This window comes from Gopherus evgoodei, chromosome 2 (genome assembly GCF_007399415.2).
Source record: "Gopherus evgoodei ecotype Sinaloan lineage chromosome 2, rGopEvg1_v1.p, whole genome shotgun sequence".
Taxonomy (NCBI): Eukaryota; Metazoa; Chordata; order Testudines; family Testudinidae; genus Gopherus; species Gopherus evgoodei.
This window is the reverse complement of record NC_044323.1, coordinates 285523364-286068694: the sequence shown is the minus strand read 5'-3', so window position 1 is coordinate 286068694 and position 545331 is coordinate 285523364. Positions and strand designations below refer to the sequence as shown.

The window sequence follows — 545331 nt, the reverse complement described above, 5'->3', positions numbered from 1 at the left end:
GCACCATGCTGGCCAGGCCAGGCTAGGATACAATTCACCTACTCCAGTGGGAACACATCACACCCAAGAAAGCACTTGGTAGCACGAGATGTCATTTCCAATAGACATCATGGGAGCAGCCAGGTTTTACAGAAGTCAGGCATGTTAACTGGGCCATGCTAATGTGACATTTCACTGCTGTCACTACTGTAACTCAGACTCTCTGTAAATCATGTCTAGTGATGTACAAACACACATGCTGTACATGGCTGACAACCAGGCAGCACTGGTTTCACGTAGTCAGGATCCTGTACACTGGGTTATTGGGAAATGTATAAAAAGGTTCTTGTTTAACAAGATTCAGGTCATTTCCTCTCCATGAGACTATGCAGTGGAATCTAATTTTGAGGGCAGTTGGAGCTCAGGAAGAGTGACTGCTTGAGCTGGGGAAACATGTTTTACTTTTCTTGTGGCCTCTTGGTCTTGGAAATTTCATGCACTTTTGCCAAGAGGGTGCTGTTCTTCAAATGAGAGGCACATCTGCATCTTTCATGGCGATTAGAAGAATTGGATGGCCCACACACAGACCTGAAATGAGCAATTGCCCTCTGCAAAGAGCACTTAAATAAAAAAAACATAAAGCATGACCCAAATCCCTTAGTACCTGGGCCTTACCTAGCTATCAGATTTTAAGCTAGATTCCTACTGATTCCAGTCAGAGCCCTGTACATCTAACACTGCAGAGGAGCAGTACTTTTGGCTTCTGTTCTTATCATCACTTGCTGCAGCTCCAAAAACTCCCTTCCACACATTGCTCAGTTTCAGCTGTCTACTAGCGCTCGCCTAGCTCTGTCTCTCTCGCCGACAGAAGTTGGTCCAATAAAAGATACATTACCTCACCCTCCTTGTGTCTCTAAAATCCTGGGACAGACATGGCTCCAACAATCCTGCATTTTAGTACTCAGTCTTTGGAATATAGTTTGCCCATCATCATAGTGTCAGTCCACACTAGAGAGTGACTAAAACCTGGCCTCAATTCCAAAATGATAGGATGGCTTTCATGAAAAGGGAAAACGTGTAAAATATCTGTTTGCTTCCTATGTAGGGACATCTCATTAATTCTGCTAAGGAACGAGGGAAAGGGTGCAAAGCATTAATGGCACCCTGTGAACTAGCACTTCACTTCTCAGCAAAACCAGCCTTTTTTTCCCCCTCCAGGAATAAAGCTTGTGATTTAGAAATGATGAAAGCCAGTCGAGATGGCTGGCCAAGTCGGGTCACAAGAGAGATCTAGCCCTCCCTCCCTACATCTGTAGACACAACTTCAGTTCCTTGGAGCTATGGCCAGACGCCATGGAGAGAAAAGCCTGAATAGAGAAGGTAAAAGTTCCAGCCTAGACTCTTTAGGCAAAATCCTGGCTCCTTTGAAATCAATGAGAGTTTTGCAATTGGCTTCAGTGAGTTCAGGATTTCGCCCTTAGTGGCTGTTAAAAGGCCTCTTGCAATCAACATTTTTTCTCTCCTTTAAAGGCAGTCTGTCCTCAATCTGCTGGACTCGTTCTGAGAGCGGCTGTTTCTTATTCCAGCAGCATGCCAAAAATGGCCTCTTTGAAACAAATGCGACTTACCGTAAGCACAGCCGAGTCCACGCGCTATGAGAGCAGACTACGTGCGCAGCTTGGTTAGAGTAAGAGCGTTTGGGCTGGTGATAAAAACAATGATTCATTGCTTAAAGAGTTGGACAGGGACATACATAGCCAGACATGGCTCTGTGGGCATCAGTGTCCAAGGAGAAGATGAGATTGGTGCCACAGCCAAATTGCTCCCTTCCTCCCCACCTCCCCTTGGCGTGTTTCCTAATTATTTCTGTTCCGTCAGCTGCACTGAGCAGCTTTAGTTCCCACCCACTCCCCAGGACCCTTGACAGTGCCAGTGCCACAGAGAAGGCTTCGCTGGAGCTGTAGTAAGGATTCTGGCAAATCCTAGGCCAAAAGCTGCCCATTGCACGTTTAAGGAAGAACAGGGACACTGCACTGGAGTGATGGAGCTCAGGTCCAACCTGCGCCGAGTGACTGGAGGCACCTCATTATTACTCCAGCATCCCCTTAGCTAGGGGGCCCCAGGTGGTTGCCTGTTTGGTCTGCACATTATGCTGCCCTGGTAGAAGACACCCAGAGGAAGTCCTAAAACTGAAGCTCTGCCAGCGTCTGGTTTTCAGATCAGTGGAATGTGGCTTATAAATCTTGACCGGGTCCTAATAAGCATCCCTTTGCTGGCCACTAAGGCATTCAGAGTGAAAGGGGAGTCCCTGCGGGTTCCTTTCTCATTCTGGTCCCCTGCTCCCACCCTAAGATGGCTTTGCAGCTGCTCAGTTCCATTTTCAGAGCTTTCTGTCAAGCCAACTTCCTACTTGCTGGTCACTGAAAGGCATTTACACAGCTCAGGAGCCTGTCTCCAGTAACCCAAAGTAGAAGAAAGTACCATGGACAGGGAGCTTTGGCCCAGGACTGAAGCTAGGAGTCCTGGTTCTGCCACAGACTCACAGAGGGGCCCAATCCAGTGCCCAGTGAGGTCAATGGGAGCCTGTCTGTTGACATCGGTCACCATAGGAGCAGGCCTAGGTTGAAAATGGTTAGTTAAAAGTAGACACCTAAAGCCACATTGGGGCATCTAAATAATTGATTCCTTGAGGTGCTGCCTGCCCCTAGTGCCCCAGGGGAGAGCGCTTAGGCCCCAGTTCTGCTAAAACCTATGCCTGTGCTTTTCTTGAAGTCCATCAGACTGCTCACAGTGCTTAAAGTTAAGCAAGTGCATAGGCGTTTGCAGAACCAGCAACTAATTTAGGTGCCAAACTTTATGCACCCAGCTCTGACATTTCTAGCCTTTACCTCCCTGTGCCTCAGTGTCTCTAGCTCTAAACTAGGAACGGTGATACACTCCTCAGAAACGTGTGCTGCGATCTAGCCACGCCACACTCTAGCAGTGTGCCAGGTTTTTACATTGTCTGCACAGCAGGCTGATGTTTATACTCAGGAGCACTTGTTTTTCCCCCCAATGCAGTTCAGCATTACAAAAGAGAGGCTGGAGGGCTATGCCGTTTAAATAGGGTTGGGGACACAGACAATATTTTATTTATCTATTAAAAGCGGTGCTAAGCGCTTGTGCATTTTATGGCATCAGTGCTTTTTTAAATTGTATATAAATTATTGTGATCGTAATAAAGAGGCTATTATTCCAAACATTTGTTTTTGCCTATATAATGAAAACCTCAGAATCATCTGGGCGAAATAAATGTGTTTGTTAAATTATTTAAGGGATTTTTATTTGTGGGTTAAGCTGTTCAGCCTGAATTAGTTTTTCACTGATGCTTTACTCATTGTTCAATTATTTTCCCTTCCTGACGTTTGTGAATGGTTCTTTTCAGTTCAGTCTCGTGGTGCTATTTTACTGAGCTGATTTTTTCCCCCTTGTTGTTAATGTGGGATTATTAAACTATTTAAAGTTGACCAGGTGTTCTGCTTGGTTATTTGGAAATGTGTGTGTTCAAAAACAAACAAGCCCCCGGGGAAGAGTGTGCTGCAGCAGGGTCTAACTCGGATCCATAGGCCGAGCTCAAGACCAGATGAGAGACACCCCTAGCTGTAAAACTGTCAGCTTCAGTAGACAGGAAGGATGGTGCAGTGGGAAACTGCTAGCCTGAGACTCAGAAGACTTGGATTTAATTCTCTGTGCTGCTACAGACTTCCTCTGGCATGTCACTTGGTCTCTGTGCCCCAGTTCTCATGGGGATGATGAATACACTGAAGATTATATCTTCTTTGATTTTTTAGACAAAGAGAATGCAGTAGATCTAATTTATCTGGATTTCAGTAAGGCATTTGATACAGTTCCACATGGGAAATATTAGTTAAATTGGAGAAGATGGGGATTAATATGAGAATTGAAAGGTGAATAAGGAACTCGTTAAAGGGGAGACTACAATGAATCATACTGGAAGGTGAACTGTCAGGCTGGAGAGAGGTTTGTAGTATAGTGCCTCAGGGATCAGTCTTGGGATCAATCTTATTTAATATTTTTGTTACTGACCTTGGCACATAAAGTGGGCATATGCTAATAAAATTTGCATATGACACAAAGTCGAGAGGTATTGTCAATATGGAGGAGGACCGGAATATCGTACAAGAAGATCTGGATGATCTTGTAAACTGGAGTAATAGCAATGGGAGGACATTTAATAGTGCAAAGTCATGCACTTAGGGACTAACAACGAGATTTTTTGCTATAAACTGAGGACATGTCAGTTGGAAGCAACAGAGGAGGAGAAAGACCTGGGTTTATTGGGTGATCACAGAATGAGTATGAGCCGCCAATGTGGTGCAGCCATGAAAAAGACCAATGCAGTTCTAGGATACATCAGGTGAGGTATTTCCAGTAGAAATAGGGAGTGTTAATACCATTATACAAGGCACTGGTAAGACCTTGTGTGGAATACTGTGTGCAGTTCTGGTCTCCCATGCTAAAGAAAGATGAATTCAAACTAGAAGAGTTTCAGAAAAGAGCTGCTAGGATGAGCACCAGGACGGAGAATCTACCTTATGACAGGAGACTTAAAGAGCTTGGCTTGTTTAGCCTAACCAAAAGAAGGCTGAGGGTAGATAATTTTGCTCTTTATAAATACATCAGCGTGATAAATACCTGGGAGGGAGAGGAGTTATTTAAGTTAAGCACCAATGTGGCCACAAGAAGAAATAGATACAAACTGCCCATCGACAAGTTTAGGCTTGAAATTAGATGAAGGTGTCTAGCCACTGGAGGAGTGAAGTTTTGGAACAGCCTTGCAAGAGGAGCAGTGGGTGCAAAAAACCTAATTGGCTTCAAGACTAAGCTTGATAAGTTTATGGAGGTGATCATAGAATATCAGGGTTGGAAGGGACCTCAGGAGGTCATCTAGTCCAACCGCCTGCTCAAAGCAGGACCAATTCCCAACTAAATCTATGAGACTGCCTACAATGGCATGTAGCCATCTGTGACTGCTAGCAGCAAGTAAATCCAATGGCCAGTGATGGGACGCTAGCTGGGGAGAGCTCTGAGTTATTACAGAGAATTATTTTCCACTTGTCTGGCTGATGGGTCTCACCCACATACTCAGTGTCTAACTGATCACCATATTTCAAGTCGGGAAGGACTTTTCTCCTGGGTCAGATTGGCAGAAACCCTGGGGTTGTTTTTTTTTGCCTTGGGGCCTGGGTCACTTGAAGATTTAAATTTGTGTAAATGGTGGGGGGTCTTTGTAATTTGAAGTCTATTAATGACGATTTGAGGACTTCAGTAACTCAGCCAGAGGTTTGGGGTTTGTTACAGGAGTGGATGGGGGAGGTTCTCTGGCCTGCAATGTGGAGGAAGTCAGACTAGATAGTCATGATGGTCCCTTCTGGCCTTATAGTCTATGCGTCTCTGAGGTATTCAGATACGAAGGTAACAGGGAAAGCCATATCAGTACCTAAGATAAATAGGGATCAGGTCATGACATGCCTAGTGGAGCCATACTGCCCCCTATAGTCAGGTTTGTTCTGACCAGAGATGCTGAAACAGCTCCCTAACTTGGAGCATAACCTCTGTTATGCAGTGACATCCAGCATTAGTACCAACAGCAAATCATTCACAGATCTTCTCATCCAATTTAAAGCGAGGTTCTGCGCTAAAAGTGAAAATGGTGTTTTCTTAACAGAGCTGCTATGTGTGTGTTTTCAGAGGTGCTTAGGATGAAATTCATTTCTTTGAAGGGGGCCATGTCAGACAAAAGTCTTTTTGCCAGCAAGTTAAAAAAGTATGGATTGGATGGACTCGGAGGTGAATAGAAAGGTGGCTAAATTGTTAGGCTCAATAGGTAGTGATCAATGGCTTGATGTCTGTTTGGCAGCCAGTCTCAAGCGGAGTGCCCCAGAGGTCAGTCCTGGGGCCGGTTTTGTTCAACATCTTTATCAATGATCTGGATGATGGGATGAATTGCACCCTTAGCAAGTTCACACATGACACTAAGCTGGGGGAGTAGTAGATACTCCGGAGGGTAGGGATAGGGCACAGGCTGACCTAGACAAATTGGAGGATTGGGCCAAAAGAGATCTGATGAGGTTCAACAAGGACAAGTGCAGAGTCCTGCACTTAGGACAGAAGAAACCTATGCACTTCTACAGGCTGGAGACCGACTAGCTAAGCAGCAGTTCTGCAGAAAAGGACCTGTGGAATCCAGTGGATGAGTAGCTGGATATGAGTCAACAGTGTGCCCTTGCTGCCAAGAAGGCTAGTGGCATATTGGGCTGCATTAGTAGGAGCATTGCCAGCAGATTGGGGGAAGTGATTATTCCCCTCTATTCAGCACTGGTGAGGCCACACCTGGAGTGTTGTGTCCAGTTTTGGGCCCACCACTACAGAAAGGATGTGGACAAATTGGAGAGAGTCCAGTGGAGAGCAACAAAAATGATCGGGCTGGGGCACATGACTTCTGAGGAGAGGCTGAAGGAATTAGGCTTATTTAGTCTGTAGAAGAGAAGAGCGAGGGGGGATTTATTAGCAGCCTTCAACTATGTGAAGGAGGGTTTAAAGAGGGTGGAGCTGAGCTGTTCTCAGTGGTGGCAGATGACAGAACAAGGAGCAATGGTCTCAAGTTGCAGTGCGGGAGGTTTAGGTTGGATACTAGAAAAAACTATTTCACTAGTCGGGTGGTGAAGCACTGGAATGGGTTACCTAGAGAGATGGTGGAATCTCCATCCTTACAGGTATTTAAGGCCTGGTTTGACAAAGCCCTGGCTGGGATGATTTGGTTGGGGTTGGTCCCGCTTTGAAGCAAGGGGGTTGGACTAGATGACCTCCTGACATCTGTTCCAGCTCAAATCTTCTATGATTCTGTGAAATCAGGGTTTAATTGGTCCATAAGTTGTGCATAGACCTTGTGCTGGTTCCCTACACAGCAGAGTGCATTTCATCCTTTAGAGACTGAAATACATTTTTAGTGCCCTTAGCCCTGCAGAACCAATATGGTTAAGAAAGATAGAGCTTCATCCCATCCTTCTTGTGCATCACCCACAGAATTGTTTGCCAAAACAGCTACATCTGTGCAAGCCCTCTTTACACTTGGGCTCATGAAAGCTGTGTAGGGAGCACATGAAGACAATCTAACAAAAGTGCATGAAAACAAGAAGAGTGCAAGATTCCTGAGGAGCACTTAATCAGCCTGAAAGCTGATTTACTCCTTCTCATAACACAAGAGCTAGGGGTCATCAAATTAATAGGCAGCAGGTTTAAAACAAAAAGGAAATATTTTTTCACACAAGACACAGTCAACCTATGGAACTCCTTGTCAGAGGATGTAGTGAAGGCCAAGAATATAATAGGGTTCAAAAAAGAACTAGATAAATTCATGGAGGATAGGTCCATCAGTGGCTATTAGCCAGGATGGGCACGGATGGTGTCCCTAGCCTCTGTTTGCCAGAAGCTGGGAATGGGTGACAGGGGATGGATCACTTGATGGTTACCTGTTCTATTCATTCCTTCTGGGACACCAGGCATTGGTCACTGTGGAAGACAGGATACTGGGCTAGATGGAGCTTTGGTCTGACCCAGTATGGCCATTCTTATGAAGGCAAAGCATGGTCTGTTGGTGACAGTAGACCCCTAAAGGCAGATGGGGCCTGTCATAAACAGATAGTTAAGGGTTAATGTCTCTTTTACCTGTAAATGGTTAACAAACAGGGAACCAAAAACACCTGACCAGAGGACCAATCAGGAAACAAGATACTTTCAAATCTCAGTGGAGGGAAGCCTTTGTTTGTGTTTTTTGGGTTTTGCTTTGTTCTCTCTGGGTCTTGAAAGGGACTAGACGTGCAACCAGGTTTCTTGCCAATCTCCCTGCTACAGTCTCTTATATATTCAGAATAGTGAGTATAAAGTAGAAAGGCAGTTATAATCTTTTGATTGTTTTCTATATTTGCAAATGTGTAGTTTGCTGGAAGTATTTTAAATTGTATTTTGCTGGGGGGAGGCTTCTCTCTAGTGTCTATAAGCTGCAAGACCCTGTAACTTTTACCATCTAAATTACAGAGACAACTTTTAATAAAAAGAAAGAAAAAAGTAAAAGTTTTACTTTTTAAGACCTGTTTGATTTTTTCTCCTTGTTGAGGCTCAAGGGAATTGAGTCTGTACTTATCAGGGAATTGGTGAGAGAAGGGAGGGGGGAAAGGTGGAATCCCTTTGTTAGATTCACGGAGCTTGAATCTGTCTATCTCTCCAGGATAGCCCAGGGATGGAACACCTGGGAGGGGAAAAGAAGGAGGAAAACAAACCTGATTTCTCTGTGTTGTGATTCAAGGAGTTTGAATCACAGTAATCTTCCAGGGTAACCCAGGGAGGGGAAGCCTGGGAAAGGCAACGGTGAGGGAAAGGGTTTACTTTCCTTGTGTTAAGATCCAGAGGGTCTGGGTCTTGGGGGTCCCCGGGCAAGGTTTTGGGGGGACCAGAGTGTACCAGGCACTGGAATTCCTGGTTGGTGGCAGCTTATTAGATCTAAGCTGGTAATTAAGCTTAGAGGAATTCATGCTGGTACCCCATTTTTTGGACTCTAAGGTTCAGATTGGGGAAATATACCATGACAGGGCCTTCCACCTTGATTTCAAACTAGAATAAGTACAAAGAAGGCTACTAGGGTGATCAGGGCAATGGATCCCCTATCTTTTGAGAGGAGGCTAACAGCATTTGGCTTGCTTAACCTTGTGAAATGAAGGTCGAGGGAATGTGACTGCTGTCTATAAATACATCAGCAGAGTCAACAGCAGGGGAACAGAAGAGCTTTTTAAGCTAAAAGCCAAAGTTGGCACAAGAGCAAATGGGTATAAACTAGTCATGAAGAAATTTCAGATGGAAATTAGAAGATTTCTAACCATCAGAGGAGTGAAGCACAGAACAGCCTCCAATAGGAGTAGTGGGGGCAATTTAATGAGTTTCAGGATAGAACTTGATAAGTTTATGAAAAGGATTATAAGAAGTCCAGTCCCTGTAATAGCAAGGGACTGGACTCGATGATGCAGGAAGTCCCTACCAGGCCTCTGCCCTACTTTCCTAAAACACAGACCTTGCAAGTGTGACAAAGTTCCTCCTCTACCTTGGTGGGTCCTGCACTTACTGGTGGATTTGCTCGCCTCACAGATTCACCCTGTGGGTCGGGAAACAGCTCAGAGACCTTCCCCTCTGGTAGAAGCCACAGTCCAGGTCAATTCCTCCTGTGTTTGATCAGGAGTTGGGGGGTTTGGGGGGAACCCAGGCCCGCCCTCTACTCCAGGTTCCAGCCCAGGGCCCTGTGGATTACAGCTGTCTAGAGTGCCTCCTGGTACAGTTGTACGACAGGTACAACTCCCTGGGCTACTTCCCCATGGCCTGCTCTCAACACCTTCTTTGTCCTCACGACCAGACCTTCCTTCTGATGTCTGATAACGCTTGTACTTCTCAGTCCTCCAGCAGTATGCCTACTCACTCTCGGCTTCTTGCACGCCTCTTGCTCCCAGTTCCTTGCACACACTTCCTCTCCTTTGGCTCCCTGCCTCCCTTTGGCCTGACTGAAGTGAGCCCTTTTATAGCGTCAGAGGGGCCTTAATTAGAGCCAGGTGCTTAACAGCCTCACCTGACTCTTAGCAGGTTAATTGGAGTCAGGTGTTCCCATTAGTCTGGAGCAGCCCCTGCTCTGGTCACTCAGGGAACAGAAAACTGCTTATCCAGTGGCCAGTATATCTCCCTCTTTTGTTCCCAACTGGCCTGGGTCTATCACACAAGTGAGAGCCCAAAGTCAATCTCATGGTTAAGATGGGTGATTAGGACACGTGTCTGAAGGTGAAGTGTGCCCAGACATATAAAAAAAAAATTGTATCAGTGTTGCTTAGCCATCTAAGTGTAGAGAATGCTACACACCTACAGTATTACGATATATACTGTTACACAAGCACTGTATTTTTGGCAGTGTCATTTCTTCTGAGCATCATACTGCAGGATAGCTTTGGGCTGAGTGAAATGGCTCCCATTGTAAGGCACGCTTCATCGCTTTTTGGTCAAAGCTGGCTACTATTTACTTTGAGTCTCATTGGCACAGATAGTTGTGAGAGACAGCATTTCCAGTTAGGAAGTTTCACTTACAAATAGGCTTTTTTTGCTTCAGGTATATGTTATTTTTCCAAGTTATTGTGCCCTTCCCCCTCCCAACTATGTTCTCTATTAGACTTTCCGAAATCTGTTTGAATTTGTTCCATACAAAAGCTCTACTGTTCCTCCACCAAGATGGCACCCTCCAAATGACAGTGCTGTGGGGGTTATGTTAAATGGGAACCATCAGAAATTGGTATCTATTTTCCTCGTACCCACCTACTGTGTCATCCACTTACCTTTGACATCACAAACATGGACAGTTGGGCCCACCTCTAATAATACAGATGCTTTGCATTTCTGTAGACCCTTCCACCCCCAGATCTCAAAGCACCGTACAAACTTTAATGAATGCCACCTCTCAAAATGACTCTGCGGTGGGCAACTATTATTGTTCCTCTTACAGATGGGGAAAGTGAGGCAGCAGGCAGCTCAGGGCCTGATCCAGAGCCCAGTGAAGTTGTGGAACTCTTATTGACTTCAGTGGGCTTTGGGTGAGAACCTAGGTTTGTCCTGGAGCATTTGCCTAGTAAAACATACAGCTAGAGGTGATTACAGTGAGAGCGGCTCGGGTGCATAGATCTAGAGTTTCAGTTTTCCTTTCTAAAGTGACACACAAGTTTCCTCGTGACTCACTGAGTTAGATGAACAGTATAAACTCCGAGGAGGCAGTGCCCCTTTTGTGGGCTTGGCTATGTGCACACTACCAGAGCTGTGATCAAAGGGCAGAAATCCAGCTGATCCGGAAGACGTGTTTACTTAATGGATGTCGCTGAGCAACCTGAACCCTCAGTATTTGTGTTGTTAACTTGCCTGGTGGAGAAGAAAGAGCAGTGGAGGCTGAGGCCAGGCTGATAAAGAATCACCGTGGTTGTCTCTGGAGAATGTAACACTCCAGAAAGGATCTTATTTCTCTCTGTTCCCGCAAATCCACTTGTGGTGGAAGAATGAAATCAGCTCGATCCTTCAGTTCTCTCAATCCCGGCACCGACCCGCAGTGGAAGTACCTCACAGAGCATGACCCTAAGTTTGAAGGGCAGAGAAAACTCAAAATAGAAGGCAAGGAGCTGGTGTCGGTGCCCCTGCGGGTCTTTGGCTTGGAAGGCCTGCAGGTCCTGGAGATGAGCCCGGAAAGAGAGAGCTGCCTGAGGTACAGGATGGAGCTGATCCCCCGAGAAATCAGCCACCTGAGGAGCCTAACCCTTCTTTACATGGACTCCAACAACTTGAAGGAGATCCCTGCCGAGATCGGCACCTTGAGCAACTTAGAGAGACTCACCCTCAGTAACAACCACCTGACCTCTCTGCCACCAGAGATCGGCGGCCTGGAAAAGCTACACAGCCTGCATCTGGCCAACAACAACTTCACAGAACTGCCCGCCCAGGTCTGCCAGCTCAGACAACTCACTTTTTTGGATTTCAGCGATAACCAAATAAGCACCCTCCCTCCCGGCATTCATCATCTACAGAAGCTGGAGACGTTGCTGCTGCTGTTCAACTCTCTCAAACAGCTGCCGGGGAACGTGTGTCTTTTAAGAAACTTGCGCACTCTGTGGCTTGGCTACAACCACCTAAGGGCCCTTCCTGAAAATTTTGGAGAGCTGGTCAGCTTGGACTGGGGATATAATTACTGTTCGTGTAATTTTGAGGGGAATCCACTGGTACGTCCTCCCCAAGAAGTATGTGGCGGAGGCCCTGGAGAGATCAGGGAGTACTTTGCTTCACCCTATAGAGCATTAGGAGAATAGACACTAGGGGTTATTTGCCACAAAACTGCTGTGAGGGATTTATAGCATACAAACAGAATCAACGTGCAAAATGGGTTTTATATGGAAAAGGCCATTAGAGTCTCTGTGTAGCTTGATACCGCATCTCTGTTTTAGTGTATGGTAACCTGTATACTCCTATTAAGTATACACACTCCTCAAATTATTTCAGGGGTTATTGAGCTCTCGGTGGTTTGCAGTTGCATAGATGGCTCTGGAAATGTTATTGCCAAAAGTCCAGTTTGGGGAAACTAATTACATCTAATTCTAAGGACATGGTGTCAAACACACTTGTGATCGTATGTAAATAATAACAGTTATTGCATATAGTGAAGATATAGGTAGAAGTGGGCAGAAGAGCTTGTGTTCAGATCTGAACCTGGATTACATTTAGATTTAGGGTAGGGTTTTAGGCCAAATCAAGCATTGGGTTTGGTATAGGTCAGGGGTGGGCAAACATTTTGGCCTGAGGGCCACATCGGGATTCCAAAACTGTATGGAAGGCTGGGTAAAGAAGGTTGTGCCTCCCCAAACAGCCTGGCCCCCACCCCTATCCTCCCCCTTCCCACTTCCCTCCTCCTGACTGCACCCCTCATAACCCCTGACCCATCCAACCCTCCCCCCACTCCTTGTCCCCTGACTACCCCGTCCTGGGAACCCCACCCCCTATCCAACCACCCTCTGCTCCTCATCCCCTCACTACCTGGGCTCGGGACCTCCTGTCCCTAACTGCCCCCTGGGATCCCATCCCCTTATCCAACCCCCCCCCCGCTCCTTGTCCCCTGACTGCCCTCCCGACCCCTGTCCACATCCCTGCCCCCCGACAGACCCGCCAGGACTCCCACTCCCAACCTTCCTTGTTCCCCATCCCCTGACTGCCCCCCAGACCTCCTGACCCATCCAACCCCCCCCTGCTCCTTGTCCCCTGACCACCCCCTCCCAGGAACCCTGCCCCTGATCACCCTTCTGGAACCCCACCCCCTATCCAATCCCTCCTGCTTCCTGTCCCCTGACTGCCGTGACCCCTATCCACACCCCTGCCCTCTAACGGGTCCCCTGGAACTCTGACACCTATCCAACCCCCCATGTTCCCCATCCCCTGAACACCCTCCCCCCAGAACCTCCACCCCATCTGACTGCCCCCTGCTCCCTGTCCCCTGACTGCCTCCTGGGATCCCCTGCCCCTTATCCAACCCCGCCCCTTTACCATGCTGCTGAGAGCACCAGGACTGGCAGCCACGCCTCCGCACTGTCCGGCAGGAGCTCACAGCCCCACTGCCCAGAGCACTGATGACATGGTAAGCTGAGGCTGCAGGGTTGCGCGGACAGCAGGGGAGGGGCCAGAGGCTAACCTCCCCTGCCTGGAGCTCAAAGGCAGGGCAGGACCATCCTGTGGGCCAGATGTGGCCCGTGGGACATAATTTGCCCATCTCTGGTTTAGGCGGTACCAAAATCTTATAAGCCTTCTACTCCATCCTATAAAAACAACTAGGAGTCCGGTGGCACCTTAAAGACGAACAGATTTATTTAAGCATAAGCGTTTGTGGGTAAAACACCCATTTCTTCAGATGCATGGAGTGAAAATTACAGATACCGGCATAAATATATAGACACCTGAAGAAAAGGGAGTTACCTTGCAAGTGGAGAACCAGTGTTAACAAGGTCCACTCCCAATAATTGATTAGGAGGTGTCAATACCAAGAGAAGGAAAATTGCTTTTGTGGTGAGCCATCCAGTCCCAGTCCCTATTCAAGCCCAAATTGATGGTGTTAAGTTTGCAAATGAATTGTAGCTCTGCAGTTCCTCTTTGAAGTTGTTTCTGAAGGGTTTTTTTTTTGTTGAAGGACGGCTACTTTTAGATCTGTTATTGAATGTTCAGGGAGACTGAAGTGTTCTCCTACTGGCTGTTATATGTTACCATTTGTGATGTCTGATTTGTGTCCATTTATCCATCCTATCTTGATTTGGCCTTTTCCAGTGTGGGGTCCAATGTGTAAACAGAACCATAGGGGTAGGATCTGAACATTCAAATCCCATCCCCACCCAGAAATTTGAAGGGATTTGCATTTGCGGTACCAGTTGTGGCCCATCTCTGATTCCACATGTCAGTACGTAAAGACACCTAAAGTTACATGAACAGAAACAGCCTCTGTGCGTAGTAAAATTATGCCTGTGACACAACACAGGCCAGGTAATTAAGACTGGCCTTCTCTCATCTTCTTGCATCTACCAATGAACACACAAGGCATCACACCTTTCCATACATTTTGGACACAAAGTTAGAAGTCTAAATACCTTTGTGGATCTGGGCCTATGTGATTTAGATGCACCAGTCCCTATGACCTTCAGTGGGACATGTGCCTGTAATTCATTTACGTGCTTTAGAAAATCCCACTCTAAATTAACAACTTTGACCCCGCAATCACTAGTGCCTGGACAGACTGCAGTGTTCACAGAGAGTCTCACTGAAGTCCGTGGGTCTCTGTGCAAGTGCAGCGGCCTGTCGGGGTCACTTTTGGAGTGGACTTCTGGAGTATCATTATAAAGAAGCTACCTGTGAAATGAGCACCTGGGCTGCGAGGGAGATAGCCATAAAGGAGCTGGGGAGGGTGTTAGGTCAGCAAGAGATCACAGTCAAGTGGTGACAACAGAGGAGCAGATGGCAGGAGAATTGGAGTTTGCTGTCACCTCTGCCACTGACTCACTCTCTGACCTTGAGCAAGTCACTTAACCTGTCTGTGCCTCATTTCCACCAGCTGTTAGATGGGTATAATAATCCCCACCTTTGTAAAACTCATCTTGGACAAGAGGTGCTAGGTAAATGCAAAGTAATCTTGAAAAAGAGCAGACAGGAAATAAAAGTCCTCCTTGCTCTAGCAAGATATGGGTGACTGAGGTTCTAGCTAGCAAGAGCTCTGGTGTTGTGAGGGTTATCTCTAACATATCGAATCCTCCTATGAACAAAACCACAGCCAGACAGTTCCTCAGGTAGGGAAATCCTCACAATCCCTGCCCCACTCTATGTGAACCATGTATCGGGGGTAGCCATGTTAGTCTGTATCCACAAAAAACAACAAAGAGTCCGGTGGCACCTTAAAGACTAACAGATTTCTTTGGGCATAAGCTTTCATGGGTCTTTAAGGTGCCACCGGACTCCTTTTTGTTTCTATGTGAAGCATAAGCTCTGCAAAGCTAGGTCAACCTCTCTCTCTTCTTCACTGTTTGCCAGATCCCTTAGAAGCCCTTCTGCTCTGGTCCTTGGAAAGCGATTATACCAATGAGTTTCCAGTCGCCCATCACATTATTAGGACTTGGCCAAGCTGACTTTATTTCTTTTGCTAATTTCTGGCACCATTAAATTAAAGTTTTGCCTTGGCTGCAACGGAATTAGGTTCACCGCATTAGGGCTCACAAAAGGTTCCTGCTTGATAGAACAAGAAACCAAAGAGAAAGGGAGTCAGTTTTCAGATCCATTCAGCTCTCTCTCTCTCCATCTGTCCTGCACCTGTAAACTGAGACAACAATCCTAGGACCCAATTATCACATCAGCGCCATGCATGAAACTCCACTGGAGTCAATGGGAGCTGCGTGCTTATGGCTGGCAGGGAGAACATGATGTGCCTTGAGTAAAGAACTTGATTGCTCCTAACAAACAGGTCCAGTAGCATTACTGTAGATCTTCAGCCTTTTGGGGTCAGGAGAAATTTTGGGAGATCAATCCAAGGGGAGATGAGTCAACTCTTTGAGCTGAGCTGCTGTGAGTGAGTGAACTGTGCTGTCCAGAAGGGCAGGAAAATCCCTACTGACAAAATGCTCCCTCCCCTCTAGCCTGGTTGTTTGCAAAGGGCTCTGGGGAATCTCATTTCCAGAAGTTGGAAGACACAGAACTTGATCTATAACATAATTATGTTAATGTCTATCTAAATGGCGTAGTTGCACAGGAGCACTCATTAGCTCACGGTGCTGTCGTTAAGAAGATATTAAAATCAAATCCCAAACTGCTCGTCCTGTATTTGCTGTGTGATATGAATTGTTGCTAAACTCGTTTTCTTTGCCTGTGCTCATTAAAATATCAAGTCTCAAGATCAGAGAACAGCACGCTGCCAGTGCATGAGTCCCTGATGGAAAAAGAGAGAAATCTTCCATGGTGTGAGAGGGACATTTTGAAAGCTGACACAGCATAAATGGGAGTTCTGCATGTGTCCCCCCACCCCTGCACTTCAGATGGATCTTTTTCTGGGAAAACAAATCTCTCAATGAAGTATAAAAAGTTTTAATTTAAAATGCTGCACGATAAACACATAAAAAACATAGTCTGCAGAAGAGAAGAATGAGGGGAGGATTGATAGCAGCCTTCAACTACCTGAAGGGGTGTTCCAAAGAGAATGGAGCTCGGCTATTCTCAGAGGTGGCAGATGACAGAACAAGGAATAATGGTTTCAAGTTGCAGTGGGGGAGGTCTTGGTTGGATATTAGGAAACACAATTTCACTAGAAGGGTGGTAAAGCACTGGAATGGGTTACCTAGGGAGGTGGTGGATTCTCCATCCTTACAGGTTTTTAAGGCTCCACTTGACAAAGCCCTGGCTGGGATGATTTAGTTGGATAATTAACCATTGGAATAGCTCACCTAGGGATGTCGTGAGTCGCTGTCGCTTTCGATTTAGATGGGATGTCAGCCAGAAGTTCTAGGTGAAATTCCCTGGTCTGTTTGACACAGCAGGTCAGATGACAGAACAAGGAGTAATGGTCTCAAGTTGCAGTGGGGGAGGTTTAGGTTGGATATTAGGAACAACTTTTTCACTAGGAGGGTGGTGAAGCACTGGAATGGGTTACCTAGGGAGGTGGTGGAATCTCCATCCTTAGAAGTTTTTAAGATCAGGCTTGACAAAGCCCTGGCTGGGATGATTTAGTTGGAGATTGGTCCTGCTTTGAGCAGGGGGTTGGACTAGATGACCTCCTGAGGTCCCTTCCAACCCTGATATTCTATGGTTCTATGAGGTGCTCATAAAATACTCACAGACTTTAATGTCAGAAGGGACATTGTGATCATTTAGTATGGCCTCCTGCACATTGCAGGCCAAAGGCCCCTTCTGGCCTTGCAAATTATGAATCTAAACTATTTAGCTAAGGGTTTTCTGTGGTGCCTGTCACTGCTGTAACGAAATGCCAGACAAAACAATGGATGTATCAAGAGTTCAAAGAACCGCCCTCCCCAGGTTCCTTACAGATGTCAAGATATGAGAAGTTTTCCAAAGGTACAAATAGTAGTTACATGCCCAATTCCCTGCTCTTTAAGCCTTTGCAAAATCTCCCTCATAGTTCATATATCAAAGCTAATTAGGGCCCTACCAAATTCATAGCCATTGAAAAACATGTCACACACCATGAAATCTGGTCTTCCCTCATGAAATCTGGTCTTTTGTGTGCTTTTCACAAGGGAGTCCAGCATTTCTCATATTGGGGGTCCTGACCCAAAAGGGAGTTGAAGGGGGGTTGCAGTATTGCCACCCTTACTTCTGCATTGTCTTCAGAGCTGGGTGACCAGAGAGTGGCGGCTGGTGGCCAGGTGCCCCGATCTGAAGGCAGCACCCCACCAGCAGCAGCACAGAAGTAAGGGTGGCAATACCATATCCTGGCCAGAAGCCACCAGTCTCCAGCTGCCCAGCTCTGAAGGCAGCATTGCTGCTAGCAGACACACAGAAGTAAGGGTGGCAGTAACGCAACCCCTACCCCCGCCACAATAACCTTGTGACCACCCCCGCAACTCCTTTTTGGGTCAGGAGCCATACAATTACAACACCATGAAATTTCAGATTTAAATACCTTAAACCACGAAATTTACAATTTTAAAAATCCCATGACTGTGAAATTGACCAAAATGCACCGTGAATTTGGTAGGGCCCAGAAGATAAATATTCCACGAGAATGATAAATGTGGACTTGCACTGATGCTGGGGAAACAAGGGACACTGCAAGGAAAGTAGTCTTTGTGTCCAAAATGTTAAGAAATCTGGGTATCTCTGCAATGCTAGTCAGGTAAGTTATGAGGTAGGTGGCGTGAGAATAACTCAGGGCTTGTCTACATGGGACGTTACTGTGCACCAAGCCAGGTCTTAATCCACAGCACACCAGTTTGCCACGCAGTAACCTCCTGTGTAGACACTGCTACAGATTACTGGACAGTCCAGCTTGACGTTCTGCTGCGTAGTGAGTGCCATGTAGATTCTAACCCTTCTCACAGTAACTTGCTTTGTAGACAAGCCTGCTGCATGTAATGTGGTTTGTGTGTAAGAGTTTGTGTGTTAGTGTGTGTGTGTGGAGGAGGGAATGTTGTGTTTTGGGTGCTTGTGTATTGGTTTTTCGTGTATGTCGTGTGTTGGTTTGTGCAGTGTATGTTAGTTTGTGTGACATGTTGTGTGCTTGCGCAATGTGTCTGTGTGATGGTTTGTTTTGCAGGTGTGGTCCAAGTGGGTGTGTCTTTTAGGGTGACCAGTCAGCAAATGTGAAAAATCGGGACAGAGGGTGGGGGATAATAGGAGCCTATATAAGAAAAAGACCCAAAAATCGGGATTGTCCCTATAAAATCAGGACATCTGGTCACCCTAGTGTCTTTGGAGTGGGTTTTTCAGTTCAGGTGGGTGTTGGTTTGAGTTGTGTGGGGGTATTGTAGGTGCAAGTCACATAGTCTGTGCATTTAATTACAGCTGTCTGTATGTGATCAATGTGCTGGCCTCATGGATAGGTTACAGCCCAAGAAGGATCCCTGGAGCTGGAAATCAGAGTGTGCTAAGAACAAAGGGATGAATCATAAAGCAAAAGCCACCTCATATTTCACACCACATTACAGTGCAAATCTAACTAGCATGTATAACAAAGAGCACCATAAGCCACGCAAGAAAACTCCACCGAGTGCTTTGCTGGCCACTTGCCACAGGCTGAGTAATAGTCAGTAAATGGTGCTTAAATAAACAGAACGCTTCATGGTGAAGATTTCAAATGTATGTTAAAGGTCCCCAGCGTTGGCAAGAGGCTTTTTTGCTGCCCGAGGTAAACAGGAAAATATGTTTTCTTCCACCGCCATACAAACAAACCGTCCTGGTATATTTCAGGGAGCAAGAAAATGGAGCGGGGGAAAACACGCTGAGTCAAAATAAAAGCCCAGATGGAGTAGGTGAAAGCTTCAGTGCTAACCAGACACTGCGAACCCGGTTGTGTGTTTGGAGCCTTAAGCCCCTGCTTTGGTCTTTCTGGACCTCCTGGCTGCACAGGATCCCATTTAGTAAGTGATCCTGAATGCAGGTAAGTCTTGGGCCTTTGCAAAGCTATTGTGCTCAGCGAGAGCTGGGTGGGCTGGAAGGTTTACACTGGGATGCAGCACTTGTCACCAGTTAGAGCCTGAGCTGCTAGGAGTCACCCAAAACAATTAGCCTGTGAGAGACAGGTCTGAACTGTATGAATGCAAAGTGGGAGCACAAGTCTGGGAGCTGGAAAATCCTGAGACCTGAACTTGGCTCCAGCAGTGACTGTGTGGCCTTGGACAAGCCAAACTCTCAGCCTCGGGTTTCCCCCAGTTGTTAAATGTGATAATGCCCTCCCAGACATGTTGTGAGACCTTCACACACAGTCAGATGCGAAGGGCTGAGTATGAACCAAAGGTCTATTAATTGTCCCTGTCACAATGGACACTTGCTGTGATCTTAGCCGAGCCTCGGGGCTGCTTGGTGACGAAGGCTGAGCTCTCCTCTTGCCTGCGCAGCGGTGGTCCCTGTCATAAACAGATAGCTAAGGGTTAATGTCTCTTTCACCTGGAAAGGGGTAACAAAAAACACCTGACCAGAGGACCAATCGGGAAACAAGACTTTTTCAAATCTGGGTGGAGGGAAGTTTTGGGTGTGAGTTCTTTGTTCTTTGTCTTGGGTCTGACCCTCTCGGCTCTGAGAGTGATTTTTCTATCTCCTGGCTTTCTAATCTTCTGTTTCCAAGTTGTAAGTACAAGGATAGTAAGAATAGGTTTATATTGTTTTCTTTTGTATTTACATGTGTGTAGTTGCTGGAGTGTTTTGAATTGTATTCTTTTTAGATAAGGCTGTTTATTCATTTTTTTCCTTTAAGCAATTGACCCTGTATATTGTCATCTTATTACAGAGACCATTTTATGTCCTTTTTTCATGATTTTTATATAAAGCTTTCTTTATATAAAAAAGAGTTGGAGTTTTTCTTTAGTGGGGACTCCAGGGAATTGAGTCTGCAGCTCACCAGGGAATTGGTGGGAGGAAGAAGTCAGGGGGAAAATCTCTTCGTGTTAGATTTACTAAGCCTGACTTTGCATACCCTCTGGGTGAGGGGGAGAGATTAGATCTCTCGGTACTTGTGTTTCCAGGACTGGAAGCAGGGAATCTCCTAGGGTCATCCAGGGAGGAGAGCCTGGGAGGAAATAAGAAGGAAACAAGGGGAGGGGGTTATTTCCCTTTGTTGTAAGACTCAAGGCATCTGAGTCTGGGGGTCCCCCGGGAAGATTTTGAGGAGACCACAGTGAGCTAGGCACTGTATAATTCTTAGCTGGTGGCAGCGATACCAGGTCCAAGCTGGTAACTAAGCTTGGAGGTTTTCATGCTAACACCCATATTTTGGACGCTAAGGTCCAGATCTGGGAAAAAATGCTATGACATGGTGTGCAGCGTTGTGGGAAAGAGAGAATCCAGAAGCCAGTAGGAATATTATATTTTTCATTTCTCTGCTAGGGGCTTTTAAGCAGAGAGGGTTTGGTTTTAAATGGAACCAGAGAGAATTTTTTTTCTGTTCTCTCCTTGCAGTGGCTTGCATATTAAGCAAGGAACATTTAAGGGTCTTTTGTTAAACATAGCACTCCCATTGAGAGTCAAGTACCCAGCACAATACACATGCAAATAAAGTGTTTTTTTTCTGGTTTACTTTACATTTAAAAGATTAGCTAGAGAAAAAAAGGCACTGTTGCTAGGCAGACCCCAGGAGGCAACAGAGAACCTGCAGTTCTTACAATAAACACCAGAGGGCACCCCAACACAAGAAAACAGGAACCATGACTTCCAAGGAAAAAAGGGAGGCAGAAGCACAAATTAAAGAAGCAGACCACAGGCGACAACTGGAAAAAAGAGAAAAAGAGGTGGAGCTGAAAGAAAAGGAAGAAAACATCAAACTGGCAGCCTACAAAAGAGAACAAGCAGCCAAAGAGGCAGCCCACAAAGGAAAACTAGAAGAAGAGATGGCCCACAGAAGGAAACAAGAAGAAGAGGTGGCCCACAGAAGGAAACAAGAAGAAGAAGAGGCAGCCTACAAAAGACAGATAGAGCTCCAGAGGGAGACCCACCGACAGGCCATGGAATTAGAAAAGGCTAAGCAACAAAACACAGCCAATCCTAACAACCCTGCGCCAATGATTGTTCCACAGCACAGGAAATTTCCCACTTACAAGGCAGGTGATGACACCGAGGCCTTCTTAGAAAAGTTTGAAAGAGCCTGTCTTGGGTACAGCATCCCTGAAGACCAGTACATGGTAGAATTGAGGCCACAGCTCAGTGGATCTTTAGCAGAAGTGGCAGCTGAAATGCCTAAGGAGAAAATGAACGATTATAAACTTTTTCAAACCAAGGCCAGATAGAGAATGGGGATAACCCCGGATCATGCCCGCGGCGTTTCAGAACCCAAAAGTGGAAGCCAGATGTGTCATTTCCCAAACAAGCCTACTACGTTGGGAAAAATTATGAGGCCTGGATATCAGGAAACAATGTTAAATCCTTGGACGAACTGCACCTCCTCATACAAATGGAGCAGTTCTTGGATGGTGTTCCTGAGGACATAACACAGTACATACAAGATGGAAAACCCAAAAAACTCACCGAGGCGGGGGAAATTTGAGCCAGATGGATGGAAGTGGCAGAAAGCAAGAAAACTACTGTCAAGGGGAACGAATACCCCAGAGGGCACACCGACAATAAACCCTACAACCGAGGGCAACCAAAGACCCCACCTACAACCCAAGGAAAGCCACAGACACCCTATTCTTCCACCTCACCAGTCTCCAGTAACCCACCTCGACCCAGTGACCAGTCAGCTGGAAGATGCTTTAAGTGTAATGAACTGGGACATATAAAGGCCAACTGCCCAAAGAACGCCAACCGAGTGCAGTTCATTACACCACCATCACCCAAAAGATCCCCAGGCCCAGATGCCTCTCAAATACCCTTAGAGCGAAGGGAAATTTTGAGAGTGGGCGGAAAGAAGGTTACTGCGTGGAGAGACACTGGGGCACAAGTGTCAGCTATCCACCAATGCTTCGTTGACCCCAAATTCATCAACCCAAAGGCCCAAGTGACAATTTACCCCTTCATGTCACAAGCTATAGACTTGTCTACAGCTAAACTGCCTGTCCAGTACAAAGGCTGGTCAGGAATGTGGACTTTTGCAGTCTATGACAATTATCCTATCCCCATGCTACTGGGGGAAGACTTGGCCAACCAGGTGAGGCGGGCCAAAAGAGTGGGAATGGTTACACGTAACCAAACCAGGCAAGCTTCCAGACCCATTCCTGTTCCTGAGCCGTCCACAGATGCCCTGTCTGTGTTACCAGAGACCCAGACAGAGGTAGTGGACCCGGATTCCATGCCAACCACTGAAACAGCCACAGCGCCTCCAGTCCCAGGCCCGAAACTGGAACAGCAACCAGCACCAGCAACCACGTCTTCAAACTCAACGCCAGAGGGCGCCAGCGAGCCAGAACTGGCAGAAGCAACAGACAGCCATACCCAAAAGGCTCAGCCAGAGCCTGAAATACCCTCATGTGCACCAGCGGAGAGCGGTTCACCAGCAATGGAAACAACCCCATCACCTACATCGCTTCCAGAGGGACCAAGTCCAAGTCCCCAGTCTGAGGAAGAACTGGTGTCCCCAGCCTCAAGGGAACAGTTCCAGACTGAGCAGGAAGCAGATGACAGCCTTCAGAAAGCTTGGGCAGCAGCACGGAGCACCCCACCGCCTCTCAGCTCTTCTCACCGATCCCGGTTTATTATAGACCAAGGACTTTTATGCAAGGAGATTCTCCCAACAGAGCAGAAGCAAAGAAAACTTGCCCTCCCACTACCTGGCCTGTATCTGTTCTGCAGGTGGAGACACTTCACTCTTCTGTGCAGGGCTGGGTTGCCACCTGTCCATATTTCCCTAGGATTGTCCCTTTTTTTGAGATACCTGAGCCAGGAAATCTGTAAAGGTGCTCAGTGCACGCTGCCAACTGTCCTGTGCCCAGGATCATCTAGGATGTCCTGTTTGTTTGCACCTCAGAGATGGCAACCCTAGAACAGGGGAGCTGATGTATCCTTTACAGTGAGGTCTTTAGCCCTGGTCCCAACTGGGGAAGCAGAGCTAGATCTGTCAATCCCTGGCAGGAAGGGTGTGGCCCAGGCTCTGGAAAAAACAGCCAGTGTTTATCCTACCTCTCCAGCTGCTGTGGCCCTTTCCCAGACTCTTCTTGCTGCAGAACAGAAACAGAGACAGCCCAACTGCAGAAGGGATGTGCTTATTCCTCTTGGTTGGACTCTAAGCTTTCCTGGCCTGCTTACTAGCCTGGGGGGCGCTCTGCAGGAAACTGGCTGGAACCCTGTCTGCTGATGCCCATGTAACTGGCTACAGCAGCTCACAGCATGTGTCCAGACAGATCTCTCAGGCAGCTGCACCACAGAGAAAATCAACAGATCTGTGCACCTTCCTACTAAAAGAAGGGGCGTTTTCAGGTGAGCAGAGATATGTTTGTTCTCTAAGGCAGGTAATCCAACACTTTTCAGTAGCACTACCCCTGACTGTTACAGTGCTGTCCTTTGCATCTGTTTTCATAGCGTGAGATAGGACAGATGCAAAAAAACTCTATGAGCTAAGCAAGGCCCACCGCCTGCCTGTGGGGGGGTGTTTGATACTGTATATTTTGCTCACACATATTGCTATTGGACTTCAGGTCCTCCTGCAAGGCCAGGTAGCAAGAGCAGCCTGTTCTTGTTTCTGGTCGGGTGTTAGTGAACCTTCCCTTTCAGAGGCAGACCCTATCTTGTTAACTGCGTCTTTCTGACTTCCAGACCAGATGACTGTAATTTGCTCTATGTGGGACTAGGTCCAAAGATCACTGAAAATGTTAAATGTTAAATTGGCACAGAATATACCTACCTGTTTATTAAGCGGCGTTTCTTTGCAGAGAGCCTGTTATGCTTGTGCACTGTTGTCTGCACTTGCTTCGAATTTGATTCTCTTTTAGGATTATTGTTTTTATTATTAACATATATATTGTTTTGAGGCATTAAGGCCGCAACCAAGTTGGGCCCCCATTGTGCTAGGTGCTGTACAGATACATAAGGTGTTTGGTTTGAGACCTGATCCAGATGAGAAACTGGAAGTGGAAACAAAACTGACATTGTGGGTGTGGGTGTGCCCTGTAAGCTCCACAATATAGTACAACATTCCCTCCCCCTTAAACCAACCCCCCCCACAGTGTTTTCTGTCAGAAATGGCAAAATGCCCCCCTTTATCAACTTTACAAAATCTTTATGAAAAATCTTTCCTTTCATATGCAGAACCCAAACTGACAATAGTGTTTGGCACTTCCTTGAGGCTGCTGCATTTTGTCTGTAGGCACAGGCATGTCTCTGTCTGTCTCTCTCTAGATACGCACCCAAATCTATATAAACTCACACATCGATCTCTAAAGATAAGCAGTTGGTCAAGAGATGGACGCTGACGTTGCAAACACGTACCAACATGTTTAACTTTATGCATGTGAATAATGGGCATCAAGTTTATAGGCAAGTGATCACAGGCCTGGGGCCATTGTTATCAAGATACAGAGAAGAGGGACTGGGCTGCCCCCTTTTACCTCCAGGCGACTGTAGAGAGAGATGGGACCAGACAAGATGCTGTAGTTGCTCACTAGCTCTTTGCTATTTAATCGTTGTCTTGTGGCCGAGGCAAACAGAGTTTGTTGATCTCAGCTGAGTTTCTAGGGGACAACTGTCCACATCACACTATGACTCTGTATCATCAGCCTGGCTGGCAGCCTCAGCAGGGAGGCCTAGGACTGAATAAGCCCAGACAAAGGGCTGTCCTCTCTTCCCCAGAGATGATTCCCTGCAGGTCCGCGTTGGCAGGGCTGATGTGCCTGTTCTCAGAGGAGAAGCCCTGGAGATGGAAACCCTCTGTCAATCTGGCACCTTTCAACATGCATTCCATTCAAATGTAGAATGACAGGGTGGGAGGAAAAGCAAAAAGAGCTCAGGCAAAGCTGTGCTGCCTGGTGTGTGCTGGGACCCTGCTCTGTGCCTGTTGCATACGCAGCTCTCAGTCCCCAGGTGGAGCTTCCACGGATGTCAGCGAGAGCTCTGCATGCAGAATGTACAGGTGAGATCTGAGAGCAGGAATTCCTGTGAAATTGCTGTCAATCCGAACAGTGCTATGGTGTAATTAGCATATTGTTAGGAGAAAATGACATGCACCAGGAACATAGTCCTGTCTCCACTGCAGCCTGGGTGGCTGGAAGGTTTTCTTTATAGACTATAGGGCCCTACCAAATTCACGGTCCATTTTGGTCAATTTCATGGTCATAGAATTGGAAAAATAGTAAATTTCATGATTTCAGATATTTACATCTGAAATTTCACAGTGTAACTGTGGGGGTCCTGGCCCAAAATGGGGCTTGGGGATGGGGATGCACTATTGCCACTCTTACTTCTGTGCTGCTGCTGGTAGCAGCGCTGCCTTCAGAGCTGGGCAGCCAGAAAGTGGCAGCTGCTGGCCGGGAGCCCCGCTCTGAAAGCAGTGCCACCGCCAGTGGCAATGCAGAAGTATGGATGGCCTGGTATGGTATTGCCACCCTTACTTCTGCGCTGCTGCCTTCAGAGCTGGGCCTTCGGCCAGCAGCAGCCGCCACTCTCTGGCCACCCACCTCTGAAGGCAGCAGCGCAGAAGTAAGTGTGGCATAGTATGGTATTGCTACCCTCACTTCTTGTGGTGGAGTGGTCCCCTGCTCCTGCCCTGAGGGGTTTAAAACAGCCCTGGAGGAGGGTTGTGGAAGGGCAAGAGGCCTGGGCTGACTGGGAGGAAGCAGGCTCAGCTTGGGCCACACCCCAAGCAGGGCCCAGCTGGCCCTATAAAGGCTTGAGCCAGGTGCTCAAGCAGATAGTCTCTCTCTGTGTTTAGAGAGAGAAGGGCCTGGCTGCAGGGAGCTTGAGACCAGTTATCTGGAGTGGAGTAGGGCTGGGGAAAGGCCCGGGGAGCTCCGGCCTAGGAAAGCCCCAGGCTGCAGGCCTGATAAGGCCTGTTAGGTACTGGGTTGCAGGGTCAGAGGCAGCAGGTCCCAACCCCTTTGCCTGTGATGAGTGGCTTAGATGCTGCAGTCTGCCCCAGTGAATGGGGGCTAGATGAGGCCTGGCAGTAGCCAAGACTGAGGTGAAGTGGGGATAGTAGGTGGGGGCTCCCTTGGGAGGGGGAGACCCAGACTGGGGGGGTACTGCCAGGGGGCAGCACACAATTAAAGGGGTCCTGGGGTCCTGGGAGGGACCCAGGGGCCAAGCGGCAGTGGGACACCGGCTGACAGAGGGCACTCTGGAGGCTGGATGAGCTAATTCTCTGAGACACCAGCAGGAGGTGCTGCTGGGTGAGTCTGCACTTGCTTACATTGCTGCTGGTGGAGAGCTGCCTTCAGAGCCACGTGGCTGGCCAACAGCTGCTGCTCTCTAGCCACCTGACTGTGAAGGCAGTGCAGAGGTAAGGCTGGCAATACCCCCCCACACACACAATAACCTTTCAACCCCCTCTGCAACTCCCTTTTGGGTTGGGACCCCCAGTGTGAGAGAGGCTAGTCTCCCCCATGAAATCTGTATAGTACAGGGTAAAAGTACACAAGACCAGTATTCATGGGGGGAGACCAGATTTCATGGTCTGTGACATGTTTTTTCAGGACCATGAAATTTGGTGGGGGCCCTATTTATAGATCAGCTATTAAAGGCCTCCAGCAGGCAGGTGCCAATCTAGGCCACACATTTCTGAACTTGCATGAGTGATAAAAAGTGCTAAATCCCCAGCAAAACCTTGTGGCCAAGATGAATCCTCTCAGCTGGTGACTCTTGGCACTTCATTGTAATCCCATAGCCCAACCAATTCTAAACAGTGCCTTTTGAACACAAAAGCCAAGTGTCATAAACAGATAGCTAAGGGTTAATGTTCTTTTACCTGTAAAGGGGTAACAACAGTAACCTGAAACACCTGACCAGAGGACCAATCAGGAAACAAGACTTTTTCAAATCTGGGTGGAGGGAAGTTTTGGGTGTGAGTCCTTTGTTCTTGGTCTGTTCTTTTCTCAGCTCTGAGAGTGATCTCTCTATCTCCTGGCTTTCTAATCTTCTGTTTCCAAGTTGTAAGTACAAGGATAGTAAAACAATAGGTTTATATTGTTTTCTTTTGTATTTACATGTGTGTAGTTGCTGGAATGTTTTAAATTGTATTCTTTTTGGATAAGGCTGTTTATTCATTTTTTTCCTTTAAGCAATTGACCCTGTATATTGTCACCTTATTACAGAGACTATTTTTAATGTCTTTTTTCTTTTTGATATAAAGCTTTCTTTTTAAGACCTGTTGGAGTTTTTCTTTAGTGGGGACTCCAGGGAATTGAGTCTGCAGCTGACCAGGGAATTGATGGGAGGAAGAAGTCAGGGGGAAAATCTCTTTGTGTTAGATTTACTAAGCCTGACTTTGCATACCCTCTGGGTGAGGGGGAAGAGAGATTAGATCTCTCGGTACTTGTGTTTCCAGGACTGGAAGCAGGGAATCTCCTAGGGTCGTCCAGGGAGGGGAGCCTGGGAGAAGGTAACAAGGAAACAAGGGGAGGGGGTTAGTTCCCTTTGTTGTAAGACTCAAAGCATCTGAGTCTGGGGGTCCCCCAGGGAAGGTTTTGGGGAGACCACAGTGAGCTAGGCACTGTATAATTCCTAGCTGGTGGCAGCGATACCAGGTCCAAGCTGGTAACTAAGCTTGGAGGTTTTCATGCTAACACCCATATTTTGGACGCTAAGGTCCAGATCTGGGAAGAAATGTTATGACACCAAGTGAGGTGGGGGACTGTGGTGCGTGAGCGCCTCAGTGGTACTGAATAGATTCCATTTGTGCAACCCTCTGCAGCAGGAGCAGAAGCGCGAGGAGAGAGGGAGGCTTTGGTTAGCCACTTTGAGTCTTAGAGCACTGCGAAGATGCTGGCCAGACCTCACAGTGCACTTGGGGAACAATAGCAGAAGACTTCCGGCTGCTGTGTGTGTGTGTGCAGGCTCCTGAGTCCTCTGCTAGCCAGCTCATGTTTGCAGGTGCAGATGCAACATGGTCCCTAGTGTTCATATAGTGTTTTCCCTGAAGCAGGTGAGAAATGAATTTCCAGTTAATTTTTTTGGTCAAAGTGACACCTTTTCCCCAGTTAAAATAGATAAAAGCAAAATTCTGTGCACATTTCTGACCCATTCAAGCTAAAGAAAATTGGCTGTGAATTTCAAAGTCTGTGTGGGAACAAATCCAATCTGTTAAATTTTGCTCCAAAGTAAAACCTGAGGGTGCAAAATTGTCAGGAATGAAACTACAGAGATGTGAACACAAGATCCTTGGTGTAGATTGGACTAGTGCCACAGAGTTCAAAACAACTCCTCTGATTTATAGCAGCTGCCCTTTAGTATGGCATTTGGAAGGGAAATGTTCAGAATTCTCACACAGCTCTACTTGCAATACACCGGAGAGATATTGTTGCCTTCTTTTACATCTGGTGAAACTGAGACAGAGAGGTTAAGTGACTACCCCAAGATTACGGAGGGAGTCAGTGTCAGACTCACAAGTGGCATGCAGGAGTAGAGCTGGACAGGAAATGCAAAAAGTTGAAATCTCAAAAATTTTTGCTTACCAAAAATCAGAAAAAAGCCAAATCAGTTTTTGTCATCAGGGGAGCAAGGAATGCAAACTGAGTCTTGACTGCCAGGTCTCAAACTCTGGAGCTCCAGCCTGCAACACTGGCCACTCATATGCTGAGATCTCTGTCCTACATTGCTGCTGCTTCCTGTAGTGCTAATGGGAGCACCGGGATTTTCTTCTGGGCTCTGCTGTTCACGTGCTGCCGTGTGATCTTTGCAGAGTGGAGTATTTTCAGTCATGCCATCTGTGATGACTGTAGGAATTTTCTGTCATATTTTATGAACTCTCTGTATGATACTGCTCCTAGCCTTCTGGCACTTCTATGGAGGGGAGTAGATTTTTCTCCCAGGAACAGAGGGAAGACATGCAGTGTTTGTGTCTTGTATCTGTGTGGGGCATAGGTGTGGAAACTATGGATGTAGGGGGTGCTGCAGCACCCCCAGGTTTTATGCAGAGTTCTGCTCTGGCCCTGTGCCCAGGGCTCTACTTCTGGCCCCCCACATGGGGCTCTGCTGCTGTGCCTGGTGTCCCAGCTGCTGCCCCTGTGTCTGGGTTTCCAGTACCAGCCCCGTGCCCAGGGTTCCGCTCCTGGCTGTGCACCTGGCCCCAGCCTTGGCCCCATTACTTCTGCCTGTGCCCTCCCCCTCCGAGACACAGCCCTGCTCCTGGCCCCAGTTCTTGGGGTGGGGTGGGGGGGATGGACAGGGGTAAGGGGGCTAGTTTTCAGCACCTTCACTATTAAAAGTGTTTCAGCCTCACCTTCCCTTAGCTGGGCAGTTCTTCCTTCTCTTGTCTCATCTGTATGAGACAGCAAGTGTGACAGCTGCCATTTTGGCTGACACATGGATTGAACTGGGGTTCTCTGGAGCTAACAGCATAAGCTGCTGCAGCTTGAGCCCCTCAGGGCAGACTGTAATGGACTCCTCTCCTCTGTGGATCAGGCACAGAGGGAGAACCTGTTATCACATCCCACCTGCCTGAGGGTTACTCAAGCATGTAACGTGCCAATGTTTCTATCACCTTAGACTGCAAGCTCCTTCTCGTGTGGAGAATATCCGAGTCTCTGTAAAACGCCATGCACAGCTAGGGTGCGATTGACACAGTGTAGTGGGGTGGTTACCCTGCTCCTGGGATAAAAGGAGTGAGAGCAGCTAAGGGAGGCTGGCTGAGTAGCTGGCCCTGATAAGAGGGCTGTGAGTGAAGAGCTGTGACAGTCTCGCTCCAGCCCTGGAGTGAGAAGGACCTAGCTGCCAGGAAGAGACAGAGCAATGCTGGGGAAGGGGCAGGCTGAGCTGGGGAGCTCAGGCCTGGCTACCTCTCAGGCTGAGGCCTGGCAGGAAGGCCTAAGGAGGTACTGGGGCTGCAGGGAAAAGCAGCGAGTCCAACACCCTAGTCAGTGATGAGTGGCCATTGCAGACTGCAGTTGTAAAGGGGTTAGATGAAGACTGGTAGTAGCCACTGAGGCAAGGTGGGTATAGGGGGTTGGGGTTCCCCTGAGGAGGGGAGACCCAGAGTGTGGGGTCATTGCTGTGGGGCAGCACCCCGAGGTAAGGGGCACCAGAGTCTGGGAGAGACACAGGGCCAGAGGTGGTAGAGATTGATTGAAAGACAAATAGTGACAGCAGGAGAAACACCAGCCAGAAGGAGGTGCTCTGAGGCAAGGCTGAGCTGAGCTAATTCCTGGACTGACCAGCAGGAGGCACCACGGCAGTGAGTGCATGCCATGCTACACACAGGTTAATTAATCATTGTTTTGGTAAATGATTGTACCATGTAAATGTGTAGCTCTTTCTAGATTGTTGATGATGATAATAATAATGCCAGACTTTTTTAGTACCTGTTTTTAGGTCTCTCTGCTTTATCCTAATTATTCTTTAGCTGTGGGAAGCCAAATTATACAACTTGACAGTAAACACTTCCAGGTTCATAGCTCAGGAGCCAGCAAGTCAGTCTTGAACCAAGGTGAATGTCAAGAACAGATGGATAGAAGGAATATGGAACAGGGGTGATTTGTTACTACAGAGCAGTGGTTCTCAACCTGCAGCCCGTGGGCCCCTTGCAGCCCAATCAGCACACAGGTGCGGCCCATGTGACATCCTCAGGATCATACAGGTGGTATATATACTGTATGGATAACACATGGAGAGCTGCATGTGGACCTAGAAGCCCTGGTCCTGGTACAGGTCCCTGTTTGCTTGGTGTTGTACAAACACAAAGCAAAATTATGGTTTCTGCTCCAGAGTGCTTTCCAGGTAAGTATAGACAACATATGAATATAGACCCACAGACAGACAAGGGAGTACAAGGAAACAATGAGATGAGATTGATCGGCATGACTGATAGAGCAAGAATACATGATTTGGGGCCAGTTTCTCCTTTACCTCACTCCAGAGTAAACACAGGGGAGCTCAGCTGAACTGTGCTGGAAGTGGGAGGAGAATTGGATCTTTTATCTCCTAGCAACCAAAACAAACAGATTATCATAGAAATAAAGAGCAGCAGTGGAAAACAGGAATCCCTCTCCCACAGAAGTTAGTGAAAATAGAGGGAAAGATGTAAGAGGAGAAAAGAGAAGATGTGTGTGGTGCTGGGGGAGGAAAAATAAAAGTTTGTTGTTCTAGGGGCGATGGTAGAGTTGCCTAGAGTTAGCGTTGGATGGCACTTCCCATTATTACTCACTGTGAGTGAATTTTGGAGAAGGTTTCAGCCAAACAGTTCAACCATTTCTGAAAGCGAGTGTAGAAAAAAAATACACTGTGTTGACAATTGGAAAAAAATCCTGGCGACCTTTGCTTTGAGAAGCTCTTGTACCCCTCATGCTTTGAAGCAGTGACTTGAAATTTGGCAGGGTCTCTCTCTGCTACTCCTCTCGGCATGGGAGAGTCCCTTAGGTGCACAGTGTAAGTGTAGTTGTCTCCTACACCACCCTCCCCTACAAGCCCCAGTGCAGGGAGGAATGCACTCTGCCCCATTTACCCTCGGCTACTGGGTGGCCCTTCCAGGCTGTTGTAACCTGCCTTGGAAGCAGACAGAGAAGGTGGGAGCCTTACCTGGTTTCCTTAGTTCCCTGCTGCGTCAGTTCAGTACATGAGAAATCCTACTCCATTGACTAGAGAAGTTACTTCTGATTTACACCAGCTGCAGCAAGATTAGAATCAGCCTCGCTCTGTGTAATCTTCTCTTCTCCTCCAGTGGGAGCTGTGGATGATTGAGCCCAGTAATAACACGACTGTAAACAGGACCTGAAGACACTGGCTAACAAGCTTTCTGAGTGGAGAGGGTTGCCTTATTTTTGTTAGACAGAAAACAATATCATTCCATTCTGGGGAATGTGTGTCCTCCTTGCTGGAAAAATGGCTTTTCTGTTAAATTGAAATTCCGGGGCATTACTCAGTTTGGGGAACTAATTGCTATTATTAACCAAACAAACCACAGAACTAACAGAGCTATTAACTCTAGAAAAGGGACAACTGCACAAGTGGACTACTTCTATTAATAATGGTTTAAATTGGCTTGGCGTAATGAAGCTCTTATTATTTATACCAGCTTCACAATCTGCTACAACTTTACATTCATATGGTTCCTTTCAGTTTAAGACAGGGGTAGTCAATAGGCAGACTGAGAGCCAAATCCGGGCCACCAGACGCCTTTGAACAGTTCATGAAATCTTTTTATTTACTTATTATTATCATTATTGTTATTGCAGTGTGAACAATGTTTCTCTGGCATCTGGATCTTGACTATACCTTTGACCATGAAATTTGGACTTTGACAAAAAGTAATTGACTACCCCTGGTTAAGACCTTGAAGAGTTTAAAGTATTGTTTAATTAAGTATCAGACCATCTCTGGGAGCACAGGTATTTGTTCTGTACACTCATCTGTAACAATCATTAGTTACTTTTTTTCTGGTAGCAACTACAGTGTACAGACAAGAAGATGCTGCCACTTCCCTGAGGAGCTGCAATCTAAGACGGACACACAGGCATAGGCTGGAGGGCAGCAGTAGGACATACAAGTAGTCACGGTGGTGGTTAGCCACATCTTGGCAAAGTAAGGGGAAGGTATAGGTTAACTGTACATGTCAATTGTAGTCAGATGGATTTCCTGTAGGTATCTCTATGAGCATTGCCATGAAACTTGGTAAATGGTGACACAGAGCTAGTCAGTGATTGGCCCAGTGTCTCCTATCACTTCAATGGCAGAGTTGGGAATGGAATCCTGGAACACTGACTCCTCTTTCCTGGCTCTAGGGTGAAGTGTATTTAGACAGCCCTTAGTGGGTATGTCTACTTAGCGTTTTGGAGTGAGACTCCCAACCTGGATCAATAGACTTGGACTAGCAGAGCTTGCGCTAGTGCCCTGAAAATGTCTGTATAGACAGTGCTGTGATGTTGCGGTTTGGGCTGGTGCTCTGTCCTGAAACCTAGAGCCTGAGTTCCAGGCTGAGCAGCAACGAACAGCTTCAGTGTTAGCATGAACTCTGCTAGCCCAAATCTGTCAACCTGGGCAGGGAGGCTCTCCCCAGAATGCTGTGTAGACATACCCTGCGTGTTCCTCTTGCTCTGGGGAGCTCTGAAAGGTATTCTGCTCTCTTGGGGCAGAGTATCTCTGTCTGGGTCCCCTGGAGATGGTCATCTTTCCACTGCTATGTACACAGACTAGCTCAAAATCTTTAGCCTCTGCGGAGGCTGTCAACAATGGGCATCAATTGTAACTGTAGTTGTAGCACTGCCTGGGAGAAACCAAACTGTTGCTTCTCCTAGGTCAGCTTGGGGACAGCTGTATGGGTATGGTGACATTTTTATGTGTGTCAATCCCTGGCCCCCTCAAAAAAACCCAGTGCAAACCATGTGTTCAATAAATATTTTTGTTGTTTTTTTGGGGAAAAAACAGAAGATCATCATATGGTGATAATACACTTTCCATTCCAATAGGATCTCTGGAGGATGTTAAACACAAGCTACTAAAGCTAGACGTTTTAAAATCAGCAGGTCCAGATAACCTGCATTTAAGAGTTAAAAAAACAAAACAAAACTGGCTGAGGACTCACTGGCTTGTGAATGCTGATTTTCAATGAGTCTCGGAGCACAGGGGAAGTACCAGAAGACTAGAAAAAAGCTAATACTGTGCCAATTTTTGAAAAGGGTAATTAGGATGACCCAGGTAATTGTAGGCTTGTTGGCCTGATATTGATCCTGGGCAAGAAAATGGAGTAGCTGATACAGGTCTTGATTAATAAAGAATTAAAGGAGGGTAGTGAAATTAATGCAAGTCAACATAGTTTCTCAGGATCTGTTTTCTATAAACCTAACTTTTATTTATATATATATATATATATATATATATATATATATAAAATGACGTTGCAAGTTTGGTTGCTAAAGGCAACAGTGTTTATGTAATACATAGGGGTGGCCAAACATACTGACCCTCTGAGCTGCATATGATAATCTCCAGACGTTTGAGAGCTGGGTGCACCTGCTGGGGCTTCGGGCTTCTGCCCTGCGGCGGGGTGGTGGGCCTCGGGGCTTCTGCCCTGCGGGAGGTGCCTACTGGAGCTTGGGGCTTCAGCCCCACTCCTGCTGAAGCCCTGAGACTCCCTACCCCCCTGGACAGAAGCCCCTACTCCCACTACCTCACCTCAGGGCAGACGCCCTGAGCTCCCCACCCCAATGAGGTAGAGAATGGAGAGGGGGTGTGGGAGGCTCTGTGAGCCACATTTTAATTGTAAAAGAGTCTCATGCGGCTCAGAAGCTGTGGTTTGGCCACCCCTGGTAAGTACCTACATTGGGTACAAATATTTAATAATGGGCTCTTCAATCTAGCAGAGTAAGGTCTAACACAGGGGTAGGCAACCTATAGCACGTCTGCCAGAGGCAGCACACAACCTGATTTTCAGTGGCACTCACACAGCCTGGGTCCTAGCCAATGGTCCGGGGGGCTGGGGGGGCACTCTGCATCTTAATTTAATTTTAAATGAAGCTTCTTAAACATTTTAAAAAACCTTATTTACTTTACATACAACAATAGTTTAGTTATATATTATAGACTTATGGAAAGAGACCTAAAAATGTTACAATGTATTACTGGCACACGGAACCTTAAGTTAGTGTGACTAAATGAAGACTCGGCACACCACTTCTGAAAGGTTGCCGACCCCTGGTCTAACATGATTCAGTGGCTGGAAGTTGAAGTTAGACAAATTCACACTGACAATAAGGTAAATTTTAAACAGTGAGAGTAATTAGCCATTGGAACAATTTATTCAGGATTCTAGTGGCTTCTCCATCACTGACAATTTTAAAATGAAGCTGGGGTGTTTTTTCTAAATTTGTTTGCTCTAGAAATTATTTTGGGGAAGCTCTGTGGCCTGTGTTATACAGGAGGTCAGACTAGATCACAATGGTCCTTTCTGGCCTTGGAACCTGTGAAAACAAGAGGGTCCCTGATGCCCCATTAACTAATGGGGGGAGGGATAGCTCAGTGGTTTGAGCATTGGCCTGCTAAACCCAGGGTTGTGAGTTCAATCCTTGAGGGGGCCATTTAGGGATCTGGGGTAATAATCTGTCTGGGGATTGGTCTTGCTTTGAGCAGGGGGTTGGACTAGATGACCTCCTGAGGTCCCTTCCAACTCTGATAGTCTATGATTCTTAACTGTACCAGGTAGGCTAAGGCCTCCATTAGCAAGGCTGCTCCCCTGCACCTCCACAGCATGCTCTGCTGTCCCCTTTCTGCTCCCTTTGGTATGATTTGCTTGCCCAGAGATGCTTGCAGGGACATAGGCCTGTTATTGCATCTGTCCTTTGGGCAGGATGTTGCAGGGAAGAAAGGCATCCTGACTGGGCCTAGCCTTTCATATCCAATAGAACTGCATATTGTCTATCCCTGCTTTGTTCTCTTGTATACAGTGGCTGCCTGATCTACCTCTCTGAGATGATATACAGAAGCCAGGAAGCAAATCAATGAAAGCAATTAGTTTTCACCTTCACAGTTCTGGTCTTTGACTCCTGGTTTTGCATCGTTACATTTTTTTTCAGCCACACTGTAACAAATCTCCATTATTGAGTGTTTTTATGTATACAAAATGTCAGCTCCAAATAGAGCTATGATGTGTAAGGGGCCATTATTTTATAGTGAAATTGTTGGTGAGATATCAAAGCAGCATGTCTGGCTCATGTAGTTGGCTCCTACATCACCCTCCCTTATAAGCCCCAGAGAAAGTAAAGGTGCTATATAAAACAAGTTGATTTCATTCTCTCAGTGATCTCTCTTAGTGACATTAATAGCAATTTGCAGGTGTTTGGCAACATTTCAAGCCTGAGGCCTCAATGTAGAACTCTTGAGGGATTCTCTCAAGGTACCATAATTAGGGTATAATTAGAATAAATTCATAGAGGGAACATGTGCTGTTCTTTTTCTGAACACTGAGATCTCCAACCCCTACCACTGCTAGTGTTCAACTCCATTGATCAATCAAGATTCCAAGTATTGTTCTATTATTACTGTTCCTGAGTACCTAATTATTTGGGAGAGGCTTAGACACACCCTGATGTCTTTCATGAAAGGGGCAGGTTTCGAGGAAAAGGAGAACTGAGAAAGCTAGGGGCAGGAGTCTATTTTCTTCCCTATTGACATTATCTGGGAGTTCATGCACAGAGAGCAGGCAGGCTGAGGCCCTGGGTGATCTCCTTTGCCCAGCCTTTCCTATGTGATGGACGTGTGCAAGCAGGGGATGATAAAATAACTTGCAACCAGCCATGATAGAAGTTAAGGTGGAAAAGATCCTCTAGGTCACCAAGTGTAGCTTTTTGGCACAAATCATTCTCTTCCACTCATGGAGTCTCCCCCATGTCCCCACCGCCACCTGCTTGTCATCGCTGGTGCTGTTATATAACTCACCAGTTCCTGTCTGTGTCCAATTCACAGAAGCCACAAGTCTGTTACAGTCCCAGCTACAGAGTCTGCCTCTTTAGGTCAAACTGTAACTGCTGAGGTCCCTGGTTCAGTCCAAGATGTGGCCCTCATGCTATTTCCCCTTGGCACACACTGCCCTTTTGGTGAGGCAGCTGACCCACAGTGGTAGTAGAAGAGTTAAGGCAGCCTTGGAGAGGCTGCACAGAACCCTGCCAATCAGGAAAGGGCTCATTGGGAGAGCCAATCAAGAGAAGGCTTACTGGAGCAGCCCATATATAAAGGGCTGCTCAGCAGAGCAAGAGGCAGTCTCTTCCTGGAGGGCAATGGGGAAGGATGGTTGGCTGAGGACCACTAGAGATGCCGCAGTGCTAGGCAGGGTAGTGGAGCAATAGGGGAGGTCTTGACTGACCATGGCCAGACTGAGGCCCTGAAGCAAGGGCAGGGAAGGTGTTAGGGCTATGGGGGAAGTGGCCTGGGGAAAGTTGGTGACAGGAATAGGAGGAGGGGCAGTAAATGACAGCCAGCTATATGGTCCCTGGGCCAGAACCCAGAGTAGCAGACTGGCCTGGGTCCCCCTCCCTTTATTTCTACTTGCCAGTGAGAAGAGTGGCCTAAATCCGGAGTGCAGTTAGCCCCTGAAGGCTGCTGAGGCATGTGGAGGGACTGAGGACTGCCTGTCCCCCGAAGAGCAGGAGACATAAGCTGGGCACAGCCAAAGGGCTGTGTCCCAAAGAGGATGCTGCGGTCTGGGAGTGATGCAGGGCCAGCTGGTGGAGATGGTGGAGGAAGTGGAAGTAACAGCGCGTGAGACACCGCTAGTAAAAGGCGCACTGACGGTCCAAGAGAGCTAATTCCCAGCACGACCGACAGGAGGTGTTGCGGCAGTGGATCTGCACCTCTGCAGTCCCCACGTGCTATTCCATTGTTCCCCCTACAGTGTTCTGACAGCTACATTATGGAAAATCCCTTTGAACTTTCCACCTTGACAGCTTCCGTCATCTCTCTTGCTGCCTGCTAGAGGATTAAATTGTTTTCAAAGATTTCCTTTATTTACGTTTTTTCTTCCTTTTAAGATTAAGGCCATTACTTTCTGGAATTCATCCTAGCACTGTTGGCCTAGAAGAGCTATTAAGAACATAAGAACGGCCATACTGGGTCAGACCAAAGTTCCATCAAGCCCAGTATCCTGTCCTATGACAGTGGCCAATGGCAAGTGCCCCAAAGGGAATGAACAGACAGGTTATCATCAAGTGATCCATGCCCTGTCACCCAGTCCCAGCTTCTATCAAACAGAAGCTAGGGACACCATTCCTGCCCATTTTGACTAATAACCGTAGATGGATCTATCTTCCATGACTCTATCTAGCTCCCTTTTGAACCCCATAATAGTCTTGGCCTTCACAACAACCTCTGCCAAGGAGTTCCAGAGGTTGACAGTGCATTCTGTGGAAAAAGTACCTTCTTGTTTGTTTTAAACTTGCTACCTATTAATTTCATTTGGTGGCTCCTTGTTTTTGTATTATGAGAAGGAGTAAATAACACTTCCTTATTTACTTTCTCTGTACCACTCATGATTTTATAGACCTCTATCATATCCCTCTTTAGGTGCCTCTTTTCCAAGCTAAAATGTCCCAGTCTTATTAATCTCTCCTCATACAGAAGTCATTCTATACCCCAATCATTTTTTGTTGCCCTTTTCTGAATCTTTTCCAATTCCAATATATCTTTTTTGAGATGAGTGACCACATCTGCATGCAGTATTCAAGGTGTGGGTGTACCATGGATTTATATAGAGGCAATATATTTTCTGTCTTCTTATCTATCCCTTTCTTGATGATTCCAAACATTCTGTTTGCTTTTTTGACTGCTGCCACACATTGAGTGGATGATTTCAGAGAACTATCCACAATGAGTCCAAGATCTTTCTTGAGTGGTAACAGCTAATTTAGACACCATCATTGTATATGTATAGATAGGATTATGTTTTCCAATGTGCATTACTTTGTATTTTCTTCCCTTTAACTTATTCCCACTCAAAAAGAGTCACAGCATTCTCATATTCCACTCACCCTACCTCTCCTTCCCTTCATTTAAACTAGGTAAGCTGAGTTCCATTAACATCTCTTGCTACGACACGTCCCAGCCGTCTTATCCCTTAGCTGGGCTGCTAAGTAGATGCAGAGCGGAATTTATTTGCATTCCATTAGTTGCACCAAGCAGATTTTTGGGACAGTGATAACACATTATGGGGATGATGGTAGGTGGGAGATGGAGTTAAAGTAAAGGAGAGAGGTGGAACCAAGCTGAAACCTTTGACTAGTGCCAACATTTCAATTGTTCAGGATCTGTGTACAGGTTGGAATTTCTAATGAATAATGCATGCACTAATACAGCATAGGGCCATAATCTGATCTTATTTACACATCAGTATAAATCTGGAATGACCCCACTGATTTTAATAGAGATTGATACAGGTGTACCTGAGATCAGAATCAAGCTTATTATATTGTAATCTGCATTTGGATTGCTTTGCAAACTGAGTACAAGCTACAGTATGGAAAGATCATTTCACCCACCACTGAAATTGCAACCACAGTTGGGGTGATTGGATAAACTTGCACACAGCAAGACTGCACAGGCACTTAGGGCAGAAAGTGGAGAATAATTGATCCTATGAAAAATACAGGTAGAACTTTCATAAGCAGAATATGAATGACCTCATTTGAATTCAGTTGCGGTGCCAAGGCCAACACCTGTACTCTGCTGTAATGTCAGTGGGATCGCCAGGTCGCAGTCTGATGGGTCATCCCCACAGGCAGCCCCCTCAGCAGCGCAACACTGACTGAGTCCATGGAACAGGAACAAACTACTAACTCCTAATATCACTCTTTGCAGTATTTAGGGACTGTATGGAGGTCCCCTAACCCAGTGCTGACCAGGCCCAATCATAAACTCGTGCAATCTGATGAGATCACAGCCTGCGGCAGTAAATATAGAGTAGCTCCTACTAATGTTTCTTTTTCATGTCCCTTCTATTTTTATGTCCTTGGCTGCTCTTGGGATGTAACGTCACAGATGAGAGGCTCTTGAGCATCAGAGGGAAGGAGAATTAGCTGATGGAGTGGGGAAAAGTGAGTGAGGCAGGTGCTGCATTTGCCAGCTGGATGAACTGAGCTTTCATTGGCTCAGGAAGGAGCTTCTTGAATTCTTCTTTGTCTAGAGGACCTGACTCCTCTTTCTTAGCACTGGTATAAAAGCAGCGTCACTGCATCGACTGACTCCTGATTTACAGTGGCAGGACAGAAGACCCAAGCTGTGAGGTAGATCATTATGTTCTCGGCGTAATGGAGATCTTGGCAGCTGTCTCCTTCCTTTTTTAGGATGTGTCCAAATAAATCCCTCGTCTCGCCTCCAAGGCCCACCAACGGGGGTGGGGGAGGGGCAAAAAAGGCAATTGCCCAGGGGCCTGCCCGTCCTCACTATGTGCCGCTCCCAGAAGCAGCCGGAACAGCTCTATGGCCCAGAGGGGAGAAGGGGGTCTCTGTGCTCTGCTCCCACCCCAAGCACCGACTCTGCAGTTCCCATTGACCGGGAATTGTAGCCAATGGGAGCTGCAGGGGCGGTGCCTGCGGGCAGTGGCATGCGGAGACACCCCCCCCCCCCGAGCCTCCCTGCTTGGAGCAGCTGCCAGGGGGTCACTTTTGGGAGTGGCCCAAGGTAAGCACCAATCCCCTGACCCTCTCTTGCACCCCAACCCCCTGCCCCAGGCTACAGCCCGCACCCAAACTCCCTCTCAGAGCGCACACCCCCTCCTGCACCCCAACCCCCTGTCCCAGCCTGGTGAAGGTGAGTGAGGGTGGGGGAGAGCAAGTGACAGAGGGAGGGGGCATGGAGAAGGGGTGGGACATGGGCATGGCCTCAAGGAATGCCAAAATGTCAGGTGGATAGTGTCCACTCAGGCCCGGCTTGTGCTTGTGTGGGGGCCCATTGACTGTTCTGCCCTGGAGTCGGGAATTGCTGTTGGCAGGCCTATCTCCTCCCATGCTGACATTACATAATGCAACACAAATAATGATGTTCTGCTTTTTTGGCACCTTTCCCCCCACACCGAAGAGGCCAACTGAAATGATTTGTCTTGACTTGAAACTGCTGGTGACCAGGTGTTATCGAGATTGACAGGTCTTAAAATTTACATTAATTATTCTATAAAAATGGTATGTTGGATCTAAATGGCCCAGAATAAAATATTCCAGCATGAATGCAAAACATTAAAAGTAGAGTAGGCTGGATCCTCAGTTGGTGTACATTGGCGTTACTTCATTGGAGGTTAGTAGAGCTATGTCAAAATTAAATTCCCATTGACTTGGATAGGTGAAGCCATACAATAGGAACTTCACGATGCTGTTATGCCAGCTGAGGATGTGGTCCACTGAAAGAGCATCAGAATGGCCATACTGGATCAGACCAAAGGTCCATGTAGCCTAGTATCCCGTCTTCTGACAGTGGCCAGTGCCAGGTCCTTCAGAGAGAATGAACAGAACAGGTAATCATCAAGTGATCCATCCCCTGTCGCCCATTCTCAGCTTCTGGCAAACAGAGGCTAGGGACACCATCCCAGTCCATCCTGGCTAATAGCCATTGACGGACCTATCCTTCATGAACTTATCTAGTTCTTTTTTGAACCCTGTTATAGTCTTGACCTTCACATCATCCTCTGGCAAGAAGTTCCACAGGTTGACTGTGTGTTGTGTGAAGAAATGCTTCCTGTTGCTTGTTTTAAATCTACTGCCTATTCATTTCATTTGGTGATCCCCTAGTTTTTGTGTTATGAGAAGGAATAAATAACATTTCCTTAACAAGAAACAAGGGACGGTACTGTGTATTTTAGACAATACTTTATGCAGAACTAAGGTCTTGATTTGTCACAGCCCTGTAATTGGTGTATATTATTGTACATCTGTGCAAACTGCCTATAAAATGCTGCTATTTTGCCTTGGTAGCGGGATATGTTTACTCTGAACGGGTGTAAATGATCATGCCTCCATGCTGATGACCGGTTCTGCTCCATAACAATCCAAAGCAGTGCAGACCAACTCATGTTCATTTTCATGCCACCAGCAAGAGGTTGATTTTGGGTGGTTCAGATTCTGTAGTTTCTGCATTGAAGTATTACTTTTTTAAGACTTGAAAGCATGCTCCACACCTTGTCCCTCCCAGATTTTGGAAGGCATTTCAGAATCTTAAAACTTGGGTCGAGTGCTGTAGATAGCTATATAGCTATACAAATCTCACATTGGTACCTTATTTGCATTTTGTCTGACGTGAAAGTGTTCTTAAAATGAACAACATGTGCTGGGTCATCATCCAAGACTGCTATAATATGAAATATATGTCAGAATGTGGGTAAAACAGAGCAGGAGACATATAACTCTCCCCTAAGGAGTTGAGTCACCGATTTAATTAACGCATGTCCTCTGGAATGGTGACCAAAGCATGAAGGGGCATATGAATGTTTAGCATATCTGGCATGTAAATACCTTTCAGTATTGGCTACAAAAGTGCCATGCAAATGCCTGCTTTCACTTTCTGGTGCCATTGTAAATATCTCAGCAGTATCTCTCAAAAATGTAAACAAACTTGTTTGTCTTAGCGATTGGCTGAACAAGAAGTAGGACTGAGTGGACTTGTAGGCTCTGAAGTTTTACATCATTTTGGTTTTGAGTGCAGCTCTGTAACAAACAAATCTACATTTGTAAGTTGAACTTTCACGATAAAGAGATTGCACTACAATACTTGTATGAGGTGAATTGAAGAATACTATTTCTTTTATCATTTTACAGTGCAGATATTTGTAATAAAAATAATATTAAGTGGGCACTGTACACTTTGTATTCTGTGTTAATTGAAATCAATATGTTTGAAAATCTAGAAAAAACATCAATTTTTTTTTGAGTTAACTGTGATTGACAGTCCTATTTAAAATCTGTGTTCCTGTGGCTGGATGAGACACCTAAATTTGGATTTAGGAGCTGAAGATCAGGCTCCTGTTTTGGTTTTTGGTTTTTTTTAATCTCAGTCCCAGTTTTAAAATAGAGATAAGGGGCCTGACTCTCCACTGACCTTCACCTTCTGCCTTGTGGCTGTGAAACATCCTGGTTCTGATGCAGTGGCCTTTTATACCCACTTTACACTGTGGTAAATGATTCTACACAGTTGAGGGCAGGGAAAAGTTAGGCCTAAGATGACTGAACGAGGGAGAAAGCTAGATAAGAGCAGAAAGACCAGCACTGAAACTCCATTGAGGAAATGTCTTGGCACAGGGGAGACAGCCTGCCAGAGCGAGCGAGCTAGGAAGGTGTACTAGTGCAGTGGTTCTCAAACTAGGGCTGCTGCTTGTTCAGGGAAAGCTTCTGGAGGGCCGGGCCGGTTTGTTTACCTGCCACATCCGCAGGTTCGGCCGATCGCAGCTCCCAGTGGATGGTTTGCCATTCCAGGCCAATGGGAGCTGCAGGAAGTGGCGTGGGCCGAGGGACGTACTGGCTGCTGCTTCCCGCAGCCCCCATTGACCTGGAGTGGTGAACCACAGCCACTGGGAGCTGTGATCGGCCGGACCTGCGGACGCCGCAGGTAAACAAACCGGCCCGGCCCGCCAGGGGCTTTCCTTGAAGAAGCAGCGGCCCTGGTTTGAGAACCACTGCACTAGTGTACAGTGTAAAAGGTTGCAATGAGATCAAGGAGGTTAGTAAAGAAGAAGTCTTCATCTGCAACAAAGAGCTAGTAATAAGTGATTGTCCAGGGAAATTGTTGTTGTGCTCTGATCAGAACAAAGCTCAAACTGAAATCACTCAAGGGTACCCCCTTCATTAAAAAGCCAGCACAGTGTTGCTTCACTTATAGCTAAGCCCACTAATTATTTTGGATATGGTCTTTGCATTAAGTTCTGAATTGAGTTTAATGCTCATGAGAGGTGTTAGGTTGTGACAGCCCCTATAGAGTGAAGCCCTCCCTCTCTGAGACATGTAGAGCACATCCACTGTCATGCAAGAACTCTTTCTCTCATATAAATCTTGAGAATGCCTCTTCCCTGTACGTTGAGGGACCTTGGCCTGAAAGGAGAGTCTAGTCTCTTGGCTCATTTACTCTTTGCTAAAGCAGCCAACAAAGGTGCTGATTAGGCCCAGTTGTGTGGGAACTAGACTGAGACCACCAAATCATTTCACATGGGCTACTGAGCAACCTTCAGTGCTGATTAATTTAGTTCACTTGTGACCTGGGTCTTCTGTTAACTTATATCTCAATTGGATGCACTGGAGTGAAGAAAATGATCAGTGTGCTCTTTGCACACATCACTTGTTCACATCTTTCATTTGTTTCTGTCAAGGAAGCACTAGAAAACAAAGCTATCAGCTGACAGACAAACAAAATTGCTAGAGCTGGCACTCTGGCTGGCTGTAAATACAATATAAGAGTTATGAGGCCACACCTTGTACTTTCCTCTGGAGACATCTCCTTCCATCTTGGGGAACAGTCACTCAAAAATTTTAACTTTTTATTGATTTGTATAACAGTATAAAGACATAACAAGAAAAGGAAGGTGTAACTGCAGAAGCGACCCACAAAACACATTATAAAGTAAGTGCATGGTAAATGCATTGTAAATTAAATGCACAATGAAGTAAATGAATTCAAAATTCATTCATGGAACCTGCATAGGAATGAAGTAAAGCAAAAGTAAATTAGAGAAATGGTTGTTTTCCAGCAACATGATAGGTGTAGTCTAGTCTAGATAGCTCTTATTTCAGGGGGGAAAAAAACAATTGGGAGATAAATTAATACATATTTCCTGACGTGTAGGCCCTGATTCTGGAAAGAACGTTTTAGTAATTAAGTGCCTCATTGACTTCAGTAGGAGTTAAGCACATGCTAACAGTTTAAATCATAGAATCGTAAGACTGAAAGGGACCTTGAGAGGTCTGGTCCAGTGCCTTGCACTCATGGCATGATTAAGTATTATCTAGACCAAGGATCAGCAACCTTTAGCATGTAGCCCATCAGGGAAATCCGCTGGTAGGTCGGGACGGTTTGTTTACCTGCAGCATCCGCAGGTTCAGCCGATCGCAGCTCCCATTGGCCACAGTTCACTGTTCCAGGCCCATGGGGGCTACGGGAAGCGATGTGGCCCGAGGGATGTGCTGGCCATCACTTCCCGCAGTCCCCATTGGCCTGGAACAGCGAACAGTGTCCAGTGGGAGCTGCGATCAGCCAAACCTGCAGACACTGCAGGTAAACAAGCCGTCCTGGCCCACCAGCAGATTTCCCTAATGGGCCACGTGCCAAAGGTTGCTGATCCTTGGTCTAGATAATACTTAGTCATGCCATGAGTGCAGCGCACTGGACCAGACCTCTCAAGGTCCCTTTCAGCCGTCCTGGCCCGCCAGCAGATTTTCTTGACAGGCCACATGCCAAAAGGTTGCCGATCCCTGGTCTAGACCATCCTTGACAGCTGTTTGTCTAACATGCTCTTAAAAATTTCCAGTGATGGAGATCCCAGCACCTCCCAAGGCAATTTATCCCTGTGCTTATCCACCCTGACAGTTAGGAAGTTTTTCCTAATGTCCAACCTAAACCACCCTTGCTGCAATTTAATCCCTTTGCTTCTTGTCCTGTCCTCAGAGGTTAAGGAGAGCATTTTTTCTCCCTTCTCTTTGTAACAACCTTGTATGTACTTGAAAACTGTAATCATGTCCCCTCTGAGTCTTCTCTTCTCCAAACAAAACAAATCCATTTTTCTTTCTATTTTCCCTCATAAGTCATGTTTTCTAGACCTTTAATCATTTTAAAAAAAACCAAAAAACCAACAACGAGGAGTCCTTGTGGCACCTTAGAGACTAACAAATTTATTTGTCCATAAGCTTTTGTGGGCTAAAACCCACTTCATCGGATGTGTGGAGTGGAACCTACAGTAGGGATGTATAAATACACAGCATATGAAAAGATGGGAGTTGCCTTACCAAGTGGAGGGTTAGCGCTAACGAGCCAATTCAATTAAGGGGGAAGAGGGCTATTCTCAACAGTTGACAAGAAGGAGTGGAAATCACTTTTGTAGTGCTAATGAGGCCAATGTAAACAAGGTGGCCCATTTCAAACATTTGACAAGAAGGTCTGAGCATCAGCAGAGGAAAATTAGTTTTTGTAGTGATCCATCCACTCCCAGTCTTTATTCAGGCCTAATTTGATGGTGTCCAGTTTGCAAATTAATTCCAGTTCTACAGTTTCTCATTGGAGCCTGTTTTTGAAATTTTTTTAATTGAAGTATTGCCCCTTTTAAGTCTGTTATTGAGTGTCCAGAGAGATTGAAGTGTGCTCCTATTGGTTTTTGAATGTTATAATTCCTGATGTCAGATTTGTGTCCATTTATTCTTTTGTGTAGAGGCAGTCCAGTTTGGCCAATGTACATGGCAAAGGAATGAAGTAGGTTTTAGCCCATGAAAGCTTATGCCTAAATAAATGTGTTAGTCTCTAAGGTGCTACAAGTACTCCTTGTTGTTTTTGCTGATACAGACTAATACGGCTACCACTCTGAAACCTTAATCATTTTTGTTGCTCTTCTCTGGACTTTCTCCAATTTGTCCACATCTTTCCTGAAATGTGGTGCTCAGAACTGGACACAATACTCCAGTTGAGACTTAATCAGTTTGGAGTAGAATGGAAGAATTACTTCTCGTGTCTTGCTTACAACACTCCTGCTAATACATCTCAGAATGATGTTTATTTTACTTTTTTTGCAACAGTGTTACACTGTTGACTCATATTTAGCTTGTGATCCACTATGACCCCCAGATCCCTTCCTGTAGTACTTCTTCCTAGGCAGTCATTTCCCAAATTAACCATGTGGAACTGATTGTTCCTTCCCACATGGAGTACTTTGCATTTGTTCTTATTGAATTTCATCCTATTTACTGAAGACCATTTCTCCACTTTGTCCAGATGATTTTGAATTTTAATCCTGTCCTCCAAAGCACTTGCAACCTCTTCCAGCTTGGTATTGTCTGCAAACTTTATAAGTCCTTCTGTGTTTTTTTTTTCTGAATAGGGGCCTCGATAACCATCCCAAATATGGAATTTTTTTAAGAGTGTGAACCTTCACTCCACTCTGTATATTCTGTTCAGATACTGTACATAGTCCAAACCTACACCATTTCTAGGGCTTGGCTTTATTTATCATCATCATAAAATGTGCATAGTCTACTGAAGAAATTTTTTTTCAGAAACCCCAAGGGCAGAAGGAACCATTGTGATCATTGAGTTTGGCCTTCTCTGTAACACAGGCCATAGGACTTTTTCCCTAAAATAGTTCCTAGAGCATGTCTTTTAGAATAACATCAAATCTCTATTTTTAAATAGTCTGTTATGAAGAATCCACCACAATCCTTGGTAAGTAGTTCCAGTGGTTAATCACTCTGACTTAAAAATGTATGCCTTATTTCTGGTCTAAATTTGTCCACCTTCAACTTCCAACCTTTGGATCATGTTATACCTTCCTCAGCTAAATTGAAGAGCCAATTATCTGTGAAATCTATGAATGTGAGTTCTAGGGTGCCTCATTCTCTTATTCTCCATTATAGGCTGATGTCCCTATTCATAGTACATCTCCCAGGATACACCATGACCTCACCTCATCTTAAAGGGAGACAGCTGCATCATGGGAGGCCCGGTGGTGCATGATGGGAGATGTAGTCTAGCTGGGGAGCAAGGCCCATACACTAGAATGAGGAAATTGAACCACAACAGCCATGAGGTACTCCAGTGGCATAGCCAAATCAAACTATTTTGGCATATATATTTCATTTTGAGGGCATTTGATTTTTCAATGAAAAATTGAAAATTCCCATGGAAATCAGGTGCGTTTTATGAAAAAATATAGTCAAATACCCAATTTTCAGTGAATTGAATGATGGAAATTTTTCAAGAAACCCTTCTGGGTTCCCCACTTTTGTAAGCTGAGGCCAGTAAATTATCTACTTTCACAGGAGTGTTTTGAGACATAATTATTGAAAAGAAAAAAAAAAGCTTTCAGATCCTCCCATGAAAGACACTCCAGGAGTGCAAGAGTTGTTGTTTGCAGTCTGAATGTTCTGGATTGGGATTTGGTGTAGTCCAATATTAGAAGATCTAAAATATATGGAAGTGAATAACACTAGGACTAAGATTGAAAGGAAAAGTGACTGCTAATCAGTGCAGTTATTTGAAAGTAATCAATGGGGTTATGAAAAGGATCCAAAAATTTATATGTTTCCTGTTAATGATGCTTAAAAATAGAGATAGATGAGTCTGAATCTACAAAGAGTACTAATGGCATTTTGACTGGCACATAATAAATTTTAGAGCTATTTCAGATTAATACATAAAATGCTGTAGTCCATGCTAGAAATCTCTATGGTCTGAATTTGCATATACTCCTCTGTATGGGAAAGAACCAGCTCAGAGATTTCAATCTGGTGACTTGGTAAGTGCCTGAGCAAGATTGCCAAATAGTAAGTGAATGAGGGCTGCAGAATTCCACCGTGTTGAGGACAGTGCCATAGGGGAGATAAATGCCATCACTGATATGCTTAGAGGGGAAGAGAATGGGTGTACTTAGCTGACCAGGTCTAGTTCAACATTATCTGTGTTTAACTTCAAACCCTCCCTGTTCTCAATCAGGACAGAGCCGTGATCACACTAGAAATAGGCCAGGAAATACTCAACCTGCCTAATATCGATAATACTGATTTGGAGCCTTCTACAACCCTCACAGTGGTTCCAGAGACTTGCAAAACCTGAGGTCTGTGGAAGTCTCCTATTGACTTCACTGGGCTTTGCATCACACCCTGTGGGCTTCATGCTGAGCAGGCCTGGAGACTGGCCAGAGCAACACTTAAATCCTGAGTTGCGGGAGCTGGACTAAGTGAACAGGGAAGAGGCAAAACCACAGCACATCACCTGCCCAGCCGTGATCAGCTGTCAGAGTTTCCTGGCATCACAGGAGAGGTGAATCTTAAAGGCAGATTTGAAGGCAGATCAGGTAGTGGTGTGTGGATTATATTGGGGATCAGGGTGGGAGGGAGCACACAGGTGGCTAAGGGAGAAGCTGGCTGCACGGGTGACAAAGGCTGGGAATATTGGAGCAGGTAACATTGCGATAGATTACTGCATCAGCAAGGTAGGGTGAGGCTCAGTTATGGAGGGAATTAAAGGTAAAACCAAGTGGCTTGTGTCTGACATGAAGGTGAAGAGGAGTCAGCGGAGGGCCTCAAAGGAGATATTGCTTAGAGCAACAGGCTGGGATGATGATCTTAGCAATAGCATTTTGCGTGGCCTTGATGAGAGCAAGGCTACAGTAGCCTAGGGTGGAAAGGAAGGGGACTTGGGTGAGAGTTTTAGCTACGTGGACAGAGACTAATGAGGTCAGACTAAATGACTGTAATGGTCCCTTCTGGCCTATGAAACTGCAGCAGAAATGTAGAATATGGTTAAGTGGCGAATGTAATTGGCCAGGTGAATTTCCCCAGCACATGGGAATTAATGTCCCTAATGTTGCAAAAAGAGCAATGGGATCTTTACTCTCTCTTATGGAGAAGGCAGCGCCTCCAGCACTGCCTGCCTTTCAATAATGTAATCTTAATGAACAGGCTAAATGCCATAACAGCTGGCACTTTGTAGCATGTAATAGCCAGGGTGGGGAGGGAAGCTTCTAATCAGCTGGAGAAAGAACTAGATTGTCAGAAAAACCCCAGAATAGACAGAACAGAGCAATGCAGAAAAGATGGTCACCACCTGTAAGCAGTCAATACAATCCCAAGCATCAAAATCAGCTGACAGATATAGATCACGCGTCCATTTGGGACAGCATCCCAGAGTGAAAGTAAACCAAGCCAGCTGCCATTCCTATCTTTCTCGAAACCGTACCTGGACTACTTGGTGTATACAGCCTCATCTGAGATCACAGGCACATACTCAGCTGGCTACCCAAGCCACCACCAATGCGGCCACAGCCACACTGCTAATTTTAGCACCCTAGCTTGAGCAGGGCTAGTGTGCATACATCTACCCAAGCTGGGAATTACACTACCCAGCCGCTGTGTAGGTGTCACTTTAGATCCTCTGGAAATACAGGGTCAAACCAGCTCTAGGTCCCTAGCCAGGTGGATAGTATCTAGTGGCACGCAGTTTATTGTGAGTGGGTCTTTCATAGGGGACATTGAAAAAGGGTGCCCAATTTGCGCAGCGTGGACGTTAAAGTGCGTTTATCAGAGCCGATGTTTGGCCAAATGGCCGTGCCCAAATAGATTCTTCTTCCCCTGCTGTGGTGTGATATGCTGCATGCAGCCCTGCACTCTAATGGTGGGGCTATCTGGAGAGAGAGTTATACATTGCTTTATTACTCATTCGGATCAAAGCCCACTGTCTAAATGAAAGACACAGCTGTCGAACACACACCATCAGAGCTAACCCATCAAACCTCCTGGATGACTTAATGACTTCAAACAATCTCGGAGGTTGCTTGTGATGGGGTGCTGCCCTCAAGCACAGCCCTTCGTGTCCCTCATGGTCCTGCCAGTGAGCTGCCCTCAGCGCTTGCGCAATTCTTCCCAGCAATTACCCAAATTACTTTGAACAAAATATCCCCTTCAGGGGGTCTGGTTTATTAACTCTTTTTTAAAAGAAAAAAGGTACAAATCACTTCAGTTGGCTTATGTCTACGCTATCAGTTATGTCAGTATAAATTATGTCACTTAGGGGTGTGAATAAGCCACCTCCTGAGCAACTTACATTACACCAACCTAAGTGCCAGTGTGGACAGCACCGACATATCTGCTGCCACTTGTTGGGGGTGGATTAATTAAGTCGTTCTCTTCTGTCAGTTTAGAGCGGCTACACTAGAGAATTTGCAGTGGCACAGCTGCAAGCTCTGTAGTGTAGCCATAGCTTTAGTCTCTTCAGTTCACGCCCACTCTGCATCCATATAAGAATCCTGGTACATTTCCTTTTCTCTGCTCAGGAAGCCCCAGAGCTGGCTTGGGGAGTGTCTCTCTCTCTCTCTCTCCCCTAAATTATGAGCCCCCAACTTTCTTCCTTGATCTAGGTCAGGAGTAGGCAACCTATGGCACACGTGCTGAATGTGGCCCACAAGCTGATTTTCAGTGGCACTCACACTGCCCAGGTCCTGGCCACCGGTCTGGAGGGCTCTGCATTTTAATTTAATTTTAAATGAAACTGTTTAAACATTTTAAAAACCTTTATTTACTTTACATATAACAGTAGTTTAGTTATATTTTATAGACATAAAAAGAGACCTTCTAAAAATGTTAAAATGTATTTCTGGCACTTGAAATCTTAAATCAGAGTGAATAAATGAAGACTCGGCACACTACTTCTGAAAGGTTGCTGACCCCTGATCTAGGTTGTACTTTCAATGGAGACTTTAGTTTCTCTTGCTAAATATCAAATGAGAAACCAAAGTTCCTCATGCTAGAGTACTTGACTGGGCAATTTTGCTTTTTCTTATCACTGTTCTCAAGCACAGATGTCTCTATTGGTTTGGTTATCTGCACTGGATGGACGATGGATGCACTCCAAAGGATCTCCTGTTTGAATGTGGATGCACCAAGGTCACTAGGCTGATCTAGCTCAGGTTCAGGGACATTTGCAAGAGGAACTCTTGAAGTCTTTCAGCACTGACACCACAAGCTGGGAAGACGCAGCTATCCACAAGCTACACTGGAGGGTTGTGCTGCATCAGGGAATTAGAGAGGCTGAAGAGCAGTGGTTGGGAGAGAGGAGAGCAAAGAGGAAAACACAGCAGGCCACAGCACTAGTAGTGCACCAGTGTCATCCTTTGGCCCTGTGTTTTATGCCTTCATCATCTGTGTGATTGTCGCTCAAGAATTGGGCTTTTTTTAGCCACTGGTGATGCTGCAGCATGATACATGGTAACTGAACTGCCTGGGCACTTGCACTCTCTTTTGAGGGGACGGCTGCCATTGCATTGCATTTACTCTGTAAGGGAGGAGGCAGGATACATGCTGATCACCCTCCCAGAGCTCATCCCAACTGACTGGGAGGGAGGGGAGCCCCTGCCCATACTCAGGAATAAGGCCCTCTAGCAGCAACTGCTCAGTCCCTGACAGCCTAATGAGTGTAGCTGTGATAGTGCCTGCTTGCACCCAGCCCTGTACCTGTCATAGTATAATTCCCAAATCTGAACCTTAGCGTCCAAAATATGGGTACTAGCATGAATTTTCCTAAGCTTAATTACCAGCTTAGATCTGATAGGCTGCCACCAATCAGGACTTAGGTAGAGCACCTGATAGACTCTGGTCTCCCCAAACCTTCCCTGGGGACCCCAAGACCCAAATTCCTTGAGTCTCACAACAAAGGGAAATAAACCATTCCCTCCCCCCTCTTTACCTCCTCCCCGATCTTTCCCACCCTGGGTACACTAGGAGATCACCGTGATTCAATTCCTTGAATCACCGCATAGAGAGGAATGATACCTTTCCCCCAGAGGCAATACAGATTCAGTTCCGTGAATCTAACACAAAGAGGAAATTTACCTTTCCCTCCCTGCTCTCTTTCCCTTCTCCCCACCAATTCCCTGGTATATACAGACTCAGTTCCTTTGAGCCTTAACTAGGAGAAAAAAATCAGACAGGTCTTAAAAGCAAAACTTTTAATAAAAAAAAGAAAGAAAAAAGTAAAAGGTTTATCTCTGCAATTTAGATGGTAAAAAGTTACAGGGTCTTTTAGCTTATAGAGAATGGATAAGCAGCCTTATCCAGAAAAAATACAATTTAAACTATTTCCAGCAAAATACACATTTGCAAATACAGAAAAACAACGTAAAAGCCTATATTGTCTTTCTACCGTTGTACTTACAAATTGGAAACAGAAGATTAGAGAGCCTGGAGATTCGTGTGGTCACTCTCAGAGCCCAGAGAGAGAACAGCGCAAGAACAAAGGACCCACGCCCAAACTTCCCTCCACCCAGATTTGAAAGTATCTTGTCTCCTGATTGGTCCTCTGGTCAGGTGTTGCAGGTCACTGTTTGTTAACCCTTTACAGGTGAAAGAGACATTAACCCTTAGCTATCTGTTTATGACAGTACCTGCTGTGCACGCAGCCCTGCTCCTGCCTCACTCCAGGTAACCCAGTTCTGACACACAGCTCTGATTCCTGACTTTGGCTCTGGGTCTGTTCTGGGTCTGACCCCTGGGCTCCAACTCCTGGTTTCTTACTCCGGTTGTGACCCTTGGCTCTGGCATCTGGTTACCGACTCTGACATCTAGGCACTGTGCCCACATCCTGGTACCTAACACTCACTGCAAGACTCCTAGTCCTGGGCCCTTAAAGAAACAAGAATGGGTTTTCCCCCTTAACACTACCTATTCCTGAATTTGCTTCGTCTCTATCCATATTTCTTGTTTGATCAGTCCTTGTATACATAAGACTTCCCAAAATCTTAGAGCCATGGCATGGAACAAGGGTGAGCTGACCCTTAAGTCCAAGTGCCCTTAAGGGACAGAATGCCCTGTCACATTGATCTGTTATAGAAACTGGAGACATGTATCCACTGAAAGGGTGTGTTTTTTACTTTAAACAAACTGTCCAGTTCAGTGCAGTAATATGGGTTCATATTTTTAATAGTGACTTAACTAGATGAGATTATTTTCTATGAGGAAATGAAACTGTTTGTTCTACCTGAGGTATTGTGTTCAAAAGCCTCATTGATTTCCTAGTTCACAGATGTGCAAATCACAGTTGCTGCTCATTGACACCCTCTGCAAAGAAGCAAAAAGATTGAAGAGGCCTGGAACATAAACTGTTTGTTCTCTTAGATCTTTCCAGGTTACGGCTGGGCCTCAATAGTAGAGCAGTGTAAGGAGTGCAGACTGAGTTGCCTATGATGTATCTGTTTGGAGGATAGACAGAGTGGATCTTAAGGGACTTAATTCAAGGGAAAAGGTGGTGCAGTAAGTTAATTTCAATTTGTTTTCAAAGGACTATTGATCTGAATGCTAAAATCATTAGCCTTAGCAGTTACTGAAAGATATTGAAAAATACCTTTAAATTAGCATAATCAGATGAAACACACAGTTGGGATGGGAACCCTTTCTCCTGTTATAGAGAGTTGACCAAGTAAAAGACAATATTGATAGGTGAGATCCTGTGGGAAGCAAGTCTAAGGGGAAAAAAAGTTCAGGAGAGTCGGCAGTTTTTTTAAAGACATGATTAAGGGCACAAGAGCAAACTATCCCACTGCACCAGAAAGATAGGAAGAGTGGTAAGAGATCTCTGTGGGTTGACCAGGAGATCTTCAATAATCTGACGTTCAAAAAGTGGAAACTAAGTCAAATTACAAAGGATGAATATATATAAAAAACCAACAACACAAGTATATAGGGACAACATGAGAAAGCCCAAGGCACTAAATGAGATTAAACTAGCTAGGGACATAAAAGGTAACAAGAACACATTTTACAAATAAATGAGTAATGAAAGGTAGACCAAGGACAGGGTAAACATGTTACTTAATGATGAGAGAAAGACAATAACAAAACACTTCAGCCATTGCTGTGTTAACTGCCTTTTTTCTCCCAGTTTTCACCAAAAAAAAGTTAGCAGCAATTGTATGACTAACATAGTGAAGATCAATGCACAGGGGTAGGAACTAAGGCTCAGATAGGGAAAGACCAAGTTAAGAATTGCCTAAACAAGTTAGCTGTCTTCAAATTGGCAGGGCCTGATGAAACACATCGTAGGATATTTAATGAACTGGCTGAAGAGACCTTGAGTCATTAGTGATGAACTTTGAGAATTTGTGGAGGATGAGAGAGATCTTAGAGGACTGGAAAAGGACAAATATAGTGCTTATTTATAAAAAGGGGCATAAGGACAACTCAGGGAGTTATAGACCTGTCAGCTTAACTTTGGTATATAGAAAGATAATGGAGCAAATAATCAAACAATTAGTTTGCAAACACCTAGAAGAAAATAAGGCGATAAGTAACAGTCAACATGAATTTGTCAAGAACAAATCATGTCAAGCCAACCTAATATCCTTTGAGGGGGTAACAAGCCTTGTGTATAGGGGAAAAGCAGTAGATGTGATATATCTTGATTTTAGTACTGATACCATCTCACGTGACCTTCTCATATACAAACCAGAGAAATATCATTTAGATGAACCCACTATAAGGAAGGTGCACAACTTGTTGGAAAAACATACTCAGAGTGTAGTTATCAACAGTTCACCGTTAAGCTGGAAGGGCATAATCGAGTGGGGTCCTACAGGGACTTGTCATGGGTCCAGTTCTATTCAATATCCTCGTAAATGATTTGGATAATGGCATAGAGAGTGCACTTATAAAGTTTGCGGACGATACCAAGCAGGGAGAGGTTGCAGGAATTTTGGAGAACAATTTAGAATTCAGAATGATCTTGAGAAACGATCTGAAGTAAATAGTATGAAATTCAATAAGGACAAAGGCAAAGCACTACTATGCGTATGAAGGAACAACCAGTTGTGTCAATACAAAATGGGAAATGACTGCCTAGGCAGGAGTACTGCAGAAAGGGATCTGGGCATTATAGTGGATCACAAACTAAATATTCAACAATTCAGTACTGTTGCAAAAAAGTGAACATCATTCTGGATGTATTAGCAGCACTAATAAGGCCTCAGCTGAAGTACTGTGTCCAGTTCTGGGCACCACGCTTTGGGAAAGATATGGACAAATTGGAGAAAGTCCAGAGGAGAGCAACAAAAATGATTAAAGGTCTACAAAACATGACCTCTGAGGAAAGATTGAAACAACTGTGTGTGTTTGGTCTGGAGAAGAGAAGACTGCTATCACGTCCCCCTTCAGTCTTCAAGTACATAATAGGTTGATATAAAGAGAGAGGTGATAAATTGTTCTTTTTAACCAGTGAGGGCAGGACAGGATGTAATTGCCTTAAATAGCAGCAAGGGAGATTAGATATTAGGAAAAAGTTTTGTAACTGTAAGTGTAGTTAAGCACTGGAATAAATTGCCTAGGGAGGTTGTGGAATCTCCATCATCGGAGATTTTTAAGAGCAGGTTGGACAAACACCTGTCAGGGATTGTCAAGATAATATTTACTTCTGCCTCGGTGCAGGGCACTGGCCTAGATGACCTCTCAAGGTCCGTTCCAGTCCTACATTTCTATGATTCTATATTTCTGTGCTAATTGCTGTAGTATTTGCTAATTGTGTTCTCCATTGATGTACAGCCTGAGAAAATCCTTTGCAGAGTCAATACCAAGCTAAGGATAAACAGGAAAGTGTTAAGAATTCAAGAGACTATATGACTCAATATATCCGAGGAGGGGACGGAACGAGAGACTCCAATTTGATATTAAACCACCTTATTGGTAGCTTGGTCTGTGTAGCAGGATGGACCCCTGCTCCTGCCCTGAAGGGGTTAAAACCAGCCCTGGGGGAAGGTTGTGGCTAGAGTGAGAAGCCTGGGCTGATTGGAGAAAGTAGGCTCAACTGTGGCCATGCTCCAATCAGGACCAGCTGGCTCCTATAAGAGGCTGTGAGCCAGAAGCCCAAATAGAGTTAGTCTCTCTCTGTTTGTAGAGGGAGAAGGGCCTGGCTGCAGGGAGCTGGGCACAAGTTACCTGAGTGAAGCAGGGCTGGGGAAAGGCAGACGGGCTGGGGAGCTCCAACCTGGAAAGCCCCAGGCTGCTGCCTAGCATTGGGCTAACAGGTACTGGGGGTCGCAGAGGGCAGCCCAGGGGTAGGCCAAGGCAGCAGGTCCAAACCCTCCTTGCCAGTAATGAGTAGGCTGATACTGCAGTCTGCTCCAGGGTGTAGGGCTAGACAATGACTGGCAGTAGCCATATACTGAGGCAAGGTGGGGATTCTCTGGGGAGGGAAGACCCTGAGAGAAAGGGGCTACTTCCAGGGGGGCAGCTCCCCATGTAAAAGGGCACTGGGTCCAGGGAGGGACATGGAAGCTGGAGGACAAGTGGATCACCAGCCTGCAGAGCGTGCTCCAGAGCTGAATTGAGCTAATTCCTAGAAGACACCAGCAGGAGGCACTGTAGGGGTGAGTCAGCTCGTCTACAGTCTGGCATCTGTGGGGTCCCTCATGGAGTAATGGACTGCACTACTTAACATGAGTCTGGCTCTTTGTGTGCTCTGATTGTGTGAGGGGCTCAGACACTGTTGATGGATGTGACATACACACTATAGATTTAATAATCTAGTCTGGGAGCTTTGATGGAGACTAGGAGAGTTAGGTGCTCAACACCCACTTGCATTCAGTCAGAGCTGAGAGTCTAAGGCCTATATTCTCTGAGGTATTTAGGTACCTAACTCTCATTGATTGGTCTCAAATGAGTGATCTTGTCTGTTGAGCTCTTTCTCTGAGAATGTCAGCCATCATCTGCTGGCTGCCTTTTCACAGCTTGATGCTACTACTGTTAGGCCTGCCTGTATGGTTCAGTTCTTCCCAGGCCACTTCCCTCACTTTGTCACCAGAAGGCAGGTGACACTTCCATGACTTGGTGCAATATTTCAGAGTTGCACTGGACAGTAGCTGTATAACTCCTGTAACAGTCAATGGGATCACACCTGAGGTCCACCTAGTTCAGTAGCCTCTCTCCAACAAGGGCCAGCACTAGATACTTCAGATAAAGATTAGGCAGATTTCAATAGGCAGATTTAGGATAATCTGTGCCTCATATTAGGTCTGTTCTTTATCTTTAATAGTCTAGCTCCTCTGGTGGCTGTCTCCCAACTGAGTTCTCCGGCATGCCTTTTATACTTCTGGTCCTGCCCACTGACTCCTGGTGGGATGGTTGAGCGTGGCGTGGCTCTGCCCACCAGGGTTCAATGAGGGGGTCCTCCCCCTCCAGGTCTGTGGATGGCCAATTCAATGCCCCACTACAGCAGGGTATTCCAAACTGCCTTGTACAAAATTTCTTTCTCCTTCCTCTGTGTATCTGATACTAGTGGGCACTGTTAGACTGGATGCTAGACAAGATGGATCACTAGTATGGCATTTCCAGTGTCCCTAAGTATGATGTAAACAGCAGGAAGGGAGAGAGGAATTGTTTCAGATGGTCCAAGGGGCTATAACTTGAAGTAAAGGAAGACACTTGAGGAAAGGAAAATTTAGCCTGAATACCAGGGAGAGCTCCCTAACTTCAAGAGCTATTAGACTGTGGAATAAGTTCTGATGAGAACCACTGACAGCTCTGCTGTTTTACGCAGGATAAGGTATGGTTATTGTCAGTCAAGATACAGCGACCTTCCACTTGGAGTGGAGTCTCCTATTGAAAAAACAACTAAATCACCACTGGGTTACATTGTGCATCTTTATGTGTGCTTAAGTACATACCTTATAGGAGGGCCCTGAGCTGCAAAGCCATGCTGGGCATTGGCCTGCAAATCAGCAGATGAACCATCTCACTCTGTCTGAGAAATAGCTTTCGATGTGGATGTTAATGCATCATTTTGGATACTAATGCACTGTGATCTCCAGGGAGAGTTCAGAGAGACTAACAGCCCAATTTTCCCATAAAGCAGGTGGGAGGTAATTTCTCTCTGAGCGCCTTACATTGCTGATTCCACATATTTTATCAGCCCATACCGTAACTATTACCTTGATGTGGGTCAGATAACTAAACTATTCCATGTGAGGTTCTAATGCAATCACAATGGAGATGACATCACCTGTAATGGGATTACATCCCCTACACTATTTCAGCTGCTTTAGAACTCCCCTTTGAAATCTGATATTGGTGCCCTGTAGAGGCTGGAATTTATTGCCAGTTCTTTATCAGCAGTGCACTGAATTTTCCCAAAGGAAAATCACCACATATTTGCTCAATAATAAATTCATATCCAGGTGTGATATGCAGCCAGAGACCTGAAAAACCAGTTCCTCAGGGAGCAGCCCTGAAAGATACCATTTGTTTGCTTTCATTTCCTGCCCTCTTTTTTTGTTACCTCTCTGCCCCCTCAGCCATGTTTTCTTTCCTCATTCCTTTTTTTTCTTTGGGTGTTTAAATTTACCAGCTCCTTCCATCCTTCTGCACCAGGTGGTTTTGGAAGAAAATGCAAAAAGGAGAACAGTCCATTTGCGGAAGAGGCTCGACTCAAGAGCTGGGTTATGCTAATTGAGAGCAGGGCTAAGGCCCTATATACACATACAAACACAAAGCAAATATATATATTACAGCTCTGGTCATGATAGTAGACAGGTCTGGGTTAGTGCTGGGGTGGGGCAGTGCTTTAAAGTTGAATTATTATTTTCTTTGGGATGGCCAAAGCCATTTTGCTGTATCTGTATTTCAGACCTCATCTTCAGAGAAGCTGAGCACAACAAAGAGCTCCTGTTAAAGGCAGTGGGCATTGTGGATGGTTGGTAGCTCTGAAAATCAGGCCTATCATGTCCATGTTACAGTTCTTCTGTTCTATTTCATGTGCTCTCTTGATCTCTAACCAAATTTTGTAATAAAAGCCACATATGCTGTGCATGTTGTACACGAATTCTGAATGCAGGGCTGTTACTAACCCTTCTCAAGGCAGGGAGATGTGCTAATATCTACCAACAACAGTATTTTCTAATAAAGCTCCTAACCCTCCTATTTATATCCAGGCAGGGACAAAAATAGACTCACCGTGACAGAACAGCACACAGCAGTCCTCTCTTCATCCCTGAAATAAGATAGCATCTGACACGAACCTGCTTGTATTAACAAGGTGATGTGAAAACACTGATCCCCTCAGCTGCTCCTTTCCAGGACAATGTGACTTTCTCCTGATGCATTCTCTTGTCTTTTATGCATATAGTTATGCAGCAGTTCCATGTATAAACCAGCCACTTGCATTTTCATTCAGTCTGGCCCCCAATTCTGAGCTGTGAAGACACTCAGGGTTTTCCTCCCTAATTTTCTGTATCCTTAACAGTTTCTCTAGGCACAGCTACAAACACATCTGTTCCTACAACTGTTTCCAAGTACAGCAAAATTCTAAGTACCTCTTCTATTTAAAAAAAAAAAAAAGCTAAGCAATACTAAAATGGACAGACTGTTTATGATTTTACTTTCAGGACTCCTGGGTTCCATTCTCACTGATTGGGTGTGTCATGAACATACAGCTAAGGATATCATAAAATCCCTCCTTTACCTGTAAAGGATTAAGAAGCTCAAATAACCTGGTTGGCTCCTGACGAAAACGACCAATAAGGGGAGAAGATACTTTTAAATTTGTGGGAGAAGGTTTTTGTTTTGTCTCTCTGTGTGTTTTCTCCAGGTCAGCGAGGAATCAGGGCAGGGAAAATACAGCTCCCAAAGCCATACCTGAACTAAGCATCTAAGATTACAAATCCTAAGTAATAGGAAGGAAATGTGTTAGATTATCTTTTTGTTTTAGCTTGTGAATTGTCCCTATGCTAAGAGGGAGGTTTATTCCTGTTTTTTTGTAACTTTAATGTTTTGCCTAGAGGGGAATCCTCTGTGTTTTGAATCTTATTACCCTGTAGAATTACTTTCCTTCCTTTGCCACTGCTAGGACCCTGGGCCGGGACGCAGTGGAGTGGATGGGCCTGCATCCCCCGCTGCCACCCCAATCTGTGGAGGGCAGTCTCCCCCTCTCTTAGGCAAGAAGCCTGTGCTTGTCGGCCCTCCACCAGAGCTAGGAGGCCCGACTGTTTGCGGCTCAGCCTGAGTGCAGACCTGAGCCCTCAGATTCTCTACTGCCCCACCCTGATCCAGGGTCTGGGCTAACCAACTGGTTGCTGCCTAGGCTCAGTGCAGGCCTGAGCCAGAGACTCTTTGCTGCCCTGCTTCAACCAGGGGCTGGGGCTCTGTAACTGTATTTGTTGTTTGGCCCTGATCACAGGCCCGAGCTCACGTCTCCCCGTATAGTCCCCATGTCAGACAATCCCCCAGAGACGTAGTGGGGCAGATTGGCTGCCCACAGACCTGAAGTGGGAGGAGTCACTCCCCTCAATGGACTACACCTGCCTACAGGAAAAGGTTCCTCCTGACCCTCACTGGCTAGAAATTGGTTTATGACCTGAAGCTTAATGCTGTATATCCCTTCCAAAACTGTACCGGGCTAATTCTCCACTCCCTTATATCATTTCTAGACTGGTGCAGCTCTACTAAACTCAGTAGTGACCTGCTTATGTAATGGATTGGAGAGTCGGGTGCTTTTTTTTTTTTAATCCTCACTATTATAACTGTATGTTCTTGTTATTCGGTCCTTTTCTGAATCCTGCTAAGCCCTTGGCCTCAGTGACACTCTCATGTGTAAGCATCTGCATCATCTGGTCCTGTGCAAGTTTGCAACTCAATCTACAACGCATCACGTAGTTGCAACAATTCACAACACAACAACTTGTATCCTAAATTGCCTTGTGTGCGTAACAGCTTTTCAGTTACTGATATTGTTAAGGAGGTGAGCCTACATTGTATTAAGGATAGCAGTGGATGGGCTAACGAGGCCAATGCCTTTGTAGGGGCACTGGGTATGTATGTGTGTGACCTTTGGGAGCACCATTGTTGAGATGACAATGAGGTCAGGCTGTATTTTGGCAGTTCTGATCTTGCTCTGCTCCACTCAGTGCCTTCTTTGGAGATCAAACCTTCCTGGTGGTTGTGGTTAGATATTTGGCTACTTGTGTGTGTTTTCCCTGCGCACTGCCCCAGCTCTGTGCAGACAGCCGGCAGAGCAGACCTCGAGCGAACTGCCCAATGACCACAAAATCTGTTAAGGTACAAAGGCGCCAAGCCAGGCTTATTATTGACTAAGCATGGTAATAGCACATGGCAGACTCTACGGCATGTATGCCCATGACAATGGACCAGCTCAGTGAATGGCGGGACTTTCCATTCCCCCCTCAGCTGGACAAAAATACTCTCTGAAATACATCTTTATACCCTAAAACAAACAAGTTATGTACTGTCCCTCTGACATAGTTAGTTACTGCCCACTGATGAGGCTAGTTATTAACCATCACCTTGTATATGTTGGTTCAATCGAAACATCTCGATTACGTACTGTCATCCTGATTTTTATCTTTTAGGAGGGGTCAGTGTGCCCCTCTTATCCTTGGGGAATGTTTTTGTATCACCCTTGATATCGGGATCTTCTGGTACCACTTAATATCAGGATGTGTTTGCGTGAGTACTCTGTGCTTAGCACTTCTTAGGAATGCGCATTTTTGCAATATCAGCCCTGTGCTTGCCAGATTCTGTGAGCAGGTCCTGCCTCATACCAGGCCTCTAATACAAGGGCTTATGTCTCAGGCTTACTTCCTACTACAGTGGTTGTTTCCTAATGGCCTTACCCTCTCCTGCTGATGATTATTCACACATCCATTTAGTGCTGCTCTCTCTAGTTTCTTTCATTAGGAACTCCTCAGATATGATAAAAGATTGTATTAGAGTCTGTTAAATCCCAGGCTCATTTATTTGTTGGGGAAGTTAATTCTCCCATGTTCACTTAAGGAATCTTTTAATATTCCACTCCACCTTTGTTCGCAGTGATGCCAGTGAGATCTGGAGATACAGTTAACAGTGAATGCCAGTAAATCTGTACATGAGTGGCTCTTTCCTCTGCTCTTTTGAAGTCACTCCAGGCTTTGATTCTGATGGCACAGTGTAAATCAGGAATAACTCCACTGAAGTCAGTGGAATTACTCCAGTGGGAGATGAGAATGAGGCCTACTTTCTTTAAGGGAGTGAATCTAATTTAAGGGCTTGATATTCTCTTACACTAAATTTATACCAGTTTAAATCCACTGGGTGAAATCCTGGCCCCACCCGAGTCAGTGCCAATATTCCCACTGCGTTCGGTGAGGCCAGACTATCACTCATTGAGGCCACTCTTGACTTACACAAGTTTGAGAGTGGACTCAGTCCCTGAGCAGCATTGTTGATGAGAACCCTCATCTTCTCTCATTTCCAGTGGAACATTTTTCAGTAGCATTTCACACAGGGTTTATATCTTGTAGTTTATGGGATTTGTACTTGTCAAGGTATTTCTCCCCCAGTTTGAACTTTAGCGTCCAAAAGTGGGGACCTGCATGGACACTTCTAAGCTTAATTCGTAACTTAGATCTGATAGCACCGCCACCAGCCAAAATATAGTGTTTTGGCACACTTTCTGTTCCCCCAAAACCTTCCCTGGGGAACACAAGACCCAAACCTCTTGGGTCTTAAAACCAGGAGAAATACACCATCCCCCCCCCTCCTTTCCCCCTCCCAGACTTTCCCCTCCCTGGTCTACCCTGAGAGGCTCCACTGATCCAAACTCCTTGGATCTTAAAACAGAGAGGAATTAACCTTCCCCCCCCTTTCCCCCTACCAATCCCTGGTGTGTTCAGACCCAATCCCCTTGGGTCTTAAACAAGGGGGAAAAAAAGAAAAAGTAAAAATTATCTCTGTAAAATTAGGATGGAAAATATTTACATGGTAGTCAGATTTATATAGCCTAGAGGAAATCCCTCCCCTCTAGCCTGATATTCCAAGTTACAGCAAAGAGATGTAAAACTCCTTCCAGCAAAATACACATTTGCAAGTTAAGAAAACAAACATAAGACTAATCCACCTTTTCTAGCTAGCACTTACTATTTTGAACATGAGAGACTGTTTCAGAAAGATTGGAGAAACCTGGGTTGCAGGTCTGGTCCCTCTTAGCCCCAAGAGTGAACAACGAACAAAACAAACAGCACAAACAAAGACTTCCCTCCACCAAGATTTGAAAGTATCTTGTCCCCAAATTGGTCCTCTGGTCAGGTGTCAGCCAGGTTTACTGAGCTTTTTAACCCTTTACAGGTAAAAGAGACATTAACCCTTAACCATCTGTTTATGACAGTACTCTTGAGTGTACATGGTTGAGATGACTTGGAATGTGCTCGTATTTCCAGCAGGGCCATGTCTTAATTTTGCAAAGGCCGGAATATTTGATCTGAAAGTTTTTGCAATGAAAAAATGGGTTCTAAACCAAAAAGAAACATAAGAACATATAGAAATTTATCATTGGAAAATTGAAAGATTTCAGAACCCATGGGGGGGGGGGGGGGCGAGGGCAGGATTTGTCACAAAAAACACCATGTTGTGACCAGTTCTATAGCGTAGGTCCTCGGAGAGCAAAGCCAATGTGTTTTCAGGGAGAGTGATCGAGAGGTCTGCAGAATTTGCAAACTCTCCCAACATGATTCTGCAGGAAGGGACAGTATTTGAGGGTGATTGTCAGGTGTTGTTTATTCACAGGACCTCGGTATCTACTGCCATGTGTCATCATTGAGGCCTTGATTCTTATTTTCATTAAGGCTCCTTGACACCCCTCCAACATTGTCGATGGGCCTTAAAATGGATGCACATTATTTAAGGCTCCTTTGCACTGTCAGGGGCCTTAGTGTAAATGAGATGTGTAAATGTTCCTGAACTGTTGCCAAACCCCAGCTCCTTCTTTCCATACCCCCACCCACACACACTTGCGTCACCAACCTACCCGTCAGTCTTCCCTCTTATGTAATTCAGTGAGCCCCTACCCAGTTAATTCCATGCCTCCCCCTTGGTTCATCCTCAGGCTGTCACTCTGCCTCTTGTCCCACTCTGTCTTATCGGTCAGTGTCCCTCCAAAGGTTACTTGATGCCAGGGCGTTATAAACCATCTGCAAGGATGTGGTGCTCTCCTCTCTCTGAGGAGGAGTCCAGGTGGCATTGACAAATGGCCTCAAATACTAGCGGTATCAGTTCGGGAAGACATGGGTTAGAAGGAAAGAGGATCAGCTGACATGTTCCCTTTTTGACATGTGATCTCCATACAAAATAAGTGTTTAAAAGTCTGTTTCACACTGATGTCCTGAAAGCTGATGTCTTGAGAGGAGCTTTTGTCCCTTTGATGTCTGCAACTGAGATTTTTTTAAGGAGGGGGCGGGAAAGTGTTAAAAATGAGTCAAGTCAGAATGTCTCCAGCTGGTTATAAATTGCAGGAGAGAATTCTCAATGTAACTTCATGTCTCCAGGAGCCAATCAACCCCAGGGCTGTGATGTAAGGTCATTTCTCTCTGGGATCTTGAGGTGGGTTATTTAGTACAATATGCATTCCACTTTCTGTTACTCATGGTGTAAAATCCTTTCCACTCCCCGTTGCCTAGCTGAGACTCACAAGGCTGAATTTTGGAGCCTTCTTTCCCTGTTTCTCTCTGCATGTCAGATGACTCTCCTTTCCCCACAGGCAGTGATTGGAGCATAGATTATCTTTTAAAGATTTAATCCAGCCTTTTTTTCTGGCCAGACTGATAATCCTGTCTGCCATACCCAATTTCAATAAGGTGCTTGACCCAAGAGCTGTTGTGGAAGCAGGAGGGAAGGAAGATGCAACACTTCTTAACGGACACTAGGGGGTGGTAAAGTGCAGTGGATTGCTCATGGTACTTTTTCTCCTTAGAGTTGGGAGAGGGAGCAGATTCTGTGACCAGTTACTCTGATGTAAACCCAGAGTATTGACTTAAATGGGGTTCTTCTAGATTGACACATGACAGCAGAACCTGATCCCGGCTTGTCTTGAGGTAACTCCTTAGTGCTTTGTCACCTGCAGGATGTAATAACTTATAGCTTTTACGGTGTCCACGGAGTACTGGATTTGTCCAGACTGCTGATTGTTGACAAAATAATACATAAAACAGGGAGACTTCAGAACTGGTCTCATTTACAATAATTAGTTGTTGCTCCCATTGGGCTAAATCTTGCTGTTCTCAGTCCTTTTCCAGGCAAGGCTCCCCTTGAAGTTCTGCCTATTAAGGGAACAATTGGCAGTTTTATGATTCATCCCATTGTATGCCATCCAAGTGCTCCCACTGTATAAACACAGAGGGGGAGACGGTCCCTGATCCATGGAGTTTACACTTCACATCAGATACAGGCCCCATGTTGTTTATAATGAAGGATGCGTATCATAGCCTGGGGTTACACGGTGCTTTATAGATAAGAGAGAGAAACTTTCCTGTTCCTGCTCTACAAAGCTTGCAATCAGATTGGAGAACAAAAACCACACAAATATTCCATCTCCTCTGCTTTCTGTGGGGTTGGGGTAAGGCAGTCTTGCTGGATTAACCAGTGGGCTTTGCTGATGGAGACACTCCATAATTTTTCTGTAGTTTACTCTAGTGGAGCATGGGCAAAAATATTAAGCTGCCCCTGGAAAGATGATTGTGTCACCTCCATGAGGAGGATGAAAACAACATAGAAGTGCCCCCATTGAACCACTGATGACCAATGTGGTTACTGCATTTTGATTTATCTGACTCCCAAAGATAATGGAACTTTGCTGACTAACACCAGTTAAGGACCTGGTCCCATGGACTACAGTAGAGTTACTCTGGATTTAAACCGGTATAATACTCATCCAAAGTATCTGAACTTCAAGGGTCTGCAGATATGAGTTAGGAGTCTCCCAAGAATTTGACAAAATGCACTCAAGAGGTTCTGGGGATTTTCTGCCAAGGAGCTCCAACAAAACAGTCTTCCAGAGACGTATATGCTTGCAGATGTGTGTGGGCTTTCAAATCTTAAATTCCTCTGTGTCAGCTTTTGGACAGTATTTTGTCATTTCCTCTTCCAATCCCAGCTGAAGTGAATTGAACTGTTGATTTACACACAACAAGGTTGTTGCCCAGTGGGGTCCATATTATGTTAAATGAGTCTGATTGTCTTCTCTCCTACACCAGTGTATATCAGGAGTGGCTCCATTAAAGCCGTTGAGGTGAGAGGAGAATCGGACAGTGTGTCTTCCCTTCCTCACTCATTTTTAAGGTATACTTTGTAATACTGCAAAATCCTGTAGGGTGGCAATGCATTGATCACTTCTGGGAAGAGATGAGAACTTTCAGCTGGAGAGCTAAGCCACCAGGCTTGCTCAGGTCCTGTCAAATTTTCAAAAGTGGCCGTGCATTTGCATGCCTTCATTTTTGAGTGTCCAACTCTGCCATCTTAGGTCTGATTTTCAAAGATGGTGAACAACTGCAGCTCCAATTGGCTTCAATGAAAGCTCTGCAGGTTGGTGCTGAGTGCTGGACAAGGCTATGTCCCTAATTTTCCCTAATCCCTAAATGTTAATGCCCATGCAAATGGTAGCAGGGAGATAAAAGTTTCTAGCCAACCCTGGTCTGGGTTGCATGGCTGTGTATTCGGGAATGAGGTGCTCCTTGCACTTTGACCCCTTTTGGCCTATACATGGGTGGTTGAAATTGTGTTCACATTTTATTTTGGAGACTGTGCTAAACCTTTGGAATTCCAATCTTCAGTGGGAGTTGCAGGTGCTCAGTACCTCTAAAAAACCTCCTGGCTGGGAGAGGAGCCAGGCTGTCATAAATGACTATTAATTGTTTTAACCAATTTCCTCTAGTGCAGTTAGCGAAGCCACTATAAATCTCCTTTGGAAACATCAAGGCATGCACTTAGGAAATATGATCATGATGAAGCAGATTGGGGCTTTTAAGAAATGACAGCAAAGCAACTTATTGTGGCTTTTCACTTGGCTGTTCCTCGTTTTCTCTAAATGCAATGCATTAGCCAAATTGCCTGCAGTCTGTTCTCATAATAAGAAGGGGAGGGACGGCAGAAGGATCTCAAGACCAGTTGGAATATTTTTCTTGATTCCTATAAAATGCTCCGTAGCTTTGTTCAAAAACCCTCTCCACACCTGGTCATCCCTGTAATACTAGTTAATATGTTTACTTCTGAGAGGTAGATTCCCCAGTAGTACATTCACAGGGATTTACAACCCTGGAGTCTACAATGAACACATCTCTGAAATACATCTTCAGGAAGAGTAGGGCAGAATATGGGCACCTGTCTGGAAAGCTCTGGGATTCTGTTACCTCTTTTCTCCCCTTTCTTCTCTTTCCATAGCCAGAGGCAATAGCAACAACTAATAAAATAGAGAAAAAACCTGTGGTAGTTCATTTCACCAGAAGCTCTCCATCCTCTTTGTAAACAGAACTGTAACTAATTAGGTCTCATAACCCTGTTTTCCATGCAATGAAACTGAAAGAGGCAGGTTAAGTGACTTGGCTAATTAACTTCTGTGCACCGGTCGTTTTTACAGATATGTATATACCAATTATATTTACCTTTCAAGTTTTCCTTCCCACTCCTTCCTTTTGGAGAGTCATCTGCCACCCAGCCTGCAGTGGTTCATGTCCTATTTTAGGGATCAACAGGAGGAAGGAAGGAAAGGGGTAAGTTTAAAAAAAAAAAAAAAAGGGGGGGGGATGCTTGTTAATTTCTGATGCAAATCACACTGCTGAACATTTCTAAAGAACATAGTAAACAGTAACTCTGTCCTATCACCAGTATGAGGCAGGTAAGCTCTCTCATCACTGCATAGATAGGGACACAGCGGTTCTGGCCAGGACAACAGAAGGATTCAGTGTCACAGGCAGGATTCTCTGTATCCCGGTCTAAGGTACGTACACATCTCTCATCATTGCAGTATCTGAGCATCTCACAGTCCGTTATTAGTGTATGTATCCTCACAACGCCCTGGTGCTGCAGGGCAGTGCAGTTGTCTCCATTTTATAGATGGGGCATTGAGACCTAGGGTGGATTAAGTGACTTGGCCAAGGTCACACAAGATGTCTGTAGCTGAGCTGGGAATTGAAACCAGATCTCTTGAGTGCCCTGTCCACTAGTCTAACCTTCAAACAAGGCTGCAAAAGAGCCACCTGGAAATGTTTAGCAACATTTCAAGTGGCCCTATAGGGGCTGAGAAGCTTGTTGACCGTTGCATCACTGCATTTCCTTCACAACCAAAGGAAACAGAATCCTGGGTTATCAGGGATGAGACTTTCAAACCTAATGTGAGGATTTAAGCATGCAGCATCCAATGGGACTTGTGGCTAAATCCCCTAGTCCAGGGTTTTTCAAACAGGAGTCGCCACTTGTGTAGGGAAAGCCCCTGGCGGGCTGGACCGGTGTGTTTACCTGCCCCGTCTACAGGCCTGGCAGATCGCGGCTCCCACTCGCTGCGGATCGCTGCTCCGGGCCAATGGGAGTGCTGGAAGCGGCAGCCAGTAAGTCCCTCGGCCTGTGCCACTTCCAGCAGCTCCCGTTGGCCTAGAGCAGCGAACCGCGGCCAGTGGGAACCATGTTTGGCTGGACCTGCAGACGGGCCAGGTAAACACACTGGCCTGGCCCGCCAGGGGCTTTCCCTAAACAAGTGGCAACCCCTGTTTGAGGAAACCCTGCCCTAGTCATCTTAAAAAAAATTCCCAAGTCCATTTCATTAGCCAGTTGGCTGAAAGGTCAGTATGGCGCATGCATGTATAACCTTAATCCCTCCCTTTTGTTTTTGTTCCATTGTCTCCATCTTTATGGACAGTTCCATAGTGGAGAGGGGCAAGGGGACCTGTGGAGAACTGCACCCCACAAGGGCAGGATGATGGCTCTGTCTCCTTTGCACCCCTTTTGGGATGCCATAGGCCCCCAGGGACACTACAAAATTGCATTCCCTCTATTCAGCAGAGCACAGCGACTATAATTGTGCACAGCCTCTACATTGGGAGCCCGAGTCTTCTCATACCCTCCTGCCCATCTGTGCCTGTGTTCAAGGGCCAGGCATGCCCTGGCTGTTAAGTCTGTGATATTGGGACCGTTCCCGAGAAGTGATTCCAAATGAAAAGCTATTCCAGCTTCCTCCCCAACTCTGTAAACACAGCTGCTACTCCACGCTTAGATAGCTTCCCAGCACCATACGCCTCACAGCATTGTCTGGGGATTAGACCAGAAAGCAGGAGCTGGGTTTTCTGCATCATGGTCCTGTCCCTGCAGTTTACTCATTGTGTGATCTTGAGCGAGTCACTTAAATAGTCTGTGTCATTGTGAAACCCCAACCTGCCTCCCCACAGGGGTGTTCTGAGGATTAATTAATATTTGCAAAGTGCTTTGCCATGCTGGGAAGAAAGGTGCATAGAATGCAAAGTATAGTCTGGGAGAAGTAGATATTCTAGGGCAGTGGTCTCCAAAGTGGGGTGCTTGCACCCCAGGGAGTGCGCAAGAGGATCCTTTGGGGTGGGTGGCAAGAGGAGCGCTTTTTTTGTTTTTTAAAAGAGCTGGCATGGCAGAGGCTGTGTGCTCAAATTTTTTACTGATAAGGATGCGCAATCAAAAAAGTTTGGAGACCACTGTCCTAGAGCAATGGTTCTCAACGAGGGCTACTCATCTAGATATTTGCCTCATTTTACAACAGGCTACATAAAAAGCACTAGTGAAGTCAGTACAAACTAAAATGTCATACTTACTTGTTTCTAATCTCTGGGGGAGGGATAGCTTGTAATTTGAGCATTGACCTGCTATACCCAGGGTTGTGAGCTCAATCCTTGAGGGGGCCATTTAGAGATCTGGGGATTGGGCCTGCTTTGAGCAGGGGGTTGGACTAGATGACCTCCTGAGGTCCCTTCCAACCCTTATAGTCTGTGAGTCTATATGCTATGTATACCCTGAAATATAAGTACAATATTTATATTCCAGTTGATTTATTTTATAATTATATGGTAAAATAAGAAAGTAAACAATCTTTCAGTAAAAGTGTGCTATGACACATTTGTATTTTTGTCTCATTTTGTAAGCACACAGTTTTAAAGTGAGGTGAAACTTAGGGTACATAAGATGAATCAGACTCCTGCAAGGGGGATAGTAGTCTTGAAAGGCCTATAGAGGAAAAAGCTCTCTAGGGCTAGAAATGTGTGTCAATGCATAAAACCAGCCATAATAAGTGTAAGTGACTTGCACACAGCTAGGCAGAGCCAGGAGTCCTGATTCCCAGTCCTGCACTCTGACCATTGGATTACATTCCAACAATGATCCATGTTCAAGGCCCTTGGTAACTCTGCTCCTCCCTACTTCTCTGCCTTTGCCTTTCTGGACTTAAATGTGTTAGCTAAAATGTTCTAAAACCGGGGCTTTAAATCCTAGCCTGGACAAGGCTTTCATCTTGCCATGCTCTTTACTCCACACTGACAGAGATGCCAACCTTGTCGGTCCATTTGTTCACTATGCCCAATGACCGTTCCTGCATTTTCTTTCATGCTGCCCTCCAAACCTGGAATACCCCTCTCTGAGACAGGTCACAAGGCCGCAGTGCTTTCATTATTCAAGCCCCTTCTGAAGATCCACATCTTTCCCTGTACCTACAAGAAACAAGGTGCCTAAGTCATCTATTTACCTGTCCCATTTATTTATCTCCTGAGTTGGCTACTCACTTTTCCTTAAGGAAGGGGTGGAATTGAAGCTGGGGAGATAAGGAAAATTGATGGTAGGAGGATGAGTGGAAGGGAATTTAGAGCATTTGGCTTAAGACAACGGCAACAATAATAAGTAAAAGTGAAGCTGACAAGCCACGTGGGTGTCTCATTCATTCTGATCCCTTTGACTATATGTTACATTCATTTCCCTGTCTTTTGCCTGTGTATGCTCTCTAGCATGGGCCTTTGACTTGCTGTGTTTGGAAAGCCCCTAGCATGTCTTGAGTGCACCTATAATGAAAATAATAGTAGAGGAGGATGTACACAGTACTGCATTTCCATAAGAGATTAGCTTCTCAACGGTGCTGAAGGCAGGGAAGATGTGGAGAGCCATGCAAGGCAGAAATGGTGTTGAGACACCAGCATACTCCCAGTCTGTTGAAACGTGTATGCTATCACCCATCCTGTTTTGAAGGGATTTTAGAGACAGGCCGAGAATGCTGGCTTAGAGCCCATTCCTACTCCAGAAAAGCCATTATCCAGGTCAGGCCCACCATTAGAGGCTGGATCTGAATTGTGGCAATGGGTGCAACGCATCTCTGATATTGGCAAAATCTGGAGCAGGGCCCATCTGGGTTAGGCCCATCTGCATGTCTGTGAAGATGAACCACACAAAATGCAGTCCCTGGGAGGAGTGCGGAATGTGGCACTAGATCTTCTGAAAACGCCAGATCTGCAGCTCGGGTAAATCAGCGTAGCAGCTCGAATTCAACGGAGCTGGGCTGACCAACTGTGAATCGAGCCCACAGGCTCTATCTCTGTGCTGCTTTCCATTCTAACAGTCCATTTGTACATGATGTGTACACTGTGGTGGGTTTCCCCCCTTCCCCCAGATAACTAATGCTTCTGTCATCAGGAGAGTGATAACCTTAAAGTAGCTCAACAAAATATGCCTCTGGGGTCAGCAGAGAGAGTCGTCATAAACAGAGAAGAATATCTTGTAAATTTTCTCTGAGGGAAATGAAATACACCTGACCTTCTGTGCAGGCCTCCAGACTCTGCTGTGCACATCCCCACTGTCCCAAACTGAGAGAAACTGGAATGCAGATGCCACTGTTATTTAGTAGTAATAATGCAGTGTCCTGGCTTTGCAGGATGATATGCAGAATGAGTGAAGGCTCATTCCCTTGTGGAGATGTTACAAAGAAGACAGGATGCTGGAATAGATAAGACTCAAGAAACACTAAAGGAAGGAATGCTTAGAAAATGTTCATGGGGTTGTTTGGCTGTGACAGCGCAGCTTGTCAGTTCCCACGTGTCACTGGGTGACAGTGATGCTTTAAGAAGGAAGTACCCCGTGCACCCATCACTCATCAGCTAACTCCAGTTGGGCTTAAAAGAGGAGTCAGTCAGCAGAAAGGTGGGTGAGAACTGCCTGAGAGGAGAGCAGCAGATGAGAGTGGCCAGAGACCAGTTGAGTGGAGCAGGTCTCTGAAGGAGGCTGGAGGAGGTTCCTGGGGAAAGGCTGAAGGCAGGAGAGCAACAGAAGGTTTCCTGGCTGATGTCCCCGAGCCAGGGCCAGAAAGCTAGGGATGGCTCAAGGCAAAGGAGCAGCAGAGGGAGTTACCTGCTAGTTTCCAAGCTGGAGGGCTGGATGGGTCTGAAGGAAAAGGGACCACAGAGGGTTTTACCCACTGACCTCTCCATGCTGGAGAGCTGGAAAAGGTTAATGGAACAGGCAGAGCAACGGGTGCCCATGTTTGGAGCTGCAATACTGTATGTCAATGGATTCTGTCATTCAACCCTATCTCAAAGGGCATGTCTACACTGCAAACTCAAGTTATGTACACTTACAGCCACCATTTTAATTGTACTGCTGCTGCATGTCCACATCATGACCTTTGTGTCGGCAGCGCACGTCCACATTAGCAGGTTTTGCATCAGTACAGAGAGAAGTGCACTGTGGGTAGCTAACCCCTGTGCAGCTGGCCACCATCTGCCACAAGGTGTTCTGGAAAGGGTTTGGAGTGGGGAAATCCACCGTGTGGTTTGCAGTGATACAAGTGTGCAGGGCCATTAATTGCCTCCTGCTACGAAAGACTGTGACTCTGGACAATGTGTGTGAAATAGTGGATGGTTTTGCAGCAATGGGATTCCCTAACTGTGGTGAGGTGATAGATGGAGTGCATATCCCCATTTTGGCCCCAGACCACCTTGTGACGAAGTGTGCCAACAGAAAGAGCTACTGTTCTATGGTATTGCCAGTCCTAATGGATCACCAGGGTCATTTCACCAATAGCAATGCGGCTGGTCAGGGAAGGTGCATGACACATGCATCTTAAGGAACACTGGCCTGTATAGAAAGCTGCAGGCAGGGACTTTCTTTCCAGACCAGAGGATTACCATTGGGGATGTTGAAATGCCAATAGTGATCCTGGGAGACTCAGCCTACCCCTTGCTCCCAGCATAACACGGGCCACCTTGACAGCAGCAAGGAGCATTTCTACGGAAGGCTCAGCAGGTGCAGAATGCCTGTTAAATATGCCTTTATCCGCTTAAAGAGATGCTGGCATTGTCTCTTCATCAGGTTAAACTTCAGTGAGAAATATATCCCCATGGTTATAGCTGCCTGTTGTGCTCTTCATAATATATGTGAATCAAAGGGGATATGTTTCCGCATGGTTGGTGCCTGGAGGTGGGGCGGTTGGTTGTCTGGCTTTTGAGCAGGCAGATACCGGGCCAGGTAGCTATTCAGATCAGTGAGGCTTTGAAGGAGCATTTTAATGATGGGTGGTAGTAGTAATGTGTGTTGCTATAATGTGTTGAGCCAGGCTTTTTAATTTTTTTAGTATTTTTTTAAAAAAGCAGTGTGAGACCAAACATGTCCGTACAGTATTGAAGCAGAAAGAGTACTTATCAGAGGTTCCCTCCCCTGCATCTGGCTCGTCAGAGCTGGACTGCTGGGACTTGCTAGACTGCTCTGGAGTCAAAAAAGGTCCTGACTCATCATACCACTGGATCTCCCTGTTGCCTGTCCACCCATCCTCCTCTGCCTTTACTTCTTTGTCCAGCATGTCATCCTCAGGGTTCCCTCCAGTGACTCCAGCCCTGCCCCAGAAATATCCATGAGGCTCTTGGTGGTGGAAGTGGATGGCATACAAGTCATTGTGGAAGCAGCACACTTGCAGCTCTGCCTCAGTGAGGTTATTTGCCTGCCTTGCCTCCTGGTATGCCTGCCTCAGCTCCTGGACTTTTGCATGGAACTGCAGCACATCCCTGTCATACCTCTTCTCTACTTTGCCGCGAGCACTCTGGCTGTAGATGTCAACATTCCTGCAGCTGGAGTGGAGCTGTGACTCTACAGCCTCCTCTCCCCACAGACCCAGGAGATCCACCACCTCCCGTGTACTCCAGGCAAGAGAGCGTTTGCTGCATGGAGCCAACATGCTCAGTTGGGCTCCTCACAGAGCAAACAGGAAGAACAATTTCAAAACTTCCCAGGGCTTTAAAGGGGGAGGGGTGTTCACCTATGTACCTGGCTGCAGGGCAGTGGAGTTGAAAACTGTGACCAGAGTGGTCATGGTGGGCATTGTGGGACACCTCTTGGAGGCCACTTAGGGCAACATCAGCGAGGCAGCATCACTCTAATTACGTCGCAAAAAGCTCCATGCCACTTGTCCAGGTGGTTTTCTGAGGTTGGTGTAGCAGGCCAGTTAAAGAACCAGGAGGCGCATTGCGGTGTGTAAATCTCCATAGTTAGATTGGTGTAAGCTGCCTAATGTTGACTTAACTTTGTAATACAGACATGCCCTTAGCAAGGTGGTATGTTCTCAGTGAAGCAAGTCTGGCCAGCCCATTAAAGGGTCTGTTCCCAGCAAACTCTGAGCATCTATTGCTCTTTGATGTGACTGCCTTTCTTCTTTTACATTGTAATCCCTGAAATGGAGTACCCCCTCCTTGGCCCAGAGCCAAAACCTTCCCACAGATGAAAAAGCACGAATTTGAATAGGAGCAGAATCATTTCTTGTAGCCATCTGCCTCTGGGATGTGAATGAAAACCAGGAGTGATGCTGCATAGGCACTGCCTGGGAGACTTAACAAATCCTGCTGTGATACAGCCTGGCATTTGAAGCCATGATTGTCAGCGGTTCTTCCACGACACTGCAAATCAAAGAGAGGGAGAACAAAGACATACAAAGCCAAAAGGAGAAACTAACTGGAATTTCAGTTTAAATACTCTGTTTCAGCTCCAGGTTCAAATTCGATTCTGCTTAATTCCCACAGCCGCTGCTGGCTTCCAGAGCTTGGAGAGGAGGGATGATCCAGCAGTTAGTGCAGTAGGCTAGTACTTATAAATGTGGAGTTCCCAAGCTCTGCCACAGGCTTCTTGCATGAGCTTTGTCAAGTCACTTAAAGTATGTTTGCACCAGAAAAAAACCCCAACAACCCCATGGCTGTGAGTCTGAGTCTTGGGCTGGCTTGTGCCATGGGGCTAAAAATAGCAGTGTGGACATTCTCACTTGGGCTGGAGGCTGGGCAGGGGGTGGGTCTCAGAGTCCAGGCTCCAGTCTGAGTGGGAATGTCTCCACTGTTATTTTTAGACCCCTAGTGCAAGCCTCAGTCACTTGACCCAGGCTCTGAGACTTGCTGCTGCTTTTCTATTTTTGCTGTGTAAACATACCCATAGTCTCTCAGGGCTTCAGTTCCTTGTCCCAAAATGAGGATAATAGCATTTCCCTGCCTCATAGGCTCTTCATGAGGCCAGTATAAGAGGGGGAGGGATAGCTCAGTGGCTTGAGCTTTGGCCTGCTAAACCCAGGGTTGTGAGTTAAATCCTTGAGGGCCGCTTAGTTTTTTTTTTTTTTGCCTCAGATCCCTGTCTGGTGATTGGTCCTGCTTTGAGCAGAGGGTTGGACTAGATGACCTCCTGAGGTCCCTTCCAATCCTGACATTCTATTTTATAAGTACCTTGGATAAATTCCATTTTTTTAATCCATTATCTTTTTCTAGGATGGAGCTGTCATAAACAGAGTGTTAAGGGTTAATGTCTCCTATACCTGTAAAGGGTTACAAGCAGGAAACCGGACACCTGACCAGAAGACCAATCGGAAGACAAAATACTTTTAAATTTGGGTGTGAGTTCTTTGTTCTTCTCTCGGGGGGTCTGAGAGAGACCAGACATTACTACAAGCTCTCTAAGTTTCTTTTCAAATAGAAGGTAAAAACCAGGCGGTTTAGGCTTTAATTGTTTTACTCTATTTGCAATTGTGGATCTGGCTGGTTAACTTTTATATGTGTAGTTGCTGGGAATATTTTGATTTGTATTGGTACTGGGGGGAAGTCTCTCTCTGGTATCTGTAAGCTATAGGACCCTGTATATTTACATCTTGAAGTTACAGAGATAATTCTTTACTTTTTCTATCTCTGTAACTTCAAGATGTGTATATAATACAAGGTCCTATAGCTTACAGACACCAGAGAGAGACTTCCCCCCAGTACCAATACAAATCAAAATATTCCCAGCAACTACACATATAAAAGTTAACCAGCCAGATCCACAATTGCAAATAGAGTAAAACAATTAAAGCCTAAACCGCCTGGTTTTTACCTTCTATTTGAAAAGAAACTTAGAGAGCTTGTAGTAATGTCTGGTCTCTCTCAGACCCCCCGAGAGAAGAACAAAGAACTCACAACCAAATTTAAAAGTATTTTGTCTTCCGATTGGTCTTCTGGTCAGGTGTCCGGTTTCCTGCTTGTAACCCTTTACAGGTATAGGAGACATTAACCCTTAACACTCTGTTTATGAGAGGAGCCATTATCCATTATAGACTAAGAGACGTATTGGAGCATGAGCTTTCGTTGGTGAATACCCACTTCGTCAGAGGCATGATGCACCCACGAAAACTCATGCTCCAATACATGTGTTAGTCTATAAGGTACCACAGGACTCTTTGCTGCTTTTATAGATCCAGACTAACATGGCTACCCCTCTGATGCTTGATTATCCATTATCTTTCTCTAGGATGGAGCCCAATCAATATAATAATAATTATTTTATATTTGCATAGTCTCTTTCATTAAAGGATCTCAAAGCACTTTACAAATACTCGTATTATCCTTGTATTGATAATAGAACTAGATGAAAACATTTAGGAGGAAGGGTGGGGGAATGATCAAAGCTGAATTTTTTTTACTCGAATTTCATTTTCATGAAAGAACCAAACCCACAATATCTTTCTAGTGTAAAAAAAAAAAATACTGCTGGGTTTTGCTTTTTGAAAATGGAACACGTTTCCTGGAAAACTTTTTTTAACTAAAAATGGATTTCAGTGAAAACCTGAAATATTTACATATGAAATTTCTAAGAAAACAAAAACAAACACATTCTCAAGAAAAATCATGAATATTTTTTGATGAGCTCTCACAATTACCATATGTAGCAGGTAACCTCCTTCACTGCGGTGGGATTACTCAGAGCAAGTACAACGTGGTTAGGGATGGCAGAAAAAGCCCCTCTGTGATTAAGATGAGCTGGTAAATTTTCTACCCATGTTGTTGATGGACATTTGATTCTGGGAACAAAAAGGTGATGAGCCTGCCTCTGATCAACTGAAGTCAAAGGAATTTTTGTCCTTGATTACAAAGACAGAACTGGCCTTCATTGTCAAAATTATCAAACCTTGATGCCCATGATTGAAAATGCCTTGTTGATGTGTCCAAAAACGACAGCAAGAATTCAAATGAAGGAGAATTTGTTGGATGCTTTGTGTAGCTGTTCCCAGGGTTAGTTACCCTTACTGTTAAGAATTTGTCTCTTACATCCAATGTGAAGTCTGAAGTTTGATCAAGATATGACCTAGTTCAATGACAGGATTCTATAGTTGAAATGTAACACTCCACTGCACAGATTACTAAAGTGAGATTCTCTGGTTGTGTCATGCAGGAGTTCAGACTAGTGGTTCCTTCTGTCCTTGATGACTAGATGCTCAGTGACGTAGCGGCATTTGAACTGCATTTAGGAGTCAACATACAGGTGGTGCTGTATTTGCCGAAAGGCAGGTGGTTTTTTGAAAAAAATGGGGGGCCCAGTGTACCCCAAGACTTTTTTCATCCTGTTCACAGTAAGCATTATTGTGAGGTTCTGGATGTGAAAAAATATTTAGTGTGAAAAATGATTGTGCGTTTTGCCACATGGTGTCCAGTGACGACCACTCTTGCAGGTATCATTGCTGCCTTTCCTTGATGGTGACATGCTCAGACAGTGTGGGCATACCGCTGAGGTGTCCTCACTGTAGACTGTATTGTCTCTTCAAAGAGTGTTTAGATAGACACATCGACTGTGCATTAAAAAAAAAGCAAATCAGATGCCTGGCTAAAACTTTGTGTGATCAGTATCAGTCTTACGTGGACAAGCGACACAGGTGTAAAGGGAGACATTGTAAGCAGTGTCAGGGTTCGATCGTTGGTGATGTAGACAACCACCTGTGTTTTATGGATAGCATTAGAAATGCCTGAATCATCAGAAAAGTATGTTTTACAATTTTGAATGCACACAGGAGATGGGGTTGCATGTGCCCAATTACATTTTTACCATGTCCCTGAAGCCAGAAAAGTCCTGGGAATTTAAGAGTGGTGCGTGTCTGTCTACCTTTAAGACCTTTATTGGCAAAAAGTTCTGGGACTACACGGTCGTAGCACACAATTCCTAACAGGGTGACCAGACAGCAAGTGTGAAAAGTCAGGATGGGGGTAGGGGGTAATAAGAGCCTATATAAGAAAAAGACACACAAATTGGGACTCTCTATAAAATCGGGACATCTGGTCACCCAAATTCCAAAGGTTACGATGCGTACTTCATCATTAGACAGTTACTGAAGAAAAAGATGTGCATAGAACTGTTAACCCAGGGTAATAAACGAATGTGTGTGGAAGTTAAGGCCCTGGGCATTCGTTTTATAGACTCTTTAAACTTCTTGCCCAGGAAGCTTAGCAAGCTCCCGCAGGTAATGGGGTTTGAAGGTTGCAAAGGATATTTCCCACATTTTTTTAACACTTTAGAAAACCAAAATTAAATGGAGCCTGTGCTTGGGCCAAAGCACTGTGGAATAGACAGCATGATGCCCAGGGAGAAAGCAGAATTTCTTGACTGGTATCAAGGCAACAGATACGAAGTGTTTGACTTGCAGAAAGAGCTCATGTATTATTGTCAGCAAGATCTCAAAATTTTGAGACAGGCCTGTATCCTGTGCAGAGAACAGGTTATGAAAATGACAGAGACTGGAGATATTGTAGAGAGAGGTCCTGATAAAGTCACAGAGGTAAAATTATGTATAGATCCTTTCCGGTACATAACGCTGGCATCTGTCTGCATGGCTATGTATAGGTTTATGTTTCTGCAGCCCAACACAGTAGCTCTTCTCCCTCCAGACAACTGTCACAGGCAGAAAAAGAGAGATTTGACCCCCTGTATTCAGTGGCTGTTGTATACCACTCACAAAGACAGTATACATATACAGCATGCTTTACGGGGTGGGGAATTACAAGTAGGCCCCTACTTTCTAGATGATTACGCCATCGTTAATGGAATAAGCACAGCCTTTGAGTTTAACAAATGTTTTTTCCACAGCTGTGTCACCTGTTGTTGTGAAAAAGCACAGAACCCTATGACGGGGACGACTTTGGGGGTTTCTTTATTACAAGGCGTAGCTCAAGACCGAGTATCTGAAAGACTTTGTTATGTAGTGAGGACCCTCTGGGAGCATGAGTAGGAGGTGATGATAGAAACAGACAGGGAGCTTGCAGATTTCTTAAAGCCCAGCTGCCTCAGCCTCTCGTGCCTAGGGATGCTGTTTCTAGGGGAAGGACTAATGCTATCCACTTATATGATAAACTTAACCCCGGTGAAGAAATCCACTATTATGATTTTACCAGCCTGTACCTTTTTTGTAAACAAAACCAAAGAATACCTGATCGGACACCCTTATGTAGTTCATGACAAATATGGGCCTCTCACAAATTATTTTGGAATTGTGAAAGTTAGTGTCTTCTCCCCCCACCCCACCCCGGCAAGGCCTCTTTTTCCCATTGTTACCTGTCAGAGTGGGTGGCAAACTTATGTTCCTGCTATGCCGAACTTGTGCGGAAACAGAGCAGTGGGAGACATGCCCCCATACTGATGAGGAGAGGGTCATTCTGGGGACTTGGTGCACAGTGGAATTGAACACAGCCATAGCGAAGGGATATGTGGTGGCTAAAATCTATGAAATCTTGCATTTTGAAGAAAAATCAAACGCTTCTCAGAGTACATAAATTTACACCTCCTCCAGAAACAAGAGGCTTCAGGGTATCCCAGCCGATGCACAGGTGAAATAAAACCGAAGTATATTAACGATTTCTACCAAAAAGAAGGCATGCATTTATGCCAACATGAGATCACGTTGAACCCCACTAAGCACCAAATCACTAAACTGTTTTTAAATTCTCTGTGGGGTAAATCTGGCTAAAGATCAAACCTCCCAATGCCAGCATTGTGAGAGACCCTGACAAACTCTTTCAGTATCTGTTTTCCCCCAATTACAAGGTTTTATCCTGCAAGTTGATCAATGGTGAAACAGCATACATTTTGGAAGCATGCAACAGACCACTACTCGGTCTCTGGCAATACCAACGTCTTCATAGCCTGTTTTGCCACCCCTTATGCCCACTTAGAACTATACAACCTGCTAGATAGGCTGCAAGAGTGGTGCCTGTACCACAAAACTGACTCAGTGATATTTGTGAAAAGGGAGGGTGACTGGAACCCTCCTCTGGGGGATTACTTAGGGGACTTCACAAGCGAGATTCTGCCAGATCAACAGATCACCAAGTTTGTGTCAGCCAGCCCGAAAACATATGGGTACAACTGTCGGGAGGAAAGGCCTGTATGAAAGTCAAAGGAATTACCCTGAATGTAGCAAACTGTGAAAAGATCAACGTTGACAGTTTGAAAGATCTCTTCCTGGACTATACCAACGGTCCAGGACTATAGCAGCAGCCCTCTATCGCAAGGAACAAAAATCAGCAGCAAAAAAAGACAAAGACCCTTAAGAAAACACAAAGTCAAGTCATTTACAACAAGAGGGTCTTTAGAGAAGGGTTTAAAACTCTGCCCTGTGGCTTTTGAACATGGATATGAAGTAGAAACACCCGTTTTCTGTAATTCTCGCAGGGCCTAGTAACTGCGGGAAAAGTTAGATTATAAAAAAATCTGTTGGATAATGCCCAGTGAACGTTGTCTCTTTTGCCTGAGAACATTGTGTGTTTTACAGTTGCTGGCAACCTCTGTATAAAGGACTGTTTGGTAAATATCCCTTTATCGATTTTGTGGAGTGGCTACCCAATGCTTTTGACAATGACCATCTGTTTCCTACCAATAAAGTAAATATGATTATCATAGATGATCTGATGAACTCTGCTTGTAAAAGTGATGAAATTGAGAGAGCCTTTACCAAGTACGTGCATCACAAGGCATCACAGGAACCTGAGCATTATGTTTATAGTTCAGAATGTCTTTTGCCAGGGATAAGAGTCTCATGGTTAACCTAAACACAAAGTACATGGTTCTGTTTAAAAAAAAACCCAGGGATAAATTACAAATCACTGTGCTCACTCAGCAAATTTACCCTGGCAAAGCACAATTCTTTCTAGAACCTTTTGAGGATGCCACTAAAAGACCTTATGACTACCTGGTGGTGGATTTAAATGCTTCTACACCAGAAGCTTATAGACAAAGAACCGGTCTTTTCCCTCCAAATTGGCCGGTTGTTTACACTTCGAAAAGAACAACAGCCAGGTATAAAAAGAGATGAATTATAAGCAGGTCCTTTTTAACAGCCAGCATTGCTAACCAAAAACATGTCTAGCTGCGTGAAGAGACACCTGGTCCTCTTAAAATTGCTTAGCAAATCGTCCCAACAGCAAAGAAAGGCTATACTGTGTTCGGCCTCTGACGATTTAGTAGCGACCATCTCAGAAATAGACCTTGATACCTTAAAAGGAAACGTACCTTTGACATAGAATCAAGTGCACGTGCGGGAAAAGAGATGCATGCTTATAAAAACTTGTGTAATAAAAGAGTTTCACTTAAACGAGGGAAGCATCTGGTGAAGCAGTCTGGGGCGTTTATTGGACCTCTGTTAAGTTTTGCTCTCTCTCTAATAACGGGGCTTTTGAATCAATAATGGAGTATGCAGAAAAACTGTACCTGGTGCCCAGCCGCCAGTTACAGCAGTTAAGGGGTCCCCCTCGAGCAGAGGAAAATATCAACAACTTGCTTACTGGGTGCTGAAATGAAGTCTGTGCTTCAAAGAACTGACTTAGCCCAATACAAAAAGGCTAAACTGTACGACACCGTGTTTCAAAGGTGCCTAATGTACGTGAAGCAGAGCGGTGCAGATAAAGGAAAGATAAGTCTTTTTCTACCAGAACAGCAACAGAGTGTGACTGCCAAACCCCCAGAACCTCCAAAGACCTCAGACTCTGTTGCTCAGGAGGTGTTGGATGACGTGAATAAGTATTATAAGAAAAATGCATTAGTATTGTTAAATAAGCTGGGCCAGGATAAAAATATCTTTGTGAAACAATAAAGGGGCTTTTGTGTACAAAGGTTCGGTAGTTAATGGTTCTAACGTGTGACTTAGGTTCGTGTCTGCTAGGAACAGAGAGCGTCTGAGTGGCAGCCCTCACTAACAGATAGGATGTGTTTATGAATGTCATGCCAGAAATGAACGTTTTCCATCCTGGGCAATGTGGCCAACAGAGATCTTTTGGAACACCTGAAAGCCTCGACCACCGACACTGGGGTTGACTGAGAAACACTGACCACTTTTTTGCCATCTAAAAAACGAAAATTGGCTGAAAGACCCAAATAGCTCAGTTTGTAGTTTTTCGTGTTCTTAAAAAAATATATTAAAATTTAAAGTGGTAATGTGTTGCTTTAAATAAAGCATTTCTACACTTATTTAAAAAAATATGTATGTGTACTTTTTGGGGATTGGTCGTCTTAAAAAAAAAAAAATGCCAAACATCAATTGTCTTTAAAGTTCTCATCTGGAGTGCTTTATTGGGTAACCTGACTGTGAAAATTGTTGCAAGGTACACATGTCTAGGTTTGCTGAAACATGTTTGGAGCAAGGCTAGGCATGCCTGAGATTTTACGTTTTATGTTTTTTATAAAATTCATCACCATCCAGTTGTTTTGCACTAAATCTTTAGAATACAATTTAAAAATCTGGTCAAAAGATAAAACCTTGCTATGGTGAGGTAAGAAAAACATGCAGTGATAGCCACAGGCGATGGTGCAGGGGTCTTGTAATTGTCTAGAGTGAAATGCAATGTCGGTGGCGTTTTTGTTTAAAAATTTCATAATGCTTCTAGGAAACAACACACTGTTTGGGGGATGCCCATATGAGTCAAAAAACTCTCCATGATTATGCTTCGCCAGATACAAGGCAAGCCACTGTTCACCGGGTTGGTTGTGCAGATGCGTGTTGACCACCAAACCTAGCGGTCTCTGAGACAGAGTGCTACCAGGGGGCCAATCACAGGGGAACACATTTAAGAAATTCTCTTTTGTGTAAGGGTCTGCTGATAAGACACATGAGAACTGCACGGTGTCCATATTCACATGTATTCAAACAGAACGTTTCTGCTCTGATTTATCTCTGTGATATTCTCAAAAAAACCCATACACGATCATATTGACGGTGACCATCAAAGCCTTCCCAAAATGTTTTTCTGCTTTCACGTTCCTGGTTTTAATCAAGGAATAGTAATTGGCACTTCCTGGTCGGGAGACAGGTCAAAGGCAAAAAAGGTGTAACCCTATGCAAACTCCTCACAGTCAATTAACAGAGAATGGTCTTTCATGTGTTTACCAGCCGTCTGTACCAGATTCATGTATTTGCTCATGCAGCATCTGGCCTTGAAGTCTGGTTGCAGAGGCTTGGCTGGTATCTGTTTACCATCCACATATAAGCTCACAAAATTAATATTGTAATGTTTAAAATGAAAGGGATTTTTAGCATAACTTCCACCAAAGGCATCATTATCCACAAACCCTAGGATAAGCATTTTGGGGAACTATCCCAAGAACAGGTTCTCCTGGTTACTGACTGTGCTTCCCACAGGGATGCTTAACACTTTTTAATTCCCACACGGTCCACAGGGTATTTAGCATTAGCAGGCCTCTGCATGCAGGGCCTCTGCGTGCCTAGACAGACGCCCGGGGCCACCCGTACTTTCTTCATGAAACGGAACGCTGATACAGTGCACAGTTTAATGCCTTAGGCCGCACTGCCCATCAAACAGATGCCGTCTTTACTGCATGTCAGTTGAATGTTCCCATCCACTCCTTTCAACAAAAGTTTTTCTTGAAAAAATAGGTCACTGTGTAGATGACCCAACAGCTCTATCATCCTGTTCAGGGCCGTCAGCTTTGCCTGCCTCACAACCCCTAGATTCTCACCACCCAGCTCCGTTTCTTTGTGTTGTCCAGGTGTGTCTTTGTAAAACAGGCCTGCAGAAAACAGGCCATGGCAAGGGTGTGGTCGCTGTAATTGAGCACCAAGTCTATAAAGGCCCTCTAAGGGTAACAGTTGTTGCTTTGACATACGAGGCAGTCTCCCAGCGTGACATCCAACTGACTGAAAATAGAGGCCACGGAGTAATTCATGAGGCCCACCTCGGCATCCCCAAGTTCAGTTCCATCTCCTTTTACAATCTTGCAACAAAGGTACAACAGCTGTTGTTTACATCCATATAATCTATGTCATTCCCTGCTATAAAAAAGTGATTGGGGGCAGCCTCCATAATGGCTGATAGAGGTAGCACCTCGATGTAGATGCTTTTCTCGATGCTGGTCTGCGTAGGGGCTATTTGGAACAAGTCTAGTTCAGATTTGGTGCACTCTTCATACTTGCTGAAGTGATTGAGACAATATGTCTGTTCTGAACTGTCTTTATTTAAATGGTGGAATACCTCACCACCCGTCTTGTCTTTTAGGCCCAGGCATATTTAGGTAGAATGTCTATCACTGTTAAGATGTACTTAAAACCACTGTTATTCTTGGAGAATCGATGCCTATCCACCAAATCTGCCTGCCATTGCATCCTCACATCTGAAACAATGGTCTTGTTTCTTTTAAAATGTATTCGAGTTGGTTTGTGTAAAGCATAAGAATCCTGGTCTGAAAGCCAAGCTGTTACCTGTCTTCTATTCAAAGTTTTATTATGCTTTTTGGCTGCTTGAAAGAGAGGGTTCACCCCACCGAAGTTCCCAACTTCTCCAGGGGTGTAATATATTTTCTTTAACTGAGCTGTCTGCGTTGACCTGATGATTACTTGTACCATCTTATACTAACATGGGTATGGAGGAGACACGTTCATACTGACACAGTTTAACACCCTTTCATAGCCGCCTGTGAAAATTGACGCCATGACCCCTACCATTAGGGAGGCTGAGCTGGTTCATTCTTCCATTTTGTCCTTTTCTGGATTTTCCTCTTCAGATCTGTGTCTTGGAAACAAGCAAAAACAACTGATGCACGATAGATTTATTCCCACAGAGCTACCGATGTGTAAGTTCTCAAAGGCCTCTAGAAAGATATTGTTGAGCAATCAAGAGCTCTTAAGAAAAGAAACAATGTAACACCCCTACTGCTTGTTTTTAGATTTCCACAACCCTGAGTTGGTTCCTAACCCCATTACACCCCATCCTCGACCGTCACTTCTTAATCATACTTTTACCTGAGCTACAACTTTTCCATTCACCTTGTCCACCAGTAACTCCCATGAACCATGGTTGAATTCTTCCATTGGGATGGACAATGAGAGGCCATCACACTCATCGGGCTGCCTCAGGAGAACTTGGGTTTCAGGATTGAGTTCCAGTATATCCATCAACAGCTGGGCCAAAGGACCCACCATGGCCTCTCCCTCCTCCTGCTTGTAACTGTCACCGATGTAGTGTTTCCTCCACGGGTGTTTGAAGGTCTTTGGAGCTACAACAAAGTCCAGAGTTCTCATGGGGGTGGTGGAGGAGTCCACGTTTCCTCTCAGTGTTTCCATGATTTCCAAAACATGCATTATTGGAATGAAATGTCCTCTTCTGCATGGCACTGGAACTTCTGGGGTGGTATTGCACTCTGATTGGTAGAGGGTGGTAGGGAGAGCTCTTAGAGGGGTCACATGACCCACTTCCAGATGGATCACCCTGCCCTGGAACACCCCCTGATTGGTCAAATCTCTTGGGATGGTCCTGCATGGGGTGAAATACATCCTGATTGGTGGAAGGTGGTGGGAGGAGTTCTTAGAGGGGTCACATGACACCCTTTGCTTCTGATCATGTGTCCATCATAACCCCAGAAGTAATACCCCCAGGGGCGGGTCTTAGTGTAACGGATGGGTGGGGTCTATGGGATCAGTGGGCAGGGCTAAGTTTGATTGATGGTAGACCCCTTATACTACTATTACTAAAGTGAGATTCTCTGGCTTGTGTCATGTGGTTCAGACTAGAAGTTCCTTCTATCATTAATGTCTATGGAATCACATAGCAAGTCTGTGGCAGAGCCAGGGATTAGAACCCAGGAGTCCTGACTCCCAGTCCCCTCTGCTAATCACAGATTTGACACTTCCTCTTCAGTTTTTCAGCCAGTAAAGGTGATTACCATGCCAAACTGATTGCTAGTAACTTCAGGTTTAAGTTTAGCTGTGAACTGACTTTTATACCAACTGAAATTACTTCTTTAGCTCAACAGATTTCAGGATTGCTGACCTGACTTTTTCACTGATGCAAAAATAAAACACAGCAAATGGATCCACCTAACTGATTAAAACACAGTGAACTGTAAAAAGCAAGCTTGAGAATTTATGGGTTTGAGTTTGGCACCTGATGGCTGAAGAACAAAACAGATGTGATTGCAATGCTAATGATAATGCAGCTTTCAAAGGGAATACTCTAACTCAGGGTATGGTACATAAGATACAGAGCCCTTTGTCGCTAGGCCACAGGTTCAAAAGTCGTTCCAAGGGTCTGATCCTGCAAACTGTTGAGTGTCTCCTATGACTCCCATTGCCCCCGGGGGTGGGGGGAGAGGGAATTTGTTGCTCAGAATGTAGTCTGAGCACCTCACAGGATTGGGCCTCAGCTCAGTAGTGGATGGGCCTTTGATCTGGAGGAACTGAAGTCTTTGACTCACTCCTTTTCCTAGTAGCAGAACTGCTGGAACCAGATTGAAATGCCTTTGAGATCCATGGGGAGCAGCTTGCACTGTTGCTATCTGTACTGCAGCTAATTCTGTAGGTAAAAGAAGGACTTCACGCCAAGGTTTGTAAATGATTAGTAACTGTGGGTGCCCGGCTTTAGACTCCTTAAAGCGGCCTAATTTTCAGAAAATGCTGAGTACACCTGCCCTTTGAAAATTGGGTCTCAAGTTGAGCCTAGAAAAATGGAGACACCCATAATCACTGGTCGCTTATTTAAAATATTAGCCTCAATCTGCAGGAGTCCATATACTTCAAAGAAGTAGCACTAGAATTGACTTAGGGTGAAATTCACCACTGTGCAATGGGGCTTACATAGAACAAAAGCCTCATCCTGCTACTCTGGAAAAAAAGGAGTGTTTGTTCCTGAAACAAGAACAAAAAAGAGCATGATACGCAGTGGGCCTCTGCCTCTGTCCAGTTCCCTCTATTTTAATTTGTTTTTGGCCAGTTGGCATTCCTGACTGGCACTTATTCTGCCAGGATCCAGTGACACAAAAAATAACTGCCACTCTGAAGGCAAACACCAAAAGGGCCGTTGATTTATTTTCAATAACTGCCTTGATTTTTTTCCCCCTCAAGATTTATTTTGTAGTAGAGATGACATTGTTGTCCTTTGTCATTGATGTTCTTCTCCTCCATTGACATGGTCTATTAATTAGAGAAGGAAGATGAATTAAAAGCCAGATTGTGATCTATAAATTTCGATGAAACAAGACAATTTTTCCTTGTCATGTAGATTTTATCACAGTCATTCCAGTTAAAAAAAATGCTATCCAGTTTTCACTACTATAAGTTTTTGTTTGTTTTGAAAAGCTACATTTAAGTTTGAGCCAGCACAGACCCATGGCTGTATTCAGATATGTGAGCTTTGGGAGCACTTGTCCATCCTGATAGAAGCTTCTAAGAGCTATCATGCATTTCTTGTTGCTGCTGTTTTATTTATAGGTATTTTGATGAGAGCAATTGGTTTTCAGGGATACTTCAAATACCTTTGTGTTAGAACTCAGAATCCAGGGAGAACAATGACCGAACAGTGTGCCTGTTGCCAAGAAGGCTAATGGCATTTTGGGCTGTATAAGTATGGGCATTGACAGCAGATTGAGGAATGTGATTATTCCCCTCTATTCGACATTGGTGAGGCTTCATCTGGAGTACTGTGTCCAGTTTTGGACCTCACATTACAAGAAGGATGTGGGGAAAAAAGAGAGAGAGTCCAGCGGAGGTCAACAAAAATGATTCGGGGGCTGGAACACATGACTTATGAGGAGAGGCTGAAGGAACTGGGATTGTTTAGTCTGCAGAAGAGAAGAATGAGGGGGGATTTGATAGCTGCTTTCAACTATCTGAAAGGGGGTTCCAAAGAGGATGGATCTAGACTGTTCTCAGGGGCACCTAATGACAGAACAAGGAGTGATGGTCTCAAGTTGCAGTGGGGGAGGTTTAGGTTGGATATTAGGAAAAACTTTTTCACTCAGAGTGGTGAAGCACTGGAATGGGTTACCTAGGGAGGTGGTGGAATCTCTTTCCTTAGAGGTTTTTAAGGTCAGGCTTGACAAAGCCCTGGCTGGGATGATTTAGTTGGGAATTGGTCCTGCTTTGAGCAGGGGGTTGGACTAGATGACCTCCTGAGGTCCCTTCCAACCCTGATATTCTATAATTCTATCAGCTGATCCCAATGTGAAGCAGAGATTGTACCTTTAAGCTGCTTTGGGAGCCAGTTGTGCTTTGAGATGCAATCTAGTGTTTACCTTTCAGAGCTCCTTGGGGCACAGGGGGAGCATGCCCGCTTACAGTAAGATTTGGCATAAACTCCACCTTCATACCTATCCAATTCCCAAAGTCTGCTATGCTGTAGGGGTAGGTCCATGGTCTCACCCCTTCTTGCTGCCCTCAGGGATGTTTGGAAGGAGTAGTCCCTGAGCGCAAGGACTGCAACTGCACCTTGCTCTTACACTGAAGATGCAAAGGTTGTGTGTGTGCATGGGATGCTTCTTTCCCGCTATCCCACTGCATAAGGACCAGGCACTATGTGTACCTAGCTTGGCTATTAACTATTGGTGACATAGCCCATCCAAACAACTGTGTTACAATAATATGGAGGTTGCAGAATGAAGAACTCCAAAAGAAAGAATTGCCTATGGGAAAAATTGTCTAACTAGTCTTATGCTACACCTTGCCCTGGGTGAGTTGGTGGCAGCAGAGTTCAAACCACGGATCGCTGCATCTTAATGTATGAGCCTCTAGTGCCTGGGCAAAAAGACACGTTCCTCCTAGCTAAATGTAGAGCAGGCTTATCACTCGTGTCCCAGCTACCACCAGAGGGGGACAGAGAGCCACCGCAAGTTGGTGTGGATTATACTGTTGTGTATATTCTACACCTTCACCTTCATTTACATAATCACATGCTAATTTTCTTTGCAGGACCCATATCATTCAGGGACTGATCCAAAACCCACAGAAGTCCATGGGAGTCTTTTCATTGACTTCAATGTGCTTTAGAGTGGGCCTTTAGTGTTCGGAATTAGTGCCCAGTGAAGAGAGGGGCTGTTCAGTGCTCCATCTTGTTTACCATTAGGCTGAATGTGATCTCAGTTACATTACTGGGACTGGGTTGCCACACAACACCCTTCTTCCTCCCACAGCCTCAATTGTTATTCCAGACTGGACTAGAATAGCAACTACAGTCTGGCTGCAGCAACTGGATGAGGAACTGGGTTGTGAGTGCCTTTTAATTGTAGACCCATGACTCGTTCCCGGGCCCCATTCCTAGACTACCCTGGCTCATCCCCAAAGTGGCCTATGCATGGCAAGCAGGGAGATCATTTCTGTAGTGTACAAGACATGCATTATCACCACAGGGTTGCAGATTCTGCAGGTCAGTTTAGGCCCATGGTGACACTTGTGCAGCGCCAGTCTAATCTGTGGTCTTGCATGTCTCTGACCGATAGGCAGAATGCTTGCCAAGTTCCACGGATGCCTGGCTGGAATAGAATCCAGCTCTTTCTGCTAACCTGGCAGAGCCAGCACAGCCAAGGAGTGAAAAACGGAAGAAGAATACGTCACTCCCTGAACTTGGCAGGCCTGCCTCTGGCAACGCACAGAGAGCAGGGCTGACGACTAAGAAGGTGCCACTTTCAATAGCTGCTTTTGAGAGCAGACCAGGACTTTAAAATATTGTTGTGCTGGGGCTATTTCTTGACAATCTCTGATACGTTATGAAATACTCCCTAGCTGAGCTCATGGGCTAGCACCAGAAAATCAGGAACTAGCAGGATTTCCCAGAAGAACGGGCTAAAATCAGTACTTGGAAAAGCAATTGACTTGCGAGATATGGAGTGTGTTGGGTCTGGGGTACCCTGCAGCTCTCCAGTGGAGTCGTGCTCATGTTAGGTAGCTACTCCAGGATTCTCTTTCAGGTGCGGGGTGGGAGGTAGAGCTCCCCCTGTATTATGAGGTAATAGCGCCCCAGTCGGTATTTATAGTTGTCTTTTTCTGTGGGGGTTAGATATGGAGGTTGAGGAGAAACAAACATTAACTTGGCCCAAGCCTACTTTCCCCTGGTCCTCACCCTGGGCAAAAGTGTCATGAAGGCAACTGACTTCCCCACTTCCATGCAGGAAGGTTTACACTTAAGGAGGCCCTAGCCCTAATAATCAGATGCTGTTTTCATCATCAAGGGCTGGGTAGGCCCAACTGCTGGTTTCGGGTCAGTGCTGGACAAATGGACCGTCCTGCCTCTCCTCTGAATCCCTCCTATTGGCCAGATAATCCAACCCTTGGTAATTTATGGCCTGCTCAGAAGGTATTGCCTGGAGGATGAGAAGTGCCGTTCTGCTGCTGCTTGTGGTCTGAGTTCCCACAAATGAGCCTGCAGTTTAATGCTCACTGATGGCTTTCGAGCAAACGAGTAATTTAACCTTAAAATAATCTTATTTAAAAACCCCACATGCACTTGCCCCCTGGGCATTTACAGAGATATTAGAGGAAGGGCCAAAGTCTGCTCAGTTAGGCTGGTGTCAATCGGAAATAAGCACTTACATTAATTAGCAGAATTTGCCCTCTGGAATTAGAGCTATAGAAACACGTCTCCATGGCTTCATTAACAAGATAGGACAGACTGGGAAGTGGGAGGCTTGCATGGTAGAAGAGCTGAGCTTGGCCTACAGGCTGCATTGGGGTGATTGTGACATACAGAATGGGAGCAAGTTTTGTGAGCTTCCAAGCATTTTTTTCACTTTGGCTATTTTGGTGGAGCTAGGTCTGTCTGATCACACCTGAAGTTGGGGATTTAGTTGGGGGTTGGTCCTGCTTTGAGCAGGGGGTTGGACTAGATGACCTCCTGAGTTCCCTTCCAACCCTGATATTCTATGATTCTATGAAGCAGTGGACAAGTTCTGCTCAGACCCCAGAGCTTTGATAAAAGCCTAGTGGAACATTAAAGCTTTGGATGTATCTGCTGATTTACTGTTTTAACATCACCCCTCTCCAGCAAGGGGCCGGCTGATCCACACTGACGTTCAATGTGTTAGTCAGAAGTGTATACTTGCAGCTCTCTCAAAACAGACTGAACAACGACAGCAGGCTTCTGTTCAAAGGGGTCATCCAACCCCATTGTGATGAAGTGAGAATGTTCTTAATGTTTTCTCTGAATACTGTGTGGGTCCCTCAATTTCCCCTATGCCTTTCTTAAATATCTAGGTGGGGGGAGCAGGGTGTATGATTGTCACAGAGCCCAAGAAGAGCCCTGTGATACTGTCTGCAAAGAGAATGGCCAGCACTCTGTCTCCTGGCAACTAATGGCCCCTCCTCTGCAAAGATGCCAACTGAAAGTGTTAGAGAACAAAGAGATCAGGTGACCTCCTGGCCCGGGAAAGAGACAAAGGCCAGAGAGGAGGGGCTGGAGAGTCTCAGTTTGGAGCTGGCTGGGAAAATGAAGGGGAGCCTAGATGGGGCTCTAGCCTCCCTGGGGCTCCCCAAGATAGACCTAACTGAGGGGGTCCTGTTGTCTATACCAGCGAGACCTGTCTTGGACTGTGTTCCTGTCATCTAAATAAACCTTCAGTTTTACTGGCTGGCTGAGAGTCATGCTGAATCATCGGAAGGTGGGGGTGCAGGACCTTGTCTCCCCCAAACTCTGTGACACCCATTACAGACAACCTCAGCGCAGCGGGACATGGCATCTGTGCTCGCCGTGAGGCGATTACCTAGCTGCTGAATTGAAGACCAAGCTAACTCATTGAAGTGAAAGATGCTTTTCAAACTGTGTGTGTTTAAATGTGGAAAAGCTAATAATAATAATCAAACCTAGCTCTTATGTAGTGCTTTTCATCTACTGATCTCAATGTGCTTTACAAGGTTTAGTTTCATTATCCCCATTTTACAAGTGGATAAACTGAGGCACAGAAGCAGATAACTGTCTATGATCACCCAGTAAAGTAATGGCAGAGCAGGAAATTGAACACGGGTTTCCTGAAAACCCATCCAGTGCTCTAACCACTAGACAACATTGCCTATGCAGCCATCTTCATAAGGGAAAAAGTGATGCCAGGCAGACTTGACTGCTGTATTGGATAATACTGCAGAATTATTAGAAGGAAGGCATGCAGCAGGTATAATATTCTGCACTCTGAGAAAGGGTAATGCAAATCACAGCATACAGAGCAAAGCATGGGAGAGCCAGAGATGAGGCATTCTCAGCTAAAGGGTCTGGCTGCAGAATGAAAAGACTTCTAGAAGAGAGTAATTCTGAATCCTCCCACCTTTCGGTCCTGTTTCATGACCTTTTTGGTAAAGCCTCATGTAATGGGTTCCACTCACCAGCGTGGCATCTCTTGCTGGCTGTCTCGAGGACTAGCTTTCTCAGCTGGCACACGCTCTTCTGCTGGATTGATGCCTTTTCTGCCGCCTCAATCCAGGAACCACAGCTTCCTTTTCATGACTCAGTCTTCTGGCCATGTCACCATCTGTGTTTTCCCCCTTCTGGAAGTGCATGGGGATGTGTCACAATCCAACACACCCACTTCCCAAGTGGTGAGCTGGCGGGGTAACCCAGGCAGGAGCGGCGCCAGGATTTCTGGCGCCCTAGGCAGAATTTGAGGGGTGGCATTTTGTGTGCTCTCCACGGAGCGTGCAAAAGCTTCCAGTTCCGCTCCCATTGCGCCACCAAAGAAGGACCTTCCGCCAAAATGCCGCAGGCGACAGCGGCAGTCATTGAGCTACTCTATTGCCTGCTGCTGTTTTCCGTGGCACGTCGGCAGAAGGTCCTTCTTCGGTGGTGTGACCGGAGCGGAACTGGAAGCTCCCGTGCGCCCCGTGGGGAGCACACAAAATGCCGCCCCCTGAATCCTGGTGCCCTAGGTGACCGCCTAGAGTTGCCTAATGGAAGCGCCGGCCCTGAACCCAGGCCCGCACGCTACTCTGGGTCCCCACCCAGGGACCCTGTAAATAGCAGCCTACTCCTGCCTCTCCTTAACTTCTCCACCAGCACTGCTTCAATTCCCCGGGTGACTTCCCCACAGCCCCAGCACCTTCTTTGCCCTCTTCTCGGAGCCTCCAGTCAGCACATCCCGGCAGCCAGCCAGGAGTGCCTGTTCACCTCCCTGGCCCCTACCAGCAACTGCTCTGTCCATGGTGCTACCTTCTCTTGGGCTCCTGCAGCAACTGACTGTCTATTGCCCTGCAGCTCCTTTTAAGTAAGCCCACCGGGCCATGATTGACTACTCCATGCAGCCTCTCACCAACTGGCTGCTCCCCATACAGTCTCCCAAGGCTGTTTTTAACCCCTTTCTTTCCAGTGTAGGGTGAACACCCAATCACTCTTCTCCACCACAGTGAGAACACCCATCACCACTCCACCCCCATCTCTTCCCATAAGCAGTAAATGGAGGAGAGCCAAAGGCTCAAGAGACCTTTTAATGGACAAATCTAATGAACCTAGGAGGTGCACAAATCATATGTTGATGAGCACCAGTGCAAATTCATAAAAGAGACCAAAAATTGATAAAAGTTCCCAGGAAATTTAAATTAGAATGTGCTTAGTTGTGAGTGTGGACACAGAGCTCATCCACATTCGGGGATTTGTGCACCATTGCTGTCACTACCATGAGGGACTGAAAAGTGGCAGAAAAATTGCAAACAATAGGTAATTAATTACAGATTCCAAGGCCAGAAGGGACCATTGTGGTCATTGAGTCTGATCTCCTGCAGAACAGAGAATTGCCCTCCAGGGTAGAGCTGGTTGGAACACTTTTATCAGAAGTTTTCCATCAGAAAATGCCACTTTGATAAAATCAGATTTTTTTTTAAATTGTTTCAATTCCATAGATTCTAGGACTGGAAGGGACCTTGAGAGGTCATCGAGTCCAGTCCCTTGCCCTCATGGCAGGACCAAATACTGTCTAGACCATCCCTGATAGACATTTATCTAACCTACTCTTAAATATCTCCAGAGATGGAGATTCCACAACCTCCCTAGGCAATTTATTCCAGTATTTAACTACCCTGACAGTTAGGAACTTTTTCCTAATGTCCAACTTAAACCTCCCTTGCTGCAGTTTAAGCCCATTGCTTCTTGTTCTGTCCTTAGAGGCTAAGATGAACAAGTTTTCTCCCTCCTCCTTTATGACACTTTTTTAGATACCTGAAAATTGCTATCATGTCCTCTCTCAGTCTTCTCTTTTCCAAACTAAACAAACCCAATTCTCTAGACCTTTAATCATTTAAACTATATTTAGTGTAAATAAAAGTTGATGGGATTGGGGGAGAAGATTAGAAATTTCAAAATCCTGGTTTGACACTTTCAGAACAAAAAGTTTGTTTTTCATTTTGAAATCACTTCATTTCAAAATTCATCTTTTGTATATATAAAAAGGGTCAAAATAAAAATTTAGCCTTTTGATTGACCCAAATTATGTGTGTGTGTGTGTGGTCTTATTATTTTTTTCAAAATTTGATTTTGTGAAACAAAATGATATTTTGCCTTTTGTCCCAAGATCTTGAAATGTTTCACAGGACAGAAAATCCATGTTCTGACCAGCTTTACTCAGTGATTCCTACACCATTTATTGCAGCACATCTAGAACAGCATATCGTGTAGAAAAAGGGATCCAGTATTGTTCTAAAGACTCCAAGTGACTGAGAGGCCACCACATCCCTGAGGAAAAATGTGCAAAACTCAGAGCTTTCCCTTTGCAAAGGCTCGTGGGGACATTTTCTTCAATTTCAGTCCACATGGGTTAGCACTTTCTCTGCTCCTCTCTGCGTGTTTCCTTTCAGTTTCAGGTACAAAAATCACCAAATTTCAAAAAGAAATTTAATTAGAACCATGAGATTAGTCTTTGTTTCCTCCATCTTTGTGTCTCCATCTAAAGCTGGATTGTAAATTGTTCAGAGCAGGTCCCTTGTTTTATTTGTTCTATAAAGCATCTAGCATGCAAAAATAATGAGCATAATAAACATGGCCAAAGTTCCAAGGGTGTAAATTAAACACCAAAGCAGGGGAGTGTGGTGCAGTTTCTGACTGTGTAGTGGATGTTAGTATGCAGATGGCAAAGTCTCAGTTTATGGGGACCTGTCCATTAAAACTGTTAATCATCAGCACAGAGCTGGTGAGAGATGCTGTGTGAGTGGCTGTCACTCAACCTATCAGCTTCAGAAAGATTTGGATCAGCTTAGAAATCTTGACTCCAATTGAAGTTCAGGGGAAACTTGTCAAGTACTCAGCTCTTCTGTGAGTCAGGCTCTAAATGTATAGTGGGACCCTCATATGTGGGACTACAGAGCACAACATTTCTCCATGCATTATTAGAACTCCTTTTGCTGGCTGTTTCTGCAGGTACCTACATCCTTAGCATACTATAACTGAAACCGTCTTTAGTGCCAGTATTAAGAGCTCAGCTCATAATTAAGGTTGCATAGAATTAAGGAGCACTTTAATGTAAGTTTATATAAAAGGGAAAAATAAGTGGAGTCATCTGCTTTCTCCTGCGTTCATTAGGAACGAGGTGTGTTGGGAAGAGAGGAAATTATCTGAAGCCTCAGAGATGTTGTGGGTATGTTAGTGGATAATATGCAGACTAACTAAACCTGTTCTTCTGAAGCAATGGAACTAGAATACGATTTACCTTTACATCATTTAGGACATTTGGGTCATTAAATGATTTAATGAAATTAGTAGAGAAAGTGCTATGTTCTCTTAGTCACTTATCTTCATAAACCATCATTGCAGTGTCATATCAATTTCCATTACAACTTAAGCTGAAAACAAACAGGCGCATAACATGAAAAGTGATGATTGCAGCTCCTGGGGTATGCTGCTGTTTGTGGGCTATAAATGGCAATTTAGAAGAACACTCTAAGCCTTCATGTAAATGAAAATAAATACCTAGCTATTTCACTCATAGACATGCCTGGCTTCCAAAGGGGCTGAACACCTGGGAAGGTCAAGCCAATGGAAGCTACTGGTCACTTTTATGTAGGAGCCTATATACAGATTTTGGAGCCCAGGTGTGATAAATCAAGGAGGGAGAGCTCCCTTTTATGGACACTTAGCCAGCAAGTAGCTATAAAATCCCTCTTAGTAGCTGTTCTCTACTTGCTTTATCTGTAAAGGGTTAAAAAGTCTTACTGCTATGCATAAGTAAAAGAAAGTGAACGGGCACCTGGCCAAAAGAGCCAATGGGAAGCTAGAACTCTTTAAAATTGAGGAAAAAAGTCCCAGCTAGAGAGGCGGACAGGGCAGCAACTATGCTGTAAGAAGCTTAGTACAAGGTATGAAAAATCATCAGTATCATACCTAGAACTACTCAATTGAAAACCCAGATATGTAAGTAGATCTGGAAATGTTTAGGAAGATGTGATTAGGTTTATCTCTTTTTATTACTTTATGGCTTGTGGACTCCTCTGTGCGAACCCCAGGTGCTTTTGTTTTGCTTATAACCTTTAAGCAGGAACTCAAGAAAGCTATTCTTGGTGCTTAATCTTTGAAAATCTAGCAATAGCCTGAGTTCCTAGATGCATTTTCTCTCTTTTTTAAAATAACATTTATCTTTTTTAAAATCAGGATTGCATTTTTGTGTCTTAAGAGTTTTGTGCACGTTACTTAATTAGCTGGTGGCAACAGCTGATTTCTTTGTTTTCTTTCTCAGCTCTTCCCTGGAAGGCGGGGGCATGAAAGGGCTTGAGGGCACCCCATAGGAAGGAATTCCCAAGTGCACCTTCCTGGGTTCTCAAAGGGGTTCTGCACTTGGGTGGTGGCAGAATCTGCCCATCCAAGGTCAGAGAAAAGCTGTAATCTTGGGAGTTTAATACAAGCCCGGAGTGGCAAGTATTAATTTGTAGAATCCTTGCAGGCCCCCACCTTCTTCACTCGAAGTGCCAAAGTGGGAAATCAGCCTTGACACCAGGTTTAAAAATTGTCAACTAGAATCCAGCCCCACAACACCTGTGGTGACCATGGTTCAATCACAAAGCAGTTCAGTTTTATTTCAAAACAAATATAACACTTAGGGGACTAATGCTGCTCCGTTGTGTGAACATTTTATGTGCTTTAAAGAGGGTTTTGTATGAAGTGAAGAGTGTTTAAGAGAAGACAGCACATGAAAGAGGTCAGAGTAGAAGAGAGCAATGGGAGTGGCTAGTCTGGGGTTTGGGGAGAAAGCTGTGAAGGAAGAGTGGCAGGAGGAGAGAGGGGCTCAGAGAGTAGGGATAGACATGGGCAGGCACAGGGAAGAGAGGATGAGAAGCTTGAGCCTGAAGTGCCAGAGGGAAAGCCTGTAAAGGGATTCAAAGCCCAAAAGGATTGGCAAGGACAGTCTTTCCCAGCAGCATTTTGAAGGCAACACAGAGGAGTGAGGGGAGATCCAGGCCATCAGAAAAGAGGAGGTAGCAATAAGGTTGGTGTTTACAAATTGTTGGCCGTCTGTGTCTGTGAGATGGAGACTGGCTGTCTTAGAGATGCTGCAGAGGAAGAATTGAGAAGGATTTGGTGATACCCTAGGTGTGACAGATGGAGGAGAGAGAGAAATCAAACACCTCACTGATGCTGTGAGGCCAAGGAAGAAGGAGGAGTGGGGTTCACAGATTTTTTTTAAGGCCAGTAGTGACCCTTGTGATCAGCTAGTCTGACTTCCTGCATAATACAAGCCACTGAACCTCACCCAGTAATCCCTGCATCAAGCCTATAATTTCTGTCTGAGCTGTAGCATGTCAATGAGAGAGAATGATTGGTTCATAGAGAAGGAAGAGTTTGGGAGTACAAGTGAAGACCCTAATGTTACAGTTTTATTTCTGGCATAGCCATTTACATGCATGCAAAATGCTGCCAATTCAGCATGGCGGTGCCAAGCTAACTCTACACAGATGTAAATGACTCCACCAGGTGCTAGAGAGTTGGAGAACCAGTCCTGAAGGGGTTTTGCATGATGTTGTGTTTGAGTCAGACACAGGATATCCAGAGTGAGATGTCAGAGATGTGAGATTGGTTTTTGGAGTCATTTGGAGGATGGGAACAGATGCTGTCTGAGCAGAGGCCACCAGGGAAAAAGTGCAGAAAGAGGAATGTGCCAAAGACAGAGATCTCTGGGGGACCCCAAACAGGGAAAGGAGCCATTAATGAAAGAAGACTTTGAAGGAAGGTTTGGAAGTTGGGGAGGAGAACCCAGGTTACAGTCCAAGAATGAGAGAATTCAGAAGAAATGAGTGAGAAAAAGCAAGCAGATGTCTCAACCTCCTTGATATTAGAAAAAAAAGGTTCTTTGTCTTGGACTAAAAAAGGGGAATCAATGCCATTGTAAGGACAGCTTTGGTGGTGTCCAGGGGAAGCAGGGGAAACTAGTTTTCAGCGAACCTAGGAGACCAGGAGAAGAGAGGATATTAAGGCTGAGGGAGTAGACGACATGGTCACTAGTTTGAAGGCAAAGGGTAGAGGGAGATGGCCTGGTAGTTGCAGCAGAAGCTGGATCAAAGATTTCTTTGTGTGTGGGTTTGGGGATATAGGGTATATCTGAAGAGTGGGGGAAAGAAGCCAAGTATGAAAGAGAATAAGGCTGAAAATGGGATAGCAAGGGAAGCCAGGAGTCTTACAGAAATCAAAAGGGCAGGCCAAAGGGATAGAGGCCAGGATCAGGCGACACAGCTCTCAGGCAGCAGCACCAACTGGAAGTAAAATGAGCTTCTCTCTAACAGCTCCAGGTCCTTTTATATCAGCCACGATAACAGTAGCATCTGTGGATTTAATAAGTGTGGCGTATTCCTTCCTCTGGCTCACTAGTATACGTTAAAGTGAGTGTGAGCTATTTTAGTGGAACCTCACTGATGTGAAACATGTGGTAAGTTACATGTGGGAGGTGGGGAGCAGTCACGGAGAGGGGCCAGCTGCGTCTAGAGTGACATTCAGAACCAGCGCAGGGGTGAGACGCTCTCATTGTTTCCATGTTGGACACAAGGCCAGAGCTCTGTTGTGCGTGAGCGTTGAAGTCTCCAGTTCTTAGGAGTCTGGAGGATTCTGCAGTAGTTCAGCTAGTTCCAGGTTGGGGTGGATCTGGTTCTTGCTACGTACTACTGCCTTTGCACTAGCAAGCTCTGTCTTTTCCCAAAGGAGCTGGTCTCACTGAATCTCAGTATCTGTACTCAGCATGGTTCTCAGGGAGGCTCTGAAAGGGGAGAGGCAGCAAAGGACTGAGTCATGATAATAAAACTGATTGGAAAAATTTTCCCACCCACAACAGATTTTGAAGAATATGAAAATTACTTTTCTTAATTTTGGGAGTTTTCATCTTTATTTTATTTACAACTGGTGAAAAGAATTTTTAAAATTCTGTTTTCAGCTGAAAAATGTTAGTTTTGTCTTTTTTGATGAAAATGTGAAAACTTGTGAGGAAAATGGATTTTTTTGGTGAAAATTCACACTCTGTCACAAGATTGTGCCACAGGAGATTTTGACCAGCTTTCCATAAGCAGATGAGTTAGTGCAGGGATCCGCAACCTTTGGCATGCAGCCCTCCAAGGTAAGCCCCCTCGCAGGCCGGGTTGGTTTGTTCATCTGCTGGATCCGCAGGTTTGGCCAATCACAGCTCCCACTGGCCGCAGTTCGCCGCTCTAGGCCAATAGGGGCTGTGGGAAGTGGCGGCCAGCACATGCCTCGGCCTGCGCCACTTCCCACAGCCCCCATTGCCGATCCCTGAGTTAATGTGTGGTGGGAGGCCACCTTGGGAGATGCGGTTCATTGAGGGCAAAGGTGCCTATAGGTGGTAACTGGGACTTGTCTGAGTCCTTCCTAGTGGTTGTGATGTCACTTACCTGTGATGAGCTGCTTATGTCACAAATCCCTGCAGGATAGTTCTGTGGATTTCAGAACAGACTGTCAGAGAAAGGTCAGGCAGAGCTAGCTGGGCTTTCGTCTAAGAGGGTGTGTTTGCCCAGGCCTGGACCCTGCTTGGTTACTGCAGTTTGAGGTGTGATGGCATGTCAGAGCATATGCAGTTGAATGGGAAGTTGGTAGCAGAAGTACTGCAGAGATTCAACACAGATGCTGAGCCCACAGGTCACCGCTAAGGTAGGATGGTAGCGTGCAGTGGGCACTATTATGTGACGGGAGGTGATGTCGAACCATTGCCAATGGGGAAAGATGGAAGTGCCAGTACTGGTGCACAGTGGTGGATGAAGACTAGAGAGGGTTACCAGTGCCTGAGAACACCCAGGATTCATTCTCAAGATGAGGCTTAGCAGGGTCTATTTCAGGAGGTTCCCACAGTGACTGGCCATAATGGCTTCATTGTCAGTAACTTCCCAGGTGCTCTTTAGTGTAGGTTGTAGCTATTACTGGCTGAACTGATCTTGGCTATGTGGCAGATGTGCTGACTGCTGTGTTTTTCAGTAGGAGAGAACAGTATGCCCTGAAAGCTTTGGCTATGCAGTCATTGGATTCTTAATCACAGAGGCCAGGCTGTGCTGTCTCTGCTAACGGAGATTTCTTGTTTCCTCTCTCTTCGAACCTTGGAATTAAACAGAAATATTTCTCTTGCCAAATGGTTACCAACCTCTTCTTGCAGCTCAGCAAGGACAAAGCAGATTAATAAGTCAAGACTGAAAGAGAATTAATTCAGGAGAGGCAGCTTTTGTTAAAATTTAACTGTTTGGATGTCATTGTTAATTAAAAATGTGTGTAGCATCTGTTAGGAGAATACTGAACAAGCAATAATACAAATATCAAACGACCGTCGCAACACCAGTGATGGCACGTGCAGTGGTATGACCCCCAAGAACAAATGGTTCTCACAATACCGATTTCATCATAGGAAGCTGGGAAATACTTCCATTCTTGCAGAGTGGTGTTGCAGTGAGGCCATTATTGCTTATACTTGGATCAAGGGTTCAAGACAAGTATATCACCAATAAGACTGTGCCTGCCCTACAGAGTTTACAGTCAAGGTATCAGACAGGTGGAATGCAACAGGCGGAGAAGACAAAACGAGATGGGCATGGAGCGTGACTAATAAATCACTACCTTGTTTTGAGAAGGCTGCTGGGGTCACTGCACTTACTTATGGAGACCATTGTGCCCTGAAGACATGGAAAAAATCTCCTGCAGGAGTCTAGCTTGGTGAGACCCTCTGCGGGGAGCCAAGGAGAGAGATAGTGATTGCTTGTGCCCGAAGGCTCGATTTCAGAGTCATGGAGACAACGGGCATGTCCCTGTGAAACGGTGGGGATGCTTGGGGTCCAGCACACTAATGGGGTTACACCCAGGGAACTGATTAATCATGGAGTCATAAAACCATAGGGTTAGAAGGGACTGCAAGGCTCCCCTAGTCTACCCCCATGCTGAGATGCAGGATTTGTTGTGTCTAAGCCATCCAGCGCAGATGGCTATCCAGCCTCCTTTTGAAAACCTCCACTGAAGGAGTTTCTACAACCTCCCTTGGCCTCTGTTCCATTGTCCTACTGCTCTTACACTTATGAGGGTTTTCTTGTAGACAACAGAATGAAATTCAGCAAAGACAAATGTACACTTGGGGAAGAAAAAACAAATGCACAAAATACAGACTGGGGAGGTAGCTGGCTTGGCAGCAGCACTGCTGAGAAGGATCTGGGAGTAGTGGTGGTTCACAACCTCAACATGAGTCAACAATGCGACACCATTGAAAAAGCAGCAAATGCAATTTTAGGTTGTGTTAACAGAGGCATAACATGCAAGTCACGGGAGGTGGTAGTACTGCTCTATTTGGCGCTGGTTAGGCTGTACTTGAAAGGCTGCCATAAAGAAGATGGAGAAAGGTTGTTCTTTTTTGCCACAGAGAGAAGGACAAGAGGCAATGGATTAATGATTGAGGACCCTGTGAATCTGTAATATTACTCCCTACCCTTGAGCCAATTTCTTACCTCCAACCTGCTAAGTACATTCTCTTTCTTCCTTCACACCAAATCCCTCTTTTAAACATACTTCTTCCATGGACTCTTCTTTAACAAAAAACCCTCACCTGAGCTAGGCAGTTCTTCCTTATCTCAGTTTAAAGAGCCTGGCTAGATCAGTTGTTAGAGCATCAGACTTTCAATCTGAGCATCCAGGGTTCACATCCCTGGTCAGGCAGAGGGAGCCTTATCCCCTGAGAACTTCAGTAGGACTCTCCTTGAATCCAGTTTTTGGGTGGAGGGATAGCTCAGTGGTTTCAGCATTGGCCTGCTAAACCCAGGGTTGTGAGTTCAATCCTTGAGGGGGCCATTTAGGAAACTGGGGTAAAAATGTCTGGGGACTGGTCCTGCTTTGAGCAGGGGGTTGGACTAGATGACCTCCTGAGGTCCCTTCCAACCCTAATCTTCTATGAATCTATGGATGGGAAGATGACTCTGATTTTACAGTGATAAAATAAATACTGCCAGTTTATGGCAAAATCATGACCCCAAGTGAAGTGGCACAGGTCTTCATCCAGTTGCCACCAGCTGGAGAGGGTTTCATGTCATCCTGCAACTACACTTGGAGTCCCTTTCTCTTCTCCATATTCACTCTGAGCTCTGAGGCTGGAATATTCTCTCTGTTTATGGGTTTTTAATAAGAACGGCCAGACTAGGTCAGACCTGTGGTTCGTCTAGCCCGGTAGCCTGTTTTCCGACACTGGCCAGTGCCCAATATTTCAGAGGGAATGAATAGAAAAGGACAACAATCAAGTGATCCATCCATCCACGTCATCCACTCCCAGCTTGCAATTAGAGGCTCAGGACACCCAAAGCATGGGGTTGCGTCCCTGACCATCTTGGCTAACATTCATCACAGTAGCATCTACATGCTTCCGTAGTATCTGGCTGTTATTTCCCTCATTCCCTCATTGGGGCTGGTACAGATTAGACTACAAACCCTCAGAGCCCAATACTTCTACTGTACCTACCTACCCATTTGTGTCCTGTGCAGGAATTAGCTGTGAAAGCTGCATTGATGGTGCATTCAGGAACAGCAGGGCTGCAGTCATTCCATGCAGCTGAGACGTTTTCCCTGTGTAAGTGGTGGGCTGAGACCTTACTGCGTAAGCAGCCACCATTGCTATGAAGCCATGTATTGAATTGGGTCCAAAGCCTGATTCCTCCCAGTCTAAGTCATCGTCAGGATCCCAGTGCTGATCCCAGGCCTACCAGGTCCTTAGGTGGCATCCTTGGCTGCTGCACTGTGGTGATGCACTGTACTACTATCCCTGACCAATACCTTTAGTGCTAAAGGCCTACAGACCTGCAGCAGCCACGCCCCAGCCCCCTGACTGGATGGATAAACAGCACTGTCATTGTTACCTGGGCTATATAAGGACACCAACAGGAAGAGGAAGCTGTCTGAGCAACAGACCACTGCCTGGTGGTTGATGCCTAGACTGCCTTGCCCTGTTGCTTCGCCTGACCTTGCTTCCCTAACCCACTGACTCAGGCCCTAGGATTGAATCTTCCCGCTACTGACCCCTGCGAGAACTCTGACCATTCCTCCTGGCTACCTGACCGCCCAAACACACTTAACTACTGCTTGGGGTTGTCCCTAGCCCACCTTAGCCACTGGGCATTACAGTCATGAGTGTTATCTTGTAATGGTTCTGATACTCAGCAAGAAGAGATCCAAAATCCCCCCACCCCTTGTCGGCTTCCAGGAAGGCTACTGGGGTGGAGGGTGCGAAGAAAGAAGTCCTGTATATTGGGCAGAAACTCCCAACCGAGGAGCCAGTCAGCTCAGGAAGAACATCAGAAAGCTAGTGGGACCAAACAACGGCTGAATTTTAACACAGCTTGTTAGAGTAAAGCAGTGGTTTTCAACCTTTTTTCATTTGCAGACCCCTAAAAAATTTCAAATGGAGGAGCGGACCCCTTTGGAAATCTTAGACATGGTCTGCAGACCCTCAGGGTTCCACGGACCACAGGTTGAAAACCACTGGAGTAGATGATTCTGCACATTCCTATTAATCCTCTAGGGGTACTAGGGTGGGGAGGGACAGACAGTCTATGGAAATTGCTGTGGCTTGTGGTGATTGTGACCCTTTGGGCCGATGAGACATGCAGCAGGTGTGATGGTAGTAGCAGAAGATTTGGCACTGATGGTGCAGTGATACCCTGCAAAGCTCACTAGTGAAAGGGCCCAGTGACTATCCCCTTCCTACTCAAACAGGAACAGTGCCATGGCTGATTGTACATTAACCTGCACAGGCACTGATAGCAACTTGGGAAATGGCTCGATTCTGCCCCCCTCACACAGGCTGGGTAGTTCTATGCTCTGTGAGAAGCCCCATTGATTGAAGTGGGACCATTTTGAATCCAGCTTGGTGTAACTACCATGGGCCCATCAGCCTGGCTCCTTTGACTTCCCTGGAGTGCAAGTGGTTTACACCAGCTGAGGATCTGGCCCCATATATTCATTGGAGAGCTGTGCCCTCTGCACGTCTTTATGCAAATCACTTCCTTTTCCCTTTACGCTGCATTAAAAGGCAGCTCAGCCAGGTCCGTGGTTTTTGATGTATTCCACTCTGTACCTGGCTAGCCCACCAAGGGCCTTCAGCAGCAACCCCTTCCAATGCAGAGATTTAAGCACTCATGACTAACCAGTTTGTCTGATGCTTTTCCGTTGACTATAGAGACCTTAATCATTCCATCAAAATTAACCTGAGTGCCTCATTGAGCCCTGGCCGTGATTGTAGTGTCCGAGAAAAACTCAATTCTCGCTTTTAGTTTGGGTGCAGCAAAATCAAATACTTTATTATTTCTCAAGCAATATTAATTGAGGGAGGGAGTGCCCTAGGACACTAGGTTGCCCCAGTCCCGGACAGGTCTCTCCACAGATAAACAATTACAGCAAACATTTATACCTTTGTTACAGACAATAGCAAGCAATATTACAGACAATGATGAGCAACAGATGCATTTTGTTTATGCATAGGCCATCCTGCTATCTTATTTTTCTCAGCTTCTGGGCGCCAGCCTACATATTTAATTATCAGTTCAAGGTCGTAATAACTTCTCACACAGTTCTTTTCTGCTCGCCTCACACAATTCTCGCTTCTACAAGTCTCACGTCATTAGAGTTACAGCTGGCCTACCTCTTGTTAACAAACTGACATGCATTAAGATCCCCTACAAATCCTTGTCAATTCTTTCCCTTCTTCCACAGTACCCATATTATCCACACACCCAGACACTTCAAAGCCATCTATAGTAGGAAGAGAGCCTGAGATCTAAGCCCTTGTATTAGATACCTGGTATGAGGCTGGACCTGCTCGTAGAATTTGGCAACAACAGGGCTGATATTGCAAAAATACACATTCCTAAGAAGTGCTAAGCACAGAGTGCTCATGCAAACATATCCCGATATTATGTGGTACCAGAACATTCTGATGTTAAGAATGGTACAAAAGCATTCCCCAAGGATAACAGAAACACACTGACCCCTCCTAAAAGATAAGGGTAGGATGATAGTATGTAACTTGTTTATATTAGGGTATAAAAATGTATTTTTTAAAAAGTATCTTTGACAAGCTGAGGGGGCAGTGCAAAGTCCTGCCACTGACTGAGCTGCGTCCATTGTCACTGGCATACATGTTTTAGTATCCTCGTAGAGTCCGCCAGGTGCTATTACCGTGCTTCATCAACAGTAAACCTGGCTGGGTTCCTTCGTACTTTAACAGATCTTGTGGTTATTGGGCAGTTCACTTGAGGTTTGCTGTGCCAGCTGTCTATGGAGAGCTGAGACAGCACTCAGGGAAAACACACACGCAGCCAAACATCTGACCACGCCATGATTTATTTATTCCATTTTTTCCTAGACCCTTCATGTCAGGGGATGAACTTTTAGGGGGGGGAGAGCTTGTGATGCTGCTGTCCTGTCCCTATTGGGTAGATCAACGGAGGTCTTGAGCTTGCAGAGCACTCTATATGGCTGTTTTTATGAGCACTAATGATATCCTGTGCCCAGCTTTCTATATTATCTCTGCTGCCTGCTAACCCTCTGCCCCAATCACATTGTTCATTGCATTGTCATATGCATTGCATACTGGAACACCAGTAGCGCATGGATTTCACAGACTGTTGATGGCTGGGGCTAATGTTAGCTTGTGTGGAGCTTTGTCCCGTCTATGCTATCATGATCCCTTTGCTGCTCTGGGCCTGTTTTCAGGTTGTCCCTTCTGTGTAGTAGAATCCATCAGGGTCAAGTGCCCTTGTTTACAGCACACCCAAGCTGTGGAGCTCTCTGACAGCTATTAAGACGGCTGGGTCCTCTGAGTCTTTTAGCAGCAAAGTGAAAAGTTTCTGTTTTTCACAGGCTTACAGTGGTGAATTTGGAGCCATTGTCTTATTTCTGCAAGACATTAGCGAGACGCCAAGCTTTGCGTTCTCCATTTTTCAACCATGATCCTTTCTTCTCCACGTGAAATGGATATACTTTCCTCAGATGGGCTGCCTTAGCTGTCTATTGCAGGGAGTGAAACTTGTTATTATAATCATGTAGTCTGACCTCGGGTATAACACGGGCAAAGAACTTCACCCAGTAACTTCTGCACTGCGTCCGTAACTTCTGTTTGAACTGTAGCATATATTTGTAGAAAGACATCCAGTGTTGATTTAAAGATTGCAAGGGATGGAGAACCCACCATCTCCCTAGGTAGGTTGTTCCAATGGTTAATTCCTCTCACTGTTTAAAAAAATGTTGATTTTTTTTTCTAATGTGAATCAGCTTAGCTTGAGTTTCTAATCATTCAGATTCAGCAACTGGATCTCATTATCCCTGTCATGGTATAATTCCCCACTCTGAACCTTAGCGTCCAAGAGATGGGGTACCAGCATGAATTCCTCTAAGCTCAATTACCAGCTTAGTACCCATAGTGCTGCCACCAACCAGGAATTCCAGTGCCTGGTACACTCTGGTCCCCCCAAAACCTTGCCTGGGGACCCCCAAGACCCAGACCCTCTGGATCTTAACACAAGGAAACTAAACCCTTTCCCTCACCGTTGCCTCTCCGAGGCTTCCCCTCCCTGGGTTACCCTGGAAGATCACTGTGATTCAAACTCCTTGAATCTTGAAACAGAGAGGAAAATTCACCTTCCCCTCCTCCTTCTCTCTCCCCCTCCCAGACTCTCCCTGAGAGAGAAAGTAATCCTAACACAGAGAGAAATTAACCTTTCTCTCCCCCTTCCCTCCTTTCTCCCCACCAATTCCCTGGTGGATCCAGACCCAGTCCCCTGGGGTCTCACCAGAATAAAAAAACAATCAGGTTCTTAAACAAGAAAAGCTTTTAATTAAAGAAAGAAAAACAGTAAAAATTATCTTTGTAAATTTAAGAAGGAATAGGTACAGGATCTTTCAGCTATAGACACTGTGAATACCCTCCCAGCCTAAGTATACTAGTACAAATTAAAATCCTTCCAGCCAAATACACATTTGAACTCCTCCCAGCCAAATACACATTTGCAAATAAAGAAAACAAACATAAGCCTAACTCGCCTTATCACCTAGTACTTAGTATTTTGAATCTATAAGAACCTATATCAGGGAGATTGGAGAGAAACCTGGTTGCACGTCTGGTCACTCTCAGAACCCAGAGAGAACAACAACCAAAATCTAACAGCACACACAAAAACTTCCCTCCCTCAAGATTTGAAAGTATCCTGTCCCCTGATTGGTCCTCTGGTCAGGTGATAGCCAGGCTCACTGATCTTGTTAACCCTTTACAGGCAACAGAGATATGAAGTACTTTTGTTCTATTAACTCTTACTTATCTGTTTATGACAATCCCTTTCCCCATTAAATTAGGGTTGTGAAGTGCACAAAAATAAATATTAAGAACAATCAATGGAAGAGGTGAGACTGGCACTCATGGTCTCTGGTACACAGGAAGAGCTTCTAATCATGGTCTCCTGGTTCTCAGCTTAACGTACCTTCTCCTAGACTACAGGGGGATCTATTACCGGGGCTATTTTGTAGGGGAAGAGGTCTTTGCTTGTGCTTTCTTGCCCTCCAGAAAATCAGGATTTTCCATGTCCTTGAGCTCATGGTGATGGGACAGTCTCTGGAATGTAGGGACTGGCCAGCAAAATTTGGGACGGGGATAACACTAGGATGGAGATGGTTACTCTTGGGTTGAGAGATAAGAGTCTTGCACGGATAAGACACCAAGAAAGGGAGACAGGGCAAGCATAGGAGTGGCCATGCTTGATTTTATATGTTTGAGCTTAGTGTTTGTAAAAAACTGTTTAGAAGGGAAGGTAGTTGGAGGCTTTGACTAAACTAGTGTCCATCTGAAGTTAGCCAGAATTTTCAAACCAGGGTACTGATCTGTGTTCAGAACTGAATCTTCAGTGACCTAACCTCCTCTGTTTTGTTGATCTGTGCCTGACACAAGAATTCCCAAGGGTGGTTTCTAAAATACCTGTGTGAAAAGTATCATTTGCTGTTAATTTCGATAAAACCCAGTTACATTTTTTGGGAACACCATTTGTTCTCATCCCTGTCAAATTCAATAGGATTGTTCCATAAGGGCAGCACGGTAAAATAGCAATGCAGTAAAAAGCCCCTTTAAAAACATTTTCAATTCTGATGCTTCTAAAATAGCAATATTTTGTTCTAAATCTTTGAATTTAACAGAGTATTGAGTCATGTTTTGGGATAGTTTCCCCCTCCCCCAACCCCCCAGTGTTGTTTTGGTTTCTGTCTGCATCCTCTGGTAACAGTGTTGCTTCTTTCAAATGGGAAATACCCTGAAAGAAAGGTTGGTGGTAGTATGACTCCAAAAGCTCCTGTCACCATGCAAGCATCTTTGGAAGAATATTTTTCCTCTTTTCTGGAAACTGCTCTAGAAAGGATACAAGTGAATAATCCAGGGGGAAAAAAACCACATTATCATTAGGGAATGAGTGAGTATTTAGGGCCCAATCCTTCTAAGAGTTGTGCATTCTGGCCCCCAGTAGATTAAGGCAGTTAAGCACATTCATAATTTTAAGCCTGTGTGGAGTCCCATTAATACGTACATGTTTATGTGCTTTGCTGGATTGGGGCCAGAGTGGTCCATGTCTTGCAGCATTGAGCCCTTCAACACTAGCAATAGGAATTGCCATACTGGATCAGACAGACCAGTGTATCCATCTAATCCAATGGGCCCTCTGACAGTGGCCAGTCCCAGATTGTTCAAAGGAAGGTGCAGGGAACCCTGCAGTGGATGATTCTGGAATAATTCGCCCATAAGAAAATGTCCTTCCTACTCCTACCCCTTGTCATTTAATAGTTCACTATAGCTTGAAGCATGAAGATTTAAACCCCTTCTGGGTTTTTTTTTAAATCCCAGCTTGTGTCGATCTGCTTTTTATCCAGATACATTTCTCATCATTTTCTGAATTCTATAGAGATCTTAGCCCTCCATAGCATCCCGTGGCAATGAGTTTCACTGGTTAATTTTGTTTAAGAATTGTTTCCTTTAATGCTCACAAACTAGCTGCCTTTCATTTTTACTCTGAGGAGCCACCTGATTTGATGTTCTCTGTCCCATTGGTTAGTTTGTACGTCTCTAGGATATATCTGCTTTATTTGTCTGCTTTCCAAATGAACCAGTCCCACTTTTTCAGTCTCTCTTCATATGGAGATTTTCCCCAACTGCCAGTCATTTTTGTTGCCCATTTCTGAAGCCTGTCTAATTCGGCTGGATCTATTTACAGATTGGTTGATCAGAGCTGTACACAGCATCCCAGGTGAGGGCCTGCCTGTGGTTTATATAGTGGAATAATATATTTTCAGTCTTCTCTATCTTCTTCTTTATACAATCTAAAACCCTGCTGGATTTTTTTTTTCACTGCCACTTTTCATCAGAGAAATGTTTCTGCTGAGCTGTCCACAATGACAGCCAGGTCTTTTCCCTGAATGATTAGTTAAGAACACAGCCCTGAGTATGAGTGATGCCAATTATTCCTCCCATTACCTTGCATTCATCAGCACTGGCTTTTCATTGAGTGTGATTAATTATGTGCCTAGCAGGCACTTGTGCTTGGAGGTACACGCACTTTGCTGAAGTTCAGGATGGCGTCCGAACACAGTCGTGGTGCATCAGAAAGACCACTGCCATGGACAAAGGGTGGAGTCTGAACTGACTTCCTTATTGGAAACCTGAATAGGCTACGGTCAAGACTGAGAAGTGTGGAAAAGCATGCGGAGCTGCTGCCTGTGCTGTGGAACTTGGATGGATAAATAAAAGCCTTTAAGGCAGTCGATGCATTAATCCAACACCTTTAGAGTGAGGGCTCTGTGCTAAATGGGTGGGAAATGACCCATTCCCCAGTATCTGTAGCATTAGTTAAAGAGCTGCTGTATTTCATTCAGAAGAAGGATACATTCTTCTCAAAACTGTGGGCCTGTTTGTAGCCAGGCTTATACAGCCATAGGGGAAGCTAGACCCCACCCTGCTCAGCCTCCCCTTCAAATACAGAGGGGACCCCAGAAGCAGCTGCCTTCCACTGCAGGTACAGAGGGGTAAGCAGAAGCTGCCTGCCTAGTACTCCCCTCACCCATTCATGCCAGGCGGGCAGAGCGCTGGGGGAGTGGATGAAGCTTTGTCCTTATCCTCCCAGCACGCTGGCCAACGCAGCTGAGCTAACAAGGAGAGGAATGTGATGTGCTGCTGATGCGAGACCATAGTAATATAGGGTGACCAGACAGCAAATGTGAAAAATCGGGATAGAGGGTGGGGGGTAATAGGAGCCCATATTAAAAACAAAAAAGCCCCAAATATCAGGACTGTCCCTATAAAATTGGGACATCTGGTCACCCTATAGCAGGGGCCGGCAACCTTTCACAAATGGTGTGCCGAGTCTTCATTTATTCACTCTAATATAAGGTTTCATGTGCCAGTAGTACATTTTAATGTTTTTAGAAGGTCTCTTTCAATAAGTCTATAATATATAACTAAACTATTGTATGTAAAGTAAATAAGGTTTATAAAATGTTTAAGAAGCTTCATTTAAAATTAAATTAAAATGCAGAACCCCCCGGACCAGTGGCCAGGACCCAGGCAGTGTGAGTGCCCCTGAAAATCAGCTTGCGTGCCACCTTCGACATGCGTGCTATAGGTTGCCTACCCCTGCCCTATAGTAATAGCATGTCACAGGCCCCTGGGAGCAGGGAAGGAATTACACTAGGTGATTTTTTGAAGGGGTGGGGTGCAGCCCTGTGCCACTTCTTACACAGCTCTGGTGGTATAGGTACAGTTTAGCCGGTGTGTCCCAGAATACAGCCTTTGGAACTGAAAACATTGTGCTGTGAAAACTAGCTGATGCTGGAGAATTCTAGTGTACATCATGTGTTGCTTTAACTGGCGTACCTAAGTTCAGTGCAAGCGTTCATGAACTTGCTCAGTGCTGTAGCATGGGCCCCAAACAGTGACATGGGCTAAAATGCAACGCACACCTCAACCCATTGCTTGTTCATTACACAGGGGTTGGAACCTCACTGGAACTTCAGAGAGGTTTTAAAGAGTTTTGTTCAGGTTTAAGTGGTTGCTTCAGTTGTAATCTCCCAGAGACAATGCTTTTTCCTTTCGCTAGCGTTTAAGATGAAGTGTCTGGCACATGGGCTCCTGTGGGTAAAATTCAATCAAAACTAGCCACACGTGCTGGTCTCACCCCTTTTGTTCTTTCTCCATCTCTTCCCAGCCTTCCAAACCCCTTTCCGCCTAATTGTACCATTTCTTTCATACTGTGTACGTGGTTGGTGTGTTTTTTTTTGTTTATTTTTGCTACTGTTGTATGTTGATGAAATTCTCTGAGAAGGTGTGGGTCAAGAAAAACGACTAAATATACTGTATTATAAGTACTAAATATAATGTATTCAGACTCATTAAAAATAAACCAGGTTGCAGCTGGTACTTAAGCAATGCATCCAAAATTCATTGGAGATCAACAGGGAATTTTCCTCGCTACACTGAATGCCAAAGTGTACCCAATAACAGCAGTGCATTTATGTATTGTTAAAGATGGAAATACAGTGCCTTCCCTTCTTCCCCACTCCTATCTGTTGCCCCCTCCCCATAATGTGCTAATGGAGAAAATCCCTTAGTAACTAATGGCTAAGGATAGTGATACTGCATAGAGGAAAACCTCACTGAGCACAAACGCTGGTTGTTGTTAGTTTCAGCATTCTAGCCTTGGCACCGAGCCAACCAACCAGGGTTCCTTTCTCACCTCTCAAACACATAATATATAAGAAACAAAACAACACACCAAATCATCCAGGGAATCTAGGTGTATAATCATGTCATTAAAATAAATATTGCTTTTCCCCCACCCTGCTTCAACTAAGATGGATTTACTAGAGCCAGCATCCTTGTGTGTGAGAGGGCGTGTTTGTGTGGGTTACTATCTGAGTGTTTAAGACTCTGTAATCAGTGATATGTGACCTCAGGCTCTGGATTCTGCTCAGTTTCAGCAACAGGAAGGACTGTCTCAAGTGCCACTTTCTGAGCTATGTATGTGAGGTACTGACCCTTCTCAAGTCCCATAGAAATTGATGGCACCCAGGGCCTTCCAGGATCTGGTCCTTATGAAACATTAACCACTAAAATGTCCTTTGAGCAATCTGAGACTGGCCACTGTCATTGTTTATTGGGAAAAAATCTTAAAGTTAAGACTCTGTGGATTCCTAATAATGTTGGTGTAAATTCTGCTCTCAGATCATAGAATCATAGAATATCAGGGTTGGAAGGGACCTCAGGAGGTCATCTAGTCCAACACCCTGCTCAAAGCAGGACCTATCCCCAGCTAAATCATCCCAGCCAGGGATTTGTCAAGCCTGACCTTAAAAACCTCTAAGGAAGGAGATTCCACCACCTCCCTAGGTAACCCATTCCAGTGCTTCACCACCCTCCTAATAACAAAGTTTTTCCTAATATCCAGCCTAAACCTCCTCCACTGCAACTTGAGACCATTGTTCCTTGTTCTGTCATCTGCTACCACTGAGAACAGCCTAGCTCCATCCTCTTTGGAACTCCCCTTCAGGTAGTTGAAGGCTACTATCAAATCCCCTCTCACTCTTCTCTTCTGCAGACTAAATAAGACCAGTTCTCTCAGCCTCTCCTCATAAGTCATGTGGCCCAGCCCCCTAATCATTTTTGTTACCCTCCACTGGACTGTCTCCAATTTGTACGCATCCTTTCTGTGGTGAGATGCAGTACTCCAGATGTCGCCTTGCCAGTGCCGAATAGAAAGGAATAATCACTGCCCTCAATCTGCTGGCAGTGCTCCTATTAATACAGCCCAATATGCTGTTAACCTTCTTGGCAACAAGGGCACACTGTTGACTCATATCCAGCTTCTTGTCCACTGTAATCCCCAGGTCCTTTCCTGTAGAACTGGCAGTTAGCCAGTCGGTCCCCAGCCTATAGCAGTGCATGGGATTCTTCTGTCCTAAGTGCAAGACTCTGCACTTGTCCTTGTTGAACCTCATCAGATTTCTTTTGGCCCAATCCTCCAATTTGTCTAGGTCACTAGGGCCCTATCCCTACACTCCTGTGTATTTACCTCTCCCCCCAGTTTAGTGTAATCTGCAAACCTGCTGAGAGTGCAGTCCACACCATCCTTCAGATCATTAATGAAGATATTGAACAAAACCAGCCCCAGGACCAACCCCTGGGGCACTTTGCTTGATACTAGTGGCCAACTAGACATCGAGCCGTTGATCACTACCCATTGAGCCCAGCCATCTAGCCAGCTTTTATCCAGCTTATAATCCATTCATACAATCCATACTTTTTTAACTTGCTGGCAAGAATACTGTGGGAGACCGTATCAAAAGCTTTGCTAAAGTCAAGGTATATCATGTTCATCACTTTCCCCATATCCATAGAGCCATTTATCTCATCATGAAAGGCAATCAGGTTGGTCAGGCATGATTTGCCCTTGATGAATCCTTGTTGACTGTTCCTGATCACCTTCCTCTCCTCCAAGTGCTTCAAAATGGTTTCCTTGTGTGCTCCATGATTTTTCCAAGGACTGAGGTGAGGCTGACTGGTCTGTAGTTCCCCGGATTCTCCTCCATCCCTTTTATAAAAACGGGCACTATATTTGCCTTTTTCCAGTCGTTCAGGTTGTCCAGGCCTACACTGATGTTTTCTCTTAAATATTTATGCCACCCCACATCAGATCCCTCCTGAGTGAGAGCTGAGTGGTACCAGGTGTGCTAAGGCCAGTATTTCCCAAAAGAGCTCCACTCCCATTTAGGCATCCATATAAGTAGGTAGGCTTTCAGAAGGCTCAGAACATGTTGGGTGCTGAACTCAATGGAGCTGCTTGGTTCTGAGCACACGGGAAGATCCAGCCATATAGTTGTGTGTGAACAATGCAAGCAACTTAATTCCTTGGGCCCAAGTAAAGCATGACACAGGCTATGCGGCACAAAGAAGGCAATCCTTCATTTCCAGGACAATGCAAACCACTGGTGGTGGTTTCTGCCCAAGAGAAAAAAAAGCAAGGCTGCCTTTAGCGCATCATTCTCTACTACTGAACAGAAAGCAGACAATAATGTTGTCACTAATAGGCTCCTCCTATTTTCTTCCTCTTCTCCTGCTTCCTTGAAGATCTCAGGTATCCACTCTGTGACTCACCAATGCTTTCTTGGCTGGCCTAGGGGCCAAGTTCAAAGCTCAAGTTTCCATCTCCCATGTCAGTTGCCAGGCCAGCACTGCACTTTGTGTTTTAGGTGAAGAATTGATTAGACAGACCCACAATGGGGAGTGAGGGATGGTTCTTGGTGGTGTATTCGGAGCCTGTAAATAAAGGCATCTTCCGTGGGTGAAGAATTGAAAGTGCTCAACCCAATTCTGTCCCTATTTGACTTATATCATTCCAGAGTTGAATGGTAATTAATATTGACTGAAAGTCAATGTCAGTCTTGAAGCATTGAGCAGTGCTGTGGCTGGAGAGCACAACGTGGAGCAGTGTGTTCTCTAAAGAGATTTCCTTCCAGTAGTCTCTATGGAATTTTTATTTTGGGGACAAAAGAGATTCATTTCACATGTATTAAGTGATGTTGTTTCCATCATCTTCTAAGGCTGCAAAGTGACACTGGTTATGTCTTTAGACCAAAGAACAATGGCTTTTGTCAGTCTCCTGTGATCTTCACTGACTTGATTAATTAGACCTGTCCCTGTCCTCTCCTCCAGTCACCATCTGACCTAGAGGAAAGTACCCAGGCCACCATTTTCCGTGGCCACTCCTCTTCCCACCCCTCAACATGGGACAACACCTGTTAGGAGAAGTCTTGTGTGGAGCAGATTGTGGAAACACCCTTGTCCAGTAAAGAGCTGGGATCTTGATTGGCCTACATGTGGGCAGAAGTTACAGTATTAGTGCCAGTTTTTTCAATGCAAAGTTATTTAATTGAAAGAATCACAGACAGGCAGCAAAAGGTTATAGAATGCTTCTTTCTAATAAGCCTCAGTTCCCCAAGCATAAACCCTCAGTAGCATAAACCTTCATTTCCTGGACACTACTGTGCTAATAAGTGATGGTCACATAAACACACCCTATACCGGAAACGTACTGACTTCTATACTTACCTACATGCCTCCAGCTTCCATCCAGGATGCACCACGATCCATTGTCTACAGCCAAACTCTAAGATACAACCGCATTTGCTCCAATCCCTCAGACAGAGATTAAAACCTACAAGTGCTCTATCAAGCATTCTTTAAACTACAATACCCACCTGCTGAAGCAAATAAACAGATTGACAGAGCCAGAAGAGTACCCAGAAGTCACTTACTACAGGACATGCCCAACAAAGAAAATAACAGAACGCCACTAGCTGTCACCTTCAGCCCCCAATTAAAACCTCTCCAGCGCATCATCAAAGATCTACAACCTATCCTGAAAGATGATCCCTCACTCTCACAGATCTTGGGAGGCAGACCACTCCTCGCTTACAGACAGCCCTCCAACCTGAAGCAAATACTCACCAGTAACTACACACCACAGAACAAAAACACTAACCTAGGAACCTATCCTGGCAACAAAGCACGATGCCAACTCTGTCCACATATCTATTCAAGCGACACCATCATAGGACCTAATCACATCAGCCACACTATCAGGGGCTCATTCACCTGCACATCTATCAATGTGATATATGCCAGCATGTGCCAGCAACGTCCCTCTGCCACGTACATTGGCCAAACCGGACAGTCTCTATGCAAAAGAATAAATGGACACAAATCTGAAACCGGGAATCATAACATTCAAAAACCAGTAGAAGAACACTTCAACCTCTCTGGCCATTCAGTAACAGATTTAAAGGTAGCAATTTTGCAACAGAAAAGCTTCAGAAAGAGACTTGAATGAGAAATTGCTGAACTTGAATTGATATGCAAACTAGATACTATCAACTTCGGCTTAAATAGAGACTGGGAATGCTGAGCCATTACACACATTGAATCTATTTCCCCCATGTTAAGTATCTTGTCAAACTGTCTTAAATGGGATATCTTGACTATCACTACAAAAGTTTTTTTCCCTCCTGATGACAACAGTTCATATTAATTATTTAGCCTCTTAGAGTTGGTTGGGAAACGCCCACCTTTTCATGTTCTCTGTATGTATATATATCTGCTCACTATATGTTCCATTCTATGTGTCCAATGAAGTGGGCTGTAGCCCACGAAAGCTTACACTCAAATAAATTTGTTAGTCTCTAAGGTGCCACAAGTACTCCTGTTCTTTTTTCTGTTTCTTTTCTTCTTCTCAAGCACTTGGGGCAAGGTGTTGGCTACCCTGAAACCATCTGATTCAAGTGTCCATCAAAGCAGGATATTGGCTGCCACGGGATCTTCTGTCTTACAGCACATTTTTACATGTTAATTGGGAGAAGCATATGATATTCCCCAGTACTTATACCCCTTTCTCAAAGGAGTCACATGTCCTGAAATGTTCAGATCATTTCTTGCATCTTTCTCTAGCTTCTGTTTCTGACACCTATTTATTTTCAGTAAGGCATCTACTACTGGAATTTGTCATTTGCGAGGATCCCTTGTGGAGAGCAATTTTCCTTGCCTTCTCCAGTGTTTGCCTTTCGCTGATGTTTATATTCCCGTTGGGATTCAAGACCCAAACTTTAGCTATTCATCTCTGTTAATTTATTGTCTATAAACCCCGGGCACACTAGTGGTGATACCACAGGCCCCATTAGCAAGTTACCAGGAACCTGGTCCCTGCATCTAATTTCCCTGTATTTGCATACATGTTTAAAACCATAATACAACACACCGCCATAATTGTTGCTTGCACTCTTATCTACCTATGAGGGAGATAAGCAGCTGTTTGAGTTCATCAGCAATAAAATACTGTGGTTGATGGTTTTGTTCTACCCTGGGCTTTAAAGTTTAGAGAGGTGGTGTGCCAGTGTTTAGCCCTCATGCTCTTTCCCTGTGTTATGGGCCTTGCATGATATGGACACTGTTCTATGAACTGCGGTCTTATACACTTGTCATGTGGCTGTCTGAGCCAAAAATTGGGGCGGGAGGAATGGGGTTTTGTTCAAATTCAGAAGAAAACTATATTTTCTTTTGGTGGACTTCTGTCATGAGACTATATTTCTCAGTGATTAGACTTTGGTGTTATCTAGAAATCTTTCCATACTGGTTGTTTGGGATGGCATATATCACAGGCTGTCAAAACCTTTTCCTAGGGAAGACAACGTCTTCACTGACTGTCCCATGACCCTTCATGATGGCACTGTACATACTTTCCCATTGTTGATAGCTACGCTCTTCTGAGCACAGGCTGAGAGTCAGGAATTCTTCCGTTATAATATCAACCTTGATATGATGCCCTTTGGCAAATCTGAAAATTCCCACACTCTCCTGTGGGGGTTGAGCAAAACTGGACAGAGAATGGAACAGACTTGCACAAAAAGGTGTGGTTTTGTTTATTGAAATTTAATATTTTGAACAATTTTTTTGACCAGCTCTGGAGTCAGAGTGCTGAGGACTTTAACCTCAGTCACTGCACTGCACACCAAGGGGCGCTTGGTGTTTCCTGGTGAAGGTGGGGATAGAACTCAGACTCTACTGCTGAGAAAGCTAGTGCCTCTCCTACAGGAGTTAAATGAGAATCACTGTTAGCAGCATAGGGCCTATGAAACACCATATGAAACTTTTGAATTGATCTGATAAATGACAGTGGTACCAACACACACACTACCTCTGTATTGCCCTAGACACTCAGATTATACTCTGAACAAGGCATATTTTGATGTTTTACCATTATCTCTTCCCCCCTCAATAATGGAGACTAAAAATACAAATATTTAACGCTTTATGTCTCAAAGTAAAGAAGGTTGTTTTGTTTTGTTTTTTTAAATAACCCTCCTTCATTTACATAATTTACTGCTCCTGCAACAATTTGGTTCTGGGACAAAACAGAAACAAATGATCCAGAGAAGATAGGAAGATACCAGTAGTAGTTAAATGTGTTCAGTCACAGGTGGCAGGTCTGATTCCATTGCTCCTTTTTGCTCTCCTTCTGTATATCTAAGCAGAAACTCTCACGGGTTCTGACAAGTTAGCTCTTCTGGTCGGATGCCCTTTGTTCTTTCATCAGCAGCTAGGCCAGGAAGTAGCCAGTGATCATAAGGTTCTTAAATTCATGCATTATTTCAGGAGCACTAGTTAAACAATGGCCTGACTCTAGCTGGGTTCCCAGTGTATTAATTGAAGTCAGTGGGAGCTGACTATAAATAGTTCCTCTTAAGGCTTAAAGAGGACACTGTCAAATTAAACATCACACTGTTTTCTAAAATTATCACACTAAAGACAACATGAGGGTGGGGAGAGGAATTGGTAATTTTTTTTCTCTTTGTTTCCATTATGCACGTAAAATCATAGAACTATAGGATTGAAAGGGACTGCAAGTGTCAGCTAGTCTAACCCTCTGCCAAGATGCAGGATTCGTGGTGACTAAACCATGCAAAACAGATGGCCATCCAGCCTCCTTTTGTGTGCTGTCCGTTTCATCAATTCCCCTCTTGCTTTTGTGGGTCTTTCACAGAGTGGGAGGAAATAATTAAAAATCTGAGACAAAACCCAGGAAAATGTGTTTATAAAAGCACCAATATTGGCAGTGGTCCCAAGGGCAGGTGTAGAAGCTGAAACTACTTCAACTCTTCTTTTAAAACTGACTACATTCCAAATGAGAGACAAGGTCGGTCAGGGTAATATCTTTTATTGGACCAACTTCTGCTGGTAAAGGAGACAAGCTTTTGAGCTGCCTGGAGCTTTATGCCTGGAAACACTGCCTGCAGTGACTCTGGAGTGTGAGTTCCAAGCACCAGACAGATGGTTACAAAGCACGGGCCAAACTCCAAATTGGTTGTTTAGCTGCTGCAATACAGAAATAAGTCATGTAACTTGTAGCATATATTAAATCTACATACCAGACTAAGTATATGTCTCCACGGAAACACAGGCTTTAATATTGTACCCTGAAAACATATGGCTCAATTTCAGCTCATAGATAAGCAAGCCCAATCTGAAGTTGTGCCTGAGTCATTCTGACTAAATTCCCATAGGGAGGGTCAATCTATCTTTTATGTGTGTTTTTCCTTAGAAAAGCAATAATGACCATTGAAAACTCAAGTCTCCAATTAACTTAGTCTGGGGTCGGCAACCTTTCTGAAGTGCTGTGCCGAGTCTTCATTTATTCACTCTAATTTAAGGTTTTGCGTGCCAGTAATACATTAACATTTTTAGAAGGTCTCTTTCTATAAGTGTATAATATATAACTAAATTATTCTTGTATGTAAAGTAAATAAGGTTTTTAAAATATTTAAGAAGACATTTAAAATTAAATTAAAATGCAGAGCCCCCCAGACCGGTGGCCAGGACCCAGGCAGTGTGAGTGCCATTGAAAATCAGCTCACGTGCCGCCTTCAGCACACGTGCCATAGGTTGCCTACCCCTGGCTTAGTCGGTACCTAATGCTGGACTTTATATAGCTTATACATATACTTTGTGCTGGGCAACTGGGATGATGTTCTGATACTGAATAATTTCAACTCAACATTTGGTCAATAAGTATTTACTGAAGTTGGGACCATCTTTTTTGTTCTGTGTTTGTGCAGCACGTAGATCCTGGTCCATGAGTACTGCTCCTAGGTCCTATGGTTATTGAAATAATAATGTATTGCCATCCACTGAAACAGCACAAAGTAGAGGGAAACCAGGGAGATGTACTTACAACGACCATTTCTGGACTGAAAATGTGTTTTGAAATTAATCCACATGGCATCTGTAACTTTATCCTTGGCCATTAACGTTTCCCCATCTCATCGTTCAAGAGCAAAACCAGCCAACAAATAAACAGAGCATGCAACAACACTTTCCCTCTTTGATCGCCAAGAAGATGGCAGAATCATTACAGCAACTGTTTCCAATGTTTAAGTCATGACAAATAATTCAATAAATAGCAAAAGTTACAGTGAATGGCAGTTAGGCATGGGAGAGATACTTTTGATGGAACACAAACTGTTATTTTTCCCCCTATTGGTCTTGAATAGAACCTTTGTCATTCGCTGGTCATGAACATTCCTAAAGTCAAAGATATGTTTAATGCAAATATTAGCAAACAGTGCATTTCAGGTTTCATAGAGTTTATGGCCAGAAAGAGACCATTAGATCATCTAGTGTGACATCACAGGCCATTCAGTTTCATTGAGCCCAATAACTTGGGTTAGACAGAAACATTTCAGTCTGGAGACTGAACCTTTGTATGCAGAAAACAGGAGAGAGTCAGGCACCACTATTGCCTGAGGTGCCTGCTGTGGCAGGGAATTAATTAGATGGAATATGCCCAGATGATCTTAGCAAGTGATCTGTATTCCGAGCTGCAGAAGAAGTCAAAAAAATCTTTCCCAATATGAAAATTCCTCCTTTCCTCAAATCTGGCCATCGTTTGGACCTTGAGCATGTGCATTCTCTGTACCTCCTCAGAGCTGTGGTCCACTCCATACACATTTGGTAGCTGAAATAATTTATAATAGTCAAGAAAAGTTAGGTCATCCAACCAGGGAACAGAAACCATATCATGGACCTAGGGAACCGGTTACAGAGTTCAAATATTGAATTCAAAATAATTGACAGAGTACACACTATGAAAAGTTCACAAACAACTCATAGCATTAAATCCCCCTGTAAATCGGATCCTCAACTGATATAAATGGGTATCGCTACATTGACTTCAGTGGAGCTATGCCTGTTTATGCTAGCAGAACATTTTCCTTGTTGCTCTAAGAATGTTGAATAACGAACAAATTTGCCAGCATCTTAATGTGCTCTTGGACAACTTGTGAACAGGGAGTGGGGAATGAGGCTAAAATTGTTGGATAGCTCACTGAATAACTGGATCAATTATACTTATGTAAATCAAATGGTCCTCTTACCCTGACAAGGGCCTTTATTACAAAAGGATAACAGTCCAAATAGGGCATTTCTCCAGATTAAGGAGGAGAAACTTTAAACAAAGGAAAGAGAAACACTGTACTATGTCTAACATTAATGGGCTAGCATGACCGACCTACATTAAACGATATATTACACTTGTGTCTACTGCAAAAGAAACTATTCCATAAGCAGAAGCCTATAGGAGTAGCATATGGCTACTCCTAGCATATGGCCTATGTCTGCAGCACAGCGCCCCTAGCCTCCCGCTAGGGCACTACATCTGTATCAAGTCAAAGGGAATGTGCCAGTCATTGAAAATTCCTCATCAGTTCCTGCAGCCCCTAGGTTGTCTTCCATCTGACTACTGTCCCTCCTTGCTTACGTTGTCTGAGCTGTTAAGATCACAGCCCATGGTTGTATGCCTGCAAGGAACACAACAGTGTTCCTCGCTATACATTTAATATTTAATACACAGCATGCAGCTCCGTGTTCTAAGTAAAATAGTTCAATAGACTGTGTATTATTTAATAGGTGGGACTTAACTGAATTCACTAAAGATGGAGTTTAACAGCCATCTGTATAAATGGGTTCAATTATATAACTCCCTTGATTCATTTGTGTTTTAATGCTTTCATTATTTGATTAAACTGCAAATGGAGTGTTTTGCCATCTCAGGCACTCCTAGCACTGACCTCCTTTCTTCTAGATAATGTACGACTGTACTGTCAGTCCTGAGTGGCTGATGCATATACAATTCAGAGATATGCAAGACCCACTTAGATGCTACAGACAGGCCAGTGTAAAGTGTTGAACTCCATTCCCAGCATTGCTTCGCATGAAGATTTTAGAGGTATATGTATTTTCATATAGCCTTTTTATTAAAGGGTGAGAGTATGGTCTTGCAGATCTTTAATTGTTACTTACGTATTGTCAGAGAAAAACATAGTTCTCACTCTCTGGTTGGGTGCAGCAAAGTCAGATACTTTATTCTCAAGCAATTGCATAGAGGGAGAGAGTGCACTAGGACACAGGGTTTCCCCCTCCTAGGCAGGTGTCTCTACAGGTAAATAATTACAGCAAGCATTTATATCTTTTGTTACATACAATAATAAGCAACAGCTGCATTTTGCTTATACAGAGGTCATCTTGATATCTTATATTTCTCACTTATTTAGACTCTAGTCTACGTTCCATATTTATCTACAAAAGGTTGCAACAACTTCTCACACAGTTCTTTCACACTCTCCTCACCCAATCCTCACTTCTACAAATCTCACGTTATTAGGGTTACCGCTAGCCTGACTCTTACTAACAGAGACTATAATGCATTGAAATACCCTTCAAATCCCTGTCAGTTCTTTCTCTACTTCCACAGTATTCTTATTTCTTGTTATTGGTGTTTGTCTTCTATTAGCACCTAGCGGCCTGAACAAACATATAGTAATAACACCCAGTTCTAATATAGCACTTTGCAAAGGCAGTCAGTATCATTTCCCAGATGGGGAAACCGAGGCACAGAGCTGTGAAGTGACTTATCTAAGGTCACCCAGCAGGCCAGAGCTGGGAATAGAATTCAGGTCTCCTCAGTCCAGTCTAGTGTTCTGTCCACTAGGCAATGCTGCATCCTCAAGTTAAAACTCTCACACTCTAAGTAGACAAGACAGAAAAAAAGTATGGGAAACAGGCATTATTATCCCCATTTTAGACTGTTCTTTAGGCATGCAAAGTTTATAAGATTTGCCTCAAATCACCTACAAAGTCTATGGCAGAGCCAAGAACTCAAGCCAGGTTTCCTGATGCCAGTCCAATGCCTTAATCACACGACTCATCTTCATTTCAGCTCTACCAGTTGGTTTGTCATGTGACCTCATATAAATGATGTAATCGCTTTACATCTTGCCTTATCCCTGGTAAAACAGGGATACTACTACTTGCCTTCTGCACAGGGGTTAAGTAACTTTGATATCCTCCAAAGACATTGTGGTGTAGAAATGCAAAGTGTTAACTATAAGGAGAAATGGCCCGAAATCAGAGCTTCGCATATGAGTAGGGTTGGCACAATTTGGTTTTTTAAAAAATAATTTTGACAGATAATATCAATGTTTATTTTAAAGTTTTTTTTTTCATATTTATTGATGTGTCCACAGTTGCACAAAATTGTGGATTTTAAGCATTTTTTTATTTTGATCTTTTTTTTTTTTGCATTTTGACAGTTGAGATAATTATTTAATGACAGTAGATACTGGGGAGTCAAAAAATTGAAGCTTTAAAAATCATAAGAGCAGAAATTGTCAACATCACGTGTCAAATTACACAAAATAAATATCCTTAAATAAATGAATCATACCTGTTTTCACTATTCATTCGCTAGTCAATTCGTAATAAGCCTAGTTCAAACATCTAAATCACTAGATTTTGACTCTTGGGTTCTCAGAAAAGTAAGAAAAATGCTGTTTATCTGTAAATTTTGATTATTATCAAAGGAATTATTTTTTCATTGGTTTGTCTGCATATAGTGAAATTGGTGTTTACTGACATCTGCCAATGAAATCTAATCCTTCCAAGCCTACATATGAGCCCCTTCAGAGGTGAGTGAAGGCTATATTGTGGTGTTTTTCTTTTGGAGGCAGCAATTAACTTCAAGTGGGTGCTAAAGTGACTTGTTCCAAGTGGTTCTTTCTCCCCATCCCTCTCTGCTCTGAGCAGAGAAAACATTCCCACTATCCAAACGTGGGGTAAGGTACAGCTCTTTTGCGTCCTACTGTCAGTGAGCAGGACATGGGTGATCATGCCTAGTCGGTGGAGCAGGAAGCAAGCCAAGTGGTTAGAACAGGATTCAGACCTCATGGTTAGCACAGGAGCTGATTGCCACGACTCAGAGCCAAGGGTCGGAGCCAAAGTCAGGAATCGATGCCAAGAGTCTGAAGCTGGGAATCAGAGCTGAGGGGTCAGAGCCAGATTCAGAGGCCAGGTGCCAGAAGTGAGGAATAGGAAGGAGCTGAGGCAGGGGCCAGGCTGGGTCCAAGCACATGCAGGAACTATTGCAGTCAAGGGTCAATGCTTTAAGCAGTCACCAAACTGCTCCTGCACTGGGGTTTCAGAGCCAGGCTGCTTACTATTCCAGCCAATCAGGTGGTGTGGCCTATTAGGCTGCCTATGACAGGCCAGCTGTGCTCACTGGGTGCTCAGAGACTGGTTCTCCAGGCCCTGCTTCCAGACTAGCTCTGCTGCAGATCCTGATTCCTGACACTTATAACAGGACCCTGCCTACAGCGAAGTGTGTTGGTAAATAGAAGCAAACAAAACACTCAGAAAAACAAAAGTCCATCCCTGACGAGCTCACAATCTGATGTTAGCTGCAATATCATTGATATTAGATGTGATGTCAAGTGAAGGGGGAGGATGTAAGCAGGTTACACTGATAATACACTGAGGGCCCTAGTCACAGACCTAGACCCACTTGTGCTAGGTGCTGTACAAATACAGAAGAAAAGGTCTCTGCCATGAAGAACTTACAATCTAAACGGATATGACAGATACAGGGTGGGGGAAGGGGGATAACAATTGAGTTGTTAACAGTTGAGTTGATAACAATGAAAAGGTAAATCAGTAAAGATCTCTATAAGTCTGAAAAGTGAGTTTCATTTCCATGCAGTTTCATGCATTCATTTTCAGGGGACTGTAAAGAGAAACATAGATTATATTTAATTTTTTTGTTATTGCCATAGGCAAAACAACTACTGATTTCTGGTACTGCAAAACCGTGGAGAAATAATTAGTGGGAAATGTTTCAGTTAAAAATCTGAATTATGAGCATTAAAGTCAATGGTTTGTAACAAATCTTTGTTCCAGCCTTCAGGGCATGCAGATCCTCAGACAGGTGCACTGTGATGCCTGAGAACTAGTTTGAGTGTATGGTGAGGAAAGAAAAGGGGTGAAATTTAGGTTGAAATAGCAGGAGAAACTTGCTAAAGTTGATTTCTGCAGTCTGAGGCTCAGATAGTCTCCTGAAGGAAGTGATGGAAGACTCATTTCTTGAGATGCTTTAACATGTCCAGTCACTAATATATAGAAATTAGTAGGAAAAATCTCAAGTTGGCAAGTTCATGCACTGAACAACTCAGCAGATCTTTTCCATCTCAGGCTTCTGTGATTCTATGAAATGAGTAGAACTGATAAAAACACAAATATAGTGAACATTTTGAAATTTTCAAAGACTTTTGTTTGACTAGGTGTTCAGTGTGCCGATATCTTTGCTTTTCACTGAAATTGTTGTAATCTTGTTTTCATTTCTGAAAATCGAATTTGTTAAAATGAAATTTCCATTTTGAAATTTTTAAAATGTTGGTTAAAGAAAAGTTTTGATTTTTGAAAAATCCCTTCATGTAGCTTATCTGAGCAATTAAAACTAACAATGGAAAAGAAAAAAAAATCCCCCGACCAATCAGAATAGCATAAATTTCAATTTTTAAGAATGTCCACATTTAATGGAAAAACGTAGAATTAAAAATGTTGACCAGTTCTAGAAATATATAATGATAATACACAATATGAAAGAATGTTTGTACGTGACTTCAAATTCATTTTTATCTTCTGCCTCATCATTACAGATTACATTCTTTGAGCCAAATTCTGAGGTTTTAGTTCAGTTTTTGTTCAATCTGAACTCTCACTGATTTCAATGGGAGTTTGCCTTGTGAGAACTAAGTAAGAATATTGGGATTTGAGCCTAAGAGAACAAGAATTCCATTTGCTTTGCAGTAATTCTTACACTATTACATGAAGAAGATGCGTAGGATGCTTCATCTTAGATGCTTCCAGATATAGCTGATTTTGAAATGATACTACCAAGACATGAAATTATTATTGATGTCTGCAGAGCATATCCCTTCTGGGGACTATGGTTTTTGACTTAACTATCCAGGAGAGTAACTAGAATTGATTTAGACTCTGTGCCAAGATGATCCAGTCTGGGATTTTATTTGAGATGCTCACAGGGAATTGATCACAAAGGAATGAGTGGGTTAATGAAGCCTTCTGTCAGTGTGATACTCGTTCAACTTTGCTAGCCATCGCTTCTCAAGTGTGGCAGCTGTGGCCAACTCCTAAAAGTAGCTTTGGTTAGACTTTTGGAACAGTCTCTAATATCTCCCTTGCAGCTGCCTAAAAAACATTGGTGGGCACGGTCAGTTTACATTGGGCATTAGTGCCTCTGTTTTAACTGCATGTACATATGCATGCAAGGGAGGGAGGATTCTTTAGTAGTTAGACCTGGTGGGGCTAGGCATTAGGACTCCTGTATTGTTACCAGTGGCTTTTGAGAGACTGAGAGTGAGGCCATCAGCTGTTAGTATCAATCAGTCTATCTGCGGTACTTATCTGTCCCCAAGTACCTGAGCATCTCATAGTCTTTAATGCATTTATAGACTCATAGACTCTAGGACTGGAAGGGACCTCGAGAGGTCATCGAGTCCAGTCCCCTGCCCTCATGGCAGGACCAAATACTGTCTAGACCATCCCTAATAGACATTTATCTAACCTACTCTTAAATATCTCCAGAGATAGAGATTCCACAACTTCCCTCGGCAATCTATTCCAGTGTTTAACTACCCTGACAGTTAGGAACTTTTTCCTAATGTCCAACCTAAATCTCCCTTGCTACAGTTTAAGCCCATTGCTTCTTGTTCTATCATTGGAGACTAAGGTGAACAAGTTTTCTCCCTCCTCCTGATGATACCCTTTTAGATACCTGAAAACTGCTATCATGTCCCCTCTCAGTCTTCTCTTTTCCAAACTAAACAAACCCAATCGTTTCAGCCTTCCTTCATAGGTCATGTTCTCAAGACTTTTAATCATTCTTGTTGCTCTTTTCTGGACCCTTTCCAATTTCTCCACATCTTTCTTGAAATGCGGGGCCCAGAACTGGACACAATACTCCAGTTGAGGCCTAACCAGCGCAGAGTAAAGCGGAAGAATGACTTCTCATGTCTTGTTTACAACACACCTGTTAATGCATCCCAGAATCACGTTTGCTTTTTTTTGCAACAGTATCACACTGTTGACTCATATTAAGCTTGTGGTCCACTATGACCCCTAGATCTCTTTCTGCCATATTCCTTCCTAGACAGTCTCTTCCCATTCTGTATGTGTGAAACTGATTGTTCCTTCCTAAGTGGAGCACTTTGCATTTATCTTTATTGAACTTCATCCTGTTCACCTCAGACTATTTCTCCAATTTGTCCAGATCATTTTGAATTTTGACCCTGTCCTCCAAAGCAGTTGCAATCCCTCCCAGTTTGGTATCATCTGCAAACTTAATAAGCGTACTTTCTATGCCAACATCTAAATCGTTGATGAAGATATTGAACAGAGCCGGTCCCAAAACAGACCCCTGCAGAACCCCACTTGTTATACCTTTCCAGCAGGATTGGGAGCCATTAATAACTACTCTCTGAGTACGGTTATCCAGCCAGCTATAGTAGCCACCCACCTTATAGTAGCCCCATCTAAATTGTACTTTCCTAGTTTATCTATAAGAATATCATGCGAGACCGTATCAAATGCCTTACTAAAGTCTAGGTATATCACATCCACCCCTTCTCCCTTATCCACAAGTTATCCTATCAAAGAAAGCTATCAGATTAGTTTGACACGATTTGTTCTTTACAAATCCATGCTGGCTATTCCCTATCACCTTACCACCTTCTAAGTGTTTGCAGGTTATTTCTTTAATTACTTGCTCCATTATCTTCCCTGGCACAGAAGTTAAACTAACTGGTCTGTTGTTTCCTGGGTTGTTTTTATTTTCCTTTTTATAGATTGGCACTATATTTGCCCTTTTCCAGTCTTCTGGAATCTCCCCCGTCTCCCATGATTTCCCAAAGATAATAGCTAGAGGCTCAGATACCCCCTCTAGTAACTCCTTGAGTATTCTAGGATGCATTTCATCAGGCCCTGGTGACTTGCAGGCATCTAACTTTTCTAAGTGATTTTTTACTTGCTCTTTTTTTATTTTATCTTCTAAACCTACCCTCTTCCCGTAAGCATTCACTATATTAGACATTCCTTCAGACTTCTCAGTGAAGACCGAAACAAAGAAGTCATTAAGTATCTCTGCCATTTCCAAGTCTCCCGTTACTGTTTCCCCCTCCTCACTGAGCAGTGGGCCTACCCTGTCCTTGGTCTTCCTCTTGCTTCTAATGTATTGATAAAAAGTCTTCTTGTTTCCCTTTATTCCCATAGATAGTTTGAGCTCATTTTGTGCCTTTGCCTTTCTAATCTTGCCTCTGCATTCCTGTGTTATTTGCCTATATTCGTCCTTTATTCTCACAACACCCCTGTGAAGTAGGGAAGTGCTGTTATCCTTCTGTTACAAATGAGGAACAAGGGCACAGAGAGAGATCATTTAACCATGGTCACACAGGAAGCCTCTGGCAGAGCAGGGAATACAGCTCTCCTGAGTCCCAGCCTAGCACCCATACTACAGGACCACCCTGCCTCTCAATGCCTAGCTGTTACATAGCACTTGCATCCTTACAAATGACTTACTAAGGAGTTCAGTAATCATTATTCTGTAGTCTAAGAGGATTCATTCTGTGTATCCCAAATCTGTCATTGTCTTCTTTTCTTCTCTCTCTTTTCTTTTTTCAAGTGTGAATTGTGCAATAGATTCCAACTCATAGTTAATAATATCTATTGTAACTAGAGTTGGTTGGGAAAAGAGGATTTTTCCTGCCCAAACTTTCAGATGAAATTTTGAAAAGAATTTTGTTTTTGGAGGAAGGCAGTGGGTTGTCAAAGAAAGAACAAATCAGTTTCAAGTTGAAAAATATCTATTTTCTGTTGGGGAAAAAAAGACGGGGGTGAGGATTAACAAAGCCCTGAAAAAATGTCAACAAAAATGGAAAATTGTCCATGAAAATTTCCATTTAATCAAAGGCTTTTTCCATCAAAAGATATTTTGATGGCAAATATTTGAGTTCTAGTTGCAACCCTCTGCTTTATGGCCGGTGAGCTCACAACAGGTGCCCAACAGGCAGCAGATGGTTCACGTAATAAACATTTGGATTGACGGTGACACTAGACTATTTCCTACGTCCTTCTGTTCCTCATTTCTTTATTTTTCTATGAACAAGGTAGAAAATGTGCCATGTCATGGCGCACACTGTGATCAGACTTTTGACCATATTAAGTTCAGGGCTTAGGTTCCCTCAAGATGAAATTACTCCAAGTTTACCTGTTTGCAAAGTTTCATCATCCAAGAGGTCACTTTGTCTGTGTTCCTTCAAAAATTCCATTAAGATGTCAAAACAAATCCAGGGCTAGATACTGTATGTTAACCACACTGCAGCTGTCAGCTGAAGATGTTGGCAACTTTTTTTAATAAACAACCTCGTAAGTAATATGAAGAGTGTTTACAACACAGTTATAGCCTCTCTGAGGAGTTGAAATGATGCATCTGGTCTTCTTCTAGCAGTGTCTTTTTTCTGTTCTAGCATGACAGTGTTCAGAGAGATGCTGCAGCTCCCAGAATCCTGTGAAGTTTAGGTAGATGTCCAGATTTTTAGAAGTGTTACGTATTCAACATGTCCTACTGTGGCAGAGATGGCAAAATTTTCAGAAGAGTTTGGCACCCAAAATACTGAGATTTTTTTAAAATCTGGCCACTTATTTTGGTTCCTAAATAAAAAGTCAGTCTCTTGAAAATCTGACTCTATAAATGCATGCTGAGCACTTCTGAAAATCCAGTCCAGAAGCAAGGCAAGAATCTGAGTCCTGTTCACAATAACAAAATACACTAAAGTTTGACTTGTATTTGTAGGGTCCAGTTTTTCTGAAAGTCCCCTTTCAACCCGCATCATCCCATCTGACCTGAGGGAGGGGAAAAGGACATAAACATTAGCCCTGAAATTTGCTTAATCTTTAACACCAATAATCTTGCTACCCAGAACTACCTACCATTTGGTTCTAAACTTCTCTCCTTTTTCTCTGATATTCGCTCCTTGAGAAGGTGCCCTCTTCTGCCACTATCAAATTTCAAGCCATAACATGACACAGAAGTGGTCCTTCTTGGGCTGATGTCTGAAATTCTGCTGGCTTTGGGAAGGAAACAACCCCCTTACATGGCTGCCATTAGATTTCTTTCTGGCTTCCAGACTGTGGACCGTCTGAAGAATATTATACACAAACGATTTATTGTAGGAATGAATGGGGCAGCACTCTGCTGGATCTACGTCTTCCTATCCAGCAAAGCTCCTCATTATTAGATCCCTATGATGTAGAGTTTGGCAACACTATTTTCCCCTCCTCTTCTTTATATGAGATTTCCGCCAAAGAGAGCAGGATGCCAAGGACTCCAGGACCAACCATTTATGATGGCACCCAGCGCTGTCTTCTGCACTTTTGAAGACTCCACCATCAGCACTAGGACGCCCCAAAGCCAGAAAGAAATCAAGAGAATGATGAAGCACAGCACAGGTGTCTCACACTTAATCCAGGTCAGACACAAGTGACATTAGCAAGTACCTAGATAGAAGCACTGTGGGCCTGGCTAATCCTCTTGTTTCACCAGTGATTGAGGCTATCAGACCAGTGGGTTGCCAGGTGTCCGGTTTTCATCCAGACACCCAGTCGAAAAGGGACCCTCCCAGCCTGGTAAAAATGAGCGAGTGAGTAAGGGTGGGAGAGAGCAAACGATGGAGGGAGAGAGTGAGCAGGGCGAGACCTTGGAGAAGGGGCAGGGTAAGGATGTTCGGTTTTATTCGGTCAGAAAGTTGGCAACCCATCAAATTAGACTGAAGCCTCACAGTCATGCTGGACTCTTCCAGCCTAAGCCTTTGAAATTCTCCTTGACTAGGGTGGAGTGTAACCAGTGGAATAACTCTCTCCAGAAAGATGGGGGAGAAGGAGACAGACACTTCATACAGCACCATGAGATCCCTCTCTCGGCCCCTAGTAACCGGCAAAAAACATTACTCCAACTTTTTTTCTCCACACAACCCTTCATAAAGGCATTTACTTTGCCCTTTGCCAATGGTGCAGGCCTTGGCTGGCTCCTATGCTGTGCTCCAGAATGACTGTGGTGAAAGTCTACAGTCAGCCCTCCCCTTCTATCACCCAGGCTTCCTTCTGACCGTATTAGCAGGCATAGCATGAGTCCTGGATGTACAGAGAGGAGAAAACACTGCTTGGACACTTCATGCTTCTTCATAATGTTATTCTGTGTGTTTAGATCCCTTGGATAAAATTGCTTTGCGCTGCTAGGAAAAAAACCAGACATTCCTTTACTTGTAAACCCAGCATATTCAATACAGAATCAGAGGCCGGTTCATGGCAGACTTTGTGATGCCATTTGTACAGAGTTATCCTTCAGAACTGAACCACATCCTACAGAGGGAGGGATGGGGAGAGTATAGGGCACAAAAAGAGGTGGGAGGGGCTGTAGGCAGTCAGCTGGAGACTTATGGAAAGAGACCACCAATGCTGAGAGAGGATGGTAGAGTTGAAGGATGGGATAGCGGGAGGTGGATAGGATCAGCCCTGTCTTTCATGACTTGAGTTTTAATTGGGAAGGAGAAGTTCATTTGTAATAGTGAAAGGAAGAGTTATCTTGTGGTAAAGGCACTGGGCCTGGGACACAGATCTGGGTTCAATTCCCATGTCTGACACAGACTTCCTGTGTGACCATGGGCAAATCACTTAATCATTGTCTATCTCAGTTTGGCATTGTTGGTAAAGAGGGGATAATTCTTCTTTCTCCCACCCACTGACTTGCCTTGACTGTTTAGACTGTAAGCTCCTTGAGGCAGGACCAGCCTCTTCCTGTGTGCCTAGCACACTTGTGTCTGATTTTGGTGGGGGTATCTAGGCACTTCCATTATATACATAATGTTTCTCAAGGAAGAATAAAACTGAAAGATGAGGACAGTTCATACTGGAAGAAGTTCATGTAATGGCAGGATTTCCTGCCATGCCTAGTGGAGCAAGAGCAGGAACAGAGGAAGTGAAGGCAAAGGAAGAGCCAGCCAGAACAGAGGGGTGGATGGTGTTATGAGGAAGAGAAGGGGCATCAGGAGCAGAAGAGAGGACAGAGTTGAAAAATTTGTCTGACAACAGAACTGACAAAGAGCAGGAAGGAGGGGAGGTTGGGGGCCCGGAAGCTAAGAGCAGCAGAGAGGTTAGTAGACTGGCTGTCACAGAAATCTCCATATTTATCCTACTGCTGATGCCAATTAGTGCCATTCACCAGAGTGGCTTTTGTGTGTGATCTGGCAGCTAGGAACTGGGCTAAATCCATCAACTCCTTTCAAAGAGCCATTCAATGGGAATGTCTTTTGGCCACTATCAGCTTGGGCTAGGTTTGATCTGACAATAAACTCCGTGCCTCGTATCCAATCCCCTGAGCCATCCACGGCCCTCCATCCCCCCAACAGATTCGATCTCATTCTCTGTGTACTGTTTTATTGTTCTGCACTCATCCTTGGCACTGATCATTCTCTATGTAATGGGCTGCATTTCAACGAGGGATTTGTTAACATGGCTTATGACACTGTTCACACTGAAGTGAGTAATAGCATCTTTCAGAAGCACTGAAAGCACCAACAAAAGCACAGACAAATGGATATTCCACTTGTTCTCTTTGGCTCCGGCAAATATATGTCAGTGTTATCACTGTGCTTACATGAATCAACGGCTGCTTCTGCATGTGTGGGGAGATGCCCCATTCCATTCCTCACAAGCAAAATGGAGGAGTGTTAGGAGATCATAACCAGGCAGCAAGATTGCATCAAGATCTCTAAGGGCTATTCCACTCTCATTTGAGTAGGGTACCAGGGGACAGTGAAGCAGGGGAACTGTGGTGTAATTGCTACTTCACCACAGTTTTATTTCTGTCACGGAACAAGATGTCAGTGAAACCGTGAGTGTAACGCTACTGTGTGTCATTTTGTAGTGCATGTGTCATGACTTATTACATGCATTGAGAAGGAGCTCTATTCTACATGCATCTGACGAAGTGGGTATTCGCCCACGAGAGCTCATGCTCCAGTACGTCCGTTAGTCTATAAGGTGCCACAGGATTCTTTGCTGCTTCTATATTAATTGTTATTATGGTAGCACCCTAGGAGCCCCAGTGAGGAACTGCGACCCATTGTGCTAGGTGCTGTACAAGTGTGGAACAAAAAAGACAGGCTGTTTAAGGCAGTCAGGATTACTTTCAGGGTGTAAACTTTGCTACCCTGTTAAAGCACAGCATATCCTAAGGGCAGGTCTACACTACAGAATTACTTCCATATAACTACATTGCTCAGGGTGTAAAAAATCTGCAACCCTGTGTGATACAGTTATACTGACCGAAGCACTGGTGTAGACAGCACTATGTTGGTGGAAGAGCTTCTCCCACTGACATAGCTACTGCTTCTTGGGGAGGTGGATTAACTATGTTGACAGGAGAGCTCTCTCCCACCATCATTGAGTGTCTTCATTCATGTGCTACAGCAACATCAGTGCAGCGTTTGAAGCGCAGACCTGCCCTAAGCGCAGTGGAACTGCTGCTATTCCTTTGCTCAGAGGGGCAGGCTCTGGAGGATGACTCCCAGCAGGTTCAGTGGTGGGAATTGGCTAGAGGATCTGCCACTGCTCCATTAGCAGGATCCCCAGCTACCAGGTTGTGGCAATATGCAGCCTCTCCACTCCCGACCATATATTCTTCATTCCCCTGCTATCCCCAGCACAAATCTGGGAATTCAGAAGAGAGCTGGGGACAGGCAGGCAGCCTCCATGCTCAAGAGGGAAAGAGTGATGATATGCTTTTCCCTTCAGCTGCAGAGATGAATAGGTCTCTCTCAGCCCCTATTAAATTTCAGAGCTGTGTAATCAAGCTAGAACTATTGCTGTCCTTGTGGCTATAAAAAAAATTTGTTTATAAAGTTCCGCTATCCCTTTTATCAGTTTGACTTATACGCACCTTGCTGCTTTGGTAGTGAAGGTAATTGCCGTTGTTGGGAAGTGACTGCAATGAAAGCAGTGAGTATACGCAGATGTAAATGAGGGCAGATTTGGGCCCAAAGTTCCAAGGCTTGAAGATATATATATTAAAAAAAAAGGGGGGGGAGGGCATAGGGTTAGGCTGATCTATGATGATAGGGGATTGCAAGAGTGTGGGAAGCAAGGTGACTGCATGATGGAGTTGAGCGTCTGTTATTGAATTGTTTCAAGAGGAATATCATGGGTTGTTTTTTATTAGTGGCATATTTTTATCTGTACACTTAAGGGCTGATTCTGTCCTCCTTTGCTCACGCTGAGTAGTATGAGAGGAAGGATTGTCTTGGGTTTAGGGCATTACATGGGGACTTAAGTTTTAATTCCTGACTCCCTGAGTGACCTAGAGATTGATGCACGGGCTACAGCCTTGGCTAAGAGACATACGTCTTTTCGCTCATGCGGTAGAGCAGGGATCAGCAACCTTTGAAACGTGGCCCCTCAGGGAAATCCCCTGATGGGCCGGGATGGTTTGTTTACCTGCAATGTCCACAGGTTCAGCTGATCGCAGCTCCCACTGGCTGCGGTTCACCGTTCCAGGCCAAAGGGGACTGCGGGAAGGGCAGCCAGCCCATCCTTCGGCCCATGCCACTTCCACTTGTGGCCCTATTCACACTCCACCCCTGCTCCACCCCAGGCTCTGCCCCTGCCCCCACTTGGCCCACTCATTGCATTCCTCCTCTCCTCCTCCCTCCCCTGTGAGGCCCCCACTGCTCACCATGACCCTCTTCTCCCTCCTCCGTCGCAAGGCCCCCACCACTCGCCACATCTCTCTTCTCCTCCTCTTCCGTCTCCTGCGAGAACCCCACTGCTCACCACGTCCCTCCTCTCCTCCCTTTCCCCCTCCCCCTTGAGGATCCCACTGCCTGCCATGTGCCTCCCCTCCTCCACCTCCCCCCCCCCCCGCAAGGCCCCCATCACCGACAGGGACACAGCAAGCAGCAGGTGGCAGGGGTCTCTTGGAGGGCGTGAAGGAGGGACAGGGCGAGCGGCAGGGACCTCTGGAGAGAGGGGTTGGAGTGGAAGAGAAGAACTCAGCCAGGCACTGGTTGGCAGTGTGGTCCTCGGGAAGGTGTGAAGCAGGGACAGGAAGATGCAGAGCGCAGGCGGGGCCACCAGGGTCCAGGCATCTGGCAGCAGCAGCTGCATCAGGAGAGGCTTAGCCTCCCCAGCCTATTATACCTGCAGCCTACGGTTAAAAGAATATTGTGCCCTGAATGAAGCTTTAAGAGCTGGAGTCAGTCAGGGAGCTCAGGAGTTTACAATGCAGGGTGCTGCTGAAAGCCTAGCTTTCTATATTTATGCATCAGCTTCTCAAGTTGGATTTTAGTTCCTACAAAGGGCCAGATCCTGCAGTCCTGATTTAGCCAGAATCCCAGGCTCAACAGCACTGGATATTTAAGGCGTCTCTTCTTGGAAGAAACACATACCGGTGGTGATCGTGTTGGCTTTGTCGCACTTTACCCACAGCCATTGTAGCCTCCCTGCCCATTCAGCCTTTGGCCTTTCTGTTGAGAGACTCAATAAAAATATCAGTTATTGTTACTGCCTGATGCTACTGCACATCCAATAGGAAGTGTGCTGGGGCAAGCAACTCCTTTCACATAGGCTACCAAGGAGATGAAAATGACTGGGTCACAGCCAACCTTTGGAGCAGTGACCTATACATTCAAAGCTCCGTATCCCATTATGAGTCCCCTAAGCCATCCAGTTCCCTTGTGCACCATCACTTGCTTTACGTGTGTAGTAATTTCTTTGTTCTCATATTCTGGTCAGTAAATAAGCTATAAAAGGAGCAGCAGATACCTGCCTGCTTATACAGTCACTGTGTTGAGATGCTATATTGAGGGTGTATCTTTCTTTGAACTGTCAGAGACCAAAGACAACGTAGTAGCTTGCCTGACCCACTGTTGCCTAGTTCCTTAGGGTACAATCTCACCGCTATAGGTGCAATGCATGCATGTTCCATAACTGTTAATAGGTCTTGCACATGAAGTAAGGACTTGACTCCTCCTTGCCTCAGCTTTGCAGTGTTTTGCTAGTGGATCATTTCACATTTTTCTGATGGATTTTTCCACTCACTGAGAAGACGCCAACAATAGTGGCTTTAGCATTGTGCAGAAACATTCTTTGACTCAGCCAGTCTCCAGAGAGTTAGAGGTCAGTCACTAAAACCTGGAATCACTGTCCTCTGGCTCTTGCTCTCGGATGTACACAGTCAAGTTAAAAAACTTTGTTACATTTCAAGTGGTTTTGGCTTCATTGGTTGCTTTGTATTGCGGTATAATACCAAACCCCACCTCTCCTGCCGAATAGTGAATTTTCTCTACCTCTCCATCCCAGGGGATTTTATAAATGCTAGTTCCTACTCTGCAAATCACAAACCAAGTTAAAAAAGTCATCAAACAAAAGGCTCCCCTGAAATGAACAAGCATCCGTTGTGTACTGCCATCATGCAAGGCTGTTAGAATCTCATCCCCAGGGGCCAATTCTCCCCCGAGCTGCACAATGTGCACTTACTAAAACACATAGTAATTATGTCATCATTGCTGCACGACAGCTGTGGCAAGGGAATTGTGGGGCTGGCACTTGTTTCATTCATTGAGAGGGAGGAAGGGTGGAAACAATGTCAGGATATGTTAAGAATTGGGGATACTTATCTCTGAAACCCCGTAAAAGTGAATTAATTTAGTTTGATGCAGTTCCAGTAATATCCAGTTAGATTCTCTCTTCTGAAGACCTAGTTTGATTAGAAAGCTCCAACTTGTCTTCAGTTCTTGCCCACCTTTGATTGTGGTTTAACTTGAACTGACTTGCCTGGAAACTGGAGTCCTGCTTCATTGTCTCTTATCTCCACCCTCTTTTGGTTTCAGCCAATCAGTTCCCTCTAACTTTCCAGGCTGTCTTTTCCTCAGTTCTTTTTTTTTAAACTTTTTACCCATTGATAAACTTGCCCACTTGGCCTTACCTGACCAGCAGGAAGTGAGGGGCAACCAGCACCAGTCACTCAAGGAAAAGAGAAGAAACTACAAAAGAGGAAAGAAACAAAACAGACTCATCTTACAGTGTCCTCATTAGCATCCTCGAGAAGCTGTCATGCTGCATTCCTCTCACCATATGGTGCTATGCAGGTCTATACATCAGCAGCTCCCCGAAGCCCACTTAAATAGGAGATAAAATATGCAGTATTACTGTAGCCGTGTTGGTCCCAGGATATCAGAGAGACAAGGTGGGTGAGGTAATATCTTTTATTGAACCAACTTCTGTTGGGGAAAGAGACAAGCTTTCCAGCTGACACAGAAGCTGGAAAAGTGGAACAGATTGTTTAGCATAAGCAGTTAACGCATTTCAAGGGACCATGCAAGGTGAAGTGGCTCGTTAACACTGCTCCAGTCACAGGGAGAAAAGGAAGGAGAGGGAGTAAGCAGCTGGGAGGAGTCATTAGTGGGCTACCGATTGTTGTGATAAACCGTAAGTCCAGTGTCTCTAGTCAGTTCATGATTTTTTGTTTCTAGCCAAGTTACGAATATAAGCTCCCAGGCATGTCTTTTGAAAGTATTATGCAGGCTTCCTTTGAGGATGAGGACTGAGAGGTCGGATGTGGAGTGATCATTTTGTGGAAAGTGTTCACTCACAGGCGATGGGGTGTTTTTGTCTTTAATCTTTTTTCTGTGCAAGTTCATTTGAGGACGTAGTGGTTGTCTGGTTTCACCCACAAAGTTGTCGCTGGGGTATTTAGTGCACTGGATGAGGTACACCACATGCGATAGGCATGTGGAGGATCCATGGATCTTGAAAGGTTTGTTGTGGGGTCTTGAAAGGTGTGTATGTCTTCAGGTTTTACCTCTATTGTTCATTGAATCATAGAATATCAGGGTTGGAAGGTGTCAGGGTTCCTTCCCCACTCTGAACTCTGGGGTACAGATGTGGGGACCCGCATGAAAGACCCCCTAAGCTTATTTTTACCAGCTTGGGTTAAAAAATACCCCAAGGCACAAATTCCTTCCTTGTTTTAGTATTGCTGCCACTACCAAGTGATTTAAACAAACATTCAGGGCGGACCACTTGGAGCCCTACCTTCCTGAAATATCCCCCAAAGTCCCTACACCCCCTTTCCTGGAGAGGCTTGAGAATAATATCCACACCAATTGGTACAGGTGAACACAGACCCAAACCCTTGGATCTTAAGTACAATGAAAAATCAATTGGGTTCTTAAAAGGGGAATTTTAATTAAAGAAAAGGTTAAAGAATTACCTCTGTAAAATCAGGATGGTAAGTACTTTACAGAATAACAAAAAACTCAAAAATACTGATGATTTCCTCTTTAGACAAAACTTCAAAGTTACAAAAACAGGGATAAACCTCCCTCTTAGCACAGGGAAAATTCAAAAGCTAAAACAAAAGGTAATATAATGCATTTCTTTTCTGCTATTACTTACTATTTCTGTAAGACTAGATGCTTAGTTCAGATATAGCTTAGGGAGATGTATTTTCCCTTGCCCTGTTTCCTGGCTGGCTCTGATAGAGACAGCCAAAAAACCTTCTCCTACAGATTGGAAAGTATCTTCTCCCCTTATTGGGCTGCTGCCCCCCAGGTTATCTGAGTTTATTAACCCTTTACATGATAAAGAGGGATTTTATGCTACCTGCATATTTATGACAGAAGGGACCTTAGGAGGTCATCTAGTCCAACTCCCTGCTCAAAGGGGGACCAACCCCCAGATCCCTAAATGGCCCCCTCAAGCATTGAACTTACAACGCTGGGTTTAGCAGGCCAATGCTCAAACCACTGAGCTATCCCTCCCCCTTAGTTTAGCAGGGGTCTGGTGCCACTATGATTTGGTGTGTCCTGGTCTATGGGGTACTTGCTTCTGATGATGAGCTTGGAGGCCAGAAAAAGGGGTTCAGGAAAGATTTCTTTCAGGATTGGATCCTCATTGAGTGTGAGTTGTAGTTGTTTGATGATGTGGGTTCTTATGTGGGGTGGTAGATGACAACTATGGATGTGAAGTTGGAAGGGATTATATTTCTGTATTGACGCAGGTTCTCACAGGGCATTTGGGTGGCTCATTCCATGATGCCATCTACATTTCTGGTGGAGTGTCTTTGTGTGGTGAAGGAGGTTTTGAGTGTGTTAAGGTGCGTATCCCTGGACTTTCTCCTTGGAGCATGTTCTGTGGTATCTGAGTGCCTAGAGCCCTCCAATTAGAATAACCAGCTATATTAACTTATTAATGTCCCCTGCTTGAATGATTTCTGGGCTTACCTATAATGTCTGATATCGCTTTTGGCATGTGTATTTTGTTTTACTGGAGAAACTCTCTATATTGCTTTGTAGGTAATTTATAATAATATAAGATAGGTGTGCTCTAGTGATTAAAGCAGAGGAGTGAGCATCAGGATTCCTGAATGTCACAATACCAGGCCTCAAATATGAGGTATGTGTATTTTTTTTAAGTTACATCTATATCTAAAGAAACTTCAACACACCTTGAATTCCAGCTTTGTGTTGGTTGTTTACCATCCTATGGTTAACGCAAACAGACAGCTAGTGGCTGAGTAATATATTTCAAGCAGATATAAAATTACATTAGTTTTACTGGTGACTTGCTGTCATGATTTTTTGTTTTTTTCTTGCCTGTAACATAAGCTCCTCTGGTGACACAGGCAAATCCGTTAATCTCACTGTGCCTCAATTTACTCATCTGTAAATTAATATAATCCAAGTTGTCTGCTCTGTAAGGGTGTGTTATGAGGTTTAATGCAGTATTGTTTCCAATATATGTTTGAAATCTTTATATACAAACCTCGACTTGAGGGCAAAGTAATATAATTATAACATCCCAACTGGTATTTTGCATTGTCAAACAAACAAACAAAAAAAGACAGTTAAGAACCACTGGGAGAAAAGATAAAGGAAACAAGCCCACCTGGCTGTTTAGTGAATTCATCTGTATTATAGGTGGAGCTGGTAATGCCATCTGTTAAGGTTGCCCAACACTTACCATTATAAGACTCTGTTTTCAGTTGCTTATAACTCCACCAAACTGTAATCATTTGGGCTAAAATGTTGTGTGCCAGGTGCCTGCCTTGGGCTGATTTGGGGGAGGGGAAATTTCAGCCAAAATAATTCAACTGTTTCCAAGAATGCAAATAGAGAAAAATAAGTTTGTGCATCTTAAAAATGACTGCTAACCTTTTCTTTGAAAGCCCTAGACCCTTCATGCTTTGGAGTAGCGACTTGAAATTTAGCAGGGGAGTTGTCTTTGTTTCAGGGATGTGCCTTCTGCTGTTCTCCTTGAAAATCTGTCCAAATTGGGCCAAATTATAAGCCACTGAAAAATGAACTTTCACATACTCTGTAGGGATTTTTTTAGATTTCAGTTGCTAAATTCCCCACACTGGCATGCTTCAAACTGGGATTGAGAAGAACTTTCCCTGCAGTTGCAGTTCTGAGCTGTTGATGTCCCAGTCTGAGAACCTGAAATGAAAGCAGGGAGCCTGTATCTCCTGTGTTCTCAGTGACCCTATGCGATGCCCAGGCAGTGTGGAGAAGGAAGGTTGCCTGATCCAAATGCAGGGGGCACAAGAGCTGGACCTGCTGGGACCAGAGGGGTCGGGCAGGGGGAGTAGATTGTGACAAAGAGCAACAGAAGGTGGGGAGACTGGGATTGGAGGCTGGAGGGGTGGGGAGAGGGAAAGTAGGAGTGGGAGCTGGAGGGAGTCTGGAAATGGCTGGGTAAGGAGATTGGGACTGAGAACCATTGGGGTGCAGGGTAGGAGGGAAGTGGAAAGGGGAGACAGATCTGATTTCATTGGAAGTTAGCTGCCTAAGCCATCTTCAGAATTTTACTAAACTGCACCATTACATACCTAAGTATCTTTAAAAGATCTGGCTAAATGGCTGTATCACTTCTGGAAATGCGTTTTAGCTGTGCTAGTCACTTAGACCCAGATTTGCAAAGGTATTTAGGTGCCTAACTGTCAATGCTGAGCAGAGCAATGCCTGGCCACTTTTACAAATCTATGCCTCAGTTTCCCATATACAAAATGAGGATGAAACTTCTTCATCCCACGACGTGTTGTGAAAATAAATTTGTGATGCACTCAGCTACTGTAGTGAAGAGTGATGTAGAAAAGCCAGGAGGAAATTGTGAATTCTCTCTCCATCAGGGCTGGCTCCAGGCATCAGGGAAGGAAGCAGGTGCCTGGGGTGGCCAATAGAAAGGGGTGGCACTCTGTCCGTTATTGGGGCGGCACTCCTGGGTCTACAGTGTTAATTCAGCGGCAGGTCCTCCAGTCCCTCGCTTCCTCTTCGGCTACACTTCAGCGGCAGCTCAATTCCTCCGCTTCAGTCTTCGGCAGCACTTCGGGGGCAGTGCAATCACATTTTTCTTTTCCTTTTTTTTTTGCTTCTTGGGGCGGCGAAAAAGCTGGAGCTGCCCTGCTGTCCAGAGCAGTGTTTGAGTAGTGTGCATTACATAAGCCATTGGGCCTCACGCTGAACAATGAGGAGAAAGCAAAATATGAAATTAGCTGATCATTAAGTGAGCATCATCCACCCTGTACACTGAATGAGGCAGGGGTCTTGTGGGGCAAAAAGAATGCAATCATGTAATTAGACTATCGTAATACATATACACAGGGGGGCCAAATTAAGGCTCCTAACTTTTAAGGGCTTGATTTTGCTATCAAGTGCTTAATAATGTTCATTTAGCTTATTTTTTGTGGGTAATATTATATGTACTTTGACAAATTAATAATAATAATAATAAATAATATATAAAACAATGAATTATTGTTTTTTCTAGCACTCTTAATTTTTGTCTTTACCCTCCAATTGGCAAGACCGTCAAATGCTTTTAAACAGCACTTTTACCACAGTGGCCTAAAAGAAGCGAATCAGCTATATTTTCTTCTGTCATGCTGAACACACATTCACCTTTGCTGAGAAACCATGTAATCTCATTGCTGTGACCCTTGCCTGTCCTCCCTTACCCGCTGTTTAATTGCTCCTTGGTTGCATCATGTATGAGATTCAATTGGGGGCAGAGACTGTGTTGTTTCTCTAAATAAAAGTTGCCTACTTGCACTCTATAGGGTGCTGTAATATACTTCCATAGCAATTAATAATCATGCATGCTTCTGCCACTTTACTATTCTGTGTCCACAGATAAGTTATTGTTAATTTATTATTAATCATTAATTATTGTTATATTTTATTATTTGTATTGCAAAGCAACTAGAGGCTCCAACTGGGATTGAGGCCCCATGGTACAAAGGGTTGTACAGTCAGATAGGCCCAGATCCTCAAAGATATATAAGCCACTAACTTCTTTGAAATCAATGGGAGTTAGGCACCTAAATACCTTTGAGGATCTGGGCCATAGTGAGAGCCAGTCCCTTCTCTTTGGAGCTTATAATTTACATGGACAAAGGGTGTGTGAAAGGATTATCCTCACTTTACAGATAGGGAACTGAGTCATGGGGGGAGAGGCCCTGATCCTCAAAGATATCTGAGCTGCTAACTTCCATTGAAATCAATGGCAGTTAGGTGCCTAAATGCCTGTGAGGATCTGGGCCAACTTTGCCAAGTCATGCGGGTGCTCCATGGCAGAACCAGGAACTAAACTCAGATTCCCACTCTTCCAAGGGTGCTTGTTAACTATCCTGAGACCAGCTGATTTGATCTTTGATGTTTACATTTTATCCTGCTCTTAAAGTACTTTCCCAACCCTCTGCAATATTCTATTTCTTTGATTTTGGATGCAATCCCTTTCAAAGAGTAGTCTTCCTCTTGGAAAGGCAATGACTTGCAACAACAATATTAATTCCATCACTGAATGGCAATTGTTCTACCTTTGCATATATTCAATACAAAAGAAAAATGCAGTGTTAAGGGTGCACAGTTAAGCATGCCAAAATCAGTCAAGGGACCGGCTCTGTTCAATATCTTCATCAACGATTTAGATGTTGGCATAGAAAGTACGCTTATTAAGATTGCGGACGATACCAAACTGGGAGGGATTGCAACTGCTTTGGAGGACAGGGTCAAAATTCAAAACGATCTGGACAAATTGGAGAAATGGTCTGAGGTAAACAGGATGAAGTTCAATAAAGATAAATGCAAAGTGCTCCACTTAGGAAGGAACAATCAGTTTCACACATACAGAATGGGAGGAGACTGTTTCGGAAGGAGTATGGCAGAAAGAGATCTAGGGGTCATAGTGGACCACAAGCTTAATATGAGTCAAAAATGTGATACTGTTGCAAAAAAAGCAAATGTGATTCTGGGATGCATTAACAGGTGTGTTGTAAACAAGACACGAGAAGTCATTCTTCCGCTTTACTCTGCGCTGGTTAGGCCTCAACTGGAGTATTATGTCCAGTTCTGGGCACCGCATTTCAAGAAAGATGTGGAGAAGCTGGAGAGGGTCCAGAGAAGAGCTACGAGAATGATTAAAGGTGTTGAGAACATGACCTATGAAGGAAGGCTGAAGGAATTGGGTTTGTTTAGTTTGGAAAAGAGAAGACTGAGAGGGGACCTGATAGCAGTTTTCAGGTATCTAAAAGGGTGTCATCAGGAGGAGGGAGAAAACTTGTTCACCTTAGCCTCCAATGATAGAACAAGAAGCAATGGGCTTAAACTGTAGCAAGGGAGATTTAGGTTGGACATTAGGAAAAAGTTCCTAACTGTCAGGGTAGTTAAACACTGGAATAGATTGCCTAGGGAAGTTGTGGAATCTCCTTCTCTGGAGATATTTAAGAGTGGGTTAGATAAGTGTCTATTAGGGATGGTCTAGACAGTATTTGGTCCTGCCATGAGGGCAGGGGACTGGACTCAATGACCTCTCGAGGTCCCTTCCAGTCCTAGAGTGTGTAAAGTTGAACGTGCAGCCTTAATTCTGGTGTTCTGCAAGCATGTAATGCTGAGAGACAACCTTTAACTATGGGATCAAACAGTATTTCTCTAATAATGTTTTATTATTACACAGGGTTTTTGTGAACAAACATAAAGACACTTGTGCCTGATTCTTCACCTTTGCACGTTTATACCTGAGCAGTGTCAACGCCACCACCAAGGTGATTAGGCCGTTCTGATGTGGCTACAATGTACACCCACCTATATTACACAGGGATAAATGACTGCAGGAGGTGCAGGGTGGTGGAGAATCAGCCTCATAGACTTCAGTGGAACTATTCATGTAATTAAAAGAAGTAGAATTTGGCTCAGCATTACAAGCAGTGTTGAGTATTAAAGTGGCCAGATCCTCAGGTGGTTTGAGTGAGCGTAGTGCCATTGAAACCAGTGAAGCTACTCTGATTTAAAACAGCTGAGGATCTGCCCCTGAGCAATATATTCAGCAGGAGCAAACCTCACTGTTATTACTCACATGAGCAGTTCATTAGCCTCACAGGTGCAGTTTAAGAGACAGTAGGCAGGTTCTAAGCAGTTTTGAACATTGTGGCTGAATGCTCGAAAGGAAGCATTCACAGAATGTGGAAAGTTAGGAGCTAAATAGAAGTTAGGAGCTAATTCCTTGTATTCACCCTGTGTGCTTAACTAGTTGTCAGTTACTCTCTGTTTTTCAGGATGCCTCCTGACTTAATTAAAAAAAAAAAATCTTCTGCCCTGGTGAGTGAACTTTTGAAAACTGCCCTTTGCTTTGTTGGTGCTTAACTACAAGGTTAGCAAACCACAGACAATCTTAATCTGATCTATTTTTCCAAAGCAGGGGAAGGCACTGATAGATCACATTCACAATGAATTTCAGCTTCCAGCCATCAGCAGTTGTTAACCTGGCCCTGTTCAAACGTGTGCATACCATTTTTTAAAAAGCATAAACTATATAACTTTTCCCGCTTCTTTCTCCCACAGCTCAGAGAAGGACTTTTTGCTCAAACTTTCCAAAAATTGCACGTTGGACAAAGATGGAGCTTAGAAAACTTGAGCCTAAAATGTGTATTTCTTAGAAAGTGAAACACTGTCTAAAACTGGGCTGGAGTAGAACTCCAGAGGATTACATCTGTATGGTATTGTACTGTATTTGAAGACAAACACTCCCTAATCCCTAATGTGCAGCAGTCTCACCTGTCTTGTCGTTTGGGTCCTAGTTCTTGCTAATAAGGTCTCCAGCAGGTAGCCCATTCAGCTTAGTTCTCTCCCTCCTTGTCCTGCAGATTCTCAGAGCTGGGCAAACTCCATTCTCTGTAAGGGGATTCTGTATGAATGTTTTCCCCTTATGTCATTCTACTCTCTGCTCTGGGAAAGGAAGTGGCTATCCTTTTTCATTAGGAACTTTTGACTAATGTGAATTTTCTGTATAAAATCCATTTTCATTCAAAGGGAAAAGAAAAGATCCAACTTCCAACTGTGTTTTGCTTGAAAATCGGCCTGTGTTTACGTGGAAAATTGTTCTGTCTTTGCACGAAAACAAAAATTGGAAAATTGTCCCTTTTGTGAGTTTGTTACAAAAATGCAGAAACCTCATGAGCAAAACCCTTGCATCATTTAAGTCAATGGGAAAATTATCATTGACTTCAGTGGAGTCAAGGTTTCACCCCACTAATTCTGAGAGGCTTAGCATTCTGTTAGAGCAGCAGACTAACACAGCTACCCCTCTGATACTTGACATTCTGAGTATTTCAGACACTTCTGTGGACCACCTGTTTCCTCTCAGCTGTGCCATCACTCTGCAGCCCATTAGCCGGGCTGTATGGAATTGTCTCTGATGCTCTCCTTCCTCACTGCCCCACTAGAAAAGGGTTGGGGGTATGTCTTGGGCCCTTCTTCTAAATCTCCTCTTCCATCCTCTTTTCCTGCTGCTGCTACGATTGTCCCTTTAACCTGCTTCCAGCAGGCTGCTGAGAGACGGGATCGCCCAGGCATTGCAATCATTAACCTGATCACAGAGCCAGAGTGCTAGACTCGGCTCCACACTAGTAACAGCGGCAGCATAATATTCAAAAGAGCAGGAGAAAGTGAGTGCTGGAGAAGAGTGGGCATTTATTATTATTGTTGTTTCTAGCTCCGCCACAGCCTGTGTCTGAAAGAACCAGGAGCTGGAGCAGCTGTTGCACTGAGTGGTGCTGCCGCTGATTTCAGTAACCATAGCAACAGCATCAGCACCATCACCATCCTCCTCCTCCTCACTCATTCTCCTCCTCCTTAGCATCATCAGTACCAGGAGCAGCAGCAGCAGCCCTGACAGGAGCCAGAGCCCAGCAGCAGGGACTGCAATCCGCCAACTGCCTTTCTGTACCTGCTCCATCGACACCAGCAGCAGTAACCACAACCTTACTTCCTACTGGGAGAGAGTGTGTTGAGGGAGGACCCCGCAAAGACCCAGGTAAGATCAGCTGTGCTGCTTGCAAACTCTTCCCTTGATCAGCGCAGTTTTGTGTACGTGTGCGTATTGCTAGTTTATTGGCTGTCTTGTTTCAAAGGCATTTTAATGGCATTTCAACCAACCATGTTGTCCAAAGCATGTTTTGCTATCTTTGCCATGCAGACCCTCTCTCTCCACCTCCCCTCAACATGAGAAAAATAGTAAATCCCTTTAATATTCCAGTGAGAGTGGTTAGAAGTGGGGTGATCAAGGGACACAACGTGATCCGAGTATGAACGACTCAAGCTCTGTGCTTCAGAATAAAAGTGAAGGGTTGCAATGAAGCAAAGGTCGACGTAGCAATAAATAACCCTCTGAAAAAAATAATCCAGGCAACAATGCTTTTCCCTCTCCTCACTGCACAGAATAAATTTCTCGGGTTATATTTAGGAGACATCTGTAAAATATAGAGGTGTGTGTATAGGCTAGAGAGGAAACTTCATGTAATCTGTAACTGAAAGGGTTATGTTATGTGCTTTAAAATAAAAGTAAATAGTTGCAATAACACTAAGGTTGTCGTAGCTATTAACAATCATTTTTAAAAATACTTACCAAAATGCTCAGTCCTTCCTATCTTAAAAAAATTTTATGAGTAAGAAATAAGGGAAATTCATTGGATCCATATATAGAAAAACATACATTGGGTGCATTTAAAAAGGGTAAAGATCAGCAATAATGCAAAGACAGGTGTGGAAATGAATCCTTATTTAACACACAAATAAATAAAAATACCATGCAATGCCCATATGCAAACTTGTATTGTGCTGAAAGAGTGAGTGTGTTTGTGGAGAGGGTAAAAGTAAGTTGAAGCCAAGCGGTAACTGTTTGCTATGTAATGACTGCAGAGAGCTCTTTCCACTTACACGTAACTAATATTTTTTGCAGCAGTAAGGAGAGATAAAGACGTCAGCAGCTATCTTCCTCCTCCTCCCCCACCCCGCCCACCTTCGTTATCACTGCCTGCGTGGTTGGAAATGTACTTCACTGTAATGACAATCAGCATTTCAATAAAAGGGAGCCAGACATTAGCAAAGTCGTACCCATGAAATGCCAGAATTATAACCCTGCTTCTGCTTCATAATTATGCATGGAGGGTGGTCTGGATGTGAGGTAGCCATGGCTAAACTGCACCTGTCTTCATGTCTTCATGTTGAACAATGATAAAGAATGAGCATATGGGTTCCAATCCTGCAAAGCCCATTGAAATCAACAGAAACTGCGGGTGCTTTTGCACCCTGCAAGAGGCACCGAACGTGTCACAGAATCATGCCCCTTATTTCTCTCTCATATGTAATACACTCTACTTACACAAGCTGTTGTGAAGCACAGAATAGACACAGCTCACCGTGATGGAGAAAGTACCGTAGAAATTGGCAGAGACTACATCCCTGCTGTGGAATTCTGTAGGATGGCTTAAAAAACCTGTACGGAGATTAGCATTCAGAATCCAATTCCGTAGACTCGCAGAGTAATTTTCTTAGAACCCTCTTGGTATCATCATTACTAAAATCTATAAGATTTCTCCATAAGATGATGTTTGGCCTTATTAATACAAGTATTTTAGAATAGCCAAGTATAATAAGAAGGGCTGATTTTTGGTCCTCATTTTAATTAAATCTATCTACTGTGAAACCATAGGTCCCTGGATGACGTCCACTAGGATATCCTGGCCATATCTACGATATATCTTTGGCTGGGTTTGATTTCCTGTTTTAAGGCTTGAGAATATTATAATTTTGGGAACCCTCGTTTACAATGATGTGTCTTGGAGAAGATAGGTCAGGGAAAAAAACCGCAGTAATAGGAACCTGATCCTGATCGTGCTTATAATGATGATAAATCAATTGCAGCATTTTAATCAGTTTTATACATGTTGCAGGGATATGAAGCACATAATCAAGAGGGAACATCGTAAAGAATGAAGCAGAGTGAATATTTCATCAGTGCAAACAAATGATTAAAGGTCAAGGGGCTTTGAGATTACACGTAATATTCCGAAAATATTATTCTGAATTATTACTTTGCTGCTAGCTGGAGGCATATGATTACATAGAAGCCAGCACTATATATACGCTGACTCCTAATTACTATGTGGCTGCAAAACTTCTCTTAAAAAACAGCTCTAGGAAAGGCAGGAAATCAGTGTGTTTATAGTAAAGCAATGCTCATATAGAATCACAGTGTGTTGAGAGATGGAAAATGCTCAGTTTATGGAAAGTCAATTCAGTGTTTAGTGTTTGTATCCGTGTAAGTGTAAACAGTCAGGGTGTTAGGCACTCAGGACATATCTACACAGTGATAAAAAACCTGCGGCTTGTCCGGCTCAGATGACTCGGGCGTGCAGGGCTCAGGCTTTGGACTGTAAAATTGCTGTGTAGACGTTTTGGGGGGTATATCACTGTGTAGATGTACCCATAGAATAACTGATTTTTAATATTCAGGGCCAGCCAACACTTCCAGCTGACACCCCCCACTTACTTAAATTAGAATCTTAGGAGAGGATTTTCCTTGTATCAAATGGCTTGTTGTTTTATATTACCATTTCGTGCTAATGTGGAAGGACATAGTCTCTCTTACGTTGGACTCTTGATGACCATGTAGCATTGGTATCTGGCACTGTTCTGGGGGGCGGGGGGAGTGGAAATGCTATTTTGGTACCTAAAGATATTAACTATCTTTTAAAAATCCAGTTCCTTTTTTCATTAGTCATCTTTTGTGTCTCAATGGAGCTTAGAACACAATCAGGTTTGTATGGTAGCTGCCATTAAAAAGTCAGCTTTTGTCAACAAGTTGCAACAGTCATTTCTGAGACACAGCAGCCAATTTCCTCTTATAAGTATAGGGGAAACTGCCATGTTCCACATGCCACTGTGTGGTACTATTTGGCAAGTGATTCTTCATTGCTGGTGAACAATGTATCTGATACAGTTTAAAATTCATCTTCATTTTATTTGGAGGCTTTAGAGAAAATTTATTTTTTCTTGTCTCACTTGTCTCAGTATTTTAAGTTGTATGTCCTTTTAACTGGGTAAAACCAGGTTTTTAATAAAACAGATAAATTAGCTATGGCAAAGGATTGCAAGGTGATCCAGGATAATATTGTCAGAGATGCTAAGCAGCCGTTTAATGTGGTTTCTTTGGAATTAAATGGGGATATGGGGCCTCAGCAACTCAAGGGATCAACCCCTCTAATCCATCTCCCTGTCAGGGCAAGTTTGTTCCTTGCTAGATATGAAAAAGACCCACACATCCTAAGTACAATGTCGATCTTTTCCTCTATGACTGGATGTACCAGCCCCTTGAGGCCCCCTGTTGGAGGCCTTGTTGGTCCTACCAAACCCTGCCCCCATGAAAGAGCAGTGAAAGTGGGTCCTCTATGGCTACCTAGAAAGGCAATCAGAGCACAGCGGGCTGAGATAAAAGGAGCTACAGGGCTAAGCAGGTCAGTCACTGTCTGGAGCCAGAAGGGGGGAGAAGGAGAAAGTATTGACTCTCTACCGGTAAAGAGTTGTGGGAGAGACCTGTTCAAGCAGGAAACAGAGAGCCCTGGGGTACAGGTGAAGAGGAAGGGGCTACATGGGAAGAGGCCCAGGGAATAGCAGCAGCAATGGCATTAAAGGGAGCAGCCTGAGGCTGTTATTTGTAGGATCCCTGGGTTGTGATCTGGAGTGGTGAGTTGGCCTGGGTCCCCCCACTGGCAAAGTGGCCAAAGACCCCAGAAGGGGACAAGTTCTGTTTAGCAGCCCAAGCACAGGGCTGGAATTTACAGGGCTCAAGGATGGGCCTGAAGAACCTGCAGAGGGCCACCCATTTTCTGAAGTAGGCTAAATTTGAAGGAGTGACCTGGCTGGAGAGCTGGGGTAATAAGAACTGATAAAGGCTAAGAATCTCCAGAGAGAAAGCCCTGGGGGCATTTCTCTATACCAGGGCAGGCACTGACTTAGAGCTAGCCCAGAGGGGGCTGAGGATGGAGCCCAGAGACAGGGTTGTAGATGGTAACAAGGGCACAGAGACAGGCCCTGTTGGACCTTTTACTCTGGTTTTGTTTGTGCACGTTGGTGGTGTGTGACTTGGCTGGAGGGCTGGGCCACTTAAGATTCACCTGAGGAGCTTAACAGCTGACAAGGGGCACCTGAGGCAGAGAAAGAGAGAGTGTGCAGGAGGTGATTATGAGAGAGGGGTGTTTCCTATCACAGTCCCCTCTAATGGCCATCTCACTGGAGACTTTGAGGGTCTGTCAGTGTGCACAACTTTAACTGTGCAGGTCCCAGGTTCGCCCCCAGTATGTTAACCTAAGTGGGGTTAATGAAAAAAGTCCTCTTTTCCAGACTCTAGGTGTGCTTTGCTCTGGATCCACACTTCACAGTTGGAGCCCCTCCCTGGTCTATGTAGGGTGACCAGATGTCCCAATTTTACAGGGATAGTCCCTATTTTTGGGTCATTTTCTTATATAAGCTCCTATTACCTCTCCCTCCCCCCGGTCCTGATTTTTCACATTTGCTATCTGGTCACCCTAATTCTATGCAATGTGTGAAATTGTATTTCCCTGTATGTGTACAGGCTGCTTGTATCCAAGCCCATGACTAGCCTGCTATTATGGTTGAAGTTTCATGCTTATTTCCTGTATTCTACCCTGGATCCAACACCCTCCCTTGCACACTAACAGTGCTCTACATACTCTCTGGAGGAAGCTGTGCCTGGTCTCCAGCAAGATATTTGCTAACACTGTTCCAGGAGGTAAGGCATTGGCTCTGGTTGCTATGTTGCTCTGAGCCCTGTTTCAAAAGGTCAATTTAGTCAACTTGGTGACACGCCTGATCTCAGCCCGCCTAGGGAATGAGACACAGGTTGATGTCTTCCAAACCTAAATCCAAGGGATATAATTTTATTCCTTTTCTGATCCTAGCATTAATGCTTGCACGGCTAGTGACTCTATTGTCCTGGAGTTTTACTTCTCTAGTGTCTGATTGCACTTTCTTTGAGTTTTTTTTGCCAAGGATCTACCACTAAGCTACCTGTAAAACTGTTCTCTTCTGTGATTTCTCCCTCTTCCCCCCCTAAATTCATGGAGGCTGCAAAAGTGTGTGTGTGTGTGTGTGTGTTTTAAGCTGCCTGCTGCCTTTCTGCTCCCAGAAAAGCAGGATCTTTCTTCCAATGAGAACTACAGCCAAACCCTCATTCTCTTGAAATGGAAGTGCAAAGAACCCAATATCACTCAGGACTCCTTAGAGATGAAGGGCACTATATATATAAATACAATATCCTGATTTTTTTTTTATAGTTTTCCAGTTGTGACACAACAGTTGTTTAATTGCCCCTGCAGAAGGTTAGAGGAATGAGATTAGGGTCAGGTGAGCAGCTGTTTGGTGTTTGGCGAATACTGACTGTCCATTTTTGTAACTGTCCTCTTTGTTGTATTCACAAACACTTTTGATATATACATTGTAAATGCGTGACTAAATGTTATTAGTTTTTTATTAATGACATTGTAATGAACCACCTAGCGTATGTGTATGTATATATATCACTGCTCAGGAATGCATGAATCAGAAATGCTTGTCTATATGTCATAGACTGCCAGCACATAGCGGAGATTCTCCTTTAGGTTAAGTGCTAGGACCCTGTGCTTCTGTTGCATGCAGAACTGAACTTTAACCCCACTGTGACCAGGAAGTTTTTAAGGAGTCCTTGGCCATGTTGTTGCACACAAGGTGAAGTTCCTATGTAGCTGCTGTTTGTTACATCGTGACCTGGTGCTGAGGTGCTAAGTGTCGCCTATATTAACTCAACACCTCCTAGGATCAGGCTGTATCTTTCCTTATTCCACTTGTTTGGAAAACATGTACCTGAGCCAAAGCACCTATGTGATATTTCCACTGACTGCACATTCTACTTGGAAGAGGGCTAGTGTCTGTTGTATATTTCTTTTTAAATGCATCGGTATCTACTACGGAGCAGCATGTGTGGAATTTTATGTTTAAGCCAAGGAGCAGGTCTCAGTCTGTCTACTGCCCCAGCGGAGCTGCATATTTATCAGGTGCGATGCATCAACCAAACAATACTGAGTCCATGTCCTTGAGTAGTTGGCAGGTACTGTTGTCAATTTGTATTTTCAATATGTGAAGGATACAGAAATCCAAGTACAGTACCTTTCTAAGAGCTATTTCTTAAAGAGAAGAGCAAGAGTATCCACACTTAACTCTTCTGACTCTTCTACAAGCAGGATATTTCCTTAGTACCAAAAAGATCAAGATCTCAGAGCAGGGCTGCACAGAGGGGGAGGGCAAGTGGGGCAATTTGTCCCGGGGCCCCACAGGGCCCCCACGAGAGTTTTCAGGGGCTCCCACGAGAGTTTTTGGTGGGTCTTTGGCGGCAGGTCCTTCAGTGTCGCCGAACACATGCGGATCAAGTGAAAGACCCGCTGCCGAAGACCCAAAGCGGAAGATGCTCTGGGTCTTCGGTGGCAATTCAGTGGTGAAGGCTCCTTCTGCACCGGGTCTTCGGTGGCAGTTCGGCAGCAGGTCCTTCTCTCGCTCTGGGATCCGCTGCTGAAGTGCCCTGAAGGTCTGGAGCAGAAGGACCCCCACCGTCAAGGACCCCAGGCTCCCTGAATCCTCTGGGTGGCCCTGTCTCAGAGGTTCTGATTCTGCAAAGAGTATCTGTGGGGGCCCACTGCAGGATTGGGACCCTGACCACAGTCCTGTCCTCCCCTTACCTTTATACTCCCTGTGCTTGTTTACATCCACTTGCCATCTCTCATTGGCTACTAACATTGTAAACTCTTTGTGGCAGGGGCTGGCTTTTTCTTGCAGGTGGGTAAAGTGCCTGGCACACAATGGGGCCTTACTTCTGATCAAAGGCTTTATTCTCTACCCCAGTACATGAGGAATGATCCTATTGGGATGACTTGGAGTTTTTCTGGTTTTAATGGTATGGTGTTGGGCCCAGTAAATAATAAGAGTTCCCAAAGTGGCATTCACTTCATCACCAATGGCTACTGGACAGTCACAGGATAAATCCCATTCTAAATGCTGTGCCTGGATCCCTGAATGCTGTGCTGGATCCAATGATTTTTCCTGTTTTCTTCACATAAAGGGGCCTCATTATTGTGTGTGGGTTTGTTCTGGGGTTTTTTTGTGTGTGCATGTAACTTTTTAAGTAGCGGATTCCATTATGAGACATCTCATTTCAATGAATTATTTCTGGCACAATAGTGAATAGACAAGGGGAAGATACAAACAGTGGGCCCAAGGACTCCAGTATGAGGAGTGGGGTGTCATCTGCCTTTCCAGGGCTCCATAGATAGCTGTCCTGTGGGGCTGGGATCAGCATGGGAACAGGTAGGGACTGGGAAAGGGAAGCTGTAGGCTGGGTAGGTCAAAAGGTCCTCATATTGTTCCCCACATGACCCTGTGGATTTTCCAGGAAAAGGAGATACCACCAAGGGTCATACTACTTTCACCTAGAAGGTCCTTCGGTAGTAAGAATCAAAGAATTATAAAGTTAGAAGAGACTGTAAGTGTCTTGCTTTAAAGGGAACTCTTGGAGACACAACTGCAATAGAACCTCAGAGTTGCAACTATTTCGGGAATGGAGGTTGTTTGTAACTCTGAACAAAACATTATGATTGGTCTTTCAAACTGAACATTGACTTTATACAGCTTTGAAACTTTACTATGCAGAAAAAAATGCTGCTTTTCCTTTTCTTTTCAGTTTGTTTAACACAGTACTGTACAGGCTTTTTATTTTGTCTCTGCTGATGCCTAATTGTGTACTTCTGGTTCCAAATGAGGTGTGTGGTTTACTAGTCAGTTTGTAACTCTGAGTTCTACTGTTTTGCGGAGGTTAGGGCCCTCCACACACACATTGTGGTGGACCTGTGTGATTGATGCCTTTTGGCTGACATGATGATCAAACCAGGGACCTCCAGTGCTTAAGCAGGGGAGGGGAAGCTGCTACAGCTTGAGCTCGAGAGCCAGGCTATGTAGCTGGGGCTGTTGCAGACTCGCATCCTCTGTTGATCAGGCATAGTGTAACACACACTGACCAGTGGGTTACTTCTGTACCGCTCATTCATTTCCATAGCACACTGTTTTACTATGGCATGTGGCCCTCAATTATACCAAGTCATATGGAATCACATCTGACTTAGTCCCATTCTAGTCAGTTACCTATCAGCTTTAAGTGAGTTGAGCAGGTTTTGGGACACAGAGCTATCTGAGGCTCTGTGGATGTGGGAGGTCTGAAAGTAGTTTGTGGCTCATATTATACTTTGTTAATCTATTTTACAACAAGAAAAACTACAGCCTCATTTGTTTCCTTTGTCTCTCCATCTCAGCTGAAAACATCTTTTTTTTGTCTGTAGCTTGCCATTGTTTCCCTTTTCATTTCTCTCTCCCGCTGCAGCTGTGTTGATACTAAACTCTGTCAGGGTGCAGTTTGTAGGGTAGATGGTAAAAGCAATAACATTCCATTGTGTTACATTTCATAGTTACCTTCATGCATGCTTAGCCTGACCCTGCACAACTGACATTAATCGGACTCTGGACATTGACTTTAATAGAGGTAGGCTCAAGCCCAGTATTGCAAAAGGCTTTTCAAGGAAGATAAGCCACAATTTAGGAGCAAAGGAAGATTGAGAAGTGACTCAGCATGTTTCAGAGAGAACCTAATGTGAAGTCCATCAAGTGAATGCAGACGTTTCCATAGGCTGCAGTGGGCCTGGGGTCCAGCCCAGAAGAAAGTTATGGAGAAAGGTCAAAAACTAAGTGGTGCAGTATGAATGCCAGAATGACATAAGACCAGCCATACTAGCCCACACCCCTGGTCCATCTAGCCCAGTATCCAGTCGTCTGACAGTGGCCACTGCCCGATGCTTCAGAGGGAATGACAGAACAGGGTAACTGTGTGTGATCAATTCCCTGTCATCCAGTCCAGCTTCTGGAAGTTGGAGGTTTAGGGACACCCGGAGGAGCATGGGGTTGTGCTCCTGACCATCTTAGCTAATAACCATTGATGGACCTATCCTCTATGAACTTTCCTAACTTTTTTTTTTTTTAACCCAAGTTACACTTTTGGCTACCAGTGTCCCTTGGCAATGAGTTCCACATGTTGACCTTTTAATGATGTATGGAAAGAAAAGCAGTGAGGACAGATACTGGATGAGTAGGCAGGGGAGAGGGTTCAGAGGTCAGAGATGTAGGTTGAAGTGACTTCAGAGGGGCTATGTTTGGTGGTAAGGGATTGGAGGATTGGCACTAAGGGAGTACAGTAATGGTTTCAGTAGCTTTTGGTGTGGTAAATTTTAGAAGTAAAAGGGGGACTTAACCCTGACTGGATTACAAGTCAAATATATTTTTTTGTCTTATGGAAAGAATAAGATGCCTTTGGAATAAACCACTGGGAAATGATCAGCGGGGTTCCCATGCTTTTTCCAGTAGTGCTATAGTGGAACACCGTCTTACTTTAGGTGACTCACGGTGGTAGAGAATGACATTAGTGCTTTAATAAATGTACAGCACTGAGTGCATTGTCTCAGCTCAGCTAATAATAACACTCTAAATGAGAGACAGAAAGTGGGATAAATCACATCATAATTCAGGATGCAGAAATAGTTGCTGCTAGAGGAACTAAAAATATACAACCGTATAACCCTAACACCTACAGCGGCATACTGGCAGAGGCAGGGTGTGGGCTGGCTGGCTAGGAGGGAGATGCTCACTTGTCCTGGATGTGATTCATACACAGCTGGTGTCTTCCTTGGCTACTCAGTAAGTGGCTTCACAGGATCCCTATGTATTGGGGAGCACTGGGTAAAAGGTAGGGCTCCAATAAACCACACAAACTGCAGTCTGAACTGTGGGGAGGCAGGAAGCTCCATCTGGGGGCGTGCAGTGTCCCAGGGGTGTGCCCCAGTGCCAAGCTTGCTACCTACAGTACTGTGCGTAGGGAAGAGGCCTTACTCTTATCTGAGAAAAGCACCATAGAACATAGAATTAGAAGGGACCACAAGGATCCCCTAGTCTATGCCCTTGCTCAGATGCAGGATTTGTGTCTAAACCATCCAAGACAGAAGGCTATCCAGCCTCTTTTTGAAAACCTCCAGTGAAGGAGTTTCCACAACCTCCCTGGCCAGTTCGTTCCTTTGTCCTACTGTTATTACAGTTAGGAAGTTTTTTTTTCCTGAGATTTAATCTAAATCTGCTAGGCTGTAGTTTAAACTCATGTTCTCTTGCCACAGAGGGCAATATGAGACAAACTTTTCCCATCTTTTTTTTATGGCAGCCTTTCAAGTGTTTTGAAGACTGCTATCATTACCCCTGTTATTCTCCTCTTTTCCAAGCTGACTATACCCAGTTCCTTCAGCCTTTGCTTATATGACTTCCATTCCATCCCTTTGATCATCTTTGTTGCGTGCCTCTGGATCCTTTCCAGTTTCTCTACATCCGTTCTATACAGCAGTGACCAGAATTGGACATGGTACTGCTCTATTTGGTGCTGGCTAGGCTTCAGCTGCAGTACCATCACCTCCTGTGACCTACATGCTATGCCTCTATTAATGTAACCCAAAATTGCATTTCCTTCCCCCCCTCCCTTCAACACCATACTGTATGAGATGGTAACTGCTGGCTGACCTGTTTATAGCCGAGGATTTGGGGTAAGTCCATTCCTTGACACTGCCGTGCCCCCCAGTTTCCCACCAAACATGTCCCCTTTGTATGCTATTCTTAGTCTGTGGAGGTATGCCCATGTGGGCCCTGATCTTGCACTCACTGAAGTCACTGGGTTCAGCATGGGGCCTTGGTTGTGCAAGACCCAGGTCCTGATTCTGCTGCCACACATGCCTCTCAATGCAGTTACATTGGGCTGAACCTGGTGCTGAAGAGGGAAGAATCCAAGCAAGCACCATGGGCCTGCCTGCCCTCGCAGACAGCATGAGCACCCACAAGGGAAGGTCGTTCTGCATCTCACACCCCGCCTCATGGAAGTGAGCAGAAAGAACTTCCGTTGACTTTACCGAGCACAGGACTTGGCCCTTCAATGCTGCTTACCTGTGTGCAAGTGTCAAGGGGAGTAGTGAGGTCAGAGCACATGAGACATGTGGGAGACATGAGAGCGATCATGTAGTCACAGAGACATTGTGAAAAGCCTTAAAGCAGAGGATAAGGAGCTTTAACGCAGAGGGAGCTATGAAGCCAGCAGAAAGATTCTCCAGGGTGGATGGTGTGTAGCACATGAGGGGAGATGAAGTTGAGCATAGCAATGGCATCTTGGCTAGAACCAAGGCAGAGTGGTTTTTTAAGAGCATTCTTTTTACTTCGTGTGGCTTGTTTCCTCTGGGCAGAGATTTTGTGTGTGTATGTGTGTATTTGAGGGAAAGTCTTCTCTTGTGGCTTGGTTATAGCTATGTAACTAGACTAGATTTGTTGTGCTTATGTCGCAGAGGCACGTGTATCTTCTGAGAGGAGACGCTTTTGACTTGTTCTTAGTTGTCCATTGTGGTTGGTTAGGGTGCAGTTATGGTACTTTGAGGTACATAGGGTTGCCAACTTTCTAATCACACACAACTGAACACCCATGCCTGCTCCTGCCCTGCCCCCACTCCATTTCCCCCCACCCCTGTTCCTTGCTCTCCCCCACCCTCACTCACTTTCACAAAGCTGAGGCAGGGAGTTGGTGTTGCGAGTTGGGGGGGACTCTGGCTGGGGGTACTGGCTCTGGGGTGGGGCTGTGGATCAGGGGTTTGGGGTGCAGGAAGAGGCTACATGGGCCAATTAACAGGCAACATGTTAGCACACTTTAGAAATCACATCTCTGGAGAGTACGTTACTCCAGCATACAGACAAACCCCTAGTTTTACTTTACACAGTTACTTAAGTCTTGTCCTGTCTTTCCTCATGATAGCTGGTCTACAGGCTTGTACTGTAAATGCTTTGGTGCCAGGTCAGTCAGTCATATGTGGTTTATACAATGCCTAGCACAGTGGAGCCTAATCTCTCATTGGGGCCTCTACATCCCACTGCAATACAAATAATTGGTCCCAAGTCTAACTTGTGTAATTCAGAGTTTACCTCCCTAAATACACTCTCCATTTTCTGTTTGGATATTTCATATAATGCATTTCTGGAGTGGAGGGCACTGTTAAAACAGCTACCGTGTTATATCCTAGAAGTAGCTGCAGTTCAGAGGCGAATGAAGTGGATTCCATTTATCAGTGAGTTCCTGGCCTCATTGAATTCAATGGCAACATTTCTTTTGGCTTCAGGGAGGCCAAGATTTCACTCTATATGTATATTACACGTTTTAAAAAAACCTAATAAATGGACATTGTTAAAGTTACAAAGTCAAGCACTCAGATTAGGAAATGCTAGAATTAAGATTGCCACAGTGAAGCACCCTGAATCTTCAAACATTGTAGCTGCTTAAATTGAAGTCTCTACTGAGCCTGTGCAAACTGAGGGGCGGGGGGTTGTTTTGTTTTTTTCCCCAAAGACTTCTAACTGGTCCAAATTTTGGCAGACTTTCACAGGGTGACACGAAGGCCACCACTGCCAAATTTCAAGTCCCAGTTCCAAAGAATGGGGGCGCTAGGGTACCTCAAAGAGAAGGTTGTCTGATTGACTTTAATTTTTAATACTGCACACCGATATAGTTTTCCTTGTCCTGTTCGTGGAAACAACTTCAGCCAAAATGGTTCTGCTAGCTACAAAAATTTGACCGGTGCAGACACAAAACCTGAAAAATTTCAGCCCTTTGGGAATAGTTGAAATTCATCAAAGTTATAAGCAACAGAGAACAGTATCATGTACGGGAAAGTGTTGGACAACATTAATAATAGGTGGTATTACCAGCCTTTCATCTGATCAATAACTTGTCCAGAACCTCTTAATCCATATGAGTATTTAAAATGAACTGAAGGACCAGCCATGTGGCTAAGGAGTAGTCCCTGTGTTCATCTAGCGCTTTGGAATCTCTAGGGATAGAAGGTTCCATATCAATAATGTTTAATGAATTAGTGGTATGAGCTGTGAGGGGAATATATTAGTTTGGATGAAGTGTAAATAGTTCCAGTAATGTCAAAGGGAATAACTGTAATTGTGTTCACTCGCTGTTCTCCTCTTCAATTTTGGTATTGATTTTTTTTTTCATGACAAAGGGCTCTTCAGGCATGGCCTATGCCAGATGTACAATGTGTGCAAGGTGACTTCTTCCACACACAAAGCCATTTTAGAAGATTGCAGCTAGGCAGTAATAACAGTTCTCTCTTGCTCTCTGTAACATAGATGTGCAGTGAGCAGAATTTGAAAATCATTACACATTTTCCAAGAGAGATCAGAGATGGCAAATTTCAACACGTGGAAAGAGCAAATACAGAAGCTCTCATTCCATGAAAAAGCCCTGCAGAGGAAATGGTCTCATTTTTTTGAGACCTTGTTTGAAATTAATTTAGGTTTTATTCTTTTTTTTCTTATTATTCAAATAACTCTCAGTTCTGAATACTAAAAAGATGACACTGTAAAGACCACGTGGAACGAAGAGTTGGCATGGCCTAGCTCACTTTTTTCCTGACAAGTTAACCATCAAGTTAAATCTGGGACATACGCTTTGAGTGTGTGAGCGTAATTTTATACTCTCTATAGTATGCTATTGCTGGCAATGGAATTCTAGTTCATCCTGACAGCAGGACTAGAGACAGCGATTTTTCTGTCATAAACCATATACAGTCTAATCTCAATATACATTCTATCTATAGCTATATAATGATACTCCTGGGGGAATTCTGCTCCACTGCGCATGCGAAAAATTCAGGTCCCCTGCAGATTTCTTTGCTTCTCCACAGAAAAATGACTTTCTGACAGAGAAGCAAAGGGAAGCTGCAAGAGCAGTCATGCACTACTCCCTAGCTGCACAGGTACATCGTTTCAGGCACCCAGAGCAGCAGGCAGGGAGGTAAATCACTTCAGGGCTGGGGACACCTCAGCCAGTAGCTCCCATCCTGAGCCGGGATCAGCTGCTAGTCCCACCTGGGCTGGAGGCAGGAGAGGATGGGACTTCCTCTTCCCCTGTATGGAATGGCTGGAGCTGGGTCAGACCCACCCCCAGAAATCTCTCCTAGCTGCACGAAGCTTTGCCTCCTCCTCTGCTCAGGGCCGGCTCTAGCCATTTCGCTGCCCCAAGCACGGCGGCACGCTGTGGGGGGCACTCTGCCACTCGCCGGTCCCACGGCACTGGTGGATCTCCCGCAGGCGTGCCTGCAGATGCTCCACTAGAGCCGCGGGACCAGCGGACCCTCCGCAGGCACCCCTGTGGGAGGTTCACCGGAGCCGCCTGCCGCCCTCCTAGCAACCGGCAGAGCGCCCCTCGCGGCATGCCGCCCCAAGCACGCGCTTGGTGCTCTGGGGCCTGGAGCCAGCCCTGCCTCTGCTTCCTGCTCCCATTGTTCCTCAGCTGTGGGGGGAGGAGTCACTGTTCAGGGAGCTGTTCCCCCATCTGCCCAACCCCCGAGCATCCCGACCTCCCATACCCTGGCACCCTCACCAAGCCTCACATTGTACACCCAGAACCCACCTAGTCCTCCATGCCTGAACCCCACCCCACTGATCCTCAACCCCTGCATCTGGAGCCCCCTTGCACCCAGATGCCCTGCTTCCAGACCCCCATCTCTGTACACAGGCCTCTCTGCACTCAAACCCCCACCCTTATGGGCCCCACCACCCTGAGGCCACACAGTGACCCCCACACCACTGACCCCCCCAATTAGCTGCACCCAGACCCCCACCCCACCCCTGAGCCCATCCACCTTCACCTAGAAGCCCCTGAGGAGTCCCATTCCCCTGCGCCTGGAACCCCCACCCCCCCAACAAGCTTCTGTGCATCCAGATTCCCCCACACCTAGACACCCCACGGCCCCACACTGAGCTGCCTGCATCCAGATTGTCCCATACAGAATCCTCTCACCCCGCACCTGGATCCCCCCCCACACTGAGCCCCTCCACACTTGGATCCTGCCTGGTTGAGCCTTCCTGCCCCACACCTGGTTCACTTGGCACAGAGGGCCAGGCCCCGGGGTGTTTCTGAGGGTGTCTCCTTGCCTTGGTTTTCTTTGGCTTGTTTGCTGAATTTTCAATTTCTGTATTAGCCTTAAGGCTCTTTTACACAATGTTATGGCTCTGGTCCTGTCTGCATCGGTTGTATAAGTTGTGCCTGTTATTCACTGCTCCCTCTTGTTGTGTAGACTTTGCATGTCTACACAGCAAGAGCTGCACGTGGGCCAGCCTACATGAGCTAGCTTGAGTCCAGCCAACATGGGTAACAATAACTGCTGAGAGAGCACTATTGGCTTCAGAGCAGGCTAGCAAGCCAAGTATGTACCCAGGTCCCTGCTGAGCTTGTATTACCACTCTGAAGCCCGCCCTGTACTGTCTTCTCTGCTGTTGCTAGCTGGATGAAATCTAGCTAGGGCAGGCCAACCCATGCTGTATGGACATGCTAGATGCTTAAGTTAGATGCTTATGAAAGATGAACCGTTTTGCTGGAGAAGTGTAGCTTGTATTCAGTGGCAGTTTAAGCAATATGCCTGCCTCTAGCTTTTGTCTTTCATGCTTCCTACTGAGTCTAGCTAATGGCTTGGCGTGACAGCTGGTACACTGATTCAGTGACCAACTTATGTGTGAGTTTGCCACTCCGCTTGTGATTCCTGGGCTGGTGTTTGTTGGTGCAATTTCATAGAAAGGAAGATGGGGGGGGCGGGTAGGAGAAGGGGAAGGCTCCTTTGTGTTGCTAAATTTAATGCATGTAGTATGAGAGGTTCACACTAATCACAAGTGTTGAGGGGAATTCAGGATCGCATTTTGTAGAGCAGTACTGTATCTTGATGTTTTGGGTCAATACTTAGATGTTGTGTGCATGGATGTGCTCACGCACTTGTAATAGATTGTCCCTTTTGACTAGAATAGTTAGTTAATATTCAGGGCCTTGCCAGTTTGTTTCCATCAGAAGAAATTGATTGTAACGGAGGTATTTCATTACAAAATAAAACAGGATTGTACCGAACACAGTGGAAATGAACAACAGCAAGCAGCATACGTGCTTGGAAATCCATGCTTGCCTTTCCCATGAGTATTGTTCATAGCAGAAGCTCTGTCTTTTTCTTCCTGTCCAAGGCCATGTTCATGACTCCATCTCTCTTTTTTTTTTTTCTTTTTCTGTATCTCATGGATAGACATGTCCATCTGCAGCCAATCCATCCCCTAGTCTGTCTTTTACAGTCAGTCTCTGGGAAAGCCCTTTGCCAACATGGATTAGCTTCTGATTGGTTTTGCCATGCAGCCATTTGCCTAGAGTAGTGGCTCTCTATTGTTTCAAGCTATCACTATATAAAGGGGCATTGAATTGTTCCTTCACCTTAGCCTGATAGAAAGGTGTGCGTGGGTGTGTGTGTATGTATGTATATATAGGATACCCATCAGCTTTAACAAGGTCTATGACTCTCTGCAGATCAAAGATATTTGAAGACTTTGATTCCCATAGGGATGGGATGTATTTCCAAATGGTATATCAGCATCATTGTGAAGGGACTTCAGTCTTAAGGCTGGTTTCCTACAATTGTTGGTACATGGGTAGTCTGCTCTGTCCTGAGTCCCATTGACTTCAGTGTGACTTCATGTTGCTGAAGCAGGTGATCTGAGCTGTGTTAGGGCTCGTCTACACTGGCAATTTACAACAATGCAACTGTCTTGCTCAGGGGTGTGAAAAGACATCCTCCCCGAGTGCAGCAAGGTTCAGCGCTGTTAAGCGCCAGTGTAAAAACAGTGCACCAGCGCTGGGAGCCGGGCTCCCAGAGCTGGTAGCTACACCTCTTGTGGAGGTGGGTTTTTTAGAGTGCTGGGAGAGCTCTGCCATGACTACACAAGTCACATTAAAGAACTGCTACGGCAGCGCTTTAGTGTTGCCAGTGTAGAGTAGCCCTTAGATGCAGCACTGGAACCTTGATTTTCAAAGTGGTTGATAATTTTGGGCCCTGAATCCCTGATATTATTGAATGCCTATCTTGGGGGACAGATATGCCAAGTGCCTCTGACTCCTGGCAAAATTGATAAGAGTTATGAGCATTCAGCACCCGTGAAAACCAGGCCCAAGATGTTGTAAGTTGATCACCTAAAAACCGTGGAACACTGAATGGATAGAAAATCTGGGCCTAGACAAGTAGGCCCCAGTCCTGCGTTCTTCTCATACCCAGTACTGCTATTGATGTGAGGAGTTTTGGATGCATAAAGAATTCAGTATGCAGGATGCTGGTTTGCTGCATGCATTCCTGCCGGCCATATTTCCAAAGGTTTGCCACATTTGAAACCCATTGTACAAAGTTGTGTGTGGTTTTTTTTTTTTTTTTTTTTTTTTTTTTTTGTCCTTTGGAAAAGGACAGGACTTGCTCCTGCAGTAGTATGCTGACAAGGAACATTAAATTGCTGATTGCCCCTCCCCAGCCTGCCCCATAGTAGTTGATCCTGCACGTCCCATAATCACATGAGTAGTACCCCATGAGCAGTCCTATTGACTTTAGCAATTGCGGGATCATCCCGTGGGTTACTGGCCTAAAACCAATATTGCTGCAAGAATTGTTCACCCAATTTTCACATGCTACAAGTTGGTGGGAGGAGAGGCGGGGGATTACAAAAGATTCTTCTCCTTAATCATTTTAAACTGTACATCTCAATAATTGCTTGTTAGTTTTTATCCAATTTCAACAATTCTAGCATGAGGCCAAAGGTAGGGTTTAATCTATTAGTCAGTTATGTGGAAAGGGAGAGTGGGAACAGGGAGGTGGCAAACTTGTCAGATGATGCATAATTATGTTTCGTCAAGGTTGGAGGGACCTTACAAAAGTGAGTAAAGGACAATTAATTTCATTGTCCACAAATGCAAGATAATGCACATTGAAAAGGAGTAATTTGAATGGCTCATCCCATTTCAAGGCTCTAAGTAAACTGTCACCACTTGGAGTGAAGATCTGCTGTTATCTTATGCGGCCAGCTCAATAAAATGATAGGTGGCTTGCCATCAAAGCACAAACAGAATTTAAGGCTGTGTAAGGTCTGTGGTGTGGGATAATATTGAAAATCGAAGCTAGTTGAAAATCTTCCAGTGAAATCTTTTTCTGTATGACATTGTCAAAATCAAACATTCTGTGGTAATAGGTCAATTGAGATTATTTCATTTTTGAAATAAATAAATAAATAATAGAGTGTTATGGATAATGAAAACTCTAGTAGTTACCAGGATAGAGGATCAAAATCCTTGAATTTCAGAGCATAAACCAAATACTAAGGTCCTGATGCAAAGCTTGCTCAAATTAATGGAAAAACTCCCACTCAGGTTCAGGAGGCTTTGGATCAAGCCAAAACTTGCCTGATGGGTCAGGCTATTTCGTAATTGTCCATTGCAGAACTGCTTGCATCTTCCTTTGAGACTTCTGGCTGCTAGGATCCTAGACTAGATGGACCATTGGTCTGACACAGAATGGCACCTTCTGTGTTCTGTCCCTCGACCTTGAAGTAGTCTTTGACTTCTCTCTTGTACTTGGCCCATGCATCCATCTTCATATGTATTTGTTTGTCTGGGGCCCTCTGCTTTGCACGACCTGGGATGACAGTATTTGGTCCTGCCATGAGGGCAGGGGACTGGACTCGATGACCTCTCGAGGTCCCTTCCAGTCCTAGAGTCTATGAGTCTATGTCTCAGCTCAGACTCTGTGCCCTTCTCTAGGAGCCAAGAAGGTTAGGAGGGAGTTTAGCAAGTGGAAATGGTAAATCCTGGACTCAATGGCATTTCTCCATTGGTCTATCTGCTTTGGGGCAAGGACAATAACACATCCTGCTGCATTCGTTATTTCAAAGGGTGGTTTAGGATTTTCATTCTCAGACACTGGGCACAAAGCACGACTCAACTCTCGGCATAAATAAACAAGCTGCTCACAGATTCTGGCAGCCACAGTGAGCATTTGGTGTGAGAGCTCAAACCTGCCCCTGTCCCAGAGGGAGGGTATCATCTGCGAGAAAACTGGAACACTGACCTACCAGCTCTTAACACCCAAACTTTCAGTAACTCTATTGTCAGTGCCTGTGAGTGTTGTTAGTCTGTACTTAAGTTGTGTGTGTGTGAGTGAGAGAGAGCAAGGTGTGATACTTGTTTAAAAGGCATCTAAAAAGGCTGGTTTTGATGTTTAGTCTTTTGCAGTTATGTCTCAGAAAAGAAGTGAATTAGCATATAATGGGACTGGTTCTGTTATGTCCTTTGCGCTATGTGAATGTGATGGGAATTTCATTTGTCTAATGAGTGTAGAAAATAACAGTAGCTCAGCATGGAACTTTCTATCCTATTGAAAAGGGAAATCTTTACGGTAGTACAAAACTTTGAATCACAGCATACAGACAAAACGATAAACAATCCTGGCTGACCTTAGAATGGCATGCATTCTGGTTCTGAGGACCATGTTATGACTGAGTCTTCTCCATCCTCTTCTGAAATCTGTGACATCATACAAGGCCTGTTGGAGGCATTTTTCTCCTATATATGCCTCCTGGGAACTTCCCATAAGCAGGTAATTAGGAACCCATTCTTTTCTGGGCTCAAAGGAATACCAGTCTATTTACTTTGATTGTATTTTAGCCTGAAATAATTATTTTGTAGAGAAAATTCCCATCATGGCACAGTGGAGTTGGCACCAGCCGTACCTTTACAAGTGTTTATTCCTGATCCTGAAAGCTAATTTGCTAAGAAAATGCAGCTGGAAACCAGGAGGTGTATTCCAACAAAGCCCCTCTGAACACTTTTTTCTTTCCTCTTGCCTTCAGCTTAGAACTGCTGTCTTTGTTATTTATACTCCCCACTTTCCCCCCTTTGCTTCGGTATCCCCTGATCTTGTTAGAAACAGACTAGACCACCTGAAAGATCATCCAGAATTGTGCAAAAGCTTCTCTCACTAAAATGGATTCTTTATAGCACTTGGGGGCCAGTTCTTACTTTGCTATATTTCAATCTGAAGGTATCTCAGAAATGAGTGACAGGTTTCCAGGGAGTTGATAAGCAGTTTTCATTCAAAATTTCTGCACTGCCATTATTATTCATGAAAATATATCTAGACATGATTCTCCAAATAGGGAAGGCCCAGAATATGATGGGAGCTCAGAGTACCTGGTACTTTCCTTGTGGCATTTGACACTTTGTAGGATTGGTCCTTTGATCTCTAGATTCTTGGACACATGCTGCACTCTACCTGCTGCTGACTTGCCACTCTGCTCCCCTTCTCCCTGTCACTCAGTTGGCATTACTCCTCCATGACAGACTGACGTTCCAGTTTGTTAAACGTTACCATGGTGCATAACTGTGTACGCTGTGTACCATGGGGATCTACAGTGTATGCTCTCATTTTGCAAGGGATCCAGTTTGCATAGCCTGTTTTGTCCCACTCTTGTCATCTATATCCTGTATGTAGCAAGTGCAGTATGACCCAAACACTGCTTATAGCCTCATAAACTTGCCCATTTTTCATGGATGAGTGGATCCCAGAAAGTGGGTGGAATTACCACACTGAACAAAGAATGTTGTCCCTGTTACCAGTAAATCAGCTGGATCTTAAATAGAACTGGGATTCAAGGCTTGCTACACTTCAGGAACCTGGGAAAAGGGGGTTGGCCTGATTTGGGGGAGGGAAGGGAAGCTGATCAACTTATTCCCTTCAGTTAATTGGTTTTGCTCCCCAAAGCCAGGTTGCCCTTCCTTCCAACATACAAAAAGTCACTCCTGATCACCTGCTGCACCCAGTACCCTAATTGGGGGATGAGTAGTCATCCCATCTGGCTCTCTCCTGGTTGGCTAATTTTACAGAATCTTTGACCACCCAACACATCTTGCATTTGGGCGAAGGCTCCCCAGGTAAGCCCAAATCCCATTCCCTGCAGAAGATGCTTGGAAAATGGCCTGACCCCTCTCTACCACAGGGAGGCAAGAGAAAGGAAATTAGTATTAACTAATTGTTAAGGCTGCAACTTCCATGAGAGCAGCTAATAGTCTCTTTGAACTGGCCTCTGAAGTCTGTGTCAGAAGCGAATGAGTCATAGGTTCCACCAGCTGATTGATTGCAAATGAGTGTGTAGGAGGGGCACAGTCCTTGCACTTTGCATTGGGAAGGTATGAATACAGAGTTAGCAGCTGGCACTCGCAGTGAACACAGGTAAGTCTGACTTTGGAGCTCAGCAGTAGTGAGAAGCGGGCAGCGTAGGTGGTGGTTGGTGCAATAAAAACTGTAGCTAAACTGTCTCTCTCTTTAAAAACCAAACAATTTAGCAACGTAGTGAGGAGATAGCAGTGGATGAATTAGGTTGCAGAGCGACCCAGTTTTCTGCGCAGAGTCTAGAATGAGTAACTGCTTGCTTTGTGGTCAAGTGTAAACTGCTCCTGGAACACACACGTTTCAAGTGGAACTGCAGTAAGTTTTTGAGCAAATCCAAAAACTGATTCAAGTTGCAGAGTTTGCATCTAGAATTGGAGTTATCCCGAAGAGTCTGTGGATTCATTGTCCATTTTGGCCCTTTATAGAGAGACCCAAGCTGTGGAAATTCAGATTTGCACATGGATCTGGGTCTAAAGTTTGCTGGGGTTTGATCAGGTTTCCCAGTTTGGACCCATCTCTACCAAAAATCATGCAGATTCCATTGCTTTTGGATCGGCTTTGCCCTGAAAGTCTGCAGTTTTCACGGTTCCTTCTTTTGAGGTGTGAGTTTAATTTGAACACAGAAATCAAAGTGAATCTGATGGTGACACGGCTGTGAGCCCACAGTGATTGCAACAAAGAAAATGAGTTTACTTACTCCAGTGAAGCAAACCCATTGTTTCCCCATAGCTTTAGCTCTGACCAGAATAGGGGCTGTAGGCCATGGAACTAGAGTTGTCAATGGGGTGAAGTTGGGGTGTACGCATAATTGTTTTCAGACTATCTAGGAGAAATGCCATCTGCTTGGCTGACGCATCCTGCAAGGATTTTGATGGATGAGGATGCTGATCAGTATTAAAAAGGTTGCTGGAAATATTTTTCTCTCTCATTTCTGTTTTGAAAGATTGAGGAATATCCAGATAAGTGCAGCCAAAAGGATTTACAGGAGTTAATATTTCTGGGCACTAATACTTGTATTAGGCAAGAGTATGGCCTGGAGGTTAGAGCTAGGGGCTCGGAAGATCTTGGTCTAGGGCACTGTCTCACTACATGGGAGCTTTGAGAAGTCACTTGCCCTCTCTGGGACTCAGTTTTCCCTTTGGTAAAATGGGGATAATGGTCCTTGTTGTCTTCACTGGGAGACTTCCTTAATTAGTGTGGAGCATTTTGGGATGCTAGTTGGATGGAAGGTGTTGCAGAGCTGCAATCGAATATCAATAGCATGTTCTGCATTTTATGGGCTGAGCTCTCTATGCCCACTCCTTGTCCTTCAGGATCATTTATCAATGACTCTAAGCATCATGTCCCACTCCTCCAGCTTCTCCTCCCTATCAATGTGACCACGGCTGATGGACACAGCTTCGTTTTTGTGTTTTGAAGTTAATGCCATGCATAACTGCTTGGGATTTGCAGTATCTTGGCTTATCCCACAAGGGACCCATTCTTCACAATCCATGCTTGCTACCTTTCCCTTCTCCAGCATGCATCTTGGCTAGTACACATAAGATCCTCGTGGGTGAGAAGGTAACTAGCCCAGAGCAGGTGCACAAAGAGGTCAGAGGACTCCTAACTGCACAAGGCTAGGGAGGCTGCTCACATTGCATTCCTTGGAGGAAACAGTCAAGGACTGAGAAACTCATAAAATGAGTGTTTCCCTCCCACACTTTTTTATGTAAGGCGGACTTGGGCACCCAGTTGATCTTTGTCTTTTAAATTCTACCCCTAGAGTGCAAAGACTGTCCTTGTCCCTCATAAGTCCCACTGAAAACTCCTCCGGTACAGATCAGATGCACTGCCTCCTGGAGATCCCCTGGAATAATGCTCCCCTTCCCTTCCCTGCCCATGAAGACTGGGCTTTGGAGACACCAGTTAGCCCTAAGTGTGTACGATAGCTTTGTCTTGCTGTGACACTGCTACAGTATGTACAAAGCATGATACTTGCAGTGGCGATAGTCTGGCAACGCGAGGGGTGATGGTAGGGCGCTGTGGCACAGGGGAGACAACCGGGAGCCATGGTGCGGGGATGATTGAACTTTCTTGTGGGAAAATGTTGGTGAACATATTTTTTAAAAGTTCCATTTCTCCCTTGGAGACTGAGAGTATCCTGGGCCAAACCACTTGTGTGTCATGCGCTGATCTCACCCCAGGAGATCCAGCTCATTCTCTCATGCTGGCATGTGACCATCCCAGCAGTTTAAAGGCTGTGTAAGGTCTCCCTGCTGTAGACTGAGTCTGAAAACTTGCATGCAGAGCCCAGGATTGGTTTTGGTGAGTGTGTCTGAGTGGTTGGGGGTGGGGCAGGGGTTATTCAAGGGCATGAGCAGGGCTCAGGATTAACTCTTCCATTGCCAAAATTAAAGGACGGCCAAAATGCCAGCTTCTGCTTGTACTGCTCAGTTTACAAGGTTGTATTTATTTTTAAAACGGCTATTGCCTTATGAATGGTATATTTTGATAGAGGTTGTAAGTTGGTCTATGTCTTTGGGTGAGCATTAGGGTTGTGCCATGCCTTGAAATATTATTGTATGCAGATGTTTAAGTGGGGGACCAAGTCATAGCTGTAATGTGACCAAAGGGATAAAAATACCATGTTGTGCTTTCTGATGCCATTGTTGAAAGTCATTTTCAGAAGAGAGCTGTGCATTCAGTGACCACTCTTCTAATAATAATTTGCTCTTGAAATGAACAAAAAATAAAACAACATTTTAAGTAGAAATTCAATGACAATTTTTGGTTGGAAACTTCCTGTGAGGAAACACAAATCTTAAACCAAAAATTTATGAACACAGAGATTTTTTTTCTTTTAGAAATTTCTCATAAGAAATATATTGCTTTTTCCAGCCATGTTGATCCTAAATTCCATCCCTACATACAGCACACTAGTAACTCCTGGAAGCTGGAAACTGAAATATCCTTCTGGGGTGTAAGTCATCACCGGTCACCTCTGTACCATTTAAGCCTGGTGGCTCCCAGGAGCCTGGGAAGAGGGATGGGGTGAGTGAACGTATGAGGGAAGGGCACTCATACTGGTCTATTTCGAGAAACCAAAGCTGCAGACAGGGCATTAAAACTTTAGCAATACACTCAATCAGTAACTGATTGTTTGTTTGCAGCCAAGATTAGACCTGGAATCAGCGGTTTGTATCTTAATTAAAACAAAGCTATTTTTATTGAGAAACTGGGAAAGCATGTGCAGACATCTCCTAGCAAACGTAATCCCTTGCTCCTTTTGATTAGTAAATGGGATTACATTAAAATCAATCCTTCTCCCAAAGTCCATTTGTACTTGTGCTCTCTATTGAATTACATTGCTGGCCCAATGCCAGGCAGCGCTCCCCCATTGGGACAGTGAAATTTCATCCATAGTAGTGCTCGTTTATGTCTTATAGTATGTTGCCCATTTATTACAATGGGCTCAGGAGACTTTACTCCTTGGTGAGAAATTATTTTAGGATTCAGATCTCTGTCAAACTATCTGTCTGCTTCTCACATGAGAAGGGGGGAGGGGGCTATGGAAGGGGGGAAGGGGAAGCAGCATGTGAATGGCAGAAAAGCTATTTGTAGCGAGAGATTTTTTCCCCATCAGGGGCCTGCTGCCAGGAGGAGAATTCATTTGGGAATTGTGAGCCTGATCCAGGAAGAGAATTTCAGTGTGAAAATTCAGAGCAATTGGAGGGACTCAGCACCTTCTGGGTTGGGTCCCTGCTGCTTTGAACTTGTGCATTGGAGGTTTGACTCCTGAATGAGGAAGGTGCTTTTAATCTTGCTGATTTACCCCTCATTGCTCACAGAGGACTCTGTCCGAAGCCCAGGGAAGTCAATAGGGGTATGCCCAAGGACTGGGATTGGACCCTTATTGAGCTACAAATTAGAGTGGAGAAGAATGATGGAACTCTGTTTTGTTTTTGTATTGCAATTTATAAAGTGCGGCTTATTAAAGCTGTGAATAATCATGCCTATGGAAGGTGAAAGGGGTTCATAAAAAGCATCAGTGAAGTGCCGCTGAAGATCTAGGAAGTGGATGAGCTGGACTTCTCTGTTTAATTTCCTCCCACCTTCTCCATCTGTAGAACTTGCCTTGCTGTCAGCAAGCCAGCCAGCAGTATGTGATAGCGAAGTGGTGTGCAGTCCCTTCAGGCTTAAGACTACATTTTTCTCTTCTTTTTGCTGTCCTTTAATAATGTACTGCATCACACTGTGCCCCTTGTTCCTTGACTTGTGTAGTTGAGACTAGGAAGCTATTTTCTAACACATGACATCTTTGGTGGCTTTTGGAGTAATGCAGATGTCTCGAGAGTGTAATCAGATCTGTTAACTCACAGCACACCTCTCTGTCTGCCAAGGCCCAAATGTAGGATGCAGAAATACCAGTCAGACAGGAAATATGAAGTGCTGTGGGATTCCTTCCTTTAGTGCAGAGAACATTCTGTATTGCCTCGGTTCCCTGATTCTGCATTTCTTGCATAAATAATGTCCAGCAGTAGAAGTGAGACGGTGGCATATTTTTGTATAATGGAGGTAACGTTGGGACTAAAATGAAAAGTGTCCCTTGAAATGAGGGCCATGGAAGAGGTGTGACTTGCACAGTGTGTGTGTTAGCTTGTTGCTGTTCTGAGAGGTAACAGCCACTACAGGTGTTGAAGGAAGGGTGGGAACCTTGTTGTATCTGTTGGTTTGAACAGACTGTTAGTTTTCAGAGGTAGAAGACCAATGACCACTCCAGTTTTATTTTGTGTCTTGTATTCTTTAAACACCTCAGCAGCTCTAAGAGCTGGTTGTGACACCTTAATACACCCCACAGCATTAAACTAAAGGGTCCCCTCGAGTTTACAAACACAAAGGTTCCTAGTGCTATCAAGAGCCAGCGTCCCGGGCAGCCAACTGATCAACTTCACTACTTGATTCAACTAGTGATGGTTTCACATTTTTCTTGCATTGGAGATGCAGAGCCCATTTCACCTTATGCTTGTGATATTACATTGACTGCGGTGGAGTTACAGCTGCTTTATGCGATAATTATAATAGTTTGAATTACTGTAGCACCTGGGAGCCCCAGTCATGGCCCAGGAACCCATTGTTCTAGGCAATATCCAAATATAGAACAAAATGACAGTCCCTACAATGTAACTGAAAACAGATTAACAGACATTTTGGAGCATGAGCTTTCGTGGGTGAATACCCACTTTGCCAGATGCATCTGACGAAGTGGGTATTCACCCACGAAAGCTCATGCTCCAAAACGTCTGTTAGTCTATAAGGTGCCATAGGACTCTTTGCTGCTTTTACAGACCCAGACTAACACGGCTACCTCTCTGATACCTGAAAACAGATTGAGGCCCATTGGGTAGAATAACTCTTGCCTACTGCCCCTCTTTTTGGTAAAACCTTTGAAAGAGACTGATATAGGCACTTACCGCCTTCCCCCATTTATTGATGCATTTTAGGGGTCTCCATATTTGCCTTACACCTGTGATATGAACGGCAAGATGTGGCACAATCTCTTTGGAGAAAAAGAATTTACAAGCCACAGGCTGACAAGTGTTCCATTACGACTAGTGCCACTAGCTGTAAGTTCCAGAGGTTGGGAAGACATTAGGGGACTCGTATGTCTTCCTGGTATAGTTTGATCTAAGAGCTGGCTTCTGTAGAAAGCCATAAGGGTTAGCATCAGTCCTTCAGACCCTCCTGTGTTCCCAAGGGCAGGGACAACGGCTGCACTGGGTCATAACTTCAGTATCTTATATTTTAAAGAGGGATTAAATGAGAGCTGGTGAAAAGCAGGAGCCATTTCAGCAGCTGGAGATGAGACATTGGGCACCCCATCCACTCACTTCTCCTCTTGGGCACAGCCCTGACTTGGCTATGGTAGCCAATCCCACCAATCCCTCTTGGCTATGGTAGCCCTGAACCATTGGGGGAATACTCCGCTAACCACATCTGCCAGTTATAAGTCAGCTTGGTACAGCAGGGATCTGGATGCACATTCCGGAATAGAAAGGCGACTTAATGGTCAGTCCTGAATTGAGCACAGCTCAGCCAGACCAGAGAATTTGGCCCCTGATCTATATATGGTTTTCACTTGCTGCAAATTCTGCCTATAGTGAAAATATCTAGACATCCGTAACTGAAAATGGAAAGCTCTGAGCATCCCATTTCTGTTACTGCTGAAGGAAGAGGTGAAATGCAGATGCCAGCTCTCCTGAGCCCCACAATATCTGATGCATCATAAAGCAGAGCCAGGGCTAGGCATAAGCAGCCTAAGCAATTGCTGAATTGCTTAGGGCCCCAAGCAGCTCAAAGGGGAGACCTTTTTGCTTTTATTACAAGAACTTCCCTGTTTTAGTACTGTGTGTTTGGGGCGGGGGGCAAAATATTCCTCCTTAAGGCCCCCAGTGGGCTAGCACTGGCTTTCCTAAAGCCCCAGCTGCTGGAGGCAAGGGGCTCTTGAGACTCTCAGCTGCCTTTTTTTTTTTTTCTTAAATGAATGTTTCTAGTTCTCTGTGGCTGTGGAGAAAAGAAAGTTTGAGAGTATGACTGGAGTGTGACCTTACAGGAGTAGAAACCAGACAAACCAAACTCCAAATCTAGTATTTCTTTTCTCAAGTTTGCTATTTTTAAGCCAATCTCTGACTTTTTGGGGGGCCAGACTCAGGATTTTTGAACGCTTGTGGTCAGTGCATTGTGACGGCGTGTCTACCCCCAAACACAGTAATAAACCTAGCCGCACCTGGAGAGTGGGTTAGGCTTTATTAAAGATGGAGCCTCACTGAGGAGAAACTGGATGGTGCAATGAAGAAAGGAAGTCCTGGAGCAGGAGTGGGCTGCAGAGAGAGAGAGGGGCGAACTCTTCCCTCCCTCTCTTGGTAGCAGAAAGTGAAGAGACCTGAGGGAAACAAGAAGTCTCGTGGAGGGCAAGGAGGAGGCCACTGGGGGTGAAGATACCTCTAAGGCACAGCATTGGAGTGAGCTATTGTGGTGGACCCTGACACAAAAGCAGGAACTGGGCTTCTGGGGCAGAAGCCTGGGTGGCACTGGTCCTTACAAAGAGCCTGGGAAGGGGCTATTGGAGGAAAGGCCTGAGGAAAGGCTAATGGTAGGAAGGAATCCAAGAGGCAGCAGCATGGTGTCTGGTGGGACAGACTGCAGCTGCCCACCCTAGGTTCCCTGGACTGGAGCCCAGTGCAGCAAGAGAGCCTGTATTCCCCTACTAGCTACTTGGGAAGGTGATGTGCCGCCTCCTGATGTAAGGGGATACGGGGGATTTGAAGCGGTCTGAGAAGGGTGTGAGGACCATGGGGCTGAGAACCAGGTGTAAGCAGTTGGACTCTTCCATGACTGTCCAGGAGGTCCAAGTTGCGAGGACAGAAGGACACAACAGGGAGATCAGTAGGGGGTCCTAGACAGAGCTGCTACACCATATGCAGCCAGGATGGGACGTGCCAAAAGTGAGTCTATATGGAGGTGTTCCACTGTGATCTGCATGCTGTATCCAGCAGCAGCCAATGTCAGCTGTAAAAACATTGACCACTCAAATATGTTAAATATTAAACTATTTGTAGGGGTTTCAAAAATTGTAATTTGACAGCATAGAGGTTTGGAGGTGGTAAATTTTCATCATATTTGCAATGTTTTCCCCTTGTGAAAAAGAAGCATTATTAATTGGGCAACTACGTTTATAAAAATGTTAACTAATTTTTGCAAGTAAAGCTGATTAAATCCCCCCCACCCAAAACCACAGCAAGCACAATACAGAAAATGTGCATGCATTGTCGATACAGCCGGTGTTTATACTATAATGTATGGTAAGCAGGGAGAGGCACTTGCATTAAATTTCTTGCTTTTTCAAACTCCGAAAAATAAGATGCCTTCAATATTTTGAGACTGATTTAACAGAAATCCATGGCTGGCTTCAATGCTGCAGAAGCCTACACAAAGCCATGGGGATCCTGCATAATTTGGCTTCCTCCATTTTTACTTGGGTGTCTGCAGTGTGGAAGTCAAATATTTTTCTTTTCTTGCTGAATCAGGCCCTTTATATACGATATAAAAAGTCTCAAAATGCTATAAGGTAGGCTGACTCCTAGCTTCTCTTTAGAGGCATCTTCATCTGACTGCAGGATATTCCATGTCGTTAGCTAGTGCCTGACAATAGACAGGGATAGGAGACTATGGCCTGGTCCACACTACACAGTTAAATCGATTTAAACAACGTTAAATTGATTTAACACTGTGTACCCGTCCACACTACAAGGCACTTTAAGTCGATTTTAAGGGCTCTTAAAATCGATTTCTGTACTCCTCCCCAATGAGAGGAGTAACTGTAAAATCGATATTACTATATCGATTTAGGGTTAGTGTGGATGGAAATCGAAGTTATTGGTCTCATTCCTTTAATGTAGCTACCCAGAGTGCACTGCTCCGGAAATCGATGGTAGCCTAGGACCATGGACGCACACCACCGAATTAATGTGCCCTAGTGTGGACGCATAAAATCGATTTTATAATATCGGTTTTATAAAACCGGTTTTAGTAATTTTGATTTTATGCTGTAGTGTAGACGTAGCCTAAGGAGCCTTCTATCATCTTTTAAAAATGTTCTCTTACATTTCAAAGGAATTCTCAGGCTTGCATGACTAAGCTCTTTATCTCAATAGCCTTTTCATTTTAACTTCGAATGATACATTTATGGTCCCCTCCACATTAACACAAGCCCTCTTTGCATGAAGTAAGTGGAGATGAAGAAATATAATGGGTTTTTTTGGTGCATTGTAACTTTCAAAAAGTATAGTGAACATTTTCAGCAAGCTTGAAAAGTCAAAAAAAAAAAGTTTAAGGTCAAATGAAACATTTGTTTTGACAAAATGTTTTGTTTCAGTTTCAACCATTTTTACTCCAGTTAAGATCCAGCGTATTTTTGCCGCTAGGGAGGTGCTCTGTTGGACAGGTTGCTGGGAAAGGGGAACATACTTGCACATGTGGTGATTGTGTCCAGGAATTAGACAGTTTGGGGAGAAAATTATTAAACAGATTCATCTTATGACAAACTACCAGCTTCCCAGAGATCCCGGACCTGCTTACTTAATGCTCCCATAAAGGATGTACATTGTAAACAGAACGGCAAATTAATTTTTTATTGTTAGCAGCAGACTTTATATTGCACATTATTAGAAAAATGTGACTTCTCGTGTGAAACTGTGGTATAGTAAAATGTGGACTGTCTTGGTAATGGAAAAGCTTTCACACCAAGTATATAAACAAGAAAAGTGTCAAACTACTGGGAATGGGTGATGTCCACCTTGATTGCACTGGCATCATTAGCACTACAACGGTAATTTTCTCTATGATATTCACCCCTTCTTGTCAACTGTTGACAATAGGCCACTTCCACTTTAATTGAATTGGCCTCATTAGCACTGACCCCCCACTTGATAAGGCAACTCCCATATTTTCATGTGCTGTTATATAATAAAACTTTATACTGCATACTGTATTTTTCACTCCATGCATCTGATTAAATGGGCTTTAGCCCACGAAAGCTTATGCCCAAATAAATTTGTTAGTGTCTAAGGTGTCACAGGGACTCCTCATTGTTTTTGCTGATACAGACTAACGTGGCTACCGCTCTAAAAAAAGTGAATATTTAGAAATTTGGTCACCCTTTTTTAGCATAATCAGCAGAGGAGGATGCGTCCCTAGGCAGCAAGTGCTAATCTTAACCCAAATTCTTTGAATAGTACCTTATCCTTAATATGTAATGTGTGGTGTAGTATGTTCACGTTTTACTGTAACTTTGCCTGAATAAAAAGTTTAAACAAAAATATTAAAGGCAACATTAATATAAAAAGTCATTTTAAACCAAAAAATCAAATAGTTTGATTTCCAAAATGTCAATATAAAATAACTTTTCCAGATTTTTTTTTAAGTGAAAAATTTGGCAAAAATGACATGAATTCTTGAAATGTTTCGGTGTTGCTGCATCTGAATTTTTCACTGGAAAAGGCTCTGGTTGAAAATTTTTGCCCAGCTCTGCAAATCAGTTCCTTTATTTGTGATTTTGCCTCCACTTAACAGCATACAAGCCAGAACTTGTTCCTAGAACTCTCTATTCTCATGAATCTTCACACAGCAAAGCAAGAATCTTCAAGAGTAATCCCTTCAGTGCTACAGCTGCAGCCGACGCCCGGAGATTGTGATCAACACAATAACATTGCAAATGCTTTTTACCAGCCTACTCATTTCATTTAGGGATGCTCCAGTATTTTAGTTGCCATAAAGTAAAACACAAAAAGTGCTCTCTGAATGTTCATGAAAGCAAACCAAGCTCTCTTCTAATTTTTAATCTAAACTAGGAACATTAATTTTTGAGGTCCAGCCTTGGAGCTGTGCCAGTTCACTGTTCAATATAAAATACAGAATAACGCCAAGTAGGGTAAACAGATGTCCCGATTTTATAGGGACAGTCCAGATTTTTGGGTCTTTTTCTTATATAGGCTTCTATTATCCCCCCCCACCCCCGTCCCGATTTTTCACACTTGCTGTTTGGTCACCCTAACGCCAAGCCTACCTTGAGCTAAGTACAAATTGCGTCTGGGAAACAGTCGCAGTTCACTCAGGTTATGGTCATGTCCAACAAACTGTCTGTAGAAGCTTAGGAATTCTATATGGATGCTTATAAAGCTGATGATGATGATGTATGTGCTGCTTTTGCTTGGTTTGTTGTAGGAATTCACATGGAGCAACTAATGTGTTCAAAGTCACATGATATTTATCCTGTGTCCTTTACTAGTTGAGTCTATCCCATGTGATCAAGGATGTCAGACCAGTTAAAGGCCAATTTCACTGGTTTCTTGGTTACAGAGGCAGCATTTTAGCTGAACTTCCTGATCTGATTGCAAATAAACGAATCAAGAAAAATAACTTTTTGTAACTTACCATTGGCCTTGGTGGATTATCCATCCCTGGCAAAAGATAGGCTCTAGTTCGAACAGGAATTAATTCAGTGAAGTCCTATGTTGTGCAGGAGGTCAGTCTAGATGATCACCATGAGCCCTTCTGGCTTTAAATTCTATGAATCCTGGTTCCTTTCAGGGAGTGACCCTGACAAGTAGTGCCCAGTGTATGTTTTACTCTAATTCCTCCAGTTCTGGGGGACCATCTCTCATTACTTAATGATTATTTATTGCATATTGTGGCCCTCAATCACTTTCTCCTCCATCCTCTCTCTCTCTTTGTGAGTGGCAAGGAGATCACCATTGTTGCCAGGGTGAAATGCTTGTAGTCTGAGTTTAGGGGATTTTGGTGACAGATGGTTGAATGGAAGTCCCAATGAGCCTGAGTGTTGGCACACTTAGGGCACTTCGCCAAAGCTTTCTCGTGCTGTAGGCGATCTGATCCCCAATAACACCAGCACAGAATGAGCTTGTGACCTCTGGCCAATGAATTGCCAGAATGATCGCTCTTGTGGACAGAATTAAGATGAGGGAGGGTAGCGATTTGCGGCCCTTTTGAGGGAGAATTTAGTACGACCGGTATCTCCGTTTACAGTTTACTGAGTACCAAAGTGTTTGGGCATGTTAAAATGCTGGAAGTGTGTCCCATTCCCAGGTAACTCAAGGTCTCATTGATAGGGTTTAGATTTAACTGATGAAGCCCTAAATGATTTGAGTCCTATATACCTCAGAGATTGCTTGTCCTTTTGGGTAGTGTGTGATCAGCTGAGGTGCTCACAACTAAGTGTAACAAGAGGGGCCTCCAGGAAGGATGTTTTCCTTTGGAATCTGCTTCCCATGAATGGTTTGCTAGTAACAGCAGATACCTTTCAGGTCACACTGCAAATATACACTCCCTGATGAAATCCTGGCTTCACCGACATCTGTGGCACAACTCCCATTGACTTCAGTGGAACCAGGATTTCACGTGCACACTTTGCTCCAGGCGTCTGTGTGGGGGAAAGTTTGTTTTCTTGGGTGTATTCTCAATAGATGCTACAAGCATGTTGTCCAGGGCTGGAGAGTGCATATTCTCTGTAGCAAATGCAGATGCAAAACTTGGTCTTTCAGGTATCTTTCACTATCTGTAAGCAGGAATTCGTTCCTTAATAGTAATACACAGCACTTACAGCTCTTCGCTTCTTCAAAGCACCATACAGGTATTAACTAATTATGATTAACTGGTGTGTTTCCATGTGAAAGATCCTGCTGGTTCTCTTCTTTTCAAGTCCTCCAATAAATGAGAAGAATCTTACTCACTGTGGGTCCGATCACATCTGAGGCTGTCTTGACATATCCCAGACTCAGGGTTGCCTTGTTACCCCCCTGCCTCCAGTGTGAGAGAGATACTTGCTGGTGCTTGGCTGGGTGTCACCTCTCTAACAGTGTCAGCCTGTGAGCCACACAAACAATGCTCAGGGCAATGCTAACCCTTGCTTTGCAGCTTCACAATGGGTTCACCTGAGCCCCTTCAAAGAGTTCCCCGTGATATCCAGGCCCTGTGACTGCTACTGCTAGAAATACAGGAACTCTTCACTTAAAGTCATCCTGGTTAATGTTGTTTCATTGCTGATCAATTAGGGAACATGCTCGTTTAAAGTTGCACAATGCTCCCTTATAATGTTGTTTGGCAGCCACCTGCTTTGTTCACTGCTTGCAGGAAGAGCAGCCCATTGCAGCTAGCTGGTGGGGGCTTGGAACCAGGTTGGACCAGCAGCCCCCTATCAGTTCCCCACTCACTATGTTCCCTGTGCAGCAAATGCCCAGCAGGCTATCAATTGCCAGCAGTTCAGCTGTTCCCCCCCCACTCCCGCTGCCTTGTGATGCTCCTGCCCTCTGCCTTGGAGCTGCTCCTGAGGGCCTCCTGCTTGCTGTGCAGGGGTGGGAAGAGGGGAACTAATGTCAGGGTGTCCCCATCCCCCCTGCTCCTGCAGCCCATTTATCCCTTCTTCCATAGAGCAGGGGGGACACACAACAGGGCTCAGGACTGAGGGAGCTTCCTGGGAGCAGCTGCTGTCTCAACTTGCTGATCTACGTAAAGGCAGTGTACACATTCCCTGGAACCTAAACCCCCCATTTACATTAATTCTTATGGGGAAATTGGATTCGCTTAACATCATTTCACTTAAAGTCGCATTTTCAGGAACATTATGTTAAGTGAGGAGTTACTGTACCAGCTTTGCTATCCCCCAGGGACAGTATCACACCGGCTTGTCTGGCTGTGTGGGGGATCAACTCATGTATAACATCACAGTGCTGATAAAATTATGGTGAAAACAATTTTACGTTTCTTATCAAGGTTAAGATTTAAGAGAGAGTAAGTGAGGATAATGGAAACAGGCTGCATATAAAACACAATCAATACATGCTTTCTAGAATCTACATTTAACTTGAACAAGCTAACCATCTGTCTCAAACCAGTCTACTCTCACCCAAAGCCACTTTGCAGTGTTTCTAGCCAAGGCTGGTTGAGATCCCATTTTCATGACTGTAAATCTACTGCCTAAGTACTTCCTCAGGTGCAGGATAAAGGGGTGTCCTTTTTCTTTGCCTTCCTGTTACATTCCCCAGAGTTTGTCCCCAGAGTCAAGATGACTCTTCTCTCTCCCTCTCCCCCCGTGGTTTATTCCCTGGTTTGCTGACTCCATGTTAAGATCATATCCTTCTGTTGATTTCATATGCAAATAGGGCTTCCATTATGTTGGTTTAAAAAGTAGAATTTGTGTGAACCAGGGCAGACCGGTGAATATATGCTCTTGTGTTACTGGCTCTAAAAATGTGTAGGTTTTACAGCCAGAAGGAAGATTGTGATCATCCATTCTGACTCTGCATAATACAACGGATGGTATCACACCCAGTAATTCCCGTGTCAAGCAGAATAGGAAAAGGGGGGAGAGATAGCTCAGTGGTTTGAGCATTGGCCTGCTAAAACTCAAGGTTGTGAGTTCAGCCCTTGAGGGGTCACTGAGGGATTTGGGGCAAAAATCAGTACTTGGTCCTGCTAGTGAAGGCAGGGGGCTGGACTCAATTGACCCTTCAGGGTCCCTTCCAGTTCTAGGAAATAGGTATACCTCATTATTTAATTTAAAAAAAAAAGCTCTGGAATGTCACACTTTGTCATAGTGTTACAATCTAAGCAGCATTCTCCCATCCACCTCCAACTCCGTGCAAATATTTTTGTGTGCATATTAGGCTCTGCGGTGATGAGGGTGTGGCTGAACAGGTAGGGGGTGGAATTTGGTAATGACCTTTGGCAATCTCATCCTAAAGCCTGTGAAGGGGAGAGGCCAATAACCTCCAGTGGTGAATATCATAGCCAGGTATTGATACTGCTAGGCAGATTTGGATAGGTATATACCAATTTTCAGGCAATATTTTTTGATAAGATCAGATGCTTATAGATCTTTTCAGGAAAGGGAAAATCATATTTCAGGAATGATTTTTTTAGTTGTTTTTATTTCCTTTCCAATTAAATGTGGACTAACTCAAATTAGACTGCTAATCAAATGTGTCCCTTTTACCCAAGAGATCATTTCCTCAGGAGGGGGTAAAAAGGCATGTTTTTACAAGAAGAAATGAAAATACAGCAATTGAGGGAATTAACATACTGTAGTGGCTGACGCAAATGTTTGTCTTTTTATAAGACTAAATATGCTGGATTCTAACAGCTTTGAGAGCTAAATGCTGAGAATGATGGACCCCTTAGTGCCAAGGCTTCACAAGGAAGCTAGAGGAAGTGCTGCTAGCTTGAAGACAAAGAACTGTAAATGACATGGGAATTGTTCAGCATATAACAAAACTCCACTTTCTGTGTGCCTCTTAAAAATCTGCATTTTAAAAATGCAGGCATAGATCATGTTCAAACAGTTATCATATTTAGGACTCTTTTTAGAGTTTCCCCAGATCAGAGTGAGTGAGTGAGTGAGTGTGTGTGTGTGTGTGTGTTCTGTTAAGCTTTGCAGGGAATTGCAGAGTGAAATGAAAAGGCAGTTCTCATATTAATTGCTTTCTATGCACCCCTTCGTGTCTATAGCTCCGTGTTGAAACGAAATGCCGAAGGGCCTGGAGGTCCAGTAAGTAATAGCTATATTCTGAAAAATGTTTCTGAGCACTTCCAGAAAGATGCAGAATCCCTTAACTCGTATTGACTTCAGTGGTGCTGGAGGGCACCCAGCACCTTGCAGGGTTGAACCAGAAGTTATTAGCCAGGCTGGGTAAACTCTGTAGTTTGGATAGAAAGTGCTCATCTGAGTGGTTTCCTTTATTCCCTTGCAGACAAATCTTGGTCTCTTGTGCACATCCCATGAAAGTTTTTACCCCTCTCCATCCATGCGGCAAAATAAATGCCCCTTGAGCTAGGAAGTGATACTCGGACTTTGGCTTTTAAGCCACAAGTGGCTCTTTAATGCGTCTCCTGTGGCTCTTTGCAGCATGTGATATTAAAACACTGATTGAATTATTAACCAATCAGGATGTGATTAACCACTTGTAGTGGATAAAATAATACTCGATCAGTCATTTTTGCTGTGCAAATAATAGATACGGAATTAAAGATTTCCCCTGTCGTATTGTTTAAATATGACTCTGTAGTACTATAGTAAATGAAACAATGAATTTACACGACAGTGGCTCTTTTGGGTAATGTTGATGGCTAATTTGGCAGCTGAACCACTGAGCCAGGAAGAGAGAAAACCCAAAACTCCCATGGGAGTCCATGGGGGAGCTGTGGGTGCTCAGCACTTCTGAAAATTAGAGACTCATTGACTGAACTGCAGGCTGACGTGCACTTAATACAAGGTTCGTGCATCAAATATGAGAGAGATTAATGAGGTATGGTCTTCACATGCACCATGTATTAACCCATAATAGCTGACCCTTCCGTGTCTATCATTCACTCATGATTCTGTTCTGCTGTTGCTGATATGGGGATTGCAGGGTCCCTCAGTTTGCCTTGCCTGGAACCTGCCTTCTCTGGTCAGTAGAACTGCAGCCAGTGCATTGTATTTAGGATTTTGCTCAGCCCTGAAGCAGGGGTCACAGGGCTGCTAGATAGGGGAGAATGGAGCAGGATGTGGTGCTTTGGTTGGATATTTTGTGATATCATATGTAATGACTGCTGTGTTGGGTCCTTACCAGGAATGGAGGAAACCTCTGGATCTCCAGTATAGAAGCATGTAACCTGATGCCTCTTCAGATAAAGAAGTAAATCCGTTTAGGCATGTCTACACATACAGCAGTGCAGCTGCACCATGTCTGGTGAAGGTGCTCTGTGCCAATAGGAGACAGCTCTCCTGTTGACATAATAAAACCACCTCCACAAATGATGGTAATTATGTTGGCAGGAGAAGCTCTCCCACCGACTTACACTGACTTTAGTCAGTTGCGGGTGGTTTATTCACAACCCTGAGTGACATACGTCATGCTGATATAAGCTGTAATGTAGACGTAGCTGTAACGGGCCCCTAGCTTTTGTGGCGCAGACAGCAGAGGGGATGGGTTACGTACGGTGAACAATGGTTGCTTGGCCTTTGTTGAAAGAATACATTTTGCGAGCATAATTAAGGCACCTATATTTGGGGTGGGGAAAAGCCACTGAGTTCTGAGTTTGCTTTAGCCTAAATCAATGTATCATTTTAGAAAAGTCTTTTAAGACACTAGCGTGGAGCTGTTCACTAAATGGTTCAGAACATCCTCCTTATATAACCCTTTGTCTGGGCTGGGTTCCAGCCTTTCTTGGTTTCATATGTTTTTATATCTCTGAGCGATTAAGCCTGTGTTAATTACCAGATTGTGGTCAGCTAAGGTAACAGATATGGGGTGTGATTTATGTAACTTTTATAGCACATTACCGACTGCTACTTTAATATGACGTCTGCGCAAATCCCCAAAGGCAGTCAAGCCAAAATAGTCACACTTATGTTCATAAAGCTCAACACCTAAATAGGTGTCATGAAATCCCACTGATATTCAAAAGCAGGAGGAGATCAACTAACAACAGGGACGTGGTATTTCTGTATAAAGCATCGTAGGATCAGTACTTGAATACTGTGTCCACACTCAAAAAATGGTGTTGAAAAATGGGTTTAGAGAAAAGCTACAAGCATCACTAAGAACTGAAAAATATGCCTTAGCATGGGACTTAAACCGGATCTATTTCATTTATTGAAGAGAAAGTGAAGAGGTGACTTGATCAAGTATGTATGTGGGAAAGACATTTGTGATGGCAGGCAGTTCTTTGAGCCAAAAGATCTCGGTGTTCTTCCTTTCTGCTTAAAGCTGAAGGTGGACAAATTCAGATTAAAACTAAGGGATAAGTTTTTAACAGTGAGGGCAATTAACCATTGGAACAACTTGCTTCAGGATGTGGTGGAGTCTCCATCCATCGAACTCTTCAATTTAAGACTGGATGTCTTCAGTGAGCGATGTGAGTGCCTCAGCACCTCTGGAAATCAGTGCTTTGACATCCTCCTGTGCTCAAGAGTGGAATCAATATTAAAGGGACCAGGACTGTTTCCCATGTGTGCCTTGTGCATGTCCTGAATTAGGGTGCATCTCAGGCATGTGTGCTTTTTACAGTCTGATGTCTTATCCCTCTCGTGTAGCTGAGCATGCTCTGAGTGAGCACAATGCTCTGCTTTGGGAGGACAGGCACCTGGATCTACTGCCTTGAAGCTGCTTAAGAATCTTTAACTGCTGCTGCTGGTGTCAGAGAGAACAATGTGCTTTTGCCTTCTTGAGACCAGTGCATTATCTCAGAGCACTCCTAAGGCCTCCTCCTGCTCTCCATCTAGCCTCGCTGAAGTCAGGGAGGTTGCATGGATATAAGTGCAGAATTTTTCCTGTTTTAATTTTTTTTAATCCCCCTTACTTATCCTCTCAATGTCATTCACTCTGCTCTTCAATGCTGTAATTGTATTATTTACAGTCTGTTTACAAAACTCTTTTTGGCACATAGCTTCCTTCAGAGTGTAAAGCCATCAAAATAAAACGGCAGCCCTTTTGTGCTGTGGCATGAAGATCTTGTCATAGCTCATCTGAGGTCTGTGAGGGCTGGCTTAATTGGCAAACTCTGACCTGGCTCGCACCCCCTGCGTAAACAGACATAGCAACTAGATCGCTGTCCATCTCTGCAAAGTCCCCGCCCAAGGAAATTAATATTAGTCATGCTTCTTACAGAGGTACGTAAGGACCAGCCAAAAATGAGGGCTCGTTCTAGGCACTGTACAAACACGGTGGTAGATGGGTTTGGTAACATTTCAGTGAAACTCAAAAGATTTTGGGCAACTCTGTTCAACTTCTTTGTCTGGCACCACTGATGTGGTGAGGAGCTCTACATCTACAGAGTGTGCCCTCTAGCTAGACAAGATATGAGGGAGGCTGAAGAGGAGTGGCTGCATAGTTATGCATTTGAGCCCAGCATGCATCTTGCTAATTCCAAGTGCATTTGTTTTAAGGCGTTAACATGGGCTAAGTGAAAGTCTAAGTGAGAGCAGGGGGGTGAGTGAGTATTTGTGGAATAGCAGCCATAAAAAGAGCCATCTGAAGAGGGGTTGGATGGAAGGGAGTGAGGTTGCATGGCATGATGGAGGAATAAGGAATAAGGAATAACATGGCAAAAAGGCAGAAGCAAAAGGGTCTCTCTTTGTGTAGCTTAACTATTTATCTGGCTCTCATTATCGTAGTATCTGAGCACCTCACAGTCTTTAATGTGCTAATTCTCACAACATTCGTGTGAGGTAGAGAAGTGCTATTATCCCAATGTTACATATGCGGAATTGAGAAACCAAGAGACTAAGTGACTTGCCCAAGGTCGCACAAGAATGTCTGTCTGTGGCAAAGCAGATTAAACTCAGGTTTCCAGTGTTGCAAACTAGTATGCTCATCCTTCCTCCCTGGCATGGAGACAGAGTAAGGCATCCAGAACCATGGAAGGGCACATAAATTAAATAGCCCTGCCCCCTCCATTGGGATTTTAACATAGAGAGAACTGAAGGAGATGGAGCCTTGAAGGAGAGGCTCAACTTGCTGAGGGACGCGACAGAAAATCAGTGGAGGAGGGGTTTGAGAGCTGGGCTAGTTGCTGGACTGGAGAACTGACTGGACCAGCATGGAGAGAGATGGAAATGGTGGTGGCAGTGACATTCTTTTCCTCATTGGTATTTCATAAGCTGTGTTGGGGCCTGCCATTGGTGCCCACTCGGCCTTTGCCTTCCTCTGCCGCCTCTTCATCACCATGGGGTCTGAGCACCTCCCAAACTACATGCATTTATTGTCCTGATTGTTGCTTTCAGGTCCCCGTGGAGGGAATGCAAAAAAAATTGCCCCCAGAGGCAGAAAAAAACAAGTTTAGAAGCGCGTTGCTGGGCTTTGTGTGACAGATGGAGTTGGGGGCCCTTTTCATGGTCCATAAACATCTGCACTTTCTGGCCTGCCTTGTCTCTCCCCCGCTTCCCTCCTCCTTCCCGTCACACTGAGAAGGACTAAGCTCCCATTGCACAAATCTTTCTGTAGCCTGCTTTTCCTCTTATCACACTGGGTACCACAGTCATCTCCTCCTCCCTGGCTTCCACAAGGCTGTCCAGCAGCAGTGTCTTACTAACATGGGAAATTAAGATGGATTTTTTTTGTAATATCCAAAATAATAATGGGAGCACCCACAGTTATATTGGGATTGCAACAAAACTGAGAGCAGAGAGAAACCCTGGGAATCGGGGCATGAGAGCCATGAATCAACTTTCCCTGTGGACAGTTTGCTCCTTAATTGCCCACATCAGAGTTTCTTGCATCTTCCTCTGAAGCATCTTGTACTAATCGGGAGACAGGATCCTGGCCTAGATGGACCCACAAGTCTGACCTGATGCAGCAATCTCTGTGTTCCAGATCCCCGTCTCCTCAGGCAAAGGATGAATTCTGTGCTGCATAAGTTCCCTGACTGTTGCCCAAGTCTTGAGCAACATGCTGATTATCTTTCTCACCACTGTGGTTAGTCAGGTCCCTGGGCACATCATGGCTCCTTTTCTCTCTCCCATGTGCTACCAGTCTCTGTACAGCAAGCTCCAGTTCTTCTCCCTACATTGTAATCGGATGCCAAAATCTTTGGGTCTCTGATGGCATTTTAGGTACTGCCTGTGGTGGCAACAGTGCAAGACACCCCCTCCCCCCCGTCCTATTGGGAGGCATTGTGTTGCTTTCCCAGAGCTCCCAAGCCTACAGGAAGAATGCTGCTGTATTACTTCTAGGACAGTGCAGGGTGTGGTCCCAGCCACAGCCAGCCAGCTCTTCCAGTGAGTAACAAATGGGGCAGGCAGAGCCATGTCCCTCTCACCTCTTTAGGAACAGTTTGTTCTAGGAGGTTCCCTTGCAGCCAGGATAGCACAGGGACTGCACTTGTAGCTGGTCGCTCACCCAGAAAGGCACAGGAGTGGGGAGGAAGGGTCCCTGTGCTGCAGGGCTAGGCATAATCGAATACTGCTATTTATTACTAGCTGGACCAAATCCAGGAGCTCAGAACCGAACCCTTCCAAATTTCAGCATAGGGAGATCCTTGGCTGCAAACTCAGCCCTACAATTTTGATTCTGAATCAGTTCCAGAACTGGTGGGGGCCTGCGTTGCAGTTCTGGTTTAGGAATGGCCATTCTTATGAGATCTCTGCCATTTTGAGGTCAGATCTTGGTTGCATCACAGTAGAACCAAATTCTGACCCTGGTGAGGCTTGGTACCAGAACTCCAAACCCAGTCTAAGCTTGATCTCAGTCTGTCAACTGCCTCCTTGGCCCATCCCTTTGGATTCTTTTCCTCTACACCATTCACTATTGCCAGGAGCTCTTTTTCCTTAAACTCAAGGCTTGTTTTTGTACCAGCTGTTTAAGACAGTGCTACCGCAGGTGCAAGTAATAAAGCCTGAACTGAGGTGAGGCAACAATAGCAGAAAGAGTGGCTGCAATTTGAAGCAGTTCCATGGGAATGACAAACAAAATTGCAGGGTCTGCTTTTCAGTGTTGACATGCATTCAGCGTGTTTCTACCAAGTCTTCACTCACCATCTCTCTCCGGATATTTTCAGATGCTCCTCCCTAGAAGATATGCTCTAATATGAAAAGACTATTTTCAGGCCTATTGCTGCAGTTGCTAAACACACACAAATGAAAAGAGTAGCAGCCTCTAAAGGCTAAAGACTTTTGACTCAACTATCAGGTTGCATTGTCTTGGGAGCAAGTGACTCAGAAGGTCAGTGGTGTTAGGATCTATCATGCGTCTGCGGTGCATAATTGTGTGTGTGTGTGTGTGTGTGTGTGTGTGTGTGTGTGTGTGTGTGTGTGTGTGTGTGTGTGTATGCTGTCTCCCAGACATAAGTGTCACTGGATGGAACCCTCAGACCTGCAAAGGGAGGGTTGGAGTGTGTGTGGTGTCACCTTCTAGTGTCTGGCACTCATATAAATCCTGCATAATGACGCAGCTTACTTGCTGTTCTTTTAAATAATAAACTATAAGCTTGTGGTCAGAAATGAATGACCAAATTCTGTTTCTTGTTAAATAGATGAGCCAGCTGCTTTTAATGACCAGGGATGACTAAGCATTTTCTGCTGATGATCAATATAGTGGAATGAGAACAAGCCCTCTTCTCACATTACTGTATGTAAACCCCTCTCATGCACGCGCCTTGCATCAGTAAAGTACAACAAAACATTCGATTCACTTGCACTGCTATATTGTAACTTTTTTTTTAAATACCTCAAGCGGAGAGAAGGCCTGGTGTCCTGCCTCTGCTAGCTGCTTGGACATAATCAGATTGAGACCATGTATACACTAAAGACCTACACCCCTGACCAATGTAGTAATAATGACCTAATCCCCTTGCGTAGCCAGCACTGTGTAGACGGAAGAGCTTCTCCCATCAACATAGCTATCACCTCTTGAGGAGGTAGATTAACTGCACTGATGGGGGAAAAGCTCTTCTGTCGGGGCAGTAGCGTCTACAGCTGTAAAACAGCAGTAAAACTGCAGCACTGTATGTGAAGACAAGCCCTGGGAATGAATTTTCATTGTCAAAGTGCCTAACATAGAATGACCTTTCTTGCCCCAAATCCAAGGCTGTTACCTGATCCCTGGTCTCTAGGGCCTTGTCTGTACTGAACAATGTCGCAATAAGTCAGCCTTTTACGGTTCGGTGGCATGGAGATAAGAACTGCAGAACCCAGCCTGTGCTGCAGTTTCCTTTGTGAAGGTGCATTGGTTGATTATTGAAGCTCTGAAGTTTGCTAATGGAGGTGCAGCCTACTACTGAATAATGACTTTTTGGCTTCTTTAGTCCCACATAAAAATTGTAAGGGAGACTTTACCTGGGCAATTCCATTTCCAGTACCTCATCGTCGCTGCAAGGGACAGCCTTAACTTATGGTGGATTTTAGAATGACTTTTTTTTCTGTTTGTTTTTTTAATTTCATAGACTCATAGACTTTAAGGTCAGAAGGAACCATTACGATCATCTAGTCTGACTTCCTGCATAATGCAGGCCACAGAATCTCACCACCCACTCCCTGTAACAAACCCCTAACCTATGTCTGAGTTATTGAAGTCTCAAATTGTGGTATAAAGACTTCAAGGTGCAGAGAATCCTCCAGCAAGTGACCCATTCGCCATGCTGCAGAGGAGGGCGAAAAACCTCCAGGGCCTCTGCCAATCTGCCCTGGAGGAAAATTCATTCTCGACCCCAAATATGGCGATCAGTTAAACCCTGAGCATGTAGGCAAGACTCAGCAGCCAGCACCCAGGAAAGAATTATCTGTAGTAACTCAGATCCCACCCCATCTAACATCCCATCACAGACCACTGTGCATACTTAACTGCTGATAATCAAAGATCGGTTACCAAATTAATTGCTAAAATTAGGCTATCCCATCATACCATCTCCTCCATAAACTTATCAAGCTTAGTCTTAAAGCCAGATATGCCTTTTGCCCCCACTACTCCCCTTGGAAGGCTGTTCCAGAACTTCACTCCTAGTTGCTCCCCTGAATTCCACTGACCAAACACACAAGGGGTCCAGGATTGTAGTGTTCTTGTAGGCTGACTTCATGTAGGCTAGAGATGAAGGGAGATGATTAGAGCTGAGTGGGAAACAGGTTTCCTATGAAAAATGTTGAGTTTTCAAATAAAATGTCCATTCTGCATATGGATGAAACCAAAACCTCTTGAAGGTATGTGTTTGTGTGTGTGTGAGACTAACCAGAGAAAGGGGAAGAGAGAAACAGCCATCCCAGAATAGCACTTAGGTGGGAGACCCAGGTTGAAGTCCCTGCTCTGTCCAATTCAGTCTCCCATATCTAAGGTGAATGCTCTAACCCCTGGGCTATTTTGGGGTGTGGTATTCCAGCCTGTACTTGACAAACCTTTCCAAAGTCAATTTTGTTGCTTAAAAAATATTCCCAGTCAGCTCAAGATATGAAACCTCATAAACCCTGCTCTTCCACCTCAACTTTGGCAGTCAGTTGAACTAGAGCAGCAGGATGATATGACTCAATATTTCCCTAGTTGTGGGATTTTGAAGTAGACCATTTAAAAAGAGACTCAACTTAAAAATTGCTTTTTGACCTGAAAATGTTTCTGTTTGCAGTGTTGTGGTAGCTGTAGGTCCCAGGGATAAGCAACTGTCTAAGATGATCATAACTGAAACAGACTGGAGGACAGTTTATTTTGTGTACTTTGTATATACGGTAGTGCATTTCACTGTTTTCCCTGCACAGTCAGTCACTTGGTCAGTTTCCTGTTGTTTGGGTCTTTTACTCAGCAACAGGGGGTGAGAAACATTTTTAATGGATTTTTTTATTATTTTAAATCCACCAAAATTGGCCGTGGGACTCAGATGTTGTACAAACAAATACTTTAATCTCTGCTTTTTTTTTTAAAATGTACTTGATTTCAAATTATTCCTTCAGCTAGTTAATTGCCCCTGTTAATTCTGCATCTAGTCATTTTCTTCCGATAAACAGAATTTACTAGATCTAAATTCTGCTCCCAGTCACGTAGTGGGTGTTGCATTCAGTATCGGGTGGCAGTGTGGCTCTCAGTTTGGGGGGTGAAGGAATGACTACTGTGTTTAACTGATGCTTACTAAATTATCAGTTATTCTCTTGTCCTTCTCTGTCTGCTGAACGGGGGGCGAGGGGGGGAAGGAAATCCTACCAAAGAGCTTTTTTAAAATGAAAGTTGTCTGATTAGAGTGCTAGGTTAACATTCGCCCAGGTAAAAGAAATAACAATTAGATAGATTAGGCTAGCCTAGACCCTGATAAGATGCAAAGAGAAGCTTTCAAATATCAGCAAGTTACACAATGTTGCTGTGTGTGAGAAGAGGCGGTATAAGCCCTTTGCTCAACACTCTGCCTCTGTTACTACTTTGCAATCCAATAATGATTGTTTATGGGTAAATGCCAGAATGCTTACAAATGAAGACGGGCTGGCACTCCATCCTGACCCAACTTGATCACGTTCTAGATGAAGGAAAATTGAATGAATGCTTATTATTGAAAGCTGATTTTTGTGGAGCCTCCTGAAATGTGCGTCAAAGTAATTTACCGTGTGAATGACACAGTTGGAGAATTATGCAACATGCAATGGGATTTTCAAAATTCAGGGTTCATCATTAGGCAGGCTAATTGGACAGGCCCAATTTGCACTGCCAACTGGTCCTTTGTACATGTGTACAGTCAGAATTCCTGGGACTGCAAATGCATTAGGCTGGCAATTGCACACACATAACGCACATGCTCCTGCCAGCCTCTTTTTGAAAATCTGGCACTATTCTAGTGTATATGTAGTTATTAATTAAATCTGCATTACATGCTAGTATCTGTCTGCACTTTACTAGTTTATTGATTGGACTGGTTGTAGCATACTGCAGTGCTGTGGGCTAACTGAGTTTGAAATTGGGATTAAAGTGGGAATTTCACAATGAAAAATTTTCCGTTGAGTTCAGTTTAGTGAATAAATCTAGATGAACTTTCACTGAAATGTTGTTCTCTATCAGCTTCATGAGTGGAACCAGCTCTAATCATGTCCTCTTAGCAGTAGTGAACAATTTCTGAATGTACTACAATAAGATTTTAATCTCTGCGCTGATACGAAGATGCTTTTTGTGGGATGGATTTTTTTTCTCATGTATTTGTTCTGCAAATATTATTTGTATAGTAGTTGTCTGGAGAATAAACAGATGCACAGATGGAGTATTGAGTTAAACCAGATATTGAGAAGGTTAGACAGTTGCTGCTTGGTATATGAATAAGTTATTAGTAAGCATTACGTGCAGGTTTTGCACAGGTAGTTTGAAGATTAAAAGCCTCCACACTGAGTCACCGACATTAAAGCGATAGTGTAATTCATTTTAGTCTACTTCATGGCTTGGCATCTTAGGGCCTGATTTTCAGATATGCTGAGCATCAACAAGTCTCAAGTCAAGTTAACAGGAGATGCAGGTGCTCAGCGTCCATTAAATTCAGGCTCTTTAAAGTCTTCCCCACCTCCCATACACTTCTTCGCAGTACAAGCATCCCAGTGCACTTTAGAAGATGCTGTTAAGGTGCTTCTGCTATGGTGACAAACCAACTGATGTTAACCATTGGGGCAAATGCAGTGCCTCCAGGTCTGACATGCTTCTCAGGCCATGTCCCATATACAGTGCTTGTCCCTCAAAGTTCAAGGGCTGGACCCTGCCAAGGAGAGATTTGACTGCTGCTAATTAGGATTTCGAGGGTTCATCTCAGGAACATGTTGGATTGGGACAGTGTTTCACAACACCCCCAAAATAAGGGATCAAAAGGTAATTAAAGCAGGACATAGGCAGATATGATGTGACCACCCTTTTGTAATGGAGTAGTGCCCTGTTGACCAGACTCTGGGAGCAGTGATGGAGAAGAGCTACAAGTAGCTGACCCTGGATATTTATTACTTGTTTTTGCATGCATTGTGAAGGCACCTGTCTCTCTAGTATCTGGACACAGCTCTGATGGGGGGGAGGGGGTATAAGCCTACATTCTCTTACTCCAGTGAGTATTTCTCCTGAAGCCAATGGGACTACTCTTCTGAGTAAGAATTGCTCATGTGAGCAAGAGTTTACAGGCTCTGCCTTTGGGTGAATTTCAGAAAGCTCCCTCTGTTCTGTGCCATCTTTCTTTTTTCCACTCTGATGACTCATTTAAAAGGAGATTGTCGACGTAAAAAATCACACTTCACCTGAAAATGTTTCTGCTATTGTGACAAGCAGACATCTGAGATGACAATAACTGAAAGAAATGGGAGAGAAAAATATTTCAGTTTCTTAAAGCCTGTTTACTATCTGCATGGTGTGTTTTCATTGTTTTCCCCTGTATAGTCAGTTTTCCCCAGTTGATTGGTTGTTTGGATTCTTTACATAGCAACAAGAGAGAGAGTGAATATATGTATTTTTAAGGATTTTTGTTTTTAATTGTAAAGCCACAAAATTTGGCAGCGGGAGTTAAGTGTTGTAAATGAAAACATTTTCATGAGGGTTTTTTGGTTTGTTTTTTTTTAAATGGACTTGATTTCTAATTAGCTAGTACAAGATTTGGTTTATGCATTGCATTGACTCTTTTAAAATATACTTTCTCTTCTCTATCCTTGCTCCTCTGTCTATCTCCATCACTCCTTACACCACCGGTCTTGGTGATTCTCTTGCTTTCCACCTTCCGTAGTGTTTCAATGTTTTGCAGCAGTTGTTCCCACTCCTGCCTCTTCTCTTTTCCTCTGTCATGCCTGTTGCCTTTCAGTCTCTCTCTGATCTGACCCCACATCACTCCTTCCAGATCCTTTCTATTCTCTTCCTGCTCATCGTCCACTCACAGCCTTTTCACGTGTACTCTTAGCCTCCCTTGTCTACCACAATCTTTCTCCATAATCAGTGATTCTGCCCCCACTCTCACCTACTGGAAGGACTAAGTGAGACTTTAGGGCCATGGGAGACAGTGACTGTAGAAGTGTTCTCCCAGACCTGGGGACACACGCATTCTTCCCCCAACCTCTGCAAGGTTCTTGGTTGTACTTCACGCTCCCTGGAGCAGATGCTGAGATACCACAGGAATGAGCATGGGTTAGACAGAAGTAGAGTGAAGAGGACTTTGTTCTCCAGGGTTGTTTGCCTATCACGGCTCACTTGCTGTGAATTAATACACCAGCACAGTGGGGAAAGTCTTTTGGGGTTGTCTAGCTATCCCCTATTGATATGGGATTCATCACTCATGCAGGATGTCTTGTAATAAAAATAGATTTTTAGGGTGATTTTATAACAATCACTACATTTCTGCATATGGTGATATCTAATTGTATAAGCAGTACCACATGGGCTGTGTGTAGAAGATAGCTAAGAATAGGTACAGCACTATTCTAAATAGGTTCTTGTACTGTGCTCAGCACCAGAGAATCTGAGCTCCTTAATAGTGCATTAAGAAGCATGACTGTTACATGTTGGTGGTTCTCGTATCCTTTCCCTTAGGGGAGAAGTGTGTGCTGTGGAATGGCTCGTTCTGGTAGGCTTTTTAGGGTTGTTTATTATTGTTGTTGTATATTTAAAATAATAATAACATCTTGGTGTGTTAAAGAAGGAGAGTCAAAGAAGTGTGCCTCACACTTGGAGTGGAGGGTGATGAGGTTTGTGAAAGCCCTTAGTTCCCAAGGTACTTCATTTCATAGTCTGGCATTGGCCCCCAAGAAAGCCCCCTCTCCTGCACAGATGGGCTTTACCTTTATTGTAGAGTTCCATTGTGCCATGGGAATGAAATTGTCGACCACAGTCTTCATCCGAGAACTTTAGGGAATTTTTTTTTTCATTGAGCACCCTGAAGATAAGGACTGAGACACTGAACTTGATTCAAACATCTATGGGAGGGCCTGATCCGGAGCAGTCTGTATTCAAGTGAGTAGTTTCACTGAAGTCCTCTCAATCAGAGTTACTTACCTGAGTAACATTTTCAGGATCAGGCCTTGAATAATAATAATAATAATAATAATTTGTATTACAGTAGTGCAGGCCCCAATGGAAAGCAGATCCGCATTGTGCTAGGCTCGGTAGGAACACATAATATAGAGTTAAGTTACAATATAAAGCCCTTGGTCCTCCAGTTCCTAGAGAGGACCAGAACATGAGTGGGGAACTTTTGGGTGATCTTTGGTAGAGCTGTTATACCTGTTGTAGATATAAGCCTGCATGTCTTGAAAACATAGATGGGGATCAACATGGAACAGTGGCATCCTGGCCAGAAGATCTTTCTTTTGGCCATGCCGCCTTTTCCCTCCTATGCTAGCAATGTGGGGAAGTGGCCTAAAAGGCCCAAATTTGGCTGTATGCCTTTGGAGAATCACCCTGATTGTGAAGGGATCCTCCCTGAGCCAGAGTAAGCAGGGTTCAAAGTTAGATTAAGCTGCCTGTTGGCACAAAATTGCTTCTCTGCACTGGCAGACTTGGTCATCTGAGCCAGAGTGGGTAAATCTTTTGGCTCGCATAATGCATGTTGATTGAGGCTTATAAGGTGGTTCTTGAATATTGCCTCAGGCTTCCCAGCAGATTGGGAAACACTTGTTTTTACAGAACAGACAGTTTGCAAGAAGGTCAAGACTTCGATGTGAGGATTTAAATGATCTAGCCCTATTCCTGGGTATGACAGCTTACTCTTATGAGGTGCCATGCACCCTCCCATTGACCTCAGTGGCAATTGCTGTTGTTCAGAGTCTGGTCCATATCGATCAGGATAACAAGAAATGGGGGAGATTTTAATTTAGAGGTTGTGCAGGAACACTTCCTTCTACTGCTGAATGCTGTACCCTGTCAAAATCTATTGTGGGTCTAATTCCTAGGCAGGGAGCCAATCAAGTATAATAAATAAGGTTGAGGTTGGGGGACACAAGGGAACTAGAGATTTACAGTCTCAGTTGGTTTGAAATGTTTAGGTAAAACATAAGGGAAATGACTAAAGTATTTGACTGTGCAGAAGCTGACTCTGAGGATGAAAAATCTCCCTCAAAGGGTTATGATTGGAGGTTTTGTTTTTATAAAATGGAACTGAGTGATTGCGAGATGTCGCTGTAAATCTTGTACATCACATTGTGGGCCAGATCCTCAACTGGTGTAAATGAGCATGGCTCCATTGACTTCAAATAGTGCTCCACTGCTTTATTCAGTGAAAGAGCTGGCCCTTTTTATTTACAATTTGATATTATTTTGGTAGCTCTGTAGATGTCTCAGATGCTGCCTGGTTGATGGAATGTGCTGAATAAATATCACAGAGCTGGTGGAAAATACCATTGCATTGAAATCAAAACTTGCCATGGGAACGTGTTGACTTCAGCTAAATCTTGTTTAGGAAAAAAATGCAACGTTTTATTAACATAAGAATCGCCATACTGGGTCAGATCTTGGGTCAATCTAGTCCAGTATCCTGTGTTCTGACAGTGGCCAGCACCAGATGCTTATGGCAATTGGAGGTTTAGGGACACACAGAAGATTCATAGATTCATAGACTCTAAGACTGGAAGGGACCTCGAGGGGTCATTGAGTCCAGTCCTCTGCCCTCATGGCAGGACCAAATACTGTCTAGACCAGCCCTGATAGACATTTATCTAACCTACTCTTAAATATCTCCAGAGATGGAGATGCAACAACCTCCCTAGGCAATTTATTCTAGTGTTCAACCACCCTGACAGTTAGGAACTTTTTCCTAATGTCCAACCTAAACCTCCCTTGCTGCAGTTTAAGCCCATTTCCTCTTGTTCTATCATTAGAGGCTAAGGTGAACAAGTTTTCTCCCTCCTCCTGATGACACCCTTTTAGATACCTGAAAACTGCTATCACGTCCCCTCTCATGACACCCTTTTAGATACCTGAAAACTGCTATCATGTCCCCTCTCAGTCTTCTCTTTTCCAAATTAAACAAACCCAATTCTTTCAGCCTTCCTTCGTAGGTCATGTTCTCAAGACCTTTAATCATTCTTGTTGCTCTGCTCTGGACCCTCTCCAATTTCTCCACATCTTTCTTGAAATGCGGTGCCCAGAACTAGAAACAATACTCCAGTTGCGGCCTAACCAGCGCAGAGTAGAGCGGAAGAATGACTTCTCGTGTCTTGCTCACAACACATCTGTTAATGCATCCCAGAATCATGTTTGCTTTTTTTGCAACAGCATCACACTGTTCACTCATATTTAGCTTGTGGTCCACTATGACCCCTACATCCCTTTCAGCCGTACTCCTTCCTAGACAGTCTCTTCCCATTCTGTGTGTGTGAAACTGATTGTTCCTTCCTAAGTGGAGCACTTTACATTTGTCTTTATTAAACTTCATCTGGTTTACCTCAGACCATTTCTCCAATTTGTCCAGATCATTTTGAATTATGACCCTGTCCTCCAAAGCAGTTGCAATCCCTTTCAGTTTGGTATCATCTGCAAACTTAATAAGCGTACTTTCTGTGCCAACATCTAAGTTGTTGATGAAGATATTGAACAGAGCCGGTCCCAAAACAGACCCCTGCGGAACCCCACTTGTTATACCTTTCCAGCAGGATTGGGAACCATTAGTAACTACTCTCTGAATACGGTTATCCAGCCAGTAATGCACGCACCTTATAGTAGCCCCATCTAAATTGTATTTGCCTAGTTTATTGATAAGAATATCATGCGAGACCATATCAAATGCCTTACTAAAGTCTAGGTATACCACATCCACCGCTTCTTCCTTATCCACAAGACTCGTTATCCTATCAAAGAAAGCTATCAGATTGGATTGACACGATTTGTTCTTTACAAATCCATGCTGGCTATTCCCTATCACCTTACCACCTTCCAAGTGTTTGCAGATGATTTCCTTAATTACTTGCTCCATTATCTTCCCTGGCATAGAAGTTAAATTAACTGGTCTGTAGTTTCCTGGGTTGTTTTTATTTCCCTTTTTATAAATGGGCACTAGATTTGCCCTTTTCTAGTCTTCTGGAATCTCTCTCGTCTCCAATAATTTTCCAAAGATAATAGCTAGAGGCTCAGATACCTCCTCTATTAGCTCCTTGAGTATTCTAGGAAGCATTTAATCAGGCGCCGGTGACTTGCAGGCATCTAACTTTTCTAAGTGATTTTTAACTTATGATGGTTTTGCATTCCTGACCATCTTGGCTAATAGTCATTGATCGACCTATCCTTCATGAATTTAGTTCAGTCATTTTTAATCCAGTTATGCAGTCTCAATGTTGTGAAGGCCAAAAGTATGTTGTGTGAAATAGTACTACCTTATGTTTGTTTTAAACCTGCTGCCTGTTACCCTGGTTTACACTGGGGGGGATCAATCTAAGTTACGCAACTTCATTATTCACATAGCTGTAGCGGAAGTCGACATACTTAAATCTCCTTACTGCGGTGTCTTCACTACGGTGAGTCGACTGCTGCTGCTCCCCCATTGACTCTGCCTGTGCCTCTCGCTGAGCTGGAGTACAAGAGTCGACGGGAGAGCGCTCGGAGATCAATTATCTAGACGTGATAAATCGATCCCTCCTGGATCGATCGCTGCCCACTGATCTGGCCGGTAGTGAAGACATAGTTTAATCAGGTGATCCCAGGTTCCTGTTCTATGAAGAGGTAAATAACACTTCCCTATTCGCTGTCTCCATACCATTCGTGATTTTATAGATCTCTCTCATATCCACCTAGTCATCTCTTTTCTAAATGGAACAGTCCCAATCCTTTTAATCTCTCCTCATCTAGAAGCTGTTCCATTGCCTAATAATAATTTCTGTTGCCGTTCTCTGCACCTTTTGTCAATTCTAGTATCGTTTTTTGAGATGGGGCAACCAGAACTGCATATAGTATTCAAGGTCTGTGTGTTCCATGGATTTATATTATGGCATTATGATATTTTCTGTCTTATTACCTATCCCTTTCCCAATGTTTCCTGTTAGCTTTTTTTGACTGCCGCTGCACACTGAGCAGATGTTCTCAGGGAACTATCCACGATAACTCCAAGATCATTCTTGAGCGATAACCACTAATTTAGACACATCATTTTGTGTACATGGTTGGGATTTTTTTTTTCAAATTTGCATTACTTTGCACTTATCAACATTGAATTTCATCTGCCATTTTGTTACCCAGTCACCCAATTTAGTGAGATCCCTTTGTAACTCTGCAATCAGCTTTGGACCTCACTATCATGAGTAATTTAGTATCATTTGCAAATGTTGCCACCTCTCCATTCGTCCCTTTTTCCAGATCATTTATGAATATGTTGAACAGCATAGGTCCCAGTACAGATCCTTGAGGGACTCTGTTTACCTCTCTACATTTATTTTTACCCTTTGCTTCCTATCTTAAGCCATTACTGTTCCATAAGAAGACCTTTCCTCTTATCCCATGACTGCTTGCTTTGCTGAAGAGCCTTTGGTGCAGAACCTTGTCAAAGGCTTTGTGAAAGGCCAAGTACACTATATCCATTGGATCACCCTTGTCCACCTGCTCGTTGACTCCCTCAAAACCTTGCCCTCAAGAGTCCAAGCAGCATAGAGATAGTTTCTTCTCGTTAGGGTTTTTTATCCCATTTCCCTTCCCCCCCAGACACTTGTGTATCTCAGCTGATGGGAGGAGTCCACTGGCAAGACTCATCTACAGGAGGAAAGGAAGACTCATCTACAGGAGGAAAGGAAGAACAATCAACAAAGTCTTTTGTCCTCTTAAGGTTCCACAATAGTTCATGTGGTTTTGTTAAGCCTTCGCTATTGGGGACAATGTAACACCTTCTGCAGGAAGTCAGCATTTCACATTAGCGAATATCTTGCCCCTGTTTGATTTACACAGTTATAGGGGGTTTGAATGCAAATACTTATCTTATAACATGGGATACAGATATTATTTAAGTGAGATTAATTCATGCAGCAACTTACAAGCATTTCATAAAGTCTGAACAGATGCTTATAATTCTGATACCTCTTTTAACCATACTAACATGCAGGTGATCCAGACTGGTTCCAGCTACATATTTGTCTGGGTTGAGTTGAGACCTAGGAGCCTTTGCATGAGATGGCACCTGGGCTGCCAGCATCAGTCAGTAACACAGCAAAATACAATGTAGAATGAAGAGTGGACTAGTGTCTGTCTGTCACCAATAGGAGCTTCAGGGGACAGGTTAGTGTTCATGCCCTCTTAAAAGGAAGGAGAAAGCTTAGTCAACTCCTCAAATGAGGTATTCCAGACATTGGAGGTGGTGTGAAAGAAGGTACAAAGTCATGGGGACTCTGGGGGAAAGAAGCATTTATGCAGAACTTGTCTGTTGATCCTTTAGAAAGAGGATGATAATAGTATCAAAGAAAATGTCATGGGGGAGAGTTTCAAAGGCACAAAGGAGAGTAAGACCCCCCAATTTCTATTGGCTTTGAAAATCTTCCCTGTAGACAATATTGTCATTCAGTCCTGTCCACAGACTGATGCGACTGATTCAGGCTTGTTTGTGTTTAGCTGGAGTAAGAAGCCTGGAGTCTAGGCACGGAGTTTTCCAATTTCACATTAGCTGGATATATTTGACAGCAGTGACACACAGGAGCTTTCAGACTCATTCTCTTTTCGGTGCTCCCCCTGGTTCATGGCCTCACCCCGACAGATGTATTTGATGGATTGTTCAAACCCTCAGGTTATTCGGAGGAAAATTATAGTCTTGGTTCAATGTATATGGCCTAGATTTAGAATGGTGAAGACTAAAGCAGTGAAATCAAATGGTGCATTAGGTTCTCCTGTCCAGTATCCCCCAACAGTATTAAATAATCACTCTAAAGCATCCCCAATATTTCCTGTGCAGTTGTATTCAATCTTGCATGAATGACCACAGGTAAAATTTTCAAAAGCCCTAAGTCCTATTTTCAAACATGACTTTAAGGGCCAGATTTGTAAAGGTATTTAGGCAGCTAAAAATACAGCTAAACATCTAGTGCAATTTTCAGAAACGCCTAGGTATCTAACTCCCATTGCCTTAACACTCTAATGGCCATATATTTAAAGGTATTAGGTGCCTAATTTCCATGGAAATCAATGGGAGTTAGGTGCCTAAATACCTTCTAAAATTGGGACCTACGTGCCTGCGTTGCTTTTAGAAGCCCAAGCTCTACTTTTACATCACTTAGGTGCTCTTGAAAATGCTACCTCTCCCATGCCCCTCCCTACAAAGTCACTGATTATTCCTGGTTCCTTGGTTGGTGGCTTTAATCAGGGTTCAGTGTACAAACAGAGCAGGCAGTAGTGACCAGAATCCCAATTCAGCAAGGTACTTAAGAAAGTCAGTGTGACTATTCACATTACATATATTAACACCTTGCAGAACTGGGACCTAAAGGAGGACCAACTATGTTCAAGTCCCTTCTGAAGACCTGCTCTTTACATCCGTAGAGCCCACAAGAAGCGAACATACAAGCAAACCAACAATTTTAACTTGCCTAATCTTCCCCTAGGCTTCCCAGCACATCCCACAGCATTCCACTCCAAGTGCATAAAAAATTCGTGCCAGATGCCCCAATGCCTGTAAAACTCATGAGATTTTAAAATAAATACAAAGAACCCCAAAATTATTACTAGTTGCCTTCTGTTTTTTAAACACCTACAGTGCACTCAGGCCACCTTTTTCAAGCCTTTCTATGCAGCCACGAGGGCTAGAATTTTTTAATATGAAAGCTGAGATTTTCAAATTCACTTGACTCCCAGAGCTGGGGCTTCAAGAAAACCACAAAATATTTTTAGACTCAAGACTGAGAGTATTAGCAACATTCTTTTTGTTGCCTTTTTCCTACTAACTGATCCATCTGAGCAGCTCCCTTGTATGTGGGCTTCATAAGGCTCCACTTGGGCAATGGGTCAGGTTGTACCGATTCTTTTGCAGGATTGTGACCATACTTTGAAGATCTTTTAAATAAGGACCTTCTTTCTTTTGTATCTTATCCAGCAATGAGTACATTGATACCTTAGATAACAAGCAATAACAACCTCTAACCTTGATTGGATGATGATTTGGTTACACTGTTGCTGCTGAAATATGGACTAGTCCTGTGTAACATGTCCTTCGGGCAAAGGAAATTTGCATTATTATGTACATTTCATCTCTTCTTTGGATCTTGGCAACTAAGTAGCAAGTACTTTGTCAAATACAGCAAGAGGCCATAAGTTTGTAAGTTAGATAGATAAAAAGAAAAATCCACCTTAGTCATACCTGCACAAGAGGGCTTCTCCGGAAGAAACACAAGACATTTCTTTTTACATTTTAAAGTCTGACTGAATTTTTTAATAGCTGTCCTACTTGATTTAAAGAATTGAATCCTTGTAATTAGTTGATAATGGTACTGCTATCTCATAAGAAATTCCTAACAATTTAAGTAAATATTTGAGACTTAACCGATTAAAAATTAATATTGTATATGTCAGCTTCTTGAGAAAGGACGTTGCAAATTAAGTACCCAGTCAAGAAACATTTAACTGACAATGGACCTTTGGAGACGCTAATCCACATAAAAAGTCTTCCTGGGAACATTCAAGGTAGCATGTAAGCAATGGCTGCTGCCTGCAAACTGAGTCATGCACAGACATGTGACTTCAAACTCCATCTTGCTATTGTGATTGTCCATAATAAGAACAAAAGGGTGTCCTTCCACAGGGCATAGAATATAAAAGGCCCTGGAAACCCCTCCATTTTGTCTTTAATCCTGCTTCTTGCCTCTGGAGGAACTTTGCTCCAAATTGAAGCTCTGAACAAAGGACTGAATGACCCATCTCAGCTGTGGATGTACTCCAGAGACTTGATTTGAACCTGCAGTTCATTCCATCATTGCTACAAGCCTGAACCAAGAACTTTGCCATTACTGTATGTAATGATTCCATTTCACCAATTCTAGCTCTCATCTATCATTTTCCTTTTATGAATAAACCTTTTAGATTTTAAAGGATTGCGAGCAGCATGATTTGTGGGTAAGGTCTGATTTGTATATTGACCTGGGTCTAGGGCTTGGTCCTTTGGGATCGGGAGAACTTTTTTTCTTCTACTGGGACATTGGTTTTCATAACCATTCACTCATTGAGTGGCAGTGGTGGTGATACTGGGAAACTGGAGTGTTTGATGGAATTATTTGTATGACTTATGGTTAGCCACAGGGCTGGCCTTACCATGAGGCTAACTGAGGCGGCTGCCTCAGGTGCCAGACTCTTGGGGGGGCACCACTAGGATCCAGAGTGTAGAAAATTGTGTCTGCTGCTGGGGCATATGTATTCTCTCTGCTCTAGATGCACAGAGATGGTGGAGTGCTGTGCTGGAGGAACGCGGGAACAAGAGACATAACAGGCAGGCAGGAGAAAAGTGAGAGGGAATAACAGAAAACAGCAGGAGATGCAGGAAGAGAGGAGGAGGAGCCTCTTATGTACCCCTCTAGCACCCCCAGGAGCCTGGACTGATTAACACCAGCTGCTTAGGGAGCTTCCTATTTCCTGCTGCTTCCCTGAACCCACTTCGGGAGTCAACTGAAGTAGGAGGAGCCAGTTAGGCCCTTAAGACGCTGATATCTTCGCTCACTCAGGCCCTGCTACCAGCCTGCTTATTTGTCCCCTTCAATTGAGTGTTGAGAGCTACTATAGCTGGCACAGAGCAGCAGTCGTGAGTGAAAGCATTCTGGGGCAGCATTCAGCATTTTCTATCTAAGCAGGAAGGAGCTCTCCTGAGATACATAGACACAGATGTTTATGGTGAGCCTTCTGACCCCAGTGAGGATGTGAGTGGTGAGGAGATGCCTGATCCTCCAGTTAGAGTGCAGGTGACCTGACAGCTACTGCAGCATCCACATCTCCATCTCAAATGGATGTAACTATGCACATGCCTAAAGAAAAGTGTAGATCAGAGAAGAGTGTGGTGGAGGTGCAAGAAACAGCTGCTGCTGAGTTTAGTTCCTTAAGTCTAGATGATCCAGGACTGTGGACCCACTTGAGCAGTAGCCTGAGGGACTTCCTTGTACTGCATGGGCCACAGCAAGTGAAAAACTTCATGTTTCCCAAAGACAATGAAAATAGATGTTTCCATCCAACACATTACTGGTGTGAAATCCCTAATGGTGACAAAGTGGAGAGGCCATGGCTTATGTACTCAAAACTCCAGAATGCTGCATACTGTTTTTGTTGCAAACTCTTCCAGTCTAATGTTCCAGCCACATTGGGTTCTATAGGAAGAAAGGACTGGAAAAATCTGGCTAGAAATCTGGCATGCCATGAGAAGGCAGCAAATCACCAGAGGCAGCAAATCACCAGCAAATCACCAGAGAGCATTCCAAAGGTGGAAAGAGCTTGAGATGATACTAAGGTTAAAGGCCACCATTAATGCACTCTTTTCTTGATGCTGAGTCTCTTTACTGGCAAAAAATGTTCTGAAAAGGCTCATTGCCATTGTGAGAATGCTTGCTACCCAAAACCTAGCACTGCAAGGCACTTCGGATCAGCTGTACGTGCCAGACAATGGAAACTTCCTTAAAATTATGGAGCTGATGTCTGAGTTTGATGCTATGCTCCAGGAGCGTCTAAGAAGAGTCACCACCGAAGAAATGTACACACCCCACTATCTGGAAAAACAATTCAAAATGAGATCGTACAGTTACTGGCAACAAAAGTCAAACAGAAGATTGTGGCAGATCTGAAGTCAGCAAGATATTACTCTGTTATTCTGGACTGTATACCTGACATCTGCCATACAGAACAAATGACTTTAATGGTGCGTTTTGTAACAACAGAACCTAGTGAAAATGTCTCTGCAATGGTCACTATCAGAGCATTTTCTAGAATTTATTGACATTGATGATACTACAGGAGCTGGTATGACAAATGTGCTTCTTAAAAAGTTGAAAGGGAATTGCAAAACTGACATGAGAGGTCAGGGCTATGATAATGGTGCCAACCTGAGAGGAAAGAACAGAGGAGTGCAGACATGAATCCAAGAGTTAAACCCTGAAGCATTTTTTTTGTCCCATGCAGTTCTCATTCATTGAACTTGATGGTCAGTGATGCAGCATTAGCTTCTAGGGAGGCTGCTGATTTTTTTTAATGTAATTCAAAGCATCTATGTATTTTTCTCTGCATCAACTCATCGATGGAAAATTTTGAAGCAACATCTGGGAACATCCTCTCTGACACTGAAACCACTGAGTGCCACACAATGGAAAAGTCGAGTGGAGGTGATAAAGCCTATCCAACACCAAATTGGGAAGATAGATGATGCTGTAGTTGCCATTGTGGAGGATAGTGCTATGACAGGAACTATTCGTGAGAGAACAGTGGCAGAGGGAAATGGAATCACCAGAAACATACATAACTTCAAATTTCTGTGTGGCTTAGTGTTGTGGCATGACATACTGTTTGAAATAAATGTTGTAAGCAAGAGACTACAAGTTGTTGACCTTGATATATCTGGAGCAATGGAACAACTGGACAGGTGCTCAATTGTGCAATACAGTCAAAGAACATTTCATGCAGCTCAAGGAACACAGCAGTATATTTGGGATGTTGTATGATATTCCAAAACTCCTCACTATACCTGAAGAAGACCTACACCAGCAATGCAGGGCACTAGAGACAGTGACACATGATGACATGCGCAACATTGATGCGAGTGATGTAGGTGATGAACTGAAAGCCCTTTTAGGATACATTTCAGCAGGATCAACTCCAAAGGCTGTTCTGGAATATATGTGCACGAATAAGGTGACCACGCTCTTTCCAAATGCTTTTGTTGCTCTGTGCATACTTCTAACACTTCCTGTAACAGTTGCCAGTGGCGAACAGAGCTTCTCCAAGCTGAAGGTAATAAACACATCTAAGTTCCACAGTGACACAGGAGGGGCTGATTGGCCTTGCAACCATCTCAATAGAGCATGATCTGGCCCAGACTGTGGACTTTCAGGAAGAAGGTCAAATCTTTGCAGCCAAGGAGGCACAGAAAGCAAACAGATAAAAATGCCAGTGTTTACTATGCAGACAAGAAAAGTTATATTTGCCGTTCAGGTGTTTGAAAGGTAAGTGTTACTTACAATTTTTGAACAAGTCATTTTAAGTTGTTAGTTCTCTTTTATTGGAGTAGGTAGCAGAGCAGTACCATGAGAGGAGTAGAACAGGAAGAAGGCAGAATTGAGATCTTTCAAACTTTTGGCCTAAGTGAGGGGACATGGGGGTGTCATTTGAGCTCCTCAACTCAGGTGCCAAAATGTTGTGGTCTGGCCCTGTTTAGCCAGTGGGGTAAAACTAAAGTCCTCTCCGTTTGGCTGGTTTGGTGTGCCTTAGAAAGGACACCCAGCTTTGGTCTGTGACTGCGCTGCTCTAAGCAATTTACCCTGAACTGAAACACTCAGTTCTGTCCTGCCAGAGGCAGCATTGTTACGGGGGGCAGGGGCAACAGTGTTACACTGTCTCATATTTAGCTTGTGATCCACTATGACCCAAAATTGGGTTTTTTGATTAAATGAAATTTTCCATAGAAAGTGTTTGTCCACAGAAACCAGACAATTTTGACTTTCCCAAAAGAAGAAAAATCTACAGGTTTTGTTTAAAAAAAAAAAGTGTCAAAATTTGCAGGTGCAGGGAGGAGAGAACATATTTTCCTCTTAGCTCTAGGGAACTGTGCCTCTGGGTGGTTTGCAGATATTGATCATCCATTGTATTGAGTCTCATTTGAAGATTATGGGGCCAATCTTCTCCTCATTAACACCTCCACAAATCCAGAATGACGCCATTGATCACAAGTCGAGCAGAAGGTAGCCCTGTGTTAAAGTTGTAAAACGTTTGGCATTGCAGGATCTCACTACTTGGCTCCAGATTTTATTTTTGGCAGCTCTCCTTCATATGAGCGGCACCATTAGCTTCCCTACAGCCTTTCTAAATTAATTCCACGGCCATATTATCCATTTTATACCGCCAGTTGGGGGATTTGCTTCTGGGCCCTGTTTGGAGCTCAAGAATTTTAACTTACTCTGATGTCCTTGTCCCCTAAGCACATGCCTCAAAGATTCACTGAAGCTGAGAGATAGCACAAATGGTCAATTACTTCTGCCTCTGTTAAGGAAAAAAGATTTGTAGCAGTCATTTCAAAGGATCCATTATACTTGTGGCCACAAAACTCCTGTTTTTGGAAATAAGTGAGCCTTGCAAACTTCCATTTAGCGTTTGCCTCTGGGAGGCTGGATAGTTTTTCTTTGTTATCCCTGGTTTGAAGGCCTATCTGCTATTGCAGCCTCACCTGTGCGGGAACTGTCGGGGTACTGTACAAATAGTCTCAGCAAGCTGCGTGTCTGTCTCCATGATGCTTCCTGCTGGCTCCACTGTGGTGTGTTGTTGATGTAGATGTGTTTTTCTCCTTATAATTGGCAAGGATAGCGGAGTGACCTAATCAGCGAGGAAGTTCTTAGCTTCCTTTCCTATCCACTCAGCTTTTTCTGCAGTAGTAACATTCCGTTAGACAATCTGTTAAATATAGTCTGGATAGTCAGAGGATAACTGAACATTCATTATAGTGAATGAAGCAATAAATATCTGAGGCTTTGGTGAGTGGAAAAGTCAAGGTGGTTATCAGATTGCCATGAGAAATATCTTTGCCAAGCATTCAGTAATAAACTTTCATAATCACTTTTATACTCTGACTGCAGAACACTTGTCCTATCAGGTTTGCTTTTCTTTGTTCAAGGAGGGCAGCGCATAAAGTGTTTTTCATTTCATGCTAAGAGGTGATAAATACATGTGGGTGCGTGCATGTGCAGATAATTATGGGATGTGCTTTTTGATTTCTAGTTTGCTTTTCCTTTTCCCCCATCCAGGATTAACTGACCTGAATACTGATATATTGAGAATTTGAAGAAAATCCCCAAAATAACTTGCAGAAAAATGATTAATCCTCTTTTGGAATACAAAAGTAAAATGAGTTTGTTCCCACTGTAATATCCTGCATCCTAGGTACAGGGAGTGATAGCAGTGTAGCAGGCACAGCTCAGGCAAGTAGAGGTGACGTGCCTGAATGGTGGGGGTATGTATTCAAGGATATACCCTCCATGCTCTCTGCTCACCCAAGCTGTGCCTCCCCGACAGTTTAGAGTCCTGCTGCCTCCTCACTAGTGGAGTCTTTCCCCTCTGCAGGAAAAGACTCCTCCAGCGCTGAAAGGCTCTGACAGGGGGTAGGCAGCCTTTCCCCTCTGCCTCCCCTCTACCAGAGCCTTTCACTGACATGTGTAGCTACACACCACAGTGAACACAGTGAACACAAGATACACTGTGGAGTGTAGCTATGTGTGCACTACACACTGCCACCACTGGTGTGTAGTGTAGACATAGCCAAAGTGTCTGGTCTGCCTTTTGAGAAGGAGCATGATCTAGCGTGTGGAGCAAAAGCCAAGGAGTTGGGTGCTGGGTTCTATTCACAGCTCTGCCACTAAATATAACAGCCATCCTGGGTCAGACCAATGGTCCGTCTAGCCCAGTAGCCTGTCTTCCAGCAGTGGCCAATGCCAGGTGCTCCAGAAGGAATGAACAGAACAAGTAATCATCAAGTGATCCATCCCCTGTCATCTACTTCAAGCTTCTGGCAGTCAGAGGCTAGGGACACCCAGAGCATGGGGTTTCATCCCTGATTGATTTGGCTGGCTAACTAACTAACCCAGGAACGTATCTTTGCAACAAAGCCCGTTGCCAACTCTATCCACATATCTATTCAGGAGATACCATCATAGGACCTAATCAGATCAGTCACACTATCAGAGGCTTGTTCACTTGCACATCTACCAATGTGATATATGCTATCATATGCCAGCAATGCCCCTCTGCCATGTAGATTGGCCAAAGCGGACAGTCTCTACGTAAAAGAATAAATGGACACAAATCAGACGTCAAGAATTATAACATTCAAAAACCAGTTGGAGAACACTTCAACCTCCCTGGCCTCTCGATTACAGACCTAAAAGTCGCAATATTACAACAAAAACACTTCAGAAACAGACTCCAAGGAGAGACTGCTGAATTGGAATTAATTTGCAAACTGAACATCATTAAATTAGGTTTAAATAAAGACTGGGAGTGAATGGGCCATTACACAAAGTAAAACTATTTCCCCATGCTTATCTTTTCCCTACAGTTCCTTAAATCTCCTTGTCAAGTGCTGGAAATGGGCCATTCTCATTACCACAGTTATTTTTCTTTCCTGTTGACAACAGCTCACCTTAACTGATCACTCTCCTTATAATGTGTATGGCAACACCCATTGCTTCATGTTCCCTCTGTGTGTGTGTGTGTGTGTGTGTGTATGTGTGTGTATCTTCCTTCTGTATTTTCCACTGCATGCATCTGATGAAGTGAGCTGTAGTCCACAAAAGCTTATGCTACAATAAATTTGTTAGTCTCTAAGGTGCCACAAGTACTCCTATTCTTTTTGATTTGGCTAATAGACATTTATGGACCTATCCTCCTTGAACATGCGTAATTCAGTTTTGAACAGCTATAGTTTTGGCCTTCACAATACCCCTGGCGAGGTGTTCCTCAGGTTGACTGTGCGCTGTGCGAAGAAGTATTTCCTTTTGTTTGTTTTAAACCTGCTGCCTATTAATTTCATTGGGTGACCCAAGGTTGTTCCTGTGTTTTGTGAAGGAGTAAATACTTCAGTATTCACATTTTCCACATCATTCATGATTGTATAGACCTCTATCATATCCCCATAGCTGTGTCTTTTCCAAGCTGTAAAGTCCCAGTCTTTTAAATCTCTCCCCATATGGAAGCTGTTCCATACCCCTAATCATGTTTGTTTGCCCTTCTCAGTTCCTTTTCCAATTTGCATATCTTTTTTGAGTCAAGGTGACCCCAGAACTGTGTGTGTGTTTGTGTGTGTGTGTACTGTGTGATAAGAGGAGTCCAGTGAAGGGCAACAAAATTATAAGGGGGCTGGGACACAAGACTTGTGAGGAGAGGCTGAGGGAACTGGGATTGTTTAGTCTGCAGAAGAGAAGAATGAAGGGGGATTTGATAGCTTCTTTCAACTACCTGAAAGGGGGTTCCAAAGAGGATGGATCTAGACTGTTCTCCATGGTACCTGATGACAGAACAAGGAGTAACGGTCTCAAGTTGCAGTGGGGGAGGTTTAGGTTGGATATTAGGAAAAAGTTTTTCACTAGGAGGGTGGTGAAGCACTGGAATGGGTTACGTAGGGAGGTGGTGGAATCTCCTTCCTTGGAGGTTTTTAAGGTCAGGCTTGACAAAGCCCTGGCTGGGATGATTTAGTTGGGAATTGGTCTTGCTTTGAGCAGGGGGTTGGACTAGATGACCTCCTGAGGTCCCTTCCAACCCTGATATTCTATGATTTTATAAACTTGGAACAGAGCTGCAAGTGTGGGGGAGAAAACAGTCCCAGAAGGGTAAAAGGCCCTCCTCCCTATCAACTGAGGGGTAACTACAGATCAGTTAGGTTCACCTGAGAAGAGGGTTACCAGAGATCAATTAGGATTAGTTGAGAGGGAGGTACCTGAGGTCAGTTAAGATCAGCTGATTCCAACTAAGGGCTGCCTGAGACCTTTTTTTAAACCCTCCCCTGATGGGGTGAGAGGGGGGGAAGTTAAGCTGCCAGTAGGTGAGGAGCAGCAAGACAGCAAGCCTCACCAGAAGGGGAGGCTGCATTCCCTCCCATAAGGGAGAAAAACAAGCCTAAAAGACTGGCTGAAAGACAAGGCGTGGACTGCCTCTGTGTAGCTAAGAGGGACTGTGTTACCCCAAGCCCATTTCACTGAGGCTGATGAGACCGAGAAGGTGCCTTACCACTATATATATGTGTATGTGTGTGTATATATATATATACACACACATGCCTATATATGCGTATATATAGATGTGTGTATATATAGGTATTATGGTATTTTGTTGTATTATTTATCCCTTTCCTAATGATTCATAACATTTTCTTAACTTTATTTGACTGCTGCTGCACATTGAGTGGATGTTTTTCAGAGAATTATCCACGAGTCCAAGATCTTTCTCGAGTGGTAACAGCTAATTTAGACCTCTCATTTCCTATATATAGTTAGGATTATGTTGTCCAATGTGCATTACTTTGCATTTATCATAACTGAGTTTCATCTGCCATTTTGTTGCTCAGTCATTCAGTTTTGTGAGATCCTTTTGTAATTCTTTGCAATTTGCTTTAGACTTAATTATCTTGAGTAATTTTGTTTCATCTGCAAATTTTGCCACCTCAGTGTTTACCACTCTTCCAAGATAATTTGTGAGTATGCTCAAGAGTACTGGTCCAAGTACAGATCCCTGGGGGACACTGCTATTTACCTCTCTCCATTCAGTAAACTAACCATTCATTCCTGCCATTTATGTCCTATCTTTTAAGGAGTTACTTATCTATGAGAGGACCTTCGTTCTCATCACATTGATGCTTACTTTGCTTCTGAGCCTTTGGTGAGGGACCTTCTCAAAGGCTTTCTGAAAGTCCAAGTACATTATATTAACTGGATTACCCTTGTCCACATGTGTGATTATCCCCTCAAAGAATTCTAATAAATTGGTGAGGCATGATTTCCCTTTACAGAAGATGTGCTGACTCTTCCACAATATATGGTGTCCATTTATGTGTCTGATAAGTCTGTTCTTTACTGTACTTTCAACCAATTTGCTTGGTACTGAAGTTATCAGCCTGTAATTGCCAAGATCACCTCTGGAGTGTTTTGAAAATTGATATCCCCTTAGGTATCCTCCAGTCATCTGGTACAGAAGCTGATTTGAACAATAGATTGCAGAACTACAGTTAGTAGTTTTGCAATTTCACATTTGAGTTCTTTCAGAACTCTTGGGTGACTACCATCTCGTTCTGGTGACTTATTACTGTTTAATTTATCAATTAGATCCAAAACCACCTCTACTCTCACCTCAGTTTGGGACAGTTTTTCAGATACATCATCTAAAAAGAATGGCTCCGGTGTAGCAATCTCCCTCACATTCTCTGCAGTGAAAACTGATGCAAAGAATTAATGTAGCTTCTTTGATCTGCTCTTTGCAAACACTTCTGTGCCTAAGGGCATTTGTAAAATGGGGATGATATTTCTTTCTTGCTTCACCTGGGTGTGGTGAGATGAAATACTCTGAATTCACATGACAGACTCTTCAGAGGTGCCAAATACTGTTGTTTATGCTGATCTTATCTATTATTGCTGGGATCTTATGTTGTGATGCACAGGTTGTCAGCCTTTTGCATACAGTATCCACCTTTATTCAGTTGTAGCTGAGTCCTCCTCAGCTGCCTCCCACAATCCTTTGCTCTGGTTCCCAAAGTATTGAGAGAGGTGCTTTTTGGAGCACCCTAAATAATTCCTCCCCTTCTTGGTGTTTACACTGCTCATACGTTTTTTATTTTTAATTTTTAAAGCAACTGTGGACTTAACAGCTGTTATATCTGTAAGCTGCTCTACTGCCTGGCCCCCTGGTAACAGGCACACAAGCTCACTGAATAAACTTCCACAGCATGGCTAGCCAGACCCTTTGAAAATCTGGCTGTTGATTTTTCAAGGGTGCTGAGCTCTTAAAGAAGTCAAGTGCCCAACGCAGAAGGAACGTGTGATCATGCCCTTTATGCATCCGCAGTGACCTCAGTGGAAGTTCAGAGTGTGCAGAATCAGGGCCTTAGTAGAGTTGGCAGCATGAAATGCGCTGTTTCTGAACAGGAGCCCTTAATAAAAGTGTTTAAGGTTGGCATTTCCGGTGGCATCCAGCAAACAACCTCTCCTCCCCTTGCAGGAAAAAAAAGTTTTGTTTCCAAAAACTCTACACCTTGGAAACAAAACAAACACGTACTATGGGAAGTCTAGAAATAAACAATTAAAGATCACAATCAGGGCATCGCACTGATTTAACTACATCGATTAAAAAAGCCGGTGCAACTTGTGTGTGTAGACAGTCTCACTGTGTCGGCTGATGTGATAGCAATGGATGAAGGTTGATTGCATGTCAGTCCCCAGACCTCATCTTCATGCCTCACCCTGCCAAATACCCTTATGGACTCCTGGTCCTCTGCATTTCCTCAGTCTCCTAGACCCTTCTTACCTCTTGGTCAGTCCTACAACTGCAGCAGTGCAGTCTGCAGCAAGTTTCTTTATAAACGTCTTTTGTCTTTATATATATAATATATATATATTATATATATAAAGACAAAAGATGTGCACAAACTGATATATATCCCTTGTCTGTCCTTGCATTTCCACATGGCATCTTTCCCGAGCACAACTACAAAGCTAAAGGTTGAGAGCCAAGTCACTTTGAAGATAGGATGACCCCCAAAAAAATTAGGAAAATTTCCCAGAAACGAATGACTGGGGTGTTAGTAAAATATTTCTAATATCTTATTTACATTCCATATGCACAGCTGTAAAGGGCTAGACAGAGGAGTATCTGAACCCAAAGCTCTAAAACATCACAGAAAAATTCTCTCAGGAGATGAGATGTAATGTGTGGGGAAGAAACTGTGCTGACGGGACAGGGTCTGAAAATTGAGCAAGCTTCTCTGAATTTGAATTAGCTCTCAAATAGTTAGCACTGCTCCAGAATAAGAAACTGGACCTGAGAAATGGTAAAACCTCAGAATGCAGGATTTCAGACTGAACGATTCCTTCCATTAAGATCAGAAATAGATATAATTTGTAAAATCTTCCTGGCTCCCTGAGGAATTCAGGAGCCTAACTCACTTAGATGCTTTTGAAAATATTATGTAGTAAGCATTTCCCTATGCATAATAAAACCCAGTTGAAATTTAGTTTTTGTAAATATTGGAGGAGGATTATTTATTTGTTTTACAGTAACACATAGGATTCCCCGTCATGCATCAGGACAAAAAACACAGGCCCTGCCCTGGAAGAGTTTACAATTTATACATTGAATCAAATGGTGGTTCTTGTCTTCAGAACAAATACCTTTAGGATTATAGATGAATGTTTGTTGTTATCTACCGATGCTAGTATTATATAAAATGATTTCTTGCAAGGAAAGTATAGCAACTGTGCCACCACACAATTTAAAAGTTGCATTGAGCTGAGAAGATTAATAATAATTTTCACTCAAACGGTTCACAGTTTTGTGCGTTGCTAAATGAAATCCTATTTCTAATCCAGCAGTCTGTCAGGGGATATTTTTGTCTCTCTCACACAGACATTGTCTTGTACAATACATCGCTATTTCTACAAGCACTGAAAAATAAAAGATTTTAAAGATATAATGGGATAGATCCTCAACGGGTGTAAACTGGCATAGCTCTACAGACCTGTAAAGTTTCATCAATAGTCATCAGTTACGTCTCTAGCTCAGATAAATGTCTCAGCTCTTGGGTTGTTCAGCTATCCTGCTGTTTGGTAATTAATGTTCCTTGCTCAGTGTCAACTCACAAACATCTTCAATTTGTCAGATTCATGGCTGTGTGTTTTATAATTTGTTTGGATGAGTTTGCATGTTCTGATCTGTCAGTGCCATGCAATCATATGAGACCTTCTAAAACAGAGATTCTGCAGGTTTGGAATGAATCAACTTTCTTGGGCAGTTTCATAGAACCTCAAACTTCCTTGAATTTCCCAAAATTGTTAGCAGGTTTTAACATTTTGGATATGATCAGTTTAACTTAACCTATTTTTCATATATGTCAGTAGATGCTTTCTTGTCTTCTGTAAGCAAAGACCACATTGTCACTTGTACAGAATTACAAGCATAAAATCAATGAGTGCATCTCATTAGGAATAAACCCTGTGGTTGAGCATATTGTTTTGACCTTATGCTTAGGGACATATGTATCTTCTATCACACTAAAAAGAAGCACTTCCTACATCCACTCTTTGAAAACGTGCTCTATCTGTATTGACTGCAGTAAACTCAAAGCATTCCTTAATTCACTCAGATGTGCAGTAAATGTACATTCCTTTAATAACAAGAAAAAATCGAGTGTACAATGCTGAAAGCATTTGGCAAAGAATTACGAATAACAAGTTTTAGTAACTCATAATGTGTTTTCAGAGAACTTGCAAACAGAAAACGAGATGACGTGGTAAACGAATTGTTACTAGCAGTTTGTGCACCTCGTTCTAAAAACTGACATGCAAGCCAATTCATCACACACTTTCAAAGTTTGGCACAAGTGGTGATTATATCAGTTTTTTAAAGCAATTGTATCAGTTTCATGGACATTCCTGCAGACACTTATTCATGTGCTGAGCTTTAAGCATGTGAGCAGTCCCGCTGAAGGCAATGGGACTATTCATAAGCATAAAGCTAAGCATGTATGCCAGTATTGGTAAGATCAGGGCCTTTATATTTTGATTTGTGGCACCTTCTTTCCATTCAGTTGTGCATGAACTAATCCTCCTTTTACTTTACCTTATGCCTTGGCTACTCTATACCTTAGTTTTTTGACTCCAGTCTGAGTTATATATTCAGGAATAATCTTGACATTTTTGTGTCTGCAATCAGAGAAAGCCAAAGAAGCTCAATAGTGTGTGTATCTATATCTGTGTGTGTGTATCTATATCTGTGTGTATGTGTGTGTGTATGATATAAGTGTGTGTGTATTTATGACAAGGGTCTGCAAATAAATCAGGATCTCTATCTTAGTCTGTTTTGCAGTGATATCTATTCTAATTCAAAAGAACAAAACGCTTCCCAGTTTATTCTTTACTGCCCGATGAAATCATATGTCTGCCAGGTATTGTTCTGTCCTTCTGTTAGTTCTCATGCTGTGTGAGAATTCTGTTGCATGGATTAACTGGTTAAATGAGGATAAAATCAGAAATGTATCATGAATGTTCACTCATCATCAGAATCCTGAACTTGTTTGTATTAAAACCTTTTAAGACCTTGGTACTTCCTTATCCCTTGATTTCCGTCTTATTTTAGCTTGCAAACTCTTTGATCGGAATCTTGTGTCTATTGGGCACTGTGAATGACCATGATAAAACATAATGATTTGGAAAAAAATAAGCTTTTTTTTTTGTTTTTGTGTGTTTTTTGTTTGTTTGTTTGTTTGTTTGTTTTTTTTTTTTTTTTTAAATTTAAACTCAGAATAAGATGCCATTTCTTGCGAGGAGGAAGTGGCTCTCTGCTATGCTAGGTGTTTAATATGATGCTATACAGTTATATCGTCTCCTTCATCCAGGCAGGTTCCAAAGTGTTTTCCAGTGTACCTCTCTATCATTTCACCTAACATGGAAATGCAGCCACCTGTGAGTTAAAAGAGGGAGCTGTAATGCATCAATATTACAAGACAGCTGTTTCTAGGGGAGGACACAAAGAATGTCTTATCTAAATAAAGCAGCAATGAAGATGTAGCTAGGTGGAAAATAGTCACCTGAGTTGGGACTTAGCTAAGACAATGGGGGTTAACCTGCTGTTGCAAAAGGTACTATGGGATCTCTACCTGTATGTGGTACCTGTATATCTGGTTTTAAATAAGACTTTCCTACCTGCTGGAGGTTCTGTGATGACTAATGTGTTGAGTTTTTTTGGCCAGGCATTGAAAAGGCAAAATGATATATAAACTCCAAGTATTAACCAGAGGTACTTTAAGCATGAAAATTGGACCCTGCTGCTAACAATTACATTTCTAAATCCATGCTTCGGCATCTGTTGTCCTGCTTTTGGGCACATAAAAGACATATTGGCTCCTAAATACATAATTAGTTGACCAGATATGGATTTAGGTGCCTAACATTAAACACCCTGGTTTGGCAATTGGGTGATTCATATATCATTTTATTTCTCTTTCTGTCCAGAGATGGGTAGGTTGATTTGATTTGTTTGAATTAGTTACGTTTAAGCACTGAGGGACAATTTTCAAAGGTGTTTAGGTGCCTGAAGATGCAGATAGACACCTAGCTGTGGTGGGGCAGGATGCACAATAGCTCTTTAACCTCTTCCTTTCCAGTGTGGGGTTTTTACACCCCATCACAGGCACTTAAATATCTGTGAAAATATGTCCCTTAGATCCCACTGATCAGTTTACCCTGGCCTCTAATTTTGCAAGTGAAAATGGTACCAACTGGACATTCTGTGTACCTAACTTGTATCTGCAAGCAGGTAGGTAGATGGCCAAATGTTACCATTTCCCTCAGCAATTTGGGTGGGTGTATATATTTGCAGGGGGAAAAAATAGGCCTTAAAATGTGGCTATTCCTGAACAGTGACTTTGGGCTGCTTTACACTAGGGGAGGGGATCGATCTAAGATACGCAACTTCAGCTATTTGAATAACGTAGCTGAAGTCAAAGTATCTTAGATCGATTTACCTACCGTCTTCACTGCACGGGATCGATGTTCGCGGCTCCCCCTGTCTACTCCGCTACTGCCGTTCGTGTTAGTGGAGTTCCGGAGTCGACAGGAGCACATTCAGGGATTGGTATATCGCGTCTAGATGAGACATGATATATCGATCCCCAAGGAATCGATTGCTACCCGCCGATACGGCAGGTAGTGAAGGCGTAGCCTTTGCAATGTTATCACTGCAGAGTGCTATACTCCATTGTATCTAGCTGATTTTCCTGTTGCACCTGAAACATGGTTGATTGTATTTCCTATCTACCAGCCTCTCAATCTCCAACTGCACTCCAAAAGTCAAGCTCCCATCTCCCCCACTTGGGCATCATCCTGGGCAATAGAGGTTCTGCAGGCTAAATTCTGCTGCTGGCAGGGGTGGCTCTAGACATTTCGTCGCCCCAAGCAGGGCGGCATGCCACGGGGGGGCGCTCTGCAGGTCGCCGGGAGGGCGGCAGGCGGCTCCGGTGGACCTCCCGCAGGCGTGCCTGTGGAGGGTCTGCTGGTCCTGCGGCTTTGGTGGACCACCGGAGCCGCGGGACCAGCAGACCCCCTGCGGCATGCCGCCCCAAGCACGTGCTTGGCGTGCTGGGGTTTGGAGCCGCCCCTGACTGCTGGCTAAACCTCTGCAATCTCATTAGCTTCAGTTAACTTTTGACACTATAGGTTAAAATAGGTCAGTAGAAGGAGGGGCAATCTCTCACCAGTTTTAGTGGATTGTCGTCACAGGACTTAACATTATGTTTTGATGTAGCATTGCATCATCTCCTGGAGTTTCTCCTGATGTTCCCTGGTGGTGATTGGACTATAAAGTGCTAATTAAAAAAATAAAGCTTAAAAGTCTTGCAGGATAATAGGCCTCCAGCTGGGAGATATTGTGAGGTGATTCATCAGTACAGTTCTATGTTAACAGTTAGGTTACAAGAAGTCCCCAGAAACCAAACAGTCACTGTGTTAAATATGCTCCCACTGACTCGTGCAACGGAGAATCATAGAGATGCAGTGATGTATTTATTTTTGGCTTGTAGCAGTGTGATAAACTCAAGAGGATTTAGTTTATCCTCATACCTACCTCTGCTCATTACTTGGAGGATAAACGAGATGTCAGTTTAAGATCTGGCCAACAGGTTGTATTACCCGATGCTGTTCATCCTGTCAGCTCTCGCCTGCTAAGAGTCGAGTCTTGTGAGAGGCTGAGCACTGTCTGTGAGGGATTTGGTGCCCTCACAGGAGGAGTTCAATGCTTTGTAAAATCAGGTACTGGGGTAGGTGTACTGCATCAGTATTTTGGAGAAGAATCCTCCACAAAACATCCAGTTACTGCAGGAAGTGATATGGATGCTTCATAGAATTTTTTTTTTTTACAGAATCGTAGGAGTGGAGGGGACCTTGAGAGGTCATCTAGTCCAGTCCCCTGCGCTCATAGCAGGACTAAGTATTATCTAGATCATTCCTGACAGGTGTTTATCTGACCTGCTCTTAAATCTCCATGATGGAAATTCCACAACCTCCCTAGGCAATTTATTCCAGTGCTTAACCACCCTGACAGGAAGCATTTTTCCTAGTGCCCAGCCTAAACCTCCCTTGCTGCAATTTAAACCCATTGCTTCTTGTCTTATCCTCAGAAGTTAACAACAATTTTTCTCCTTTTAACAACCCTTTACGTACTTGAAAAGTTACCATGTCTTCTCCTTTCCAGATTAAAATTTTTTTTTTAAATCTTCCCTCACAGATCATGTTTTCTAGACCTTTAATCATTTTTGTTGTTCTTCTCTGAACTTTCTCCAATTTGTCCACATCGTTCCTGAAATGTGTCGCCCGGAACCGGACACAATACTCCAGATGAGGCCTGATCAGCACCTAAATTTTGCTTCTGACTGAGTCAATTATGAACCCAACGCCTCTGCGCTTAGATTTCTTCTGCAGTTTGGATTGGATAGTCTATTCTTCCTGAATTTGTAGCCTAAATTATTGTTTAGTGAAGCTACTGTGTTAGGTGAAGGGACAACCATTACAGCTACGTGAAATATTTGCCTGTTCCTGAGGTTGCTCCAATTTCAGTAGTGCTTTGCAATTTTATCAAAACATTTTTTAATACATTTTGTTTATTTTAAGCTGTTAGGTTCATGATGGAACAATGCCAGTTTTTCAACATGCCCTTCTCAAATTTTGAGCCAGACTGCTCGCTGTGATTGGTCATTTAGGTCATGTGTGTGTGTGTTTCTGGATAAAATGAACAGTTAAAAAGAGCACAAAAGCTACCAAGTGAACTCGAAAAGTTGCCATCAGCTGAGACAATAAATTAAACGACTAGTGGCTCTGAATAGTAAATAGCTACAGTACTCCAGGAGCACTCAGGCACTGAAATGTACAATATTGCAGAGGCTGAGAATGCTAATGAAATGCGTCCCCTTGGCTTTGTAATGTTGTTTCTTACAAGGGGGAGAATCTAGTCATGTCATGCTGCTGTATCTCTCTTCAGAGAGAAGGTTCTGAAAAAAAATGTCGTTCATTCTACTTGTCAGGAACTGTGGCTCAGCAGCGTGCAGGAAGGGGCAGCAGGGTGGGCATAAGGTGGAAGAAAACACGGCCAATGAGTTATGAAAGTGTTGGGTAGAAGTTACAGGGCCTGATCATCTGCTGCAGAGCCAGAGTCATGGGAGGCTCTGTCAGCTAGCTGCTGTTCATGGAGATTTCTCCCCAGTTATTCCATCAGGATGTCAGCTCTCCCTTGTAATAGACCATTACCAGCGTGGCCACCATGGCCGCCAGCCCCAGCGAAACCTGCTCGGCTGCTGCGTCACACTCCAACACTCCGGCCACCCCAGCTCCTCTGGAAACGGCATCATGCTAACAGACCAGCCGGCCAGCCAACAGAGGGGAAAGAAACAGAGAAACCTACAGAACATCACTGCTGCTACTGCTTTTCTCCAAAAGAAAAACTAAGTGCATTCAATGCAACTTCCTCAGCTACCCTACTACAGTCTTTGCCAAGGCTCTGCTGCCACGCTGCCCCCAGAACCCCCACACTTGAGGTGGAATCCCTGCAGTGGAGGAGGGGGGCGGGAGTGGAAGGATAATGCAGCCTGTTGTGATGCCTTTCTGCCCTAGCCTTTGAGGGGCCCAGGGAAGGAGGATGACTATCCCTGCCCTAGCTCTCTGCTCTGTCCGTAGCCTGACTTCTCTTCCCATAATCCCCTTGCTCGTGGTTTGGGGGATGAGGGGATGCCATTGCAAAGACAGCTGAGGGTCTGTGCATATAGAGTCCCTTCCACTCATGGTTCTGGTGGGAATGATGGGGCCCAAAATTAAGGCTAAGATTTTGTCACTCATATTTTTAGTAAAAGTCATGGACAGGTCACAGGCTTCCATGGATTTTTCCTTGTTGCCTATGACCCATCAGTGACTTTTACTAAAAATATGCATGACAATGGGGAGTTGCAGGCTTCTCACACAACCCTGGGGGGTCCAGCTCAGAGCTGCAGGGTCCCCCTACCACTCCTGGCTCCAAGCTCAGAGCACCTCCACCGCCTGTGGTGGCCAGGAGCTCCTGGGGCCCTGCAGTTCCCAGCCACCATGGGTGGCAGGAGGACCCTGCAGCTCCTAGGCACTGGGGGCTCAAATCACGGAGGTCTCCGGAAGTAACGGATTCCGTGACAGAATCATAGTCCTACCCATAATTAGCAAATGATCCTGAGTACACAAAACCCAATGATGAGAACTTGGGATCAGAGTCTAATACTTCTCATGTGGAATAGTATCTCACTCCATTATGGTCTAATTGAAATCAATTGATTATGGTGCTACTCATTGTAAGGGTACCAGGAACTGGCCTTTTAATAATATTGCTGCAGAGTAAAAGCAGCTGAGCTCTGAGATCAGCCATCCTCCAATGTAGCCTAATCTCCCAGAGAATAACTTGGCCTTGAGTCTAAATGAAAGGGCAACATTTTTTGCTGCGCGCAAGCTGTCCACACCAATGCATGTGACTCTCATGTGGATGTAGAGCTTTTAGCAACAGAATTATCTCTGGTTTTGGCAAGCAAAGTCGCCTGTGGATATGTCACACTTCAAGCTGCCGTCTGCACAGATTTGACAAACGAAATGTGTTACAGTTTGGTGCTTGAAAGGGAGATCTCCCAGGGAAGCCCGGGGTGGCTTAGCAGAAAGTTGTGCTGGTGACTCAGGAGCTGGCTTCCCACCTCTCATTTGGAGCTTCATGTCTGTGCTCTCCGGATTCACACAACTGAGTGCCACAGAGCATTTTGGAAAGTACTGTAACTGTCCAGGAATGAATGAAGTCGACACGCAGAAGTCAGGGTGTTGGAATTTTTGTCTAGTGACTTGAGAGAGATGTGATTTGTAGAGCCTACTTGTCTGTGATTTGGCTGGGTGAGAGTTAGCTTTCTGTGCTTGAGAATTCAGCAGCACAGCCTAAGGGCAACTCCAGACCCTAGGACTCATAGACTCAAGGACTGGAAGGGACCTCGAGAGGTCATCGAGTCCAGTCCTCTGCCCTCATGGCAGGACCAAATACTGTCTAGACCATCCCTGATAGACATTTATCTAACCTACTCTTAAATATCTCCAGCGATGGAGATTCCACAACTTTCCTAGGCAATCTATTCCAGTGTTTAACTACCCTGACAGTTAGGAACTTTTTCCTAATGTCCAACCTAAATCTCCCTTGCTGCAGTTTAAGCCCATTGCTTCTTGTTCTATCATTGGAGGCTAAGGTGAACAAGTTTTCTCCCTCCTCCTGATGACACCCTTTTAGATACCTGAAAACTGCTATCATGTCCCCTCTCAGTCTTCTCTTTTCCAAACTAAACAAACCCAATTCTTTCAGCCTTCCTTCATAGGTCATGTTCTCAAGACCTTTAATCATTCTTGTTGCTCTTCTCTGGACCCTCTCCAATTTCTCCACATCTTTCTTGAAATGCGGTGCCCAGAACTGGACACAATACTCCAGTTGAGGCCTAACCAGCGCAGAGTAAAGCGGAAGAATGACTTCTCGTGTCTTGTTTACAACACACCTGTTAATGCATCCCAGAATCATGTTTGCTTTTTTTGCAACAGTATCACACTGTTCACTCATATTAAGCTTGTGGTCCACTATGACCCCTAGATCTCTTTCTGCCATACTCCTTCCTAGACAGTCTCTTCCCATTCTGTATGTGTGAAACTGATTGTTCCTTCCTAAGTGGAGCACTTTGCATTTATCTTTATTGAACTTCATCCTGTTTACCTCAGACCATTTCTCCAATTTGTCCAGATCATTTTGAATTTTGACCCTGTCCTCCAGAGCAGTTGCAATCCCTCCCAGTTTGGTATCGTCCGCAAACTTAATAAGCGTACTTTCTATGCCAACATCTAAATCGTTGATGAAGATATTGAACAGAACCGGTCCCAAAACAGACCCCTGCGGAACCCCACTTGTTATACCTTTCCAGCAGGATTGGGAGCCATTAACAACTACTCTCTGAGTACGGTTATCCAGCCAGTTATGCACCCACCTTATAGTAGCCCCATCTAAATTGTACTTTCCTAGCTTATCTATAAGAATATCATGCGAAACTGTATCAAATGCTTTACTAAAGTCTAGGTATATCACATCCACCACTTCTCCCTTATCCACAAGGCTCGTTATCCTATCAAAGAACGCTATCAGATTAGTTTGACACGATTTGTTCTTTACAAATCCATGCTGGCTATTCCCTATCACCTTACCACCTTCCAAGTGTTTGCAGATGATTTCTTTGATTACCTGCTCCATTATCTTCCCTGTCACAGAGGTTAAACTAACTGGTCTGTAGTTTCCTGAGTTGTTTTTATTTCCCTTTTTATAGATGGGCACTATATTTGCCCCCTTCCAGTCTTCTGGAATCTCCCCCGTCTCCCATGATTTCCCAAAGATAATAGCTAGAGGCTCAGATACCTCTTCCATTAACTCCTTGAGTATTCTAGGATGCATTTCATCAGGCCCTGGTGACTTGCAGGCATCTAACTTTTCTAAGTGATTTTTTACTTGCTCTTACCTTATTTTCTCTTCTAAACCTACCCTCTTCCCGTAAGCATTCACTATACTAGACATTCCTTCAGACTTCTCAGTGAAGACCGAAACAAAGAAGTCATTAAGCATCTCTGCCATTTCCAAGTCTCCCGTTACTGTTACCCCCTCCTCATTGAGCAGTGGGCCTACACTGTCCTTAGTCTTCCTCTTGCTTCTAATGTATTGATAAAAAGTCTTCTTGTTTCCCTTTATTCCCATAGCTAGTTTGAGTTCATTTTGTGCCTTTGCTTTTCTAATCTTGCCTCTGCATTCCTGTGTTATTTGCCTATATTCATCCTTCGTGATCTGACCTAGTTTCCATTTTTTATATGACGCCTTTTTATTTTGTAGGTCACGCAAGATCTCAAAGGTAAGCCAAGGTGGTTTTTTGCCACATTTTGTATCTTTCCTAACCATCGGAATAACTTGCTTTTGGGCCCTTAATAGCGTCCCTTTGAAAAACTGCCAACTTTCCTCATTTGTTTTTCCCCTCAGTCTTAATCCCATGGGACCTTGTCTATCAGCTCTCTGAGCTTACCAAAATCCGCCTTCCTGAAATCCATTGTCTCTATTCTGCTGTACTCCTTTCTACCCTTCCTTAGAATTGCAAATTCTATGATTTCATGATCACTTTCACCCAAGCTTCCTTCTACTTTTAAATTCTCAACAAGTTCCTCCCTATTGGTTAAAATCAAGTCTAGAACAGCTTCCCCCCTAGTAGCTTTTTCAACTTTCTGAAATAAAAAGTTGTCTGCAATGCAGTCCAGGAACTTATTGGATAGTCTGTGCCCCGCGGTGTTATTTTCCCAACATATATCTGGATAGTTGAAGTCCCCCATCACCACCAAATCTTGGGCTTTGGATGATTTTGTTAGTTGTTTGAAAAAAGCCTCATCCACCTCTTCCGCCTGATTAGGTGGCCTGTAGTAGACTCAGCCAGCCAAACAGGAACCTTCCACATACAGAAGGGTACGTGTTGCCTGTGTGAGTCTGCCCCCTTCTTCCGTGGAACCATGGAAGTTCCAGTACCAAGGGACTCATTGTGGAGGAGGGAACAGGATTTTCCCCAAGTGCCAGGACTGTCAGGAAACCTACCCCAGGAAGTGTGGCTGGGCCCAGCTGTACAGATTTAGAGGTCTCCCAACACACTATAGATCTGATCCTGCAAGCAGTTACTAACTCACAAAGTGCCATTTACTTTGTAGAGTGAATAAACACTATTCTTGTGAGCGAGGGCTTGTAGGAGCTGACCCAGTGAGAGGGCAGTGCACTAAGGTGTCTGTGGTAGCTGGCATTAGAAGTCCTGCTCTCCTCTTCAGAAAGGAGGAAGTATTAATGTAAGGGTACATCTACACTACCGCCGGATTGGCGGGTAGCGATCAATCTATTGGGGATCGATTTATTGCGATAAATCGATCCCCAATCGCTCTCCCGTTGAACTCCAGCAGTGCAAGAGGCGGAAGCAAGGTCGATGGGGGAACCACGGCATGCCACGAGGACGCAAAGTAGGTAATTTTAATTCGATCTAAGATACATCGACTTCAGCTACGCTGTTCTCATAGCCAGAATTGCATATCTTAAATCGATTTCCCCTCCGTCACACACACAGCGTAGACCATTTAGGTGCTGGGTTAACTTGCAGTTTCAGCTCTGACCAGTGGAAATTCTTGTTTTGAACAGACTCCACAAAGCCTGGTTAGATCAGCCTGGTTAGATCAGCCCTAGGCCTGGTTAGATCAGCCCTAGGCCTAACTGCAACTCCCTTGGAAGTGGAAGGTCAAGACATACCATGCAACATAAGCATCAGACTTCCATTTTGTTTGTGAGCGGTTTGATTTGTCTCTGGCTGCATGCCAAAATCTGGTGCAGTTGTGCGTCAGTTTAGTCCCCAGCACTTTGAGCACATCTCGACCAATCTGATTATGGCTCTGCATATTGTATTGCTTGTACTTGCGTCGTTCTGAAACCACTGCCTGCCCAAAGAACCAATACCATCATCATGACAGCGAGCCTGTTGTAGTCATCTGACCCTTCGTTTGGGCTCAGTCATATCTTTGAATTTCATGCTCATGGGTCCCCATGGGAGCTCCCCACTCCTGGGCAATTTTCCAATCCCTAGTGGGAGGTCAGCTCACTCCCAGGGTCTTGTAAGCAAGACTTTGGAGCGGATCCTGGAGCTGGGGCGCGGAGCAGCTCCGGAGCAGTGGAGCTGCAGGTTTTTGCCTGGAACTGGAGCAGAGCTGGAGCACAGTTCCAAAGCCCTGCTTTTAAGAGTCCAGTTTATAGTCCCTTGGTCTCTAGGGTTACCAGACATCCCGTTTTGGCCAGGACAGTCCTGTTTTTTTAAGCCCTATCCTGGCCATCCCAAGTGTGGGGGTTTTTTGCGGGGGGGGGAAGTGGGCATTTGTCCCATTTGCTCTTGGCAACTTGATCAGTTCGCAAGAGGAAGTGCAACAAATGCCCACTTTTTTTATAGAAGTGAGGTGCAGGGAGATGAGCGGTGATGCCAGCCTCATGGGGGAGGGGAGGCGGGACTCAGATGGGGGGCACACAGGGCTCGAGTGAGCAGTGATGCCAGCCCCAGCCTTTGAGAAATATGGTTACTTTTTCTAATATGTGTTCCATTGCTCGCCCAAGCCCTGCCTGCCCCAGGTGTGGGGAGAGGGGCTTGGGCCAGCCCAATGTGGGGGAGGGGTGGGGTTCAGGCAAACCCTGTGGGAGGGGACCTTGGGTGATTGGTTCAGGCCTGTCCCACATGGAGTCCCATTTCCCTTCAAGACCTATGGTCACCCTACTTGTCTCCAGTCCCTGGTAGCCCTTCATAGGTCGCTAGCTGGAAGCAGCCTTTCAGGGTTTTTGCTCTTATCAATTGTGTAGTGTCAGTCTGCACTAAACTGAAGGGTGAATGGAAGGGTTAGCAACAGCTGCAGGCTGAGATCCCCTTGCTCCTGGAGCTAAGGAGCAGACCCTGGCATCCTCCCTCCTCCTGGGAAAAACTCCCCCACAGTTGTGTCCAGACTTCCTCTTTTGAGGCTTCACTTCCCCAGGTGGAACACATTTGGTAAGTGTGCCTAACTGAGACTGTCTTAGTGCAAGAATGCTTGTTAGCTTTTTCACTAGTGGGATGGAAGTGTGTCCCATCATGCCTGTGAATTGTTTCCAGTCCCTGCAGTGCGGAATGCCGTTTCACACACAACGGTATTTCAGAGATCACGGGCACTGAGAGTATTTTTAATTCATTTTCAGGGATTTTTAGTTTACGTTTTATTACCAACTTAGGAACCTAAAATTTCTCAGCTTACCTACTGTGACAAAGTTCCTCCTCTACCTCAGGGCCGGCCGGGGGGGGCAAGAGGGGCAATTTGCCCCAGGCCCCGGGCTCCACAGGGGCCCCCACGAGAGTTTTTCGGGGCCCCTGGAGTGGGGTCCTTCACTTGCTCCGGGGGGCCCAGAAAACTCTTGTGGGGCTGGGCCCCTGGAGCTTCTTCCACTCCCGGTCTTCGCTGGTGGGGGGGTCCTTCCACTCCAGGGCGGAAGGACCCCCCGCCAGCAAATTACCACCAAAGCGGGACCTGCCGCCGAAGTGCAACCTGGTCTTCGGCGGTAATTCGGCGGCGGGGGGCCCTTCCATTCCGGGACCCACTGCCGAAGTGCCCCGAAGACCCGTGGCGGGGGCTTCCTGCCGCCGAACAGGGCCAGCTCTAGACATTTCGCCGTGCAGGGGGCAGCCTGCCGCTTGCCGGTCCCGTGGCTCTGGTGGACCTCCCGCAGGCACGCCTGTGGATGCTCCACTGGAGCTGCAGGACCAGCGGACCCTCCGCAGGCATGCCTGCGGGAGGTCCACTGGAGCCGCCTGCCGCCGATGGCCCCAGGCCCCCGGAATCCTCTGGGCGGCCCTGCTCTACCTTGGTGGGTCCTGTGCTTATTGCAGATTTGCTCACCTCAGTGATCTTCCCCACAGTCTGGGTCAACTCCTCCTGTGTCTGATCAGGAGTTGGGAGGTTTGGGGGGAACCCGGGCCCGCCCCCTACGCCGGGTTCCAGCCCAGGGCCCTGTGGATTGCAGCTGTCTATAGTGCCTCCTAGTACAGTTGCGTGACAGCTACAACTCCCTGGGCTACTTCCCCGTAGCCTCCTCACAACAACTTCTTTATCCTCACGATAGGACCTTTCAGCTGGTGTCTGATAACACTTGTACTCTTCAATCATCCAGCCTTCCGACTCTCAGCTCCTAATGCCTTTTGCTCCCAGCTCCTGGCATGCACACTACAAACTGAAGTGAGGTCCTTTTTAAACTCAGGCACCCTGATTAGCCAGCATGTCCTAATTGATTCTAGCAGTTTCTTCTCAATTGGCTCCAGGTGTCCTAATAAGCCTGCCTGCCTTAATTGGTTCCAGCAAGTTCCTGCTTGTTCTGGAACTGTCCCTGTTACCTTACCCAGGGAAAAGAGATCTATTTAATCTGGGACTAATATATCTGCCTTCTAACACTTTCCTGTATCCATCTGGCTGGACCCTGTCACAACTGGTATACTTGTGAAAGAAACAAGCATGTTTTGTGGATTATATGGCAGGATAAGGTCATGTGCCTTGTATTCATTTGTATCTATCCATCCATCCTGCCTTGCAACATAAAGAGATAATTCAAGGACATGTTGCGGGCTGGAACTTTTACAAAACAATAGGAACAGTTACCTGCAGCTATCCCATCTTGTGCTGTGATCCCATTACATTCCACAACCTAAACAGGAAAATATATCAATGGAAGATCTACAAGATTAATCCTTGATACTTTTGAGTCAGTGCAGAATATTGAAGGGCACAATGTGGCTGCAGATGCTCTGTTTTTCAGAGGACATATCAAATTTAAATCCTGAATAGTTGTGGCCATTTAAAAAAAAAAAGTGGCTGACTCTTCTGTCCTGGCTAAATTCAAAATTGGGTCAGTACACTGCAGTCCAGAAAACCCAAATGCTAGAGCTATATAGAGGCCATGCTCCTCTTTCTTTTTTTTTTTAAGGGTATTTTGTAGGTTATTCTTCAACTATTCGTCTAATAATAATTGCAAGGCCTGGTATTGCTATTCTTTATCATTCAGATAGGGCAGGTATAATAATTGCAAGGCCTGGTATTGCTATTCTTTATAATTCAGATAGGGCAGGTATTACCATGTGCCCTGAGTACTCTACCGTTCGTTGTCCTTATTCAAATACTAAAACCTTGTCGTATTCAAAGTCTTGGAACTAAAATAACATGGCTGACATAATTTAAAGGTGATTAATATAGGCCACTAATATAATAAAGGCTCCATCTCCCCTGTACTAATGATGCCCATGGGTTCATGGACATGAGGATGATGTGCAACAGAAGTGCTGACTGGCCTCTGTGATTGTTCTGAATCAAAATAACTCACCTGCTTTGGGGGCATCTTGATTCAATAGTGACTTTAGGGTCTCCTGGGACCCATTTCACTTGAGAAAAGGCAAATGATAGAAAAACTAAAAGGAAATATGTTAACTATTTACGCAAAATGATCTGTTCTACCTTGTGTTTACTTGTGACACTCTGAGTAGATTGCCTGGACCTGAAGAACGTCTCTGTGTAAGCTCGAAAGTTTCTCTCCCTCACCAACAGAGGTTGGTCCAATAAAAGATATTACCTCAGCCATCTCACCTTGTTTCTCTAAAAAGAAAAGACATTTAATCTATTTTCACCTTTCCCCAACACTTTATCCTAACTGACGGTTTCTGAGTTTGAGTCACGATTGCTCTATTTTTCAAAGGCTGTTTATTATTTTGCTCCTGTGTCGCTGACTTTATTCATATCTATGCTAGGAGCAGATATGTATGGAGAAGAGAGTAATGCAGTTTTACCATGACTGTTTTTTTTATAAACACAATTGTAGCTTTTAGAAAAACTTAAATTCTCTCCTCCATCTTGCAAATATTAGCTTCCCAGGGAACCCGTAACAAAATACATTTTTTCTAAATGTAGAAATAGCAGGGAATGTATTATGGAGACTCATCTCTAAGATGTGCTGTGCTTCCTGAGGAACACAGCTGGGTTCTCTTCTTTAAACTTTGCCCTAAATGAATGCTTCTAGGTTTGAGTCATTGCTTTCTCTGGGAAGGTGTTTTTATTTTGCTCTTTTGTCCCTGACTTTCTGATGAATCCTGTGATGGAATCAGACAAGTATGGCCAAAGCACTGAGGAAATGTCTGGTTTATTTTTTTTTTTGGCCAAGAATACATACAGAACGCAGGGCAGATTTATAATCTGCTAGGGGAGGTAAACACATTTTATGTTGTAGTAGAATAGCTTCTGAAAGTAAATCAAAGTAGGGGCCAGATCCTGCAGCCCTCAGTAGTGTGATTAGCGCCATCAAGAGTCCTGTGAGGACTGTGGATGCCATTAGGATTATTACTGTCTATAATACAGTAATGCTACTGGGCCAGATTCTGTCCTCAGTGAGACGCAATATATTTCCACTGAAATCAACATCCAGCCAATTGCTCTGAATCATGGTTGTTGCAATTATGATTTCTTTAGTTTATCTCTGTGTTTACCTGTGTATGTACCAAATAACCATTTTATCAATGCCTATAGCTCAATCAGTTGTACTACCAAAATAAGTAGTATAACTTAGTAGGTAGCCCAAACAGCCAGCTACTAAACATTGCCCATGGGAAGGGCCAATGAGCATGAACACAAGCATCATATTTTGGCCAAATGATTACAACTTCATCATAATTTAAACAACCACCAACAGTCCTTAAAGGCAATCTGGTCCAGCAGCAGCAAAAGAAAATAACAGCAAGTGTTCCTTTTAAATGCAAATGAGATCATACATATTTATCTACCATACAGATTAGGACATGCTGTCATTTGCAGAAGATGTCCAGATTTCCAACATGGGAGACCGCACTCCTATCCTCATCCACTCAAATTTAACAGCATGAAGGGGAATCTAACCCCTGTGGGCACGAAAAATTGCCCAGATTTGTGACCCTGTAATTAAATAAATCATAAATTAATAAAACCATGACAATCTGGGCCCCTCTGTTGTGTAGATTTTGCCAGCACAACACAACCAGTGCAGTTGCCTGAAATGTTAAAGTGGAACTTGCTAAGACCAATGAACCATAGACCCTGAAATGTAACTGATCCAGCTTATCCTCCATAGCCATTACTCTCTAAAAGCTATGTCTTCAGTGAAGAGTGAATTCAGCTAATAATTTGAGTGATGCCCCAAACTTGAGTCTTGTCTACACACGCAAACCCTTAACTCAGGTGTCATGGTGCTTTTAACTTGAGTTTGCAGGCCCAAGGGCTGGGGAGTTGTATAGGCTGAAACTCAAGTGAATACAATGTCTGAGTGCAGACTAGCTCCCACCTGAGTGCTCCTGGCCCTTCCCACAATTCCCCTGTGTGCCCAGGAAGGACAGTTGATCTCCTGCAGTTCAGTAGGAATGAATTCACAGAGCATCTCAATTTACTGCAGTACAGAGAAACAGAGGATGTGGCCCCAGAAATCTTAGCACCACACAGAAGTGGTGTATGCAATGCCAGTGTGCATACAGCAGTTGTAGTATTATTTCACAGTGTGGCCTCTCTCACTAAAGCAAGGCTAACTTGAAAGGAGTAACTTGAATATAGTTAACTCTGCAGTGCAGACCTACCCTCAGGGAGCCAGTGTGGGATACTCTCAGCGTCTTGTGGAGTAGCATAGAGAGGCCTACTTCTATCCAGTGCTCTCTTTATAGGCAATACTCCACCAGCCAATCCAAACTCAGAGGTGCTTGGACTGATCAATGGCAGCCTCGCTAATGAGGGAGGGCTGCCATTGGCAGGCCTGTCCCCCATGTCACTTCACCACCTGGGTTGCCTTGCGCCTGCTTTATTCTTGTTCCGAAATGTTAGCGTGGCATGTAGTGCTTCGTTTAAAAGCACTCAAAGTGCTATCCAACAGAGAGGTGCCCAGGGGCATTCCCTAAACACTCGCCAGTCGTCTTAGACAAGTATGTGCCATATCTTCAATATTGGCAATATTCTCTACAATACTGCAAATACTGATGTCATACGTTGGCCCTCGGTAACAGCACAATCGGCCAGGTAGCTACTCTACTTTTAGGTAATGCTCATTTAACTAACTACCCTGTGATACATTTTAGCTTAAATTGTCCTGAGTGATTAGTGAGTATGGGTGCCTCTATTTTTTGAGTGCCCAACTTTAAGCACCTTATTTTCAAAGGACCATGTTTTGAAAATTGGGTACCTTTAAGGATAAGTTAGGTGCAGCACCCAAAATCATTGGTCACTTTTGAACATTTATTCTTTTTCTTGAAGCTATGTGACTTCAGCTCTTCTCTGGGTCTATTGTTTGTGCTGTTGGTGCCCTCCATTGAAGTATCTTTGACAAACGTAACTTTTATGTCCGTCCTACCGAGGGCTTTATCAAGAATGAAATGAGGGTGGGCCATTCTTGTTACAGTTTTAGAAAGCTAGGTAAGGTACAAATTGCATTAGCTCTGCCAGAGCATCACACTGAGTTTACCTTCACTGCTCCTGAATTTTACTGGAAATCATTATGACATAACACTGACTTGACTGATACATTCATTTCCTTACCTTGGGGGTATGTATTAAAAAAAATGGAATGTTTGGCAATTATTTTATTTATATATAATATAAATTGCATAGTTGTAGCTCTTGTCAGTCTGGAATCATTGTCTGCAATGCATATTTTTCCAGTGGAGGAAATAAAGCTCAGCAAAGCACCTTTTGAAAAATGAGATTGCTTGAGAGGGGCAGGGGTTAAGAAAAAAATAGTGTTTAAATCATCAGTGAAATAAAAAGCCAGTCACCTGGAAAACATACAGGCAGGAGTGGGCAACCAAACTTATCAGATAGCTACAGTGTAATACTGTCTCCTGATTTGAAAATATACAACATCAGAATCTTTCCCAGCCTTGCATTGATGTATTGGAGTGGGTGGGAGGCATTTAGTGTACCTTTGTGCATGATACAAATGAACAAAATAGTCTGAAGAGAGTCTCCCCTATTGCAGAAGCTGGGCAGAATTCCAAACTAGATCCCCTCTTTTAGGTGCTGAAACTGAGGGTGCTGCTGCTCCCCCTGGCTTGAAGTGGTTTCCATCATATGAAGGGTTTACAGTTTGGATCAATGGCTCTAGGCACTCCCCACTATACAAATTGTTCCAGCAGCCCTGGTCCCTTTGGATGCTAAATGGAAAGCCTGCCAATGCATCCGCTACTACTCCGTGGCACCAGAACGTCAGGCACGCTTTCCCACCTCCCCCGTTGTGTACAGTAGACAGCTATCTACGCTCAGACTGATTCTCATGAGACATCCTTCTCTGCACTTACACTCTGCTCCTCTACCTGAGACCACTGTGTATGTGTGAAGTAAACAAATCTGGGGGCCATATTTGTGACATTCTATACCTGGGGGGAGTGTCCTGGAACCCCCATCATCCTCATTTTCATAGAATTGTGATCTTACCTTACAAGGCATGGGTTTTATGTATCAGGGGAAAGGGTATGATCTGCTGAAAGTCATTTCTCTATACATATATGTGTATCATTAATGCATAAGAAGTTATGAGAATTGTGTTGTATGGTGGTCGTTATAGCATGCTGTAAGTTGGGGAATCAGCCAGATATTAGTCCCCTAGAAGCAACAGCAAGGAAAGTAATCAACATTCAGGCAATCAATCAGTCCATCAACAGCCATTGTCCAGCAAGGGAGCTACAGTGCAATGACTCACCTGCATGAGGCCGCACCAGGGAATTGCTCAGCCTTACCTGGAGACTCAGCAATGCCCCCAGACATGCCTGGACTTGTGTTTCCAAGCACGTGGACTGAGGGTATAAAACAGACAGAGAGGACACATACTGGGCCCTTCTCCTGTCCCCACCTACGCTGCAAGCAACTAAGACACTGAGAAGAAGACAAGACTTCAACAAAGGAGATTGGCCCAGGTTTAAGGAACAAACCTGTATATTAAGGCCTGCAGTATCCAGTGAAGTCAGAAAATCAGCTTAATCTAGATGTTGCCCAGTCTAATAGGGTTAAGAGTTTAGACTACATGCTTATATTTCTTTTCTTTTGGTAACTAACTCTGACTTTTTGCCTAACACTTAATATCACTTAAATTTTATCTTTGGTAGTCAATACATTTGTTTAACTGTTTATCTTTACCAGTGAGTTTGCCTGAAGTGTTTGGTAATCTGGTCAGGTTTGCAAAGGCTGGTGTAGGCCCACTTTCCATCGATGAAGTGGTGAACCAATTAATAAATCCGCACTGCTCATGTTGAGCAGTGCAAGACAGAATATTCCTGAGGTACAGTGCTGGAAGCTGGGGGGATATGGTTCTAGTGCCTTTCTCTGGGTGATTCATGAGTGACTGTGGGAACATTTATGCAATCTAGCTGGGTGTGGGGCTCCACATGCTGTTGTGTTGAGTGATCATAGCACCTGGAGGGGTTTGCCGCTGGTCACTAGCAAGGCATTGTGAGAGAGAGCCTAGCCTGGAGAGAGTTAAGGGGGCACAATCCCAGGCTGCACCCTGGGGGTCCTGTCACAATCTTGTCTGTGACATCTGTGATACAGACTAATTTTCCTGTCCCAAAGAGCTTACGTGGCAATCCCTGCTATTCATTTTTTCTGGAGTTAGTTCTGTTCCATGTGAAACCTCCCTTCCTTGTCTTTGATAAGTGCCTTGGTGGGAGAGGGCACAGGGAATGGGAGCAAGAGAACTCTGTACCGCTGTGGTGTTTGGCTGGAGACTGAATTTTCCATTCTCTAAAATGAGTATAACAACATCTCTCTTTCCCCCGAGGAATACTGAGAGAGCTTGGAAAGCACTCGGAGGTTCTAGGCTGAAGGATACTATGTACCTTTCAATGATTATGATATAGCCTAATGTAGCATTATTGCTGCACCCTCAGGCTGTCTTTGTCTTTTATGACTCACAATCATGACTTGGATAGGGCTCTTATCAATAAAAAGCCTGAACAGAGTCCATTGAAGTCAGTATAAAGACTCCCACTGAGTTCACTGGGTCATGGATGAAGCCCAAAGTGCTGAAGCAAGATGTAGGAACTTAAGTGAATTTGTTATTAAGCAAACTGTTCGGCATGTTTAAAATACCTGTTTGTGTCATTTAGGTGATGACCTGAAAAGATCATGTCTGAGGTACAGGGAACGGTCGAGTTTTCTGTGGAACTACACAAATTCCACAATGTGGATCTCTTCCAGAGAGGGTGAGTTTGGAGCTTCCTTTAGTTTTTAGCTGCTTGTATAATGCCCATTTATGGAAAGGACCTAGACTCTGAAATATGTTGCTTCCTGCTAATGCAGTTATACTTCATGTAATCCGGTGTGTGTGGGGATCATTAGTCTTTCCTCACAGTCAAGGAAACTGGAAGCATGTTATTTCCACTTATCTATAAAATCTGACTGCCTGAATTATTAAAACAATGTGTTTATAAAACTAGATCAAATGGATTTAACCAGCTGCTTAAGTTTAGGCCCAGTGACTGCTTTACCTCTCCTGGGTTAACTCTGATCTTCCAACATGAATGACAGTTGTACTCCATGACTTTTCTTTCCTGCGTCATGTTAAATAATGCTCACACTGGGGTCATAAATGTAATTGCTCTATTTTCCTATAATGGAGTTTAATGGAATTCTACTAATTCACATTTAGAATTGGAACACTGAGCATTTGTTACATCCTGTATCTAATATTTAGAATCTTTGGTTCTATTAACCTCCATGTATTATAAGCCCGGTGTGGTTTTAAAATCAATGCTTCAGAAGAAGGGCAACTTCCAGTAAACTTATTTAACTTTTCCCCTGGACCTTGCCTGGTGGTAGAGGTATGGCAAATATGTGACTACTAAATGGTGGTAGCCTCTTCTAAAGATTGCATGGTGACTGGGCTTCTAGTGACTGTGATTAGATCACAGGTGTATTTTGTGATTTCTTTCATCAGGGCCAGGGACCTATACTGAAGATCTGCTCAAGGTTGCCAGTGGAACTGGATAGATTCAGACAGCCCTGTGGGTGTGCACTTTGTTGCTAATTGACTATTCTATTGCGTGTCTGCTGGGATATTTATTTTTGTCAGTGAGTTTTTATATGATGACTCAGAAATGCCCTTTACCTAGCTGCAACCCCCATCCTACCTCCCATGTCAGTGAATGGCAGATGACTTGGATATGCCAGTAACTGACAGTGTTACCTGAACTGTGAAACTGCTCCAGCTGTGGGATAGTTTAGCTAATCAGAGCTGCCTGCACCGGAAAATGGAATATAAATTTTCTTACTATGATGAAATGTTCAGTGAACCCATGAAATTTTTTTCTATGAAGCCCTTGAAATGGTCAAGGTAGCATGAAGGCCATATGATCTATAGCAGTAGGTGCTGATTAAAACTAAAACACAAATCACTCTTGAATAGATACTTATTTTAGATTTGAACCAATAATACACTTTTTTTTCTGCCAAGTTGTGCACTCTTGAGAAATGAGGACCAGATAGGCACCAGTTGAGTATCAGCATAGCTCCATTGAACTTAAAGCAGCTCCATCTCTTCATTCTATTCATTGCCTGGAGAACAATGTTTAGAGCCCTTATTCTCGAAAACAGCCTTGATTATACCAAATCTAACTATTAGAAAGAGAGCAAACATGCCTTTTAATCAAGGGACTTGATTCAACTTAATCACAAAATGGTTTAATTTGCAAGGAGTTTACTGTGTTCTGTACATTTTAGCTCTCTCTGCAATCTAAATACGAAGATAGGTGAGCTTGAATGCCTGGTATTTGATGATGATGATATAATAGGCATCATAGAAACCTGGTGGAATGATGATAATCAATAGGACATGGTAATTCTAGGGTACAAAATATCAAGGAATGACAGAGTAGGTTGTGCTAGTGGAGGAGTAGCACTGTGGGAAAGAAAGCATACAGTCAAATATAGGAAAAATCTTAAATAAATCAAAATGTACCATAGATAGAATGTACCTATGGATAGAAATTCCATGCTTGAATACTACAGTAGGAATATGCTACCGACTGCCTGCCTAGTATAATGACAGTGATTGTAAAATGCTCAAAGTTCAGAGAGGCTACAAAGATGGAAAACCCAAGAATGAGGGATTTCAACTATCCCTCTGTTGGCTCAGTACATATCCCCTCAGGCTATGATGCAGAGATAAAATTTGTAGACATCATTAATGACTGCTTTGTAGAGAAGCTAGTCCTGGAACTCCCTAGGGGAGAGAGAATTCTTTATTTAGTCCTAAATGGAGCACAAGATCTGGTCCAGAAGTGAATAGAGCTAAACAACCAGGTAATAGAGACCATAATGTAATTAAATTTAACATAGTTATAGTGGGGAAAACACCAAAGGAACCCACCATAGTAGCATTTATCTTCAAAAAGGGGAACCACACAAAATGAAGAAGCTAGTTAAATGGAAATTTAAAAAGAACAGGCACAAGAGAGAAATGCATGCAAGTTACATGGAAACTATTTAAAAACACCATAATAGAGGCTCAGACTAAATTTATACCCTGAAGGAAAAAAACAGAGGACAAAAAAAAAAATAAAATAAAATAATGCTACCATAGGTAAACCACCGAGTAAAAGAGGCAGTTAGAGGCAAAAATACATCATTTGAAAACTGAAACTCAAATCTTCGTGAGGAAAATCGAAAGGAGTATAAACTCTGGCAAGTCAAGTATAAAAGTTTAATTAGGCAAGCCAAAAAAGAACTTCAAGAACAACTATCAGAAGACAGAAAAGCTAGCAAAAAAATTAAGTACATTAATAGCAGGAAGCCAGCCAAAGAATCCAGGAGGCCACTGGAAGATCGAGGTGCTAAAGAATTACTCAAGGAACACACAGCTTCTGCAGAGAAGCTAAATGAATTCTTTGCATCAGTTGTCACTGCAGAAGATGTGAGGGAGATTCCCACAGCTATTCTTTTGGTGAAGTATCTGAGGTGCTGTTCCAGATGTCAGTAGAGGTGGTCTGGGAACAACTTCTGAAGGAACTCAAATGTGAAATTGCAGAACTACTAACTGTGATATGTAACCTATCACTTAAATCAGCCTCTCTACTGGAGGATAGATAATATTATGCCTATTTGTTTTTTAAAAAGGGTCCAGAGGCAATCCTGGCAATTACAGGCCAGTAACCCTAACTTCAATACCAGGTAAATTGGTTGAAACTATAGCAAAGAACAGAATTATCAGATACATAGATGGACACCAAGGCAATGTTCAGTTGTAAACTTTTGAAAGAACAGCCATAATGTTTTGTGCACAGTTCCGAACATTTCAGAGTTATGAACAATCTCCATTCCTGAGGTATTCATAACTCTGAGGTTCTGCTGTGTTCATAAATAATCTGGACAAGATGGTGAAGAGGGACATGGCAAAGTTTGCAGCCAAAACAAAATTGCTCAAGCTAGTTAAGTCCAAAGCTGATTGCAAAGAGTTACAAAGGGATCTCACTAAACTGGAAAAATGGGCAACAAAATGGCAGATGAAAGTCAATGTTGATAAGTGCAAACTAATGCACACTGAAAAACACAATCCCAACTATGAATACAAAATAATAGAGTCTAAATTAGCTGTTACCATTCAGGAAAGAGATCTTGGAGTCATTGTGGATAGTTTTCTGAAAACATCTGCACAATATGCAGTGGCAGTGAAAAAAGCTAACAAAATGTTAGGAATAATCAGGCAAGGGGTAGGGAATCAGAGAGAAAATGTAATGTTACTAAATAAATCCATGGTACGCCCACACTTTAAATACTGAGTGCAGTTGTGGTCACCACATCTCAAAAAAGATATATTAGAATTGGAAACATTACAGAGAAGAGTAAGAAAAATGATTAGAGATATGGAACAACTTCCATGTGTGGAGAGATTAAGAAGACTGGGACTTTTCATCTTAAAAAGAGATGACTAAGCTGGGATATGGTAGAGGTCTATTACACCATGAGTGGTGTGGAGAAAGTGAATAAGGAAGTATTGTTTACTCCTTCACATAATGCAAGAACCGGTGGTCACCCAATGATATTAATAGGCAGCAGGTTTAAAGCAAACATAAATAAGTACTTCTTCACACGAGACATAATCAGCCTCTGTAACTTGTTGCCAAGGGATCCTGTGAAGGCCAAAAGTATGAGCGGGATCAGAAAAGAATCAGATAAATTAATGGAGGTTAGGCCCATCAATGAGTGTTAGCCAAGATGTTCGGGATACAACCCCATGCTCTGGGCATCCCTAAATTATCGATGTCCAGAAGCTCAGACTGAACAACAGGAGATGGGTCTCTCCATAATTGCCATGTTCTGTTCATTCCTGCTGAAGCATCTGGCACTGGTCACTGTTAGAAGACAGGATACTGGGCTAGACAAACCATTTGTCTGACCCAGTATGGGCCGTTCTTTTGTTCTTATGATTTTCTAAAGGGCTGAGTGTTGGCCTAACTCTCCTCTGAATATTGTTGACTTCAATGTGAGCAGAGTTAGGCCAGCAATGAGTGCTTTAGAAACAACAGCTTAAATAAATAAAAATATTTTCCAAAGGACAAAACAAGAAGGTTCTGGTAGGCCCTTCTTTATAAAAGCCCAAATGCATCTCTTGTTAATCAAATTCCATGAAGTAGTCAAAATTGTCTGTTCCCTAAATAAATATTTAACATTCAAAACTACAGTAAGTGGCCTGGATGATCAAGAATGTCTAAATAGAAAATAACCAGGATTCTTTGTGTGATCCAGGCTTGCGTACTGGGGACCAGTTATCAATAGGTTACATGCTTCAAGTTGTTTTTTCTTGGTGAGATATTTGCAATTAATATTAATGTTCTCTTACTCAAAGGCACAAACATAAGTGTCAGTATTTATAGACATGAATGGTCAATTGTTGATTTGTAGAAAATACTATTGTGGAGAGAAAAAAAAACTTTTTTTTTTTTTTTGAAACAAAAGACTCATGCTGATGTTTGATCCTGGAGTTCTAAAGGCTGAGTAATAAGTAATGCAATTTCTAGACGGAAAAGCAGTTTTTAGTTTCTCCATCCGAGTTCTCTCCATCATGTGCTGCTTAATGACTGGTGACAGATATTTCTCTAGTAAAATTAGCTAGCCAATTCTGATCTTCTTTAATAGACTAGGAAATAAAATTATCCCTGTCTGCTAGAGATCAATTAATTGATTTTGTCTAGTTCTGTCAGAAGCAATCCTTCTGCACCTTTATTCTTGAACTGTTTTAAGACCTATTTGATGGATTTCCATACTTAAAACAAACCTGATACTGGCATATCCACAGTATAAATAACTTCCTGAGTGACTGAGGGGGAAACAAAGGTCACAGGAAAGGTGGGCAGGTGCCTTGATAATAATGGAATTCTGACACTGATGTATTTTTAAAACACAGTGAACATGAAAGGAATGGTCAGGGCAAATGATTGAATTAATTCACAATTAGTCCCTTGATTTCTAGAACTGAAGGCCAAAGTCTGAGAAATAAAGAGAAGCATTATGATGAAGCATTATTTTTCTTTTGGGGTGTTGTCAGGACCCAACACAAAGATGTAGTCTGGCTCCTTACATAATTAATATGACTGCCATGCCGGGTCTGACCAGTGGGCCATACCATTCAGCATACTATCTTTGACAGTGACAAGTATCAACCACAGGCAACTCATTCATCTGTGACTCGCTAGGAGACTGTATCCCATCTTGGCAGATGATTTAGCCTCAAGAATGCATGTGTGTTACCTACCAGCTGGACTGCAGTGATGTGATCTATTTGGCCATTGAAGCCATCAGCTCTTAGGACAGAATCCAGCAGCATATCTCCTTAGCAACCTAGGCTATCCTGAGCACTTTGGACCCATCCTCTGCTTGTCACACTAGCTTCCTACAAGTTCAAGGTCTAACGTCCGTACTGGGCAAATTAGTTGAAACAATAGTAAAGAAAAAAATTGTCAGACACATGGAAGAACATAAATTGTTGGGCAGACGTCAACATGGTTTCTGTAAAGGGAAATCGTGTCTTACCAATCTATTAGAGTTCTTTGAAGGGGTCAACAAACCTGTGGACAAGGGGGATCCAGTGGACATAGTATACTTAGATTTCCAGAAAGCCTTTGACAAAGTCCCTCACCAAAGGCTCTTATGTAAATTAAGTTGTCATGGGATAGAATGGAATGTCCTTTCATGGATTGAGAACTGGTTAAAAGACAGGGAACAAACAGTAGGAATAAATGACAAATTCTCAGAATGGAGAAGGGTAACTAGTGGTGTTCCTCAAGGGTCAGCCCTAGGACCAATCCTATGCAATTTATTCATAAATGATCTGGAGAAAGGGGTAAACTGTGAGGTGGCAAAGTTTGCAGACGATAATAAACTGCTCAAGATGGTTAAGACCAAGACTAACTGTGAAGAACTTCAGAAAGATCTCTCAAAACTAAGTGATTGGGCAACAAAATGGCAAATGAAATTTAATGTGGATAAATGTAAACTAATGCACATTGGAAGAAATAACCCCAACTATGCGCATAGACTGGCTAACCTAGTAAGGAGGGCTTTAAACTAGGTTCGACGGGGACAGGTGAGCAAAGCCCACAGGTAAGTGGGGAACAAGACCTGGGAGATGGGTTGGAAACAGGAGGGAGCACGGGCTATAATAGCAGAGAGGAAGGAGGGTCAGGGCAAAGCTGGGAGGCAAGATCAAACCAGTATCTTAGATGCCTTTATACAAATGCAAGAAGTATGGGTAATAAGCAGGAAGAACTGGAAGTGCTAATAAATAAATACAACTATGACATTATTGGCATTACTGAAACTTGGTGGGATAATACACATGACTGGAATGTTGGTGTGGATGGGTATAGTTTGCTCAGGAAGGATAGACAGGGGAAAAAGGGAGGAGGTGTTGCCTTATATATTAAAAATGTACACACTTGGACTGAGGTGGAGATGGACATAGGAGACAGAAAGGTGGAGAGTCTCTGGGTTAGGCTAAAAGGGGTAAAAAACACAGGTGATGTCGTGCTGGGAGTCTACTACAGGCCACCTAATCAGGCGGAAGAGGTGGATGAGGCTTTTTTCAAACAACTAACAAAATCATCCAGAGACCAAGATTTGGTGGTGATGGGGGACTTCAACTATCCAGATATATGTTGGGAAAATAACACCGCGGGGCACAGACTATCCAATAAGTTCCTGGACTGCATTGCAGACAACTTTTTATTTCAGAAAGTTGAAAAAGCTACTAGGGGGGGAGCTGTTCTAGACTTGATTTTAACCAATAGGGAGGAACTTGTTGAGAATTTAAAAGTAGAAGGAAGCTTGGGTGAAAGTGATCATGAAATCATAGAATTTGCAATTCTAAGGAAGGGTAGAAAGGAGTACAGCAGAATAGAGACAGTGGATTTCAGGAAGGCGGATTTTGGTAAGCTCAGAGAGCTGATAGGCAAGGTCCCATGGGAATTAAGATTGAGGGGAAAAACAACTGAGGAAAGTTGGCAGTTTTTCAAAGGGACGCTATTAAGGGCCCAAAAGCAAGTTATTCCGATGGTTAGGAAAGATAGAAAATGTGGCAAAAGACCACCTTGGCTTACCCTTGAGATCTTGCGTGACCTACAACATAAAAAGGCGTCATATAAAAAATGGAAACTAGGTCAGATCACGAAGGATGAATATAGGCAAATAACACAGGAATCCAGAGGCAAGATTAGAAAAGCAAAGGCACAAAATGAACTCAAACTAGCTATGGGAATAAAGGGAAACAAGAAGACTTTTTATTAATACATTAGAAGCAAGAGGAAGACTAAGGACAGGGTAGGCCCACTGCTCAATGAGGAGGGGGTAACAGTAACGGGAGACTTGGAAATGGCAGAGATGCTTAATGACTTCTTTGTTTCGGTCTTCACTGAGAAGTCTGAAGGAATGTCTAGTATAGTGAATGCTTACGGGAAGAGGGTAGGTTTAGAAGAGAAAATAAGGAAAGAGCAAGTAAAAAATCGCTTAGAAAAGTTAGATGCCTGCAAGTCACCAGGGCCTGATGAAATGCATCCTAGAATACTCAAGGAGTTAATAGAGGAGGTATCTGAGCCTCTAGCTATTATCTTTGGGAAATCATGGGAGACGGGGGAGATTCCAGAAGACTGGAAGGGAGCAAATATAGTGCCCATCTATAAAAAAGGAAATAAAAACAACCCAGGAAACTACAGACCAGTTAGTTTAACTTCTGTGCCAGGGAAGATAATGGAGCAGGTAATCAAAGAAATCATCTGCAAACACTTGGAAGGTGGTAAGGTGATAGGGAATAGCCAGCATGGATTTGTAAAGAACAAATCATGTCAAACTAATCTGATAGCATTCTTTGATAGGATAACGAGCCTTGTGGATAAGGGAGAAGCGGTGGATGTGATATACCTAGACTTTAGTAAGGCATTTGATACAGTTTCGCATGATATTCTTATAGATAAGCTAGGAAAGTACAATTTAGATGGGGCTACTATAAGGTGGGTGCATAACTGGCTGGATAACCGTACTCAGAGAGTAGTTGTTAATGGCTCCCAATCCTGCTGGAAAGGTATAACAAGTGGGGTTCCGCAGGGGTCTGTTTTGGGACCGGTTCTGTTCAATATCTTCATCAACGATTTAGATGTTGGCATAGAAAGTACGCTTATTAAGTTTGCGGACGATACCAAACTGGGAGGGATTGCAACTGCTCTGGAGGACAGGGTCAAAATTCAAATTGATCTGGACAAATTGGAGAAATGGTCTGAGGTAAACAGGATGAAGTTCAATAAAGATAAATGCAAAGTGCTCCACTTAGGAAGGAACAATCAGTTTCACACATACAGAATGGGAAGAGACTGTCTAGGAAGGAGTATGGCAGAAAGAGATCTAGGGGTCATAGTGGACCACAAGCTTAATATGAGTGAACAGTGTGATACTGTTGCAAAAAAAGCAAACATGATTCTGGGATGCATTAACAGGTGTGTTGTAAACAAGACACGAGAAGTCATTCTTCCGCTTTACTCTGCGCTGGTTAGGCCTCAACTGGAGTATTGTGCCCAGTTCTGGGCACCGCATTTCAAGAAAGATGTGGAGAAATTGGAGAGGGTCCAGAGAAGAGCAACAAGAATGATTAAAGGTCTTGAGAACATGACCTATGAAGGAAGGCTGAAGGAATTGGGTTTGTTTAGTTTGGAAAAGAGAAGACTGAGAGGGGACCTGATAGCAGTTTTCAGGTATCTAAAAGGGTGTCATCAGGAGGAGGGAGAAAACTTGTTCACCTTGGCCTCCAATGGTAGAACAAGAAGCAATGGGCTTAAGCTGCAGCAAGGGAGATTTAGGTTGGACATTAGGAAAAAGTTCCTAACTGTCAGGGTAGTTAAACACTGGAATAGATTGCCTAGGGAAGTTGTGGAATCTCCATCGCTGGAGATATTTAAGAGTAGGTTAGATAAATGTCTATCAGGGATGGTCTAGACAGTATTTGGTCCTGCCATGAGGGCAGGGGACTGGACTCGATGACCTCTCGAGGTCCCTTCCAGTCCTAGAGTCTATGAGTCTATGAGTCTATACATATAATATGATGGAGGCTAATTTAGCTACAACGAATCAGGAAAAAGATCTTGGAGTTATCGTGGATAGTCCTCAGAAGACGTCCACGCAGTGTGCAGAGGCAGTCAAAAAAGCAAACAAGATGTTAGGAATCATTAAATATATTATTGCCCTTATATAAATCGATTGTTCTCCCACATCTTGAAAACTGTGTACAGATATGGTCTCCTCATCTCAAAAAAAGGTATACTGACATTAGAAAAGGTTCAGAGAAGGGCAACTAAAATGATTACGGGTTTGGAGAGAGTCCCATATGAGGGAGAGATTAAAGAGGCAAAGACTTTTCATGAGTGATATGGAGAAAGTAGAAAAGGAAAAATTATTTACTTATTCCCATAATACAAGAAGTAGGGGCCACCAAATGAAATTAATGGGCGGCAGATTTAAAACAAATAAAAGGAAGTTCTTCTTCACATAGCATACAATCAACTTGTGGAACTCCTTACCTGAGGAGGTTGTGAAGTCTAGGACTATAACGGCGTTTAAAAGAGTACTGGATAAATTCATGGAGGTTAAGTCCATTAATGGCTAATAGCCAGGATGGGTAAGGAATGGTGTCCCTAGCCTCTGTTTGTCAGAGGGTGGAGATGGATGGCAGGAGAGAGATCAGTTGATCATTACCTGTTAGATTCACTCCCTCTGGGGCACCTGGCATTCGCCACTGTCGGTAGACAGGAGAGTGGGCTAGATGGACCTTTGGTCTGACCCAGTACGGCCGTTCTTATGTTCTCAAATGTTATTTTCAGAGGTCTCAATGGTATGAGGCCAGGATATGGAAAATATTGCCCTTAGAGGACCAGGGCAAGGACACACCATATAACTTTATGTTCTTAATGCAAGGTGCATTTCTTCACCACCCCCGTCACTAATAAAAACACACAGCACAGAACACAAATGTCACGTCCCTTCCCGGCAAGTGATGACCTGGCCTCAGTTATTCATTCCTTTGTCATTTCTTGGCTGTACTACAGCAATGTAACTGACTTGAGCAGAAAGTTTTCAGCCCTTAAAAAACTCCAGCTGGTACAGAACACCGTGGCGCATCTTCTGAGCCACATCAGACCCATTTTCCATTCCATACACTGGCTGCCCCTAGAATACTGAATCAGGTTCAAAGTCTTGGTCCTTATTTCAAAAGTGCTCTAATGGCTTGGACCCAGGTTATCTTTAAAAAAAACAACAACAGCAAAAGCTCTGGGATGAAGACCACAGCTGACAATGTCAACTTTCTACCATAAGAGTAAATCTTGTTTTGTGCAGGAGACACAACCTTGTCAGGTACTGGTTCAAGACTGGGGAATGAACTCCCTCACCACTACATCACAAACCTCACCACCTTCCACTCCAAGTGCCAGGGCTTCTTGACCTACCTACCTTCTGTAATCTAAACGTGTGTGTGTGTGTGTAAAACAAACCAAACCCTGGGGAGAGGATGACAGAACAAACATGTGACCGATGTTAGTTATGTTGCTTAATGCACTACTGGAAGGCGCTCAGATGCTATGGTGAGGAACATGGTAAAAGAACTCATACAGAATAGAATAAAAAAGCAGTGGTTAACAATTCTATTTATCTTTAATAAAAAGTTAGCCACTAGAGTGCCTTATAAAATTCATGGTATTTAAAACCTTAAAAGTAAAGGGAGTTGGATGCATTAGTGAACTCACCAAACTTACCTGTGGGTGATGATGCTAGTTGAATAAATTAATATTGGAGAGAGTGCTAGTAGCTTTCCAGTGCCTCTGTAGCCTGATTTTTCAAAGCTGCTGAGCACTCACTAGGCCAATGGAAACTACATGTGTTTCGCTCCTTTTGGCAATCGGACCACTAGGACCTCATTCAAAACCCATTGACTTCAGAGGACTTTGGATTAGGCCCCTTGTGATTTGGGTATGTGCGTTCAGCATCTCAAAAGCTCAGGCAGGCCCCTAAATAAATGTTTTCAAATTTGGGTACCTAAGTTAAAGAATGAGGCATCTGTAGTGGAGCTCAACACAAGCCAACTCTTGTGATTTTAATGCAGGTTTTGCATAGTACTTTTCTTAAAGCCTCAGCTCCTGGCATCAGATGATTATGTGTAAATCTTAGCTTTCATTTTTTTTTAAAGTAAGTTTTTTAGCAGTTGTGGTTGAAAAGAGAACCTTGCAACGGTGAGCCAAGAAGGCAGGGGAAAAAAAGGACCCCAGATTTATTACTTTTTAAAATCACATTTTTAAGCTAATCTTGTGATTTTGTAGGGGCTGACTTGTGATTTTGAAAGCTTGAGTTTAGTCGTACTGCTGGCTATTGAGGTCTCATTGATTATCTGTTAAGTGGTTTGAGATCCTTACATTTAAGTTGTAAAGTGTAATGAGTTTTTGCTGTTTTATTAAACAAACTTTCTCATTGGTAAACCATTCTTGGACAGCTGAAAGTAGCCACGCTTTCTGAAAGCTTTTGCTGATGTGCACATGCTATTCTAAGAAAGTCGGCTTGACATTGCTATTGGTTTACCAAAGACCAAACTCTGCTCCCTGAGCAACAAGATGCTCCTGTAAGGAAAAAAAAAATACCCTCACAATCCAAGTGACATGTACGCTGCTGCTTTAATGGCATCCTGACTGAATTGAGTCTGAAAGAAGCTTCAGGCTCACTAATATGATTTACATTTTTACAGAATTACACTTTGAACATTAGCTCTAGCTCTTACTTTGTAGAATTACAAGAATGTACGTGTCTCCATTTGGGGATCATGGTGTGCGTGGGGGACAGGAGATGTTGCCAAGCCGGCAGGGTCATAAAATGATCCCTGTTTATGTGCTGCAACGTGTTGTACTTAAAGTGAAGTGAAACATTTTTAAACATTAAGCTTAACTGGAACAAGCCTGAAACCCACCACCAGCACAAGCAGTCAGTGCATTTATCTAAATGAGAAGAGAAATGGCGCCGACGATTGTAACTAAACGAGCAGTACTGGTAATGAAATAATTCTGAAGTGCTTCGGAGAGAACCTGTGCGCCGTGCAAGCAATTGTGGTGGAATTTGAGGCTATTCCTTGAGTTGGCATGTGAGGATAATACTGCTGCTTAGCAGTTATTTGGCACTTTTCCTTTCCGAAGCACTTCACAAATGCTAACTAATTGAGGCATGTGAAGTTATCTGTGTTCAGAATGTGTTGTTACGTTGTTTCATGCTGCACATATCTCAGGGGAGAGAGCTGCACAATCACCAGCAACAAATGGAGTATTTAAATATAGGCTGAGCTGTTAGGAAAAACAGCTGGCCAGATCCTGGGCCTCTTTGCACCGTTCAGAGGGCACAAATAGGGTAGAGAGCGTTCCTTCTGTGGCAGCGAAAGAGTCTCTGATGGGGGAGGGTGCGGGGCTGGGGGAGGTGTAACGCTGTATAGCCTTCTCTGCCCCACTCACTCAACCCCCTGGCACATTGGTCTTTCCTGGATGGAGGGAATGGAGTCATCATCTATACACTCTGTTCTGGCAGTCCACAGCCAATGCAATGGTCCTTAGGCAACTGCTCCGGCTAGCATCGCATAGAGCAGACTGTAGGGGTGGTTTGGGGCTTAGCACCTCCTTTTCCTTCACCACCCTGGTTCCTGCACCAAGTGCAGTGTTGACCTTGCTCAGGATAGTTACTGTGCATCTTCTTACACACATCCTGAAAATAAAATGTTTATGTAATGATGTGTTAAAATATTTCTAGTTTTAAGAAAAAGCATCTCACACTTCTAATGATTTTTATAACTCTCAATAGTATTCCTAAAACACCAATAACTGTGGGCCAATTTTTCAGACTTGGGGCTCCAAAGATAGAAACCTATGAGTGAGCATATGTTGGCTCCTAAATAAGGACACAGATATTCTGGTCACCTAGAAGCACCTATTTATTGTATAGATTCTCCCTATTCATTTAAAATGAAATTCTCCCCAAAGGTGCAGATCCTCGGTAGATCAGTTATGCTTTCTTGAACTGAAAATTTTATCAACTTTCTTAACAATGATCAAAGCCTCTCTTTTTCCTGAGTATAATAAATTTAACTTGAGACCCTCTTCCTGCGATATTATTTAGCAAGCTTTTATTTTATAAATTGTATTAATAAAAAACAGGTAAAACTCCTTCCAGTTAAATGTCAAGTGCTTTGAAGAACATCTTGTAATGATGAATTGCTAGTGTTATAGGCTGGGACTGTGAGCTGGCTTTTGAATTCATGCCTGGTAAACGTTGAAAGTTTGGCTAAACCCCAAAGATATCAGGGTTTTCTTTTTTCAGAATATGTCCAAACATTTTCATCTGACAGTTCTTAACTTTCATTCAGTAAGAATAGTATATACGTGTTCTGAGGTCCAGAAGGAGGTGAGAGGCAGAACAGTTGAAAGTGCCTGGGTAAAGATAAAAGGTAAAAAATAGGGGCGACATCACAGTAGTGGTCTAATGTGTACCACCAAATCAGGTAGAGGTGGTGGAGGAGACATCTGTAGAACAAAAAAACAGAAATATGAAAACTACAAGACCTGGTAGTAATGGGGGGCTTTAAGTACCCAGACATCTGTTGGAAAAGTAACAGCAAAACTCAAACTTTCCAGTAAGTTCTTAGAATGTATTGTTGACAACATTTTGTTTCAGAAAGTGGAGAAAGTAAGTAAGTGGAAAGATATTTTTAGATTTGATTCTGATCAACAGGTAAGGACATGTGATATGTTTGTGACCCTGGACTCCATCTTGGGCTAGTAACTTTCCACAAGCAGGGGCTGTGGTCTTTGTTTGGGACAGTGAAATTCCATGCACATGGCAGAGGATATAAAAGACCCCTGAAACATCTCCCTTTTGTCTTCATTCCCCTGGACTGAATTACTAACACGGGCACTCTACACAAGGAGTCCTGATGATTCCCAATCTGTTTGGGTGATTCTAGAGAGACCTTTGCAAACTAGTAGTTTATTCTTTTATTCTATCTTTGCTACAAACCTGATACAAGGACTTTGCAATCGCATGTATGTATACAATTCCTTTACCATTTGTCATAACATTTTTCCCAGATTTGGACCTTAGCGTCCAAAATATGGGGGTTAGCATGAAAACCTCCAAGCTTAGTTACCAGCTTGGACCTGGTAAAGCTGCCACCAGCCAGGAATCTATCCAGTGCCTGGCGCACTGTGGTCTCCCCAAAACCTTCCCTGGGGGACCCCCAGACTCAGATTCCTTGAGTCTCACAACAAAGGGGAATAAACCATTTCCCTTCCCTCCTCCAGGTGTTCCCTCCCTGGGTTCCTGGAGAGATACACAGAAGCAAGCTCCGTGAATCTAAACAGAGGGACTCCACCCTCCCTGTTTCCAGTCCTGGAAAACACAAGTACTTCCCCCCCCCCCTCACCCAGAGGGTATGCAAAGTCAGGCTTAGTAAATCTAACACAAAGAGATTTTCCCCCTGACTTCTTCCTCCCACCAATTCCCTGGTGAGCTGCAGACTCAATTCCCTGGAGTCCCCACTAAAGAAAAAACTCCAACAAGTCTTAAGAAGTAGGCTTTATATAAAAAAGAAAGAAAAGGACATAAAAATGGTCTCTCTGTATTAAGGTGACAAATACAGGGTCATTTGCTTAAAAGAAAAAAATGAATAAACAGCCTTATCCAAAAAGAATACAATTCAAAACATTCCAGCAACTACACACATGTAAATACAAAAAAAAACACAATATTGTCTTACTATCTTGTACTTACAACTTGGAAACAGAAGATTAGAAAGCTAGGAGATAGAAAAATCACTCTCAGAGCCGAGAGGGTCAGACACAAGACAAAGAAGAAAGAACTCACACCCAAAACTTCCCTCCACCCAGATTTGAAAAAGTCTTGTTTCCTGGTTGGTCCTCTGGTCAGGTGTTTCAGGTTACTCCTTTCCAGGTGAAAGAGACATTAACCCTTAGCTATCTGTTTATGACACCATTTATAACTCTTTTTTAAAAAAAACATTATTAAACCTTTAGTTTTAGTTACTGAAGGATTTACATCAGTGTGATTATTGGGTAAAATCTGAGTTATGTATTGACCTGGCTAAGTGGCTGATCTGTTGGAATTAGAAGGACTCTATTGCTGATAAGGTTGGTTTTCAGTAACCACTCATCATGAAGTCTAGTGTTCGGGTGATGAGCCAAGGGTTGGAATACCTAAAGAGACTGCATTTTGACATCTTGTTAACTATTCTGGAGATACAGAAAGTTCACTTTTATTTCTGGCTTGGTATAATCTAATGATAGAATAACCACCAGTTTGGGGTGAGTCTACCCTGTTTCTCAGTAATCTGTCCTGAATTTGGCACTCTCAGCTGGGACCAACTGAGGCACAGCGGTATGGTATCCAACTTGAGACACTGTTAAATGGGCCTGATTTTCATAGGGTGGATACTCAGCACTTTCTGAAAATCAGGTCCCTTTAAGGGGTCCCAAGTTGGACAGCCAAAAACATGAATCCCTTTTGAAAATGTAGGCCTTTACATTTATTCGAGGCTAATATTGTACTCTTGTGTAACAATAAAGTCCACTTTGAGAAGGATACAATGGTGTTAAAATTATTTGGTACATACATTGCAGACAGTCACGGGGCACAAGTGGAAAAATTGGCCTTTATCCTTGTATTGTGGAGTTTGAATGTACAGTATGTCTAGATCAGAGACTTTTTTTTAGCACTTTAATTACTTAGAGTGCTTGCTGCTTTGGCGGTAGATTAACAAATGCAGATCAATTCGTCCATCAATCCATGTCCATTTTGTTATTTGAGAACATCCATTCATCTGCAGGGATAACATCTGCCAAGAAAAGGTATTACAAACAAAACGCAGGGTAAAAAATGAACTGTTCTTGATAATCTTCTGCACTCATTTGGCTATGCATGATAACTCTTTATAGAGATGTCCTGTAACAAATGAGAAGTTAGTTTATAATGGAGCAGAAAATATAACTACTCAGAGTGATGTTTTCAGCTAGTTAATAACAAATGCTGAGGATGTCAGGAATTTTATTTTTGTTGTTGACTAGTTTGAACACTGACTCTGTGGATGAGATATTCTCGGGGCATACGTTTCCTGTTGGTAAAATAAACAGCATAAAGCAGTGGAGGGAAATATTTTGATAGAAAACACTTAACAGCTGGGCAGGTGTAAGGAGGTCTACCACTCACTGTTCAGCAGCGCCTCCTTGTGGCTCTTCTAGGGAATTAGTTCCCCATCTGGAGGTCACTCACTCTGCGGCCCCTCTTTGGACTGGTCGGGAGCTGCAGCACCTCTCCTTCATGTCTTAGTCCTCTAGCCAAGTCACAATTATCTTCCCTTTCTAGGGGTCTCACCAGAGTCTGTCGCCACACCATTTCGGGCAGTCTCCATATCCACTGTGCTGACTGCACCATTCCCACACTGGCTTATAGGGGAACCTAGGCCCATACTCCTACCCTGGATTCCAATTCAGGGCCACTTGAACCAGCATTCAGGTCTATTCTCCTGGACTGCTTTCTATACTCCTTTAACAGGCTCTTACTCTCCCCGCTCGTATCGGGGGTGTGACTGCAAGTTTCCTCACTGCGCCCCTCTTCTCTTCTCAACTCCAGCAAAGAAGTACCTGCAGCTGGCCATGCCAGCTGAGTCAGGTTCGTGGGACTTGGGCTACGGGGCTGTTTCATTGCTGTGTAGATGGCTGGACCCTGAGCCCTGATACCCGCCCACCCTGCAGGGTCTGAGACTCCAGGCTCCAGCCCAGACATCTACACAGTAATGAAACAGCCTCGCAACCTAAGCCCTATGAGCCCAAGTCAGCTGGCATGGGCAAGACCTGGGTTTTTCCTTGCTGTGTAGATATATGATAGAAGCCCTACCTGTTTCTCCCCAGGTGAGCTCCATTTTTAGTTGCTATCATTGCTGCTTAGCTTCCTAGCTGGTGCAGCCTAAGGCTAATTGGCCTCTCCTGCAACCTTAACCCCTTCAGTGCTGGTGTGGGAGGAGCACCCCATCACAGGAAGAAAGTGTGTGTGTGTGTGTGTGAGAGAGAGAGAGAGAGAGAAAGTGTGTGAGAGAAAATTATGGGAGGAAGGGTAGTTAGTGGGTGTATAAGGAAGCATGGGTAAATGATTTAAGGAATGTCAAGAATAAATCAGACTCAATAATGGATAAAATAATGAAGCATTTAACATTTGGAACATAATTAGGAATTAATTCAAGTGGAGAATGGTTTTTGAAATGCCATGGCTAACCTCACATAATTAAAAATTAACTTTGTTCTGCTTGAGATTGGACTCCACATCTATACACATTTAACACTTGACAATATGTTTGAGGTAAGTAACATTGGAATAATACTTCCCTATCTCATAGGGTTGTTGCAAGAATAAATACATGAAATGACCGAGGCATTCAAATACTATGGTAATGGTGGCCATATAGGTATATATTATCTATAGTTATTTCCCTTAGATAATTTACTTAATTGATTCAGCTTAATTTTCCTCTCATGGAATGTCCATTATCCGATTGAGTTTCCTCAGACTTCATCATTGTTTTAATCTTTTCACATTTTTTATTTTACTTTCTGAATTGAACACAAAGAGTTCACTGTCAGCATTTGATGCTACGTGTTTGAAATTTGGGCCTTGATGTGTAGTTGTGATTGGTCACAAAGTATTGTTTCTGTTCCCTGATTGGATGAGTGAAAATTATAAGTAGGAAGAGAGCTGGAGGAAGCTGCTAAGCCTATGACTCTCTCTCAGGAAGGGGGGACGAATTTAGGGACAGGTAGCAGATAAACAGGACAAAGCAATTTGTTTTCTTTAAAACAATTATTAGTCTCTTCCCCTCTAGGAAAGACGGTCCTAGGACATCAGTTTTTTTTTTTAAATCAAGCTAGTGTCAGATTCATTTGGCAGATGAGGAGTTACATTGAATTCATCTGTCATTACACTGGCACACAAAATTTGCAAGTGCATGCCCAATCCTGAGAGAGGTCAGATGTGGGCCTATAGCAGGATGGACCCCTGCTCCTGCCCTGAAGGGGTTAAAAAGAGCCCTGGGAAGGGGCTGTGGCTGGAGAAAGCAGCCTTTAGGCTGGGGCAAGAAGCCTGGGCTGATTGGGGAAAGTAGGCTCAGCTGTGGCCATGCTCCACTCAGGGAGGGATTCGGGTCACTGTGAGATGTAGTTGGATCAGGACTCTTTCCAGTGGTGAGCCCCAGCTGCTAAGACATCCCTGCGCACACCTGTCTGCCTTGTGCACTTAAAATCTCCCTCTACTTGTGGTTCCCACCCTCTCTTCAGGCCAGAACATAGCACACGGAAGGTTGTCCCTCATGGCTGTGGCATGGAACCGTGCTTCATGCTGATTATTTAGACTGTAAGCTCTCTAGAGAAGGGACTGTATACTACTCTGTGTGTACAGCACCTAGCACAATTGGGGCCCCATTTGCAGTTGATCCCTAGACACGTCTGTAAATAAACACCACTAATGAAGTTTGGTGGCTGAGCAGAGGGGAAGCTTGTGGCCACTGCTAAGAGGGTAGGTGCACACTGCAGTGCTCAATGTGAAGGGGGCGTGGCTAAGCAGTCGGGGAGAGGGGTCTCCTATGTTGTGAGCAGGGCTGGCTCCAGCATTTTTGCTGCCACCAGTGGCGGAAAATAAAAACAAAGTTGCGATCGGCAGCAGCTCTGTCGCCACTGCTTCATTCTTTGGTGGCAGTTCGGTGGCAGGTCCTTCCGGGAGGGATTGAAGGACCTGCTGCCGGCCGCCAAATTGCTGCCAAAGACCCGGACGTGCTGCTCCTTTCCGTTGGCTGCCCCAAGCACCTGCTTGCTTGCTGTTGTGAGAGGAAGGGAGCAGCAGAGAGGCAGGGCTCCTGCTGGCAGGGGAGGGAGAAGAATGGAGAGGCTGAGATCTGAGCCATGGGAATTAGCACGGTAACGGTTTGGTGGGTTAAAATCCATGTGGCTTGTGATTCTGCAAAATGTGAGCAGGCTCTGTCTTTTTCATTATAACCTATCTCCTCGTTTATTAGCAAGGGTGGAGCAAATCTTTACCCCTTGGGGAGCAACAGTTATATGACTTTCCAAGAGCACCCTGTGGGGAATCCTGGGGTTTTATTATCTATTTATTTCAAGGAGGTATGTACAGCAGGGGAAAGAGGGCAAGAGATGCTGAGGGATTAAATATAGCTGGCTGCTTCCCATTGCCTAACCTCTGAGTGAAGATTTCACTGTGACTTCTGGGAGCAGCGTTACAGTGGGATTTGTTGCAATGAGCTCAGTGACTATTAATGCTCACTCAATTAGTTGCCCTGATGGAGGAAATACAGATGGAGGGGCACTCACTGCTCCTCTTAAGTCAATCATTGGGAGTCGCTCCTACTGGCAGATAGGGGTCTTTTGCAGAAGCTCACTAGAGATTTAAAATATCTGCATTGGGTGGAGAGGGGGACTGGATGATTAAGGGGATGGTTGAATAGGCTATGGAGTCTTGTTAGTTCTCGGTCCGTAGTTTTGAATCAATTCCATGTTAGCAAGGCTAAATGCTCATCATCTGGCATATGTCTAGGATGTGTGAAATAACATGGCTATCTCTGCCTTGTTGCTAACAGGCAGTCACCCATATAACAGAAATGACAGGCGCTTATCTTGGCCAACATATGGGGGACGAAGGAGGGACCTTGAAAGTGATACACACACACACACACACACACCTCTATAGATTGAGCTAATGAGACCAGCCCTGTAGCTGGGCTGTAACAGAACCATATTCTCCATGGATAGGGCACAGATGGGGGGACATGTTACACACACTAACCAATGACAGGTTTCAGAATAGTAGCCATGTTAGTCTGTATCCGCAAAAGAATAGGGGTACTTGTGGCACCTTAGAGACTAACAAATGTATTGTAGCATAAGCTAACCAATGAGTTACACAGACATTACAACTGTCTGTGTTGTTGACTGTGTTCACAGAGAGGCCAAGGAATGGGCAGGGAGACTGAACTTACCTAGAAAGGGGTTCCTGTAAATCCAGATTTATTTATATTGGTGAAGGCAGGGTCAGGGGAACTTGCAGTGCAGTTCCTAGTGCTGCATCCATTCTGAGATAAACCGATGACTTCAATCTCCAGTACTGAATGTGCTTTTAGAACAGAGTGTTTCTAGCCTGCTCGATGGGGATAAAACCCCTCCAGAGCTGCCAACAATCCAATGAGAAAAAGAGGTGCATTTGGATGAGACTCGGCAGTTTCCAACTCAATTTGTGTATGCGTTGAGGGTTGGGGATGCAAGCGGAGATGTTCCTGAGAGTTCTAGAAGGAAAGAGGACTAGAGAGAAAATTAGAATGAACATTGGAAGAGCCCAGAGGAAAGGCAGGCGAATCTTCTGGGTGCAATGATTTTTCATACATGGTACAGGTAGGGGAGAGGGGAGATATGCAGGGATAAATGAAATGGCTTTATACATTTATAGCAACAACAGAGTTTATTTTTGCCCAAGATCTTGAGAGAGAACAGTGTTGGCCTTAGTAACAACTACAGCTGCTTGGGAACTTTGCATCACAATGATTTTTTGCATGTAAAATGCAGCTTTCACAAAATAAAAATGGTCTAAATCTTCCCCTCCCCACCTTGGGAGAACTGAAATGAAAGATTTTCCTTCAGGCCATTTTGATCCAAATCAAGATATTGACTTATTAAACTGGCACAGAACTTTTTATTTCAAATCAATTCAACATTAAAGTTTCCCTATGGCAATGCATTGCCTCTTGGGAGTTCTAGTTTTGGGAATGTCATCCACCCATTCTCCCAAATCAGCCAAGCTCCCTGGCTGGATTACCTCTACCATGATGCAACACAGTCCTCGCTCTGACTGAGCCATGTGGTGCATCATGGGATTCGTATGATTGTGGGTGCATTGTGGGGCATGTGGACAGGCCCAAAGAGGTTATCTGCTGCCCAACCTATAACTGTCATGAGGAAATGTGGCACCCTAGGAAGTTGCTGTTTAATGTTGAACTGACTCAAAACAAAATAGTTTGGATCAGTTTGTGACACACTTCAAACTCAGATTCTGCTCTTTGAAGGCACCAAATTCCTTATGAGATACTACAAACACCTGAAATAGACCCCTGAGTCTCCTTCTGCTCTATATGAAATAAAGCTAGATGCCCCAAACATAGTTTAACATGGCTGAGCAACAGGATTCAGCAGCCTAATAACAATAAGCCACATGGTTTAAGATTTTTTGCTCCTTTACAGTACTCAGTGCCCAAGGACTGGCCTGACAGGAGTAAAACAACAAGCTGCAACTGATTTTCTGTAGCTGCATATTCCTAGTACTTTGAACAATTTTCTATTTAGGCAATAAATATTTTAGAACTCGTTAAAGCGTAAATGCATAGCACATGCCTGTAATGCAGAATAGAGAGCAACTCAGGGGTCAGTGGGAAAAGGGCTCAAACTAACAAGTTTAGCCCTATATCCCAGCCAGCCAGGGTAGGGAGTGTGTAGAAATTGTTCCCTCTGGGGAACACAGTGGTAGCGTGTCCAAAAAGTTCAACCGCTGTGAAAATGTAAGTTAACACTGTAAGAACAAAGCATTCCCTTTTATGTCTCTCTGTCAAGGTCAACAAACTGAAATGAAATATTTTTATTTGGGAATAATGAAATATTTCATTTTGACTGAAAATTCTGAAACAAAACATTTTACCACTTCAGAACTGAAAATATTTTTTGGAACTTTTGTTCTGCAAAAAAATTCAATATTTCATCTTTGTCCGTATTTGGAACAACGAATGTTGAAATCAGAATTTCTTGCAATACAGAAATTCTAGTTTTCACTTAGACAATATTGTTGTGGCTAGATCTGAGACTTTCTGAACGGAGGGAGGAGTTATAAGTTGTTTACAAGCTGAACCAAGCTCATGGACCTATCTAAATAGTTTCTTTTTCCTTACACTCAATTAGGGCCCAATCCTGCAATCAGATCCAGGAATGTAGAGCCAGCACTATTTAACTTTTTAAAATATCATGAACAACGTTATAGAAACACTGGAAATCTAATGAGCCACTATATTCATTCTCTCTTTAGCTAGATCAATACATCTTCTGAAGGGAGCAAAGTGTTATACAAGCAAACTGCAGTATAAAAATTTGAATAAAGACAGAAAGAATGACCTACCTCCAGCCATCTCTGGATTCCTCACACATATATTAAAGGGTGCTTTGCTTTTATGCTAGTTTGTGCCCAAAACAATGAGGCAGTTAAGCATTACTAAGGTTGTCTTGATCTGTGTTTTTTGCAGGAGGTCTGACTGATCACCATGGTCCCTTCTGGTCTTAAAATTTATGACTGTACAGGTGTCCATATAATGTAAGACTAGATCTTATACCTTACTCCTTGACTGTGACACAAAATTAGCCCATATTGCCAAGGTTCTCATTTCTCCTGAGTCTTAAGTATCTGTGCCCAGTTCTTAGTGGGTTCCTAAATGCTTCTGGCCTTTCCTTTCCTTTCCCACTGCCTCTTTGTCTATAGTAAAATATCTTTTCCCAGCTTTACTCTGCTGTTCAGCCTTCTCCCCAGCCTTTTTCACCTCCAGCTGTGCTAAGTAGCAGGAATGGGAAGAAAAGGTCAAATTGGTTTAAAAGTAGTCATGCAGACAGTGCTACCTTGGTGGGCAGAAAAAGGGTAAAGGCTCCTGAGGTGAACATAAAAGGAGATGTAAAGAGACCCTGTTGGCGTAATTGTCAGAGAGCTGCAGGAGATTAAAGGGCTGGGGGGATTATGGCATCTAGAATTGCAGGCTCCTGTGGGGAAGAGATGATTTGATCAAAAGGTGTAAGGAAGTGGAGGAATTAAACTGATCATGACTGAGGTTCACTCACATCTAAATAAAAGCCTGGCCTCCAGTGCTCCAAAGGCTCAATCCTGTGAAGTTGCAAGCACTGGCTGTGATCCAGAAAAGCACTTAAGCACACGACTTTTCACTTGTTTAAAATTATTTAAGGCTTTCCTGCATCAGGTCCAGAATGCTCACCTCCTTACGGGATTGAGCCCTGAATCCTGGACCCAGTACACATCTCTAGGTGCCTGCGCTGCTGAGGTGCTGAGCACTTCTGGCAAGGTACTGATCCGAGCCTTGAAATCTGTGGATTTCATTGGGAGTAGAAGGTGCTGAATACCTCTTTGGGATTGAAGGATTGGGCCCTCACTGGGTTTCTTAGCATTAAAATATAGAAGCTGGGCTGCGAAGAATTATGCAAGAGCCCTAGGAAAAATCTGGTAAGAAAGTCTTGGAAACAGAATGATTAATGATAGCGAGCATAGATTCAAGCCCAGGTGGTCGTGCTTTGCTCATCTGCTATAGTTATTTGGCACTGCAGCTGTGGCATATAGGGGAAAAGCCATAAGTAGAATTAATATTTGAAGTGAAACCGTGTCAAATGTTTTCTTTTGTTTTTTAAATGGAGATAAATGGCAAATGCAAATCTATTTTATTCACGGGTGGCTCTTTCCTAATTGCTTTGGATTGATTTTATGGCTAAGGCACTGTCATAGCAATCAGAAGATTTGGTTTCAGTGTCTGCCACAGACTTCCTGTGTGACCTTGGGCAAGTTGCAAATCTCTCTGTTCCTCATCCGTAAGCTGAGGGATATGTCATCCATTGCTCCACCCTTTGTCCGGCTTGTATACTTGGATTTCAGGCTCTCTGGGGCAGAGAATAGCTCTTACTATGAGTTTTTACAGCACCTTCCACAACGGGGCCTCCGTCTGGGTTGTTGCCTCAAGACAGTTTTGTAATACCAATAATAAACACTTGCACAACGTAGTTCTCTGAAGCATCTCTACACCCAATGCAGTCACTAGGATGTGTTTGTTTGGCACTGGTCTTATGAATATCTCAGCTTACTTCAGATTTTACTTCAGATATCAAGCCTTTAAAAAAACACACTCAGAAAACCATATTCCCTCTAACTTCATTTAGTGAAGATCTATTAATTATGAGCAGGTGAATGTTGATCGGAAAAGTAATTTGAGCATCTGTAGTATGGAGGGTTATTTACCCATTCTTCCCTCCTATGCTTTAAATCAGTGCTTCTCAATCTTTCCAAACTACTGTACCCTTTTCAAGAGTCTGATTTGGCTTGTGCACCCCAAGTTTCACCTCACTTTAAAAACTACTTGCTTACAAATTCAGATAAAAATACAAAAGTGTCACAGCACACTATTACTGAAAAAGTGCTTACTTTCTCATTTTTACTACATAATTATAAAATAAATCCATTGGGATATAAATTTTGTACTTACATTTCAGTGTATAACAGGGGTCAGCAACCTTTCAGAAGTGGTGTGCCGAATCTTCATTTATTTGCTCTAATTTAAGTGCCAGTCATACATTTTAACGCTTTTAGAAGATCTCTTTCTATAATATATAATTAAACTATTGTATGTAAAGTGAATAAGGTTTTTAAAATGTTTAAGAAACTTCATTTAAAATTAAATTAAAATGCAGAGCCCCCCAGACCAGTGGCCAGGCCCCGGGCAGTGCAAGTGCCACTGAAAATCAGCTTGCGTGCCGCAGGTTGTCTATCCCTGGTGTATAATATATAGAGCAGTATAAACATTTCATTGTATGAAATTTTAGTTTGTACTGACTTCGCTAGTGCTTTTTATGTAGCCTTTTGTAAAACTAGGCAAATATCTAGATGAGTCAATGTACCCCCTGGAAGACCTCAGTGTGCCCCCAGGGGTACACATACCCCTGGTTGAGAACCATGGCTTTAAATAATACTGATGGTGTTGTTTTTTTTGACTTTCATTTTGTTTAGCTTGCATTTAAAGTGGTTAGGGTTTTTTTTATATTGTTCTTGTTTTTAAAGATTCAAAAATGGATGTCTTTCTAAAAGATATGCTGTGGCTCAGCCACAAATTGTTGAGCTAGATGCAGAGATCACTGGGTGAAACTCAAAGGTCAGTATTTTATGCAGGAGGTCAGCCTAGTTGATCACAAAGGTCCCTTCTGGCTTTAAATATATATACCACTGTGAAAAACGTTGTTGGAGGCTATCTGAATGCCATACACTTGTGTGTGTCATGATTCCCCTCTAGGTGCTGGTCCACCTGGCGTATAATAGCTTACTACTCTTGCCAGCTTATGAAGTTTGCCCTTTAACTCAAGTGATAGAAATCTGTTCTTTGATGCTGAAGATTCTTCTTTCTGATGACACACAAGGGGGGAATGGGGTTCTATGAAGTCATTTGAAGCCCCTCTGAGTGCTCTTGTCATGCAGTATTTCTTCTGCCTTTCCTTTGCCTGCAAGTTCAGGCTTTGTTTTCTCATAGAATAATGCATGGCCTTGGCTCAGCACACGACAATAATTCAATTGAGAAGGTTCTGCTGACATGAGTTGTTTGCAAGCAGCTCCATCAATTGTATAAAGAGCTACGGAAACTCTGGATTGAATTACAGTGTTAGTGTACAGTCGGTTTGTAGTATGTATTTTTCTGTTCCTTTATTAAAATGTACAGTCTAACTCAGAACTACATTTTGAACCTTGCTTCTTGTCAGGAGGTCCAAAGCTATAGGCTGTCACCATGCAATTCATGACACAATCTGATCTATGGTATTTTTAGAGCGTTCATCACCCTAGTGTTTGTCTTCCTACAAAAGGAGTAGGATCTAATGGTACTGTGCAGGCACGTGTTGCTGTTTCATTAGTGTTGTTGCACCTATAGTATCTCTGAAAGAACATTGGATTTTCCATACTATCTAGCCACCATTGGTTCATCAAATCTGGTAACTTGCTTCAATTTAAAAAAATCAATGTAAGATTACTTATTCTCGCTGTCTAAGGTAGAATGAAACAGAAAAGGCAAAAGAGAAGTCAGTAAGCAATAAATAGACACCAGCTACTTAGAACAGTTTAACTAGTTTTGGCCGGGAACGGCGAACCACAGCCACCGGAAGCTGCAGGCGGCCATGCAAATGTAAATAAACTGTTTGGTGGCCTGCCAACAGATTACCCTGATGGGCCATGTGTAGCCTACGGGCCGCACGTTGCCCACCACTGTTTTAGATTCTGGTCTGAATCATACAGAGTAGAGATTGAAGTGGGGTTTGCCACATCCCAGATGAGTGCCCAACCACTGGTCTATTGGCTCTTCTGTACACTCACTCTCTGTTTTTTTCATGAAAAATCTCAAAGGGTCTCAGGTTCTTCCTGATATGAAAGAAAAACAAATTCCAAAAACTCTATTTTTTTTTCAAAACAAAATTCTTGGGATTTGGCCAGACCAGTTTTAACATTTGGTGTTTATAGAGTCATAGGAGTTAGAAACAGAACACGCTGACTTCCTGAAAATGCAGGACTAGTCATAGGGAAGCAGTGTTGGCTGGCAGACAGGACACCGGATGAGCACTAAGGAAATCTGAGTTCTAGTACCAGCTCTGCCTGACCTGGGGCAAATCATGTCACTCCTCTGTTACCTCTCCAACTCTTTGTTTAGATTATAAGTTCTCTGGGGCAGGGACTTTCTTTTGTTATGTGTCTGTACTATGCCTGGCACAATGGGTCCCTGATCACTCGTGCCTGAAGGTTCTACTCTAATATAAATAATATTCCTGATTGTGGATTTATTGGTGCTTAGGGTTAGTCAAAAGATTAGCCCTGCATGGATGTGCAATGGGGCAGAAGGTGCATGAATCCACCCCCTTGCATTATTTAGTGGTTGCCATTAGCCAGGATGAGCAGAGATGATGTCCCTAGCCTCTGTTTGCCAGAAGCTGGGATTGGATGACAGGGCAGGGGTCACTTGATGATAACCTGTTTGTTCGTTCCCTGTGGGGCACCTGCCATTGGGCACTGTCAGAGACAGGATACTGAGCTTGATGGACCTTTGGTCTGACCCAGTATGGCTGTTCTTATGTTCTAGATGCCATCACAGCCCTTAGGTTAGCTGACAATTGCTCTGGCCTATCAAAAGGGTGAGTCAGTGCAGAGTTTGTGGGCCCCTAGACACTGGCTAGTGTAGCTGGGCTGGGACAGGATGGATTTCCTGCTGAACTCTTTCTAAGAGTTAGGGTTGCCACCTTTCTAATTTCTGGTAACTGGAACCTGATGACCCTGTCCCTTGCCCTTCCTCTTCCCTCCAAGGCCCCACCTCCTCTCTGCTTCTTCCTGGAAGACCTGACCTCCATTGCTCGCTCCTCATCTTCCCCCCCCCCCCCCCCCCCCCCCCCGTCACTCACTGGATCATCTCAAGGAGCTTGGCTGCAGTTAGGAGGCAGCCCCAGCTGAGCAGAGGCTGGGGTGGGTTAATGGTCCAGTACGTTTCCCTTGCCCCGTAGTAACAGGGCTTTTGGTTTGGGTGCAATTTAGGGTTGTAGGCCCCCGAAAACAGGGCACCTGGCAAACCAAAAATCAGTCTATCCGGGTAAAACCCAGACGTGGGACAACCCTACTAAGAGTATTGCACAGCCTGCTCTATTCTCAGTGTTCCTAGAGCATTGTGCCAGAGCATGGCAGGGCCTGTAGGGGCCCCTGAAGAGGTGCTGTGCCATACCGTGAGCTGTGGTTTACACACTACAGTCCTCGCCATAAAGATTAGAGCAGTTTAAAAAACAAGGGATAAAAGGTCCCATCTGAGGCAGTGCAGGCCCTCAGAAAACCATCAGTGCGTCAAACTTGGGAACATGAAGTTTAAAAATCTAATTATTTTATACCATAGTTGAAAAGGGAATTGCTGACTAATGAAGATGTACAAAGCCTGTGGGAAGGCAAGTTCCCGGTGGCTGCATTACCCACATGGGATGTTCCAAAGGTGCCAGTTGCATCTCTCATTCTGAACACCAGGACTCTTGATTGGGGTGATGCCTGATTTTCCATGCAGAGACAGAATTTCTGATGCAGGAGTGACGAATGAAATAGTAGCCTGTTGTGATATCTTGTCGATGATGAAACCTGGTCAGTGTAGCCTTTACTAAAATGCATTAATTCTTTTTGGTATCACGTGACTACAGGCAGTTCACCGTATGGGTGTCACTCTGAATTTAAAATTACTCAGTGTGAACCAAGGATGTATAGCATTATGATCAGGAAAATGTGCCTCAGAAATGCAGAAACTCTTAAGATATCAAATAATAATGCCAGCTCTTATGCCATGCTTTCACCAGTAGATCTCAAAGTGTCTTACAAAGGAGGGCAAGATCATTATCCTCATTTTACAGATAGAGAAACTGAGGCACAGAGAGATGAAGTGACTTGCCCAAGGTCACCCAGCAGGCTAGTAGCAAAACCAGGACTAAATTCCTGACTTCCTAAGTCCCAGTCCAGTACTCTGTCTACAAGGCCATAGGTGAGTAGTATTCCAGCTTCAGTGCATGGAAGCTGGAATCATCCTTCTGATCAGCTGCAGAGTCTGTCTGAAGTTTTCCGACTGCCCAGAAAACAGGAGGAGAAACCCTGGGAAGGAATGGGAGATTGTGCTTAGATTGTGACATAAATATTGGAGCATGGCTTGAGAATGTTAAGTACAGTCACTAGGATTTTTCAGTTCCTGTATCTGGAGGTTATTTACTTTTTCTCCTTCACTTGGACAACAAGGAGGTCTATCCAAAGTGTACCCCAAATGAAAATGTCTTCCTAACTTACCAGTGGTCAGAAGCGTAGCCTGACCCAAAGTTGGGTATATATAATTGTAACTTGAGGATTAACAGGTTCTTGTCCCAAGATCAGGCCCAGTAAAATTATTGTAAAATTACCATATAATTTGGGAACTCCGATGTGTACAGGTGCAACACTCACACTATAGGAACTCTCTCTCCATATATACAAATATATATATTAATAATTTAGCAAAGTTATACACACACTTAAACTCAACAAGGCAAATAGAGATAATACAGAAAGTACATTTGGATGTCCATACTTACACCCTTATCTTTCATACTTAACCATTATCTTTCTCATCACTATCACCGTCATCATCCTCATTCTGGCCCCTCCCAAGGTCTACATCTCTCCAACCTCTCTGCTGCCCCTGGGATGCTACTTTTATAGTAGGTTATGCTGACGCTGCATGGCCAATGCCTTTTCAATGGAGGTCCTTATTTGTATTTGTCCCCTTAAGGTGTCTGTTTTCTATAGGTTCATATATGTATGAATGTATGATGTTACCCTATTAGCAGACATGTCAATTTGCTGTCATGGCAGCTTTGTGGTCGGAGGTTCTATCCGGAACTTTCCGGATGCTGGTGTCAGCTGTATTCTGTGATGGCTGATGTCAGTGTTCTGGACAAAATTCCCCCTCTGACACACCACTGTCAGTTCCCTATAGTGGGTGAGTTAATTAAGTTGATCTGTGCCAAAGGTTATAGGCCTGAAGCCTCACACTATCTACTAAAGCCAAATCTTAAGAATAAAAGCCTGTTGGTTCCTTGCATTACTACTAAATATAATAAAGCAATATAACAAAGCAATGAATATAATACAGGTGAGCTGGCCTACTGGGCTACAGAAGTGAACCAGTTAGGAACACAGGACTTGGAGGGACTGCCTGGGTCATCTATCACAGGCAGCTCTGTCAGATGATCCCATTCACAAGTTTGTCAATTTCCATTGGAATGCTGTTTAGATTGTTCGCCCCCACTACTCCTAGTGAGAGGCTGTTCCAGAAGCCCACTCCTGTTACAGTTAGAAATCTTCTTTTCATTTCCGGTCTAAATGTATTAACGGCCAGTTTATCCCCATTTGTTCTTGTGTCAGTGTTGTCTGTTAGCTTTAATAGCTCGTCTCCCTCCCTGGTACATCCCCCTGATGTGTTTATTGGGAACAATCATATCCCTTCTTGATCTTTGTTTTGCTAGGCTAAACAAATGGCCCTCGCTGATCAGTCTAATAGACTTCTCTGCACCTGTTCCACTTTGGATTCATCTTTTTTTGAACACAGGCAATCAGACCTGTACACAGTTTTCCTCACCAGTGTCTTGTATGAAGGCATTAATGCTTCCGTACTTCTACCGGAAATAACTTTGCTCTGCTCTGAATTTCTCTGTCCTAGGTGATGGTTATACTTTTAGAGCCAATTGAAATGCTTTGACTGAAACTTCTTTAGTTGGAAAATGCTGGTGTGTCAAAATCAAGATGTTTCATGGAAACAGTTCTGTCAGCAACAAGCTTTTTTGTATAAACCTTCTAAACAAAACAGATTTAATTTGAAACAAAATGTCAATATTTTTTGTTTAGTTTGTATTTTGAAAACCTGAAATATTCAGTTCTTGGATTTATTACATTGCCCTTCCCCCCAGTCACAGTGTGAGCTGGCTCTTTAAGAGGCATTGGGGCTAAGCCTCACCTCTGCCAGGTTTAGCCCATCTCTTGAAGTGAAGGAGTTCGGGGTCATGTGACGACAGGAGCAAATGACCAAGAGTCTCCTGGGAGATATAAGGGCAGCCTGAGTTCAGCCAGGAAAGAGATTCTAGGAGAGCAGACTTGGGAGCGTCAGGACCAGGACATGGACAGTCTGATCTGGTGGTCAGGCCTAGTGGTCAGAACCAGAGGTCACAGCAGGAACCAGGCTAGGAGTCAGAGCTGAAATCAGGAACCAGAGACCACATTAGAGTCAGGTCTAGTGCAGCAAGAAGTCTGTCAGTTGTTCAGGCAACTTCCTGTGGCACCTCATGCCTTAAATAGTGTGGCCTTTTGTAACCACTAGGCAACACTTGGAAGCATAAAACCAAACTTCATTTACCAGGAAAATGATGAGTTAAGCAAACAGGCATGCAGTTCCCACTTCCCACAACACTCCAGTTATCCTTACACCATTCCATCTTCGAGTGTATCAGTTGGTGGTCAGACCACTGACAACAGTGTGAAGTACAGCCTTATGATCCTGCAACCTAGCAGTACCCTTGGGAAGTTAGTTGGAGCTCTCTCTGCGCTTTAGCAAGACTACTCCTTTTATACACCATTTTAATACTAATTGGCATTAAACTGCCCTTTCCCATAATTATATTTCTGCCATCTTATTGGCCCTCTACGTTATACATTATTGAAATTTACATCTGCACCAATGTCCCTCTCATGCTGTCAGTGTAGATAACACTTTTTAATAAAACATTCACAAGTCTTGAAAACACTCATTGAAAACCTTGCTCAAGCCAGTTACAACCAAAACATAATGGTAAAATAACCCTGGGTCATGTCCTTGCTAACTCTTACTTTCCCACAACACTCTATCTTATTTAACTCTTATCATTGACATTTCTCACACTAGCAACTTTTGTTTCCCATGCTCCTTTTCACTTGGCCTAATGTAGGCCCCAGACTTAACTTACAGTTATTTCTTAACCTAAACTATCCTATAGACTACAATAGTATGGTTGGGCCAATCAGTGGGGCCAACCATTGACTGCAGTCAGGATCCTTGTATGCGGTGCCTCTGGAAGGAGTCCGAGTTTTGCTAGCCCCTTGCTCCCAACAATTCTAGAGTGGCTGCCCCGTGGGTGCTGCCTGGGAGCCTGTGGGCCCAGGTTCAAGACTGGTGGGCCCTTACACAGACAGGCAAGGACCAGTGAGCAGACCTAGGCTGAGAACATATAGGAAGAGTCACTGGGAAGGAGAGACTGGGCAGTTTGGGTTATTGTGCAGATAGCCTAATTGTTTAGGACCCAGGCCTATAGTAGAGGGTGGGCCTGGTTTTCCCCCTGTGTTGCTACTTTGTACAAGGGGAAGGAGGTACTGATGGGACCCTGTGAGGGCTGGAAGCTGAGTCCAGCAGAAAGGCTGCAGACTGTTGTGCAGTTGGAAGGACCCTTGGAGAGATGAGCTGGGTAAGAGTCTAGGGTGGCAGATTGGTTTTGTATCCTTTGCGCCTTTGACTTTGAAAGATGTGAACTCATGGTGTAGCTGAGTGGTTTTCAACCTCTTTTCATACGCGGACGCCTAAAACATTTTGAATGGAGGTGCGGACCCCTTTGGAAATCTTAGACATAGCCTGTGTGCCACCAGGTGTCCGTGGACCACAGGTTGAAAACCACTGATGTAGCTAGAGGGCTAAGCTACCTTACTGCTCATAACAATGAAGCTCCTGCACTGTGGATGACTGCTGAGAGGGGAAAATGAGGCACTAAATGAGCCTGATACCAGTCCAGGTAAGTCCCTCCTAAATTCCTATTTCTCTCCTTCTTTTACTTTTTCTTCCCTTTTTTCAATGAAAATGGTAGGAAGGAATAAAAAAAGAGGCGATTTCTGTGTAAGGAGAAGAAACCTTTTTTTGGGGGTGGGGGAGAGTGTCGAAATCCGAAATAAACAATTTGTTTAATGGCAGGTCCATGAAATGGCTACTGGGTTGTCTAATCACATGGCTGGATCTTCAAACTAGGATCCTAAATTGATGATATTGCAGGTGCCATTATTTTGCCCGGATGTAATTATACCCAAACTGGGGCATGGAAACTGACGTATAAGCACCCCAGGTGCTAGTCTCTCTAGGGCACAAGTTAGCCCTGTTGTGTGGGAGGAACAGGAGGACACTTGTGCTGACATTGCCTAAGCTCTACTTGTTTGTAGAGGTAAAATTTAGCTATTTGCGGAGGGCTAGAGTGAGGCCTGTGCCCCACTTAAATATTAGTTATGTTTTACTTTAAGGGCTTAAATGGTACTTAATTAGTTCATAGCCCCTGAGCTGGCCTCCACAAAGGGCTGAATTTCACTGTGGAGGAATAGGGGACTTCGATCTCCAGCGTTGCCAGATCAGCACGTTCCACTCATTTTAATGTAATAAATCAACTATATGACATTATACCGAACTCTTGTGGAATTGCAAGACTTGTACAAACCTTCTTTCTATTTTTGCCAATACTATATATGTGCTGTATGTTGGATAGAGAGGCATGATCCAGTGCCTGTTGAAGTAAATGGAAAGAATCCCACTGACTCTGGGTTTTTCATCAGGCTTATAGATGTAATGCATCACACAAATCCATACCAACTGCAAAGCCTGTTACATTCTGTTCTTGTCGTATCCGATCAACTAACATTCAGGCAGAGCAAATCACCTCCAGTGATGGAGTTACACAACCCCCTGTACCAAACTCCTTTTAGGCTGACCTATGGCCCTGCCGCTTCTCATTTAAAATTCTGATTCTTTATAAGCCCTCATTATTCATTTTATTTGTCTGAGGCATTCTCTTGCAGCTTACTATTCTTCTGCACATTCAGAGAATACAGATGAGTACCCTTGAGTAATCCGTCATTGACAAAAAGGGAAGGCTTGCTGTCAGAGCTCTATAGTAGCATACTGTCAGGGTGGTGACAGTGTGATCACAACTGTTTCAAATGGCATCCTGCTGGATGATAAAATCTTCTGTGTTGAGGGGGGAAAAAAAGCCAGCTCCATCCTCTGTTATTTTTGCCCTATTTAAATGTCAGTCCCTTTAATCCTGGTAGTGACAAATATAGAAAAATGCACTTGCTATTAAATACTTAGTTGGCTAAAATGTTTATTAGCTGCTCTGAATACCTACGTGCTTAACACATTCAGTACTGTTGTTTTTAGTAAGAGAATCCTGATGCTCATAGAAGAACGCAAAGAGTTTATAAAAGCATTGCTCAGTACTGAATGTAACTGTGCAGAACGTTCATAGTAAGGCCTTGCAAACCTCCGTCAGCCTTCATGTTCGTCTTATAGCAGCAGTCCTGAACTTTCCTGAAAGATGTACTGAAAATTTCAGTAACTTTTGGATCAGCACCTCCTTTCATGCATGGCGATCTCCCCACTGCCCCTCCACCCCTTCAGTCATCTTCGGCCAATAACCTTTTAGAATTGCTTCTCTTGCTTTCCAGGACGTCTCTCAGCCCCAGGTTGCTAAAGGGGCGGTAGAAGCAGCGGCACTTCAGGAGATGCCCTGCAGGGTTCCTGAGAGCTCTGTGGCACTTGTGCACAGTTTGGTAAGCTTGGGATTACACGTCATAATGTGCATAAAATGAGGTACTGAAGAACCCAATTAAACAAATACAAACCCCACACAATTACTTGCTAAATTCTCCAGAACAAGCCAAAGACATTGGTCCTCCTAAAAACGAACAGATCAAACAATGAGCTGAAAGTGTGGATTACTTTAAAAAAAATAAAACCACCTCCATGCCTTTTTGACTCTGCCTCACTCTTGAATACAATGTCCAGTTGGTCCCAAATGTTCTGGAAACATTCTATCCTCAGATAATATGGATTATTACGTATTGATATTGCCATAGTCCATATAGAAACCCCAATCAGGACTAAGGGCCTGTTATGCTAGACACTGTACAAACACACTGTATAAAGGGCAGGTCCTGCCCTGAAGAGTTTGTAATCTCCATTATGCCTGTGAAGTATCAGCTGAATTGGTTCATTTATGTCAGAATTAGTGGGATAAGAAACGGTGATGGAATACACTCCTGTATTCACACCCTACACACTATTATAATAATCTTTGTACAAGGTATGCCTTGTAGGGTATCATTTGACAACTCACAATTTGCTGGTCAGTATTATCCTGATAATATGTATGGCAACATGGTATGTGCAGTTATAAAATATCTTTATATGGTGTTATTAACACATGTTCCAAGCCACACAGCCCTGCCAAACCAAAATTGGCAAACAGGTTTGTCCCATACAAAGGAATGTGTGCTTGCTTTAATTTGCATTGAAGCAGTAAACAGAGTCATCAAGGAGGAAGGGAAAACAAAAAAAAGTTCAAATAAGTGGAAAAAAACCAGCAGGGAACATCCTTCTACATAGACTCTTTGTCTCCTGGGTCTCAGCTGGAAATGTTTTCCAAGAGAGGTATTAAAACTATAAAAAGGAAGGACCAACACCCAGAGGGACCCCTGTCTCTCTCCCTACCCATCTCATTCTCCAGACCTCAGAAGACAAAATGAAACAGATATTGGACTCTGGGAGAGAGGTTCTGATGTGAGAATTTGCTCAGCAATCTGCTGGAGCATGTTGTGAGAAAATTTGCTTTGCAACTAAGTTTCTTAAGTGTTTGTTTTTTCTTGTAACCATTTATGACTTGTATGCCTCTTTACTCACTTAAAATCTATCTCTTTGTAGTTAATAAATTTGTTTCATTGTTTTATCTAATCCAGTGTATTTAAGATAAAGTATCTAGGTAACTCTAAGGTAATAAACTGGAATATTATTCCCTTAAAGGAATAATGGACTTAATATATTTGTACTGCCTAGCAGAGTGCTGGGCAGTACAGGACATACATGTCTGGGAGAAAATCTGGGACTGGAGGCATGTTGGGGTCACCCGGCAGTATAACCAAGGCTGGTGAAATCTAGGGGGGTAAGAGCAGCCAGATGGGAGCTTCTCCAGCAAGGCATTGTAAGGCAGCAAAGGTTGCAGGACAGAGATGACACAGTCCCTCCCTCCACCCCCACTAGTCTGGTCTGTGCCTTGGTATGTTGCAGAAATGACTGTTTTGCACCTTGTATTGTCATGTGAAACTGTGCAAAGTAAAAGTCACATGCCATTCTAATTCAGTAGTATTGTACTCCTGCTCCGTTCTCGCTTGGCACAGGAATAAATGATGACACAGGGAGCAAGGCAGTGGAGAACTGGGCTTTATAATGGAGAGGTATTTCAACCTTAACTGTGCAGAGCCTGGATCCTCTTTATACTATGCAAGGCAGTGGTAGGTCCTTCATCTAGAATCTTTTAAAAAAGAGAAATGGCTGCTGTCTCACAGAGCAATGCAAACTTTAAACTGGTACAACCATGGTGCTTTAGATCAACTTATTCCTTTGAAAACCGGCAAGGGTAAAAGCAGAAAGAGCAGGATGCCTCGGGAAGAAAAGCTGAAGAAACAGGAGCGTGATGCAGTTTAGACATGGAGGATGATGCGTGTAAGGAATGATGCAGCGTGCAGAGCTGTTGAAGCAATGGCTGAGTTTGTTTAAGGAGAGCTCAAATGCTATCCTAGGGTAAAACTCTGTGCAGTCTGAACATTTTCTGCTTTCTAGCTAAATAGTTGCTCATCCCGTCCAGTGTTTCCTGAACAGTCAGAATCTTTAGACATAAAGGAATAAAACAGGCAGCCGGAAATGATAGGATTTTATTTTTCCCCTATGAAAGATGCACATGCAGTCAGGATTATGCACACGAGTCCCTGTCATCCTGGGGATTGGTCCAGTGTGACTGGGATTCATGATAAAACATGTTATCAGTTAATGTCTGCATATTAGAGTCTTGTTACTTATTTGTGGCAACCATCAGCGATGGCTAGTAGTGATATTAGTATTTTAATTTAGAAAGATACTTTTGATTTTGCTGATAGTGCAAGCAGGCTGTTATCATTTTAACAAAATGTATTACTTTATATTTTCACTATGATTAAACACCTTCAGCTCAACTCTCCCCTCACATGTCCCGGGGTAGATCAGGAGAACCTCGACTGAAGTCAGTGATCCTACAGTTGTGTAAACCAGTGTAAGGAGGAGGAAAATCAGGCACTTTGCTCTTGCACTCAGTTCCCAATCATGCTTCAGCGAAATGGGTGTAGGGTGTGAGTGTGGGGGCTTTAGGCAGCATGTGACCCATAAATGAAGTACAGGCTTCTCGCCTGCAAGTCTTGCCTGTATCTGGTGCCAAGGGGCAGCGACAGTATGGATGTGCTATGGGGTCCACGCTGATCTTCAGGGATTTGCCAGGTTTGGGTGGCTGGCCCTGAACTCTTTTCTATAAGGAGTGTTTGATCAAACCTCACTCTTTGCATGGGGATCTCTGTGAGGGGATTCCATGGAGAATGTTCTCCCCACAAAGCCCCCTCCTGCAGGTTTTAACGTGTGGGTCTGATCTGGTCTTAAAATCTTTGCTAAGGGTTTAATAAACAGTATCTAAATGCATTAAGGTACTTCCACCAACCTATCTCCACCACAGAATGGAACAAAGGGGCAGGATGTAGGTTGAGTGGGTAGTTGTAATTGGGGTGGGGCACGTGTGTGCAATGGCAGTTATGTCAAGCTGGGGTTGGCTGGATTCCTGAAATGTTCATTTCCAGATACTCATCCAAAAATAAAAACACCTCCCCACCCTTGCCCACACACATGCACGCACGCGCATGCACACACACACACGTGTAGTAGTTTTTTGTAAAGCGTTTAAATATTATCTGATTGGATTCCAGTGACAAACCTTTTAAATCTAAAATAATAATTTACAGCTAGAGGCAATTACTGAAGCCAGGGCTCCACTGTGCTTGGCATTGTACATACACATTGAAATAGATATAAGAACATAAGAATGGCCATACTGCATCAGACCAGTGGTCCAGCTAGCCCAGTATCCTGTCTACCAAGAGTAGCCAGTGCTAGATGCTTCACAGAGAATGAACAGACAAAGGCAATTATCAAGTGATCTGTCCCCTGTGGTCCAGTCCCAGCTACTGGCAGTTGGAGATTTAAGGACAGCTGGATCATGGGGGTTGGACCCCTGACCATCTTGAATGATAGCCATTGATGGGCCTACCCCCATTCTAATTCTTTATTGAACCCAGTTATACTTTTGGTCTTCACAAAATCCCATGGCAACGAGTCCCACAGGTTGACTGTGCATTGTGTGAAGAAGTATTTCTTTGTTTGTTTGTTCCAAACCTGCTGTCTGTTAATTTCATCGGGTGATGCCTAATTCTTGTCATATATAAAGGGATAAGTAACACATCCCTATTCACTTTCCCCACACCATTCATGATTTTATGGACCCCTATCATATGTTCCCTTAGTTGTGTCTTTTCTAAGTTGAACAGTCGTACAATACCTGCCCCAAAGAATTCATAATGTAAATAGACCAGGCAAAGAGTAGAAGAAACAGACACACACACAAATGAATTGACTCCATCAAGGCACACAGCAGGTTGTGAACAGGACCCAGATATCCTGAATTACATGGCAGAATGCTGTTAATTGGACTATGGTGCCTATTACTCTTGGCTAATGAAGATTTTTGTTGGGGAATATACCTCTCTATTTATATATGAAGGCTTTATACAGATATATACAAATTTTCTTCAGAGTCCTGCGGTGCACTTAACACTAACTCAAGCAACATTTCCATTGCCGTTCTCTCACATTCTGTGGCCAGGTACTGTCCTGATACATGTAACCATAAGTGCTGACTCCGTTGGTGCTCCAGGGCTCAAGCACCTACTGAAAAAAAAAAACAAGGGTTGCTCAGCACTCACAAGCCACCAGTCGGGGGCAGGAGCCCATACATGGAAACTGGAAGGTGGGAGAGCATCCACTGAGAAAAATGAAAATCAGAGCCTGTGTGTGTAGCATAAGATTTGGCCCACTGATAGCAAATAACTACAATGCAAGTGGGCCTAGAGTTGATTAATGCAAATACATATGGAGTTGCCTTGTTAATAATAATCATAATATGAACAGAAGCATGTTAACTGAGGGGGATAATGTTGGATAATGTACAAACATTTCTATTGTGTTTTCACTTGTTAAACTTCCAGTGCATCCTGTTTGATTGTGTTGCATTGCATCATGGACTCCTCTTTTCTCGAAGCAAGCTTTTCTTGTCACGGCTCTTCATATTAAACACGTATTGGGTTTACTCCTCCTCCTGATTTACACGAACGTGAGAGTAATTCCCTTGAAGTCAATGGAATTAAACTTGTATAAAGCTTATGTGAATGAGAGGAGAATCAAGGCCATAATATTTAACAGTCCAATCCACCTGCTCTCCTTAATATCATAGCGGCATGTTTGCTCTCTGAACTAGCGTAAATATCCATTGTGTGTTCTTGTATTGAATGGAGTAGTCATCTGTATAACATCATTTCTTTTTAAAATCCTCTCTCTAGATACTACCAGATACGAGCAGGGTTGAAACTTCCATCCAGGATTCCCCATAGACTGACTGCAACAGTCGTAGAGCAAACAGGTGAGAAATTCATAGGAAAGTGACCTGATGAGAGCTGGGTTCATTTGTTCAGGCTGGGGAAAACAGACTAAGTGAGAGATCATCCAAGTACAAATCTGGGTTTAGATCCAGATCTGAACTTCTCCTGAAGCTCAGGGGCATTTAGAGACCATGTTCTGGTTTGGCCTGTTAAAGAGATGGGCTCCAGTTCTGAGGTTTTAATCTGATCCCAAACCTCATGGTGTGTTTGTGTGAGATGCAGAGCCAGATTTAATATGGAACCATTTCTAGGGTAGGTGAAAATGTGAATAAAACAACCCTCCTGGTTACTGCACACAGGAATGAGCAGTTTGTGCTCAAAGACATGAAATATAAAGTAATGACTGAAAGGAAGTTCAAATAAGCAACTGGAAACTCAGATGCTTCTCTGAATTTCATCTGGGTTTGCTGAATCTCAAAAGTCTGCAAAATTGGGCCAGGAATGGTGGAATAAAATCAAAATCACCTATGTAAAAGCTTCCGTGTGGTTTGCTGGATATGAGAATTCTCCATTTCCTACCCAGAACTATTGGGTGGTGGTCAGCATGTGGCCATGTTGCACTACAGTGGTGATGGCATTTCACCAGCTGCTAATGGGATGGCTATTGTTTATATAAAATATGACCAAATACAGCATGAAGTTTTGGCTGGAGGAAGCTAACCTGGACCTGAGTGCAGAGTGCCAAGCAGCAGGACCTGTACTGCAAGAAGATTAGTACGGTTGCTCTGCAAGGCATCTTGCAAGGACTCAGGAGAGCCCCTCCCAAAGGGCGGCACCAGCTGGGGAGGGAGCATAGTTTGGGACATGAGGAGTTGATGTCAACAACCCCGCTGCCGCTTCCACCCCAGCAGCCCATATGGAGGTCTTGTGGATTTAAAGCTGCCCCTTCCCTGGTGGAACCTCTTGGGAGGGAAGCAATGGGAACACTCTCTCTTGCCCTCTGTCTCTCTTTAGGGTGTGGCCAGCATAGGAAGGTGCAGCTGGCAAATTGACCTGTAAATGGTGTAGTGCTTTAGTGTCCTCCTGGACAAAGGGACACTAGGTCAGGATAAACAATGGTCTAATCCAAAATCCACTGAAGTCATTTGGAAGCTTTTCATTAACTCCTGTGGGCTTTAGGTTGGGCCCTGTTAGCAGAAGGCTGTGGCCTAGGCTGTTTCGCGCACAGCCCACAGCTAGTAGCAACACTACATTTTAAATCTAACTTTACTTTCCTGTTATAAAAATAATATAATGTAATGCAGTTGTGCATTTTAAACCAAGTGAATGAGCATGTTGTCCAGGAAACGGGTAAAACTACTTTCTTCCTCTCCTGTTTCTTCATTTCATTGATGGAGCACCTAGCATTTTCTTTCTCCTAATATTTGTGCATGCCTGAAAGTCAAATGAGACTGTAGTGTTTTCATAAGTCTTAAAAAACAAAAACAAAAAAAACCTTATAAACAGAAGGCAAAATGTATAGTGGTTACAAGATTAGCAGCAGACTTCCATGATGCTAATGCAATCCAGGCAGAAGTTTAATAGCTTTACAGGGCTGACATCAAGGCAGGCTGTATTTGAGCCGTTAAGGCTTTCAAAGATTCTTCCTTGGCTAGCTTTATTAGGGTTTCATAATTGATTCATAAAGCCTGTGGAAGAGCACCATTTAATGGGGCTGAAGGTTAAGCTAATCAGTTGGACTGCTAGACTGAAATAGAGGTTTTCCTATGGGATGGGGAGCAAGCAGATACCGGACACAGTATTGGTACACCATACTTTAAATGCTTTTTATTGATTATAAAACAAATCTTCCTTACTTTACATTTACATCCCAAACATACTATACCAGAGTTCAAGGTGAGAATGGTCCCGATGGCCAGTCCAAGTTTCTTTTGTTGGATAAGATCATAAGATGCAGGGAGCCGGCAAAACCACATATATATTCACACGGGACTCTGGATTAATAAATGACATTGATTTGCAGAAATTATAGGCATCTATTTATAGTTCATTTTGTCACATTATTGGTTCTTTGCCTCTGTTTTCTAGGCCTTTTACCTGCACAATTTTAAAGAGACAATTTTGGGCAGGCCGCCATGTTTTAAGGCATGCCGTTGTCTTTAATTTTTATGCAATTTTACATTAGTCCATTTGGTGTTTCCTTTTTTGATGATTTTTTGTATTTTTCTCGAAACATAAGATTGTGTTTGCACAAAGAGTTCTAATAGTCCTTGACATTAAGTCCTTTCTTCGGTTGCTAACTTGCAATGCACGCATTTGATGTCAAGCACATGTCACTCATACAAGGCCTCAATGACCTATAACATATTACATGGATATATGAATCACAATGTATGTTAATATAATATACATTCTGCCCTCTTGATACATGATTAATGCCGTTAATTATTGTATTATTTTATAACGTTGCAAGCAATTTAATTTTAGATATTACTTTAAAACTTTTTTTGTTTTTTTAATTTGGCAGTATGAGCATAGCATAATAAAGGTTAACAAAATTAGTAATGCAAGTAATATTACAATAGGATATAGCATTAAATGTAGAAGAGCTGTGACGCTAGGAGACCATTTTAAAAAAACATGATACCAGTGAGAAACTACCAATGCTTCCCCTCCCCCTCCATTTTAATATTTGACCATTGTGGATCCAAATGTATGTTTGTTTTTTTAGCTGAGCAGACTTAAATACATTTTTTGCATATTGCTTGATTTTTGTTGTTGTTTCCAATGTATTTTTAAATTGAAGGGCCAGTTTACATTGTTTTTTTTAAACAATATTTTTTTAAATAGAGGACCTTGGTAAAGAATTTTATTAATAATGACCTTTGTTACATTACATTTACATGACTTAATTGGGCCTTTTTTTGTTACACTTTTTTAAAATACATGTTTTTTTATTGGTTACCAAACAGATACACCCATTGCCTAAATTAAACACTTTTATGCCATAGTGCACTTGAATGGTTTAAATGACATTTCTTTAGGGACCAATTTAGTTGTGGTCATTTACTTCGTTTTCACAATGCTTTGTTAATTTTATTAATTTATATTTTTAATTGTGTTTTGCTTAATTTTATTTGCCATAACTTTTTATTGATCATTTCTGGCAACAGGTGTTGCTGCTGTGTGTGTGTGTGTTTGTTTTTCCTTTCCTCTCAGAGTAGCTTAATTTTAATTAAAATTTATGTATATACACACACACACACACACACACACACACACACACACACACACAAAATTGATTTTATATATGAGAAATTTTGAACCATTTAAAAGGCCATTGCTCATGACTTAACCATTTTTTAATGTATTGTATTTTATAAGTTTTGCATTTGTATGCATTGTACACATTGAAGAGTCCTGTGGCACCTTATAAACTAACAGAAGTATTCACCCACAAAAACTCATGCTCCAATATGTCTGTTACTCTATAAGGTGCCACAAGACTCTTTGCTGCTTTTACAGTTCCAGACTAACAAGGCCATCCCTCTGATACTGTACACATTGTACTGCTAGTATGGTTTTATTGTTAATTTTAGACACAACAAATAGATTTACATTTAGACACGTTTTTAAGGCTTGGACTTGTTTTAATTGGAGTTCCACACTTGTTATTCCTTGTTTCAATAATGCATCATGTTGTGTTACATAGAATCATAGACTTTAAGGTCAGAAGGGACCATTATGATCATCTAGTCTGACCTCCTGCACAATGCAGGCCACACGGTAGCGTAGCTAGTGGGGTGCAGGGGAAGCAGCTGCTTCACCTCAGCACATTTTCAAAAAAGCCATGCCTTAGGTGGAGTTACCATGGTGCCTGGGGCGGGGCCCATGCTCCACTCTGAAGCTTGGCATGCCTGGCTTCCCCCAGCATGCTACATACCCTGCCCCTGCTGATCAGCTGTGTCTCCCAGCAGGAGGGAGACAGCTGATCCCACAGCAGGGAGGGGAGGGGAAGAACTGAGCTTCAGCAAGCTGGGCTCCTGCAGGCAGGCTTTGCTGGCTTCCCCTAGTGTGCTGCATAAACCCTGCTCTCTCCCTGCCTCACCGATTAGCTGTCTCCTAGCAGGAGGGAGACAGACAGCTAATCAGTGAGGGGACGACAGGGGAGGGGGAAAGAACTGAGCTCCAGTATGCTGGGCTCCTGGGGAGGAGGAGAGGCTGGGGCCTTGGGGAAGAAGGGGTTGGTCGGGGCATGCCCCGATAGGGGGCAGGGCACCCACCCACCAGCCAACTGTTTATGGGGCCCATGGGGGCCCACAAGCCATCAGCTGTTTGGTGGGGGTGGGGGCAGTAGGGTAGCTAAGTAGAAGAGTGCGAATGCTCGCTGTTTGGCTGGTGGCTAAAAACCAGCTAATCAGTGAGGGGAACTGCTCCTGGAGCAGGGGGCTGAGCAACTGAGGGATTCCACCTCCTTCTCCTACCTGCTTCTTGTGGCACTGTGGCAGGTGTGCTTTCTCTGGCTCTGCAGCAACAGCTCCTAACTTCTCACCCAACTAAAGGCAACCAGTAACAGCAGCTGGTAAGTATATTTCAAAGGGGGTCTTTCTTGTGGTGAGTGTGGCTTGAAGGGGGACTGGAAACCCTCCAGGTGGCTGAGAGCCAACACCTGGCTGCTGGTGCGATGGCCATCTGCCTGGTGGGGGGCAGGGAGCTCAGCCAGAGCCATCTCCAAAAACATCCCCTGCACCCGGGCAGCTGGACCAGGACAGCCATTGGTGGGCGGGGGAAGGCGCAACTCCTGGTGTCCTGTGGGGTATGGTGTGTCTGCTTGCCCTCCCTGCCCAGGCAGAGATGCCTGCATCTCAGATAGTGGCCATGTAGTGTGTTTGATTCCCCCTCCCTGGCATCTGGGTGACTGCCTCTTAGGCGGTCAAGTGGGGAAGGGATGGGGTGGGTGGATAGGAGAGGAAAACTGAGATTATCAGGGGAAAATCTTCATAGGAGCACAATCTCTGCCTTGGGGGTGTGGATGGAATTGTCTCCCAAGGGAAGGCTGGAACGAACTATGAGCTGCTGTTGTATGTGTTTTAGTTTAGTCCATGTGCTCTGGCAAACACAAGTCCAGGCACCATGTTGGGGGGCAGGAAGAGGTAGCCTGATTTTCCCTCTCCTATCAGGGGAAACCTGAACTGTCTCCTAAGGGAAGGGCTTGTGATCATGTTGGGAGGAGAGGGAGGCATTGCTGAGTCCCAGGGTTGAGTAATTCTCTGGTGATGGTTGTCATTAAGTTACTAATTGTCATTCACTTGCTGCACACAATGGCTGGTGATGGTTGTTTAACATCCACCCAGCCATTTCGTCAATGCCTTGTTTCTTGGGAGTTGCCTTCTGTAACTTCTCTAGTTTCATCCCACTCTCCTGTGAGTACAAATTCTGGTTCTAAGGACCAGGTGCCTGGATCCCATATTGCCTTGCACTGGGATTGGGAATTAGTGCCCTGACATGCAACTCCTCCTATTGTGCTAGTGTACATCCTGCTGTTAGTACAGCTATTTGCAGGTGCCCTTGTGTTTAGCTGAAACTTTGGACTTAGTTTAGTGGGGATGGACTCAGAGACTGAGAGCTAAACTGACACTATTATCCTGCTGTGTGGATTCCAGTGTGCTTGTACTGTGAATTTTTGTCATGCACATGTGGCTTTGTTTGTTTCATTGTGCTGATAGTGCTACTTCCTTGGTGTAGTGATGACATTATGCTAAGATGAATCGTGAAAATAGTGTCCTAGTGTGATCAGGGCCGGCTTTAGGAAGTGCGGGGTCCAATTCGAACAGTTTCGATGGGGGCCCGGCAGGGATGACTAAAACAAAAAAACACTTAAAAAAACCCCTTTCATTTCTTCCATGTATTATTTACTTTCCATGACTATATAAATAATAACAAAATTTATATATTACATACATTGCATCATATATTAATTAGCTGATTTGCACTTTCATATTAGGAAAATAATTTGTTTTGATAGTTGTACAACTGATTTTCTTCACTAATGTTTATTTTATTAAAATTTATAAAATATTTCCTTATTAATATAAAATTTTCCCCTCCTTCCCACCCCAGTGCTGCCCGGCCCCATGGAAACAAACCCTCCTTCCCCAGCTCTGCCGTGTCAAAACAAGGTTGGGGGGGGAGCGGGAAGAAATGGCACACATGGGGTGACCAGATCACAGCAGTAAAATAGGACCTACCCCCTCCCTGCTCAGCCCCACCATCACACCCCTCTTCACCCCCTAGCCCCCCGCTGGCTTGCTGCATCCCTCCTAGTCAGTCTCCCACCCACCACTTGCCTCCTTTCACCTTCTCCCTCCCCTGCCAGAAACCCCCATGCCTGCCCCTAGAACTCCTGCTGGCTCACTGCTTGCCTCTTTGCCCACCCGCCACTTGCCTCCTCACCCTCCCACCCCAGTATAAAGCCTCATTCAAAGACCCGGGGGTCACTATATTACTGCACACAGTCAATTAGTGCAGTTGTAGATAAATCTCTGCATTATGCATTCTTGTATAACTTTTATATGACTTTGTATTGAACCTTGGTAATATGTTATGTTATAGCAGGCCCCAAAGATAGTGTAATTAAGGTAAAAGAAAAATGTCTTTTTGCTAGGAGTAGAATAAGATCTTCCTTCCACTTTGTAATCAGTTGCCTTGTTGAATGAATGAGGTGTGAATTAGGAAGGTGTGGAAGGCAGCACCTCCAGACAGCTGCAACCCTTGAAGAGGGGCTGGGAGCCAGACAAAGGAGAGCTTTGCCCAGGCTGAGTGGGACGGAGTTTGGGTGCTGGGTGCAGGCTCCGGGCTGGGGCACAGGGTGGGGTGCAGGAAGGGTGGAGGGGTGCAGGCTCTGAGAGGGAGTGTGGAGGTGTGGGTGCAGGCTCTGGGACAGAGTTTGGGGGCCAGAGAGGGAGTGATGGGTGCTTGGGGTGGGGGAGGGGAAGGAACTGCCATCACATGTGGCTTCCTTTCTCCTCTGCTGCCCCTCACCATAGCCTCGGTGGGGAATGGGGCTGCCCCTTGCCCAGTGTTTGCAGGAGTGGTGGCTGGGGGGAAACCCAGTCAAACTCTGGTTTTACTTTTTCATTGATGGGTCACTTTAACCCCTTACACACCCTTTCCCACCTCTCTCACCCTCCTTTTCTACTGGGCTTGTTTGATCTTTTCAGTGGAGCCAGATGAAAACCACAAACCCCGGTGAGAGCAACAGGCTGGAAGACTAGACTGAACCCACCACCCAGCCTAGTCTATCCCAGAGCCCAGGACTGAGGGCAAATGTTCCCACACCCCCAGGCCACCTGTTTCCACTCCTGGTCTCTCCCAGCACTGCAAGTGATTCTGAATGGCTGCATCAGGCGGGATTTCAACCAGAACCTCCCCACCCACCACCCCCACTAAATTCACCCATTTTGCAACCACTCTGGACCAAGAGCACCTTCCTTCCCTGCCCCAGAGCTGCTGGATGGCTAGAAAGCTGAGCTGGGCATGTGACTGATCTGAAATATTATCATTCCCCTCGCTCAAAAAAACCTTAATATCCACACAGCTGGTGGGGGGGAATAGCCCCCCCCAAGCCAGTCTAATTTATTGTTGTAGGGCAAACGAAGGAATCATAGTATAATGGAAATATTCAGCCCCTACAGCGGTCTTGCAACAGGGAAAGCAGAGTTGATGGGAAGGGAACTGATTTGGATAGGAGCCCTAGTCCCCTTCCTTATAAAATAATTTGGAGAGGGAAATCATTACTCTGTGCCTCAGTTTCCCCTCTTGCGGGCGGGGGAGAGATAAAAGTCTCAGCCTGCCGCGTTGCAGACCTTTTGCATTCTCCCCTCTTGCTGTATTTGATTTCCTCCTCCAAACCTCCCTCTCTCTCTCACCTGGAGTTCACAGCACTAAGTACTGGCTTGGGGCTTTTTTTTCCTGGGTTATGTCACATGATCCCGACTTTAGTTTTGAAACAGACACAGGCAGGCACAAACTCACCCTCAAACAGCAACACCACCGAAAACCACAAAACCAACCCAATATTACAAACCTACGGGGAATCACAGGGTCAAACACTCACCGCTGGAAGCCCCAGCAACTGCTCAGGTGAGTGAGGTCCACTGCAGAGATTCCTGTCTCCTACCAGACCAGCTCCCTCGTTGTCTCCTCCAGTTAAGTGCTGAGGGGAGGGGAGGGGAAGGAAGGCTGCAAAGCACATGTGCCTTGTGCCTTCTCTCCCCTCCCCTGTCCTGACCTGCAACACCCACGTGGCTGCCTCTGCCTCAGCCCTCTGCCTGCCAGCGTCTCTAGTGGCCTAGAAGCAACAGCTGCTGCTTCCGGGAGACGCAGAGCTTTGCTTCCAGGAGAGATGCTGCCGGCACAGGGCCCTCTCAGGCGCGGGGCCCAATTCGAGGGAATCGGGCAAATCAGCCTAAAGCCAGCCCTGGGTGTGATGGTGTCACTCTCTGCTGTTCATGTGAATCTTGCATTTTTATAGGCTGGGTTGGTGTAGCCCTTTTGTTCCCAGGAAATTAGAGCCACAAGGTGGGTGAGGTAATATCTTTTATTGGAGCAACTTCTGTTGGGGAGAGAGAGACAAGCTTTGGAGCTTTCGTGGAGTTTTCTTCTTCCTGAAGAAGAGTTCTGTGAAAGCTCAGAAGCTTGTCTCTCTCTCCCCGGCAGAATCTGGTCCAATAAAATATATTACCTCATCCACCTTGATATATATTACTCGCCACCCATATTACCTCACCCAGCTTTCCAGGAGTGAGTTTTCATAATGACATGGGAAGTGCTCTGTCTGGTCCTGATTTCTCTGTATCAGCCCCTCTAGCTTGCACTGTAGCCCAGTACCTGGGGGCTGGGTGCCTGCAGCGGTGAGACTCTGAGATCAGGGACTCACAAATCCAGCTGGGAGGGGAAGGGCACTCCTGCTCAGCCTCTCTCTCTTGCTGCCTCCTTTTCCCAAGTGGCCTCATGATGCACAGAGCCAGCGTGGCTAGGTGCTGCATTGGAGAGTCTCCCAGTGCAGCCCCCCACCCCCTCTCCCCTATGTGAACCCCCAACAGACCCTGCCCACTTCTGTTCAATCGTCTCTCTTATGCAGGGGACTGTGCCCACCCCCTACCACCCTGCTCCTGTGTACTGTCGGCTTCCAGGGGCCACAGATTGCAGAGCAGCCCCCTCAGGAGAGATGAGAGAGGCTGTCTCCCAGGTGCGTGCGCAGTCCTATGGAGCACTGCTTTGCCCTGTTATATCCGAATTTGTGTTATATCGGGTTGTGTTATATCGAGGTAGAGGTGTAATTTGATAGGTTTGGTGGTGCCTTTTTTAATGTGTTCGCTCGCCCTGATGTTAGAACCTGGCTACACCACTGAGGCCACAGAATCTCACCCATCCACTCTTGTATCAAACCTGTGTCTGAGCCATTGAAGTCTTCAAATCATGGTTTAAAGACTTCAAGGTGCAGAGACTCTTCCAGCAAGTGACCTGTGCACCACACTGCAGAGGAAGGCGAAACCACCTCAGGGCTTCTGCCAATCTGCCCTGGAGGAAAATTCCTTCCTGACCCCAAATGTGGCGATCAGTTAAATCTTGAGCATGTGGGCAAGACTCCTCAGCCAGACACAAAGGAAAGAATTCTCTGAAGTAACTCAGATCCGACCTCATCTAACATCTCACCACAGGCCATTGGGCATATTTACTGCTAATAGTCAAAGATCAGTTAATTGCCAAAATTAAGCTATCCCATCATACCATCCCCTTCATAAACTTATCAAGCTTAGTCTTGAAGCCAGATATTGCTTTTGCCACCACTACTCCCCTTGGAAGGCTGTTCCAGAACTTCACTCCTCTAATGGTTAGAAACCTTGGCTAGTCGAGGTTCCCTCCTTCAGGATGCGATCACAGAATGCGGGGAGCTGGCAAAAACACATCTATATCCACATGGGACTCTGGATCAATAAACTATTCTGTTTTGCAGAAATCATAGGCATCCATTTATAACTCATTCCATTGTTTACTAGGCCTTTTACCCACACAATTTTAAAGAGACAATCCTGGGTGGGCCGCCATGATCCAAGGCATGCCATTTCCTCCAAGTCATATACAATTTTACATCAGTCCACTTGGTGTTTCCTTTTCTGATGATTTTTCATATTTTTCTCAAACATAAGATTGTTTTTGCACAAGGAGTTTTAATAGTCCTTAACCTTAAGTCCTCGCTTTGATTGCTAACTTGCAACGCACACATTCATGTCAAGCACACGTCATTCATACCAGGTGCGTGTGTGTGCGTGTGTGTGGGAGGGATGGGAGAAATTAAGACATTGCAAGTTTTTATAATATGCACTTATGAAAGAAGCAGCCCTGGCAGCCCAAAGTATTATAAAATCATGAGTCAGAGCCCCAAAATTCATGAGATTGAATTTGTGGTTCTTTGTATTTGCCTTCTATTTTACTGAGGCCTTTGCATTCAGATTTTTCAAGGTTTCTCCACAACTATGAGGGCCAAGAACTTTCTTTCTTCAAAAAATAAAAGCTGACATTTTCATTTCAGCAGCTGGGATGCTAAGAAACAGTAAAAAATAACATGAGACTTGCAGTAAAACCATGGGAGGTGACAACACTTAAGGTAGTGAGGAATGAAAGGAATAAGTATTTTCTGTTGCAGAAATAGCTTAGCTTTTAGCTCCCAAAACTCTTAATGGAGAAATGAAATCAGGGACCAATCAAACTTGTGAATTTGAGACCAACCCTTGGGATGTCCTGCAAGTTAATGTTAACTTACTTATAGAATGTAAATGTTAATATAAACATACTTATATAATGTAAGGAAGTACATATACAGTCCTGTTATTCAGGAAGGAGCAAAGCTGGTGATGCTTCCTGTTGTATTTTGTTGCAAACAAATCTATTTGGGAAAACCCCCACTGTTGGAAGATGTTGATCACAACATCTGGGCAGAGGGACCACTTGTGATTGTGAAATGACCTGCTGTGATGATCGGCCAGTTCATTCTGATAGCCTGGAAGGTACTATGCCTCTAGATGTAGCGAATGGGTGATGCAGAAGTGCCACAGCTTAAAGGCTTCCCGGCACAGGGGAGAGGAGCAAGCACCATCCTGTGTGTTTATATAGAACATCACTGCCATATTGTCAGTCAACACAGATACACTTCTGCCTTCCAGATGGGCCTGGAACATTTGGCAAGCAAGGCAGACCACTCTTAGCTCCCTGAAATTGATGTGCAGCGAAAGTTCTGCCTGGAACAGAGGCCCTGAGTCCTCCTAAGTGCACACCCATCCCATTGCTGACTCATCCATGACTAGAGACATCGAGGGTTGGGGCCTGGAGAAGGGCACTCCCGCGCACACCACTTGCGGGTTGAGCACCACAGGAGAGACTCGATAACCAGAGAAGGAAGTGTAACAAACTTGTCTAGGTGGTCTCAGGATGGCCTGCAAAGGCTGGAATTGAAGTCTCACATGCTGTACTGTATACGTACAAGCAGCCATGTGACTGAGCAGTTTTAGGCAACCTTGAGCCATAGTCATGGGGTATCGTGTTAGGACCTCTATGATGGCGCCTATAGTCAGAAAACAGGACTCCGGAAGGAATGCTTTGGCTTGACCTGAATCTAAGAGAGCTCTGATGGGCTCTATCCTCTGGGTAGTGGTTAGAGTTGATTTCAGCACGTTCAGTATTAGCCTGAGCTCTTTGAAAGTCAGTCGTATGATGTTAATGTGCTGTTCCACCTGGGGTTTGATACGGCCCTTGACAGGGCAGTCATCTAGATACAGGAAAACTTGTACATGTCGCCTCCTCAGGAATGCAGCTACAACTGACATGCATTTGGTGAACACCTGAGGGACCGCAAATAACCTGAAGGGGAGAACTGTGAACTGACAATGGATGTTGTTGACCACAAAGCAGAGAAACCATCTGTTGGACAGCAAGATTAACACGTGAAAGTATGCGTCTTTGAAGTCGAGGGTGGCGTACCAGTTCCCCAGATCCAGGGAGGGAATAATGGAAGCCAGAGAGACCATGTGTAACTTCAGCTTTTTCATGAATTTGTTGAGGTTCCACAGGTCCAAAATGGGTTTTAACCCACCTTTGGCTTTTGGGATTAGGAAATATCGGGAATAGAAACCCTTTCTCCTGAGAAACTCCTGAGGGACCTCCTCTACTGCTCCAGCTTCTAGGAGTGCTTGCTCTTTCTGTATGAGAAGTTGCTTGTGAGAAGGGTCCATGAAGAGGGATTGGAAAGGGGGGTGAGAGAGGAGGGGAACAGAATTGGAGAGAATATCCAAATTCTACTGTGTAAGACCCACTGGTGCGGGTGATCTGGGCCCAGGCCTGGTAGAAATGGGTAGATGATTCACAAAAAAGGAAGAAGGATCTGGGATTGTGACTGGTGCATCACCTCTGGGCACACCTTCGAAGTTTGCTTGGGAGCTGAAGACTGCCTTGCTGAGCTCTGTAATCTTTTTCTGGGTTGAGTGGGTAGAATTGTGGTGGGGGCTGAGGCTTAACATGCTTTCTTTGTGGGGCTAGTGTATGGAGCCCCAGGGATTTTAATGTTGCTCTTGAGTATTTGAGACTATGGAGCCTAGAGTCTGTTTGCTCTGCAAACAGACCCGAGCTATTGAAGGACACGTCCTGAATTGTTTGTTTGGACCTCATGTGGGAGGCCTGAAACATGCAGCCATGAGCTTCTTCACGTGGCTATCGCGATGAACATCATGTGGACATCTGCTGAGTCCAATGCAGCTTTCAAGGGGGTCCTTGCAATAGCCTTGCCCTCCTTGAGGATGCCTCCAAAAGTCAGAGTGAGCATGAGCTGAGAGTAACTCCTTAAACTTGGACAAAGTGTTCAAAGAGTTACAATTATAGCGGCTGAGGACTACTTGTTGATTGGCAATCTGAAATTGGAGCCCCCTGGTGGAAAAGACCTTATGGCCAAAGAGGTCCAGCTTTTTTGCCTCTTTAAATTTGGATATAGGACTCTGCTGCCCTCGTCTTTCTTTTGCATTTGCCATTGCCACAACCAGTGTGCCCGGCTGAGGATGGTTTAATAGGTATTCATACCTCTTGGAGGGTACAAAGTACTTCCTTTCCACACCCTTGGCCGTGGGGGGAATGGAGATGGGAGTTTGCATAGGGTCTTGGTGGTATTCTGGATGGTCTTCATAAGGGTAAGGACCCTTTGAAGGACCTATCACGGGATCTGCTTCTTCTGACACCACCTCCACCTGGAGGCACAGATTTAGTGCTACCCTTCTGTAGTTCTTGGTGGGCTCTATTGTCCATAGACGGAAATGTGGCAGATGAGCCCTCTGCTGCCTTGTCCGGGGAGGGAAAGGATGATGCCCTTTGTGGCACTGTATCCTCTTGACCCTCCAACTTGCAGGGGTCCTCGCATACTGATATTTCCTGTGCGATGGCAGAGGTGGTACTGGCCCTAGTCCTGGCCTTGATGTCAGCTTCGGTGCCAGTTTCGACGCTGGGCTCTGATCCCTGTGGAGGTTCCCGCACTGTGGAGGATGACGCCTGTCTGAGCCGCCTGTCTGAGGCGATAAGAGATCTGCATCGCCCACAGCATGTTTCAGTAACACATATATAGCCAAACTTCATAACTTCACATATGACAATAGCACATACAATCCAACAAGATATTAATGTCTAGCAGATCAAGACTTTTAGGATGATACCTCACAATGCACACTTTGTACAAAACATATCCTAATTACATGACAGGGATGAATATTGGGGTGCTGGGGTGTCATAGGAGGGACCTCAAGAAGTCATCGATTCCAGCCTTCTGCTCTGAGGCAGGACCAAGTAAACCTAAATCATCACTGGCTGGTGTCTGTCCTGCCTGTTCTTAAAAACCTCCAATGACAAGGATTCCACATCCTCCCTTGGAAGCTTATTCAGGGGCTTAATTACTCTTATAGTTACACACTTTTGCCTTTATATCTAATCTGAATCTCCCTTGCTGCAGCTTTAAGCTTGTCCTACCTCCAGTGAATGTGGAGAACAATTGATCACCATCCTCTCTGTAACAGCCCTTAACCTATGTTCACAAGACTAAACATGCCCTCTTTTTTTCAGCCTCTGAGGTTAAATACATTAAAGATTGTGAAGCACTTCCCAAGAAAAGTACTATATAAGGAATAGGCATTATTTATTAATTAAAGCCCTATTTTTAGACCAGTCCCACCCTTGTACACCGTAACGGGTTTACTCTGAAGGCTAAGAAAAATTTGTCTGAAGAAAATTGCTCAACCCGTCTTTGAGTAACACACAATTAAATACATTACTTAGTACTTCTGATTTGTGGCCAATGTTTCTTTGTTTCTCTAGTTTAAAAATGGCTTGTTACCAGCTTTTAAAACTTTCCATATAGATAAATCCCCATGAAAACTTTACCATAGGCTCTAATTGCAAAAAATAGCTTTTAATTGTTTTAAGTTGTTGGCTACAGTGTATTGTGTATTTAATTATATGTGGGAATCGTACCTGCCAGGAATACGGTAGGGCAGACTGACAAAGCATCTGTATAAGCCAGCGGTGAAGTGCAGCCCGGAGAAAACAGTTGCAACGCCCATAGGAATGTCCTATCCAAGTTCAGTGGTGATGCAGATTGTGATTTAAATTACACAGCACTTGTAAGAGTGTAATAAAACAGGTGTATGTGGCAAAGCAGTGATTTGGCATTAAATGTGGATGTAGAATGAGCAGTTTGTCTTCTGGTAGTGCAAGAAAAGCAAATGCAAGGCCCGTTTCATTGACCTTGCCTTCTCTAGTATAAACACATAGCAACGAGTATATTAACAACAACAAAAGACCCTACCAAAATAAGGGTATGTCTACATCTAAAATTTTGCAGCGCTGGTTGTTACAGCTATATTAGTACAGCTGTATAGGGCCAGCGCTGCAGAGTGGCCACACTTACAGCAACCAGCGCTGCAAGTGGTGTTAGATGTGGCCATACTGCAGCGCTGTTGGGCGGCTTCAAGGGGGGTTCGGGGAACGCGAGAGCAAACCGGGGAAGGAGACCAGCTTCGCCGCGGTTTGCTCTCGCGTTCTCCGAACCACCCTGCAAACCGCAGGGAAGGAGACCTGCTTGCACGGAGGTTCGGGGAACGCGAGAGCAAACCGGGGAAGGAGACCAGCTTCGCCGCGGTTTGCTCCCGCGTTCCCCGAACCCTCCTGCAAACCGCAGGGAAGGAGACCTGCTTGCACGGAGGTTCGGGGAACGCGAGAGCAAACCGGGGAAGGAGACCAGCTTCGCCGCGGTTTGCTCCCGCGTTCCCCGAACCCCCCTGCAAACCGCAGGGAAGGAGACCTGCTTGTTCGGGGAACGCGAGAGCAAACCGCAGCGAAGCTGGTCTCCTTCCCCGGTTTGCTCTCGCGTTCCCCAAACCTCCATGCAAGCAGGTCTCCTTCCCTGCGGTTTGCAGGGGGGTTCGGGGAACGCGAGAGCAAACCGGGGAAGGAGACCAGCTTCGTCGCGGTTTGCTCTCGCGTTCCCCGAACCACCCTGCAAACCGCAGGGAAGGAGACCTGCTTGCTCGGGGTTCGGGGAATGTGAGAGCAAACCGGGGAAGGAGACCAGCTTGATTACCAGAGGCTTCCTCAGGTATGCTGGGATACCTGCTTATTCCACGGAGGTCAAGAAAAGCGCTGGTAAGTGTCTACACTTGATTACCAGCGCTGGATCACCAGCGCTGGATCCTCTACACCCGAGACAAAACGGGAGTACGGCCAGCGCTGCAAACAGGGAGTTGCAGCGCTGGTGATGCCCTGCAGATGTGTACACCTCCTAAGTTGCAGCGCTGTAACCCCCTCACCAGCGCTGCAACTTTGTGATGTAGACAAGCCCTAAGACACTCCATTGCAAATGCTTCTCCTCCTGGGGAAAGGGTGAGAGAATAAAGAAATGGGTAGTCACCTTGCTTAATGTGCTGCAGGAATGCACTCAGACACTACAGTGATGAGTGCTGTATAAGAACCTGTATAGAATGGAACTAAGAGTGTAAGAAAAGGAGACCCCTCCTGCATTTGTTTATGCCTGCAGCAGTTTCAGGGCTGCAGTTCCTGTTTATTCCAATGGGAATTGTACCACCTTACAACAATATTGAAACTGGTCGTTGTAGAACACCATTCTAATGTAAACGATGCTTTTTCATGCCCACTGAATATCAAATCAGTTCAAGTTACACTGATGTTTGTGACTGCCTTGCATCTAGGGCATGATTCAAAGGAGTAACAGGTGAATCAGGTCTCTGATGTGTAAGCTTTTTCACTAGCAACTCTTTCCCCATGGTTTTAATATCTATCAATTAATGTTTGACCAAAACCTCCTTCTTACTGTTTAAGAATCTCAAAGCAGTTTTCAGCAAAGGAATTGCACGTTTCTTCCACTTTTGGAGAAAATATTTTGTTGCTAAGCTTCTCATGAACCTCAATACAGTCAACACAAGTATGTGCACTTCTTTGCTCATTAGAGCAAGAAGAAATAGCACAATGAATTGTATAAAATTACAGTCATTAGTTTCAATAAATTTGAAAAGTAATTTCTGCCTCCATTAAGTGAAGATAAATTTATTCTTTTTGAAGCATAGAATGGGGAAACATTTAATTTTGAATGAATGCATTCTAATTTGTTTTCAGGTCTTATCAAACCCACCTGAAAAATAAATATATATGTTTACATGGAGAGTAGAGTGTTCTAGGTAAATAGACATTATACATCATATATATATAAAAATCTGAAATACCGTAGGAATGAGCTGTACTAGAAGTAATTTCTAGCTGTGGTGGGTGTTATGGTAGATAATCAGAAATTCCAAGTACCTGAAAAAGCAGAGGTTGGGAGTTTAGGATCTGAACAAAAGTGCTCCCAAATTTGTTTGAGATGAGGGAGAAAAAATAGGACAACATAAAAAGAAGAGCTGTAAGAAGGGGAACATAAGAGAAGGCGAAAGCATTCCTTTACTGACTTAAGCACTTTGGAGAGATTTGTGTGCCCTTTATGCTAGGTAAAAGGGTCAGAGCAACATAAAGGGGTTCTAAAATCCTTGTATCTTGCTGAGGGAGGATCTCTCTAATCTAGGCATTGTGGAAGACATCCATAAGGCTGTCTTTTGAGGACCCCCTTGCAAGCTGGGTGCAGGAGAGGCATGGGGATGCAGGAGTAGGGTAGGCATGGGAGGGCCACAGCACCGTGGGAGATTCTGAATGGTGCTGACATAATTTGGATGGGCCCTCAGGACTATCCATATTGCACAAGAGTCTGTGGCCGTGCCCAGAATTGGGAGGAGACAGAGGTGGCATAACTCTAGTGTAAAGGTGTGATAGAAGGGGACCTTCCTGGCATCCTGATGTGGCTACAAGACTCACTGAGGGGGATGGTGGGGAGAGTCTCTGTCCCCTATGTCCACTGGGTGTTTCTACAGTCTTAACCTCATTGAGGGGTGGGTCAGGGCTGAAGGGGCTTAGCCTCAAAATGTTTCCAAGCAATAAAGTAAACTCAACCCACCACTGGGTCATCCCCAGTCTTGTAAACATTTCCTTAGTTGAGTGTTGCTGTCTCCTGGGGCTCAGTGCTTTTCTCCCAGTGGCTTCCCTGGCTGTCAGTCCTTTTTCTCCACCTGCAAAGCTCCCTTCAGAGAGGGAGAGAGAGCACTTCACCCAGCTTCCTCAGCAGTCAGTCCTGAACTGAGCCAGGTTCTCTCCTTTTATTCTCCCTCTAGGCTTAGCATTGGCTGCAGGTATAGTGGGGAGGGGTTAGCCCGGCCCATAGGATCTTTTAACCCTTTCTCCACTGGTGAGGGGCCTGTCTGGTTACACAAGGGGTAGGGCCAAAATCAATTGAGCCCAATGATGCTACACGTTGAGTAGGGCCACCTCTCATGAGTAAGAGTTTATAGGATTAAGTCCTTAGAATTTGTTTAACCCCTAGCAGTTGTGATGTACTGTTTTTTTACTTGGGGACTTTTTCAAATGCTTAATACATCTGAAATACATGGGCATGTTAGCTACACCATTATTCACGTGCTATACTGCCTGTTTGCCCATCTAAGTTATTAAATCCCAGTTATTTTCAGAAGTTATTGTACAAATACAGAAGGACCTCTGGACCCTCTATTCATAACAGGCTTAGACCTAAGAATAACTTTTTTTATTTAAAGCAACCCCTGAATTCTGTTTATTTTAACAAAGTGCCCAAAGTTTAAAAAAGTAAAAAGAACATTTTCAGCTAGTGGTAAGTAGGTCAGCGATTCCATCATCTCACATTTCAGCATGCCTGAAAAATGAACCATGGTTTATAAAGCAATACAGAAAGAAGAGACTACATTTATATTAGGACCTTTCACACAAGGAAATTAATAGTATATCTTGCTTTTCATCTTCATAGAATCTATGTATGGTTAGAGAGGCAGTTTTATATAATTTGTTCAGCTGGGCTAATTGGAAATGTCAAAAGGCAAGGTTAAGATTAGAAATGTGTAGCTTTAATCAAAAGTCAAACTAGAGGAGTGGAAATTCTAATTTTCTGATCACGCTAATTCAAAAAATCATGGTGTGTCTTTAAATCATTTTCTTTGCATAGAGCACATAACATTTAGCTGGTTTTAGCTGACGTGGGAGTACAGGGGTCCTGGTGAATACCCTTCCATTAAGAAAAGTGTCTTATTGAGGGGCAGTTGCATTATTTTACAGTCTTTTAGAAGGAGTATTTGCAGCTCACTTTGTATCGTTGCAGTATTAGAAGGCAGTTTGTGGCATGATCTCTAACCTATGTTTTTGCATATTACTTGATTTTGAAGATCTGGGGCAAGTCCTGCTCTCTGTAACAAGATTTTCATAAGTCTCTAGTGATTTTGGGTGCCCAATTTATAGACTCATAGACTCACAGGACTGGAAGGGACCTCAAGAGGTCATCTAGTCCAGTCCCCTGCAATCAAGGCAGGACTAAGTATTACCTAGACCATCCCTGACAGGTGTTTGTCCAACCTGTTCTTAAAAATCCCCAATGATGGGGATTCCAACACCACCCTCAGCAATTTATTCCAGTGCTTAACCACTCTGACAGTTAGGAAATTTTTCCTAATGTCCAACCTAAACCACCCTTGCTGCAATTTAAGCTCATTGCCTCTTGTCCTATTCTCAGAGGTTAAGAACAACATTTTTTCTCCCTCCTCCTTTTAATAACCTTTTATGTACTTGAAAACTGTTAGCATGCCCCCTCTCAGTCTTCTATTTGCCAGACTAAACAAAACCAATTTTTTTGAATATTCCCTCATAGGTCATATTTTCTAGACCTTAAATCATTTTTATTGCTCTTCTCTGGACTTTCTTCAATTTGTCCACATCTTTCCTGAAATGTGGCACCCAGAGCTGGACACAATACTCCAGTTGAGGCCTAATCAGTGCTGAGTAGAGCGGAAGAATTACTACTTGACTCTTGCTTACAACACTCCTGCTAATACGTCCCTGAATGATGTTTGCTTTTTTTGCACCAGTGTTACACTGTTGACTCATATTTAGCTTGTGCTCCACTCTGACCCCCAGATCCCTTTCTGCAGTACTTCTTCCTAGGCAGCCATTTCCTATTTTGTATGTGTGCAACTGATTGTTTCTTCCTAAGTGGAGTACTTTGCATTTGTCCTTACTGAATTACATCCTATTTACTTCAGACCATTTCTCCAGTTTGTCCAGATCATTTTGAATTTTAATCCTATTCTCCAAAGCACTTGCAACCCCTCCCAGCTTGATATTGTCCACAAACTTTATAAATGTACTCTCTATGCCATTATCTAAATCATTTGATGAAGATATTGAACAGAACCGGACCAAGAACTGATCCCTGCGGGAACCCAGTCATTATGCCCTTCCAGCATGACTGTGAACCACTGATAACTACTTTCTGGGAACGATTTTCTGACCAGCTATGCACCCACCTTATAGTAGCTTGTAGCAAGGCAGTGGGATCCCCCATAGCCCCGCGGAGGGATGAGTCTCGCCTAGCACCAACATGGGCGGAAGTAGAAAAGCCCAACTGCAGAGCTCACTTGAAAGCCAAATGCCAGAGAGGCCAGATTGGGACACGCCGGCAGGCTGAGGCCGACATGAGGACTGGCCAGGCCAGGCCAGCCTACCTCTCGCCAGCTACCACTGAGCTATCCCTCCCCCGTCCAGATGGTTTGTTTACTGCCCTGCCCTGACCTGACCTGGGCGTCCCTTGAACTCTTGGCTCAGCCCCTGCCTAAGGGCCAGAGCTCCTGATTGTTTGTTTGCTGCCCCGCCCTGACCCAGGGCTTGGGCTCATATTGATCTATTGCGAGGCGGTGTGTCAGAAATAGATAGCTAAGGGTTAATGTCTCTTTCACCTGGAAAGAAGTAACCTGAAACACCTGACCAGAGGACCAATCAGGAAACAAGACTTTTTCAAATCTGGGTGGAGGGAAGTTTGTGTCGGAGTCCTTTGTCTTGTATCTGTCCCTCTCGGCTATGGGAAGGATTTTTCTATTTCCTGCTTTCTAATCGTCTGTTTCCCAGTTGTAAGTACAAAAAGATAGGGGGTTTTTTTTGTAGTTACATGTGTATAGTTGCTGGAGTGCTTTGAATTGTATTATTTTTGAATAAGGCTGTTTATTCATATTTCTTTTAAATAATTGACCCTGTATTTGTCACCTTAATACAGAGAGACCATTTTTATGTATTTTTTCTTTCTTTTTACATAAAGCTTTCTTTTAAGACCTGTTGGAGTTTTTCTTTAGTGGGGAACTCCAGGGAATTGAGTCTGTGCTCACCAGGGAATTGGTGGGAGGAAGAAGTCGGGGGGAAATCTGTGTGTGTTAAATTTACTAGCCTGACTTTGCGTACCCTCTGGGTGAAGAGGGAAGTACTTCTGTTTCCAGGACTGGAAATAGAGAGGGTGAAATCCCTCTGTTTAGATTCACGGAGCTTGCTTCTGTATATCTCTCCAGGAACACCTGGAGGGGGGAAGGGAAAAGGTTTATTTCCCTTTGTTGTGAGACTCAAAGGATTTGGATCTTGGGGTCCCCAGGGAAGGTTTTTGGGTGGACCAGAGTGCCCCAAAACACTCTAATTTTTTGGGTGGTGGCAGCTTTACCAGGTCCAAGCTGGTAACTAAGCTTGGAGGTTTTTATGCTAACCCCCATATTTTGGACGCTAAGGTCCAAATCTGAGACTAGGTTATGACACGGTAGGATCCCCCACATCCCCACAGAGGGATGAGCCTTGGCTGAGCCCTTCTACATAGCTCCATATAATAGATCTAGCTATGTTGTATTTGAAACATAATGTTTTCAGAGGCTGGATATTTCCTGAAATTGGGTATCAAGTTGTGCACCCAAAATAACTCATTCCTTTTCAATGTCTGAACTAAAACTTATGCCTTTCCTATGCATTTTGAGCCCAAAATAGTCATGATTCAATCAAAAATTGATAGCTTATGCCAGACCCTGAAAACCTCTTTATGCCATTGTCTGAAACTAGAGAATGGCAAGTTAATTTCGATAATACTGATGATGACTCACCAGAGCTAGAGTCCTATATGACAGGCCACCAGTAAAACTTTATTCACATCTGTCATCTGAACCATATGTCAAACCTGACACTTTGACATGCTGCATAATTGTCCCAAGTAGTAACAGGAATTATTTATCGTGGTGTGATGGAATAAAGGAAACAGGTAACATTAAGAAGAGAAAAAATTTAAGACAAATATCAGGGAAAAGTACTAGGATTTGATTCTGCATTCCACATGAATCCCAAATTCCCATTAGTCTTGGGCGCATGAGAAATGTGGGATGGGGAAACCAATGATGAAGTAGAATTGTCTGCTGAGAAAAGTATTGTAATACCTAGGGTGAAATCTTGGTCCTATTGAAGTCAGTGGGAGTTTTGCCATTGATTTCAGTAAGGCCAAAATGTCACTCCAATGCTTTGGACATCTAAGTATAGATTGGACAAAGTGTAAGGACGGTCACCTTGGTCATCGATGGCAGTTAGATTCAGGAACTCCAGAACAAAGGAGGGCATGAACTTTTACATCTTGACCTCCCAGTGGGTTAGGTTCTCTGGCTGGCAGCCGTAGCAAGCATGTATCTTCTGTAGAGCAGGCATAGAGGAGATGATGTAGCACACACTGAGTGGTGGGCTACAAAAACACTAAAAATCATAGCATAGAGGAAAGTATTATCCAGACATGTGCATGGGCTAGATAACTCATATGCAAAAGTAATAGAAAAATCAACATTATTTACCCCCTCAAAAACCAAACAAACAAAGCCATCTTCGTTAAAAATTTGGACAAAAATTGTAATCTCTCAATGAAAATGTCTATATCAAAAACTTCCTTTTAATTTCATTTTGAAATTCTTCATTTTGGTATTTCAAAAACTGAAAAGAGTTTCTGGATTTTTAGGGGGTTTTTTTACTCTTCCTTTTCTACACTTCTCTTTTAAAGAAATATTAAAAGGGGGGGATAAAAGTCTAACTAAAAATTGAAAACTAAACTGAAACTTGAGATGTATGATTAAACCAATTTCATTTAGAACTTTTACAACAAAATGTTCAGATGAAGACATTTTTTTTTCAAATGTTTTGGCGGGGAAATATTTTTGATTAGTTTAGTTTAGTTTTTGCCAGCACTGCATATTGGGTTTCTGGGGCTAGACTAACAAAGGTACATAAGCAGTTAACTTCTGAGTGAGTGAGTCCAATATTCAGGTACCACTGACATTCTCAAAACCAGCACTCAGCTGTCTCCCAATCCTAGCGCCTAAATTCCCCTAGGTACATAAGGGTTCTCTACACTGTGCTTTAGTCTGCGCTAGTAGGGTGTAAATTTTAGTACATACCTTCATATTGCATGCTAATTGGTGTGTGTAGACTGTGCTGGCAGGAACTAAAGGTGTGTGTTAACATAGTAGTGTATATGCAGTTACCAAGGGTCATGCAGTAGTCTCAAAGAGTAGCAATTTTAAATCAAGATTGGATTTTTTTTCTAAAAGATCTGTTCTAGGAATTCTTTCGGGTTGACTCTATGGCCTGTGTTATAGAGGAGGTCAGACTAGTTGATCACGATGGTCCCTTCTGGTCTTAGAATCTAGTAAAGTCAGCTATCCACTGATGCCTCCCCACAGCTAATGAGATGCTCACATGTCTAAGCCCCAGTTTGATTCTCAAACTAGGCCTCCCCCACATCTCACCCACAGGGCCTGATCTGGTGAGAGTGCTCTGAGCAGGTTTGGGTCCTGCACAAAAGAAAACTAGGGCAAGTAGATCAGGATGGTGGCTGTGCGTATGTCCCCAGAATAACTGATAGCTAGGGGGTTGACCTAGGAGGTAAAGGTTTTAATCCCCGGCTCTGCTGATTGTGCGGAGGGATTTGAACCCACATTTCCTACATCTCAGGTGAGCACCCTAACTGCCAGATTACTCTGTATGTCTCAATTCTCTCTCTGTATAAATTATTCACTGGATCAGGAACTTGAAACTGATTTTCCTGTATCCCAGCTGAGTGCCCTAATCAGTGGGCTCTAGAGCCAATCTATCTCTCTGGCACAATGACTATTTAAGCATTTTATACAAAGTGGAACAACTTCATAGACACACCCACACCCAGTGGTTAAGGCGTCTTCTGGGGCTGTGGGGGACCTGGCTTCAGTCCCTGCTCCAAACCAGGCAGAACGGGGGTTTGGATAGGGTGCCTAGCAGTCAGGCATTGCAATGCCTAAATCTCCTTTCTGAATGTAGTGCCTAGTCCTGTTGCAATTCAACATTTTCATTTTGTTTCTTTTTCCTTGGAAAAAAAACAAAAAATGTCAAAAATGAAATGTTTAATTGAAACATTTAAGATTGGACCACTTTCCTAATGTCTTGTCCCTCTGTAATTAGCAATATTCATATTGTCATAGACATTGCCCAAAGGGATTGTGGTCCATAAAACAAAGAGTGGATTATAGGCCTCCAAGAATGTCTATGCCATTTTAGAAAATGATATACTATCCAAAATGGAAAATATTCTTCATTTTGGTATATTCATATATTGCTCACCCTGCCCACCCTCACATCTCTCCAGGGTTCTTGTCTGAGTCTGTCCGTCTATATGTTTAGCGACCCCTCTGGTGGTATTTTTTGTAAAATTGGTCACAGTTGAACATATAGCAAAGAAACACTTGGCTGAAAACACATGCAGCAGCCATGCAGAGTTTTCTTATTTATTAAACAAAGTATTAAATACAGTACAGATTACCTTCAAAAGTTTGCACTGAGCCTTCCTTTCCAAGAAGCAAACCCTTGTTACAAAAAGCCCTGGTTATAAAAAGCGGAAGTTCAGATCTGCAAACATGTATCAGATTGATGGGACTTCAGCAGAAGTTTCAGGGGCTCAAGCTACTTATTTAGGTACCTGTAGTGAGGTGGTGTGGCTCCCCTCCACCCAGTGGAGGAAGAGCCCAGCCGGAGGCCAGAGTGGGTGGAGCTAGGGAGCTCTGAGCCTGCCCCTCAAAGGGTCAGATGGCGACCAGGAACTATAAAGGCCGGCCCTCAGAGCTCAGTAGGAGCCTAGCCGCTGGAGAGAGCAGATGTCCCTAGAGGAGCCCGAAACTGGGAAGCTCCTGCAGCCTGAGGTGGCCATCCAGACTGGCTGGAGCTGCCCTGTGCCTGCTATCCAGAGGAGCTGCCGGACGTGCCGACCAACCCCTGCCCCGACGAACCCATGCTCCTGGACCTCCCAGAGGCCAACGCCAGGACCTAGGTAGGGTCTGAGGGTGAGTGTGGAAGTATCCCGCGGACAGCCAATCCCAGTCTGGCTGCAGCACTGCCAGAGCCTATGTCGGTGTATTGCGGCCAGGATCCTCACTGACTAAGCAGCGGATAGTCAGCCGCTGCTAGGGCCCCAGGCTGGGACGCAGTGGAGTGGGAGGACCTGCTTCCCCCCTGCCACCCAACTCCTGGGTGGCAGACTCCCCCGCTCCCTGGCCTGAGGAAGCCAGAGCCTGTTATTACTGCTCAGCCCTGCCTGAGACCTGAGCACCCTGGCTTAGGGTTTGTTGCCCCGTCAGGGCTTATAACTGTTGTTACTGGCCAGCCCTGCCTGAGGGCCTGAACCCCCTGACTCAACGGTTGTTGCCCCACCTGAGCTAGGGCCAGACTAACCACATTTTCAGTAGGCTACTGCAAAGGCTACCGAGGGAGACCCCAGCCCGGACTAATTCCCCAGACCCATCGGTGTGTAGTGAGCCGGCATAGCTCCCCTCCTCCCCAGCGAGGGTTGAGCCCCAGTGTACTCTTGTACAGTACCAAATCTGGATTCACATGTCCAAAGATATCATCATATTTACACTTAAAATTAGAGCTGATCAGAAATTTTCCAGCAGGATGTTTTTTAGATGGAAATGTGAATTTGTCAGAACATATCAATTTCATCAAATTTTTTAATGGAAACTAGGCAGGTTTCATACCATTTTACCTGCCTCACAGGTTGCTGCGGAGTCCTGGCTAGAGTGGAAATTCCGGCTTCCCACAAGCCCTACTTAAAATACACTTTAATGAGCACTTTCTTTAAATAATAATATATTATTGAACAGTGCATCATCCAGATGCTGCTTGGCAGATTATGTTGCGGTTGAGTGATTAGTGGGAATAATTATGAGTATTAAAAGTTCTTCTTCGAGTGCTTGCTCATATGCATTCCAGTTAGGCGTGCGCATGCCGCATGCACGTTCGTCGGAAGATTTTTACCCCAGCAACACTCGGTGGGCCGCTGTGGCGCCGGATATATACCCCTGCCAACCCAACCACCCCTCAGTTCCTTCTTACCGCCCGTGTCGGTCGTTGGAACTGTGGAGTGCGGTTTCACTGACCTCCACCTCCCTAGGTACTCGTAGTTCTCTAGTTATTTTGTTGTGTATATAGTTAATTTTTATTGTTCATAGTTAGTGTATAGTTAAGAGGGGTTCGGGCATTAGCCCCTTCCCCGCATCTGGTGCCGGGGCCCATGACTAGTTCACCGGGTTTCAAACCATGCTCGGCCTGTCATAAGCCGGTGCCGACAGGAGATCCATATAACTCCTGCCTTAAGTGCCTCAGGGAATCTCACCTGGCAGATAAGTGTCACATTTGCAAGGCTTTTAAGCTGAGAACAAAAAAAGGAGTGGGACTTTTGGCTAAAGTAGCTCCTCATGGAGGTGGCTCTTACCTCTCCACCTTCGGCACCGAGCGCTGGTCAATCGGTGGGCAGAAGCACCTCCTCGGCACCGGACCGCATCGGTACTGCCAAGACGTCTCGGCACCAGCTGTCGCCGGCACTGAAGTTGACTCGGCACCGCTCCCTCTCCCCGAGGTCGAGAAAACCTAAGACTTCTGCTGCTTCCATGCCACCTGCACCGCAGCCAGAGAGCTCGTCTGAGTCGGATCGCCCGGCACTGACATCTGCCGCGGCACCGACAACGTCGGCACCGTCAGTTCCGGTCCCACAAGGGCTGTCGAGTCCGGTGCCTGACAGATCCCCGACACGTGCTGTGGTTGAGCTTACTATTCCCTCCACGCTGGAGACATTCTCAACGGTGAGGGATCTGATTGCCATGACAGAATCGACGCTGCCTCAACCCCTGGCACTGCTGGTGCAGGTAATACAGTCTATTGACAAGCCTGCCTTGATAAGGCCATCCTCTGTCGGCACAGCAGAGCGGCATCATTCGCGATCATGGTCCCGCAGACGCTCCAGGTCCCATCAATGCTCCCTCTCCCGACGCCGCTTGCAGTCCCGGTACGGTTCTCCTCCTCGGTACTGGTCGCACTCATGGCACCGATCAGTATCCCGTTCACGGCCTGCTACTCGTGGCACCATTCCAGCTCCCGGCACTGCTCCAGGCACCGTGACTCCTGTAGCCGCTCCCGACGTCGAGCCTCGAGATCTTCGTCGACCTCCCGGAACCGCTCCGGTCACAGGTCCCGATCTTGTTCCTGGTACCAGTACGCCTCCCGGTACCGGTCCCCAATGCCGAGTAGGGCAAGGTCCGCTAGAGACAGAGACTCTGCCCAGGGCTTTTCAGCACCTCCATGGCCATCCAGACACGCATCAGTGTCGTCCCGCGGACAGCTCTTATGCTCAGGACCGTGATTCTGATGTGCCCACCAGAGTCTTCCAAGAGACCCAGGCCCAGCACCAAGGACCACATCAGTGGCCTTTCTGGACACCTTGGGTGTACCACCAGGCCCAAGGCGTACCAGTAGTTCCGTCCCGCTCTGTCTCATCAGAGCACCGAGTGCCAGAGGCGATGGTTAGCTGTCCCGCTCCGACTACTGCGGAGGAAGCCCTAGTTCACCCACCGGACTGCCAGGTTCCTCTGGAGCAGGAGATGGCCCAAGAGCAACAGGCCACCCAGGACCCGCTCATTGCCGGCATCTCCTCTTGCTCTTCTCCAGATGAGGCGGTGGCAGGAACATCCTCCTCGGGCCCTCCTCCGATCGAGCTGAGAGCCCATCAGGACCTCCTAAGGAGGGTACCACTCAATATGAACCTCGAGGTGGAGGAGATCCCGGAGGTAGAGGACCCGATAGTGGACATTCTATCAGCGGATGCACCCACTAGAGTGGCCCTACTGTTTATTCGGACCATCCAGGCGAATGCCGATACTATATGGCAGTCCCCAGCCTCTATCCCTCCTGCAGCCCGGGGAGTCGAGCGTAAATATATGGTGCTCTCTAAAGAGTACGAGTAGCTGTATGTCCATCCTCCTCCCTGCTCACTAGTCGTCCAGTCCGTTAATGAGAGGGAATGCCATGGCCAGCAGGCGCCAGCCCCGAAATCGAAGGAGGCTAGGCGAATGGACCTACTCAGCCGCAAGGTGTACTCGGCAGGGGCCCTACAGCTCCGGGTGGCAAATCAACAAGCCTTGCTTAGTTGCTATAATTATAACACCTGGGTGGCGGCGGGTAAGTTTACGGAGCTTCTCCCTCAAGACTCCCGCCAAGAGTTCACTGCCATCTTGGAGGAAGGGAAAAAGGTGGCCAGAACTTCCCTCCAGGCCTCGTTGGATGCAGTAGACTCAGCAGCCAGGACTGTGGCCTCAGGTGTTGCCATGAGGCGCATCTCATGGCTTCAGGTTTCAAACCTCCCACCGGAGCTGCAATATACCATTCAGGATTTACCATTTGATGGTAAAGGCCTCTTCTCGGAAAAGACTGACCCCAGTCTGCAAAACCTGAAGGACAACAGGGTCATAATGCGCTCTTTCGGCATGCATACGCCGGTGACCCAACGCAGGCCTTTCCGTCCCCAGCCTCACTGCCCATACTCTGTGCCTAGACAAAGACAGGACTTTGGCAGGCCACGCGGCCGAGGTGGTCACAGACGACTGTCAGGACCCCAAGGGGGCCCAAATCAAGGTCCCTCAAAACCATCATTGGGACCAGAGACGAACTTTTGAAGGTGCGCCCGAGGGCGGCATACCAGTTCCAGGCCAGGATCCCTCTCCTCCCTTCTCCAACCGTCTCTCCTACTTCCTACAGGCATGGTCACAGTTAACTTCAGATTGCTGGGTCCTACGCACAGTAGAGTATGGGTACCACCTCCAATTTATTTCAACCCCGCCCTCCCACCCTCCAACCTTGTCCCTCTTCAGGGACTCCTCTCACGAGCAATTCCTCTTACAAGAGGTGCAGACACTCCTCGTCATAGGAGCTATCGATGGACAAAAGGGGCAAGGGGTTTTACTCCCATTATTTCCTAAACCCGAAGTCGAAGGGAGGTCTCAGACCTATCCTAGACCTGCGAGCACTCAACCAGTTTATGATAAAGTTGAAGCTCCACATAATATCCCTGGGACCATTATCCCGTCCTTGGATCCTGGAGACTGGTATGCTGCCCTCGATATGAAGGACGCATACTTTCACATTGCCGTCTTTCCTCTGCACAGGAGATACATTCGCTTTGTAGCCAACTGTCAGCACTTCCAGTTTACGGTCCTGCCGTTTTGGCCTTTCTGCAGTCCCAAGGATATTTACAAAGTGTATGGTCGTAGTCGCCGCCTACCTCCGCCGAGGTCAGATACATGTTTTTCCGTATCAGGACGATTGGCTCATCCGAGGGGCCTCCGAGACACAAGTCACTCAGCATGTGGGCATCGTCAAGGACCTATTCACACATCTAGTCCTGATGATCAATGTAGAAAAATCCACTCTGGTTCCCACGAAGAGGTTAGACTTCATAGGAACTATCCTGGTCTCCAATCTAGCCAGAGCCTGCTTACCACAGCCGTGGTTTCAGGCAATGGCAACAATCATCCGAGGTCTACAGAATTTCCCGACGACCTCGGCTCGCACTTGTCTCAGTCTCCTGGATCACCTGGCTGCCTGCACGTTTGTAACCAAACACGCCAGGCTCCGTCTCCATCCTCTCCAAGTTTGGCTCAACTCGGTATACCAACCGGGCAGGGACCCAATAGACACGATAGTCACCATTCCCCTGAGCACCCTAGGCTCCCTAGAATAGTGGCTAACTCCCTCCCTGGTGTGTGCAGAGATGCCATTCCATCTGCTCCAACCCTCAATGTCCCTGATGACGGATGCGTCATCTCTCGGCTGGGGTGCTCACCTCGGTCACCTTCATACTCGAGGCCTTTGGTCTTCTCAGGAGCTGGCATTACACATAAATGTCCGAGAACTGAGAGCAGTCCGCCCGGCGTGCCAGGCATTCCAGCAACAGTTGTGAGACCGTTGTGTCTCAGTGTTTACAGACAACACAATGGCCATGTACTATATAAACAAACAGGGAGGGACAGGGTGGTCCTCCCTTTGTCAGGAGGCCATCCAAATCTGAGAATTTTGCATAACCCACTCGATAGATCTGGTAGCGTCCTTTCTCCCAGGCATTCGGAACACCCTGGCAGATCGACTCAGCAGGTCTTTCCTGTCTCACGAGTGGTCAATCCGCCCGGACGTTATGCATTCTGTTTGCCAGAAGTGGGGATTTCCCCACATAGACCTGTTCGCTTCCCGCGAGAACAGGAAATGCCAGATGCCAAGGTCTCTCCCGGGGATCGATCTTGAACACGTTCCTGATGCCTTGGAAGAACCAGCTCCTTTATGGCTTCCCACCATTCCTGCTGGTTCACAAGGTCCTGCTGAAACTCCACAGGGACAGAGTGCGCATCATCATGATCGCTCCAGCGTGGCCCAGGCAGCACTGGTACACCACATTGCTCGACCTGTCGATAGCCAACCCAATTACCCTGCCACTCCACCCAGACCTCATAACTCAGGACCACGGCAGTCTTCGCCACCTGGACCTGCAGGCCTTTCACCTCATGGCGTGGCTGCTGTGTGGCTAAACCAGTCAGAGTTACATTGCTGTGCATCAGTACGACAGACAAGTTCTCCTGGGTAGCAGGAAGCCTTCTACCCAGTCAACGTACCTGGCCAAGTGGAAGCGTTTCTCCTGCTGGTGGGAAATGCTTAATCTTACTCCCACTGAGGTCTTGATCCCCTCTATTTTGGACTACCTCTGGTCTCTCAAACAGCAGGGCCTAGCAGTATCATCACTGAGGGTACACTTGGCAGCCGTCTCTACCTTCCACCCAGGCAAAGGTGGTCGTTCCATGTTCTCACACCCTCTGGTTTCGAGATTCCTCAAGGGCTTGGAGCGCTTATACCCTCAAGTATGCCGCCCAGCCCTGACCTGGGACCTCAACCTGGTTTTAACCAGACTTATGACTCCCCCATTGGAGCCGTTAGCAACCTGCTCGCTGCTATACCTGTCTTGGAAGACAGCTTTCCTCATAGCCATTACATTGGCCAGACGAGCCTCCGAGCTTAGGGCTCTTACAGTTGATCCGCCGTACACTGTGTTCCCCAAAGACAAAGTGCAGTTGCAACTACACCTGGCTTTCCTCCCTACGGTGGTTTCGGCCTTTCATGTTAACCAGGACATCTTTCTCCCGGTCTTCTTCCCGAAGCCACACTCAACGTGACGGGAGCAACAATTGCACTCGCTGGATATCCGTAGAGCGCTTGCATTTTATATTGAGCGGACAAAACCGTTTCGTAAAACACCTCAACTCTTTGTCGCAGTAGCAGACCGAATGAAAAGCCTACCTGTTTCCTCTCAGAGGATCTCATCTTGGGTGACGGCGTGCATCCGCACTTGTTATGATTTGGCTCATATTGCCTCATGCCACATCACCATGCATTCTACCAGGGCTCAGGCTTCATCTGCCACCTTCCTGGCTCGTGTACCTATCCAAAAGATATGTCGCGCAGCTACCTGGTCCTCGGTCCACACCTTGGCTTCGCATTATGCTCTGGTTCAACAGTCAAGAGATGATGTAGCCTTTGGTTCAGCAGTTTTGCACTCTGCCACATCTCACTCTGACCCCACCGTCTAGGTAAGGCTTGGGAATCACCTAACTGGAAGGGATATGAGCAAGCGCTCGAAGAAGAAAAGATGATTACTCACCTTTGTAACTGTTGTTCTTCAAGATGCGTTGCTCATATCCATTCCAAACCTGCCCTCCTTCCTCACTGTCGGAGTAGCCGGCAAGAAGGAACTGAGGAGCAGTTGGGTCGGCAGGGGTACATATCCTATGCCATGGCAGCGCCACTCCAGGGGCCGCCCAGCCAACTCACCAAGTGTTGCTAGAGTAAAAAATCTTCCGACGAACTTGCACGCGGTGCATGCACACCTAACTGGAATGGATATGAGCAACACATCTCGAAGAACGACAGTTACAAAGGTGAGTAACCGTCTTATATTGGTGTTTTATCCTAATGCTTAGGTATTTAACATGCTGCATTATTGTATATTAATCCTGGGCTATAACCAGGTATCCTCTGTGATAAAGACCATTCTTCCATACATATGAAAGGACATAAGAGGTATTCTGAGCATCAAGCATTTTTAATAGCTCACAAACTGTTTCATTACTTATATATTTTTAAGAGTCTTGATTTAGATTTGAGCCCACTTCTCCTTTAGAAAAATTAATGGAATTAAGCACTAATGATTTTGGAGCCCAGGGTATTTCCTAGGGATTAGTGACTGGTGGGGGATAGTGATTTGATCCTGTAGTCAGGAGTAATTATCCCAAGCCAATCGTTTAATCTCCGAGGAATTCCTTGTCTCAAGATCATTATACTGATTGTAGGCTGAAAATGACTAAAATTCCATAGGCCATTATATTTTATATTAATGAATATATATTTACAAGTCTTTTTAATTGATATCCATGATTGGTTGGAATGCAGATAAATGATTCATTACAGTTAGAACACAATGGCTTATTGAGAAAATGGGTCAATACTATCACATTATTCTTCACTTGATTATGGATTGTATTCTAATCTGGCTTGGACAGATTGTAGGTTTTTTGGAGCAGGAGTCATCTTTTTTGTAATGTGTATACAGGTACACACTACACATGGTGATTATGAATAATGGTCAGAGCCAGTGCAACCATTTAGGGGACCGAGGCGGTCGTTAGGATTTGGGGGGCTCCATTTTTTTGGCAGCGACCGGCGGCCGGACCTTCGGCAGAGGGAGCTGGGGCAGGGGAGTGCGAGGAGGGCCGCCTGCAGCAAGTAAGGGGGGGCGGCACTCAGGGGAACTCCCCACCCCAGCTCACCCCTGCCCCGCCTTCTCCCCAAACATGCTGTGGCTGCTTCACTTCTCCCACCTCCCAGGTTTGCGGCACCAATCAGCTTAGGCGCCACAAGCCTGGGAGGCAGGAGAAGCTAAGAAGCCACGGTGTGCTCGGAGTGCGCGTGCGGAGCAGGGGTGAATTGGGGCGGGGGGCGATGCCTCAGGGTTGAGGGTGGGGGTGGGGAGCTGCCACAAGGGGGGCGCCTCAGGGCGGAGCGGGGGAACTACCGCGGGGGGCGGTCCCTGAGGGCGGAGGGGGTTGCTGCTGCGGGAGGTGGGTGGGTGGGTGCGCCTCAGGGCAGAGGTGCGGGGTGGGGGGAGGGCGCAAGGTGGAAGTTTCACCTAGGGCACGAAACATCCTAGCACTGGGCCTGATAATGGTATACCACTATAATTTGGAGTAGAGAATAGATGAGAGTATCTTGGATGGCTTTTACATTTTATATATATATATAAATACACACACAACCTGAGCAGTGCTTGTCACGTGAAAATATCCCTAGTGAATCTGTAACTTGCTGTCTCACTATGTTCTGTGTCATTATCTTGGCTCACCCTCAGCCATGGGTGCTAGTGATTCAAATCCTGTCTCTTCCAAAGACTTTCAGTGTGACTCTCAGCAAGCCACTTGATCTCTGTTTCAGATCTGTGAAATGGGAATGATAATACTACTTATCTCTGACACTTTGGCTGTCTTCACTATTTAGGGCAAGAGGTTATGTTGGTAGAGGACCTGGTACAACAGGCCCAGTCTCAGTTGAGGTTCTATACACTAATGTGAAATAAGTAAGTAATAAAGACAGGGTGAAAGTCAGCAGGGATAATAAATCATAGAACATAGAAATGTAGGAATGTAAGGGACCGCGAGGGGTCATCTGGTCCATCCCACCCCCTGCTGAAGCAGGACCAGGTATACCTAGACCATCCCTGACAGGTCTTTGTCTAACCTGCTCTTAAAAACCTCCAGTGACAAGGATTCCACAACCTCCTTAGGAAACCTATTCCAGTGGTTCAGTGTCATTCCTGCAGATAATCCATGGCTCTTGTTAGATTGTGTTGTTTGCTTAATGCTTTGCTCAGAGTAAAAAGAAGACTCTAATATGAAAATTATTTTATTTTACCTTGTTCTAGCACTAACGGGAAAAGCTTGTTTAACTGCTGTGCATAACTGGCCCCAGTGATTTCAGTGAGAACTATCCCCTGTTGATACTTGAACAGCTGAGAACAGCTTGAGAAGCACTTGAGTGAAAGTGTAACGATGTAAAAAATTAATTCATTTTTCAGAATTGTGATGTGATTTATTCATTGAAAATGAAATTGTGTAAGTGTGGCTCAGTTCATTCATTTATTTATTTAAGTCTAAAACTGTTGTAACCATAAAGATCTGTACTACTACTGTAAACGCCTTAGATAAATAAAGAAGAATTCCAGAAATACGGGTGTTCTTAAGTTCTGATCTACCAGTAATTTCAGTCTCATCTGTCTATATTATCAGCAAAGGCAGCAGAGAGCTGTGGCACCCTATAGACCAACAGATGTATTGGAGCATGAGTTTTCATGGGTGCACGAAAGCTCATGCTCCAATACATCTGTTAGTCTATAAGGTGCCACAGGACTCTTTGCTGCTTTTACAGATCCAGACTAACATGGCTACCCCTCTGATATATTATCAGCACTTCTCTGGTCCATTTGATAGTGATCAGCGACTTACAATTCTATGATTATATGTTATATGTGGCCCTAAATTAGAAAGATCAGAGAACTTGCATGTGTTCAAAGCTACCTATGGGGATTCAAAGACTTCAAGAAGCATCTGCTTACGCTGCAGTTCCAGTAGTGTAACTCCACATGGATAATATTAGTGGGGCTTTATGAAAGTGAATCTTGTGGCTAAAGTGGAGAACAAGGCATCAGGATAGCTATCTACTAGACTTGCTGTGTGACCTCGGGTAACTCATGTCACCTCGGTCTCATCTGTAAAATAATACTACTTCTCCAAAGGAGTCTTTTTTTAAATAATGCATCTCTTCTTTTATGATCTTTGGAATCTATAAATAATATCTAAAACAAGATAAATAAGGCCCAACTTGACAGAGAGGTCATCATATTGCAAGTGACACAAAATCTTAAGTCAGTAGAAAATAACATGTCCCAAATAAGGAAATGATGCCATGATGGAGGAAGAATGTCTTGGTAGATTTGTTGGTAAGGTTATTGTTTTAAAGGGCAGAAGAGGCCGTTATCATAATCTTGTCTGACAGCCTCCATAATACAAGCTATAGAATTTCACCCAGTTATTTCTTCATGAAGCCCAGTTTTGAACTTACTAGAACGTATCTTTTTAGAAAGTAACACTCCTTAGTGTATATGATAGCTTACCTTAACTGATCACTCTCATTAGACTCTGTATGGAAACGCCCATTGTTTCATTTTCTGTGTGTGTGTTTGTGTGTGTGTGTATATATATATCTACCTACTGTATTTTCCACTACATGCATCCAGTGAAGTGGGCTGTAGCCCACAAAAGCTTATGCTCAAATAAATGTGTTAGTCTCTAAGGTGCCACAAGTACTCCTGTTCTTTTTGCGGATACAGGCTAACATGGGTGCTACTCTGAAACCCTTTTAGATGGATGTCCAGTAGTAATTGTTAAACCAACTTGGAGAGAGGTGTTTGCATTGCCCTTTGAAAGATGGGGGTGGCCCTCTTCTTAAGAATACCTCTTTGCCACTAGAGAGAAATGGAAGATCCCCTGCCTTTATTCTAGGTGTAAAGAGAGGGACAAGACTTAAGCAGCTGATGTCTTGCCCATTCTCTAGTGCAGTGTTTCCCAAGCTTGGGATGCCACTTGTGTAGGGAAAGCCCCTGGCTGGCCGGACCGGTTTGTTTACCTGCCGCGTCTGCAGGTCTTGCCAAACCCGACTCCCACTGGCCGCGGTTCTCTGCTCCAGGCCAATGGGGGCTGCGGGAAGTGGCTGCCAGCACCTCCCTTGTGGGAGCCGCGATCGGCCGGACCTGTGGACACGGCAGGTAAACAAACTGGCCCGGCTCACCAGGGGCTTTCCCTACACAAGCGGCATCCCAAGTTTGGGAAACACTGCTCTAGTGACTTAAATTGGCCTCTGTCTTCCATCTGTTCTCCCTTATTGTCAAAGATGCCAAGACAATCAGAAAGGACAAGACTTGACTGACCATGACCACCCTAAAAAAGAAGTGAAGAGCCTAGAATATGGCCTTGGTCCAACTGCCAAGACACTTTTCAATATCTCCTCTTCTGCTTCCTTATTTAGGCCCTGATCCAGCAAAGCTCTTAAGCACTTTCTTAACACTAAGCACAGGAATAGTTCCATTGGCTTGAATAGGCCTATTCATGCTAAAGTTTAACTACTGCTTAAATGCTTTGCTGAATTTCACCCTGGTTTCCAAAACTCTCATCTGATATGCTGGACCAAATTCAGAAATCATGTGCCTGGTGGTGTCCGTTTGACCTTGCACCAGAATGGATTCTTGCAGTTACACTTGTTCTGATGTGTACGTCTATGGGTCTAACCCTGGCATAAACCAGGAGTAGCTGCAGTGAAATCACCAAAATTAAAACAGTGGGAAATTGGTGTAAGTATGAGCAGCATCAGACCCTATGTTAGTGCAACATGCTGAGGAACTGGAACAAGGTGTGAATCTAAGTAGGTTGGGAGCTATTTTAATTTACATCCTTATAAACATTCTTCTGACTCCTGACTCTGGCACCCAGGTACACCTGCAGAGAATTGAGGGCTTCAGTTGTAAATTATATCTGCTTTGCAGTAAACTCCTCTGCACGGTGGTAAGTTGAGTGCAAGTCGTTCAATTTATCACGCAGTAGCCTGATTCTTCATTCCCTTGCAGCTGGTGTCACAGCCTGTGCACAGTGGCTGTGAAGTGCTGTCAATTCAGAATGGGAGCATTTTGCACACTCTTTGCATGGGTGTGTATAATTGTATGAGGTACATTGCATGGGAGAACCAGGCCCAAGGGGTCTAGAATCTAAGATCATTGAGGCAGGTGCTGTCATTTTGTTACATATTTGAACAGTACCTAGCACCCTGGGGCCCTAGTCCATGACTCAGGTTCATAGGCGCTACTGCAGTACAAATAATTCCCATCACTTTACACGTGGCTTCTAAATTTGGCCTAATAAATGAAGGCGCGATGCGTCAGGGTGTCAACACCTCTGATTGTTACTACCACATTGCTATCAAAGAGGACAAAAGCACATGCTTAATACAGACAAGTGAAGTTCAAAGTCATGGAAGTCAACATTTACAGATAAAGGGGAAACCAACCACTTTCTAGTGTGGGAATTCCATTGTTTAAATTCCCAGTAAGTGCAAACAAATTGAACTGAAACCTTATGTTAAAAATATGCTACCGCTGCACCCTCCGCTGGTGAGATATTAAACTTTCTGAAGCCACAGACTGCCTATCGTAAGTAAATTCAGATAATGAGTGGCTCAGTAGACTAACTCATTATGGTGTGCTTTGTCAAAAGAGAAAGTGAAAAGGTCATTCTCCAACTACTACAAGCTATGACTTTTTACAGTAGCATTATACCCTCTAACTTTGAGAGATCCAATTCACAATGGCTTCTTTATATAATGCTGTGAACACAGTACCAGGAACAAAGAAACAAAAGCAAGACACATTAGAAAAGAGAACAGAGAACTGAAAAATGGTATAGAGATTTAAAAAAAAAAATCTAGTAAGAATTAGTACCTGAAAGGGATCAGACACTAGTAAAATTATGAGCTTGTCTAAAAACAGAAGCAAAAGTATTTGTGCAGTAAAAATATTATCACTTGACCATAAGATGAAAGAAACTTCTCTTGCTCCGGTGGGAGAAATAGCTGCGGGATTTAATTGATCTTCATATGCATATGTTCAATTTAATGAAAAGTATAACACTGTTTATCAGTGTAAAGTAACTTCACTGAATTTTACTGCTGAGCTTCAGTTCATATGCAAATTTGACACCATCAGCTCAGGGTTAAACAAAGACTGTGAATGGCTAGCCAACTACAAAAGCAGTTTCTCCTCCGTTGATGTTCACACCTCAACCGCTAGAAGAGGGCCTCATCCTCCCTGATTGAGCTAACCTCGTTATCTCTAGCCTGATTCTTGCCTGCATATTTATACCTGCCTCTGGAAATTTCCACTACATGCATCCAACGCAGTGAGTATTCACCCAGGGAGCACCCATGACAGCAGCAGATGGTACAGTGTGACTAGGAACTGTCATTGCCAACTTGCAAAGCAGCAGATGGTACAGTAGGGCTGCTAACTGTCTTTACTAACTTGCAAAAGGCAAGGGGATACTGCTGTGTAGCACTGCAGTACCGCATCTGTCAGCAGCATCCAGTAGACATATGGTGACAGTGAAAAAAGGCTGAATGGGCTCCATGGTTGCCCAGGCTTCTGCCCAGGCAATCCAGGGAAAACGGTGTGAAATGATTGTCTGCTGTTGCTTTCACAGAGGGAGGATTGACTGACGACATTTACCCATAACCACCTGCGACAAATTTTTGGCCTCAACAGGCATTGAGATCTCAACCCAGAATTCTAAGGGGCAGGGGAGACTGCAGGAACTATGGGATAGCTATTGGATAGCTACCCACAGTGCAATGCTCTGGAAGTCGATGCTAGCCTCAGTACGTGGACACACACTGCTGAATTAATGTACTTGGTGTGGCCGCATGGACTCGACTTATATAATCTGTTTCCAAAAATTGATTTCTGTAAAATCGGAATAATCCTGTAGTGTAGACATACCCTTAGTCTATAAGGTGCCACAGGACTCTTTGCTGCTTTTACAGATCCAGACTAACACGGCTACCCCTGATACTGAATTTTATATTTGTTATGTAGAAAGGTCCTTCTAATCTTCTTTAGATATTGACAGCATACTGTAGAAAATGCCAAACACTTCTGGGCCTTTCATTTATTTTGGCTATAAAATCTAGTTTGCTCATGTGATGGCCACCATCTTGGCCAACACACAGGGGGAGTTAAACTGGGGATTTCCAGAGATGAAAGCACAAGCTGTTATGGCTTGAGCTAAAGAAAGAGACTTTCCAGCTGGTGCTGTGACAGTCTTACCCTCTGTGGATCAGACACATAGGGTTACTAGACCATACATCGGTTTACTTTGTAAATGAGGTGCAGATATTAAATAATTAATCCAACCATTTTTGTCAGGTTTACCACAATAGGAAAACGATAGTTGCTATATTATTATTATTTATTAATGTGTTTGTGTTGTGGTAGCGCATGGAGACCCTCATCAGGGATCAAGGGTCTCATTTTGCGAAGTACTTCATGTGCACATCTGGAAAATATGGTCCCTGGCCCACAGAGCTTAGAATCCAAGTGTATGAATATATATATATTTTTATAGGGAGCAGCATTATCTAAAGATAAAGCATAGGAGAAAACATCAGGAAAGGTATGTGGATATGGAATCTTGGGTTCTAGTCCCCTCTTTGCTATGGACTCGCTGAAGGACTTTGGGCAAATCAGGCGCGCTCTGCCACAGTGTCTCCATGTGTGTAACTGTGTTAATTATACCTGTATTATAAGGGTATTTTGTGGCCTATTTACAGTATGCAAAGTGTTTGTGAACCTTAGCATTGTAGCGCAGAGAATTTGCAAACTCGAATATTTGGTGATTGGCTCACATTTAAGAGATAACTAATTCAACGGATCCGCTATGAACAAAATGTTCGACCGAAGCAGCTCGGCTAGGTGCTCCGTAATGAGTTTCAGTAATAATTTTAATCTGTGAGAGTGATCATGTAATTAAAACCACAGACTACTTTCACTGTGGGAGATTTGTGAATATGTCTAATATCATAAAGGAAAGTGTTTCAATATCATCTTAGCTCCTGTATAGTGTCCAAATGTGGGAGGATAACACTGTGCAGGAAAAAAAAAACAATGTATCCTCTCCAGGAACCAGCCAGTAATGACTAACATGCTGTTGAAAAGCCTGAGGCAGCAGCTCTCAAACCTGTTCCATGTAGGACCTGCAAACCAGCCACCGTTTCTGTCACAACTTCAGTCCCACAATCCTTTGTGGCCAGAAAGCTTTGTGGGATTTGGGTCACTGCGAGAAACCATGGTTGGTTTGGGGTAAAGTGTGCTGCATGAGGCTATGGATACATTGACACCGCAGATTAAAGTGTGATTGCAGTGCAGGCAGGCTACAATCTAGTTAGTGTGGTAACAACGTGGCACAGGCTTGAATGTGGACTGGCTGCCCAGGTTCAAACCTGCCAGGAACCCTGGGTATGTACTTGGGTCGCAAACCCGTGCTGAAGTCCATGCCACCACTTCTTCACCAGTGCTGTTATCTGCACTAGCTAGATGAAAGATACCCTGGATATGCCTATCCATGCTACAGTCACACCTTAATTTGCAGTGTAGATCTATCTCAGCAGGGGTCGGCAACCTCTGGCACGCGGCTCGCCAATGTAAGCACTCTGGTGGACTGGGCCAGTTTGTTTATCTGCTGTGTTGACAGGTTCGGTGGACCTCAGCTCCCACTGGCCATGATTCGCCGTCCCAGGCCAATGGGGGTGGCGGGAGGCGCCATGGGCCGAGGGATGTGTTGGCCGCGGCTTCCCGCCTCCTGCATTGGCCTGGGATGGTGAACCATGGCCAGTGGGAGCTGCAATTGGCTGAACCTGCCAACGCAGCAGATAAACAAACTGACCTGGCTCACCAGGGTGCTTACCCTGGCAAGCCGCATGCCATAGGTTGCTGACCCCTGACTTAGGGTATTTGAGGTTCTGGAGGGCTGTGATGGTGTTTCTAGGCTGGAAGCAGGGATGAAGTAGGGGTGGAGAATGCTTTGGAATGTAGCTAGCAGAGAATTAATTTCTGCTTGCAAATGAAAGCATCAGGTGACTTCCTATATGCCCATGAAATACAGTTCCATGTTTGGGTCTAGCTGGCTAGGAACAGTGAAAGCTGTATCAGACGCCTCCCTTTTTTGGTTTACCGGTTTGGTCCTTTCCCATCCTGTGTGGGAAGCTGGGTGTTTTCAGCCTGCTACTTTCTCAGTAGGAATTTTATCATCAGTGTTTTCAGCTTGTTTAGAGCTCACAGATATAATTTCTTCCTCTTGTTGTGCCAATGTCCCCGAAACTGGAACTAATCTTCTGGTATGTATGTGGGAGAGGGAGAGAGACATATTTCTAGGTGCAGAAGAAGTAGAGCGGGATAGAAATGAATGAATCTGTGATACAGCCTACTGTGATGAGTAAGTGCTTTGTGGTACTGACAACAAATTCCAGGACATGGAGTTTCCATAGATCACCTTCCATCTGCAGATCTGAGTGTGATTTGCAAATGTTAACTAACTAAGCCTCACAACAACATCCTGGTGAGATAAGTGAATTTCGTTATCCCTGTTTCACAGAGGAATGAACTGGGGTACAGAGAAATTAAGCCACAAAGTGAGTCCAAGACAGAACCAGGAATAGAAGCCAAGAACCAGGACCAGAGCAATGTGAAATGTTCAGCTCATGCTGGAAAAGCCTCTGTCAGTCTGTTTTTAAGTTTAGCTCATGTTCACAAACCAGTAGTGGTCAAGAGACTTTTGTTTGGTCTGCGCACTTCAAATCTGTATGGGAATTTCTTTCTTCTCGCCGTGAAGCAGGATATTTGGAGGTCAATGCTTGGTTCGTGGGGACAGATTTGTCACTTTGGGCAACATTGACATTAACTTAGGTGGGAGAGCCTTGTAGAGTCAGTAGGGAGGATGGGAGGAAGTGAATGTTGATAGCACCTGTCCCTGAAGCCACAGATCCAAATCTCCATGGCAGAATTTTCATGGGGTCCAGGGAAGGAGGGAGCAATGCCCCAGTGGTGGTAGCGCGTCATCTCCAGGCACTACCCCTCACTTCCAGTTCTGCAGGATTTGATTTCCCTCTGTCACTCGTAAAGGAGGAAAAGATAATCCAGACCCATGTTTTGATGTGGGACTTGAACTCCCAACCTCCTGAGCATTACTGGCAGGTGTGCAGTGGAACTGAGCCCCATTTTATTGAATGGTTATATTGATCTCAGAAGAATTCTTGGGTGATCTGCTCTGGCTGCCACTGTGTCCTTTCCATTTTGAAATGTTTCTTCATTTGATGTTTTAGCATAAATCCTTCGGCTTTTCTTGCAAACCAGCTAAGAATCTCATCCTACTGTGTGTCTGATGTCACCTTTGCAGGAAGCTCTGGTTTTATGTCCAGCTGACAGGAAGGATGTGAATGGAATTCACATGCTTTAAAAAAAGATTAGGAAGGGACAAAAGGTTGGTTCCTAGGGATGGTCCCAGAACTTGAACCTAAATCCAGTGCATTGGGGAAGAAGAGGAGACTTGTGTAGGAAAAGAGTTGGTGGGCAAAGAGCCATAGGCAGAGAGGTAAGAGGAGATGGGGAAGCAATTGGCATGGAGGAATAGGATGTAAACAGTGACAGTAAAGCATGGGGGGATGACCCTGTGGCTGATACACAGCACTGGGAATCAGGGTATGTGTGCTTTTTCCCCAGTTTTGCCGTTTCTGAAGCTCTTAATTCCCATTGGCAGTTCCATGAAAGGCATAATGCTGGCAGTCCTGAATCACTGTGCATTCGGGATGATAGTTCCACCCTTTTCTGTGCATGGATGTTTCACCAAGTTAGTTAATATATAGGGGTACACTATGTCTTGAGTTTCCATTTTGATCAACCTATACTGGGATTCTTCTCTAGAATATTTCATTCTACTTTGGTGGGACTTTCTTGCAAACATAAAAGAGCAGAATATGCCCCTTTAGGGATAACCCTGGTATTTTGTAGTCCCTGCAGGCTTCTTTGGTTCTCTCAGGATCGGATACAAAATCCACTGAAGTCCATGGGAGTCTTTCCACTGATCTCATTGGATTTGAGATCATGTCCTCAGTTGCTGTTACTTGCAATATTTCAAGCCTGAATACCTTCAAAATTCCAGAATGTGAATGTCGGCAAGACCTGAAGTTACAATGCAAATGCAAGTCTCTGTTGCTGTTCGATTTTGCGCATGGTTAATCTGAGAGGCTAAGTCAGGGTTTCTCAAACAGGGGTCGCCGCTTGTGTAGGGAAAGCCCCTGTTGGGCCGGGCTGGTGTTTACCTGCCCCGTCTGCAGGTCCGGCTGCTCGCAGCTCCCACTGGCCGCAGATCTCTGCTCCAGGCCAATGGGAGCTGCTGGAAGCGGCGCGGGCCGAGGGACTTACTGGCCGCCACTTCCAGCAGCTCCCATTGGTCCGGAGCAGCAATCCGCAGCCAGTGGGAGCCGTGATTGGCCAGACTTGCCGATGGGGCAGGTAAATACACCGACCCGGCCCGCCAGAGGCTTTCCCTACAGAAGCGGCGACCCCTATTTGTGAAACTCTGGGCTAAGTTACATGCCTGAGACCAATAAACAAATTAGTGGCAGTGCCAGTGAGATGTGAATCCAGGAATCCTCATGACCAGTCCCATACCTTAACAACTATGCACCACTATAAAATATGGGTCACCATCACATGACCTCTGAGAAACATGGAGTGTTTTTTTCTTAATTAAAGTTGAAGGGGGGACCTACCAATTGCATTCCACCATTAATAAATAACTGTACAGAGTGTAAGCTCTTTTTGTGGACAAGAAATCTTGTTCTTATTCATAGTGTGTGTGTGTGTGTGTGTGTGTGTGTGTGTGTGTGTGTGTGTGTGTGTGTGTGTGTGTGTGTGTGTGTGTGTGTATCTACATACATACATATATGTACAGCGCCTAGTACAATGAGGCCCTGACCTTGAGAATAGACCTTTTAATATTTGATTTAAAACACAAAAGCTAGAACACAGACTCCAAAGTACTAGCTAAATATTACGTGGAGCTCCAAACAGCACCACAGTAATTGTGCCTGTTACAGCAGTAGGGCTGCACATTGAAGAACAAAGGAGTGACAAAAAGTTTTAACCTCAGCTCTGAATCCCTTCTTTTTTGTGAGTTGAAGAATGGATTGTTGTTGAAATGCTGACTTTTATTGTTTTAATAAAGTAAATTTCACACAGAGGTTGTACAGTCATCTGCTTTTCACACATATGAGTTACCAGGAAGGAACTGTCATTTGGCCACTAGCCTCAGACTTGAGGAAACTTGGGTTCGATTCTTAGCTCTGTGATCACTTTGCCTCTTTGTACATCCGTTCCCCATCTGTGACTTAAAGATTGTGAGGCACCCAGATCCTGGTGATGGGAGCCTGTAACAGGGTTCATGACCCACCCCTCTTCCTAGGCCCGCTTGCTTCCCCCAGTAAGGCTCAGAGAGGCTTCAGGGTTGTGCAACACCCCTGTCTTTATTTACTTAAGTTTATCCCACCACCAGTGTCCACCTATATACAAGCTTTACAGGCAGAGGCAGCCTTCAGCTAGGAGGCCTCCAGCTCCCTCCCTGACCAACTTCTCCCTTGATGCCCTTTGCCTTCTGGCCCCCTCCCAGCCTTTATAGCCCTTGGCTTGTCAGACCAGCAGGGATTGCCAGTCCTCAGGCCGGCATCTGGCCTTTTTCATCAACCCCACTCTGCTTCCCCTGATTGGAGCTGACCGGGCAGGGGTTATTTAGGTGCTTTTGCACCAGCACCTGCTACAGAGCCCTACACAGACTATTCTTTGTATGTGCAACTTTGACAGGGCATAACAAGTTTGGACCAGATTTAATCTGAAATGTTGCTTATTGTTTTAATTGCCTAGAGGATGGGTTTTGCAGGCAGTTAGCTGTAATGTTAAGCTGAAAACAAGGAACACAAAGGCTGAACACAATGAGCCAACCTATTTGAAAATAAAACGTCATTTGAAGATGGTTTTCATCCTTTCAGTGCTCTCGTTTGGGCTAGAGAATAGAATCCCTAAATATGCTTTTCTTTCAGGTTAGGTGACCAACTGTTTCCAGATTGAAATTAAAGTTATTTACTTTGTTTGTCTTTTTAATCATGGAATGGGGACAACCAATGGGAGTCACCTGGAAATGCAATTTTGGTTACATAATTGCTGTGTGGGAAGGGGAATTTGCTTATCCAGACAATGAGCCTGGTCGTTGTTAGTGACGATCACCGTCCGAGGAGAAAGCGCTCTCTGACACGCTGTTAGGTCTCAGATGGGAGTGGTTTAGGTTATGTTTCACGTTAACCAGTCAATTAAAAATGGAATTAAATTTAATTTCCCATCTGACTGTGTCAGTGAGGTTGAATGCAAAGTGGTTGCCCTTGTTTGAAACAAGACGAGCTAATCTTACAAGGAAGCCCAGCTCAGTAGAGTATGGGGCAGAATAATACTGAGTTTTATGTCGTGTTCTGCAAACACTAGGGGCTGAATGCTGACTTGGGAGTATGGGAATAAGAATCCCATTCATTATACCCCCTAAACAGGTTACCTGGCATTTGGGCAGGCAGGAATAATCAGTGCTACTGGCCTATAGATTCTCTCCTTTCCTGATTCCCAGCCCTTTGCTCAAATGGTTAGACCGGGATTCTTCTGACTTCTCTGATTAGTTAAATTTTTCCAGTGTACTTTTTTTGGGGGGGAGAAGGGGCGAGGGCAGCTTTTACTCCTTTTATGTTTCTTCCACTCAGAGACTTCACAGCTGCTCCCACCACACCACTACAGGGATGATGTAATTCGAGTTCTGCATAATTTTCACAGAGATTGCAAACACTTGGCTCATGAGTCAGTTAGAGTGAGGCAACATGATGTAAATGAATGAACAGCTACCTGGGAAAAGTTTCATCCAGTGTTTTGATTGACCCATGAGGCAGCTTTGTTTCTGTTAACTTATTCAGGTCTGGCTTTTCCAGGATTTGAAACAGAAAGTATATAGTGGAAATGTGGAGGAAAGTACACCTCTATCTCGATATGTTGCTGTCCTCGGGAGCCAAAAAATCTTACCGTGTTATAGGTGAAACCGCAATATATCAAACTTGCTTTGATCCACCGGAGTTCACAGCCCTGCCCCTCCCCCCGGAGCACTGCTTTACCGCGTTCTATCCAAATCCGTGTTATATCAGGTCATTTTATATCAAGGTAGAGGTGTACAAGGCTTAAATGTCCTGAAGAAAACAAGGGAACCAGCAGTGATAGAGAAATGTGACAATGAAAGTGTTGAAAATGAATCAGTACTTTCTGAAATATTTGGGGAAAAACCTGATAGTGGAAACCTGATTTTGTATGGGAACAACAGTCATCTGAGAGGTAAACAGCTAGTCTGTGTAGGGTCTGATCCTTCAAACTGCTGAGTACACCCTAACAGAGCTTGAGAACCTGCGTCTCCTGATTGATTTTCCAAATCTCGTCTTCAAACCACTGGTGTTCGCAACAGGAGAAAGGGGGGTATCTGAGGAAGGCAGCAAACTTATTGCTGATAAAAGGAAATCCCTTTTCACACAATAAGCCTGAGAACTTATTGCCTTCAGTATCATTGGGGTCAAGAGTTGAAAGAGTGAAGAAAATTTAGAAACATCAGAACGTCCCAAATTTTTATAGTAAAGATTTTTGAAAAGAAAGACTCTTGGCTGGGATACAAACACTCATGCTTCCGGTCAAGCCAACCTCTAAAGGAAGGATTAGGAAGATACTTCCTTTGTGGACAAGCTACATCATACAGAAGGTCTTGCATCTTCCTCTGAAGCCACAGGAGGGCTCCATTGTTGGAGACAAAGGTGCTATATCAGTGGTGGGCCATTGGGGTAATCTGATTTTGGGACGCAAGACATTTTGCTGACGTTGACTGTCTGGAGGCATGCCCCCACCCTGCAGCTTCCATTGGCTGGGAACGGCGTACCGCAACCACTGGGCGCTGCGCGGGGCTGTGCCTGCGGACGGTCAACATCTGCAAAATGTCTCACGGCCCACAATCAGATTACCCTGATGGGCCACAGGTTGCCCAGCCCTGTGCTAGATCTTAACAGCCACTGGCCTGAAACTGTATGGGAATTCCCCTAACAAGAATAAATCAGTCCTATTAAGTCCCAGTGTTCTTGCTTCTTTCATTTCCTCATCTTCTTTGCCATATTATATTTTATGAAGGTTTATTATCCTTTCTATTACAGGCTCTTGTCAGTGCTCTTTTGGAGGCTTTCCAATTTCCCTCATTCTTTTGTCTCTCTGAAAAATTCCTATCAAGTCTTCAAATTCCCTCTCTTAATTTTGAATAAGAACAAGGTTAATTTTTGCACCCCCCCAACTCAAATCTACAAACTCCGATATGATTTCCTTTGCTCTAGTTTCAAGGACAATGGTTCTTTCAAGGACCCTGGTGGTATATGAATGATCCTCATCCAAAATGAACAGTGATTTGTATGGCAGGAGAATAGCCTTTATCTAAATTCTAGGTAATGGAATAATCTGGTTTGTTTCATTTATAAAAGCACAAAAGTGGCTGATTTTTTTCAGACATTTGATTTCCCCAGTCCCCCTTGTATAGCTGATAACTTTTCAGGTTAGAATGGTCAGTATATTTTGTTCACCTCAAAGGATTTGCTGCCTTTAAATAAAATATGAAAAGGAATATCTGTGATCCTAACAGTATCCCAGTGCAAGAGGACAAGGGGCTCTTTGGTGTCTGGTAGTGAGTTTCAGCTGACCTGACCAGTTGAATGTATCCCAACTCACTAATGTCCATAACCTGCATCTTGAAGTTGTCATATAAGATATCAGTAGAAAGCCAATAACATACTGTCATAAACAGATAGCTAAGGGTTAATGTTCTTTTCCTGTAAAGGGGTAACACCAGTAACCTGAAACAACTGACCAGAGGACCAATCAGGAAACAAGACTTTTTCAAATCTGAGTGGAGGGAAGTTTTGGGTGTGAGTTCTTTGTTCTTTGTCTTGTGTCTGTGCCCTCTCGGCTCTGAGCGTGATTTTTCTATCTCCTGGCTTTCCAATCTTCTGTTTCCAAGTTGTAAGTACAAGGATAGTAAGACAATAGGTTTATATTGTTTTCTTTTGTATTTACATGTGTGTAGTTGCTGGAATGTGTTAAATTGTATTCTTTTTGGATAAGGCTGTTTATTCATTTTTTTCCTTTAAGCAGTTGACCCTGTATATTGTCACCTTAATACAGAGACTATATTTTATGTCCTTTTTCATTCTTTTTATATAAAGCTTTCTTTTTAAGACCTGCTGGAGTTTTTCTTTAGTGGGGACTCCAGGGAATTGAGTCTGCAGCTCACCAGGGAATTGGTGGGAGGAAGGAGTCAGGGGGAAAATCTCTTTGTGTTAGATTTACTAAGCCTGACTTTGCATACCCTCTGGGTGAGGGGGAAAGAGAGATTAGCTCTCTCAGTACTTGTGTTTCCAGAACTAGAAACAGGGAGGGTGGAATCCCTCTGTTTAGATTCACGGAGCTTGCTTCTGTATATCTCTCCAGGAACCCAGGGAGGGAACACCTGGAGGGGAGGAGGGGGAAGGGAAATGGTTTATTCCCCTTTGTTGTGAGACTCAAGGAATCTAAGTCTTGGGGTCCCCCAGGAAAGGTTTTGGGGAGACCACAGTGAGCTAGGCACTGTATAATTCTTAGCTGGTGGCAGCGATATCAGGTCCAAGCTGGTAACTAAGCTTGGAGGTTTTCATGCTAACACCATATTTTGGACGCTAAGGTCCAGATCTGGGAAAAAATGTTATGACACATGCTGATTACTAATATTATTGTGTGGTCTATGTACAGAGAACAAATTCAGACATAAACATATTGGAAATTATGTCATCAAAGTGTGTCTGCCAGACAGATGTAAAGTTACCCCGTCCTAAAGAAAGGAATGTGGTTCTGCCACCTGGAAGGTATTTCCAAGGTACATTAAGAGACCATGGGAATGCAATTTACATAGAAAGTAAACAGGCCCATCAAGCCAAAAAGGGGAGGCAATAACCACTCAGCATCATAGGATGAGGAGGACGCTGCCGGAAACAGATCAATTTGTGTTTCACCAAACACACAAGCAGGGGAAGAAACCAGCATGGAACTTCCTTCCCCACTAGACTCCATGTCACCTTCCTCACAGCTCGAATAGACTTTACTTTCTCTGAAGAATGCATGTCAAAGGTGCACTGGACTATGAAAAGAGAACCCTAAGTTATCTTTCACCTATGAAGACAAAAGAACCAAGTTCTTTGGACTTTGTGCGAGATCCTGACCAAAGAGGTTGATCAGCCATCTTGCTGGAAGGTATATCAGTAAAGAAATTACCTAGAACAAGGACTTTAGCTTGTTTTAAGTTTCAGCTGCTAGAAAACATTTTTCACTTTTCATTTACTTGTAACCATTTCTGCCTTTATCCTTTATACTTGAACTCACCTAAAATCCAGTCTTCTTTTGTTAATAAAATTATTTTACTTTACATGTAAACCAATCCGGTGCCATGTTTGATTTAAAGTGAGTATTAACTGCAGTTAATGTGGCAAGCTGCTGGGTATTGTATCTTTAAGGGACAAATGAACCTTATGATCTCTGAGAATGGCCTGGGAGAGGGCTGGACATTGTCGAGCACACGGTTTTGAGAAAATTCAAGACTGGAAGGTGTTGGAGGCCAGTTTTAACTAAGGCAGGTGGAATTTAAAGTGTTGCAATGGTATAATGAGCAGGCTGCTGAACCAGGGCACTGAACCAGGGCTGCTTGCTTAACATAGACACTCAGTGCTATCTGGATGCTTCCAGCCAAGATTGTTACAACAGCAGGGCATTTTGAAGCACTCATCCTTGGGTGTTCTTTTCCTTTATTCAAGCGGAGTTTCTGTAAAACAGGGCAGGTATCTTGGGGATGGGGTCCCAAAGAACAGCATCTAAATACATGGTCATCCCTCAGTGCCTTGCTCTGCTCAGTGGAAGAGGCTGGAGTCTGCTGCTTCCTCCAAGCTAATGAAGGCTCTTCAGATCCATAAGTTCCAGGTTCAGTCATGCAGATGACGCATGCAGGGGCGCTGAGGAACCCAAGACCAGTGATTCACCTGTGATGGCCCACTGGATGGGTTGTCTGGATGGGCTGAACCCAGGAATCTGGATCTAAAAGCACATGAGCTGCTACTAGTTGAACTCAAGGACCAGAGCTGAAATTCTGGCTTTACTGAAATCAGTAGTCTTCAGTGGGGCCAGGATTTCATCCCAGGTCTGTTTTAGCTTGGTGGCAGTGGCATCCTCAAACCTTGTACGTGGTCTCTATGGGGGAGAAAGACAGTGCACTATGACCCTGATGAGGCAAAATGCTTACAGTTGTAGTCTAGTGGCCTGATAAGATCAAGGGATAGTGGGGGAGAAGTTGCCAGCAGAATGTGTGTGGACAGGAAGATTACTGACCCACACATTGTCCCCTACAAATATCTGGAGGAATATGTAGCACATCCATGTATGTGTTCCCTGACCCAGGCTAGCAATGACCATTACACATCATGCCTTTCCTAGATTTCTCCAGTGCTTGGTAGGAATAGTTGCTGTGGCTGTTACCACTGATTATTTCTATTACAATAGAACCTAGAGGTCCAAATACGATTGCTGCCCCATTGTGCTGTATTTACACACAGTAAGAGGCAGTCCATGCCCAAAGAGCTTACAGTCTTAGTTACAGAAGAGGGACAAAGTAGAGGAGAAAGGAAGCAGTATCATCATTTTACAGGGAAACTGAGGCATGGATATTTCATGAGTTGTCCAATGTCACATAGGAAGTTTGTGTGTTGGGAACTGAACTCCCGATACTTTCATGACAAGATTCAAAAGGACCTTAATAAATTGAAGAGTTGGTCTGAACTCAACAAGGTGAAATTCAAAATAGAAAAGTACAAAGTACTATACTTAGAAAGGAAGCCTCAGATGCACCACTACAAAACTGGGGAACAACTGGGTAGGCAGAAATACTGCAGAAAAGGGTCTGAGGGTTGTAGTGGATCACAAATTGAGTATGAGTAAACAATGTGATGCAATGGCAAAAAAAGGTTAATAGCCTTGGGTGTATTAGCAGGAGTGTTATGTCTAAGACGAGGTAGTAAAATTGTCCTGCTCTACTTCGCACTGGTAAGGCCTCAGCTGGAGTTCTGTGGTTGGTCTGGGGAAGTACACATTAGGAAAGATGTGGACAAATTGGAGAGAGCCCAGAGGAGAACATCAAAAATGATAAAAGGTTTAGAAAACCTGACCTCATTCTGAGGAAAGGTAAAAAAAACGGGCATATTTAATCTTGAGAAAATAAGATGGAGAGGTGACCTGATAAGTCTTCAAATATTTTAAAGGCTGTTATAAAGAGGACTGCACTAAATTATTCTCTATGTCCACTGAAGATAGGACAAGAAGTGATAGGCTTAATCTGCAGGAAAGGTGATTTAGGTCAGATACCAGGAAAAACTTTGTAACTATAAGGGTTTTTAAGCACTGGAATAGGCTTTCAAGGGAGGCTGTGGAGCCCCCACCACTGGAAGTTTTAAAGAACAGGTTTGACAAACACTTGTTAGGGATGATCTTGGTTTATTTGGTCCTGCCTCAGTGTCAGGGGATGGACTAGATGACCTCTTGAAGTCTCTTCCAGCCCTACTATGATTTCCTTGATTAGTGTGTTTGTGTCAGAGCTGTGAATGGGCCTGCTCCTAACTAGAACGTGAGTGTATATGCCTGCTGCTTTGGCAGCATATACAGGGCTGGCGCTACCGTTTAGGCAGGCTAGGCAATCGCCTAGGGTGCCAGGATTATTCGGGGGGTGGCATTTTGCCGGGGGGATGGCAGGCAGCTCAGGTTGACCTGCTGCAGTCATGCCTGCGGAGGGTCTGTTGGTCCGCGGCTCCAGTGGAGCTGCCGCAGTCATGGCTGCGGATGGTTGGCTGCTCGCGCGGCTCCGGTGGACCTCCCGTAGGCATGACTGCGGCAGCTCCACCAGAGCCGCGGACCGGCGGACCCTCCGCAGGAATGACTGCGGCAGCTCCACCGGAGCCTCTGGATCAGCGAGGCGGGTGGCGAAATGGCCATGCGCCTAGGGCGCGAGAAACCCTAGCGCCGGTGCTAAGCATATACATGCTAGTTTTGGTGGGTGCTTATATCACTTTCTTCATACCAGACCTGGGTTCGATTTCCAGTTCTGCTACAGACTTCTTGTGTGACCTTCACCAAAGTCATTTAGTGTCTCTGTGCCTCAGTTCCCCATCTGTGAAATGGAGATAATAGGACAGTTCTACATCACAAGGGTGTTGCAAAGATGAACGCATTAAAGAATATGAGGAACTCAGACACTATGATGATGGGGGGGAACGACGGACGCGTATGAGTACTCTGGTTGCATAGGTAGGTAGACACTTGCCAGAATGTATCTTATAGTGCCCCTTTATGTGGTGGTTCAGTCTTTTTTTCAGTTTTGCCCGGGTAAGACTGGTGGGATCGGAGCAGTAGCCCCCAGTCAGCCTGCACAGAGCTTACTGCAAGATCATCATTTTTATGGAGGCATTATGCCAAATAAAAACAGGAGTTTTCAGAAAGGGATAACAAACACTCTACTTGAGTGACATTTGATGCACAGCTATAGGGACAAATATTCTTACCAGAAACCTGTCCAAAGTGAGAATGGCTAATGACACTGCTGGCATACCATGGGCAGAGAAACTTTAATGCAGGTAATGAAATCCCAGAGAGAAAGCCAAATGGCTTGTGCCTGATGTGCATTAGCAAAGTATGATCAGCCTCTTACAGATTTATGTGCATATGGGACCCAGATGAAGCTGCAGGGCTTCAATTGAAATAACGTGCATAATTAAAAAGCAAAAAAAAAAATTACCGACTCTGTGGCAGAGGTCGAGAGAATCTAATTGGAGAAGCAAATAAATAAGAAACATTTTTATTGCATTTTTGTGCCAAGTCGTATAGACAGTTCAGCACTAATCATACTTAAGAGCCCTGGTGATTTATGAGATGAGCGACGGCACATCTCAGTTGGCTGGGAAGATTTAAAGTTTCTGTTCAAGGCAAACAAAAGCTCAAAAGATGCAGAATCTAAAAATGTACATTTTGTGCTTCCATTAAGTTGTGTTCTATGTGCAATGACCCCATTCAAGATAAACAGCATTGCTGCAGGGGAATCTTCTTTATAGAGACACTGTTTTTATTTGAAACAGAACAATTTTGCAGTAAATGGAATGTAATTTGTTTAATTCACTTTGTAGTTATCAACATTTTTGTGATGTGCCTGTGAATTCAGGGTCTTTTTGTTTCATTTGCACAGTGCCTAGCACAGTGGCCTTCTGATCCAGACCTAGGGCTCCTGGATGCGATGTCTGCACTGCAGCTGGAAGCGAGCTATATAGATGTTGTAGTTCAAGTGGCACCTTGGGCTCTCAAAACCACCAGCCTCTCTGGCTCTGAGCTCGGTGGCTGGCTGGAGTCTCTAGCAGAGGCTCACAGCCCACATTGCTATTTTTAGTGCAGTAACTTGAGTGAAGCTAGCACAAGTCTGTCTGCCTGGGTTGGGAGGCTTGCTTCCTTCTGCAGTGTAGACAAGTCCCTAGGTTGGTGGTCCCCAAACTGTGGGGTGTGCCCCTGTGGGGGCAGAGGAACATTTCGGGGGGAGGCACACACAACAAGGTCTGGGCCAGCTCCCATGGTGGGCAGGGTGAGAACACCACCCAGCCCCACTCTGCCCCCTGCCCAGTTCTGGCCCTAGCCACAACTCCACTCCATCTGCAGTTCTGCCCTCATTCACTCTCCACCCCCAGACCTGCTCCATCTCTTGCCCCAGCTCCTACCCCATATCCAGTTCTGCCCCCAGCTCCACCTTCAGCCCAAGCTCCTCTGTTGAGCCATCTGTGCTGTAATGGAGCAGGGCATGTAGATTCCACTACTGGTAATGGGAGGGCGTGACCGGAAAAGTTTGGGTACCACTGCCCTAGGCGTTACATTAATATAGATAACAGGCAGACAGGGTCACCTTTTTATTGTATTGTTGCTGTCATCATAGTACCCAAGCACTCTGTGTTGTATCTAAGGGCTACAGTGAGACTTACAATAGCAAATCAGCAGTGAAAACTCACCCAGGGCCTGACTCGTCTCTCCTTCGGGGGGCTAGGTGGTGCTTTGACAACTGGTTCTGCATAAGGGGTGCTGGGCTGCTCTGCCATGGAGCACAGCAGAGAACAGATGGTGGGTCTGGGAGTAACAGGCCCTCACCTTACTTGGGGGAGATAGTAAGTCAGGTCATTCCTTTTGGTGGAGCAGCTTACTCTCCTCTTGGCAACTCTTTGAGTGAGGAGGGCAGCAATCCTCCCACTCTGCCTCCTTCCTGCCCACTCACACGCTGGTGGAAGCAGGTGGTGAGGTGACACTGCATCCAGAGTCACAATATGATCAGGACAGTGGGCGCTGTGGAAGGGACAGCTAATTCCCCCGTGTGGCCATGTAGGCAAAAAGAGAAAACAACCAACCCTGTGGCATCAAGTCTCAGAGTCTGAGTGTCTGGACTTGGGCTTCCTGGGCTCATGCTACAGTGCTAAAAATATCCATGTAGATATTCCAGGGTGGGCTCCAAATCCCACAGACAGGGATGGTGTTTGGAGCCCAATCTCCAGCCCGAGCCAAAATATCTACACAGCCATTTTTAGTGCTGTAGCGTGAACCCTGTGAGCCTGAGTCTGTAGATCCGGGCTCTGAGACTGGCTGGCACGGGGGTATTTTTGCAGTGTAGACACACCCGGTGAGGGCTGGTGTGTGACGAGTACAACAGGAACCAGTGGGACTGCGTATACAGTCAGTGAATACTTGGTGTGAGCAAGGGCAGCAGAATTAGGCCCTCAGACCAAAGTTTTCAAAATTGGGGGACTAAAGTTAGCCTCTGAAGCCCCTATTTAGGCCCTTAAATAAGTAGCCTGGATTTTGAAAGTGGTGAGCAGCCATAGCTCCCTTCGATTTCAGTGGGAGCTGTTGAGTGCCCTGCTCTCCTGAAAACTGGGCTGTTGGCTTAGGCACCTAATAAGGAGCCTAACATTTAGATTTCAATTACTGGAAACTTTGGCGGCAATATTCAACCATTGTAACCAGAATAAAAGTACAAAACCTTCCTCACCCAGACCCCTTCAGGAGAAGCTGGGGTGAACATCTGTGAACAAGGGGCTTTTATTCTACTGCTTCCTAGACAGAGTTTCACCATCTCAGAGTTCACTCTAACTCCGAGCCTGGCCCCTGTGTATGGGCTGATCAGCTAGGCAGTGAGCTATGGTGGAGTTTCCCTCCCCATACCACCTACTCCTAGTGTAGCAATGGAGCCAAGAAGTTGGTAGCTACATCATTATCAGGACTAGGGTTACGCTGCTTGTGTAACCCACTGGTGAGTCGAGCTGGGACACAATGCAGATTTGGTGATGCTGAAATCTTTCACGGACTGTCATGGGTTTGGCCTACTTGTTTCCATTGTGGAGAGCAAACCACCACCACCAAAATTCAGAACAAATGTTTCATTTCAGGATTTTCTATCTGAAATGGTGTAGTTTGAAACAACACCTTGTTTCAGTTTCCTTTAATTTTTTTTAATAAAAATATTTTCAATGATCGAAATGAAATCAGATGTTCCTACTTGACCTTAAGCCTTTTATTTTTCTGTTGGCCAAAAATTTCAAAAAAAGTTAATTTTTGGTTGGACCCGGATTTTTTTTTTCTGCAAAGGTTCAGTATTGCTAGTGAACTGAAAAAACATTATTTTCATGGCTCTACTGGCCAGCACATGTTATAGAGTCCCTTCCCCTGCCCACCGTCTACAGAGGATATGGGTCTGTTGCAACAGCAGCTAACTATAGCAGTTCATACTTTTGACCCTGGAGGTCCCCATTTCAATCCCAGGTGTGTCGGCCAAGCTAGTGGCAGTCACACTTGTGTTCCAACTATTGGAAAGTCGCCGGTATGGCTGTAGAAGAGCAGATTCACCTACCCTGCTCTCAGCTCTCATTTTCTTCCAAATCACTGGCTGGCAAGTAGCACAGTTCCATGGCAGATGGTGGGTGCACACCCACTGCTTCTTCCAGTGCAGGGACAGGGTATGTCCCTATCAGCAAGTTTCACTCTTTGAGGTTTGTGTTGTGTTCTTCAGATGATGCCACAGTGGCCATATCCAGCTACTGGCTTCCCTTGCTGCTGAGCATTTTGATGGGATTTCAGTGCCTACTTTATCTATCCAATAATGCTTTTATTCAGCCAAGGTCATTTCAATGCTTCCATTTCATCAGCTGTATAGTAATTTGAATGGCTGTATCAGTGTGACCTTTTCAAAAGCTTTCATAGCATGGAATATATTTTGAAGGCAATGGGCAGTATTAAAAGAAAAAAAATCTATATAGTCACTGAGTAGGTTTAGAACAAGAATAGAAGCATCTCTGTCTGCAGAGTAGCTATGTGGTTTTTACATTATTTCTATTGCAGAATAATGGTTGCTGTTTATAGTCCTCTCTTGAGTTTCTTTGGTCTCTCTCTCTCTTTTTTTTAATCTATTTATTTTAGTTAAGAGAAGGTTAAGAAGATTTCTAGCAGTAGACAGCTCTTTAGTCTAGCAGACAAAGGCATGACAAAATCCAATGGCTGGAAGCTGAAACTAGACAGACTCACACTAGACATAAGGAGCAATTTTTAAGTGAGGATAATTAACCACTGGTAGAATTGACCTAAGAATGTGGGGGATTTGTTGGTACGTTGTTAGTTCCTTTTTGTAAATTCATGCTCTAGCTCAATCAGAAGTTAAGGGCTGACTGCAGGAATCACCTACTGAAATTCTATAGCCTGTGTTATGTGAAAGGTCAGACTTGATGCTAAAAACTGGCCCTATGGTCTTCAAATTGATGAAAAGTACCCTAAAATATGTATGAACACCCGCAGTGCAAGTGGACAGTACCTCTATTATGCTAAGCCTCTACCACAGTCCCTCCCATATTCCTAATACCTCTTGTTTAACATACTGAAGGCAATACAGTCTCTTTATTGGGTGACTGAACATAGATACATCACTTGTAGAATCAAGGCCAAACTCTGCATCTCAATGGCAAAGTGCTTCCATTTCTCAGAAAGAAATGCAAAATCTGGTATCGCCAACCTCAAGAGATCAAAAATCATGAGTGAGGCCCCTAAAAATCATGGGATGTTTTTTAATGATATTTGCTCCATCTTTTCATTTTCGAACTCCTCCATACACATCTCCAGTGTGTGTGAGCGTGTTACAATCAGTGTTCCCCATTTACTTACATTTATTGGCTAAGGTGATTTTGATCTTTGCTACAGGAACTCTCATCTGCTTGTCCCTGCCCAGCAATTAATCCTGCCCTTGCCAGCCTCCAATCAGTTCTTTATCCACCCACTCCACCCAGTTCAGCCCCCACACCACACCGGTTTGCACCTCCTAGGGTTCTCCATCCTCGAAGCCCATGCCTGAGGTGGCTACAGTGGAGTGCTCTCCCCCACTTCCCAGGCTGTCCCTGGCTGTCTCTGTCCCTTCCCAGGCGGTGTTCTGCAGCAAGGAGAGGAAGGAGCAGAAGTGCTGTCCTGTCCATGTTTCTCACAGGAGGGGAAGTGGAGGATGGGGTGGGCCTTTGCTCCCTTCTCCCCTCATCCCTCCTGTGAGAATGGAGAGCAGTGGGGAGAGACTGACCACTCCTGGCAGGGCTGACCTCCGGGAGGTGGCTGGAGGTTTTTACATCATTGCCAGATGAACTCCAGTCCCTCGGAAATCCCGCCACGCATGAAACAACCATGAGTAAGGAGATGGTTTAGTCACGGAAGTCACAGATTCTGTGACTTTACCGGATTCAGCTTCAGCTGTCAGTGGTGGGGATGGAACTGGGGCTGTGTGCTCCCCTGGCAGCTGCAGCAAGAGCCAGGACTGTGTGCCCCCCACTTCCACGGTTTCAACTGGGGACAGAGCCAGGACTGTGTGCCCCACACCACAGCTTCAGCTCCGTGCCCCCTGTAGCTTCAGCCAGGCCTGGAGTCAAGGTTGTGCATCCCCCTCGCAGCAGCAGCAGGAGCTGGGGCTGTGCCCCCCTCCCCCCAGCCCACCGCCTTTTGGCTTCACCCTCCGCCCCATAGCCGGAGCTTCTGCTATGTCCCCCTGCTCCACGTTGAATCCAGAGCTGTGCGCACACACCATGGCTGGGGGAGGTGGGCTGGGGCTTTGTCTCCCCTGGTGGTGGGGCATGGGCTGTCAGTCTGCCCCTCCCCTCCCCCGCAGCTGTCATTTCTTCGCCTCCCAGCCCACTCTCCCCCTGTCATTTTTAGTAAAAGTCACGGACAGGCCACTGCTCCTGTGAATTTTTATTTATTGCCTGCGACATGTCCATGACTTTTACTAAAAACAACCATGGCTAAATCTTAACCTTAATCATGAGTGTTGACAATGTTGAAATTCCCACCAAGTTTATTTAAATAAATACTCTCTGTTTGAGTGATCTTTGGAGACTGGAAATGTTAGACACAGCCTTGGGGATGGGTTGGCACAGAAAGGCGTGGAATAAGGCCAGTCTATCTTATGGTGGGAGAAATAAAGGTACAGTATGTCTCCTATGGACATATATACATATGGACACCATTGTTTCTTATGGGGTATATGCAGTTATATGACCTCCATATCAAAATATGTTAAAAGGTCTTTCTGTTTGCAAAGTGAAGGCAGGAAATGACAGAGTTTGGATAGCCTCAGAGGCTTTTCTCTGCCCCCTTTTTGCACAGGCATCACAATAAATCTTCCCTGACATGATCCCATATTGTTATTTCCATAGAGTCCTTGCCTTCTTCCGTGTATAGGTGGATTCTCCATGGTATTCATATATTTTAGGTTTAATGTTAGTTAGCAGCCTTAACTTACTGTCACAGTATGGATTCTGGTAGTGCCTAGAAACACTGTACAAATACATTGTAAGAGAAAGCCCCAGCCTTGAAGAACTTACAATGCATATAGACAAAGGATGGGAGAAAGGAAGTAGCTATACCTCCCGAGTCCCAGTTCAATGCAGTAACCCAAGTAGATATATATATATATTTGGTCAAAAATGCCAATTTCTTGAAACCAAAACTTTTTGCGGGATAGGGTCAATTCCAGTGAATTTATGTACTTGGAGTTTTTTGGACAAGAAAAAGTTTCAAAATGATTGAAACAAGTCATTTCAACATTTTTAAAATAACTTTTTGTTTAAAAATTGAAGATGATTAAAGTGAAAGAACACTTTTTAAACAAAGGGTCAAGGTTAAAACAAAACATTTCAAAGTTTTGGAAATGAAATCTTGTAATGGACCCCAACTGAAAATTTTTGAATTTTCATTTGATGACAGTTTAGGAGGTTTTTGACTTCTCATCCCAGTTTGGGTTAGGAAAATATTGTAAATCTCAAAAATTCTTACAGGCCAGGAAAACTGATTCCTGTTCAGCTTTAATGACAAGTCTCTATTTCCTTGAGAAGTCATCAAGTCTAGCCTCCTACACTGAGGCAGAACCAAGTAAATCTACCATCCATGACAGGTATTTGTACAACCTGTTCTTAAAAACCTTGAATGATAGGGATTCCACAGTCTCCCTTGAAAGCCCATTCCAAAGTTTAACTAATTTTATAGTTAAAAAGTTGTTCCTAATCTTTAGTCTAAATCTTCTTTGCGCAGATTAAGCCCATTACTTCTCGTCCTACCTTCCATGGAAAGGGAGAACAATTGATGACAGTCCTCTTTATAACACCCCTGAACATGGGGTTGTGTCCCTGACCATCTTGCCTAATAGCAATTGACAGACCTATCCTCCATGAACTTATTTAATTCTTTTTTGAATCCAGCTATACCTTGGCCTTCACAACATCCCATGTCAACAGGTTTTACAAATTGACTATGCATTGCATGAAGAAGTACTTCCTTGTGTTAGTTTTAAATCTGCTGCCTATTAATTTTATTGGGTGACCCCTCATTCTTGTGTTGTATGAAGGGGTAAATAACTCTTCCCTATTCACTTTCTCCACACCATGCAAATTTTGTAGACCTCTGTCGTATTCCCCCTTAGTCATCTCTTTTCAAAGCTGAACAAATACCAGTCTTTTTTAATCACTCGTATGGAAGCTGTTCCATGACCCAAATCATTTTTGTTGCCCTTTTCTGTACCTTTTCCAATACTAATGTATCTCTTTTCAGATGGCTTGACCGGAACTGCACAAGATTTGGGCATACCACGGATTTGTATAGTGGCAATATAATTTTTTCTGTCTTATTATCTATCCCTTTTATAATGGTTCCTAATGTTTCTGAACTGTCAGTGCGTGTGGATCAAATGTTTTCAGAGAATTATCCCCAGTGACTCCAAGATCTCTTTTCTGAGTGGGAACAGCTAGTTTAGACCCCATCATTTTGTATGTATGCATGGGATTATTTTTCCAATGTACATTACTTTGCACTTATCAACGGTGAATTTAATCTGCCATTTTGTTGCCCAGCTCACCAATTTTGCGAGATCCCTTTGTAACTCGTTGCAGTCAGCTTTGGACTTAATTATCTTGAGTAATTTAGTATCATCTGCAAACTTTGCTACCTCACTGTTTACCCCCTTTTCCAGATAATTTATTAATATGTTGCATAGAGCTGGTCCCAGTTCAGATTCTTGTGGGACCCCCACTATATATCACTCTCCACCGTGAAAACTGACGGTTAATTCCTACCGTTTGTTTCCTATCGTTTCACCAATTACTGAGCTCTGAGAGGACTGTCTCTCTTATCCTAGGGCTGCTTACTTTGCTTAAGAGCCTTGGGTGTAGGTCCTTGCCAAAGGCTTTCTGAAAGTCCAAGTATGTTAAATCAACTGGATCACCCTTGTCCACCTGTGTGTTGTCATCCTCAAATAATTCTAGTAGTTTGGTGAGACATGGTTCCCCTTTGCCAAAGCCAATACGACTCTTCCCCAACATAAAAATGTTCATCTGTGTATCTGATAATTCTTGTCTTTACTGTAATGTCATCCATTTTGCCTGGTACTGAAGTTAGTCTTAACTGGCCTGTACGTGCCAGAATTTTCTCTGGAGCCTTTAAAAAAAAATAGGCATTACATTAGCTGCCCTCAGTCATCTGGTAGAGAGGCTGATTTAAGTAATAGGTTACGTACCACAGTTAGTAGCTGTGCAATTTCATATCTGAGTTACTTCCAAATTCTTGGGCAAATCCCATTTGGTCCTGGTGACTTATTACTGTTTAATTTATCAATTTGTTCCAAAACTGCCTCTACTGACATTGGGGTGACCAGAGGTCCCGATTTTATAGGGACAGTCCTGATTTTTGGGTCTTTTTCTTATATAGGCTCCTATTACCCCCGTCCTGATTTTTCACATTTACTGTCTGGTCACCCTAACTGACAACCTGAATCTGAGACAATTCCTCAGATTTGTCACCTAAAAAGAATGGTTCAGGTGTGGGAATCTACATCTCATCCTCTGTAGTGAAGAACAATGCAAAGAATGTATTTAGCCTTTCTGTAAGGAATTTGTCTTCCTTGAGTGCTCCATTAGCACCTCAATCATCCAGTGGCCCCACTGATTCTTTGGCTTCCTGCTTCTGATGTACAAAGATTGCTATCAGTTTTTGTCTTTTGCTAGTTTTTCTTAAAATTCTTTTTTAGCCTGCCTAATTATAATTTTGTGATTGACTTGACAGAGTTTATGCTTTCTAATTTCCTCAGTAGTTTTTGGCTTCCAGTTTTTAAGAGATGTCTTTTTTATTTCTGACTTTTACTCTGCTGTTTGATGGCATTTTTTGGTCCTCCTACTGTTGTTGTTTGTTGTTGTTGTTGTTCTTATTACTTATTATTTTTTTGGGGCATACATTTAGTTTGAGTCTCTATTATAGTGTTTTAAATGGTTTCCATGCAGTTTGCAGGCATTTCACTGTTTTGACTGTTCCTTTTTATTTCCGTTTAACTAGCTTTGACCAGCATTTTTGTATAGTTCCCATTTTTTCAAGTGAAATGCTACTGTGGTGGGTTTCTTTGGTATTTTCCCCCTACAGGGATGTTAACTTTAATTGAATTATGGTTGCTATTATCAGGCAGGTCACCTATATTCACCTCTTGGACCAGATTCTTTGCTCCACTTGCTTCTACCCTTGTAGGACTAGCTACTCAGAGAAGCAGTCACATCTATTGCTTCCCTCCACTAAGTCAGTAACCCTGTCAAAGAAGAATTTAGGATAGTTTGGTATGATTTGTTCTTGACAAATCCATGCTGGCTATTCCTTATAACCCTATTATGTAATTAATTATGTAATTCTGTGTGTGTAAAATATATACAGGCATATGTGTTTATCATATATTTCATCACTGATTTATCTTTATATGGTTGTGTATTCATAGAGTTCCTCCCATGAAATGGTTTATTAGCAGTGATGGGAAAGCCAAGACAGAAGCTGCTAGTCACCCACGCTGATCATGGCTAGCTTTCCGTTCTGACAGGCCGTGACAGAATCAATTACTTGTATCTGACTACCTTCTGCACATTTCTCTGTAACTCAGGCATGGCCTCCCCATTCCAGCAAGATGAGATGTCTGCTGTCACCTTGCTTTCAGTGTGGCCCTCATTCACTGTCACCCATATACTTGTGCCCAAACGTTTTGTGGCAGTAACAATGGGAAACAGCTGGCGAGTTGATGGCTAGAAGGGATTGGATAGGAACAATCTATTTCTGTTTACCTCTAACTGAGGAGAAGACAGTAGTCTAGACTGAGCTGACTGAGTGGACAGCGTGGAAGACTGAAAACGAGATCTTGTGTTCCCAGCTTCACAACTGCACTGGGGCTGGGTGACATGTGTCGTGACTGGTTTGGGCTTTTTGTAGGGGCTTCAAGTATTCATTTAATAACATTTTTAGGACTGGATTTTCATTTACACTAAGGCCCTTGTACACCCCGCAGGCAACGTACAGTGGCTTTATAGTGAGTGTGAATTAAACTGGTGTGAAACTGGCTGAATGGTGTAAAGGGACCTTAATGTAAATCTGAATGAGACCCCTGGGGTGAAATATTGACCCCGTTGAAGTCAATTGCAGTTTCGCTACTGATGTTCACATAGCCATAATGTCACCCTTCGTGTTAAGTACAGTATTCGGTTTAGATTCTTATACCACTCCCATCACCATCATATCTGTGCACTTTCCAGAGTTAAAATCCATACAGTGCGCTTTGTGTCAGGAAAATTTCTTCTCAATCCCACTCCAGTGGGGAGCCCAGGGTAAGTGAGCGGGAGTTTTTGTTCCCAGAAATGACATCAGGTTAGGAGTTTCTGTGTGGAAGAGCAAAGCTGCAGAGGTGAGGTGTGTGTTTGGCTCTGTGTGTGCGGACGTTCTCGTCGTCCTTATTTCCTGCGGGAGTGAATTTCATCATTTTGGGCCTACTGCCATGAAAGCCCTCCATCCCATGGCTCAGCTGATGCATTCATCCTCATCGTCTTGCTGCCAGCATTAACTCCTGGGCCATCCTGTTCTGCATGGTGTATAGAAGGTAGGAGAGGGGACGATGTGGACAGGGAGCATCTGTTGAGTGGGGCCCCAGGAAGTAGCTGGGAATCCTTGAAATTGTCACAATTTCCACTCAGACGATGGAACACTGAAGCAGTGAAAGGGCCCTACTTCTGTGGGAGTAGGGCTGTGGAATGCCATGCATAATGCCTTGGCATTTACCAAGTCACTTTTCTACTGTGCTTGGCTGTTTGGTTGTTTGTTTCGTAGAAAGAGGTGATCCTAGGCCAGAACATGTTTCTGTTTGGTTTGAGGAGGGGAAAAAAAAAATCAGCTTACTTTTTATTTGCAATTCCCTGATTTTTAATAAGTCAGTCATTGAACTCGGTAGCCCATTTGGAATGACCGCGGTAGTGTCACAAAAGCATAATTAACCAAGCAGTCTGTTAACATACAGAGCTACGGATCATTATTGTACACTTGCATCTGATAAAGTGGGTATTCACCCATGAAAGCTCATGCTCCAAAACATCTGTTAGTCTATAAGGTGCCACAGGACTCTTTGCTGATTGTACACTGTAGCTTTCTGTCCCAAAGTCAACTCTTTTACTGTACTTGGCATCTGTACTTTGGCTCTCATCTCTATTGAAGCAATCCATAAATCCCCATCCCACCCGTGTTAATACAGACACGCATTGTCTACAACTACCCTGTACTCCAGAGCCACCAGAGTGTAGAAAGTGCTTCATTTATAAAAGGGAAATGAAAGCTCCAGTAGAGGGTTGCAACAATTACAACTATTTGATTAGTTGCAATAGGGCTATAATTAACTCTTATTTAAGAAGGCATATGGCTCCAACAGATGGGAAAGGAAGAAGCAAGTCAAATAAACAGTTCTATTTGCATGAGACTTTCTGGACTTTTGTTGTGGTTTTTTTGCACCATAGTGCTTGGTTTTTAATGTTCATTCAAGGAATGTCTACAGGTTCTACTTTCCCATAGCAAAATTAGGAGGACTACAGGTGCCTATAAACTGTGGCAACAGCAAGGGAAACTAAAAGTAAATAGAGGACACACAGATCCTTAGCAATTAAATATACTAGGCCTGACTTTTCAAAGTATCAGCTCACTGAAGTCAGAGGGAGCTTCAGACACTGGTTTTAAGGAGGAAGGATGGCCCAGTGGTTAAAGTCCTGATCAGGCACTCAGGAAATCTGAGTTCAGTTATTGGCTCTGCCACAAACTTCCTGTGTAATCTTAGGCAAGTCACTTAAGGCCAGATTTTTAAAGGTATTTAGACATCTAACCGCTATTGGTCCCTTAGTTCCAAGTCTGTAATGTGGAGGTAATAGTTCTAGCCTACCTTTAATGGGTAGTGAGGTACTTTGGATGCTATGGTAATAGGGGACATATAAGTACTCAAATCAGGATTTGTTTCTTGCAGCTGTGTATCATTAACTGGAAATACAAGCATTGAAGGGTACATTGCTCTTCACATGAAAGCATCTTTACCGTGCGTACCATGCTTTATTAATACAGCAGCTCGGTTCAGATATGCTGTTTCATAGTAGCTCTTTTTTTAAAGTAAGACTTAGTCGAGTCTAGTATTCTGACCCTAAGAGCACCCTGGTGCCAGATGGAAAGGGTCCCCCTGGTACAGAACAGTAAAACTCAGGTGGCCTGGACAGCTCAATACACCTCACACACTGTTGTCCTAACATCTGTTGAAAGGTATCTTGTAATATAGTCTTTGAAGATGAATAACACACTGCTCATTAATATCACTGTAAAATGTATGTAATGACATTATGGAGGCTTTCTGATATTAGGGTTTGGAGTCTGTAAACGGACCAAGGAGGCAAAACCGGGTTTTTCCGGACAAAGGAGAATGACCAAGACCTTTTTGGCTTCTGGTGTCAGGGCCCTGAGCTAAAGCTGCACAGAAGCATCCAGAGTTACAGGGTAGGTAATGACACGAGTCCTTACTTGTCTGGGTGAATCCCAAAGCATCACAAGTGTCTTTGTTTATTTCCACGCTGGGGTAATTTTATTGTTTTCCGTAGTCATTAAGAGAGATTGAAGAAGACCACAGTGTTTGAATAATCATCTTATTTGGTGTACTGGATTATTAAAAAGAACAAGAGTACTTGTGGCACCTTAGAGACTAACAAATTTATTTGAGCATGAGCATTCATGGGCCTGGTTTATTAAAGGAATCCGAAGAAAAAAAACAACAACATAAAGTGAAGAATATTAATGAGTTTATAAATGAGTTAGGCCTGTTCTCTGTACTGATTTTCCATGCTTGTTTAATATCCCACCCACACATATTTTACCCATGTCACAAAATCCCAAGTATCCTGCCAAGATGTGCTTTGCAGAGGGAGGGATACAAAAGTGCCCTCATTATTCTGACATTGGATGTGATTCTAACCCTATGTATAGGGTAATATTTAGAACAAAAATAACTTGGGGCAACTACATGGTAAAATATGTGGAGTGGAACCATAACAATAGGCTTGTTTGCAAATTAGATATTAACTCTGGCTTGAATAGAGACTGGGAATGGCTGAGTCATTATACTGCTTGAATCTATTTCCTTATGATAAATATCCTTACACCTCTTGTCAACTGTCTGTAATTGACCATCTTGATTATCACTACAAACGTTTTTTTCCTGCTGATAACAGGTCATCTTAATTAATTAGCCTCTTAGAGCTGGTATGGCATCTTCTCTGTATGTATACATATACTCTTCTTATATGTTCCATTCTATGCATCCGATGAAATGGGCTGTAACCCACGAAAGCTTATGCTCAAATAAACTTGTTAGTCTCTAAGGTGCCAGTAGTACTCCTGTTCTTTTTACGGATGCAGACTAACACGACTGCTACTCTGAAATAGGCTTGATTGTAACTTTGCCCCAGGGGTGAGGCATAGACACACCAGCACAGGAGCAGAGATCGAATTCCTCCTCCTCTTCCTTGAGGGAAGAAAAAGTTACTTTACCCCTCTTCGTGGAGCAGCTTAGTCCCTCATTGTGTTCCTAGCCAGCTGGCCTGGGGAGGGAGCAAGGGCAGAGCCAAAATTCCTTCCATTCCCCACCCTTTCTCCATCAAGCCCTGCTCACCTTCACCCCCTTTCGATGAAATATTAGGATCCTAGGTGAAAATAGGCAGGACTAGTGTCAGGAGCTCGGGAGTCAGGAACTGAAGTCAGGGCTCAGAATCAGTGTCAGAAGCAAGAGTCAGGCTGGGGACTCAAAGCTGGAGTCTGAATCTGGAGTAAAGCCAAGGGTGAGAGCCAGAGTCAGGAATTAGGCTGAGAGTCAATATCAGGGTCAGTGTTGGGATTACAGGGGTTGATCGGGAGTCAGCATCCAAGTCTGAATCAAGATCAATATCAGGAATTCAAAGGCAGAGAAGCAGAGCAGTTATGACAGCTAGCCAGGGATTCACACTGTTGCCTGGACACTTCCTGGTATGCTCCATGGGCTTATAGGATCAAGGAGCCAATCAGGGATTGCCAAAACAGCTGTCAGTTGGATCACTGGAGGTAGAACTTCCAACCATTGCAAATCGTACATCACAGGGAGCGGTCAGATTACAGCTTCCATTGAGTGGCAATGTGAGGATGTCAATTGCCTGGTAACCCTGAAGGCACAGGTTTAAGTCATGCAGATCCTTTTCACACACATATCCACACTCCATAGAGACAACGCCCTGCCAGGCTGGGTTCTCCAAGTGAACTGCATGGAAGGCCTCCATGAGGTCGGGTGTGTGTACCTGGGACACCAGCTCCCACACTCACTCTTTGGGGCCATAGACTTCCCAATTAACTAAACACCAGAGCAAGCCGTGTTTCATTTCAGAGTCCAGTATTGTATTCGTCATGACCCCGCACTACACTAAAAGGAGAGGTGGCTGTAGTGAGCATGCAAAAGGAATGTTGACATTTGGCTTCAGTAGAGACATGTGAAACACTCAGTGTACTCTGAAGGATCTGGGTACTCAGAGCCAAATGATCACAGGGTTGATTGGTTATGGGCCATGGTACTGGAGTTCCAGTTTGCAACAGGACTGGTCCATGCAGAGGTGTTGTGCTGGCACCCACACTTTCTGCTCCTCAGCAAACGCTGGGCCTTCCTGATGCTGATGGTCAATGTGTCGTTCATAGTCCTTTTGAGTTTTCAAGATGTGTTTAAAGCTCCTTCTACATCTTGTGGATCTGCTGGACCCAGTCGGCAGCTGGGGGTTTGTAGATGTGATGGGCACATCTGGGTGGAGACAGGGATGGAACAGAAAGTTCTCATAAAAAGGACTTTGCCTGGTGGACACATGGTCAGTTTTGTTGTAGAACTCTGCCCAGTAATTCATAAAGTATCTCAGGTATTGCTCCAAAACCTGATTTACTCTCAATAGGCCATCAGTTTTTGAATGATAAGCAGAGGACGTATAGGCATGGACCTCCCACAAACGTAGAATTACCACAAAACTGTGCTATCAGTTTTGCTCGTTGGTTGGATGTGATCAGTTCGGGGAGTCCATAAAGCTGGATGATGTGTGTCATCAGGAGCTGGGCCATTTTGTCTATGGAGGCAGATGTACAACAGGGGTGAACTGGGCCATTTTACTTAGTTGATTTACTGCAGTGAGGATGACTGTGTGCCTGTCAGGCATGGGAAACTTGTCCATAAAATCCAGGGTAATGGCCACCCAGAGTTCAGCTGAGGTTTCTGAAGGCATTAGAGTGCTGTGGGCCTCAGTGGGCAGTTTCTTGTTGCAAATGCGTAGCTCAGAGGAGCCGAGGTAGGAATGGACCATTGCATGCACCTGGGGCCACCAGAAGGAGTAGGCAACAAAGAGATGAGTCTTGAGGTGGCTGAAGTGGTCAGGTAGTGGTGCGTCATGGCAGAGCCACAGCACCTCCCATTGAGGATGTCCTGTGGAATCTGTAAAAAGCTCTTGTTGTAGAGGAAGCCATCCCAAACCTGCTGTTGTCTCTTATTTACTCCCTCAAGGCTTCTGGAAAGGGCCTTCTCCTTCTTTTAGCTGAACCAGTTATGGATAGGAGGTCTTGGGGAATGGTGGCATCCAGGAAATTATGGGGCTTGAGGATGAATGGCTCCATGCGGGCATGGGTGCGTCTGGCAAGGCATTCGCCTTTTTGCAGCATGGCCTTGGTGATGGTAAAAAATGTACAGGGTATGGGTACATCAAAGGGGTCTTTGGTTCAGCGCCTTTGCCCTGTGGAGATACGCTACATGATCTTTGTATACCTGTTTTTTTCTGCTTCCTCTGCATCATGGGGCACAGGTCTCTTACAGGTTTAAATTATTGTAAATGGTGGATTGTCTGTAACTTGAAGTCTTTAAATCATGATTTCAAGACTTCAGTAACTCAGCCAGAGGTCGGAGTCTATTAAAGGAGGGGTGGGTGAGGTTCTGTGGCCTACAATGTGTCAGAGGTCAGACTAGATGATCATAATGGTCCCTTTTGACTTTAAAGTCTATGGATGTGTAGCCTATAGAGAGGATGCTTGCTTATGTTATATAGAAATGTAAGTAGGCCCAAAAATCTATTTCCTAAAAGTAGGTTTAACAATAGTCAAGCAAGGCCTAATAAAATATGAATGAAGTGAGACAATTCAGAGGCAAGTTTTAGATAAGTTAGTGTATCACCTCAGCTCAAATATACAAATATGTTGTAAACATAATTTGGTTCTAACTGGTTTTTACAAGTGTTTCAGATAAAATGTTAATGTTTTGGAAAATGCTATCTGTATTCATAGTTATTGAGGTGGCATTTATGGCAGGTGGTAATGCACATGATACTTAATGTTAAATAGGCAATGAGAAAGTAGAAAATATTTAATTACAGTAGCAGAAATCCACACATGGTGAAAATTGGATTTTATATTAATTAACTAAAAGGCATTATCATAATTAATTATAAAAAGGGTAGTATGCTGATTTTAGATAGGTGCACCCATCCACCATTAAGACACCATTGGAGAAAGAATTATACCATTTTTCTCAGTCAGGGGCTGATCATCGTTCATTTTAGAATGTGAGTATAAATGCAGTGTATGGTTATGTTGTGATGCCTGTTTGCTTAACTAACTTCGGTATATTAAATAAAATCATTAATTTTATCACTTATTGTGTCATTCACAGTTCTCCACTAAATTAAATGATCTGTAACTGCCCTGGAGGCTGACATCTTAAAAAGTTCAGTTTGGTTTTATTCTTTATTTTTAAATTACTAATTGGGAACGTATAAATCAAAAGTTACGTGGGCACCTTCAAGGTGGTATCATCTTTTCTCAAAGGCAGCTGTGATTGCTAGGTGCTCCTTATATAAAAACTCATAATTTTGTTCTCCCAGAGTGATTTTCAAGGATTAATAGGCACAGGGGAGCAGGTGCTATTGGGGGTCACATCTTTGGGAAAGTATTGCCCCAATTGCTCCATTAGATTCATCAGTCTTGATGACAAAGGCCCACATGAGGTCAGGATGGATCAGGACTGGAGCAGAAGTGAAGGCCCCATTGAATTGATTGAACGCTCATTGAACCTCTCGAGACCAGGTGAAGGAGGTATGTTTGGGGAGGAGTTCTGTCTGTTGGGCTGTTCATTCCGAGAACCCAGGAATGAAGCGCCTGTAAAAATAAGTGAACCCCAGGAAGTGTTGCAGCTCCTTGATGTTCCAGTGGCCTGCCCAGGGCCGGCTCCAGGCACCAGCTGAGCAAGCTCATGCTTGGGGTGGCAGATTCCAAGGAGTGGCATTCAGGCCGCCCTTTTTTTTTCCTTTTTCTTTTTGGTTCCCTGGCCGCCCTGCAGGTGGCGGAGGAGGGGAGAGCCTTGCAGCAAACTTGGCAGGGCAGCCCGTGTCCTTCCCTCCCCGCCAACCGACAGAGCCCTCCTGTCAGGCGGCTTGGCAGGAGGGGCAGCATGGCGAGCGCCCCACTGAAGCCCTGGCAGCCCCTCCTTCTCCCTCTCTCCCCGCTCCTTCCCCCATCCCTTCTCCCTTCCCCCCACTAGACCGGGCGCACGCTCCACTGCACATCTGCAGCACAGGGAGTCCCCCTGCACCCTGGCTATGGCCGCCCGGCAGGTTTTTTGTTTGTTTGTTTCTTCTTTGCTGCTCTGCTGCCCCAGGGGGATGGGTTTTTTTTCTTCTTCTTTTCTCCTGCTTTGCCACTCCAGTTGCCCTGCTTTTTATTTATTTATTTATTTATTTGCTTGGGGCGGCAGAAAAGCCAGAGCCAGCCCTGGGCCTGCCCAGCTCTGAACAGCATCGACCTTCCCAGGATCCATCCTGAGGCCCTCCAGGGACAAGATGTCATGCAAATACTGCACAGAGTGCTGATTGAAACTGCATTTCTTGAGTTTTACAAATAGGCCATGTTGTTGGAGCTGATCCAGGACTGACCAGACATGTTGAATGTGCTACTCAAAGCTTTCTGAGAAGATGAGTCTATCTTTGAGATTGACTGTGATATATTGGTCCAGGATGTCATGAAATATCTTGTCCACAAAGTTCTGGAATATTGCTGGGGCATTCGTAAGACCAAATAGCATTACGAAATATTCATAGTGACTATACCAGTTCCAAAGGCCGTTTCCCACTCTTTCTCTGCATGAATCTGTACCAGGTTGTAGTCTCCTCTTAGGTCAAACTTGGTAAATACCTGGGCTGATTGTATGTGTTCTAACAATTCTGTCATGAGTGGGAGCGGGTAACAATTTCTGATGGTTACCTGGCTGAGGGCCTAGTAATACACATGTAAGTGCAGGTCCAATCATTCTTTTAACTAAAAGAACCAGAGCCACGGCAGGGGAGGTGGAAGGATGGATAAAATCCCTTCGCCATGTTAACCTGGAGATAGGATCACAAGGTGTCCAGTTCCAGCTTTGATGTAGCATATATGCAGCCAAAAGTTATCTTGGCCCCAGGTTGCAGCTCAGTCGGATAATCATAGTCATGGTGTAGTGGTAGGATGTCCACTTCTTTTTATTTTTTCCTCAAAAATATCTGCATAGTCATGGTACTTGGTGGGAAAAGCAAGAGCCAGCTCTGACAGTGGTCCCAGCTTGGCCACACCCTGGACCGGAGGGCCCCTCGGCAGCAATTTGGACTTGTGTCTTGAAGCCAGGATTTGTCCAGTGGTGCGTGCAAACAAACTTGCTGATAGAATTTAGAGAGGAAACTGACATTCTGCTCCCACCAGAGGACGTGTGGGTCATGAGCGACCAGCCATGAAACTCCGAGAATTATGGGGAAGTGGGATTAGCGGATCATATGGTTTCTCAATAGTCCTCGATAATAACTTCCAGAGGCACTGTTTCGATTGTTAACAGGCCTGAGGACAGGAGTGAGCCATCTATAGTCTCTTGTTTTTTGCTGAACTAGGATGGTCAAGGCTTATGCTGTATAAGCATCTATAAAATTGTCCGCAGCTCTGGAGTACATGAGCACTCACTGATGGAGAATTCACTGGGGCTTCCCTAGGATTTGCAGGCAAACTTTGACTTGCAGGTGAGGTGGGGGCTTGCTGTGCCTTCGATGTGCTCCATGAGAAGTGGGGGGCATCAGGAGACTAATTACAAATCCTAGCTTTGCCTGGTCTGTGGGGTAGAACCAGGGTCAGAACAGGAACAGCAGATGACATTGGTGGAGGAAACCCCTAAATGTTTGGCAGTCTCCATTGCAACAAGGAGTATTCATCAAGTAGCCAGGTAGGCTGCACCATTTTTATTCAGAACATGAGATGTTCCTTTTTGGGGGCTGTCAACCTATTCAGTTGTATCTAGTGCCCTTTGGGTCTGTCATAACTATAAAGGGAAGGGTAACAACCCTCCTGTATACAATACTATAAAATCCCTCCTGGCCAGAGGCACCAAAATCCTTTTATCTGTAAAGGGTTAAGAAGCTCAGGGCAGACACCTGACCCAAAGGATCAATAAGGAGACAAGATACTTTCAAATGTCGGGGGAAGAGGCTTTTGTTTGTGCTCTTTGTTTTAGTGATGGTTGCTCTTGGGACTGGGAGAGACTGGACATCAATCCATGTTCTCCAAATCTCTCTGAACAAGTCTCTCATATTTGGTTTGGGTCTTTGATCACTTTGTAACTAATTGGTTAGGATATTATTCTCCAGCCTCCCCAGGAAAGGGGGTGTAAGGGCTTGGGGGGATATTTTGGGGGAAGAGGAACTCCAAGTAGTCCTTTCCCTGTTTTTTGTTAAATCACTTGGTGGTGGCAGAGTACCAGGTTTTAACCTAAGGTGGTAGAAGTAAGCTCAGGGGGCTTTCATGCGGGTCCCCACATCTGTACCCTAGAGTTCAGAGTGGGGAAGGAACCCTGACAGGGTCATGCTGGCTAAGGAGTGGCTTCCTGATGCCATATCCCCACAGGGCCAACCTTCTTCATGGGTTATGAGGAGTCCAGGCAAACTGTCAGGATCCTGGGAAAAGGTAGGCAGGACTAGTGTCAGGAGCTTGGGAGCCAGGAACCAAAGCCAAAGGTAGAGCTCGTGGAGTCAAGAGTCAAGTGCAGAGTCCAAGTCAGGAGGAAAGCTGAGGGCTAGAGCCAGAGATGGAGTCAGGAATGGAGCTCAAGGTCAGTACCAGATATCAGGGTCAGTGTTTGAGTTTTGGGAGTCAATCAACTGTCAAGATCCAAGTCAGAGCTGAGGTCAACCCCAGGAGTTCAATGGCAGAAAAGCATGGTAATCATGGCAGCTAGCTAGGGATTCACATTGTTGCCTGGACACTTCTATAGAATCAAGGAGCCACTAAGAGGTCATTAAGACAACTGTCAGTCGGATCAATCGAGTCGGAACTTCCCATGGCCTGCAACCTCTGTAGATTGTGTGTTGCAGGCAGGGGCTAAATTACAGCATGAGGATGCTGTTTACCCAGTAGCCCTGAAAGCCCAGGTTCAAATCCTGTCAATCCTCACATGAAGTCACAATCTGAGCAGGACCAAATGTGAGTGGGGAGAAGTAAGGGATGTCTCCTTCTCTGCGCAGTTTAAAAAGGGCTGGGTCAATCTAGTGCAGAGAGACTAATAGGCATGTTGTGTGGAACATAATTTGCTTCAGGTTGGGGATCATAATTAGCTTTCTCGGAGGAGACCATATTTTTCACACATTTCAGCATTTTCACTGCTGGGCCTTGCTGCTGTGTCCGATCTATAGGAAAGATGTTTGTTGTTATTTAAGGGTTCCCTTCCCCGACCCATTGGAAACGATTGGCTTAGGCAAACTAGTCATTGTTAAGACAAGTAATCATAGGCTTTTCTGATGATGTCGTATATCTAGGTTTTCTGATTTTAGGTTTGAACTGATAAACACTAATAAAACGCCCTTGGTACACACACAAAGAAATTGGTGTTTATCTAATAAACTCCAGAATTGGTTGTTCAGTTTGTGTTGACTTCGCCCTTTTCCCACAGCTGTTTGTTTATGTAGGTGTCGGAGAAAAACTCAGTTCTCGCTTTTTGTTTGGGTGCAGCAAAATCAAATACTTTATTCTAACTCCAGCAATTGCAATAGACCGAGGGAGTGCCCTAGGATACTGGGTCACCCCAGTCCCGGACCGGTCTCTCAACAGGTAAACAATTATAGCAAGCATTTATACCTTTGTTACAGACAATAGCAAGCAATAATACAGACAATAATGAGCAACAGCTGCATTTTGTTTATACATAGGCTATCCTGCTATCTTATTTGCCCCATGTTGGGCGCCAGTCTACGTATTTAATTATCAGTGCAAGGTCGTGATAACTTCTCACACAGTTCTTTCCTACTCGCCTCACACAATCCTCTCTTCTACAAATCTCACGTCATTAGGGTTACAATTAACCTAACTCTTGCTAACAGACTGACATGCATTAAGATCCCCTACAAATCCTTGTAAATTCTTTCCCTTCTTCCACATAGGGGACGGCACTGCTCACTAGCATGTATCTAAGGGCTGTCTACAAGGAGCAGTAATGCAGACTGTGGCAGGGTGGTTAATTTCTAAATAACGTTGCACATTAATTGGTCCGTGTAGGCCTTGCTCGTGTGCAATAAAGGTTCCCTAGTGTGTTTTAACATATTGCTGTTTGGAGCAGTACATCACATATGTACTAAGAGACAGCCCTGAAAAAAACAATTTATGGATATCTACATAGAACTCCAAAATTGTTAAAAATGAACCCTGAAAAGTGAAATGAATATACCCTGAAAAACACAAGTCCTCATTATTGCCTATTAGAAACATCTAGAGTTACAGAGCAGTGGGATATGTGATGTGGTGGTGTTGGTTATATTATACAGGGGTGTGACTGCAGGACATCTCAAGGAATTAGCTTTTTCCAACACAAAGTGCCCTCTGCAGGCCAGTGTCCCGCTGCTGCTGGCCCCCATGTCCCTCCCACGACCCCGGTGCCCTTTTACCTGGGGTGCTCCAGGCAATACCACACAGATCTAGGTCCCCCCGGGGAACCCCCACTGCCAGTCGCCATATAGCCCCCGCTCACTGGGGCCGACTGCAGTCTGTATAACCCAGTCATCAGAGGCAAGGGAGGTTTTGACCTGCTGCCTTTCCCTGCAACACAGTACCTCCAGGGGCCTTGCCCAAGGCCCTGCAGCCTGGGGATTGCTGGCCCGGAGCTCCCCAGCGCCTCTGGCCTTTCCTCATCCCTGCTTCACTCCAGTACCCTTTAGCACTCAGGCTGCTAGGTCCATCTCCCTCCTCAGCTAGAGGGAGACTACTTGCTCCTGGTCCCCTGCCCTCTTATAAGGGCCAGCTGGGCCCTTATTAAGCCAGCTGCATCTGTGGCTGCTTTCCCAATAAGCCCAGCTTTCAGAGCTGCAGCCCTCTCCAGGGCTGCTTTTACCACTGAAGCTCTCCCCAGGGCTGCTTGTATCCTTCCAAGGCCAGAGCAGGGTGATCACTCCACTACACGGGGGAAAGGAGATTGTATGTCATTCAAGCACTGACCTGGGACACGGGAGAAAAGTAGAAATCACTTCCGAGCTCTGCAGCAGACTTCCTGTGTGATTTTAGACAAGTCATTCAATCTCTCTGTGTTTCCTTGTGCTGCCTAGACTGGCATTACAAACCCGTCCCAACCTCGCAGAGGTGCTGTGAGAATTAATTCCTGTGAGGTGAGACACTGTGACAATGGAGACCGCATAAGCACTTGCACAGACCAGGGCCTTGACCATGCGAACACTCATGCACAACTTTAAGCATGTGAGTAACCCTATTGGCTTTGATTCACGTACTTAATATTTGATGTGTGGAAGCATTCTCTGGATCGGGGCACAAACTAGCTATCCCCGCAGGGGAAAGAGACAGAGAGCCAAGCTTGCCAGGCAGAAAAGTAACATCTGATGGAGCTTTATGTAGTTTATTTCATGACAGGAAATGTGTGGCTTTTCTTTGCAGACAGTAATTAAATGGCTGCTAACTGTATTCAAAACCACAGGAATTAAAAAAACAAATCCTTCTTTAGAAAAAAAAAGTTGGGGCAGGGGGGTTCAGGACATTTTAAATTATAGAAGAGTTCTTTTGTGTAAGGACATGAGGCTGATTAGTCCCAGGATTTTTAGTAATTGTCTTGGTACAGTGTTACCAGTCGCACAAGTTGTATGAGATTGAACCCCCCGCCCCCCCCAAAAGCTGCATGAAGTTATTTTAAATACCAGGAGATTTGCATCAAATCAACCCCTCCTTCAAAAAAACCCACAAATGTTCTTGGTCTTTGTCCAGATTTTATTTATTTAGTTATTTATTTATTAACTCTGAGGAGGGTGAGGGGAGTGTGTGTCTGTCTGTGCTCACACATGTGTGTGTGCATTAGATAAGCGGCATGAAATTCAAGCTGAAGTGTACTGAAAATTCACACCCAAGTTGGGAGTAATTGTGACACTAGAATGAATTAGTTCATGAAAATCCTCCTATTTGTGCAGATAAACTGGCAAATGAAACCTAGTGGGAGTTAAGGCTGTGGTTGCCAGGCGTCCGGTTTACAGCTGGAATGCCTGGTTGAAAAGGGACCTCAGCAGCTCTATTCAATGTCGCAGCAGGGGCCTGGGGCTAAGGCAGGCTCATTACCTACCCTAGCTCTGTATGGCTCCTGGAAGCGGCCACCAGGTCTCTATAGCCCCTAGACACAAGGGCGGCCAGAGAGGCTCCATGCGCTGTCCATGCCCCTAGTGCTGGTTCTGCAGCTCCCATTGGCCGGTTACCGTGATGAACCTCCTTGGCTCCCCTGCGCCCCAACCACCTGCCCCAGTCCGGATTCCCTTCCTGCACCCAAACTCCCTCCCAGAGCCTGCACTCTCCAATACCCCAAACCTCTGCCCCAACCCAGAGCCCCTTCCTTCACTCCAAAACCCTCACACTCAGTCCCACCCCAGAGCCCACACCCCCAGCCAGAATCCTCATCCCCCTGCATGCCTGCTCCAGCCTGGATCCCCCTTCCGCACTCTGAACCCTTCATTTCTGACCCCACCCCAGAGCCTACACCTGCAGCTGGAGCCTTCACACTCTCCTGCATCCCAATCCCCTGTCCCAGCACGGTGGAAGTGAGCGGGGGTGGGGAAGAGTGAGTGACAAAGGGAGGGGGTGGAGTAAGTGGGGGTGAGGCCTCAGAAATGGGGTGAGGCAGAGCAGGAGTGTTTGGTTTTGTGCAATTGGAAAGTTGGCAACCTTAGTTAAGGCCCCTTGACTTTCTATGTTTGGCACTAACAATTCGGATTGCCAACATCTCAACAGAATATAAGTGTATTCTTTATAATGCTTGAGCTGTTAGCAATGTCATCTTCACTAGCAGGGGAAATAAAGGACCCCAAGGGGACGGACTGGCTTTCAGTTCACCTTTAAAACAGCATGCATGTCTCTGCCTAAACTCTTGTAGTTACATAGCATTAACGTGGAGGGCCCTTGATACAGTCGTGATAGTACCATTATGCTGCATCTGGGTGGGACAGGATGCCAGCATCCCATACAGCATGGCTGAGCTTTTTGCTCCACGGGGACTCCTACCACAGTCTGGCATTGTCATAGTATAATTCCCAATTCTGAACCTTAGCGTCCAAAATATGAGTACTAGCATGAATTCCCCTAAGCTTAATTACCAGCTTAGATCCTGTAGTGCTGCCACCAATCAGGACTTAGAGTAGAGTGCCTGATAAACTCTGGTCTCCCCAAAACCTTCCCTGGGGACCCCAAGACCCAAATTTCTTGAGTCTGACAACACAGGGGAATAAACCATTTCCCTCCCCTTCTCCTCCCCTCCAGGTGTTCCCTCCCTGGGCTCCTGGAGAGATATACAGATTCAAGCTCCGTGAATCTAAACAAAGGGATTCCCCCTTCTCCTTTCTTCCTCCCAGATCTTTCCCACCCTGGGTACACTAGCAGATCACCGTGATTCAAAATCCTTGAATCACAACACAGAGAAAACAGGTGGGTTCCCCCCCTTTCCCTTCCCCTCCCTTCTCCTTCCCTGTTAAGTACAGACTCAATTCCCATGAGCCTCAACAAGGGGAAAAATCAGACAGGTCTTAAAAGCAAAACTTTTAATAAAAGAAAAAAAGAATAAAGAAAATCACTGTAAATTCAAGATGGAATATTACAGGGTCTGTCAGCTTATAGAAACTGGAGAAAAAACCTCCTCCAGCAGAAATACAATTTAAAATACTTCCAGCCAAATGCACATTTGCAAATAAAGAAAAAAACAAATAAAAAGACTATACCGCCTTTCTAACTTTGTACTTACAAAATTGGAATAGAAGATTAGAGAGCCTGTAGGTATGTGTGGTCACTCTCAGAGCCCAGAGAGAACAAAGCAAAACCCAAAAAGCACAAACAAAGGCTTCCCTCCATCGAGATTTGAAAGTATCTTGTCTCCTGATTGGTCCGCTGGTCAGGTGTTTGGTTCCCTGTTTGTTAACCCTTTACAGGTAAAAAAGACATTAACCCTTAACTATCTGTTTATGACAGGCATAGTGACTTTTTGGAGTGAGGCTGGATGCAGAGCCGAAGGCTGCAATCACTGAAGTAGGTTGGGAGTGGATGGTGCTCAGCGTCTGGTGGGATTAGTCTACCAGTGCATTGTAGCTCTCCTCTCTGGAGCTCTCTGGGAATGCTGATCTCTGTAAACATAGGGCATGTTGCATTTCAAAGCTGAAATGTTGAGTGTTTCCATTCATTTCAGGCATCCCTATTCAGTAGAACTCCTGAACATAATGGAAAGGGATATGCAATTATTTTTGTTAAAGGAACAGGTTTATAAGGGGACACTTGGATACAAAGCAAGGACCACTTGATCTGCAGTCAAACACTCTACCACTGGGCTATATGGAACATTCCCTGAGGCATTGTATCCATTCACCTTGTTGTTGTATAGAATTCTAGGCATTGTTGGCTGTCTTTGACTTTGACCTTCTCAATAAAAATAGTGGCTCTAATGCCGTCATGCAAATCTAACTTCCAAACTAATTATCCAATAGCCATGGTCTGGGCAGGAATGTGTTTGAAATGAAAATTACATTAAACTTTCCATCTCCAAAGAGAACCAGTATATCAATATCCAAATCAAATAACAGCAAAGCCCTTTTGTGTGTCAGATAGGAATAAGAATACATTAGGTCTGTAATATAATTTTCCGGGTGTCTCTAAAATGATGAGGTTTAAATTAAAATAAATATGACTGCATGCCTTTGAAGAGTTCATCTGGCTCAAGCATTCTATTGGAACAGCTGTAGTGCAACAAAGTAAATATGCTTGGCAGGGGGACGGGAAATTATCCACACTTATGAGCAGCAGCTGTCCAGGGTACCTGATGGGAAGACATTGGGTAGAGGAAATAATTTGTATATTCCCAAGTATGCTTGATAAAAATCAGAGTTAGGAAAACTGACTTGAATGTAGTTTAGAGTTTCAGCCAGATGGACCTGGTAAATAATGAACTCAGTCTGATCTGTATATAGCTCATATTCCTCCATAAACCCTTTTAGATAGCAAACTTTTTGGCAGTGGGGCTGCCTTTATTTATGTATCTGGTACAGGCCAAACAGATTGGTGGTAAATAAATAATCAATGATGATTATTATGCTATAGTACCATTTGCCTATCTGCCAGGCAACATGCTTGGCTTTTAGGGAGTTCCCATACAACTCCCCCCTTTTTATTTTAATTTTTGCAAATAACATTGACAATAGGAAATACTCCATGCTGCTCCCGTGTAGTAGTAGTCAGAGATACAGACTGCAAATTGTATACATATTTTCCACTAACTGGAGAGAAGTAAAGCAACAGTGTTCCATTCAGCAGAATTCACTCAGTGCCACCTCCTCTTGATCAGAGTTTCACAAACCAGTGCTCCCTCAGACCTCCTGGCTTGCACAGGAGCAGTGTAGATTTGGGTTTGCAAGCAACATATTGTTGCCTGCTCTGTTCGTTTGGCAGCTGTGATGAGTACAAAACATCTGCGCAAAGGTCCCAGTTCAGGAAAGCACTTCAAATGCTTGCTTAACTCCTTTCCTGTTCATAAAAGCAGACACTTGAGTGCTTTCCAGAATAGGGATACAAGACTTAGGTTTTTTCAATTCTGCCTCTCCTTGCAGGAGCAAAACTTCTGCACCTTTTAAGTAGACTCACTTGAAAGCCAGGAGAGTTGTTGAACTAGATTGTTAGCTCTTGGGACCAATGAGGATCATTTGGTTCTGGGTTTGTACAGTGCCTAGCACAATGGTCCGGGCCCGTGACTGGACCTTCTAGACATACTGCTAATATAGATGAATAATAATAATATAATATTCCAGAAACCATCAGTCAGAACTTACATGAGCTGGGGTGATCTTAGAGGTGGGTAATCAGGGTTGCTACTCTAGGCACCAATGTTCAGAAGTACCAAATCCTTGGTTTGTTTTATTTTTGTCCATTTATTTTTGCTTGACAGGTGTTTTTATTGCTTTTGCTTGTGCATTTTGTGCGGGGTTGGGGATGAGGCATTGAAGATGTTTTCTACCCTAGGTGACAAAACCTTTAGGGCCAGTCCTGTGCTGAAGAATCATGTTTTTAAAATTCACGTGGTCACAGAATGGCTCTGGGTAGGGATAGATGGGAGGAAGCTTTACAGGGATGTTGTTGCGCCTAGGCAATAGAAGTGTAATTAGTAGAGGATACTGATTAAAAATTATAGTAAAACTTTGAAAGTCTCTGAACACCAGAGACCCTTGGATCAGTGACTGGGCTTGCTGGTGCTGTAGACTGCTAAGTCAGTCTGTTACTTGGTTGTGAGTCTGGTATAGCCCTAGCTAGAGAACATCTATACCTCAAACCGTAGCAACAAGTGCTTTTAGCTCTGGAGGTTTCTGGTGCATCACTCAAGAGGGCAGATGTCATATGCTCAGAGTCCCAAGGATTCCACAGAATTATTGGAGGTTAAGAACAGTTTAGATATCTTTTCTTTTCATTGTGTTTTCATTTTGTGGTGTCTTTGCACTTCTATGTTTTAGCCTGGAGCAGAAAGGGGACAGCTGACCTGGCATTTCTGCCCCAGCCATGGTATTTCATGGAAGAACCTGCTTTCTCAGAAGATACCCAGCCAAATTTTACGGATTCCAAGTCATTGGGATAGGGTTCTGATGAGCTGCTTAAGTATCCTGAACCTCTTGGGAGAATCTTACAGGGCATTATCCATCATTAGAAACAATGTCTGTGTCCTCCTTGAAAAAGCAGCCTGCCTTCTGCAGCTTGTTTTCTTTAACTGCCTCAGCAGGGGACCATTATCCTGCAGCAACATTATGCTCCATTAACATTAATTATTACGAATGCAAATGTGTAATTACAAATATAAATACAATGGGCCTAATTAATCCTGGGAGCCGAAATGTAAGCTAGAAAATGATGTCTTTGCAAAACTCCAAAGCCATGCTCTTTCTGTGTTTTGTGCAGGTGACTCTAGCCTCTCTTCAGCCTGCGTTCATGAGAACAACGTGCACAGTAGAATATTTCAGATCTTATACAGGAATGAAGAGATTGTTCTCAACGAATCGATGAACTTCAGGGTACACTTACTCCTAGATGGTGAGAGGGTGAGTCTTCACTGGATGTGAATAAAACAGATACTTTTCTGTTACAATGCATAGGCCATATCCAGAAGTCAGGCTTTCAGCTGAATTCTAGAACAGAGTTGAAACTGATGGCTGGTCATGTCATCTGTGCTCTAGCCAGAACTGGGGACCCGCTCCATCTCTCTTGGAGCTCCGTGGGGCACATGAGAAGTGTGCAATCTGCAGCGTCCTTTTGGCTAGTACAACCTGTTTTCCCACTTGGGGCACCCAGAGCTGGCTGCTATTGGGAGGTTACGGGGGAGCAGGGTCATGGCCCCACTTTCACTCTTGGATGGTTTGTGACCCCTCTGGGCACTAGGGAAGGAGCAATCCCTGTACTCTCCAGAGAACCGGCAGTGCAATTCTGCTTTATCCTTTCACAGCGTGGAGATGCATGTTCTTTGTGCCTTCCACCCATGTTATTTACATGTACTGTCTGATCTGATATGTTGCCTCTGTACAAGGACTATCATTCAATTCTGTCATTCATATCTGCTCTCAGTAAGGATGAAGATCTCAAGAGATCAGCTGCTCTCACAGAAATTCAGAAAATAGATCCTTCTAGTCCTCTAGACAACCTGGAATAAATGCCTCGGGGTTAGGTTTGGGCATGGCAATTCAACCCCTTCCCCTCCCCCGCCTCTCTTCATATCCTGAAATTCAAAAAGGAGCAGGTCCAGTGTTCTGGCATTGGCTCATCTGAACGTACATGTAGCTTTAAAAACAGTTATGGTGTAAGGTCTCTTTTAGTTAAAAGTACTAGAAAAACCTAATTTAAGCTTGTTTGAACTGCTTCCTCTCCTCTATTCTTACGTGGGATTGATCTCCTGTGTTCTCTCCTAAAACATTTGTTTCTAGTTTTATGTATGCTTATATGAGAAATGGACCATCATGAGTTGTGAAGGAAGGGAAAAATACCCTCTTTTCACATATTGTGAAATTTGACAGAGAACAGTTCTAACAAATTTAGCTGCAAATTAATTTACCATCATGATGCAAAATCTGTTATAAATCAGTCTCTCTCCCCAAGTTACAGTGACTTCCACTAGGTCAAGTGGCTTCATGCTGACTGCTGCCATAGCATTTGGGAGTTTTTCCTGCCAAAAATGAAAATGATCCTGCCAGATTCCTCACACTAGCTCAAACTGGTCCCTGTGCCTGATGTGTTGTGTGAAGCCTGATTTAGATAATAAGCTCTTAAGGGAAATGACAGGGGTCTGATTCGCCACTCACACACTGGCTTTACACAGATATCAACACCGTTGTCTTCACTGGAGTCACACCAAAGCAGTTTGGGAGTGAATGAAAGAAGAATCAGACCCCATGTCGACTTATGTATTTACACATCACCGGATGTACTGCTGACACTCTATGAATAATAAGTAATAAGAACTTTGTCACTCAGAAACTTTGGTACTTTTCATTCCTTTGTTTGTCAGCTTATTTATCACATGATAGAGCCCTGTCCTGACTGCCTTCCTCAGATCAAGTAGCACCTCGCTTTGCAAGCAGTGGAGGAAGGTGCTGCTATGCATGAGTAAGGGTGGGAGAGTCACCAAGGCACAGAGCTGATCAATGACCAATAAAATTAGTTAGAAAGTCAGACTGGGTGACTTGGATGCTTGAGTTACTATCCTCTGTGTATTTTGGCTGTCGGAGCTTGATTTATAAAATATTCCAGTAAACAAGCTGCATGCACTGCCAAACGGGGTTTGAGTAACTCCATCTAGGGGATAGGCTGCTAACAGTGTATTCAGTACAAAATAATAGTAATATTGGATGGATTTTGGTTAGATTCTCTCCTTGTGCTCTGTTTCCATAACCCAAGAGAAGCTTAAATGTTCTTTTACACTTAAAAATATGGAAATAACTCGGGAGTTCAGCCATAAGTGGAAGATGCCACCAATTATCAGGCTTGGAGGGGCAATGAGTGCACCAGTCACCATCTAAATATGCCTCATTAAAACTCTCTAACGTTGTGGCAGTTGGCTCTGCCTCATTCTAATATTCCAGAATGCATCATTCTTTTATTTTATTGGAAATTATGATTATGATGTCAGGTGCAATAAGCCCACGGAGTTGCAAAGGAGCCTAATTTATTTTCTTATGAGTTTGTTTCTTTTTTAATAATAATAATAATTAATCATACATAAATATTTTATTAACAATAATAAAAAGCTGGTTCCATGCTCTTCAGTAAATGGTAATAGGACAGAATGATGCATTCTGGGGTGTGATGGTAGAGTTGAGCCACCTGACATGAATCTGGGATTCTTTACAGTCAATTTTTAGCACTTTCTGTTCTCTCAACCTGCGTATAGGTGTCACACAGCACCAATTGCTCAAATCAGCCATACGGAAATAGCATTTCCTTTGGCTTACTTTTTTTCGATTTCTAAGCTGCCTTTTAAAGATGTCATCCAGAAGAGACTATACACCCAAGTGTAGAATTCCAAAGCAACTGTGTCCCAGTAAAACTTGAGGGCACAATCAAAAGATTATTGATGTGAAAGGAAAACCTATGACTGATGTCAGTGAGTTTTGGATACAGGCCCCAAGGCCCAGAATTTTGAAGGTATTTAGGTGTTTTGGAGGCATCTAACGTCATCAGAGTGGAAAAGACATTTCAAGTAGGCTCTCCCTGTTTCAGGTCTCATTGTTAACTCCAGAGCTACCTACTCATGTGCCCCTGACATCACATAGTGAGGAGAAGCCATTTAATTCTTGCTGTTCCCTGCTGTGTGCCTCATTTGCCCCTCCACTGTAGCTTTAGCGCCAACCAGTGGCCATCGTGGCCTGGAATTGTGGGGAACAGTTGGGCTGTTGTAGGGAAGGGCTATATCAGAACTCCTTGTGCCTGATTCTAACCTAATTTACACTGGAGAAGGAATCTGATGTAAAGCCTGTTGATTTCTAAGGGCATTGTAGTCAATGGGGTTATATTGGTGTGGAGCTGGTCAGGACTTTTCTATTGGAATAAACGCAGTGTCTGCAGAATTGAAATTTCCCATAGGAATATTTTCATTTGTTGATTTTTTTTTTTTTTGCATTTTTGCATTCGGAAAATTGAAATGAAAATATTCCGTTCACTGGAGAGCACTTCGTAGTGTCTTATCTTGTAAGTTCTCATTCTTCTGTAACTCTTGCTGATTTCAGTGGGAGTAGCAGATGCTCAACATCTCTTAAGATCAGACTCCAAATTTCATCCACACTTGGTTGGTGAGGCTTGATCTTTCTCAGGCACAGCCCATGGATTGAATCCCTAGTTTAAATGCAGACTGCAATTCCAAAGGCTTTGCTATATAATAATAATTTCCTTTGTAATCAGCAGTGACTGCAATTTGAGTGTTAGCAACAACAATAAACAAAAAAAGTCTTGTTTTGATAAACATGCTTGCAAGTATTTCAAGACAAATATTCAATAGGTAGAGATTGGAATTTCCTCATCTCAGGTCCCACCACGAGGTATCATATCCTGCACTGAAAAATAACAGATTACTTTGGGAGGGGTTAAGTACGGTTACTTAGATTATTACGACAAAGCTAACTCCTTCTTGAATTCTAAATTACCATCTCCCCCTCCCCCCCCCCCACACACGCACCTTTGCAAGATGTAGTTAAAGCAAATGTTATACCAGGTATCATGATTCATGCATATCTGTGTAGGTCTGGTGCCTTTGAAATGTCTTTAGTGAGTTACTGACAGGGGTGAAAGTAAGTTAAAGGACTTACTGGTATGCCAGAGATCTGAGCAGGGGCGTGGCCTCAATCAGAAGAAGCAGGACCTTTAAATCAAGATTTAAAGGCCCTAGGGCTGCAGCAGGGAGTCCCAGGGCCTTTAAATCACCCCTGGAGCTACCAGCTGCAGAGATGGCTGGGAGCCCTGGGGCGATTTAAAGGGCCCGGGGTGCAGGCCGCTGCTACCGTGGTGGAGCTCTGGGCCATTTAAATCACATCCAGAGCCCGTCCACCAGAGCCCCGGTTTAGCCCTGTCGTGCTAACCCAGGGCTGCGGCAGCAGCTCAGGAGGCGTTTAAAGGGCCCTGGGCTCCAGCTGCTGCAGGGAGTCCCAGCCCTTTCAATCACCAGCCTGCAGAAGCCGATCAGTCCGGCACGGCGCACCAGCTCTTGCCAGTATGCCGGACTGGACCAGACCAGCTTACTTTCACCTCTGCTTACTGATATAAGGCCTTTTGCTCCAAGGAACTGAGTACATGCTACAGTGTGCTGGGTGTACAGCAATGTCATTGTAGAGAGTCTATTATACACAGAGAAGTAGTTTCTTTTCTGTCAAGTAGAGGCCAGGGTACACTCACCAGTAACACCACCTTCAGTTTCTACCCTGCATTGCTATGGTCTGTTAAATAGTTATTGTGTTGTACATGAGAAGTAGCTGCATTTTAGTAATAGAAAAACTGATTTCTGCTTGTATTTCAGTTACCTAAAACTAAAGGCAAGACGTTGTTATAAACTCTCCTATATATACACGCTGAATATCTTTCCCAGACCTAAAGAGCTCTGTGTATGCTCAAAATCTTGTCTCTTCCACCAATAGAAGGTGGTTCAATAAAAGATACTACCTCAGAATTCGCTATTTAATTTATGATAGTTTTATCAATAATTTGACACTTCAGTACTTATTGACTGAGAACCACTATGGCTCATGGTTCTGTATGAATGTAGAAGTAAAACTAGTCCCTGCTCTCAGTAAACTCACAATAAAATTCAGACTAATAATCTCCCAAAGAGCAAGCTGAGCTCTCCATTACTTGGAACATCTAAACTTGGAAGAGATAAAATCACTACAAATGTCCTGTGTGGGTGTGACATTCCTCAATCTGGACTGTTGAACTGCTGTGTCCCCTCAATTTTCCAACCTGGGCTGCCTTTTACACTGCTTTGCTGTGAGAACAACGACTCCTGGCCTGTTCATGCACAGCCTCTAGCATGCAAAATCACTCCTAGCTGAATGATATGGGTGCTCTAGCTAATCATTCCTGAATTATAGTGCAGAGTGACACCAGTAAATGCTCAGTCCCAGACATGTCCCCAGAAATGTGCGTCTTGTACTGCCCAGCTCCCTCTTGGACAATACAAGCTCATAGAAAGTCTGTCGTTTCATTAATAGAAAATGATATGCACAAACCCTGTTATCTCCAGTGAAGGTTCCCAAACATTTCAGTCCAAACATACTGGCTTAGTTAAAACAATAAAAGTTTATTAACTGTGGAAAGACAGATTTTAAGTGATTTCAAGTAATGAGGTGCAAAAATCAGAGTTGGTTACAAAGAAATAAAAGATAAAAGGCAAACTAATATCTGATTTAACAAGCTAAGTGAACTTAAAGCAATAGGGTTTCTCTCACAGCAGTCTGGCTGGATTTTTCAGCCAGGACCCCTCCCCCAGTCAATCCCTTCTTTTGTCTTTCAAACATTTTTAATGCCGTGAGTAGAGATGAGGGGAGAGAGGTGATTTATGTCCTCTGTTCTCTCTCCTTATCGCATTTCTTTTCTTTGAGAATCATCTCCAGCTGGGGTACAGAGGACAGCAAGTATGTCTGCCAAGATGTAAATTTCTCGCTGACATCCTTCTTCCTGCCAAAGAATGGCCGCTTAACCTGCTGACAGTCTGTTTGATTATGCTGACACCTGGCTGAGGTGCTGGCTAGCAATTTGTCTCTGAAGAACTGGTCTGGGCTGCTTCCTCAGATTTAGAATATGCCTTATTGACATCATGCAAAATAATTTTATAACTTTACATACAATATTGACACACACATTTCATCAGGACAGTAATGTTCAGCGAATTATGAATTTTGAAATTATATCTCACAAGGCATATTTTGTAAAAAAAAAAAATTATCATAATCTTGTAAAAAAGATGAACATGAGGATATACTCTGTCACAATGGGACAAACTTTTACTGGCAGGGTTTGGACTAGATGAATCAATAGGAATTTTCCATCTCTAATTTCCATGCTTTATTTAGCTCTTTGGGTGAGGGACTGCCTTTTTGTTCTCTATTTGGTACAGCACAATGACTGCACGTCCTGGGCAGTACTACAATATAAATAATAATGACAATCGTTCACCAAATTTCTTACATTTCTGAGTGTAAAGTAATAGGGAATTAACATGTCTGAACCTGTATGTTGTACATACTCTTTTGAGTAGAGATGAGGCAAAACCTTATGACTGCTCTGAACACCTGTGAAGCTGTTTGAAAGCTGGATGCAACGTTTATAATGTGGGATCCTTCTGCATTCTGAAGCACGTTCCATTCAGCGAAAGTTTGCTTACTGCTAACGCCATCAAATCTTATTCTGATTTCAGAGCAATATATTTGTATGTCTAAAGCTGGACAGTAGTTCTGAATCCTGCTGTAGCTGACAGTTATATTGCCCTGCTGTTCTATGTATGCACATCAGCCACTGTCTCACACTACTGCTGCATTTCTTTGCACTCTCTTTATCAGACAAAAATATTGCCTTGCACTTGGGTTTTGTGTGAGCTGGCTTACACAGGTCACTCTGCCCTTCTGTTCTTTGCAGGTGGAAGATGCATTAAGCGAAGCAGATTTTCAGCTCAAGTTGGACCTGCACTTTACTGATAGTGAACAACAGTGAGTGCCGTTTTAAAGCCCCGTTGATATTGTAGGGACTCTCCCATCTTTGGGTAACATGAATTCAGTGAAAGTTAGAGGGTCTTTTGGAAACTGGAGAGCTCTGATTTGGCTTCCGTCTCTCTTGCAGAGGTGCCGGCCCATTCCTATTCCGACCAAGGGCATTTTTTTCATTCCTCCCCTTGCAGCAAGAGATTTTCTATTTTAAGGGTGGACTTTTCAGAGGTGCTTGGCACTGCTCTAACTCTGCTACCATGGAAGTCAACAGGAGTTTTCCCATTGACTCAGTGGGACCAGGGACTGTGATATGGGAAAGCATTGCTTTTCAGGACATGCTTCAACATTGTCCTGGATAAGGATTGACTTAAGCGGACGTCTAGTGCTTTTCTGAATCAGGCCCAGAGTTAGGTCAAGGCTGAGCACAGTTGGAAAATCTCACCCTCTGTGTTTATAGGCTAAGAGGCTGATCCTATGCCACTAAAATCAGAGAGAGTTTTGCCATTAACTTCCATGGGAAGAGGATCAGCCCTTGATACAGGAGCTTTGCATTACTCCTAGTTCACCGGTCTTGTCAAACCACACTGGAACTGTGCTTGAAGGAACCTCTCAGGCCCTGCTCAGGTCATTAAAACGTCTTCCACTGACTTCAGCAGGAGTTAGCTGAATTCCACAGTGAGCTCCTTTGAGCTGGGCTTCACACCTAATTTAGCCCGAAGTCACCTTATACACTGCCCCACAGGGCACCTTATAGTGGAGCTCAATGTGCCATTTCCATTTAGTTTCTGTATGGTGTAGATCAGTGGTTCTCAAACTTTAGTATTGGTGACCCACTTCACATAGCAAGCCTCTGAGTGCGACCCCCCACCCCGTAAACTATAAACACTTTTTTCATATATTTAACACCATTCTAAATCCTGGAGGCAAAGCGGGGCTTGGGGTGCAGGCTGACAGCTCATGACCCCCTGAGGGGTCCCGACCCCCAGTTTGAGAACCCCCGGTGTAGATGAAACGAGAGCTGTGTTATCACAGGCTGGTGGGGGGCAGTGCTTTAACATATCAGGGGTGCGGTGAGGGCCTGTAGGAGAAATGAACTGTGATTTATCAGAAAGAATCTAGCGCATTTATTTAATTTTACTGCTGTTATAGTTATCTGAACAATTATTCACCAGGCCGTTTTTAAAGAAAAGTTTCTATAGTGGTATTTTGGTAGGGACAGTTACACACATCTCAGTGAAACAACTCTGTTCATCCAGGGATGCTCTGAGTGGTCTAAACCCTCCAGGAACAGGTCTGCTCTTTCGCTATTCCCGTCCCCCTGAGGCAAAGCAGACTGTGTGGTGCTACGCGTCCAGATTAGTGCTAAATTCTAGGTGCTGATATTTGAATTAGCAGGGCAGCCTGCTACTACCTGCACTTCTTCCCTGCTACCCCAAAGCTTCCCCCTAGTGTGAGTGTGGTGTACAGGAGGGAGATTGCTGCTTGTCTGGCAGACCCAGGATGGGGCTCCTGCATTCTGTCATATCTGTTTTTTTAGTGTAGAGTAATAATATTTACATCCTCGCTAGTTGCAAGTGCAATTAAGAGATAAGCATCAGCTGAGTAAATGCTCTGGTAGCTGAGACTGTCACCATGAAGTGATAAAAATTCAGTTCATGTGGTCTCCCAGTCTGCTGCCTTTAATGCCATTATAGACTGTGACAACTTAAGGTTTCACTAACCCTTGTAAACCTCTCCTTTCAGGCTGAGAGACATTCCAGCGATCCCTGTGATAAGCAGCCGTACGTTGGGGCTTCACTTCCATCCAAGAAGAGGCCTGCACCACCATGTTCCTGTCATGTTTGACTATTTCCACCTGTCAGTGATATCTGTTACAGTGCATGCCTCCCTGGTAGCATTACACCAACCGCTGATCAGGTAAAGAGCAGAGAAATGGTGATTGTGGTACAGTTCTTATGACAATGTTCACGCATCTGATAGTAGCAGCCTGTGCTTTAGAGTGGAAGGATGGACTTGTGCTTCTGGTCCTGGACTGTGATTCCAGAAGTCTGGGTTTGAATCTTGGCTCTGCCACAGATTTCCTGAGTGTCCTTGGGCAAATTGCTTCATCTCTCTGTGCCCCAGTTCCCCTCCCTAAAATAGGGATGATAGCACAACTCCACTTGACAGGGATTTTATGAGGATGAACACATGAAAGATTGTGAGGCGCTTAGATAGGGCTGCTTGAGGCCATATAAGTCCCTTAGATGGACAGATGTGAGATATTGTCATTTGTCCCTAGACCTAGATACTGCTGCGAAGTATGTAATTATTGGTGTATGTTGACTTTATAACGTGCACTATATGTTCTCAGTTCTCCCACCTGATAGTTTTGCCAGCATCTCCCTGTGCCCCATTATGCTCCACTATAAATGGACAGAACACTAACCGCTAGAAGGTGTGGGAGGAGGAGGGAAATGGCTTTCTTTTCCTGAGAGGATTTTCAAGATTTCGAGACATTTTCTCATCCTGAGTCAGGATGCAGATATGAAATCTCAAATTTTCATGAGCTGGCGAACCTATTGGTTTAGGTTAACAGAAATGTTTTGTTTAGATTTTGACCTTTTTTTACTATGCATTAAATTTTGGTTTTAAAGGTTAATTGATTAAATTGAAATCCATTAGTTTTCATTTCAGAAAATACCGTCATATGACATTTCAACGATTTCAAAACTTTTTTTTTTTTTGGTTTGCTGAGGAATTCTTGGGAGCTGACCCTTTCCCACAGACAGTTTGAGTTTCAATGAATTGGCATTATCAGCAGCTCCTCCACCCCAACCCGTTTTGTCAAAAAATTGCCAACCAGCTCCAGTTATTAGGCTTAATTATTGTTTATAAAGTGTTTTTGTTATCCTCTAAGGAAAGGAGCTAGAAAAGTGTAAAGTATGATTACTATGAGACATAAACAGCATGGTAGGCCACTGATCTATAGCTGGGTTACTATTAAAGCTTAAAAATGTGATTGTGTGGATGTTTATGAAGAAAAGAGTGTTTTGATTTCACGCAGTGGAATGGAAATACATTTTGACAACTCAATATATGATCTCATTTGGTTAAGTCAATAATAATGTTAATCTGAAAGTGCAATATTGTGGATTTATCTGCCTCTTGATAAACATCCAGAAACGTACATATTAATATAGCATAAATTCACTAACCATAAAACAGAGTAAAATATATCGCATAAAAGCAACTTCTGTGCCATGCAGTCTCAAAGAAAAGCTGCCTATTAAAACCAGTATTCTTTTCTCTAAGTTCAGAGCCTTTGTGTGTAGGCAGGCTTATCTTCGCAGTGTTTGCTGGGATCACAAAGAAAAAGGCTTAATAGTAAGAGTTTTGATCTAATAAGACCTTATTTTTGCAAAGCCTCTGTAACTTTCTGATCATAAATTCTCATCTTGTCACAGTATATTAAGATGGAAGCAAAGCCATTAATTTACGGAATAAAAAAATAAAAAATTAGTGTGTGGTAGCCTTTGGTTTTTCATTGTATTTTAGTTTTCTGGGAATCTTAAATTTTTTTAATGTCGATTCAGAGATTCTAAGGCCAGAAGGGACCTTTGTGATCATCTAGTCTGATCTCCTGTATAACACAGGTCAGAGAACTTCCCAAAAACATTTCCTAGAGCAGATCTTTCAAAAAATCTTGCTTTAAAAATTGTCAGTGATGGAGAATCCACTACAACCCTTGGTAAATTTTTCCAGTTGTTAATTACTTTCACTGTTAAAAAAATACGCCTTATTTTATCTCTTACTTTTCTAGCTTCAACTTCATGTTATACTTTCTCTGCTAGCCTGGGGAGCTCATTATTAAATATTTTTCCCTGTGTAGGTACTTATAGACTGTCATCAAGTCACCCCTTAACATTCTCTTTGTTAGACTCAAGGCACTCAATCTATGTAGTTTATCACTATACAGCATATTTTCTAATCCTTTAATCATTCTCATGGCGCTTCTCTGAACCCCCTTCAATTTATCAACATCCTTATTGAATTGTGGGCACCAGAACTGGACATGGGATTTCAGCAATGATCACACCAGAGCCAAAAACAGAGGTAAAATAACCTCTCTTCTCCTACTCAAGATTCCCCTATTTGTGCATCCCAGTATCGCATTAGCTCTTGTGGCCACAATGTCACACTGGGAGCTCATGTTCAGCCAGTTATACACCACTACCCCAAAATCTTTTTTAGAGTCACTGCTTTCCAGGATAGAGTCCCTCTTCCGGGAGGTATAGCGTATGTTCTTTGTTCCTAGATGGATATGTTTACATCCAGCCATATTCAAACATATTGTTTGCTTGCACCCAGTTACCATGCAGTCTAGCTTGCTCTGAATCAGTGACCAGTACTCTTCAGTGTCTGTGTCTGTGTATTCATTACACATTGTTTATCTGTAGAGCTGTGGTTCTCAAACTTTTTGTACTGGTGACTCCTTTCACATAGCAAGCCTCTGAATATGACCCCCTTTATAAATTAACACCATTATAAATGCTGGAGGCAAAGCAGGGTTTGGGGTGGAGGCTGACAGCTTGCGACCCCCCCATGTAATAACCTTGTGATCCCCTGAGAGGCCCCAACCCCCAGTTTGAGAACCCCTGCTGTAGAGCAATGGGAATTCTCATTCTTCCAGTCTTGCTTTGTCCAGTGCAAGCTCATCCCCATCCTGGAGCCTGGCTACAATAATGAAGGAAACAATAATATATTTGTATAACTATCATCTCATACTTTCTTTCCAGACATGGCTGTTACTATGGTTCCTCCCTCGGGACTCTTCTGCTCACACCCTAGATCCTCTCCCCAAAGAGCTATCCCAATCTCACTTACATTTAAATAGGGAAATGTGACCTGTACCAGTGAGTCAACAGAACCTACTCAATCCTTTCTAACAAGAATCACTGTTTGCCTAACGGACAGGATATTTAAGATAAACACTGCCTTACTATGATATTACCTCTTCCATTCTCTCTCATCACTATGGTTGGTGAAGGCAGAGATTGCACAGTCAGAATCTCAGCTACATGTCCAGCCCAGATGGTTTTTAGCAGCTCAGTTTTGACAGAGCGAACAGCTGATTTATTAGTTATTGCAGCAGAGCTGATACTCTGAAATTCCAGTTGTGTTACCGAATGCGTGCGGGATTGAATTCGTTGGCACTCCGAGTATTGTTTCTAGCCTCAAGTTTTATGCTTCAGCATTTCGGATGTAAATAAACATCAGTAATGAAGATGCAGTAACCCCAGGTTTATGAGCAATGGAAGCAAATTTAGGTCTGGAATCTGGGAGAGGCACAGTATGATTCCGTGTGACCTTAAACCCACTCCCACTTGGCTCTCTAAAGCTAAGCAGCAGTTTTCCTTTTAAGTGTCACTGCAGAATAGAGTGACCAGACAGCAAGTATGAACAATTGGGATGGGGGAGGGAGGGGGGAATAGGAGTCTATAAAAGAAAAAGACCCAAAAATTGGGACTGTCCCTATAAAATCGGGACATCTGGTCACCCTACCGCAGAAAGAGGGCTAGAGGGGCATTTTAAAGACCTGCTAGCACTGCTCCCTAGCTTCTGCACTCAGCAGCGCTAGAGACAGAGATGAGCTGCTTTTAATTCTTCTTTTGTCTTTAGGGAGCTGAGCCAGGAGCTGGTTAAAATCTCCCGATTCAACATTTAAACTAACATGGCTAGTTAAAACCCACCCGAAGAAATAGGAGAGTGTGGAACAGCAGAGGGTGGGCCTAGTACTTCTGATTTAGATGCAAGAAGAAACGCCGTATGATAGGAATATTGTGCCAATGTGGGGGTTGTGTCCATTGCCCCAGCCTGCAGCACATCTCTGCTCCCATTCCTGCTTTCCCCAGCAGCCAAACACTTCCCATTAATGACAAGGCCTGCCACACCACTACTGTCAAACAGTAGGGCCTTCAAACTCCCTTCCCACTGTTCATGAACCCTTTGGCTCCCCTAGTAATTGGTGCATTGCAGCTGTAGACTGGCAGTGCTGAATTCTTTCGCCAACTGCTTTTCCGGGAGTAGCGTGAAAAAAGTAGGATGTCTGTGGGGAATGTAAATCAGGATTGAGTGACATGCTCCAGGATGCTGCAGAAATCACCATTCATTACAGAAAGCAAGGGGCTGTGCTTCTTGGGACCCGATTCCTCAGCAGTCCCACAATGGAAAGAAGATAATTCCATCTGGGAAGGGGAAATATGTATCTTTACTGAAGGGGAAAAACGTCTTGGGACAACAACACTGAACTTTTAAAATATTCACAGTTTTGTAGGGAAACTAAGAGCAGGAAACTAAACCTGCTTTATTGGATAACAACATCCTTTGTGCTGCTCTCTCTAAACAGGAGGAAGCACATGCCGCTGCTCATAAGACAGAACAGAAACGTGCAAATAGCCTGTGACATGAGTGTCTGAACTGTTGATTGTCAAATCCTTCCCTGAGTGCATTAGGAGGCCGCACCCTCTATGTTCAGCTTAGGTTGACTTGCCTTCTAATGAAAGTTCATCCAGGAACTTCAAGTGATTTCTATTTTAAAACTTCCAGGAGCTCTCTTGGCATTTGAGAGTCATGATGCCTTGTCTAATTGCCATTGTCCATAAAAACAGGACTGATAAAAGCTGTACAGCCTTTGGCACTGTGCAGTATCCAGTCCAATGGCTGGCAGTACGAACTTCAGTCTTATATTCAGCAGTTCCAGGAATCCATTTGAAAACATTTGTAACCCAATTAAAACAAACAAACAACCCTTTAAATGAATCTGAATCAGTCCGAGAGCCTTCGCCGAATGCAGCTGGCAATCGTGTTCTCTCTTGTTTATATTATAATGGAGATTTTTTCCTCAGTCAACAGCACAGCTGCCTGCACACCCACCCACACACATCTCTTAAAATCATAGTCAGAGGAAAACTCTCGTAGCCCACACTCAGGCAAAACTCCCAATGCCTTCAGTGGGAGATTTGTCCATGTCAAAACAAACAGGCTGTTAGGGTTGACCCACTTTGCATCCTTTACATCTTCAGAGCACTCTATTGTAACTAACACCTTTCCCCAATACCATCTGAGACAGGTAAAGAGCATACATCACCTTTTACAGGGGGAGTGACTTATCCAAGGCCGTTCTCTGCTGGGGGCAGAAGAGGAAAAAGAACTGAATGGGAGATAGCTTCAAATGTGTTCAGCATTAACCTAACTCTGAGTCTGCTAAAGCAATGCTAAAATACTCAATTTCTTCACAAGGAGCAGAGTGAGGACAACACCGAGCATTTTAAAAAAAAATCTTGCCCTGAATTCTTCATTCCCAGTCCTACCCTTATTCATCCAAAGCACTTTAACTTATTTGTTACTGTATGGAGCATGAATCTTGGCAGAGAAATGACTGGCTAATTTTCTACGATTCCATGAGTACTAGTGGGTATTCACTCAATTGAAGTTGCCACAAATATAAGCCTGGGTAGCAAAGTCAGTCAGCTGGTGATTTATTTCTCTCTCTCTCTCTTTATATTTCATTTATATTCTTAACGTGAATTATATTTAATGAGAACGTAGGATGTATACCATGAAAAGCCACTGACACCTCAGAAAATATTGGAAAACATTCATTTTAGACAAAATATTGTCAATATGATATTTTTTCCCTCCAGGGATATTTGCATGAAAACATGATTTTTCTTCCTTTGGAATTATTTTCTTCCTAGTGGTTGTTCCCTACCTGAAATCTTAATCTTTTTGGGATAGCAGCCTCCAGGGCTACCAGCAGGGGTGTCAAATAAGTAAAGATTCTGACCAGTTGTGTGCCAGCCTTTCGTTTAAAAAAAATCAACACTGACTTTCAGTTTTTATTGTAGATCCAAAACTTAGTCTGAGCTGGGCAAAAAGTTTAGAGTCACTTTGGAGAATGCAGGCCAAATAACAACCTCTGACTCTTCTCACGTTCCAGGGAGGGATATATGGTGTCATTAAAATATATGTAAAAATAATAAGATTTGTCACTCTGAAGGATCTCAAAGTACTTTACAACCATTAATTATGTTAGCCTCACTACAGCTTGGTGAGTATTTACAGGTGTGACATGAATTGGATTTATGCCCTGATACTTCCTCCACAAATAAATAGCAGGTTGAATATTTAAACTGTGCCTGTATGTTCAACACTCACATTGCTGGGAGTTGGAATTAAGGTTGTGTGTTCTACTATGAGGGAGATTAATGTGGTATGTGTAGTGTATTTCCTCTTCTGCTGGAGGCAGAAGGAAGCTCCTGGTAAAAGATGAATAGTCAGTCTATCTGTGGAAATGTGCTGTGTGGGAGTTAAGATTTGATTGAGAGGTGTCTCACAAATTGGCATTTCCTTATCTTTAAGGGTTTGTATGGGGGGAATGTGACAATTAACCAACTGTATTCTTTTTTTAAAAGTAGATTTTTTTATTGAATGTATTGCTTTTCGCTTGTCATGGATAAGGAAACTGAGGCACGGTGTTAAGTGATTTTGTCCATAGATCTAGCTGGCAAGGTTTACTCACCTCCCATTCAGGGGAGTCCTTAACCACTAGGCAGTTCTGTATGCGGCATGCCAATTGTAATGGCTTGGGCCAAAATTCACATATATTATCTGCATGTGTTCAGATCTGATTTTCAAAGCAAATGGCAGAAGGTGCAAAGTGCCGCTGATTTGGGATTTCCCCCAGAGTGATTTTCTGATGAAAATTGCTGTTTCCTCAAAATCAAAATGTTGTGCGGGAAAATCTCATCAAAATATTTTTTTGGTTGGGTCTATTGGACATTGATCTGTATCTGCCTCAGCCATAGTAGAGCCTCAAGGGAGTTGTAATTTGGATGCCTCAAGCCTTTGTTCTCTGCGAAGGGCTGGGCGCCCTCGATGGATTAAATCTCTCATGATTGACTATGGTCTCTCCTCTGCATGAACTGCTGTGATGCATCATGGGAGTTGTAGTCTGGCTGGGATGCCCAGCCCATAGCAAATGGGGGTATTCGGCATCCAAACTACAATTCCCACAAGTTACCGTGACAGCTCAGGCAGACGAGGTTAAAATAGAGCTGAGAAGAAATGAAATGTTTATTTCAATGAAATGACATGAATTTTCAAATAGAATTTTTTGTAACTTTTTGTTCTGTTTAACAAACACACACACAAACAAGATGTTTCAACTTTTTGTCTTAATTTGGGCAAAATCTAGTGTTGAATTATAAGAATTTGCTGAGGATGGAAATTGTGCTTTTCAGTCAGCGCTAATAAACAGGAAGAAAGTTAAACCTGTAAACAACAAAGGTTCTACTTTAAATCAAGTGACTTGTGTAGTAATATTAAGATGTAAAAAATAGAAGAAATATAAAAAATGAATAGCTAACAGGAATTGTCTCCAAATAAGATATTCTTCATGAGGCGTCAGTGGAACTTCAATACTTTTCAAGCTTTTTAGTTAAACTTTCCTTCAGAAAACAACCTACATTTTGGCTGGTTTCCTGAACAAGGATTTTGGTTTTACAGTACCATCCCAAATCAATTTCCATAAGACCAGCACAATCAAATCCCTTCTCTGCTGTAAAAGCAAAAGATAAATAAACATAAGTGGCATTAAAAAGTTCTTTTCTCTCCATCAAAGTCTTTCGGTTTTGATAATATTCAAATGAAGGTTTTTTGTAGTCAAGTATCATTTGTTTATGCTTCTGAATGATACAGTGACAGTCCTTTTACATTTTTGTGTGATTCAGGCTTTTCAACAGACCAAACCAGACTCCGTTGTCCATTGTCATGTGATTCTGAGCAATGTTTGTCCTTCTGTTCTTTGGAGTTCCTTTCTTTAGCTCACATTTTAGGTGGGATAAATACAGTAAAGGGTTGCCTACCGCTTAGAAGCAGCCTCCAGAAAACTAATTGAATGACATCCTTTAAAACATTTAAACTCAAGGCCAGCCATGAGAGTTCCTCCTCCTTATGGAGTGTCCTTATGGCAATATTTCAAAGCCTGAGGATATGTAATAAACATCATGGCAGCTCCAAAAAGAGAGAGAATGGGCTCCTGGTTAAAAGACTGAACTCTGGGTCTGCCACAGGCTTGCTGTCTGACCTTGAGCTAGTCACTTGAGTCTCTCTGTGCCTCAGATTCTCATCTCTCTAAGGCTTGGTCTACACTAGAGTTAGGTCCTGAGGGTGAGATTATCTGTATTCAGTTTGATTAGACACAGATTTGTACATTTTATTTTATTTTGCTTGGTGTCTTAGTTTGTTCTGTCTGTTACTACTTGGAACCACTTAAATCCTACTTTCTGTATTTAATAAAATCACTTTTTACTTATTAATTAATTCAGAGTATGTATTAATACCTGGGGGAGCAAACAACTGTGCATATCTCTCTATCAGTGTTATAGAGGGTGAGTTTATAAGTTTTCCCTGCATAAGCTTTATAGAGGGTAAAACGGATTTATTTGGGTTTAGACCCCATTTGGAGTTGGGCATCTGAGTGCTAAAGACAAGCACACTTCTGTGAACTGCTTTCAGGTAAACGTGCAGCTTTGGGGCAAGTAATTCAGAACGTGGCTCTGTGTTGGAACAGACTGGAGTGTCTGGCTCAGCAAGACAGGGTGCTGGAGTCCTGAGCTGGCAGGGAAAACGGGAGCAGAGGTAGTCTTGGCAAATCAGGTGGCAGCTCCCAGGGGGTTTCTGTGATCCAACCCGCCACAGTGTGTATAATAAAACTTAACAGATTCAGGAGACAAGGCTCTTTCTTCATTCATTCACACAGTGATTGGTGGAGGTGGAGTTTACGGGGGAGAAAATGCAATGGAGGGGACAGTTTGGCAAGAAACAACACAGATAAGTGTCACATTATTCTGGCTCATTTCTGAAACTGGTTTTCACAGCCTCATGGAGATGCTGAGCCACTCTATGTGCTCTTCTTATTGCACTCATGTCTAGCTGCTGAACATTGGCTGCCAGGTGATCTTCCTCAACCCCCCATCCCAACAGAAACTATTCTACCTTTGTTTCCCGATATTATGGAGTACACAGCAGGCAGCAATAACAATGAGGATGTTGCTTTCACTGAGGCCTAACCTACTAAGCAAACAATGTCAGCAACCTTTTAAATGTCCAAAGGCACATTTCATGACCATTCTGCACTTGCTTAGCCTGTGGTTGAACCAAACCTTACTGCAGTCCATGCTGCTGGTGTACAGTTCCATGAGCCGTGGGAGCAAAGGGTAAGCTGGGTCTCCCAGGATCATGATTGACATTTCAACATCACCAATGATTATTTTTCAGTCTGGAAAGAAAGTCCATGCTTGCAGCTTCTAAACAGACAAAATTGGTGTCAGTGAAATGGCCCCTGAGATCCACCAGTGCTTGCAACACCATTGAGAAGTACCCCTTTCAGTTTGTGTACTCTTCGGCAAGGTGGTCTGGTGCCAACATAGGGATATGTGTTCCGCCTATAGCCCCACTGCAGTTAGGGAACCCCATGACGGCAAAACCATCCACTATATACTGCACATTGCTCAGAGTCACTACCCTTCTTAGCAGAAGTCTGTTATTGGCCGTGAAAACTTGGATCACAACAGATCCCACGGTAGATGTACCCACTCCAAATGATGCCTCACTAACCGGTAGCAGTCTTGCATTGCAGGCTTCCACAAAGCTATTGCCACTTGTTCCTCCACTGTCAGAGCAGCTCTCATTTTAGTTTGGCTGCGCTTCAGGGCTGGGGAAAGCTCTTCACACAGTTCCTGGACGGTGGCCTTAGCATTCGAAAGTTCTGCAGCCACTGCTCATCATCCCATAGCTGCATAACGATGCGGTCCCACCAGTCACTGCTTGTTTTCCAGGCCCAGAAACGGCACTCAACCATGTCAAGGTGATGTATGACTGTCACCAGCAACTGTGAATTGCTCCACTCTGTCTTCCAGCAGGGCTGCTTCCGTGGCATCACATTGTTCCTCATGGTGGCTCCTGTGGCGGCTATGTAAATATTGCAGGATAAGGCGCACAGTGTTTGTAATGCTCACAACAACAGTGTACAGCTGAGCAAGGTCCATGCTTACCAAGCTATGGCGTCCGCGCGACTAACCCAGGCTTATGAAAAAGGCTTGGTTTGTTTGCCATTGATTTCAGGGAGGGAAAAAGGGAGGTAAGAACATCATGAGAGGCTAACGCCATGTTTCCATAACCACCCATGCCAGCGTTTTGGTCCCATAAGACATTATAACCCCAACCCAAAATTCCACTTGGCTAAGTGCACTCTGGGATAGCTATCCACAATGCAGTGCTCCGTGCGGCGATGCACGCCCTACTCGTGAGGATGCAGTCCGCCAACACAATCAGTATAGTGTAGTCACACAAGATCGACTTGCTTCAATCGAAGGCTCGACATCGACTTACATAAAGCTGACTTAACTTTGTAGTGTAGACATAGCCTGAGAGATGCAGTTCAAAACCTCACAGCCCAGGAGAAGGAGAGGCAAAGCTGGCTGTATGCCGTTACTGTTCACTGCTGGTTCTGAGCAACTCTGGATTCCAAAATGACCCATGAGGTAATTTAGGATTTCAGCTGCCCATGGCAAACTTTCTGAGTGGGAACACTACCCATTATCACTCCATCAGATAACGCTGTAGCCCCAGCCTCTTCAGCGCCACCCCAAGCTCTATCCATACAGTAGGACTAATGGGACAGCCAGTGGCTGCCTTTCACAATTCTTGTGCTGGGGGAATATTCCCTCCGACAGTTCAGAGACTTTTTACAGCATGAAGTCACCCCTCAGATGTTCATATTCCCGGGGAAAAAAAATACTGTGCCCAGTGACCAGGACATAGCAGTTGAGCCTAGTGGTTAGAGCCAGCCTCAAGCCTCATGGTGAGAGCAGGAGCCAGATGCCAGAGCCAAGGGTCAGAGCCAGATCAGAAGTCATGATCAGTGCCAAGGGTCAGAACCAGATTACCTGGAGTGAGATAAGGCAGGGGCTAGACAGAGGCATGGCAGGAGCAAGACTGGGAGCAAGTGTAGGAGTTATTTCAGCCATGAGCGAATGCTTTGAGCAGCTGCTGAACTGCTGGTGCTGCTGCTGGGCTTAAGAGCCAGTCCGCTGCCTCTTCCAGCCAGGGGCGGCTCCAGGCCCCAGCATGCCAAGCGCGTGTTGGGGTGGGAAGTCGCGAGGGGCGCTCTGCCGCTGCCGCCAGGGCGGCAGGCAGGCTGCCCTCGGCGGCTTGCCTGTGGAGAGTCCGCTGGTCCTGTGGCTTCGGCACAGGAGCTTGCCAATTGGCTGTGCAGCACCTCACATTACAACATTACAGCTTTCAACTCCAGACCATGATGGCAGTAGGGGATGATGTTGTCTTTTGATGGCACAAGTAAAGGTTTTCAGGACTAGGCCCAGTGCTACTCTTCCAAGTTCATAAGTTACTTTCCTGGCTTGATTGTTGCAGTGGGGTTCTAGCTGCTCTCCTTGCTTCACTTAAAACATCCAATGGGTGTCCCCGGTAGGGCTGTGAAAGAACAAAAGAAGAGATTGCCCTCCTGAAAATCCATTATAGGTTCTATGTTGAGCCCAGTGAATGCTCAGAGAGGACTTTGGAACTGCTGCATGAAATACTCAGTGGGATTAATAAAACTTGGAGTTTATGTACCTCATTCTCTACTGAGATGCTGGGCCTTGATTTAAGCAGCTTCCCAATAAAATAGGGCATAACCCTATTGGAACTGCAGTCTGTTCAAAGATGTGTGGCTTAACTGATCTAACGGGGTTCTGGTTTGGTTTGGGTTTTTTTCTTTGTGACTCAGTTGTTTCCAATCCATTGTTATCTACCTGTTTGTTTGTTCATTTGTTTTTGTTTTAAAGCTAATTCCAGGTGTTGATGTTAATATTTAAGACCCTTCATTTTGGATCATCATGTTGTACATGGTTAACCTGATTTCTCTTCCTAAATCTACCCACAACCTGCCATCTCTTTCTGAGCTACCTTTCAGGATTTTAAAGAATGAGAGCCTAAAGTTAGGCTCCTACATCTGAGAAAGTGGCCTGATTTTTAAAAGTGCTCAGCACTCAAGGGCTCGTATTGACATTAACAGGAGCCATTGGGTGCCCAGAGCTTAAAGAACAGGCCACTCTCTTAGCTGCTCTAACACAGCTTTAGGAGCCTAACTCTAGACTCCCATTTTTTTAAACTCTAGGCCCTAGTATCTTCATTTTCACCCTTTGAGATACCAAATATTGGATATTTTCTGTGACCCATGGAATTCTTCCCCTTTGTGAGATGTGTGGTGTTGACTTGTTATATCAGTTTAAAACAAAGCCTCAGATTTTTTAATCTGGCTTAATACTTTTCTTATTTCATGCTGTTAGACCATGTGCTGTTAGTTCAGTGCTTGTGAAAAATTCTTTCTTAAATCTGCAATAAATTCTGCCTGGTGGGTAGCAGGGATGGAAACTGATTCATCAGTAACTCGGACTTTTAGTAAGTGTCTTTTCCTGTTGTTTCTCCTTTCAGCTTTGCTCGTCCAGGAAAAGGGTCGTGGCTGGGTAAAGGCAGCCTGGAGACAGGACCAGACCAGTCCAGTATATCATTAGAAAATCTAGTGTTCGGAGCTGGCTACTGCAAACCGACTTCATCTGAGGTAAGGGCAGGCAGGCAATAATGGAACGGTTACATTTTGACTTGCCATCTATGCACTCAACCGTGACATGGATTATCTATGCAGATACAGGGGAATGTGAAGGAGTAAGAAACCTTCTAACAGCCCTATATGGGATGCTCAGACTTTGGGTCCAAGTGTGCAGTCCCCACCCTGGAGCCAAATGGCAGAAGGTGTTAGAGAATGAATGGAGTCTTTCCTTCACGCCCTCTGCTTGTTTTCCAGCATCGCGGAGCCACCGAGGAGGGTATTGTGAGTTGCTGTCGGTAAAAGACAAGAAACAAATTACAATTCCCTCTCGGAGGACAGAGGAAACTGGGGAGTAATTATGCCTCAGAGTATTATCTGAGTCTCCATGCCTTCTGGGTTAGTACAGTTTAGGCACATCCCCTTGCTCAAAGCAGCACCTAGAGTAACAGTGTATGACAAGGCTTGTTGCTTTATTAGTGACCTATAAAAAGCATTGGAATAGCAGGATTGTTTTGTTCTAGAGAGTGGTTTTTAATCTGTGGTTGGGTCTGTGGACTGCGTCTCAGGGGTCTGTGTGCTCTGCAAATCCCTGAGGGTTTGTAGACTATGTCTAAGATTTCCAGAGGGTCCAGTCCTCCATTCACATTTTTTTGGGGGTTTGCAAATGAAAAAAGCTTGAAAACCACTGATCTAGACCGTGACCTACCAAGTGCTAAGTAAGAACCTTCAGTTATTCTTAAGGTTAAGATTTTGTCATGGACATTTTTTAGTAAAAGTCAGACAGGTCGTGGGCAATAAACAAAAATTCACTGACCTATCTGTGACTTTTACTAAAAATATCTAGGGTCAGAGGTGACGCGTCGGGAGGTGTACAGGGTCATGTGCCGGCCCCCCAAGATTTTCTGCTTCGCTTGTAGTGAGCACGCTCAGTAACAGTGCTGAAGCTGGCAGCCCTCATTCTACCCCCATCCCCACTATTGGCAGGCATGGGTTGTCCTGTCGAAGGGGCGAGGAACTAACAGTTTGAGCCATATGGCTGCTGCTCCAGCTGTGCCACAGCTCCAGCCCCGGGGGCCAACCCCTGGTCATAGCTGCAGCCCCGTGGTGGGGGGAGGGGCAACCCCAGCCCCACTGCAGCTCCAGCCTCAGGGAGATGTAACACAGGGCCAGATCCTCATCTGGAGTAAATTGGACTTAACAGAGCTACACCAATTTACATCGGCTAAGGAACTGGACCTGTAAATCCGACAATAAAAATAGAGAGCCAACTAGTAAACCCTTTCTGCCTTTTTACTCCATTTTTCTTCAACCCCTAACCATGCAAACTGCCACACAAATCAATGGGTAGTAGCAAGCACTACACTTGGCAGTGCGTCCGTCCACAGGACAGGGCTCCTACACTGCTTCTGCATTAGATTATTTACACTAATCCAAGGGGACTATTCTCCATTCATTACTGTACCTTGTGGGCTAGCTTCTGCATATTGCCCATGAGCATTAATGGAATATAAATATTGTACTTACATTTCAGACTACAGTACATAGAGTAGTATAAACAAGTCATTGTTTGTATGAAAGTTTAGTTTGTACTGACTTTGCTAGTGCTTTTTATGTAGCCTGTTGTAAAAGTAGGCAGAAATTTAGATGGGTTGATATAGCCCCTGGAAGACCTCTACGAACTCCCAGGGGTACGAGTACCCTCGGTTGAGATTCACTGCTGTAGACTACATCTAGCTTGATGCAACTGGGCGAGGTCCACCCTAAGGCAGCTAATCTCAATGTAGTTCCCTAGCCTAAACAATCCTTTCAGGGCAGCACCACATGGGACTGAGGAGGATAAGAAGATTTTGGCCACTTCTTTCCTACTTGCAAAATATTGTATGAAATGTTTAAACCCCATGCCGAGCAGATGGGAACTCGGTCACAACTGAAAGCCTCCCAAGCATTAGCACTACCTGGAATTCAGGGGAATGAGGAGCTTGGTCAGCCCTAATGGGATTTGAACCTATAGTTTCAGGTATGCTACTGGTTAGATTTTCAGAGGTGCTTAGCACCCACTGAAGCCAAAAGTGTTCTGAAAGCTGAAGCTGATACAACTCAGCTATCCCTTCCAGGCATCTATTGAGTGCTATGTAGATCACTCTTAAATCGACGCATCAGCCCCAGATTTTGTAGCATTTCTTTATCATACAGTCACATACATTGTTTAATTATTTTCTGTACAAATGTGGATGCACCAAAATCCATAGAAAAGACTGATGGCTAACTCTCCGGCAACGCCCCAAAATATCACTATGAAAGTTCTCAGTGACTATATTGGCTTGAATTTTTTCTTTGTCTTATTAAAAAGAAAAATAAAAGTTGCTGCCTTCATTTGAAAAGAAGGCTGGTTTCAGTTATCACTCCCTCTCACTGCTTTTTCTGCTAATGTTCCACCCGTGGGAAGCCGACACTCCACTGCTAGTGACAGACGCCTAATGTTCTGCATTCTGAGCTTCTGATTTCTCAACGTGGAGAGTAATTAAATGTCAGTAGCAGCAGATTGTACCTGTCCAATTTCCCCGGCTCCCTCCAAGTGACCTCAGAACACCACTGACAGTTCCCTCATCTCCCAGCCTACCATAGCAATACTAATTCACACTGTGATTAAAAGCAAGACGGTGTCCTATTATTCCCTTCACTCTCTTCCAAATCATATACCCAAGCTATCAGGGTTTTCTAGTATTTTCTTGGGAGTTAAGTGGAAGCATCCGGTTATACCATATTTTGATGCAGGAAAAGGTATCATTACCTTTCTTCTCTGCAATTCTTTTATTTCAAGCATACCACTTCTCAGAGCTCAAGTAATTTTGAGCTACTAGACAGATGATTGTAGTTCTAGACTACAGCTACCCTTAAAGCTGGGTGTGATTCTCTGCTTGAGTAGATATACGATAGCACTCATCAAGTTAGTGCACTGAAAACGGTAGTGTAGCCGTGATAGCACAGCCAGGGGCGAGTGTCAGCCTGGGTTCGCCACCCAGACCCCATGAGTATGTCCTCGTGCCACCACTCACTGCTGCCTGTACTAATATGGCTACACTACTATTTTTAGCACATTAGCTCAAAGAGAAATTGCGTGAGTATGTCTTCGTGAGCACCCCCCGAGCTCTAAGTGTAGATGTAGCCTTTTGAATGAGTAGTATGTTTAACTTACAGGTAATACAAGAGAAAGCTCAGAGATCAGATTCAGGAGGCGGGGAAGAAGAAGGTAGTTCACCTTCAGGCTCCACTCGCCACATTATTTCTGCCCACGTGAGAAGCTGCTCACACACATTGTGCAGATGTTCAAAATACGATCAGATATGCTCGCTGGGCTTCTGGCTCGCTGGGCTTCTTGGGATTGGTTCTGTCTCCTTGGGGCCCAAATACATCATGGGCTTTGCTAGGCTCCATTTGAGTGGCATCCGCTTGCATGCCCCACTGAATTCCTTGAGCTTGTCTCCCTCTTGGGGGTCTCAGATGCCTAACTGGACTCTGCTAGCCTCCTTGGGTTTGGCTTCTTCTATACTGGGGGATTTCAGAGAAGTGGCAACACTCTCCCAAGCTCACTCAGAGATATTGGTTCAGATTCTGCACACACAGCCTGACGTCACTGCATGTACGCTTGGCTCACATTTTCGAGGACACCTCAACAGCCAGGTTAGGTCCTAGAGAATAAGGCAACATTCTGAAGGATGTGCCAGTGTACCATATTGGTGTGTACCAGCTGAACCTGGGCCCTGGACTGGGATTAGGAATCATTAGTTTGGGGTTCTGTTCCTGGCTTTGCCACATACACACTGTATCCATTGGCTAATAGCCATTTAGACCCAACTTTTCAAAAATGGCCTCTAATTTTGTGTCTTACATGCACTTACTGTGCTTTGTAATCGAAGTGTGATATACAGGGTGACTAATAACAGACTATACACACTCTAATCTTATCAATTATACTACAGATAATTTGACTACTAATTAGTCCATCTGTTAACTATTTAAATTTGCATGACGTGGAGTTACCAAGGTCTGTAATGTAAAGTTCAGTGGTCTCATTTGTCAATTAGTTTCTTGTAAAGAAAACATACTTTTCCCAAGTGGTATTCTATGGATCAAAGTACACCTGAAATTTCAAAATTACTTTATATATGAGCGGGTAGTATCCTTTTTGTAGAGCTGTAAAAAAAAAAATAGGGAGGTAATTTCAATGGGAAATTTTGGCTTCTTGTCAAAATACCAAAAGCCAAAATATTTTTGTCTAAAACTGAAATATTTCAATTCAAAATGGTTCCACCATGCCTCATGGCAGTTGTACTTTTGGTGCCTTATGCTCCCATTGTCTACTGTGAGCTAGGTTTTCTGGTCAGACTACATCTCCCATGATGCACCACTTTCTCTCTTCCGGAGGGGAAGGCTATGTGTCATAGATGTTCTTGACTGTGATCCATCATGGGAGATGCAGTCCAGCCAAAGAGCGCATCCTATAGAAGAGAACAAGAACATAAGGTACCCCAAACTACAACTCCCATGAGGCATGGTGGCAACATTTTAAATTTAAAAAAAAGTCAGGTTTTTGCGGGCAGGCGGGGAAATGTTTTTTAGGTGTTTGTTTTTTGGTGTAGAAATCATTTTCTTCGCAAAGTCCAATTTTCCATCAAAAAACAATTTCAAAAACAGAAATGTCCTGTTCCCAGTGGAATGTACTGTAACTCTCCAGCACCGCCGCACCTGCCATATAAATTAGCCAGGAGTGTTTCACACTTTCTGATTTCTCTTCAAGAAAGCTAGCTCCCTAGGAAATCTGGAAGTTCTGCAGCTGGTGAGCTGGTGTTACAGGTCCCCCTCTGTGCCCAATCCAGGAAGGATGAGAATCCGTTACAGCCCCAGATAGAGTCACCTGGCTCTTTAGCTTACACTGTAGCAGCTCATGCTTTTAACTCTGGAATCCCTGGTGTGTCAGTCAAGATGGTGGCTGCACCACCTCCTTCAGTTCCCTGGTAGGTCCCCTACCAGAGTGAGGGATTCTGACACCACCCCAGCAGAGGCAGGATGGGACAGCATGTACCTCTGCACACAGAGTCTGGAGGTAGTGTTGGGGTCAGGTTTCAGAGTCAATGCCCCATGCAGATAAGTGTGGCAGTGATACCCTTTGAGCTATCATCTCGAGCAGTCTGCAGAGTCAGACGCTGCTGAAGTTATGCTCCAGCTTCATTTGATCCATTTTGTGCTGAAAATTCTGTTTTCTTCTGCACCTGTTAAACTTGTGTTTCCTGCTGCTTCTTTTCATTTCCAGACAGTCAGCAAACATCTTTCCTGATACTTTTCATCCTTTTTTTTTCTGAGCATTTCTTCTTTGCTGGCTGTGGCCTCTGGTACCTGCTGACCTAGAAAGAAAATATATCACAAAGAAAGAAAGCAGGCATTAGCTTTGCAAAAGAAAGACTACAGCCCAGCTGTTTTCTTTTAAAGGGCAGATATTTTGCATGTTTTCCCTTTCTCCCTTTGAAACTAGTTAAGGGCTTGAGGGTTCATATATTCCCTGCTGCATAAAGAAAACTTAATCCTACCAAAGAGGAAACTGAGACCTGAGACCTCCAGAGACCTGAAGTGCCTGCAGGATCTTTCTGCTAGACTTCATGACATTTTTCCTTTTTGCGATAGATCCTGTAGTGTATTATAAGAAAAATGGCTGTTTACAAGCTCGGGACATGATTTTGATCTTGGCTATGCTGGTGCAATTCTCGAGTATATTTGTTGGCTTCTGTGGCATCTCTCTGGAATTACACCTGTGTAATTGTGTTCGGAAGCTGACTCATTTGTGGAAAAGGAGTTTCATGAGTGTAATTTAGAGCAGAGTTTTAGCCCTGAATGTTCATTTTAGATTGGAATTGTTCTGTATTTTTTGGACTCCTATCTCTCTTCTTAATGTCAGTCCAACACTTCAGATACATTTTTAATATGAAAAGGAAGGCATTTAAAATACATCCACAATGGTTGGTATTAACAGAACAGACACCCTTTGATGTTTGCTAATTTGAATCTTAATTAGCAATGACAGGGAATCTAACAAATGTCCGTTCCATTTGTGCTTCTGCAACTGTAAGAGAGAATACATCTTTCTAATGCTCTGCTTTTTTGGGAATTGAAAAGTATGTTTAATCATCAGAGTTTGGAGACCATTTGGGATGATTGCTGTTCATTGTCTGCCATTTACAGTAAAACAAAAACTGCTAGTTAATATGTACAGAGAACTATAAATGGTTTCTTACAAGTATTATGATCCTGCTTATCTAACAGCCATGCAATAGGGGAAATATTTTTTAGTGGTTACTTCAATGTCTTTCATTAGTTGTTTCTTGTAGACATGATGTGGGCAGAGGGAAGCAGTGTTATGATCTGAGTTAGGTTCAGAGTTTGAGACTGAGGTCAGTTGGGGGACTATGGTTCAAAGATGATGGCAAAAAAAAAATCTTGAAAACTTGTCCCATTTTATTTTATTCCAGATGGTGGAAATACCTTGAAAATAGCTATTCCTATGAGATTTCAAATATGTAAATCAGAACCAGAAAAGAGGCCACTTCCAGTTTTGTTTCTTAACCAAATCCTTAGGGATTTGTTCAAATTTGTTCATTGATAATTGACCTCTCCCTCCTACCCTGAGTATGGATGTCCATCGAGTCTGACAATGACATGACAGTATCTTGTATGTTCTCTTGTGGCTACACAGTAGGATCTGTGAAGAGCAAGATCACAAACAGGAATGTATAGGCTCCCACTGAAGAGCTGGCATGATGCTTGGCCCTGTTTTCAAAGTGTTTACAACTTTTATAGTTGCTCTCTATTCAGGTTTGTCCTTGACTGTGTCTTTGAAATTATCAATATTTATCACATGATTAGAAATTCTGCTTAAGAGCGTCTTTGATGTATTTCTGCTGACTGTTCATTTTCCAGTTTCAGTTCACCATAGAGGACTTTTGGGGGGAGACTGCCATCATCCATTCTGATAACGTGAGCTGTCCATCTAAGCTGAGCTTTGATAATCAGTGCTTCCATGCTGGTTGCCTTTGCTCTTTCAGTGATGTTTATGTATGGCACTTTGTCTTACTGGTGGACCTTCAGAATAGAGTGAAGATAGCTCATGAATTTTTTCAAGTTGCTTGATGTGTCTGCACTAAACTGTCCATCTTTGCCAGTATAAAAGGCAGTGTATCATCACGGCATTGCATATCATTAGTTTTGTTGACAGTTTGATAATATGCTGGTTGAGTATCCTATGGTGACCTCTTCCAAAACGCTGGTTTGCTTTTCATATTCTGTGTAATAGTACTTATTGAATCATAGACTATCAGGGTTGGAAGGGACCTCAGGAAGTCATCTAGTCTCAACCCCTTGCTCAAAGCAGGACCAATCCCCAGACAGATTTTTGTCCCAGATCCCTAAATGGCCCTCTCAGGGATTGAACTCATAACCCTGGATTTAGGAGGCCAAAGCTCAAACCACTGAGCTATCCCTCCCACCTTGAGCCAGGGAACCATCACTTGAGATAGTACTGCCAAGATATATACGTAAAGAGATGAATGTTCTTTAGTTTTGTACCATCAGTGCTGATTTTTGGCTCAGTGATAGTAGTTGATGGAGATGTTTGGAAGAAGGCTTCAGTTTTTTCCAGGCAGATGGTGAGTCAAACTGTTCAGTTGCCTCTGAGAACCTGTCAAGGATAATCTATAGGTCACTTTCACTATAAATACTCAGTGGAGAAAAATCAACCACAGAAAGGGTTTCACGTATGAGTTCGTGAAGGACTTTTGTCTTTGCAGTAAGCCTTTGGAGGTTGAAATGTTTTCCATTGACAGGGACACGTAAGGTTCGAGTGGCTATTTAATGGGGGAGGAGCAACGGAACATGGCAGAATTGGGTTTAAAAGCCAAATGGCTGCGTTTATTCTCTTTTAATTAGTAACGGGGACAAGTTACAGCTTGGGCCAGGGAAAAAACAATTTATCAACTAGAGCTATTATCTATTTAAACCATACACTTCTTCATACAAAATAAAAGAGCAGGAAGCAAAGGCAGGGAGTATAGGCTATAAAAATAACCACTTCTTCTATACACAGAATAAGGAACAGAAGAAAGGAGGCAAGGAGCGGGGGGAGTTAGCAAAGGCAGAATACTTGCAGAAGTTACAAAATACGTACCACACTCCTGTCATAGTATAATTCCCAGATCTGAACTTTAGCGTCCAAAATATGGGTACTAGCATGAATTTCCCTAAGCTTAATTACCTGCTTAGATCTGATATGCTGCCACCAATCAGGACTTAGGTAGAGCGCCTGATAGACTCTGGTCTCCCCCAAAACCTTCCCTGGGGACCCCAAGACCCAGATTCCCTGAGTCTCACAACAAAGGGGAATAAACCATTTCCCTTCCCCCTCCTTTCTTCTTCCCAGCTCTTCCTACCCTGGGTACAGTAGGAGAGATAGACAGATTCAAGCTCCATGAATCTAAACAAAGGGGACATTTATCCTTCCCTTCTCCCCACCAATTCCCTGGTGAGTACAGACTCAATTCCCTTGAGCCTCAACTGGGGAAAAAATCAAACAGGTCTTAAAAAGCAAAACTTTTTATTAAAAGAAGAAAAAAAAAGTACAAGTTATCTTTGTAATTTAGATGGTAAATATTACAGGGTCTTTCAGCTTATAGACAATAGAAAGAAAGCTTTTTCCAGCAGAAATACAATTTAAAATACTTTCACCCAAATACACATTAAAACTCAACCAGCCAGATACACAGTTGCAAATACAGAAAAACAATTAAAAAGACTAAACTGTCTCTACCTTTGTACTTACAAAATTGGAACAGAAGATTAGAGAGCCTGTAGGTATATGTGGTCACTCTCAGAGCCTAGAGAGAACAAAGCAAAACCCCAAACTATAAAAAAAAGGCTTCCCTCCACCGAGATTTTAAAGTATCTTGTCTCCTGATTGGTCCTCTGGTCAGGTGTTGTAGGTCACTGTTTGTTAACCCTTTACAGGTGAAAGAGACATTAACCCTTAGCTATCTGTTTATGACAACTCCAAATACAGCTGACCAGCATCATAGGCACCGAGTACATAACGAATTAGAGGACGTGGTTTTATTTCGACACAACACGACACGAGCCGGCAAAATCCGGAGGAGACTCCTGGCTGACAGGGTGATCAGGCCTCTCAGCTAACACGCGGGGACTCCGAATGATTTTGGCGTGGGACATAGTTTTGTTTGGGGGTCCGTACTTGTGTCAATTTTGGATTGGTTCTCTTTTTACATGTGTCGGCACTGGATTGGTTCCCCTAGCTCCTTCGCCTTCCGAGTTCCGCGCTGGAGCCCCTTACGTCAGTAGAGACTGCACTCTGCACACTGCCTTCTTTGTCCGAGACAGGCTTTCATGTCCATATATGGCTCACGGGGGGTGCACCTGACACACTACTGTGTTCATGACATGCTTGCATGTCTGCACACGGCTCTGGCCTGACCGACAATTGGCCAGGCCGACAACTTGAGCAAGGGTTTAGGATTGCGACATCCATCAGTTCTGTACTTTATGTAGATGCTCGTTTGAAGATTGTCAGATACATAATTTAGAATGGCTGCAAAGAAGAGATCAAAAAGGACTGGTGCCAGCATGCTGCCTTGTTTCACCCCTTTAGACATGAGGGATGTTTTAGGGAGGTCACCATCTGAGAATACTTTTGAAGTCATGGCTTTGTGGAATTGATGTGTCATGCTACCAAATTTGGGCGGAGGGTTGCATGGGGTGCAAAAGGAGAAATAGTACCTTTCGCCCTGAAATTCGAAAGAGTTTGCACATAAAGTCCCACTTTGTTCAGGTCTGTGATTTGTTGTTGTTGCTCTTTGTTTTTTAACAGAAGCTTCATTGCTTTTCGAAAAGCTATGTAATGAAGGAGTCGGGGCTCTCTAGTTCTGTTCCCAGCTTTCCATCTAACTTGCTGTGTGACCATGGACAAGTCACCCAGGGCCCGATATGCACAAGGGGTCTCTAAGTTTTATAGCCAAAATTTAGATACCTTATGTAGGCTCATTGCATTGACTGGGTCAATAGGGAGACCAAAGACTTAATCAGCATGGAGAATGAATTACCCTTCCGCAGCTACAGATACCTAGATAGCTCTCATCACTCTAGTATCTGAACTTTGTTCTGAAGACCACTGATGAGGTTTGTACTGCAGCAGCCTGTTGTTCCTGCTCAATGGATAAAAAGTCCCAAGTGCTATCAATTTTGCTCATTTAAAAAATGTTTTAAAATGTTATAGATGCAACGATCCACATTTTGAGGGTTCTGGATGTGGGGACTGTATTACATTAATCAGAAAAAAAACTACTCCCTGTTAAAGTCTCTCTATCAAGTCAATGGTGCTTGTAATCTGTGGTCTGATGAAACAAGCTGAGGGGCAACTATAAGAGTGGTTGAAAGAAAAATAATAGGTGTTTACTCGTTGATCAATTTTCCATGTGGCTTGGTTGTGAGCTTCACAATAGTTCCACTCTATAACTGGGCACTTCATCAAATGCATTTTTGCATATACTTAAATCTTTACCTATCTTAAAAATTCAGTGTTGGTTCCTCAGGCATCTTAAAGGAGGTGGGTACGGACAAGTGTTTCTCCTTTCTACCCTTAGGTGGAATGAGCTATGGGAGGGAGAAACTTTTTTAGTCTCAGTCAATGCCAGTGGAAATGGCTAATCACTGCATGTAGATGTAGTACACCACGGTACATTTTTTCTTTCTCCTTAGTATTTTCTCCAGTGGTACTTCGTTGAAAACTATCTCCACATCCCTAAAGAACACCATGATAATTCCCAGAGACTGACAGTAACAGAATTCTTGAACAGCGACCTAGTCAGTTCTTAACAGTTTCTGAGCCGAGTGCCTTTCCAACAGCAGCGCAGATGCCAACACAAGAATGGATGATGAGATCCATCACCTAGATGCAAACTCTTTGCCACTGGCTGGTGTCCCAGACAGTAGACAGTGGCTGAGAAATGAGAGGAGAGAATCCCTGTTTTTCCTACCACTTGCTCTTGTTTTGTGGAAACAGATCTTCACGTGACATCAAGTGCTGCATCCTAGCCAAAAGCCACCGTGCCCATAACAGTTATGCAGTGTATAGGAATTAGTGCTTCTGTTCTTGTTACTTATAATAATACAGTAATGCCTTGAGGCATCAAGCGAGGGCTCATTGTTCTAGGTGCTGTACAAGGGAGCTCCAAGTTGCTCACAATCTATGACAAGACCCAACAGATGAAACAAAATGGGCTGAGCGATAACAGTGAAGTTGGGTGCAGGTGCAGCTGCATGCCTTACTGGTCTCTCATGGGTCAGACTAGCCCCAGGGGGATGCCAGCTTAGTCAGTAGAAGATAACAGTGATCTGTGGGTCTCATGGCCGACACTGGAGGCATTTAAAGTCAGCAAAGCACTTCAGCACAAGATTAGGTGGCATCAAATTCAGACGCACCCATTGAAATCAATGGAAGTTAGGTGCCTAAGCACTTTTCAGGATCTGGGCCAATGGGAATTAGGCACATGCTTTAAGTTAAGGGTGTGTGCTGACATGCTTTGCTGATTTAGAAACTAAAAGAGAACGAGGTGCTGGTTTTGGGTTTTTGCTGATTAGAGCTGGCCAAATATTGCAAAATAGTATTGTGAAACATTGAAATAAAAACCTTGAATCAGTTCAGCTGTATCTGCACTCCTTTTCATCCGTTTCCTCCAAACTTATGTCTTGTTTTTGTTTTCAGGGTGTTAGAAGTCATGTGAACACTTATGGGTAGATGTGTTTGCAGAAGAATACGTTGTATAGCCGTCTTGACATCTCTTTGATTTTCCTCCTCTTAATAAAAGTTCAAGTCATCCAATCAGGGATCAGAAACAAAACCACAATTAGTGCAATGGAGCTGCAATCGTAATTGGAGCCTCTAGGGGTTACTGTTAGATAAGTAATCAGTAATAATGATCAAATAATATATAACAAATGGAAGAACAGGGAAGTTGATAGTAATGAATATAAATCAAAAGTTAAGAATCCTCAAAAATTGATAAGGGAAGCAAAGGGACATGAGAAAAGTTGTGGTCAGCAGAGTTAAGGACAATAAGGAGGTTTTTTTTAAAAAATGAGCAAAAAGAATCCTGACAATGGTTCATTACTAAATGGAAATGGTGGAATTATCAATAATATTGCAGAAAAGGCAGAAGTGTTCAATAAATACTTCTGCATTTGGGAAAAAACAGATGTTGTAGTCATCATATCTGATAACACACTTTCCATTCCATCAGTATATCAGGAGAATGTAAAGCAGCAGCTATGAAAGTTAGACATTTTAAAATTATCAGGACTAGATAACTTTCATCCAAGAGTTTTAAAAGAACTGTCCATGGAGCTCGTTGGACCATTAATGTTGATTTTCAATAAAACTTGGCACACTGCAAAAGTTCCAGAAGACTAGCTAATGTGCTGATTTAAAAAAAAAAAAGTTAAGCAGGAAGACTTGGGTAATTATAGGCCTGGGAGTCTTACATTGATCCTGGAAAAGACCATGAAGTGGCTTGATTAATAAAGAACTAAAGGAGGGTAATATAGTTAATGGTATTCAGTGTGGGTTTAAAGAAAATAGATCCTGACAAACAAACTTTGAATCTCTTTTTTTCGATGAGATTACAAGTTTGGTTGATGAAGGTAATAGTGTTGATGTAGTATACTTAGAGTTCTGTTGTTATGCTTATAAGAAGCACGCAGGATCTTTTTCAGGGGAAAAGGCAATACACCACGTTTATTGGAAATACAACAATTAGCATATGCATTCAATCACACACACACACACACACACACACACACACACACACACACACACACACACACACACACACACACACACACACACACTCTCTCTCTCTCTCTCTCCAATCTAGTGGCCAACTAGGTTGATTACAGGTATGTAGGAGCCAGGTTCTGTCGGTGATGATACAATGCTCTGGAGAAGTCTTGGCAGGATGAATCCAAAGTTTCATGGCAAGGCATCCTGTTTATATAGTGATTTTGCTTCATTGGGACCAATGAGTTTTGCACCATCATGCGGTAATCAACTGTTGTTTGACAAGTGCTTGTTTTCTTAAATTGTCCTCATTCTTTCATGAAGTGTCTCAGGGAGTTACCCCATGCTGGTTTTGATCACAGCTATCTTTGTTCCGATTGATAAGTGCCTGTCACATGTTTTAGAGTCGTCAATCTGCCCTCCTCTGACATTTCAATAGGGCCATGTTGTAATCTTCTGGCACTCTTGCATCTGTCCTCGGTTTGTCCCTAGAACATCTGGTTCGGTGATGGACTTCAGTCTTCTCTTCTAACACACACATCCTCATTCACACAGAAAACAGGGTTGATTTACACAGAACATTTGAACAGGAACATCAAATTGCAATGCAAGAAAAAAACAATCATTGCGTTCTTTTACTTATTTTAAAATGCTAAACCTACAACAAAGTGCTGACTGTTACTGCCTTGAAATCAGCTCAGATACAGATTCTGGCTGATGTATCTCTACCAATGGCCCATTAGGCCATTCCTTTCTGCTATTCCAAAAGGGTGGCTGGCAGGATATGATCTAATTATACACCAATATATTTAATACATGCTACATTATTGTTCTTTGTCCTTCATTCTAAATTATATAAAATAGAAACGTAAAATCCACTACTACACTATAAGGCATTTGATTTAGTACCGCACAATATTTTGATTAAAAAACTAGAACAATATAAACATAGCGTACGATTAATGGATTAAAACTGGCTAACTGTTAGGTCTCAAAATGCAGCTATAAATGGCGAATCATCATCAAACAGGAGTGTTTCTGGAGAGGCTCCCTAGGGATAGTTTCTTAGCCTTACTCTGTGTAACATTTTGGTCACTGACCTTCAAGAAAACATAAAATCATACTGATAAAGTTTGCAGAGGGCACAAAAATTGGAGGAGTTGTAAATAATGAAAGGGGACAAGTCACTGATAAAAAGCAATTGCTTGATCAACTGGGTGCAAGCAACCAATATGTGTTTTAATATGGGTAAAGGTGACTATATTCATGTAGGAATAAAAAATGTGATTCTGGGATACGTAAATGAGAATCTCAAGTAGGAGGAGGAAGGTTATTTTGCCTCTGTATTTGGCACTGGTGTGACCACTGCTGAAAGAATGTGTCCCATTCTGGTGCTCACAATTCAAGAAGGATGTTGATAAATTGGAGAAGGTTCAGAGAAGAGCCACGAGAATGATTAAAGAATTAGAAAACATCCCTTACAGTGGTAGAACTTAATCTTATTTTGATTAACAATGGGAAGGTTTTAGTGGTGTCTTGATTAAAGTCTATAAGTATCTACGTAGGGAACAAATATTTAATTATGGGCTTTTCAATCTAGCAGAGAAGTGTATAACACAATCCAGTGGCTGGAAGTTGGAGCAAGACAAATTCAGACTGGAAATAAGGTCTAGGTTTTTAACGGTGAGAGTAATAAATCATTGCAACAACTTATCAAGAGTCATAGTGGACTTCTCCTTACTGGCAGTTTTTAAATCTAGATGTGATGTTTTGCTAAAAGATCTGCTCTAGGAATTATTTAGGGGAAGTTCTATAGCCTGTGTTATACCGGAGGTCAGACAAGATGATCACAATAGTCCCTTCTGGCCTTGGAATCTATGAATACTTTTGGTTCTGTCAATTTTGTGCAGATAAAATTTTCAAAAATGCTTAAGTCACTCAGGTGCTTTTGAAAATGGAATTCAGTCTCCTGTTTCATGGACTTTACCTTGCATCTTAAAAGTTCCCTTTTTTCACCAGCCATACCCATGGAAATTTGCTGTCACCCTTGTCATAATTGCCAGTCTGATTAAAATGTCTAAAAATCAAATCCAGCACCTCACCCTGGGGGTATCTGTGAGTTCTGGGCCTCTAGCAGGCTCACACATTTTGGGAAATCTAATTTCCTGATTTGCCGGGCCAGTGAATTAGCAGCAAATTAGGATTTTCTCAACATGCTGATCTTCCTATAATCATCTTGTCATGACAAACCTTTCAACATGTCAGTGAATAATAATCCTTTTTAAATGAACTGACGAAAGGCAGCTACTTGGTATTGAACTCCATAGACCTTCTAAAAACATGGGAATGGGATAAGTGCAAAAACATTTACAGCAGGTGAAAACAAAGGGCATACAAGTGTAATACATGGGTAATGGCAGTGTAGTTTTAAAAATCCTGCAGGTTAAACCCTCTTAAATAGGAGATGCTTGTAATCTGCACGGCCAATGGGAGCCCCACATGAGCATCGAACATAAGAACAGCCATACTGTGTCAGGCCATCAGTCTATCTAGCCCAGTATCTTGCCTTCTGACAGTGGGCAGTGCCAGTTGTTCCAGAGGGAATGAGCAGAACAAGGCAATTATAAAGTGATCCATCTCCTGTCACCTAGTTCCAACTTCTGGCAGCTAGGGACACCCAGAGCATGGGGTTGCATCCTGACTATCTTGGCTAATAGCCATTGATACACCTGTCCTCCATGAGCTTATCTAATTATTTTCTGAACCCAGTTATACTTTTGGCCTTCACAACATCCACTGGCAGTGAGTTCCACAAGTTAACTGTGTGTTGATGAAGAAGTACTTCCTTATGTATATTTTAAACCGGCTGCTTCTTACTTTCATTAGGTGGCCCCATTTTTGTTATGTGAAGGGGTAAATAACACTTTCCTATTATTTTCTTGACACCACTCAAGGTTTTATAGACCACTATCATATCCCACCTTAGTCATCTCTTTTCTAAGATGAACAGTCCCAGTCTTTTTAATCTTTCCTCATATGGAGGTTGTACCATATCCATAATCATTTCTGTTGTCCTTTTATGTACCTTTTCCATAAGTGATTTAAGTGATGAGTTACATACCACACTTCGTAACTCTGCAATTTCATATTTGACTCCATTCAGAGCTCTTAGGAGAATACTATTTGGTCCTGGTGACTTATTACTGATTAATTTATCAGTTTGTTCCCAAACCTCCTCTAATGACACCTCCATCTGGGCCAGTTCCTAGATTTGTCTCCTAAATTAATGGCTTAGGTGTGGGAATCTCCCTCACATCCCCTGCAATGAAGACCGATGCAAAGAATTCATTTAGCTCCTCTGCAACAGACTTTTCTTTACTGAATGCACCTCGATAGTTCAGTGGCCCCATTGATTGTTTGGCAGGTTTTCTGCTTCTAATGCACTTGAAAATACTGTTAGTTTTTGTGTCTTTTGCTGGATGCTCTTCAAATTCTTTTTTGGCCTGCCTAATTGTACTTTTACACTTGCCAGAGTTTATACTCCTGTCTATTTTCCTCAGTAAGATTTTATTTCTAATTTTTAAAGGATGCCTTATGGTCTATAATTATCTCTCTTACTCTGTTATTTAGCCATGGTGGCATTTTTCTTTTTGTCCTCTAGCTGTTGCTTTTTTTGTTTTTTTGGGGGGGAGGTTTGTTTGGGTTTTTTGGGGGGCATACATTTAGTTAGAGTCTCTGTTATGGTGTTTTTTAAAAGTTTCCATGCAGCTTGCAGGCATGCCACTCTTGTGACTGTTCCTTTTAGCAAGTTTCCTCATTTTTGAGTAGTTCCTCTTTGTTAAGTTAAATACAATTGTGGGGGGTTTCTTTGGTATTCTCCCCCCAACCCCATATCAAATTTAATTACATTATGTTTGCTGTTACCGAGTGGTTCAACTGTATTCACCTCCTGGATCAGATGATATCCTCCACTTAGGACTAAATGAAGCGTTGCCTCTCCCCTCTCAGACATGCATCTGACGAAGTGGGTATTCACCCACGAAAGCTCATGCTCCAAAACGTCAGTTAGTCTATAAGGTGCCACAGGATTCTTTGCTGCTTTTACAGATCCAGACTAACACGACCACCACTCTGATACTTGCCTCTCCCCTTGTAGGTTCCAAGACTAGCTGCCCCAAGAAGCAGTCATCTCATCCTCAGGTGAGATGTTCCCAATCAATATGAGGATAGTTGAAATCCCCTATTATTATTGAGGCTTCTGTTTTTGTATGCTCTGTAATCTCTCGGAATATTTCAGAATCATTGTCATCATCCTGGTCAGGTGGTCGGTAGTATGTTCCTTCTGCTACATTCTTATTGTTGAAGCATGGAATTTCTATCCACAGAAATTCTAACGTAATGTTTGATTAATTTAAGATTTACACTATATTTGACTCTAATGCTTCCTTACCCACATATTTAGACTCTCCACCCCCAGCGTGACCTACTCTGTCATCCCTATATATTTTGTATCCAGGTATAACCATATCCCACTGATTTTTCATCATTCCACCGAGTTTTTGTGATGCCTATTCTATCAATATCTTCATTTAATACCAGACATTTGAGTTCACCCATCTTAGTATTTAGACTTCTTGCATTTGTTTACAAGCACTTATAAAATTTGTCAGTCTTTAGGTGTCTGCCTGCAAGTGATGTAATTAGATGGGATTCTTTTTCATTTGAAGGTTCTCATCAGTTCCTACCTGTCAACTTCTGTGATCTTCTTTTCCCTAGTATATAGAGTATCCCATTTAATAAATCCTCCCCAAGGGATGTTTCTGTCTGAACTGTGTGATCTTACACACCTGTTGGCTTTCCGCCAGCCCTTAGCTTAAAAACTCCTCTACAACTTTATTAATTTTATATGCCATCCTTCCTCTACAGGCTCCATCTTTCCCAAAAAGTTCCCCAATTCCTAATAAATCTAAAACTCTTCTCCCTACATCATCATCTCATCCACGCATCGAGACCCTGCAGTTCTGCCTGTCTAAACTGGTCCTGTGTGTGGAACTGGAAACATTTCAGAGAACATTACCATGGAGATCCTGGATTTTAATCTGTTTTCTAGCAGCCTAAATTTGGTCTTCAGGACCTCTCTCCTACCTTTCCCTATATCACTGGTACCTACATGTACTATGACCACCAGCGCCTCCCTGGCACTGCTCATAAGTCTATCTAGATTCTTGATGGGTTTGCAACCTTCACATCCAGTGGCAATTCACCATGTGGTTCTCCAGGTCATCATAAATCCAACTATTTATATTTCTAATAGTTGAATACTCCATTATTATTACCTGTCTCTTCCTTACCACAGAGATCCCCTCCCTTGGAGGGGTATGCTCATTGTGAGAGGATACCATGACATTATCTGGAAGGAGGGTCCCAACTATGGGATTTTTTTTCCTTCTGCTGCAGCTTGATGTTCTCCTGACCTGAGACTTTCAGCCTCCTCAACAGCACAGATGCTGTCAGACTGGGATGGGACCGCTCTACCATGTCCTGGAAAATCTTGTCTGTGTACCTCTCTGTCTCCCTTAGCCCTGGTGTCCAGAGCCCATACTCAGTCTCAAAAGGAACATGAGCTGCTTGCATCAAAATCCCACATACACTACTTGTCCACAAGCCAAAAACTGGCTAGCCCCCACTCTGCTGCTGAACGCCTGCCTGTGTTGTTTTTGTTCTTGCGGGGTGGCATTTACCTCAGGTTGCTCCCAGAAATGGTGGCATGTCCAGCAGTGGTCCCTAGGCTCAGGAGCAGCCAGGTGGCTCTGCGTGCTGCCCTTTCCTGCAGGCACTGCCCCCACAGCTCCCATTGGCCATTGTACCCCGATCCTGGCCAGAGGGAGCTGCGGAGATGACGCTTGGGGTGGCGGCAGTGTGCCGGACATGCTGGATGCTTCTGGGAGTGGTGCAGAGTCAGGGCAGGTAGGAAGCCTGCCTTAGCCCCACAGTCCTACCAGACTTTTAGTGGCCTAAAATCTCCCGGATTGGCTTCAGCACCCTCTGGGTGATCAAGCCTGATTCTGGGAGACTCCTGGCCAAACTGGGAGGTTTGGAAATCTTAGGCTCCAGCCCTGTGGGGCATGCCAGCACTCGAAACTCCAGCCCCATGGGTTGGGGAGAGAGGCTTGGAGCTTCTGGCTTGCAGTGATGAGACTTTCTGCAGGCCGAATGAAATTAAGCAATGGCCCAGATCTGTCCCATGGGCCATAGGTTCCCCACCTCGCTAAAGGGATTAGTGGTGAAAAGATGGCAGAGTAGAATTTCTTTAGGAAGCTATCAGAGGGGTAGCCATGTTAGTCTGGATCTGTAAAAGCAGCAAAGAATCCTGTGGCACCTTATAGACTAACAGACGTTTTGGAGCATGAGCTTTCGTGGATGAATACCCACTTCGTCGGAGGCCTAGCAGGCCTCTAGGCTCTGCAGACAGTCCCACAACAAGCCATTCTATAAACTTCAATCAATCAGGCACACGGCAAGCAAGCAAACTCACCCCAATGGTCATGTTCTTGCTCCTCCTTCACCAGGAGAATTCCCTCACAAAAGTCCTGTTTGCTAATCCTTTTCGCTAATGTCAACAGAGTATAAATGTTCCATAGAATAAATCGGCCTTGCCCAGTAGGCATATACATGTGGGTTGGATAATGGAGTCCTGCCAACAGTTTGGAGCCTGGCTGTGGACCTGGAGGAACTGCGATTACCACTGCACAGCTGTGACTACAACATCCAGGTTGTTGCAGACGTGCTCCTGGTGAAGGTGTTTTGGCCATTAGGTCCACAGACTATCTCTCCTTTGAGGCTCCCAAACTCCCTCTCTGTGAGAGGAAAGAGCAGTCTTGAGGTTGAGGCATCTGCCAGCTTTTTGGTGGGCATCAGAGCAGTTCATAGGATGCAAGGCTCCCTGTCACCAGAACCGTCCTCTCAGTTAGCACTGATTGGCACCCTTCTTGCCTTCCTCAGCAGAGAGGCCAAAGAACTGAATGGGGCATAGAATTATTTTCTCACCACCCAAAGGCAGTTCCTCCAGGATAAATCTGAGTCATGTTAATGGGGGTAAGGATGTACTGTGTCTGTTGTACATGCTGTACTTTCCTGTGAATAAATAGTGCTCAAGTGTCCAGAGCTGTCAATCCAGCACCTTTTTCCTCCAGTGCTAAACTCACTCCAAATATTTTATTAAAAACATAAAAGAATAGCCTGCAGAATAAATGCAAAACCACTCTGTGGCTCATGAAATTTTATTGTTTCTGCCTCTAACTTACTTGAAGGCTGGCATATGAACTATGCATAATATAGTAGGTGACTGCCGAGATAAGAAACGAATAAGTGAAAATGGAATATTTATGCAAATTTATATAGCTCCTGCTATTCAAAAGTTCCCTGTTAGTTGCAGTGAATTGTAGCTAATGACTGTAATGTGCCTTAGAGTAACCTACCTAGGGAAGTTTCTGATTAATCGCTATTATTGATCCAAAAGAAAAATAGAAATTCTGGATGTTTTAAGCAGCAAAAATGTTGCTGTTTTGTTTCTAATTAGCTTTCTGCTTTGTAATCTGGTGGGTGGTTGTGTGCGTCAAATAATGGTGCTGTGGTGACAAGTTAGTGGTGGATGCAGCATACTGACAACTGTGGGCAACGAGAAGTTCCCTGGCACCAGCAGAGGTAGAACCCAGGTCCTCCGGCATCAGAAGAATAGGCCTCTATCGCCTGGGCTAACAGAGAAAAGCTCGGTGGGAGGTTAGCAGTAACAAGGCCTGTACCATATGTGATCAGTTCTGATTTTATCCAGCAAAGAAGAGCTGTGCACAGAGTATTCATTCACAAGAAGGCAAGTTGCTGTGGCCAGACCTGTAAATCGTTCCCTGTGGACCTTACAGTGTGCACTAAGTATTGTGATGCTACAGGAGGTTGAGAGAAGACGGTTATCTGTGCATAACTATGGGGCAAATCGAAATGATGTCTGCTGCAGGAATACCTGCAAGAGAGGCCACTGGGCCGGGAAGTCTCTGTGAGAATATTCCTGAGAGCGTTCCTGGAATCATTCCATTGCCAAGGTAGAGTTTTCTCTTCTTACAGAATGAATGGCTCAGACCTCACACTCTGGGGACCACAGGACCTTCACAATGTTAACAGCTTTATTATTGATATTGCCCAGTAGGCCTAGATGCAGTGTCTTCCATGCATTTTTAACCTGGGTCTGTGGGACCCAAGCTTGTAGACTCACTATTTCCAAGCCCATGCTTGAGCATCTACGCTGCATTGTAAACCTGGGCTTCAAATGGCTAGACCTGGGTCTCACAACCAGGGTCATGTCTCCATACTGCATTACACAGACCTTCTGATCTGAGTCTGCGGTTTGACTTGCGTCCACAGTGCAAAATGTCAGGGCTTGGGCTGAGCTGCAGCGGAACTCAGGCTCTAACCCACCACCCTCGCAGGGTTCTAGGACCTGGGTCCTGAGTGCTTGCTGCCCTGAGTCAGACTGATTTGTGTAAGGAGGGAGCTCAAACTTGAATCAGATCCTGGCTTAGTGGACAGAGTAAACATAGGTTAGAAGTACCAGTCATGGCCCAGAACACCATTGTTCTGGGTGTTGTACAAACAACAAAAAGCTGGCTGCTGCCCCAAGGAGCTTACGATCTAAGTACAAGACATGAGACAGCAGATGGAGCAGTACGGGGAAACAATGAGACAATATTGGTCTCTGCACACCAGCAGCCTAACAGTTGTCAGGTTTGTGTAGGGATCACAGCAAAGGAGAATTCTGAGGAGGGATTTGAAGATTGATAATTACATTGCTTTGTGGAAGGTTATGGGGAGCATCTCCTAAGTGTGTGGGGCAGCATCGAAGAAAGCATGAAGGTGGGCAGAGGGGGCTAGCATCATAGGTCGATCAGAGGCAAGCATCAACTGCTCAATAGTGCATGAGATGATAGGAAAGGTTTGGATTGGCCATGAAGTGACTAAAAGCAGTTTATATGTGATGCGATAAAGAAGAGTCTATCACAATTTTATCATTAGTCTCATACATCATGATATCCAGAAGGAAATTTTCAAAAGCACCTAAATTCCACTGACTTTCAGTGAGACTAAGGGCTTGTCTACACTTCCCGGGGGATTGATGCTATGGCAATTGATGCACTGGGGGTCGATTTAGCAGTAGATCCACTAAATCAACTGAAAATTGCTCTCCCATCGACTCTGATACTCCACCAGAACGAGAAGCGTGAGGGGAGTCGACGAGAGAGCATCTCCTATGAACATAACGTAGTTACTAGCGTAACTCAAATTGCGTAGCTTACGTTGACCAACTACTGTAGTGCAGACAAGCCCTTAATCTCTAAAGTGCCTAGGTCACTTTTGCAAGTAGGACTTAATCTCTCAAATCTCATAGGCACTTTTGAAATTATCCCATCATATTTTTCTTAAAACCCCAGGTCCTGGACTTATGAATACATAAGAATCTCAGTTTTCATTTCAAAAGAAAAATGTTTCCAGCATTCATGATTGTGGAGAAAAGCTTAAAAACATGAACCCTAAAAACTCAAAACCTAGGAGAGAAATAAAATGATGCATTTTTAATCTCCTTAATTTTATTTCAGTTTTATGATTTTGAGGGTTCCTGATTCTCAATTTTTGAATGGCTGGGGATGGCAGTTCTACACCTATGCAAAAGCCCTGTGCTCTCTGCAAATATTGGAACCTATCTTTAAAAAAAGCCCAGTGGGTGAACCTGGGAATTACAAACTGGAATTACAAACCAAGAAAACTGGTTAAAACGACAAGTAAAAACATAATTCTTCGAATACTTACTCATGTCCACTCCGATGTAGTTATGTGCATGATCTGAATTTTAATTTTAAATAAAGCTTCTGAAACATTTTGAAAGTTTTTTCCCTCAGTGGCTGGTATCCATGGGGTTGGCTCTGGTGCCCCATGGAGTGGCGCCTTCATGTTGCGGTATATAGGAACCTGCCCTCTCCTCACTTCCTTCTTAGCACTGATGACAGTCGCTGAAACCTTGCTTGTCTCTTGCACTTTTAACTGTTCCAGTAAATAAATTATACACAGTTATTTCTTTTACAATTAAATTAGAATGTAGTGAAGTAATATAGTGTAGTTTGTAAGTTCTCCGCTTCAGAGGCTAGCCTTACCTGGGCACTGGGATATGCCTTGTTCCCAGGGTTTCAAACAGTGTGCCATGTACCACAAACCAATGCCAGTGAGTGACCTGCATGATAGTTGTCTTAAGTGCCTGGGAGAGGCTCACACTCAAGAACTGTGCTGGATGTGTAAGAACTTAAACCCATTACAAAAAAGGACATAGACAATAGACTTAAATTCCTCCTCATGAAGAAGGCACTTCGTCCCTCCTCGGAGCCACAGGTGGAATCAGCATTGAGTACTTTGGTATTGGTCAGGAGCACCCATGCCTCCCTGGCAGTGGGGTGGCACCACTCCACCTTCCTGGTACCGATGAAAGACTCTGCACCATGGGACCACCAAACATCCCCAGTTCACAAGAAGATAGCACCAGCATCGGCCTCCCAGTACCGCTCCTTATCGCCAGAGCTGAAAAACAAACAAACAGGCAGTTGGACCAGGGGCGCTCCCTGACTACAAGACATAGGGTCACAGAGAGAGTGCAACCCATGCTGGGCTACTCCGAGGCTCCTGCAGACCGCATGGCCCCACTGACTCTGGCCTTGGGAAGGAGGCTGTTGAGTCCGGTACGAGTGGATTCTCAATCTAGAGAAGCCACCATGGGGTTACAGCCCTGGCTTTGCCATCAACACCAGAGGATTTTCAGGCACCAAGGAGTCTCCTTTCCCTTGCCACCATCCCCCACTGGTCGTGAACTGTCTGTGACAACCCCATCACTGTGGGACACCTCATCACAGTGACAGTTGCCAACACAGGACAAGCCAGTAGTGATGGCATGGCACCACTCTTCCTCACACTCTCCCTCACGGCACCGCTGCAGATTGAGGCACTGCTCCCCTTCAGCCTGGCAAGGCTATCTAGCACCAGCCAGCAGAAATGTCAGGCTTTCATTTGGAGGCAGAATCAGAATTCTGTACCTCCCAGAGAAGCAGGTACTGCACCAACCACAGACACCTGGTGACGGCTATGGGACAAGGGAAGTACCGATGGCATGGCCATCAGCACAATGGCATATGCTGCTGCAATGGCCAGCTTGGAATCCAGGGCGATCCAGCCATTTCAGGGAGGTGTGAGCACCCCCTCTTCTCCCTTGGATTGGGGTTCGGTCCCCAATGCCAAGATTGGTACCAAGATGCAGGATACACCTCCATGGGACCCACCTGCAACGGAGGAGGTACAGTGTTCGGTACCGCTGCAAGCCTCATCGTCGTCCTCCCCAGATGAGGCAATTGTGGGGATGGCCATGGCACCCACACAGGATGACTACAAGTTGCATCAAGAGTTTCTGCATACAGGTGGAAGAAATTTCTGAGTCAGCCCATGCCCTGGTAGACACATTAACACTCTTGGAACCATTGTGAGTGGCCTTGCTCTTAAGTGACTCCATCCTGAAACCCAACAATGCTCTGTGGCAGACTCCTGCATCTCTCCAGCCCATGGCTAAGCTGATAGAGAGAAAATATTTTGTGCCTCCTAAGAGCTATGAATATCTATACACTCATTCTCCACTGGTTTGCTGGTTGTTGCAGTGGCTAATGAGAGGGAGAGACGAGCAATGGGGGCCCATCGCCTAAGGCGAAGGAGGCCAAAAAAAATTGATTAATCACGCAGGAAGGTCCAACTATCAAGCGTCATTATGATTTTAACTTTTGATCGGCTGTGATAAAGTTTAAGGAACTATATTTGGAGTCCAGGAGTGAATTCTCTGCCTCGGTACATGTAGGAGCGGAGCCAGGGTTTTTGGTACCTTAGGCGGGGGTTCTTCTGTGCTCCCGGCCGTTGACGGCAATTCTGCGGCAGGGGGGTCCTTCCATGCTCCCGGTCTTCGGGGCACTTCGACGGCGGGTCCCGGAGCGAGAGAAGGACCCGCCACAGAATTGCCGCCGAAGACCCAGAGCACGGAAGGACCCCCTGCCTCCAAATTGCCGCCCCCCCAAATCCTGGCACCCTAGGCGACTTCCTAGGTCGCCTAAATGGAAGCGCCGGCCCTAGGTAGAGGAAGGTAAGGGGTAGCTAAGGCATTCCTTCAGACGGCCTTGGATGTGGCAGACATGGCAGCCCGATTCCTGGCTTCAGCAGTGATCATGAGACAGAGCTCCTGGCTTCAGTCTTCAAGACTACCCTACAAGGTCCAACAAACTATTCAGGATTTGCCATATGGTGGCAATTCACTCTTCTCAGAGCAAACTGATGTGAAGCTCCACAGCTTAGAGGACTCAAGGGCTACTTTAAAGCCCTTGGGTCTCCACACCCCAGACCCAGCTTGAAAATACTACAAGCCTCAACCCATGGGCCAGTTCTATCCTCCACAACACCACCAGCAGAGGCAGAATTATAGACAAAAGAGGAAAAAGGGTTACAGGAGGAGGCCTCCACGCCCTTCCTCATTGGCCCCAGTGCCTGCCCCCTCAAAACACTAGACAGGGCCAAAGCTGGCCTTTTGAAGCTGTGCCTGAGGGTAGCATACCAAGACAGCAACCTGGTCAGCAGCCTCTCGGGTGTTCATGAAATGGATCCTATCTCCCCTACATTTGTGAACTGGTTCTCCCTCTTCTACAAGGTATGGGCCTGCATTGTCTTGGACTGTTGGGTATTGTGCATGGTGGAAATGGGATATACCCCTCAGTTCTTCCCCTCCTTCCCATCCCATCGCTCTTCAGGGACCCTTTTCATGAGTGACGTCTAGCCCAGGAGGTGCAATCACTCCTACGGGTAGAGACTGTGGAGGAGGCTCCTCTGGAGTTAAGGGGCCCGGGATTTAACTCCCATTACTTTCTAATTCCAAAGGCCAACAGTGACCTCAGACCCATCCTGGATCTGCGAAACCTCAAAAGTTTCATTAAGAACCTGAAATTCTGCATGGTCTTCCTGGCCTTTATTATCCCCTCCCTGGATCCAGGCGACTGATACACAGCCCTTGGCTTAAAGGACACGTATTTTCATATAGGTATCTTCCAAGGACACAGGAGATGCTTTCAATTTGTGGTAAACCACAAACATTATCAGTTTACAGTATTATCCTTTGGACTATCAGCAGCCCCTCGGGTGTTCATTAAATGCATGGCAGTGGTGGCAACCTTCCTCAGGAGAAGAGGGGTGCAGCTGTACCCATATCTGGATGACTGACTGATCAAAGGTCAGTCCAGGTGGAGGCAGATGTAAAACTGATAGTCAACTTTCCAGAGCCTGGAGCTGTTGATAAATATGCAAAAATCAACCTTTTTCTCCAGTTCAGAGAATATAATTCATAGGGGATATCCTCCAAATGAACTGGCCAGAGCTTTTCTCCTGGAAAGCCAATTAAGAGCTATAGAGACACTTGTAAATGGCCTGAGAGTTTCCTCCAATACCACAGCGAGAAACTGCTTGAAGCTTCTGGTACATGTCATCTTGTACCATTGTGGTGCAACACATGCGACTCCATCTGCAGCCCCTTCAATCTTGGCTAGTGTCAGTATAAATCCCAGACCGACATCCTCTACTCTCCTGTGGTGGCGAGACCAGGAGATGGTGTGTGCTGCTATTCCCTTTTTGAGGTCTGCGCTGGTCATTGACGCTTCAGAGATGGGGTGGGAGCTCATTTAGGGAGTCTCTGTGTCTCAGGGTCTCCGGTCACTGAAGAAGGTAGCCTTACCGATCAACGTGAGATTTAGGGCTGTGCGTCTAGCCTGCCAAGTGTTCAGACCCCACCTGGAGGGCAGATGCATATCAGTCCTCATGGACAACACAACAGCAACATTTTAAATAAACAAGCAAGGGGGAGCTCGCTCCTCTCCCCTTTGTCAGGAAGCTCCAAACCTGTGGGACTTTTGCATAGCCTATTCCATTCACCTTGAAGCCTCCTACCTACCAGGGTCACAGAGCAATCTGGCAGACCACGTCAGCAGATTTTTTTCCAGCCATCACGAGTGGTCCATTTGTCCAGACGTCTTCAACACTGTTTTCCAGAAGTGGGGGTTTCCCCAGGTGGACCTGTTCGTGATGAGGCACAACAGGAAGTGCCCTCAGTTCTGCTCCTTCCTGGGGCACAATCCAGGCTTACTCACAAACGCTTTTCTCCTTCTCTGGAAGGGAAGGCTCTTTTACATGTTTCCTTCCACTCCTCTGACATGCAAGGTACTGCCCAAGGTCAGAAGGAACAGAACATGATTAATCCTAATAGCTCCAGCATGGCTGTGCCAATATTGGTTCACAACCCTGCTGGACCTCTCAGTTGACATGCCGATCAGCCTGCCAAGGTTCCCGGATTCGATCTCTCAGAACCACAGCTGCCTGCTCTATCCAAACCTTGAGTCCCTCCACTTGATGGCATGGAAGCTCCATGGCTGAACCTGACGGAACAATCTTGTTCAGCACCGGTACAAGAGATGCTCTTGGGCAGCAGGAAGCCATCAACTAAAACCGCCTACCTGGTGAAATGGAAGAGATTCTCAATCTGGTCGAAGAAAAAGGTGTTTCGCCTATGGGGTCCTCACTGTCCTTTATTTTGGGCTACTTGCTTTACTCAAAGCAGGAAGTACTAACCATTTCATCCATAAGGGTTGATCTAGCCACGATCTCTGCATTTCACCCTTGGGTGAATGGGTGGTTGGTATTTTCAAACTCAATTTGTGGCTGCTTCCTGAAGGGGTTGGAGTATCTGTATCCACAGGTATCACAACCTCTGCCTCCTTGGGACCTTAATTTGGTATTGATGAAGCTGACAGGACCCCCATTTGAGCCACTGGCAACATGCTCCTTGCTTTATCTCTTCTGGAAGGTGACTTTTCTCATGGCCATCACCTCAGCTAGATGAGTCTCTGAGATGTAGGCCCTTACCTCTGAGCCACTGTATACAGTGTTCTTCAAGGGCAAGGTATGTCTGCGGTCACACCCGTCCTTTCTTCAAAAAGTGATCTCACGATTTCATAGTAAACAGGACCATTTTCTCATGGTCTTCTATACTAACTCGCGTGTTAGCAGGGACAAACAGAGGCTCTACTTGCTAGATGGGAGGCATTCACTTGCTTTCTATATAGAGAAAACCAGACTTTTCAGAAAGACCACCCAACTGTTTGTAGCCATTGCAGACAGGATGAGAGGCAGTTCAGTCTGTCCAGAGAATTTCTTGTTGGATCACATCCTGCATCTGCACTTGTTATGACCTGGCGAAGGTCCCACCTCCTCGCTTGATGGTTCACTTTATGAGATCACAAGCATCATTGGCGGTATTCATGCCTCAGGTTCCAGTCCAGGACATCTGCAGAACAATGACCTGGTCATCGGTCCACACGTTCTCTGCACAGTATGCCATCATTCAGCAGGCTGGAGATGATGCAGGTTTCGGCTGAGTGCTGTTGCAGTCTGCTTGTCAGTGAAATTCTGAACCCACCGCCTGACTAGTAGTTGCTTAGCAGTCACCTACATTGGAATTAATATGAGCAAGCACTCGAAGAAAAAATGGTTACTAATCTTTCTGTAATCGTTACTTTTCTAGATGTGTTGCTCATGTCCATTCCCAAACCTGCCCTCCTATCGCTCTGTAGGAGTTGCTGGCAAGAAGGAACTGAGGGGCCAGTGGGTCAGCAGGTTCCTATGTACTGCACCATAAAAGCGCCACTCCGGGCGGCACCAGAGCCGACATTCTAATGGACCTGAGCAACACATCTGGAAGAAGAACAGTTAGGGAAAGGTTAGTAATTGTTTTGTTTGTTTGTTTGTTTGTTTTTTATAAACACACAGAGGAACATCATATGATAAGGGTGAACTAGCCTGGGTTCTGTAAAGGACATTATGCCGTATTATTAATATGGCATAATGTCCTTTACAGAACCCAGGCTAGTTCACCCTTATCATATGATGTTCATCCATTAGATCATATGATGATCATCCATTAGTAACCCTTATCCATTAGAATCATCTGAGCATGTCAACAAAATAGTGCATAAAGGAGAACCAACTGACAATTTATTTGGATTTTCAACAAATTTTTGACCAAGTCCAATGCAAGGATCTCCTACACCTCTACCCCGATATAACGCTGTCCTCAGGAGCCAAAAAAATCTTACCGCATTATATTGAACTTGCTTTGGTTTGCCAGAGTGCGCAGCCCCACCCCCCCAGAGCACTGCTTTGCCACATTATATCCGAATTCATGTTATATTGCGTTGCGTCATATCGGAGTAGAGGTGTATTCTCAAGAGCAAGGGCAAATTCAATTACATTGAAAGGCAACACATTTAAAACTGAAAAAGTGCTTTATTCATGTACAAGATAGAATTAGACTGTGGAATTGATTGCCACAAAATATTATTGAGTCCAAGAACATAAGGTTCAAAAAGGATTTGATATTATTGTGAATAATGAGAACACCTACAATCACATTAGATAGGATTAGGCTGCTGATGTGCAGAGATCATATTACCCAATATTGACTTATTATTTACTTGTATTCCTCCATCTGTCTGTCTACATAATTTTTTATGTCTGTTGTTTTCTACTTATATTGTAAGCTTCTTGGGGCAGGAACCATCTTTTTTGTGTGTGTTTGTACAGTACTTAACACAATGGGGCCCTGGCCCATGAGGGCTCCTAGGCACTACAATAATACAAATTATTAAATAATAACTGATTATAAGGGACATAAACTCTCATGATTTATTCCGTGAGTCAACCACTGATGGGGGGTTAGGAAGAGACTTTGCCTGTGGACAGGTTATTTCATTAATTGTCCGTAAGGAGATATCCTGCATCTTTCTCTGACGCATTGGATGCTGACCACGATTGGAAGCAGAATACCAAGCTCAATGGACTGCCGGTCTGATCTGGCATCACGATTGCTGTGTGGTCTAATTTATCTTTCCCGTCCCCCACACCTCTGGGAAATTTGAGAAGCTGAGCCTTAGAAAGAGAGATGTGATAACATTATACATAGAGACATAATTGCCTCCCACCTGCTTATGACTCATCAGAGCCTAGTTGGTAGCATGCTATAGACTGGAAGAAACAATCAACACAAAATCGGCCTTAGTAATAAAATGTCAGACTGATTGTTTAAAAAAAAAAGCCCAGAAAAGCTGAAATCACTTATCAGTGCCAAATGACGGCTAAATATTTTCTGTTTAGCAATTGCTTGACACTGCTGCTAATGTTTAAATTTGCCAGGATGAGGAACAGTTTGAAGGTAATGTTATGATCCATCTCGTTATTCTCTTCTCCTTTGGAGGATACAACACTAATTAGCTGGCATGCTGCAACTGGCCCCGTTACAAAGCATCTCTCCTCTGGCTGTGGTGGAAGGCTCTTGAGTAAATAGAATGGGTGTGTGTGATTGGACACATCTGCTTGTTCTCGCCTTCGAGACTCTGCCATTGCAAAGCAAAATGAGCAACTGAGAAGGCTGTTCAGCTGATGGCCGTTGTAAATATGACATGGCTCAGGCCGTTGTGTCTGAGCCATGTCACTGTGATATCTATAGTGTGCATGAAAAATCCCTTTTTAAAGTTCAAAAATTAGTGTGTGAAGTTGATACCAGTAGGTAAAAGGCAGCTTGGTTCAGTGGATAAGGCACTGGAGTAGGAGACCTGGGTTTGATACTTGGTTCTGCCACTGATCTATTATGTGATCTTGGGCAAGTTGGTTTGCTGCTCTGTGCATGTTTCCTCTTAAACACTTTGTCTGTCTTGCCTTTTTAGATTGTAGACTCCTCGGGGCAGAGGGCTGTCCCTTATTATGTGTTGTATGCTGCCTGATACAATGGGGTTCCAAATTTGATTGGGGGGCCCTAGGCACTAGAGTAATAAAGATAAGGGATGCTGCAAGGTGTTGAGTGGGAAATCTGAAGGGAGTTGAGGACATTGAGCACCTGGAATGAATAGGTCCTAAAGAGCTAAGTGATATTTTTCCTTAATGCACTTTGGGTCCTCTTATTCTCTTCCTCGTACATCCCTATTTTTACACATCAAAGGACTACATATTTTGCCTTCAGATCTTTCTATCTGTCTGTTTGAAACACACTCACCACCACATTATCTGAATGCCACAAAACCTATCAACCGTAATCCGCTGACATCAGGAGAATGATGTCCAACAAATTGCCAAGTCAGATTAAACCTCAGGGGAAGAGCTAAATTTAGCTGAGCTAAGCAGGGAAGACATGGTATAAAAAGTCACTTGCAAGGCAAACTTGAGAGCTGCAGGCAGAGGCAGCTAACCAGCATTTCAGAGAGAGTTGAGAGTGGGACTATGAGAGGCTTTCATTCCAGTTTCAGCACAGTGTGTGCTATCAAGACAAACAGTGATGGAACAGTGGTGGTGACCTGCAATGAATGTGCCAATGTTCTCTTTCCTGACTGAAGACAGTAAGGATGTTATGTGCATGAAGTGCAAACTGGTGGCTCTGTTGAAGGAGAAGATTCTTACAGTGCAGAGGCAAGTAGAGAGACTATAGAAAAGCACAGGAGTTCCTAAACAGCCAAGTTCAGGAAACACCAAATACCTTAGATTCAAGGAAGAATGGAGCTGGTCACCAATGAATCTCAGAGAGAAGAGGTCAGAGAGGTACCTGGCGGTTCATAGCCACCAGAAGTAGGAGGTGATGGCAGCATTCTAAATGACTGGAGAAAGGTGAAAATGCGCAGGCTGTTGCCACCGGAGAGAAGAGAAACTCTACACAGCTAGATGTTTCACATACATACTGGGTCCTCAACCTGGAAACTATGGAAGATATCTCTTGAGATCCAGCAGGTCCAAGGGAATGGAGAGATGTACTGGACACACATGTGGATAGCATCTCGACCCAACTTACAAGAAAATCAAGCTTGCCCACAATGAGTTCTCCAATCATCCAAAGATGACAAACAATCCTTCCTGGAGATCCAATACTCAGAAAAATAGAAAGAACATTCTTCAAGGGAAGGCGAACAACAGGACAGCATGCAGCCAGGACATGAGATGTCACTCTAAGACTAGATCAGCTTCTGAAGTCTGTGGGCAAGGATCCATTGGTGATCATTCATATCAGCTAAGATTGAGTCATGGGTATTTTTAGACCTGTCCATGACTTTCACTATAAATACCCATGACTAAATCTCTGCTCATGGGCTCCGCTGCTGCTTGGACTGCCCCCAGGACTGCTGCTTGGGCACTCCCATGGGCTGCTGCTCTGGCCACCCCTGAGACCGTTGCTGCTTGGGCGGTCCTCGGGGCCAGCCGTACTGGCCACTGCTCGGATGCTCCCTGGGGCCATCTGCCAATGGCTGCCCAAGCAGCTGCCAGTGTGGTTGGCCCCAGCGGCCACTCCAGCAGTGGATGGTGTGGACACCAGCTGCTCAGGCAGCCCTGAAATCAGCCATACCAGTCACAGCAGCTATGGAAGTCACAGAGGTCTCGGAATGTCATGGAATCCATGACTTCCACGACAGAATTGCAGCCTCACTAATCATACTGCGTTGTGGGATATCTCACAGATAGCAGATGATTTCAAGGAACTTGGAAACATGCTGAAGAAGAATGTCCAAGCAATCGTCTCTGAGATCCTTCCTGTCCCACAAGCAAAGGTAGATGATTTTGGAAGTGAACTGCTGACTAAGTGGTGTAGAGTAGAGGGTTTGGATTTTGTGGAACTTTGTACCACCTTCTATGGGGAGAGGGGGCTGTATAGTTTGAATGGCCTCCACCTCAGTAGAAGGGGGACCAAGCTTCTCGGGACAGTTTGAGTAGAGTAGTCAGGAGAGGGTTAAACTAATAGCAAAAAAGGTGAGTGAAAAGAAGGAAAATACGAGTATGTAACACAAAATTGAAATTTGAGACCAAGATTAATCAAGCAACCAAAGGACGTGAAGAGAAGAAATTTTTGAATGGCCTCTTCACCAATACTAGGAGCCCGGGTAACAAACAAGAGGAACTGGAATTGCTCATTTATGAACATAAATTTGATCTTGTTGGTATTACTGAAACATAGTGGGATGATTCTCACAATTGGAATGGTCAAATCAATGGATATAAATATTTAGGAAAGATTGAGTGGGTAGAAGGGACATGATAGTGGCAAGCTATGTCAGATATGGCATTACCTATTTCCAAGTCACTGAGAGCTCAGAAGAAAATGATCTCAAACACATATGGATCAAGTATAGATGATAGTTTCCTATCTAAAAAAGTGTTGCAGCCAATATAGTAGAATTCTTTATTTGACCTTGTCCTAACAGATATTAAAGACATAAAAATTAATGGTAGCTTAGATACAAAGGATCATGACTTGATCGCATTTGTAATGTGCAAGCAGAATGAAATACAGATTATTAATATATATATTTGGTGCTTTAATACGACCAGTTTCACAATACTGAAACGTTATGAGTCAAATTAGCTGGGAGGAAGAATGTATTGAAAAAATGTGAATTATAATTGGGAATAATTTAAGAACACCTTAGCAGAGGCCCAAAAACCTACAATCCCACAACTGAAGAAGAAGGCTATTCTGATTTTTAAAAAAACTAACCTGTAGATTATGTAAAGGCAGCTATATTTTTAAAAAGCATATAACAAATGGAAGAACGGGAAAGTTCATAGTAATGAATATAAATCAGAAGTTAGGAATTCTCAAAAATTGATAAGGGAAGCAAAGGAACACAGAGAAATCTGTGGTCAGCAGAGTTAAGGACAATAAGGACTTTCAAAATATATCAGGAACAAAAAGAATCTGACAATAGTCCTGGTCCATTACTAGATGGAAATGGTAGAATTATCAATAATAAAATGCAGAAATGTTCAATAAATATTTCTATTCTGTAGTTGAGGAAATCAGATGACATAGTCTCATCATATATTGATGATAACACTCTTTCCATTCCACTAGTATTTCAGGAGAATGTTAAACAGCAGCTGCTATAGTTAGACATTTTTAAATCAGCAGTTTCAACTAATGTGCTCCTGAGAGTTTTAAAGGAGCTGGCTGAGGGGCTTGCTTGACTGTTAATGTTGATTTTCAATAAGCCGTGAGCACTGCAGAAGTTCCAGAAGATTGGTAGAAATCTAATATTGTGCCAATTTTCAAAAAGGGTAAACAGGATGATCTGTGTAATTATAGGCCTGTCAGCCTGACATCGGTCCTGGAGAAGATAATGGAGTGGCTGATACAGGACTTGATTAATAAAGAATGTAAGGAAGGTATTGCAAATAAAGAACAGCAATATGGGTTTAAGGAAAAAAGATCCTGTCAAACGAATTTGTTTTATTTTTGATGAGATTAGAAATTTTGTTGCTAAAGGTACGAGTTTTGATATAATATACTCAGCCTTCTGAGTGGATTAAACACTGGCTAACTGATAGATCTCAAAATATAACTGTAAATGGGAAATTGTCATCATGTGGGTATGGTTCTAGTGGGGTCCCAGAGGGATTAATTCTTGGCTATACACTATCTAACATATTTTTCAATGATTTGGAAGAAAATACAAAATCATCAGTGATAAAGTTTGCAGATTACACAAAAATTGTGGGAGTGGGAAATAATCAATAGGATAGGACACTGATTCAGAGTCATCCCGATCACTTTGGTAAATTGGGCGCAAGCAAACGATATGTATTTTAATACAGTGAAATGAAAAATATATACATCTATGGACAAAGAATGTCAGACATACTTACAGAATGGGTGACTCTTATCCAGGGAAGCAGTGCCTCTGAAAAATAATGCAGGAGGGAGATGTATAATCAGCTGTACAGTCCTGGGATGCATAAACAGGGGAATCTCAAGTAGGAGAAGAGAGATTATTTTACCTTTGTGTTTGGCACTGGTGCAACCACTGCTGGAATATTTTATTTTTCCATAATTTGTTTTACTTTATTTAACTGCTTTTGCAGTGCCTGTATATCTCCTTGGGTTCCTATGAACATCCTGATCCCAAACAATCCACTAGTGATTCCTATTATCCCACTACTCTCTCTCTTTTCTCATGCTTAATCCTTTGTTTCTGGGGTTATCCCAAAGTAGTTTCATAAATTCTCCATATAATACGCCAACTTGACAACTTTGACAGACTTCAGTATTGGTAAAATCCCACTGGGCTCTATTAAGACATGGAACCAGCATACTTTATTGTGTAATGCACTGGTTTTCCTTCTAACTCGGGAGATTCTTAATCCACTTTCTTGTCCTGGTGTTACTACTGGACATGGAGAAATGTCAGAGGTGGAATTTATAATTGTTTATGTGATTGTGATAATTGAGGGAATGGATCGTTTAGTTAATTAGTCTGAAACTAACATTTCTACCTCTATTATTCCCATTTCTCGGAGTTCTTTACTGTACCCCTGGAAAGTTCCAGTATTAATAGACGTAAAATCTTGAATTATCATGGAAACATCTCCCTGTGTTATATCCTCATTTACAAATTGCACTCAGCTATGTTCATGATTTTTTCCATAGGCACAGTATCTCTTTTCATTAGAGCATGGTCCATAATTTTCCCTCCTGAATATATTAATATTAATATCCCATCATTTGCATTATTTGGTATAAATTTCCATGTTATGAGAAGAGGAAACAAATTTTGTTGATATCTTGTAAAAATACACTGTAGAGTTATATTACTTCTTTTAGATCCTAAAATTGTTTGAATAGTTAGGACTGTCATAGGCACAGTCATAAATATTTGTTTAATCTCTTTCACATTTTCTCTTAATAGCCCTTTGTCATGTATGTGTTCCGTAATTTCTCTTCTTACTTTTTTAATGCTTGTCGTCTTATTGGTATTACCCTCTTTTATTGTTAAGAGGTGGAATTGCTTAGCAATAGATCTTATAACTGGGTTGAAAGTAGTTATTCTTATTCGATAACACTCAGGGAGTATTCTGTTTTCCTTCTTATCTAATAGATAAAAATGTACAACTCCATTTTCATATTTGGAGGAGAGTACCCTCAACTCCAGTCATCCAGTATTTCGATCATAGCTATGTTGAAGTGCTATTGTACAACCTTTAGAGCACATCCAGCCTCCAATTATCCAGTTCAGACATGGCAGACACTGGAATTCCTGTTGTGCTCTGCCATGTCCCACCAACCAACCATACACAAGTTGAAGCATACCCAGTTCATCAGGAGACAGTTGTGAGCTATGTTTGTGAGTTGGTTCTTTCTCTGGGTACACAGGGTAAGTCCAGGTCCAGTTCATTAAACAGCATGTATCCGAGTAACAGACAGTTCTGCCTAGATGACAAAATGAAGCAGCATCAGACTTGTCCTTTGAACAATTTCATTTGATTAAGATGAAACCATTTGTCCAACTTTTTCTGCCTTGATGAATTCACACCAAACATACATTGAGACTAGCATTTTCTGTAACACAGAAGTGCCCGTCCCAACTAGGTTGTCAAGGGTTTCCTTTTTCATTGTAGATTTTTATCATTGCTTCATCTCCTGTTTGCCACTCTTGCAACTTTTTTGTGGTACCAAAGGATCAAGCAATCTGTCTTTTTCTCACATCCATGTTTTTGGCTGCCCGTAGATTAACTTCTCTCAGGTGTTCTTTTAGCTGTAACAGCCATTGATCAGTTACAACAGTGTGTTGTACTGAGCCTAGCACAGCATAAAGCAGATGTTCAGGCAACACCGTTTTATGTCCTGTCATGATTTCAAAAGGAGCTACCCACATTGTTTTGTTTGGAGAAACTCAAAGAGCCATCACTGTAAAGGGCAATTTTGTATCCCAACCTTTTTTTTTTGTTGTCATTAGATATTTAGTAAACATAACCTTTAAAGTTCAATTACATCTTTCTAGCAGTCTTGATGACTGTGGAGGATAAGGTGAGATGATATTTCTGCTGTATTCTTGCTACTGCATTTTTAACACCTCAGTGCCCTCCAGTGGGTAAATCATGACACATAAATAAAATCAGTTTTATATTGCTGTGGTACAACACAAGCCCATTGATGACTGGATTTGGCTACCTTGATGGATTTCCATCGGGGGTTGTATAAATGTTAAGGGAACTCCTTTATATTCTCTTGAATCTCTTTCTGGGCTCAGCTTAGCTCCTGTAAGACCTTTGCAAAGTAGCAAAATCAGTATTTTCCCATTTAGGAGTTATAGCTGCAAAGGGAGTGCCAGATTGTGACAGTTTCCACAGTGGAGCACCGATAGCTGCTGCCTTGGCTGCTAAATCAGCCTCTCCGTTCCAGGCTGCTCCAGGGGAGTTACTCCCATGTGCCTTTACCATTACTATGGCCAGCAGGGTGTCCTTGACTCTTTTAATTGCAAGATCATAACTATTCTGTCATAGGTGAGCATATGCTAAAGGTTTACCATCCCCAGAGCGAAATCTGTGATAGATCTGGTATAACTCAGGTAACGTTTCATGCACCCATTGTGAATCCAAATAAATGATTAATGGGAAATCAGGAAAAACTTCTAGCATGTGGGCTACTCTGGCCAGTTCAGGAAACTGGGCTTACTTGATTTCCACAATCTGTTGTACTCAGAGGCAGATTAAAAAAAATTGGGGCCCCGGGCACAAAGAACATGGAGGCCCCTGCCGTTGGGCCCCACCTGCTGCTCTTCTGCTTCCCCCAAGGCCCCACCACCTGGCCTGGCCAAAGGCTGGGCCATGCTAAGAGTTGCCCAGGGAGCCCAGGCCACTATGGGGAGCCCTGGACCCTCCACCTACCCTGGGCAGTGTGCTCTTGGGGTCAGGGACATGGGCCAGGGGCTGCTTTCCGGCACTCCCATCCAAGGCAGGTGCAGGGTCCAGGGCTTCCCAAAGCTGCCTGGGGTCCCTGGGCAGCTCTTACCATAGCCTAAAGCAGTGGTCCCCAAACTGTGCGGTACATCTCCCCTAGGGGGACACAGAGGAATGTTGGGGTGGGGGGAGCGGCAGGGCCCTGCCCTGCCCCCATCTCCGCTTCAGCCCCACCCTCGCCCTGCCCCCAACCCCAGCTGTGGCTCTGCTCCTGGCTGCACCCCCCACTCACAGCCCCTGACTATGGGTCCCAGCCTTGCTCCTGGCCCCAGCTCCCGAGGGGACGGAGGGGCAGGGGGGGGACTGGGTAAGGGTGGGAGATGCGCAACTGTTTGGGGACCCCTGGCTTAGGGTGACCATACATCCTATTTTGACCCCAGATGTCCTGACCTTTTTGGCAAAACTGGGCTTTAGTCCCATTTGCACTTGCTAACTGCTCATCAGTAGAAAGCCCAGTTTTTCCAAAAAGAGGCTGAGGCAGCTGAGCAGTGGGGCTCGGAGGGCGGGGAGGGCATTCGGCAAGTGGCTTGGGCCAGCCCTGCACAGGGTAGGGGAGATGCCCAGCTGGGTGGGGGAGGGGATAAGGGATAGGGGCTCATGAGTGAGCTCCATGGCATGCGTGGGAGGGAAGGAGGGGGTCCCAGTCCAGCACTGCGCTGCCTCATTGGCCCGTGCAGTATTCCATCACTGTCTGTTCCAAGTCAGGAATCACAGTAACAAACCCTGCATTAGGACTGCCCTCCTGATAATATGCGGGTCCATCTGTGAATACTTTGGTGCCTGGCTTTGTTTCTGTCTGTTGCCAGCTCACAGCTCGAATCGGAGATATGCCGTATAGCGTATCAGCTAAAAGACATTCATATGGGTCTCCCGCAGTCAATAGGCTATGTGCCAAAGCAAGGGTCTAGAGATCTGGTTTCCTGTAATCTCTGTATCCTGTAACAACAGTTCCCACTGGGTTAATCTTGCATTTGATACACTTACCCTCTTTACTTGTCCTGATAACAGGAATTGCATTGGAGTGTGTGGAGTACTGACCATCAAAGGTAACAATCCCACAACATCAATAAAGTGGCTAACAGCCCCAAATGTGGCCAGCATATGTGTCTCACACCAAGAATATTTCTCTTTTTAGGAGTCAGTACCTGAGACACATAAGCACTTGGTCTGGGTTGTGAGGTCCTGTGCTGACCCAAAGCAGCTGCTGGTGCTGGGTCAGTAGTAGCTAGCTCCAAAAAAAATGGTTGTCAATAGTCAGGTTGAGCCAACACAGGAGCTGGGGCTAATGCCTGTTTCAATTTAGTGATGGTGTCAGTCAATTCCATTACCAATTGCTACCTTCTTTGAGTAAAGCATGTAAAGAAGCAGCTATTTCTGCATAGTCAGGTATAAACTCCTGGGAGAAAATCCTGTCACTCCTAAAATTTGTCTCAAGGCAGCTTCAGAAGTAAGGAACGATAAAGAGTGAATCATTTTTACCTTTGGCTGATCTGAGAATTTTCCTCCTGGCTGAAGTGTCAATCCAAGAAAATGCATTGTCTGTCTGACTACCTGCTTTTTGGGGATTGACCTTTAGGCCTGCTGCAGATAGTATGTGCTGCAGAGCTTCCAAAAGAATCAGATTTTTCTCCCAAGTTAGGGTGAAAAATAATAGGCCATCCATATACATGAACCACATTTTGCCAATATTGGAACTCAGCCAACACAGCTTTCATGTGTGCATAGGAAATCGCAGGGGAGTCATGGTATCCTTGTGGAAGACAGGTGAAAGTATAGTGAATTCCTTCATATTGAAAAGAAAATTTGTGCTGCGAGTCAGGGTGGACAAAAATTGAAAAGAAACCATTGACCATTACTATCTACAGCATTTGCTACCTCTGGTAAATAAACCACTACTGGTGCATGGAATTAGATTTAGTTTTCTGCAGTCGGTATTCAGAGAGAAGCTGCTGTCTGGTTTCTGCATTGGCCAGATTGGACTGCTTGCTACTGAGGCACATTTTCTAATTACTCCTTGTCTCAAAAATGATGAGATTGCTTTTCCTGTATCCTCCACTGCTTCTCTGGGATACGGATACTTTTTGGGGGACGGAGGGTCCCTTCCTTCTATCACCACTCGTGCATTCATTAGACCACAAGCATGCTAAGAGGTCTAATACCTGCGGTTCCCTTGGACAAATTTGCTTTACATCCTTCTGCTTCTCTCCTAAAGCCAGGTCTTGTATGCACAAAGGCACACATCCCTTCACAGTTAACGTGGCATGTGTGTCTGGTATAACCCACTGCTGATGCTTTGCAGCAGGGATTATCCAGAGGCACATATTAGCCAGATCCATCACAATCCTGCGTTGGACCATTACATTTGATCCCATAATAGATTGTTTTGTGGGCAGGCATGGCAATGCAAATGATACACCTGCCTTCCAGGATCCAATCTCAATAGAAACTGGTACCAAAACATACATAGTGAAATTGCTGCCTTCACATGCTTGCAGCATCATGTTTTAGAGCTCCTTGAAGAGAAGACTGTGGCTGTTTCTCATAACAGATACAAAGGGATGCCCTTGTGTGAACTAGAACTGTTTATCGATTACCTCCAATCTAAGCCTCTGGTGGGGGATCCCATCTTCATTAAGCCGAAGAGAAATGGCCCTGAGAAACTGAAGGCTTGGTTCTCCTAACATGAATATCCTCTAGCAGCAGTATCTGTGGTTATAGCTATCACAGAATTATTCTGTGGTAAGGAGAGATGACTTTTTCTCTCCTTTATATTCTTCCAATTGTTATGATGGTTCCCTATAACTCGGTCTTGTTCACCAATATCTTCAACCTCCTCTCCAATAGCCTTTTCCCCTATCACTCGGAGAGCATCCATCTCTTCCATCTGACAGCCAGCCACCCTCTGTCTTAAAAGTATATTCTTTCTGTGGAATCACTTGTCTCTGACAGGCTGCCACTCTCTTAGCCTGCAGCCATTCCTAAGCCTTGTCTCGGTCTCCTTCCCAGATGCTGGTCATGAATATTAAAAGTTGTGGTAGAGTGCTGGTCTCAGTGAAATGCTGAAGTTTTGTTTGGTGTTTAATATGATCTGTTTGCTATTATCAAGCCTTTATATGCCCCGCCATTATGCGCAGGATTGGCTTGTACCATGCACTGATCTACATACCACAACCTTGCCTCAAATACTTGAGAATGTTCATTGGGGCATTGCTTAGTTTTGGCTAAAGCCTCAAATGCTCCCTTTGTACTTTCCCCATTGAATCAATTGTTGCATGTCCTATAGGATGCAATGTTCCCATTCTGATCCCTTCATCTAGAGTTCTCCATATCTCTAGGGGTAGGGATGCCAATAGTGCTTTCTTTTCAGCATCCTCGGTTAAAGCAAATGTCTGACCCCATTGACCTAGCTTCACAGTATGGTCTGCAATAGAACCATCCCCCATTCTGGGCCACACGTCTCACCATCTTATCAATCAACTCAGGAGGGACTGAGATGTTTGTAACTATATTTTCAGTTGTCTGCCATGGTTGGTTTCCACCCTGTGCTGCACCACAGTTTTTTTTTGTAACAATTGGAGCCTTGGCTACCTTGCGGAATCCTAAATTAGAGCAGTTAGGCATGCATCCTTCAGATAATTTGGAAGGCCTAAGTCATTCTCATAATCATAATGTTGAGGTGTAGCAGGTTTCACTTAGAAGGCATCAGGCCTACTGGGTAAGCTGTGGGCTTGGCAGTTCTTCCCACACCCAAAGTCCTGGGATGGGCTTGCCTGATGGGCAGTGGGCCCACTGGTCAAATTATGGATCAGGGAGAGGGGAGGTGGGGGGAAAGGAGGTAGGGGGACCCAGGCCTTCCGTCTCCACTAGGTCCCAGCCCAGTGCCCAAGGGAGAGAGGTATGCAGTATCTTGGTCCCCTCTTCATGGTGCACCTGACCAGCCTTTCCCAGGCCGCTTGCTACCACTCGGCTCTCAATTCAGATCAGGGCATGATTGCAGTTGCCATGCACCCTCAGAGGGAGTTCCCAGTCAGTCCGGTGGTCCAATAAGCATTCCCCAGCTCATCTTATCTTGTCCCTTTAGGTCAACTCCTTATTTCATCCTTGGGGTGTACGCCTTTGCTTTAGGGTCTCAATCTGCCATCTGGATGATTGATAAGAAAGTTGGTGCCTCTTGACTCTTCCACTCCCTTCTTGACCATCTGGCCTAGTTGTCCTTTCTCAGATAATTACCATACATTCTTCACTCACACCAAACAGTAAATAAGGCAATTACACCCATAAAACTTCTATCTGCTGGGTGACCTGGACTAAGTCACTTCACCCCCCTGTGTCTCAGTTTCCCCATCTCTGAAATGGGACCATGATACTGCCCTCCTTTATAAGGTGCTTTGGAATCTGCTGAAAAATGGTGCTACAGAACAGCTGGGTGTTATTATTCTGCATATGCGTGCATGTTCTGTCACCGATTGTTATATGTTTCTGGTAGCTCATAGGTTGTACTAGGCCCCTTCCCAACATAAAAGAAGGTTCCTCAAAGAGCTTGCAGCGATGCTTTCTCAGGGCGCCCAGAGTTACAGGTCACCTTGTCAACTCCTCCCCCCTCCAAGAGAGTTACCTGTGCTCAGTTGGGTATCAGCTCTTGTCACCTCAGTCTATGAACCACACAAACAATCTCCTCTATCAGGCCATGTCTACATCTAAAATTTTGCAGCGCTGATTGTTACAGCTGTATTAGTACAGCTGTATAGGGCCAGCGCTGCAGAGTGGCCACACTTACAGCAACCAGCGCTGCAAGTGGTGTTAGATGTGGCCACACTGCAGCGCTGTTGGGCGGCTTCAAGGGGGGTTCCGGGACCGAGAGAGCAAACCGGGAAAGGAAACCAGCTTCGCCGCGGTTTGCTCTCTCGGTCCCGGAGCCACCCAGCAAACCGCAGGGAAGGAGACCTGCTTGCTCGGGGTTCCGGGACCGAGAGAGCAAACCGGGAACGCCGCGGTTTGCTCTCTCGGTCCCGGAGCCACCCAGCAAACCGCAGGGAAGGAGACCTGCTTGCTCGGGGTTCCGGGACCGAGAGAGCAAACCGGGAACGCCGCGGTTTGCTCTCTCGGTCCCGGAGCCACCCAGCAAACCGCAGGGAAGGAGACCTGCTTGCTCGGGGTTCCGGGACCGAGAGAGCAAACCGGGAACGCCGCGGTTTGCTCTCTCGGTCCCGGAGCCACCCAGCAAATCGCAGGGAAGGAGACCTGCTTGCTCGGGGTTCCGGGACCGAGAGAGCAAACCGGGAACGCCGCGGTTTGCTCTCACGGTCCCGGAGCCACCCAGCAAACCGCAGGGAAGGAGACCTGCTTGCTCGGGGTTCCGGGACCGAGAGAGCAAACCGGGAACGCCGCGGTTTGCTCTCGCGTTCCCGGAGCCACCCAGCAAACCGCAGGGAAGGAGACCTGCTTGCTCGGGGTTCCGGGACCGAGAGAGCAAACCGCGGCGAAGCTGGTTTCCTTTCCCGGTTTGCTCTCTCGGTCCCGGAACCCCGAGCAAGCAGGTCTCCTTCCCTGCGGTTTGCTGGGTGGCTCCGGGACCGAGAGAGCAAACCGCGGCGTTCCCGGTTTGCTCTCTCGGTCCCGGAACCCCGAGCAAGCAGGTCTCCTTCCCTGCGGTTTGCTGGGTGGCTCCGGGAACGCGAGAGCAAACCGGGAAAGGAAACCAGCTTGATTACCAGAGGCTTCCTCCTTCCACGGAGGTCAAGAAAAGCGCTGGTAACTGTCTACATTGGATTACCAGCGCTGGATCACCAGCGCTGGATCCTCTACACCCGAGACAAAACGGGAGTACGGCCAGCGCTGCAAACAGGGAGTTGCAGCGCTGGTGGTGCCCTGCAGATGTGTACACCTTCAAAGTTGCAGCGCTATAACTCCCTCACCAGCGCTGCAACTTTCTGATGTAGACAAGCCCTCAGCCTTTACTTCATCTTGCAGGTTAACTTTAGGTGCACCCTAAGCCTTCCCCTATAGTATCCAGCCCCTACTGCTGGACACTCACAGAAATTGCCAAGTTTGCTGTCTCCAAAGACAATGAGGAGTCCTTGTGTCACCTTAGAGACTAACACATTTATTTGAGCATAAGCTTTCGTGGGCTACATCTCACTTCATTATATGCATGGAGTGGAAAATACAGTAGGCAGATATAAATACACAGCACACGAAAAGATGGGAATTGCCATATCAAGTGGGAGATCAGTCTAACAAGACAGTTCCATTAACAGTAGAATACCAAGAGAGAAAAAATCACTTTTGTAGTAGTAATGAGAGTGGCCCATTTCAAACAGTTGACGAGAAGGTATGAATAACAATAGAGGGAAATTAGTATGGGGGAAATTAGGTTTTATAATGACTCATCCACTCCCAACCTTTATTCAGGCCTAATTTGATGGTGTCCAGTTTGCAAATTAATTCCAGTTCTGCAGTTTCACATTGAAGTCTGTTTCTGAAGGTTTTTTTTGTTGAAGAATTTTTAGGTCTTTTTTTGAGTGATCAGGGAGACTGAAGTGTTCTCCTATTGGTTTTTGAATCTTATAATTCCTGATGTCAGGTTTGTATCCATTTATACTTTTGCATAGAGATTGTCCAGTTTGACCAGTGTACATGGCAGAGGGGCATTGCTGTCACATGATAACATATATCACATTGGGTCCCAGCCAATGGGAGCTGCAGGAAGCGGCGCAGGCCAGGCCACCACTTCACACAGCTCCCATTGGCCGGGAATGGTGAACCGCAGTCGCTGTGAGCCACAAACAGCCATACCTTCAGAACAAGCTGTGAACCACGTTTGGGAACCACTGGTCTAGGACAAACTTATTGATCAATCCCGCCTGGTTACATGGCTTACACGTATTTATAGTACAGACATAACAGCTTCATAAGTATCACCCGTATGTACATCACACAATGCTTATGATGACAGTATAATATAAACTTTCGTTTGATACCTCACACAACCTTCTTTACAGACAAATACTATGACAGCCGTGTGTTTGGTGTAGTGAGTTTGTCACGCCTGTAGGATTCGCTGTCACAAGACAATGACTCCTTTACTAATTGGCATTGAAGGGATCTTAGGGTCACACTGTCACACTAAACTGGACACTGTTTAGAAGTCTGAAAGAAGCCTTGTTAATTCTAAGCTATAAAATATAACGTGCATGTGGAAAGGGACAGCTAGGAACTGGTGTGTTTCTTTTTTGTTTTTTACTATGTAACACATACTTGCTTTGTGACAGAATTGATGAAACTGATACCAGTTTGATATTGCCACCTAAATAACTGATCACACTGTTTTAACAAAGATGTTAAGATAACATAATTTATGTAGCAATTTTTTGCATCAATCAGCTAATGGCAAAGATACAAAGAGTAGATATGCACCAGCAGCTGGTAAATTTCAGCACACTAGAGCACAAGTTTGAAACATCTTTCTCTGTTGATGTATTTTAAAGTGTAACATAACATTTTACTTGCATCCAATTGCCCTTAAAGCAATGTAGAGCTCATTGTTCTGCAACGCAAACATTTCCTCTTTTTGCCAAGACAGAGGTGCTAGCAACTATAATGAGAGTTTCCTGTCTGGTTATGTCTGCTGCCTGGGGTGATGTCTAATAACATGGCAGCTCTTCTGCTCAGGGGTCCTTGCTTGATCACAGTAATGGGTGTGAGTTTGCCTTTTCTTACCAGTGGGTGAACATTCTGGACTATAATTAAGCCGGAAATATTATGTTCTTGTGCAATGTCCTGATAGCCTTGGTTAGATGTCTTGTTGTGTGGGGTTTTAATTCCCTTTTGAATTAACTGGATTTTTTGCATGTTTACCCCACTCCTTTTTAAAGCCCTCAACCTCCTTGCTTGTTTTATAAGATAAATATTTGGCACATCTACATCATCTTTCGTCCAGAGGATCCCAACACACTTTACAAACGTTACTTAAGGCAGGCTTGCAATGCCCATAAGATGAAGGTAGAGGATCAGTATGTCCTGTTGTTATAAATAAAGCGATGGAGACTTGTGATGTGCCTTTGGTGACATGAGCCATGACAAAACCTGCGTGTAGACCCACCTCTCTCCAGTCTGCTGCACTAACTCACAATAGATCTGTTCCACCCCTTACTTACGGGGGGAGGGATAGCTCAGTGGTTTGCGCCTTGGCCTGCTAAACCCCAGGTTGTGAGTTCAATCCTTTAAGGAACCATTTAGAGATTTGGGGCAAAAACCTGCCTGAGACTGGTCCTGCTTTGAGTGGGGTGGGGGTTGGACTAGATGACCTCCTGAGGTCTCTTCCAGCCCTGATATTCTATGATAGTGCTATGGATAAGTTCTGACTGATTTAATTCTAGCAATGACAGCTCTGTTATAGTGAAGGATAAGACCAGCTTTCTACTTAAAGCTCAAACTGTTCTAAGTGCTCTAATGTATGGTAAATTGGACTGTCTTGAAATCTGATGTACCTCATGGCACACATGGTAAGCTTAGTGATCCAAAGCTGGGGCCATTTGACTGAGATACAGCCCCCATGGCAAAAGACCAAAATCACCTTTCATAACATTGTGGCAATCAAACTAGGGCTCAGATCATCAGAACCAAGGGGTTTGGAGGGTGGGAGGGGATCTTAACAAATCCATGCTGCCTATTCCTTATAACTCCAGATGCTTACAACATGATTGTTTAATAATTTGTCAGTATTTGTCCAGCTGTTGAAGTTCAGCTGACAGATCTATGATTACACTGCTCTACAGCCAAAATGCGTCTGAAATAAATGTAGTCCAGCTTCACTAATTCTGGGTTACTGAGAACGAAAATGATGCTTAAAATTGTTGATTGGCTCTAGTTTTCAAGATATGCTATTGGGTCAGTATATATGACCCTTGACTTCGGAATGACGGAGGATAAGTGAGTTATAAAGGGAAGGGATCTCAATTTAAACCAGAAATGACTAAAATACATCTTTGACTGGATCTATGAATAAATCTATGACTGGGTTTGGACAGTACTTGCTCTTTAGGCAAAACAATGAATGATGCAATCTGAAGCTGGTATTGCATCATACATGATATGAATTGCACCATGTTATTCCTAGAAGTCATGGATGATGCAATCATAACGAAGCTTACATCACTCTGCTGAACAAATTGCCCTATATCAGCTCTAGAAATCATGCAGTGTCATGCTCTCTTATTTGTCAGTGTTTGATTTTGCAAAGGGACACATTTCTGTTTAGCCAAAGTGAGCCGAGAGGCCTCGTACTTGTGTGAACAGTGCAGATAACTTCTGCTATGTTTGTGGTGAAGAGACTTTTGCATCACAAAAGCGCAGTATAACCACTATGGTTAAGAAAGCCTATCACCTTTATTTTGGCTGCAAAATTGGAGATCAGAACAAGAGGTGAGCCCCACACATATGCTGCAACACTTGTGCAACAAATCTTCGCCAGTGGTTGAACAGGAAAAGGAAATCTATGCCTTTTGCAGTGCCAATGATTTGGAGAGAGCCAACAGATCATACCAGCAATTGTTACTTCTGCATGGTGCCTCCATTTGGGAAAGGTGTGTCAAAGAAGAAAAAGTAGACTGTGCATTATCCAAACATTCCATCAGCTATAGGCCCAGTACCCCACGGAGAAGGACTGCCGGTTCCTGATGCACCAGAATTATTCTCACTTGAGTCAGACGAGGAAGAGGAAGAGGATGAAACTTCTGATCCTGAACCATCAATGTCACAGGACCCACATTTTCTCCCATCCTCCTCCTCTGAACCACACCTCATAACACAGGGTTAACTGAATGACCTTATCAGGGATTTGAAACTACCCAAGAGTAAGGCAGAGCTGTTGGGCTCCAGACTACAGCAGTGGAATCTCCTGGCAGGCTATCCGGGCAAATGGAGCCCATCAATGCTTGCAGACTATTGCTGGACAGTGACAAGAGACGCTCCATTTAATGAATACAAGAGACAAGCCTAGAAGCGCCGAGTAGACACTGAATAGGACTAAACTATGGACGTAATAGTTTTTTGCCTTTTGTTTCTGTCATAAACAGATAGCTAAGGGTTAATGTCTCTTTCACCTGAAAAAAAAAAGTAACCTGAAGCACCTGACCAGAGGACCAATCAGGAAACCGGATTTTTTCAACTCTGGGTGGAGGAAAGTTTGTGTCTGACTTCTTTGTCTGTCTGTCTGCTTCTCTCTCAGCTATGAGAAGGATTTCTATTTCCTGCTTTCTAATCTTAGGTTTCCAAGTTGTAAGTACAAAGTTGGTTTTTTTCTTTTGAATTTACTTGTCTATAGTTGCTAAAGTGCTTTGAATTGTATTCTTTTTGAATAAGGCTGTTTATTCAATATTCTTTTAAGCAATTGACCCTGTATTTGTCACCTCAATACAGAGAGACCATTTGTATGTATTTTTCTTTCTTTTTATATAAAGCTTTCTTTTTAAGACCTGTTGGAGTTTTCCTTTAGTGGGGAACTTCAGGGAATTGGGTCTGCAGCTCACCAGGGAATTGGTGGGAGGAAGAAATCAGGGGGAGGTCTGTGTGTGTTAGATTTACTAGTCTGACTTTGCATTCCCTCTGGGTGAAGAGGAAAGTGCTTTTGTTTCCAGGACTGGAATTACAGAGGGTGAACTCCCTCTGCTTAAATTCACGGAGGTTGCTTCTGTGTATCTCTCCAGGAGCACCTGGAGGGGGGAAGGGAAAAGATTTATTTCCCTTGGTTGTGAGACTCAAGGGTTGGGTCTTGGGGTCCCCAGGGAAGGGTTTCGGGGGGACCAGAGTGCCCCAAAACACTCCAATTTTTTGGGTGGTGGCAGCAGTACCAGGTCCAAGCTGGTAACTAAGCTTGGAGGTTTTCATGCTAACCCCCATATTTTGGACGCTAAGGTTCAAATCTGGGACCAGGTTATATGACATGAGTGGCAGCGTTGGGAAAGATAGAATCCAGAAGCCACTAGGAATATTATATTTTTCTTTTCTCTGCTAGGAGCTTTTTAGTAGAGAGAAACAGTTTGGTTTTAAAAGGGAACCAGAGAGAATTTTTTTTTCTGTTCTCTCTGGCAGTTTTTGGCTTGCATATTAAGCAAGGAACCATTAAGCTGTGACAAACAGGTCTTTTGTCACACAATAGCACTCCCATTGAGAGTCATTACCAGCACTATATACATGCAAATAAAGTGGTTTTTCTGGTTTACTTAACATTGAAAAGATTAGCTAAAGGAAGAAAGGGAAAAAGGCACTGTTGCTAGGCAGACCCCAGGAGACAACAGAGCCTGCAGTTCAGACAATAATCACCGGAGGGCACCCCAACACAAGAAAACAGGAACCATGCCTAACAAGACAAAAATGGCGGCCGAAGAACAAATCAAAGAAGCAGAACACAGGCGACAACTGGAAAAAAGAGAAAAAGAGGTGGAGCTGAAAGAAAGAGAAGAACAAATCAAACAGGCAGCCCATGAAAGAGAACAAGGCGCTAAAAATGCAGCCCACCACAGAAAACTAGAAGAAGAAGAGGTGGCCCACCGCCGAGACCTGGAAAAACAACAAAAAGAAAATGAAGAGAAGGAAAAACAGAGAAAACATGAACTGGACTTAGCGCAAGCTGGGCTGAATGTGCCAGCCAATCCTAACAACCCTTCGCCAATTATGGTTCCACATCCCAGGAAATTTCCCACCTACAAGGCAGGTGATGACACCGAGGCCTTCTTGGAAAATTTTGAAAGAGCCTGTCTTGGGTACAGCATCCCTGAAGACCAGTACATGGTAGAATTGAGGCCACAGCTCAGTGGACCTTTAGCAGAGGTGGCAGCTGAAATGCCTAAGCAGCACATGAATGACTATAAACTTTTCCAAACCAAGGCCAGATACAGAATGAGGATAACCCCGGATCATGCCCGTCGGCGTTTCAGAACCCAAAAGTGGAAACCAGATGTGTCATTTCCCAAACACGCCTACTACGTTGGGAAAAATTATGAGGCCTGGATATCAGGACACAATGTTAAAACCTTGGAAGAACTGCACCTCCTCATACAAATGGAGCAGTTCTTGGATGGTGTTCCTGAGGACATAACACGGTACATATAAGATGGAAAACCCAAAAATCTCGCTGAGGTGGGGGAGATTGGAGCCAGATGGATGGAAGTGGCAGAAAGCAAGAAAGCTACGGTCAAGACAGAGAGTGAACTCCCTCTGCTTAAATTCACGGAGGTTGCTTCTGCATATCTCTCCAGGAGCACCTGGAGGGAGGAAGGGAAAAGATTTATTTCCCTTGGTTGTGAGACTCAAGGGTTGGGTCTTGGGGTCCCCAGGGAAGGGTTTCGGGGGGACCAGAGTGCCCCAAAACACTCTAATTTATTGGGTGGTGGCAGCAGTACCAGGTCCAAGCTGGTAACTAAGCTTGGAGGTTTTCATGCTAACCCCCATATTTTGGACACTAAGGTCCAAATCTGGGACCAGGTTATATGACAGTTTCATAATAAATTTTATTTATATAACCCTTTTGCTGATTTTTAAAGTGTTACATAAACAGGACAGGTGAAATATTATCATGTAACGCAACCATAAACACATGAAAAGACCTAGGTTTACAATTTATGATTATAACTCTACTATCTACACAATATACATAGACATAAAATGTAAAAACTTAAATATCTTAGAAACAGTAGCCAATCAGTTGTTTTAATTGTCATATTTGAATTCAGCACATCAAAATACATAATAAATAGCACATTTTATCTCTGAAGCAGACAACTTCTCAAAAATTGTAGACCAGTGTTACTGAAGTTCTCTTTGTTCCCCCTTTTAAGATTCTCTGGTAGCCATTCAGTAGTCCTCACTTCATAGAGGAAGACTGAAGCAATGTACCTGCTTTTTTCCTTCAGACTTTTGACATGGATTGGATTTGAACTTACAATTCCTGATGTGGGTGCTCTGCTTCAATGACTGTCACATTCCGCAGAGTCATCCAGCTCTACTGGTAGCTTTTTTGATAGTTAGCCTTTCTATCTGTCCATCTCCAGCATAATCCTTATCGTGCCTAACTGGAGATGCAATCCCTTTTTCAGATAATGTTTTAATTTGCTTTTCCTGGTGAGTGCCAAACACTCTGTTGGGGTAACCCTCAAGTATTTGTTTTGCAAAGAAAATAAACCACACAATCAAATGCTCACTCAGAGAGGAGGACGGTTGGGGGTGAACGGGGTAGGTGGGAATGGGGGAGAGGGTTAGGGGATCTGGTATTGGGGAGTGGATAGGGACTGGGGGGTGGGAATGGAGGAGTGGGAAGGGCAAAATGGAGGTGAGTAACAGGGCAACTGGGGGAGAATAGGGGCGGGGCACCTGGCAACACCACATTCCCCTCCTATGTGTATGCCATGATCTACGAGGCCCCAACCCATCTACAGGGGTGTTAACTCCTTTGCCTCCTCCCCATGTCAGTCAGGCTCTGGAGGGGACTTGCCCGTCTGGAGTGGTCTGAGCCAGTCTCCCTACCTCCCCTATATGAGCTGGGATCTGGGTGTCCTGCCCCCAAGGATGTCTTAGTTCTGGATCCTTGTTTGTGCCAGGATCTGGGGGACCTTACCTTTTTGGGGGTGTCTGAGCCCCACTCTCTAACCCCATCATTTTATCTGGGGGTCAGTGGCCCCTGGCAGTCCTTGAGACCCATTCTATACCCCTCCTTATGTGAGACTTTTTTTGGGTGTCTGAATCCGTCTGCCTACTGCCCCCCATGTAAGCCAGGATCTGAGGGCGCTCTGCCTGTCTGGATGGGAAACTGAGACCAGGCATGCTCAGAACATGCACTAAGAGCACGCTGCTGAGCCTGGGGTGAGGAGCTGAGAACGAGTATGCTTGACCTGAGGGGTAGGGAAGGAACGCTTACTGACTGAAAAGAAACCTTCATACATCTCAGAGTGCAGAAGGTGGGGGCCTGCAAGGATTCTAACAATACTGGCTTGTATTAAACTCCCAAGGTTATAGCTTCTCTCTGACCTTGGATGGGTAGATGCTGTTAAAACCCAAATGCAAAACCTGTTGGAACCCAGGAAGGTGCACTTGTGAATTCCTTCCTGTGGGGTACCCTCAAGCCCTCTCACACACCCCCTCCGGGGAAGAGCTGAGAAAGAAAACAAAGGAAATCAGCTAATTAAACAACATATGCACAAACCTCTTAGGACACAGAAACCCAACTCTGTTCTTAAAAAGGTAAATTTTATTAAAAATAAAAAGAAAGAAAATACATCTGGAAGGCTTTTGCTAGATTTAAAAAAAACCACTCACCAAAAATTAAACAGCAAGAATAACCTTCTTGAGGTCCAGCTTGAAGGTTACAAGCAAAATAAAAGCATTTGGGGTTAGCACACAGGAGTCCACAAGCCAATAAGAAATAAACAGAAATAAACCTAATTGTGGCTTTCTAGACATTTTCTAATTTATGAGTAGGTTTTTGTTTGTTTTAAACCTGCTGCCTATTAATTTCATTTGATAACTCTTAGTTCTTGTTTTATGAAAAGGAGTAAGTGACACTTCCTTATTTACTTTGCCCACACCATTCATGATTTTATAGACCTCTATCCTATCCCCCCTTAGTCATCTCTTTTCCAAACTGAAAAGTCCCAGTCTTATTAATCTCTCCTCATATGGAAGCTGTTCCAGACCCCTAATCATTTTTGTCACCCTTTCCAATTCCAGTACGTCTTTTTTGAGATGGAGCGACCACATCGTCATGCAATATTCAAGATGTGGGTGTACCATGGATTTATATAGAGGCAATATGATATTTTCTGTCTTATTATCTGTCCCTTTCCTATATTTTCCCTTGCCATTGTTGGCAGAGATGTTGTTGTTAGAAGCACTGCCGGTGTGGTGCTTTGCTCTGCTCTCTCCTTGTTGGTATCACTCAGCTGCGTGCATGTGTTCCCTCTGTGTGCTGCCCCAGCTCTGCAGATAGCTGACACAGCAGACCCGAAGAGAACCCCCAATGACCACAGAGTCTAGTAAGGTACGAAGGCACGTCGGCCAGGTTTACTGCGCTCGGACACACTTGCAGGGTCCCCGTAGATTACTTAGTCTACCGGGCATACTGCGACAGAGTGCCTCTTGGCAATGGACTCGGCTCAGTTAGTGGCGGGACTTTCCACTGCCCCCTAGGCCGGACAAAGACATCGCCCCAGGGATACATTTTTATACACAGGTACAAACAAGTTACACGTCACTCCTGACGTATTGAGGTGCAACCCCTCTACGCAGTAAGGTACAACCCCTCTACGTAGTAAAGTGCCGCCTCTCACCTTGTACATGTTGGTTCGATCAAAACAACTCTATCCATCATATTACCCTTTTGCCCTTGTCATTGGGATGGGTCGGCCTGTTCCTTGTTATCTGTGTGGAATGTGCAAGTATGTGAATGTTCTGATCTCTAGTGTTTAGTACCTTTTAGGTACGTATCTTCTTGCAGCATCAGCCCTTTCCTTGCCAGCTTCTGTGAGCAGGGCCTGCCTCTGGCTCACAGCTTCACTCTGCTTTATGTTAGCAAAGACTTGACCATTACTTTAGTTCAGGCCTCAGGCCTCATACTGAGCCTTTATCAGGGCCTTCACTTACTACAGCCATCATTAAATGCACAGGTTGCGTTCGTGTCCCACCTCACCACTGACAGTCCCCATGACAAGAAGACCTCAGAGCCCTGGACTGACACAACGTACATAACTCTGTACTGAAAGGATGCAGGCTGGAACCTCAGTGTACACATACATCTCTTTCCTTCGACAGCACTCATGTGGGGAGTCGGGGGTGGAGTTGGGGTGAGGCCAGGGGAAAAGGGGGGGTCAAGCACCCACCGGTGCTATTAGAAGTTCGCACGTATGAATAAGACCATGATTTTTCAGTGTTAAGCAAAGTTATGAATTTAAGCACCCAGAATTGTCTTTTGAAGGTGTTTCACAGGCTTGCTTTGAGGACCAGCAGGACAGATATGGAACGATTGCTTTGTGAAAAGTATTCACCCAGGGTGACATGGTGTTTTTGTCTTTTATAATTTTTCTGTGTGAGTTTATTCAAGATTGCAGTGAGCTTGCAGGGCTGGTACTTCGGAAAACCACATTGTAAGTCATAAAGAGAGCACTTTTGATATAAAATAATTCAAACTCAAAAATGGAAGTTCACCAGGCCATCTCTACAGGCATTCTTCAGGTTACAGCTGCATGTTTAAGTAGAGGGTCTTGTATCCCCAGCTTTTCATTCAAAGGAAGATAATGTAATTGATTACTATAGCTAAACTGTTCCTACTAGTCTTGTACAAATCGTTAAGCAATATGAGGCCTACTTTGGATCTCAGATCACTTTTATCATAGAATCATAGAATATCAGAGTTGGAAGGGACCTCAGGAGGTCATCTAGTCCAACCCCCTGCTAAAAGCAGGACCAATCCTCAACAAAATCATCCCAGCCAGGGCTTTGTCAAGCCTGACCTTAAAAACCTCCAAGGAAGGAAGTTCCACCACCTCCCCAGGTAACCCATTCCAGTGCTTCACTACCCTCCTCGTGAAATTTTTTTTGCTAACATCCAACCCAAACCTCCCTCCAATGCAACTTGAGACCATTGCTCCTTGTTCTGTCATCTGCTACCACTGAGAGCAGTCTAGATCCATCCTCTTTGGAACCCCCTTTCAGGTAGTTGAAGGCTGCTATCAAATCCCCCCTCAGTCTTCCCTTCTGCAGACTAAACAATCCCAGTTCCCTCAGCCTCTCCTCATAAGTCATGTGCTCCAGCCCCCTAATCATTTTTGTTGCCCTCCGCTGGACTTTTTCCTACTTTTCCACATCCTTCTTGTAGTGTGAGGCCCAAAACTGGACACAGTACACCAGATGAGGCCTCACCAATGCTAAATAGAGGGGAATGATCATGTCCCTTGATCTGCAGGCAATGCTCCTACTTATACAGTCCAAAATGCCGTTAGCCTTCTTGGCAACAAGGGCACACTGTTGACTCATATCCAGCTTCTCGTCCACTGTAACTCCTAGGTCCTTGTCTGCAGAACTGCTGCCTAGCCACTTGGTCCCTAGTCTGTAACAGTGAATGGAATTCTTCCGTCCTAAGTGCAGGACTCTGCACTTGTTCTTGTTGAACCTCATCAGATTTCTTTTGGCCCAATCTTCTAATTTGTCTAGGTCCCTCTGTATCCTATCCCTATCCTGCAGCATATCTACCATTCCTCCCAGTTTACTGTCCTCTGCAAATTTGCTGAGGATGCAATCCAAGCCATCCTCCAGATCATTAATGAAGATATTGAATAAAACTGGCCCCAGAACTGACTCCTGGGGCACTCTGCTTGATACCAGCTGCCAACCAGACATGGAGCCATTGATCACTACCCATTGAGCCCAATGATCTAGCCAGCTTTCTGTCCACTTTATAGTCCATTCATCCAGCCCAGACTTCTTAACTTGCTAGCAAGAATACTGTAAGAGACCATATCAAAAGCTTTGCTAAAGTCAAGGAATAACACGTCCACTGCTTTCCCCTCATCTACAGAGCCAGTTATCTCATCGTACAAGACAGTTAGCTTAGTCAGGCATGACTTGCCCTTGGTGAAGCCATGCTGACTGTTCCTGATCACTTTCCTCTCCTCTAAGTGCTTCAAAATTGATTCCTTATGGACCTGCTCCATGATTTTCCCAGGGACTGAGGTGAGACTAACTGGTCTGTAGTTCCCTGGATCCTCCTCCTTCCCTTTTTTAAAGACGGGCACTACATTAGCCTTTTTCCAGTCATCTGGGACCTCTCCCAATCACCATGAGTTTTCAAAGGTAATGGCCAATGGCTCTGCAATCACATCCACCAACTCCTTTAGCACCCTCGGATGCAGTGCATCCGGCCCCATGGACTTGTGCTCGTCCAGCTTTTCTAAATAGTCCTGAACCACTTCTTTCTCCACAGAGGGCTGGTCACCTTCTCCCCACACTGTGCTGCCCAGTGCAGTAGTCTGAGAGCTGACCTTGTTCGTGAAGACAGAAGCAAAAAAAGCATTGAGTACATTAGCTTTTTGCACTCCTCTGTAACTAGGTTGCCTCCCCCATTCAGTAAGGGGCACACACTTTCCTTGACTTTCTTCTTGTTGCTAACATACCTGTAGAAACCCTTCTTGTTACTCTTAATATCCCCTGCTAGCTGCAACTCCAAGTGTGATTTGGCCTATCTGATTTCATTCCTGCATGCCTGAGCAATATTTTTATACTCCTTCCTTGTCATTTGCAAGGATTTCACTGTTAACTGATTTCACTGATCACTTGCAATATTTACTATTCTTTCTACACATCAAGATGGTTTTTTCCTGCAACCTCAGGAAGGATTCTTTAAAATACAGCCAACTCTCCTGGACTCCTCTCCCGCTTATGTTATTCTCCCAGGGGATCCTGCCCATCAGTTTCCTGAGGGAGTCAAAGTCTGCTTTTCTAAAGTCCAGGGTCCGTATTCTGCTGCTCTCCTTTCTTCCGTATGTCAGGATCCTGAACTCGACCATCTCATGGTCACTGCCTCCCAGGTTCCCATCCACTTTTTCTTCCCTTACTAGTTCTTCCCTGTTTGTGAGCAGCAAGTCAAGAAGAGCTCTGCCCCTAGTTGGTTCCTCCAGCATTTGCACCAGGAAATTGTTCCCTCCACTTTTGAAAAACATCCTGGATTTTCAGTGCATTGCTGTATTGCTCTGCTAGTAAATATCAGGGTGATTGAAGTCTCCCGTGGGAACCAGGGCCTGTGATCTAGTAATTTTTGTTAGTTGCCTGAAGGAAGCTTGATCCACTTCATCCCCCTTGTCTGGTGGTCTATAGCAGACTCCCACCACGACATCACCCTTATTGCTCACACTTCTAAACTTAATCCAGAGACTCTCAGGTTTTTCTGCAGTTTCATACCGGAGCTCTGAGCAGTCATACTGCTCTCTTAGGGCTGGTCCACACTGGGGGGGGGAAATCGATCTTAGATACGCAACTTCAGCTACGTACGAATATCTAAGATCGGATTACTCACCCGTCCACACGGCGTGGGATCGATGTACGCGGCTCTCCGTGTCGATTCCGGAACTCCGTTGGGGTTGATGAAGTTCCGGAATCGATATAAGCGCGCTCGGGGATCGATATATCGCATCTAGATTAGACGCGATATATTGATCCCCGAGCAATCGATTTTAACCTGCCGATACGGCGGGTAGTCTGGATGTGGCCTTACATACAACGCAACTCCTCCACCTTTCTGCCCTGCCTGTCCTTCCTGAACAGTTTATATCCATCCATGAAAGTACTCCTGTCATGTGAGTTATCCCACCAAGTCTCTGTTGTTCCAATCCCATCATAGTTCCAGGACTTCAAGTTCTCCCTGCTTGTTTCCCAAGCTTCTTGCATTTGTGTATAGGCACTTAAGATAACTCACTGATCATCCTGCTTTCTCACTGTGAGGCAATCCTCCCCCCTTGCGCTCTCCTGTTCATGCTTCCTCTTGGTATCCCACTTCCCCACTTACCTCAGGGCTTTTGGTATATTGTTGTTACTGCTTTGCTCATATGATCATAATCAGGCTCTGTGTTTTGTAAACACATAAGTACATTTTCTCACAGATCAAATTTTGCAGAAGACCAAAAGTGAACAAAAAATATATTGTTAATGATCTCTTCCTAATTATTTTATTTATTGATGCCTTTGGATTTGCTTCTGTCAAAAGCAGATTACTCAGCCGTATAAACACAGGATAGCAATTTTATTTCTGTCACTAATTTTACAGCTTCAGATAACAAAGCACCTTATATTTTTTAGAAGATTAGTAAATCAGTATAAGCAAGGTAATTTGCTAATTAAATTGATACAATACGCACATTTAGAAGGCAGTTTCTGGTCCCATAAAACTATTTAGCGAAAGTGTTTGGCTTTATGTTTTATACTACAGGATAAAAAACCCTTTACCTTCCACGTTCTGTAAAAACAAGGTTGGTGAGGTCGTATCGTTTATCAGACCAGCTTCCGTTGGTGAGAGAGACGAGCTTTCGAGCTTCAGTGGAGCTCTTATCTTACCCTAAGCTCTTAGCTCTGTGTAAGCTCGAAAGCTTGTCTCTTTCACCAGCAGAAGCTGCTCCAATGAAAAGATGTTAGCTCACTCAGCATGTCTGTCGTATATGCTGGGACCAGTTCAGCTACACCACACCATCAGGAAATTCTGTAAAGTCATTTCTGTTGCAAACACTTTGTTTTCACATTTCTGGGGAACATGATGGCTCAAGGGATCAGTGTTCACAGTCTAGGCCAGGTGTGGGCAAACTACGGCCCACGGGCCACATCCAGCCCTTCAGACCATTTAATCTGGCCATCAGCTCCAGCCGGGGAGTGAGTTTGGGGGCTTGCCCCGCTCCGCACAGCTCCCAGGAAGCAGCCAGCATGACCCCGCCTCTGACTCCTATGTAGTATGCAGAGGCTTGGACAGGCAGCTCTGCATGCTCCCCTGTACGCAGGTGCTGCCCTCGCAGCTCCCATTGGCCACAGTTCCCAGCCAATGGGAGCTGCAGGGGTGGTGCCTGCGGACGTGGCTGTGCGCAGAACCATCTGGCCATGCCTCGCAGCCGGAGGGGGGACGTGCTTCTGGGAGCTGCTTGTGGTAAACGCCATCCAGAGCCCGCAACCCTGAGCCCACCCTGTGCCCCAATCCCCTGCGCACCAATCCCTTACCACAGCCCTGATCCCCCTCTCGCCCTCTGAACCTCTTGGTCCAAGCCAGGAGTCCCCGCCTACACACCAAACTCTTTATCCCTGGTCCCACACCAGAGCCTGCCCTCCTAGTCGGAGCCCTCACCCCCTTTCCCCAAACCCCGACCTCCTGCCCCAGCCCTGATTCCCCTCCCACCCTCCAAACCCTTCAATCCCAGCCTGGAGCGCCCTCCTACACCCCAAACCCCTCATCCCCAGCCCCACTCCAGAGCCTTCACCCCCACCTCCCACCCCAATCTGGAGCTCCTTCCCACACCCTGAACTCTTCATTTCTGGCCTCAGCCCAGAGTCCACACCCCCAGCTGGAGCTCTCACCCCCTCCTGCACCTCTAGACCCAATTTTGTGAGCATTCATGGCTCACCATGCTATCTCCATACCACAATGTGGCCCTCAGGCAAAAAAGTTTGCCCACCCCTGATCTAGGCCCAGCTCTGGAGGAGACTCTGATCCTGCTCTCACAAGTCGCTTCTTTATAGATAACAACTTGGTAATACATGTGTGCTTTTTTTCTAAGCAGGGTAAGATCTCATGTTTCATGCTAGTTACATAGTCTTAGGAGAAAGAGCTGGGTGATGGAATTGATACACGAGGAACTTTGGCATGCTACTAAATAGGTATGAGAACTGTTCTGTGTAGACTTCTCAGATCTGTGAACTATGTGAGGCTGTTATATTTGCCAACAACTCTTCATTGTCTGACACAAGAACTTAGGTAATGTTTCCTGTTTTCCAAATATAGAATTATTTTTGGCAGGAGGACTTGTCACAGTTGAGGCTCATTAATAATTGCTCCCATCTGGGAACAAGCAGACCACCCTATATGTATACTTTGCATTCCCAGTACATTATAGCTATCTGGTTGGAGAGGTGGTAAGGATGGATAAAACTTTCAAAGCAATATAGGAGCCTAAATCCCATGGATTTTTATCACCTTAGTGCCTAAGAGACTTTGAAAATGGGACTTAGATGCTTTTGTAAGTATTACCCTCATTTATATATATATTTTAAATTTATGTTCCAGTTTTTCCATCCTTATTTATACTGACTTCATGAGCAGTTCTATTAATTTCAGTGGAACTACCTGCATATTTGAAGCCCAAACCAGTGACGCATTTAAGCATGCACTTAACTGTAAGAATCTGAGAGGTCCCATTGATCCTTTGCATGATCCAGTGGACTAGGCCACTGCAATGAGACTCAGGAGGCCTGGGCCTGCTTGGTGTAAATCATCCTAGAAACCCCTGAAGTTATTCCATTTTGCCACTAATTGACTCTGTGACCTTGGTCAAGTCACTTCACTTCACTTCTCTGTATCTGTGTTTTCCCCTCCCACCATGGTCAGTTTTGTCTGTTTAGATTGTAAGATCTTCGGGACAAAGACTGTCTCTTACTGTGTGTTTGTAAAACATCTAGCATAATGGACCCCTAATCTTAGTTGGGGTCTTTGGGTACTACTGTAATAAAATAATATTAATGTTCTTAAATTTAAGCTTTGTTAAGTCAGGGCCTCTCCCAACAGTGAGATCTGAAACTGTGAAATAGGCCCCAAGGGGAATCATGGAATCTTATTGCTTGGAGTATTTGGAACTAAGTTAGTAACTGTCCAGTAGGGTGCAATATGCATTGGCAGAGAGATGGACCCAATGACTGAAGAGGTTTCTTCCATCTCTGGGTGATGTGATTTTTGTTCCTCTGCTCCATGCATATGTGGCTGGATGGTCATTTCCAGAGCTTGATGTGGAATGAGCAATGCCAATTAGTTCTGACTGTCCTAACCTAAGTTAATTAACAAGGCTGCCAACATGGTGATTTCAAACTAAAATGGCTTTTAAGAATGTTAAAACTCTTGACAACTAATTTGTTAACAGTTGAATATGAGTTGTGTAATGCTGTCCTAATTAGATTAAATGTTAAGGGTCCAGTTTACCAACTGTTCGTTCAGTTGTTGAACATTGCATACAGTTAACATGGTTTGGGAAATTGCTTTAATACAAAACAAATAAAAGCACAGTACAATATATTGCAAAGCATCAAATCCATGTGGTATTTTGTTATTAGATGGATTTGTTACATTGGAAGTGAATAGTTACAAATTGTCCTCTGTGTTAGAATAGTGAACTGGCACAAACCTTATTTAATTAGTGTTTGTTTTTTTAAATTATTTTACTTTCCTTTTTTGTAAAAGAAAAGTCCATTTATAAAGTAATAGAGTCAATTATAGGGGAAATCGGTTGGCTGAAAACAGCAGCATACAGAAGGTCTGTTCATTTAAATGGATCATTTATTTAAATGTATTCAGCAGGGCTTTGTAGAGCTTGTTTTTTGTGCTGCCTAGTTTGGTTTTCTGGGTGAAGTCAAGAAGCAGAACATTTTGTATGTTTCTTTGATGGGTCAGTTTAAATTTGATCTCTCATCCATAGCAACTAATGTAATTACAGTGCTAAAAAGAAATCTGCCTGTATTAATAAAGGCAGACTGTGGATTATTTGTAATGTATCTGATGTTGGTATTCAGTATCCCTGTTTCTAATTTGGCCGCCCTAAATCACTGTTGAATGGCATATACATATTAGACATAGGGGGTGGTATCCTACCCAATGAATGTCAGTGGCAAAGGTCCCATTGATTTCAATAGAGAGTCACCTGCATGCAGCTATTTGACCAGTCATACAAACCAGTTTTGAATCTCTGTGAATTTGTGAACACCACTGAGCTCAGATATTATCCCCATTTTACAGATTGGGCATTGAATCACAAATGTTCAGGTTTTGAAAGCAGTCAGATGTCACAGTGATGAGCCAAAATAGGAGTCTGCATTGACAAACTGAGGTAAAATTGTTCCAAAACCGCAGTACTTGTGAAATATTCATGAGTTGTTTTTTGCCTAGTGTTTGGCCAGGTCTATTTATGTCAGTAAACTGAGGAACAGAGAGATTAAATGACTTTCCTATTAAATACATTGTGTAAACAGAGGGGCTGGACTGTCCTTTCTGGAAAATGAATGTCTCTCCTTAGCCACTGAACATCTAGGAAATAGGAAGATTCCTCCAGTTGCTCCTAATCCAGCATGTCTCATTTCTAACCTTGGGAGCACGTCACACATGGCTGTATTATACAGGATTTCAGACAAGATGATTTTATGGTCCCTTCTGGCCATAATTCTATTAATCTTGTGCTGACATTTCAGTGTCCAAATTCATTCAAATTTTGGCCTGCCTGAGGATGCTAATTAGCACCAGTTGTGGTAGCGGGATTTGGTGATGTGCACATCCAATCCGCTGGTAACTTGACTGACAATGAGCATCAGAAAAGGAAACTATGCAAAAATGAGGAGGTTAGTTAAACAGAAATTAAAAGGTACAGTGACTAAAGTGAAATTCCTGCAAGCTGCATGGATGCTTTTCAAAGACACCATAATAGAGGCCCAATTTAAATGTATACCCCAAATTAAAAAACACAGTAAAAGAACTAAAGATGAGCCACTGTGGCTTAACAACCATGTAAAAGAAACAGTGAGAAATAAAAAGGCATCTTTTAATAAGTGGAAGTCAAATCCTAGTGAGGTGAATAGAAAGGAACATAAACACTGCCAAATTAAGTGCAAGAGTGTAATAAGAAAAGCCAAAGAGGAGTTTGAAGAACGGCTAGCCAAAAACTCCAAAGGTAATAACAAAATGTTTTTTAAGTACATCAGAAGTAGGAAGCCTGCTAAACAACCAGTGGGGCCCCTGGACAATCAAGATACAAAAGGAGCGCTTAAAGATGATAAAGTCATTGCGGAGAAACTAAATGGATTCTTTGCTTCAGTCTTCACAGCTGAGGATGTTAGGGAGATTCCCAAACCTGAGCCGGCTTTTGGAGGAATTGTCACAGATTGAGGTGTTACTAGAGGAAATTTTGGAATTAATTGATAAACTTAACAGTGACAAGTCACCGGACCAGATGGCATTCACCCGAGAGTTCTGAAAGAACTCAAATGTGAAGTTGCAGAACTATTAACTAAGGTTTGTAACCTGTCCTTTAAATCGGCTTCTGTACTCAATGACTGGAAGATAGCTAATGTAACGTCAGTATTTAAAAAGGGCTCTAGAGGTGATCCTGGCAATTACAAATCTGTAAGTCTAACGTCAGTACCGGGCAAATTAGTTGAAACACTAGTAAAAAATAAAATTGTCAGACACATAGAAGAACATAAATTGTTGGGCAAAAGTGAACATGGTTTCTGTAAAGGGAAATCATGTCTTACTAATCTACGAGAGTACTTTGAAGGGGTCAACAAACGTGGACAAAGGAGATCCAGTGAACATAGTGCACTTAGATTTCCAGAAAGCCTTTGACAAGGTCCCTCACCAAAGGCTCTTATGTAAATTAAGTTGTCATGGGATAAGAGAGGAGATCCTTTCATGGATTGAGAACTGGTTAAAAGACAGGGAACAAAGGGTAGGAATAAATGGTAAATTCTCAGAATGGAGTAATTAGTGGTGTTCCCCAAGGCTCAGTCCTCAGACCAATCCTATTCAACTTATTCATAAATGATCTGGAGAAAGGGGTAAACAGTGAGATGGCAAAGTTTGCAGATGATACTAAACTGCTCAAGATAGTTAAGACCAAAGCAAACTGTGAAGAACTTAAAAAAGATCTCACAAAACTAAGTGATTGAGCAACAAAATGGCAAATGAAATTAAATGTGGATAATTGTAAAGTAGTGCACATTGGAAGAAATAATAATATACATACAATAAGATGGGGGCTAATTTAGCTACAGCAAATCAGAAAAAAAAGATCTTGGAGTCATCGTGGATAGTTCTCTGAAGACCTCCACGCACTTTGCAGCGACGATCAAAAAAGCAAACGGGATGTTAGGAATCATTAAAAAGGGGATAGAAAATAAGATGGAGAGTATCTTATTGCCTTATATAAATCCATGGTACGCCCACATCTTGAATACTGCATACAGATGTGGTCTCTTCATCTCAAAAAAGATAAACTGGTACTAGAAAAGGTTCACAGAAGGGCAACTAACATGATTAGAGGTTTGGAACGGATTCCATATGAGGAGAGATTAAAGAGGCTGGGACTTTTCAGCTTGGAAAAGAGGAGACTAAGGGGGGATATGATAGAGGTATATAAAATCATGAGTGCTGTAGAAAAAGTAAATAAGGAAAAATTATTTACTTGTTCCCATAATACAAGAACTAGGGGTCACCAAATGAAATTAATGGGCAGCAGGTTTAAAACAAATAAAAGGAAGTTCTTTTTCACACAGCGCACAGTCAACTAGTAGAACTCCTTGCCTGAGGAGGTTGTGAAGGCTAGGACTATAACAGGATTTAAAACAGAACTGGATAAATTCATGGAGGTTAAGTCCATTAATGGCTATTAGCCAGGAGGGGTCAGGAATGGTGTCCCTAGCCTCTGTTTGTCAGAGGGTGGAGATGGATGGCAGGAGAGAGATCACTTGATCATTGCCTGTTGGGTTCACTCCCTCTGGGGCACCTGGCATTGGGCACTCTTGGTAGACAGGATACTGCACTAGATGGATCTTTGGTCTGACCCAGTATGGCCATTCTTATGTTCATTCCATGTAACCCATCAAACAGCCATTAAAAAGTAACAACATTTGGTAACTAATAGGATGGGCTGGATTCATTCCTCCAGAAGAAATTTAGCTCTCCCAAATAGTATAGATAATGAAAGATAATTAAAAAATAATAATAGCAGAGTCTCCATTTTCTCTCATCTCTCCAAAACATCTCTCCAACCATTTGCTTCCCATCTACTTTCCCCTTTTATATGGTCTGAAATCAACAAGATGGAATTCAATAAGACAAGTGCAAAGTACCATGCTTAGGAAGATAAAACCAAGTACACAACTACAACATGGGGAATAACTGGGTAGGCAGTAGTACTGCTGAGAAGGATCTGGGGGTTATAGTGGATCAAAAATCGAATATGAGGCAATAATGTGATGCAGTTGCAAAAAAAGCTACAATTAATCTGAGTGTACTGTATTAACAGGAGTGTTGTATGTAAGACATGGGCTGTATTTGTCCCTTTCTATTCCACGCAGTTGAGGCCTCAACTAGAGTATTGTGTCCAGTTCTGGACATCGCATTTTGGAAAATATGTGGACATATTGGGCAATCCAGAGGAGAGCATCAAAAATGATAAAAGATTTAGAAAACTTGACCCCTGTGGAAAGGTTAAAATAATTGGGCTTGTTTAGTCTTGGGAAAAGAACTGTGAGTGGGGATTTGATATGTCTTTAAATATGTTAAAGGTTGCTATAAAGGGGTCTGTGATCAATTGTTCTCTATGTCCACTGAATGGGCTTAATCTGCAACAAGGAAGATTTAGGTTAGAAATTAGAAAAACTTTCTAACTGTACATATACTTCAGCATTGGAATAGTTTTCCAAGGGAGATTGGAATTACCGGGGAGATTGTAAAATCCCTGACACTGGAGGTTTTGTAAGAACAAGTTAGACAAAGAACTATCAGGAATGGTCTAAGTTTACTTGGTCCTGCCTCAGCACAGGGGGCTGGACCTGATGGCCTCTCATGTCATGGTCTCTGCCAGCCCTACATTTCCATGATTCTAAAAGGGCTGAGATGGTTTCTGTTTCTAAAGCTATCACGAGCTGCAAATACGCGTGCATTTGGAACAGGTACAGTAAAAGCTTCTTGTGCCTACAAAACAAGGGGATTAAAACAACTAGTAAAGCAAAGCAATTAATTGAAAAGGTTGAGAGGTTCCTTCCCCAGGAGACTAAGGTATAATTTTAAATTGGATGTATTCGTAATTCTAGAGCATCCATTACACTTTGAACAAATGGGGACAGACTGAGTCTCTCTGAGCATTTCATTTGCACAGGAGCTGCATCTTAAATGGCAGTGAGCCCTTTGGAATATAAAACATTGAGCTCTTTGATCCAGGCTAGCCAAAGAACCTCGTGCTTTGCAACTGCTAAACTGCTGCAGACACTGTGGCTCTCGATTGCTAGTGCTTGTGATGTTTGTTCTTTTCCCTTAGCTCCATTCATACTGTGTTTGCTCTGGGACTTTATCATTAACATCTTCATGTGGTCCCCCCCGAAGGGCCATAGCCTGGAAAACAGCACATGTCCCAGATAAATGCGCTGAGGAGAATGCATTCAAACCAGGGGCTGCAATCCTTGGCCAGCTGCACACAGACGGGCTGTGTCCACTACTGCAGCGTGTGCAGAGGATGCTTCCCAACATACTGTGAGCTTTGTGGATCCCTCTGGCCACATCTCCGACATGCCCATTCCTCATGCTCCTCAGTGGCAAGCAGAGCACTACAGGGCTCCCGGGAATGCAGAGGAGCTTTGATCTCCCTGTATGGAGCTACTTCAGTAGCACAGCAGAACCACATCACTTCCATTGCTGTAGAGCTTGTGTCTACACAGACGTTGTGCCGGTTTAAGTGATTTGAGCTTAAAAATCAATGCAGTCCAACTAGCAAAGTAGTGAACACACCATATACATTTACGCTTGGCTTGTAGCAGGTGAGGTTGCACCTGAAGTTTCCTGAAAGTCTTCATGCACAGATGTGCACCGGTATCACTAAATCAGTTTAAAATCACACCTTGAGTTAAAGCAACGTAACTTTCTGTGTGGGCCAGGCAGAGGAATTTGGGGTTTTCCCACACTCACGCTAGCATTGCTGCCATTGATTTATAGAGTGTTTAGCCTGAAGGGTCAGCTGCAGTACAGGCTTTGATGAGAGACATGCCTGGGGACCCTTTGGCCTGGCTGGTTAATAGGGTGGATTTTCTGTCTGTGGTTTTTCAGCTTTCTCTTAGAGCAGGAGGGTTGTTCCCACAAACTCAAATGGTTCCAAAGACAATGGACCACTCAATGGAGCAGGACTGACTCACTCCAGCTGAGGATATGGCCTAATAGCTACAGATAGTCAAGGTGGGATTGCCTCTGAGGCGCTGCATGGAGTAGAGGCAGTGCCGTCCTCAAGAGATCAAATTCATAAGTCAAACCCACCAAATAATTGGATTAGCCAAAAAAAAAATCATGAAATTAAAAAAAAAAAAGTTAGGTTTTTAGATCTGCCTTTCAAGTTTTGGAACTCCCCCTCTGCATGTGTGACAATTAGCAGTGTCCCCTCTCCCAAATGTATTGGATAAGGTGACTTTGGTACCTGCTATGGGAGCTCTCACCCCACATCTGCTTGACCCTTGCCCCGCAATCAGTCTTGTCCCCGCCCTCCACTCAGTTCAGCCACTTCAGCCTCCATCAGTTCAGTCTCATCTCTGTTCCTCCTAGGCACAGGTGGCCCGTGAATACCCATTTCTCGGAGGCTAGCCCCCGGCCCCACCCCTTCAGCCCAAGGCTCCGCCCCTTCTGCTTCCATCACCTGCTGGAGGCTCCCCACCACTACAGCCAGAGGAGCCCATGCCAAACCCCCTTGATCCAACACACCCATGCCAGCTGCCCTGAGCCACCGGCTGGTCCAGGCACTGGCCTGACTCCCAGGGCTGCCAGCTGGCCTGAGCACCAGTCTGACCCTCAAGCCACTAGCCAGCTGAGTCTCGAGCCCCAGGCTGCTGGCTGGTCCAAGCACCGGCCTGACTCCCAGGGCTGCCGGCTGGCCTGAGCACCAGTCCGACCCTCAAGCCATCAGCCAGCAGAGCCTCGAGTCCCAGGCTGCTGGCTGGTCCAAGCACTAGCCCGACTCCCAGGGCTGCCGGCCGGCCTGAGCACCAGTCCAACCCTTGAGCCACCAGCCAGCTGAGCCTGGAGCCCCAGGCTGCTGGCTGGTCCTAGCACCGGCTTGACTCCCAGGGCTGCCGGCCAGCCTGAGCACCAGTCCAACCCACCGGCTGCCAGCCAGCTGAGCCCCGATATCTAGGCCGCCAGTCTGAGCTGAGCCTTGCTGGCTTTGGAGGAGAGGGGGAGCGAGGGCAGGGCCGTGGGGTGGAGTGTGGGTGAGGTTAGAGCCTGAGTTAGGGCAGGCTTAGCCATCCCCTAGCCAATCATACCCCCCCACCCATGCTTCTAGAGTTCATTACTCCCCTCTCCCAGGCTTGGCGGGGTAGCTACAGGTGTTCTTCATTGGGTGCTGTGGGGGCGAGGGCAGAGGCTCCATCCTACCCATGTATCTCTGTCACAACATTTTTTTCCCAGATCTGGACCTTAGCATCCAAAATATGGGTGTTAGCATGAAAACCTCCAAGCTTAGGTACCAGCTTGGACCTGGTATTTGCTGCCACCAGCTAAGAATTATACAGTGCCTAGCTCACAGTGGTCTCCCCAAAACCTTCCCTGGGGGATCCCAAGACTCAGATGCCTTGAGTCCTACAACAAAGGAAAATAACCCCCTCCCATTTTTTCCTGGTTACTTCCTCCCAGGCTCCCCTCGCTGGACAACCCTAGGAGATTCCCTGCTTCCAGTCCTGGAAACACATGTACCGAGAGAGCTAATCTCTCTTCTCCCTTACCCAGAGGGTATGCAAAGTCAGGCTTAGTAAATCTAACACAAAGAGCTTTTTCCCCTGACTTCTTCCTCCCACCAATTCCCTGGTGAGCTGCAGACTCAATTCCCTGAAGTCCCCACTAAAGAAAAACTCCAACAGGTCTTAAAAAAAAAAGCTTTATAAAAAGAAAGAAAAATACATTAAAAATAGTCTCTGTATAAGGTGACAATATACAGGGTCAATTGCTTAAGAAAAAAAGTGAATAAACAGCCTTATTCCAAAAGAATACAATTTAACACATTCCAGCAACTACACACATGCAAATACAAAAGAAAACAATATAAAACCATTGTCTTACTATCCTTGTACTTACAATTTGGAAACAGAAGAGTAAAAAGCCAGGAGATAGAAAAATCACTCTCAGAGCCGAGAGGGTCAGACCCAAGACAAAGAACTCACACCAAAACTTCCCTCCACCTAGATTTGAAAAAGTCTTGTTTCCTGATTGGTCCTCTGGTCAGGTGTTTCAGGTTACTGTTGTTACCCCTTTACAGGTAAAAGAACATTAACCCTTAGCTATCTGTTTATGACAACCTCTCAGGACTGGAGGGGATGGAGGGAGCGGTTGGGAGTGACTCTGCTGGCTTCTGACAGGGCTGAACTGCATGAGGGAGCTGGAGCTTCCAGCGTCATCACCAGATAAATGCCTCAGAAATCCCATCACTGGGGATAAAATCATGAGTTGGCAGTGCTGGGAGTGTCCACACAGTGGTGTTCCTTACAGTGATACCTATCAACTTACTGTGGATAGGGGAGAGGGCTTCACCTCTTACCAGGGGCGTTGGAACAGAGAGGGCCCAGAGCGCCATGCTCCCCCACTTGAGGGTGCTTCTGCTGCTCCCGCTCTTACCCCACCCCTCCCCCACGCTTTGGGGCAATACGCAGCCTTGAGGCACCCAGAGTGCAGAAACTGGGATTTCCCCCACCGGGTGCAAGGAGCACAGGGAAGGCTCCTTGCATGCTGCCCCATGAATTAATGCAAAGGAAAAACTGAGCTGACTCTTTTTTTGTGCTTTCGTGGTTCTTATTTAAGACACTGGTGTTTGATGAGATGTTTTCTCTCTCCCAGTTCAAGTTCCTCTTCTGCTGACTGCTGTGAAGTTGTAGCCCTGCAGCCAGGGGGTTGGGTGGTCAATTATTTTTTGCCAAGGTCCAGACTCCAGAGAAAATAGTCCAGATTTGGCCCCCGGTCCCCCTATTGACTACCCCTGCCTGCAGCCTTTTACCATAGGTAATGTCCCGAGCAGAGCACTGTTACCTCAGCACCTACTAAGAGCAGGAAATGTTGTGACCCATTAAGGAAGGGGCATGAGGGAGCAGGTCAATTTTGAGGCCCACACCAGATGCTTGTGCACAAATTGAGGGTTTTCTCAGACATGCGCTATTGTGTGAGCTCAGCTTTGACTGACACGTAGACTTTTGGGCACTCTGTGTGCACACAAACAGGCTGAGGGTGTGTGTGTCTGTGTTTGAGGTTTGAGTCCTTACATTTATTAACATACAAACATCTCTTTTCTTAATGACTAATCAGATTTTTAACTCAATGGCCTTACAATCTGGGTTAGAGCCAGAGCTGTGCTTGACACAGCACCCAAGGCAGGGACAATGATGACTGGAAGCTACTTCCAACCTATCCTGATCCTGGGGACAGCCAGGACCAGTTTTACCCTTGGTGCAAGTTAGAGCAGTCTTAGGACTGCTCTAACTTGCATCTGACATACAGCTCTTGGTATTGGGGGTGAAATTATGCCAACATTGGGTCACAGAAAATTATCACATGGTGGCCACATTCCCTTCATTCCAGCGTATTCCCTTTTCTGAAGGGAAGGTCAAGAGTGTGGGAGCAGGTTTGGTGGTGCCAACGGGATGTATTGGGGCCATGATTCCTCAGCCATGTAGACTACTCATACATGTAGTGAATATACAGTGTAAATATTCCCAGAGCCTGAAATCACAGGGAATTCTTTTTAAAATGGCCAAACGCTGCATGTCACTATTTTCTTCTTTTATCAGGATCACATTAAACTCCTCTCCTGTTGCAGTTCAGTAGGGCTTTGACTCCAGCTGTCTGCTGCCTTTTCACTCCAACCACACTATACTATTGGTCCAGAATCAACTTGGATTAAATGTCAGTGAGTGGCTTGTTGAGCCTATGATATTTTTCATTGGATTTTTGAATTCTTACCCATCCGAAATATTCTGTGCGATTACCAAACTCTCCTTAATGCTGTTCACCTGAAGAACTAAAAGCAACCTGCACATGGGGGATGGGAGAGGGGTGTTCTTTTCATCCTCATTTTGCAGAGGGGGAGGTATCATGAAGACCCATGTTTTCAAAAGCAGCCACAAGTCCATAGGAAGCCGGAGGAGCTCTGAATGATCGTGTTGCCGGCAGATAACTGCCTGAGGCCAAGCAACAGCGGGGGGGTCCGTGGCCTGGTGTGCCGCGCCAATAAACACACCAGGGTGGAGAAGCAAACCAAGTTTATTTGAGATCTCAAAGCGGTGCAGGGAGATTGACTCAGATCAAGCACACCTAAAACAAGCAGTCTGTTCCTTTATATCCATGAGAACTTTTCTCACTGACTAGCAATCCCCCGTTTCCCCTCCCTCCTCCTCCTCCCTCCCCCTGTAGCAATTACGTAAGCGCAGGTGCATTAAGTAATCTTGGCCCCGGCAGCTCGTTAGTAAGTTTTCCTTCTGCAAGTTATCTTGTCCTTCTGCTAAAGGTGCACAGGCCTCATTATTTCTGCTTTAGACCAGTTAGAACTGTTGCAACTGATAACGGCTGTTACACCTGGCCTTTTAGGTCGATTAAAGTTCAAACATGGAGGGACTTTTGTCTGCTGAGGCCTAAAACCAGGAAGGCGCCATACTCTTGTGGCCTTCCACCCTCTCGAGTTACGTAGGGTTATGCTTAGTGACACCAACAATCGGCACTGCCAAATACTGGAGTTGGCTCGGGGTCGGGAGCTTTGAAAACCAAGTTCCTATGAGTGATTCTAGCTGGGTACACAAGAATGGAAGGATTGAAAATTAGCATAACTTTTGAAAATGGGGATCCAGTGTCACACAGCTAATCTAATGCAGAGTTGGGACTAAAATCTGTATGATCATAGTTGCTGGGCGGGGGGACGGGACACACTTGTGGAAGTAGAGCAAGAACTGACAGAGATTTCAGTGCAAATAGTCACCTCTGTGAGCAAGAGTCAGGCTAGCTGTAACCCTAATAACACGAGATTTGTAGAAGCAAGGCTTGGGTAAGGTGAGTGGGAAAGAACTGTGTGAGAAGTTGTTGCAACCTTGTGTCAATAATGAGGAATGTAGACTAGCATCTAAATAGAAATGAGAAATACAAGATATCAAGATGACCTCTGTACAAACAAAATGCAGCTGTTGCTTATTATTGTATGTAACAACAGGTATAAATGCTTGCTGTAATTGTTTACCTGGAGAGAGACCTGCCTAGGAGGGGGAAACCCTGTGTCCTAGCGCACTCTCTCTGTGCAATTGCTTGAGAAATAAAGTAGCTGAATTTGCTGCACTCAACCAGAAAGTGAGAACTAAGTTTTTCTCCAACCACTTGAGATTGTTCAGTCAGGGAAAACTGCAAAGAATGGGACAAACGATCCCCCAAACTGGTGGTTATTCTAATAATTAGATTGACCAACGCAGCCACCAAACAGCTTCTACAATACCTTACTGGTTACCAAAACATAAGCTCCATTAAAGCAATCCAGACTTGGTCTCTCACCCAGACAGCCTAGTCAGATATGATGAGAGTTACTGAAAATCTTGTTTATCATATATAAAGTTCAACCCCTGCCCAAGGGATCAGACACATTACCCATCAGGTCAATGAATATTTCAAATCTTACTCAAATCCATGCTTATACCTAATTCTTATTAATAAACTAAGATCTATTTTAAAAGAAAAGAGAGAGGCTGTGATTAAAGATCATTATACATACAGATAGGATGTTCATAGTAGAGATGATGAACTGCTGAGTTTTAAAAAGTTCTTTCAGAGTCAATTCCATAGGTTATAATCCAAATAGACAGTTCACGTGCAGAGTTTGTATAAATTCTTCCATGAGAAATACCAGGGTAATCCAGACTTGGAGCTGGAGACTTCAGTCTTGCGACTCAAACTTTCCTTGACCAAATTTAAGCAGTGGGTGGGGAGGAATAGCTCAGTGGTTTGAGCACTGGCCTGCTAAACTTAGGGTTCTGAGTTCAATCCTTGAGGGGGTCATTTAGGGATCTGGGGCAAAAATCTTCCTGGGGATGGGTCCTGCTCTGAGCAGGGGGTTTGGACTAGATGAGCTTCTGAGATCCCTTCCAACCCTGATATTGATTCTATGATCTGAGAGACAGGGTTGGGGCCCTAGCGTTCTTTTATAGATCTCTGGCAGGCTGCATTAGCCTCTCAACAGTAGTTAACGCAGCAGGCATTAATTGGATAAAGAATGGGTAATGTACGTTATGACTTAGAAGTCACTTCTATTTCCTGTTTATACATAGGTAATTAGTTGCATTGATCAGCATAAGGCAATTAACCATTTCAGCAGTTCATAGATCATTTACTACTAAAAGATAAAAGAGAAATTTAGACAATGATATTATTACACCCTCGTTTCATCTAAGTGTTAATATTCACTTTTGATCTCTGAATAAGTAGAATATAGTAACATTGCTAACCTCTGATGAGATATAGGTAAACACAGACAAATACAGTAACCATCTTCTTCTAATTCTCTAACAGTACAAGTCTACATTTCAAAGGCCTGGTCTAGCTAACATGGCTTTGTTAGCTATTTATAAGGAATGGCCCTAATTACAATTTATATACTTTTCTAGTATGTTTTTAAAGGTTGAATTTGTGTCATTTAGCCTGTTAATTGCTTAATCCTTTCTGGTTTGGTGTCACACTAGGTCTCCTGGCTCTTGCTCTGTACTGAAACCTCTAGATGCTGCCCAATATATTGTGCAGCAAGCAACATTTTTATAAATAGCTTCTCCTCCCCCATCCATTGTTTGCACTACATAGATCTCTGGTGTCCACTACGTTCTGCAGTCAGCTGAGAATATAGCACGTGAATAGTAATCTGCACAGTGTGGAAATTCAGTGTGTGACATGTGCAAACAGAGCCAGGACTGGCATGCTTCTTGACACCTGAATCCCTCACTGTGTCGGTATCAAGCACCGGAGTTGAAAATGTACCACTGGGCCATTCTACTTACCCATATTTGGTGCAGGAGAGATATGATATGGTGGTATAGTTCAGTCACTTTACTGTAAGAGGAAGGCCCAGCTGCACTGTGCAAATCAGTATATGAACTTTGCTAGCATTTGAGTACAGCGATTTGGTTTGGGACTCTCTGCCCTTCTAACTTAAAAGGACAATGCTGATCTGAATAATGGACACCTGCTCCTCAGTTCCTCCTTCAAGTGTTGTTTCTCTCATGTGGTTCTGGGTAAAAAACCCACACAAACAACAGGGGAAAGTTCTTCAGGCCTGAATTCAACAGTCAAATTCAGAGCTAACAGCAGGATCAGGGCTTAGCTCACTACACAGAGCAAACTGTGAAACTGACTATCTACAAAGTGCTGTCAAATACACAAAGTAAACATACTGAAAAAATCAGGGAAACATTTTTATCTTCTGTCTTTCAGTTCTAGTCATCTTAGGCTGTGCTCATAACAATTGCAGGCAGCAAATCTGTAGTCAAGTTCTGATTTTAAATGGAGGGTATCCCTTTGACTTTGTTACAATATTGCAAACACCTGCTCAAGCTCTACTATCTACACCTATAGGTAGGTGTAAAATACTATTCCTTTTTCGCAACAGTTTTTGGAGACTTCTGTGTTTAAACATACTTTCTTCTGCTCGATTGCTTCCTCATCTGATAGACCCAAGCTCAGGCTTCCTGCTTCCAGAAGCTAATGCCTGTGGGAATCATGCTCTGAACATCCTCTTATGTGACACCAATGTGTGGTTCTTTGTACACTGACAACGAGTGGAAGTAAAGATCTACATGTGATCTAAAGGATGCAAGATTATGGGGCATCTCACACTCACATTTTTAAAACCTCCAGCACAAAAGAGAAGCGTACATTTTAATTTGCATTTATTTTCTTCTGTTTCCTTATCCAGGGTAGCTTTTATGTCCCTTCTGAAAACTGTATGCAGCATGCATACAAATGGCATAAGGACCTGTGTCTGCTGCTCTTGAATGCATACAGAGGGCTTCATCTGTACTACACAGTCATAATGAAAGAGATTCCAGATTTGCCACAGCTGAAGTTAGGTAAGAGAACAGACATTTTACATCTCTTAGTGTTGACTGGTCTCATTTTAAACAGACCTTTTAGTAACTAAGTTTTCCAGTTTATTTTGGGATCTTAGGGGATTTTTTCCCCTGATTTTATTTTTGGTGTTTATTTTAGGGTAATCATGAGCCAGGGCCAGATCATGCGTCAGGGCTGATGTAAATCGACATCGCTCTACTGCAATGGGTTTATACTAGCTGAAGATCACATTAGTGTTTAGAAGGAATAAGTTATTATAAGTGTCCAAAAATAGTTTCTTTGAATGATGTCTGGAACTGGCTGCCTTTCAAAGCCTCGAGCTCCCTATCAGGCATGGGAGAACTTTAGGAACCAACAGCCCCATGAGCAAATATTTTTCAAATTAGCGGGGGAAACTCAATATAGAGTAAATTTTATTAGAACATAATCTCCAATTTCTGCTTTAGAATGTATTGCTTTTTTACCACAGACACCTTGGTAGTAGCAGAATTACTACATGCTCTTATAAGTGGTTTCTGCTTTTCTCCCTAATTTAGCTGTTTAACAGATTCTCCCCCTGAAGCAGCAGCCCCTATGGCTTTGTAGACCTTTCACAGCACTAGTAAGGATATTGAGTTCAAAGCTTCAAGGCCTAGCACTGTTGTAGGGTTGCAGGCCTGCATTCATTAATTTGTGCTCTCTCATGCTTGCATTGGTAATGAGTAGTTCATTAGAAATGAAGAACTCCCCAAGCCAGCCTCTGTTTTCCAACCTGTTTCTTTGGATTTAGGAAGCATGGCTGGCACTTTCAGAGGTATATATTTTAAAAAGGCATTAGCTGGCAATATTAGGATTGCAGAGCCCATGAGAGAGACATGCCCCATTCCATTGACCAATAGCTTAAAAAAAGAGAGAGATAATGCCTTCCATATCGATTCTGTAGGTACTATCGGAGCAATCAGCTGTAAAGCATTGTGCTGCACATCCCACATTGGGGCTGGCTCCATCTCCTCGTCCTGCTGCATTCACTCTTAAGGGCCACATTTCCCTCTCTCAAATAACCTGCATTCAGTTAAGAAAACTGATTTATTTCTTTCACACAGTGAGAAAATATCCTTAAAAACAGATCCGGTACTTAAAAGTTATTATAACCTGTCAACTCCCGCATGACAACAAAACACAGGTGTCATGCATTTTGGTTATTGGTTACATGTAGAAATTATTTCTATCACACACTGGCAGGTTTGGAAGTTGAAAGGGACAAGGTGGTATTGCCTCTTGTGTGTTTCATCTATTACAAATATAAAAAGACCCAAAACACATACAGGTTACATTTCTGCTAGATTTTCAGACAGTTTATGATGCATAAATATGCATTTCATTTGCACATATACTTGCTATACATGCAGATTCACTTAATGCAAATCTAACTGTTTAGCCACTTATGAATGAAATTCTCCGTTCTCATTTACAAGTCTAAAATATCTGATTGCAGGTTCAGGACTTTGAGGCCTGATCAAAAGCCTGTTACAGTCACTGAGAGTCTTTTCATTAACTTCAGTGGGCATTGATTAGGCCCATGGGCTGTACATAAAAAATGTAACAATCCAGTTTCCACGTTAAGAGTATGTCTATATTACAGGGACTATACCAGCTACATTGCTATAGCTGTGCCAGCACAGCCCCCTAGTGTAGACACAGCCACCACTGAAGGAAGGGTTTTTTCTATTGGTGTAGGAACAATACTTCTCCAGCTGACAGTAGCTCTGTCAACAGAAGCGTTCTTCCATTGATTTGGCTGCATCTACACTGGAAGTTAGGTCAGCTTAGCAACGTTGGTCAAGGGGGTGGATTTTTCACACTCCAGACCCGCATAGCTATGTCAGCCTAAATTTTAGATCTGGAGCAAGCCTGAGAAACCAAGAATGCAAATGCATGAGTCCGGATTGAAGCATGAACCAGCACATTAAAAGATGGGGTGTGGTTGCGCCTATGAATATGCACAATTGCAGTTAGACACCCTTGTGTCAATTTGTCCCTTCATGATTACTCTGAACATTTAAATAGGAGGCATTTTGGTATGGTCTTCCCTTGTAGCCATGTGCTATATACTTGTTATTATTAGTGAGGGCTCCTCCCTCCAAATTCCACAAGCCAAAGTTCCTGAGGTTTTGTTTCAGATCTCCTGTTTTTATGACCTTTTGCAGAATGTCTCTATGATCCACTCTTGGTGAGGCATAACTGCAGCATGGGATTTTCCCTGGGACCATCTCACTTGACAGCTGCAAGCTATAAAAGCTAGGTCTGCACTAAGGCCCCAAAGCAAACATTTTGGTTGAGACCACCAAGCATAGATGCAGAAAAGGAAACACATGCACATGTTCCAAGTGTCGGATTTATTACTGATACTGTGGCAGGGCCCAACGGGTCCCAGGGGCTTTCCAAACACAGAGGAAGGTACAGTCCCTGCCCCAGAGAGCTGACAGACTTCAGACCCAGAGCTGCATAAAGCTTTACAAGCCTGGTTTGCCTCATTGCTCAGATATTGGGGATGAAATAAGGTATAGGGCAATTGGCTGAAGCATTTGCTGCCCTGGAAGGCTTTTGCCAGGGCACTTAGCAGCTTGCACTTTGTTACTGTGTTACCTTGGCATTATAAAGGAAGTAAAGGGCATAATCCTGCACAGTGCTGGGTGCCTCTGGTGCAGCTTTGAGCACTGCCAATACTACTGACCCCCATGGAAGCTGGGGATGCTCAAGCGCTAGCCCTAACACAGCTGCTTGCTGGAAAAAGGGCAGGGCATTTTGTAATGTGCATGGTCCCTTTCTGGTCAAGCTGCTGCTTACATCACTGGGAGTCCCCTATAGGAAGTGCCAAATCCTGCATGCTTTTTTGAGGCAAGTGTCCCATTGAACTTCACTGAGGGTAGCTGCTGGAGTAAAATGAGCAGGATTTGACCATTAAGGAAAGAGAGGGGCTCTTGAGCAGAGATCTTGGGTGCAGAGCCAAGGAGACTCTTGCCAGTCGAGGGTGGAGCGTCGAGTGTTGAATGACAGTTATGTGTTAATGTGTCACTTCTGCTCTTCTCAAACTTGGTTTTTCTTTTTGTGCCCCCAGCGGAGCTAGCTGTGGAAGATACGCTATCTCAACTTTGTACAGAGCTGCAGGTATTTTCTTTAGCAGAATCAATACGTTCACACAGTTTTCAAACTCACAGAGACAACTCACTCGGGAGAAGCAAGTTCAGTGTCGGCAACCAGTCAAACAAACGTTTCTTGCACTATGACTGCAAATGCATATGGGGCCGCCTTCATTTTCATCAAATCACTGGCTGGACTGTTTTAACAAGGCCTGACACCTCCATCCCTAGGAATAGCCCCAGAGATCAGCTTAGTTAAATGGGACTGGGAGCTGCCAGCTCCTGGGTTATAATATATGGTCTGCTGCTGATTGAGTGCCAGGTATATGGGACCAAATGGTTAAACATGGGTGCCTAAAGTTAAACAGGCATATAAATAGGGAAGTAGTGAATTGGTGTAAGGAGGTGATTTTACCTCTCTGAGTACAGCATTGGTGATACCAATACTGGACTACTGCATGCAGTTCTGGTGTCCACATTTTGGAAAGGATGTTGAAAAATGAGAGATGGTGTAGGAAAGAGCCACAAACATTATTTGAGGGCTGGAAAAAATGCCTTTTAGTGAGAGACATAACTCTCAATCTGTTTAGTTTATCAACAAGAAGATTGAGACCTGACTTTGATTGCAGTGTATAAATTCCTTCCTGGGGAGAAAATGTTGGGAACTAAAGGGCTCTTTAATGTTGTGGAGAAAGGCAAAACAGGAACCAATGGGTGGAAGCCAAAACCAGACAAATTCCAATTCGCAATAAGACATACGATTTTATTTTTTAACAGTGAGGGTAATTAGCCTTTGGAACAAGTTATCAAGGGAAGTAACAGATTATCTATCTCTTGATGTCAGATCAAGACCGGATGTATTTCCGGAAGCTGTGCTTTAGCTAAACACAAGTTATTGGGCTCAAGGAAGGGGTAACTGAGTGAGATGTCACAGTCTGTGATGTGAGTCTAACCCTCCTGGTTGCAGAGAAAAGTTTGAAAATATGACCCAAGTGCACCCTGAAGGTTCAGAAACTAGAAAGCAAATAAAAGAACCACAACGTTCACTGTTATTTTACAAAATCTGATTTTTAAGGCAACGGTATGATTTCGGCAAAGACTCATGATTTTGTGAATGTCAGGCAATAATAAAGTGGATTCCAGACTTCCCTGGGCTCCTCTGGAAGTCTCAAATTCATGAATGAATATTGCAGAATTCAGATTAATTGGGAGGAACTTGGGATTGGAATAGGTCCTTCTCAGCCCTACCCATGGGCTGAATCCTGAGAAGTGCTGAGTACCTACAACAAACTGGAATGGCTACCTCTCAGGATTTCTCTGACACCTGCCTAGCTCTCGGTTTGTGTGACCCACTGTTGTTATACAGCAGGAACATCACAATTAGAGCTTGACACTGACCTTTCAGTTATCTCAAGCCTGCTGAAAAGTTTAAGAGCAAATGAGCTGGAAAAATAACCATCATGCTATTTAATAATCCTGGGTTTTAATGTAGCTTCTCCTTTGAAACTTGCTCTCCAGGCCTTCCTTGACAATTGATGCAATAACTTAGTTGCTAATGTTTAAAATTAAAAGTAAACAGCATTGCTGACAGTGCAAGTTATTTCTTCTTCTAAACAAGGGGGACTAGTTATACAAAATAAGGCCCTGATCCTCCAAAGAGCAGCTGGGGGAGGGCAGATGCCTCCACCCCATAGACCCGTTTGATTTCACTATTTGAATTGGTACAAGAGGTTGCCCACACCGAACAGATTGCAGAATCAGGAATACAGCAGAGCAGTGAGGGCAGTGTAAGTACAAGCAGGATACCCACAGTTACACACACACACACACACATGCACGCACACATACGCACCCAAGGATTTCCTTTTAATCGTGATTTAGATTTCAGTGCCACTAGCCTTGGGAGATTGCCTGGTAGGAACTGGGTAAAAATCAAGCAGGAACTCAGGATTCATCGTGGCGCTATGGTGAAAAGGGATTGTGACTGGCAAAGAGACTTTGTTGGTTTGTTTTATTTAGTTTTTTAAGGGATAACTTCTATTATTATTATTATTGTTAATAATTTGTATTTCCTAGGGACCAGAGCCGTAGATCAGTGCCCCATTGTTGTAGGGCTTTACTAACACATTTACCATAAAACAGAATTACTGTCTGTGGAGTCTACTGCTACTGTATGCTATAGAGGTTGGAGTGCATAAATATCAGTAAAATTCTAAGAGAACTCTGTAGCCTTTTATCTGTTCCTCACTCTTGTTCAAGTGCAGTAGAGAAAGGAGAAAATACACTTAAGAACATAAGAATGGCCATATTGGCTCAGACCACCAAGGTCCAGCTAGCTCAGTATCCTGTTTCTGACGGTGGCCAGTGCCAGATGCTTCTGGCATTTGGAGATTTAGGGACACCTCAAGCATGGGGCTCCTTCCCTGACCATCTTGGCTAATAGCCATTAATGGACCTATCCTCCATCAACTTATCTAATTCTTTTTTGAACTCAGTTAAACTTTTGGTTTTCACAATATCCCCTGGCAATGAGTTCCACAGGTTGACAGTGCATTGTGTGAAGTACTTCCTTTTGTTTGTTTTTTTAACCTGCTGCCTATGAATTTCATTAGGTGACCCCTAGTTTTTATGTTGTGTGAAGGAATTTTGGAATTTTTTTCATACTGTTCTGGGCATTATACTTTATAAAAAAACTCACCTAGCTAGTGCTGTGGTGTGACCTGTGTGAAAGAGATGTTGCTCTAATCGAAAGGCATCGCCAAGTCTACAGAAGAGGGAGCCACATTTTGTATTCCAGAGTAAGCAGCACCATCTAGTGGATATTCTGGAACCAACAACCAATTGGCTGCATTCATTTAATTTTTACCTGCAATGAAAAATATTGGCTACAGCTGGATTGTGCCCACTCCCCACACTTCTTTTATGTCTCCATCTTAATTTGTGCTAAAATACACGTGTTGAACTAATTCTATAGTAACTCCCTGATCTGGGATAAAATAATTGATAAGAAAACAGCGTCAGCCCAGTTCTGAGTCAAGGATCATGCTTTTTTTTTTTTTAAGGGGACTTAATCTAATGTCCTAATTATTGCCACTGACCTAACCTCCAAATATCCTTCTCCCCCTCTAGATGTTGAATAGTCCAGAGAAGATAGCAGAGCAGATAAGCAAGGACCTAGCCTGGCTTTGCTCCCACCTTTTGGGACTATGGACCCAGTTCCTGGAGACAGTGACACTCCATCCAGAAGTCACAGCCTATCTTACTCAGGAGCATCATATGTTAAGGGTAATGCTAAACAATTCATTCAGCAATGGCGATAACAACCTGATAGGAAGAGATCAAAGTTGCATCCAGAGTGTGCCTTTATTAGAGTTACTGTGTGAAATTCACCCCCAGGCAGAGAACCAGTCCAAAGCCTATCTACCACTTAAGTGATGCCTAAGTCACTGTGCTCTTTGCACAGGGGGGAATTTTATGCCTAGCAAATAGCGGGTTTAAAATAATTCCTTCAACTATCAAATCCTAGCTGTCAGTTCAACAAATAGGAGCAAGTAGTGACCTTGTAACCTGTCTTGTCTTCACCTGGCAATGGCAGCCAGTTTTCCTGCTGGATAGCATCATGCCAAGAGGAGGCATGTTGGAGCCTGGAATGCATAGCTCTGAGAGATCCAGGAAGGGCTTCACAATCTGCAAGAGATGATGAAACAGGAAAACCAGGGTCTGCTTTCATAATTTTATTTCAGCAACTTCATAGACTCTTGGTACAAACTACATTCCTTGGTGGGGCCTGCTAACAATAATCATTAATAACTTGTTGTTACAATAGCACCAGAATTGTGCTAGGCGCTTCTCAGACAAGTATAAAGGGAAGGTCTTTTCTTTAAGCAGTTTGCAAACTGAGTTAGCTATGTATTTTAGCCCCAAGATTATAAATTGTTCTGCCTGAGCAGATCCATGTCTCTTAAACTTCAACAGTACAGAGGTTCTCCCATTTAGCTCGCTGGGTCAGGGCCTTGATGTGGATTTAAATCTAAGGCCTTAGTGACATGGATTACAAACAGACTACTGTCCTATACAAGAGCTGCATTTCAGGACTGTACCTCTGACCATCCCTTGCCGCCTTATCAGTGTCCTGTCTTTTGGGTAGATCCCGGATATTGTGGGCCTAAAGTTTGGAAAACCCTCAACCACAATGGAAAAGAAGACCTGGCCTTTATAGAACACTGGTACTATACAGAAAACTGAGCACATTTTAAATATCAAAATACCAAATTACTCAGTTGTGGTAAAGGTTTGATTTCCCATGGTGCCTGGATTGTCACAAAATGTGGAAATTCATCTGAAAAAACAGAATCATCACAGAGTCAAATAATTAAAAAATCTATCCTTCATAACTCCTTTAACACAGCTGCCACTGGAAATATAGCTCGATTTCTTTTATTACCTCTTTATACATAAGCAGCCAGTACATTCCCGCTCCTTAGTATCACACACACATTCTCACAGACATGCACACACGCACATATTACCGTTTGGCTGCTGCCTATCTGATTATGCTGAATGCACTAAAGCCCCTCTTAAGCATGTGCTTCATTGACGTCAGTGGGACTACTTGCCTGCTTAAGGAAGCACGTGCTCAAATGCAGTGCTTCAGATCAGGACTCTCCTTTATTATCTAACTCCTTCAGAGGGAAATGTATAGGAAGCAGGAGGTACCTTCAACATAGCATCTAAGCTAAAGAAGCAGCATGTCTAATGGCTAGAAAAGGGAACTGGGGTTCTTTGGCAAGTTACTTGACCTTTACAGGCCTAGTTTTCTTTAAAATGTGTGTGGTATTGCTTACCTGGCTGCATGAAGCAGTTTGAGCGCCTCAGACGTAAGGTATTATTATTATTAAACAGCCTTTTTCAAGCAATGCTAATCTATTATTTTAGAAAGGCCATTTGTCAGAACATAGCTTGGAGGTTTAGGGAGATGTAATTTTGTTTGCATGCTTTCTGCTGCCATTCTATGATGCTGTATTTTACAAATAACAGCAGTAACATAGGGGCTAGAGTCTTAATTGATTTGATTACATATCTTGTTGGAGTGCATAGAAAGTCAAAGCTTATTTCTGAGCAAATAGCAGTACCGAGTTTTTTTAGGAGTGTATGTTTTCATATTAAGTGCTCTGCAAATCATTTCAAACCTGCAACTATTTGGCAATTGATTGCCCATTGCTGAATTGTTCTCTCTAATGTCCATGCAAAACTTTGGAAAACTTGAATTTGCAGATTTCATGCCACACATGTATGTGTTTCTGATAATGTTGGGTTTCTTCCCCTCTGTGTTCATGTGTAAGAATGAGAGTTACTGTATATCTTTGTGCAAAAGATACCATTGATTATTGACTTCTCTCATTTAGTAACTTGGCTACTGCCATGTCAGCTGCCGGGGAAGAGAATTAGCGACCCTCGTTTTAAAGCTGCAGAGAGAACTCTTAAATTCAACAAATGTGCTGCTTCTAAACAAAGAAACAGCAGGTACATTGGAATAGATTCCGAAATATTTCCAAGGGCTGCGTCTTCAATCCTAAGAGGCTTTGAACATCTCAGGCCATATTCACCCAGATACACTGGCTGCTTCCAGCAAAACAAAGCAGAAAACCATCTGAATTGGCTGAGCAACCTGGGTTCCTGGCTTCCTTGTGTCACCAGAGTGGTGCAGAGCAACTGGAGCAGGCTTGCATGCACTCGGTGTCTTTTAAAGGCTTTAACGTGTAACCTTTGTGTTTCATACCCAGGTAAGAAGATTCTCAGAAGCATTCTTTTATGCTGAGCACCAAAAGCTAGCTGTGCTGACCTTTCAGGAAAGCCTGTAAGTAATTCCTTACATCTTCCATCCCTGGCACTTGGTCCCGCAAGCATATGGTCTCTTAAAACTAGACGCCATGCCGCCGCTTTATCCTTTCTGATGCAAATCCATGCCCTTCCTCCTTAATCTTCAGTGGGCATTTGTACTCCGTACAGAAGGCATCAGGTCTATTTTAATCTCACTACAGTGTAAATCCACTGAAGTCAAGGTAAAAAATTACACAATGCAAGATCCAGATCAGGCCTCAGAGAGTTGTAATCTTCAGACACCTGTGATTTGCAGGTGGGTTTTTTAAAGATTGTGGTCTAAAGCATGATAGAGGCTGAAATCCTGACTGAGGCAGCAGCAAGTGCCAAAAGGTCATAAAAACTCTTTTCTCCTCCTCAATGTCCGCAAATGGGTGAAACTCTCTTGGGTGCAGCCGTGGTAGCGCTGGGAGGATCTGGGGAAGGCAGACAGGACAAAGCCATGAAACATTCATCAGTGGTTAACACAAAGCCTTGAACATAAGTGCTGGAGCTGGATGACGCAGTTTAGAAACTGATGGCTCAGAATGGACAGAATGCTGGGTTGGTGCTGGTGACAGTGGGACTCAGAGTGGATGATAAATTGGAGGAGAATTAGTAATGGAAGGTTGTCAGAGAAAATAAATCTGGTACTGGGCTGTATTCAAAGGATTGTGTTATGCGTAACAAGCAAGGTAATTATTTCCCTCTGCTTGACGTTTCAGCTTAAGCCCCAACGAGGGAACAGAATTGGGACCCCGCCATGATTTTTAAAATACTTAGAGACAAATTCTGCCCTTGGTTACACCTGAACAACCCTGCTGCCTTCATCTGGGTTACCTGGAGTTGACTGCAGGCAGGATTCCACTCCTTATCTCATTTAGAGGAGAGCTGAGAGGAAAGCAACAAAAGTAATAAAAGATGAGGAAACTAGGCACTGTCTGGGGAAATGTTAAGGGAGGGCCAGGCTCATTCTGCAGAAAACCAGGCTGAGAGGAGGAAATATCTGCTCACAAACATGATCAGGGATGTTAGCGATGGAGCAGGGGGCAGTTATTTTCATTTCAAGTGAGTCAAAAAGCAGACGCTCTGGTTGATGCTCTTGTACAGCAGGAACGACTTAGATTAAAGATTAGTGAAAATGTTGTGGTTTTAGAAGAGTTCTGCAGTGAGACAGATTGGCCAGGAGGACTGTGAAGCCGCCGTTGCTGGAATGTATCAGACTAGAGACATGTCCTTCAGAAATGGTTTAGGGATAGTGCCACAGATTGTGCCACCATGCAGGGCCATAGAGGAGGAGTCCATATAATGGTGCCCTCTTCAAAGCTGTAACTAGAGACATGGGGACAGATGCAGTGCACAGTCTACCACAGTGTAAAGGGGAACAGCTCAAGGCAGCCACAACCTCAGTAGTGCTTAGGTGGATGGTTGTATAGGGCCAGCCCAGCCTACGAAAGTGGGTAGTGCTCAGCTGTGAAGGAGACATGGCCAGAGGGGCCCCAGACGTGACCATTCAGCTCATTCTCTCATATGGCACCCCAAATATAGACTATAGCTTCCTGCTATATCAGCACCCTTGAGGGAGAACATAAGAACAGCCATACTGGCTCTGACCAGAGGTCCATCTAGCCCAGTGTCCTGTCTTCCAACAGTGGCCAATGCCAGGTGCCCCAAAGGGAATGAACAGAACAGGTAATCATCAAGTGATCCATCCCCTGTCTCCCATTCCCAGCTTCTGGGAAACAGAGACTAGGGACATCATCCCTGCCCATCCTGGCTAATAGCCATCAATGTACCTATCATCCATTAATTTATCTAGTTATTTCTTGAAACCTGTTATATTCTTGGCCTTCACAACATCCTCTGGCAAGGAGTTCCACAGATCGACTGTGCATTGTGTAAAAAAAAATACTTCCTTTTGTTTGTTTTATACCTGCTGCCTATTAATTTCATTTGGTGGCCCCTGGTACTTTGTATTATGAGAAGGAGTAAATAAAACTTCTCCACACCACTAATGATTTTATAGACCTCTTTCATATCCCCCCTTAGTCAGCTCTTTTCCAGGCTGAAAAGTCCAAGTCTTACCAATCTCTCCTCATACAGAAGCTGTGCTATACCCCAGTCATTTTTGTTGCCCTTTTCTGAACCCTTTCCAATTCTAATATATCTTTTTGAGATGGGGCAACCACATCTGCACGCAGTATTCAAGATATGGATTTACCATGGATTTATGTAGCGGCAATATGATATTTTCTGTTGTATTATCTATCTCTTTCTTAATGATTCCCAACATTCTGTTTGCCTTTTTGACTGCCGCTGCACAACGAGTGTATGTTTTCAGAGAACTATCTACAATGACTCCAAGGTCTCTTTCTTTAGTGGTAACAGCTCATTTAGACCTCATCATTGTATATGTATAATTGGGATTATGTTTTCCAGTGTGCATTACTTTGCATTAATCAACACTGAAGGAGGTATCAGCAGTAACTCTGCTCCATCTGGGCAAACAGTCCTAGAACAGAAGGGGAGCCGTGCTGGCACAAAGATGTTTCAGTTACACTTATTGGACTGGCACCAGTGAAACTAGCCCCATTTTCTATGAAATAGAGCTAACTTCCTCCTTAACTGCCATGAAAGCTGAGTAGAACAAGAGTTAGACTGTAAACACTCACAGTATCTTTAGTCTGTAAGCTCCTCAGGGCAGGGTCCTGTTTCCCTCTGTCTGTGAAGCATCCAGCATGTCTCTGGCACTATATACATGATGATGAATAAGGCCTGATAGTCATAGTGGCAATTATGGTAGCACTTACATGCCACAATTGAGATCAGATCCCCCTTGTGCTAGATGCCCTACAAACATATAAGAAGAGACTGCCTCTACCCCAAAGAACTTATGCTCTAAATAGACGAACAGACAAAGGGTGGATGGGGAAACTGAGGCTCAGAGGAGCAAAGTGACTTCCTCAAGGTCGCACAGCAGGTCAGTGGCAGAGCAGGGAAAAGAACGCTAGTCTTCTGATTCCCAGCAACTAGACAGTGCTTCGTCTGTCAGGATTTAAGTCTTAAGTATACTATTTCTGATATTAGCATGGACGTGATGATTCCTAAGTTAAATACAGACTGTTGCATGGAATTCTGCTACTGACTTCATTGTTTCTCTTACTGCTGCATGTGGCACAGATTTCAGTGCTGAAAAGGAATGCATACACATGTTACTTTCAAACACTGAGGGTAAAGTCTTGGCCCCATTGAAGTCAATGGGAGTTTTGTCGCTAAATTGAATGGGGCCAGGAATTCACTCTAAAAATCAAGGACATGGCCGTGTGTGCTAGTAAGGGGAACCAGGTGGTTACTGCACATGCCCTGCTTAAGTCTGGATGGCTGTCAAGTTTGTGGGCCCTTTTATTTAATTATTCTACCAGAACATAAGAATGGCCATACTGGGTCAGAACAAAGGTCCATCTAGCCCAGTATCCTGTCTTCTAACTGTGACCAATGTCAGGTGCTTCAGAGGGAATGAATGGAACACGTAATCACCAAGTGATCCAACCTCTGTCTCTCATTCCCAGCTTCTGACAAATCAGGATTTATGAAAAAAGGGACACAGAGTCCTCTGGCACCTTATAGACTAACAGACGTATTGGAGCATAAGCTTTCATGGGTGAATACCCACTTTGTCAGACGCATGCTCCAATACATTGGTTAGTCTATAAGGTGCCACAGGACTCTTTGTTGCTTTTTACAGATCCAGACTAACATGACTACCCCTCTGATACTTGACAGGATTTATGGTTGAACAGTTGGACCCAAATAATTGTGAAACAGCCAAAGTAAAGTTGAAGGGGAAATGTCAGGCATGAGAGGGCACTTGTCTGGGATACAGAGAGATCCTGCATTAGCATGAGAATTGAATAATATGTTTACAAGCCTGTTGTTTGAGTTAGCATTATCCATTTCTTCTCCGTGGCATGTACAAAGTTTGTCGTTTCCACTTATTATGTGGTGATGAACTGTGTTTCCCTGACGGAAATCTGAAATGTGTGCACTTCTGCACCAGCTCTGTTCTGTGGAACCTGTCCCATATTGCTGCCAGCTAATACCATCTCTTGAAAGCTTGTGTTGTTTTCATCTCTATTTGTTAGAATACATAGACTAGCCAAAGAAAAATCCAAATAAAATAATCTCACGTTTGAAACATGCTTTCTCACTTGACTGGGAAGAATTTTGGCAAGGGGACATTCAGCAAAACTGAAAAGCCACCACATGTATAGGTGACAAAATGAAATACTTTTGTTCGCAATGCATCACCAATTTGTGGAACTCACTGCCACAAGATCTAACCGAGGCTCAAAATTTTATACGATTCCAACAAGAATTAGGTATTTATATGTATAATGAGAACATCCACAGTCATATTAGAGAGGATAGCAGGGAGATCCATTTCCATGATTCTGGGCATGAAGCAATCATTAAGTTATGTGGGGAAGGGAGAGAGTGCTGAGCAGAAGGGTCTTCCTAGTGCCACTCCATGGGTGGCAGGTTAATGTGCTCTAGATTAACACCCTGGCTTGCCATGCCCCAAAGCTTTATATGGAAAACCCCTGAAACATTTTTTCTCAGTTGCTTCTAATCCTCCACCACAGCTCTCTGGTATTTGCCATATGAGACAAGCCAGGAATAAAACCAGTACATGGAAAATAAATTGGTTGTATTTTGCCTGTTCTCCACTTCCCCTGGCAGTTGTTATGTCATTCAGCTCTGGAGCAGGAAGAGTATAATAGTCACTAGACATTTCTGGGCCAGTTCTTTACCCCAGAGTTTCAAGAGAGAACTGACAAGAGCCCTCTGCAGGATGGGGAGAAATTCTTCTGACGTAAGAGCAATACGTGGTCTTGCAACTGCCCCCTGGTGGAAGAGTTTTGCCAGGGTGGTTCTTAGAGCAGGAGGGCGCAGATCTTGGGTGGAAGGGGGTGTGCACATGGCACTCTGCACTATGGTGGATTCTGGGCTGCAGAGCAGGCAATAGGCAGCTGAGTAAGATTGCCACAAACTAGAATGGCCCTTGGAGCTTTGCAGACTAACTCCATGGGCCACACCAGTCTCTGCTGCAGGCACAATCCTGCAGTGTCCCCCGAGTACTTAAGTATGTTTGTACTTAAGTATATATATTTTTTAAGTATTCCACATACTTGTAGGTAAGCACTTTAAATCTTCCGTACTTAGCATTTGTATTTAAATACAGTTTAAAGGTTCTTAAAGCATAAGTCACTTTTTTTTTTTATCTGCAAATACTTTTTCAAGCTCATTTTGTGAAACAGTCACATTCCTCCCATCTGTCACAGATTCTGGCTGGCCCCTAGAACCCACAGTTCTGGCTTGGGAGCTTCACATCTGCATTCCGGCTGCCAGAGCTTTTTCACATTGACCCTACTGTTGCACTAGCCAGGGAAAATGGCAGCTCCACCCCTTTCTCTTCTGACTGGTCACTGCAATGGACAGCTGGGAGCCTCTGTGGGGGGTAGGGTAGTGTCTTGCAGGGAATAAAGGAGTTGAAAGTACTTGCACTTGTACTTATAAATGCATCAGTACCATCTGCACCATTTCCATGTGTATAATACTTCCGTAATGGAGTGGTTGGCGCTTATAGTTATGTCCCTTTTACCAGTACTTATGGTAACGCTGGAACCCAGGCAGTGCAGAGATGGCATAAAGCCTTCTTCCCCCTGTGCTGCATCTCTCAGGAGATGGTGTGCAGAATCGCTCCTTTTCATTGCATCCCTCACCACAGTGCAATGCAATCCATGGGCCTGCGCCTGCAGTCCTTAGAGGCAAACCTCCCATGAGGACCGGCTCCTCAGAGAGCATATGGAAGCCTTTGCCATTGTTTGCCTACACTCACAGTTTAAAATTTCACTACTCTTTGTAATAAGTCTATTTTATTTCACGTTTTTTCACTGAGAGTTTTTTAAAGTTAAATTTTACGAATAGGTTAAATTAACATTAAAACAGATATAGGGATGATACTGAGAGGAGCAAGGCAATTTGGTTACAGCTGTCAGAACGCCTGGATCCTGAATATCACAACTATTGGAAGGCAACACATGGCATCGCATCCCACACAGCCCGGTCGGTGACATAATACATAGGAAGGCAGACTGCACACCTTGAAAAGAAGATGCCAGCCTTCTAGCTGCTGGGTCGTGAGGTCTTTGGAGACAGAGTGCCTTTCTCGAAGCCATTGTTTCTAGGAGAACCTGAGTAGGCACCAAGTTCTGAACAAATGGAGTCGGGTCAATTTCTCTAGTGATTCCTGTGAGAAGCTATGTGGAGACTCTGATTCCATCACATGGAGATATTTGGAACTGATTTTCCGGAGCGTTAAGTGTCCATAATTCCAACTGAGGTCAATGAGATTTATGGATAATAAGCACCTCAGTAAACCAGGCCCATAATGGGCTCAGTTGCATCACTTAGCTACAGCCCTGCCAGGGAACTGGTACAGGGCCACACCACCCAGGGAAAGCTCTACACGGGAGTGATACATAATCCTCTCTGCTGTTATGGGGCATACACGGGAAGCCTCCCTTGTGATGTCACAGTGTGCACCCCTCTCTCTGTATATCCAAGAGGGAACACGACCCTGCCTTTTCCCCAGTCCCCTCTGTCCCTTTTGGGGTGGCTTGATCCCCAGTAGTTTCTAGAAAGGAGGAGACACTGCAGCAGTAAGAAGAGCACAGAGGGCTGCAAGGGTGTGGAGGCACCACAAGAAAAGGCTCCTTGCAAATCCACTCAGCTCAGCAGACAGGCTCAATATAAGAAATGCCATGTACAGTACTAACGTTTTATCTTGCTCAGCACGGCTGGGTCCAGTCCTGCCAGGTGCCAAACACCTCCCTCCTATTTTTTCCACAGCACTCTCCCCTCTTGTGGATGTGGTTGCTCAACACTTCTGAATACTAGCCCATTTGCTTAGTGCCTAAATATGGACATAGGCACCTAATTTTAGGCACCTGTGTTTCAAAGCATTGCCCAGTGCTTTGGTCATACTCAATCTGTTTTGATGACTAGATGAGGTGAATGCTGGCGAGGCTGAACAGTAACTCATTGATTCCCTCCGTGTCTTGCTCTCAGGATCCAAAGTCACAGCCAGATGTCTACGGAAGTTCGGAATTCCGAATACCTCACCAGCATGCCCCCTCTGCCGGCTGAATGCCTGGACATTGACGGGGACGGGAACACAGTCCCTGTGATTTTTGAAGACAGATATGTGGACTTCCCTTACAAAAGTGAGTAATGCCCCTCAGGCTGTGCCCTCAGTGCATCTCACAAGCAATGCAAGGGCAGGGCTGCTCCCAGGAGATTGCAAGGAGTGGTGTGGGTGGGTTGGTAGGTTCACATACCCTTAGACAGTCCTGAACCAGTCCTCCAGTGTGGTGTTAGAGGGCTCCATGGTTGTTCCAGGTCCCATCTTTAAAATGAGGCATAAAACCAAGGTTTTCCCTATTACTTTTGGTCACTAACGATCCTATGGAACTTCTCACTAGAGTTGGGGCATGTTTTCTGGTCAGGTTTCGACGTGATGTGAATGATTCTGTTTATGGTACCTAATGTCCCCTGTTGCTTCAGTAGATTATAGGGTGGCTGGACAGCAAATGTGAAAAATCGGGATGGGGTTGGGGGGTAATAGGAACCTATATAAGAAAAAGACCCACTGACTGTCCCTATAAAATCGGGACATATGGTCACCCTAGTAGATTACAATATATACACTCCCTGTTACTTAGACAGTTTCTTTCTATGAGGTGTTTCTGTTGTTTTTTAAGATTAACAGTTTAATTCCAAGAACTGGAGTTAAAATCTGAAACAACACCCCTGGAGCTTTCATTTCCGCCATTAAGGGAAAATAAGGTGGTGGTTTTCATTATTAGACTGACATCTAGTGGTAGGAAAATCCTATATAAAATATTTCATCTTTAGCTTACTGGAACATGAAATCTAGAGAGGTTATAAAGGAAGCTATTTATTGGCATTAATACTTTTTTTTGTAAGGTACTAAGATCTGTGGTTTTATTTTGCAAAAAGGTATCTGTAATTCTCAGTTTTCCTCGACTTTTTACAAAGTGTTTAACAGGAATATTTTTTTAAAAAAACTATCCGTGTTGCAATTGGTCACACTGTAATAATATAGGGCTGAATTTCCAAGAGCATTCCCTAGTTTTAGGACATCCGAGTTGCCTGATTTGGGGAGGTACTTAGGACTCACAGCTCTAAGTGATTTTAGTTTAACCATGTAGTGACCATAACAGTTAACAGTGAATGCAGCTTAAAGAATGTTGATCAGACATGTATATGTACGGTGTATGTGTGAGAGGGTGTGTGTGTGTATAATCACGTACAAATATTTTGATTCTTTGTATAGGCCATGAACTTTTTTTTCCCTTTCAGGTCAAAGTGTGGATGTTTTCCCAGCTTTTGAGGTTCCTGAGATGAACGGTACACAAATTGACTTAATAAACAACAAGGAGACTCTTGCATCAAACGATGACATTGCATTAACAAAGGGAGATTTCAGGAAAGATACTCTCTTAATACATACAGATAAAATAAATGGGAATGCCTCTTGTATCTACAGCGATATTTCACTTGATCCTTATATGGCTAAAGCTTTGACTCAGCACTCCGCATCTCAGGCTTGTACAGTCAAAAAGGAAGTCAAGAGGAAAACGGATGTATTCCATGAAAATACATCAGTTTCAAGTAAGGAAATTGTTTCTGGCTTGGGGCCAGGCCTTTTAAAACACAAAGCCAAAGACTTCCAAACATCAAAAGACAATAGACTTTCTATAGGTGTTACATGCGTGGATATGAAACCTAGCAATAAGGATTCCCACGAAGGTGAACCCACATTAATCATTAGTGCTCTGGGTGACAGCAGAACTAGCGGCCTCTTACACAGCACTGAGTTAAGTAAAGCAGCTAAAACTGATAATTGTGAAAATAGTCTCACTTCAGATGAACTTGCATTAAATGAACTAAACAGTCCTGAAAAACCAGTGGATCAAGACGACAAGGCTCTGTTACCAGTTTTGAAAGCATTACCAATCAGTACTTTGGATTTATTAACCCAGACAACAAAAGATGCTCTGGAGGTGAAGTCATTTGTGAAGGAGCAAGGAGTCGAGGAATGTGAAGAGTTTACCCTGACGTCAGGGGTCATAAAGAGATCTTCGTCATTAATATCCGACTCGGGCATTGAAAGTGAACCTAGTTCGGTGGCTTGGTCCGATGCGCGTAGCCGGGCTTTGGAGCTGCCCAGTGACCGTGAGATGCTGCAGCAGCTAATCCGGAGGCACACCATACACAGAAACTCCCTAGAGGGTGGGCAAACAGAAAGCAATACAAGCTTGCCCAGTGGGATCCAAGCATCGCTGACATCAATTAGCTCATTGCCATTTGAGGAAGAAGAGCGAGAAGTTGAACTTACAAAGCTGACCAAGTCCGTTTCTGCACCACAGATCAGCAGCCCAGAGGAGCCCACAGACACTGTAGATGTTTCCAAATGCGAAAAAGCAATCTTGGAAGTTGCAGAAGGGCCCTTGAAAAGCTACATGGAAGTGACGTGCAGAAGCATAGAAATAGCAGGAAACTTTTCTGACTATCGGACTGCCAAGGAAAGTGAGCGGTCAGAACCAGACATTGCCACAGGAGAGCATCCTAGCGCTGCTGTCAAACAAGATAACAGCAGCGCTGAGCTATCAGAAGAAGTAGAAGAAAAGGAAGGTTTGGCAGAAAGAGATTGCAATTTGGAATATGCAGGACAACCTGTCAATCTAAAGCAGCACAGATGGGATACCTCTGAATGCCAGGCAGTACAGAGAAATGAAGAGTGCAGCTTGGAAACACTGAGTATAACCACATACTCGGACCATAGTAGCATGCAGTGCGGTGCATGTAGTGAGGATCTGAAAGATGCACTTAAACCTGTACCTGAAAGGTTGAAAATAGGTCAAGACTTTTATTCCAGTGTTAGCACACCAGACGTCGAGGATTTTTCACGTGGCCTGAGCCAGGTACCAGATTTTTGTTACACTGTTCCAGCCTCATCAGAGACATCGACTGAATTTGGTTCAACAAGAGGAGAATGTGGTAGCCCTGTTGCCAGTGAAACCATGATGTCATGTGAAGAAATGCAGGGCTTACAAGAAATTGAACTCAACGATGCATCTGCACTGGTGGATTCTGCTCCCGGACCTTATTGTGCCGAATATCCTCAAGAACCAGACAGGGCGGAGCATCGGCTTGTGGCTAATGGCAGCACTGGCTTTCACTCTGTTGCCACAGAGGGGTTGGCACTGGAGAGTCGAAAGACCGTTGAGGTGGTTAACCTGTCTGTTTCTTGCACAGCCACATGTCTTCCCTTTTCTTCGGTGCTCAAAGAGACTCCTGCTGTGGTTGGCTTTTCTTCAAAGCAGGCTGCTTTTCCTATCACACGGCAGCCATTAGGCTCCTTCAGCGTTGTCCACTGCAGTTCAGATGATGTGGAGGAAGAGGCCAATGAAAGGATGCTTAGGTAAGACTGTCTAATGGCTTTCTTTATTAGTGCTCCAATCACACCTAGAGACCCCAGCTGAGGTCAGGTCCCCCTCGTGCTAGTCGCCGTGCCAACGCACATTAAGAGCCAATCTCCACCTTGATGAGTTTACAGTATAACTATTCCAGACAGACAAAGGATGGGAAATGGGCTGTAACATAACCCCCATTGTACAGATGAGGAACTGAGGCACAGAGAGACTGAGCGACTTCCCCAGGGTCTTGCAGGGATTCTGTAGCATTGCTGGGAACTCAGATCCCTGAATCACAATCTCCTGCCTTAGCCCATCTTTCCTGTCCTCTTACTTCAGGATATTTTGCGTTGATTACCCAGCTGACACCACAATACACAGCACATCAGAGAGGTTTCCGTTACGTTTTGTGTCCTGTGCTGTGCTGGAAGAATATGAGTGCACAGGCAGTTATCTTAAAACACTGAGGTGGATAAGGGCTAGACTCTTAAAGGGGGTGTGCTCTGATTCCTGACTTTGTTTAGGTCATTCATCAAACTCTCTAACCCTCTGTTTAATTTTGGAGCCACATAGTGGCAGGGTTTACTGTTATGTATTATACTGTACTGTCTGGCTTTATAGCTGTCTCTTCTGTCGTCTCCTTCTTCAGGTGAACCATGGTTGTCAGGCTTTTAGGCCCAGATTCGACAAAGCCCTTAAGTTTGTGCTTAAAGTTAAGCACATGCCTAATTCCTTCTCTGGTCAGCCAAGCAGTGCTTAAGTGCTTTGCTGAATCTAGGGCCTTAAATCCCACAGCATAAGACTTAGGCCTTGGCTACACTGGCACTTTACAGCGCTGCAACTTTCTCGCTCAGGGGTGTGAAAAAAAACACCCCTGAGAGCAGCAAGTTACAGCACTGCAAAGCACCAGGGTAAACAGTGCCCCAGCGCTGGGAGCACAGCTCCCAGCACTGCAAGCTAATCCCCACGGGGAGGTGGAGTACTCTCCCAGCGGTTGTCGCGGAAGAGCTCTCTCCCAGCGCTGGTGCTGTGACCACACTTGCACTTCAATGCGCTGCTGCGGGAGCGCTCCCACAGCAGCGCTGTACGGCTGCACGTGTAGCCATACCCTTAGATTGTGACCCCCTTCCTAACTTTTTGGCAAGCAAAAGTTTCTGAGCAGCCCCACTGACTTCATTGGGATTACTTGTGTGAGTTAGTGCTCCCCAGTGAATAGGATGATCACAGTCTTGCCCCAAGACTGAAGCGGATGTGTCCCAACTTGGCTGTGGGACATCACCTTAGGTGCTTCCATGTGTGGCTTGATTTTCAGAGATGCTGAGCCTCTCCCGCTGAGTCCAGTGGCTGTTCAGTGTGGAGTTAGGGGCCAAACCGTAGGCCCCACATCTAGGAAATGTTAGTCTAGCTGGAGGGGCACTTATCTGCTCTTAGCTGGTTCATGTCTGGGTCAAAGCTACTATCCCTTTTCACGGGATACAAATTTGCATCCATTTGTGCAACTGAGAGGGTAGGAGAAGGAGATCGACTCCTTGTCTGTTTAGCTTAGTTTTGTTTGTTAATGTCTGTCTATTAGCCCTGCTGGGTAGATCTGGACACCACATTTTCTGCAATACAGCTAAGTAGCCTTGCCAGCTGTGATTCGCTGTGTTAGGGTGACCAGAAGGTTCTTAGCAGCAAACCCGCTTTGGACTCTAGCAGGTGAGGTCTTTCCCATGAGAGGTAGCTCACTCCCTTTTGAATCACAGGCTATCTACCCGCCCACCTGACCTCCCTTAGTCACCCTAACCCATAGGACAGAGTATACAGGCCTTCACCTGCAAAGTTGCAAAGGGAATGTATTGTAAGTGCTCATTCCTAGTTTAAAGGTTTTACTGTTGAACATCCAGTTCTCTGTGTGATTAATTAGTGTATTCTCCAGTTTTTATCAGGCCAAAGAAAAGTTTAAAAAAGAACTGAAGATTGAAGGATTTCTGTACAGTGACTTATCTGTACTAGCTTCTGATATCCCATATTTTCCACCAGAGGAAGAGGAAGAAAATTTGGAAGATGGAATTCACCTGGTTGTCTGTGTCCATGGACTGGATGGTAAGGCCCAAGAGAGATGCTGTGTGGAATTGCCTCATGGAGTGTATTCATATTAAAAAATACAGAAGTTGAGATCCTCAGCTGGTATAACTCAGCATAGTCCATGGGTATCACTTACATCAGCCAAGGATCTGGCCCATAGTATGTTGGTTTGTCTAACATTGCTGGAAAGGATCTGAGCAGAAATTCTAACATTTACTCCACAAACGCTTTTTGTTACAAAATGGAGAATTTTGACAGATTTGTGCTCCCTAAACCCAGTAAAATTGTCAGCCCCTTCCTTGGCATTTCACAACCATCCGATCATTTAGGAAAATATCATCCAGCGGGAAAAAAAACTTGGTTTAAATGCTGTCACTGAAGGAGAGAAGGTGCCTAGCTCTGGGGAAGGTGAGTATTGTTCACTGTATATTCAGCAAGCAAAGACACAGGAAGGCTGGATTGTGTGCACATCACAGTGTTTGGGCACAGCGCCACAGGGGACACACTGTGGCTCAGACTCACCCCTTGGGGTCACAATGTGTCCTTGGTCTTCCCTGTTCTGCTTGGAAATGAAAGGGAGTTATTTGCCATCGCTCTTAAAAGGGCAGCTTATTCCCCCATCTCTGCTGGCTAGCCAATAGGGGGTGAAGTGGCAGAGGTATCGGGATTCCTTCTCCCTGCCAGTTCCCATCCCTTTACTTCCCGGGGAACATCTGAAGCACCTGCAGCTAAGATCTATAGAGCCCTCAGGCAGCTGCAAAGTTTGTGGGGATTCCTGTCCCACTGCTGCTCCCCTGCATGGCTGTGTTGGGGCTAACCATAACGTAGTGAGCTATCAGGCACAGCCGCACTTACTGCGACAACTCCAGGGACAGTGTTGAGATCTGAAAAGAACATAGTGAACAGAATCTGTCGTCTTTATCCTACTGTGAAATGAAATCTCTTATTAAGTGCTGTTTCTTTATAGGGAACAGTGCAGACCTGCGACTGGTAAAGACTTTTATAGAACTGGGACTCCCTGGTGGAAAGCTGGACTTCCTAATGTCTGAAAGAAACCAGGTAATATAGGGCCAGTTTCTCCCCCACACCTCTTTGCATGCCCCGCAGTCCCATTGAAGTATCTGAAACTTAGCCCTTGCAGAGCAGATATCAGGAATTGTACATTTCAAAGGCTTAGGGTCAACACCTACACATCTTTGGGAAAAGGCCCATTGGGAGTTTTGTGAGGGGTGCAGGATTTAGCCTGGGTATTCTGCATCAGATCCCATTCAAATCAATGCTACTTTTCCCCATTGGAAGGCAGCTGTTGCTGGCCTGATCCTATTGCCACTGAAGTTAGTAATAAACTGACCATTGGCATCAGTGGTCCAAGGATCAGACCCTCAGAAAGGAGATAATTAAAAACATCATGTTAAATGGCAAGTACAACAGTCTGATACATCCATCTATTGTGTGATGTGCAAAATTATGCAGAACGAAAAGAAAACAGCCAGCCTGGTGATGTTAATTCCAAGTGCTCAGGAGGATGCTACGGTCTGCTTGGGGAAGTTGGTACTGCTGGTTTCAGCTAAAGCATCAAACAGTTGTTTCCTTTGTGTAGTATATTGTGATTTATTTTCTTGTATGATAAAGAAATGCCTTCCAGGAAAGTGTCACAGAGTCACCGGGTGATGCTCTGGAACTGCTTCCCACCAAGCCAGTCAGGACTTTGGGGAGCCTCCTCTCCCTTGGAGCAGACTTGTTCAGGGCAAGAAGCTCACACGTCTTCACCTCCTGGGTCTCTCCTTGGAGCATTCAGCATCCTCTGCCCCTCTGTGCGCTTCCCACAGCGAGCCTGCCCCAGCGTGGTCCTGGGAAAGCCACAGGGTCCTGCACCCCCACTTTGCAGTCAGACGTGACTCTCAGCCAGCCAGTAAAACAGAGGTTTATTCGATGACAAGAACAGGGTCTAAAACAGAGCTTGTAGGTACCACGAACCGGACCCCTCGGCTAGGTCCATTCTGGGAGTCAGTGAGCCAGACCCCCATGTCTGCCATCAGCCAGCTCCAGACTAACTCTCCCTTCCAGCCCCTCCTCTCTGCTCGGCTCCTTTCCCGGGCCAGGAGGTCACCTGATCCCTTTGTCTCCAACACCTTCAGCTGGCACCTTTGCAGGGGAGGGGCCCAGGCCATCAGTTGCTAGGAGACAGAGGGTCAGGCATTTAGGTGCACTGGCCCTTGCTCTGCAAGATACTTAAGAACTGCCATGGGGACACTAAGGCACCAACACAGTATTCAGAGAAAACATTAAGAACATTCCCAGTTCGTCACATCTCTCCCCACTTCGAGACCGAACTGAGCGAGGTCACTTCAGCCAGTGACCTGGGGAAGTTCGAACCCACCAACGTTCCCATGGATGCCCCAGCATCTCTCCCATTCCTTGGTCTGAGTTACACCAGGACAGTCCAGTCTCACGCCTTCCCATAGGTTGAGTGTGCTTGATGGCACTTGCAGGCCACAGGTGAGAAGGTTTATGCAGCTTGAACCCTTTTGCTATCCCCAATACCCCTGGGGTTCAAACTAGGACAGGGTCTTCTCCCAGCACTCTGAGCTGCGATTCGGGCTCTCTTGGTTAAGAGCCCCCATCTTGGCCTTTGCCAGCTCTGGGCTTGGGCAGCCGCTTCCCACTTTGTGGCCCAGAAACAACACCTCTGCCTTCCCCCCTTACACTTTCCAGCTTTTACCGTCAGTCCCACCTCCTTGAGGCAGCCCAGCCCCCTCTTCACCTGGGACACTTGTTCCTCCCAGGTCTGGCTAAAGATGCACGTTATCAGTGTCTGCCAGGGCCAAGTTCTCCATCACCCTTTGCTTCTCTAGAGTCTCCCCAGGCCTAGGCATGGGGTCGGCATCGGACGCTGTGATGGCTTTAAGCTTCTGATAGCCTCCACAAAACCAGATCATCCTGTCTTGCTTGGGGATCAGCCCCACGGATGAGGCCCATGGGCGAGGCCCATGGGCTGTAAAACAGCTGGATCACATCTAAAGCCAGGATGTCCTTGATCTCTCTCTCTAGGTTCTGTGCTACTTTCCCAATGACTCTGAATGGGGAACACCTGTTGGGGAGATTGGCTCCCACCTCATGGAAGAGATCCCCCAGGGGGTCTTCCCCCTTCTCCTCCCAATCCTCCCCTTTCAGGTCCAGGGGTCCCCTCACTCTCCTCCCATACAGTGGCTCGAATGGGCAGAACCCTATGGATTCCTAGGGCACCACCAGCTGCCTCCCAATTCCCCCCAGTTCTACTTCCCCCTGGGGAGCCCATTCCCGGTACAGGAATCCCTTCTCCTGCAGGACTCTGTCCCTGCAGCCTTCCCCAAGGGGGTTTGCAGCGCTGTGGCCAGCAAGTTCCCTCAGCTTCTCCAAGGAGGGATCCCTCTGCAGCTCGCTCTGGGCTTCAGCTGCTGGGGCAGGGAGTGGGACCTGCTCCCTCTCGCTGGCTGGGCCTGGGGTCACAGCCCCACTGAGCCTTGTCCCTGGTAGCTCCCTCCCTGCTGTGTAATCACTTCCCAGCAGCACGTCTGGACCAGGCAAACCTGGTTGGCAGCCGACTTGCCCTGCCTGGGTGTCCCCCAACTCAGCTGGGGTCTCAGCTCCCCTCATGCTCAGTGCTGCCCTTGCTGTCCCAGTGGGGGCAGGCAGCGAGCTCTTTGCTCTGGTCACAGCATCAGAGCCAGCGTGAGCCCCCTCTCCGGTGTGCAGGAGGGTGGGAAACGTCCCTTTGTCCCACTCAGTCCCAGTGGGCTGGTTACAGGTAGGCAGGTATCCTGAGCCCAGCAGCCCCTCCTCGCTCCCAACCAGGTCATTTGCATTTTCTCTGACCATTTCCATCCTAGCCAATTGGTTCCCTGGATTTGAATTCAAACCCTCGGCCGTTACAAGAGCAGGGCCTGGATCCTGTCCCAAAGAGACACAGTCACCCCCCAACAGGGCCTCCCAGCCGATATCCTGGAGAACCCCAACTACCAGCCAGCCCGACCCCTCCTGGGTGTGCACAGGGATCCGGGACATAGGCAGGGTGAGGGGCTTCACCCCAGGGACCTTCGACCAGGTCCCACAGTCCCTCAGCATCTGCAGCTGAACCACCACAGTTCTCTCTGTCCCAGGGTCTTGCCCCCGCAGGAGTGTTTCCCCACTGACCCCTGGGCAGCCCCCTATGTCTCTCTGCTCCACCATTGCCAGTACATGCTGCTGCTGCTTCTCCTGCAGCTTTTCCTCAGCCTCTTGCTCTCTCTCACGATCCTCTCACTCTCTTGGGCTCTGCTCCAATCCCATCCATCTCCGATCCCCTGATGAGGAACCCGATCGTGAAGACCCTCCTCTGATTGGGGACCAGACTCTCGGGGATGCCTGGCTGCTGCTCCAGCTGCTCCCAGATCCTCTTGTAGCCCCATCTGGGTCAGGAATCTGCTCCTCAGAGCAGTCCTCCTCCTCCAGCTGCACGATTAACTGTGCCTTGGTGAACTTCCCCATGCGTAACCCTCTCTTTGTGCACAGGATCACAATGTCCTTCTTAAGGAGATGGTGATAGGCATCACTTCACCGTTCCCAAGTGGCTCAGGACTCACAGGCCTGTGTGTTCTTGCCTCCCCCATGGTTTCCAGGAAGAACCCCTGGTGTGCCAGCCCTTCTCGTGATCACCACCTCTTTGCCAGGGTCGAGTTGCAGACATCTCCGCCCCGGGACTGCTCCTGCAATCCCCAGGGGAACCCTGTTACTGCAAAGTCCTTCTCTCTCCCAGGGTCGAGCAGTAAGCTCCTCTGCCCCTGAGACTGCTCGCTGCAGTCCTCAGGGGGACCCCGTTACTCCAACAGTCCTTCTCGCTGGTCACACACTCCCAGAGGTTAACTGCCCCCTGAAACCGTCCCACTCTGAGCCTTCAGCACGCCTGGTCCTCATTATCCCTCCTTTGTTTTATTGCTCGCCAATCACTTACTGCAAGCAGCGCCATTCACGGGGTACCGTACATCCCACCTCTGCCACCAGTTGTCACAGAGTCACCGGGCGATGCTCTGGAACTGCTCCCCACCAAGCCAGTCAGGACTTTGGGGAGCCTCCTCTCCCTTGGAGCAGACTTGTTCAGGGCAAGAAGCTCACACGTCTTCACCTCCTGGGTCTCTCCTTGGAGCATTCACCATCCTCTGCCCCTCCGTGCGCTTCCCACAGCGAGCCCACCCAGGTGGGGTCCTGGGGAAGCCACAGGGTCCTGCACCCCCACTTTGCAGTCAGACGTGACTCTCAGCCAGCCAGTAAAACAGAGGTTTATTTGATGACAAGAACAGGGTCTAAAACAGAGCTTGTAGGTACCACGAACCGGACCCCTCGGCTGGGTCCATTCTGGGGGTCAGTGAGCCAGACCCCCACATCTGCCCTCAGCCAGCTCCAGACTAACTCCCCCTTCCAGCCCCTCCTCTCTGCTCGGCTCCTTTCCCGGGCCAGGAGGTCACCTGATCCCTTTGTCTCCAACACCTTCAGCTGGCACCTTTGCAGGGGAGGGGCCCAGGCCATCAGTTGCTAGGAGACAGAGGGTCAGGCATTTAGGTGCACTGGCCCTTGCTCTGCAAGATTCTTAAGAACTGCCATGGGGACACTGAGGCAGCAACACAGTATTCAGAGAGAACATTCCCAGTTCGTCACAGAAAGCTAATCCATTGCCTGTGCAATGCAGAGCAGCAGAAATGAACTCTGTGCTCTGCCCTACATGCATGTGATGCAGCATATTTAGTTACATAACGGGCCACATTCATAAACAGAGCAAGGATTTCAGTGTCCAGTCAAAAGCATTCAGCTGTTCTACCGGGAAACTTTACGGCAAAATGTTCCAATTTGGTTTGCAGTGCCGATCTCTTACCCAAAGGCAGGTTGCAACTGAACCACCTGTGTTCTCACCCTGTTGAAGTTCCTGTTGATGTCAGTAGCCGTTCTCAGAATACAGAATGCATGGAAAGTAATATTCATGAGGATAATATTTTGCTTGTTTGCCAAAGGCTCTCAGTGCACTTTACAAACATGAAAGAGTTCAGCCTTACAGCACCTCCGTCTACTGTTGTTCAGCGTGCCTGGTGAGGCAGCATCACCCTCATTTTATAGTGTGGGAAACCAGAGCACAGCAAAGCAAGCAGCTTGCCCCAGGTCACAGAGCAAGTGCACAGCAGAACTAGGAACTGAACTCTTGACTCCTCCTGCTGTGCTTTTAGCCGCCATATCCTCTTTCCTCCCTGCAACAGAGAGCCCTATGGAGAGTGTAACAGATCCGCAGTGCGAGCTGTCTAGCCACTTTTTGCCTTACAGGGAAAAATGTGAATCTATGTCATTTGGAAAGACACTGAAGTGATATGGAGGGATGGAAACACAGACGAGTGAAGTAGGAGGACTCTGTGTGTGTTGTGTCTAGGACTTACACTTGGGGTGGTGTTTTTCCACTTCTAAATAACCTACAAGATTCAAGATAATGAGCTTAGGAGGAAATCATTAATTATCGATGCAGACAAAACAAACAGGCAGGAGGTTAGTCGACTGTATTTAGTTTATGAGAACATTTATTTTAAGGCAGCACTGGAAGTAGGAGACGCTCATGTTCTCTTTTGCAAGAGCTGCAATTAATGAGATGAATTTTGTCACAGAAGCATTAATTACTAGATATGTTTTTCCTAAATATCTGTTCCAACACTTGATGATTGTTTCCCTGGCATCTCATTAGTTTTCAATTTGATTTAGAGTCCTGACACAGTTCTAAACAAGAATATTCTCCTGCAGTTCTGTAGACTAGAAAATTTATTGTTTGTTTTGTTGTATCACAAATGGCAGTATTGCCAGGGTTAATAAATAACTTAAATACCCCGCTGATACTCTTCATGCTACTGATTAAGTGTCAAACACCACATGGTATTGTGTGATAGCAGCATAAAATTTTTTTGATAAATTTGTTAGGGTCAGTTTATAATACTATAGACTAGTCTAGCATGATAACCCACTAAATCCAAAACGCTAAAGTTGGGAGTGGTCTACAGTAGGAACTTCCATCAATATAGCTGCGTCTCTCAGGGCGGTGAAAAATCCACACCCCTGAGAAACATAGTTACACCGATGTAACCCCCGGTGTAGATAGTGATAGGGAGACAGAACTCTTCCTAGCTACCACCTCTTGGGAATTACCTATGCTGATGGGAGAACCCCTCCCGTTGGTTAGGCACTGTCTACGCTTTAGGTTTTGTCTACACTAGCACTATTGTCGGCACACTTCTAACGACAGAAGTTTCACTGACAAAAGCACTGGTGTGGACAGCGCTGTTAGCAGGAGATGCTCTCCTGCTGACATAGCTACCACCACTCGTTAGTGTAGACGTAGCCTGAAGTGCTACAGCAGGACACCTGCGGCTGTGCTAGTGCAGTATTTTACATGTAGAGATATGCTTCGTCTCCTACAGAAGTGGGCTGATAGTCAGAGAGGTTGAGCATCTGCAGTCCCCTCTGAGCGAAACTCCGGTCACTTTACGAACCTTAGTCTAATAATATTGGCCTAAGCGACTTGTGTGTCTTTACTGTGATCCTTACAGTGTGGTTCTACTACATAAAATGACTATGTAAAAAGGGGGTTGTCTTACTCAACAAATCTGATCACTGTGTGTGTTCAGAGCCATGTCCCTTTTAGAGACTAAAATGAGTTTGTATGCCTTTACTCCTGTTAGCCCTGCTGAGCCAATGCAGCTAGGAGAGCATGAGCTGGAATATATTCCTCCTTCTGCATCATCAACAGACTTACTCACTATGTTACAACTAGTTACACCCATGTAAGCCCCCGATGGCAGTCGGCTTCCACAAATGTCAATATGGGCAGTATTTGGCCTGTAGATCCTTCATTACTGTTAATGATGTATAAGAAAGAAGGAACCAGCTTGAGTGAGTTTGCAGCATTAGCCCTGAAGGGGGAAAATATCAAATCTGTTTGCTTGCAAACTGAGCATATTTAATATGGAATCACTGAGAGACAATAAACATGGACCACCTTGAAGCTTTTACATAGTCACTTTTTGGAGGAGAAATGCAACTTCCAGGGGACCTAGCGAATGAGAAAAATTGGATCTATGCTTTTTTTCCCCCTTGCCTCTTTATGATGCATAAAGAAGTCTTGAAATGTTCTTATTTTATTGCTTGTATTTTTCCTCAGAAATATCATTTGTCTAGTTGTTTTTGTATCGCAATGCAATACATTGACAGTTATGTCATCAGCTGACAACATTCTCTCTTCACCAGACTGATACTTTTGCTGATTTTGATTCGATGACTGACCGATTACTGGATGAAATTATTCAACATATCCAGTTGTACAACCTCTCCATCTCCCGGATAAGGTAAAACACGCTGACAGTTAATTGGATGTGATGGAGCACAGTAATGTTCAATAGAATCATCTCTATTATTTGGGGCCTGATCCAAAGCCTTCATGTCAATGGAAGTTTTTCCAGAGACTTAATGGGCTTCACAATGTGTTTGAAGACGTTGGTTTTGTCCAGACCTGACAGAGCAGCTGCTGAGCTGGAAATGTCATGGAGGATAAAGGAGATGGGAAAACATGACTAAAGGGCACTAATGAAAAATCTCTTTGGAGGCAGAGCCAATCCACATAGAGCAAAAGAGAGCAAGGCATGCCACACACATTTTGAAGTTAAGGAATATATATATTGATTTAGTTGGGTCGGTCCTGCTTTGAGCAGGAGCTTGGACTAGATGACCGTCTGAGGTCCCTTCCAACCTTGATATTCTATGATTCTATGATTCTATAGACTGTTCTTTGTATGTCATTTTGTCTCTCCCGGCAGTTTCATTGGTCATTCCCTTGGTAACGTCATCATTCGATCAGTATTAACTCGGCCAAGATTTCGCTATTACCTCAACAAGTTACACACCTTCCTGTCCCTCTCTGGGCCTCACCTAGGGACCCTTTACAACAACAGTACTTTGGTTAGTACAGGTAAGAGTTAATGAAAAAGGCTACGAGTTGCTTTTGTGTGTAGCAGTACCTGTAAGAGACCATTGTGTGAATGGGGCAGTGGTACTGACTAGTGTTTGTGTGTGTCACTAACCAGCGCTGCAGAAAATATTCACACCAGATTTCCAACCACTTGAGTTTAGCTTTGGGTTTGTGTTTAGCTACATTCAGAATTCCCAGATCAGGAAAGCCTGCACATGTGGGCTGAGGCTACGTGCTTCCACCTATGCACTGAATCTCAGCTCCCAACCCCCACTCTGCTGCCTGAATAACGTTGTTGCTGCGTGAGCCCCAAGGTCAGGGATTTCCCTGACCAACAGCTGCCTCAGGAATCAGCAGTATAGTACCTGTAAAACTAAGGGGGTAAAATAATGTCATGGGACAATAATGTCATGGCTGTCTTGGATCCTTCTGTTGTCTGCTCATGGAAGCAGAGACTACAATATGGCCCTGAGGTTTTCTAGCCACTGGCCACTAGCACAAGAAGAAATGTAGAGTACTGATGGCCAATTGCCTTGGCACTTCTAGCCTGAGAATGTTCAGTGACAATTTTTTAACCGTGGAAGGGATTCTTAAATATTGGGGCGTTTGGTCTGATGATTCCCAATGCGGTAAACCCACATGTTGATTGTCATTACAGGCCTGTGGCTCATGCAGAAGCTGAAAAAATCAGGGTCACTTTTGCAGCTGACCTTCAGGGACAACGCAGATCTGCGCAAATGTTTCCTGTACCAGCTCAGCCAAAAAACAGGTGAGTAAATGTCTGGGTGGAGAGCAGATTCTCCAAAGTGTTGTCCCGTGCTGAGATGCTCTTCAGGAAATAAAGGAAGTCATCGGCGTTTGATCAGTGATTTTTGCTCATCGTTGGCCTCAAGGGGAGATGGGCCTGAAGCAAAACTATTTAATGGACTCCTCTGCCTAATCTAATCCATTTTACCTGTGCATTTCTACTTTGGATATCACCATGGAATGGAGATGCCAAATGCTCCCCACCAAACTTTGCTCAATTTGCAACTGAATACAAACGCTGTAGTTCAGGCCTTTCTCTCTGTGCACACTCTGTAAGTAAAGACTAGTGGTGTCATTAGGTTGCTACAACCTAATTTATATTACTAAAGGGCAAAAACTTGATTGTTTCATTTGGCTTAGTTTGGACCATTCACTTAGTGTGACCAGATGTCTCAATTTTTATAGGGACAGCCCCAATTTTGGGGTCTTTTTCTTATATAGGATCTTATTACCCCCCACCTCCTGTCCCGATTTTTCACACTTGCTGTCTGGTCACCCTACATTCACTAGAGCTGGGTGAGAGTTGACACATAGACCTTTTGGTGAAAATGCAGATTTGGTTATACTGAAGCAGTTTGAGAATTTTTGTTGGTTTTGCTGAATCATTTCATCCAAAAAAATCCCTACAAAATTCCAAAAAAGTCAAAACATTTTCTCTAGACATTTTAAAAACAAACCGTTTTGATTGTTTAGTTCCAATTTACTTTTTGCTTCAAAATTTCCCCTAACTTATTTTAAATAAAAAATGTTAAAAAGGCTCAACATCTAAATGATTTCTTAGGAGGGAGAGGGAGAGGGATTAGCCAAATAAAAAAAATAAGTTTTTGGTTCAACCCAAAGCATTTGTTCCTTTAAAAAAAAAAAAAAAGAATTGCCAATGGACAAAAAAATTCATTGTTCACACAGCCCTAATTGTCACCTCTAGGACCCAGGATGTTTGAATCTAGGTTCCCAGTGATGCTTTTATTTAAGCCCATTGCTGACACCACATTTCAATGCCAGAGGGAAAATGATCATTATTCCACTGTAATGCTAAAGAGAGGCCCCATTAGCCCCCCTCAGTCTGTCCATGATCAACTGAACTGAGGCTCTTTCAGAAAAAAATGGACCAAATTCTAGTGTCCTATCCAGAATTCCCTCTCTCAGCAGAACATTCTTTCTAATGCAGAAGTCTGTATATGAGTGGTCAAGTGCTGTACATATTTGCCTACACTGTCACTCCTGATGTTTAATTCTTCGCCTATGAAATACTGGTATAGGCTGTCAGAAGGAAAAGGGCTATTTGTAAAATCAAATGCTATTCTTTAATAATACTTTGCATAACAGATGTGGAGCTGATATGTCATAATGCTATGACTATTGCTATGTAATAGTTTTATGAGTGGAAGTTGTTGTATGTTGGGATGATTCAAATTTCCTGTATGACTGTATTGATCTCATTTATATTGATGGTAGTGGTAAATTTATCGTACGGCTAGAATGCTTGAATTCAACTGGCTCTGGAGAGGCTGACAACACAGGCGGTCCTAGACAAGAACACCCAAGCACACACTTGAAAGATGATGGCAATCTTTCAGGTTGTAGGCCAAAGAGACACAGCCATTTTGCCTGACTGGGAGGCTAGAGATTAAAAGGGCTATAAACAGTTATAAAAAGTCTTGATCCCCGCCAAGGAAATGAGTTGTTACGAGGACTGTCCAGGGAGTGTCATTGGACAGGAAGACAAGCTGACAAAGAGGCTCTGCAGAAGAGTTTACAGGGAATTAGAAGATGGTTAGACAGCTGGTAAGCAGACATGTATAGGCCGCTCGGTTGTTTATAAGACATGCTTTTTCTTAGATGCTGTTCTGCTAGATACATGATACTTTGCTTTAAGGAAACTGTTGGGTCACTAATTACCACTGTCATTGCCCTGCAGGGAACAGAACTGCAGGGTCTGAGCCCACATCAGACCTGCTAAAGCAATCACTGCTAACACCTGGGTCACTGCCACCCAGAACTCAATATTAAGGGAAGAACTGCATGATTCAGCCCTGAGTTCAGTGATAGCTGGAGGTCCAAGACCTCAGAGAGGGATGCAATCGATAAGCCCAGGAGGAGTCAGAGGTGCGGTTCCCCAGTAACTGCGTCACTTAGTACTTGCCACCCTCCAATGCTGTGCAGATGCTAACTGACCCTGAGAACACTCCTAAGAGATAGGTAGTTATGTAGTAGTAGTCTCATTTTACACATAAAGACACAGAGAAGCCAAGTGACTTGCCAAAATCACAGAACGAATCAGAGCTAACAATAGAGCTCAGGAGTTCCTGAGTCTCTTGCCAGTGCTCACTCCTCTAGGCCGTGCAGCCCTGTTCATATTCAGGGAGATGCCCAATATCTTACAACACAGTCTGTGACAGTGGCAGTAAGTGAATGTGGGTCTCACCACTCCCAGGCTTCTGTTTGAACATGCAGACCACTGTCTCTCCGATCCCGCCATGATCACATGCATACCTTTGTCCTCCCCCCAACTGTGTCACTTCCTGTAATACAGCCCTTCAATAGCACCAGTCTGCATCCTGTGAGCTTTGTCCAAAACCCACTGAAATCAAAGGAAAGACTCTCATTGACTTCAGTGAGTTGTGGATCAGGCCCTCACTCGACCCCTGTGCTACTCCATGGATTTTGTAGGGTGGAGCGCTATGTGTGAAGACTTCCCTTGCTTTAATGGGGGTGTGCTCAACAGTCCACAGGCTTTTGATCTATCCATCTCCAGCACTGTATACACAGCTGATGTACTAGAACAAGCAGCGATTGATACTACACACTGAATTCATCCATCTTGGCTGGTCCAGATGACTTCACAATACATTAGCAGAGAAAAAAATCTTAAATTACAGCAATGCATTCTCAGCACCATGGGCTTTTAATTACTCAATAGAAAATAATGTCCAGATCCTTATTTACAAATAAAACTACTCCTGAGTCTACAGTAAGAATATCAACCCTCATTCAGATTCACCTTAAAAATCTCTTTTCTGCCGTCACCTCTGACAATTGGGAGTATTTAAAAAAAAACAAAAACCAAGAACAAAATCCCTAATGTAATGGAACTATCCTGCTGCTTAACCCCCTGGCTAAGTAACCATGGGATATCATTACTGTGAGCCTGCACCTTTGTCTCTTTCCCACCACGTTTTTGTGTTCATTTATGATGCTCATCTGTTTGCTTCATTTCTCAGTTTAGGCCCTGATCCTACAAACATTCGCCCAAGAATTCCCATTGAACTCGATGAGGCAGTTCATGTTTGTAAAGTTGCTCGTATGCATAGGAATTTGCAAGATCGGGGACTTAGACTGGAAGCTCTTTGGAGCAGGGGCAGTGCCATTACTTTTTTCCTGTTAAGTGTCTGGTCCCCATGAATGTTAGAAAGAGCTAATTACATCACAGCTTACAACAGTGACATCGGTAGTTTATGCTGTTACTATACTGTTCTTTAGAAGTATGCTATTAGTAGCTTGATATTCTTATAGATAAGCTAGGAAAGTACAATTTAGATGGGGCTACTATAAGGTGGGTGCATAACTGGCTGGATAACCGTACTCAGAGAGTAGTTGTTAATGGCTCCCAATCCTGCTGGAAAGGTATAACAAGTGGGGTTCCGCAGGGGTCTGTTTTGGGACCGGTTCTGTTCAATATCTTCATCAACGATTTAGATGTTGGCATAGAAAGTACGCTTATTAAGTTTGCGGACGATACCAAACTGGGAGGGATTGCAACTGCTCTGGAGGACAGGGTCAAAATTCAAAATGATCTGGACAAATTGGAGAAATGGTCTGAGGTAAACAGGATGAAGTTCAATAAAGATAAATGCGAAGTGCTCCACTTAGGAAGGAACAATCAGTTTCACACATACAGAATGGGAAGAGACTGTCTAGGAAGGAGTATGGCAGAAAGAGATCTAGGAGTCATAGTGGACCACAAGCTTAATATGAGTGAACAGTGTGATACTGTTGCAAAAAAAGCAAACATGATTCTGGGATGCATTAACAGGTGTGTTGTAAACAAGACACGAGAAGTCATTCTTCCGCTTTACTCTGCGCTGGTTAGGCCTCAACTGGAGTATTGTGTCCAGTTCTGGGCACCGCATTTCAAGAAAGATGTGGAGAAATTGGAGAGGGTCCAGAGAAGAGCAACAAGAATGATTAAAGGTCTTGAGAACATGACCTATGAAGGAAGGCTGAAGGAATTGGGTTTGTTTAGTTTGGAAAAGAGAAGACTGAGAGGGGACCTGATAGCAGTTTTCAGGTATCTAAAAGGGTGTCATCAGGAGGAGGGAGAAAACTTGTTCACCTTGGCCTCCAATGGTAGAACAAGAAGCAATGGACTTAAACTGCAGCAAGGGAGATTTAGGTTGGACATTAGGAAAAAGTTCCTAACTGTCAGGGTAGTTAAACACTGGAATAGATTGCCTAGGGAAGTTGTGGAATCTCCATCGCTGGAGATATTTAAGAGTAGGTTAGATAAATGTCTATCAGGGATGGTCTAGACAGTATTTGGTCCTGCCATGAGGGCAGGGGACTGGACTCGATGACCTCTCGAGGTCCCTTCCAGTCCTAGAGTCTATGAGTCTATGCTACATACATAATTATTCTTCCTTGACTATGTTGTACATTTTAAAGCACATGCAGTCATGCCATACTCCTGAAGAAGAGACAATCTCGAAAGCTTGTCTCTGTCACCAACAGAAGTTGGTCCAATAAAAGATATTACCTCACTCCCCTTGTCTCTCCAATACTCCTGTTAAGATGAGTGTAGATCTGTTGTTTTGATAGATTGCTGAGATATACAATTTTTGATGTATTTCTTTGTTACAGGTCTTCAGTACTTTAAAAATGTTGTGTTGGTGGCCTCTCCCCAGGATCGATATGTGCCATTCCATTCAGCAAGGATAGAAATGTGCAAAACCGCACTTAAAGACCGGCACACAGGTATGATAAGACCCTGCCTGTGTTCACAAAACTATTGAGTTAATTGGTTGTTTGTTTAGGTCTTTTGTACAGCTGAGGATGTTGCATCAGAATGACTTTTTGCATTCACCATTGAAAAAATAATCGAAAACTTAAGCTGGACAGGAAGCTGTTGAAATCAATACAGGGACCTACTTATAAAGCTCTTTGTGTGATGAAAACAAATTTCATTCAAGATTGTAATCAAAGGCTTTCCTCTGCCATGTTTGTTTAAAAAGTGGTGATGATTATGACAATGAGGGAGGGCTAGTTTGGTGCAGGGGGGAGGGATAGCTCAGTGGTTTGAGCATTAGCCTGCTAAACCTGGAGTTGTGAGTTCAGTCCTTGAGGGGGGCCATTTAGGGATCTGGGCAAAAATCTGTCAAGGGGTTAGAGTAGATGACCTCCTGAGGTCCCTTCCAATTCTATGATAGAGTTTGTTGCCAGTATTGCTATCCACCAGCCTGCTGAATTAACAGTATTCTCTCTTCTTTGTTTCTCATCACAAGCCTGGTCCAAAGCCCACTGAAGTCAATGAGAATCTTTTCTTTATTTTCAATAGGCATTGGATCATAGCCCTTATGATTTAAACCTCAGTCCCATCCGAAATCCTTTCTGGATTTTGTAGAGTTGGAGCAAATCCCTTGACGTCAGTGGAGACACCACCTCTGCTTTTACCAAGATTGCCTTTGTCTCTGCGAATTCCCTTTTATTATCAACAAACACACTGTTCATTTAGAAGACACCACACAGCTCCATTTTAATGGACCTGTCATAAATAATGGCAAATGCATAGAAATCTGATTCTTCTGCCATCAGTTTCATGTGAATGATTGATTTGAATTGGGTTATTCCTGATTTACGCTGGTGTATGTGAGAAGAGACATCCATGACCAACAGACAAAAATGATGCCTGGTATTATCTGTCTCTCAGCTGTAGTTCTTTCCCTCCGCTTCCCCCACTGCTTTCCCCCAGCCCAGACATAAGTTGAGGAGGGAAGGACATCTTCCCACCCATTCCTCAAGCATTCCTCTCACAGGAAAACACAAGGCCTAATAGGACTCAGATCCAGATTCAATATAAATCATTCAATTCCATACAGAGCATTACCTGGTTTCCTCACCAGCCTCCTAAAAAACCCTCAATTTAGCGTTCTGGAATAGACAGGCAGGGTGTTCTGGCCTTAGCTGGTTCCCATTCGAGTCCCAAAGGAGCTGTATGCCCCATGCCCCATTGCTAGCCCATCTGAACTCTACCTTACAGAGAAGGAAGGGTCCAATTCTGTTACCTCTGAAGATAATGGGAGTTTTGCTTTTCACTTCAATGGAATCAGGCCTGAGTCCCGAGGTACTTTATGCAGCGTAACACCCAGAACTTCAAGCTAATAAGTCCATAAATGGCTATTAGCCAGGATGGGTAAGAATGGTGTCCCTAGCCACTGTTTGTCAGAGGATGGAGATGGATGGCAGGGGAGAGATCACTTGGTCATTGCCTGTTAGGTTCACTCCCTCTGGGACACCTGGCATTGGCCACTGTTGGTAGACAGGATACTGGGCTAGATGGACCTTTGGTCTGACCCAATACGGCCGTTCTTATGTTCTTATGTTCTAATAATCCTAGCAGACCCATCAGGCTGCTCTGTATGCCATGAATCCACTTCAGATTAGCAGTAATATGGCATTTGATCCATCTTGCTGATGAACTGTCCTCTAGAATCCAATGTTCTAGCACCTTTCAGGTTTCACAATACATAGGTGCCAGGGTATAATTGCACTCAGTGGAGAAGACCCATCACCAAGTCACTAACACTTTGACTGCCTCTTAAAATCTCTTTCAGGTCCCATTTACGCAGAGATGATAAACAACCTCCTCCAGCCTTTGGTCGATGCAAAGGACTGCACTTTAATCAGACACAATGTGTTCCATGCGCTCCCCAACACTGCTAACACGCTGATTGGACGGGCCGCCCACATAGCCGTGTTGGACTCTGAACTTTTCCTGGAGAAGTTTTTCCTTGTGGCAGGACTCAACTACTTCAAATAGCACCCGAAACACTGGGTAACAAAGGAAAAGCAGAGTGTTCAATGGCATAGAAGCCCTTAGCCAAAAGAGCGCAGTATTAGAAATGAGTAACATGCACATGATGAGGTGGGACCCTTACACTCCTCCCATTTTCATTTATGTTTCAGAGAATAAAGTGCTGTGGCTTTAAGATATTCCAACTTCCAAATATTGGTGCTTTTGGAAGACACAAATATTCATGTTCAGTTCCATGTTCTCTTTTGATTGTTCACCTAAGACAAAAGCTGCTTCTGAAACAGAGAACAAAAATAAGAAGGCCAACTCTATAAATGTGACAGAACCAACATGATTCCGACCTCTGTTAAATATCAACTGAGGCACACAGGGTTCTTTGATTTCACGCTCATGTACTTAATAAGAAAGCTATACATCTGTAGCACTTTTGTTGGGGGTAGTTAATACAAGAGAAAACAAGCATATATGAACTCAGGTTAAAACCTCCTTTTTGATGAACTGGACAATATGAAAAAATATATATGTGGTCAGAATCCTTGATAGCTACAGTGGTTCCATTTGTCTAAAGAAAAATGCACAGATGGTTCCATTATCCATACCCATTTGTAACATTCAACGAGTCACGACATGGAAGAGGGTAAAATAAATATTTAAATAAAAGGAAGGAGTCTTTATAAAGCCTTTAAAAAACTCCATTTCATGTGAAATAAATGAACTCAAGATAGAAGCAATCACAACAAGAGGAGTATATTGGAATAATCATGGGATACGGTCATCTGTTAGCATCTCTCCTGTTTACATTTATGGACTAATATTGTTTTTGCTTGTCTTTATAACCAAGGTACATTTGTTATTTTTTAAATCTGTACCTATGTACATTGGCCAAAGTTTTAAAAATATGTTGGTATTCTGAGCTGGTATTCAAAGTCATGCCAATTAATAGTGCCACCAAAGCAATGAAAGGCAGTGGGTTGTAGCTTTTCAACAGAAAGTTGTGAAATGCTTCAAAATACAGGGCTTTTCTACTATGCCCTTTCTGACATATGTTAGTCCCATCTGGAGCACTATATGCAGTCCCGACTACCACAGCACTACAGCTGCTGGAACATTTTTAAAGAGAAATTATTTAAAAATATCCAAGTTGTTTCCCAAGGTTCAAAATTGACCCACTTTCCACTTTTTCAATTTTTGTGTGTGTTTTTTATTGAAATTTTTATCCAAGATATGATCAAAATTCTAAATGTTAAATTTTGATAACTATTTCAGTAAGTTTTCCTAATGTACTTGATCAATTTTCAATAAAAATAAGTCACATCATTTTTTGCAAAAAATAAAAACAAAACATTGAAAAATGTTGGGGAAAAATCAACAGCCCTTCATGAAATATTTTGTTTTTGAAAGAAGGCAACTCTGTAATGAAAACCACGGTGTTCAGAAAAACTATGAGCAGCTCTTCAAACAGTAGATCTTGTAGGGTATGCAGAGAAGAACTACAAAGATGGCAGCAGATGTCAAGCATCTAAATTATGAGTTAAGGTGAAGGAAATTATTTTCCTTGAAAGAGGAGATTTCAAAAAGCTCTAAGGGAAACTTTGAAATATTGTGACAGGTTTCAGGGTGGTAGCTTTGTTAGTCTGTATCAGCAAAAACGAGTCCTTGTGGCACCTTAGAGACTAACAAATTTATTTATGCCCAAACAAATTTGTTAGTCTCTAAGGTGCCACAAGGTCTCCTCGTTGTTGTTGTTTTGTTTTTGAAATATTGTGAAAAACAAGGTGATTCACTTGAGTGGTGGAATTTGGCAGAATATTTACTGAACAGGGTCATTAGCAAATGGAACTTCTGTGGCAAGTAACTGATGCAAAAAAATGAATAGGCTTAACACCAGTGTTTGATTCTAGATACAAAGGACAGGGCTGATGGTGCTAATAACAAGAAGGTGGAATTAAGATCAGCAGAAAATCAGCAGAAAATATGCTGGGCCTGGATACCATTTTCTGTCCCTTACAGGTCATGTTTGGAAACATTAAATATTAATCAACACTCCAGTGAGACATGTGGGTATGTATTATCATCCTCACTTCACAGATGGATAGCTTAAAGCTGAGAGGCTGTATGATTTGCCCAAGGCTATAAAGGGAATCTGTGTCAGAGCCAGGACTGGAACTGAGGAATCCTGGCTCCCAGTTCTGTACTCAGACCACCAGATCCTACCTCTGCCTCTGCAATTTTAGTGCCAGCTAAACTTATTTACCACACAATTTATCTACTTCTGCATAAATATTTATACGAAAGTTCTAACAATAACTATAATGGTGTATATAGGATTGGGTTTCATATAGATAGAAGGCTGTCTTTTTGCATGTATTTAATTTTTATGCCAGAAAATAATTTATACAGAAAAGGTGTAGTTTAGTTCCATCTCTTATACTTGAATATTTATAACATTCTATTTGCTAGTACTCAGCGAGTCAGGCAGAACCCTGGAGAGTAACGATTCCTACATTCACACCAATGGTTTCTGACCTTGGAGCAGTTTTGCCTTGCATTTGTCCATTAGGCACGATACCCTGCCTTTATTCTGTGTGTGTGTGTGTGTGTGTGTGTGTGTGTGTGTGTGTGTGTGTGTGTGTGTGTGTGTGTGTGTGTGTGTGTGTGTGTGTGTGTGTGTGTGTGTGTGTGACACTCCTAAGCCAATGAGAGTTTTGCATAAAACGAGTTGCAAGATTGTCCCTATGTAATATTCATTAAGGGGCCTGATCCAAAGCCGATGGAAGTCAATGAGAGTCTTGCCATTGATTTCAATGGGAGCTGGATTAGGCCCATACAACCCGGGCCCTTGAAGAACATTACATGTCGTGGTTCTAAGATAAAGCCTAGAAATGTCATTCTTTTAAAATGACTGGTTGTAGATTTTATCTTCCCTGTGCTGCCAGAATGTTGTGAGAAATATTGGCAATAACAGTCCAGTTTGATGTTAATTTGAAGCTATCAGGTGTCTTGGGGTTTTGTTTGTTTCTTTGTTTGTTTGTTTTAATTGGGATGCTGTCTTGGTAAAGACCCTGAGTAGTGTAAACCTATTTTACCTACAAGTATATATTACAGATGTGCAGAAATTACATGCAGCCATTATAATGTATAACATCTTAAATGTTTGAACATCATTAAACTAATCAATTTGGACTCATTTGGAAAGACTTTTTTATGTCAATGTGTATATATATTAATAAGGTGACATAAATATATATATATGTCACCTTATTAATAACTGTCATTGTAGTAAGCAAAATATCTGCAGAGCTGATTGTCTAGCAGCTTGGTTACAGTGTAAGCTTTGGGGGTTGTGTTTTTTCATGAAGACCCTCTTTAATATCTAGTCAGCAAAAGAATACCCCAGTATTACCAGTAGCAATTGTTTTTACAGTCAAACCAGACAAATAGCGCGTAGTATATTTAAACTGATATAACTGTGGAGCCACACTTATGATCCCAGCAGTCAAACAGTTCACTACAGAGAGGTGGGGGTTTCAAGAACTGGGGAAGAGGTGGAGATGAAGGGCCAGATACTCAACTGGTGTAAATCACCACAGCACCACTGAAGCCACATGAAACTATGCTATATACCAGCTAAGGAGGTGGGACAAATTCTTACTTTTGATAAGTCATTTAGGGCCTTATCCAAAACCCTCTGAAGTCAATAGCTAACTTAATTTTGTGTTCAATGGGCACTGGACCACATCCCATGTCATGTATATTTTATATCTTGACTTTAGCAAAGCTTTAGATATGGTCTCCCACAGTACTCTTGCGAGCAAGTTAAAAAAGTATGAACTGGATGAATGGACTGTAAGGTGGATAGAAAGCTGGCTAGTTTGTCGGACTCAATGGGTAGTGATCAATAGTTCAATGTCTAATTGGCAGTTGGTATCAAGCAGAGTGCCCCAGATGTCGGTCCTGGGGCTGGACTTGTTCAACATCTTTATCAATGATCTGGATGATGGGATTAATTGCACCCTCAGTAAATTTGCAGCTGACACTAAACTGGGGGGAGAGATAGATATGCTGGAGAATAAGGATAGAGTCCAGAATAACCTAGACAAATTGGAGGATTGGGCCAAAAGAAATCTGATGAGGTTCAACAAGGACAAGTGCAGAGTCCTGCACTTAGGAAGGAAGAATCCCATGCACTGATACAGGCTGGGGACTGACAGGCTAAGCAGCAGTTCTGCAGAAAAGGATCTGGGGATTACAATGGACAGGAAGCTGGATATGAATCAGCAGTGTGCCCTCGTTGCCAAGAAGTCCAATGGCATATTGTGCTGTATTAGTAGGAGCATTGCCAGCAGATCGAGGGAAATGATTATTCCCCTCTATTCGGCACTGATGAGGCCACACCTGGAGTATTGCGTCCAGTTTGGTCCCCCCACTACAGAAGGAATGTGGACAAATTGGAGAGAGTCCAATGGAGGGCAATGAAAATGATTAGGGGACAGGGGCACATGACTTACAAGGAGAGGCTGAGGAAACCCTCCTAGTGAAGTAGTGCTTCCTAATATCCAACCTAGACCTCCCTCACTGCAACTTGAGACAATTGCTTCTTGTTCTGTCATATACCAACACTTAAAACAGCCGAGCTCCGTCCTCTTTGGAACCCCCCTTCAGGTAGTTGAAGGCTGCCATCAAATGCCCCCTCACTCTTCTCTTCTGCAGACTAAATAACCCATGTTATTGTTTATTTAGAATTCAGTGATTCTATGAAACATGGGTTATTTAGTCTGCAGAAGAGAAGAGTGAGGGGGGATTTGATAGCAGCCTTCAACTACCTGAAGGGGGGTTCCAAAGAGGACGGAGCTCGGCTGTTTTAAGTGTTGGTATATGACAGAACAAGAAGCAATTGTCTCAAGTTGCAGTGAGGGAGGTCTAGGCTGGATATTAGGAAACACTACTTCACTAGGAGGGTGGTGAAGCACTGGAATGGGTTACCTAAGGAGATGGTGGAATCTCCATCCTTTGAAGTTTTTAAGGCCTGGCTTGACAAAGCCCTGGCTGGGATGATTTAGTTGGTGTTGGTCCTGCTTTGAGCAGGGGATTGGACTAGATGACCTCCTGAGGTCTCATCCAACCCTAATATTCTATAATTCTATGTCTGATTCATCACATTGACCAAGACAGTTCTTTCATTCTGTTCTGATTAGAATCACTTGGTGAAGGTTCAAGATCTAATCCTGAAATCATAGTCTGCACTGGCGTCAGGGTGAGTTGTCTTGAGTGAGTAGTGAAGAACTGCATTATTTGGCCCTAGATATTAGTTATTACCAGTCCCTCATATAGCCATGTGGCCAGCTGAACAGTTACCTGGAGATTTTCAGTCAGTTCTTAAGAAACAATCCACACGATCACAGGCAACATTTTAGACACATCACATTCATAAAATATATATCCCAAATGCATGACATATCCTGGGGATTTTCATTATCTTGAGGCAGTTTCTGAACCATTTCTTCCATCTCCTCTTCAGTGACAGGGTTTTCTAGTTGTGTGTGTGATGCCATGTTATTCTGAAAGCCAAACAAAACAGACTCATAAAATTGTATGGACAGATTCATAAGAACTGCTTAAGGAAGAGCAACTGAAATGCGTTGCAAATGTACTGATGGGTTTTCCAGCTGGAACTGTCTTTTTAACAAAAAATAATAATGTATAAGCAGCCTGTGGTATGAAAGCTCTGATATTAAGGATGTGGAAAAATAGGAAGCATTTTAAAACAACTATAGCATTTTGGTAGATATTATGCTCCATTAATAGCTGGGCTAAATTCCTTTCTTAGCTTCTAATACAGTGCGTAGAGTCTTGCCAATTCTCTGTTTTGGATGAATTCTATCTCACTTGTAATTGTTGGCTACAGATCTCATTTTTTGCATTTCTCAGTTTTAATGCCAAAACAACTAGGATACACGAGGACTATATTTCAGCAACTTGTCAGGGGGAAATGCTTGAATTCAAACTGCCCCTCTGGTTCATAGAAAGAAACATAGCTTCAGCTGTATGTGAGTGAGCATCAGCTCTATGTATGTGGAATAGCAGCAGCCTCTAGGGCTTGGCTAGATTAATTTCAGAAGGTCATATTTTTTGTCATCCTCTTAGCCCACATTGGAAACATCCTGTTTGCATGGAAAAATTGTTGCCTGAGCACACTGTGTGTTTGTGCACCTGACTACTGACTATTCCGTTTGCACATACAAGTGCAAGATTTGGCAGATACAGAGGGATGCACCAGCACATATTAAAGGGATGACTACTGAGGTCCTTTAAAGATCTGGCTGCAAGTGTTCATCCTTCGGGCTTGTCATATGTGCCCTTTTTCTCTTTTATAACGTGATTTATCTGCAGTCAAAATTGTGGCAAACTATTGCCTTTAATGGAAACTGAAGGTGCTCAGCACCTCACAGGATCGCGAGTTTGAGTCTGAAGAGTTTGAAATCTTAGCATGCACAGATGCCGCATGGCCTTGGAGAATTATAACAGTAATAACAATACTCAGTGCTTTTAATCTCCAAAGCACTTACAGACATTTGCTAACCAATCCTCACAGCAGGTTTGTGTGGTGGGGAGTCAGCATTACCCCCTTTTACCAACCATGATTCAGTGGCAGGGGGATCAGATGACATGCCCATGCTCACAGCAGGAGTTTGCCTTAAAGGTGGAATTAGAATTCATGAGCTTCTTGCTCCCAGTCCTGTATGAAGTCTCTAAGCCTGACTAATGCAAATATCCCATAATCATCTGTGATGCTCAAGATAGTGTGGGTCCGGATCCAGAAGTGGTATCAACAGAGCTGATATATGCCAGCTAGGCACCTGGTCCAGTGTTTGTATATTTTATCTATACATTGACTTTTCCATCAGAAGAACAGTTTTCAAGCACCATATTTCATGAGAGATGTTCTCACCCCGGGGATTCTGCTACCAAATGTCATGTTCCACACACAGCAATTTAGTCTGTGTTTTATACTGTTCCCGTCCTTACATTCAGTAGTTTTGATATTAAATATGTAGTCATAGTAAATGAGGTGAATAAACAGTATTTCTTAGCTAGGTCTCTGATATTTACCAAATTTCCCCCACTACTTTGTCCAGTGCATGTAATATCGGGCCAGATCCTCAGCTGGAATAAATCAGCATAGCTCTGCTGAAGTCAGAGATCAGCAGCGTATTCACCTGCATGAATTCAGTGAAGCTATGCCAGTTTAGTCCAGCAGAGCATCTGGCCACTATAGTTAAGTGCTTTGGTAAATATATGGCAGTTATCTGATTTTGAACCAGATGATCTTTCTTTTCTTCCAGCTTTTTAAGACATCCAAACAGAAGCCTTTTCACAAGGTCCCCTGGTGCTACTGTCCCTGGGTCACATCTCCTTAAACCCCTTAAACCCCTATCAGCATCAGCAACTATGTATAAGCTGCTGATGTATAGTGTTTTGGAAGATCAGATGTTTCTTGCTAGACTACCCTTTTGGTATTTTTGTTTGCAAGGAAAAGTTGGTGGGAACAGTGAATCGAATCTATATTTCCAGGTACAGAGTTACTTCAGCTGAGCTTTTACTAACGGACGTGTGCATTTTGTATGCCGGGGTGGCCAAACCATGACTCGTAAAACTGTTTTACAGTTAAAGTGAGACTTTCTGAGCCTCCCATGTTCTCCCCATTCTCCACCTACCAGACTGGAGTGGGGGAGCTCAGGACCTCTGCCTTGCAGCGGGTGAGGTAGGGGCTTCTATCCAGTGAGGAGGAGGCCTTGGGGCTTCAGACCCACAGGGTACGCCTGCTGGTGCTTGGTGCTTCATCAGGAGCCGGGCTGAAGTTGCGAGCCCCAGCAGTCACCTTCTGAGGTGCAGAAGCCCTGACTCCCGGCAGGCGTGCCCCAACAATCAAACTTCTGAAGATTGTCATATGCAGCTCAGTGGGTCAGTAGGTTTGGCCACCCTTGTTATGTATTTTAAGGTATACCTAATCCTGCCTGGGAGGAGGGGGGGTGGATTAGATGACCTCTTGAGGTCCCTTGCAGCCTTATATTTCTAGGGCTATGTCTACACTACCGCGGTAAGTCGGCCTATGCTACGCAACTCCAGCTACGTGAATAATGTAGCTGGAGTAGACGTACCTTAAGTCAAGTTACCATGGGGTCTACACCACAGGGGGCAACTGGAGAAACTCTCCTGTCGACTTACCTTACTCTTCTCATCGAGGGTAGAGTACGGGTGTCAACTGGGGAGTGATCCGCTCTTGATTTGGTGGGTCTTCACTAGACCTGCTAAATCAACCGTTGGTGGATCAATATCAGAACATCGATCCCGACTGTAAACAGCAGAGCTGTGGGTGTTGAGCATTGCTGAAATTTCCATTAGGCTATTTTTATTTAGCTGCCTAAATATGGATTCTGGTGCCTAAGGTAAGGTGCACAGGTTTGAAGATGTTGGACGTGGGGCATTTTCCTCTGTTCATATCATCACCTTTTGGAGTCGAACATTTTGAGTATTATGTACAAATGGCATGGAAAGGCAAAGAATTAAAAAGGAGCCAGATCTTCAGCTGGTGTAAACTGGCAGCATCACAGGGAAGTCAATGGAACTATGGTGATTTATACCATTTGAGAGTCTAATCCATTAGCACTTAGAGCAGAATATCTGGAGCCAAGATGCAAAAGTCTCACAACAAGGAGGAGAAGCAGACCCCACTGCTCCTGTTCTGGAGCTCTATCTTCCATTCTTAGGTGGATATCAACTGATTGGTCTAGTCTGCACCTTGGCTGCAGATTGGGCCCCCTCCAGTCATTGAATCCACTCCCATCAGTAACTTGTTCTGCTTGCAGCTCTCTGCGGCATGTTCTCCAAGTGCAGCTCATGGTGTCTGTTCGCCTGAATTGCTCTTTGCCCAATCACTCATGCAGGCAGATATTTCTCAGTCTCAGTCTATAGCCGAGCTCACCAAAATGTGTTACTGCCCCTCAAGATAGTTCCCTTCCTCAAATTTGTGATCCCTGTTGGGGCAGGAGTCATAACGTGCAGGTGAGAAGGAACCTCATTCTTCCAGCTGGACTTTCCCGTGGATGTTGTGCTCCAGCAGAAAGTTTGCCATGACTAAACTTAACCCTCACTGAGCTCCTGACTAGAAACTGGAAAGAAGATTCTCTAGTTCATTCTCTTCCTCAGTGGATCCCTTTTGAATCCCACTTTCAAGCTGATAAGCCAAACTAAGAAAATGTAACCAGTCATTTTGGTGGTTGTTGCCAATGTGGCCTGTTATTTTAAAATCTTCTTATTTTTTTAAACTGGTTCTGTTTTCTGGAGTGAGGATGACCACATTTTCACAGGGATCTTGGTTTTAATTTCCTACATGCTTACCAGGAAGTGTTCTTTAAGCAACTTTCGTTTTTCCACATACTGTTTCTGAATTGTCTTTACTGTAGTGGCTTCAGTCAGCTCTTCTTTCTTTCTTTCTTTCTTTCTTTCTTTCTTTCTTTCTTTCTTTCTTTCTTTTGTTGTTGTTGTTGTTGTTGTAGCACTGAGTTGTCAAATCTTCTCTCTTAATGTCAGTGATGTAATAGACAATCCCTGACCTTCCAACTCTTCACTGTGTAAGTGACTTGTTATATGTTCAATTAGAGACAAATGGCTTTTTGTGCAATTTACTGTGCTGTCCCAGAAATGCCCAGACAGTCACAGACTTCTCTTAAATACTCATGTTCTAGATGACATAAGAGTCCTCCTACCTCCATAAGAATGTTCTCTAGCTGTCTCCCAGCCATAGTGCTTGCAAACAATTAAATCTTCCTCTCTGCTTTCAGAGGAAACTGTCTTTCTTCAAAACCACTTTCCTATTTTCATTGCCTTCCTGACTGCTCTCCACAGAACAGTCTGCAGCAGCTTCATCTCTTGGAGAGGTCAGATCACTGCAGTTCAACCCTGCCTGCCTGGACTCGCCAAATGTTACACTCCCAGTCCAGGGATGGGTTTAAAACTGAGGTTTTGTTAAACTTAATAGAAAAAAAACCAAATGAACAAAGGCAGCCTGCATGAGCCCCACACCAGCTCAGTGTCACCAGAACACAACACCACGACCTCCTGGGACTCGCCTTTCTTCCCCTCCATGTTCCTTTTTTACCTTTGAGCAGTGCTCCAAACCTTTAAAGAGACAGGACACCGGTAAATTAACCCTGACATTCCCTTGTGAGTGTTAAACCTAACATAGTGAAATCAGATTAGGGAACTGTTATTCTTATTTGTTTCTTGGAGTGCCCAAGGTGCACATAGGTGCTTTCCAAAGAGAAATATGGCCTGATCCCTGCCCTGAAGAGAAAAGCTTGCACGAACAGAGTCCCACCGGTGTAAAGTTGATTTAAGTGAGAGGAGAATCAGATCCATTGACTTAATGGTGAAGATTCAGGCCCTACACACAGTACTGATGTAATAAGTTCCTAAAGAACAGATGTGCCACAGGTTTCATTAAAAGAAAAGTCAAGGGAGAAAATGTAAATTAACTTTCTCTCACCAAACTGCATCAGATCGATGAGGATATACTGAAGGCTTGATTGTCAGCAAGACTTCATTAACAGTGTCACTTCTGCACGTGCCACTTAGAATACTTTCGGTCTGCTTGCAGCCTTGTGGGAGCTCTAACAACTGCATAAATAGGAGACAAATTTGCACCCACAAAGCCTCTGTCCATACATATGGGCTTTGCATGCTAAACTTCTGTCACTTGTGCCCTTGGGGGGTAGTGCACCTCAAAAGCACATGTACAGGTGCACCCTCAGAAGCAGGGTCTGGATCTGAAAGTAAGACCTTACGTAATTAACCCAGCGAGAGAGAGTAGATTTAGTAACGCTGCTCATCAACAGGAGTTACAGATTCACATACCTTTCAGGCTCTTAACATATGGTGAGCAGAAAGCAAGTGTGAAAAATCAGGATGGGGGTGGAGGGGTAATAGGAGCCTATATAAGAAAAAGTCCCAAAACTCAGGACTGTCCCTATAAAATCGGGACATCTGGTCACCCTATCTTAACACAACCAGCCCATAAAATAAAACAAAAACAAAACCACAGCTTTCTTGAGTCCAAACCAAACTTAAACAGCCCCCTCTCCTTTTCTAACTACCATGGCAATGTCACTTGATTCCATGCACTCTGTCAACGGTCTGCTTGGGGTTGTGCAGCCTGCAGTGATAAAGGTCTAAGTCTCAGTAGACATAACTTGGTCTTTATTAACTTCAGTGTAGGAAGCTTTTTATCCTTGCTTCAAAATAGACTATTGGCCAATATCTTGATATCCTAATTCAAGGCGGGGGGAGTGGCCTGCCTGGAATACAACGGTAGTATTATTTCCTCTTTTTTATGAGTGACAAGATTTATTGCAGCAAAGTTCCTGGTGGCAAGATTAAAAGGAATCACTAAGTTACTGTATCGTATGGGATAGATACAAGTAGCTAAATAGGACTGAAGAGAGGATGAAGAAAAAAGAATGGTAGAACTTTTGCCCTGACTCGCTCCATTGACTTAAATGGGAACGGCAGGGGAAGTAAATCAGTGCATCAAAGTAAAGCAGTGTGTCTTTAATGCCATTACTGAATTCAGTGGTTCATAGTGAGTCAAATAATTTCCTGATTCATAATTGTATTTTTTTCCATTGGGTATCCATCAGAGCCAGGCAGTTTGCCTCCAGGAGGCATTTCACTGGCTTCCTTTACCTCCTCTGAGCTCAGAGATTGGTTTGCACAATGAATTCTGAGCCCCTTGGCACATTGTTGGCGGATTAATCTTATCTAAGCAGTCTTGAATTTGATATGTGTTATCTACAGCTTCTGGAGGTTATAATGGTTGATTAAAAGTATCAAATTGCAGTCATGTGTCTGGCGGCAGGCAGCTCCTCACCGTCTTTGTTTTCCTTTACATCCATCCACTTCAGCTGAACTCTCATGTTCAAACCAATATGCCAACATTTTACTGGCTTTGCCACATTTCTCATAGTAGTTTAGTTTGGCCCATATCAACATGCATCCAGTTTTGGAAATAAACACTTTCCCTTTTTATGTTATTACATTTCCTTATACAGTAGGTCAGACAAGTTCTTATTTTCAATTTCATTGGGCTCCTACAGTGTTTTGTTTGATATATTTTGCTTCAGTTTCTTTTCTATGAAGTTACAGAAGAAAATAGATGATTTTGTCCTACTGCTTTTAGAGCTTCAAATTTAATATTGTAGGATGTATTGGTAAGGCATTAGATAAAGTTGGACCAAAACAGAACCATATACTCCTGAACTTGGAGAAAGTTCAGATCCAGATTTAGATCAAGGTCTGAAATTTGTGGCTTGGGGTCATTACTAATGTTGAGTTTCGCCTAGATCCTCATAGCAATTTCAGAGTCCAGTTCATCCCAGGTATTAGCTCCATTGGCTTGAGCAATGAATCATTTTAGTAATGAACCATCAGAGGTGAAATTGGCTCTCATAGATTTGTGCATAAAGCTTGTCTGTAAGTAGGTCCATAATTGTTACCTCCTTTCATCTAGCATTTCCTGATCAATGGAGGTCACGGATTGTCATGTTGATGTAGATTGGGGTTATATAGTGACTCTATATGGCTTCAACCATTTGCGGAAGAGGAAACCAAAAACCAGTGAATTCATGTTTGTATTTTGTGAGGGCTAAACTGAAAAGTTTAATCTCTGGGTCATGGATAGAGTTTCTACCTGCCATCCTACATGTGTCACAAGATCTTTTAGGGTTCTGAGGCTATGCTTAATTTCCATATTTAGAGATGATCTCTACCAAGGTAACCATTTAAAGGAGGAACTAAAATCTGCACAGACATTACCTGAGAGATTTGTGATTCTCTCTAAAAGTATTGGACATAATTCTTCTTACTCAACACTGGGGATTGAAGTACTGATATACAACCTCCTTCCTAGTAAGATTTGGTAGGCAGAATCAGTATTATTTGCTGACTATGTATTTATTATTATTATTATATTTTATTACTGTAGTGCCTGGGAGCCCTACCTATGGACCAGGATCCCATAGTGCTAGGTGCTGTACAAACACAGAACAAAAAGACAATCTCTGCCCCGAAGAGCTTAAAGTAACAAGACAAGAGACAACAGATGGATCGAGACAGATAGATGGGAGAGTACAAGTAAACAATGAGTCGGCAAGATAGGCAGTGGTCTCTGCATGCCAGCAGCCTAGCTGTTGTCAAATATCTTGTAGGCATTGAGGCAAAGAAGAATTTTGAGGAGGGATTTGGAGGTGGATAATGAAGTAGCTGTGTGGATGTTAATGGGGAGCGCCTCCCGAGCATGTGGGTCAGCATGAGAGAAAGCACTGAAGTGCTCATTTGAAAAGTTAACAGATAGATAGGCAGGGGAGGCTGACATGATGAGCCAGTGGGAGGTGACATTGACATCAGGAGAGAGGCCAAGTGCTTGAAATGGGGGTAGACGCAGTACCTGCCCTAATGAGCTTAGAGTCTAGCTCTATCTGACTGTGAGCTTAAGTTAGACACCTGATTCCAGGGCCGGCACTTCCACTAGGCGACCCTAGGCGGTCGCCTAGGGCAGCAAGATTTGTGGGGCGGCATTTTGCCACCCTTGGCGGAAATTCGGCAGTGGGGGGTCCTTCCGCTCCGGGTCTAGGTGGAAATTCAGTGAAGGGTCCTTCACTCACTCCGGGACCCACCGCCAAAAGGCCACGAAGACGCGGAGCAGAAGGACCCCCAGCTGCCAAATGCTCAGAGAAGGAGCACTGCTGCCTAGGGCAGCAAAAACCCTGGCGTCGCTTCTGCCTGTTTCCATACTTGAGCTAAATAAGTGGTCTGATTTTCAAAGGCCCCAAGCACCCACATGTCCCACTGAAGTTGATGGAACCATAACACCGGGGTGGGCAAACTTTTTGGCCCAAGGGCCACATTGGGGGTTCTGAAACTTTACGTAGGGTCAGGTAGGGAAGGACTTCCGCCCTCAGAACCCCCTGACCCATCCAACCCCCTCTGCTCCTTGTTCCCTGACTGCCCACTCCCGGGACCCCCCACCCCTAGCTGCCCCCCCAGGACCCCTCTCCCTATCCAATCCCCCCCTGCTCCCTGTCCCTTGACTTCCCAACCCCTATCCACACTCCCTCTCCCCTGACAGGCCTTCCGGGGACTCCCACACCTATCCAACCGCCCTCTGCCCCTTATCCAACCCCCGCCCCACACTCCCTGCCCCCTTACCATGCCACTCCGAGCAGCAGGACTGGCAGCCACAAAGCCTGGACGGAGCCAGCCACACTGCCACGCTGCCCAGCAGGAGCTCGCAGCCCCGCCACCCAGAGTGCTGATGGCATGGCGAGCTGAGGCTGTGGGGGGAGGAGGGACAGCAGGGGAGGGGCCTGGGGCTAGCCTCCCCGGCCGGGAGCTGAAAGGCCAGGCAGGACGGTCCTGCGGACCGGATGTGGCCCACAGGCCGTAGTTTGCCCACCTCTGCATTAGCCTCTGAAAATCAGGCACCTACCATATGTAGGTTCCTAAATATTTATGCAAGAGTCTAACTGTTGGCAGTCAAGTTAGAAATTTTGGCTTCTCTTCACAGCAACACTTTGCTGTAGAGCAGGTCTTGTCTTGCTATCAGCTGTTGTCAAGTGTGTATTTCACACAGGGAATAACTATGCTTTCATCCCTGGAACCTTTCTCTAAAGGCCTAATCCTGAGAATTGTTGAATCTCTGAAACACCCATTAAAGTTGGCATGAGTTGCTACCCCTCAGCATCAGAACTCTGACTTTTTAATACTAAGTTGAAATAGGTGGCGTGAATGGTGTGAGATGATTCTCTTCTTTCATACTTTGTCTACACAGGCAGAGCACTTTATGGCAAAGTTATATCCTGAGTTAATCCTCAGTTCTTTGAAATATTGATCCGTAATTCATTACCTTCAATGTTCCTGCACTGATGTATGTAATTAGGCTATAGGGAACATAGGTTTGTGGGCAAGGTCTCTTACTTTGATAGCCAGAGATTTATGTACATACTGGTTCCACAATCTGGTAGGAAAATGCTCCCCAGATTTGAAAACCAGGAACTTTGGCATTGTAGGTAGTCTGGTTTAAACATTCTTCCCATTTAGACAACAAAGATAGAACCATAAGCCCAAAATCTAAGTTTAAAACAGAGATTGAAAAGGCTATTAAGGAAAAGGCTGAACTGGTATCAGAATAAGGATTATAAAGAATATTGTGCTTGAGTTTCTGATGATGGCTTGGATATTAACTTGGATAATTCCCTCCCTTTCTAGAAATCTTAAACGTGAGGGACCTGATTCTCCACTCCCTGGCACCTTGCACTTGCATCTTACGCGCAAAGTGGGGGTAAAATGCTGCCATTGGCAGGAGTGCAGAATTCTGATTTGGTAGCATTTCACTTTCGCTCTGCACAGGTGGGAATGACACATTTGCCTGCACAGGGGGCGAGACAACAGATCCGCCCCTTCATTTACATTATTTTTCCACATTGTCTTTCTAAGGTTAATTGTGCTAGGTACATAATGTGCATGAGATATGTGTAAGAATAAGAATCTTTATATAGGCTTTCAATACATTCAGAGTCAAGAGCCCGGCAATAATCTTAAATGGAGGTTCATGTGCATACAAGCCATTTGAGTTATTTTTAAACACAGCTGTTTTTGTACTCTCTGGTCCGAATACAGGGGCATTAAGATATTGGTAGGTGGCAAATGAAGTTGTACTTCTAAATTACATAGCTTTAAATTTTGTCAGAAAAACTGCAGATTGTTTCATATCAGAAAGAAGAGGCAATAATTAGATGGTCAGAGCGTGGATAAATTGACTTGGATAATCTGTGCTGGCTTTTAAGGAAGACATCAAGATTTGCTTCATTGTATTCCATCTCTCTGCAACTCAGCTCCCGCAAACGAACATTTTGTCATCTGCCACACATTTCAGCTGTTTTTATTTCTGTCTAGCGTGAGGTCCTTTTACACTAAATTTATGCAGACAAGAAAAAATGATCTTACAAAATGGAAAAACACATATGGGTTGACTCCACTGAATTTTAGGGTAAAACCCAGACATAAGTCAATTGTCTAGAATTTCAGTTTTGACTTGGTGACATTCATGAGGTTTGAATAAGGGCTTGATCCTGAGAAGAGCCAATCACCCACAACTTGCCCTTAACTACAGTGAGCCAGGTCCTGAAGTGGTATGAATACGTGTGTCAATTTATACCAGCTGAGGATCTGGACAAATCAAAGATGGAAGTGTTCATTCCACCTCAGGATCACACCCTAACTGATAATAAACATTTTGGGTTCCATTTTCGTATCGGTCAGCTGTGTTTGTAAAAGTAATGTCTTTGAAGACAAATGCAGACCTCTCTAAGGGATCAAGTCAATGAATTAGAGTGGGCAAATCACATTAGATGAAGGGAAAAGGCTTTTAAATTTTAAATGTACCACTTTGAATTGTGATCAAACGTAAGGGTTGAAGACATTTGACGTGATCCCTTATCTAAACAAGATCATGAATGTAAAGCTTATAATGCCACTGTGAAATTTTAATGCTCATTTATTATGGTTATGATGAAATCTGTATAATAAGATAATAATTAATAACAAATATTCATCAGTGTCAATATGATTCTACTATTTTTCTACATATGCTGTATCGTGGCATTTTGCGTGGCTTCTGTTCAATGTAAAGAAAAATCAATAAAAGTCTTTGCTTCCTTTTGTCTGGACTTTGTGTGATTTCTGTGGAAGCGCAGGGTCTATGTCTTCATTTGTGCCTGCACAATGGTGAGCGTGTTGTCAAATAACTAATGATAATTTCGAAGGTCAGTGGGCCTGTCATAAACAGATAGCTAAGGGTTAATGTCTCTTTCACCTGAAGCACCTGACCAGAGGACCAATCAGGAAACCGAATTTTTTTCAACTCTGGGTGGAGGGAAGTTTGTGTCTGAGTCTTTGTTTTCTGTCTGCCTGCTTTCTCTGAGCTTTGGAGATGTAGTTTCTGCTTTCTAGTCTTCTGTTTCTAAGTGTAAGGACAAAGAGATCAGATAGTAAGTTATATGGTTTCTTTTGTTTGGTATTTGCATGAATATAAGTGCTGGAGTGCTTTGATTTGTATTCTTTTTGAATAAGGCTGTTTATTCAATATTTCTTCTAAGCAATTGACCCTGTATTTTGTCACCTTAATACAGAGAGACCATTTGTATGTATTTTCTTTCTTTTTATATAAAGCTTTCTTTTTGAGACCTGTTGGAGTTTTCTTTTCTGGGAAATTTCAGGGAAATTGAGTCTGTACTCACCAGGGAATTGGTGGGAGGAAGAAATCAGGGGGAGATCTGTTTGTGTTGGATTTGCTAGCCTGATTTTGCATTCCCTCTGGGTGAAGAGGAAAGTGCTTTTGTTTCCAGGACTGGAAACGGAGAGGTGGAGTCACTCTGTTTGGATTCACAGAGCTTGTGTCTGTGTATCTCTCCAGGAGCACCTGGAGGGGGAAGGGAAAAAGGATTATTTCCCTTTGTTGTGAGACTCAAGGGATTTGGGTCTTGGGGTCCCCAGGGAAGGTTTTTCAGGGGGACCAGAGTGCCCCAAAACACTCTAATTTTTTGGGTGGTGGCAGCAAGTACCAGGTCCAAGCTGGTAACTAAGCTTGAAGGTTTTCATGCTAACCCCCATATTTTGAACGCTAAGGTCCAAATCTGGGACTAAAGTTATGACAGGGCCATGTTTTAAAAGCATCCCACTACCAGCCATGGGAGTTGCAGGTGCCCAGCACTTGAACATAGGTAAGTGGAGAGAGCAGCCGGCCAAGAGGTGGGCTGGATGGGAATGAAGCAGTAGATAGGAGGATGTCTGAAGAGGAAGAGAGAGGAGGAGTTCCTGAGGCGAAAGGGAAGGTGGCAGCAAAAGAAGAGGGAAACTTTCAGTCCTGCCACAAAGGTTTGCTCACTGTGCATGTTTGTACCATACCAGACAACTTTATGGGCTTAAAAGCGTTTTCTAATGTAAACTGATCAGCCCGCAGGTTGCAGAGTTCCTATTTCTCCATCCATAGAGGTTTGCTTTGTCAATGAGTCAATCACATCAAACAGCAAATGCGTTAGCAGCAGGGAGGGGATAATTAGGGCTTTAGTTAAATGTGTTTGCTTTTCACCTCTGGAGATAATTGCAGTCAGCTCCCACTTAGGTCACAAACTGGGAATGAGTAGGTCTCACCTACAGGTTGTTTGTCCCGATTCAGAGCCAAGACAGGGGCCAGCACAAGTTTTCATGCATTTGGTGGTATCTGCTCCAAAGTACTCCGAAAGGCAGGGGTGCGCTGTACTGTAACATCAGGACAGCGGTGCTTAGGTGGGATGGCTTTGGAAAGCCTGCTCAGCCCCACCTTTCAGGGTCCCTGGCCTTGGGTGGTATAATCAGACCCTTTCCTAAGCATTACATTCACCTGACTATTTTTGTAAATCCAAATGTGCTCCCATAGGATAAGTTCCCTGCACGTCAGCCATTATTCTGCAGGTAAATCATACTAAGGAGTTGTTGTTATTTGTTTCTAGTGGTGCCCAAGAGGGACTAGGTGCGCATCCTTGCCCTGCCTAGATTATTGCCTGATTTTCGGAAAGGCTGAGCACCACACATGTCACTGCAGTCAATGGAAGCTTCAGAAAATCCGACCGTTACAATCAAAAGGCAGGGAGCCAGGTGCCTGTCCTCATGGCAACGCTTTGGGCTAGACCCGCCACACCTTTTTAATGGGGATGTGACACTATTAGCTAAAATCATGTAACTCACTTAGAAACTTCAAGGTGAGTCACTAAGGGACAGGTTCTCAACGTTGTTTAGGAACTTATTAGGGTCTGGGCCTAATGTCACTTTCTCACTCAGGAGAGAGAGAGAGGGATGAAACAGATGACCAGTCCCCATCAAAATCTTCTTGCATTCCCAAGAATGGCACCTGCTGAAACTTTTTCTCCAAGATTTGTATTAAAAACAAATGAGCAGGTCGGGGAACAGCTACTATGTAATCCTCAGGGGCCAGACTCCAGGCCATTTCTGAACGTCCCACGAGCACGGTAGGCCTGCTGCCAACATACACACATTACGCACAACTCTGCCAGATGCAGTCTACATTTGGCTTCCAAACACCCCACTCGGGGGCTCGGTAGAGTGACAGGCTTTAGCCATCTTTTCTTGGCACTCGCATGCATGCTTGGCTGGTTTTGCTTGGCGCTTTTCCACAGGTCTCAGTGCAATACAGCCTCCAGCTTGAAAAGCTACTTTACCAATCTTCATCCAGTGGCTTCCCAACAACACGAAGACAATTCCTGAGATTTAGTTATATAGAGTCAGTTTGTAATTGGCCCGTGTGCCTATACACTCCCGCAGTGTACCTACACTGCTTCTGGCCACCGTGTAGCCTTATGTAACAAATCAGTGAATTACCACGGGTACTGGAGGTCCGCTGCAAATACGTCTGTGACCTGCGGAATGTGTTTTCATTGGGGGAAGAAACCTTAGTGCTGCTTCACCTTTCATGGAAGGAGGCTGGTCTTTTGTGTGCAAAGGTGATGAGTGACCCAAGGGTGAGAAATAGACACAACTATTTTCCACTCAATAGGTCTGCTGAGGCCTTTTCTCACTATGCTCTTTCTTACATGGGGCTGCAGTCATTTCCTATTCCTAGCGCTACTTGGCAATTAAGTTACTATTCACCATAAGTAGGGGGTGCAGAATCTGGCCCTTTATTAGGCCAATAATGTTTAATAGTCAGTAGATATGTGATAAATGAAGCTATTAAAAATAAAGTTTCTGGGGAAATGCATTAAGGAAAGTACAAGGACCTAGCTAGGGATCTTTAAAAAAAAAAATGATGATGCACGTGAAGTCTTTGGTTGTGTCTGCATATTTATTGAATCATTTTTTTACTCATATACGGTAAGTCTCGAGCCACTTATTACCATTTATAGTTCTCTGAGTAGCGGCATGCTGAACTTCTCTTTGTAATGCACTTGTTCAGGGGGTGTGATTGTGTCTGGGACACTGCTGTGTGTGGAGAGGTTCTGGGCTTTCTCAGTGAGCTCAGGTGCTAGGAGAGTTGAAAGCTTTGGTTGTGGAAGGGTCAGTCTTCACTGAGGTGTGGACGGTCTGTTCTGACTGTTGGGTGCTAGAGCTGGGAGAAACCTGGAGAGTGGGGGGAAATCATGAACATTTCATCTTGTCCCTGATTTTTTTTTCATTGAAATTCAAAATTTTGAACTTTTTGTTGCAGATTCAAAATTTGCCCCATTTTGACTGGCTCTTTGTTGCCAATTCATGCCTTAAAAACAAGCCCCAGTCAGCCCCTTTGCCATAGGCCAGTGCCCATTGCATTATTTGCATTATTTGCATTGGCAGGGTCTGCTGCGCCCAGAGGGGATTAACCCAGGAACATGGGGCCCTGTCAGTGTTTGAGGTTTCCACATGAAGAGGGCAAATTTAAGCTGCAGTCAGGGGTCCAGAGCATTTGTGCCAGTGGTGGCTGACTAGGAAGAGACTGAAAGTCTGACCACCGCCAGCTGGGACTTGCGGAATTTGTGGGGCATGGATGGCCTGCCAGCATCATCTTGACCTATCTCATTTAATCAGTTCCCTGCCATTGCAGGGGTCTTGAGCATTGGTAACACTTTGATCTCTGCTTGTGGCACCCAATTCTGTCTCCTGAGAAATGAAAAGCTTTGGTCTAACTGAGGTCTTTGGGCTCAGTACAGGTAAAATTTAAAGGCTTGTGATATACAGGAGGTCAGACAAGATGGTTCATTCTGGCCTTAAACTCTATGGAACGATGTCAAGTATCAGAGGGGTAGCCGTGTTAGTCTGGATCTGTAAAAGCAGCAAAGAATCCTGTGGCACCTTATAGACTAACAGGCGTTTTGGAGCATGAGCTTTCGTGGGTGAATACCCACTTCTTCAGATGCATGTGGTGGAAATTTCCAGGGGCAGGTATATATATGCTAGCAAGCAAGCTAGAGATAACGAGGTCAGTTCAATCAGGGAGGATGAGGAATGGAACGATGCATCATCTGGACAGTCTCAACAAAGAAATATTAGAATTGGAAAAGGTACAGAGAACGGCAACAAAAATGGTGAAGGTTGTGGAACGGTTTCCATATGAGTTTTAACCTATAAGAATATGAGAACAGTCACACTGGATCATACCAATGGACCATCTATTTCTGTGTCCTGAGAGGGAATTAGAGCTGGTCATAAGAAAATGCCAATTCATTGAAGCCACAACTTTTTACAGGAATACATGTGTGGAGAAACACATATATGTGTGTTTGAGAGAGAGTAAGGAGGGAAGGCCTTGCTTTTGTCCTGTTGCTTAACAGAAAAAAAACTTCCATGGGATGGGGAAAGTGTTTCCCTCTCTATTCTACTGGGAATTCAGAAAAAGACTTTTCCCCTTCAACTGGGCACAAGATGTCACTATTATTCCATGCAAGCACAAAGGACTGTGCATTTGCCTGGCCTATATTCAACATATCCTGCAGTTACTGCACCTGCAAAGTTGATAAAAGTGTCCATATAGTGTGAGGCCTGTCATAACAGATAGCTAAGGGTTAATGTTCTTTTACCTGTAAAGGGTTAACACAGGGAACCAAACACCTGACCAGAGGACCAATCAGGAAACAAGACTTTTTCAAATCTGGGTGGAGGGAAGTTTTGGGTGTGAGTTCTTTGTCTTGGTTCGGTGACCCTCTCAGCTCTGAGAGTGATCTTCCTATCTCCAGGCTTTCTAATCTTCTGTTTCCAAGTTGTAAGTACAAGGATAGTAAGACAATAGGTTTATATTGTTTTTTTGTATTTACATGTGTGTAGTTGCTGAAATGTGTTAAATTGTATTCTTTTTGGATAAGGATGTTTATTCATTTTTTCTTTTAAGCAATTGACCCTGTATATTGTCACCTTGATACAAAGGCCATTTTATGTCTTTTTCTTTCTTTTTATATAAAGCTTTCTTTTTAAGACCTGTTTAAGTGTTTTTCACTGGTTAAGGCTAAGAAACGAAGGGAGGGGGAAAATCTCTTTGTGTTAGATTTACTAAGCCTGACTTTGCATGCCCTCTGGGTGAGGGGAGAGAAAGATTAATCTCTCGGTACTTGTGTTTCAAGGACTTGAAGCAGGGAATCTCCGAGAGTACCCAGGGCGGGGAAATCTGGGAGGAGGTAAAGAGGGAGAAGGGAAGTGGGTTATTTCCTTTTGTGGTGAGACGCAGGGCATCTGAGTCTTGGGGGTTCCCCAGGGAAGGTTTTGGGGAGACCAGAGTGAGCCAGACACTGAAATTCTGGCTGGTAGCAGCGATATCAGATCCAAGCTGGTAATTAAGTTTGAAGGTTTCATGCTAGCTTCTCATGTTCTGAACTCTAAGGTTCAGATCTGAGTAGAACAGTTATGACAAGGACTGACTGGCTCAGGGCAACCTTGCTCCTTGAGGTTGTGCGTTCAAAATCAACCCAAGCTGTTACTGACTGAAAGGTTCTGCGATTAAGTTTGGTGGCCTTGGTGAAATAACGAGTGGTCTTGAGCTGATGTGGTTTTTAAGACCCCACCCCCCACTTCTCTCAACAGGCCACCAAGATTATGCCTTGCCCATGCCTGCGCCCCCAAAGTGCATCTCCCCCAGAATGATCCTAATGCAATGACTTGTGGGAACGGCCCAAATCCCCTCAGTTCCTGTGTCCCCTGACGACTTCTTCTCCCAAGGCTGCTTCCCTGCAGCTCCCCTCGTGCACACCTGCATCTCCTGGGAATGGGCGTGACAGACTTTGTTTCATGTATCATGGGCTGCATAATAACATGAGATGATTCCTTGCTTGTGAAACTAAACTGGCTCTTAGTAAAGAGAACTATCTGCAGAGAACTATTTGAACACACTCCTTAGGGAAGTTGTGGAAGCGCCTTCCCTTAAGGTTTTCAAAAGGAGGCTGGATACCCATCTGTCCTGGATGGGTTAGCCACAACAAATTCAGCATCTTGGAAGGGGCTTAGACAAGAGGATCCTTGTGGTCCCTTCTAACCCTGTGGTTCTATAAATTTATGATTCAGAGGTGCTCCAACTGCCCTTGACATTCCAGCCATGTGCACACACAGAGACTTCCTGAAGCCTCCTTCAGACTCTTCCCTACTGCAACCTGTGGTCTTCCCTCCAGCTGCAGACTGATTGCTACATCTTTCCTTTCAACAATTTCTATTCTTAGAGTCCAAGGCCAGAAGAACTTTTGTGATCATCTAGCCATAATACAGGCCGTAGAACTTCCCTGAAATAATTCTCAGACCATGTGTTTTAGAAAAAAAAATCCAATCTTGATTTAGAAATTGTCCGTGATGGAAACCCATTATAAATTGTTGCAATGGTTAATTGCTCTCATCATTAAATTATATGCCTAATTTTGAGTCTGAATTTGTCTAACTTTCAACTTCCAGCTATTGGATTGTGTTACACCTTTCTCTGCTAGATTGAAGAACCCATTATCAAACATTTGTTTCCCATGTATATACTTACAGACTTTAGCTAAATAGATTGAGCTCTTTGAGTCTATCACTATAAGGCAGATTTTCTAATCCTTTAAGCATTCTCATGGCTCTTCTCTGAACCTTCTTCAGTTTATCAACATCCTTCTTGAATTGTGGGCATCAGAACTGGACACAGTATTCCAGCACTGGCTGCACGAGTGCCAAATATAGAAGTAAAATAACCTCTAATCAAGATTCCCCTGTTTATGCAACCCATGATTACACTAGTGCTTTTGGTCACAGCATCTCAGTGGGTGGTCACATTCAGCTGATTATCCACCACACATATCTTCTGTGCTATCATTTACTGACTTGTTGGGGCCAGAGGTTACTAGTACCTGCCCCACCTCAGGGACATGACCTTTACCACCAGCCCATTATGTGCTGTTAAGCCTCATATTCCTCAGGAATGGTGGTCTTCGAACCAGTCTCCCATTTCTCCTTTGTGTTATTGCTGTGGGCGCGGGGGGAGGAGGGGCACTTGCTTCCACAATGTTGCTGCCTTCGTGCCATTGGGAGCATCTTGTTGTTCCTCTGTATTGCTATTATACCAAGTTTCTTCTGAGTCTCCTATATGAGGCCAGCAGATGGCTGAGGCTCTTTAATGTCCTCCCAGTCCTGGCCATAGCCCTGTCTGTTGGGGCTATGCCAACTGTCTGCCACTACTCCACAGCTTCATCACTTCCTAAGTCTGTATCTACCTCATATGTCCTGTCTCCCACCGCATCTTGGACTGTTCCTTTTTGTTGTTGCTTTGCGTGGCCATTTGATGGTTGGTGTTAGACCTGCTCACCCATTCTGCATTCTCTTAACTGCTTCTGGGTATTGGCCATAGTGCATCCATTGGGCTGCAGCAGACTACAGTATTGGGAACCAGAGTCTTGGTTCTCCAATCCATTAGTCTCTATGCTGGGCTACTGTCTAGTCCCTGGGAGGGTGGATTGCAATGGTTGAACATGGACATACAGGGATCCCTTCCTGTATGGTTTCCCTTTGCCATCATTCTCTTGGTTGTCTTTATCCGCCTTCCTGCCTGATACCCAAGGGAAGATGTCTCATGTTCGAATTCCATTTGGCACTGAATCATTTCAATTCTGCCGTAGTGTACTGTGGCCCATTGTCAGTCACTTTCAGTTTCTTGATCACAGTTGTGTGAGTGTCCTCCAGATGGTCCGCCTTCCAAAAATGGGAGTAACAATAGGACAATGTCTTTCCTGTCATTATGTATGACCAGGTCTCTTCCCAGGGTCAGGTTGGGATTTCATGAGGCTGCAGTGTCTCCCTCTGCTGTCGATCACTATAATCTTTGCTAATCAAACCCTGTTCCATGTATTCTCAGTTGGGCATTCATCCCTGGGCAGTAACATATACTCCCTAGCTCATCATGCATTTAGGACTAACAACATTAAATTTTGCTATAAGCTCCTCAGTTGGAAGTGACAGAGGAGGAGAAAGACCTTGGCATATTGATTGATCAGAGGAAGATTATGAGCCAGCAATGTGATGAAGCCGTGAAATAGGCTAAAGCAGTCCTAGGGTGCATCAGGTGAGGTGTTTCCAGTAGAGAAAGGGAAGTGTTAGTACCATTATACAAGGCACTGGTGAGACCTCATCTGGAATATTGTGTGCAATTCCGGTCTCCCATGTATAAGAAAGATGAATTCAAACTGGAACAGGTACAGAGAAGGGGTATGAGGATGATCCAAGGAGTGGAAAACCTCCCTTAAGAGAAGCCTCAAAGAGCTTGGCTTATTTAGCCTAACTAAAAGAAGACTGAGGGGGAGATATGATCATTCTCTACAAAGATGAGTGGTGGGATGTGTGAAATGAGTGCTGGGCACTGTACTAAGCAGACTTCAGCTGCTGCTGCCTCCTCCCCCTGCAGGTGGGGTCTGGATCTGGATCATGCACTGATCTCTCCATGGCCTCCAGATAACTGCACCCACTGCAATGTGATATGAGAAAGGAGGCCAGAGCAGAGACTTGCGAAGGGAGGGGGACTTTGCGTGAGGAAAGCGGAGTGGAAGAATGCTGCATGAGGCAGAGCAGCTCAAAGACGCTGGCGGGAGGAAACGTGGCAGGTCAGGAGGCCAGATAGGAAAAGGCTGCAGTAATAAAGGGAAGGGGCAGCAAGGTGATGGGCACGGGGGACAATGAAGAAAAGGAGCCCGTTGGCTATACTAAGCAGTGCTTTGGGCAGGGAGGGGATAGCATGCCATAGAGCTGGTATTTTCCCCCTCACTCACCACCTGGACTGAAGTCCATAGGTTCTGCTATCTCTCTGCATATGCAAAAGGCACATATGGCCCAGACGAATATTTTCATGAGTACTTAGTGTCTTTTTAGAACTCAGACTGCAAACTAAATATGGCAAGTGAGCTAGAGATAGTAGTTGTGTGTTTAGCTAGTCTCAAAGCAGGGTTATAGCATCTTAGAGGAGGATGCTTTGTCTAATGATTATAACACATGACTAGGGAAGTGATTCTGAACTGAGAGATGTTGTGGGCCAGTGGTTAGAGCACTGGCCTGGGACCTAGGAAACCTGTGTTCTGTATCTGTCTCTTCCACTGACATGCTATGTGGTCCCTGGTAAGTCATGTTCCCTGTCTGTGCCTCTGTTTCCCCACTCACCCTTTGTTTATTTAGATTGTAAGTTCTCTTGGGTTGGGGGTGTCTCTTACTATGTGTTTGGACAGTGCCAAGGAAAATGCAGCCACAGTCCTGCTCCTGTGCCATGAAGGAAACTAATAATCAGGAGGTTGCTGAAGTCTGTTTCAGTCTTTCCATGGAGCAGGCAAGGCCGTCCAGAGGATTCAGGGGCCCTGGGGCAAAGCAATTTCAGGGGTCCAGTCCATAAAATAAAAGTTGCAATATTATAGAATACTATATTCTCGTAGGGGCCCCTGCAGAGCCCAGGGCCTAGGGCAAATTGCCCCACTTGCTCCCCCCCCGGGCGGCCCTGGGAGCAGGTTGAGAGCATATGCTGTCTATGACTTCTGCACTGCTGTTTGCCCGTCTGTAAAATGGGTGTAATGATCCTTACCTACTGTCCTGTGCCTTCTAGTGTAGCTGAAGTGTGACTGAAAGTTGCAAAACACCTTGGGAGTTTTGGGCAAGTAGTGCTATAGAAGTGCAGACTAGTAGTATGTGAGTTAGAGCTAGAACTGGAGTAGACCTGTTACCAGCAGTTGACTACTCCATGCTTAGTCAATGCAGAAGAAACTCATCAGTGACCCACCTTTTGAGAAACTGCGTTGTCCAGCCTGCTTCTAAAAGCTGAATTCATTCCACTAGTAGTATGCCACAGCTCAATTGAAACCATATGCTGGATACATTCTGTTAACCCTGCTTAGGTTTATAGGTTCTACATTTGCTTGTTTACAAGATGATTAATTCAGAGACCAAGATTAGCACTGCATTAAAACAACAGCATTGTAATGTTTTCTCTCCACCTCCCCCTGCTCCCAGATTTTCCCATGCTATCCACTGCTAACAAACAAACAGGAAATGCCAAATCGTATTGAAATACCGAAATCCTCTCAAAGCGCCTCTGTAGGATGCCAGCTGTCGAGTTGTTATAGTTAAGTAATGAGTCTGTAGTGTACATTAATATTAGAAGTTTAGCCGGATATTTGTGTGGAAACATTCCAGTGCCATCTTCCCAGGGAGCAGGAGAGCAGTGTTAGATAGCAGCTTGCTTCGCTCTCCGACCACCATGCCCTGCCTCTGGCTGCTCTCCAAGGGTAGATGAGCAGCTGTCTCTGTGGTCATTGCCAGGGCCTCTTTTCTGAGGCTCCTTTATTTTTATTAGATGAGGGATGCTAATTACAGATGGTTTGAAACACGAGAGCCCTGCGAAGCTGCAGAGGGGTAGAAGCTGTTTAAAAAAAAAAATCCCAAAGCCACCACCTCTTAATTTGCGATGGACCAAACCCAGTCGTTAAAGCTCAGGGCTGGCATGTCTAGCGCCGCTGTGATTAAAGGGTGGCACGCAGTGGCTCTGTGCCAGGAACAGCCCCAAGGAGGAACCGCGAGTAAAAGGGTACATCTATCCTGGATTCATGGGGCGTGATTGCAGGTTGTGTAGGCATCGCTGAACTAGCTTTAAACCATCTAGCACAGATACTGGAGCAGTGACAACATGGCAACACAGGATAGAAGCCCGAGTCATTACTCAGGCCCAGGGCAGATTTGTCCAGCCCGTGCTGCAGTAGCAGTCACTGCTCCAATGCCTGAGCTAGCTGGATTAAAGCTAACTCAGGTATGACTCCAGCTGCTGCAGCATAGAGATACACAAAGAGAAAGAAGTGAGTTTCTGCAGCCCTTGAAAGAGTGCAATTTACTTCCCCTTTTGGCCAACAAGTGGTGGGGTAAAGCCAGATCTCTGCCCCTCTCCTTCCTTTCCCCATCTACTTGCTCATCAGGGGAGTATCCAGAGCACTGAAACTACATTGCACACAAGACCTAGGCCTGAGATCCAGGCAGGAATTACTCAACTGAGCAGGACGTGAAAGGGGCCTTACCCCTCTGCTTGGTCAAGTAAGACAATTCCCCCTCCTCCCCAACTTTTCCTGAGAAAAAAGATTGGTATTTTTTGACCAGTTCTAGTTCATGAAAATGTAGAAGAGCAGATAGCTCAGAACTGGGAGATGGGTTTAAGGGAGGGTTTTAAAGCTTGGGCATGGTAATGTCTAGATTCTGCCATCTTTCCTCCTTATATAGCAATGGAAAAACAAAGTGCAATGCAAGAATAAAGCAACCCCTCTAGCACAACCTCGAAACGATGTGTCTTTCCTTAAGCTTTTGGTGACGCCAAGCCTCTTCCACATAAACTGTCTGACAATTTTTAGATGCCCTTGATTGGTTTGTTAGGAAAGACTGAGATACACTGAGTATCTTGCATTGTGATTTGAGGACTCTAAAGTGCTTACCTCCATGAAGAGACGGCGCCTACAATACACAGTTGACTTTGACAGCTGCACATCAGATGCAAAACAAAATCGAGAATCCCATCCGCTGAGGGTTGACCTGGTGGTCTTCTTGAAGTGAAAGAAGAGTTGACACCACATGTTGCCTTACATTGGGAGCGGAATAAGTTGAGTTGGGAAAGAGAAAATTGTTAAACAGTTTAAGGTTGGGCGGGGGAAACTATTACACACAAAGCCATGAATCTTTAGAGAGAGAGCAAGAGAGAACTCTCCATCAAGGCTCTGTCGAAGGGTTTTAAAGCCTCAGACACATTAGTCAACGCTATTTCAGATACTGCTGCTGTGTTTACACTTCTCAGCGGAATGAAATATAGCCTCAAAGTGAGGTACTGAAAGCCCTGAGCTTGGGGGGGTGCAGCGGGAGGGGGACTGAAAACCTGGGGTTTTCACATTGCTTCAGGGTGACCCGATGTCCTAGTTTTATAGGGACAGTCCCAATATTTGGGGCTTTTTCTTATATAGGCTCCTTATATATTACCCCTCACCCCCGTCCTGATTTTTCACACTTGCTGTCTGGTCACCCTACATTGCTTTACCATCTGATGACTCTCCATCAGCCTTAGTTTGAATTATTTCTTCCTATTAGATGGCAAAAGATGACTTTCTTGTTTAATTGCTCTTAACAGTATCTCTGGGATGGTCCCCAGTCAATGCAATTCTTGCCCTCTCCACACCCTTGAACACTACCAGAGAGAAAGCTGGAATGAATTGGGCACATCCTCTTGGTGGCCAGGGATATGGGAAAGGTTTTATTACACTCAGTGCCAGTGTACTAGTGCCAAGTGTGTTGGCAAAAGCAGCAAACACTCCCCTGGCTGCCTTGGGCTGCAGTGCAAATGCTCCAGATTCCACTCATCTGTTTGGGGTTTTGAGATGATGACGAACACTATGGCTCTAAACTGTGTATGGTACCCAGGAACTCATGGGTTAAACCAAGTGCAGTTTGGAAGGGGACTTACATCTCCTCCAAAAATTTGAGTGTCTCATGTATCCATACACTCCTGCCATTCACTAAATAACCCCCACTACCCATCTAACCTACCAGATTAGCTACAGCAGCTAAATTATTTTGTTGCTTGTTCATTTGCAGGATCGTGTATGGTGTTCGTCAAGGAGCAACTCACAAACCAAGCTTACTCTAGTGCTCAGCACTGTGGGATCTGACTGCCATGTCAGCGGTGGTTGCCTAAGGCCGTTGTTTAGGCAGGTCAGTAGGGAGCCTTTTGGGCAAAGTATAACCTATGGTTAGCGGGAACTACAGTGCATTCAGCTGCCCAGCCCCACAGTCTTGCCCTGAGTCTCTGTGCATCTCACCTGGTCTCAGAAGGGGCTGGATCCCACCCTTGAAAACAAAGCACTTCTGTCCTGCACCTTGTGGCCTTGTTTGCACTCTAACTGGGTAGTATTTTATACCCCCTTTGCGGAGGTGTAAATGACTATGCCAAATGCAAGGCTGCGGAGACTGCCACTCAGAGTATTTAGCCATGTCCCTCTTGTGATGGTGTGCGCGTGTTTTTTAATAGACATGTTTACATTGGTTTGGAGCTCCCATACAGCCATTGTTGAAATGTCACCTCTCATGCGTCTCTCCTCCCCGCAGGAATATCAGTAGTATCTGCTCCTGGTCCATGATCCCTTGGATTGACTCATTTAGTTATTTCTCCTGCCCTGTCCTATTTCCCTTTCCACCTGACTGAGTAGGTGCTGTCCTGGAGCCACAAAGAGTCCACAGGCCAGTCTTTCTTTGTGGTCTTCAAACTGGCTTTTAACTAGGTGTCTGTTTCTGTTAAAATGTTTGGAAGAGGAATTATGCTGACGAGTCTGGAGCATTAGGGCACTGGTGTTTGTACAATGGACAGTTAGTTTAACATTCACGGCTATTGTTCTCTAGAATATTGCGCCATGGTGAATGGCAAACTGTCCATGGCATCTCTTTGATGCTTGTCTCTTTTAATGCTTAACAAAAGCAAGGCATTGTGTTGCTGAGCTGGCTTGAGTTCCTCGCAAAGGAAATTGTATTTGAGTAGTTGGTGGTGTTTGTTCAGTTCTAGATGTCAATTGTGCAGAACAGTTGCTTCCGCAGAGCAGAATATGACTTCTGATTGATGGACTGTGGCAACTACTTTGACCAGTAAGCACGGTGACTCTGGCCCACCTCCTGCTGTTGGAATGAACACATATCGTTGCAACATTCCTTTTGCTCTGTTGTCCAGTCTGGCTCCAGTCCTTACTCTGCTTGCCATCTGCTTGATGAACTCCTACTCAAGGAGTCTTGACCCCTGGCATAATATGTAGAATGCGACTTGGAGTGCAGGATTGACTGGGAATTTCAAGCTGACACTGCCGTATCCTCCATTGTGACACCTGCAGTACCTAAGTAGAGTAAATAACATTGTTCAAAACACAATGGTTTCCTTTTCCACAGGAATTGCGCAAACCTTTCTCAGGGTTGTAGTTTAGCAGTCCTTTCTCCTGCTGAGCTTTGAGTTCCAACAAGCACCAAAACTCACAAAGTAACAGTTAAGACCACCAACTTTGCCTGGTTTTAGGTCCAAATGGTGAGAAACCAACAGCTTTTTACCCCAAAATGTCAGATCAAGCAAGGAAATCAGCCCCAGTGTACTAGAAACTTGGTCACAGTGCACAAAACTAAACTTCCCACAGAACCCTAAGCCAAGCTGCCAGAAAGGAATCTGGCCTGTTCCCACTAACACTTCAGCACATGTGTAACTTTACACAGATGGCTAGTCTTCTTGCCTCCTGAACTGAATCAGGGCTGTCCCAGATGTACTGTTCAGTAAAAGTGAAACCAATAGGATTACTCATATAGCTAAAGTTACACACAGTGCTTAATTGTCTGCCAGATTGGGGCCGATAAGCGATAAGTTTAATAGATAATGCATGACACTGGTCTGACTGTAACAGTGCCAAAATCATCTGTAAATACAGAGGGCCAGCTGTGACCCGCTTCCTCATATTACATGATACATTACACTGAATTCAGTGGGGTTGCTTTTGTAACAAAGAGAGTACAGGTATACTGTGGCCCACACAGTCTATTAAAAGGCAGTGTTAGCTTATAGTAGCTCCAACTGAAAGTACTGGGGGCAAGTGTGATAATCACAGATGCCATGATGGGGTAATAGTTGGCAATGCCGGCATGCTAATTGGGATTACTGCATCTGTTCGCCCTTTTCCAATGTGTAACAACCCAAGAACAACAGAAGGGTTTCCACGATTGGGTGGTTTGTTTTTAATTTTCAACAAGAACAATGTATTTAGTTTTACACTCCCCCCGCAAGTGCTTGGAATTTGGATATTGTGGTGCTGTGCTAGTGCATGAGAGCTAGAAAGTAAAACAACACGAAACAAAAAGAAAACCTTCACTTCTAGTTAAATTGTCGAGAGATAGTATAGAAAGATAGTATCAGAGGGGTAGCCGTGTTAGTCTGGATCTGTAAAAGCAGCAAAGAGTCCTGTGGCACCTAGGTGGGATATGCGCTGCCACCAAGCATTCTTCTCAAAACTACGATACCCACACGAGGAAATAAGGAAACAGATCAACAGAGCCAGACGTGAACCCAGAAGCCTCCTAGTGCAAGACAAACCCAAGAAAGAAACCAACAGGACTCCACTGGCCATCACATACAGTCCCCCGCTAAAACCTCTCCAACGCATCATCAGGGATCTACAACCCATCCTGGACAATGATCCCACACTTTCACAGGCCTTGGGTGGCAGGCCAGTCCTCGCCCACAGACAACCCGCCAACCTGAAACATATTCTCAGCAGTAACTGCATACTGCACCATAGTAACTCTAGCTCAGGAACCAAACTACGCAACAAACCTCGATGCCAACTCTGCCCACATATCTACGCCAGCGACACCCTCACAGGACCTAACCAGATCAGCCACACCATCACCGGTTCATTCACCTGCACGTCCATCAATGTAATATATGCCATCATATGCCAGCAATGCCCCTCTGCTATGTACATCGGACAAACTGGACAGGATAAACTGACACAAATCAGATATTAGGAATGGCAATATACAAAAACCTGTAGGAGAACACTTCAATCTCCCTGGACACACAATAGCAGATTTAAAGGTAGCCATCCTGCAGCAAAAAAACTTCAGGACCAGACTTCAAAGAGAAACTGCTGAGCTTCAGTTCATCTGCAAATATGACACCATCAGCTCAGGATTAAACAAAGACTGTGAATGGCTTGCCAACTACAAAATCAGTTTCTCCTCCCTTGGTGTTCACACCTCAACTGCTAGAAGAGGGCCTCATCCTCCCTGATTGAACTAACCTCGTTATCTCTAGCCTGATTCTTGCTTGCATATTTATACCTTCCTCTTTAAGTTTCCACTACATGCATCTGACGAAGTGGGTATTCACCCACGAAAGCTCATGCTCCAATACGTGTTAGTCTATAAGGTGCCACAGGACTCTTTGCAAGTAGAAAGTGTGACAGACCCAGAGCAGTGGGGTACAGGAGTCTGGTAGAGGGCAAATATACTGGTCACTGGATGAGAAGTTTTCTGTTCCCTGAGTGACCAGAGCAGGGGCTTCACTAGAGTAATCAGGAACCTGCTAGAACCAATTAAAGACAGACAGGCTGATTAGATCACCTGCAGCCAATCAAGGCAGGCTAATCAGGGCACCTGGGTTTAAAAAGGAGCTCTCTCCAGTCAGGTGAGGAGGAGCCAGAGGAGAGGAAGTGTGTGTGAGGAGCTGGGAGCAAGAGACACAAGGAGCTGAGAGTGAGAGGGTGTGCTGCTGGAGGACTAAGGAGTACAAGCGTTATCAGACACCAGGATGAAGGGCCTGCGGTGAGGATAAATAAGATGTTTGGAGGAGGCCATGGGGAAGTAGCCCAGGGAGTTGTAGCTGTCATGCAGCTGTTACAAGAGGCACTATAGACAGCTGCAATCCAAAGGGCTCTGGGCTGGAACCTGGAGTAGAGGGTGGGGCCCGGGTTCCCCCCAAACCTCCCAACTCCTGATCAGACACAGGAGGAGTTGATCCAGACTGTGGGGAAGATCACTGAGGTGAGCAAATCTGCCAATAAACGCAGGACCCACCAAGGTAGAGGAGGAACTTTGTCACAAAAGATAGTTATACTGGCAGCAATGGGGAGGATTCAATGACATTTTTGGAATTCCTCCAGGGTTGACCATTACAGGTTGTATTTATTGGTGGGGAGGGGAATAGGACACTGCTTTAGTCCCCTGTGCTGGTGTCTTGGACAGCAGGTAGCAATGAAGAGAGGGGAGCAGCCTCCTCAGAGCCATGATGTTCCTACCTGCTCATGTTTGCAGGGAGTAGGCACGCAGGACAGGGAATGGGTGGAGTCTTGCCTTCACCCCCACAACACTAGGCAGTGTGCTGGTGGGATATGCGCTGCCACAGGTACAGGGCTGGCATAGGGTTGCCAACCCACCCAGATTGGCCAGGAGTCTACCGGAATCAGCACTGATCTCTCAGTGACTACTGAAAGCAATTAGGCCACTAAAAGTCCGGTCGGCAGTGCAGGAGGGCTAAGGCAGGCTCCCTACTTGCCCTGCTCTGCGCATCTCCCAGAAGCGGACAGCATGTTCGGCTCCTCTAGGTGTAGGAATGGCCAGGAGATCTCCATGTGCTGCCCCTTCCCTGAGCACCGACAAATTGGCTGAGAACCTTGGCCAATGGGAGCTGCGGGGGTGGTGCCTGCAGGCAGGGGAAGCGTGTGGAGCTATCTGGCTGCCCCTGAGCCTAGAAGCCAGAGGAGCATGCTGGTTGCTCCTGAGGTAAGCGCCACCTGGCCACAGCCTGCACCCCTCATCCCCTCCTGCACCCCAACCCCCTGTCCCAGCCCTGAGGCCCCTCCTGCATCCAAACTCCCTCCAGGAGTGCATACCCCCTTCCGCACCCCAACCCCTGCCCCAGCCCTGAACCCCCTTTCACACTCCCTTGGTTTTCACACTCCAAACCTCTAGGCCTTCCAGAAAAGCCTCAACAGCTTGACTAAAAAGAAAAAAAAAAACCTAAAAATACTGCTGAGGTTAAAGCCCATCCACTCATGCTTATCTTTCCAATGCCTGGGAGTGAGGAGGAACATGTTGCTAACTGTCTAATGAGGCACAGAGTGGAAACTGCTTAAAAGCCAGTGCACAGTAATGAGGGAGCTTTTACCCAGTGGAGCAGCGAGAAAATTATTGTAATTGCACTTTTTAGTTATTATCAACTTGGTCTCCAGAACCTCAGAAAGGGCTATTACACAACTGCTCTGGGACCATTCTCAGCTGACAAAGCAGCCGCTGAATCTCTTTTTGAAGAATCAGGCGCATGCAATCTGACGTTTACTATGACCGTGCCTAGAACAGGAGGACATTATGGAGACTTTGCTTTTTACGTATGTAAATGTTACTCTTCCATTGCCCGAGTACCTGAGCACCTCACGGATACTGAGGGTGGATTTTTAAATAATTTAAAGGGGCTACATTGGAAATTAATGGGCATTTGGCGTCCATACCCCGAGCTTCCAAAATCTCACTCGTAATTTAGTGATCTTCACAACACCCCATTGTATACATAGGGAAGTGAGGCACAAAGGCCCAGTTCCTCAGCAGTATTTAGGCCCCTAATTCCCACTGAGGGGAGCCCGATCCAAAGCACGTTGAAGAGACGGGGGAGTTTTTCAAATGACTTCAGTGGGCTTTACATCAGGCCCATGGTAACTAGCAATATTTTGGGCTCTTCCTCTGCCCTATTAATAATATAGAACACAATCACAAAGGCCTTACTACATCAAAACTCTCAGTGAGGTCAGCTGAACACAATGGGCCTAATTGTCATCTGATGCAGATTTTTACACTGATAGCCTGACTTCAGCGAAGTTACTCCTGATATATCCTCAGTGAGGACAGACTAGCGAATCCATGCCTTTACTGTGACCTACCAGGCCAACCAAGTGCAGCTGAACCAAGGAAAGCAACAGCTCTCCTGCTTGTTAACAAACTGGCCACTACCCTATCCCAGGTGGTCTGCATTGCAAATACAGATCTGGAGCAAACACTTTTGCTAGCTGGAGTAGGGGTACTTAAACTCTGGCATAGGTTCACCACGTTACACTGAAGTAGTGACCGAGTGAGAGTCACCAGCTTAAACTAGAGCTGTTAAAAATGAACATTCAGCTGCAACCATGATGTTAGCATAGTGGACTGTCTGTCCTTGAAGATCATAAATATGCAGCAAGTAGGGGAAGGACAGTGCAGTTGATCAAATGTGGGGATCCCTGTGAATATTGCTTTTGACAGTGATATTTATGGTGGGATTTATTTTTTAAACTCTAAACTCATATATGAAATGCAATGAACAGTTTCTTGTGCATCCATCCAAAAGGGGTGCAGAAGTTGGTTACCTAGTAAGTTAGTCTTCAATTAACAAGACAGCATTGGTAACTGGAAGAGATTTGAAAGTGATTACCTAAGAAAGAGAGCATTCCCTGTTAGAACTGGTCCTGAAGTCTGGTTTCACTGTTCATATATATATAAAAAAAAAAAGCTAAAGGAAAACACAGTGAAACAACAGAACACTGAAGGCCAAGTTGCTGAATTCTCCATACTTTAACGTGAAAGAGCATATGTTAATTTCATTAAAAATTCTAGCCACTGGAACAAATCCATCCCAGGGGTAACCCTGGTGTCTTCATCCAAGATACACCAGGGATGAATTTGGCCCATTGCTTCCAAAAAAAAAAGCATGTGAAAAGTAACTTTAGGGTCCAGCTCTCAAGCTGCAGCTAAGGAGTGCCTGGTGCAGCTGAATGAGGAGGAGGTATTGAGGTAGCTTCAAGTGCACCACCCAAGCCTGGGGCTGCTCTATATTGGGCTGGTCCCCCAGTACAATTTGGAGCAGTGTAGCAAGGCATGCACTCACTGCCATGCTTCCTGATGGTTACCTCAAAAATTAGCTCATCCAGCCTTGGAGCACCTCCTGCTGGCCAGTGTCTCTCTACTGGTTCCTGCTTCCTGGTTTCCACCACTGTACTTCAGGCCCTGCAACCCTCCCAGCCTGCAGTGCCCGTTCTCTTGTACTCCAACACTCAGGGTCCTCCCTGGGGACCCCCAATTTCACCTCACCTCAGTGACCCCCACTGCCAGTCTTCATCTAGCACCTTCCCTCAGGGGCAATCTGCACTCTGAAGTGGCCACTCATCATCAGCAAGGGGGTTGGACTTGTTGCCTTTTCCTCCCCTTTCTGCTTCCCCACAGCTCTAGTATCTCTTCTGACCCTGACAGCAAGACCTCTGCCGGGGGTTTGCCAGGTTGGATCTCCCTAGGCTCCTGCCCTTCCTCAGCACTACTCTGTCCAAAGTACCCTCTTCTTTTAGGCAGCCAAGCCCATCTGTCTCCAAGGCTGGAGAGAGACTGACTGCCTTCTGGCCCTGCAGCCCTTTTATAGGGCCCAGCCTGGCCCTGATTGGCTGCCTCCCAGCCTTTTCTGATTGGCTCTCCGCCTCAGCCCTCTCCAAGGGCTGTCTTTTAACCCTTTTGAGCCAGAGCATGGTGACCCCCTCACTACAAGCAGTCGTATAGCTGCTGTAACTTGCAGTGCCTGCCCATGGCTATGGTGCTAGGGCTGATCAAAGCCAGGGATACCTGAGCTATGCCTCCTGTCCCCTGGCCATGCCCCCGGGCCAGCAGCAAGGGCAGGCATGGCATAACAGCTATTACAGAGTGTGTCTTCACAGGGATAAAAAACCCTTGGCTGGCTCAGGTCAGCTGATTTGGGCTTTCAGGGCTCAGGCTCCAGGGATGAAAAATTACTGTGTAGACCTCTGGGCTTGGGCTGGAACCTGAGCTCTGAGACCCTGGGATGGATGGTCCCACAGCTTGGGTCCAGCAAGAGCCAGAATGTCTATACAGCAGCTTTTAACCCCCCAGTCTGTGTTCTGCAAGCCTGAATTAGCTGATCTGAGTAGATGAGCCCATAGTGGCTCTGTGAATCCCACACAGAGGCCAGTTCAGCTGACTTCAGGGCAGCTTTGTGCTGGCCAAAAGAGAGAGTGATGGTGGGGCTGCAGGATTTCGGATACCCTGCTCCTTGCACTCCAGTTTGCAGAGGTTTCTTTGAGGAAGGAGCAGAACTATGAGTGCATCAGCCACTCTCCTGCTGGAAGGGAAGGACCTCAGTCTTGGGGGGTAAATGCTCCCAGGAAGCTCCCACAGCAGTTGTGGGGTGGCTCTGCTGCTGCTCCATGGCTGGAGGGGTTAAGAGGTAGATTGGATTCTCCCCTCCTCCACCTGTAGGAAATCTGCAGCTCAGCCAGTCCAGTTGTGCCTTCAGTTCCAGAGTCAGGGCCAAGGTACGTTTTATGGCAGGTGGGAAATGGTAACCGAGAGGTAAAGTGACTTGCCACAGACTGAGGGTAGGTCGGTGTGTAGAGTACAGACACTGTCTGCCCATCTAGCAGGGCATAAATAGCAGTGGAAAGGGAGAGGCGTGGCTGAAGGAAGGAACAACATGCCTGACCCTCCTGGGTCTGTACCCTACCTGGTTCTTGGCATGCCCGAGCAGCACCTCCACTGCTATTTGGAGCAGCGTAATGTCCTACTGCCGGAGACTTTCCCTACTGCTTTCCCTCTTTCCGGAGCCTTTCACTACACAGCAGGGAGTGTGGATGCAGCCTGCCTCTCACTGTGGCATGTAGCTATACACCTGTATGCCACCGCAGGTGTAGCCTGGTCAGTGTCAGGATTGGAGTCAGGCACTGAGAAAGCCAGATCCCCAGCTGAAGCAATTTGGCTTAGCTCCCTTGCCCTGAAAGGAGCCGCACCAATTTTCACCAGCTGAAGGCCTCACCTTAGATGTTCCCAGATGCCAGTCCTGTGCTCAGGCCAAGCCACACTCTCACAGAGAACCAGCTTGGATGCAAGGAAGGAATGAAATGCAGGGTTCGGGAGAGCGTAGCTAATCCAAGTGCCCTACCCTGGCTCCCACATCTCGGTGTTATGCGTTCGCTGTGCGGGGGTGGAATCTGTCTCAGCTGCCAACCCTGCCCTTGTGAGACTCATGGTCTGAACACGCCACCTCAGAGCCTCAGTTTGATTCCACTGCGTGGATTGTGAGGGCTCCCTAGAGCACACGTGCATTGCTAATCGGTAGAGTGGGAAGGTGGAGGAAGGGAGGAACACTTCCTTCTTCCCCCTCCTCTCATGCTGAATTCAACCATTCACTCTTTTAATAAATACACCCACAGCGATGCGCCCATAATAATAGTTGCTTCGCTGCAGGTGGATCCAGATAGCAGCAATTTCCCGTGGTGACACACAGCAAGGCAGGTATGAAAGGAAACCTTTTCCCTTGTTGTCTTCCTCTCTACCATGCGATTATTGCCTTCTCTCTCCTTTAAAGCCAGTAGCACGCTAACTAGTGCAATATAAAAGACCACGAGCAGGCCCATGGCCTGTTGATTTCTCCTCTCTCTTCCTTTCCAGGAGGTGCTGGCTGGGAATCAAATGCAAAGATGCTCTTCTTTATACTTTCAAGCTTGATGGGCAGAGAGGCAACCTTGAAAGGAAAGGGAACTGCAGAGGAGTTGGCAGCTATTCAGCTGCAAAACAAAGCTCCCAGGGTTCTTTCCTATGCTCTTCTCTTCATCTTCCACGTGATCAAAGAACAATCGCCACCTCCTGCATAATTTATCAAGCCAAGGTAACTAACCGCGCACTCTGGTTCTGAAAGAGGCGGGGGGGTGGAGGGGACTTTGATGTCTACATGCAGCAGTGGCCTAATGACTGCTCTTCCATTGTTTATGGCTGCACACAGCACACCGCTGCTATATCATTTCACTTGCCTGTGTTTTGTTCTCTTGTTCAAAGAGGCCACTGTCCTGCGTTCTGGAGGATTCCCTGGCTTCATTCACCAGGAGCATCAATTTTTTAAAGACAATCATTGCTCTGATTGGAGCCATTGAAACCAGGCAAAAGACAGGGACAAAGCTTCCCCTAAATATTCCAACAAAAGGCTGTATCAGATGGAAAGGGGAAAAAAATATTTAGTGGCTCCAGCATGGGCAGGATAATATCTCAGAGGGGATGGAAACATCCTCTGCCATGCTGTGAAGAAAAGGGATTAACCCTTGGTATTAAAGCCACTGCTCATGTCAAGCTCCCCTCTGGCTTTGAAGCACAAGTGCTGAGAAATTGAAAAGGAAACAATCACTAATCCTGCTTTTATGATTTAGTGATTACGTCAAATCCACTTGGTTTAAGTAGTTCGACTGATTTTTAGATGCTCTTTCCCGAGATATGAGGCTTTGCTTATATAAAAAGATCCACTTGGTTTATTGGAGAGGGGGAAATGCAGCAGGGCCAGGATGGGTTTTGATGATCATTGAACAGGGCTGCTTGTTGAGGGTTTTTTTGTTAGGTTTTTTTTTTAAATTTAGTGTTCTTGGTGCGAGTTGCAGGGAACTGAACTGAGTTGCCACCCACAATCAAACCTGCTTTGTTCTGCTGCGAATTGCAAGAAAAATTCTTCATATGCATTCACCCCCAAGAATTCCCCAGAAGACAGGTGTGATTCCTTTCTTCCTGTTTATTGGCTACATAGATTTGTTTCTGAGAAGGCTCAGTCAGGACTCCTAATCTTCCGCTCCCACTCTTTACAGAGTACCTTAATCTTCCTCAAAAAGAAACATCTTATTTACTCTGTGGCACTGGTGCATGCAAACACACCCTTAAAAGAACCCCTGCATTGTAACGTAAAATAGATTCCAAAAAGTGCAGCTAGTTGTGAAGCAGCAGATTGCTATAAAAACATTGAAATGTGCCCATAATACAAATAATAACAATTGAAATGTAAAACAGGATGCTGCCACTATGCCACTCTTACAAGTTTGGTCAAGACACAGGAAATGCAGCTCATGATTAACGTGAATGAGAAACACATTGGACCAAATGTGACTTCTTAATTTCAGAAGTCAATTCCACTGACATAAATCAGGAATAATTCTACTGAAGTCAATGGAGATCCACCGTGAGTGTGAATGAAAGGAGATTAGAGACTATTGACTTGAAAGGAAATTTGGATGGTTAAGGAATCTAGACTTGGTCCCAGACCTTGGTCCCTATTTTGAAATTAGAAAACATAGGGAATTAAGGTTTTTCATTCAATATGCTCAAGGTTGGTCCACATTTGGGGGGGGCAGGGGAGAGGGAAGATAAAACTAAACATTTGGAATTATTGCACTGTTTACAAGAGGACAATGCTGACATTTTAAAACTGTTAGATCTCAGAATTTGAAATGTTTTTGGAGCAAAAATTGTTTTCCATTCAGAACATGTGAATTTCTTTTGAAATGAAAAATGTAATTTCCAAAGTCACAAAATGGCCCAGAATGAAGTAGTGGAAAATGTTTGTGTGAAATTTCAAGGCTAAAGGTGTATTGCTGTCTCACAGCTCTTGTGTTCAGCTGTTTTCCAGCAGGCAGTCTAGTGAAATATCTTCCTTGGACAGTCACCAGCTATGTTGCCTCACTAGAACTACAGTAGCAATAGTGAAATATATTATTATTTGCCTTACAGTCGCAACTACCTGTATGCTGAAGTTAACTGAATTCCAACACTTCTGAATCTGACATAACCAGAGGCCTTGAAGCTTTTGAAATCTCTCAGGGACACAGGGCAGTGGGGGAAGGTTTTTGGAGGTCTGTTTTTTTTTCAGATTCATCTGATACGAGTCTGTCTTACCAATCTTGTTGTTATTTGTACTGTGGAAGCACCTACCAGCCCCATTCAGGGATCAGAACTCCATTCCGGTTGATGCAGTACACACACACACATACATACACACACACACACACACATGATGCGAGTCACTGCCCCAAAGAGCTTCCAGGCTAAACACATGAGAAGTGACTCGTCAGTGTGTGCGGTGTACCTAGACAATATAGACTCATAGACCCATAGACTCTAGGACTGGAAGGGACCTCGAGAGGTCATCGAGTCCAGTCCCCTGCCCTCATGGCAGGACCAAATACTGTCTAGACCATCCCTGATAGACATTTATCTAACCTACTCTTAAATATCTCCAGCGATGGAGATTCCACAACTTCCCTAGGCAATCTATTCCAGTGTTTAACTACCCTGACAGTTAGGAACTTTTTCCTAATGTCCAACCTAAATCTCCCTTGCTGCAGTTTAAGTCCATTGCTTCTTGTTCTACCATTGGAGGCTAAGGTGAACAAGTTTTCTCCCTCCTCCTGATGACACCCTTTTAGATACCTGAAAACTGCTATCAGGTCCCCTCTCAGTCTTCTCTTTTCCAAACTAAACAAACCCAATTCCTTCAGCCTTCCTTCATAGGTCATGTTCTCAAGACCTTTAATCATTCTTGTTGCTCTTCTCTGGACCCTCTCCAATTTCTCCACATCTTTCTTGAAATGCGGTGCCCAGAACTGGACACAATACTCCAGTTGAGGCCTAACCAGCGCAGAGTAAAGCGGAAGAATGACTTCTCGTGTCTTGTTTACAACACACCTGTTAATGCATCCCAGAATCATGTTTGCTTTTTTTGCAACAGTATCACACTGTTCACTCATATTAAGCTTGTGGTCCACTATTACCCCTAGATCTCTTTCTGCCATACTCCTTCCTAGACAGTCTCTTCCCATTCTGTATGTGTGAAACTGATTGTTCCTTCCTAAGTGGAGCACTTTGCATTTATCTTTATTGAACTTCATCCTGTTTACCTCAGACCATTTCTCCAATTTGTCCAGATCATTTTGAATTTTGACCCTGTCCTCCAGAGCAGTTGCAATCCCTCCCAGTTTGGTATCGTCCGCAAACTTAATAAGCGTACTTTCTATGCCAACATCTAAATCGTTGATGAAGATATTGAACAGAACCGGTCCCAAAACAGACCCCTGCGGAACCCCACTTGTTATACCTTTCCAGCAGGATTGGGAGCCATTAACAACTACTCTCTGAGTACGGTTATCCAGCCAGTTATGCACCCAACTTATAGTAGCCCCATCTACATTGTACTTTCCTAGCTTATCTATAAGAATATCATGCGAAACTGTATCAAATGCCTTACTAAAGTCTAGGTATATCACATCCACCGCTTCTCCCTTATCCACAAGGCTCATTATCCTATCAAAGAACGCTATCAGATTAGTTTGACATGATTTGTTCTTTACAAATCCATGCTGGCTATTCCCTATCACCTTACCACCTTCCAAGTGTTTGCAGATGATTTCTTTGATTACCTGCTCCATTATCTTCCCTAGGCATGCCTGAAAAATCTACATACACACCTAAAAAATAAACCACTTCTGAACAATCTCCCCCTCCGTTTCCTGAAGGCTGATTGTAAATGAATAGGGAGAATAATGCTGCTCCTGTCAGGGGACATATCTTGTTGGTTGACTGCATTTGTTCAGTAACTCAGACAGTGGTGAAGAGATGAAAACCTGCCATTAGCACGCAGATCCGTTACTCTGAGGGGAGAGCACTGCTTAGCGACTAGGAGGGTACTGAAAAATTAATGGTCATAAAGAAGATATTGGCAAAGTTCTTGGGGGGGAGGTTCTCACATAATTTAAAGAAATGAATAATTAATGCAGAGGCACTTGCTAAAGGTGAGCCTGGAAAAGAAGGCACTCTGGAGACTAGCTCATCAGAAAAGGCTCTCACATTCCTTAGCCCTCACCTCCCTCTGGAGATCAGTGATGGGTGGATGAGTGGGCAGGACAGGCGAAGAAATGAAAGCCAATGAATTTAATTAGGAAAGCTCATGACAGACCTTGGGAGACAGGTCAAAGCTATCCCACTGGGAACAGAAGGTAGCAGGGAAGTAGGAGAAATCTTCCCTCCTCCATTCTCCCACTTCCTGCTTTTTGTTCTGCTTTGCTGCTGTGCAGCCCACTGTTCAGTAGGTTATGTGCCCCCTGCCCCCGTGCCTCAGGGGCACCGTGGGCCTGGTCCAAAGGCCATTGTAGTTAGTGGGGGTTAGATCTACAGAGGGATGTAGGTGTCCAACTGTCACTCTGTTCAGCCACCACCTAATCCATAGACACCTGAATTCCCTAGGTGACTACATTTCTGCCAGTGGGCATGTGCAAAGCTACCTGATGGCTAATGCCACTGAGCTGTATGGCACCTCAGCTCACCTCACAGCCCTGCTGGGATCCTCATACTAAGGTCTGCAGGGCTCTAACTACTGGGGTATTTGGTACGGGAGTGGGGAACCCCTCCTCAGTTTTGCACAGGAAAGGGCTGATCGGCCTCAGGCACCGAACTTCAGGAGAAGTTCCACAGCTGTTAATGGCGAGTGGAGATAAGCACCTAACTGCAGCCAGAGTTAGCCCCCTAAGACCCTTTTGAGGGGTAGAGCCTAGGGTCTAGTTCCCTCTTCTTGGCACTTCCTATTGCCTAGTTTAAGTAGTTCCTTGCTCAAGGTGATTGGAATCCCATTCCCAAGTGCCTGGCTCTCCCCATGCATTGTATAGGGAGCCTGGGTGCCTCATTTGGGGCTGTCAATGCCACTAGGCAGCAAGATGTCTGAAGTTAGCAGTTGCAACACTGAACCTTAGCCTCCTTTTTGGATCTAGCTCTGGCAGTGTCCACAGAGTGCACTAGGCTCTGGATTAAGTCAGTGGTTCTCAACTTTCTTCACACTGTGACCCAACTTTTCCCATACCACTGCCCCCCTCTCCCGTTTAGCCAGCAAGTAGCAATAGTCGAAGGGCAGAGCGGCCAGGACCTCTGATGACAGCCCCACTGGGAGTTAAAACCTTCAGCTCAAGAACCCCTGCGTGGGCTGACGGTCCTTTCACTTGAACTGTAGGGGCTCATGCTTTAGCTCTGGAGATTACCTGGTTCAGTACCTGGTGAAGACAAGCAGACAGTCTCGGTGTTGGAACAGCATCCCATTTCCCATGCCCCAAACACACTTCCTCACTACCTCAGACTCACTGCTAGTGTGTAGCCTGGCCATTCCCATCTCCACTGCTGTGCATTGTGTTGTACTGTGGGTGCCTCAGAGTGAGGGCCTTGCCCTTCTCTGTGTCTGCAAAGTGCCAGGTAACCTTACAGCACTACAAAAATAAAAGAATAATGTTTTGAGATTGGTGGTACCTTGCTATGGGTTGAGTTAAAACATTGTTCAAACTAATAGGTGAACAAGGCCTCAATTTTTAAGCTAATTGTAAGAGATAGTTAAAGGGCCTCAGTGAAAGCAAAGTTCAATAGAGTCTGCCCCAAAACTAGCACCACGTGGGCGGAGGGTTCGACTGGGTATTCGTGACCAGTGAGTGTAAGAGAGAGAACACACAGGAACTGAGGCCAGACAAGAACAGAGAGAGGGAGGGGGCAAGAAAGCCAAGCAGGAACCTGTGACCCTGAAAGAAGCTAGAGAGAGAGAGAGGTTTTGGGTCTGGTGTTGGCTGAAGAGGCTTGGGGCTGCAAGCTAAGAAACTGGCCTTGGTTTCACTTGCATTGAAACACATGGGATTTTGCATATTCCTTGTAAATAAACAAGATTGCACCAAAGACAATATCAGATGCCCTCAAATTCTGCTTCCAGCTTTGATGAGGTGCTCAGGTCGAAAAGGGGCAACAACCATAACATGGGGAGGGGCATAGGGGAACATAGCAATCTATGAGCAAAGAGAAGAGATTTCTAATGATTATCTTAAGAGTGATCCAGTAGATGTGTCCAGCATGGTCACCTAACTCAACAACCGAAGAAGCTAAGCAAACAAGGATTTATGAGCCAGCTGGTTACTCATGGAATGGAATTTAGAGTCTGCTGCTAGGAGCAAATAAATAAGAATACATAGCTCTTATCTAGAGCTTTTCATCCTCAAAGCACTTTACAAAGGAAGGTCAGTATTACTATCCCAATTGTACAGACTGGGAAACTGAGGCACAGGCAGGTAATGTGACTTGCCCAAGCTCACCCAGCAGCAGGGTCAGGAATAGAGTTCAGTCCTTCTGAGGCCCAGTCCAGTGTTCTATCCATTAGGCAGCACTGTATCCCCTTCCGATGAAATGCCTCTCTTCCAAATGAAAGAGCTAATTGTTATGCTAAATCAAAAGTTGATGCTCACTATAAAAAGTTTCACCTTCAGTTAGGCCTCAGTGCTGGGAAATGTCGACATCTTTAATTGTTCTTAAGTTTACTAGTCTTTTAAATATAATTGCAGCAAAATTGCTGTTTAATTGCCATTGCTATTACAGTTGCTCAGCCAAATGGAAGGATTAAAACATCAATTGACTGGTGATTATGATATGGTCTATTTTGCAGAATCTGAAATTAAATGTTTAATAATAAAGTTAGTTGGAGGAAAGTTAATGAGGAAGTGATTTTCAGATTTAACACCTGAAATGCTTATTATTAAACTATCAGTTTGAAAGTAGAAGATCATGACTCATTTCCGTCTTTAATGAAAAGCCTTGTGAAAGTTCCCTAGTGTATTGCTCCAGAGTGTGCTGGGTGCGCTTCAAAAATATAGCCTGGGAAATTAACTAGAGCAAACCCCTGCAAAATGTAGGTGTTCCACACAGCTAGCTAGGCAGTCCAGCTGTTACTACCTGCCGATACAGTATGTAGGGGCACATCCTGGATCCCCATTTTACCAGTCCAAACAGCAACATGAAGTGAAAAATCTGAAGGCTGAGCAAAGCACTAGGGGTAAAATCAGACCCAAGGGTGAGATTTCTGAAGGAGTTCAATGTCCAGCTCTTATTGGTTTTCACTGGGATCTGGGTGGTCATTTTGTTTAAGCTGCTTTGGAAATTCCAGATCAAATTATTATTATTATTATTTTCACTTCCAGGTTCTGGGAGTGACTGGAAGCAGCAGTGTCCACTAGGGTTTCCAACTTTCTAATTGCAGAAAACCGACCACCCTTTACCCACCCCCTGTCCCTTCCCCGAGGCCCTTCCCCACCTTCTCCAAGGCCCCACCCCCACTCACTCAATCCCCCTCCCTCCCTCTCTCGCTCTCCTGCATCCTCACTTGCTCATTTTTACTGGGCTGGGGCAGGGTGTTGGGGTATGGGAGGGGGTGAGGGCTCTTGCTGGAGATGCAGGCTCTGGGTGGAGGCAGGAGGTTGTGGTGGAGGCAGAAATGAGGGCTTTAAGATGCAGAAAGAGGCTCCGGGCTGGGGCAGGAGGTTGTGGTGCAGGGGGTGAGAACTCCAGCTGTGGGTGCGGACTCTGGGGTGGGGCTGGGGATGAGTGTTTTGAAGTGCAGGAGGGGGCTCTGGGCTGGGACAGAAGGGTTCGGAGTGTGGGAGGGAGCTCCAGGCTAGGACAAGATGGTGGATGCAGGAGGAGGTGAGGGATGTGGACTCTGAGAGCGAGTTTAGGTGCGGGAGGTGGCTCAGGATTGGGGTTGGGGTTGGGGTGTAGGAGGGAGTGAGAGGTGCGGGCGCCGGATGGCACTTACATCAGGTGGCTCCCGGGAAGCACAACATGTCCTTCTGGCTTTGTATGCTGCCCCACCCACAGGTACCACCCCTACAGCTCCCATTGGCCACTGTTCCCAGCCAATGGGAGCTGCAGAGCCAGTGTTAGAGTGGGGGTGGCGTGTGGCGCTCCCGTAGCTGCCCCCAAGCCAGATGAACATGCCGGCTGCTTCCTGGGAGCTGCGCAGAGCCAGGTAGGGAGACGGTCAGCCTCACTGTGCTGCCAACTGGACTTTTAATGCCCCGGTCAGCGATGTTGACAGGAGTTGCCAGGGACCCTTTTTGACTGGGTGTTCCAGTCGAAAACCAGACACTAGGCAACCATAGTGTCAGGACATATAAGAAAGACTGTTCCCTATGAATTTGGTAACAACCAGCCCTTGCCATCTCATTTGAGTCTGTTTCAGGAAGATTTCTAGTCCATTTGCAGAGCAGACATCTAAACACGAAGCCTTTGCGGTTCACTTCTAGGAGCCACTGCTGGAAGAAGTAACTTGTGTTCTGTGCCCAGGCCAGTAGAGGGACAGAGGGAGAGGAGGGACAGCTTGGGCAGTCCTTCCTCAGGGGCTACTAGGGGCAATTGTGTCCCTCAGTGCTGAGTAGAGCAGCCTTGAGGACTGGCCTAGCTTGCTCCTCAGGGACACACAGAGTTGTAGAACAGCTAGGGTTTAAGAATGCTCCTGGGTAAACCTCCTCTCTGTGGGGTGGGCAGTGCAGAGCTGAGAGAGCTTGTTCTGCAACTGGGGTTATTCCCTGCAGGCCTGGGCTTACTTCCAAGTATTATCCCCATTTTATAGATGGAGAACTAAGGCACAGAGAGGTTGTGACTTGTCCAGGGTCAGACAGATTCACTGACGGAGCTGGGAACCAGGACTCCTGAGTCCCAGGCAGGTTCTTGTAATTAAGGCTCCAAGTAGCTGATGCTGGGGACTTCCAGAGCTGAAAGCATGAATCCCTCCAGGAGCTGTAACATCCCCCTTTGTGGCTCAGGCGGAGAGGAGGACACGTAACACACGTTGAATGGTGGGTGACCGCTGCACGCCATGCACAGAGCCTAACCACAAGAGCCTCCTTATGTGCCATCCTAACTTCCTGAGGTTTTATCCTGACCTGAACTTGTGCCATAAACTTGATCCCACTCAGAACCCTTTTCTGATATTCAAATATGTTTGTCTACACGATTTGCCATCCCACTGGTTTGTATCCATTGGTTTAGGCTTCCTCAGATGTGGTTTCTGAAGTGAGGCTCGCATTGGGTGGGTGAGCAGTCCTGGAGCAAAGTAGTAAAGATATTTCAGACCCTGTTCACTCAGTCTCTAATCATGGCTCATAATTGGTAGCAGGACTTCCATTGTGTGCAGGGCAAGCAGCAGTCTCAGAGCGCTGGATAGCTTCAGTGCACTGTGTAGTAGGAGCCGAGTCTCAGGGATGGCAAAAGGGGCAAGCTAGGCCAGTCCTCAAGGCTGCTCTACCCAGCACTGAGGGACACAATTGCCCCTAGTAGCCCCTGAGGAAGGACTGCCCAAGCTGTCCCTCCTCTCCCTCTGTCCCTCTACTGGCCTGGGCACAGAACACAAGTTACTTCTTCCAGCAGTGGTTGTGATTCAGAGTTACTCAATTGCATCCAGACATCCTCGCCCCCCCCCCCGCCCCTTATCCTCAGGAAGCAGAAAAGGATTTAGTCCAGCGGTTCTCAACCAGGGGCACATGTAGCCCTGGGGGTACGCCAACTCATCTAGATATTTGCCTAGTTTACAACAGGTACATAAAAAGGATGAGCGAAGTCAGTACAAAGTAACATTTCACACAGACCGTGACCTGTATATACTGCTCTATATACTAGACACTGAAATGTAAGTACAATATTTATATTCCAATTGATTTATTTTATAATTATATGGCAAAAAAAATGAGCAGGTCAGCAATTGTTCAGTAACAGTGAGGGTGCTGTGACACTCTTGTGTTTTTATGTCTGATTTTGTAAGCAGGTAGCTTTAAAGTGAGGGGACACTTGGAGGTATGCAAGACAAATCAGACTCCTGCAAAGGGGACAATGGTCTGGAAAGGTTGAGAGCTACTGAGTTATTCGACCTGGAACTTGTGCCTGGGGCAGAGCACAGCCCCTGCTGTCTGGTGCTCCCTCTGTAGAGCAAGTGGGCAGGTCGGGGCGGGAGTCCTGCGCAGCATGAGAGGAAAGTGTCACAGCTTTCCAAGGGCTACAGTGACTTACGGCTCTCTCCCCTGCAGCGTGGGAAGGGAAGACTTGTCCCTCCCTCCCAGGCTTTTCTTGGGGCAGAGCAGTGAACACAACCCTTTCCTCAGGATGGCTCCTAATGGCCCCATCTCTCCCTTAACATCTTCACTGAGCGAAGTTTTATTAAACGACATGCAACAGGTTCATTAGCGTGGCTTTGCCAGCAGGGCCGGCTCCTGGTACCAGCAAAACAAGCAGGTGCTTGGGGTGGCATATTTCTAGGGGCGGCATTCTGGTGCCGGCCATCATAAGTGCTGACTCCAGATCATGGGGAAAAAGTGCCCCTGCCGCCCCAGCTCGCCTCCGCCTGCTCCCCTGAGCATGCCGCTGCTGCTCCGCTTCTCCCCTCTCCCTCCCTGGCTTGCCACACGCTAAACAGCTGTTTCGCGCAGCAAGGCTGGGAGGGAGGGAGGAGAAGACGAGCAGTGGGTGCTTGGGGGAGGCAGCGGTGGTGGAGTGGAGATGAGCTGGAGCAGGGAAAGGTTCCTCTACCCCCTGTTACTTCCTCAGCCCCACCACCCTAGCTCACCTCTGCTCTGCCTGCTCCCCTGAACACGCCACTGCTCCGCTTCTCCACCCTCCCTCGCCTGAAGGGGGTGGGGAGAAGCGGAGCGGAGGCACACCCAGGGGAGCAGGCGGAGCAGAAGTGAGCTAGGGCAGGAGGTTGTGAGGGGGCCCCAGGAAGCAATGGTGAGGGAATGCCGCACACCTGGGGGAGGAGGCGGGGCTGGGGATTTGGAGAAGGGGTTCAGAAAGGGTGGAGTTGGAGCAGGGTCAGGGGGCAAAAAAAAAAAAGGAGGGGAAGCCAAAATTTGTTTTGCTTGGGGCGGCAAAAATCCTAGAGCAGGCTCTGTTTGCCAGATGGGGCATAGAGGTGAGTGTGACTATGTGCGGACATGTCTAGGAACAACCTCCAAGCAACAAAGAGCTACATCTTCAAAAGGGACCAATGATATGGGGCGGCTCCTTTCATAGCGGCTCAGCTTGCCAGGCTTCCCAGGGCCTGCATTTCAGCACCTGGCCCTTTTCAGGTGGGTTTCTAAAAACAGAGACATTCACGATCAGGTGTCACTTTTGAAAATTTAGGCCATCGTCTTTAGAGCAAAAAAAATCTGGCCAGGTTCTCACCACCCAACTCCCTTTAAATTGAATCCAAGTTGTGTCTAACACTGTACGAACACTGGGCTAGTTATTTGCTGGAGGGAAACTAGTTAGAGCTGGGAGTTAGCCACATTTTAAACTGCATGCCATCAAGAGTAGCCTGTTTCCTGGTTATTAAACCAAACGATCACAAAGTTCCAGGAAGCAAAGGAATGCCAGCATTTCAAGTTCTTCCTTTCATCACAGCACCTCTAGTAAGCCTGTGATTTCCCAAGTGCTTGATGCCAACTGTAATGAGGAAGCCTCAGTTCTTGACCTTGGTTTGTGCCCGTTTCCTGCACTACATATCAGTTCATTCTATTAACATGCGAGTCACTCTCCTCTTCTGCAAGGATATTACTACAACGATCAAAGTCTTTGTAAATTAGGACAAAGCTCTTTTCCCTCCCCCATTATAAATCTATTTGATTGCTGGGTCTCTAGGTGCTTGGTTTTCTTTCAGCTAACAAACTGCTTATTACATAGAGACCCACCAGTGAGTTCTTTAATTTCGTGTTGGCTTGTGTCATTCACAGTTCCCCGCCGCATACACATCTCTCCCTCGCTGATTGGCTGGTTTTGTCAGCAGGGACCTGGTAGCCTGAAATCTTCAAAATGGTGTCATTGTTTCCTTGTACTCCCACCTCTGTCTATCTGTATCCACCTGCTGTCACTTGTCTTAGACTCTGAGCTCTTAAGGGCAAAGAATCTTTTTTAGGTTCTGTGTTTGCACCTAGTGCAATAGAAGCTCAATGCTACTGCAATAAAAATAAATAAGACTATATGCTAACCCTGGATTTTGCACTGATTCGCTGTGTGATCATCCACAAGTCACTGTTCCTCTGAGGCAACATTTACTCAGTGAGCAGCAGGGAGTTTCAGAGACGGGGCGACAGACTTAGGTTTGCACTAGGGGCCAAAAAAAATTCTGTATGGGCTTTGTAGCTCGGGCTCTAAGAAGGGGGTACATTTTTAGTGTCATAGCATGAGCCCCATGAGCCTGAGTCTGTTAATCCAGGCTCTGAAATTTGCTGTCCAGAGGCTGCCACTCACTGTGTAGAGGTACTCCGAGTGCCTCAGTTATCCAGCAAAGGAGACAGTAACACATGCCTTTCACCAGAGTGAAGCAGGAATTAGTTGTGTTTCTAAATCACTGTATAAGTATTATGTGTTGTTATGGTAGGTCTGATTGTTTTGAAGACATGCTTCAGTATCGTCCCGTCATTAACGCAGCTGTAGTTTTCTGGATTCCACGGTTACATTGTGTTGTCTCTACTCCTTCGGCACTAGACAAAAGACAAGTCATGTGATGCGTCCCCAGAATTTTGCACCAATTCTGCGGTGATGTGATAAACTCCCTCCATATGAAATTCCACGTGCTGGTGAATGGCTATGGTGATATAGTTCCTTCACCACAGGCAGAAAGCAGTCATATGTTCTGAAATGCTGAGATGAACAGGAAGGGCAGAGGTTCTTGTGCTTTGTCTGTCACGCACCACATCTACCATTGCGCACAATAGACATGGAAAAACAAATCAGTCCCTTGGCAAGCCCCTGGCATAGTCCATAAAAAAGAGAGCACTGCAGCAGCCCCTGTTAGACTTCTCTGTAAAATCCCGCACCTTCAGGTGAAATGGTTTGACTCAAGGGCTTACACTGCAACTGTGTGATGTCTGCAAAGCAAACATTAGGGAGACATATTTCAACTCTCAGCACCAGGGACCCTAATAGTGAGGAAGGCCAAAACTCATGTGAAGGGTGGAGGGCAGAATGTCCAGGAGAAGGAGATGAAGGCTATGATGCCATTCAGGGCCGGTGCAAGGAAGTTTCCTGACCTAGGCGAAATGTCCACCTTGCATCCCCCACTCAGCTAACTGCACCCCCCTCCACGGCAGCTAACTCAGCCCCCAGCCCGGGGAGCTCCCCCTCACCAGCTACCCCCCCCACAACAGCTAACCCCTCTCCCCCCGTCTCCCCATAGCAGCTAACCCTGCCTGGGGATACTTCCCCCCTCTCCCCCCCCACCACGTCAGCTAATTCTGCCTGGGGAAACTCCCCCCGCGGAAGCTAAGCCTGCCTGGGTAGCCCGCCTCAGCTCACCTCTGCTCCGCCTCCTCCACTGAGCACGCTGGCGCTGCTCTCATTCTCCTCCCCGCCCAGGCTTGTGGCGCTGATTGGAGGAGACTTAGAGCTGGGCTGTGTGCTCAGAGGAGGAGGAAGAGTGGAGGTAAGCTGGGGCAGGGAGCTGTTCCCCTGTGCGCCCCCCCCGCTTACTGCGGGCAGCCATCCCCGAGCACCCTTCCCCCCGCGCGCCCCCCTCCCAGCTCACCTCCACTTCACCTCCTCACCTGAGGGGACTTTTAGGCACCCCCAACCACTAGGTGCCCTAGGCGGCCGCCTACTTTGTCTAAATAGTTGCACCAGCCCTGATGCCATTCTGGGATTTTGATGACATGAACAAACCACTCACACCTCACTCTGGTGGTTCCTTCATGTCAGCCAAACCTTTCAAGGTTGTTACAACCCCTTAGGAATTTTTGAGCTGTGCAATTTTTTTCACAGGTTGATTCCTTGCTAGTTAGCAGGTTTCTTTAGCAATGCCCCCTCATCACGCAGGAAGACATGCAAAGGGAGGCTGAGTGGCAGGGCACCAAAACTCTGCTGACTGGAAGTGTAACTGCAGTGGTCAGCCCAACATCCATGATATTAACCATGGGGAGGGAGGGACAACATGTCTGGCAGGTTGGGTTTCATTGTCAGATGGAAGAGCATCAGGTGAGCATGGGCATCAGCAATGTCAAGCTTTGAAAGAGTCCTTTCAGATGAGAGAGTGGGATGTGTGTAAGTGAGATACATCCTTGCATTCAGAGTAATTACCACAGGTAATCCTCAGCAGTACCATGGGGAGGAGAGGGGAGCCAAGACCCACCCAGCATTACTACTGTAAGTCTTCTGCCAGGTGGAGTTGGCAGCAACAAAGGCTGGGTTCAATATCCAGGGGTCCCTCTTAACAATATAACACAGAACCACTTTGAGAACCCACTCAGTAATCTGGGAAAATTAAACACCATCCCTTGGTGGCTCTAAGAGGCAATATTTCCCCACTGGCAAGCACTGAGTCTGTGTACAGCAGAGAAAACTTTTAATGAAAGATTAAAAGAACCTGGCATTCATTTGGGAAAGTGCCACAACCACGAGTTAAATACATCTGATCATGAGCAAAACTCTGGCTCCAGAGTACACTGGGCAGCATCCTTTACCTCTCTCACCAAACAAATGTCCCTTTAACACACCCTTCTCCTCTCCCTCCACTGCACCCCACTCACAGGTGCTGTTTTTGGTTAGTGGAAACCAAGAGTTCAGATGTGCATTCATGTGAGTTCACCTCCCACCAAGGGGGCAGGGGAGCGGGGGAGGGAAGAAATATTGAGCAATGCCTTTGCTGCTTCTGCCACCACAACTGGTTCACACTGCTGCTGTTCACTGTACGTCACTGCCTGCTGCTTCTGCTGCACCATCGTTCAATCCACTAC

At 44.4% G+C, this 545331-nt stretch overlaps 1 protein-coding gene across 1 annotated transcript; it reads left to right on the top strand.

Annotated features, from left to right (window-relative positions):
* The first annotated feature begins 147551 nt into the window (after nucleotides 1–147551).
* FAM135B (family with sequence similarity 135 member B) lies at nucleotides 147552–492616 on the top strand. The gene is made up of 20 exons (XM_030553878.1): nucleotides 147552–147680; nucleotides 236503–236598; nucleotides 275861–275940; nucleotides 357063–357202; nucleotides 363771–363841; nucleotides 365582–365755; nucleotides 378377–378503; nucleotides 452748–452901; nucleotides 456000–456049; nucleotides 459151–459306; nucleotides 461805–461878; nucleotides 469012–469166; nucleotides 470326–472450; nucleotides 474361–474527; nucleotides 475477–475568; nucleotides 482796–482893; nucleotides 483362–483513; nucleotides 484172–484282; nucleotides 489178–489291; nucleotides 491148–492616. The coding sequence occupies exons 2-20, from the start codon at nucleotides 236522–236524 to the stop codon at nucleotides 491351–491353; spliced, it is 4323 nt and encodes a 1440-aa protein (XP_030409738.1). The 5' UTR covers nucleotides 147552–147680; nucleotides 236503–236521; the 3' UTR covers nucleotides 491354–492616.
* The last annotated feature ends 52715 nt before the right edge of the window (nucleotides 492617–545331 follow it).

Excerpts from the sequence above, each read along its gene's own strand:
- FAM135B (XM_030553878.1), top strand. The coding sequence starts at position 236,522 with ATGTCTGAGGTACAGGGAACGGTCGAGTTTTCTGTGGAACTACACAAA. Across the intron at positions 357,203-363,770 it reads TACTCCTAGATGGTGAGAGG|GTGGAAGATGCATTAAGCGA; the intron begins GTGAGTCTTCAC and ends TGTTCTTTGCAG. Across the intron at positions 365,756-378,376 it reads TTACACCAACCGCTGATCAG|CTTTGCTCGTCCAGGAAAAG; the intron begins GTAAAGAGCAGA and ends TTCTCCTTTCAG.